Source organism: Lissotriton vulgaris, chromosome 7 (genome assembly GCF_964263255.1).
Source record: "Lissotriton vulgaris chromosome 7, aLisVul1.2, whole genome shotgun sequence".
In the NCBI taxonomy this organism is placed as follows: Eukaryota; Metazoa; Chordata; class Amphibia; order Caudata; family Salamandridae; genus Lissotriton; species Lissotriton vulgaris.
In genome coordinates, this window is record NC_141695.1 from 201,057,852 (window position 1) to 201,634,567 (window position 576,716).

The window sequence follows — 576,716 nt, forward strand, 5'->3', positions numbered from 1 at the left end:
TCTCTTGTATTACTTTTCTTTATTGTATTGACACCTTTCACTTGATCAATGTTTTTTTAACTTAAAAGAGATAGAGGACGGTGACCTGCCACCATCCTGTGTTGGAACTGACTGCATTGCTGATGATTCTAGGCAGTTCAAGGAGTTGTTCTTTTCTCTGGCAAATCATCTGTTATGTTATGTTATGTTAATAGGTTTGTAAAGCGCAACAGCTGCCCCAGCAAAGAGGCGTCCCGAAGTTGACAGCAATGAGGTGGACAGGATCAGAGAGGGGCCCCAGGGAAGGCCTACAGAGTGGGAAAGAGAAAGGTTTTTATGGCTTTACTAAAATCAAGGTAATTGTTAAGCCCACGAATGTGGGCAGGCAGCGTGTTTCAAAGGATGGCCGCTCTGTTCCGGAAAGAGCGACCTCCGGCGTTCCTGAATAAACAGGTCCATTAATGTTTTCCTATCCTCTGCACTGCCATGTATTGTCTCTACCTTCACCGGACCGGATGCAAAGGAAATCCTTCAGACACAGATACTAAATCCAGCTACCACTGGAGATAAACAAAAATTTGATGAGTCACAAGAATAAAATTTTCTAAGCTCCTAGGGCCCGATTCACAGAACTAACTTAAGACAAAATTTTAAACTTACTACCATTTTGGTATTCACAGAAAGCACTTACTCATTTTGGTATTCACAGAAGGCACTTACTAATTTCGGTATTGACAGAAGTTAGGAGTCCTAACTTTAGGACTCCTAAATGCCTTCTGTGAATACCGAAAGTCTTAAAATTAGGTTTTTTCTAGGTTTAGTAGTAGTAAAGTTAGGACTCCTAACTTTGGTACTCCTAAATGCCTTCTGTGAATACCGAAAGTCTTCAAATTGGGATTTTTCTCAGGTTAGTAGTAGTAAAGTTAGGACTCCTAACTTTGGTACACCTAAATGCCTTCTGTGAATACCGAAAGTCTTAAAACTGGGATTTTTCTCAGTTCAGTAGTAGTAAAGTTAGAAAAATCCCAATTTTAAGACTTTTGGTATTCACAGAAGGTGCTCAGAATGAGGAGGTCTTCCTACTGGACTGGATGCTAGAAGTTTCTATCTACTAGAGGTCAATCTAATCCGTGTATGTAACTTTTCCGAGGTGAGAACCACACAAAGTGACTTGTAGTTAAGCCCCAATCTTGTTATCCCTAAGTTGAAGCAATATTCTGAGGGTGGTATTATTTATCCCCACAGGCAAGTGCAGTTTTTTATGCTCAGCTGCCTTCGATGAATCAGATCTGCTTAAATGCATGGCACAATAACAGTTGAACCAAGGTATTGGCTCTACATCTGATAACGTATGTGGCCATGTGAATATTTTCAATCAGGCTTCACCGCCATATTTATGGCGGTGTTTTTAATTAGAACGGTAATAGTGATTGGCTGTTGTCTAAACAGTTGATTATTGATTACAATGTGGGATGAAATACAAATGTGACATAGTGGGGGATGTCAGCTGCTATGTGATATTGGAACACCTCTATAGAAGATAAATAGAACCATTATGTGCTTGTTGTATTATTGAAATACCCATTGGGATGGTATTTCTGGGGGGTAGACTGCCCGGACCTTAATGTAATGTGCTGTTAAGACTATTACTCTATATTGTGTCAAGATGTTAGGACATAGCACATTGTATAAAGTGAATATTAATACTTAAATTGTGCTATTACTGTTTTTTTAAATTAATTTTGTGTTGGTTTTGTTAGATATACAGTTTGAAATAAAGGATGGAGTATTATATTTTTTTTCAAGTCCTGAAGAAGGTGGCATTATCAAGTTGGCACCACCAAAACGCTTTGACGCATTATATTGGTGTTAAATTTGAATTGGGACAAGTCACACAAGGGCCAGATTTTATTGTCCTTTGCCTGGGGAACAACCTTTATGACACCACTTTTAGCACGCAGTGCTATTACAACGCAGACTTTAAAACAAAAACCATTACAACGCATTACACTGGGGGGCGCTCTAGGATAGGGAATAGTTTTAATTTACTATCCAACACCTTCCCTAGTGTCCACGGGGACTGGTGTTGGAATAGTAAATTAAATTATTCACTATACAGCACCCCCCAGTGTAATGCGTTGTAATGGAATGCGTTTTAAAACTTGCGTTGTTACAGCATGTGTGGTAAAAGCATGCGTTGTAACAACGTACATCCCTTTGCCTTGTCTACAACTATTTCAAATTAACCTCACAAAGGCATAGTTGGTTTGCCTCTTTTATTATCCTTCCATGCATCATTTAGGTTTTGTCACTTTTTATGAATTGCTTTGTTTAGGATACATTATATTGAAAATGTGTATATCCTTCACTATTAGAGTGAGCTCAGTCAAATGTTTTTATGATGTATTGAACTTAACTATTTGATATTGTGATTTTTTATCGTGAAGCTTTATTAAATGTATATTTTTTTAATTTTCTGTTTCATTGCATTCCTTATGGAGGTGTTCCAAGTATACAACACATTTATTTGACATTGTTGTGATTATATAGAGTGAATTGGTATTGGTGTGTCTAAAGGGAATCTTTTTTATTTGCTTGAAAAAAACAGTATATCCATAAGACTTCATACTTACTCTAGGACTTATGATGATTAAAGTCAATAATAAATATTACAACCTGTCATCAAATAAACATTCCTTTCCCTTACTTCATGATAGATTCCTGTTATTTCTCTTGATAATAAAAAAACCTCAAACGTAATCAAATAACCTGTTAACCTAGACTTCGCCCCCATTTCAATAGGTAGTCCTTAAAGTATACTCTCCATATAACTATCACGTGTCTCCAACTTTCTTAACATAAAACAAGCAGTTTTCTGTGAGCAACGTATTCCACAATGAACAGCTTACCTAGATATTATTTTTAACATATCTACAAGTTAATTATGTCATGTTCATGTCCTTTGGCTAGTAGTTATCGGTAATACTCCATTCCTGTAAGATTAAGAGCATATCCCATTCTTAATAAAAGGTCCCCAAAGTCATATAAACAAAATTATAAATTGTTACCACGTAGTCATTAGCCCCCATCTCACCTCAGTTGATTCTTTTCTTATCTTGTACTAGGGTCCATATGCTCCTCTCATCACAAGTACGTGACCTACAATAAGCATATGCGTTTCAGTATAGTGCAACTAACATTTCACCTCTACATTAAATGCAAGACCCCATATCCGGGGGAAATTCTATATCAGAACTCGCCATCTCCGGCGTGTCCATCCTCCCAGGATAGTCCGTTTCACCTTGCGTACTACTCTAGCACCATTTTGGCTTCCCTATGAACAAACCTAAGTTAGGGCGCCATGTCTAAATGTGCTCACAGACAACTGCTTGTTTTACGTTAAGAAAGTTGGAGACACGTGATAGTTATATGGAGCATATACTTTAAGGACTACCTATTGAAATGGGGCGCCATTCTTTGTTAACAGGTTATTTGATTACATTTGAGGTTTTTTGAATATCAATAGAAATAACAGGAATCTATTATGAAGTAAGGAAAAAGAATGTTTATTTGATGACAGGTTGTAATATTTATTATTGACTTTAATCGTTATAAGTCTTAGAGTAAGTAAGAAGTCTTATGGACATACTGTTTTTTTTACTATATGACTACTTTTGGATTATCCAATTATATGAATGAAGCAACATCCACATTAGAATTGTGAAAGGAAAAATCCTGTTGGATGTGACTACACTTTGTCTTTGGGAAATACCAAGGAATGATTAAATAACTTTTTTTGAAGTGTGATAGATTGTACCTTTTGGGTCATTGAGTACATGAATGAAATAATATTTATATTGGAATAGCAAGGAAAAATCTTTGTTGAATGTGACTATAATTTTGGAAACATTTGAAGAATGACTAAATGTAGAAAGATTTGTTTTTGAATTGTGATCAAGGCTGTATCTATTCTTGATACATTTTGGACTTTTAAGGTTTACATTTCCATACAATGGTTTTTGAATTGTATTTACTTTACATGTGCTCATGGAGGAATTGTATTTTAGTTTGAATAGTGCCCACGTGGTGGGTATAGTGAGGTAGTTTAGTAACCAACCCTTTTCCCCCTTTTTTGAAGCACAATATATTTCTTAGCGATTTAAATTGCGCAGAACTTTAGGTAGTGTGCCCTCTCTTAAACCTGGTTACCAAGGTCTTGTGTTTAGTCAAGTTGGAGCTGGATCTCCATAAAAAATAGCTTTTTAGATCTTCTAAGCAGTCTTCCTCAATAAAGCATTTCTCGTGAGTGGCGGAAGACGATTTAGATGAGCTGAGAAGGGGTAAGAGGTTGGGTAATTTTGAATCTAATAATCGTAATTGATTAAAGTACTTTAGTACATTGGAGAACTTGGTGAGCTTGGACTTAACTATTGGTCACTTGACTATCAGTTACACCGAGAAAATGGATTAACTGGAATGAGATGCGTAGCAATGACATTTCAGGTTCAGGATAACAAGCGCACAATTTAGGAGAAACGTTGTTGATATTAGCACTATTCTCTTGCAGAAATACATATTGAATTGAAGAGGAAACTCAGGGACTCATTTATAAAAAGTGTCCCATTGCGGCGGTAAAACAGCAATGCAACACTTTTCACTGCGCCCTTCTTGTGACACCATGGATGCACCATAATTATTGTGCAGCGCTCCATGCTGCAAGGAATGACAGATGCATCAGAAATCCTGACGTATCAGTCGGCACAAAACTCACACATTGCTGGAGTTGTGTCATAAGCATGATGCAACTCAAGCAATGCATGGGGGCAGCCTATACACATTGAACTGCGTCACCCCTACGCTGGCTATGAGGCAGGTGTAAAGTGTTGATGCAGTGGCATCCTAGAAGTGTCGTAGTGAAATCTGTTAGATTTCACTGCGCCACTACTACAGGCTTTCTTGCGGGTGAACGCCCACCCTGTATACATTACACCTGGCGCAGGTATAATGTTGCTCAGAGATTTACAAAGTGACGCATCTACTTAGATCCGTCACAGTGTAAATATGGCGCAACGTGGCACATTATTTATGCAACTGCTGCGTCACGAAAAGTAACGCAACTGACCCCAAAAGTGTAGCGAGGGGTTCCTAAAGAAGCCCTCTCAGATTCTTCACTCACTTTCACTCTCATTGACATTCCCAAACACAATCACATGCATTCACTTTCAATAACTACATACATACATGAACATAGAACCAAATATTGTTTTGCTTACCTTGCTTCCTTTGCAGTAGAGCCGGAATCTGGTGCTGGACAATGGAACCAGCAAACCATGATTCCCAATGAAGAGTCAGCCAGAGCAGCTTGGTAGGGCAGTATGCTGAGCCCTTTAAGAGACTGGGACAGAACTGGGTATCTTGACCCTGTTGCTCTATGTTTCTTCTCATTGGCCCCAGGGATGCACTGACATGCTCCCTGACAGTCACATTTTAGCAGATATACTGTGTAGCATGTCTGCTAAATAAAATGGATTGTGCTTGTATCAGGGGACTATAGTTGAACTACGCTCGTCAGATATGCACAATCCAGAATTCTACTTACAAAGTTTTGTGCTTAATAGTACTCTGTAGCTGGCTCATGCCCAACCCTTCCTCCTCACCTCATGTCATCAGCAGTCTAAAGCCAGTCTGTCAGGGCTCCCTAAACATTAAACTCATGTTTTCATGAACACTGCTAAATCAAATAATGCACATTGTCTGGATTCGGAGCGGCAAAGTGCAGGATGTTATATATATCATTAACAGTGACAAAAACATGCTTGTTTCTCCGTTGAAGAACAACACAACTGCTAATACTGGACATCATTTTCCAATATTTATACTGACCTTTATGAGCAAAACATACCGGTCCGTTTTTTAGTTTCCGTCACTAGTTTATTGTTTCATTTTTTCACTAGTGGAACATTATTTCTTCATAAACATATCATCAACTTTTTTGTGCATGTACAAACAAATATAAAACATTACAATTCAGTACAACAAAATTTCAATATACAATACATTTACAAATTTTCAACGCATCCAACCCACATTCTGGCCAATCCATTCATCCTTTCTTCATACAACAACACACACTCTTTGGTACTATTGTCAGCGATGAATTATCTGTCCATATAGATGGTTTTATACTTCATAATTAGCGGTCTTATTTGGTCTGAAAAATCTTTTGGAAGCAAAGTCCTGTTATCCAAACAAAATTTCCTTATTCTGATTGACAATAGGCACCAATATTGTACTTGACCCACAGTATTTGGTGTACACCACTAGTTTAGTGCAGACCACCACGCAACCACATACCGTGTTTTGATTTTTTGGTTCTATTTTTGAGTAACTCTTCAAAAGCATCATGTCTCAGAATGGGAAGGCAACAAGTGAGCCAGCAGAATTGGAGTTTTGCATTGAGGATCGATATTCATACAAAGTTGATCAGCTTAAACAATTCTGCAAAAATGTTGGTTGCCCCATGAAAAGCAGAGCTGCAGAGTCTTGAAGGCCTGGTGGGAGGCCCAAGAGGGTAATGATGCAAGTGGAAAGAATAGTTTTCACCCCCAAGATCTGCCCGTGAGTACACCAGGCACAAGGCCTGGCAGCAACCATTCCAGTAGGGGCTTCACTCCAGAAGAGTTAGAGGATAATCAAAGAGTGAGAGACCATGAATTAGAAGTCATGAGGATGAAGATGAAGCAATTGGAAGTAGAAAAAGAAAGGGCGGCAGAAGAGAGCAAGAACACTCGTGCCCTGGAAGAAAATAAATTGCTTTTGGCTCATGAAGTGAGCAAGAGGGAGCTGGATATCAAAGCCAAGCAGGTGGAGTTCGGCTCAAATGGTGGCAGCGCACAGCCAGTGCAGGGAGGTAAAGTATATATGTGCCTGAAAAGCATTGGGGGGCAGGCCTGTGGAACCATTTTGAGGGTACTGGGAGGAGTGCTCTAGAGCCCTTAGAATTAGCAGGTGCCATGACCTATCCCAATATGAAAGAGGCCCTATGTCTCAGGTATGGACTTACTCTAGAACAGTATAGACTACAGTTTAGGAACTCCAAGAAGAAAGAGTCTGAGACTTGGATGGAGTGTGTGAATCTATACAGGTGTGCACTGGAAGGTTGGATGAAGGGCAGCAGAGTAACTGATTATAAGGGGTTGTTACATTTAATTAGTTGGGAGCACTTGAGTAGTCTATGTGTTCCGGAGCTGCACCAGCATCTTTTAGACAGCAAGCTGATGGACCCTCGTTGAGCTTGCTAAGGAGGCGGATGGCTGGACCAGCACAAGGGTCCACAGAGGAATTGTGGGTACCACAGTCAAAGATGGTCAGGGTCCCCAGCAGAAGAGTGGGGGACAAGGGTAACCAAAAGGAGTTCTCTCAAGGGCCCTAAACCACTTCCCAGGGAAAGGAGTCCCAGCCCCCCAAACCTAAACCACATTGTCCCTAATTGCCCCAAGAAACCTCAAGCACCCACTGGTGCTCCAAAACCGGGTTTAGTGAGTGTAGTTTTGGGAGAGAATTTAATTTCCAGTGAAGGGGAGGGACCAGCTGTAATGACCCATGTCTCTTTAAGAGACCGAGAGATGGTCCAGGAAATCTACCTGCCCAGGAAAACTAAGAAATACAGGCAGTGGGTGGCCATCAATGGGAGGAGGGTGGGGCTCTGAGAGACACCGGAGCCAGTGTGACATCTGTAAGGTGTCAGTGGGTGTCTGAAGAGCAGGTCATTTCCAATGTACTTCACCCAGTAGTTGCAGCTGACAACTCGGTGCACCTCTGTAAGGTGGCGCAGGCTCCCTTTGAGTGGAGGGGGTCTCAGGTCTCTTAAAAATTGTTGTGAGTCCATCCATGCCTGTAGACTGTCTGCTAGGTAATGACCTGGAGAGTTCCCCATGGAAGGAGGTAGAACACCAGGCTCATCTGGAGATGTTGGGTCTGCCTGAGTGGATCTGTGTGACCAACCGGTCAATGGCAGCCAGTAGGGGCGATTCAGCAGATCTGGAGCCTGAAACAGTGGCCCAGGGGCCTGCCAGGAAGAGAAAGGACAGAGGGCGTGGGAAACCAGCCGCAGCTGTTCCCACGGTCCAGGAAGGAGCAGAACCCGAGGGGGATGCCTCAGAGCCTACAGGGGAACAGGTGGCCGAACTGTGGGTCCTGCCTGAGCTGACCCATTGGCAGCAAGAAGGTGGCCCCTCCAGGGAGGAGTTCTGCAAGGCGCAGATGGAATGCCCTTCTCTCGTTGGTATGCAGCAACAGGCTGCAGACCAGGCAGCAGGTGTCGAGTCCAAGGATCATCTCTTTTACTGGGAAGATGTGTTACTTTATAGTGAGCCTAACGTTGCTGAGCCTGGTGCAGCCCGTGTGCTGGAGGTACCCGAGCTCTTCAGGGCCTTCCTAATGGGTCTGCCTGCTGACGTGCCTGTCGTAGGACATCTGGGGCAGGGCAAGACCTTCCAAAGGCTTGTCACCCACTTCTTCTCGCCCCAGATGAGGAAGCACGTCGGTACATTCTCGAGGACTTGCCAGATTTGTCAGGCAAGTGGCAAGAGTGGAGGAAAGTGCAAGGTACCCCTCCAAACCTTCCCTGTGGTGAGCAACTCTTTCGAGCAGGTGGGCATTCGCATTGTGGGGCCACTGGAATCCAAGACAGCCTTAAGAAACAGGTTCATCCTGGTCCTGGTGGACCATGCCACCCGGTACCCGGAAGCAATCACAGCACCCTTGGTGGGCCGTGCATTGATGGGTATCGTTTCCCGTGTGGGGTTCCTCAGAGAGGGGGTCTCCGACCAGGGTATCAACTTCATCTCTAGGTTCATGAAGCCTCTATGGGAGGAGTGTGGAGTAACGTATAAGTTCACCACTCCTTACCATCCTCAAGGGAACGGGTTGGTTGAAAGGTTCAACCAAACTCTGAAAGGTATGATAGTGGGCCTTGCGGAGCCCATGAGACGGAAGTGGCCTGTTGTTTGCTTACAGGGAGGTGACTCAGAAGTCCTTAGGGTTCAGCACCTTTGAACTCCTGTATGGCCACCCTGTTAGAGGACCTCTCAGTCTGGTGAAGGAGGTTTGGGAGAAATCCTATGGTAAGATCCCCAGGATGTGTTCAGCTACATGCTGGCCTTCCTCAACCAGACCAAACTCTTCAGGAAACTCATTCAGGAGAACCTAGAAGCTAGTCAGGAAGAAATTAAAAGATGGTACGACCAAAATGCCTCTCTGGTCGAATTTCAACCTGGGCAGAAGGTGTGAGTGATGGCGCCAGTAGAGCTTTGCGCGCTCCTAGACAAGTGGACTGGGCCATTCGAGGTGGTGGAGCTCAAGAGCGATGTAACCTACCTGTTTAACTTGCAGACTCCAAGGAACCCTTTGAAGGTCCTGCACGTGAACCGCCTCAAACCCTACTTTGAGAGGTCTGATGTGACCATGCTCCTGGCTACAAATGCTGGAATTGAAGAGGAAAGTGACCCTCTTCCTAACCTCCTGGCAGCCAAGGAGCAAGATGGGTCAGTAGATGGAGTGGTCCTCTCGCTCACCCGGACCCCAGAACAGCAAAAGGGCAGTCGCCAGGTGTTGGGTCAGTTTGCCTCCCTGTTCTCCCTGACCCAAGGTGTCACCAACTGGTGCTTCCATGATGTGGACACTGGAGATAGTCTACCTGTGAATCTACAAGGTAGCTGACAAGGTCAGGTCCATCATCAAGGAAGAGGTTTCCAAGATGTTGGCGCTAGGGGGGATTGAGCCCTCTAGCAGCCCCTGGGCTAGCCCAGTGGTCTTAGTGTCAAAAGCTGCTGCGCCCGGTGCCACTCCAGAACTCAGGTTTTGTGTGGACTACTGTGTGATCAATGCGGTCACCAAAACTGAAGCACACACCATCCCCCGAGCTGATGAGCTTGTGGATCGGTTGGGCACTGCCCAGTACCTCAGTACGTTTGCCTTAACATCTGGGTATTGACAGATTGCCTTAACTGAGGGGGCCAAGGAGAGGTCTGCATTTTCAACGCCAGAAGGGCACTTCCAGTTCCGTGTCATGCCCTTACATTTTATTAATAGCGCTAGCGCGCTGCCAGTGGTTTTCGTCCTAATACTTTCAGTGTCAGTTTGTGACCTGAGTTGTGTGTACCAAATAGTAAAGGTTGTGCTGCTTATTCACAGCGAAACCTTCTGCTATGCAGTTCTGGCGATGTTTTTGCTTACTGGAGTGGCATCGTTCAATAAGAATGGAAAATGTTTTCAATTTGAAGCATTCCTTAAAAAGTAAAAATGTCTTTAATTGCAAATTGTCCTTCATTTATGTGTGGTACGACGTTCCCGTCGTGCGCTCTCTATCAACATGTAACTAGCGTGTGTGGCAGAGGTTTTTTTTTTTATAAGACATGCAAATACATTGTAGGTGTCTTATTCCATTGTGGTAAAGACAGAGGCCTAATTTGTCACAATTGTCTACTCTAAGCTATTCAGCTAAGTTGTACCAATGTAGCTTTGTTTTTAGACTGAATTAATCTATTTAGTACACATGTTCTCTTGGTTTCTTCTAGCGAACTTAATTCAGCACAGCTCACGTGTTCAGTATCTATGTAGTAGCTCTCTGTGACAGCAAATTCTGAAAACAAATGTGTGCAGGGGCCCTTCTGTTTATCTGGGCAGTGTGCGGGCTCTCCATTCACATTATAATGCTATGCAATTATTTCATAACCGGTTGCAGAGCCCTGCTTGGGAATTGTTTAGCAGTGACACGAGTGTATTTAAAACCGAACCCCTCTTGTTTTGCACATAATCCGGTTCTTATCTACATGACTGCGTTTTTGTCTTAACAATTGCATTTTATTTCCAGGGCTGTTTCTTTAGTACATTGTGGTGTCTTGAGGACACCTAAAAGCGATCTTGGGAGTTCAGTAGTTCGTTTTCATGTTACATATGACCTAGTGCTGTGATCCGTACTGGAGTGTGCACGTGCCCTGCTCTCCACATGCGGCCTAAGCAGAATATTGCTTGTAAGACCTGAATGCTTCTGTTTTTATAAATGACAAACAAAAACCTTTTTTGAAAAGCAGCATGAAGACGGAAAAGGGAGAAAGGGTCCCTTAAAAATAAAAACATCCTTGGACTAGTTACAGTTCACATTGAATGGTTCTAAAAATAATTTCTTAATTACCATGATTGATCATCTGTGTGCAATTTATATCCCATAAAGTTTTAAAACACAAGCCTTTTGCTAGCAGGTCCCCTTCCTGTAACATTCATCTTAGAAAGGGGTGGTAGGTTAGTAAGTTTGCAATGCAGGGGCTATGCAGCAGCTTGAAAGTCTTTCCAAAGCTTATTACTGTTTTTAAGGGCGTCATTTCTGATATTTAGCGTTTTCCATGGACTTATGTGCTTGGTTTTATTTCAGGGGGAAAATGCCACTGTCACTGAGAACTGCAGTCATGCAGTCTGTCTCCGGTTAGTGCCCTTCCATTTCTGGTGCTTTGCTGCAGTTTTAAGACCTTGTTAGAGTTTCTTGTTGCTCAAATGGGTGTAATTTTTGATATTTATCTGTTTACCTAATCTTCTTTACTTGATTTTGCCCTCCGCGCGACAGTGTCACTCATAGTCATTGAAATGTCACTCATAATTTCACTGAAATTATGAAAATGTCACACATAGCAATCTGAAACCTTGGCAGCCATGAAAACACGTTTGCTGGAAACATCTCTTTTTCTGACATTTTTCAATTTTTAAGTGTGCAGCCTCGGGGTGGAGAGAAATAAAACATTCAGAATATGAAAAATAAATAACAAACTAAAGCAAGACTTGGTGGTTGCAAGGTGGCCAGATTGATTTATTCACACCTAAACACATTAGCACCACTTTACAGTGTATGCCAGTGAAGCGCTACTTTTGTTTTCTCATCTCTCAACATTGCTTACCCTGGGTGGGAAAGTGCACTATTTCTGGAGGTTCTGAAATACCTGCTTGATAGGTGAATTGGAAAACATAGTATGTACTGCGGCTTTGTGTTCACAAATGTGGTCTTTTAAAACCATACTGCTTATGTTTTGTAAGGATATAAGCAATGGGCATTGAAACAGGTCCCTTCTACGCCCTGTAGTCATGGCCTTAACTTTTCAGTCAAAAGCACTCACTAATTTCTGAATAATGAGTGTAAAAAGAAAAAGGTAACCATGTTGTTTCCTGATTACATTTCATATGCTTTACTTAATCTTGTATTCCCTATGAGTGTTTGCTTTTTCTAGAATGTTATTTTTTTAGGCAGCATATTGCTCTTGCCTAGTGCGTGATTTGAATTGAGTCACATCCAGGTGTTTATAGCGGGCCAGTGCAGTGCAAGTTTCTCTCAGTGGGGCAGTATGGTGTTCACTGGGGGAGAGGAGGGGACACTATGGTCAGAGCTGCTGAATTTGGAACTGGAGCACCAGGTTCAGCCTTCATGACCAGTCCACCAGACCACTCTCCTGAGGGAGCACATTCCATGCTAGACCTTATAAGGCCCCACAAGATCTTAGAAGCCCTGATGTCTTAGCACCAGCAGGTGGACCCTAGCAGTTGCAAGGTTGGGTTAACCTAGAATACCTGTCCGCCACAATTCATTCTGAATTTCACCTTCAGTATTGCAGGCAGTCCTATGAAGCAGCACACAATAGAGTGACAGTGACTCTGTCACTGAGGTCACAGGACCCTTGAGCAGGGTGGCTCTAGGCAGTGCGACCGCACCAGGCGCTGACCAGCCGCAGTCCATGCAGGTAACAGCAGTGGGGCGGAAGGGACGGGTAAGTGGGGGTTTCGAGGGATGATGCAGAGGGAAAATTAAATAAAGAATTAATTTTCCCTCTGTATTGTCCCTCAAAATCCCCCTTTTAACGGACCCCACCACCCACCGCTCTTACCTGCATGGACTGCGGCTGGCGCTGACTTCAGGTGGGGGAGTCATGTTTGCAAGTATAATATGGTTTTAAAAGCACTTGTTGCCTCCTTCCTAGCCTCCAACAATTTTCAGCAATAATAAAAATGTCATGATAACTTCTGTGATTCATGTTCTTAGTAGAGACAGATGGTGATTAGTCTAGTGGACGTTTTGACTCCTGGTAAGAGGGTTAATGTGCCTGCTGCTAAGAACATGTACCATACAGATCACAAAGTGCACATAATGTAAATAGTGTAACTGCGACAAATGAAACTGGTCCTAGGATGCTTGTTTCCAGTTCAGGTAGGACCTGGCCTGGCAGTTCGGGCTGGACAGTTCCCATTGGGCACTGGGTTAAAACTGATTTGCATATGGCTGGGTTCAAACTAGAATGGCATGGTGAGCAAAAAAACAATGGATTTAGACCCAGATCTATGTACTGGGGTGAATGCATGACATTGTTCTGCATTCTGCTCATCAATTGTTGTTTTTGCATAATGTAAATAGGTCAGTGGGTTCCTGCTTATGCCAGAGAGGCCCTATTGTTACTTTCAGTTACTAAGTTAAAATCCTAACATACAACAGTGAGCTATTAACTGTTATGTAAGAGCTGCATGCAAACGGTAAGGTATAAATTAGAGTGTTATGGTTTTTTCCCCAGTCTTTGATTATCCTAATGTTATAAAAAAGGGTTCATTTGGGTAGAAATCAATTCTGATTATTAAAGAGAACCCCCAACCATGGTATTACGTTTTAAATTCTGAGTTTGTGTTTCTCCAGACCAATCACTATAAGGTATGCTGTTTACCAGTTTACCAGTATGGTTGTCATGTGACTCCTACACCTTGTGGTCCTTTTTCTTATGTAACATTTCCTATACAGTGATTTACACATGTGTGATTAATTGTCTCTGTGTAATATGTGTGATGTAAAGCGCACTGACACCCTACATGGGTATAAGTGCTGCTGTACATTTTCTGATACTTTATTATTTTGACATTTTTACACATGCTAACAGCCTCTACAACGATTTTTACTTATTAATACCAGTGGAAAATACAACTGCATCAGTGAGAAAGGTGACCAGTCAATCTTTTCCTGGGGCCCTCCACTTTACAGCAGCACAAGTCACATTTCTTAGTAACTTTTGATATGTTTGAGGTATAAACAATTTATTAGTTAAAATCGTCCGATTATGCAGCAGATGATGTATTATGTAGCACATACGACAAAGCCATAATTATGTGGAAAACATTTGCAAACTAGGATATTTTACCATTCATGTTTTAACTGCTCTTGTGGAAAAGGGAGGAGAAGTGCTGATGACAGAAACTCCCTGGCTGGGAGACAAAAGGCTTGCAATTCCACTTTTAAGGATATTTGGGACATTCTATGATTGAAAACGTATCCCACTTTGTGAATCTATTTTAATGTCAATAACTAATATTATACCTTAAATTAACATGTGTATCCATTGGTTAAATAAAATAACGTAATAAGTGAAATGGGAAACAAATACTAAAATTTGGGATATTTTGCTCTTTCTGCCACACCTCTGACTACGCCCACTGACCCAATCCATGGGTTATTCCCGCCCTCTGATTCTCCGCCCACAGTTTCCCTCCTTTTTTTCCCCCAATTCGACCACTGGGGGGTGGGCGCTGAGCGGCACTGTATGGGGGCGTTGCAACCGGGCCAGAGAAATTAATTAAAAGCAAAAGGGAGCAAAAGGGCTCTAAAGGGGCAAAGGGCAGCAAGGCTAGGCCCCGGCCCGGTTTTGCAGCATTGTGGTTTTGTTTGTTGTGAGCAGGGGCAGAGCGTGGTGGTGGCTGGCCTCAGGCTCTAGGCCAGGCAGGCTCTGATTGATGACTCGGGGAGCGGATATCCCGGATGCTCCATGTAACTTAGCCAGCCATGAGCCATCACCACCCCTCAGAGGTCGAAACATGCTACATGCATCAACCGTGAATCCAGGAGGACCTCAAGGGCATGTGGTGAGCAGGGGGGGGGGGGGAGGCGGAGAGCCTTTGCAATATTTCGGCTAAAGCATCACTCAGGTCTTTTTCAGAACTTATTAGAGAATACATACACAGCAAAACTAATTGGCAAACCGTACATTGCCTCACTCAGGGGAAACCTAACTGGTCTTCTGTTGCTTTTTAAAAAAAATTATTATTATTATGGGCCTTTTATTTCCTCAATTAACTGAGAAATTCAGACACTTCCCTTTTCAAGAACTATTCAGTGAGTCCACCCTTATGGCAGAACAACTCACCCCAAAGGGCACCCAAATCTTGCAGTTGCACCAAACCGCTACAAAGATCTGTCATTCTGTATAAAAAGCAAACAAAAAATGTGTCAGCCCATACACAGCATTGCTGCAAACAGGTTAGCAATGGTTTAAAATAAATAAAGTTGGTGCTTACTATCCCATATTGCTGCATTCACTTCAGAAGGGCAGTCACTGACCTATCACAGTTATTACACCCTGACAGTGATGTGCTGCACCAAGAAAGGAAATCAGTCCTCTTTAGAAGTGTTACTTCCGGTCACACTAAAGAGTAGCAGCTCTTTGCAAAAGTGTTGGTACCACAAGGGTTGAAGTACACATTGTCTTGTACACTTTTTACTATAAACCTTTGCACAATTGTTTGAAGTTAGGTGCGTTTTTAAATGATTTTATGCTATTTTATATGAAGAATAAATTGGTTATATTTAAATTCATGGTTCGTGCTTGACATTTCCTTTTTTAGTGTTCTCTGTAGGAATGTCTGTTATTTATGACTGGGTATCCTGGTGCCCCATAAGGTTATTATTTACTATGTTTTAAAAGTTAATACAATCTAATATGTAATAAAAAATGTGCTGAAAAATTCTTTTTTTGGCCTTTCTGTCTTAAATTTTCTTTGTGGGACAACCCACCAAACTCCCCCTAGTAGTGGTTGCTCAATGCGCTTGCTCACTACACACCATGTGGGGGCTGGTCTCACTTTTACTTTGTTCTCTCTGATTCACTACTTGTGTCTATTTTTGGTGCTCTCTGAAAGAAGGTCTATGGTGGGTAAACTGGTGCGCTTTAAGGTCATCATCTACTATTTACTGTGCTTTGAAAGTTGATACAATTGAATATGTAATGAAAGATGTGCTGTAAAATTCACCATTTTGGTCTGTCTTTCACCAAAAGTTTCTTGGGGGGAGAATTCCCCAAACCTCCCTAATAGCGGTCGGGCTCGCTCGCTGTGCTCCCTCGCTACGGGCCGGACGTGGCTGGTCTGGAAAAAGTTGCCAGGGCTGCTTTCAGTTCCCAGTGCGGCACTGTCTTGAGGAGTCTTCTCAAGGCCAGTAGGTCTTTGGTCTGCCGTATGTTGGTGGGGAGGGTGTTTCAGTCTTGGCGGCGGGTGAGAGAAGGATCTGCCGCCAGCGGTCGTTCTTTGGATGCGGGGGACTGTGGCGAAGGTGAGGCTGGTGGAGCGGAGCTGGCGGGCAGGGGTGTAAAAGTTGAGTCGTCTGTTGAGGTACGCTGGGCCGGTGTTGTGGAGAGCTTTGTGCGCGTGGATGAGGAGCTTGAAGATTATCCTCTTGTTGATGGGGAGCCAGTGCAGGTCTCTCAGGTGGGATGAGATGTGGCTGCGGCGGGGGATGTAGAGGATCAGACGTGCCGATGTGTTCTGTTACCCCTTGGTAGCTTGGCACGAGCAGCAAGGCTTTATCTCAGAGGCGCTGTAAGTTAAGCATTTCTGACCACATACAGTAACCCAGTGACAACACTACAAATGGACACCACACAAGGTTGTATATCAAAAATAAGTATATTTTATATAGAGTTACCACATGACCTGGTTAAAAGGCTGAAATCAAGGTTCTATGCGAGTCAGCAGCCCAATCGGGCTACAGCATTATTGAGATAACCCAGAGTCTAACAAATCCAGGGGACCGCTTGGGTACGGGCCCACTCAAATGTCGACAGACTCAGTCACAGTACCTTTTACTTGAGGTGGCCGGCACAGATGTGCGAGCCGGTTCCGGTGTTCGTCGCAGTGCAGAAAAGAAAGCGTTGCAAGACGCGTCGTCCCTCGATGCGGTGCAGGCTGCGGCCCGTTGGCAGAGTCGGTGGATCCAAGGCGTGCGTTGCAGGGCGAGATGGTGCTTCGATGCTGGGCTTGCAGCTTGTGGTGCGGCGACAGAGCCAGAGTTCGGGAGCTGGCGTTGATCAGTCCGGACAGCGGTGTGAGTGGAGCGGTGCGTCGCAAAGCGTGCGAGGCGGTGCCCAACTCTGGTGCGTTCACAGGACTCGAAGTCAGTGACCGCATGGGCAGACCAGTACAAGGCGGTGTAGTGAGGCGTTGCACGTCGTGGTGTCCTCCAGTCGCGGTGCAGGCAACGGCTCGGTGACGGCATCAGGACGGAGTCGGTGAGCTCAGAGCTTGCATTGTTCGAGGTGGATGTTGCTTGATGCGGTGCCAACAGGACACCGGGCCTGTCGTGAGAGTCAGTCACAGCTCCCTGCCTCTGTAGCCACTGAAACAGTGTTTCCAGCAGCATTTCACAAAGGCTGGTGAAGTCCACTGGTCTGGGACTTCGGTCAGGGGGCAAGCTCTCTTCCAAGCCCTTCGAGATCTTTGCACAAGTTGAAAGTAAAGTCCACAAAGTTCTTTCTCCTCTCTTTGGCAGTCAGGCAACCACTGCAGGCTAATCCCCCAAGCAGCACTTCAACTTGGGAACAGTCTCTCCTCAGTTTCTTCAGGTTCCTCTCCTCAGCAGAGGTTTTGTCTTGTACGTCCAGAAGTGATCTAATTTCTTGGGATCAGGGTCCCAATATTTATACCCCAAAAAAAAATTTTCTCTGATGGGTGATGGGCCTGTGACCAGTCCAAACCAGTTCTGAAGCACTCTGTTTACCAGACTTCTCCTTTCCTTTCACATCGCAGGGCAGGCACATCAGACACCCCACAGGAGGTGGAGCCAGCATTGTGGAAGGCAATTACAGTCCTGGAGCAATTTGTTGACAGTCTTCCTTCTCTTCTTTCAGTGTGCAGGGTAGAGACATCAGGTGCACCACAGGGTGTGGAGCCGGAATTGTAGAGGGAAGGCCCAGCCCTACTCAGGTCCCAGGTGCAACTCCTCCCTCCCATCTAGATTCAGATCTGCCAATTCACCACCGGGCTGCCCCAGCCTGTCTCTTGGAATCCCCCAGGCCTGTCACTCACAAAACCAGACGAAGGAATATTAAACCTTGCAGAGGCAGGCTTAAATGGTTAGGCAAGCAAATACCTACTTTCTAAAAGTGGTATTTGCAAACACAGAATATTAAAATAAACCTCGCTAAAATATGTATTTTATTATTCTGATTCCAGGCATACTAAACCCGAATTTCTACCATGTTCTCTGAGTCTGTTAGGATTATAAACCGGTAATAATCTAGCAGCACATTCTTGCCTATGGAGAACAGGTAGCCGTACAATAGTGAAAAACGAAAATGGCTGTAATTCACTATTAGGACATGCCACACACATCAGGGCTTGTCCTACCTTATACTTACAATGCACCCTGCCATGGGGCCTCCCCTAGGGGTGACTAATATGAAGACAAGGGAAGGTTTAGGGACTGGCAAGTCGGTGCACTTGCCCAGTCAGTATGACAGTACCAGACTAAAAGCAGGCTCTGCAACGGCACACCTTAGACACGTTTTCCAAGGCGGCTTCTGTGGGTGGCACAACCAGTGCTGCAAGGTCCACTAGCCGCATTTGGAATTACATGCCCTGGGCACACTCAGTGCACTGTACTAGGGTCTGACAAGTAAACCAAATTGTCAATCATAGAATCACCAATTAATACATTCATTTATAATAGAGAGAGCATATGCACTTTAGCACTGATCAGCAGTGGTAAAGTGCCCAGAGTCATAAAATAGCCAACAACAGGTCAGATAAAATATAGGAGGAAGGCAAAAAGTTCAGGGATGACCCTGAAAAAAGGGCCAAGTCCAACAAGGTCATTTCCGTAGTCCAGCCTACTGGTGACGAGGGACTGTGTGACTGTTCTTCTTGTATCGGTGGAGATCCACTTCAAGATCCTGTGGAGCATTCAGAGGGTGTTGAAGCAGGATGAGGAGATGGCGTTGACCTGCTTAGTCATGGAGAGGGTGGAGTCGAGGATGACCCCCAGGTTGCGTACGTGGTCAGAGGGTGTCGGGGCTGTTCCTAGAGTTGTCGACCACCAGGAGTTGTCACATGCTGAAGGGGTGGTGCTGAGGAGGAGGACCTCCTTCTTCTGTTCCTCATCTATTCGGCGAAGGCCTTCATTCCTTCGTGGAGGTTGGTTTTGGCGGTGTGAGGGTCTTTGGTGAAAGAGAGGATCAGCTGGGTGTTGTCAGCGTAGGAGATGATGTTGAGATCGAGCTGTCGGGCAACGCGGGTGAGGGGTGCCATGTAGATGTTGAACAGCTTTGGGCTGAGGGAAGAGACCTGGGGTACGCTGCAGATGATTTTGGTGGCTTCAGAGTGGAAGGGGGAGGCGGATGCTCTGAGTTCTGCCGGAGAGGAAGGATGTGGTCCAGTCCAGGGCCTTCTCTTGGATCCCGGCATCGTGTAGGCGAGTTTGTAGTGTGCGGTGGCAGACCGTGTCAAAGGCGGCTGACAGGTCCAGGAGGATGAGGGCTGCTGTCTCTCCGTTGTCAAGCAGGGTCCTGATGTAATCGGTGGCAGTGATGAGGGCGGTTTCGGTGCTCTGGTTGCTGCCGAACCCAGATTGGGACTGGTGCAGGATGCTGTTTTCCTTGAGGTAGCAGGTCAGTTGTTTGTTGACGATTTTCTCGGTGACCTTCGCCGGGAACAGGAGCAGGGAGGTGGATCAGAAGTTCTTGAGGTCCTTGGGGTCCACTTTGGGTTTCTTGAGTAAGGGGTTGATCTCGGCATGTTTCCAGCTTTCTGGGAAGGTTGCTGTATTGAAGAAGATGCTGATTACTTTCCAGAGATGGGGTGCGATGGCTGTGCAGGCTTTGTTGAAGATGTGGTGAGGGCATGGGTCTAACGGAGATCTGGAGTGGATGGTGTTCATGATCACGCTGGTGTCCTCGTCGCTGATGCTGATCCAGGAGAGCAGGCAGTTGGTGCAGGTGGTGGTCGTGGGGGCGGTGGTTGTCGGGGTGGTCGTGGCGTTGAAACTGTCATGGATGTCGGTGATCTTGCAGTGGAAGAAGGTGGTCAGAAAGCCGCACAGATCTTGCGAGGTCGGGATGCAGTTAGTGTTAGAGCTGGGATTTGAGAGTTCCTTCACGATGTTGAAGAGCTCTTTGCAGTTGTGTGCATTGTTATCTAGGCGTTCTTTGAATGAGGTCCTCTTGGCAGCTCTGATGAGTTGATGGTGTCTGCAGGTGGCGTGCTTGTGGGCTGCGTAGCTGTCCAGTGTTCGTTCGCGGAGCCAGTTCTTCTGCAGTTTTCGGCATGTTTGTTTGGAGGCCTTGAGGTCTTTGGTGAACCAGGTGGCTTTCTTGCTGGTGTGGCTATTGCAGGGTGTCTTGAGTGGGGTGAGGGTGTTGGCACAGTTGTCGATCCATTGTTTGAAGTTGCGGGCGGCGGTGTTGGGGTCGGTGGAGTCAGCGGGTGGGCTCTGGGCGAGGGTGGTGGTTAGCTGGTCTTTGCTGACTTTGCTCCAGCAGCGTTGAGGCATCTGTTGGGTGCGGTGGTGCGTGGTGGGCTTCCTGAAGGTGGGTGCGGTGGTGCGTGGTGGGCTTCCTGAAGGTGAAGTGGATGCAGTGGTGGTCGGTCCAGTGACATTTGGTGTTGTGGTTGAAGGAGACGAGGGAGCTTGTGGTGAGGATGGAGTCAAGCATGTGTCTGGCGGCGTGGGTGGGTGTTGTCGCGAGCTGTCTGAGGCTGAGGTTGGCGATCAGCATGGTGGAGTTGGTGTTGTTGTTGAGGTGGAAGTTCAGGTCCCCGAGGAGGATGTAATCCGTGGAGTTGAGGGCGTGTGTTCTGATGAAGTCGGAGATGGAGTCGCTGAACTGTGGTCGGGGTCTGGGTGGTCTGTAGACGAGTGTTCCTCTGAGGGTGGTGTTAGGATCGGTGTGGATCTGGAAGTGCAGGTGTTTGGCGGTGCTGAGGCTGTCCTTGGTGTTGGTCGAGACTCTGAGGGTGTTCCTGTGGACGATGGTGATTCCTCCTCTTAAGCCTGCGGGTGATTTTGTAGCCTTCTGGGATGGCTATGGCAATGTTGGGGCCTGAGGTGGGGTTCAGCCAGGTCTCCGTCAGGATGGCGACGTCTGGGGAGGTTGAGTTGAGAAGCTCCCAGAATTTGATGGCATGTTTGTGGGTGGAGCGGTTGTTGAGGAGGATGCATCTGAGGTAGTTGGGTTCTTTGGATGGCGGTTTGGCGGGCCGGGTGCTGGTGAAGATGCAGTTCCGGCAGGTGAAGGGTCCTTGGGTGCGCTTCGGGGTGGCCCGGTAGCAGGTGTGTTCTCATCCGGAGTTGAGTGCGTGGAGGGTGCTGGCGTTGTAGCGGGTTCGGGTTTTGTGGTGTTTGATGGGGCCAGAGGTTCTGGCGCTGGGCACGATCCAGGCGCGGATGGGCACAGACAGGCTTGCGGCACGCCCGCTGCGCGCGTCAGCTGCATGGCCGGGCAGCTGCCGCCATATATTGGGAGGTGTGAGGGAGGTGCAGCTGGGAGGCGGGAGCAGGGAGGCCAATAGGAGATGAGGGGGGCGGGCCACAGGGGACGCAGCGGCGGGAACTGGCAATGGACAGGAGCGACGAGGAAAAAAATAGAAGGCAAAAAGAGGGAAACAGAGGACAAAAGAAGAACATTACAAGCTCAGATATGTAAAAACAAAACCGGGTACAGTGGAAAGGAGAACACGGCACAATTAACACAGACACAAATATCACAGCCTAAAAATGAGCAGAGCCTAAGGCGGGCACTGGCGCAGACATTTGAAGCTGCGCGCTGTTGGGAGCGACCTGCCTGGAGGCAGGGTTAAGGTCACTCCCTTCCATGTTCAGACAGACCACAGGCCCCTCAGATGGCTGATGCAAATAAGGGGTGAGAACCCAAAACTGTTGAGGTGGTCCATCTCCCTACAGGGAATGGACTTTACGGTGGAACACCGCCCTGGTACAGAACACGCCAATGCTGATGGTCTGTCCAGGTTTTTCCGCCTTAGTGATGAGAACTCCCAAGAGGGTGGGTAGTTCTCCCCACTTTTCAGTGGGAGAGGATACGTGTTAGACCTGGCATCTTTGGCGTGGTTTCCCCTGACTTTGTGCCTCTACCTCCTGTATTTTTGACGCTGTGCTGGATTTCGTTTTTGCTGGTTTGGGCACTTTGCCACTGTGGATCAGTGTCAAAGTGCAAGTGCTCCCTAGGTAAATTGTTACTGTGATTGATTATCCATGATTGGCATATTTGTTTTACCAGTAGATCCCTAGTAAAGTGCACTGAGTGTGCCAGGGATAGTGATTCAAATGCTACTAGTGGGCCTGCAGCACTGATTGTGCCACCCACATGAGTAGCCCTAAAATGGTGTCTCAGGCCTGCCACCGCAGTGCCTGTGTGCAGTTGCTAACTGACATGCTGCCCTGACCAGTGTCCACACTGGACAGGCCTAACCCTTCCCTTTCTGTATATATTAGACACCCCTATGGAAGGCCCAAGGTACCCCCCTGGGCAGGGTGCAGTGTATGTGAAAGGTAGAGCATGTACTAGTGTGGGTGACATGCTCTGATAGTGAATTACAGCCATTTGTATTTATCACTATTGAAAGGCTATCTTGCCCGTAGGCTAGAATGGGGAATGCTGTGTATAATGTTCACCTTGGGAGCAAGATAGAAAATTGAAATCTGGTATCCCTGAATTCAGAATTTAATAACCCATCTTTTAGAAAATATGTTTTTAAAATCCTGTGTTTTGAAAACAGCACTTTTAAAAAGTGGCTGTTTTCTTGTCTGCCCTTTCAGTGTGCCTTTGCCTGTTTGTGAATTGACTGTCTAGTTTGTGATTGACAGGGGCTGGGGTGGCCCCAGGAGGCTGGCTGAGTCATCCCATTGCTGAATAGCTCCATCTGCATCTTGAGTGGTGGGAGGGGATAGCACTGGGCCTGAATAGGGCTGTGCCTGGCTTCCATATTGCTGGATCCATCTCCTGCTGGGCAGCTGACGACCCTGCCCCTCTCTCTCAAAGGAAAGAAGGAGTCAGGTAAACAAAGTGCTTGAGGACTGACCAGAACTGGTTTGGACAAGGCAAAGGCCTCAGAAAACAAAGGAAATATTGGTATAAAAAGGGATACCAAGACCCCAGAACTTTAGATCATCCTGGTATCAAGAAGGAACCTCTGCCAAGGAGAAAGCTGGAAGACTGAAGAAAATGGACTGACCTGCTGTAAGGCTGACCTGCAGTTGCTTTGCTGCCAAGGAGAGGGGAAGGACTTTGCTGTTGCTGTGTCCCCTTGCTTGATGAGATCTCCAAGTGCCTGGGGAGAGCTGGCCTCCTATTAAGAAGTCCCAGGAACAAAAGGACTTCACCCCCAGCTTCTCCCCTGAACTCTGATGTGTGAGTTCTGACCTTCCTTGGAGTGCTTGATCCATTTGTGTGGCCTCTGGGGGTTGTTTCCTGCTGTTTGGGGAGCTGGAAAAGAAGTGAAGAAGAAGATCTACAATTTGCACGCATCGCTCGCTTGCGGAGAGCATTGTCGACATTGCCAAAGAATTCCCATCACCGCGAAGATCGTCGCAGCGCCTATTGCCGCTGCAAGAACTGACGCATCGTTCGCTTGCGGAGTGCATCGCCCTGGTGCGAGAAGATTCCTGTAGCTACGAGTATCGTTGCAGAGCCTGTTGTCGCTGGGAAAACCGCTGCACCGCTTGCTTGCGGATCGCATCCCGTCACTGCAAACATCGTCGCAGAGTCCAGCGTCCAGAGCAGAGTCCAGCGCCATTGCATCGAGGGGCCGCAGCAGAAGAGGATCAACGCTGCGCCGCGCATCGCCGCTGCACCCAAGATCATCAACACCCCGTCAATCGTCGTATCGTGCTTGTGCGAGACGCATCCTACCGGAGAAGCTGTGCGCCGGAATGGACACAAGGTACTGCATCACTCCCCTTACAGACCGGATTTGTCACAAGACACCCGGTGCGTGCAGTGGGGTTGTCGCATCGCCTCCCCAGGGTCTCAGGAGTGACGCAGAGCTTGTTTTTCGGCGCTTCAGTTGCCACTTGGAACTTTTGTCGCATCTACAGGTACTTCGGGCTAAAAGTGAAGCAACTGTAGATTATTTTGACACAAAACCTTGAACTCTTTTTAAAGACTTATTGTTGAACTCTGTATGTTGGATTTTTGTCATTTTGGTCTTGTGTAGTTTAGATAAAGATACTTTATTTTTCTAAACTGGTGTGGAGTCCATTTGTGGTGTTTTCACTGTGTTACTGTGAGTATTGGTACACATACTTTACACATTGCCTTTGATAAGCCTGTCGTGCCAAGCTAGCAAGGGGGTGAGCAGGGGTTATCTAAAGAGTGTATCCCCCTCACCCTGACTAGAAGCAAGGGTCACTATTTGGACATTGGTACCTACCTCTGCCAACTGGAGACCCCCAGATCTAACACGCCCCCTTACGGGGGGAGACGCTCTTCATAAATTGTACTTTGAGAGTGTTTGCATTGTCATTTTGACAAATTCCCTATCTTCCCTTTATTGTGTTTAGGACTTATTTACACACCAGCAAAGACTTGGTTGCTGGTACGAGGGACATACGTAGCCCCCAACAGTGGTTTTACTACACCATGTCACCGTTCTTCTAGATGGATTATTGACTTACACACACCAGATCCATACTTAAGGTACGGAGGATTTCCTGACGACTTCTACGAATGAGGTCAGAACATGTCCTTGCTTTAGTAAGGTGTATTGACAATTGTAATTTGCCCTGTTCCGTCTTTCGTTTACCTTTATCCCCAAAAAAGACTTCTGGAATACACTAAATTTTTGGACTCAGTATACCCTGAAGCCAGTTGCTGTGTAGTTATCACTGGAGCTCTAGAATTTATTCTGGGCCGGAAATACAACCGGAATTAAGGTTGGTTTCCTTGCAGTATTTGGTCACAACTATCACTAGTCACTATTCCTGGTTGATTTAAAATTCTAATACAACAGTATTTTTCTTATTTTCTACCCCTTCTCCGTTTAGGGTCCATATAAAGAGAGTATAGGTATGTTTAAATTGCAAATATGCCTTTTCTTAATTTCAGGCAACATTGAGGGGGTGCCGTTTTTTCTTAAATTCACCTTAGAAAAGTCACTAGTAACTGTTCGGTGATTGAATGTCACAAAATAGGTCACCAGAAATAGACTTATCTTGCATTGTGGACGATTCTGTATGGATCAGCAATCATTTTAACTGCACACGTCTGTCCTTTGACAGCATTGGTGATATGTTCTAAAAAAATAGCATGGGTTGCCACTGGCTCGAGGATTAGACTTGGGCCGCTCTTTGCAATAGACATACTGTCACAAAATGTAACTGACATCATATGTAAAGTGATGGATAACTTTTGCTTCCAACTTCTATAGACTTGTTGTTTCTTAGCCCTGAAGAAGTTACTGCGCACAACCATTACGCACCACAAAACACATGTTGGCTAACGATTTCATTATTAACCAGTTCGATGCGTCAGACGGCCCCTGGCCATCCGACATCACGGTAGGAATGTGCGGAGGATGGCTGGGGGCCGTCTGAACCACGCACACTCATTAGTTAACCCGCATGGCGGCGGAATTCGTGCTGCGGTCAAAGGGTTAAACTGAGGTGATTGTTTCAGCGGAGGAACAAGTGTGTTTTTTGTTGTTGCTGTTATTGATATATATGACATACACTTTTGGTGGGTGCAAGGGATTACTGCTTTAGTTTATCAGTGGTTACCACATGTTGGGAAGGAGGGTGACTCTCCCTACCCTAATGCACCGCAATCCTAATTTTTCACTAGCAAACACCCACTGCGTATTTCCCAGGACCTCCGTTACCCTATATAATCCACCGTCCGAAAAGCTCCATTAAAATGCAGGATGTGTTACCTTACAGGAGTCAGGGGGCTGCACCCTAGAACGTCTGACAAAGTGCCGCCACTGCAGGGTTGCCCACTTGCTACTGAGATCTTTGTGCAGTCTGGTGGCCATAGATCAGTATTCCCCAATTCTCCTGAGGTTGAGAACCACTGAGTCGGAAAAGAGTCCATCTCTTTGAAGAGACCGAGTTCAAGTGCTAGGCTGTCATTGAACAACCCAGTGCAATAAGATATTTATAATCTTGGCACACCTCACTTGAAATAATTAGAATGTATTTCTATAATCAATGAAGCATTAGAATTATCTGGCAGTTTTAGGGTTTGTAATTGTTTTAATTTTAGTAACAAAGCACCAAGGTGAAATCAGTAAAACCTAGCGCCATTTATTGCCGAAACAGAGCACGTCACATATCTAAAAAACTTGGACATTTACTAATGTAAACAGTTTTTGCCAAATTTCAATCAATATGTTTAACTAATTGTAAATTATTTTTCATTCGAGCAGCATTTCTTTCCATCCTTCATATATATGACTAAGTTGAAACGGATATGGCAAGCCTAGAATATTGTTCAGAAAACTTGAAAACTGCTCGTCATCTTCTTCTTTTTACATTTGGCACTTAAATACTTTTTACGGCAACACAAGCGTAACACTTTGATCTTGCTATGGCAGTGGAAAGATACTTCAGAAAAAGTTGAAAAAGTACATTTACACTGGAGTTAGGAAAACTTTGCACGTGTATCCCATTACAGCTGTACAACAGCAACCCAACAAAACATTTTCCAATATTAATGCATTGAAAAAGGAGTTCTATTTATTTGGTTTAGACCTGGCATCCGTGGTGTGGTTTCCCCAGTCTTTTTGTCTCTACCTCCTATATGTTTGAATGAGTGCTGGATTTAATTTAGACAATGAAGGTCTAATCTTTATATCATGAAATTGATCCAAAGACAGGGCTTGCATTAACAAGCATAAATGAGTGTAATATCGCAGACGATCCACGGGAGAGAGAAACTGTAAAGAACGTTTAATATATTGCATTGTCCAACAATCTGGACAATTATGGCGTGGAGTGGCGTGACGTATTGTTCCCGTACATCGGGCCTTCATGCGAATAAATAGAGGATATATCGAGTACCCCTTTGATGCTGATTCTTGCCCTTGGTGGCCGTGAGTTGGACTCTGAGTTCCAAGGACAACGACAGGCCTCAGCATTATCTACCATGCTGCCTTTGATTGTACTAGCAACATCACAATTTATATTCCATGTCAATTAAGTAAACTGACTGCAGCTCTATATTTTTGTGCCCTGAGGAAGCTCTCATTGTGGGAGCGAAACACGTTGGCTGATACTCTAATTCAACTGGCTTTTAATTGAAATATTTTGACCTGAAAAAGAAGTGACTTTTTCCATACACCTTTAGTCTATTGGACTTTGTAAGTTGTGCACCCCCATCCTTGTCTAAATTACTTTCTGATCTGGAGCACAGTTACGCCACTCAACAGCTGGCATAGAGGTTGTGTGCACGACTACTTGAAATAACTTTCAGAACTAGTGTGAGGTGCAGCACCGAGGGCCTGCTGTTGCTCTCTGGTTTTTGGTTCTACTGTGTGCTGGATTTACTTTTTGTTGATTTAGTTACTCTGGGCATTTTGCTACTGCTGATCAGTGCCAACTTGCAAGGGCTACATGTGTACATTGTGAAAATGATTGGTTATACATGATTGGCAACATTGATTTACAGATAAGCCCCTAGAAATGTGCACTGTATGTGTCCAGGACCTGTATATAAAATCTTACCAGTGGGCCCGCAGCACTGATTGTGCCACCCACACAAGAAGTCTTTCAAATATGTTTCACACCTGCCACTGAAGTGTCTACACGCAAAGTTTTTAACCGCCCTGTTGAACTGAACTCACTTGCCAGACCCTAACCTTCCCTTTTCTTACATGTGAGTCACCTCTAAGGTAGGCCCAAGGTAACCCCATGGGCAGGTTGCAGTGTAGGTGAAAGGTAGGACATGTAGTGGTGAGTTTTATATGTCCTGATAGTGAAATACTGTGCATTTAATCGTTCACTATTGCAAGGACTAGCTCTCCTATAGACTATCATTGGAGCTGCCTTGTAACATTTTTCAAGCTTAACTTTCAATTGAGAAAAACGAAAGTTTTATAGTTTAGGCTTTCTGAACTCAGAATCAGACAACATACCTTTTAGTAAAGGTTGTTTTAAAATTCCAAACTTTTAGAAGGTGGGCATTTTCTTTTTTAAGCAACCTTGGTTCCTTAGCCTGCTTGCGGATTCACTGTCTGGTTTTAGACTGACAGGGCCTATTTGTGCATACACCTCAGACACACACAAAGGGAGTTGAGGTGTGTCCTGCATATGCTGAGAGACCATCCAGGGCTGGAGTGGTGGGAGGAGTTGTCACTAGTATCTGAATAGGCTGTGACTGCTCTGCAGAATACTGTGTCCACCTCCTGTAGTGAAACTGGACTAGGGAGGAAAGAACCAGTTTTGATGAGCAAAAGAGACTTTCAGAACAAAGAATTTAAAGAGGAAAAGGGGATAAGCATTAGACCTAAAACCGCACAACTTTAGATTGCTTCTGGACTGAGAGGACCCCGCCAAGAATAATAGCTGAAGAACTGCTAGTAGGTATGCATGCCCCACTTTGCTGTGTGTTGTTTTGCTGGGTGGACCTGCAGTTGCTGCTTCTGTCTGTGGGTAGTGGAAAGGCCTGAGCCTTTACCCTGTTGTTGTATCCTGCTTAAACAAGATCTGCAAAGGTTTGATGCAGAGCTTGCCCCTTGTTACGAGGTCTCAGGGAAACAAAGACCTTAACTTCAGTATCCTTGAACTCCAGTTCTGGGAGTTCTGACCTGCCTTGTGGTGCCTAACCCAGGTCTGGGCCCTTGGAGGTTGTTCCTACTGCAAAGAACTGTAAAACTGAAGAAATCTGCAAAACTGATGCTTCGCCCTTCTGGTGGATGAATTTTACGATGCAGCACCAATGAGCAGGAGAAATTCACGACGCACAGCTGTGTGCAGCTGAGGAAATCCATGCAGCGTCTGCCAGCAGCCAGAAGAATCGCTGCATCCTGAGTCCAGTGCACTGGTTTTCCAAAGCATGAGACTCCTGCATCAACTCCAAAGCAGTCCCTGCTATGCGGCTGCAAGAAACAAAGAATTGTGAGACCGCGGCTGAAGAAATCGATGCAGTGCCTATTTGCTGCCACTGCATCAACCTCCAGCCCATCCTAGATTTCCACGTGTCATGCCTGTGTACCACGCATTGCCAACACAGCTTCCATAAACCAGAACTATTTTGGAACCGATGCTTCACTTCCCCTTCAGTCTGGTTTCGATGCATCACTTCTGCTGCATGCAGCAGAACTGTCGCATTGCCATCCCAAGGATTCAGGAACTTACACATCGCTGTGTTTTCCGACACTTCCCTCCTCTGCAGCTGTCTTGTAGATTTTGGCACATTAAAACATCTATGGATGCGTAAAGATCATGCATCCATAGATTTCTATGGACAGAATAGCTTGAAAGCTTTTAAAAGTATATATTGAGTTGTGTCTGTTGGACTTTTGTAGCTTTGGTCTTGTTTGGTTTAAATAAAGATACTTTATTTTTTTTAAACAGGTGTGGTATCCATTTGTAATGTTTTAACTGTGTTAGTTATGTGCAAATGCTTTACACATTGCCTCTGAGATAAGCCTGCCTGCTCGTGCCAAGCTACCAAGTGGGTGAGCAGGGTTATCTAGGTGTATAACTCCCTGACTAGAAGGAAGGATCCCTACTTGGACAGGGTGCAAGCCACTGCCAACTAGAGAACCCCATTTTCTACCATATGGTTTGGTTAGTTTCTCTTCTATAAACTAAATATAAAATAAGAGGAAATCTCCTGGTAAAATATAGCAGAAAAATACACATTTTCATAAGTGCTGAGGTTCAAGAAAAGAGCAAAATCCAAACAGTGATAAAAGTGAGATGAATAGCTGTGTGTATTAGAGCCCTTGCTGCAGAGGTATTTGTGTGGTGATATGTGGACTATTGGCAAGACCATAGTTACTGAACAGCAAAGAACCTAAATGCCACATGGTGATTGAAAGTGGAGAATATAGGCTAGCAGCAGAAAGGACATTTCAAAGACACATAGGTATTTGTGCTTACACATTCCTTACGCACAAATAAAAATGAAAAAATATGAGTTAAGACTAAATATTTGGGATCAATTTAAGCATAGAACATTAATTGAAGAAGAAGGAAATATGTTTAAAATATGACCCAAAACAAACTGTCTATGTCTTGGTGGAGCATGATATTAAGGGGCTTATTTACAAGCCCCTTGTGCGGGTGAGGCACAATTTAGTGCTCCATATTTACAAGGACACATAAGGCCACAGTGCGTGGCTTTTCGTGTCCTTGTAAATATGGACCCTTTTCATGCAGCACTTTGATTGAAAGAGGCATTCTATGGATTTTGCTGTGGATGTTTCAAAGCAACACCCATGGAATCTGCCGCATTCCCAGATTAACAAGGTTTTGTAAACCTGCGAATGCACGAGGAACACCTGTTGTTGTGCAGGAAGACATCCCTCCCTGCACAAAAACAATCATCCCTGCAATGCAGGCACCCTTGGACCATGGTGCAAGGGTGCCCGCAATGGTGCGTGGCAGCCACTGTACGCCAGCGCCGGCGAGAGTACATGGAACTGCCATATTGTGGTAAATATGACACACCCCTGTGCCAAATGGCTTGTGGCACCATGTTACTTTCTCGTAAATAACGCCCTACGTATATAACTTCTGTTCTGTATTTCTTATCAAGGGAATTCCTAAATGAAGACGGACTGTTTATTCTTACAACCAGCCAATATTCTCTCTGTGTCTCAGAAAGGGGGTTGGTAAAATGTCACTGACGAAGGCATCTGAAAATAATTCCTCTGGACTATGCGGAAGGGAAAGTCCCCCCTTCATTTCCATTTCTTCCCCTGTAGATGTTATTTGCTCAATGTTGGGTGGCTGTGGACAGCAAAAGCTCACTGTTCCTGAAGTCTCTCTGTCAGGGTTGGCAAATGTCTTTGGCTTCATTTTAAACCAAAGTGTTGAAGACCCATTGCTGTCCATGTGGCTTCGATCGGCCATTCCTCCTCCTCTTGAACATCCATGTGGGTCATCAGGAGGCGATTAACACCTGAAGCAGCATACCAAGACTGTGCTCAACATGGTCCGGGGTTAGAGGTGCACAATCCTCATCTTTTGAGCAGCATCTGCAAGCAAAAGAGAAACAGATATGAGTTATTACATGCATCAATCTCTTGAAGGAGCAGCTAAGGCTTACCCCTGTGGTGGAAGGAAGCACCTGCCTCTGTCAGGAATGTGTACAATGTAAAGAATAAGCTCTGCCACACAGACATGCACCTGCTAGACCCATGCAGAGCACAAGGTTCTAGGTAACACAGCTGGAGACATGCGCAGCGTGACGTCCAGTGACAGACTAGCCTTGGGCCTGAGCCATTCGCAGTGTGTTTCCAGCTATGGAGAGTCACAACATGAGGTTCTAGAGATGCCACTTGCTGTAGCTAAAAAAGCGCACAGCAAGACACTGTAGGAGTGCACCTGAGATATGCACATAGGATTTTTGGGATTAACCTTCATTGCTAGAGACATTCATAGTATGATGCATTAGGGTCTCACTTGTCACTGTGAGACATGAGCACAGAGTGAGCATCCAGAGACTATCCCAGTACTGTCAGAGATGTGCACAGAAGGAGGTACCAGCTCGGTAGTTTGAGGGAAGCAAATGCCACTACAGAGATATGCGCAGCGAGAGGTTCTAGGGACGCGCCTGACCTTGCTAGAGATGTGTGCAGTGAGAAGCTCTAGTGATAACGCCTGCCACTGCAGAGGTATGCAGAGTGAGGGGTTCTAGGGAAAAATCTGCCCTTGCTATTTGATGTGCACAGTAAGAAGCTCTAGCAGTACACCTGCCACTGCAGAGGTATGCAGAGTGAGAGATTCTAGGGATGCGCCTGCCACTGTCAGAGATGTAAGCGGTAAAAGCCTTAGCGATACACCGGCCACTGCAGAGATGTGCAGAGGGAGAGTTTCTAGTGACGAGACAGCCCTTCCTACAGATATGCTCATGGAGCAGCTCTAGGAACACTCCAGCAACTGCAGAGATGTGCAGAGTGAGACATTACAGGGACACTCCTGCCCTTGCTAGAGATTTGTGCAGTGTGCAGCTCTAGCGATACAATTCTGCCACCTCAGAAGTATGCAGAGAGAGAGGTTCGAGAGTTGCGCCTGCCCTTGCTAGAAATGTGTGACGCCAGCAGATCTAGTTATACGCCTGCCACTGCAGAGGTGTGCAGAGTGAGAGGTTCTAGAGATGTGCCTGCCCTTGCTAGGAATGTGCACAGTGTGCTGCTGTAGCGATACACCTGTCCCTGCTAAGGTATGCAGAGTAAGAGATTCTAGGGAAGCATCTGCCCTTACTAGAGATGTGCGCAGAGTGCAGCTCTAACGATACACCTCTGCCACCGCAGACGTATGCAGAGTGAGAGGTTCTAGGGTTGCTCCTGCCCTTGCTAGAGATGTGTGGCGCCCGCAGATCTAGTTATACGCCTGCCACTGTAGAGGTATGCAGAGTGAGAGGTTCTAGGGTTGCTCCTGCCCTTGCTAGAGATGTGTGCAGTCTGCAGCTCTAGCGGTACCCCGGCCACTGAAGAGGTATGCACAGTGAGAGGTTCTGGGGAAGCGCATGCCCTTGCTATAGTTGTGCGGGGTGTGCAGCACTAGCTATACATCTGCCACTGCAGAGATTTCTACAGCGGGAGGTTCTAGGGAAGCGCCTGATCTTCCTAGAGATGTGTGCAGTGAGAAGTTCTTGCGACACACCGGCCACTGCAGAGGTTGGAAAAGTGAGAGGTTCTAGGGGAAACACTTCGCAGCAGCTTTTACCTGTGAAACTCTGACCGATACATTTTGGGAGCATTCTTCTGTTATTCTGTGCGGAACGCTAGAGGACATCACTCATTTGCCCTGGCCATCGCTCCCTGCACTCAGCCTGGTCCCTCCCTACCACCGCAAGCCTCCTGATACCTGGCGCGGCCGCTGTGTGGGGGGGACTACAGGTCCCAGAAGCCTAAGCGACAGGAAGCCGCCGATGCCCTGCCCGCGCCCGGAGGAGAATAAAAACAGCGGGGGCCCGGGACAAGGGCGGGACAATCTGTGGCCATCCGGGGCCAGACAGGGCCGGGACGGGCCTACCCTCTTTATTGGACAATACAAGACTCATTACCAGGACTTTACAGTAAGGATTTATCACTCTATACTTGGTGTTATATCTGGTCTGCCATAATAGTTAGAATTTCATTATGTCTACTCGCCTCTCAAAAGGTAGGCCCTCTCTAGTGGGAGGGTCTGTTAGAGGCACTTTGGACAACTTTATCACCAGAGCTTCATCTGTCCTAGAAAAGGAAATAGCCCTAGCGGAAAGACGGCTGTCTGCAAAACTCCTTAACAAAAAGCTCTTGTCACTGGGCTCATTACAGCAGGCAACTACACCAGATTCTATACGAGAAGGTGATAGACCACTCCCCTCCCCAACAAACAAAAATAGTATTACTCTACTCTTGCAAGAAAGGTCCTTATCAATCGATACACATAGCGAACTATCCATGGATGATTCTGGTTCCCCTCACAAAGCGAACTCGGCTGTGGTAGTCATATCAGGCGATTCCACACAATCAATAATGACTCCACAAGTTGAGACCCATAAACCAAAAAATAAAAAATCAGTAAAAGCCCCGCCGCCGAAGAAAAGGAAGAGGGGGGGGGGCACCATTTTTGTAATCCCAGTAATCACGGTAAAACACCAAAAAATAAGACGGGTCCTATAACAGATCCCCATACATTGTCCAGATCCGTGCAAACTGATCAAAATCCTGCTACGGATTTATTAACTATGGACTTACTGGGAAGCATAAAACACCTAATGAGGTCACTATTACTACCATTAATTGAGAGAACGAGAAGAGTAGCTGAACAACTGGCGACACTTGAAAAGGCGACCGCATATAATACTAGTCTAATAATGAAATCAACCCCGCCCAACTCTCCTAGTGTAATTCCTACTACAACAAATACACACAAAGGACCTCTCCCTTGCAAGAAAGATACCAACCTAAAAGACCCTCTTACTGTCGATAATGTGACCCCGGCCCAGAGACAGAAAGATACAAAGGGGCCAAATATGAAAGGGAGAGAGGCTGTTGAACAACCTCGCGATCTAAAGTTTCCTCAGAGAAATAAACTCAAAAACCCTCCTCTTGGAATGTTAGATAGGAAAAAAAAGGTACAAATAGATTTACCTCCAGAAGCAGTGCCCTTTGCTGTGATACTTACAGAGGTCCCAGTCTTAGACAACGAGACAAAAGAAGGCTATTATCAGCTAAAAAATAAAGTCCTATTTTGACTACAACAAAATAGACCACTACCACCAAACATTAATGGTGAAATCTTAAATGTTCGGCGGGTAGATTGGGTCGGCCAAAGACCAAAAAACATTTCGGGAGACTTAATTATCATCAACTTCAGAGATCACAGGGCAGTCTCACACATTACAGATTGGTTACAACCGCAAGGAAGTAGTGGTATCACACCACGTGACCTGACACACTTCTATCCCAGAGCCCTGTTAAACAACTCTCTGACTCACAGTTTAAGTTTAAGTTTATTATGCATAGTTAATGAAAACCAGTGCAAAGCGTAGTACAAAACAGTAGAAAATTTATTTTAAAATATCATTAAAATTTGTACATTGTTATCGTCATTAAAAAGCATGCACAGAGGAACCCAGTCTGATTAACCAGGAGCAATTGTCATTATGGCGGGGCAGCGAGTCCTGTAGGCCGCCTATATGTTGTCTGTGTCAATGATCGGAAATGTTTTATTTTGACAGTTTTTGCTCGATCATTGCAAGGAACTAAACGTATTTGCAATTCAGTTTCGTGTTCGAAGGGTTCAGGCAGGCAAGGACCGCTTGCCTTCTTGTGCAAGTCCCTAGCTGCTTAAGCTCGGCCTTTAAGAGCTGTTGACGGGCTGGCCGTAGCTCTTCGCAAAGGCAAGTCAGATGAAGTATATCACCCTTGTCTGTGTTACAAAATGGACAAACCTCGTGGCCAATACTCCTGAGCCATGGTGGAAAATACTCTCTGCTGGGCAGAACCCCTAGTCTGTATTTCAAGAACTTCAGTTTTGTTGTCTTAGGATAACCCTGACTGAAGTAAGGTTGTGGTGTCAGCGTTTTATAAGAGTTTAATGACATCCACGCATGGTTTCTTTTGGCGAATGTGGCCTTGTCCTCTAGTAAGGATAGTGTTTTAACAGTTTTCCAGACTAGTTTTTTGAATGGGTTGTGCCCAAGTTGCATGTCCCAAATCACAGTTAGATTAGTAGCCACCAGAGCTGTCTTCAGGCAGGATCTTGCCTGAGATATATCCCTATTTTGAATGTCTTGCCATAGCAGCGAGTTTAGAGTGTTGGTAGGGGCCGAACGGAGTTTGTGGCAGCAGATGATGTACGCTCCCTGTCTGGCAAGGGTTTGCTTTTGCAATCCAAATTCCAGCCTGAGTTGGGCCGGCGATGTGTAGGGCGGTAGGGAAAACATTGTTCTATAGACTTTTGTCTGGATTGTGTCCAGGTTCTTGGAGTCTCTCCCACGAAGCGCCTCGCTGCCATAACAGATAGAGGGGAGTAGCTTAGCCTGGATAACTTTCAGATAGGGGGTTAGAATTGGCCCCATCAGTTGATTGGCTATGTTTTTTAGTGTAACGGCGATGCACGCCCCTCTCCTTTTTGCTTCCTGCTTTTGTAGTGCAAAGGTGCCATCTCTTTCAAAGAGAACTCCCAGGTATTTGTAAACAAGTGCCAACTCTATTTTTTGACCGCCTAATGCCCATGATTTCTGAGGCTTCTTCATGATGTTGATCGACATGGTGCGTGTCTTGCTCAGATTTATTTTAAGTTTGTTTTCCGTGGCGTAGCTGTGCATTTGCATCAGAAGCTGCTGGAGGCCGATGTAGGTATGGCTAAGTAGCACAACGTCATCCGCATACAGCAGGTTGCTCAAGGTTTTCCCCCCCAGCCTCGGGGAATGGGAGTTGCATATGTTGAGTGAGTCTGATAAATCTGCCATAAACAGATTGAATAGTATTGGGGCAAGCACGCACCCTTGCTTCAGGCCTTTGGTGGTACGAACTTTAGATGACAGGTGTGTGCCGCCTCCTAGGTTCACCTGCACCCAGGTGTCTGAGTGTAGAAGCTCCAGCATGCTTAGAATCGGCTGCGGTATTCCCCATTGTGCCAGTTTCCCCCAAAGTCTGCCTCTCTCGATGTTGTCAAACGCTGCACTGAAATTGATGTAGCACATATGCAGCGGCAGTTTTTTCATTTTTGCTGCATCGATCATTAGAGAGATGGCCAGAATATTGGTGGCTGTTCCAGTATTTTTCCGGAAACCGGTCTGGTTCAGTGGTATGATCTGATTTGAATCAGCCCATGGCGTAATTTCCTCTAAAAGAGTTCCCGCAAAATATTTTGCCTCATTATCGAGGAGGGCTACTAGTCGGTAGTTGTTAGGGTCCGTTTTGTCACCTTTTTTAAATATGGGGACAATCGTCGACCCTCTCCAAGATTCTGGGATTTTGTTTAAGAGTCTTACTTCCGAGAATAGCGGTTGCTTATTGGTAGCCCATTCTGTGATCTTTTCCTTAAATAGGGCTGGTGGAATACCGTTTGGACCCGGAGCACCTTCCTTCCTGCCCTTGCAAATCTGTTTTTTTATGATTGCTATTTGCTGGCCGGCTGTTATATCAGTGGTGTTTTTGGGTGGGCTTTGCTCTCTCTTGGTCAGGGCCTTCAGCACGAACATTGAGGAGTTAGGCTCTGTGATGTTCGTTTTTTGCGCTCCTGCGTGTTCCGGCTGGTCATTGAAGTGGCTAGAGAGGTAGTTGATCCATGACTCCTCCAGAATGTGCGAGCCTAGTTCTTTATGCTGAGGTCGTAGCGCTGTTACTACTTTTGCTGTTGTGTAATAACTTTGCCCATGTCTCATTTTCAGCGTCTTTCTTTATATTCCATTTTATGCTTTTGAGCTCAGTTCTTTGTTTCTTCAACACTGTCCGAAGCTGTGCGTTGTCGGGGGCTGATCTTAGCATTCGTAAGGTCGAATTTACTAATCTTTTATGCTGCCTTAATTCTGCTCTCGGTCCTTTATTTGAGTTGATTTTACAGCTCACATTATGCAAGTTAATTTTTGCCGGGGTCTTGGTTGCCAGTTCTTTTAGCAAAGATCCTGTGTATTGCTCCCAATGTGGGATATGCCCAGCTGAATTTGGTTTGTGAGTGTTATATCGTTAAAGGGCAGTATCGGCCAGAGTTGTTAGGTTAGTTGGTGTGCATTTGATCCTTTTTCGATTGATGGTATAGATCGCCCCTAACGTTTTGTCTGGCCTGATTGTAATGGGCGACTTTAATGTCAGATGGCATTCCTGGGGACGGTGGTCACTTTATCCCTTGTCCCCCATTCTGAATTCCAAGATGTAGGTGAAGAGTGCCAGACTGACAAATGTATAGTCCAAGATGGAGCTGGCTGTTTGTGAGTAGAATGTTTCCACTGGTGGACGATCTGTCATGAATCTACCATTTAATGCCCGGAGATTTAAGTGTTCTAAGTCTTTGAGAAGGGAATTGTATTGGTGCTTTCTCCTGTTTTGCGGGGAGCTTTGTGATGGTATGTTGTAAATTTTATTCAGAGCCAGGACCTCTTCCTCTGCTGATGAGCCAAGGAGGTTTTGGTTGAAGTCCCCTGACAGGAGAAAGAGTGGCTTTTCCATCTGGGAGATATACTCCGTGAGTTGATTAGAAATTGTGTTGGAGTCTTTGCCTCTGTGTTTAGGGTGGACGTATGCATTGACAAGGCATATCTCTTCTTCTTTATTACAGAGCTTCAGTTTTATTTTTACTGTTAAGGTTGAAGATGTGGACGAGTTCATGAGAACTGCCGACGATATTGTTGTGTTGGATATATATGTGGCCAAGCCTCCTGACTGGTGGTCAAATCTGTTGGTTCTAACTGCTGCTGTTGAAAAGCCAGTGAAACCCGTGATATGTTGTGTAGATGTGAGCCAGGTTTCCTGTAGCATTACTATATCAAATAGAGAGATGTACTTTTGGAAGTCTGGGTCATCCATTTTTGAGATTAGGCCGTTTATATTCCAAGAACAGATGCCTATGGATGGTACACTGCCTTTTATGCCATCTCTCATTTGTTGATGGCATCAGTCCTCTTCAGGACGTATGAAGATCGTTCGAGAGAGAGTTTCTCTTGTTAGTGCTCGATTTTGATATAGCGCCCCCCCTGTGCTCGCTTCTGTCCATCCTCGAGGGCTGCGTATGTTTTTGATTGGCAGACTTCCTCTCAGGGGCATAGTCATGATGGGAGTGCGGATCTGATGGCGTTTTTGCACTGGACTTCTCCCGCTTGATGTGAGTGTTAGTTCAGAGCCCACTACCGCCCTCGACCTGTCTTCCGGACGCTGCCAATGTATGTTCTCTCTTTTTTTAGGCGAGCTGCCCAAGGCGCCTTTAAGGACGCTAAGGGTGTTTGCCTGTCTTGCCTCCAATTTTGAGCTTGTCCTCCTCTGAAGGGGTGACCGGTAGGCTGTTTTTAATATGGGGTCTAGCTTGATGCCCCAGGTCTTAAATTGCTCTGCTTCTGCTGCAATAGACTCTGCGACTTTGTTGGAAGACCAGGTGGTCTTGGTCCCCTCCGGGCTATTTGGATTGGCAGCGGGCAAGAAGTCAACCGAAATTAAGTCCTTAGTACTTATCCCCTCCAGGCTGGGAATATGCTCCATTAGTTTAAGAATGTTGCCACGGTTGAGCGTGTCATGATGCCCTTGTGACCTATATTTTGGAAAAAAGACCAACATCTCTGTTGTTTGTTTGGTGCTTCCTACCTCCTTGTATTGTGAGTGATGTACTTGAGCTGGTGATGCATGGCCTGTACGAGTTTCGCGAGGTACCGAGGTTGAGCCTTCACCTGGCATGTTGGCGGTGATGGTTGATGCTTTGAATGAAGTTATTTGCTTTGGTATTATTTGTGTTAAGAATTGCCGTTTTGCTTGGGGACACTCAGTTTGATTAGAAACAGGGTGATTAGTGAAATCTGATGTGTCTGTGACATGAGCTCCATAAATTTGGCTTAACGATGATCCAAGTTTTCCGTTCCTGTCCCCCACCTCAGCATTTAACCTGAGAGGGTGGTTGCTAATCTTTATTGGTAGTGAGTCTTGATTGATAGTTAGTTCTGATGTTCCCCTTTCCATTTGGAGAGTAGGCTCCTTGCTTTGCAGTGTTGAGACTCCCGCTTGATCCTCAGAGGCCCTTGCTGTCTTGTTCTTGGCACAGTTTGGCAGTATAAGGTGATTGATCTTTGCTGCTGCCTCTCTTACTCCGACTGTTTGTTCGGAATGGTCTCTTACCCGTGGTCCTTGGGACCCTTGCCCTTCTTGTGTTGGCTGGCTACTGTTTGTTTTCTGTTGCTGCTGATTTGTGCCTAGGGGCAAGTGGTATTCGCTATCTGTGGGGTTAGCATTGTTTGTGTTATCCCAAGATCTCTCCTTTGTGTCATAGAAGATGGGGAAGTATTTAGGCGTGGATGTTTCAGTTTTTTGCTTGCGCCCTTTTCTTTTTTGATGACGTCGCTGTTTGGCATTGAGTTTTTGTGAGTGCTCCTGTCCCGTTAGGGTTGTCTCTTCGTTTGTGGGTACGGAGTGGGTGGTTGGCTCTGCTGCGGTAGTGAATGCTTCACTCCTGATGTCTCCTGCTTCAGGGTTAGTGGTGCCCATTTCTTTAATTGCGTATCCTCTATGTAGAGTTTTTATATCTCCTATTAGGTCAGTTAGCATTGAGGGCAGTGAGGCTACTTTGTCTAATGCCTGACTGCAATTGCAGCTCTGATAGGTGTTTTGATTGTGCTCTCAGAATCAGGTTGTTTAGATTGCCTAGCTTGTCGTCGATGCCAGCTGTAAAGACTGCCAGTGTGTTGAGAAGATTAAGTTGAAGCTCCATTTTCTCTGATTGGTATTGCAGGGTATCTACTGCTAGTTGGATTGTATTTAGCAGTGAATTCCACCTTAAAATGTTTTGTTCCTTTCTCCGCTCATTCTCTTTGAAGTCGTTGCCGGGCATATTTAGGTTTTTGGCTGCCAAAGGTGAGTCAGGGGCATGAGTCCCTTTGGGATCAGGTGTATGAGTGGCTAGCATATCTTCCCATTCTTGTGTGTTGAGATAGGACACTAGTGCTCTTGCTTCGACTTTGCTACTGGAGTCGTGAGAACTTGCAGCCTCCCTATCAGAGGCGCTTCTTGCTGAGTTATGGGTTTCCTGATCTGTGGTTGATAGCGCGCGTTCAGCCGTTGGGTGAGACTTGATGGGTGTACTATGAGTATGGCTCTTCGATTGCGAGTCCAGCTCCGGACATGGTGCGGTTTCTTTTGCTGGAACCGGTGCTGCTGTCTGTTGGCCTGCCCCAGGATCCCTTTCAGTGGGGCAGCTGTCTAGTTTGTCAGCTGGTATTTGGACTAAAATTAGTTTCTCATTCAGGTTAACTTTAGGGTCATCTAGTGGGGGTGATAAGATGTTTTCCCTGCTGCAAAGGACCAAGCCAGCTGGGTGTGCGTTCAGAGTCTTCTGGTTGTAGACGGCCGAGTTAGAAGACTTCCCTCTTTCGCTTGAGGTCTCCAGAGGAGTGCTAGCATTCCTGTGCCCCGAGGTGCTGCCCTGCACAGGATCCGACGAAGGGCCCCCTTGTGCCAACGGGCCTTCGGGTACAAGCAGTGATGGCGGAGAGTGTGCTACTCCCAAAACAGCGGGAAGGAGTGGTGTTTGCAGTCCGGACAGGTGCCTGTTACTCGAGAATATTGCTGCACCTGCGTCCTTTAGGAATTCAAACTTTGTATATATTTTGAGCTGATAGAGTTTTTTAGCAGTTTGTGATGCGCTTACTACGGTCTCTGGTATCAGGACCGTTGGGGATCCTTGCTCTGTTGTATTATCGCTCAGCCCCGGTGCCTGCTCTGATGTGGAGAGGTTCAGCTCCCTGCTGATAGTCGAGTTTGCGCTCGTTTTCCTTTTCTTTTTCTTGTGCCCTTTAGTGTTTCCCTGTTTTTCATTCGTTTTTGCTGTGGGCTTTGGTTTGACTTCCAGGGGCCCCCTGGCCTTACCTGACCTCATGGTGTTGGTTGCGATGATGGTTGGCTCGCTAGTTTTCTGTCTGTGGGTTAGCTGGATGTGAACTGGCTGCCTTTTAAGCTGAGCAGAGCGGAGCGCACAAAGGGGCCGTGGGTCAGTCAGACCTAGTCGGACTGCCTGTCAGACCCCCCGGGCTCTTACTTAACGGCCGCCTCTACCGGCAGCCGTGCTCGTGCTTGTAGGTTCACCTACCCCCTGGAGACTTTGTGCCTCACCGATGGTTGATGATCGATTAGGGTGAGTGGGGATGATAAAAAAAGATTCCAGATGCGCAGCCTCACTTTTTACCCCCGCTCCGCCTCTTCTCTTCTTCTCCTCGGTACCAGGCAAATGAGCAGAGGGACCTGAATTGCGGGGCTAGTAGCGAGCAGCGAGCAGAGAAGAGCCCCCAGATGACACCGGCGAAGACAGCAAAGCACTGCTACCCCCGCAGCCCCCGCTCACCTCTCTGCTCCTCGCTCGTCCGGACTCACTCCTCTCTTGCTCTCTGCACGCTCGCTTGGTCTCCCAATTCTTTCAGCCTTCCGATGCTCTCAGCCTTTTTTCCAGCCCTTTTTTGCCCATGGCATAGGTAGAGGACAGGGGCAAAACAGCCCTGTAGCCCTGTAGCCCGCAGCTTCTGACTAACCTTGGCTGTTGTAGTCACTTTTTGCGGGAAGGGCGGGCCGGGACCAGGACGTGCTGGGGCGGGCTGAGGCGGCTGGTGCGGCGTGATTAAGCTGAAGCCGCCACTCGGACCCGCGGCTCACTGACGGCCCCCGGCACCCCCAGCCCCCGGCTGCCCCTGCAGCCCCTGCTTCTGGTTCTCGTTCTCGAGTGGGGGGGGGGGGCAGGGGGGATGCAGGCGGGTACCGGACTTCGGATGGCGGCGAAAGTTTCTCGTTTCCCGGCTCCGGTCAGCGGTGTGTGATCTGCTGCAGCGAGCTCTCTCCTGTTGGCGTGTGACGTCAATGGGGAGGGTTTGAAACGACCTGCCTCACAGGATCTCGTCCTTATTTAATACGCAAGGGCACAATTTTAACATCCCAACCCACAATCGCTTTGTTTCCTTTTTAGGATTGGAGGGAGTGGATTGACCCGTTTCCCAAAAGATTGGGAATGGAACTATATATAGTAATTCTAGAGAAATATATACTATCAATGACCATAAATTACCTTTAGAAAAAAACAAAGGCTGTCCTAAATCCTCCCACCAACCAGTATGCATTAGGGATCCTTTAGTGGGGAAAATAAAAAAGTATAGAAATGACACTAATGCACCTTTTAATACAAATAAGGGTCCCCCCAAGAACTTAGAAAAGCAAGAGCAAGACATTAAGGGCCAGATGTAGGTAAATCTAATTTACCGACTCATAAATACCGAATCATACCGAATCAGTATTTATGAATCGGTAAATTAGAAGGAGGGAGATGTACGAAATTATTTATTTTGAATTGCCGAATCTGTAAGATTCGGTATTTATCGATTCGGTAAATACCGAATCGGTATTCCCCTTTGATTCCTATGGGTTTTGGAGCCCATAGGAATCAACGGGAAATACCGATTTGGTATTTACCGAATCAGTAAATACCGAATCCAGCAAGGGTGCAGGGGGTGTCACTTTGACACCCTCTAGCACCCCAAGTGCAGGCTTGTGTGCCATGTGGCACACATACATGCCCTAAGGGCATGTCTGTGTGTCACATGGCACAGGTGTGCATGCACAGATGTGCATGCACACCTGAATTCGGTACTTTACCACCCAATAGGATTGGGTGGTAAAATACCGACTCTTAAGGGCCTGTGGCACTCTGTGGAGTGCCACCTACATCTTGATTTACCGAATTCGGTAAAATTACCGATTCGGTATTTTACAGAATCGGTAAATTTACTGATTCGGTAAATTTACAGATTCTGTAAAATAATGGCCCCTACATCTCAATCCGGTAATTGGTGACCTACATCTGGCCCTAGGTTACTGGACGGGGATTCGGGTGAACTTTTGTCACCCCCATATTTGGGGTCGTCAGTTATATCCAACCCAGTACCGCCCCCAACATTATCAACTAACACTAGGGGTGTAACATAGAGGGTAATAACTCTCAATTGGTCATCTTATTCTGGAACATCGCAGGTCAGCGCTCTAAAATAACAAATGAGGCCTGGCTTAATTTCACCCATAGGTTTAGATTATTATGCTTTCAGGAGACTTGGGCGGTAGAAGAGATACACATGGAAGGTTATAAAACCTACTTTTCCCCAGCACAAAGGAGCCCCTCTGGGAGAGCTAAGGGAGGTCTGACGATATATATATATTAAATCTCCTACAAACAGCTGAAATTAAACCTGTTAAACTGGAACCCAATTTTCAGGTCCTGGACATTCGTCTAAATAAGAATAAAAGTCTCCTCCAGGTATATTTTTACAATAATTTCCAGGAGGGCGAATCAGTGAAAGTAATATCCCTTATTGGCGCATTGCTTTCAACTAAATTAGAGAGGTCATCTACAAAGGGTACAATTATATGGGGTGGTGATTTCAACTTGGGCCCATGCCAGAACAGTAACAAAAATATTTGTGGCATCCAAGACGAGATTAATAATCCCATCCTGCATTTTAGACATACCACTCTAGGGACTCGACTAAATGAACTAATGTTTGAATTGGACCTAGCAGTTGCGAACAAATCTACAACCACAGATTCAGTGATGCCTACTACTTTCCACGGGCGGGGTTTTCAGAGTACATTAGATTACATCCTTGTTTCTAACGCAGTGAGAAATATTGATTCACTACTCACCATACATTCAACAGCGCTGAGCGATCATTACCCCATTAGCGTTAGCCTCCCGATGATTCAAAACCTAAAATTGACCCTTTCCAGTATCTTAACACAAAATAATTTGACATTGGATAGGCTTAACGGATACTCGCTAAAGTGGGGAAATATTGACCCTATGGAAATAACTAAAACAGTCATAACATGTACTCATCTCCCTATCCAGAAATGTCTGGATATGGCTACACCAGACAGTGAGGTCCTCGCCAACTTTGGTTTAATAGTAAAAGCCATAAACAACGCATTATGGGTAAAAGCAAAACACAGATCAAAAAAGAGGAAGGGCTTGTTTGATCATAATTGCACAGCAGCATATTCAAGATTAAAACAGGCTCTGCGGAGGACAACTAGGGATCCTCACGATATCACTACCCTAAGGAAAGCATACAACGCTGCATTAAAGCAAAGAAAAACTGAGCTAAAACAACAACTTTGGGAGCAGTTACAGGAGAGTTCTACTCAAAAAAATAGCGCTGCCTTTTGGTTAGTGGTAAAGTCCCCCTTTTTGAACAGCGACACAGACCTACCAAGATTAGAAGTCGCAATCGATGAAAAAGAATGGGTTGAGCATTTTTCCAAGATCTTTTCCATTGCTAACTGGGCCACAAATATTTATGAACAGAATCCCCAGGCCCAGGCACCTAACCCCTATCCCATTAGTTTGGCGTTCACATTAAAACAGGTTGAACACGCCTTGAAATCTAGTAAAAGTGGGAAGGCCCCCGGCCCTGACGGGGTTCATGTAGATTTCTTTAAAGCCCAGATGGAACTCTGGACCCCTCTTTTGACCAGGGTCTTGAATGCATCATGTGCGGTAGGACTCATGGAGTCTTGGTCGAAGTCAATACTGGCGCCGATTTTTAAAAAGGGGGATCGGGGAACAGTAACGTGTTATCGCCCAATCTCCTTTTAGACTCCCTTGGTAAAGTGGCGGGCCGCATAATCCTAGAGCTTCTTCAGGACTGGGCATATGAGGGCAGGATTCTATCCGATCTTCAATATGGGTTCCGCGAGGGGCTGGGGACCATTGATCAAGCGCTTAACCTGTCACTCTCGATAGATAAATATGTGAAGAAAGAAGGAGCCCTTTACATGGTCTACATGGATTTATCTGCCGCGTTTGACTGTGTCTCCCATGCTAAATTGTGGACTGTTCTTGTAAAGATGGGGGTTCAGTCGAATCTGGTAACTTTCCTAAGGGAACTGTACTCAGACGCGACAGCAAGGGTGAGGTTTGGCCTTGGGGGAGAGTTAACAGCACTGTTTGGCATAGAGAGGGGAGTCAGGCAAGGATGCGTCCTGGCTCCCTTTCTCTTCACACTGTACACCAATGTCCTGGAGAAGGAAATGCTTAAGGGGTGTCAGGATCTTCCCACAGCTAATAACCACCCGATTCTCGCGGTACTTTATGCGGACGACGAGGTAATATTAGCCCCTACCCCCATTGAACTCCAAAAAGCATTAAACAGGTACTCCACCTTCATGGCAAGTCTAGATCTAAATATTAATATCGGGAAAACCTTTGTCATGAAGGCGGGGATTGGCCATACAACAAAAATGAAGAACATACACCTAAACTGGGAGAAATTAGCAATTACACAAACATATCCCTACCTAGGAGATCAGATAGACAATAGACTCAACTGGAAGCAGGCAATAGAAACCAGGAAACTTCTCTTCCTTAGAACTATTGCAGCACTGGTTAACTTCTCACGTAAACTGGGGAAAAGACCCCCGTCGGATCTGATAAAGATCTATAAAGCCAAATGTCTGTTGGTGGCAACATATAGGGCGGGTCTTTGGGGACATGCATCAACAGACGCTATACAGAGGGTGGAAAATGTTTTCACACGGTACCTCCTATTGGTTCCAAAGTGTACGCCCACCTTTTCTTGTCACTCAGAGTTGGGACTCTCCCATGTCTCCGATGTGGCCGGAATTCAATCTCGTATACTGTGGCGTCGCATTAGGATGTCTGACAAAGCCATCTTCTCGCAGATGATAATTTCAGACTGCATGACCCTGGAGAATGTACATAGATCCAAATGGTTATCATATGTGAGAAGATTTCTGGCCAACATAGGATGGGAAAAATTCTATCATGATCCCCTCCTGGTACGGTTTAGGTTGAACTTGTTCCACCGATTAGTCTCATTCCCAACGAAAAACAATTGGGCAAAAGATCTCCCTCCCTGTTCATGTGACGATACATCTAACCAGTCTACAATACACACCATTATTTTTTGTAAATTCTATAGAGAGTTGAGAACAAAGTGGGTTCTACCGTTTTTAAAGCAACAGGGGTTCAATAGATGCCGCCCTGCTTTTCTCTTTCTACAATTTTTGGAGGGAGAACGGCTTGTTATTCTAATTGCCAGTTTCTTGAAGTCTATTGTTCGCCATAGAAATAATTTAGAATGACTCTGTGGGACAATGAGTTTTCATGTTTTTATACTGTGACTTTTTAACTTGCTCCCATGTTTATATACTGTAATTTGGAACTTTTTAACAACGTTTTAACTTGTATTTTTTAGCCATTGTAAATAAATGAAATACTGTATGCTTTTATGATTTTGAAACTAAAAGTCGAATAAAGCTTAATAGAATTGAATTGAGAGGTTCTAGGGAAGCACCTGCCCTAGCTAGAGATGTGCGAAGGAAGCAGCTCTAGCAATGAGAGTTCATAAGGATGCGCCTGCCCTTGTTAGAGATGTGCACAGTGAGCATGTCAAGCGATATACATGCCACTGCAGAGGTTTTCAGAGTGAGAGGTTCTAGTGACGAGACAGCCCTTGATAGAGATGTCTGCAGAGAGCAGCTCTAGTGATACGCCTGCCACTGTCATTGCTAGAGATGTACGCAAAGTGCAGCTATAGCCATACACCGGCCACTGCAGAGATATGCACAGCAAGGAGTCCTATTGTTGCTCTAGACACTGCAGAGAATGAGGCATCAGCAATCTGAGAATCTAGGAAGGCACCTTCAAATGCCAGAGATTTTTCACATCAGCAGGTTCTAGGAATCTACTTTCACTGTCAGAGATGAGCATAGTATGACTTACTGGACCTGAGGTCCAAGGGATGTGTCTACTCCCACTAGAGGTATCTACAGCATGTGGCTCCAAGGACGCACCTGTTGTTAGAGCTATGCGCAGTGTGAGGGGCTAGGGGCGTACCTGCCTCTGCTGACGATATGCATCGTGAGGTTCTAAGGATGCACCTTCCACTGCCATTGAAGGGCACAAAATGAGGTCCAAAGAATTCATCTACCCCCACTGAAGATTACAACAATATGAGGTACTAGGAATGCGCATGGCATTGTTAGATACTAGATCCGAGGTCCAAAGGATTCATCTACCCCCACTGGAGATAACAACAATATGAGGTTGTAGAAATGCATATGGCATTGCTAGAGACTAGATCCGAGGTCCAAAGGATTCATCTACAGTGGCTAGAGATATCCACTGCTTGTGGTCCTAAGGACACATCTGCCTTTGGCAGATCCATGAGTTGTATGAGGGTCAAAGACTGCACCTGTTGGATATGCAGAGTGAGGCGCCAGGGGTGTGCCTTCCACTGCCAGAGAACAGCCGGTTGTTCTAGAATTGGAGGTCCGAAGGATGCCTCTACCTCCAGTAGAGATATTAACACCATGAGTTTCTAGGAATTCACAATAATACTAGAGACTTGTGCTGCATGAGGGTCTGTTATGCCACTGCCCCTGCTGAAGATATGCAGTGTGTCATTCTTGGACAATACCTGCCACTGCTAAGGATATGCACATGAGGCTCTAGGACTGAAGCTGCTGCTAGATGTTATGCAGTGTGAGGGCCGAGGGGTGCACCCACCATCACTTCCAAGCATGCACACAGGAGGTAGGACAAGCTCGTATTTCCAAAGAAGCCTGTCTACCTAATGCCTGTGCTAGAGATATGTGCAGCATGAGAGTCTAAGGATGTGCATGCCACTGCTAGACAGAGCACAGCGTGAGGATGTAGGGATGTGCCTGTGCCTGTTAGAGAAATGTGCTGCACCGGGATCTAATACACCTTCCATTGCTGCAGATATTCACAGTATGAGGTTCTAGGATTGCATATGCCAATTCTAGGGAGATGCACAGCATGACAGTCTAGGGATGAACAATCCACCATTAGGAATGTGCAGAGTGTGAGGTTTGACCGATGCAACTTCCCTCTTCTAGTGATATGCACTTAGCAGAGTTCTGGGGATGCACTTTCACTGCCAGACATGCACACAGCATGAAGTACTAGCTCACATGTCTCGGATGCAGCTGTCCCAGCTAGAAAGATGAACAGCATGAGCTGCTAGGGCTGTGCCTGCACCTGCTGCAGATATGCACTACTTCGATGCATACCGTTACAGCACTCATTTAGTCAGTCTCTTTTCATTCCCTGACTATGGTTATTCTTTTCTTTATCTCTATTAGAAAGTGTGGGGTTCTTAAAGCACACACACAAATGCTGACTCATGGGGCTGACATATTTTTTGTTTATGTGAATGAGTGCCCCCATTACAGTATGGATCCATACAGTGTAAGCCTTTTTCCAAAGTTGAAGCCTTAGTGGCGACATGTAGATAAAGCTGACACATTTTGTGCTATATTAGTTTAGTCTGAAAGACTTTTTACCGTCTCCAAACCCTATTTCTTTGGTAAATCAGTGGTCAAACAGTCTATAAACATTGGCATTTGATCACAGATTAAGAGAGGTTTTCTCTTGAGAAGTATAGCCATTAGCTGTGAGGCGTAGGTAGAAGTGCTCCCATTTGAAAGCGTAGTACTTTGGCGTAGATGATCTACTTGCTTCTTTCAGAATATACTTACAATCTGACGCAAGACCTAGATGCGTATAGTGGAGGAACTCAGGAGCCATGCCGCCAATCTCAGGGATGGGAGGTTGGGGTGGAACACCCTCCTTCCGAAGTTGGATAACAGGTCCGGATGGTACTGTAACCTCCTGTGTGGTGTCTCGGAAAGGTGAAGAAAGTCCGGGTGCCACCACTGATTAGGCCACTCTGGTGCGATCAGGATCATCTATTTATTCGACTTATATAGCGCGTTATAACCCAGGGGTCTCTAAGCGCTTTATCAGGGTCAGGGTCCAAACATCAGGTACTGTGAAGGACAACTGTTAATAAAAAAGTTACAGAACACCCCATGCTTGCTGGAAAAGCACTGTTTTAGTTTCTTTCGGAAGGCCAACAAATTAGTCTCCTTCCGTAGTTCAATTGGCAGCTTATTCCAGGCTGTTGGAAGCAAAAATGAAAAGGCCCGTCCACCTACTGTGGCCAATCTACAACGTGGTTGAATAAGTAGAGAGGCGTCAGCGGATCGAAGTGTCCGTGCTGGGCTGTAGGGAACAAGCCGAGATTTTATGTACATTGGAGCCTTACCGTACAGGGCTTTGTGAACAATACACAATCCTTTGAACATCCCCCTCTGCTTAACCGGCAGCCAGTGCAGTTCTTGCATAAGGGGAGATGCATGGGTATTCCTTGGTTTTTTAAAAATAAGCCTAGCAGCGTCGTTCATGACAACCTGCAGCTTATACAAGAGTTTCTGTGGCAGTCCTATATATAGCGAATTGCCATAATCTAGCCTAGCCAAGATCGTGGCAGAGACTGCCCGTCTCATGGTGGAAAAGGACAACAAAGGTGCAACTTTCCTAAGTTGTCGAAGGAGGCCAGTGCAGGTCCCTACCACCATCCTCACTTGCTTTTGCATAGACAGCCTGCTGTCCACCTGGATGCCTAAACTCTTGACCACAGCAGCTGGTTCCGGAGGTGGCCCTAATTCTCTTGGCCAGAAATCCTCAATCCATGGGTTCCCTGCGATGGTAATTGGCAGTACCTCGGACTTATCCAGATTGATTTTTAATGAATTTCTGGACATCCAGTTGGCTGTGTACTTCAAGATGTTCTGTAGTCTTACGAGACCACCCGGACCCTGGTCAAGCTGGATCACTATTTGGGTGTCATCCGTGTAGTTATATACATGGCAGTCCATCTGGTTGAGCAGTCTGATCAGGGGTTGTAAATAGATGTTAAAAAATAGGGGCGACAAGGCAGACCCTTGTGGCACTCCGCAGGTGATCGGTGTAGTGGTGGAAAGAAGGTCACCAAGCTGTACTCTCTGAGACCTCCCTTCAAGAAAGGAGGAGAGCCAGGCGTGTGCTGTACCCACGATGTCAAAATCCATCATCCGCGACAATAGTTGTTTATGACAGACAGTATCAAATGCCGCGGAGAGGTCTAACAGCACCAGGGCACTTGGAGTTTTCTTATCTGCCCTGTTCCTCAAATCATCCAGAATAGACAGCATGACAAGTTCCGTGCTGTGATTCGCACGGAACCCAGCTTGGTTTGGCTCAAATAGATTGTTATTTTCCAGATGTTCCGACAGGATAGTGAGTACGTGTTGCTCAACCACCTTCGTCAGAAACGGCAGCTGAGATATGGGCCTGAAATTTTTTAGGCATTTCACATCCGCCCCGGCTTTTTTCAGCAGAGGAATCAGCCGGGCTTCCTTAAAGAAGGACAGGACTTGGCCTGTTACTAAAGAAGTATTTAGTAAGTTCAACATTTCGTCCTCTATACCTGGCAGTGCTAGTTTAAACACCTCTGGTGGGCACGGGTCTGCCGAGGAACCCGATTTAACCCAGCTCAACAAAGCTGGCAGCCTTTCCTTCGTAATCAAGGAAAAGGCCGTTAACAGACTAGTCACCGATGTTCTGTCGGGTGTATCCAGCAAGGGACAGTCAAACTTGGGGGTTGTGCCAATTTCAGCTACTAGGTTGGAGATTTTATTGACAAAGAAGTCTTGAAATTTTTGGCAATCCTCTTGCATGAACTCCAGAGTTTGTTCTTTGTTTTTCCTGAGTTCCGTGAGGACTTTAAATACTTCTTTCTGAGGGTTATTCGCAGTAGTTATTCTCTCCTCAAAGAACTCTGCTTTTCTGGCTACAATCGCCTGTTTATATAGAGCGAGTGCCTGTATGTACTGTATCCGTGAGTCGGAATCATAATGCTTCCGCCAGGCTCTTTCTAATTTCCGAAGTCCTCGTTTCCTCTCCCTAAGGAGTTCGTTGTACCAAGGGGCCCCGTGTCCTCTACTTGTTACATTCAGCCTACGTATAGGTGCCACGTGGTCCAGAGTCTTCCTAAGTTTGTCCAATAATTCTTTACAGAGGACCTCAGAGTTTTCTGTCTTCGTGTTGGGAGATGGATAGGCTCGGAGATGGTCTAACACGATATCTCCATTAATGTTTTTCCATTTCCTAACCGCCTTCCATCCTTCCCTAGGCTTCATTATTTGTTTGTCCAGCAGGAACTCGCCTCTCACCAGAAAGTGATCAGACCAAACACATGGCTGGCCCACCACCGTATCCTGTACAGGAGGCGTTGTCCAAATCAAGTCCAGGGTGTGACCCTTGACGTGTGTGGGACCCTTCACTAGTTGGACAAACTCTAAAGACATCAATGCCTCATCAATCTGAAGAGCCTGTCCTTCCTTTGGTACTTTCTCCCAGTGATAATTAAGATCACCCATGATAATCACCTTATCATATCTTGAGCGCATATCCTGAGCTAATCTCACGAATGAGTCAGGAAAATCCGGCGATGCCCACGGGGGGCGGTAGACCAAAAGAATGACTATACAGTCTGCCCCCAACTTGAGTCTAACACTCAACACCTCAGCGCCACCCATATTTTCGGCTAGGAGTCTTTCACCCTGTAGGCGAGAACTATATAGAAGGGCCACCCCACCCCCTCTCTTCATATCCGCTCTATTTAGATGAAGCGCCGAAAAATGCGCTGGCAGAGATGCTATGAGATCTGGCATGGAGGATTCCTCTAACCACGTCTCAGTTACTCCCAGAACATCCAGTTCCCCGTCTTCCAGTAAACTAAATACCTCCAAGTTATGTTTCTGAAGGGAGCGAGTGTTAAGTAGTCCATATTGTAGACCATGAGCCTTATGCACATGTTGTTGGCTCGGCTCTATCCTAGGTGCTTTTAGCAGTCCTAACTGGTCGAGTTTGGCAACACACTCATGCCTAATAGCAATTTTGCCGAGATTACATTCCCATAACTCACCTCTATTGTAAGTGAGACGCGGACCAGGGGTCGTGGCCCCGGGTCCCGTTTGGACACGGATGGGCACAGATGGGCTCGACTCTGGCGTGACTCCGGCGTGCTCACGCTGCGCGCGAACGCTGCGCGCCTGCATGGCCGTCTTAAATAGCTGCCTCTGAGCAGCTAGTGCGCAAACAAAGATGGCGCCAACAAGCGTCCCGCTTTTCCACCCAATGTGGCTGCCGCCGGTAATAACAAGGAGTAAAAGCTAAGGGCTGCAGGGACCCGCTAAAGTGCGGTGTCGTGACAATTAGTGTGCAAGTATGAGGCTCAATTTTAAAAAGGGTAAAATTCTATTTAAACAAAGCACATATCACACAAGTATTTTAAAAACGATTTTCCCTTCAGCAAATAAACGCTAATCTAACACACTGGTATTTTTAAAAACGAGGTTTCCCTCCAACAGTAAAGTGCATTCTGCAAAGAGCACTACTCGTGTTTGTAGCGTCACCTGAATCAAGATTGTTCTATGTTTGCCCGCCCTAAATAGCTGCCTCTGAGCAGCTAGTACGCAAACAAAGATGGCGCCAACAAGCGTCCCGCTTTTCCACCCAATGTGGCTGCCGCCGGTAATAACAAGGAGTAAAAGCTAAGGGCTGCAGGGACCCGCTAAAGTGCGGTGTCGTGACAATTAGTGTGCAAGTATGAGGCTCAATTTTAAAAAGGGTAAAATTCTATTTAAACAAAGCACATATCACACAAGTATTTTAAAAACGATTTTCCCTTCAGCAAATAAACGCTAATCTAACACACTGGTATTTTTAAAAACGAGGTTTCCCTCCAACAGTAAAGTGCATTCTGCAAAGAGCACTACTCGTGTTTGTAGCGTCACCTGAATCAAGATTGTTCTATGTTTGCCTGCCCTAAATAGCTGCCTCTGAGCAGCTAGTGCGCAAACAAAGATGGCGCCAACAAGCGTCCCGCTTTTCCACCCAATGTGGCTGCCGCCGGTAATAACAAGGAGTAAAAGCTAAGGGCTGCAGGGACCCGCTAAAGTGCGGTGTCGTGACAATTAGTGTGCAAGTATGAGGCTCAATTTTAAAAAGGGTAAAATTCTATTTAAACAAAGCACATATCACACAAGTATTTTAAAAACGATTTTCCCTTCAGCAAATAAACGCTAATCTAACACACTGGTATTTTTAAAAACGAGGTTTCCCTCCAACAGTAAAGTGCATTCTGCAAAGAGCACTACTCGTGTTTGTAGCGTCACCTGAATCATCTTGGTTCTTGATCAGTACAATTTGTTGATCACCAGTGATATGAGCGAATTGGTGGAAAAGCTTAGAGTAATGTCTCTGACCAATTGATCAAAGGCGCATTCCCTCTGGAGCCTGGTTGGGGATACTTGGATGTGAAGGTGCAACATTTTGCGTTTAAAGCATCCGCACAGCGATCTATATTTGGAGAACCCCATCATTGAAAAATGTCCTGTGCGACTTTTTCTCATAGCACCCAGTCGTACGCTTAAACAAAGTTATGGCTTAGGGCGTCCGTGTGTATATTGAGGTTGTCCAGGAGGTGGATCACAGATATTGTCAATTTTCTCACCAGTAGCCATTTCCAAATGCAACGGTGGTCTTCACATGGTCCCTCCCTATTTGTTTAGGTAGTACATTGTTGTGATATTGTCTGTTTGAACTAACAGGGAATGAGTGTGCCTGGATGAACGGTAAGAATGACTTGAGCGATAGGTGTACGGCTCTTAGTTCCAACATATTGATGTGGTATCCCATCTCCGTTTCTGATGGCATCCCCTGAACTTGGACAGAGAGCCCATGTTGGCTCACCAGCCATGGAGGGAATTGGCATGTACTCAATGGTTGGACCTTTCTTTAAAGCCAAGAAGTAGCTGGAGCAAATCCCCTGCCATTGTTGTGGCCACCAAACTTTTTCGATGGCTTGTTTTTGTAACAGGATGGTTACCTCTCACTGAAGCAGTTGTTGTTGATGGACCAAAGATCTTCAAGGTGGAACTTTGTGATTTTGTGCCACTCGTTCATATGCGCCATGATTCTTTTCCCAACTGGGGTGAGAACAGAGCTGGAGGAATGAAGCGCACATTGTTTTGTCTGCTCCTTAGCAGAGGAAGCTGAATGTCTGGAAGCTCCCCGTCCTGTCCGACACTGATGATAATGGGACCTGTGCTGATGATGTTGTTGCAAGGCCCAGTGAGGGGTCAAAAGGGCGGCATCTGAGCCTAAAGTCTTTGCGTTTCTCCAGGTCCACCACCTTCAGGGTGTCAGGTTTGCACTTCATTCTGGTCTTCTCTTCATCGGCATGAGTGCCGAAAAGTGAAGACCTGCTGAAGGGCAGGTTAAGAATTCTGCGTTGGGCCTCAGGTTTTGGACCTGTAAGCCATAGCCAGGAGACGTGCCTAGCACAGATGTTATGGGAGTATCCATGAGCCACCAGGTCGGAAGCATCCGCAACTGCACTTATTACTTGACACACTGCCAATACTCATTCCCGAAGGATTTCCTAAAATTCCTGCTGATCTTCCTTTGGTAGTTTCTCTGTAAATCTTGAGAGAAAGTCCCATAGTGCTCTATCGTACCTACCCAGAAGTGCAGAGGTACTAGCGACTTTCATATAGGAAGCAAAGGTCCTACACATCCTTTTCCCAAGGGAATCCATCTGCTTACAGTCCTTTTCAGCTGGCACTGTTGGGGAAGATGCCCTGGGTGCGCTTTTCTTGCCGCTGCCACCATGCTTTAGACCTGGAGAAAAAGTGGATCCTGGTCTGGGGCTTTGTATTTGTTGGTAATGTGCAGTGGCTCTATTGATGCCGGGGTAAGGTAGGTTTGAAGAGTCAGTTTAAGTAGCCCAAGACCCAGACCAAGACCCAGTTACCCTTCTTGGACCTGGTGATTGAACCCTCCAATGGTATCTTAAAGACCAAAGTCTTCCACAAACCAACGGATAGGAATTCCCTACTGGATTTTGGGAGTTTCCATCCTCGCTCCCTGCGAGAGAAACTACCAGTGGAGCAATACTTCCGTATCCGTCGGAACTGTTCGGAGAGGGAGGATTTTGTAGCTGAATCAGAGGTTTTTACAGGTAAACTGCGACAACGAGGGTACCCACTAAAAGTAATTAAAAAGGCTAAGAAAAGGGCCTTTAATGCCAATCGAGAGTCATTACTCACTAAAAGTGTTAGACCTCAAATGAATAAACCAGTTTTTGTGTCCACCTTTAATACGGCCTCTCACCATGTGAAACGCCTAATCATGCAGAACTGGAAAATCCTGAGCACCGGGGGGATGAACATTACTACACCACTCTTTTCATTCAGACGCAGTCATAATCTAAAAGATTTACTGGTACACACCAGACCCAGGGAGCTGGGGTGAGTGACTGAAACTAACATACTACCAGGTTTACCCAGACTGATTGGTCACACGAGGTGCGGCTCATGTAGTGTCTGTCACCTGACACGCAATACTAAAACCATTGACCTAGGCCTCCGTACTCCCTGGGAACAAAGATCCCATACAAACTGTAACTCCCAGGGAGTAATATACTTGATTACATGCCCTTGCCAACAAAGGTACGTGGGGATGACAATTAGGAAAGTGCATGTGAGAATCACTGAACACCGCAGTACAATTAGATGTGGGAAAACGAACACTCGACTCACAGCTCACTTCCAGGAAAAAGGACATGGGATAGATGACTTGGAGTGGACAGTCATTGAAAAAATCAAACTGGGCAGATACCAAGTAGATGATCAGGATCTTTTACTCCGGCGGGAGCAAAGATGGGTCTATCGTCTAAAGAGTCATTTGGTAGGACTGAATGATGACATCCCTTGGCAGTCACTGAACAGATGGTAGATTACCACTGTATAATCAGGCGGTCTGGTTGTGTCCCTTAACGGAGTCCAGTAAGAATGTAGATAAGCCTCCCCCCCTTCTCCCCGTTCCCCTCCTACCCCCCCCCACTCTCCTCGTTAAACCCCTTCCCCCCCACCCCCTTTTTTTATTTTATTTCTAAGTGCCAATTTGGTCTATTTGCTCATTTACCCGAACTACCTTATAGAGGTCTTGGGGTTGATATTAGAGATCGTGAAGGATTATAGAAATAAACACTTCAGAGGGGACATTCCTCGCTACAATTCCAGACTCCTAAGCAAAGCCCTATATGACCTTATCCTCTTGGCAGAAGCCAAACTGGGAGGTTTGTACACATCCTACACCATCCATCCCTAGGTTCTATATGTGTTCTGAGAAAAGCCCGGTCTCTGAGCGAGCGCTCCATGTCTATTGTTTGGCGGTAGCATTAACCTCGCACATCGGTGCCTGGGTCTCTCCCTGAAGTCTCTCTATCAAAGAATACTATCAATATAGGGCGGATGATAGGAAAGTGTATATTGCTAACTTTAAAAACATTTTTTTAGAAATTTAATTGAATAGGGCCACAGGAGTCTCGAACCTTGAAGGCTCAGTATAGATCTGAGCACAAACTACATTTCCCTTGGTTTCTTCTACGTGCACGAGAACGCCTTAGTTCAAGTTCAAGTTCAGGAATTTATATAGCGCACTACTCACCCAAAGGGTCTCAAGGCGCTTAGGGAGGGGGTTCATTATTTATCGAATAGCCAGGTTTTAAGTTCTTTTCTGAAGGATATGTGGTTCTGAGTAAGGCGGAGGTGAGTGGGGAGTGAATTCCAGGTTTTGGCCGCCAAATAGGAGAAGGATCTTCCTCCCATGGTGGATCTTTGGATGCGCGGAACTGCGGCGAGGGCTTGATTGGAGGATCTTAGTTGGCGGGTGAGTGTGTAGAAGGACAGTCGAGTGTTGGGGCATTCGGGTCCTATTTTGTAGAGGGCCTTGTGTGCGTGGGTGAGGAGACGGAACGTTATTCTCTTGTTGACGGGAAGCCAGTGGAGGTCTTTCAAGTGACCGGTAATGTGATCTTGGCGAGGGATGTCCAATATGAGTCTCGCTGATGCGTTTTGGATGCGTTGGAGTTTTTTCTGTAGTTTGGCTGTGATTCCGGCGTAGAGGGTGTTTCCATAGTCCAGTCGACTCGTGACCAGTGCGTGGGTGACAGTCTTTCTTGTCTCGGAGGGGATCCAATGGAAGATTTTTTTGAGCATGCGAAGTACGTTGAAGCAGGAGGATGAGACGGCTTTGACTTGTCTGGTCATCGAAAGTGAGGAGTCAAGAATGAAGCTGAGGTTACGTGCGTGGTCTATGGGTATGGGTGCTGTGCCCAGAGCCGAGGGCCACCATGAGTCGTCCCAGGCAGAGGGGGATGATCCTAGGATGAGGACCTCCGTTTTGTCTGAATTAAGTTTTAGGCGGCTGTTTTTCATCCATTCGGCTACTTCTTTCATGCCTTTGTGAAGATTGGTTTTGGCGGTGTTAGAGTCTTTGGTGAGGGAGAGGATCAGCTGGGTGTCATCGGCGTAGGAGATGATGTTAAGGTTATGTTGACGCGCGATGGATGCGAGTGGACTCATGTAAACGTTGAAGAGGGTGGGACTGAGTGAAGATCCTTGTGGTACTCCGCAGATGACTTCTGTGGCCTCTGATTTGAATGGGGGAAGTCGGACTCTTTGGGTTCTCCCGGCGAGGAATGAGATGTTCCAGTCAAGGGCTTTTCCTTGTAAGCCGATGTTGCTGAGGCGTTGTATGAGGGTGCTATGGCAAACTGTGTCGAAGGCGGCGGAGAGGTCAAGTAGGATGAGGGCCACTGTTTCTTCATTGTCCAGTAGTGTTCGGATGTCGTCTGTTGCTGCAATGAGGGCGGTTTCGGTGCTGTGTTTGGCTCGAAAGCCAGACTGTGATGGGTCGAGGGAGTTGTTGGATTCAAGGAAGGCGGCGAGCTGGCTATTGACGGCTTTCTCAATGAGTTTGGCAGGGAATGGGAGGAGGGAAATGGGGCGGTAGTTCTTAAGTTCAGAGGGGTCTGCTGTGGGTTTTTTCAGGAGGGTGCTGAGTTTGGCGTGTTTACAGCTTTCTGGGAAGGTAGCGGAGTTGAAGGAGCAGTTGACATCACGGAGATGGGGTGCGATGATGGAGTCTGCTTTGTTGAAGATGTGATGGGGACAGGGGTCAGTTGGCGAGCCAGAATGGATGGAGTTCATTAGGCGGATGGTGTCTTCGATGGTGATTGGGTTCCAGGCGTTGAGGTTGTTGGAGGGCGGTATAGGTTCGGAGGTGGGTGGAGAGGATTGTTCTTTGGAAATGCTCTCGAAGCTGTTATGTATGTCGGCAATTTTGTTGCAGAAGAAGGAGGATAACGAGTCGCAGAGGTCTTAGGAGGGAGTAATGTCGTTTGAGGCTGCGGTGGGGTTGGTGAATTCTTTGACGATGTTGAATAGTTCCTTGCTGTTATGGGTGTTGTTGTCGAGTTGATCCTTGAGTGCTGATTTCTTGGTGGAACGGATCAGTTGGTGGTGTTTGCGGGTGGCGTACTTGAAGGTGGTCAGTTTGTCAGTGGTTGGGTTTTTTCTCCATGTTTTCTCGAGAGTACGGCCTAGTTTCTTGGATTTCTTAAGGTCGTCGTTGAACCAGGGGGCCGTTTTGCTACCCTCTTTGGTTTGGTGGTTTTTCAAGGGTGATAATTCTTCAACGCTGTAAGTGATCCATTGTTTGAGTTTGGAGGCAGCTTGGTTTGGGTCCGAGGAGAGGGCGGGAGGGTTTAGGTTGAGCGATGTAAGGAGTTGGTCGGTGGTGATTTTTTTCCAGTTTCTTCGGGGAATAGGTGGTGGGGGGTAGTGGGTCGGGGTAGTTTTGTAGCTGAAATGAACACAGCTATGGTCCGTCCAATGGAGAGCTGTGGTACGATCGAAGGAGATGTGTTTGCTGGAGGTGAAGATTGGGTTGAGCGTACGTCCGGATATATGGGTGGGGGTGTCAACAAGTTGTTTGAGTCCGAGATTGGCCATGTTGTCCAGAAGGGTGGTGGTGTTGTTGTCGTTTTTATTTTCCAGGTGGAAGTTGAGGTCTCCCAGTAGAATGTAGTTCTCGGAGGCAAAGGCATGTGGGCTGATGAAGTCAGTGATGTCTTCGCTGAATTGTTTACGGGTTCCTGGAGGCCTGTAGATGACGGTGCCTCTAAGTGTGGTCCTGGGGTCGGTGTGGATCTGGAAGTGGAGGTGTTCGGCGGTTGCAAGGTTATCGTCGGAGCTGGTCGTGATTCTGATGGTGTTCTTATGGACGATGGCGATGCCTCCTCCTGTTTGGTTGGCGCGGTCTTTTCGGATGATCATGTAAGTGTCTGGGATGGCTATGGCGATGTCGGGAGTTGATGATGTGTTCATCCAGGTTTCTGTAAGGAAGGCGACGTCCGGAGAAGCAGTGTCGAGTAGGTCCCAGAGTTCTGTGGCATGTCTGTGGACCGATCGGGTGTTCAGCAGGATGCACTTCAGGTGGTTAGAGTCGGAACTGTGTTTGGGGTTAGTGGATTTGGTGTGAGTCTTGATGCTGGTAAACTTGCAGGAGTGGCAGGCGAAGGGACCGTGGGTGCGTCCTGGGGCAGCTACGTAGCATTGAGGTATGCGTCCGGGGTTAAGGGCAAGGAGAGTCGCGGCGTCATACGTTAAGCGAGTGGGGTGGGAGTAGCGAGGACCAGGGGGTCTGGCGCTGGGCGTGGTCCAGGCGCGGACGGGCGTAGACGGGCTTACCTTTGGCGCACCTTCGGCGCGCATGGGGCGCGACCGCTGCGCGTGAACGCTGCACGCGGAGGCATCTGTCATATGAGGATGGTGGGGGGAGGGGCGAGGGAGGGGCAGCTGGGAGGCGGGTGCGTGGGGGGAGCCGAGCTGGGATCAAGGCACAACAACAATAAATAAGATGGCAGCAAGTCAAAAGGCGAAACAGCGCGAGATTGGGGGCACAGCCTTAAAAAAACGCTAGCAAATGTCCAGAGGTACCGGCCCAGTAAATAAATAAATTAAATAATTCAGGCAAAGCGGGCAGAGCACAATTGTGTAATGAATGCACAGCCGTCTAGCGGTAAAAGCGCTACTAAAATGCTAAACGAGTGTTCAGGCAATACTGAACAGTGAGCAGTGCGCAGCTAATTAATATGAAGGCACAAAGCAGTTAGGCAGAAGCGCTACGATACCACTGGTCTGGCAGGGAGCAGCGTGCACAGTCACGTGGTATGCTTCAGCTGTGTCACAACATTAAAAGACCGATGGCGAACGGCGCGTATTATCTACGCGGTGCTGCGGTTTGTAGGTGACGGGCCTACGGGACGGTAAGGAGAGGGCTCCATGGGGGTGAGTGCTTGCAGCGCAAGTTACAGGCTACACCCTTGAAGGCACGACAGTCTTACAGAGCAGCCTGTGTTATACTTATCACTCAGACGTATACTGGGAAGGGGAGACTTGGCAGGTAACATCTCCTCCTACACTTATCTTTACAGATTGTGTTCTTGGGCGTCCTCCTCACCGGACACCAGTTCGAGTTTGTAACTTATATGAACTCGGTAAGTGACAAAACATTATATAACATCATGAGTGGGGGCACGTAAATAGCATGAGTTACAGTTTACAGTACAATGATGGTCCCTCGGTCACTGAGTGGGACTAGGTACGAGGTACGGGTGATTACTCTAATTTAGAGACATGGTTAATTACTTAGGAATGGTGTCAGGTACACATTTGATTACATGGGAACAATGGATTAATGGAGCAGGCGTCCGTGCAAAATTTGTGTACGGGGTCTCTGTACTCTACATTAACAATGGATTTCTAGTGCTATAGACATGGATGATATGTAATAAATAATTTGATAGAAAGAGACATGGATGACAGGCAAATATTTGCAAGATAAAATAGGTGTATATGAATAAGGGATTATACTACCTTTTCTCCACTCTCTCTTTATCATAGTGAATGTTCTCCCGCATTTGAGGGAACACTCTTCATAGACTATACAGGAGAGGAACAGTTGGATTAGACCTGCCCCCCTGTTGGGGTAAAATTTCTCCGAAGTACGGGGATATCCAGAGTGATACCGAATGCGACAGTCCTGACGAAGACCGGAGTGACCTTACAGGCGCACACAGAGCGGTCGAAACATGTTGACTCTGGCAGTGGTAGGAGGGATGCCTTGAGGTTCCTAATTACTTCTCAGAGGCTTATTCCCATCCTTTTTCATCTATTTTTTAACTCTGGTAGGGGTGTCAAGGAAAGTTTAATAAAGGTTGTTTTTGGTTGACACCTTTAATCAGTTTTAATCACTCCTCATACTGCACTTTTTTGTCACACTCCTCGGTTGAGATCACTTGGTGTTTACACGACTTTCACCAATTTATGTGTTCAGTGTTGTCTATGTCTATTTGTCTCGACTACATGTCGTGTTAAGTGAAATTTATTATTTTTTTCCCCCTCCCTTATGCTCCGCCCTGTGTGGGGTACACCAGGGCGTATTGTAAGCAGGCCCGATGATGAAGCATGTCACATACCTTGGTATGTGAGTGAGGGCAGTTTTCTCAAATAGAGTGATTTGCCCGATTTGGGGCCTTCTCTATTTTTTTTGTGTATACATGCATGTGTATTATTATGTTACTCACTCTATTCACCCCTCTTGTGTATATAATTGAGGTTATTGGGGGTCTGGGGTGGTAGAGTTTAAACTAATTTGACCCTCTCCCCTCTTTTGTGATTGAATAAGTAGCCCAGGTACCAGGGTAAGTAGAGGTCTAGTGGGCTATCTGTGAGGAAGAGTTTCAAATATGATTGATGCCACTGGAAGGAGCCAAAGGGTCAGACTACTGCCCTTCCCCTCCGCCCCCACGAAAATCACCTGCGGAGTCCCACAGGGATCATCTCTGAGCCTGCCACCCTTCAACATCTACATAGCCCCCCTCGCAGACATCGTCCGAAAACACGGCCTTAACATGGTTTCCTACGCCGATGACAACCAGCTCATCCTCTCCTTCACCAAAGACCCCACCATCGCAAAGTGGAATGCAAGAAGTCACAGATATGGATGACCAACAGCTGCCTAAAACTTAACGCTGAGAAGACAGAAGTCCTCGACCTGGGCACCACCCCTTCAGCATGGGACAACACCTAGTGGCCCACTGCCCTCGGAAGCAACCCTGACCCCTCAGACCACGCCAAGAATCCTTGATTCATCACTCGCCATGAACCGACAGGTCAGCGCTGTCACCTCCAGCTGATTCAACACCCTCCGCATCCTCCGAAAGACCTTCATATGAATCCCCCCGAGTCAAGGAAAACAGTCACACATGCACTCATCACCAGTAGACTGGACTATGGCCACACACTCTCCGCCAGCATCAACAAGTCCCTACTCTGCAAACTCCAAACAATACAAAACACTGCGGCCTGACTCGTCCTTGGCATACCCCAGCATGAACACATCAGCCAACACCTGGGGCGACTCCACTGGCTCCCCATAGAGAAGAAACTCACCTTCAAAATCCTCACTCACACGTACAAGTGATGCACAACAACGGACCCAAAGACCTCAACAACAGAATAAACTTCCACGTACCCAGAAGGAACCTGCGATCGTCCAACCTTGCACTAGCTGAAACCACGCGCATTCACAGAGCCAGGGCAGGCAGAAGATCATTTTCCCACATTGCGGCCAAGACCTGGCATGAGCTACCAGCAGACTTCAGACACGCCCCCTCCCTGTACACGTTCAGGAAGACTCTCAAGACCTGGCTCTTTGGCTGAACAGAGCGGCGTGCCTCCCCCCTCAGCGCTGAGAGACCAACGCTGGTGAGTATCATGCTTATAATTCCCTGATTGATTGATGCCGAGGTAGTTGCACCTGGCATCTCAATGTTCAGCTTTGTTCACTGGGGAAACTATTGCAGGAGGGGTAGCTAAGAGTGTAGGTGAACAGTCTTCTACAGGGGCTCTGGATGTGTCTGTAGACCTGGATGGAGACCTGTGTCTATGTCGCCGATCTCTCTGAAGGATTGGGACTGACGAGACCTGGAAGGAGATTGCCTATGCGGTGTTCTAGACTAATGTCTTCTTGGTGAAGGAGACTGTGGCTGTCGTGGTGACATTTAGGGACCAGATGAGCCGCCCCAGTGGAGATTCGGGAAGGCAAATATGTTTGAGAGCAGTCTGACCCTGGACTTCCTCTTGGCACTGTCCACTTCTTCACACTCTTCAGTGAGAGATTAACCATTGATGTTCGTTGTTCTCGAGCCAGAGATTCCGCCAGCGAATCTGCACAAACCTAAGGTCTGGAGAGGATGTTGTTCTCTTCGACATCGACCGTCTAGATGTCGGTCTCTGCGAATCCACAACTTGCACCTTCCTCAGCATCGAGGGTTCTCTCGATGTCGGTATGTGTGAGTCAGCACTTCTCTGACTCTTTGCTGGTGGTGAAGCGTGGAAAGTCAGCGGTCTCAACATCGATCTCCCAGAGGCTGATGATCTCTGCCTCGATGTTGACGATGGCATAATCGAGCTTTAGAGCATAGATGGAGGTGAGGCTCTCGATGTTGAGTGTCTATGTCACCACGTCGTAGGGGTCTTCGAGGTCAAGCTTCCGAGCCTAGATGGAGGTAAGGATCTCACCAGTGAACATCCATGCCTGTGGGGTAGGGAGACCCTCGCAGTTCCGCCGTCGGTGGGGAACCCAACCTGTACCATCATCGCGGAATTGTAGATGTTGATCGGTGCAGCGGCGGAGATGTTCTTGACGCCGACTTAAGTTTAGACTTAGACTTACTTGATGATATTGGTGACAACAATCTTCTTGACATCAACTTTGTCTTCGCCGATGGAGTTGACTGCGTCATTGCCCACTGTTCTTCTGACGTCGGTTGTGGCACAGGCCTTCTCTTTGTCGATTTTGATGCCGACAGTGAGCATAGAGGTAGATTCAACATTGCTCTTCTCACTGTCGACGGTAAGGCAGAGCGCTGGCTTTTTGTTTTTGTCTTTACTATCACCTTTCCTATGCTCCACAGCACTTGAGAGTAGATCTATTTAGAAAGTTGCTTGTTACCTTCCAGGCCATTTGCATATTCTTGTCCTCTATCCTACACGGCATGTAGCTTGATTCCATCCCTGTCAAGCAGAGTCTTCCTGGAAAGTGCTTGGCAGTAATGACACTTTTCTGGTTAGTGTGAGGATGGCAAACAAATGATGCAGACAGCGTGTGGGTCTGATTTAGCCATTTTCTTACCTAAGAAGGACACTTGTTGAACAGGGCAGGCATTTCTGACTTAAAAATTAGCAGAAAAGTCAGAAAAAAACAACTTTGAAATATCAGTTAATGACAGAAGGTCAGAAACTGATGAGCTCAATACTCCAGGATCCTCACAGAAGGAAATGGAAAAAAGAACTGTCTAACTGGCATCTGTGTGGCATGATGGGAGTTTGGAGGTCTTGGAGGTCATAAAGGCACAGCATCAGTTTTAGTCTGTTCTATTTTTCTTTATGCAGCCTTTGGGGTAACTGTCTTCCTGTTATTATTTTGTCTTTTTCCTTGAAAATAAAGGCTATGTTGAAACAACAAAAGGGTGCATGTTTCTATGTCACAGAAATGTTAAACATATATTTATTATAATAAATGAAAAATACAATGCATTTTGGCAATTTAGCCTATTTGGTGTGTTAGGCTCCATATATTTGTATATATATATATTCACTGAATAAACCATAGGTTTAATGCACGTTATAGTTAGTTGGACGTCTCACTCGTACAAAACCAAAGAAATTTGGCCGTTATAGATTGTTCAGCTAACTATAACTCGCGCCCCCACAATGCACTGCTGATGACATCACATATTACATCATTCATGACATGGTCAGTGACATCACTGATTATATCACCGATAACATCTCAAATGACATCACAGATGACATCATCCACGTGAAAATCTGACGCACCCCCTCACAACCCAATATAACCTTTGATACACCCACTCTAAAATACAGACTACCATTTTCGAAACAATAGAGACACCAACACCAACTAACTACAACTTGCCTGAAACCTATGTTTTTTTCAGTGAATTTCAATGGTTTTTTTTAAAATGCTAATTTCTAACTATAACGTGCCTGAAACTTTTGTTTTTTTCAGTGAATTTCAAAAGTTTTTTTACATACTAATTTCTAACTATAGCATACCAATTGGGTTTCCGGTGAAGAAAGGTGAGTGTGGCCTTTGAAACACCTCTTAGCAATCCCACTGTGTGGGATTTACTGGAGGTAACAGGAAGAGGAGTTAGCCCCCACCGTCAACCTTGGGGGCCAACTACCCCTTTTATTACACACCAGTAAGTCCCACACAGCAGGATTGCTAACTTCTTATAACAGACCCGAGCTCACCCTGCACAACTGTGCAAACGCGCCCCCTAGCAGGTTGTAAATTGGGGTATTAAGCTCCTTTGAATCCTGAGGGTCCCTGTGGGGCAACTAGCTCACCAGGTACCTCCAGTAAGCGCCACAGAGGTGCTTAGCAGAGAGGTGGTCCGAGGCCATGCCCCTTTTTACACCGCTCTGCAACGCACCTCTGTGGCGATTACTGGAGGTACCTGGTGGGCTAGTTGGACCCCAGGGACCCTTAGGATTTAAGGGAAGTTAATCCCCCAATGTGCTAAAGGGCCAGTCTGCACAATGGTGAAGGGAGTTGGTGGAACCTGATGTGACAAGTGTGCAAACGCGTCCCATTTTAAGTTGGGGGATTAAGTACCCTTGAATTCTGAGGCTCCCTGAGGGTCAACTGCCCCACCAGGTACCTCCAGTAAGTGCCACAGGGCTGTTCTGCAAAGAGGTGTACAAAGGGGTGTGGCCTCGGACCACCGCTTTGCAACACAGCCCTGTGGTGCATACTGGAGGTACCTGGTGGGCTAGTTGGCCCCCAGGGTCCCTCAGTATTCAAGGGGACTTAATCCCCCAATTTACAATTTGCCAGGGGGTGCGTTTGCACACATGCTACGTTAGGCCCCGTACCCTCCCTCCACCACTGTGCAATCCTACTATTGCTTCCAAAATCCAAAGCAGGTTTGCCATGACAGGGTTGGAGACGTGCTCCCACCCTGCCATAGTAAACAGCAGTGTCCCGGGGTTGGGCACCCGGGCCACTGCAGGAGCCGGACCTGATCGGTGGTGGTCCCCCGGGCCATCGAGGGGTCCTGGAGGGGGCCACGCGGCCCCCCTCCCAACATGTGTGAAACCCTGGGGAGGTGGTGGACCCCGAGGGTCCGCTACAGACCCCCATATTTCAATATTAAGTGCCCTGGAGAGGTGGTGGTCCCCGGGGTAGTGGGGGGGGACTTGAGCCCCCCACAAAAATTATTTTTTTATAGCCCTGGGGCGGTTGCGGTCCCCGAGGCTACGGGGGAGCTGCCTGCCCCCCTGAATTTAATTTAATAAGCCCCGGGGAGGTGGTGGTCCCCAGGGCTGGCCCAGCAACATAATTTATGAGTACCCCAGGCGGCGCGCTTTGTTTTTTGTATTTTTGCGGTCCAGGTTCGCGCACCCAGCGCAAATTCGGCTGCTTTTTTTTTGTAAGCTTTTTTTGGGCCTGAGGCTCCTTGTGGGACCCCCTGAGCAGGCCTAGCGGGTCAGGGTGTTTTTACCCTGCCCCCTTTTCTTATTTTTCATGCTTAATTCTCTGTTTTCATGTGACTCCGTTCTACCGAGTCACAAGATGGCTGGTTTGGAGTGTTGACAGCCAATTAGAATAAAGCTTGTGGTCAGGAGGGTTTGCGAATCCACTGCCGCCATAGATATTGAAACTTTTATGTTTTTTATTTCTCAGCCACTACTAAACGGATTTACACCATTTAAAAAAAGGTCGCTTTCTGAAACAAGCACTACCTTTTTTGTCAAATTTGGTGTAATTCCGTTCAGCAGTTCGGGCTGTAGCCTGTCTCAAAATTTCCTATGGAAATAACACACAAAAAACATGTTTTGTGACCTCCCTTTTTTCTCAGCCCCCGCTTGACAAATCACTCCCAAACTTTCAGGATAGGAGCTGACCCGGATATACGTTTTTGTGGGAGAATTTCGCATAGATTTGTCAAATGACGCCAAAGTAATTTACAAATCAAAAAACGCTTTTCCGATGGAAACTAGGTTCTAACTATAACTACCTACTGGTCACCGCCATTGTTGTCATGTGATCAAGGCTCTCCGGAGCCGAAAGGTTATGGCAACAGCAAGCACTAATAAAATAATTGGCATATGGTCCGTGTCCGTTCCTGAAAGCTGAGTTCGAGAGGTGAATGCTTCAGCCTGATCGACGGATTCCCGCATATTATTACCCAGTTGATTTCGTTTGGCTAAACACGGGACCCTCTCTATCGTAAATTACAAGGTCAACGCCGGTTACGAAATCTCGAGGCACGCTTAGTGTAAAGGCTTTCCAGAAGGAAGATAGGAGTTTGACCCTCCTGACCCTAGAAGTGCAAAGCGGAGGAATAGGAGGAGACTCTGTGAGTGCCGTGTCGGACGACACGAGACCCCGGAGGCGATTCCCGACTTCACAACGAACAAACTCCGGGTACCCAGGAGAGGAGAGTTGCATTGATGCGCGGGCACTACTCTGTTTTACATTGGGTATGAACAAGTTATATGACGCCTGCAGTAAATACTTTACAAGTGCTATATATAATGTCTGCTGATAACGTGAGAGAGCAGGAGGCAGCAGCGAGTACGATGTTCTCGGACAGCCTCCTGATACCTGTGAACATACGTGGAAGATCTAATGCTGAAAACAGCCCTAGCAGCAGTACCATAAATGAGAAATTTAAGATTTTGGAGAAAACATCTAAAGCGGAGCAAAGTAAATGGTGGGAATCAAAGTCACTGCAAAGTTACATTGATGTTAATAGGATTCCCCGCGGCTTTCGTATTTTAAATGCCCCAACCTATGAAAGCCCAAAGCCGGACTTAATGAAGGAATGGGCTGAGAGTAACCTAGAAGCATCAAGACACTTGGTGTTAATTCTTATTAAATATGCTGGCATCGATCGAGCTCAGCTTCTCCAGGATATAGCAGCCATTTACGAAGTACTTGAAACAATGGGAACTACGGAGGAGAAATCGAAACTTACGAATGAGATGAATGCCAGACTAAAAAAAGAGGAGGTGAAAATCATGGAACGAAAGACTTACAAGTTCCAATGCGATAGAAATGATTATGAGTTAGGCCAAATCATTACGTTTTCACAGAAGTACAACACATTGCGTAGGCCAACAGCTGGGGCACATGCACCTGATCGAATAAAAGTGGCAAATAGAAACAAAGACCATCTCGACTCCACCATATCTGATATAAGCTCTGGAGGGGAGAGTGAGTCGGACTCAGAGTAGATTCGTTTTTTATGTCAGGAAAGGATGCAATCTCTAAGACTTCGTTTTCAAAGAAATTAGAAAGAAAATACAAGAACTACACACGAAGGAAGAGATATAGGGCAAAGAGGCAGAGGACAATACAAGAAGAGAGGCAGAGGCCAGTGGACCAAGAAATGAGTACACTTGGTGATTCACAACGAACTATTGTCAATCTGACCCCTCTGATATTATCTATGAAGGAGCAAAACATTCTTAAACTAGGCCTCACTTATGCCCCAGGACTTAACATGGACTATCCTGCTATCCGAACTGATATATACACAACAACTCGGAAACTAAAGCTCAGAAAATTCAATTTTTCAAGAGCTAAGAACATTGTTGACCCACATATAAGTGTAACTAATCTCAGTAACAACGATAATGAAACAACTTTAACTGAAGAGATATTGGAACTTTAAGAAACAGAAGGGGCAGACTCTGGCACCTTTCGAACAGCAGATGGTGGTACAGTCATTGAGGGAGCCTTGGAATCAAATATTAAAGCGCCACTTACACCTTTCAAGCCATCTTCGACATTTAGCCCCATCATGCCACGAGACCTTATTGATGTCTTTCAGGAAAACATTATCAGCCAGCTCATGGGATTACAAAGTAAAATCTGCAGGAGCAAACGCAGATATGACAGTACAACGATTATGAGTCACTTGTAACCAGAGACTGTGCATAGAAAAAAACATTGTAATACGACCGAGTGACAAAGGGGGAAATGTAGTGCTGCTGACTCAAGCAACTATGACAAGGAAGCTTACAATCAATTAAACAACTATGAAAAAATGAATATAGCCCAAATCAAAACGATGCAGTCGGAATTCCATCAGAAACTGACAAAATGGAAGAGTAAAAAACTTTTGTCAGAAGCAGAATACAGATTTTTGAGAATGGACAAACCAGTGACACCCCTTATCTATTTTTTACCGAAGGTTCACAAAGATCTGGAAAATCCTCTTGGTAGACCGATTATATCTGCCAGAGGGGAGTTACTTGAAAATACCTCGGTATATATTGACTACTTTTTGCAGAGCTATGTCAGGTCCTTGGATTCATATGTTCAAGACACTGGGGAATTTTATTCAAACTGCAAAGTATTAAATGGCAAGATGACTATTGGATGATTGCACTGGATGTAACAGGGCTGTATCCCGGTATTAGGCACTCTGATGGATTAGCGGCTGTGAGTTTCTATTTATCACGAAGAAGTGTACTCTTTAAAGATCATAACTTGATGTTGATACAAATGCTCGAATTTTGCCTGGAACACAATGTGTTTATGTATAATAACCTACTATATAGGCAACAGAAAGGAGTAGCCATGGGGGCCAGTTTCTCCCCAAGCTATGCTTGTTTGCATATGGGCGCTTGGGAAGAACTGGTCCTCAAAAGGACATTTGGCAAAGTCACTGAATCTAAAGTGGTAGCATGGTACCGATTTATAGATGACTTATTTGTAGTGTGGCAAGGTAGTCATGAGGAAGCAATGGATTCTGTGACGCAAATCAATGTTAATGAATACAATCTTAAATTCACTTCTACACTTAGTCAAACCATGGTGTCCTTCCTGGATAGAGAATTATGTGTCAGTGGTAACAAACTTGAGACCAGGATATTTAGGAAGGCAACTGCTGGCAACACTATCCTCCATGCCGGCAGTGCACATCCGGCTCGTTTAATAATGAGCATACCATATGGCGAAATGCTTCCCCTGAGAAGGCTGTGCAGTAATGACATCGACTTACACCAGGCTCAGGCACCCAGCAGAACTAGGTTCCTGGAAAGGGGGTACTCGAGTAAAGTCATTGAAAAAGTCAGAACGAAATCCATGCTTGTCAGTCGACAATAACTATTGAGCAAATATGACACCACAGTTGTGACAACCACCCAGCCTACAATAGATACGGTCCTGACCAATAAAGAGGGTGAAAAACAAACTAATACCTTCAGGATCATAGTTGGGGTCAACAAGCAACATAAAGAGTTACAAAAGATTATTAACAGCAATTGGCCTACTATTCTTAAGGATCCTGTCATTGGCAATACACTCCCCAAAAAAGTGTCCATCACTTTCAGTTGAGCACCCTCTATGAGGGATAGACTGGTGGACACGAGCTCTGAAGTACTCGAAAAAACCTTGTGGTTGCAAACCAATAGCGATTTTTTTAAGTGCAAGACTTGCAAATCATGCACCCACGGGACTAACAAAAAGACTTTCAAGGATGGGTTCAGTAACAAAGAATACAAAATTAACAAAGTACTGACCTGTAAGACAGAATTTGCTGTCTACATCCTAGAATTTCCTTGGTCTCTCAGTTATGTAGGGAGTACGAAGCACGCAGTTCACAAGCGTATCCTACAACATCTGAGAGCTATTGTCAATCAAGACAATACGTATCCGGTAGCAAGGCACTTTAAAGAGCACCACCAAAGTAACAACAAAGGGCTCAGGTACTATGTCATAGATGCAGTTAGTGCCAGCAGACGGGGAGGTAATAGAGAATCAAAGATACGTAAATTAGAGACCAAATACATTTTACAACTCGACACTAAACAACCAGGGGGTCTCAACCTTACAGAGGACATACATACTTATTAGCACCTGGTATTTATTTGTGATGTTATGGTCTGTATACCACCAATTATTTACATTAGGGATTATTTTAAATAGTTTTTACTATTTTATGATAATTATTTATTGATTTAAATTGGACATGTTTTATTACATATATTCCGTACTTAGTATGACCCCCAGAGGTAATTTAGGAATTTTTGGTTTTTGTCTTGTATATCTGACAAGTCCTAGGGCCTACCTGATTGGTTGATTCTTTTTTTTCTCTATTACTATGCCAATCCACATAATGGATTGGGCATTCTCCCCCCCCCCGCTGCTTTTGTGCTTACACTACAGTATTAGCTTTGATTCTCCATGCTCATTTGTAATTACAGTCAGTCTCCTATGCACTCTATTATGTAACTAAGATGGTACTGCACTGATTGGATCATGACCATCTATACTGGATTTTGAGCTATGATCAATTAGGAAACTACATATCAGATAGAACTGGGACCAGTCTATCTATTTATTGGATTTATCCGGATTCTATAATTCACTTCAGCACTTTATATTTACACTTTTTATGGGTTATCAGCACATTCACATGTGTCGTTGGATAATGACATTTATTTACAGTACTATGCTTCAAATGGGGATTCATCCTGTGATTTTACATGTGCTCGCTATATTTGACATTAATCAAATGTTCGGAGTAGTGCACACTGTAACTTGATTTACACGACTGCTGTAACATAGGAAGGGGTTAGTGAGTACTATTATAGTGGACTGCCATTGATTAATTCTCCTTTGTCATAGTATTTATTTATTTATTTATATATTTTTAATGATGACCTACTACCCACTCATGATAATGTATAGGACAGGAACTCATCTGAAACCTATTCATATACATTATTGACACAGGTTACCTTATTTATGCACTGTGATTAGACAGTTCGTGTGTCTGTTTGCGATTTGTTGCACTATCTGTTGCACTATTATAGGATTATTTTGCACATGTCAAAAGGACTAATTTGCTCTTCTGACTGATATTATTTGGAAGATATATGTATTTAATCTGTATTTATTCATTTTAGCCCATTATGATTTTATGAAGTTATTTATGAAATGTAACTATGAGGCATTCTGTTTTCTTTGTCTATGCCATGTGACCCTCATTAATTCATGCATTAGCACTTTAAAAGTAGGTGGCACACAACCTCACGTTGTCATGTGATCAAGGCTCTCCGGAGCCGAAACGTTATGGCGACAGCACTAATAAAATAATTGGCATCCAGATACTGTGGTCCGTGTCCGTTCCTGAAAGCTGAGTTTGAGAGGTGAATGCTTCAGCCAGATCAACGGATTACTGTGTATATATATATATATATTCACTGAAAAAACCATAGCTTTCACACCAGTTATAGTTACCTGGAAATTTTACTGACATAAAACCATTGAAATTCCCATGTTATAGTTAGTTGGACTCACTATAACTTGCGCGTGTAATGCACTGCTGATGACATCACATATTACATCACTCATGACATGGTCAGTGACATCACTCATGGCATCACTGATGACACCATCTTTGTGACAGAGAGACTGACCTCCTTTCACTGTAAAGTAACCCTTGAAACACATATTGAAAAATAAAAACTAACATTTTAAAAAAAGTGGACATACCTATACCAGTTACAACAACCAATTCAGTAATGCCACCATTTATATACACATCCACTCATTCACCAACACTTCTATATAGTCACTCATACATATACTCACTCATCATATGTAGTGAGACACCTATACCTCCGTTAACACACCGACAGTCTTCCAAAAGTTGCTCACACACATACTCACACATGCAAATAAACTATTGAACATCCATTTATTTGCATATACAGCTATACATACAGTACCACCTTACTTCTAAGGAAACTTACACATACTTACTCTCTTAAACAATCACTTATAGAAACACATACTTATTAAAACAAGAACTCTTTTAATCTCTCACTCTCACATATACTCACTTATATACACCAATACTCACATATACTAGATTAAAACATATATAGTTACTGATATAGACAGTAGTGAGACAGTCATTCACTTACTAACACATACATATACACACTCACTCACCCATACAGTCTGGCACATATGCTGTCTCAAAACACATACAAACAGTGAGTCAGTCATTGATGCATCAGTGTGCTAAGTAACACCCCCACCAAATCATACAGACATTTATACTGATACTAAAAAAAACATCTAATAAGCCATAGAAACACACATGTATCTGCTCACCAACCCATGCACCCACTTATATACAAAGTGAAACACTGATACAAACATTTAAATATTGAAACAATACTCGCTAATATATGTATTCACTATGATACACTTAAAAAGCCAGTTAACCAATCATTTAAAAAAAAAAACATCCATTAAGACACTTATTTAAACATTCATTCTTCCATCGACCTTTAGATATACATATATAAAACATATTTATTTTTCAGAAAGGCACACATTCGCTGGATGGCATCAGTGATGTCATGAGTGATGTCACTGACCATGTCATGAGTGATGTAATATGTGATGTCATCAGCAGTGCATTACACGCGCAAGTTATAGTGAGTCCAACTAACTATAACGTGGGAATTTCAATGGTTTTATGTCAATAAAATTTCCAGGTAACTATAACTGGTGTGGAACCCATGGTTTTTTCAGTGAATTTGATAGGTTTTTTAAATGCTAATTCCTAACTATAACTGGTGTGAAACCTATGGTTTTTTCAGTGAATTCCATAGGTTTTTTAAATGCTAATTCCTAACTATAACTGGTGTGAAACCTATGGTTTTTTCAGTGAATTTCAAAGGTTTTTTAAATGCTAATTCCTAACTATATATAGGGCCTCAAACCTATTTTTTTTCAGTGAATTTCAAATTTCAAATTTCTATAGGTATGAAATGTAATATTTTTTATAACGAATTTTATATTTTATAATTATGTAATATATATATATTTTTTTTTATTTGTTTGCCTCGGTGCGCTCCCGGGGCGCGTACCGATGCGCTCACCGGTAAGCGCAGTGCTATGGCGCGCCCCGGGGCGCGTAGCGGTGAGCATCCCGTTAGCGCTATTGCCGCGAACGAAAACAACATTGTGACGTATCGCGTAGCCGCGTGATGCGTCATATGACGCACAGCATAAGCGCACCCGGAAGCACGCATGCGCATACGATCGCAAAACGTTCTGACGCGCTTACGCCACGCGACCCGGGGCGCGCCCCGGGTCGCGTAGCGTAAGCGCGTGGGGTCATGTGACCTGAAAATAACACTTTTCATTGGTTCACAACACTTTTGGTTTCAAAATGATGAAAGCCCTGCTCATGTGACTTGAAAATAACACTTTTCATTGGTTCACAACACTTTTGGTTTCCAAATGATGAAAGCCCTGGTCATGTGACTTGAAAATAACACTTCTCATTGGTCCAGAACAGATTTTTTTTCCAAATGATGAAAGCCCCCTCCTTTTTTCTTTATTCTGACTTTGTCCTTTGACTGAGGAAGACCTGTTTGGAGATCTGTCTCTAATATATTGGTGGAGAAGTGTGGCTCAGGGGTTAGAGGCGGCAGACCCGAAAGCTGAGATCGGCCCTGGACCAGGGTTCAATTCCCCGATCGGCCCTGGACCAGGGTTCAATTCCCCGCCTCGGCGGGTCTTCGGCTCAAAAATTCAATGGACTCGATAATTCTCGCTCCGGTGCCTTCTCGACTCACGGGTTCACACTCTGCGACTCTGGGCAATAGCTTGCTTAATCTCCACAACGGCCCCTCGCGGCGGGATGCCTGGCTTTCACCTTGTGGATACCCTGCCGGGGTTATCTCACAGGGGAATACCAGGACGGGTTCCCTAAGCAAGCGCCGGGAAACCCTTTGTGGGTAGCTGTGCGCTATATAAGCTCAAATACATTTACATATATTCTAATTAAAAATGGCTACAGTAGCAGCAGCAGCTGGAGCATCTGCCCCACCACCACCACCATCAAAAAGACCACCAGAAGATCAAATTGGTGGTCAAGAAGAAGAGGAGGAGGAGGAAGAGGAGGAAGGCTCAAGGCAGTTCCTGCAAGAAGTTTATCAGCTCTACAAATCAAAACGGCACTTCGTATGGCAGTTCTACAAAATCCCAAGGGGTTTCAAAAAAGTCAACGCTTCTAAGGTGACTTGTTTGATTTGTGATGCTGAGCTGTCCAGGGGGAACCCTAACAAAAAATATTCCTTCGGGAATCATACCATGATTCGGCCAATGATCCGTTGGCACCCAATCAACTATTCTGCTGCAGAGGTAAGGGACCTCTGCAGTAAGCTACCCCCATCATTATCTAGACCCTCAACATCAAAAGAACCAACTCCATTGGGTTCAGAGGCCACAGAGACAATGCCTATCATACAACCCAAATTTAACGATTTTAAAATCATGTGCAAATATTGTGGTAAGTTAATTTGCTATGGTGAGCAAAGTGTTAAACTTATCATCTGTGCTGGGGATAACCATAAGTGCCCGAAAAAACCCTACATTTTTGCAGAATTTTTTTTGCTCCAGTTGAGCCATTTACAATTCCCTGTTTTTTGTTTCTCCCGCAAGAAAATACAAAAACAATATAAAACTGTTCAGATAAGCCATAAAAAGTAAAAAATGTTCAAAAAAACAATAAAAAAATATAAAACAACAAAAAGAAAAAAAAACAGTTCTTTTCAGAACTACCTCCCTTTTTTTTAAAATGACTTAAATTTTTAAACTCTGCCATTCTCTTTTCTCCCCAGTGCGCTCCCCGGTTCGCTCCCCGGTGCGCGTACCGGGCGCTCCCCCCGCGCAAATCGAAAAAAAATATTTTTTTTTTTGCCCCGCACGCCCTTTTATAGCCCCCACATGAAACCTAGGGGGTCAGGGGGGTCTACTCTGCCCCCTAATGGTCTTTTCCCCCTTTGTTATGGCCACGTCTTGTGTCTCGATCCTACCGAGACACAAGATGGCGGCCGCTCCGGACCATTTGGAATGTTTACCGACACCCGAGAGCCAATCAGCTTTCCGTGCGCAAGTCGCGTAGCACGCCCGGTGCGCTCCCCGGTGCGCGTACCGGGGCGCGCTTACAGATATATATATTTTTTTGAACCTAAATTACTCAAAATCCACTGGAACACATATCTTGAGACATAGCAAAGGCACATCGGGCTACCAGTCCCTACAATTTTGCCAAGTTTGGTGGAAATCCATTCAGCCGTTCGGGCTAAAAGTGAGGTCGACCGCCCTATGGAAATTAACATGGGGAAAACGCGTTTTGGGACCCCCCTTTTATCTCGGCCCCCGCTTGACGCATCCCCCCCAAAGTTTCAGGGAAGGACCAGGAGCTCGACGATGCCATTTTGAGGAAATTTTCAGGCAGATTCGTCAACCGGCGCCAAAGTTATTCCAAATAGAATTTTGAGATTTAACATTGAAAAAAATCCTAACTATAACTACCTACTGGCGACCGCCAGTAGGTAATATATATATATATATATATATATATATATATATATATATATATATTCACCTTGCGTTGGCGAAGAAGCTGGGATGGCCGCTGACAGGGGCGGGCCGGGACGGGATCGCCACTCCCTCGTATTCCACAAGCAGTCGTTCTCCTTTCTCTCCACAGAACGATATCCGGGCCACAGCTCGATTCAGAAAAGTGTTTTATTCACAAACGCACTCGACGCGTTTTGGGAAACGAGTTCCCTTGTTCCCTTGTTCCCGTGAACAAGGGAACTCGTTTCCCGAAACGCGTCAAGTGCGTTTGTGAATAAAACACTTTTCTGAATCGAGCTGTGGCCTGGATATCGTTCTGTGGAGAGAAAGGAGAACGACTGCTTGTGGAATATATATATATATATATATATATATATATATATATATATATATATATATACATATATATATATATATATATATATATATATATATATATATATATATATATTTGCTCTGCACTTTTGCATTAAATTTGCCACTGCCCTTATCTGATGGTGTGATGGCGTTTTACTTCTGAGCCTAATCTGTGCAACTGAGAAGAGGTCTGCGCCTGCTGGGTTACTGCTTCGAAAGCGGTCAGGAGTGCTGTTTTGATATATATATATATATATATATATGTATTTTTCATGGTAGTGCGTACTAGATTTGGGTTAAACATATATTAATATACATGTATTTTTTTATGTGTACATGCTCCGGTGTCCGCAGGCGAGGGCGGGACTATTCATTCCCATGGAAGAGAACATGTGGTTCTAATAATGCAACTGCCTCTGTCAAACAACAGCAGCTCCTCCTCTAAACTTAAGAACGTTGTTAGCAGTGCAAAAAAGGAAAAATAAAATGATAGTAAAACAATGTTGTTATCATTTTATTTTTCCAAGCTGAAGCCAGTTTTGGGACAGAGTGGGGCTTGGCTGTCATCACAGCCAGCAAAGGGCATAATAGTTGGTGCACTTGAGTTCGCATGACTGTTTGGCCAGCTGTCTTGCGCCGACCAAACAGTCATGCGCACTTAGCATGTTCTCCACCTGGCTGTATTGCACAGCCTGGGTGGAGTACATGCACAGACTCCGACTGCCTGTCTGAGCACCGAACCAGGCTATTCAGAGCAATCACAATGCTACTGTCATGCTGGTGACAGCAGCATTGTGATTGGATTGGGGGCCCATGTGCTTCCTGGAACAGAACCAGAGGAGAGACGACGGAGGCGAGCTTGTGGAAAACACAGAGGTAAGTGATATCTTCTTTTTTTTCACACCATTCTGTACCAGACCCCATTTTTGCCAAAGGTATTCTTATTGTGCAGTTCTAGATGCAGTAAGCACAGCATGAGTAATAAGCTCTGAGGTTTGGGGAAGCACCTGCCACCACTAGAAAATTCAGTGCATAAGGTATTAATGATTAACCTATGCATGTCAAGGAGATTTTATAAACACACCTTAATCAGCTAACAATAGGCACATGGTGAAGTTCAAAGGCTCCGCCTTGCACCGGCAGAGATACACAGAGCATGATGTTCTAGTTCTTAGGTTCTATGAAAGCACCGGCCACGGATAATCACATGCTTAGTGTGAGATTCTTCACATTTCACATAGTTTTTAATAGATGATATGATTAGCTATCCTAAATAAAGCAACATTCTCCTAGAAATAGGTTTTGTCATATTAATAAGTGTATTATGTAGCACTTATGTGCCCACCCCTGGGACACAGCTGTTTGTTGGGGCTTGGCAGGAGCTTTGACAGCTCCCGCCAAGTCACAGCAAACACTCCACTTCCAGGAAGCAAGAGTGGAGAAATGCTCTCGCTTGCTGGAAGGGAGTGTTTGCTGTGACTAGGCAGGAGCTGGGTTGCACATATTACATAACCTATGGCTTCACTGATGACATCATCCAGTGAGTGTGAGTTTTTCTAATAGTTATGAGTGTTAAACATACATATCAAGGTACTACAAAAGTTAAAATAGTATACTTTCTGTACTACTACTGAGTGATACTGTTTGTAACATATATTATGTGAGTGGCTGTGTGACTGTGTACATCTGTGAGTGAGTGGGTATATAAGTAGGTGTGTGGGTGAGTGGCTGTGTGAGTGACCCAAAAAAACACATTGTGGAATATGTGTTCAGCTCTGGGAAGACCTGTAGGTATCCCTGAAAACCAGCCAACTTTGGCTACCTAAACAAAGTAATTAAAAAATCAGCTTTAGAAACTCATTATCTACTAACTGTCTTTGATCTAGTTCTTCTGTCCTTTCCCCCTTATTATCAGTATGCTCATAGGAATAAATCTTTTTGTGGTGTTTTCTAGCTCTCTGCAGATGTCCATAAATAATATACATCCTAGATACTTACACTATCATGATTGTTTCTACTGATAAATTTGATAATTACAAAATACTACTGTATGTCCCCCAAAACAGCCGGATAATCTATATTAACAGTACGTCTGCACCCACATATGTATATACAATTTACATAAGCCACTTTATAAATACACACACCTTAAAGTTGCAGCAGGTAGTAGAAAATGGGCATCCTTTGTCAAATTAGCAGTTATGCAACATATATTTTCTTTTAACAATCATACAAATATGGTTTGTGCTTCTTAAATGTGTATTTGGTTTCAAAAACAAAATTTATTGGTAATTTCTTCTACTGATTGTGCATTAGAACAATGATCACTGGAGTGATGATACAATATGAGAAAACTGGAAATAGGTCTGAAAAAATCAGTGCTCTGCAGAAGAAAATGAATACGACTTTACCTTTGGTTCGGTCTCAAGCTCTGGTTCTTCTTTTTCTGGTTCATTTTGTGGCTCATCTTCTGCCTTTCCCTTTACTAGCTCTTCTCCTGGCTCTAATTTTTCAGGATCTCTTACTTCTGGATCTCCTTTTGGCTCTTCTTCTGGGCCTTCTTTTGGTTCTGCTTCTTTTGGCTCTCCTTCCATTGGATCTCTTTTTTCTAGCTCTTCTTTAGGATTGTCTTCTTCTTCTGGCTCTCTTTCTTCTGACACTCTTTCTGGTTCTACTCCTTCCTTGTAATCTGTCTCTTTTGCTTCCGACTCTTGCTCGTGCTTCTCAGCCTCTGACTTTGGCTCTGCTTTTCCAGTCTGCAAATCTGATGCATAGTGATGTACCACTTGTGAATCCTGTAACATAAATCAAATGATCTCAGGATTAATTGTGATGAAAACAGAGGTCATCGAAACAGGTTTGGGTTGCTATCAAAATGGGGCAAATAGATTTGGTCAATCTTTGTCCACACTCCCATTCTCGCTGTCACAAATATTAATTTGGTGCCTTCATAAATATATGTTTAGCTTGACAATACATGAAAATGATATGCTGTGCACCCATCCCTCATTGAGTTCACAGAAATATGGAGGCTCCTTTGGGTATCATTAACAGGATCATTAGACCCTAGACCCAGGTCAGCAGAGGCTCATTCCTCTGCTCCCCTGGCAGAAGACCATCTACTATAAAGAGTCCAATGGGCAGGCGAGGATCTCTGCACCTTGAGTGATGCTGTCATGCAGTGACTCAATTGAAGGCACTGGACTTTGCTGAGCGAGTGCTGTGTTTTTTGTGCCTGTTTAGCAAATTATTTTTGTTTTCAGGAAACCAACTCCTAACTTGAAAGTTTGCTTTTTTAATACAAAAAGGATAATGTCCCTAACAAGCAGGTATTTTTCCGCCTGCGCTTGGGGGTCACTATGTGTATTTCCTATAAGGGACCTCCGTATCTCACATAGCAGTCTCGGGTAGCAAAAGGTTTGACGGTTGCCTGGGGTTGGTCAACAGTAACCATGACCTGACAGCTCTGTTGCAGATAGGCTCTGTCAGGTATAAGGGTTAAGCAAGCAAAGCAAGCTAAGACCCTTCTGGCACAAACCCATTACTTCCACAACTCCAACAGAGCAAGACAACCACAAGTTTGGCAGGGCAGAAACACCACTGGCTTACAGTGGTCTTCCTACTCCACCAAACTACAACTGATCTTCCAAATAGCTCCTGAGGGCACCAGTGCGTATCTCGGCATAAAGACTCAGCTTTTCATCCTTCTAAATGTATGTAGGAAGATAATATTCACTGGTCGCTCATGCAGGACAACATCTGCAATACGTTTTGCACCTTTTCAAAGCATTGTGCTTCACAAAGGAGTTGCAGGCACAGCATGCAAAGCAAACCAAACCTTAGGATCATCACAGATAGGGAGGCACCAACCAAATGGGGGCCTTCTCTCCTGACTCCTTATACATGTTCTGCTGCTTCTACACAGGAGGTACAAAAGGGGGTGGTAATGGACGGAGCATCTGAACCAATCAAACACTCACACCCAGTCAAAAGATCTGGGTTTAATCCATCACCGTTCTTTAGCCGGTGGTCGAGGGAGAGTCTTGTTGCAAATCTATCACTCATCCAATTACCTCAAGCAGCCTAATGTAAGACAACTGACTTTTTGTATACAAGGACCTTTAGCAAGGCTGACATAGAACTGTCCCAAACCCTGGGAGACCTCCTGTCCACATATGTTGTAGACAAAATAAACAAAATTAGAGATTAATGTCATTATAAAACGGCAAAGCACACAAAACTCCACAGATCACAACCGGTATCTCTACCTTTAACCCTCAATCAAAATAGGAAGAACATGACCTAACAAATTCTAGCAAACCATCAGGCTCCGCTCTTGACATCTATCTGGCAGCAGTCTTTATGTCCTTAGGAACAGCTGTCTGCACTTTGCTCACTAATACCATTAATCCTCACTTATTAATGGCAGTGTCCCATAAGACCCCAAGAAAGCAGTTGTTTGCCCAGTTGTGAAGAAACTCCAATCTTGATCCAAAGGACCCACAAACTATAGGGCCATCTATTTCCCCCTGTTTTTGCAAAGCTCCTGGAAAAGTGTTAACTAAGCAAAACCAGGCCTTTACAGAAGATAACCAACTGGTCTTCCCTACTCAACAGGAATTAGATCACACTTTTCCACAGAGACAGTAATACCGTCTGCAGGCAACGATTTAACAATGATCACAGATGTGAACTGAACAAGAGTATTTACACTCCTAGACCCAGTGCTTAATTTGCAATAGAATCAGTGCTGGTTCCCAAAACTCGGCTCAGAAACTTGCGGGCAGTGCTTCCGAATATCGGCGCACCTAATACTCTGGCTGAGTAGTCTTGAATCAACCTCATGGCTCTTCCATCTTCTATTTGAGACCCCTTGCACTTATCTCTCACTTATGCATGTTTTTGCTTTGTGCCTCGCTGCACGTTTTTCCGTCTATCTCCTCTTACTTCTTTCCTCTTTGTGTATTTTTCCTTCTCTTGTTTGTGGTCAATGTCTGATGAGGAACAAAAATAAGTGCCTGTGTCACCCTTCACCAACAACTCAATCAAATTTGGCATTGTCTTGACCTGTCCCTAGCCTTTTACACTATAGACCATACGATTTAACTCACCTGGTGAAGCTCCACGTCACCGGCAAGGCACTGACATTGTAAGAATCCTTGACGAGGGAGAGATCCCAACCCCCCGCCCCCTCTTCTCTGGAAATAAAGCACTCTCCCCACATCTACAACAGCAACTTCTACTGACCTTCAGGAAAGCAATTAAAACCTAGCATTTTAGAGCCTTAGCAATCAGCTCCCACACACTAAACACACTTGGTACCAGCGCTAAGAGACTCATTGGCAATAATAGTGTGCTGACAACAAATACTTTTTTTTAAGTGACATATAAAAAAGTAACACTGACTTAAAAATTATCTGTGGCTGCATCAATGTAATCATGTAAGGTATACAAGCACTTCAGACCACAAACCTCATGCAGCATGGAACACTTTCATACTCAAAACACACATGACTGTTCACTAACAGACCAGACACCTATGATCTGCCTCCCTCTTCCTTGCAGACATCTCCTGGATCTGCTGACGTAATAGCAGAAGCCACTCCTTCTGACACCTGGCGGCTAAAGCTTGGAACGACCGTCCCCTGCACCTCAGGACAACCTAATCGCTCCAGCAGTTCAGGAAAGGATTTAAGACCTGGCTGTTCGAATGAACAGATCACCACATAACAGCTAGCAACTCCAGCGCCTTGAGACCCTCATGGGTGATTTGCAACTCTCTACTGATCCTTGATTGATCAATTGCTCGCTAATATTTGCCTTTAACTGCATACATGCGATCAGTTTCATTAGTTCCAAATATACATGACAACGTAAAGAGCACATACCTTCTTAAAATCTGTATTCACCAATTTTATATTTGTACGTCAATATATATATTTGTTTAATATTTTATACCATACAAATGACTGTTTATAAATGCACTGCTTATGATTTAAATGTAGACTCACTTATTATGTAAATCAACGCTTTTTGTGTTCACATGATTCAGCTATCAATATATACAGGTATAGTGGCGGTTTCACTGTGAACTACGACCATTTCCAATTATATGTGGGATATTACACATGACGTCAGTACATGGGGGGTCATTGCAAGATGCTAATCAGTCCCCACCACGGTTACAGACTTGCAAGCGGGAAAACAAAGCAGATTTCCAGAAATAGGCAATTGTTTTCTCAGAATTTCCTTCCGATGATGTCTGAAGAAAACCCCTCTACAGTCTTGTAGACATCTATCAATGCAGTGATGACTTCAAGATGAACCATGGGTGCTTAGTTATGAAGATCATGAGAAACTGATGGACTTTTTGTTGAGTCTTTGGCTTTCCTGGTGTTCAAGGCTCCCTGTGACCTATTAGGTCAGTGTTATTTGAAGCAACACAACAATCCCCTAAAAAAGTGTGACAATCAGGCAGTGCCTGAAGATCTGGTCAGTGCGTGAGCCTGTTTTTACGGTCTGCTGGGCCGGGTTTGACTTTTTCCCTGATGTGAAAACCAACATTGCCTGCAGTACCTTGGAAAACACCAATATAAGCGTGTCTTTAGAAGTTCAAAACTGCCCAGCTTTTCAAATATGAGCCACTTATTAGACTTCTCATTCTAGGAGCTATTAAATGTCAGAGTGCCAAGTCCCAAGGCTCTGTAGTCCAGGAATTCACATCAGGTCGCTAATCCGCTCCCCGTATCTCACTCTTTCCTGACCAGTATCTCACTCTTTCCTGTACTTGCTTTCTCCCTTAGCTATGTTTTTCTCTTCCTTCTTATTTCCAATTGTGTGATTTTCACGCTCCTGCTCTCTCAGTAAATGTCTGAAAAAGAAATATAAGTGCACATTTCTCAGCCACTACTAAACTGATTTACACAATTTAAAAAAGGTCACTTTCTGAATCAAGCGCTACCTTTTTAGCCAAATTTGGTGTAATTCCGTTCAGCAGTTCAGGCTGTAGCCTGTCGCAAAATTTCTATGGAAATTAACACACGAAAAGGCTTTTTGTGACCTCCCTTTTTTCTCAGCCCCCGCTTGACAAATCACACCCAAACCTTCAGGATAGGAGCTGACCCAGATAGACGTTTTTGGGGGAGAATTTTGCATAGATTTGTCAAATGACGCCAAAGTTATTTACAAATCAAAAAATGCTTTCCTAATGGAAACTAGGTTCTAACTATAACTACCTAATGGCGACCGCTATATATATATATATATTTATATATATATATATATATATATATACATATATATATATATGTTTTTTTCATGGTAGTGCGTACTATATTTGGGTTAAACATATATTAATATACATGTATTTTTTTTGTACATGCTCTGGGGTCCCCACGCAAGGGCAGAACTATTCATAGCTTATGAATATTGATCAGTATCCCATGGAAGAGAACATGTGGTTCTAGTAATGCACCTGCCTTTGTCAAACAACTTTATTTTAAATGTTTTTAAATTGCGAGGATTTTTTCCTTACAATCATACCTCCCCTTGCCCATTAGATGAGGATGTAACGTGATGCCCACCTGTGATTGGTCGCATAGCAACCATTCTTCAGGGATCTCTTTGGCCCTCATGAAGACATACGGGAAAGCTGCTCCCCGTGTCCACCTGACACATATGATGGGCTATTGTAAATGTAATGTATGCAACCCTGACCCACATTTAATTAATCTACCCTTATGTATGTGATCAAGCCACATTTTCGGTACCCAGACTACCCCACTTCCCGTCCCAAAGAAGACACGCAGGTCGAGGTCCTCAATTACCCTTGAGCCCAAAAGGGTCGAAACGTCGACACCCAATTTTTCCTTGTGCCCGGACCATTCCCTGTACTTACCAATTTTCAAATAATGAATTTATTTCTGTTGTAAATCAATGATGTTGAATTAATATTACTAAGTCCAGTGGCCAGGTGCCCTCAGAACTGGGAGTGTATGACCAGTTTTTATATAAATGATTGTAAATACTCTCCTTATGTCACTCTGTTTTGATGCCTTCACAACAATTCTTCTTATCACCTAAGCACCCCCTTTTTGCACTTTCCTGGACACACTATGTTCGTTTTTGTACCGATAATTGTTGAAAAATTAAAAAGTTAACAAGTATAAACTACGGATAATTGATCCTACAGGAGGGAGTGATTCAATAAACTCCATCTCTGTAACACAAACCTTGGTCAGTTGTTGCATATGTCCATAATCATGTACCTTGATATATACGATATGAACATACTGTTTAGAAGTTTCAAAAAATTGTAAATATTGATTGAAAGTGTGAATTTGTTTTATACATGATCGATAGTCTTGGACCACTGTTTTTGATACTATATAGAACCCAGATCCAGACCGGATATTGGGAAACCCTATTTTGATAATGTCTGTCAAACAACAACAGCTCCTCCTCTAAAGCTTAAGAACGTTGTCAGCAGTGCAAAAAAGGAAAAATAAAATGATAATAAAACAATGTTGTTATCATTTTATTTTTCCAAGCTGAAGCCAGTTTTGGAGCAGAGCGGGGCTTGGCTGTCATCACAGCCAGCAGGGGGCATGGTAGTTGGTGCACTTGAGTGCGCATGACAGTTTCGCCAGCTGTCTTGCGCCGACCAAACAGTCATGCGCACTTAGCATCTTCTCCACTTGGCTGTATTGTACAGCCTGGGTGGAGTACATGCACAGACTTCCACTGCCTGTCTGAACACCGAACCAGGCCATTCAGAGCAATCACAATGCTGCTGCCATGCTGGTGACAGCAGCATCGTGATTGGATTGGGGCCCATGTGCTTCCTGGAACAGAACCAGAGGAGAAACAACGGAGGTGAGCTTGTGGAAAATACAGAGGTAAGTGATATCTTCTTTTTTTCACTCTGTTCTGTACCAGCCCCCATTTTTGCCAAAGGTATTCATATTGTACGGTTCTAGATGCAGTAAGCACAGCTTGAGTAATAAGCTCTGAGGTTTGGGGAAGTACCTGCCACCACTAGAAAATTCAGTGCATAAGGTATTATTGATTAACCTATGCATGTCAAGGAGATTTTATAAACACACCTTAATCAGCTAACAATAGGCACATGGTGAAGTTCAAAGGATCCTCCTTGCACGGGCAGAGATATACAGAGCATGATGTTCTAGTTCTTAGGTTCTATGAAAGCACCAGCCACGGATAATCACATGCTCAGTGTGAGATTCTTCACATTTAACATAGTTTTTAATGGATGATATGATTAGCTATCCTAAATAAAGCAACTTTCTCTTAAGAAATAGGTATTGTCATATTAATAAGTGTATTAGGTAGCATTTATGTGTCCACCCCTGGGACATAGCTGTTTGTTGTGGCTTGGCAGGTGCTTTGACAGCTCCCGCCAAGTCACAGCAAACACTCCACTTCCAGCAAGCAAGAGTGGAGAAATGCTCTCGCTTGCTGGAAGCGGAGTGTTTGCTGTGATTTGGCGGGAGCTGGGTTGCACATATTACATAACCTATGGCTTCATTGATGACATCATCCATTGAGTGTGAGTTTTTTCTAATAGTTATGAGTGTTAAACATACATATCAAGGTACTACAACAGTTAAAATTGTATACTTTCTGTACTACTACTGAGTGATACTGTTTGTAACATATATTATGTGAGTGGCTGTGTGACTGTGTGCATCTGTGTGTGAGTGGGTGTATAAGTAGGTGTGTGGGTGAGTGGCTGTGTGAGTGACCCAAAAAAACACATTGTGGAATATGTGTTCAGCTCTGGGAAGACCTGTAGGTATCCCTGTAAAACAGCCAACTTTGGCTACCTAAACAAAGTAATTGAAAAAATCAGCTTTAGAAACTCATTGTCTACTAACTGTCTTTGATCTAGTTCTTCTGTCCTTTTCCTCTTATACCTAGTATGATCATAGGAATAGTTCTTCTTGTGGTGTTGTTCTAGCTCTCTGCAGATGTCCATAAATAATATGCATCCCAGATACTTACACTATCATGAATGTTTCTACTGACAAATTTGGTAATTACAAAATACTACTGTATGTCTCCCAAAACAGCTGGATAATCTGTATTAACAGTACGTCTGCACCCACATATGTATATACTATTTACATAAGCCACTATCTAAATACACACACCATAAAGTTGCAGCAGTTAGTAGAAAATGGGCATCCCTTGTCAAATTAGCAGTTATGCAACATATATTTTCTTTTAACAATCATACAAATATGGTTTGTGGTCCTGAAATGTGTATTTGGTTTAAGAAAAAAATTTGGGTAATTTCTTCTACTGATTGTACATTAGAACACTGATCACTGGAGTGATGATACAATATGAGAAAAAAGGAAATAGGTCTGAAAAAGTCTTTACCTTTGGTTCAGTCTCAAGCTCTGGTTCTTCTTTTTCTGGTTCATATTGTGGCTCATCTTCTGCCTTTTCCTTTACTAGCTCTTCTCTATGCTCTATTTTTTCAGGATCTCTTACTTCTGGATCTCCTTTTGGCTCTTCTTCTGGTTCTGCTTCTTTTGGCTCTCCTTCCATTGGATCTCTTTTTTCTAGCACTTCTTTAGGATTGTCTTCTTCTTCTTCTGGCTCTCTTTCTTCTGACACTCTTTTTGGTTCTTCTCCTACCTCTCTTCCTTCCTGCTCTCCTTCTGACTCTACCTTGTAATCTGTCTCTTGTGCTTCCGACTCTTGCTCGTGTTCCTCAGCCTCTGACTTTGGCTCGGCTTTTTCAGTCTGTAAATCGGATGCATAGTGATGTACCACTTGTGAATCCTGTAACATAAATCAAATAATCTCAGGATTAATTGTGATGAAGCCAGAGGTCATCTAAACAGGTTTGGGTTGCTACAAAAATGGTGCAATTAGATTTGGTCAATCTTTGTCCACACTCCCATTCTCGCTGTCACAAATATTGATTTGGTGCCTTCATAAATATATGTTTAGCTTGACAATACATGAAAAGTATATGCTGTGCACCCATCCCTCATTGAGTTCACAGAAATATAGAGGCTCCTTTGGGTATCATTAACAGGATCATTAGACCCTAGACCCAGGTCAGCAGAGGCTCATTCCTCTGCTTCCCTGGCAGAAGACCACCTACCATAAAGAGTCCAAAGGGCAGGCGAGGAATTCTGCGCCTTGAGTGATGCTGTCATGCAGTGACTCAACTGAGGGCACTGGACTTTGCTGAGCAAGTGCTGTGTTTTTTGTGCCTGTTTAGCAAATTCTTTTTGTCTTCAGGAAACCAACTCCTTACTTGTAAGTTTGTTTTTTTAATACAGGAAAGATAATGTCCCTAATAGGCTGGTATTTTTCCGCCTGTGCTTGGGGGTCATCATGTGTATTTCCAAAGGGGAGCACCATGTCTCGCATAGCCGTCTCGGGTAGCAAAAGGTTTGACGGTGCCTGTGGTTGGTCAACAGTAACCGTGACCTGACAGCTCTGTTGCAGATAGGCTCTGTCAGGTGAAAGGTTTATACTGGCAAAGCCAGCTAAGACCTTTCTGGCACAAACCCATTACTTACACAACTCTAACAGAGCAGGACAACCACAAGTTTGGCTGGGCAGAAACACCACTGGCTTACAGTGGTCATCCTACTCTACCAAACCCCAACTGATCCTCCTAATAATTCCTGAGGGCACCAGTGCAAATCTCGGCATGAAGACTCAGCTTTTCATCCTTCTAAATGTATGTAGGAAGATAATGTTCACTGGTCGCTCACGCAGGACAACATCGGCAATATGTCTTGCACCTTTTCATAGCATTGTGCTTCACAAAGGGGTTGCAGGCACAGCACGTAAAACAAGCCAAACTTTAGGATCATCACAGATAGAGAGCCACCAACATATTGGGTGCCTTCTCTCCTGACTCCTTATACATGTTCTGCTGCTTCTACACAGGATTAATCCCATATAGCCTTCCTTAGTCATGAGAAGAGCTATTTTATTCCGTCCTCATAACTGCTTTTCAGCTATCTTTTAGTCTTACCTTATTTCGCATGCTTTCCTCTAACATACTTCTCTCTGTCTCACACACTCGCACTCAGAGGCACTTTCTCCCACCCTCCTTCCACTGGCACACCACTTATTCACTAATACAAGCAAGGCGTTCCCTCGCTCCCCATTCCTACTTTCTATCACAAATGCCATTATTTGCAGACACTTCATGTTCTCTCCTCTATTGAACACCTTGAGCTCTATTATGCAGGCAGACAGACTAACATTTTTAGAGGGGGAATCCTCCATAGCCTGATGGAGGCTAAACGTGTTTGTGGAGACCCACTTACTGCTCACATCTTCAAAAACTGCAAGGCATCAAGAAGGCCTCTAATCAGTATTTTCCAGAATGTTGCATTTTAACTATTCTGCTACATAATATGGTAGCCAGAAGAGCAACTACAAAAATGGCATGAGGGTAAGTATAAATAGGTAAGTATAAATGTACAATACTTAAATCGTATATATATATATATATATATATATATATATATATATATATATATATATATATATATATATATATATATATATATATATATATATATATATTCAATGAAAAAACCATAGGTTATAGGCCATATATAGTTAGGAATTAGCATTTACAAAACCTTATTTTACTCGCATAAAACCATTGAAATTCCATATATAGTTAGCTAACTATAAGCGCTAACTATATATCGCGCACCCGCAATCCACTGCTGATGATGTCACATATTACATCATTCATGACATGGTCAGTGACATCACTGATGACATCACTGATGACATCTCAAATGACATCACTGATGACATCACTGATCACAACATCCAGTGATTGTATGTGTCTGTAAAGTTTAAATATGTTTTACATATTGAAGAATGAGTGGATGTATAAGTGTCTAGATGAAGAATTTAGTAGGTGCATGACTGACTGTATGAAAGAGTGATTAAATGTGTCTCACTGAGTGCATGGGTTAGTGACTAAACTGTCTTAATTTGTGCATCAGTATGTTTGTTGTTGTGTAAGCTGCTGCATGTGTTGATCAGTAGCTATAAGAGTGGCCATATGGGTTATTGATTGGTTGCCCAAGTATTTGAATGGGAGGCTGAGTGTGTGTGTGGGTGGCTGGGAGGTGCGTGACTCTGTGCATAGATGTGTAAGCAGTTGATTCACTAGGAGTATGAGTTCAAGAGTGCATGTGGAAACAGCTATATGGGCGGTTGACTGTGCATGGGTGTGTTGGTGAGTGAATGGATTTCTCATTGCTACATGTGCAAGTAAGTACGTATGTAAAACACAATACATGTGAGAGTTGACATATATAAATAACTGAACATAAGAGCCAGTGAATGTGTGAGTGGCTGTATCGATCACTGTGAGCTTGTATCAGGGATTATATAAGAGAGTAAATATGTGTTATTATATGTTTGAATAAGTAAGATGTGTATAACTGTATAGTTGAGGAAATGGAGGTGTGATTGATTCTTTGCATGACTGACTAGGTGTGTGAGTAACTCCATGGATGAGTGACAGTCTGTGAGTGTCTGTTTATACTGAGTGTATGTAAGGTTATATTAGAGTCTGAAGAGGTTCATTGTATTATCACATGAGTGATGTGATCAGTGATGACAAATGAGATGTCATCAGTGATGTCATTTGAGTTGTCATCAGTGATGTCATTTGAGATGTCATCATTGATATCATTTGAGTTGTCATCAGTGATGTCATTTGAGATGTCATCAGTGATGTCATCAGTGATGTCACTGACCATGTCATGAATGATGTAATATGTGACATCATCAGCAGTGGATTGCGGGTGCGCGATATATAGTTAGCGCTTATAGTTAGCTAACTATATATGGAATTTCAATGGTTTTATGCGAGTAAAATAAGGTTTTGTAAATGCTAATTCCTAACTATATATGGCCTATAACCTATGGTTTTTTCATTGAATTTTCAAGGTTTTGTAAATGCAAATTCCTAACTATATATCCACTATAACCTATGGTTTTTTCTGTGAATTTCATTGGTTTTTTAATAGCAAATATGAAAAGCTTTAAAATGTCAAGTACGTGATAGATAAAAACATTTTCGTATTTATGCACGCTGATGTGCTTTGAACGCTGCCCCCCCCCCCCCCTCCCCTCTTTTGCCTTTGTTAGTACTCTCTCTTTGCAGATACAGAAGGGTAGTTAACGCAGGCCTTTACCCCCGTTGTAATCCGTCGTACCTCCTTGTCTCTCCATTTGATTGATTGTTGTCCAAGCATTTACTGTTTTAGAATTGGTTCTCTTTGGATCATTCTCTATTTACAAACAAGCACAAAGTCGCAATACTCTGTTTAGTCTTTGCAGATAGTGAAAAATCGTGTAAAAAAATAAAAGTAATCGAGCAAAATCAGTAGGCCACTAATTGGATCTCTTTTTGACCTCGCTAAAATAGAAATATTAGGAACAACCCTTCTTGAGAAATACGAAAATAGTGAGATGAACTGAGCTCCACACCATGAGGGCTGCAAGACAGCTCGGCTCTATCACCCATCCCGCACAAAATAATGACAAACCCTATGCAAATATTAAAAATATAGACAACACACCAGCAAAGAAACAGGGTAAAACATTTTATTAAAAAACTATTTACATAACGTTGGTTTATAAGATGATGTCAGTAGTGGACCGATGTGTGAATAGATCGAAAACAGCACAAGGCTCCAAGATCCGGAGAGCAAGCTCCTGGATGTTGGGTGCCATAGTTTAGAGTTCTGAATTTCAGCCTTTTTCAATGCCTGTGCTTTGTTGAATCAAAATGGCGGCTTGACACAAAGCTGACTCAAGCGTTGCTACTGATGCAGACCAAAACTGGTTTTCAGTTTGTACATTTTTCTAGATTTTTCAATCCAAGTTTGGTTGACTTTGTAGAACGATGGCTTCAGATTTTCAACATACGATGTGGTGGCGCTGACTGGGAGGGGGCGCTTCGCTCCTGCCCCCTCCCCAAGTAAGATTTTCATACGTGAAAGTACGTTAATGGTTTTGGTCCCCGAGATGCTTCGATGTCACTACCATTCTCAAATAGCATAAGTTCTAGATGTTGGGTGCCATAGTTAAGAGTTCTGAGCAGCGCTTGTAACACTGTCTGAAGCTTATTTCCACCTACTGCAGCTTCACTATTCTCAAAGTAAGTGAGTGTCGTTTGTGGACCTGACTGCATTAGAAAACAATGTGATATGTTACCTTCCTAAACAGCTTGACGGAGGCCCCTGAGGGGCGCTGTGATGGCCATGGACTCGGAGAAGACGCTTGGCTCCGACACCCTCCCCAAGTCTTATAGCACTGGTGTAGCCTGAGATCGCCCCGGACATAGGCGGCCGGCTCCCGGGGTCCGGCGGTACTTTTTGCCTTTTGATGACTCTTCAATTCTGGACCTTGTCCCACAATCCGTTTGACCTGAAGACAAGCTGTAGTGGGGCGCCCCTTTATCGTTTTAGTTGCCATTCCGCCCGCTTTTGCTACACTGTGCCTCTTCCGCCATTCAGCTGTTTTCCGCCCGCTCTTGCGACTACAGCGTCTCGCTCACCATGTAGTTGAGATGCGCCCGCTCTTGCGGTGCAGCGATAGGCGGCTGCCACAGGACTCTCAAAATGGCGGCCGTCTCTTCGGTTTTGGGCCTGGTCCACTAAAATGGCCCTGGGACACCTTGGAACTCGGACGCTTGTCTGCTAGGGCTTGGGTCCCATTCTCGAAAAGCGTCCCCTCAGCCGTGAAGATTCTACAAAAGTCTTGGGGGCCTCCGACTCCCGCAGGCTTCTGGTGGGGAGCGGCTGCCATGATTGCTCGTGGAATGGCCACGACGGAGCTACGAAATGGTAGTGGTCTCATGCTGACGCCAGCTTTAGTCTGAAACATCCAGAAACACTGTAGACTACCAATTCGATCAGTTCCGGTAGCGCCCCAACATGACCCGGAAGAGAAGAACTTGCCCTCCCCTCTTTGACTGATGGTTCTTGTTGCCTGTCCCCTCTGTTGTCATTTAACAGAACTTTTTGGACTGCTGAAAGGGGTTGTGTTCTGAACGCTGGTTGGTGGAGACATTTAGACTATATTCTTGACCTACGTTGTCGCGTAATGCGTTTTATGACACGCCGCGTTAGCGCACCCGGAAGTGATCCGAGGCGCGGCGCGCAGCGCGTAACGTAAGCATAACAGGTCATGTGACTTGTTAATAAAACTTTTCATTGGTTCATTTTACTTTTGTTAATTTAATGATGAAAAGCTTGGTCATATGACCTAAAAATTACGCTTTTTATTATTTTCGAACAATATTTTTTTTTCAAACATATGTTATAATATTCCAAGCTAATGTACTTTCCCGGAAAATTTACAACTGTCTGGCAAGTAAAATATATTCCTTTTTCGAGAAAAAGGGCGTTTCTTCCTTCCATGACGGAGCCGTTGAGTAAAAGAGATTCGGCCTGCTGTCTTAGTCGCCGATACGCCTGATTATCAGATTCTTATCGATCACTTTATGTTGCAGACATGAAAAACACAACTGCCCTTGACCATTTATCTTTACTGCGTTCCTACATATTATACCTTTTATCCGTCATGTAATTGGACTGCTTTATTTCACTTGCCTTTTACTGATTCGAAAACAGTCACTAAAAGTAAAAACTTTACAAATGAAAATACTACTACCGTGTTTTGTTTTAAAAACCTTTATTGTGAAAATGTCAGTATACAAATACGGGCCTATAACCACGTGGGCCGGCCACGGAGCAAACTCAAATCGTATATGATGAGGAGACATTTACACTGTAGAAGAACGTAACGAGCGGGCCATTAGGTGACAAGAACAAAGGTGTCTAACAGTTGCGGAATCGGTGGACGTACATTTTGTAATTAAAATACGACAGGGCCACTTACAATAACATTTTCTAGATATACATTTGCGGGCAAAGAGTTACGAGTCCCATTTATACCGGCGCCATTTTGGGCGAGGCCGGGCAGGTCCAAGATATAGTCAAAATGTCTCCACCAACCATCGGCCAGACCAGAACCCCTTTCGGCCCTTTATGCTACAAGATGGTGTCTTCCATTCAGAAAATATTGGTGGCAGCATTTTGAAAGGAAACAGAAACAGCCGTTCTCCTAGTGAATTTCACATTGTTACATTTAGGAAGAATGTTGAAGAGTAGTATGTGGAAAATCTGAAGCCATTTTTCTACAAACTCTCAATCAGACTTGGATGGAAAAAAAAACCTGAAGAATGTACAAACTGAAAACCAATTTTTGTCTGTATAGCACCAACAGTAACGCTTGAGTCAGCTTTGTGTCAAGCCGCCATTTTCATTCAATCAATAGCGTCCCCCTGCACACATTCAGGGACCTGGTCGTGTCTTTAGATGAAACGCATTGTAGGAAAAGAAGCAGAAAGGAAAAGGAAAAAAGTTCCGCCGGACCTAGTGAAGCTGCAGCAGGTGCAAATAAGCTTCAGACAGTCTTACAAGCACTGCTCAGAACTCTCAACTGAGGCACTCAACATCCAGGACTTGCCATTCGGATCTTAGCGCCTTGTATTTTTGTTTTGTTTTTGATGGAGGGGAAAGAACAAAAAACAGACATTGAAAACGGCTCAACTGGAGAAAAAAAAAAATTACTTCTTGGGTGCATTAGGGCATTTATGATTTTCGAATGCCGTATTCATCAGGTTGATGCTCATGTTGCCATAGGACAGCATAGCACCACAGTGTATACAAGTTAACTTCATATGTTCAGATGAGGCAGGTGGCATATTTAGCATTCACCTTCTTTGATCCAGGAGGGATGGAGAAAAACTGCCAGATGAAACTTGACCATCCAGATCTCGGCGCGTTCATTCATTCAATAGCGTCCCCCTGCACACATTCAGGGACCTGGTCGTGTCTTCAGAAGAAACGCATTGTAGGAAAAGAAGCACAAAGGAAAAGGCAACAAGTTCCGCCGGACCTAGTGAAGCTGCAGCAGGTGCAAATAAGCTTCAGACAGTTCTACAAGCACTGCTCAGAAATCTCAACTGAGGCACTCAACATCCAGGACTTGCCATTCGGATCTTGGCGCCTTGTGCTGGTTCCGACCTATTCACACATCAGTCCACTACTGACATCACCTCATAAGCCAACGGGGCACCCCACGCCATCTTTCGGCGCAGCATTGTAGGATGGCCACACCAGTGCAGCCACTTGCTGGACACCACCTCGGTGCCATCCGGATCTCAGCGCGTTCGAGTCACTGTGCCGGAAGACTAACCGGAACTCAGCTGAACACGCCGTCTTTCGGCGCAGCATTGTAGGATGGCCACACCAGTACGGCAATTTGCTGGACACCACCTCGGCGCCATCCGGATCTCGGCGCGTTCGAGTCACTGTACCGCAACAGTGACCGCAATTCTGCTGGACACGCCGTCTTTCGGCGCAGCATTGTAGGATGGCCACACCAGTGCGGCAATTTGCTGGACACCACCTCGGTGCCATCCGGATCTCGACGCGTTGTGCTGCCTTCGGCCTATTCGCACATCGGTCCGCTACTGACGCCGCCTCACGTGCCAACGGATTTTCTACGCTTTTTGTAGCCCTATGCCGCAGAACAGGTCATGTGACTTGTTTATAAAACTTTTCATTGGTTCATTTTACTTTTGGTTTCCTAAAGATGGAAGGCTTGGTCATATGACCTAAAAATAACACTTTTCATTGGTTTAGAACATTTTTTTTCCCAACCGATGAAAGCCCCACCTTGTTTCTGGATCATTCAGACTGAAGCTGGCGTCAGCATGAGAGCACCACCATCTCGTGGCTCCGTCGTGGTCATTCCGCGAGCAATCATGGCAGCCGCTCCCCACCGGAAGCCTGCGGGAGTCGGGGGCCCCCAAGACTTTTATACAATCTTCACGGCTGAGGGGACGCTTTTCGAGAATGGAGCCCAAGCCCTAGCAGGCAAGCGTCCGACTTCCAAGGTGTCCCAGGGCCATTTCAGTGGACCAGGCCCAAAACCGAAGAGCCGTCCGCCATTTTGACAGCCATGTGGCAGCCGCCTATCGCTGCACTGCAAGAGTGGGAGCAACTCCACAACATGGTGAGCGAGACGCAACTCAGCTAGATGGCCGCCACCTGGGGAGGCCCGTTCACGCCGCCTCCCCCCCCCCCCCCCGGGCCGCCGCACGCCAATTTTCGGAGCAGCATTGTAGGATACCAAAACCAGTGCGGCAGTTTACTGGACATCACCTGGGTGCCTGTCGTACATGTTGTGTCAGCCATGTGACACTGGACACAGACCGCTACTGACGAGGCCTCCCCCCGCACCACCCGGGACGCCCCACGCTGTTTTTCTGTGCTGCATTGTAGGATCCCTAAACCAGTGCGGCACCCAGGCGACATCACCTGGGTGCCGTCCAGAACTCTGCACGTTGTGCTGCCTTGGGACTATTCGCACAGCAGACCGCTACTGACGAGGCCTCCCCCCGCCCCACCCGGGACGCCCCACGCCAATTTTCGGAGCAGCATTGTAGGATCCCTAAACCAGTGCGGCACCCAGGCGACATCACCTGGGTGCCGTCCAGAACTCTGCACGTTGTGCTGCCTTGGGACTATTCGCACAAAAGACAGCTTCTAACCATTGTTGCTTTTTGTGTTAATAAATGTTTAAATGTTTTTAGTTTTTGTTCTGTTCATTATCGTTAAAAGTTAATAAAGTTTTATAACCTTACTTTGTTGGACTGTTATCTATTTTTTGAAAAACGGGTGAATGGGGCCTTGAATCGGGTTATTGTCATGTGTGGGCTTTGGAAGTGTGCTGCTGCAGGATCGGACATTTCAAACTCAAATGCACGTTCTTTTTCTTACCTTTCCGAAGCATGGAGCGCAATAGCAAGCAGAGAAAGGGTGATGCACGTGTTGAACACTACCTGACCTGGCAAGTTGCTGGCAGTGCCCCCCCGCCCGCTCCTGAAAGAGGGCACACACACACCGCCGCCCCGAGTACTTCAGAAATCTTTAAAAGACCATGCGCTTGTTCATGAGGCTTAAATGGTTTATCACCTCTTCTAGAACCCCTACATCGACCCTCTGACGTTTCATGGAAAAATTACCATGTAACACAATACCAAGCCCTATCAGCTGAAACCCCCAAGGAATCGTGGGGCATATTAGCAAGGGGGTTTATCTCCGCTTTTTTGGCTTTAAAAACCATGAAAGCGGAGATAAAATTATTTCCCTATTATCAAGCTGTCGCTAACACCAGTTAGTGACACCTAAAAGGAGATAGCGACCATCTTGGGCCCGGCTTTGCATGTCAGTGATACTTATCACTAATGACATGCAAAGTGGCGTGCCAAGATGTTAGCGACTGGAAACAGTCCCTAACATCGCTACCTTCTATTACCAACTTTTGGAGATATTCGCACTAAGCGCGAATATCTCCAAAAGCTAACACCTGCCCTGAGCAGGTCTTAGCCATGTTATCCAATGGGAGGTGGATAACATGGCTAAGAGCATTAGGTCGATAATACATGAATATCGCTGACTTTTCTGCGATAATAGCAAGGTTTATCTGCGATAAAAATCGCCGATGTGCGGCGATAATTTTTGTCTCTAAACAAGTTATAGACAAAAATTATCGCTAGTTGTTAGTAATATGCCCCCGGGTTTTTGCTGGCAGAAATCGGGAGGCGGGAGACTAGCACTGAAATCAGTACTTACACGCCTGAATCAGGAGAATTGGCATGTCTGAATTCTCTACAGCTGGGGCCATAAACTACATCCGCAGGGGTAGGTGATAGCCTGGGACCAGCCTGGCATCTAAAATGGCTGCCGTGCACGACAAAATTGTGGCATTCGAAAAAAGGCAAGATGGCGCAGCCGCTGGAAGAGATATATCAACATATATCAGCCTCCTCAGCCACCCTCAGGAAACATAGGGGATTAGGATATGTCTCCCGCACCCCCTTATACCTAGTACTTTAATTAACGAAGCACAAAATGGCGAATTCCCGTTTCGCTACCAGTTTGCGGCCCAGTTCGCGGCCCGTGAAGCGCTTCTACCGTGAAAAATCATTTTTTTTTTATTTTCCCCACGGGACCCTTTAATAACCCCAACAACATTCCTAGGGGGTCAAGAGGGGGATACCTTGCCCCCTTTCATTAAATTCCCCCTTAGTTTTTCACCTTTTCTTCTCTCTCGATCCTACCGAGAGACAAGATGGCGGCCGCTCCGGACTGTCACGCAGCAAAAAAAAAAAAAAAGCTCACGCACAGCCGCTGGAAGAGATGTATCAACATATATCAGCCTCCTCACCCACCCTCAGGAAACATAGGGGATTAGGATACGTCTCCCGTACCCACTTATAACTAGTAATTTAATTTACGAAGCACAAAATGGCGAATTCCCGTTTCGCTACCAGTTCGCGGCCGCGCTTCTACCGTGAAAAATCATTTTTTTTTTATTTTCCCCACGGGACCCTTTAATAACCCCAACAACATTCCTAGGAGGTCAAGAGGGGGATACCTTGCCCCCTTTCATTAAATTCCCCCTTCGTTTTCCACCTCTTCTTCTCTCTCGATCCTACCGAGAGACAAGATGGCGTCCGCTCCGGACTGTTTAGAATGTTGACAGACACCGGAGAGCCAATCAGCTTTCTGCGCGCAAAGTTCCGATAAGCGAAAAGTAAGCGGACCGGATCGCTGCCCAGAGCGCTGTTACAGATATATATCTTGGTTTGAACGTTAATTTCTCAAAAACTACTGGAGCACATATATTGAGACCTAGCAAAGGCACATCGGGCTAACAGTCCCTACAATTTTGCCAAGTTTCGTGCAAATCCATTCAGCCGTTCGAGCTAAAAGTGAGTCCAACCGCCCTATGGAAAACTCAATGCAAAAAACGTGTTTTGGGACCCCCCTTTTTTCTCAGCCCCCCCTTGACGAAACCCCACCAAATTTTCAGGAGCTGCTCAGAAACAAAATGTGCCATTTTCCTGAAAATTTCAGCCGATTCCATCCACAAACGCCAAAGTTATTAGACATAGAATTTTCAAAAGTCCCATAGGGAATTTATCCTAACTATATATACCTACTGGCGAACGCCAGTAGGTAATATATATATATATATATATATATATATATATATATATATATATATATATATATATATATATATATATATATATATATATATATATATATATTTATTTATTTATATATACCTTGACAATATGATCATCTTCAAGGTATCTCCACCTATATGTACCTTGACCATATGTTTATCTTCAAGAAATGTGCACTTGGAGTTAAAATAATAATTCTATCGGATCTCAAACACATGTTTTTCTCATGCCCTATGGTTCGTGTGTTCAGGTCTAAAGTATGGCAGCAACTTAACACTATTTTTTTTACTGATTTCCCCTTTTCTCTTACCCACATTTTTCTAGGTAGTCTTTCTGATATATGGTCCTCCTCTGATTTTAATACTTCTATTATTGACCTCCTCCTGGCAGTGGCATTTCAGCAAATTACCAAGGCTTGGAAGGACGCACCGTCCATTTCCTTTCAGGCTTGGTGGTATGGTGTTTGTTTTAAGCATAGACTAGATAGAGCATATGTTTATCCCGTTACACTTGCTATCAAACGTGATTTATTGTGGTTACCCATTACTACCTTCTTAGACTCCTCGGCTCAATCCCCCATGTTGCTTTCTCCTCCTATTGAGGAAGTACCCAAACCCCCTTGATATGTTTCCTGCTTGAATTTGTTTCTTTTTCTACATGTGCCTTGTTTCTTTAATTTTATATAATGTTTTCTGGACAATTTGCAAGTTTTTCCGAAATATTACATTTTATGTATGGATCCTTTGCTTTAATTGCTGAGTCCCTGTCCCTCTCTTTCTCCCTCCCCTCCTTTTTCCCCCCTCTCTTCCTCCCCTTTTCTCTCTTTATATTACCTATGATTTTTTACTTGCATTGTCTTGGACATTAATACTGTATATTATTTTTTCATTGCATTCTTTATGTCCAATAAAGTTTTTCTTTAAACTGAAAAAAAAATACCTCTATACTCACCTACATATACCTCCCATTACAATATTTTGGTAGTCAATTTTCTGGCTATGACATTTTTCTAGTACAATATTTTTGTGCTTCATATTCTGACATACAACCCTTTTAATGTAACCTGCAGGTGTTTTCAACACTGTGATAATGGTGCATCAGAATATTATCCTTTATTCCTTTAAGTGCACATCAGCACATTTTATTTAATCCATAAAACTAGTTTAAAAGCATAATTGTCAAATTACATAGTGTCTAAGAATGTTGTTACTTTAATTGATTTCTAAGCTTTATTATACATTGAGATTGGGAAAGCATATGTGTTTATAAAGAAAACCTTTGGTGCTAAATATCTACTTAACATCTGGTTCACTAAAAATGTAAGTGAAAAGAATTTTCTTAAAAAAATAGAAAGAGGATGGAGGAAAAACTACGCACCCCTCGACAAAATTATTTAGAAAATGCGGACCAATAAATACAATCATATGATGGGAACAGCCAAACAATCAAGCAATCAAACATTTATAAAATGCGACAAATCACCCGTGAGAGTCACAAGGAGATGTGGAAATTGATTGCTGAACAGTGGTTTGCTCATTCTAGATCTTGAGTTCTCTCCTGAACTGCTGGAGCAACGGTGAGGTCCTGATGTTCAGGGAGAGGTTGTTGCATGCTTTGGCTGCGAGGTTTGAGAAGAATCCTCTTCCACTGTTGGTTTGGGGGATCCGTGCGGTGTCTGCGAGGGAGAGGGAATCAGATCGTGGGTGTCTGGCCAGTTGGTGGAGGGTCAGGTGTTTATTGATGTATGCTGGTCCGTCATTGTGCAAGACCTTGTGAGTGTGGGTCAGCATCTTGAACTGACATCTCTTCTTGATTGGGAGCCAGTGAAGTTTCTTGAGGTGGGGTGAGATGTGGGTCCTTCTGGGGAGGTCGAGGGAGAGTCTTGTTGCAAATCTATCAATCATCAAATTACCTCAAGCAGCCTTAAGTAAGACAACTGACTTTTTGTATAACCCGACCTTTAACAAGGCTGACATAGAACTGTCCCAAGCCCTGGCAGACCTCCTGTCCACATATTTTGTAGACAAAATAAACAAAATTAGAGATTAATTTAATTAACAAATGGCAAAGCACACAGGCCAATAAAACTCCACAGATCATGGTCAGTCTCTCTACCGTTAACCCTCTTTCAAGAGAAGAAGAACATGACCTAACAAATTCTAGCAAACCATCAAGCTCCCCTCTTGAAATCTATCTGGCAGCAGTCTTTATGTCCTTAGGAACAGCTGTCTGCACTATGCTCACTAATACCATAACTCCTCACTTATTGAAGGCAGTGTCCCATAAGACCAAAAGAAAGCAGTTGTTTGCCCAGTTGTGAAGAAACTCCAATCTTGATCGAAAGGACCCACAAACTATAGTGCCATCTATTTCCCCCTGTTTCTGCAAAGCTCCTGGAAAAAGTGTTAACTAAGCAAAACCAGGCCTTTACAGAAGATAATCAACTGCTCTTCCCTACTAAAGCAGGAATTAGACCAGGCAGTTCCACAGAGAAAGTAATACCCTCCGCAGGCAATGATTTAACAATGATCGCTGATGTGGACTAGCCAGCAGTTTTTGAGACCCCTTGTGCTTATCTCTCACGCATGCAGGTTTTTGCTTTCTGCCTCGCTGCACGTTTTTCCTTCTATCTCCTCTTACTTCTTTCCTCCTTGTGTATTATTCCTTCTCTTGTTCGCGGTCAATGTTTAATGAGGAACAAAAATAAGTGCCTGTGTCACCCTCCACCAACCACTCAATCAAATTTGGCATTGTCTAAACCTGTCCCTAGCCTTTTACACTACAGACCATACGATTTAACTCACATGCTGAAGCTCCACGTCACCGGCAAGGCACTGACATTGTAAGAATCCTTGACGAGGGAGAGATCCCAAACCCCCCCTTCTCTGGAAATAAAGCCCTCCACCCAACATCTACAACAGCAACATCTACTGATCTTCCGGAAAGCAATTAAAACATAGCTTTTTAGGGCCTTAGCAATCAGCTCCCACCCACTGAACACACTTGGTACCAGCGCTAAGAGACTCATTGGCAGTAATAGTGCGCTGACAACAAACTCTTATTTCTTTTTTTTTAAGTGACTTATAAAAAGGTAACACTGACTTAAAAATTATCTGTGGCTGCATCAATTTAATCTTGTAAGGTATACAAGCACTTTAGACTACAAACCTCATGCAGCATGGAACACTTTCATACAAAAAACACACCTGACCGTTCACTAAGAGACCAGACACCTATGATCCGCCTCCCTCTTCCTCGCAGACAACTCCCGGATCTGATTAAATAACAGCAGAGGACACTCCTTCTGACACCTGGGGGCCAAAGCTTAGAACGACCGTCCCCTGCTTGTCAGGACCACCCATCGCTCCAGCAGTTCAGGAAAGGACTCAAGACCTGGCTGTTCGAATGAACAGATCACGACTTAACAGTTCGCAACTCCAGCGCCTTGAGACCCTCATGGGTGATTTGCAACGCTCTACAGATCCTTGATTGATCAATTGATCGCTAATATTTGCCTTTAACTGCATACATGCGATCAGTTTAATTAGTTCCAACGTAAAGAGCACATACCTTCTTAAAATTTGTATTCACTAATTTTATATTTGTACGTCAATATATATATTCGTTCATTATTTTATACCATACAAATGACTGCTCCACCGCTGCCAGTCTCCTCCCCCCGCCGCAGCCTCTCACCATCAGTGCTGCCGCAGAGTGGGGGAGTGGGAAGACTACAACTCCCAGCGGCCTCCGCGACCGGAAGTCGCGTTGAGGCGGAGCGCGCCAGGAGGCGAATAAAAACGGACCTCATCTGCCGCGTCGCGGGAGCGCGCGGGGTCGCGCCGGGCTAAGCCCGGGCAAAGGGCGGGCCCTCTGTGGCCCTCAGGGGCCTGAAGCGGCCGGGACGGGCCACCACCCTAAGTACTTCCCCACTCCATTGCCGTCGTAGAGGAAAGGGGCAGTAACCACTGTTCAAAGATGACCAAAATAACTAAAACACCGATGGCGACAAGATCTACCAGTAGACTAAAAACAGTGAGTACACCTTTGCCCACTATAACTGCTATAGATAAAATGCTGCAAAAAACCATCAATGTTGTGGCGGATGCTATTCAGGACACCGAGAGGAGACTCTCCTTGACACCTAACCTATGCTTCCCTGATCTGTCTTCTCATACTACCTATGACGATCAAAATTTGGATGACACTATCTCATCCCAGGAGTCTCTACTAATACAATCGTTCTCGGAATTACCCAGATCACACATCAAGGAAAAACCCTCTAACTCTTTCTCCTTGGAGTCATTAGCAAATAATCAGGATAACAGTCTTATGATCTTAACTAACATCGCAAAAAATGACCAGCAGTCAACGGATATCCCCTTGACATCGGAAGTTCACACCGAGGAAAATGCCTTACCCGTCATTGTCTTAACAGAATCACAACCACTAAAACAACACAAATCTCCAAAGATCAAACGGAAAAAGTCTAGAACCAAATTCCCTATGAGAAAAATCCACCTTCCTTCTGGTAAACCCAAACGATCACTCAAAGACATGTGGCAGAAGAAAAGCTTAGTGGAACCCACTGGACCAAAACGCGGGGGACCCCTTCCAACCTCCCCAGAACTATACGACGCAGATGGAAACGCTAAGTCCAATTCAGGAATTTCTGTAGTTAACGAGGAAACAGGACACATTGACAAGAAGAGTACTTCGAGTTTCCCCTTCATGAGAGAGATTGAAACTTTAATTAAAACACTTCTTCAACCTATTAGTCACCAGATTGATACCATAGAAAAGGCTTTGAGTAAATTTGAAAGGACTCAAAATGATATATCTTCCAGTATTCTTAGATTGCTCAAAACAACTAACACGCCTTCTCTTTTTGTTCCTTCATCAACAACACTAAATGTAAAAAACTCAAAAAAATTAGGCAACTCAGTAAAGGACACAGGAAAACAAAATAAACCACAGCCACAGAGCCTACCCACAACAGACCAAACACTAAAACCTCAAACAGTCCCCAACCTCACTGTGAATACAACAACTCCTACATCCAATAAACCAAATAACCAAATAGATGAGGATGACGATGACAGTGAGTGGGCTACAGAGGGACATCCACCTAACACAAATACAGGTGCACCAAAGAACAAAAATCGCACGGCCTCTCCTAAAATTAACACTCAATCTAACGAAATAGGAGCTTATCCTACTAAACCTATCGCAACAAGCTCACTATCACATATCAACCTACCCCCTCAGGCCAACCCCTATACGATAGTCATGATTGGGGTGCCCAAAGTCGACGATAACAGGGAGGAAACGCGGGAGGAATTGAGGAACAAAGTAATGCAATGGCTTTCTACACATAGGCCCCTCCCTCAAAATATAATAGGTACTATACACCAAGTCAAAAGAGTAGAGTGGGTGGGCACTCGTTTCAAATCCACAGAGGGTGACTGTATTGTGGTCACCTTTAAACATCTAGGACCGGCAAAATTCATTGCAGATTGGAGGAGCCCGGGGACAAACAGCTTGATTAGGACTATGGGATTAAGCTATTTCTATCCAGCCCGCTTAGACACACGTAGGAATAAAACCAAATATAACTACACCCAAGAAGGACGCTATATGACACAGCCAAATTTCCAACCCTGGCTGGCCCCTGCCTTACCCCGATTTGATATTCCAATGGGTTTAGATCCCCACCCATACACTCACCCATGGGGAATCAAAGTATACAACCACCAACCAATTGAAACAGTTGAACGGCAAGGGCACGGTTTTTACCGCGCCTATAACCCTGCTACTGTACAATTTAATGAATACGGGTTTCCTACTGCCAACAGATACGATGTTCTCTACAACCACGACCAATTGGACGAGGTTGACTGACTGTCATCTGACCCATTCCTTGATACATTTACCGATAAGGCAAGGAATCCCTCAGAAAGCAAGACTAACGCAGTAAAAACATCCACCTCCCATGTAGTCTGCTTAGCAAATACCACCTCCACGACGATATCGAGCTACACAGTCAGCCCCCGAGCAAACCAAGCTCACGCCCCGTCAGTGAACGAAGTAAGTAGTCAATCTAAAACCATAGCTTTACAACCTTACTCATCACTTGAGAACTCAAGGTCTAAGCATGTGACAGGGACCATCCCAGAACCGCGCTCCCTCTTCAACATAAATTCAGAACTCAAATCAGAGCATGTTATTACCAACCCAATCAAAATACTGTCTTGGAACATTGCCGGATTGGCCTCTAAAATCAATGACCCATTATGGGTGGCCTTTGTTAAGAAGTACACCATCCTGTGTTTCCAGGAAACCTGGTTGATAAATGGCAACACCTTCATTGAGGGATTTCAAAGTTTTTTCGTCCACGCATCCCCTTCACCTAGTGGCAGGGCAAAGGGGGGCCTGGCAATATTCATCAGTCTGTCCCTTAAAATGCAGATTAATCATGTGCAGTTGGATAGCAGGAGTATCCAGATCCTGACACTCAGAAGGGGAAAAAAAGTCATTACTCTGATTAATTTCTATAATTCTGTCGCAAATCCAAGTGACTGTAACATCGACAACCTTGTAAATTGTCTAGCTGAAAATTGGACAAAACTGCCACAGGACAAAATACTCCTCGGCGACTTCAATACGCATATTTGCGGTAACCCTCTGCTGACAACCCTGGGATCGTTGGGTTGTGGACTTAAAACAGGCCCCCACTTCACACACTGCCATCGTGGATCAAAATTGAACACTTTAATGGATTCCACGAATATGACCATGGCACTATCTCTGAAAGAGGACTCCTTTACCTTTGAAAATCCCACCTATAAAGGATCTGAGTCAGGGTCCATCATAGATCACATCCTTCTTTCTGCCGGTGTGGCCCAACAGGTTCTAAAGTTCGATATCCTTGTGAGCATTTACAGTGACCACAATCCCTTACATCTCGAGCTACAATGCGACTCTTTCGTACTCCAAAATAATATCAAGGATCCAGGGGTACTTAAGTCGGCTAATAACAACCGCCGCTTGAAATGGAATCTGGTAAATAGTGACAAACTGTATGAGACTGTTGCCAAAGACTGTGAACCTGAACTTAAGCTCTGTGCCACAGACTCTGCTTCACCTGAATGCGTTCTATCCGCCTTTGCAGTGGTGTCCAGAAGGATAGAGAAATTTTTGACTGTAACTGCCAAGGGAACAACTGCTCAACACCCACGATGGTTTGATCATGCCTGTTCTTCTGCTAACCGCAAATTAAAGGCTGCTCTTAAAAGCAAACCGAGAGATCTAGCACTGGTAAAGGCCCTTCGAGCAGATTACAAAAATGCACTTGCTTCATGCAAAAAATCTATAAAAACTAAAACATGGGAATCTTTGCTCGACCCCTCAATTTTGGGCAACAGCTCAAAGTTCTGGAAAATAATTAATAAACCTCTTTTTGACGACCCGACCGCTGAGAGTCTCGGCACAGTCATACCAGAGAATGACTGGATCACCCATTTTGGATCTATCTTTAAGAGCGAAGCTCCACAGTCAATAAAATTACCTCATCTCCCCGAAAGCAGCCCTCTACATTTTTCTACTAAAGAAATTGAACTAGGGATTCTTGGTCTCTCTAGCAACAAAGCCCCGGGCCCTGACGGTCTTCCACCAGACCTATATAAATCCAACATCACCTTATGGGCTCCAATTCTTACATCTGTCATTAACGCCGGGGTTGAAGTGGGAGCCCCTAAATCCTGGGGAGCATCCACTATCGTCCCGGTATACAAAAAGGGCGACAGAACAAAAGCAGTTTGCTATAGACCAATCTCCCTGATAAACTCTGTTGCGAAGGTAGTGGGAGGGGTACTCCTAAACCGGCTGAATGCTTGGGCTAAACAAAACAACATTATGACCCCTGTACAGTATGGATTCAGACCAGGACATGCAACAACTACACAGTGTCTGAATCTATACCTAATAAGTGGTAAATACACCCAAGCAAGAGATGGAACATTGTATATGGCCTTTATGGACCTTTCTTCGGCCTTTGACTGTGTTGATAGGAGCAAACTATGGGAAATCTTGCAAAACATGGGCGTCGAAAATAATCTAATCAATTTCCTGGCCGACCTACATAACGATACACGTGCTAATGTACGGTACACAAAAGACTTGAAAGTAACGAGAGATTTTAATATTAACCGGGGCGTCAGACAGGGCTGTATTTTAGCACCTTTCCTTTTTAATTTGTACATTAATGGACTCGAGGATTATCTGGTAAAAACTGACACAGACTACCCTCGTATTGGGAAAACAGGGGTGCCGGTCCTGCTATATGCGGACGACGCCGTTTTGATATCCAGAACCGCATTAGGACTTCAAAAGTTGTTGGATTCTTTCTTCCAATTCATGTCCTCACGTGATCTGAATATTAACAACTCTAAATCTTTTATTATGACGGTTGGAAAAACCCCCAAAAAACGATACCCCTTCTTAGTCAATGGGGAAAGTATACCGCTAACAAAAACATTTTCATATTTAGGAGTACTATTTGACCACAAACTTTCATGGGGCCCTGCTATAAACAAAAAGAAAGGCGAGTTACTACGAACCAATTTTTGGAATATTGGACTTTGCACGCAAATTAGGTAACACCCCGGTGACCGACATTATGAAACTATATCAGGCAAAAAGCGTCGCGGTGGCATGTTATGGAAGTGAGCTGTGGGGTTTCTCATCAGTAGAAGCTCTGGTAACACTAGAAAATAATTTTTTGAAACAGGTCCTGAGCTTACCTAAAAGCACCGCCAATTTCTCTGTACATGAGGAACTGGGCACACCGTACCTAGGAGACAAAATTGCTGCAAACCCCCTGCTCTGCTGGTTAAACTGTTGGCGCAATGCATCTATACCACTGACACATAGCATCCTCGCTGAAGCCCTTACCTGGGAAGGACATCTTAAGATACCCTGGATGAATTATATTAGAAACTGTTGCAAAGACCTGGGTAGATTGGATTTATATCTAACACCCCAACATACCACAAAAAATTATGTTGATTTTGTAAAAAACACTTTCTTGTTAAAATGACAACTTGTCAGGGAAGACACCGAGATGAAGAAGTCCAGCGTTAGGAACCACACACTAACAAAGACCTGTGTGTCCTGTGAACCATATTTATCATGGAACATTTCTAGATACGACCGCTTTCTGTTGAGCAGATTCCGATTTGGTCTCTACCACTTGCTTTTAGCTGTGCGGAGTGGAGCACATAGAGGTCAAGTGCTGCCAGCTTGCGGCTGCGACAACCTGTCTCCGCAAGACTTGGCTCACTTTTTATTCTTGTGTCCTTATTATTCGAGTCCAAGACAATTGTTTTTAAAACCTTTGCTTAAAAAGTTGAACTTTGTACAGATTAAGCCTGCACTTTTATATCTTCAGATGTTGCATGACGACAGTACCTTTTTTATCTGTAAGTTTTTAAAAACAGCCCGGAAGTTCAGATTAAGTATGGAAGGATGATTCCAAGATGACTTGCACTAAACATGAAATCATGTCTTGAATAGGCACATTTATTTATACTGGTCTACTGCAATTTTAACTCTCTCGCGAATTGCCTACTTTTAAAAATGTTTATAAAAATCTTGAATGAATTGTATAACAATGTACTTATGTGCTTTTATGACTGCTTTTCTGACAGTCGAATAAAGGATTTTTGATGATGGTTGATGACTGTTTATAAATGCACTGATTATGATTGAAATGTAGCCTCACTAATGCAAATCAACGCTTTTTGTGTTCACATGATTCAGCTATAAATATACACAGGTATAGTTATATTCTTATGAGTGGAGGTTTCACTGTAAACTATGACCATTTCCATTTATATGTGGGATATTACACATGACGTCAGTACATGGGGGGTCATTGCAAGATGCTAATCAGTCTCCACCACTGTTACAGACTTGCAAGCGGGAAAACAAAGCAGATTTCCAGAAATAGGCAATGTTGGCTCAGACCTTCCTTCCGATGATGTCTGAATAAAACCCCTCTACAGGCTGCTACATGAATGCTTCATGAATGCTACATGAATGCTTAGTCATGAAGATCATGAGAAACTGATGGACTTTTTGTTGAGTCTTTGGTTTTCCAGGTGTTCAAGGCTCGCTGTGACCTATTAGGTCAGTGTTATTTGAAGCAACACAGACATCTCCTAAAAAAAGTGTGACAATCAGGCAGTGCCTGAAGATCTGGTCAGTGCGTGCACCTGTTTTTACTGCTGGGCCGGGTTTGACTTTCTCCCTGATGTGAAAACCAACATTGCCTGCAGCATCTTGGAAAACACCAATATAGGAGCAATTGAATGTCAGCGTGCCAAGTCCCAAGGCTCTGTAGTCCAGGAATTCACATCAGGTCTCTAATCGGCTCCCCGTATCTCACTCTTTCCTGACCAGTATCTCACTTTTTCCTGTCCCTTCTTTCTCCCTTAGCTATGTTTTTCTCTTCCTTCTTATTTCCGCTTGTGTGATTTTCTCGCTCCTGCTCTCTCAGTAAATGTCTGAAAAAGAAAAATAAATGCACATTTCTCAGCCACTACTAAACGGATTTACACCATTTTAAAAAAAAAAGTTGCTTTCTGAATTAAGCACTACTTTTTTTGCCAAATTTGGAGTAATTCCATTCAGCAGTTCGGGCTGTAGCCTGTCTCGAAATTAACACATGAAAAACACGTTTTGTGACCTCCCTTTTTTCTCAGCCCCGCTTGACAAATCACACCCAAACTTTCAGGAAAGGAGCTGACCCGGATAGACGTTTTTGGGGGAGAATTTTGCAAAGATTTGTCAAATGAAGCCAAAGTTATTTACAAATCAAAAAACGCTTTTCTGATGGAAACTAGGTTCTAACTATAACTACCTACTGGCGACCGCATATATATATATATATATATATATATATATATATATATATATATATATATATATATATACAATTACCGCTCCGGTGCTTCGATCCACCCCAAGGAGAAAAACACGGACTCCAGAATAACTTTCTCACTGCTGGCTGCAGTGACTTTTATTTAACCAGGTGCGAGATGTTGTCAGACAGGATGACGCATTTCGGCTAACGTGTAGCCTTGCTCACATACCTTGACTGCTCAAACAACTACATTTAAATACATTGGTGTGGGTGATCACGTGATTGTTGAAACTACACATACAATAAAAAGTGAAGACATACTGCGCATAAAAAACTACAAATAAACGTTTTTCTTACATTGTAGATTTGGATGCCTTTAACATTAAAAGCTCATCTTAGTTTTGAACTTTATGTTGATTGCAAAGCAGAATGTTTTTTTCTTGTACAAATACAACTATAATCAGGCTGTAGGGTAAACCAAAATAATAATAATAATAATGATGATATTGTTAAATGATTGACTAGATGTTATGTGTTAGCAAAGCAGGAAGCAGGATTGCTTGAATGTAATTAAACATAAACTCAAAAACAATTCTATGCACAAATGCAAAAAATCTTGAAAATGCAACCTGGATATTCAATCTTGTAATTATAACTTCGTATTAACCGGGTATAAATCTCTAGTCTAAATATTGAGTACCTATTGGTGACCCACAACCTGGTAATGCCTAAAAACTAACAATATTACCGCAGTATCAGACAAATAGTATGTTCAAAGTGAAGGTTCCGTGCAAAAAGGTGTAGTTTTAAAAGTTATTCATTTTAAACCAACAAGTGTATATTACACACTTAGTTGTGCTTACGGAGAAGGTTTGGTCTGAATCAGTATTCCTAAAGTGTAACTCACCACATGGACCTATGGACTCTCATTGCCTGAGGAATTGTTCTTTCCTCATATTTAAGTCGATATATCGGGTCACACATAAAAGGTGAGTGAAAACGACATATATAGAAACACTAAAGACAATCAACAAGAAAAATATAATGAAAAGTTTGATCAAGGGACAGGAAGAAACCCAAAAGGCGGTCTGCTCGGGGTCAATGAAGAACTCTATAATTAATCTTACAGATTACATTTAGGCAACTTCGAGGACATGAATTTTCAAAAGTGCGTGAAGATATTGTCTGATTCCATATACTGCCATTACCTATCTTGAGCTGCAAATGCAACTCTAAAGGAAATGATGTATATCTTCACAGATATTTAATCCATTGGGAGTTTTTGAATTAAGCTTGAGTATATACTTGGTCTCAAGTTCTCGCGATCTCTTCTCGTGGTCACCACCTTGTTTATTAAAAGGGACACTGTCAATGACTAAATATTGGAGCATGTTAAGATTACTTGCGTGCTATTCATTTATGTGGCGGGCCACCGTGTATGTACTGTCCGAATTTACAGTTGCCCGAAAGTGCTGTAATATTCGTTGGTAGACTGGTAGCTTTGTGCTCCCTACGTAGCGAAGTCCGCAGCCACATTGTAACACATATACCGCGTGATCTGTGCAGCATGTATAATGTCCTTTTAATTTCACCGAGACATCTGAGAAGCCAGTGGTGTACGACTTGGTGTTAATGCCGAACTTGCAAGCACAACATGTGCTGCATTTATGGAAACCCAGGCTAGCTGTGAGCCAATTTTTGTTTATATCCAACTCTGGGCTAGTTCTTACAAGGTCGTTACGCATAGACCGAGACTTTCTGTACGTGTGGTTAGGTCTTATGGGTAATGCTTGGGCCACTACGGTGTCTGTAAGTACAATAGGCCATTGGGCATTAATGATGCCCTTTATCGCCTTAGCTTGTCTATTGTAAGTGGATATAAACCTACATGGTACTGTCGTGCTGGCACAGGCCTCTGGATTCAGTCTGTCTCCAGGCTGTATTACTCCTTCTGTCGTGCTCCTACCTAGTGGTGTTTCTAGTAGTTCTTTTCTATCCCTAGAATTGGCCTTGGCTAGTGCAGAATCTAACAACTTAGCTGGATAGCCTCGTTGTAAGAGTCTGCTCCTGGCTGCTTGTTGTGCTGCCACTATAGCTGAAGGCGTGCTACAGGCTCTCCGTATTCTTAGAAACTCACCGTAAGGCAAGCTTGTGGTGGTATGCTGTGGGTGAAAGCTTGAAACATGCAGCAAGGAATTTCCTGCTGTTGGTTTGCGATATAGCTGGGTTGTGATCTTATTGTCCTCAATGATTACTGAGATGTCTAAAAAGTTAACTTTGTGTTGATCTATATGTGCGGTGAACTGCAAATTAAGGTCATTGTCGTTGATGGTATTGAAAAATGCCTGTGCATCAAATTCACTCCCTTTCCAAACAATAAATATATCATCAATATACCTCCATATGTGGATCAGATGATTTTCTGCCAAGTTTCTATGCCGCCCCATGAGTATATGCTCCTCCCACCAGCCCACGTGTAAACACGCGTAGCTGGGGGAGAAGCATGCACCCATGGCGACACCTTGTCGCTGTTTAAAAACTTTCCCAACAAACAAGAATAGATTGTTAAACAGACACAAACGCATCATACTGAGTAACATTTTGTTGTGATTATATAAAGAAATGCATCTATTTTGCAAAAAATGTTCAGTTGCGGTTAACCCATCTTCGTGTTTGATACTTGTATAGAGGGAACAGATATCAAGTGTCATAAGGAGGTAATCTTCTGACCAAGTAATGGAATCTAATTTGCAAAAGAAGTCTTTGGTGTCTCTTCAGTATGTCGGCAATGCAGTCATGTGTTCCTGTAAGTAGTGATCCACATACTTAGATGTGTTTTCAAAAATATATATACTAGCAGCCCGTTGCGACGTTGTCTGGGTAGCAATTGCTGCCGGCCAGTAGTATATTGTTTTGTAGGATTTCGTTTTGATAGCATTTATTATCTGTGAAAGGCCTGTGAAATGCTCTGATTCACAGTGCACTGCTGATGCACTTAAGAGTGCGCGTTCAGTAGTGTGTGAACTCAAGTTTCCCTACTTTATTTTTCCTTGCAATATTATATAGTGCAAACTTGACAACATGGCATGAGCACAATTTACATTGCAGAAGAACACATTAATTTGTGGTAGGCACGGGGAGACAATGCGATTTGCCTGGAATCACAGGATGTTGAGCTGATGCCGAGATTCGAACGTTGCTCCCCAGCTCTAAAGTTCGCAAGTCTAGAACTTGTGTCGGGAGGTGTGTCTAAAAATGTATGTCGGTGCTGGCCATCAATGAGAGAGATCTGTGCATTTTTCAAATGGGTGGTGAAAAAATATGAGTATGTTTCTGGAGATGTGGGCCACCGTGCCACCAATGTACTTAGCGGGGGAGGGTAAACAACCATTATTCCGCAACTTTCTTTCCGCATACCATCACTCCACACACTTTCATTACCTAAGTACCATGACTCCGCAATGCCATTATAATGCATGGCATTGCATTTTATATGCTTTTACCACGCATACATTTACAAAAAAAATTGTTGTAAATGCATGGATGGTAAAAGCATGTTTTTATTTAATGGTTGGATAAGGTAAGTATGGGTATATGGGTATATGTTTTGGGGTACTGAGGTATATGTTTTGGGGTGTTTGGGTATTTTAAGGGTTCAGATATAGTTTTGGGTTATGGGGTACAGGGGTAGTTTTAGGGTTCAGGGCTAGGTTTGGGTTTTGGGGTACGGGGTATTTTAGGGTTCAGGGGTAGGTTTGGGTTTTGAGGTACAGGGGTATTTATAGGGTTCAAGGCTAGGTTTGGGTTTTGGGGTACAGGGGTATTTTTAGGGTTTCTAAGGAAACCTGCTGTGGGCACTCAAGTGAAGTACCATTTTTATCGGGAGACCTGGAGGAACACTGGTTGGTAGGAAATTTGTGGCAGCCCGATGATCCCACAATTTGCTTACAAAGGAACGTGAGACAAAAGTGATTTTTTTTCAGCAAAATTTGAGGTTTGCAGGGGATATGGGGTAGGAAAATGTTGGAGGGCCCACAAAAGCTATACTTCCCTGGACTCCCCAGGGTGTCTAATTTTCAGAAATGTCTGGGTTTGGGAGGTTTTTCAAGATGGCCTCCGAGGCCGGGCCAAAAACCCAGGTGACCCACCCCTCGCAAAGCAGGTCGTTTTGTGATAGGTAATTCTGATGTCTCCACAATATATTTTGGCCTCTTCCCTGCCACGGGCACTTGGCCCACCCTATTAAGTGAGTTTGTGGATTCACGCAGGTTCCAGACCTTTGCATCATAGAAATGTGAAGAAAATATGTTTTTTTTAACAACGTTTGAGGTAACAGAACCTGGTGAGAGACACACAAGTCACACCATCCTGGATTACCCTTGGTATCTAGTTTTAAAACATATATATGTTTACTAGGTTTCCCTAGGTGCCGGCTGAGCTAGGGTTCAAAATCCACAGATAGGCACATTGCAAAAAAAAAGGCAGTTTTCAGTGGAAGAATTTGATGTATGCCTTTTGCATTTCGGGCCGATTCCTGACCTGGTGGTGCCGGCTGAGCTAGGGTTAAAAATATACAGCTAGGCATATTGCAAAAAAAGGGCCAGTTTTCACTGAAAAAATGTGACGTGTCCACATTGCGTTTTGGACCATTTCCTGTTCCAGGCACTAGGTCTACCCTTACGAGTTAGGTACCATTTTTATTGGGAGATTTTGAGGAATGATGGGTGTGTGGAAGTTTGTGGCTTCAAACAGATTCCAGACATGTGAGGAAAATGTGTTTTTATTTTACAAAGTTTGAGGATTACAATGCATTCTGTTTAACCCTTTCGATGCTAGTGACGGAACGGTTCCGTCACGAGCGCCGGTTGGGCTGTGCTTATGACGGAACCGTTCCGTCACGGCCACGCCCGTTTCTTAGAACCTTCAGCACAGCGCGAAAATTCGCGCCGCGCTGAAGGTTTTAAGAGTACCTGGTGAGAGACACACACGTCACAACATGCTGGATTCCCCTGGGTGTCTAGTTTTTAAAAATGTATATGTTTACCAGCTTTAACTAGGTGCCGGCTGAGCTAGGGTTCAAAAGGCACATTGCAAAAAAAGGTCAGTTTTAAGTGGAAGAATTTGATGTGTGTATTTTGGGCCAACTCCTGACCTGGTTGTTAGGCCTACCCACATAAATGAGGTGCCCTTTTTATAGAGAGAGACTTTGGGGAATGCTGGAGGGTGAAATTTTGTGGCTCCCTGCAGATTCCAGAACTTTCCATCACAGATATGTAAAGAAAATATGTTTTTTTTTACAAAGTTTGAGGTTGGTTTGCAAGAGATTATGGGTAAAAGAAACTGGTGAGAGTCACCCAAGTTACCCCCATCCTGGATTTCCCTGGGTGTCTATCTTTTAAAAATGTATAGGTTTGCTAGGCTTCCAAAGGTGCCGGCTGAGGCAGGATTCAAAATCCACAGCTAGGCACCTTGCAGAAAAAAAGGGTCAGTTTTCACTGGAAAATGTGATGTGTCCAAGTTGCATTTTGGGCCGTTTGCTGCCACAGGCACTAGGCCTACCCACACAAATGAAGTACTATTTTTATCTGGAGACTCGAGGAAATTGTGGGTGGGTGAACGTTTGTGGATCTACACAGATTCCAAAACTTTCCATCACAGAAATATGAGGAAATTGTGTTTTTTGATAAAGTTTGAGGTTTGCAAGGTATTCTTGGTTACAGAAGCTGGTGAGAGCCACACATCCTGGATTTCCCTAGGTGTCTAGTTTTTCAAAAATGTATAGGTTTGGTAGATTTCCTCAGGTGCCGGTAGAGCTTGTGTCCAAAATCCACAGCTAGGCACATTGTGAAAAAAAGTGTCAGTTTTCACCGGAAAAATCTAGTGTGTCTACGTTGTGTACTGGGCTGTTTCCTGTTGTGGGCACTAGGCCTATACATACAAGTGAGATACCCTTTTTGAAAGTTTGTGGCTCACTACAGATTCCAGAAATGTAAGGAAAATGAGTTTTTTTTAAATTTTATTTTACAAAGTTTGAGGTTTGCTAGAGATTCTGGGTAACAGAACCTGGTGAGAGGCACACAAGTCACCCCCATCCTGGATTTTCCTGGGTCTCTACTTTTTAAAAATGTATAGGTTTGCTAGGCTTCCCAAGGTGCCCCCTGAGCTAGTGTTCAAAATCCACTGCTAATCACATTGCAAAATAAAAGGGTCAGTTTTCACTGGAAAAATGTGATGTGTCCACGTTGCCTTTTGGGCCGTTTCCTGCCATGGGCATTAGGCCTACCCACACAAATGAGGTACGGGTTTTATCTGGAGACTCTGGGAAATCCTGGGTGGGTGGAAGTTTGTGGATCCACACAGGTTCCAATACTTTCCATCACAGAAATATGAGGAAAATGTGATTTTTGACAAAGTTTGAGGTTTGCAAGGTGTTCTGGGTAACAGAACCTGGTGAGAGCAACACAAGTCACAAGATTCCTAGTGTCTGGTTTTCAAAAATATATAGGTTTGGTAGATTTCCTCAGGTGCCGGCAGAGCTACGGTCCAAATTCCACAGCTAGGCACGTCTTGAAAAACGGCCCAGTTTTCACTGGAAAAATGTAGTGTCCACATTGTGTTTTGGGCCATTATCTGTTGTGGGCACTAGGCCTAACCACACAAGTGAGGTACCATTTTAATTGAAGACATTGAGGAGCAAATGTAAGACAAGTTGTAAAAAAAGGAAGTCATTTTGAAAAATGAACTTTAATTCACATGCTTGTATGAGTAACCACAATTTTGTAGATATGAAAATAACCACTAGTTCTACACTCTATATTTTGTTCCTATTTCGGAAATATATAGCTTTCTAGGTACCTATTTTTCACTCTTTACATTTTACCAAATAAGTTGCTATATGCCGGTACACAATGAAAAACCATTGCAAGATGCAGCTCAGTTATTGGCTCTGGGTTCCGCGGGTTCTTGGTGAACCTACAAGTCCTATAAATCCCCATAACCAAAAGGCTCCAGTGGATGTAACCGTATATTGCTTTGAAATGTCTGTCATAGTTAGAAGAAGTTACAGGTGAAAACGTTGACACAAATGGCTGTTTTTTTCCAATTCAATTTCAATATTTTTTATTTTCAACTGTAGATTTTCATAAAAAAAACCTTGAAGGATCTACACAAATGACCCTTTGCTGAATTCAGAAATGTGTCTGCTTTTAGAAATGTTTAGCTTTCCAGGATCCATTATTGCTTTCACACCCATTTCTACCACTAACTGGAAGGAGGTTGAAAGCACAAAAGAATTGCAAAAATAGGCTATGTCCAGTAAAATTCCAAAGCTCTGTAGAAAATGTTGGTTTTCTGACAAAAGTCTGCCTGTCCCTGAAAGCTGAGAAGATGGTGATTTCAGCACCATAAACCGTCTGTTGCTGTCATTTGCAGGGAAAAAATAGACACTTTCTTCTGCAAAATAGCTGTATTTTGGCTAATTTCTGGGGTCCACGCCGGGGGAATACAAAAACCCTGAATACCTTTAGAATTCGCAGAGTTTTGGAAGAAAAGGATGTAAATGTGGCGTGGATACCTTATGTGGACAAAAAGTTACAGGGGCCTAAGTGAGAACTACCCCAAATAGCAAAAAAGGCCTAACACGGGGGAGAGGACAGGGTAAGGGAAAGGCGTAGCAGCGAAGGGGTTATTGTGAAGCATCTAAAACCCAATATAAACAAGTTAAATAAATAAATGGACATATAAACAGGCTAGCTGTTATCGTTGACAAACAGTAATTAGGTGTTGCTGTTTGTTGGCAACATGTCACATATAGTAATTGTAAAAACCAGCACAGAACTAGACGTCTCTAGAGCATGGACAAAACAAGCTAAACTGTCCCCATACCTCTGATAAGGAATCCAGTGTATGGAAGTACTGCAAAATCCACAGGGCAAAGATCCCTTCCACGAATGGGAAAAGAATCTCGACAATCTGAAAGTCAGAAGAAAATATTTAAAATTAGTAAGACTAAAAATGAGGGTAACAAATACCACTTTCCTTGCAACTCATAAAAAATGACAACAATAATAATAATAATTGAATAACATCATCGACAGCAAGAACAAAACCAAAAAGAACAGTAATAAAATGAATGGTAATAATTACCAAGGTATTCCCAGTGATGTACATAACATATGATTATTGCTCCACTCAGTGGCACTCATTCTACCAGCCTGACCCAGATGCTATTGCTAACCAGTAACCCAGAGGTTGTACAGCCTTGTTTATGTGATAATATCCAAATCTGTACTGAATCTCAGTACTTTGCTGTCGCTCAAGGCACCACATCTGTGCTACTCTTAGCTCTTCTCTCATGGTGCACTGTGGTGCACCTCCTGCTGGTGCACAGTAAGCCTTGCACTAAACTCTAGTTCCTGCTGGTTGAGAAGAATTCTCCAGGGATGGAGTGATCCTGGCATCTGATGCAGCAGTTATTAAAAGAATAGTCGGGAGGGAGATGGTATTAACACCAAGGCCCCCTCCTAGTGAGTCTCAGCCCAGGAGTTGAGGCTAAGGCCTTTTTGGTACCGTTCAGGCCGAGGGTCAGAAATTGCGTCCTTTTTTCCATTCACCAGCTCCAACCTTAACCCATCCACAAACATATTAACACACTCACAGCAATTGCACTTGACTCATACTACAAACAAACCCTAACCACTTTTAATTGTGTCGAAAATCACTACAAAGTCGCAACCCACACATATACACCCTTCTTCCTCACTTGCCACACAATGGTACATTCACTCTCACACAATACACCACTGTGGCTTATACCACTAACAAATCCACACATCACCAATACAACACCAAGCCACATTATACATAATCCATCAAGACACACTCCCTGTTCATACAAAGCACCAGCTGTACCCTCTACTTGCTCCTAACAGAACAATTTCTGTCACTACCAAACCCATACTCATTTTATCCATCAAAACCACACTTTTCTTTTTACCAAAAAACACAACAAATCAATCCTTGCACTCCACTCCAGCACACATTACTTCTTCCAGCTATCAAATCTAACACAAACACTCATGTCATATACTCTTTTCCCAAACACACAACCACCCCACTCACCAACGATACTTTACATACAAATTCTTCTTAGAAAACCCCATATCATCATCTACTCTCACTACTCCACAAAAACAACACATAAAATGCAAAACAGAATAACACACACACACACTATTGCATAACGCTTTACACCACAAACTAGTAACACACACTAACTCCAACCCTCCTGATTATACAAATATTACACATAGTAAACTCTCTTTACTGCCATCCTTTCTCTCTTCCCTCACACTTAACACAAATACACCAACACAACAATTCTCATTTAAATGCCTCTCATCCATTGCACAATTCAGAGCCTCACAACATTATCCACTTGAGGCACCACCACCCCTAACTCGTACACCTTCTACAGTCGCAAAGAAAATAAACAGCATGCCACTCTCTTTGCATCTCTCTTTGCATCTCGAAGTCTATTGCACAAGGCTAATCTACAAAAACAACAGAGCTCACCAACTCACTCTCAAACACCACCTCCATCTCCTATACACACAGACCCAAAATGCCTTTTAAGCTTGCAGGATGAGGAATATGATATAGAAAAGCAACACAATTGTGATCCTCATACAGCTAATACCAGCACCAATGACACACCTGCTACAATGCAACCCACCTGGCTCAAAACAAAGAACAATCAAGACAAACTTCACGTACAGAAACTTAACAGATGATACATGTTAGCTATCAAAAAGGCTAAAAAAAGATATTATTCAGGTAGATTTCAAAATGCTAAATGTGCAAATAAAGAATTTTACAAAATTCTCACAGAATTTCGTTAACCTAAATGCATAGAAAGAACTCATTTCATTACTTAAGAATTCATGGACAAATTAACAACTCATTATACAACCAAAGCAGGCATGTTAGACTCCAATTCAAAACAAAGGAAAACCGTCACCACCAACCCATTTCCCAAAATACTTTTGTAGGGTGGGCTAACCCAGCCTCTCCATTCCTTCAAACATATCACAAACTGAATTACAGATCTAGTCAAAGCAAACAGGCCTGCCTGAAGCCCGTTTGACTCATGTCTACCACAAGTATTCAAGAACATTCTTCTAACTACCTCTGCTGTCTCACGAGTAATAAGAGTCATTAATATTTCCTTAATTACAGGAATCTTTCAAGAAGACCTAAATTAGGCATACATACACCCATTATTAAAGAAAAGTAACCTGGACCCGCTTGACCCTGACAACTACCGACTTATTGCAAGTGGACATTTGCAAGGCAAACTGATAGAAAGAGCAGCATTCACCCATATGTCACAATTCATTGAAGATAACTCCATCCTATCCGACTTCCAAACAGGATTCTGTCCAGGAAGAGGCACAGAATCTGCCCTACTCCCCATCTGGGATCACCCTAAAAACACAGTCGACTACAAAAGGGTTGCTGCACTATTTTTCTTGGATCTCTCAGCTGCCTTCGTAGCAGCTGACCATGAGACTCTAATCCAAACTTTTAGACCTGGCACCATTGGCGTGGGTCTCCCTTCCATTTTTGCTGTTGCCTCATGTATTTTTGCTGGGGTTATATGCTTTGGGCACTGCACCATTGCTATCCAGTGCCACAGTGCAAGTGCTCCCTATTGTAAATTATTGTACTAATCAGTGGTTCCATGTTTGGCTATTTGGTTTACTTGTCAGACCCCAGTCTAGTGCACTGAATGTGTGCCCAGGGCGTGTAAATCCAAATGCTGCTGGTGGGCCTGCAGCACTGGTTGTGCCGCCCACAGAAGCAGCCTTGTAAAATGTGTCTAAGGTCTGCCATTGCAGAGCCTGCATGCAGTCTGGTACTGTCATGCTGACTGGGCAAGTGCACCCACTTGCCAGTCCCTAAACCTTCCCTTTTCTTCATATCAGTCACCCCTATGGGAGGCCCAAGGGAAGGGTGCATTTTAAGTATAAGCTAGGACAAGCCCTGGTGTGTGTGGCATGTCCTAATAGTGAATTACAGCCATTTTAGATTTTCACTATTGCAAGGCTACAAAGTGTTCCAGGACTGTACCTGCCTTCCACAATGCTGGCTCCACATCTTGCGGGGCCTGCCCTGCACTGTGAAAGGAAAGGAGAAGCCTGGTAAACAGAGTGCTTCAGAACTGGTTTGGTCTACGAAAAGGCCCCTCTCCCCTCAGAGAACAAAGAATTTTGGGGTATAAATATTGGGACCCTGATTCCATGAAGTTAGATCACTTTGGACTTCAAGAAGAAACCTTTACTGAGGAGAGGAACCTGAAGAAACTGAGGAGAGACTATTCCCAAGCTGAAGTGATGCTTGGGGGATTGGCCTGCAGTGGTTGCCTTGCTGCCAAAGGAAGGAAAAAGGAACTTTGCATACTTTGCTCTCAACTTGTGAAGGATCTCCAAGGGCTTGCCTCATGCTATAGTCTCAGGGACAACAGACTTCAACCCACAGCTCCCCAGAGATCTTTGGAAGTGCCTGCTGCTGTTTTGGGCCTTCTGAGGGACTGCATGTCGCAAGGAGATGGAAGCGCGACTCAACGAGAAGAAGCATGTCGCCGTCACTGTGCCTGCCGTCGCAACTCCGAAGGAGGGTGTCGTCGGTTGAACTGTCGCACTGCACCGCATCGGAGAGAAGCGTGGCGCAACAAAGAGGAAGCGTGTCGCTGTCGCTGCTGCTGCCGTCGCAACTCCAAAGGAGGGTGTCGCCGCTGTAGCTGTTGCACTGCACCGTATCAGTAGAAGAATCTGGCAACGAGGTCGGAGCGTGTCGCCATTGCTGTGCCTGCCGTCGCAACTCCAAAGGAGGGTGTCGCAGCTAGAACCGTCGCACTGCACCGCATCGACCAAGAGCACCTCGCATCCCCGAAAAGCGCGCCACTGTCAGAGCTGCTGCAGTCGCATCTTGGATGTCACCGCTGTAGTTGTCGCATCGAGCCGAAGCTTCACGCATAGTGGGAGAAGAGCGTCGCCGCTGGAGCTGCTGTTGTCGCATCGTAAGGGTGTCGCCGCTGCAATCCACGCAATGGACTGAAAACGTCTCGCATCCCCGAGAAGCAGGCCGCATCTGTAAGATCTTCACGCCTTTATTTCTTTATATCTGAATTTTGCCGCATCTCCCATCACTGCGACATTACTTTTCGTGGAAGCGTAACGCAGCCTAAGGTACATTGACGCAGAATGTCACATCTAGGGAACTGAACTGAACCAAGCTCAAATCTACCATCTTAAAGTAATCATATTCTGTATTTTGGTTGTTTATGGTCTTGTGGTAACTCTATACAAAGTCTACTTATTTTTAATATAAAACCTGTGTGGTGTCCATTTGTAGTGTTGTCACTGGTTACTGTATGTGGTCACAACTGATTAACTGACAACACCTCTGAGATAAGGCCTTGCTGCTCGTGCCAAGCTACCAAGGTGGTGAGCAGCGGTATTTTAGGAGTGTAATCCCCTTATCCTGACTAGAGGAGATGGTCACTATTTGTCACACGCACCTACCAGTGCCAACTAGCGACCCCCAAATCTAACATTGGTGGTCAGCAGAAGGGATTCTGAATTTGCATTTGTGACTCATGTACAGTGACTGGTGAACACTACTTAGTGAGTGCAGACCATAACAATACCACATACTTTTTGGTAGATTCCTTTTTGCATTTGTGTTCTATTTTTGAAAGATGCGTGATTCAGTTGTAGTGGAGAGAGCAGAATCCATAGCTTCTATTGATCTTAAATGGGAAGAAGAGAATTGGAAAGCTACAAAGTAAAGCATCTGAAGTACTTCTGCTAAAAATTCAAGTTTGTCACTGTTGGGTGCACCAAGAAAGAAGAATTCTTCAAGGCGCTGAGGGCCTGGGTAGAAGCAAGGAAAATACCCGAAATTGAGGAAGGGGATGACTTGGCAATTGTGCAACAGGAAGGGCCAGTGGGCCTAGGAGGAAGGAGAGTTCCTTCCCCTGAAGGTAGCAATGCTTCTAACAAAAGTCTGTCTCCAGAGGAGTTGGAGGACAGAGAGAGATCAAGAAGACATGACATGGAGATGACCACGCTCAAGGTGAATAGGCAGCTGGAATTAGAAAATAGAAGATTAGATATTGAGGAAAAGAAAATGCAGTTTGAGCATGAAAAGGTTTTGAGGGAGTTGGAGTTTAAAACCAAAAGTTTATCCGAGTGGATGCACAACTACGGGGCTTTGAATGGGATGCTGGCCCATCGGACAGAATCGCACTGTATGCGGATGACGTCCTGTTCTTCCTTACAGATGTGAATAGGTCGGGGCCTCGAGTCCTGGAGATCATGAGAGTATTTGGCGAAGTGTCGGTATTGTACCTGAACCCGCTTAAATCTACTCTGTGGGTGCTGGGGGATTCTGTAGGGCTTGGCTCATGAGCATCGCCACTGCAGGTAGCAACCGGGGTTCTCAAGAATTTGGGTGTGTTTTTTAACGGTTTCACCCGCTATTTCTTGGGAGCGCAACATAGTGCCGGTCTGGGACCGGGTTTGGACAGATATGAAATCTTGGTCTCGCATGCCCCTCAATATTTACGGCAGGTCGGCTATTTTTAAGATGGTTGCTCTTCCACGCCTGCTGTACCAGTTGCAGAACCACCCGTATTCGATCTCGCCGCAATGGTTTCGGCAAGTAAATTCGGCTCTGGGTCAGTTCCTGTGGGCAGGGGGGCTGTGAGAGTGGCCTTGGGCACCTGCTTTTTGTCCACATACTGCGGAGGGCTGGCAACATCGGATATTCTGTCTTATTACCAGGCATCCCACCTCCGCATTCTGAATGAATGGTGGTATGGGGATAGGGGGCACCAGGCGTATGCCCTTGAGAGATACCTCATGGAACCTGATATGCTACACACTATCTTATACTCAACACGGCTGAGGAAAGGGCTGCCCAGGGTTACCCAGGTGGTCTTCCAGATTTGGAGGAAGGTGTTGCGTCGCATGGGATGGTGGGGTAGACTGACGGAGGAGACTCCGCTCTGGCAAAATGGTCGACTGCCGGCACTGGCGTCACTGGGGGGGTTTCGGGGTTGGGATTCTATAGGAATCTCCACATTAGGGCACGTTCTGAAAGGCACATCACTTAAATCCTTTCAGGAACTCAGCGAGGAGTTTCACATGCCCCAAACGCAGTTCTTTAGGTACTTGCAATTCCATCATGCCATTACACCTACCCTGGAGGGACTGGACTCCTTGCCCGAGTTTAGCCCAATAGAGGCTAAAGTGTTCATGGGAGACCTGGAGGAAAAGAAAATATCCCGCATCTACCAAACACTGGTCACACATTGCTCCTTCTCACTGCAGAAGCTGCGGGATTCTTGGGAAAGGGATGTGGGGGAGCTAGAGGAAGAAGATTGGCGAGAAGCCCTTGAGGCCCCAAGAGGAGCCAATTATCCTGCGCTTTATCCAATCTGCGCTTTATCCAATTCAAGTACCTACATAGGGCTTACTACACCAGGGAGAGATTGTGGCGGGCTGGACTGATTGAATCCCCTGAATGCTTGCGATGTGGTCATGAGGTGGGCACTTTCCTACATACGGTGTGGAGCTGTGGTAATTTAGCCAGATTTTGGACCGGGGTGTGGGATTGCTTATCCGAAGTGCTGGGCTGGGATCTTCCTCGTACTCCCAAACTAGGGCTTCTTCACGTCTTCGAAGGAGTAGGTGGCAATTTATATAAGAGACTTCTGCTCCAGTTGGGTCTTACGGTTGCGAAGCAAGATTTGGCTCAGGCCTGGAAAGACCCCAGGCTCCTAAGGTTGTGGTGTGGTAAAAGGGCCTTGATTTTTGTATGGGGTTGGAGCGGCCAGTTTTTGAAGCCAGGGGCTGCCCTAGGAAACATTACAAAATATGGAAACGATGGGGGGACTACAGAGGTATATGGCTGGAATCGCCAGCGCTGTCAAGAGACACAGAGGGGCTGATGTGATGCGGTCACGGGGGCGACATAGTACACATTGCTTTATGTATGTAACCTTCTTCTTTTCTCTACAGGACCGAAATGACATTGTACCGGGGGGACAGGGGGGGATCCGGGTTGGGGGGGGTGTTGGCGGAAGGGGTGGGGTAGGTGGGCGGGGAGTCAGGGGTTATGTTCTAAGATGCTGTATAGATCGGTGCTTATGATAAGAAATGCTTGTTTGCAGTCCCTCTGGGGTACGGAGTGCTGCGTCTTTTGTGCGATCTGTCAATAAAAAGAGTTGTTAAAAAAAAAGTTTAGAAGTTACTCCCTCTGGTGGCAGCTTAGGGTCAGTACATACAGAAAGTAGAGTGTATATTTCCAAGGATGTGGTGAAGGAGTTTTACAAAAATGATGATATTGGTCAGTGGTTCAGAGCCGATGAGGTAGCCATGTCTTCCCACCCGGTCCCTGAGAGAGACTGGGGAGCGGGGTTATGGGAAGGTTCCTTAGTGAGGGGCGGGACACAGTGTTGGACTTGCCTTCTGAAGTCCTCAATTCATACAGCCACATGAAAGATGCATTGATGTCTAGGTATGGTTTGACACCTGAGCTCTATAGGCAGAGGTTCAGGAAATGCAAAAAGTTAGAAAACAGTCCTTGGGTTAAATATGTCTCTTTCTTTTGCAGAGCATTGGATGGTTGGGTAAAGGGCAGCAAGGTTATTGATTTTCAAGGTCTCTTTGATTTGATTGCATGGGAGCACTTGTCTGATAATTGTTTTCCAGAGCTGCAGCAGCATCTGATAGATAGCAAGCTAACCCTAGGAAGCTTGCTGAGGAGCTGGACTTCTGGGTGAGCACCCGGGTCCACAAGGGTCATGTGGGAGGCTCGGCCAATGGTGGGCAGGGTCCCTAGCAGAAGAGTGGTAGGGACAAGGGTAAACGGAAGGAGTTCTGCAAAGGTTCCCAAAGTAGTCCCCAAGGGAACCCCATGAAAGGTTCCCAGCCTCCCCCTGAGAGAAAGCAAGGGGTCCGACAGGTAGTCCGGTTCCCTAGGGGCCCCTGAAGTGTTACAAGTGTGGCGACCTGGGTCATAAGGCGAATGATACCAGGTGCCGCCCGTTTGGTAAACCAGCACCCACTGGCGCTCTGCCCCGGCAGATGGCTAGTGTAGCCTTGGGGAGGAGATTGATGTCCAAGGTGGGTGGGGTCCTGCACAGATGACCGTAGTCTCTTTCGGAAACTGTGAGATGATGTCAGAAGCTCAGCTGCCCAGGAACACTAAGAAATACTGTATGTGGTCACAACTGCTTAACTTACAACGCCTCTGAGATAAGGCCTTGCTGCTCGTGCCAAGCTACCAAGGGTGTGAGCAGGGGTTGTTTTAGGAGTGTAATCCTTTTATCCTGACTAGAGGAGAGGGTCCCTATTTGTCACACGTACCTACCTGTGCCAACTAGAGACCCCTAAATCTAACACAAAGACTCTACGAAGCCAGCATAGAGGGGACTGCCTTCGACTGGATCACATCCTACCTTAAAAACAGATCAAAGGGCATCCATTCTCCACCTTTCTCACTTAAACTGTAACACGCAAAGCAGTGGTCCCTCAAGGCTCTATTATCACCCCTATGCTTTTCAAAATCTACATAAAGCAATTACTGACAATCATCAATGAATTGCAGCTCACATGCTATAACTATGTAGATGGCACAAATGCTCCCTAAATTTGAAAGCCCTAAAGACATTGAAAACTCACAAATCTTTAGTTGCCCCATAGCCATTGATTAACGGGTGACATGGAGCCATCTCAAATTGAATGATCCCAAAACGGAAATACTCAGATGGCAATTGGAAAAATAAAGACCCACTTTGCCCCTGACATGATGGTCTGGGACTACCTCCCAAAATATCTAAGAAAGTAAGAAACCTTGGAAGTACTATGGACTCAAAGTTATTGATGAATACCCAAGTGGACAAATTACCACAATTAAGCTTCATTACTATGGAAATTCTACGACACATCTTCCCTCAGCTGTATTTTTCACACAAGGTCCAAGCCACTATCTCTTTTGTACTGTCTAAACTTGATTACAACAATGGTCTCAACCACAGAGCATCTTTATCAACTATTAATTGACTACAACAGATTCAGAACTCTGCAGTCAGACTAATCCCACATGTAAAGCCGCAAGCCCACATCTCCCCAGCTTTGAAGGCCCTACATTGATTACCGGGTGCCAGAAGATCCACCTTCAAGCTGTTTTGTATTACCCACAAAGCAATGCATGAAACAGAACTCTTTTCATCAGGAATAAATTCACTAAATATATTCAACAAAGGAACCTCCGATCTAGATTGGCACCTCGCCTCAAAATCCCACCATACATAATAAATACCTTAGGTGTCACATCTTTCTCTGTTCAAGCAGCCAAACTAAGGAATTCATTACCCCAAACATAAGATCCAATGATAACTATCTTATCTTCAGAAGACTACTCAAGAGTTGACTCTGTAACACATAACCACCATACTCAAACACAAATGTGCTGCATATCCTTGTGTACATAAACATTTAATTTGATTATATGTATGTATCTAGACATGTGTACTAGAAATAAATATTTATAATATGTACTTATGTATATATTTATTACTTTCCCCCCTACTGATAAAAAAGAAAACTTTGACTCTCTCCAATGCACTACCCTATATTTCACCCTATACCTCTCTCAATATATCCTCTATCTCCACTCTCTGACGCATGCCAAACCTCATTCTGTTACTATGATTTCCAAAATAACCCTTTCTAGACTCTTCTGTCCCGTATCCCTCCTTGGATCACCACAAACCTCATTTTAACACTATGATCTCCCAACAACCCTTCTAAATTCTTCCCTCACCTCCTATCCCTCCTGTGACTCATCCCAAAACTCACCTTACTACTATCATCTCCCTAATACACTTATAGAGATTCACCCTATTCCATCTCTCCTTATACTCATCCCAAACCTCATCTTACTACTATATCCCAATAAACACCTTTCAGACTCTTCCCTATTCTATCCCTCATTATCCTTTTCACTTCAGCTAACAGACTCACATGTCCCCCGCTCAAATTAACTCAATTTTCACTATACTAATCCACCACTTTTTGGGTTCTAGAATAGCTTGCAACTCGTGATAAGAACTTCAACGCCTTGCCAGGGGTAGTAAGCGCCACCTAAATACAATTACAATACAATACAATACCCACAGGCATGACACATATAAATAAGTGTTCCGCCATCAGTCCTCTTTCTAGATAGATGCACAAGCCCAGAGCCTCAGTCAGCCATAGTTCCCACCCAACCCAGAAGCACGTGGAATGTGCCGGCAGATCACTTGTTGATCCAGAAGTGAGTTCCTCATTGTTTGCGAGGAGTCTAATAAGCAGAACACAGATGCTCCAGAATTCTATACAAAACGGCACATAACATGGGCATGTGCAAAGGTAATTTAAATGTGCAGTAGGGTCAAAATGGGCAGAAAAGGAGTTTGCTGCCTGCGTGCTTTTTTTAGGATATTGATATTCATATCATGATTCATAAATTATCATTTTTCTCCAGAGTAGTACAAGGATAGTTTTTTAAACGTTCAGCAGCCGACACATGTTTCACCCTTTGTGTCACACCACTTTTCAATTTTACAAGGGATTATACCCAGGACTTGCTGCCTTAAGACTACAAAATAAACCTGTCTTTCTTGATTCAGTTGATGCAAAACATTTTGTCAGATACTGCACTGCATGATAAACTCTGCCTGCTCAGATTGTAAAAGCCTTGAGAAAGATCTAATCCCACTGACCGTCAAAGGGCAATACACATGTTGGCTGATGAACGTTTAATAATCTATCCTTGTAACTCTCTGGAGAACAATGATATTTTATGAATCATGATATGAATATGGAGATTAAAAGCAGAAAATAAATATTAATTGGAATTTCGAAATTTCTTGGCCAAAAGACCTTTAACATTAACTAAGGAGGAGCACACACTCATCTGTTTCTCAATCAGGACAGTCTATACCTGCTTTTTGATAATCAAATCCTTGAGGAAACTGTTTCCTTTCATTCCTCTATCTGCATGAAAACAGTTAGCCCTGACACTTGTCATGTCCAGGTTGGATTACTGTAATGCTCTCTACCTGGACATTAATACAACTGTTCTTGCTAAACTGCAGCTTGTTCAGAATGCAGCAGCCAGATTAATGCTTGATATCCCGAAATTCCATTCAGTTTCTGAGGGCATTCAGAAACTTCACTGACTACCTGTGAACACATTAATTACTGTTAAGGATCTTTGTATAGTTCACAAAGCCCTGGACAATATAGGTCCAGGAGAACTCAGGAATTTGTTTCAAAGCTACATTCCTTCTAGACCGCTATGCAAAAATCTTCTAGTTTTTCCTATGTACAGAAAATCGAGATGGGGAGGTAGAGCCTTTTCAATGGCCACATCCATGCTGTGGAACTTGCTTCCTCATTCGATCTCCAGTCTTCAATCTCAGGCCTCATTCCGCAAGGCCTTGAAGACCTGGCTTTTCGTCAGCGAGCTCTTCCTTGCATTTTCCTCCCTTGCTAATACTAACTGCTATTAGTACCTTGATGCCATTTGGCATTTGCTGCGCTTAAAAAGTCTTACAAATGCATAAATAAATAGATACATTAAATAAAATACTGCACCTTCTAGTGTTTGTGGAGTCCATGGAGGGTAATCTGTCACTTTGAGGACAAACAACACTACCACAAAGCCTTGGGTTAGCTGCAAAGTGGCAATCAGTGTAAAGAGATGGACCCCAGAGCACACTTTGAGTTGAGATTAATCTTATTTCCCTGTCAGACGTCCACATCTAGGGAGTAGAGACCTCGATAGGGGAATCCCCAAATTGGGCGTCTCCCTCATCCTAGAATCTTCATCTGTCCTGTTAGTGTTCCAGGTAATTTGCAACAGGATTGGTACTCTGGTGCAGTGCTTGTTTATGAATAGTTGAACTGCAGTGCTTACCAGGTTCTTGCAAAGGGAGCTTGAAAGATGGATGTTCTGACGTGTCCAATTGTCTAAAAGGACTGCTGTTTGCATTTCCCCAATTTAACCGCTTCAGCGCGGCGCGAATTTTCACGCTGTGCTGAAGGCTTGAAAAATGTGCGTGATCGTGATGGAACGGTTCCGTCATCAGCACAGCCCAACCGACAATGATGACGGAACTGTTCCTTCATGAGCGTCGAAAGGGTTAAACCATTGTTGGCTTGCTTGCAGAGGGTTGTTGTGGTAGTTCTCTATAGGCCTTGAAAATGCTGATTCACTGCTTTTTGGCAGATGGCAGTGGCCCCAGGGTGGATTTTGAGTGTGGGTCTGTTCTATCTCAGGTGTTTTCCTTTCGCAACCTTGTTGTTCCAGAGAATTAATCTGTTGGCTGTTGAACTCCTAGGTCTAGAATAGCTAGGTTTTTCTTTAGATGTTACCTGTGTGGTTTAGGCTTGTTGTAGGTCTTCCACTTAGATGTACAATCATCAATAGCTTTTCTTCCAGAAATGGTACACCAAATGGGGAATTGTTCCACTGGAATTTGATCTGGTTATGGTGCTAATTATTTAGCAGGAGAACCCTGCATGGGCTTTGCAGCTTACCACAATGAGGGTCCAGTGAACATCCATCAAGGCCTATCAAAAGCCATTGAGGGGAGGAGGTTGTACAGTCTTGTCTCCTGGTTGGACTGCTGTACAGTTCAGGGGTCTCCACTATGGGACTTTTTTGGTCTTGTCAATACTCCAGTATGCTTAATTTGAACCTTCGCTAGAGGTAATTCTGATGTTCTTCCTTCTTAAGAATGTTTTCCTGGTGGCAGACGGCGCAACCAAGAGACTTCCTGAGTTGAGTTTTCTAGTGGATGAGGCTGCTTGTATCTATCTTTTATGGATTGGATAATTGTTTGGTTGGGTCCTAGTTTTGTTAGTAAGGTGCCAACTATGCTTGACCAAGACTATGGGATTGTGCTGCTGGTATGTTACCTTAACCTTGATTTCCCCTTTCATTCCTTTGATGTGTACAGGGCAGTATCGATTTATTCTAAACCTACGGCTCCTTTTCACTGCTGTGACAGTCTATTTCTGACTTTTGGAGCCTCCGATCAGAGGCTGTTGCTTTCTTTTGGAACTCTGATTTTCTCAATGTGTCTTTCATCCAAGCCCTTTCAGATAGGGCTATGCGAGATTTGGTCCATGCCCAGCTTCGTGTGCAGAGGTTTCATTTGTCTACCTTCAAGACATTTGCAAGGTAGCTACTTGTACATCACCCACTAACTTTGTGTCCCATTATCAGCTGGTTATAGGTTATTATCACCTTGTATTATTTGATGCTGCCATCTTGTTCTTTGATTTAGTTGTGGTTGCTGTTTGAACTGCCAATATTAAGATGAACTTGGATGCTATATTCTATTTGGTGCATATGCCACTTTTGTGCTGTGGTATGAACCATGCTTGCTTGCTTGGTGATGTCCTCAAATGTAAGGATGGGGATAAGGAATGGCTTGCGGAGGTAACGTAGTAAGTTCCATCTTCAGCCCACTGTAGTTCTCCCTTATTTTAACCAAACTGCTTGTTTTAGGCCACATATGATTTGCACATGACACGTAGCACATTTATTTTTGTGTCAAGCTATTGCTTTAGAAATAGGTTGCACAGGTTATTATTGTTTAGCTCATCTTCTTCGGTTTCGTCTGAACATTTCGTGCAAGGTTGAACAGTACAATGCTCTGCTTTTCGTGTTCAGTAAAGCACCATCTCAGAACATTCAAACATAACATGGACACAGCTGCTTTTTTCAAGAAAAGCACTTCTTATCATATATATATATATATATATATATATGGAGGAGTGCTCTTTGAAAAACATAGAGAAGGATTTGTGTAGAAGGCAAGGTCTTGTACCTGGCGCACCATGCTTACGTAAGCTGAGTGTACACCTACAATGATGCAGACCACCAAACTACAATACCAGGTATGGGGTTCAGCGCTAATCCCAGAAATCAATGATATGGGTCTATGCTCATTCCCTGAGAGTAGACTTAGATAGACGTATCAGTCACCATGATAGGACTTTTCATTGTATATAGTTTGCTCATAATGTTGATTACTTTCCTTAGTTGTAGATGTTTTCTAATCACAGCATACCTGCTTCATAATAGACAACAGTAGTTTCAATAAACATTGTAAACTTTCCTAGTGTCTTTATTCTGTTTATTATGGACATGCATGAGTGAGATAACGAAAGCTGATGATCTGTTACCATGGTTCCCTTGGGTACTGGAGCCTGCGGAACTTACCCCAGACTGGGGAGACCTAGCGATTTGGCTGATGCCCAGTGGACCTACCATATAGCTAAAGAGGAGATGGGTTGTGAACTCCCCCTCCCTGCCGTCACCTACCCAGCTGGACCTAGGGAAGATTTTCCCCTCGTCTCTACGTCCTATCTTCCTCCTACCCCTTTACCCTATCCCCTTACTCTTCCTGCTCCATTCACCTTCTCCCTTATGTTCTTTAAATGCTTTTCTTGATACTTATGTAACTTTTAACTGATGTAATTTGCAACTTTATTGTCCCTCATGTAAAGCGTTCTGATTCCATCGGGTCTACCCAGCGCTATAAAATAACTCATTCATTAAATTTGTTCCCATTTATTACTCCTTCTCCCTTTGTCTACCTACCAAGCTCCTAGCTCCTAACTACTCTCCCCTGAATCTCTCACCTTGCCTTCTAGTCAGCCTAACCCCCTATCCTTTGTGTCCTTTGACTAAGCACTCCTTCTCCCTTTGTTGTGGAAAGATCCAATATATATTCTCTGGAGTCTCAACGTACCTGCTGAGTGAGTTCACTGCGCCAAGGGAGCCACTGAAAAGCTGAGGTATGGTATGGCACCCCTTGCCAAAGCACTCCCTCTCCCCTTTTTGTGAAAGGATCCAGTATGTAGGCCTTGGAGTCTCAGAGACCCCTCTGAGAGAGTCCACTAAGTAAAGGGAGCCTCCCGCAACAGAGATAGGGAAGTGATACCAACTCCCCTGGGATCACAGCTTACTGGACTTTGGACGTTGATTTGTCTCCTCTACCGGTTTGTGTCCCTGTTGCCCTTCCCCTCCTCTTTCCATGTGATGTCCTTTACCCTCCCCTCCTTTTTCCCGCCTTCATTACCTGTCTGCTTTGCCAGCTCCTTCCACCCTCCCCTGAATCTTTCCCCTTGCCTGCCTTTCCCTTTACGTATTTGTGCTTATTGTTTATCTTGACCTTACAAATAACTATGTTGCCATGCTCTAATAACTGTGTAACCTTTGTAACGATGTAACCTGTAACTATGATCTGATGCTCATATAAAGCGCTCTGATACTTCCGGGTCTAGCCAGCGCAATATAAAACCTTTAAAATAAATAAATAAATAAAATAAATAAATAGGTTGCCACATTACCTGTTACTCTGGAAGGTTAAGAGTTTCACGTAAGGCACAATGAGCTAGTCGGATTTGGTTCCATACGAACTAACGTGGTACAGAGATCTTGGGGCATATTATCAAGGGGTTTATCTCTGCTTTTTTGGCATTAAAAGCCAAGAAAGCGGAGATAAAATTATCTCCCTATTACCTAGCTGTCGCTAACACCAGTTAGCGACAGCTGGTAGGAGATAGCGACCATCTTGGGCCCCGCTTTGCATGTCAGTGATATTTATCACTAATGACATGCAAAGTGGGCGAGCCAAGATTTTAGCGACTGGAAACAGTCGCTAACATCTCTATCTCCTATTACCAACTTTTGGAGATATTTGCACTAAGCGCGAATATCTCCAAAAGCTAACACCTGCCCCTGAGCAGTTCTTAGCCATGTTATCCAACGGTAGGTGGATAATATGGCTAAGAGCATTAGCTCGGTAATGCATGAATATCGCGGACTTTTCAGCGATATTCATGCATTTCGGCCGATTTTTATCGCTTAGGAGATAAACCTTGATAATAGCAAGGTTCCTAAGAGATAAAAATCGCCGCAGCTTGGCGATAAAAATATCCCCGCTAAACCAACATAGCGATAATTATCGCTAGTTGTTGGTAATATGCCCCTCAGTCCCTACAGTCTGATGTCTTGTGTTCCCATAGTTCTGTTTCCAAACAGAATCCCTGGAGCATGGTGCTATCAATCTTGGTCTGGTACTTATAAAGGAGATCTCCTGAGTTGTGCTTGTGTGTGTGCCCACAATAGCCCTTACACCTACTACCAGACATCCATGGTGTTGGGGTTTAATCCTCCTGGGTATATTAGAAAGCCCCTAAATGTAATTGTTGGTTGTTCTAGCTTGTACTTTTAAACGGATAACCCATTATAGAGTGGCGTGGTGTGGCTCACTGGTTAGAGGGTCGCAGACCCGGAAGCAGAGAAAGGCCCGGGACCAGGGTTCAATTCCCGACGCGGCAGGGTCGTGGACCATGGTCAGCGGACTCAATAATTCTCGCCTCGGTGCCTACTCTAACCAGGGATCACACCCGGCAACTCTGGGCATTAGCTTGCCTCATCTCTACAACGGCCCCCCACATTCGCCAGGGATGCCTGGTTTTACCTTGGAGATACCCAGTAGGGACCATCTCACAGGGATAGCCAGGATGGGTTCCTCAGCAGTCTACAGCGCCACGACGCCTCAGGGCAGCAGTGCACTTTACAAGACACATACACATAGTGTTTGCACTTTATTTCTATTTCTCTTTTTATAATGGCAGCATCCCAGCCTATTGCAATTCTGAATAATACAGACGTGAAGTTCATGCAGATGCAACTGTAAATGACCTTACTAATCAGGGAGTGACTTTGTTTTTGTGGTTGAAGCCCAAGATAGCTATAGTTTTGAAGTATTTTATTCTTGGTATGTGGATGCTCAAACTATCATATTTCATGAAAATACTATTGTTGCACCACCAGCAGCATATAAAGCATGTGTGCTTTTAGAAATTCCACTCTCACATTGGGAACACACAACCTGTTTCTGAGGTGCCCTTCCACATGTATTGGCACCAGTATACACAGGTCCCCTCAGTAATGAAGGGGATACCTGGCCAGCACCAGCTGGTTATACACCATTCCCTAATATAGTAAATCTCACTGCTCAAGAGTTACAACAATTATATAATGGTCTAGTTAGGCTGTATAGACTCTTAACTCAGTTTGTTTCATGCACTTTTTTGGCTGCCTCAGCAAGGGCTGGCCTGCCATGGCAAGTCCAGTTGCCTACAGTGCCTACAATAAGTCCTGTGATTGTTTATTGTGTGGGCAAAATTCCTACCAATCGGTAGGAAATTCCATTTGGATCGACCCAAAAAATCGATCAAATCGAAGCTGTGTTTCCCGTTACGGGTCCACAAGACAAGAACATAATTTTGACTATGTGCTTACCCCATGCAATGGTTCCTGGAATACATGACTGAAACACTTGGGGGTCAGTCTTTGCCACTGTATATACCATAAGTCATGGTACTCAGCCTAAGTCAATCTTGCCGCGGCGGTGTTAAAACAAAATCAGAATGAACACTAGGCAGCGGCTGCTCTCAATTTAGGGATAAAACTAAAGGGGAACTTTCCCATAGTGTCCTCAATGATTCTTTCCAACATTAAAGGTGAAGCAGCATCTCTGGCTATACACCTGCATTTCACAGTGGTCGAGCAAGCTGACCAGGAACGTGAGCTACCTATAATTATTGCTGATGTCCATACATCATTGGAACACCATATTTTGGGAACCAGACCTACTAAACCTAAACTCGGCAAACCTGGTTTAGACAAGGACAGTGCCAAACGGAACCCAGAGTTTGTAAAAAAAAAACCTGGGACACATCTAAACAGAAACAGAAAAGTAACCCTCGGGGGGGTTCTCTGCAACAGGAGCCCTCGGAGAGGTGCTATTATTTGCGTTATCACACAAAAATTAGGCCCCTGAAAGGTATCAGGTTCCTTATACTTGGTCTCATTGTTGCTTTCAAAACTTGTCTGACAAGCAGTATGACAGAGGAGGGCATTCTGATCGCCGACAAGAAGAGTAAGTAAAACCAAAGAGGGAGTCACAATGCTTGTCTGACATGAAGATAAAGGAGGAGGAAAAAAGTTCTCAATTTAGGCCCCAATTTCAGAAACAGAAAATTACAGCTATATCCACCAAATATGCCACAAATGCTGAGAAATCTCCTCCTGAGCAGGAGTTGGGCAGTGACTCTCCTCAACAGTCCGGCAGAAGTCACTATAGGGTGCCAAAATCTCTAGGAGTTTCGGGCACCAAAATCAATTGATAACTTCATTTCAGGCGAAGCCCCAGACTGTGTGTTGGCCCCTCAGACAGAATATATGATTTGGATATACAAATTAAGTGCACTATTGGAGTAATTTTCTGGGACAACATCACATTGTCATAACCTGTTAGCAGAGGTAGATTGGCCACCTCAAGTTGCACTGTGTGGCCCATTCTAAATAGTAGGCCACGGGGTGTCCTTAGTAGCTCCTTAACTCTTCTCACCACCATACAGGAAAGTCCTCTACAGCATATGAGCAACCCCGTAGGTGTTTCTCCCCAGATGGGAGGGGGTGAGTGGGGGAATGTGCACTGAAGTGAGTACTGTACTTGTCACTGCGACTCCTGCATCTGATTTTGTTTATAGAGACCTGAAATGCACTTATCTCGTCCCTTCTTGGATATATGTTTGGATAACATTTTCCTTTGTTTTTCTGTGGATGTGGATTGGATTGGTGACTGTATTTCCTACTGATTAATGGCCAGTACCTTTCAGAAAGCTCTGCCACAGAACTGATCGATGAGCTGTTGACACCTCAGTCATCTTCACATCATCTTAAAAGAGACTTGTCTCTCGTGAACACTTTAGCTGTTTCAGTAACTGATAGAATTGTTTCGGATAAAGATGTATACAATATATTCAGACGTACAGAGATCCTGCAGATATCATATGTGTTTAGTGCTTCTATGGGGGATTTGATTGTACCTGGATTACATTCCTAATTATGGTGAAATGTTCTCTTACCATCATTATTAACATCAGTATTTGCATTGAACTAGTGTTCAACGCACACTTTTTAATTATACAAAAGGGGAACATTGCCCAACTCCCACACAAGTGAGACCTTGTGGATGATCGGAACAGTTACAGGAGCATCCAGAAGGAATACCACCAGCTCATAAGACACTCCAAGCGGACTTTCATCAAGAACAAGATCCACACCAATGCAACCTACACCAAGGAACTGTTCCAACCTCATACAGCAATTCATGAAACCCTCCACCGAATCCATGGATGTCACACCATGCCAGGAACTCTGCAAAAACTCAGCTCCTACTTCGATCTTAAATTCAAAGCCCTATACGACAACTTCAGTGAACAGACGCCGGATACCACGCCCCCATCACCACGGATCACAACCGGATTCCCCCCACCATCTAACAGACTACCACGACTATGAACAACACCCACTCGGGAGCCCCCACGGACCCCTGCCCACCACACATCTACCACAAGGAAGCTGCCGCTCTTGCACCTGAACGACTATCGACGCCTCTTTCGAAGCCGGCATCTTCCCAGATGACTGGAAGGGGGCAGAGGTTAAACCCCTCCTCAAGAAACCCACGGCCGACCCGACGGACCTGAAAACCTACCGGCCCATCTGTCTCTTCCTCTTCATTGCCAAAGACACAAGAGACTGGTAAACACTCCGTTCATCGCCTTCATTGAACGGAACTCCATCCTAGACCCCTCCCAGTCCGTATTCCACAGCAACCATAGCACAGAGACCGCCCTTCTAGCCGTCACTGATGACATCCGCATGCCACTTGACCAGGGCCACTCTGTGGCCCTCATCCTACTAGACCTCTCCGCAGCCTTCGACACCGTCTAACATTGTACTCTCGCAGCCAGACTCCATGACGCAGGGGTACAAGGAACCACCCTCAACTGGATCCAGCTCTTTCTTTCCAGCAGAACCCAGAGGATCAGACTCCCTCCATTCATCTCTGAACCCACAGAGACCAACTGCGGAGTGCCCCAAGGATCTTCGCTAAGCCCCACACTCTTCAACCTCTACATGGCCCCCCTTGCCACCATCGTCAGACAACATGGGCTCAGCATATTACTATGTCGATGAAACCCCGCTCATCCTCTCCCTCACGAAGAACCCCTAAGATACTAGACTCTGCTTCCAGAAAGGAATAAAGGGCTTTGCATCCTGGATGAAACATAGCTGCCTGAAGCTCAACTTGGAGAAGACTGAGTTCCTCATCCTCGGACCCTCCACCTCCGCCTGGGACAACACCAGGTGGCCCTCCACCCTCGGAAATCCTCCCACCCCTACAGACCACACACACAACCTCAGCATCATTCTTGACTCCTCCCTCACCATGACTCGCCAGATATACTCCGTCGCCACCACCAGTTTCAACTGCCTTCGCATCCTCTGCAAGACCTTCAAATGGATAACCCCGAAATGCAGGAAAACTGTCACCCACACACTCATAACCAGCAGGCTGGACTACAGCAATGCCCTCTATGTCAGAATCAACAGAACCCTCCTACACAAGCTCCAAACAATCAAGAATACCACAGCCAGACCTATCCTAGGGACCGCACAAAACAAACACATGACCCAACACCTACGAGACCTCTACTGGCTCCCCGTCGATAAGAGAGTAACCTTCAAACTGCTTACCCACGTCTACAATTCCCTCCACAACATTGGACCCAAATACCTCAACGAGAGAGTCTCCGTCCACTTACCCAAAAGGGACCTCTGCTCTGCCGACCTCGCCCTGACAGAAACCCCTCGCATCCACAGAAACAGAGCAGGCAGAAGAGCTTTTTCTTACGTCGCAGCCAAGGCCTGTAACTAGCTCCCTGTGAACATCAGACACTCCTCTACCCTGCACACCTTCAGGAAAAGCCTCAAGACCTGGCTCTTCGATTGACCGGAGCTGCATATCCCCCGCCCCCCCACCAGCGCCTTGAGACCCTTACAGGTGATTAGCCCGCTTTATAAAACCCTAATTAATTGATTGATTGAGTTCAAAAACATAAAAAGATACATTCACACATTTTTCAAGCTACAACACATCAGATCCAAAGTCCTTCTTTTTTAAATTGGTTCCTACACCACCACAAAATGGTATGCTTACCCAAACTAAGCTAATATATACAGATTTATTTTTGACACAATTGGCTGTGAAAGGCTATGATAATTGGAAGGACACAATTGAAATTAAATTGATTTGGGGTTCTAAATCCTGGCAAGTTTAGGGTACAGAAACATTATTTAGAGCCTGCTTAGTTCCAACACAAATTATTTTTCTGAATTATACAATTCAATTACACTGTATGTTACAGAATGTACATTGAACACAGCACTTTCAGGTACTCTTGGGTGGTAATTATGGCCAGTAGACACAAATGCTTGGTATGCTCGTTTTTTAAATTCCAAACAGAGCTATAGATCTAGCAGACCTGACCCTTGTTCTTCCCAATCTCAACACTCGGGGATTGTCACAATCTATTTAGTAGGGAAGTTATGTCAACAATGGTTGAAACATTCCACACTATCTGTAGTAAAACAATGTCTTTCTCTCTTGTCGGAAGGCATGGGCCTATCTGCATCCTGTTGGGTCCTAAGTCTCCACGTTCTAAAAGATTAATTTATGCCACTTATAAAGACATTTGGAAATGATCACAAATGGAAGCATTTACAATATAAATAACATGTCATCTTCTATTGATTTATTTTATTTTTTCCATTTGTAAGGCGCTACAGCTACCCAGAAAGGGTTTCCCGGCGCCGAGACACAGCATAAGGATGTCAAGAGAAATTACTGGCTATTCTAGTTATTGTTCAAATAGCCAGGACTTAACCTGCTTTCTGAACTTGACATGATTTTCCTCCTTTCGAATGAAGGGAGGGAGTGCGTTCCAGAGGGGTGGTCCAAGGTGGGCGAAGGATCTGCCTCCCATTTTTGCCAGTTTAAATCTTGGTACGCAGAAGTTGGCAGCAGATTGCGAGTGAAGATTACGCTTGGGAGTATAGGGGTGAGCCAGAGCTAGGAGGTATTTGGGAGCAGTACCTGCCTTGATTCTGAACATGTAGTTCAGGGCTTTGAAACGGATTCTGCTTTCAATCCTGAGCCAGTGGAGTTCGCGACGGTAGCTCGAGACTCCAGAATTTTTTGGGATTCTGTGCAGTAGTCGAACTGCAGCATTCTGGACAAGTTGTAGTCGACTGACTACCTCTTTGTTTGAGCCAAGGTACATAATGTTGCCCTAGTCAAGCCGTGATGTAATGAGGGCATTGACTACGGTCTTTTGAGTGGAAGAGGGCAGCATCCAAATAATTTTCCTCAGCCATTTGATGATGGTAAGGCAAAGGCCAACAACTTTGTTGGCCTGTTGGCTCATGGAGAGGGAGCTATCCAAGATGACTCCTAGATTACGAACTTGAGTCACTGGGGTAGGAAAATTGCCCATCTGGTTAGGCCAGTGAGAAGGATTCCAAAGATCTTGACGTTTTCCTAAGAGAAGAATCTCTGTCTTGTCTCCATTGAGCTTTAATTGGTTTCTTGTCATCCAATTAAGGATGTTTTGCAGCCCTGATTTGAGGAGAGAAGGGGATGTCGGACAGGATTCAGATAGGGAGAAAATAATTTGGGAATCGTCGGCGTAGGTCATGAGGGTAAGTCCAGATTTTTCGGCTAAGTCAGCTAGGGGTCGGAGGTAAAGATTAAAAAATAGGGGACTCAGTATAGATCCCTGTGGCACGCCGTGGGGGGCCTTGAAGGTGTCCGAACAGGCCAGTGAGGATGTTATTTGGAAGGTCTGTTCCGCCAGGAAGGATTGGATCCAGTCAAGCGCTTTTCCGCGGACACCATTTCTGTGTAACGCCTTGATGAGGGTTTCGTGGGATATGGTGTCAAAGGCCGCGCTCAGATCTAAAAGTACAAGCGCGACCGTCTGACCTTTATTGAGGAGATTCTGGATGTGCTCCGTAACTCCTAGAAGGGTGGTTTCTGTCGAGAAACCAGCCCGAAAACCCGATTGTGAGGGGTTTAGAAGCGAGTTTTCTTCAGCAAAGATGGATAGGACCGAGTGGACGTGTCTCTCCAAGCATTTAGAGAAGGCAGGGAGCAAGGATATGGGTCTGTAGTTGGCTGGACTTTCCGGATTTGCTGTGGGCTTTTTTAGCAGTGGCGTTATCATGGCATGTTTCCAGAGGGTCGGAACTATAGAAAGTTCAAACGAGGAGTTAAGCGTATCTACGATGATTTCCAAGGAGCGATCATCCAGTTGTTTAATTATTTTAATCGGAATCGGATCCCTGGTGGAGCCGGACTTGATGTTCTTGAGAATGGTTTTCAGTATATCAACCGAGATGGGGGGCCAGGCTTCCAGGGTGTTTTCACAGGCGGGAGTATGTTCCAGGTCGGGAGAAGAGGGTGGTTCATTATTGTTGATGTTAATGTCCCTGATGATTTTCTCGATTTTTTCAGTAAAGAAACAAGCTAGATCTTGGCATTGTTGAGTGTTCAGTGGGGGAGCCGAGGCTGTGGTTTGTGCACCTGCTAGTTCTTTGACTATATTAAACAAAGTTTCAGCTTATTGGTTGCTTCCGTGATGGTATTAGAAACGATTAAGGCTTGTGCTTTTGCGCAGGCAGTATGATATAGATTCCTGGCTTCATGGTAGATCTTTTTTGTGTCAGGGGCGAAGTCTTTTCGCCATTGACGCTCAAATGCTTTGCATTTTGATTTTTCAGTTTTTAAAAAGTCATTGAACCAAGGGGCAGGGTGGCGGTGTCTGTTTCCTTTGATATGGGGGGTGGGTAAACAATGGTCAGCGGCGTCGCTGAGCCATTTGTGAGTAGCTTCCGCTAGACTGTCCATGTTGTGACCATTTCTGGGAGGGTTTTCGTGGAGTGCTGCATTTAGTTTTGTCAAGTCCAGTAGCTTCCAGTTTTTTCTGGATGTAGATGGAAAGTCAGATTGCATAGTGGAGGTGGGTGGGAGATTTATACTGAATTTTATTAAAAGGTGGTCAGACCAACAAATGGGAGTGGTGTTTTGCCATTTTAGCTCGTTGATGTTGGAGATAATGGGATCGAGCAGATGGCCCGCTTCATGTGTAGGTCCAGTATTGACTAAGGTCAAATTTAGGGCCAACAAATCCTCTAACAAATTAGAGCAAAAGGGAATGGAAGGGTCCTCAAGATGTAAGTTTAAATCGCCAAAAAGTGAAAAAAAATTTGAGGCGATGTAGTAAGGAGTGATATAGTTGACTACATTTGATGCCCATTGGGAAGAATTCCCTGGGGGCCGGTATATCAATAGGCCTTACATCGTGAAGTTCGGGTTTAAAGAAATTTTGAAGAAGCCGGCTTCGCAATCAGGGATGTCTACTTGTTCTAACGTACATTTCAAGTCTCGGTTAAAAATGATTGCTATTCCACCTCCTAACTGTTTGTTGCGATCTAGCCTAGTGATTGCATAATTGGCGGGGAGGGCAGTAGCAACGTCTGGGCCGGCACTCTCGTGCGGCCACGTCTCAGTCAGGAAGAGGACGTTAGGGGTTTCATCCAGTAGGAGGTTGAAGATGTCCAGTTTGTGTTTTGGTAGTGAGCGTGTTTTGTGCTGATTGGCGAAGTGTTCCTTTCCTTATGTGGTTATTGATATCATAAGTGAGAAGTTGTTTCTCCCTTTCAACCTAACACGTAAACAACACCTCATGGCTAAGAAAGATGCCATCTATATAATGTTACATCTCAAGAAGTCAGAACAGCTCCCATTCACTATTGCAGAAACACCTTCCGCTGTATGGTAAATACATGGTGTAATTTCCCTGCCAGTTTCAACAATTCAATATACAGCTTGCATGAAACATTTCCCAGTTGGTAGATATGAGACCTGTTGGAGGCAGCATCATTCATGAATTATGGTCACTCCCATTTTCCTATCATTGTGAACACGCTGTTAATATTTAAAAAGTTGTTGTCAATGTGAATAATGATCCATTCATGTACAAAAATGAAATTGCATCTTTATTGACGAATTTGTCCGAAATACGTAGTTAGGTAGGCCTTGAGACCCAGGCTCGAGGCCACTGATAGACAGATCACAGGTGGGGTAACACGCAGCCAGGAGAGAAATGCGCAAACAGGAAATCCCAGATCAATCCCGCAGATAGGCGCAATGACACCACAATGGTCCAGGGATTTTTGGCCCAATAAAGCACACATGGCTGGAGGGGAGCACATGTGCCCAAACCACCATAAAGTAAGATGCCACATAAGGAAAGGAACACTTCGCCAATCAGCACACAACACGCACAGTACACGCAGTGATCACATGCTTCCCATGCCAGACAACTGGACACGATATCTATTGGCTGCATTGTGTTCACGCAAGGTCGAGGCCCACTTCGACTCGTCATCCAAAATAATTTTTTTCCAAAAAAGGAGAGGGGAAACTATTTTATTGCATCTAAAAAACTGTATAAAAATCTACGTTAGACCAATCGAGAATTGAGACAGTCATCAGGCCCTATGCCTTTGACTGTGCTAAACTGTTTAATTAAATAAACTATTCCTGTTTTGCCAAACACCTCTTGTCTCTTGTCTTTTCAAGGTATTTCATGTTCAAGCACATTTTGGCGAGCAACCATTGAAGCTAATTGGTACCTCTAACCCGACAGCAGCCAAAGGAGTGGAAACCGCCCTGATGGATTCACTTTGCACAACAAGGAAGGTGAGCAGATCCTGCAAGTAATTGAAAGTTCTACTGAATCAATGTGGTAAAGTTCTGTCCTAAACAGCTGTCACAGAGGGTAAGAGAATACATCAAAACCTTAGTAAAGCATGTGCTGTGCGGTAAACTAGGGAGAAGCTCCCTGCAACTGACAGAAAGCTGGCTAATTACCTATTCTGTATGTCCTAGCTATGTAGTCACAAGGCGGCCTCAGAAGCAATCCCGCTGAAGTCATCTTTTTTCAATAGTCAGCTCGCTAGGAAAGGTTAATATGGAGTATATTTACTGTCAGAGTTCACATTTCAATCTTATTTTTTAGTCTTAAATGGTTTCTCAGTACTACTCGTTTTTTAACTCTGCTGGTATCCAAAAGAAGTGAGAAGTGAGTGCTTGGACCACTGGGCGTAAAACAAATGGTACGCTTTTTCCACTGGGCATGACACAGATGGTATGCTTGGAACAACATGCGTGTCACAGATGGTACGCTTAGCCCCTGGGTATGACACAGGGTATGATTCAGACATTTAGAGGAAAAAAGATTTAGACTTGATAGACTATCAGGCTCACTTATTCCTGTGTACTGCACAGAGCTTCCGAGCTTCCCCTGGTCACAGGATAGCATGCGCTTGGTGCAGACTAAGGAAATGTTGACAAAGACATACTTTTTTCTCTGTCAATTTTTTGTTCTTGGTCTCTTGGACCACTGGGCGTGATACAGGGTGTGAATATTGATGTACAATTTTGATATGTGATTTTGTGTTACTGTTATTTTTGCAAACTGTGTTTTGTCTTAAGTGTTGTGTTTCTGTCAATGATTTAAATATTTACATGAGGATGCTGCTATTTCTTACAAACTGTATTTGATGCAGTATCACTCAGATACAGTTTTATTGACAAGTGCACTTTGGTCCTGGATTCCAACCCTTCATATGCATTGATGTTTGTGTTTATGAAATATTCATGTTGAATTTTTGATGCATATGTAGATAGCACTGAGCTCATAGTAAAGTAATTAGAAGCAGTAAACCACCCATGTATATTTTCCCCGTGATTCAGATCAAAACCAGAGAGTCCCTAAAACAAATAAGCCAATGTATCTCATTCTCTAAAACTACCACACTTATCATGGTTACACCATTAAAACACAAGCAAACCAGGTTCCCCACACAGGCAAAAAAACTTACCAAGGTTTTCCAAGAATGGCATGCACACACAAAGCACAATTATTTCCCTGACAAAAGGAGGAAACTTTCAACACTAACATACTTGTACACATATATACAAACCAAATAATCAGGCCAAAAGAAAGATAAGAGGAAGGCATTATGGGAACTATGGACTGGCTGCGAGGAAGCCCAGATTGACAGTCCTGCACTACAGATAGCCACCAAGGCATCCACACCTTGCCACCATACACAGTAGGAAGGTTCTCCCACCAAATGGTTAGGCCCAGACAAGAGATACTAGTAAGCCTGCAAGCCCGGGCAGTCACAGAGCAAACCCAGTTCATTGCAAGTCTCCCAGAAGTTTGACCCCCCACCCATCGTGCCTGGCACATAGAACCCCAGAGGTACAGAAAACACGCACGCACTCCCACAGGTTCAGGCAAAGGCACACAAGTAAGCAGGAGGTTTGTGGATGTTTTAGGCAGTAATACAGCTAGCGGGAATGAGGAAGGGGGGCCCAGTCACCTAATGACAAGGGCGAGACTATTGGACTTGCCCAGTTAACTAAGAGAGAAAGACAGCAGTCAAAGTTCGAGGCCGAAGATGCACACCATTACACCCGCCTCATACTGTCAACCCGTAACTGATCAGATGAAGAACTAGTAGTCTAGGCACTTGTGGACAATATACCATAAATCTTTGTAATAGACACAGAGGCAGCAAAGTCATGCCTAAAGGAAAGGATGGTCCCCTAATCAAAAGAAACTGCAGAAATGCAAGGGTTCTCGGGTACGGTATCAAGGATCCCCTTCATGGAACCAGTCTAACTAGAGATAGGAGGGTTTCATGTGAGAGGGCCATTATAATATTCTCCATTATCCCAGACTAATCTTTTAGGATGAGATTTCCTAGCCAAACTGAGAGTGACCATCCAGTTTACCAATGAGATGGGACCATGGTCTACTCTTCCCCAAGTGCCCCCATCCTAGCATCCGTAGCATTAAAACACCCCCTCACAAGTATACCGCAAATATATCACCTAGCATCAAGACCACCTTCACTGAGTGAGTTTTGAAATACATGGCAAACTTGTTTGGCAGTGGGCACATCACATGCACCGCCACCTAGTTGAGGCAGCTAAAAGGACAGCATGTTTTGCAAACAATAGGGTAATTACACTACACACGCATCCACTGGCTCCCTTGGGACTGTTGATATCAGTGAAAAACACGTTTGGCCAAAGGCGCGCATTCCCAAAATATCACAATGTCTAATGCCACATAACGTTAGAAACACTCAGCCAATCAGGACACAGCATGCACAGCACAAGTAGTGAGTAACAAATGGGGGTGGGGTCGCACACTACTCACACACCGGCGGTGTCGCCCCTAAGGACTCTGGTCAATGTAGTAAAGTGTTCGCGATGCATCATCTTTCGATCTTCTGCTATCTTCGCTGTCTTCGCCATCCCTGGACACGTGTTTCGGGGTATTACCCCTCATCAGCAGGGATAGGCCGTGTACTGGGGTTGCCGATGGCTGCCAATATCTGCCAGGTATAGTACCACTCAGGCGCGTAGGTGCGGGATCCCAGGCTCGTCAGCCCACTGCTCACGGGAGCTTTAAAGTTACAAATGGGGGTGGGGTCGCACACTACTCACACACCGGCGGTGTCGCCCCTAAGGACTCTGGTCAATGTAGTAAAGTGTTCGCGATGCATCATCTTTCGATCTTCTGCTATCTTCGCTGTCTTCGCCATCCCTGGACACGTGTTTCGGGGTATTACCCCTCATCAGCAGGGATAGGTCGTGTACTGGGGTTGCCGATGGCTGCCAATATCTGCCAGGTATAGTACCACTCAGGCGCGTAGGTGCGGGATCCCAGGCTCGTCAGCCCACTGCTCACGGGAGCTTTAAAGTTACAAATGGGGGTGGGGTCGCACACTACTCACACACCGGCGGTGTCGCCCCTAAGGACTCTGGTCAATGTAGTAAAGTGTTCGCGATGCATCATCTTTCGATCTTCTGCTATCTTCGCTGTCTTCGCCATCCCTGGACACGTGTTTCGGGGTATTACCCCTCATCAGCAGGGATAGGCCGTGTACTGGGGTTGCCGATGGCTGCCAATATCTGCCAGGTATAGTACCACTCAGGCGCGTAGGTGCGGGATCCCAGGCTCGTCAGCCCACTGCTCATGGGAGCTTTAAAGTTACAAATGGGGATGGGGTCGCACACTACTCACACACCGGCGGTGTCGCCCCTAAGGACTCTGGTCAATGTAGTAAAGTGTTCGCGATGCATCATCTTTCGATCTTCTGCTATCTTCGCTGTCTTCGCCATCCCTGGACACGTGTTTCGGGGTATTACCCCTCATCAGCAGGGATAGGCCGTGTACTGGGGTTGCCGATGGCTGCCAATATCTGCCAGGTATAGTACCACTCAGGCGCGTAGGTGCGGGATCCCAGGCTCGTCAGCCCACTGCTCACGGGAGCTTTAAAGTTACAAATGGGGGTGGGGTCGCACACTACTCACACACCGGCGGTGTCGCCCCTAAGGACTCTGGTCAATGTAGTAAAGTGTTCGCGATGCATCAACTTTCGATCTTCTGCTATCTTCGCTGTCTTCGCCATCCCTGGACACGTGTTTCGGGGTATTACCCCTCATCAGCAGGGATAGGCCGTGTACTGGGGTTGCCGATGGCTGCCAATATCTGCCAGGTATAGTACCACTCAGGCGCGTAGGTGCGGGATCCCAGGCTCGTCAGCCCACTGCTCACGGGAGCTTTAAAGTTACAAATGGGGGTGGGGTCGCACACTACTCACACACCGGCGGTGTCGCCCCTAAGGACTCTGGTCAATGTAGTAAAGTGTTCGCGATACATCATCTTTCGATCTTCTGCTATCTTCGCTGTCTTCACCATCCCTGGACACGTGTTTCGGGGTATTACCCCTCATCAGCAGGGATAGGCCGTGTACTGGGGTTGCCTATGGCTGCCAATATCTGCCAGGTATAGTACCACTCAGGCGCGTAGGTGCGGGATCCCAGGCTCGTCAGCCCACTGCTCACGGGAGCTTTAAAGTTACAAATGGGGGTGGGGTCGCACACTACTCACACACCGGCGGTGTCGCCCCTAAGGACTCTGGTCAATGTAGTAAAGTGTTCGCGATGCATCATCTTTCGATCTTCTGCTATCTTCGCTGTCTTCGCCATCCCTGGACACGTGTTTCGGGGTATTACCCCTCATCAGCAGGGATAGGCCGTGTACTGGGGTTGCCGATGGCTGCCAATATCTGCCAGGTATAGTACCACTCAGGCGCGTAGGTGCGGGATCCCAGGCTCGTCAGCCCACTGCTCACGGGAGCTTTAAAGTTACAAATGGGGGTGGGGTCGCACACTACTCACACACCGGCGGTGTCGCCCCTAAGGACTCTGGTCAATGTAGTAAAGTGTTCGCGATGCATCATCTTTCGATCTTCTGCTATCTTCGCTGTCTTCGCCATCCCTGGGCACGTGTTTCGGGGTATTACCCCTCATCAGCAGGGATAGGCCGTGTACTGGGGTTGCCGATGGCTGCCAATATCTGCCAGGTATAGTACCACTCAGGCGCGTAGGTGCGGGATCCCAGGCTCGTCAGCCCACTGCTCACGGGAGCTTTAAAGTTACAAATGGGGGTGGGGTCGCACACTACTCACACACCGGCGGTGTCGCCCCTAAGGACTCTGGTCAATGTAGTAAAGTGTTCGCGATGCATCATCTTTCGATCTTCTGCTATCTTCGCTGTCTTCGCCATCCCTGGACACGTGTTTCGGGGTATTACCCCTCATCAGCAGGGATAGGCCGTGTACTGGGGTTGCCGATGGCTGCCAATATCTGCCAGGTATAGTACCACTCAGGCGCGTAGGTGCGGGATCCCAGGCTCGTCAGCCCACTGCTCACGGGAGCTTTAAAGTTACAAATGGGGGTGGGGTCGCACACTACTCACACACCGGCGGTGTCGCCCCTAAGGACTCTGGTCAATGTAGTAAAGTGTTCGCGATGCATCATCTTTCGATCTTCTGCTATCTTCGCTGTCTTCGCCATACCTGGACACGTGTTTCGGGGTATTACCCCTCATCAGCAGGGATAGGCCGTGTACTGGGGTTGCCGATGGCTGCCAATATCTGCCAGGTATAGTACCACTCAGGCGCGTAGGTGCGGGATCCCAGGCTCGTCAGCCCACTGCTCACGGGAGCTTTAAAGTTACAAATGGGGGTGGGGTCGCACACTACTCACACACCGGCGGTGTCGCCCCTAAGGACTCTGGTCAATGTAGTAAAGTGTTCGCGATGCATCATCTTTCGATCTTTTGCTATCTTCGCTGTCTTCGCCATCCCTGGACACGTGTTTCGGGGTATTACCCCTCATCAGCAGGGATAGGCCGTGTACTGGGGTTGCCGATGGCTGCCAATATCTGCCAGGTATAGTACCACTCAGGCGCGTAGGTGCGGGATCCCAGGCTCGTCAGCCCACTGCTCACGGGAGCTTTAAAGTTACAAATGGGGGTGGGGTCGCACACTACTCACACACCGGCGGTGTCGCCCCTAAGGACTCTGGTCAATGTAGTAAAGTGTTCGCGATGCATCATCTTTCGATCTTCTGCTATCTTCGCTGTCTTCGCCATCCCTGGACACGTGTTTTGGGGTATTACCCCTCATCAGCAGGGATAGGCCGTGTACTGGGGTTGCCGATGGCTGCCAATATCTGCCAGGTATAGTACCACTCAGGCGCGTAGGTGCGGGATCCCAGGCTCGTCAGCCCACTGCTCACGGGAGCTTTAAAGTTACAAATGGGGGTGGGGTCGCACACTACTCACACACCGGCGGTGTCGCCCCTAAGGACTCTGGTCAATGTAGTAAAGTGTTCGCGATGCATCATCTTTCGATCTTCTGCTATCTTCGCTGTCTTCGCCATCCCTGGACACGTGTTTCGGGGTATTACCCCTCATCAGCAGGGATAGGCCGTGTACTGGGGTTGCCGATGGCTGCCAATATCTGCCAGGTATAGTACCACTCAGGCGCGTAGGTGCGGGATCCCAGGCTCGTCAGCCCACTGCTCACGGGAGCTTTAAAGTTACAAATGGGGGTGGGGTCGCACACTACTCACACACCGGCGGTGTCGCCCCTAAGGACTCTGGTCAATGTAGTAAAGTGTTCGCGATGCATCATCTTTCGATCTTCTGCTATCTTCGCTGTCTTCGCCATCCCTGGACACGTGTTTCGGGGTATTACCCCTCATCAGCAGGGATAGGCCGTGTACTGGGGTTGCCGATGGCTGCCAATATCTGCCAGGTATAGTACCACTCAGGCGCGTAGGTGCGGGATCCCAGGCTCGTCAGCCCACTGCTCACGGGAGCTTTAAAGTTACAAATGGGGGTGGGGTCGCACACTACTCACACACCGGCGGTGTCGCCCCTAAGGACTCTGGTCAATGTAGTAAAGTGTTCGCGATGCATCATCTTTCACAAGTAGTGAGTATGTGCTCCCCACGCCTGACATCTGGACACTTACACACACGCCCATACTAGCACTCCCTGGGGTGAAGACTCGGCTGTGTCCCCTTATCAGATGGTTGTATTTGTTGTTTATGACTAGGATGCTTTTCTAAGAATGTGAGATCGATTTATTGTACCTCACAAACTGTATAGTTTATCGGCCAAAACATCTGTACATTGAGAGACTTTCATCAGACGCAACTGTGTCGATACTCTCCCAGCCACTGGGTTTAATTAAACCAACTTGTTCCTGTTTTGACAAATGCCTCTTGTTTTTTATTTTTTTAAGGTAAATTCATATAAGAGCAACAGGACAAGGCGAGAAACATAGGCAGGGCTTGTGGGTGCAATGTTCGTAGTGGCTAGGTCCTCTACACCTTCTGAAACACTGAGCTCAGGCCATGTCACCGACACGGCACCTCCGCGCACCCGGATGTGGTGAAAAAGAGGATGCCTGGCATGATGGGGTGCATCCGCCCTGCCTAAGGGCACTTTTCGCTGTCAAATACTATACCAGAACGCATTTCAATCGTACAGAATACTGTGCACAAGGGAGACAGAAGCCCACTGCGAGGAAATATCCCTGCTGAATGCAGTGAAAGGATGGCTGAGTATGAGACTAGCAGGCAGATATCCCCCCACCCCCCAATTCAGCAACCTACGAGGACAATCCTCAAATGGGAGCATGCCCATAGAGACACTACTAAATTGGTCCAGCACAAATTGAAAAAGACCACCCTTGAGGGGTCCACATTGGCCAAAACCTTGCAAATGGTACTAGTCTTAAAGGAAGCTTCACCACAAAACCCCACAAGGGCTCAACCCAGTTGTAGCAGAAAAGGCCAGGGAGGTTGGCAGCAATCAGACCCTATGTAATGTTACAATTGCCACAGGATGAGCCACCTAGCACACAGCATACCATGAACATTGATCGATTGGCCAGGTTGAGCCACCAGAAAATCCTAATCCACAAAAACGAAGACCAGGTAAACTGGAGTGCACTTTACATTCAGCCACAGGAATGGCAGTCAGCCACCACATCCCTGAAACACGGACCAGGTAGTTGGACAAACGTGTGGCAACAGCAACCACAGGAAGGGAACTCAGCTCAAGCGGGACTAAGGCCAAAGCCTTGGCTGGATGGGGTAACTGTCAGGGGAGGTAATGCCTTCACACAAACACAAAATCCAAATATGCAGTAAGATAGAACTCCAGAGTAAATACCACCCATTCATGATATGAACCATCCCTATGAACAAGACCACTCCATAAACATAAATCACTAATCCAAGAACCCATATAGTTATGTAGACTCATAAAATAGAATTAACAATGAACCAAGGTCTTATCCAACAGGGCTTTCAAAGTGCACCACCTTTTAGCAGCCATGTCATCACCTCAAAGCAGATCCAAAGTGTGTGAATCAAACTTACGAACTCCACTGTGAACTTTTTGATCGAACTCTTGAACAAAAACACCTGATAACTAGAGGACCAAAGACATTTCTCTGGTTCCATTTCAAAGAGCAGCAATGTTTAATTACAAGTTATGTATTTTTGCACTATAGTGAGTGATGCAGCACCTACTCACTGCTAATGAACCGCCTGGCCAAAAGAAGTCTGCTCACAGCGCCTGCGTGTCACTTACAATTCACCAACCCAAACACTAGTATTCCACATTCACAGCACAGTGCCCTTTTACACAACACATGACCTCTGTGGGCTCCAAGATCGTATTATGTCTGCTCTCTGAAATTGCATGCAGTAGATGCAGATCGACTTTACTTGTCCCAAGAGTTGGCCCCATAAAGAGCAACATGCCCTCTCCAATTATACCTATGCAGAGTCAGGGCCAAACTCCAGCACAACAATTTAGAACCCCGAAGAGTAATAGCGGATGTAAATTGATACTTGTATAGCGCACTACTCATCCGCAAGGGTCTCAAGGCACTTGTACGAATACCGCTGTGGAACCCATCCTGGCTTTCCTTGTGAGGAGTCCACTCCTGGGCACCCCCAAGGTGGAGGCCAGGCATCCTTAGCTTTGTGGGGGCTGTTGTGGAGATTAAGCAAGCTATTGCCCAGAGTTGCAGAGTGGGACTCCATGATTGAAATAGGCACCGAGGTGAGAATTATCAGGTCCTTGGAATTTTTGAGCCCAAGACCTGCCGAGGCGGGGAATTGAACCCTGATCCCGGGCCAGACCTCTGCATCAGGGTCTGCTGCTCTAACCATTGAGCCACACTTCTCCACTGACCCATTTCGAGACCAGCCCAACAGCTCTATACCTTTTTACATAGTCTATCGCTATTTAAAGTGAGCTAGATAGGATGACTAGAAAGGCACCTTAGGTGAGGATACCATTTGGCCCTGAGACTTCGTAGAACACCCAACTTATCCCAGTTTTCATAAGGAGGGGGGCAAATTTCCTGCATTTGGCCTGGGAGTGTCACGAGGTACAACTCTTTTGGTCAGAGGTAGTGGCGAGAGTCAGACGCAGTGTTAGCCGTCATGTACAGCTGACACCAACTCACTGCCTACTGGGGTTAATACACTAACGTAAAAAACAAACCAAGATGACCTATAAGCTTCAGCAACCCCTACTAGTGCTAGCCTGGCGCAGAGTTGCAATTGTTTGGCTGGGGTTGCGGACAACAGAGGTCGCGGTGTGGTTGTGGGATGCATGTTAATTGACTTTAGCAGAGGAGGTGCACATGAAAAGGTGTCGTAGAGATGAGAAATTAGAAGAGGACCTTAGAACATGGAGGAAACTCTGCTGAGAACTACCTGTCGAGGAGACAAAGGCGAACCATCGTAGCACATCTGGGGGAGTAGTTGCCCGAGCTCTGAAGAGGAAAGGGATTAGCTGGCTGGTGTATTGGGAGAGACCCAAAGGGAATTGCTTCTGTATGTCCAATGACCAGTAATGTAACTAATGTGGCTATTTCTGTGCTATTAACGAAGGCTCACTACAGAATGTTCACCTATTTTATTTGTTTTCCATAAGGAATAAATAAAATTCCTTTTTTTTTAAATGACTGCTATGGAGGGAGGGGTGTGTGCCAAGATTGGTGTGGCCTGCTGCACATGTATCCCAGGGAATGACCTAGATAATGAGACATTGACTCTTGCCATCCAAGCACAGCACCATTTTCAAAGACACATGTGTGAGGATGGAGGTGTCCCTGAGCTGGAGTGGTTCTCAAATTGGTTCTCCTGGCTCCCCCAGTGGCTTTCTGAACTGTGCACGTTGTTGCTACCTGTTTTCATAGTGTTCTTGTTTGTGTGTGGTCCCATGCAGTCATCATTTTGGGAAGAAGGCAAGTAGTTAGGAAAGTAGTAATTGGCAAAACCAAAGAACAGCCTCTCAATAATTAAACTGACATTGAAGTACAGGTTTGATAGTATAGTTGAAAATTTAACTAGAAGGGGGAATGTTAATATTGAAAAAGTCAATATCAATGTGAATAATGTTAAATATACACGTCCAAAAACGAAATCACATATTTATTGACAAATTCTCCTGTTGTGAACTCCACTTCAATCCCGACTCAGACAAATGTAGCTAGGCTGAGACTAGAGGTCACTGATTGACAGCTCAATGGTGGGGTAGCAGGTAGTCAGCTTATAAACAGTAAATCCCAGATCAATCCTGCAAATAGGTGCAGCAACACCACAATGGTCCAGGGAGATTCGCCACAATAAAGCACACATGGACAGAGAGACACGCACATTCCCAAAACACCATGAAGTCAGATACCACATAATGTTAGGAGCACTTAACCAATCAGGATGAACCAAATGCAGTACACAGTGATCATCCGCTTTGCATGCCGGACACCTGGACACAATATGTACTGGCTGCATCGTGTCCACGCAAGGTTGAGGCCTCCTGGATTCCTCATCCAAAACATTAATTTATGGCTACAAAGACAGCGGTCCCCATTCCTTTCCAAAAAAGGACTGGCAGACCATTTTATTGCATCCAATTAACAATTCCCTGTATAGATGATCGTAAATTGAGACAGTCCTCTGATCCTATGCCTGTACTCATGGCTGCACTCTTTAATTAAATGAATTGTTTTGCCAAATGCCTATTGTCTCTTGTTTTTTCAAAGCATTTCATGTTCAAGCGACGCCGTGAACAAGGAAGTATTCCTAACTGGAAAGGAATGTAGCTCTTCTGTTGGACATTCCCTCGTTTGTAAACATGTGACCGTACCCAGTGCAAGTAATGCTTCAGTAGCATATTTGGCCTGTTTTCTAAAAGGAATACCAGTTGTCTCCATTCTCCCCTTCATTGCAGTCCTTTCAAATGTAAGCTATGTAATATTAAATGATCAGGACTGTTGCAGAATGAAGGCCGGGATCCTGTGTATTTTATCAGTTTCTCAGATAGAAACATGCTGCAATAACGTGCTTCTCCCTCCTCCTCAAGGGGGTTATAGATAGTTATGTCCTTAAATTTTTACTTTGAAGGCAGATTTTAACAAGCTAAGCACACTCAAAGCACTATTGTTTCAGAAAGACGTAGCATTCATATCTGCCCATTAAACATTTGAATTGCAAGTTGCAAGGGCAGCCAGTGAAATACAGTTCTTGTTAAAAACGAATCTCCCAGTGCATTTCAGCAAATTAATATACTACATCTTTAATGAGTCCAACACTGCTGGGATAGCCCACTTTTTTGAGATTATTGGAACTGGCTTGGTCAGTTTCTTCCAAAATATTTTTGGAGTAATACCAGCCTTTCTTCATTCCTTTTTGTCCAGTGTGTTAGGGGCATCCCTTTGGGTTTATTCTTCATTTGTGGCAATTTGGTCCTATTTTTGCTCCTCTGCAATGCATGTTCCATCAAAATCATGAACACCATCCACTCCGGCTCACCATCTGACCCCTGCCCACACCACATCTTCAACAAAGCAAGCTCTATCATCGTTCCCCATCTCCGCAAGATCATCAACAGCTCCTCTGAGACCGCCACCTTCCTGGAGAGCTGGAAGCACGCCGAGATCAACGCCCTTCTCAAGTAACCCAAAGCAGATCCCAAGGACCTCAAGAACTTCTGGCCCATCTCCCTCCTCCAGTTCCTGGAGAAAGTCATTGAGAAGATTGTCAACAGACAACTGACCTCCTTCCTCAAAAAGAACAACATCCTGGACCTTTCCCTATCTGGATTCCGCAGCAACCACAGCACCGAAACAGCCCTCATCGCCACCATCAACAACATCATGGCCATGATGGACAATGGAGAAACCACGGCCCTCATCCTCCTGGACCTTTCAGCCGCCTTCGACACCATCTGTCACCACACCCTCCACACACGCCTAAACAACCCAGGGATCTGCGACAAAGCCCTGGACTGGACCTCCTCCTTCCTCACCGGCAGAACCCAGAGTGTCCGCCTCACCCCATTCCGCTCCAAAGACACCAAGATCATCTGCGGCGTACCCCGAGCATCGTCCCTCAGCCCAACACTCTTCATCGTCTACATGGCACCGCTCGCCAACCTCGCCCGATCGCACAACCTCAACATCATCCCATACGCCGACGACACCCAGTTGATCCTCTCCCTCACCAATGCCCCCACCACCGCCAAGTCCAACCACCATGAAGGGAAGAAGGCCATCGCCGAAAGGCTGATGAACAGCAGCCATAAACTGAACTTGGACAAGACGGAGGTCCTCATCATCGGATCCATGCCCTCCACTTGGGACAACTTGTGGTGGCCGGCCGCACTGGGAGCTGCACCGACGCCCACTGACCACGCACACAACCTGGGAGTCATCCTGGACTCCGCACTGTCTATGACCTAGCAAGTACACGCTGTCTTCTCCTTCTGTTTCAACACCCTCTGCATGCTTCGCAAGATCTACAGATGGATCCCCACCAGAACCAGAAGGACAGTCACCCAGGCCCTCATCAGCAGCAGACTGGATTATGGCAACACTCTCTACACAGGAACCTCAGCCAAACTCCAGAAACGATAACAACGTATACAGAACGCCTCTGCAAGCCTCATCCTCGACATCCCCCGCCACAGTCACATCACAGCCCACCTGAAAGACCTGCACTGGCTCCCTGTCAACAAGAGGATCACCTTGAAGCTCCTCACCCAGGTTCACAAAGCACTCCACAACACCGGACCAGCGTACCTCAACGAATGACTCACCTTCTACACTCTGAACTGCCAGCTCCACTCCGCTGACCTTGCTCTAGCCACTGTCCCCCGCATCCAGCGAGCGACTGCCAGCGGGAGATTGTTCTCCCACCTCGCAGCAAAAACCTGGTAACCTTTCCCATCCCCCTACAACAGACCCAGGACCTTCTGGCCTTCAGGAGACTCCTCAAGACCTGGCAGTTCGAGCAGTAACAGCGCCCTCACTCCCCCTAGCACCTTGAGACCCTCACAGGTATGTAGTGTGCTCTATGAATGTATTGATTGATTGATTGAAAGCCCACTAGAACTACCAATCCCCCAGCTGTGTTCCAAGAACTGAAGGCTGCATAGGCATTGTCATTCTAATGTTCTGACCCACCTGGTTTACCTGCGTACTGCCCGTGTTTCATTGCCCATTCAAATGGGCACCGGATGTATGCCTAACTTTGCAAGTGCCGGCTCCTGTGGACATGATCCTGTTGATGAGTCCTAAAAAGACCCATTTTTGGAGTTGTCTCATAAAATACGGCTGCTTCAAGATGCAAGTTATGAGCCTCTCCTTCAAGGGGAGATGGGTGCTTTCGCTCCAAGACTATCAAACTCTGGCTCTCATACCACGGATGTGGGGCAGCAGGCTACTTTCGTAGCCTTAATTGATATTGAGGATCATATATGTGCTTTTATCTGTTAAACCGGGCAACAGCGGAGTCATTGTCTGTGGAGTCACTGCTTGACTTGTGCTTGTGTACCATATGCTTAGTTACTCACTATGCTACTTTCCCCCGCAAGGAGGGGGGGTAATTAGTTCTATATTAAGTCCCCTGCAGTTCTCTCTTATTTTAGCCAAACTGCATTTTTTAGGCCCCATATGCTTTGCAGAAGAACGTAACACCTTTATTTTAATGCAAATGCTATTGCTTTATGTTCGATTTGGCGGTCTGTAGTTGGCAGCGGTAGGTTCCTTTGACCAAAAAGGGACCCTTGCATCTAGTCAAGGTAAGGGGTACACTCCTAAAACAACCCCTGCTCAACCCTTTGATAACTTGGCACAAGCAGGCAGGCTTATCTCAGAGGCAGTATGTAAAGCATTGGTGAACACATACAGTAATCCAGTGACAACACTACAGATGGACTCCACACAAGTTGTAGTATAAAAATAAGTATTTTTATATAGAATTAACACAAGACCACAAACAACAAAAATCCACAATACTGTACTTTAAAAATGGTAGAAATATCTTAGTTCTCTTTAGATGTAAAATGCAACACTTTGAGTTCAATGTACCTTGGATGCGTAACGCTATAAAACGAAAGTGTTGCAGGGAAGGTGATGCGTCGGTTTCTTACACGCAAGAGCAGTGATGTGTCGGGTCCCTACTGCTTCATAGGGGGTGCGTCGTTTCTTCTCCGCATGGGGAGGTGATGCATCTGTTTCTTACTGCGCTTCCATGGCGATGCGACCAGCAGGTCCGTGATGCGATGCAGATCCGGTGCAATGAAACAAAATGGCGTCCTCTTCTTGATGTAACAACGATGCTTGCACGCCTGAAGGCCATGTGGCGACTCAACGATTCTTCTGAGCCGCGATAGGCCCTGCGACAAGCTTCTTCGCCTCGAGTCACGCTTCCAGCTCCCAGTGACAGGCAGTCTCTCCGAAGGCCCAGCACAACAGCAGGCACTTCAATTCCCAGCAAGAGAAGGCAGGGGAGCTGGTTGGTGAATTCTGTTGTCCCTGAGACTTCAGCAGGAGGCAAGCTCTATCTCAAGCCCTTGAGATCCTTTACAAGATGATTTGAAAGTAGCACAAAGTCATTTCTCCTTTCTTTGGCAGTCAGGCAACCACTACAGGCCAATCCCCCAAACAGCACTCAGCTTGGGGATAGTCTCCTCCTCAGTTTCTCTGGTTCCTCTCCTCAGCAAAGGTTATTCTTATTTCCCAAAAGTGATCTGAAATTCTTGGGTCTGGGTCCCAGTATTTATACCAGCAAATCCTTTGTCCTCTGAAGGCAGAGGGTCCTGTACCCAGTCCAAACCAGTTCTGTGTGCGTCATGGAGCTTCTTCTTTCCTTTGACTGTGTGGGCCAGGGCCATTGGATGCACCACAGGAGGTGGAACCAGCATTGTGGAAGGCAGGCACAGGCACAGACCTATTCAGGTCCCAGGTGCAACGCCACCCACTAATCTACATGCAAATAGTTCCATTCAGCCCTGTGCTGACTCACCCTGTCTCCTGAAATCTCCCGGCCCCTATCACGCAAACTCTATACAAGGAAAACACAACGTAGCAGGAGCAGGCTTGGACAGTTAGGCAAGAAAATACCTACTTTCTAAAACTTGTATTTTCAAACACAGAATGTTAAAACCTACTTCACTAAAAGATGGATTTTATCATTCTGAGTTCAGGCGTACTAAACTCGAATTTTTACCTAGTTCCTTGAGTCAGTTAGGATTATAAGATGTAATAATCAAACTGCCCATTCTGCCCTATGGGGAACAGTTAGCCTTGCAAAAGTGAAAAAACGAAAATGGCTGTAATGCACTTTTAGGACATGCCACACATCAGGGCATGTCCTACCTTTTACCTACAATGCACCCTGCCCTTGGGCCTAACATAGGGGTGACTAATATGCAGAAAAGGGAAGGTTTGTGGACTGGCAAGTTGGTGCACTTGCCCAGTCAACATGGCAGTACCAGACTGCACACAGGCTCTGTAATGACAGACCTGAGACACACTTTACAGGCTGCTTCTGTGGGTGGCACATGTAATGCTGATCACTTTGCTTAATTGTATATGATTTCTAATTGCAGCAAACCTGGTTCATAATAGACAACATTAGTTTCAATAAACATTTAAACTTTCCTAGTGTCTTTATTTTGTTTATTATGGACATGCATGAGTGAGAGAAGAAAAGGTTTCCTTGGGGACTAGAGTGTGGCGTTCTAGCTTGCTACATTACCTATTACTCTGGAAGGTTAGAAGTTTTATGTAAGGCACTATGAGCTTGTGAGATTTGGGCCCATAGGTCAGAGACTCAGTCCCTACATTCTGATGTCCTCTGGTTCCAGGCATAGTTCTATTTCCAAAGAGAATCACTGCAACAGTAATGCTTGCTTACTGATGATGCCATCACACAAATTCCTCCTTAGTCGTCCCAGACCTTAGTATTCCCCTACCTCACTTTGTGGCCTACAGCTTGTGGGTTTGGTAACAATGACCAGGAGAGTTTCTGGTTTGTGTTTCTCATTACAGGGCCTTTTGAGCCAGACACAGAGAAACGAATAAAGAGTTTGTAGCTACTGATGTGTCTATCTGGCATTTTTCTCATTTGTAAGGTCTGGGAGTAGGACGTGGTAATAGGAGTACCAGTAAGTATTTGAGGTATTTTTTTATAAACAAGGATTTAGGATCCATGATGCTGTACTAACATCCTCACCATCACCCTAGCAGTGGCTGTCTTGCAACTCACTTACAATAGTTGAGTTTACACATGCCTGCCTGAAAAACACAGATAAACTACAGAGATCACAAAGCTTCACCATCCTACTTTTCTGTGGACTAAAAGATCCTGATTACATCATTAAGCTTTACAATCAATCCAATGGTCATCAATCAAACAAATGACTGAATTATCAATCTTTTGCCTGGTACACAAGGTTTTTCACAGGACAGACTGGGATCACTATTGTAAACTATCACACCTTACTGCCCAAGCAGACGCCTTTGATCTGCCTTCAAATACGATCCACCAAAGACCCCACTGAAAGGTTCGGGCAGATCACTTTGTGCTTAAGACTCCTCCTTCTGGACCTCAGTTCCATTGCTTGTTCGCATTGGGAAAAACCAAATAACTCTAGAGCCACCTCTTCAGCATACGTTCAGTATTTAATAACTTTTTCATTCTGCCTGTAGCGTCTGCTCCACCTTTTTCTATGTAACTACTGCTCTGATTTCTGCAATGATCTTCTGAGTGGGTTATACATACACTAAAAAAGAAACTCCATAGGCAATGTGTAAAACACAATTGTTATTATATACATCTTCAGTACTAGTCTCTCATCTTCTAGTGAAAGAACTATTATTTTACCTCTGTTTATGTTGTATTTCCAATCATCTATAACATACTGTTAGACTCATGTAGAGTACCTATCCATCTAGAGTGTTACTTGTGCTGTTAGGTAGCTTCTGATAGTTGTCTACTCTGATTGTTGTGCTCATGAGTAAACATGACGAAATATACTCATGTTGGCTAAAGCTTTGAAATTCTCTGTACATTCGCTGACATTATTTCACTTACAGCATGGGATATTGATAGTGGAAGGGACATCACTTGGTATATTATGTTATTTTATGTTAACTGAGGTTTGTACACCGCATAATCACCAGCAGGTCTCTAAGCGCTTTTGAGAGAGTGGCCAGCGTCCACCAGCGGTCCAAACAAGCACTTGGCGAAAGTTTTAGGCTGTATTTAGAGCTTCCCTGTGCCATGCTGTCTGGATGCTGTCTCTTGCTTGGCTGCACACAACAAATAAGGACTGCACTCATGAATTCTTTCTGAGGAAAGTGGCTAATCATGCTAGTAATATCATACAACTGGACAGCACCGGATGTTACAGTGCTGTAGCGTCCTCCCTGATTACATCCATTCTCGTGAGAATTTGTATCAAGCTTTGCACAGCTACATATCCCCAGTTGAGCAGATACTGAGATTTAATAACAAGTATGTAGCTACTTCACAGTAAATAAGGGGAGCGTATTTCAAGGTCCATTGGAACCAGGCCATGTCTAACTCACAAGTTACAACAAGGCTTTCAATCGTTGATAGACTATTTACTGAGATGGAACCCTGAAGAAAGCTCAGCCGAAACGCGCGTCGTTTAAATACACCGCCTGTTCTCTCAATTTACACTGTATTGTATAATGTATAAAACAAGAAAACAGATGTGTTCCTGAGACAATTATATGTCCATAATTTGAATTCTAATAATTTTTAAATAACACATGCACCATTCATTTGTATTGCATATCTATTGATGAAAAGATTTTCTCTGAATGCTTCAGAAATATAGATTTGGTAATTGTTAAGTGTTGATAACTGCACATCAATAGTCGTCATCCTAAATCAATTTTGTGTATATATTTTTAAATAAATAATCATAAAAAACAGAAAAAATATATTTTTCTATATAGTAAACTATCTAAAAAGTTGAATGTACCTGTGCATGTTTATGTACAGAACTTTTGTTACATGTTGCCTTTTGCCCTTTGTAGCACATAGTTTTATTGCCTCATCTAGGCTCCTTGTTCCCAATTTTTTAGAGCTTCCCTAAACAGTTGAGTCTTGAGTCACTTCTTGAATTGGAGGAGAGCCGAATGCTTACTGAGGCTCTCAGGAAGTTGATTCCAAAGTTGAGGGATCATGACAGAGAAGGCTCTGCCACCTTTGGATGCAGTTTTGCCCCATGGGCAGGCCAGCAGACCTCCCTCGGACGACAGCAGTGTACGTCCTGGCACATAGTTTCCTAGGCGTTCCTTAATATACACTGGGGCCTGGCCATAAGTGGCTTTGTGAGCAATACAGAGGCCCTTGAACTTTGCTCTCTGTTTGATGGGGAGCCAAAGCAGCTTACACAGCAGAGGAGTGGCATGGGCTCTTCTAGGGAGCCTAAAAATCAGCCTGGTGGCGTCATTCATGGTCACCTGTAGCTTGCTAATAAGTTTCTCAGGGAGGCCAATGTAAAGAGCATTGCTATATTCCAGTCTCAACACAATCCTGGCCGAAACAATCATATGTAATGTGGTAAATTAGAGGAGGGGGGCGAATTTCCGCAATTGTCTCATTAAGCCCGTACAAGTGCTAACCACGGTGGCGACTTGATTAGTCATGAATAGATTGGCATTAATCTTGATGCCCAGACTTTTTACAAAAGGAACTGGCGTCGGGCTGATGCCCAGTTCTTGTGGCCAGAAACGATTATTCCAGGGGCTGTTTTCTGAGCAGGTGACAAGGACCTCCGTTTTATCGGGGTTGCCTTTTAGCGAATTGACTGTCATCCAATTCACGGTATGTCTGAAGAGGTTTTGCACATGAGTGTGGGCTTTCGGGGAGTTGTCAATCTGTTGAATAAGTTGGGTCATCTGCGTAGTTGAATACTTGGCAGTTCATGCAGGCCAAGGCAGCCACCAATGGCTGGAGTTAGATGTTGAACAAGAGTGGGGACAGTGCAGAGCTCTGGGGGCTGCCGCAGGTAAGAGCACCAATATCCAACTCCTGCTCACCCAGTTGAACCCTTTGGGACTGCCCTGACAGCAAGGACTTAAGCCACTGGAAAGCCAGCCTGCGGATGCCCATGTCGGAAATCCGAGCCAGGAGCTGTGCATGATTGATCTCATCGAACGCCGCTGACAGGTCTAACAATACCAGGGCGCACTATTTTTTGTTATCGGCCATAACTCTGAGCTCGTCGAGCACAGACACCATCACCAATTCAGTGCTGCAGTGGGCCCTAGACTCAGCCTGGCGCGGGTGGAGTAAATGATGTTCCTCCATGGAAGATGAATGTATTTTTAGGAAATGTTGCTCCACCACCATCGCCACGAAGGGGAGCTGTGAGATTGGCCTTTAGTTTTTAAGGTTAGCCACATCCGCCCCTGGTTTCTTCAGCAGAGGGATAACCCTAGCTTCCTTCCAGCTGGGGGGCAAGTAGCGTGTCTCCAAGGAATGGTTAAGTAGTGCCGGAATCTCCCTTTCTAGCCTGAGGAGGGCCATTCAAAAAACCTTGGAGGACAGGGGCCGGCTGGGGAACCTGATTTGAAGCAGTTCTTTGGAAGTACCAGGAATGCTGCATCTAACTAGGGGAAAGAGGTGAGTTCCTTGCCAGGGGTACGTGGGCCTACGCTTTGGACCAAAGGGTGCTGATTGGTTGGAGTGTTGTCAACCTCAGCTAAAATATCCTTGAATTTCTGAAGGAAGAAGGCCTGAATTATGTTACAAACTGCCGACTCGAGTACTGATTTCTATTCTGACTACTTTTAAGATTCTAAACGTTTCTTTCTGTTGGTGGGAGGCCTCAGTTATTCTAGTCTCATAATATTCAGCTTTCCTAGTCGTAATTGTTGCCTTGAGACCTATTTATATCAAAGGAAGTAATATCCTGAAACATCAGACTGTCTTTTCAACTCCTAAAGCCTTCAACATGTTAATAAATGCAAATTATTGATAGACACAAAGAAAAGATCAGGTGCGTTGGTTAAAGCATTGTGCATGTAAATCAGTTCACAGATGTTCACTCAGTGCCATAGAATATCTTTAAAGTTCCCCTAAAAGATGTCACTGGTTATTCAGAAAACATACATATGACATTACCTCTGGGTCTTCAGGCTCTCCCTTTTCTTCTGCTACCTCTTCCTCTTCTTCCTCTTCCACTTGTTCTTCTTCCTCTGCTTCTTCTTCTACTTCCTCCTCCTCTTCCACTTGTTCCTCTTCCTCTGCTTCTTGTTCCTCTTCTACTTCCTCCTCCTCCTCTTCCCCTTGTTCCTCCTCCTCTGCTCCTTCCTCCACTTCTGATTTCTCCTCCTCTTCCAATTGTTCCTCAGCTTGCTCCTCTTCGCCACTCTGTTCCTCCTCTTCCTCACGCTCCTCTTGTGAATTCTGGAACAAAAAACAAATGAAGGCTGAGGAATCATAGGCAACTGAAAGTTTCATCTTCCTGTTGGTACTACCAATAAGCTACTTATCAATAACTCGGTAACAACTGCCACAGATTCTAATGAGGAAATACTGAAAAACGTTTTACTGTGCAAGAGGACATCAAGGATATGAATGTTAGTCAAATGGATTTATAGAAAATCAAATGTTAATCCTCTGACCCGCATGGGTTTAAAGTTTTTTTAACCCAAAATTCCTAAGAGTGACAAAAAGAGAACATCATTCTTTTCAGTTAGGAAGTTCACAAACCAGAAAATATGTTTGATCACAACTGATCAAGAGGGGCATTCTAGTTCATTAAATCCAATTTATTGGTGTATATATTCCACAAGCTAATACAAACATTCATACAATTCTAATTCTAATTTAAAATATTTCTAAAGCGCAGCGTACACCTTGCGGTTTCTTGGCGCTAGGGGGATCAGCAACTGAGGAAGAGAGGCCGGAAGAAAAGATAAGAGGAGACATTAAGAGAGTTTTAAGAGGGGAAGGCCTGGCTGAAGAGGAACGTTTTCAGATCTCTACGAAAGGGGAGGTACTGGGTGGCAGAGCGGAGATGGTCGGGAAGAGAGTTCCAGAATGTTGGTGCCAGGGTAGAAAAGTTGGCCCCGCCCCACTTTTTGCGTGTGAAGCGAGGGATCTGAAGAAGGGACTTGGAGGAAGACCGAAGTTCTCTTGCAGGTACATAAGGATTAATTAATGAAGAGATGAAAGCGGGGGCAGTGCCCTGGCGAGCCTGGAAGGCCATGCAGCCGATCTTAAAAAGGGAACGTTTTTTTACAGGGAGCCAGTGAAGCTCCTTGAGAAGGGGGGTGGAATGGTGATAGCGAGGAAGGCCGTACACCAGCCGGGCTGCCTGGTTCTGGATGATCTGGAGTCTACGCAGGCTATACGCGGGGATACCATGTTAGAGAGCGTTTGCGTAGTCCAGTCGCGATATCACTAGTGCGGCCATGATGATCTTAAGTGCCTGGGGGGAAAAGAAACGGGAAACAGTGCGGATAGTGCGGAGAGTGAGGAAACAGGAGGATACCACGGAACCGATTTGTGAATGGAGAGTGAGCTGGTTGTTTATTTTAACACCGAGTGTTTTGACCGTGGTAGAGGGGGTAGGTGCGGGACCAAGAGAGGGGGGCCAGAAGAAGGAGTTCCAGGGGCTGGATGAACCACCAGTGAGAACCAGCTCGGTTTTGTCCGGGTTCAGCTTAAGGTGGTTGTGGTTCATCCAGTCCCTGATGAATGTCATAGTTGACTGGAAGTTAGAGACAGAGAGAGAAGAGGGGGACAGATCAAAGATGAGCTGGAGGTCGTCCGCGTAATTATAAACGGTGACCTCCAGCTGCTGGAGTGCGAGAATGAGAGGAAAGATATAGAGATTGAAGAGCAAAGGGGAGAGAGAGGATCCCTGGGGAACACCACAAGTGACAGGGAGAGGAGTGGCCGTGAAGTTGCCTAGCCGAACCGCCTGAGTGCGGTCCCTCAGAAAGGAGGAGAGCCAGACCAGAGCTGATCCCCCGATACCAGCCGCCTTGACACGGGTAAGTAAGATGGTATGGTCCACCGTGTCAAAGGCGGCGGAGAGATCAAGGAGGACCAGTGCCTGGTGTTTGTTCTCATCCATGCCCTTTCTGAGTTTGTCTAAGACTGCGACCACGACTGATTCGGGCGAATGCCTGGGACGGAACCCAGCTTGGCGGGATGCCAGTCCTCCATTTGCCTCAACATGGGCGCTAAGTGCCGCGGTGACGTGGCGTTCCATCACCTTGCCCAAAAAGGGCAACAGGGAAATGGGGCGGTAGTTGGCCGAGATGGAAGGGTCCGCGCCAGGTTTTTTCAGGATGGGCACTATTGTAGCTGCCTTTAGCACAGAGGGCACTACGCCCTGTGCCAGAGAACTGTTGAGGAAGGCAATGGGGGGGTCAGGGCAGCCGGAGTAAATATGCTGCAGAACTCGTGCCGGGCAGACGTCCGCGGGAGACCCCGACTTCACTTTAGGAAGTATCTCCAGAAAAGAGTCTTGAGTGAAGGGGGGAATGAAGGTAAAAGAGCAGTGGACGGAAGGGGGGGAGGGATCGACGAAGGCAGACGAGGGTGGTGGGATGTTGGACTTGATGGTGGCAATCTTCTCTAAGAAGTAGACATTAAGTTGGTCGCAGAGAGGCTGGGAAGGAGGAATCTGGGACGAGGTTCGGTCTGAGAATGCCAGGTCATTCACTATGCCGAAGATCTCCCTAGGTTTGTTTTCTGCGGAAGTTATTTTTAAAGAAAAGTAGGAGGTTTTTGCAGCCAAGATTGCTGTTTTATATTTAGCCAGTTCTGATAAGAAGTGGGTTTTTGATGAGGGACTATAATTTTTCCTCCATTGGCTCTCCGCCCGTCGGGCGCTCAGTTTGAGATCTTTTAGGTGGTCATTAAACCATCTATTGGAGTCCTTTGGTCGGCGGATGGAAATGCGACGTAAGGGCGCCACTGAGTCGCAGCCTCCAGCCAGCCAGGTGTTAATGGCCTTGGCTTGAAAGGCAGATGGTAAGCCAGCGAGAGTGGGAGTGGAGTTGCGGAGTGAGGAGGTCAAGGAGGGATAATCCAGTCTATTCCAATTCCGCGCCCAGGTGTTTTTGGTGTGCGGAGTTTTGGACAAATGACACATGCAATAAAAGTATTGCTCGTTGTGAATATAGTGAGATAATATTCCCTCTATTAGAGGCAGGTGCTAAAATTCCGCAATAATAGCACACCGTTTAAGTTGATATGCTTTCATCAATGCTTTGATAGACATCAATGCAATCTTTCAACAATGAGGAGATAAGTAAGGCTACAGGAAAGAGCCATAAAATCCACAAGATAGAAAAATTCTTCCCAATTGCTCCTACGGTGGGGGTCAGGTTTTTCACATCTTTTTTTAAAATTAAGTTGAGCACATTTCTTCACATATATTTTATATGGTGTGGAGGCTGCCATTGATGATAAGTGGAGCACACTGATGAGAACCTATCAGTAGCTCCTTGGAGGGTCTTTCCGTGAGGTGCCTCCTCACCTTTCACATATTGTTTTGGTGGTTGATGGGAGAGATTGTGGGAAGTGAGAAACACACACAGTATAGTTCCTGAAGGAGATAGACATACATTTTTTTTAAATAGGGATAGGAGCACTCCAAGTGTACAGTATTGTTGAGCCAGTGTCACCATTAAGAGGTGTGTGTGAGGAATGCTCATGATGTTTTATCCCAAGATATAGAGCAGATTTTTGTCATTAAAAAAGTTGTGAGTGGAGGGCAACCTGTGTTATTTCCCTCTGTAGCTCATTTTGTGAAGGGACAGAGAGAGGCAACTGGGGGCAGAATGAGGAAGGAGGGTGAAGAAAGAGGCAATGGAAGTGCAGAAAGAAGCAACAGAGATGCAGACAGGGGGAAGCGGGGTAGAGAAAGAGGCAAAGGGGTGCAGAAAGAAGCAATCGAGGTGCAGAAAGAAACAAAAGAAGTGATGGAAGAAGGAACAGAGGGGCAGAAAGAGGCAAGAGAGGTGCAGAAAGAGGGAAGAGGGGTGCAGAAAGATGCACAAGGTTTTTAGAAAGAAGTGACAGAGATGCAGAAAGCTGCATGAGGTTTGCAGAAAGAAGTGACAGAGGTGCAGAAAGAAGCAAGAGAACTGCAGGAAGAAGCAGCATGGATGCAAAAAGGGGGAACAGGGGTGGATAAAGTAGCATGAGGGGTGCAAAAAGAAGCAAGAGATGTGCAGAAAGAAATACAAGAGCAGAAAGAAGGAACAGAGGTGGAGAAAGAGGCAAGAGAGGTGCATAAAGAGGGAAGAAGGATGCAGAAAGAAGTGCAATTGATGCAGAATGAAGCAACAGAGGTGCATAAAGAGGAAAGAGGGGTACAGAAAGAGGCACGAGGGGTGCAGAAAGAAGCAAGAGATGTACTGAAAGAAAGAAAAGAAGTGCAGCAAGAAGGAACAGAGGTGCAGAAAGAGGCAACAAGGGTGTAGAAATGAGAAGAGATGTGCAGAAAGAGGGAAGAGAAGTGCAGAAAAAGAAAGAAAAGTGCCACTTTTTCTAGCTCAATAATGCAGGTCACATGCACAATCTTTTCATGGTATTTATCTTTAACGTGTTTCGTGTTATCTTGTAGTGCACTTCTCTTGTTTCTAAGAGTTAAATGTAACAGGCATTGCTACTACCATGTTTAACGGAGCTCGGTTATAACCTCAACTGGAAGGAATGCTTATTTGGCCTGGAAAGCATTTCAGCAATGGACCTGAAAGTCTTTGCTGATGTCAGCAGCGAGTGTTCAACTTAGCCAGTAGCCGGACTTACGGTGCCACCTCCCCGCATGCAAGAAGAAAAGAAAATTAACTAGGAAATCCTGTTAGATCTAATGAAGTTATTTGAATGATTTTATAAAATGCCACATCCGAACTGGGGGCATGGATGAATGAATGAATGAATATTAGATTTATAAAAATGCAGACTTAACCCAAGGGCATCAAGGCGCTACAGAGGACTAATGCACAGCCGAATAAAGATGATCATATCACAGTTTGTGTGAAAAGCCAGGTTTTCAAGGCCCTGCAGAAAAGAGAGTGAGACACAAGACCTGATAACCCATCTGGAAGAGAGTTCCACAAACTAGCAGCAGCGGTGGAGAAGGCCCTGTCTCCCCATAAAACCTTTTTGTACATGGGAACTACCAACAAATTCTTGCTGGCAGACCTAAGCTGCTTGGTAGGGACATAGTGCTGAAACATTGCTTTAATAGCATCAGGGCCTAAACCATGATAGGCATTATGGGTCAAGCAAAGAGTTTTAAAAATATTTCTACAATCCAAAGGCAACCAGTGCAACGAAATGAGGGAGGCCGAGACTGAATGGTACTTAGGGAAGTCCATCACCGGCCTTGCTGCCGCATTCTGCACTAACTGAAGGCAATGCACCAGACCCTTATTCATGCCCAAATAAAGGGCTGTACAGTAATCGAGTCTGGACATTACCAGGGCAATAACTGCCTGTTTTCCTGATGCAAAGGAAAGAAACTAGGGCATTTTTCTAAGCAGCCTGATTATTCCGAAACAGGTGGACAGAGTTCTGCTAATTTGTAGGTTCATAGAAAAAGATGTATCAACGATAACACCCAGATTTTTCCCATGGGATACAGGGGATGGGCAACTGCCCAGAGTATCAGGCCACCATCCATGAGACCAAGTATCATGTTGGTTGCAAAAAATCAAAATGTCTTTTTTTTCCCCATTCAGTTTAAGCTAATTTTCCACCCTCCAAGCTGAGACTGCCTGCGTTCAATTTTTAAAATTTGCAGCAGATTCACTAATGCTGTTGGTAATGGACACCATGATTTGAGTATTGTCAGCATAGGACAATACCTCAAATCCAAAGGATTTTTCGACTCTAGCCAGTGGGGCAACATAGATATTAAAGAGTGTAGGGCTTAGGGAGGAGCCCTGCAGCACTCCACATAGCAACGAGTTGGGAGTTGAGTAAAAAGGGCCCATTTTCACAACCTATGCCCTCTCACTGAGGAAAGAGGAAAGAAGCCCCAGGGCGGGCCCCCAACCCCTATCTTCTTGAGGCAATCTACCAGCCTAAAAGGAGACAGAGTGTCAAATGCTGCGGTAAGGTCAAGCAAGATCAGCAGGGTAGTATGCCCTGCATGAACCTGGACGCGGATCTTATCGAAAACTGCTGTTAACGCTGATTCAGTGCTACGACGCTGTGAGCCATCAAGCAACTGATTGTCCAGTAGATAAGCGCTAAAATGAGAATTAAAATATCTTTCCATAATCTTAGCTGGAACTGGGAGTAAAGAGATGGGACGATAATTTTTTAATTCCATGGTATCCAGAGATGTTTTATTTAAAAGTGGTCTAACCACAGCAGTTTTCCAAAAGTTTGGATACTGCCCCTCAGTAATGGCCATATTAAGTACTGAAGTGAGGTGAGAAACAATAACCTCCCGTCCAGGTTTTAAAACTGTTAGGCGGCATGCATCCAAAGGTGACCCAAAGGTGACCCCTTCTAATCATCATCAAAAACTTTATTGCGGCTGTTACAGCCGTAAAAGTACATTTAAGATTACAATGCAATAATATGTAAACCATAGCAGAAACAAAAGATACAATTTAATTATAAGAACTTGTATATACAAGTGTAGTGATAATTGGGCCACAATAATTATGCAAGCAAAATTAAAAACTGCTTTTAAAGATATAATTTAGAATTAAAAAATATAAAACGATTAATACAAGAGCCTAAAACTTTTAGACGTCCATTGGCAGTAGGGCTAACAGCTGTGGGACACTCTGTCTATCACACGGAGGCAAAGGCACAAATATTTAGGTGCCGTTCTTTAACAAGTACCTTCGTTTTAGCCACATAGCAAAAAGAAATTTCGTGATAGCAACAAAATAGACTGGGTTTGTATCAATTTTGAGGATCCTAAAAAATTCATGATAGTTCCTGATGTCCAGATTTCTACACAGTTGGATAATCCATTTAGATCAGGACTGTTTGTATGCCTGGCAGAAGAGCAATGCATGAATCACTGGTTCCTCCTCCACCAGGCATTCAGGACAGAGACAGTGGGTTGCGCCCGCCTACCTATTGGTTACTGGAAAGAGCGGGAGCGTCCCGTATCTAAATTGCAGAAACAACTTCCTTGCTAGAGGAGGCTGTATTGAATCTAGCACCCGCTCAAATTGATAATGTGATTTAAAATCCAAGAACCCATACGTTAGACTTGTGGTTTTGGCTGCCTGAATTAGACTAGTCAGTTTGTAATCTTTCACTGCTTTAGCTAAGTTTTTTTGCGAAATAACTAAACACGAATGTTCTGGAGTAGTCCATAAGTCCTCCGTGCCCATAGCATGGAAATAATCCCTGACAAAAGACAGCCAAGGTATACTACCCACAGCCCCCAGTAATAGGATTACCACTTTTAGTTCCTCCCTGTAGTGTCTCAACTCGGGTGTACTCCATAGCCGTCGCCAATAAAGCAACGGTCGCATCGACATTAGGTCCACCATTGGGATGATATACAAATCCATCCGTAGCGGTACTAGGGGTGTATTTGTTGGCAAAGCCAAAATTTGTCTGATGAACTTATTTTCAGGAAGTATCAGGGCATTGGATGGGCTATGCCCCCATAGTTCGGCTCCATATAGGGAGGCTGACCTGGCTTGTACTTTGTAAATTTCTAATGGTGAGCTTATGACCTTCAAAGCTCAGCTCTTCTGAACTTTCAATATACCCCCTATTGCTTGGACTAACCTCAAATTAGCCTTATTAATTTGAGGGCCCCATCCCATTTTATCATTTAACGATAGGCCCAAATATTCCAAAATATGAACCCGCTCAAGAGGCCTATCATCCATCACTGGATGTGGGCAATTAGTAGAATTAGCATTGAAGACCATGGGCCTCATTTATGAGAAATGACGCATCGCTGCATGAGAGCAACGATGCGTCACTTCTCAGTGCGCACTCCTTGCGACATTCCAGATGCGTCATATTTAATGTATGATGCGTCATGTCGCAAGGAATTACAGATACGTCAGTATTTCTGACGTATCTGTAATCGCAAAAGTGACGCATTGCTGGAGTGTCTCACAAAAGTGACGCAACTCCAGCAATGCGTCCTTTCACATGGGGCAAGCCCCATGTGAAAGGGCCTGCATCAGTCTTACGTCTGCTGTTAGGCAGGCGCAAGATTTTGAGGCAACGGCATCCTAAAAGTGACGCTGTGAAATCTCATAGATTTCACTGCGTAACTTCTACGACCCTTCCTTGCGTCAATACACCCCCTTGCATACATTATACCTGGCGCAGCTATAATGTGGCGCAGGGGTTTACAAAGTGACGCATCTACCTAGATGCGTCACTTTGTAAATATGTCGCAACAAGGCGCATTTTTTACGCCGCTGGTGCGTCACAAAAAGTGACGCACCGGCGGCGTAAAAGTGACGCACAGCCTCATAAATGAGGCCCCATATATTTAGTTTTATTGATATTAACTACGAGGTTCCTCTTTTGACAAAACTGGCTGAATTCCTTTAACACCCGCTGCATCTCAATTGGTGACTTCGAAAGGAGGAGGGTGTCAGCCGCAAACATTAGTGCAGGAAATTTGCGTGTTGATATTCTAGGGGAATCCAGATCCTTTATGGCTAGCAATCTTCAATTAGACTATATAGGAAGAGGGAAAAGAGGGTCTGCGCTAGCACGCACCCTTGCCTTACCCCCTTTCCCACAGGGAAGGGCGCTGTTAATTGGGCATTCTTGCCATATCTTACTCTGGCATATGTGCCCTCGTGGAGGCGTTTGAGTTGGAAGCAAAGATATGGCGGAACCCCCATGTCCAGAACGATACTACACAGCTGGTCGCGGTCCACCATATCAAACACAGATTTCAAATCCACGAAGGTAAGATACAAGCTCCCACCTTTCAAAACCACATGCTTCCAATAAATTAGTTTGAGCCTAAACAGTCTCAGTCTGGCTTCCGTGCAAACATGAGCACGGAGACAGCGCTGCTAGAAGTCACAGAAGCTATCAAGGAGGTCCTAGACTCTGGGAGCAAGGCAATGCTGGGGATGCTGGATCTGTCGGCGGCCTTTGAGACCGTCCCCCAGCTAGGTCTTCTGACCAGACTTAGGGAGATCGGTCTGTGGGGGACGGTGTTCAGATGGTTTGAGTCCTTTCTGGCAGATCGTCGTCAAACGATCTGGGCACCTCCTTTTTCCGCTGCAGTGTCGCCATTGGTGGTAGGTGTTCCCCAGGGCTCAATTCTGAGTCCTACGCTTTTTAACATCTATATGACCCCTTTGGCGGCACTGGCGGAGTCTTATGGTGCCCAGATTGTTTCGTATGCTGACGACACCCATCTCCTCTTTTCTTGCAAGAAGGGCTCTGACTTCAATGCTGAGAGTATCAGAGGTTGCCTTTGGGCAGTGTTTGAGTGGTTCCAGCAGAACAGCCTCAAGTGCAATTCGGACAAATCTGAGGCGCTCTTTTTTGGTTGTCCCTCCGACCCCAGGTGGCAGTCTTGGTGGCCTGCGGCTATGTTCCCTCCCTCCGTTGCTTTGGACACGGCCAAGAATCTGGGAGTGAAGATTGACAACAGTCTTTCCATGAAGCCCCAGATCATTGGCCTAGTTGGTAAATGCTTTGGCCTCCTTAAATTGTTAAGAAAATTTCTTCCTCTGCTCTCTCAGGTTCATAGGAAAATCACAGTGCAGGCAATAATTGGCTCTCGTCTTGTCTACGCCAACGTGCTCTATCTCGGACTCCCAGAGTATCTTCTCTCACGCTTACAAGTAGTCCAAAACTTGGCTGCATGAGCCATCTTTGGCTTCCATCGGAGAACCAGTGCAAACACCCTTCTGAGAACTCTTCACTGGCTCCCCATTCGTAAGCGCATTGTTTTCAAGACCCTTCAAGGCTCTCCATGACTCAGGCGCCAAGTACATTAGAAGACGGCTGGCCTTCTACCATCCATCGAGATCGCTTAGGTCATTTGCGCTGGCCTTAGCTACTGTTCCTAGTATAAGGCGCGCCCGCATTGGAGGCCGCTCTTCTAGTCGCCTGGCATCTCAGTTGTGGAATACATTGCCGGTCTCGCTGAGAAAGATCGGCACTTTGTTGGCCTTTAGAAAGGAACTCAAGTCCTGGCTTTTTGTTCAGTAGTGCGTGGCATCACCAGCCTGCCCTCGGTCTGTATTGGGTTTGAAGCGCCGGCACACTCCTCGGAGTAGCTGAGCGCTATATAAAACACGTTATAACATAACATAACATAACAATAGGTCTACAGTTGAGATTTTGGCTCTAAAACCTGCTTGCAATGGAGTTAGTACCTCACGGTCTTCCATCTAGTCCTGGAGCCTACCTAATAGTACCCTCCAATAAATGTTTTGTTTAACATCAATGAGGCTGATTGGCCTGTAGTTCGCGGGCTCAATCGGGGATCCTATTTTATAAATAGGGACAATCTCCGCGCCTGCCCAGGTGAGCGGCGCTGTAAGGCCATGCAATATTGCATTAAAGAGTGATAATAAATATGGGGCCCACACCGTCTGCTCGTATTTAAACAAATCTCCTGGGATTCTGTCCAAACCTGGGGCTTTGTTAGGTTGAAGCTTTGCTACAGCAGATAATACCTCACCCATAGTACACGGGGATGTATCCCGTAAGGATTCAAAGTTAAAATCACACACCTGAGCCGTGCTACTACTTGTATCAATGGACGTACTTGAATATAGTTCCTATAGATGCCAGGCTTTCTCTTCAATGTTTGGATCAATAGCGGTCCTACCCTCATTTTTCTCCATGTGAATCAAGTTCCAAAAAGTTCTGCTTCCCAATCAGATTTTGCTTTTATAGTTATTCTCTTAAAAGCGGCCCTGGCTTCCCGAATATAGTCATTGTCGCCCCCATTAAGTGAGAGCAACATGGCTTTTTTTGCTGCACTACAATCCCTGTTATACCAGGATTTTTTATCGCTGCTGGATTTATGGTTATTAGGCCCACTATTGAAAAAATAGTCCGCCAAAATCCTGACCATTTCCTGGTGGATTTTTCCTAAGTCACTCATTGGGCCTAGAGTCAATATGTTATCTGGTGAAAGGCTAACTTTCTCTAGCAAGGGTATAATACTCGTGTACAAATCTGACATGGTTTCCGGCGATTTATTTTAGCCCAACGAATTCGTCTCCCTCCTTCGACAACGACCAAATTGTTTTGTTGCGCGTTATTGCAAGCTCGACCTATTCCCCCCATCTGGAAATTTAGCGTTACAACCAAAGGGTTGTGATCACTTTCACAGCGTATATAGACGCTGAAATTGGCCACATTATGCCAGATCTCTACACTAAGGAGAAAATAGTCAATTGTTGAAGCTCGGCCAAGCCTCTCAAAGTGTGTATCAACTCGCTTTATCTTACACCCTAGATGGGAACCCACCCATATACATAACCCCCCCCGATGGTCTACCCTTTGGTCCCTTGACTGCCGCCTCGCAGAATGCCACAAACCCCACTCTATATTGGGGGACTACGGCCCAAGTTTCCTGAAACAAGCAGATCTCATGGGAGTCAATATAGTCCCCTCAATCAGGCTGATCTAATTTAGCCACAAGACCAGCAATATTCCAGGATAAAAATCTTGAGCCGCCAGCGGGAAGTTGTTTGTCACCTCCATGATTTACCTCCGTTCTATCCGCCAATCCCTGGATACCAATTCCAATACTGGCTGGCACTAATCCCGCTAAACATTGGTCAACACCACCACTACCACAATTTGGTGCTTTCATATTAGTAAGGTTCCCCACCTTCCCCCCTGTGTTAGACAAAGGTTATTTTCCATCATTAGTAACCCCCACTTCATTATTAGGGCACACATGAAGGCTTAGATCCCCACGGCCTACATCCCTAGGAATAACACTTTTCTTAGGCATTATGTCCAAACAGTTGGCGGTAGGTGCCAGTCAATCCATCATGTCCAGGACACTAAATCTATTTCTTAGTGGCACAGGTGACAGTTGTCCTCTGTTCCCCCCGTCTACTATCTTGGACGGTACAGACGGCTGCCTAAGCCTGCCCCTGGTCCATTCATTCTGACCAAGATTAGGTGTGTTATCTGGTGGGATGTAGAAGTAACTTAAATCACGGATCTGAATGGTAGAACGTGGATATTTTGTAAAATCCACACAAACATGCACCACTGCTCTAGGATCCTTAAAGTTGATAACAATACAATCCCCTTCTATGTTTTTTAATGTGCACCCTACCCAACTCACTCTTCTCACAAAAAGAATCTGACATTGGACATCTCTAGGAAGAGGTCTATTGTTATTCAACCAGTGAATTGTTTTTTTTTTTTAATTGGGCGTAGGATTCAACCTTTCCATGTTCCAATTCTGGGACACCAGTCAAAACAGCAACATATGGTGCACAATCAGTGGGTAGATCTAAGTGCGGGTAATGTTTCTTTGTGTCTATCCCTACATAATCTCCCTTGGGGGTTGCACCCACTTTCTGGACCTGGGCTGCTCCCAACAACAATTCCCCATCTGTGCAATGCCTGTCACATAGCGCCTCTGGGCCCACTAAGTTACTCATATCCCGTGCCTCATCCCCCACTACTGTGGGGACCATCAATTTGCCTTCTAATAGATGATCTGTCTTTTCAAGTGAAATTTGTTTCTGCGTCTGATGTCCATGGCATGTCCTGTGAAAGGGAGAGAGGATCTGAGCAAAACAAAGTGCTCAACAGCTCCCCTGAACCAGTTGTATCTGGTCCCCCCATGCCCTACACTTGAGACAAAGGAAAATGGTGTATAAAAGAAGGGGCTGTGAACCCATGTAAATATTCTTGTTCTTGGACTTGATTCTGCCAGGGGCGTGCTGCTGCTGGGCCCCAGGGGAGGGCTTGCCTCCCTGGGCCCTGTCTTACCCCTGGACCTGGAAGACCTATTATTTTGGACCCTTCTGCTTTGCTTTTTCATCACAGGATCTTCAAGACTTTATCCAGCCTTTCTGCACCCTGGGAGCGCTGTGTTTTTCCCCAGGAGAGGGAGAGGCTGGGGGCTGAGCAGCCCTGAGCTGCAGACCCTTTGGGAGGGTACCCCCATCTTGGGGATTCCCCCGTGATGCCAGCCTTGCGGGTGCCCACCCGCTTCTTTTAATTTTAGTGCGCATGTGCCCACCCTGTGTCTTTGCTGGCCTTTCTTTTGATTCGTCCTCGGATGCCCACCCTGTGACTTCGCTTTATTTAGCGGGTCCCCACCCCGCATGTTGCCTGCTTCATGTGCCTTTAAATGAGAGCGGGTGCCCACCCCGCGTCTCACTGCCGCAGCCCGAGCCACGAGAGAAATCTCCCCTGGGCCGCTGCCTAGTGCAACCCGAAATACAGGCTCAATTGCCTGTTTGTGGGCGGGGCCGAGGGTGTCACTTCCGCCTTCCATTAGCCGGGAAAAGGTGACCCAGAAGTCTGGCCATTGCCCTACGGGGCTCCCGTTGCAAAGGGGGAGCCCCGCGTGCCACACCAGGATGTTTATGCCAGGCGGGCTCTCCTAGGAGGAGCGAGAGCCCTGAGTGCCACCGCACTCAAGAGGAGTCCCGGGTCCCAGGAGTGGGCCCGGGTGAAGAGAAGCGGAGACCGGAGTCCTGCCTCAGAGTCCCGGTGAGTGGGGGCTCCATGTTTTGTGCCCTTCGATGTACAATGCGAGTGTTGTATTTTGAGCAGCCCTGTCTTGAGGCGGGCTGCTCCAACAGTGGGCATGTTTCTTTTAAGAGACCATTGTTGCTCCAACAGGTGACATCTGTGTTTGAAGAGCCCCAGAGGGACCCGTGCTGGTCTCCATGTCTGGGGCCATATCAAGGCGCATTGTTGGCGCCTGGGCAGCCCCGCTAGCGAGAGGGCCGCCCCAACCACAGGGGGCATGTTTATTCCTAGAGCCTAGGTGGCTCCAACCAAGGGGACATATAATTGTTTATAGGGCCAGAGGGGCCCGTGTCCTTTCCCCAGTGTTTGGGGACATGTTTTTTTTCAGAGTCAGATGGCTCCAATGTTTGGCACATTTATTTTAAGGGCCAGTGAGAGCCCATGCCGCATTTTAACTTTTCCAGCTGCCAAGCAAGTAGTGGGCAGCTGCAACGTTTAGGTCTTCCTTAACTTTGGGGGCATGTCTGAGTTAGGAGTGAATTGCACCCCTTTTCCCCTGACACTCACAGCTGCACAGCACTTAGTGGCAGCTGCAACATTTAGGCCTGCGCAGAGTGCCCACCCTTGACTTTTCGCTGCTTTGGCAGCGCGCCCTGACTTTTGGGACACAGGGCATTTGAGCCCCCTTTTGAGATGGCCAGTTGGCCAGGGGGACTGGGTGGTAAATAGGGCACCAGGCCCTGATGTGATTTATGTGCTAAATGTCATTTTGGTGCTAGGAAATGTAATTCATGCAGTATGTTTTAGGCACCCTGTGTTATACCTCTAAATGTGCCTTTTTGATTTTGAGGTTGTTTTGCATATCATGATTTATGCTAGTGAGATTATATTTCACTGTGATTTACCCCCCTAATGTGAGTTATGCTTAGGAGGTTAGGGTCTTATGTGTTTACACTTAAGAGAGGATTGCATAATGTGTTTATGCTGGTGAGGTTGGCGCAGACTGTAATTCACGCCTGGTGGAATACTGTGCATAATGTAGTTTATGTTACAGGCTGATGCTAAGTACAGTGATTACCAGTGGTTACTGGTTGTAAGTTTATGATCTGTTTTACTTTTACCAAGTTCACTTTGTGATGGTTCTGACAGTGGTCCATGTGGCCCTGTCATGTGTATATAATCCCTTGTGAATAGTGCCCGTGCCAGTTGGCACAGTGTATATTATGTGTTTACTATTCTAATGTGTTATGAGAATACAAAGGCTATTTTTGATATAACCTTGTGCGGAGTTCCTTTTATAGTGTGCCTGGGATGTTGTTGCTGTGTGTGTGAGCAAATGCTTTACATATGGCCTCTGGGATAAGCCTGACTGATCTTGCCAAGCTACCAAGGGGGTGAGCAGGGGTTATCTTTGGTGTGTAACTCCTTTGCCCTGACTAGAGTGGTGGTTTCTGCATGGCCTTGGCGCAAGCCTTAGCCAACCATAAATCTCATTTCTAACAACCACCATAACTGTGGTTGTGCTTAAATAAAGAAAACTATTTTCCTTAAAGGAAAAGGGGCTCTGTTAAAAAAAAAAGAGTGTTGAGATTTTAAAAGTTTTTCTGACAATTGACAGTGTTCCCCAGGACCACTGCCAACCCTCCCTCAAACCTTTTATAACATTTACAAGAGGCAATGAGCTCAAGGGGAATCTCTTCCCTATTGCAAATTAGGTATCACCCCCTTTGAGATGTTGGTATCTGATCATTGGTTTGCGACCACACTTGCATTCACATACCTTTGCTACATTCCTCTCCGACTCGTACATTTGATATGGACAGGCTCACAAACTCCCTTTTGCAAGTTAGAATTAATTTTCTGACTCGTAAAAGGACACAAACACAAGCCCTTTTGTAGTTGTAAACCCTGTGTTTTTGCAAATTGCAGATTTTGAGGTTGCAAAATGGTTTTGCACATGATACCCGCAATCCCCTTTATGTCTACCATACTTTCAAGCGATGGCTGCAAACTGTGTGACCAGGAAGTGCAAAATATCCTTAGGGACAAAAAGTAAAAATCATCCACCCTGTTTCCTAGAATATACAGGCTTACTTTCTTGTATAAATATTTCAAAGTGTGCTTAAGTGCCTTCTCATCATTGTGCGGTTGACTGGAAAAATGGAAAACACCAGAGGTAGTTGGAGAGACAAAGCGAGAGGAGCAAGACTGCTAAGACAGACTGCAGCACTGTGAGTACCTCTTTTTGCTAAACCAATTTTTTTAAATTTTTTTACAGCCATCAAGGCTTCCATTTAGAGTATGGTTGAAGGAGGAACTGGTCTAACCCCACCAATGCACTACCTTCCGACTGATAATTACCTAGCGTTGGTGTAGTAGGAGACACTATACAACTTCCATCAGAATTGGGCTGATTACGTGATTGAATTGGAATTTTATTAAGTGTGCAGTTACCCCAGAGCATTGGGTACTCACAAACTTTCTCTCGGGGGGCCAAGGCTAGAGCAAAAATAAAACTGTGACAATGAGGTTGAACACAGGGCCTGCAGCGGACACCTTGATCCACTGAGCCACCAGACACATATCTCTCTCTCTCTCTCTCTCTCTCTCTCTCTCTCTCTCTCTCTCTCTCTCTCTCTCTCTCTCTCTATCTCTCCCTCCCTCTCTCCCTTCCTCTCTCTGTCTCCCTCCCTCTCTCTATCACTCTCTATCCCTCTCTCTGTCTCCCTTCGTCTATCTCTTTCACTCACTCTCTGTCTCCCTCTCTCTCTTGTCTCTCTGTCTCTCTCTCTGTCTCTCTCTCTCTCTCACTGTCTCCCTCCCTCTCTCTCTGTCGCCCTCCCTCTCTCTCGCTGTCTCTCTCCCTCCCTCTCTCTCTCTCTCTGTCTCCCTCCCTCTCTCTCCCTCTATCTCTCTCTCACTGTCTCCCTCCCACTGTCTCCCTCCCTCTGTAGCCCTCCTCCTTCCTTTGCCTTCCTCCCTCTGTCTGTCTTCCTCTGTCTATCTCCCTCCCTCAGTCTCCCTCCCTCTGTCTGTCTCCCTCTGTCTGTCACCCTCTGTCTCCCTCTCTCTGTATCCCTCTGTCTCCCTCCCTCTTTCCATCTCTATCTGTCTCCCCCTCCCTCTCTCTGCCTCCATCTCTCTCTGTCTACCTCCCTCTGTCTCCCTCTCTCCCTCCCTCTCTATCCTTCTCTCTCCCTCTGTCTATGTCTCCATCTCTCTGTCTCTCTGCCTCTGTATCTACCTTTATCTGTCTGTCCCTGTCTCTGCCTCTATCTGTCCCTGTCAGTCCCTGTCTCTGTCTGTCCCTGTCGCTGTCTGTCCCTGTCTCAGTCTCCCACTCCATCTCTCTGCCTCTGTCTGTCTCTGCCTTTATATGCCTCTGTCTGCCCCTGTCCGTGTCTCTGCCTCTATCTGTCCTGTCTCTATCTCTCTCTTTCTCTATACCTGTCTGTCTCTGCCTCTATCTGTTTCTGTCTGTCTCTGCCTCTATCGGTCCCTGCCTCTATCTCTGTCCCTATCTCTGTCTCTCTCTGTTTCTTTTTCTTTCTCTCTCTGTCTCTCTCTGTCTCTATCATTGTCTTGCTCTGTCTGTCTCTGCCTCTATCTGTATCTGCCTCCGTCAGTCTGTCCCTGTCTCTGCCTCTATCTAGCTCTGTCTGCCCCTGTCTCTATCTGTCTCTATCTGTCTCTCTCTCTATCTGTCTCTGCCTCTTTCTGGCTCTGGCTCTATATGTCTCTATCTGTCTCTGTCTCTATCTCTATCTGTCTCTGCCTCTATCTGTCTCTGCCTCTATCTGTCTCACCTCACCCGGCTCTCACTCCCTGCTGCCCTCCGTCACCTTACCCGGCTTTCACTCCCTACTGCCCTCCGTCACCTGACACGGTTCTCAGTCCCCGCTGCCCTCCGTCATCTCACCCGACTCTCACTCCCTGCTGCCCTTCTTTCACCTCACCAGGCTCTCACTCCCTGCTGCCCTCTGTCACCTCACCCGGCTCCCAGTCCCTGCTGCCCTCCGTCACCACATACAGCTCTCACTCCCTGCTGCCTTCCGTCACCTCACCCGGCTCTCACTCCCTGCTACCCTCCGTCACCTCACCCGGCTCTCACTACCTTGTGCCCTCTGTCACATCACCCGCCTCTCACCTCACCCGACTCTCAGTCTCTGCTGCCCTCCATCACCTCACCCGGCTCTCACTCCCTGCTGCCCTCCGTCACCTCAACCCAGCCCTCAGTCCCTGCTGACCTCTGTCACCTCACCCCGCATGTGTGTCAGCTCGGGCTGAGACAGCTTCCCGGGCACACACAAAGCTGCACCAGAGTACTTCACAGGTCTTTGAAAGACCATTTACTTGTTAATGAGGCTTTGTTGTATTTCACCTCTTCTTAGCGCCCCTGCAGCTCCACTCTGACTATCACTGGAATCGCCCGGCCCTCATAGAGCAGTCTCTGAGTCCGCACTGCTGCGATTGGCAGTGTTTGCTGACACTTAAAAAAAACAAAAAACACAGGTACGATGTCTGCAAGGTCTGCGGGCCGCCAAGGCAGGCATGCCGGGCAGCTGGCGGCCCACGGGCCGTACTATGAGTACCCGTGCCCCAGAGTGTGTTTTTGCATTGTGTAGAACTATAAACACAGGCAGTACACAGCTATAAAAATTTCAGAGAAAAATAAGCTGATGTGAATAAATAAGTTTTCATTTTTTTCAAATAAGAAAACAGGATTTTTTTGGGTGAAGCAGCTGTAGGAAATTTTGTATCTCGGTCTGTTCCTTGTTTACACCTGGAGTTTAGCTTGCATATTCAGCAGAATGTCATGTGCTGGCAATCAAAGCTGCAGGAAGAAAACTTGAGTTACGCAAAGTATTGCAGTGATGATTTCGAAGGGAGACCGAACAGCAGCAAGGAGAAATTCTTGCTGGCCCAGGCGGAGTTACGAGTGGAATTATTTCAGAATTGGCAATATAGGGCAAGTTCAGTTTCTGGTGTTGGTGTCTCTTTTCTAATGTAGTCTCTATTGTTATCTCTTCTCTCAATGGTATCCCTGTATTCCAGAATGGTTGTACTGAATTGTATGACTCACGTTCTGCTGGTTCTTTTGTAGTACTGGTCAGCAGGCGTTTGGTTCTGGTCTTGCTGTGCTCCTTATTTATTTATTTATTTATTTATTTTATTTTATTCGATTTATATAGCGCGTTATAACCCAGGGGTCTCTAAGCGCTTGTCAGGTAAGCACAGCAAAAATTCCTAAAGAAAGCGCAGCCAGGAATTATAGCCCAACCCAGGCCTTCTGGAAAAGAACCGTTTTCAGCTTCTTCCGGAAGGACATCAAATTAGATTCCTTCCGCAGACCCGCCGATAGATTATTCCAGACTGCTGGGAGAGTATTGGAGATGGTGCGGCCACCCACTGTAGCCAATCTGAAGCGTGGTTGGGTAAGAAAAGTTGCTTCAGCAGATCTTAACAACCTATCCGGTTTGTATGGAGTCAGGTGGGTCTTAATATATCTTGGCGCCTTTCCATAGAGCGATTTATGTGCGATGCAGAGCCCTTTAAAGAGCACCCTCTGCCTTATTGGCAACCAGTGTAGCTCGCGCATAAGTGGGGACGCATGCGAGCTCCTTGGTTTCTTAAAAATGAGCCTGGCGGCATCATTCATCACCACTTGAAGTTTGTCCAAGAGTTTTTGGGGCAGACCAAGATAAAGCGAATTGCCATAGTCCAACCTTGATAGTATCATTGCGGACACCGTCCGTCTCAAGGTGGAGAAGGACAATAAAGGCGCAATTTTTCTGAGTTGTCGGAGAAGGCCGACACATGTTCCTACCACCGTGGTGACTTGCTTCCGCATGGATAGTTTATCATCCACATAGATGCCTAGGCTTTTTACCTCCACTGCAGGTTCTGGGGGTGGCCCAAGTTTCCTTGGCCAAAGCCGGTCGTGCCATGGATTGCCAGCGATGGTGATAGGTAGAACCTCCGTCTTGTCCGGGTTGATTTTTAAAGAGTTCAACGACATCCAATTGGCTGTATGTTTAAGAATGTTTTACAGCCTTGCTGATGCCCCAGGAGCATTATCCATTTGGATAATGATTTGGGTGTCATCAGCGTAGTTATATACCTGGCAATCCATTTGATTGAGGAGTGAAATCAATGGTTGGAGATATATATTAAATAGGAGAGGCGACAGGGCAGATCCCTGCGGCACTCCACAAGAAATTGGTGTTGCAGTGGAGAGCAATTCTCCCAGCTGTACTCTTTGCGTCCTCCCTTGTAGGAAAGATGCAAACCAGGCAAGAGCTGTGCCCTGAATGTCGAAGTCCCTCAACCGCGACAGGAGTTGTTTGTGACACACGGTGTCAAACGCCGCGGAGAGGTCTAACAACACCAGGGCACCGGGTATCTTCCTGTCTGCCCTATTCCTGAGCTCATCAAGGATAGACAGCATGACCAGTTCCGTGCTGTGATTCGCACGGAACCCTGATTGATTTGGTTCCAACAGACCATTCCTTTCCAGATGGTCGGAGAGATCGGACAAAACATGCTGTTCTAGCACTTTGGCAAGGAAAGGAATCTGGGAGATAGGCCTGAAATTTTTCAGGCACTTCACGTCTGCCCCAGTTTTTTTTAACAGAGGGATCAGTTGTGCTTCCTTGAAGGCTGTCGGAACCTTGCCTAATACTAAAGATGAGTTCAGGAGAGCCAGGACCTCTTCTTCTATTCCTGGCATGACCAGTTTGAAGACTTCAGGAGGGCAGGGATCAGCCTGGGAGCCAGACTTGACTCGCCCCATAAGCAGGGACAGTTCATCCTTCGCAATCAAGGGTAGGGTGTCCAGAGGTCTGTCCACCAGCTTCTTGGCCGGGGTGGACTGTAGGGGGCAGGCATGCAAAGGAGTACGAGCAATTTCCGAGATGAGGTCTGTGATTTTGCTAGTGAAGAAGTCCTGAAACCTCTGACAGTCCTCTAACGTGAACTCCGGCCTCTGGTCTTTTGTTTTCCTGAGTTCATTTAGGACTCGAAAGATTTCTTTTTGTGGATCTTTGGCTGTAATGATCCTTTCCTCATAGAACTCAGCCTTCCTAGCTGTTATTGCCCGTTTATAGGTCGCTAGTTCTAGCATATAGAGACTTCGCGCATTAGTGTCATAGGCTCTGCGCCAAGCTCTCTCCGCCTTGCGTAATGCCCTCTTCTTCTCCCTTAGAGAGTCATTATACCAAGGGGATCCCGAGCCTCTGTTTACTAGGTTGACCCTTCGTGCTGGCGCCACATAATCTGCCGCCCTTCGAAGTCTATCATCCAAGTTGCTACAAAGAGCATCCGGATTCTCATCCAGAAAAATCTGGGGTGGATTCGCTGTGAGGTGTGCTGTCATTTTGTCTCCATTAATGTTCTTCCATTTCCTCACCAGCCTCTGGCCTTCTACAGGTTTCGTTTTTTGTGAGTTCATCAGGAGATCTCCTTTCACTAGAAGGTGATCCGACCAGACACAAGGCCTCGTGATTGTCAATCCCTGTGCCGGAAGTGACGTCCACACCAGATCAAGCGTGTGACCTTTCACATGTGTTGGCCCCTTTACATGTTGGGTTAGACCTAGCGATGATAATGCCTCATCAATCTGGCTAGCCTGCCCTTCTCTCGGGGTACTTTCCCAGTGATAATTAAAGTCTCCCAAGATGACCATATTATCGTACCTCGAGCGCAGATCCTGCACTAATTTCAAAAAACAGGTCTGGGAACTCCGGTATGGCCCATGGAGGACGATACACTACCAGGACTGTCAGGCAATCTATCCCCAACATCAGTTTAACACCGAGGACCTCCACCCCTCCCAAATTTTTTGCCAAGATAGTTTCTCCTCGCATGCGGTCAGCAAAGAAGAGTGCCACCCCTCCGCCTCTCTTCTCTCCCGCTCTATTACAGTATAGGACCGAAAAATTAGCCGGTAAGGCAGCCACAAGATCCGGTAGCGAGGATTCCTCCAGCCACGTCTCCGTGACCCCTAACACGTCAAATTCCCCGTCCTCCAGTAATGAAAACACCTCTCCATTATGTTTTTGGAGGGAACGGGTATTTAACAGCCCGTAATGCATGACCCCAGCTTTGTGCGCATGAGGCCATCCAGACCCTTTCTCCTGAGCCCTCCACAATCCTTCCTGTCGAAGTAGGGCCGCAATCCCCTCCTCAAGAGATGTACTAATCAGATTAACTTCCAAAAGCTCACCTCTGTCATAGGTGATGCGCGAGCCAGGGGTTCTGGCCCCGGGTCCCGTCTGGTCATGGATGGGCATAGATGGGCTCGCCTCTGGCGAGCCTCCGGCGTGCCCACGGCGCGCCCGCTGCGCACGTACGCTGCACGATTGCATGTGGCAGGTTTAAATGGCCTCCTGTGAGCCTATCGCGTCAGGCAGCAGCTAGCCTGCTAACAAAGATGTCTGCCGCAGCCGGCACTACCTCACCCAAGATGTCCCCTACAGGCAGAAGCAGCTAAAGGGCCGCTGTAACAGCGGTGACTTTCTCCTATTAGAATGCAAGCAATGTCCTAGAAAGCCCCGTTACCCCCACATAGAGCACAGCGAAATTAAGCGAGATTTAAAACTGCTGAAAAGCCGAGTAAATAAAAATTAAACTATCCTGTGTTACAACATCTAGTCAGAGACTCTACTTACCACATTTTGGCGAGGAGTGCCTGCCGTCCAGAGAGTCTCGGCGTTGTGCCTGATGTTTCCTGCTTTTCTGAGGCTGATCAGATTGTTCAGAGGCGCTGCAGCAGACGGACCCAACCAGAAAACGAACCCGGTGATGTCGATTTATCATTTTTTTGAAGTGTGACATCAGAAGAGGTTTTGGGAGCGATCCAATCCTTAAAAAGTGAGTTTCTCATGTAAAGGTTTCAAACGTAAAAACTTTTAGCTGGACGTTCTATCCATCGGTGATCACAGCTCATAGCAACCAACAAGTGAATGCAGATGACGCGCTAAGCAAGCGTGCAGCGTGCGTGTCAAGCCTTGTTCTCACTCAGCGGCCATCTTTACCAATATCTTCAACGGAAGTGGCGTTTTGGACACTTTATGCTTTGTTGTTTAACTGTTGAACTTTGACACTCAGCAGTAGAGCGTGGATGGGTTGAATTGATCCATGCTTGTAGGGGATCAAGACTAAAAGGTATTTTATTACAATTCACCTTCAAATTTTTAGATGTGTTTTCTCTTCTTGAATATTTGACAATCTCCTACTTTATTCTAACCTCCTGTGAAGCATTTTTAAAGCCTCGCCCATTGTTTTGGTTGTGATAAAAAGTAATTAGACTTGCTGAAATATTTTTCTTCTGATAAAGACCTACCATTGTCTCAACAAACTGATTATGGCAAATCAAATGATTATTACACCTCCTCCTACTTTCTTGAATGAGCCAGGAAATACTTCAATTCAATGGGAAGACTGGTTTATAATGTTCGATAATTATTTGAAGGCACTTGATGGCCAGGAATTTTCTTCAAAGCGGAAGAAAGCAATTTTATTGAGCGCTTTAGGCAAGGAGGGGCAAAGGGTTTTAAGATTTTTGCCTATTGCTTTACAAGCGAATGGTCAAGCAATTCCCGATGAATACAAGGAGGCGATTTGTAGGTTAGAGGTCAAGTTCGCTAAGCAAGAGAATCTTGTATTGCACGGCTACAAATTTTATACTTAAAAGCAGAAACCAGAGGAACCTATCAATGATTTTGTCACAAGGCTGAGGACATTTTCTATAAAGTGCAAGTTTGGAGCTATGTGTGAGGAACTCATACGGGATCAGCTCATTGTTCAGTGCCATAACCGGAAGATTCAAGAAAGGTTATGGGCTGCAAAGAATCCCACGCTTAAAGTGGCGATAGAACTTGCTCAGGTTATTGAGGAATCGGAAAAATGCATAAAAGTCATTGAGAATTCTAGAAAGAAGTCCATGGAACAAGAAGTTTTGGAAGTTTCTGAGAAAACTTCTGACCACGAATCGGATTATTCAGTGGAGGAGTCTGTTGCAGTAGTTAAAAATAAGTTCAAGTCTAATTTTAAGAAATCTACTAGTAAGTGCTGCACAAGATGTGGCAGCAACTCTCACACCTCGGAGGCGAGATTCTGTTTTGCCGCAAATAAAGAGTGCTTATAAAAGGGTCCGCATAGGACATTTTTCAAAAATGTGCAAAGCTAAAAGCAAACAGAAGGTAGGAGTTGTGGAGGACTATGGCAGTCATGTTCCCCAAGTGAAGAACAGATTATTAGTCGTCAATGATACGGATGTTGGGAGTCTTGATGACACCAGACAAAATAGACCAAAGGCTGACTTTAGAATAGATGGATGTGACATTTCACTCATGGTGGACACTGGGTCACGTTGGACTATTATTCCTCAGTCTACCTTCAAGAGGTTGTGGAGTGATAAATTGTTATTGCAATCTGACATTTCTCCAAAAGGGGAAACTATTGACATTGTGGGGTACTTTGATTCTGATATAATCTTCAGAAATAGGTCAACAACTGGTAAAATCTATGTTTCTCTTGATGGTCCTCCCATTTTAGGGTGGGTACATCAATTTGATTTGTCCATTATCATTAATCCTAGAGCTCCTGAACAAGTTATGGTGTTGGAAGATGATTCTGGTCAGAGACTCTACTTACGACATGCTGGAATGCAGAAAGTTGGATATCAAGGTGGCGGTAGGTGATGCTGAATGTGAATGGTGTCCCAAACGGAAGAAGGTGAGGGATACTGGCGGACCCGAATGCATGCATGTGCATAGCCTTGTTGAAAAAGATTATTCCATGTCATCATTGTAACAAGATAGGATTTTTGAAAAGCAAATGGAGTTTGAATCCAAATCAAATAAAATGTGATGGTCAAATGCAAAATATTAATGTGATGCCAGTCAACATATGTAAATGCATAGACCCCATAACTCTAAGATATACTAAGCCCAGTTGATGCAGCCAAATGTAAATGATCTGAAGTTTAATGTGAATCTGAACTGTAGTGGATGCTAGACTGCCCACAGCAAGATGGCCACACCTCAGTTCAGCTCTGCCAGCCAGCACTTGCAATCCGATCGTAATCCTGCCACCCGGCTGCTGAAACACTCCAAATTTAAGTGCTGAGTGCGGGAGTGGCGTGGGCGACCCACGGAATTCAGAGATTGGACTTCTGAATAAGACGCTGTGGCTGGTCTCCTTCAGTCTGTCGAGCTGCCGCCATCCTCGGTAACAGTGAAAACTGAATATCAGGTGACATTGTTGTGAAAGCATTTCTGTGTAGGGCCTTCCTCCATCCCATTTCTGGATAACTCTGGACCGCTAGATGGGCATAGCCATGCTGAAAAAGACTACTTCATGTCATTATTGTAACAAGATAGGCTTTTTGGAAAGCAAATGGAGTTTGAATCCAATGAAATAAAATGTGATGGTTAAATGCAAAATATGAATGTGATGCCAGTCAAAATATGTAAATGCATAGACCCCATATCTCTAAGATATATTAAGCCCAGTTGATGCAGCCAAATGTAAATGATCTGAAGTTTAATGTGAATCTGAACTGTAGTGGATGCTAGACTGCCCACAGCAAGATGACCACACCTTAGTTCAGCTCAAATCATGTACTGCACCGCTGTGCTACTTCAGAGAGTTCTCCTGCATGTAACGAGCCCTGGTTCATGAGTCCGTGATTGCTGACAGCCTTCCTAAGGATAACCAAAGTGAAATTAATGGCAATTATGGGGAGACGGACTGCTCTCAAACATGCCTACATTTTGACTCCAGGCACTCTCCTAAGCCTGCCGGAGACAATGTCGGACCAGGGACAAACAGTGGGATTCCAGGGCACGACTGTCCTGGACGCCACGCTGGCGGCATGCAGCACAGCATTCAGCCCATACATGGAAAGCTAGTGTCACTAAATCTGCATCTAGACCACATGTGCACAAAGCTTGACAAACAAACGGCGCACATCACAGCTGCAGAGCAGCAAATCTCTACCGCAGAAGATGACCTACAGTCAGTGAGCATGAAATGCCTGAATATGGAGAAAGTCCTGGCAGTCATACAGGCCAAGAAGGAGGATTTAGAAAAGCGCTCACGTAGAAACTTCTTGCGTATCACTGTCATTCCGTAATCCAACAACGTGGGTAAATGGAGACTTATGTAGAAACACTCCCCCAGAACTGTTTATCCCTGAACAGTTGTCACAGCTGGTGGTGGTAGAGAGAGCACGTCGGTCTCTCATGATGCATTCGCCTCCGGGTGCACCCCGTGCCCAATAATTGCAAAATTGTTAAATTATTGTGACTGTGAGACAGTGCTCAAATTGACACTTGAGAAGAAGGAAATCATGAATCAGGGCCATCACATTGCTTTTTTCCTCTGATTTTACAGTAGGGGTGCAGGCAGCACACAGTGAGTTCTTACTCATCAAGAAATAGTTTCGAAAAGGTGACATTTCTTATGTTATGCTTTACCCATCGCACCTCCGCGTAGACTATCATGTAACACAGAAAATGTTTGTGAATCCACAGGAGGCCAGGAACTATCTTTAGACCATCACCGAGAAGCAACGAGATCAGCCTGCAGAAGACATTAATGAAGATGGAAGCTGACTTCACACTTTAGAGATGGCACTTTCCACTAGTCCATACAAATGATACAAGAGGTGCAACATGTGTGGGGATGATCGTGGAGCCCCTGACCTCCCGGCAGTGAGCCCTGCCTCAACTACGCTGACTGGAACACTTTTGCTTACTGTCATAGCCACCTCTGGGCACCTGGAGGAGTGCTGTGAATCTGGTGGTTTTTCAGGGAGAACACCCTGTATGCGACCTATGTATTGTTGACTGAGGCGATGCTTATTGTTATGTTTTTGTTCATGTTTCCCCTGTTTTTTGATCGTAGGAATGTCTTTAGCGTGGTTGGGTTGCTGAAGTGGGTGGTGTGTGGGTTGGTTGATTGTTGTTTCAGAGACCACACAAGTGCAGATTTTCATTATCCTCTGTTTCTATTCATTGCACACACATTACCCTGAAATGCAATACAATGCTGGCCCACACGTAGGCCAAATGGATACATCCAGTGGACACATAGCCCTCGTAAATTGGAACATATGGGGGCTTAATAATCCTTGCAAAATTCTTCAGTGACTCTCCTATTTGTTCAGGCATCACATATAGATTGCTTTCTTGCATGAAACGCACTCATAAGCCACACAGAACTTGCTTTTGGGTCCCTCTGAGCGGCTTACCAACTTGCTTCTTCCTATTCCTTACATTCCAGGGGAATAATTATTTTGATAAAAAAAGGGGCAGCCTTTATGGTAACACACTCCGCAGTAATTACCCTGTGCTATTGCATAGATGCCCTGGTAATCTCTGTGGAACACCTGCCCCTCTGTTTAATACATATCACCCTAATGTAGATGATCCTGGATTTTATATGACCATCTGGCACCACATTCATACCTTCCCTCTGATTACCATTATTGGGGGGGCATTTAAACATACATATAGCCCGAGCTTGACTGATCAGCTGTGGCTGACTGGCACGTTAAGCATTCTGCTAAGATTGTGCGAGATGACATAGAGGAATATGGTATTGTGGATATATGGAGACTCTGACACCTGGCTCAGTGTGAGGGCATGTTGGTATAATGTGTACATGGATCGTGGTCTCGCTGAGACTATTGGTTGGTTACCAGAGAGGTTAGTGCCTGGTCAACAGAAGTTACTCATCACTCCAAGACATTATCCGATCATGCACCCCTGAAACTAGTACTCTCAATTTCCACTCATACCCCAACCAAATTCATGTGGCAGATCAGGTGACGAATCTACTGTATCCCGTGATAGACTTCGACTAAAGATGAATACTTTGATCAAAATGCTGGAGCTTGGATACAAAGCTTACATAACAGAAGTGGGATGCACACAATGCACAGATAGATAAATAGTTTGCCTTTGTATTTGCTATTTCTATTCACTTTGAATTAGACTAAAGAAGGCCTTTATAAGGTGAATATTGATTTACGACTAAATTGAACAATTTGAGTTTATAATTTTGCTAATCTGGAAATAAACCATCATTTTTGTAAATCCACGCCTCTTTGTCATTGTTGTGGAGCCTTGAATTTGCACTGATTTGAAAGGTGCAAACAACATCCGCCGCTGCTTCACCTGTAACCTACTATCTTCAATAAACCTACAATTTATTGACCTACATGAACTGGCTATCTAACTCCTGCTTACCAAGAAGGAATCTTCAATTCCATCAGAATGTCTTTAGTGCAACAGAGTTGAGGGAGCTTCAGCATACATATTTAGAAGTGATAAAGTGCTCTCAATCTGCCAGATAGATTTCTTGCACTGAGCTCACAATCTAAGTACATTTTTATTGATAGCTTACCTTAGGCGCCGCTTCATTTTTCTTTTCCTCTTCAGAACTCTGAGTTGGTTCTGATTCCTACATAGAACAATTGTGATATGTTAATAATTGTTTATTAGACATTGCATGCAGCATTCGAATTTTTCAGGATTCTCCCCAATATGTCTATTGATATCAAGATAATATAAGCACACAAACAAAAACACCGCAAATGCTTTTACATTTTTTTTATTGTTTTAATAACATAACAGGTATAATACCATAACTTTCAGAAAAGTTATGATTACTTGAAAATAGTCATTGTGTGATTGAATCATATTTTATTTTATGAATATTTCTAAAATCAGGTTAAAGTCAAATAGTTATTTAGACAGCAATTTTCTGATTCTGGGAAATGGCAAAAGGTAATTGTAGCATGCTTAGGCCTAAGATGCAGGGAAGGGAAGGATGTGTCGCATTTCACCGGCTTTTAGACCAGTCCAATGATAAGGGCTGCAGAGTAAATACAACACCATTGTATAGATAAAAGACCAGTTCCACAAGAAGGACTCTCGAGTCAATACACCATCATTGTATGGACAATGGGCCAGTTCTACAAGCAGAACTCCAGAGACAACACACTGCCATTGTATGAATAATGATGTTTTCCCCTTATTTTTGGCCAGTTCCCACGGTTGGTGCAATAGTGGCTAAGGGCAGTGCAGGAGGCTGGCTTCTGCATGCAAGAGAGACTCAGCGTGGGGGAGAGAAGTCTCATCAATGTTATCTGAGGTATGTTCCCCTGCCATTCCTTCAGGGGATCCAATCTGATACTTATGCGTGCCCCTTACTATAAATACCCCAGCCTTCCCAGCAGTCAGGGAGAAGTCCAGGGTTTCCAGTAGAAGCCCTGATTGCTGTTTCTCTTTTCCCAAACAAGTGTGAAACAGGGCAAAGAGGGGCAGTAAAAGGTTTTGGAAGGGGGTGCACAGAGAAGGAGAAGGCCAGGGTTTGCACTGGTTGGTCCATTTGTTGAACATATCCTTTCACAGGAACCATATGGAAACCAGCCTGGAGTTGAATAAAAGAGGTCAAAAGAAAGGAAGGTTGCACCCTCGCTGGAAAGAGAAAGCAGGACATTATTTCCAAAGAGACATTAAAGAGTGAAGGGAAAATACATGAATTAATCACCTTATGATTTACAGATGAAGGCAATAAAGACCAATGTGAGGTTCAGCAGCTGTTGTGCCAGCTGTTATTCCCAGTTTGCTGAATTAAATTAAAAGTACTCTCCTGAGATTGTATATATATTTTAGTACATCAATGTGTTAGTTGGTGAGTTTGGTTGTTAATGTCTAAGGATGAGCGAGTTTGTGTTTCCATAGACATGGAAGATGTTCTTACTCTATTTAAGCATTTACTCTGAAGAGTACCCTTCACCTTAAACACTTAAATCCATTTAGAATCTCCTTCTCCCTAGACTGCTCCCTTTGATGTAATAACGATCTTCCATCTTAACATGAACACAGTGCTTTAAATTATCCTGTAAAATAACACAACGGCAATAGTGGCGAAGGATATCGACAGAATACATTTTCCTCAAAAACAGAGGCCATGTCAGAATCGGGAGCTGCACTACAACATTTCCTTGTGCACTTACACCTACACACAGACACACACACAGACGTGTACACACACACACGCAGACAAGGACACATACACATGTGAACACATACCACGCTACTACAATTTAGGAAAGAATTGAATACTCATCTCATCAAATAACACTACATCACAGTCCATCACCTAGCCACAACCCATCTTCCTTTGCTATTACTCACTCATTTTATTCTTTTCATCGACCATATACAGCGCTCCACAGCCTTTTGTCTAGGTGTGAACTATACCATAAACATACAGATACACACATATACAGCACTTCATACATCATGGGCAGAATTACTGTATGCTCTCACACATACCGGCAATTCATGTTCTCCTCACACACAGGAAACACACAACTGAGTCAGCAGTACCCTGTACCCCCAATCTCAGAACAGTTACAGCTGAGCTCTGCACAACAGCACACATTGCCCTTAGACACAGGAAAGGGATGGCATGTGCAGGAGCAGCATGGACCATTTACATAGAGCTCAGATACTCTAGGGCAGGGTTTTGATCCAGTTTTTTTCTTGTTTCTCAGGGAGTGTACTCAGAGCATCCCTGCATCCTTCCTTCAGCATCTCTGTGGAGATTATTGTGCAGCAGAAGGTACTAAGTGATGTGTATGGGGAGCAGGGATAAAGTGTAACAAGTGAGTACAGATTATTGTGCACTGGGGGCACATAAGTGCACCACAGCGGTGCACTAGGGGATGTGATGTGTATTGTACATTGGGAGTACAGACTTTTGTCCACTTGGGGCACATAAGTGCACCACAGCGGTGCACTAGGGGATGTGCTGTGTATTGTACATTGGGAGTACAGACTATTGTGCACTAGGGGCACATACGTGCACCACAGCGGTGCACTAGGGGATGTGCTGTGTATTGTACATTGGGAGTACAGCATATTTTGCACTGGGGGCACATAAGTGCACTGCAGCGGTGCACTGGGGGGTGATGTGTATTGCACATTAGGTGTACAGAATATTGTGCACTGGGGGTACATACGTGTAACACAGTGGTGCACTAGGTGATGTGCTGTGCATTGCATATCAGGAGTGCACAAGGCTATAGAATACAGAGGCACAGAAGGGGCACAATGTGCTAGGCAATGGGACACATGGTGATGTGTAATAGGATGCACGTGTTGATGTGAAGTGGGTATGCACAGGGTGATGTCAGGGAGGTGTCAAGTGGTTGGCAGCTCATCCTGAACTTCTAAAAACAAAAAGCAGGGCATGTTAAGATGCTTGTGGCTGACATTTTGGTAAACAAAAAAAGATTTTCAGCCTTTCTAAGCATTAACTTGGGGGAGAGGAGCGGAGAGTTATAAATGGACATATTCCCAGCTTAAAATATGCAGAGCTTTACCAGATAACACATAAGTGTTCAAATAGACTCACAGCTCTGTGGTACCAGAGAGAATCTGATATGCATTCTTACACAGCTCCAGCCGACCCTATGCATGTGTGACACCTGTTGGGTGTCAGAGGTTATTTTAAGTTCCTGAACAGATGTTGGAGGTACTTATTTCAAGCCCAATTTGGTTAACCCAATTTTCAGAAATTCTGGGGATCTCTATATTTGCAAAATATTCCTGGATCATTACTTCCTCTACCTGATATTCCGTAGAGTAAATTTTTTCAAAATGTTCCAGGAAGATCCTAGAGATCTTGTCACCATCCACCTCCTCCAGTCCACTCTGAGGGTCTCAGATTTTCACTATCACTGATGACTCGTGCCTCTTTCTCGCAGAGTTAGCCAGTAATTTTCCCACCAACTGGCTGTCTTCGTAGACCTTTTGCTGGAAGGCTTTCGAGCTATTTATCTATTCCACAATAAAAAAATCCCGTAAAAGAGCTTTAGCCTGTTCTAATTGACTCGAGTGTTGTTGGAACTGTAGAGCATATTCGTTCTCTACGGCTGACTGAAGCTTAGATATTTTTAGCTTTCTTTCATTCGCCTGGGCACTAGTATACGCGATAATCTGGCCGCGTGCTGCTGCTTTAAATCCGCCCCAAACTGAAAAGGGTTCAGCTGTATTATCATTCATTTCAAAGAATTCTGTAATCCACTCTCTGAATCCTGAAACCCATTCCTGATTTTGTAGCAGGGTGCGATCCAGCTGCCACCTGGGACACTCCCCATCCACCCCTCCAAATACTAGCTCTAGTTCTATTCTGCCGTGGTCAGAAAACGGATTGCATCCAATCAGAGTTCTTGAGATCTGAAGAGATCTAGATATTAAAAAGAAATCTATTCTGGATGCAGTCCGAAACTGTTGGGAATAGCATGTAAAAGATTCTTTTTCTACGTTCCTGCAACACCAGGGATCCCTTAATTGATACTCATGTAAGTGTGCTTCAAAAAAACATTTTGTTTTAGGTTTTAACTGCTTCTTTTTCTTATTAGAAGTGTCCCTTATCAAATCTTGAATATAATTAAAGTCCCCTCCTAGAATAATCTGTCCTGGGGCTCCCCTTAAAACTTCGTAAATTTCTGTCAACCCAGAAATATCATCAAGTATGGCGCCGTAGTAGTTCACAAAATGTTGTACTTTCTCTTGCAATTTTGCTACAACCCATAGCCACCTACCCTTAGAATCTCTTTGAACCTGTAAAAATTCCCAGGGCAGATTCCTCGAAAAGTAAATAGCGACCCCTCTCTGGGCCACCCCTGCTGATGAAAAAAGGCATTAGAAAAGTATCTTGGGATAAACAACTTAGGGGTATTAGACTTCAAATGTGTCTCCTGAAAATAGACCACCTGGGGTCTAAAAGATATTACCCATTTCACAAGAGCCCCGTACTTCTGTTTATTTAACATCCCATTAGCATTAATTGACAGGATATTGCATGTATTAAATTTAATCTAAAAAAGGTCTTTTCCTTGTTAAGTACCTACCATTAGACATCGAGAAAATGCTATACCTATGGCACATATTCCTTTTTACTGCATTTACCGCCCCCTCCCCCACCCTACCCGGGAATGTGGAAACTCCCTTCCCTTCCACATTCTTCTTACTTCTTCTGTTCTGGGTGTCTTGCAACACCCTAAGTGACCCATTAATCTGGGACCGCCCCATTCTTACTATTGTTTAAGATTAACGCTAGAAAACACACCTCTTTTACCCCCCCAAAAGGGGGAAAAAAGAGAGAAAGAGAACAAAAGAGAAGAGAAAGAAAAGAAAAAAACAACTCAGAAAGAGTAAAGCATTGCAAAACCAAAGGTTATTTTTTTCAGGCCCTGGCTCCTGAAGAGATCTCCTTAAGAAGAGATTGTGCCTCTTCTAAGTCGGTAAACAAGTAAAATTTTCCATTGACTAGGACCTTCAACTTTGATTGCTGCGCAATCGAGGCTTGGGCACTATTTGCTTTAAATAGATGAAGAATTTTAACAAATTCTTTTCTTCTTCTTGCAGCTACCGCTGTCATGTCAGAGAAGATCCTACATTTTGTTGTTTCTGACACCGAAAACTGACGTTGTTGATAGGCTCTAGAAAGAATCCTCTCCTTGATGCTATAATCAGCAAAATTCAATAAAATAGTTCTTGGAAATGTTGAATTTGCAAAGCGCTGTGCCGGGACCCGATGAGCCCTTGTTATAGTCAAATCCCCCTCAAATTCAAGTAGAACTGTATGCTGAATAAAATAATTAACCCTCTGAATAGTGTTGGAGCCTTCTGTTCCTTACGGAACCCCTACAATCCTTAGATTTGATCTTCTAGAGTGGTTTGCAAGCTCCTCTAGCTTGTTTTCAAGAGAGTTTTTCTTCTTGGCTGCCTCCCTAGCTTTCCTCGTGACCAGGTTCATTTGATCTTCGAGGGCAGAGATCCTTGCCTCTGCCTCCTGTAGTCTATTAGGGAGCGCCAACATTGACTCCTCAAATTTGTCCATTCTTGAATGTAAGGCAGCTATCTCCACTTGCTGATTGTTTTTTATTTCTCGGATATCATCAAGGATTAAATTCAGCATTTTGCGGATATCTAACTGATATCTCACCTCAGATCCCGGGAGGCTGTCTTTTCCTGCCAGAAGATCTATGTTAGTACTCATATTTCTCTCATTAGGGCTCAGCTGCACATCGTCTCCCTCTACTCCTTCTACCCCAGATACTCCGCTTTGAATGTTCAGTAATTGAGAAGAATCTTGCGCAGAGTCCCCCTCATCCACCACCTCTTTTGTGGAAATTAGGGGAGATTGCGGTATAGATAAGAGCAGAGGTTCAGGTCCCTGGTCATGGCAATGTGTCTTAGACTTTTTTGTCAGACCAGAGCCTTCGGGCAGTACAAAGTTAGCTGGTGAGGCAGCAAGGGTTCGGGCTATAGGGGATTGTAAGGGGAGAGACTTCGGAGTGGTTTTCTTTGCACAGAGTAGGCAATCTCCTCTAATACCACTCTTATTTTTGCCCTCTCCGGCCTGAGGTGGTGTTTCTGAAGCAGACACCAAGGTAGAAGCTGGCTCTTCTGCTTCTACTTCGGATTGCGCAGTTATGTTTAAAATGTCTTCACGATCCACAACTGCCTTCTTCGGCTCAGTAACTTGCAGAGCGGTAGAAGAGAGAGGTAATTCATCTTCTGAGGACTGGAGCATCGTATCCTCAGCCGAGTTCTCTTCCCTATTTTTATCTTTATTTTTGTCATTGTCCTTGACTACTTTACGTGAAGCCTTTCTGGCTAAGGCAAAGCGGGTCTTTGTTTTCTGGAGGGCAGCCAATTCAACTTTGCTAGGCTTAATAGACTCTTCTCCCTCCTTCTGAGGCTTGCCCATTATGCTGTTTACTTTAACAGGGAAAAACCACCCTTTCCCTCCTTTAAGTTTTTCTTTATATTAAATATTTCTGCCAGCCGTTACTCACAGTTTTACTCGCAGTGTGAGAATGTTCGAGGATTCCTTATCCCTCCACTGCAGCAGCAACAGCAACTTGATATATCTTCTTCCTGAGTCAATTTGGTACGAAATTAACCCTGCGCCGTCTTCAGGGCTTAATAAGCTCCGAGCCCCCACCTCAGTTCCAGCACTAGCTCCAGCCTTGGCAAAATTCAAACAGCAGCCACTTCAGCCGTTTCTGCGCGTTTCTTTTGTGTCCTCAAGCAGTCCTGCCCTGCCCTTGCAGAGTAGCATTCCTCAAGGACCGCGTACAAGTCAGAAGCAGCGAGCATCAAGCCCTGAGGAAGCCGTAAAAAGCCATGGAAGTTGAGTCTCTTAAATCAGCAACAGCTTTGTGGATAGATTCAAGCGCCCCCAGATTCTCACTCGAATCAGGGGACGCCGATGCCACGGCCCGCGAAAAAAAAAATCCGACGTCGAAGCAGAATCAAACCCGCAGCAGCAGCATTCTGACGACTAGCATTTCTCTGCCGTCATTCCAGGGGCGGGATCCCAGGTCACGGGTCACGGAAGGCTACACGGAGGCATGGTGCTCCGTGTCAGAGACTTCTATGATATAGTATGCCAATACACTGTCAGGGTGATCCATTCCCTTGGGTAATTTTCCACCTGAAAGCTAAAGATTTTGCTGGCAAACCCATAAACTATCAGACTGATTTCTTACACTGACCAAATAGTACTCAGCTTTCCCTGTGAGATACAAACCTTTCATGTGTAAAATGTGAATATGTTAGAATAAAAAGATTTGCTTTTGCATAATTATGCAAACTTTTGGCAAAGAGACACAAAATTATAAGTAATTACTTGAAAAGCAAATTTGTCATTGTATGCTTTATTGCAGCCTAAAATGCATCCTCGCTTAAATTCTTGATGCAAAGATGCATTTTGCGCTGAAAGAATAGTGCAAGAATGAAAAGCGCAGCAAACAACAGCCACTTGCGTTCTGTTGATTCCATGCACTCGTGGTAAGTTTTTACTGCAATTTGTGAATTTATTGTAAATTTATACTGCAAATGGTGCATAATTATAAAAAGTGGCATAATGGCGTAATTGTAGGAATTTTGTGACACAAGAGTAAAGTAAAATTTTGAAATCACACTAGCATAAATAAAATGTTTGTCAGGACTATTTGAATATACCATGGTAGTCCTGAATATCAATTACGAAAATATTGACTTACTAATATGCTGAGGTTAAAATAATAATAACAGAAATATTGTAAACCTTAAAGTTATAATTACATAACAAAAGTATTGATTCCAAAATATTATTTCACAAAAAGATTGAAAGCTAAAAAATATTCAGTACAAAAATATAGATTACAATAATATTGAGTTTTAAAATTATCCTTAGAATTAAAAAAAATATCACAAACTAAAATATAGCATAACAAATATTGATATATTTAATTTAAATTAAGTTTACCTTTAAAAATAGGTCTTTTACATTAAACATAACCCACAAATAAATGTTTTGCACATAAAAATATTTACAAAATAGGAATCAATTAAAATAATTTTTCTAAACATCTAATTATCAACAAACAAAAATAAATGTCATCATAAATAAAAAAAAATCTTTTAAATCTACAAAAACTTTTAAAAACATTATTTTATTTTGTAATAAATCAACATATATCTGAGGGGAGGTCAAATTTACTATTCAAACTCTAGATTGACTAAAGTTGGGGAAAGAGCATCTATTTTGGGGTGGGAATGGTGCAGATTTACCATTCTGACTACAATTCGAGTAACATTGGGAAAATGCATTTATGGAAATGGGTTCATATTTAGAATTTATATTCATAGATATATGTAGGATCAAACGGTTCAGAGTTACCATTCTCACTCCAAAATAAGCAACATTGTGGATGATGTTTGACTCAGGGGGGTCACATTTACTCTTCCCACTCCAAACTTGGTAACATTTGGTAAAGTGCTGAACTTTGCTGTGGTTGTGCTGAGGGGTCTAAATTACTATTCCCACTCCAGACTGGTGAAAGTATTGAATTATTGGAATTGGGGGTGGGGCGTATGAAGTATTCTTAATGCAAAATACACCAAGTTGTTGAAAATGCCAGTCTTTGGGGTCATATTTACTATTCACACTCCAAACTAATTAACACTAAAGAAAAAATGAAATTTAAGTAAATTGAGAAAAAGAACATAAGAATAACCTAGCAGCAAAATATTATTTATTAATGTCAAGAAATATAGCAAAATAACATTGATTAAAAATAAAATCTTTAAAAGAAATACAACTATAGATAATTAAAATATATAACGCATTTTATTAAAAATAATAATAATGCTATTGCTAAAATGTTTAAATGGAAGAATAATACACAAATATTTAAAGCACAAAAATTCAAATACATTCTTTTTAAAATTTCATCCGCCCTAAGCCCCTACACAACTAAACAACCTGAGCAATAAACACATAACCAAAAAATATAAACAATGTAATTGACTGCAAAAGAATATAAAACTATTGTAGTAAACACTTCTCACACAAAATCCCTATAGACCCAAAATGCAAAAATATAAATTATGTTTAAAATGTATTGGTAAAAATGTATTTAAATGATAACAAATAATAAAATATAGTCAATGAAATAAATAAAGGTAATACAATATTTAAACCAATACCAACCCAAAACCCCTACAGTACCCAACAACCAAAAAAAACATTACATTTATAAATTAATTAAAAAAATACTAAGCTAAACCATACCTTTAAAAACAGCCAATAAAGGAAAATATTTCAGAAAATGAATGGCTATTTAGAAAAAAACAATAATCTAGTAAGTTGTACATTAACAAAAAACATCTAAAAACAATATTCTATCCACAATGTCAATGTAATAAAGATGTAAACCTTGTTATAAGATAAAAACTGATCTACTTACCTTTCATATTTAAAACTTCAATAGAATAAAAACCATAATGCTATGAACTTGATATTATATATTACGAAAAATGTGCCATCGATATTGGGGAACCACGCGTAAATTTAGAACTTATTTCACACTGCATTTGTTCCCTGGGCTGTGAACTCCAAGTTCATTGTGATTCATGAACAGGCAAATTATGATACATTAAAGATTTCTTAAATGGTACAGCATGCAGCTGGAGTTATTTCTACATGCCCCTCAAGGGAAGGACCTCATTTTTAGGTATAAACGATAATAAGGGTATAATTATGATGGTGGTCAGACCGCCACCTTTTACCACCCGCCATATTACGATGGTGGGCAGTGTGATGGTTGCTGCAGCCAGCAGCACCCACAGCAATACAAAATATAAGCATTGCAACCACTGTGGTGGTGGTCGCATTGTAATGCCTATGTAAGGAATGTCAACAGGCAGTCGGGCGGTCCTGATTTCTATCCTAATCAGGCCCTAAAAGCGCGCTTGTGTGTCGCCATATTGTCAGCTAAGTTCTTCATCAAATGAGAAAAGTCAATGAAAAGCTTTTTAATTTAGGTTATGGATTTATTGGTCCTAAAAGTTGTACAACCATGTTCTTTGACTCTGACTCTGGCTATAAAGTGCCTTTTTTATTCTGTAGATGTCTCATAATTTTTGAGAAACAGGCTTCAGGATTTTTTTTCCAGTTTTTGCAACAGGAGTATTTGAGGTCCGATACTTTTTAATGTAATGTTGATGTTGTTCATAGTTTTTGGATGACTTGTTGCTTATTAACAATAGTTTTCATTCACTTCTATGCTATCAAACCGCTCCATTGAACAAAACACATAATGGTTTGAACTGTATCTATTTTTTTATTTTTAAATGAATGTATTTAACACTTCTTGACCCTATCATTGGTCCTTGTGCTTCCATGCAAATCAGAAATTATAAGGAAGGAAGGAATACTGCATTCTCAAACACCCACCTTCTTACCTGAGAGCTGGTGAACTTGGGTAAATGGGTTAAAAATATTTTGAACTATTGTGTGAATCAGCTGTGTTATTCTCAATTCCTTTGACAATCCACCAGCAAACCAGCCACCCAAGCAAAAGTATATTGGAGGAAGCTGTCCTGTCGAATACTTCTCTGGCGCACCCAACTCTAAAACAGAAGTGCAACCTCAAGCTCATTCCACACTGCTGAAGGGTGAGCCAAGGACACTTTAGAGATATCTTTAGAGTGCCTTTGGAACATGGCTTCTAGGAGCTGAGCCACAGCACTTGCAATCTTCTCTGTGAACTCACTATCTCCTTAGACTGCCGGACTTTCTTACATTGACCAACTACAGCTCACTACCCCTACGAAATGCAAACATTTACGGATAAATTAGGCAAATGTCAGAGTCCACAACTTACCTCACGCTGAGATTCTTCTTCCTGAGGCTGCACTCTGGTGAGTTTTGAGATTCCAGAATGGACAAATTATGATATGTTAACATTCACTTTTGAGATAATGCATGCCGCATGGGGTTTCATCAGTATACTTGCTCAGGAAGGGGCTTAATGAAAGAAAACGTGATCCTGACAATGAAACATGGCTAAGTCTATTTTATCATTAATTTAATAATTATCATTTCAGAAATATAATGTTCATTTTCAAAACTAAAGTCTGTGATAAGAGAATTAAGAAAGGTGATCAAACTAACTTTCTGAATACCTACCCTGAATCGAGGGGTGATACCTACCCTGAGTAGACGGGTGGAGTGATTTTAATCCCGTCTGCTGGAGCCACATGTACCTAGGAGACTGGGGTGCTGATCACTGTACAAGCCTAAAGACCTACAGAGGTGGTATGCTCAATCCAAGAGTCATCCTGCTGATAGCTTGTCTGAACCTGGTAGGCCTGTGCTAGCCATTGGTTGCAAGCTCACCAGCCTGAAAAGTCATGCTTGGTTTGCAAGATCCACAATCTATAAACCATCAACTGCAGGATACTTGTGGTATCTTAACATTGTAGGTGATCAAGACTTTAAGTCTGATTATGACTTTGGCAAACTGCTAGCAGGCCACCACATCAGTGCCCCAATGTCACACCACCAAAGTTATCCGCACACTGCCCACCGGATTACAAGTTCAAATCTGGTGGGGGGTCCAGCAGTGGTATTCATGCAGTGGCGGTTCTCCGGTAGCAGTCCCTTGGGTGCCTTTGTAAGGCTCATTGCAGAGCCTTAGAGATGTTCCACTGTGGGCACGCCAAAGAGCGTACCTGCAAGGCATGGACTATTACGTCTGTACCAGTGAGGAAACTTGGAATATGCTTGGCAGTGCAGCAGTAGCACCAGCAGCATATTGCAGGCCTCATACCACTGCAAGACCACCAAGGATAGCGGTCCTTTGGCCGTCCAACTACCAAAGTCATAACACAGCGCCTGGACAGCCAGTTGAGGTGGTTGCTGCTCCGCCACCGTGGGTTTGGCCGTTCATTGGAAAGCCAAACTTATAATCCGCCCCTTATTTACCTAAACACAGAAATCTTCACTGATCCACTGAAAGATCAAGTCAAAGCCTGAGTCAAAGCTACAGCATCATTGTGGAAAAGACAAAGCCTCCCTCGAATTTGTCACAATTTTGTCAGGTTTAGAGATTTTAATCTAAGCAAACCATGCATACCACCAGATCTCACAAGCCCTCAGTCTGGCACCATCTCTCTCTCTCTCTCTCTCTCTCTCTCTCTCTCTCTCTCTCTCTATCTCTCTCTTTCTCTCTTTCTAGAGAGAGAGATGATTAAAGGCCAAATTTCGAATTTGGTGGTGCTGCAATGGGCTGCCTCACCAGCACCTAGCTGCAGCACCTCCGAAGCCGTAGGCAGACTGCCTGTGGATTCAGAGATGAAACCGGTGAGGGCGGTGCTGCGGTGGCGGTCCCATGGTGGTGCCTTTCGAAGGCTTGTATGTGAGCATTAGGAAGACAGTGCTGTGGGAGCACAAAAGCACGTTCCTGCATGGTATGGACTGTGCAGTCCATGCAGTGCAGGAACAGGGGGTGCATACCTAAAAAGGGCCCACCATGTGCCCCCCTGCATGTACTGCAAGGCCCAGAGGCCTTCCTTTACTCACCATCACCCTTTTCATGGGGGCTCACCACCATGAAAAGGGTCGTAGTGAGGAAACATGCTTGGCAGTGCCGCAGCAGCACAACCAGCATATTACAGCCCACACCGCTCTGCGACATCCCTGAAATCAGGGATCCCTGTGGTTTGCGGTGGTCCCAACACCCATCAACGGCCGGCAGTGGGAGTACCTGCAGGGCGGTGACATGGGAGGCGGAGGGGCAGGGTGGGGGGTAGTAATGTATGGATTACAGAGTTTTACAGGTAAGTAAACATTTAAATAAATAAAACAAATTTTGTTGCGCGCACTGCATCGCATTAGGGGATGCAGTGCACTCAACGAAATTCCTTTTATTTATTTAAATGTTTACTTACCTGGGAAGCTCCGTAATCCATACATTACTACCCCCACGCTGCCCCTCCCCCTCCCCACGTCACCACCCTGCAGGTACTCCCAACACCGGCCGCGGCTGCCAACACCGTAGTTGGAATATGGTAGTTGGCCTGCCAGTCTGGAGGTGCAGGGACTGCCACCACAGGTTTTGCATTCCGGGAACCGCCAAACTCTTAATTAGGCCCTAAATTAATGTTTCTTTCTTATGTGCTTTTGATTGCTCTTTTTAACCTCAAGTAGGAAAGACCTCTAAAAAGATCTAAAAGTGACTTAAATATTTTTGCATACCCCCCCCCCCCGCAATCTATTTTTGTAATTTATTCTCTACCTTAATGGTGTGTTCAGAATATTATTTAAGGACATGTAAAGCTTATTTTGGTTGTAAACAATGGTTGATATCCTGATATCAACTTCTCTTTCCCTTTCAAACTAGGGGAATTTGCCCACTGAGCCTGTTTTCCATTTCATGAGAATCTAACAGCCCTACTAGTGTGGCACTAAATGACCAGAGATTATAGTATCAAAGGGATAATATATCATTAGTATGCAACAATTACACCGCTGGAGTCATCTCAAGCCATTAAGTCAGCATGAAAGCAGACCCCAATTAGACATGCATTGTTTGATAAAAAGGGGGTGAATCAACACAGCACCATCCACTATATGTACAGTGTGGTAATGGTTTATAGCAAGGGCATATGCCAAAGGGCCCATTAATGTGTCTCGCCCCACAGGCAGATGCACACCTGAGAAGGAGGCACTGAGTCAGCGTGCCCCAGCCCCTGGTCGGGCATAGTTGAAATTTAATCCGATGCTTCAATATGGCAGGTAGAGGGAGGAGAATGGGAAGATTTGGGAGGATGGGGCGGATGGCCACCGGCAATGGCCACATCTTAAGATTGCATATCCATCCCGCAGTCTCACCCAAGCTCACAGCTATGAATAGGCACCTCTCCGGAAGCTCTGCTTAGCAGGTTTAGAATGGAATACAACACAATTGTGCTAATAAAGCATGGCAAATACTATTTTAGTTCTATTTGAAAATATGTAAGTTTCACTGCAGTAATGTGATGTTCACTTGGAAAACCAATACATACTGGGTTAGTGAATAATAGGGTCTTTCACAAATGTTTCTGACATTATTTTCATGTTAAACTAATGTCCAATTATGGATGGGCTGACAGTGCCTTACAAATTTATGCTCACACAACTTGAATGGTTGTGGTGAAGGTCACTGCAGTCTGACAGCTCCCACCCAATAAAGAAGGGCTCCCATGGCCAACCGTCCAAAAAGGCCCCAATAGTTACAACAGAGAAACAGGAGAGAGAAGCACTCACATAAAGGTATTGAAAAAAGAGTCTAGTAAAGACCTTGTTTAAAGCATGAAATCTCTAATGAGAGTTAAAAATCAGAGTTACATAGAATTCAAATCAATAGATGCTGACATCCCAAAACACATCTGTTTTGACGAAGTACATTCTTTATTTCTGTGCTTCAACTTTAAAAACACGGTTAAGGATACAGTCAAAGCTTTTTGTACATTAGAGATTTAGAGATTAGACATGGATGGCGGGCCGATCGCCCCCGCCAGGCTGGCGGAACCAACTGCCGGCCTGGCGGAGGCGATCCGCCCGCCCTCCTACCCTGAAGGACCCCCGCCATATTAGCATGGCGGGGGGTACCGCGGCAGACGGAAAGACTGTCCGCCGCTTTTCCACCCCAGTCGCCTTGCGGCCGGGGCGGAAAAGGGTTTATATTCTATTAGACACCGCCAGCCATATTATGATGAGCATTTGTGAATGCCTTTCCGTGGCGGCAATGCCGCCACGGAAAGGCATGCGGAGTCCCCCTGCGGGGCAGAGACTCTGGGGGTGGGGGTGCACATGGGGGGTACCTATAGTACCCCCTGTATTTCAATGCACAACATGACAGGCACCTCGCTGTGCCTGTCATGTTTTGCATTGAAATGCACAACGTGCATTTTTAGCATTGCAGCGGGCGGTGCTGCGCCCACCACTGTGGCGGGCGCATCCTAATATGTACAATGGGACCCCCGCCCTTATGGCGGGTGGTCCCATTCACCGGTAGTCTGCCCGTCATCCTAATTGGGGCCTAAGACTTCTTCAGGGCTGCCGAGAACATATAATACAACACTTCAGATACACTCACAGTACAAAAAAAAATATGTAAGTATTGTGTGCACAGTAGGCCAACAAAGAACAACAACTTTATGGTGCAATTAGTCGTTTATGATATCAATATAACCATTTAACTGTACCAAAGTAAAATCTATGAAAGCATGCTCATTTTTTCTACTTAGATATCCTGTGCATTTGGGATGCCTAGTGACTGTGCAATGCATGTCTTCCCCTATTTGTCTATTTCTTAGCGACTCTGTGATACAACTTTACTGTGAATTATATGGCCAGTATAATTTCAGATTACATATGTGTAGTTTACGGTAAGCCAAATCTCTATTTACATACTTATTGAGTCTGTTTGTGATGATGGTTTCATATTGCCAACTGTTCTGATTTTTGTGGTGATGAGCTTGACTCCTTTTAGTTTTTTGGCGAGTGTGTTGTATAATCTGGAAGTGGTGTCTTTTATCTACTAAATCACTTTCACTCTAACACGGATTCACTGGCTTACTTGTTATGTTTGTCTGTACTATCCTTATGTTGCTGACATCTTACTTATTTCCAGAACGTAGGGGTCGATTACAATGATGGTGGGAGTGTTAACGCCTGCCTGTTGGTGGCGGTCCCACCGCCATTGGATCCCCCTAATCCGTCCAACATAATGAGCCTGCCCGTGTGCCGGAGAAGGTTTTATTCCCTTCAATGGTGGCAATGCCTGCCAGGCACCTGCGGAGGGATTACAATGTCCCTTACCTCCTGTCTGTCAGCAGCGGTTAACACGTTGAGACCAGGCAGGCGAAACAGGACTTTGGGAGCCTGTAGCAGCCCCTCTTCCCCCGGGCCCTCAGCTGTAGATCTTGGGGGGCACCTATGGTGCTCCCCTACATATCCCTGTACTATGTGGTAGGCACTGCATGGTGCCTGCCACGTAGTGCAGGGATATGTATTGCGTCCCCAATATACATTGGAACTACCATGGTGATGGTCGCATTGTAATGACTTATTTGGGACTGCTGACAGTCTGTCGGGCGGTCCCGTTTCCGATAGGATGGCAGGCGGACAAAAGTCCGCCAGCCATCTTAATCAGCCCCATGATGCTCTTTATATGTATTTATACAGTGCCTGTTCTTTTTTCGTGCTTTTCAAGGAAATTGATTATCCTTACTACAAGGAAGACCTACTTACAAATAACTAATCAAGAATGGCATATTGTACGCCTTAGCTACTTGTGATAAGCAGAGTTTTGGTCAATTATTCAGTGCTGTGTGACTGTACCACAGATGTAGGTTTATGTTACTGATGGAAGAAAACCTTTCCCTTTCATAGGCGATTTATATGTTTCTCTTAAATGTAAGGTCAACTAATTTCAGTGTTATCAGTGCTGCTTTCAGAGTTACTACAATTCACCAAGATGTGTTGGGTATATAGTGCTTTAAGTTATACTTTCATGGTTATCAGCTCTTTTTAAGTAAATGCAACATTGTAGGACGGGACATTACACTATTTCTTATATTTGATGTTTAGTGACTTGTTTTTACTTTGTATACAGTGAAATTGTTGTATTGATATCAGAAATGACTAATGCACCAAAATGTCTTCTTTTGGGATGTTTTCAGAAATATAACTGTTGGTATGAAATATTTCTGTTTTAATGCTGGTCATATGTTTTTTTTAACTCTGTTGGTTTTGTTCTTCGTTGGTCTATTGTGTATATAATTGTAATATATTTTGTAGTTGGCTTTTGAATTGTGTATGTTTCTGCAGTCTTGTCTTGTATGTTCTTAACAGCCCTGAAGATATCCCAATGTCGCAAGACGAAATGCGTTGGATGTGTCCTTATCCATGATTTTAAAGTTGTAGCAAAGAAATTGTTATTGCAATTGCATTTATATAGTGCTTACTACCCCTGATGAGGCATCAAATCGCTCTTCGGCGAGTAGCACTCTACAGCGGAACCCAAAAACTATTACTGGTGAATTAGTATAGGGAAATGTGAAATTAATTTGAGCGGTGGGCATGTTACTCTGTTAGTTGGATTGAAAAGGATTCTAGAGGAATAAAATAAGGAAGGGTCTAGAAGGTATTTTTTTTTTAGATCATAGCAGCAGGAGGAGGTTTGGATGGGTAAGTGAGAGATGGAAGGGGAAGTCTCTGTAGATGTGGATTTATAAATGTTGGTGAAAAACTTGCAGCACAATATATATATATCTTAAAGTATAATGGAATTCTAATGTTAGTTATAAATATTGTGATGGTTTTAGTATAGATTCACTAAAAATGATTTCTCTAATAACATTTTTAACCAAATTATTTTTTAATCATCTAGGTTTTCTCCCAATAATTATCTACTAAAAGACCTATAACTAGAACCACATATATAATTGACACATATGTAGGCTAGAATACATATTTTAAAGCAATACCATCAGTTTATTCAAAAAGGTGGAAAGAAAATGTAGTTACCTCTCCCAGCCCATCTGTTCCGTCATCCCCATTTTCAGATGATGTCAGTTTCTGTCGACCTGATGATCTCTGAATACAAGAATGAAGAACTAAATATTGAGTCACGAAAACCAAACTGTTTAAATCTTGTTAGGGTAGAGCTATGGACTTCTGGGCAGATGTTGGCGAGCTCTTTGTGATGTCAAGGAAAGCAAAGGAAGCAGATGCAATTAAATAAAATAATAGAAATTGTAGCCTTCAACTGCACAAAGACTTTATGCTCTCCATTCCCAGTAGCATGTTTGAAATGTGTTATTCTCCACACTTCTCACTGTGAACAAAAAGGAAGATTTACCTGCTAAAATTGAGTGTTTTGGTTCTCTGCACAATTTGATGACTCTATTAAGCAGATCATGTGAGCATGTGCCTGTTTGTGACTCATACAGCACAAACTGAGCTCCAAAGGAACGCAAGATTGTACACAGTAGGGGGCTTATTGTCAGTAGCCCAGATCTACATTGAGAAGGAGTGGGGGTAATTTCTCATGGGTGATGGTTTACAATTGATAGGAGAAGATTACTGATGTGAGGCTTGGAGAGAGGATCAGAAAAAGCTGTGGCGGAGAGACGAGTTAGAAGGAAACAAACTTGAGAAGTGGTGGTAGTAGGAACCCTTCAAAGGCAGCCTTGCATCTGGGTGGATACCCTTGGATGACAGGGTAACACCACTACACTCAAACACGAAAGCCCATCAGGGTTAACAACAGTGCATCCTAACAAGAAGGGACATCCATAGTAAGGGCAGTGCATCCAACCCCAATAATTCTAAATGATTTCTTAGCAAACCTGGCATACATCGAACCTGCTATTGTCAGATCACCAGCCCAGGGATAAGCATCTATCTATCCAATGCTCATGTGTGGTTTTAATATACCTTCCGATTCTTAGAGCTCCTCTGCTTTGGTTGGCTTTGCTGTTGATCCTGCAGAGCAAAAATATGGACTGAGAGAAAAGCCACAACATTCCAATACAAAATACAAATAATTTTTCAACTGATTTATCGTAAATGGTGGCCATTAGTTTACATAATGTTTTCAGGTTCACTTTGCATTATTGTGAGTGATTACTTGAGATATACACAAGTTTGGCCCATTTAGCCCAAACCAGCATTCAGAAGACAAAATATGTATAGGGGGGTGTTTAGGGGGTATTGCACTAGCATGTTGTGATCTCAAAACAGTTGTACAACAAGACTGTAGCTATAATATTGATCACAAGTAAATTGTGATAAGTACACATATGTACATATAAATGTACTATTCTTAACTCCACCTCCTGATAAAATATATATGCCTTCAAGGTACATAGATATGAAGATAAGAATAGTAAAGCTATGGTTACTTACTTTCACAATATTTTGGTAGTTGATAACCTGACATCCATTCTATTTTGGGGCAAATATGATAACACAGAACCACTGTTGAACACAGAAGTTAACATTGAAGAATTGTGTTTCTAAAATACTTTCTGTCTTTCATTGTCTAGCCTTGACAGACATAAAAAGATCCTGTATGTGAATGCTTCCATGAAGGTTGGCTTTATTATCATAATCGTAAAATACACAAATATTGATTTAAAACTGTTTTGTGACATGAATATCATGTCAAATATATTGTCATTAAAAACATTTAATGGAACAGAATATCTATTGCAAGAATATTGTTTTTTGTATATAACACACTTTTAAAGAATCTTTTTCAATTTATTATTGTTTACTTTAATAGAGCTGTAATAAAATTCATTTTCAATTAATCAAATGTGTTTTAATATATTCATTTTAGGAGTTAGTATTATTAGCATAATGGTAATTGCTTACTAAAGCGTGTAAATCTAAATGTGTAACTTCATAATTTATCAAATTTATTTAGTCATGTATAATGTACTAATGCATTATTGAGTTTATAGAGGAATAGGGAGGGAAGGTATTTAAATTATAGTTTGTTTTTTAATGTTGATTTTTTTAGATGTAAATTAATTATTTGGCTAATAATTATTTTAATGGTTTAATTGCTTATTTGATATTTTATTTATTATACCTTAATTTGTGTATTTTTAAACATGTTTGTTCATATGTTGAAGTTTAATCAGTAACTTATTTGTTAGTAGTCGGTTACAGTGTTTACAGGAGAATGGGGTTGGAAGGTAATTGAGATGTAAATTGAGGTATACATTATGGGTTCATGATAATTATTTTTGATTGTCATTTAAACATTTCATTGGTTATTAAATATTGTTTTGCTTATTAGATTAATTGGTATTTTATGTATTCAGGTTCACTTGTAAATGTATATTTGATTTGTGTATCATTTCATTAGTAGTTTACAATTCTGTAGCAGGTTTTTTTACTTGTGAGGCACTAGGGTGGGAAGTTAAGTAAATTATATATGATGTTCTTTTTATTTTAATTACATTTACAAAGTTAAATAAACATATACTTCGCTATTCGTTAGATACATTGTTTAAATGATTAAATATTCATTTATTTATTTAATTTGTGATTTATAATTTACATTTAGTTTAATTAGTAAGTTATATTTTAGCAGTGGGTGTTTAGAAAAATAGGCTGTGAAATTATTCAAATTATGAATATTTGTAATACATTTTTCATGTTGCCTAAATTTATGAATTTCTAATCAATAGTTATCTTTTTATTTAGTAATAATGTGAATACTTATTTTTATTTGAATTATGTATTAATTAATTGGTAAGTGCATTGAAAAATATGTGTAAAACGTATTTTACATTTATTATTGTTCATAATTATATTTGCTTTATTAAAGTTATATTTTAGTCCATTATTGTTTTCTTTATATTTAATTTTTTGTGTTTTTCGTTTTTTAGATTGTAAGGGGGAAAGTGAATTTTATTTAAATGTTTCATTTATTTGATGGTTAATTTTGTATTTTTTAATATGAGTTTTAATTTATATTCTATACATAAACTTTATTTTAATTTATTTTAATACTTTTTTGTTAAGTATTTACATGTTTTAAAAAACAAATATGAGTAGGAATGTTACATCTAACCTGCTTGAAGTGCAACACTTTCCCTATTGTTGCTAATATTGGAGTAAGAGTGGTAAATCTAGCAACTCTAAAGTCTGAAACAGTCTATTTTTTTAGATTAGAGTGGGAATAGTAACTCTAAATGTTTGGAAATCCAACACTTCCCTGCTTTTGCTTACACTGTAGTAGGAACAGTAAACATAATCCATGCAAGGTGTAACACGATTCATATTTTTGTTAAAATTGAAGGTACATTTCTGATTTTAGGTTTCTGATTTTTTTTCAATTGTTATTCTTGAAATAATTTGTTCTTGTTAATGTTGATATTAGTTTTAAAAAATCATTTTGATTTAACACCTTCGCTGCGGCGGCTATTCCGCCGCAGCTCTAAGGGGAAGGGGAGGCGCGTGGCGTGCACATGCTGGTGATGGAACCACTCCGTCACCAGCCGTGGTTGAGCTGTCCTCATGACGTAGCGGTTCCGTCATGGCCCCGCCCGCTCAATGGAACGCCCAGTGCAGGCGCGGAATCCGCGCCGCACAGGCACGTCAGGCGGGCTATGACGGAACTGCTCCGTCTTCAGCACAGCGCCACCGCGGCTGATGATGGAGCGGTTCCGTCATCAGCACGGAACGGGTTAAATGTATTGTCCAAATTTGATTAAAGAAATCTTTATATATGTTTTTTACTAAATGTCATTTAATATGTATTGTTAATATTATTTATTTAATTTGGTATACTTGTTCAACCATTGTTTTTATATTTTTTTCAATATGTATATATTTTTATTCATATACTTATTTTAAAGTAATTTGTAAACTATTATATATGTTACTTTTGATATATAAATTAGGATAGATTAATTTGTTTGTTCTATTTATATATGTTTTTACGTTTCTGCTATTATTAATATATAAAATCTAACTTATTTAAAAATTGTTTAGTTATAGTTAGTATATTTTTTAATTACTATTTCCACTCTGCTGGAATGGGAATAGTAATGATTTCCCTATGCTATCCAACACTTTCCTTACAGTTGCACTCAATTTAGTGTAAAATGTAGATTTAAAAAATATTAAATATTTTAAAATTTTAATTTATAATATTCATGTTTTTAAAATAATGTTTATGTTATAGGTGTATGCATATGTATTTATAATATATTTCTAACATGGTATAATTAATTACAATTATTATTCATTAATTATTAATATATATGTTACATTTTTTATATGTAACTTTAATTTATGTTTAAATTACATGTATTACTTATAAGTGTTAACATTTACAAATAAATTAAAAAACAATTACAAGTTTAATGTATTATTTAATCTATGTTACATTTTTTGTTATACATAAAAAACTATATTTTGTTCTTCAATATTTTCCACCACAATATTTTTAACAACAATATTTTTGTACTTACCATTATGAAGATAGGAGGTCGATATCTTTGACAATGTTAATTATGTCTCGATATTTGTGTAACTCGATATTCTGGTATTCAATAATCTGTCAGTGATCCGCTTCTTGGACATCTTGAGGTCCAGGGAAATATGGTAGCGGCTTGAAACTCCATGGATGGCCGGACTATAGTTCCCACACTGCACTAGTCCATCTGGATTCAGCCGATCACTTGGAGGGCTCAATGGCCAGTGATTCTTCAGTTCTTCAGCATCGATTTACCTACAGTTTCCAGGGGTCTAGTCCTACTAGTCCAAGGGAGTCGGACTTTGCTTCTGGTGCTCTTAGAGGTCCCTTAGTCTTGGGGAAACAACCTTTAGCCAAGGACAAGCCTTGTCCATACAGTTCCAAGAAGTGTTGCCACAGGTCCAGAGTATTCTTCTGTTTGTTTGTGGAAGTTCCTGCTATTGATGACACACGTCCCTTCTGCGTCCTCTTTGATGCAAGCTGTATCAGAACGGAGGTTCTGGTCTCAAGGGTGACCCTTAAATCCTAGAGTTAGGCGAGTTAGGGGGAGGGAGCAAGTAACCAATGTGTTGCTTGTCCCTGGAGCTAATATGCCCCAGATTTGTCAATACACGGGGGGTTGGTCACCATTGTTACCCAGAACCCTCTATTCTGCCACTCCTGACGATGGCAGAAATCTAATTTTATTGTAGAGACCAGGCTGCTCACCCTGAAGGTGTGGTTAGCCTTCTGGGGGTGTACACCTCCTTGACTAAATAATTTCCCACCTGTCTAGGGTGCAAAAGTGCCTGGGGTAGGGGGAGGGCTGGTTTCTCCTCAGGGAGTCAGCCCAGATGCATATCAGATGTGGTGCAGCCTTTGAAATGTACCGCCTTGATGTGGCACTTCTATAGCTTGCATGGGAGGAGCAAGGTATGACCTCCTTCCTGTCCAAGCCTTTGTTTCTGACTCCTGGGAGTTCACACTGCTTGGCAGGAGGTCAGAATCATGTCATAGTGATAGAAAATGTGGGAAACACAGACTTGCTAGCTAGAGCACAAAGAAGCTCTAGCTCAGGTAGCCACCTGGGTGCATGCCACATTGCCTTCAACAAGAGATTTGTAGCAGGGGCAAAAAGGCACATTTTTTATACCAAACACGACATATTTATGCGGTATTATAATGGAGCCGCCAACCTCAGATTTTCCCTGGTGCCAGCCCTGCTATCCTATGGACAGTCTATCACTTAATATGTCCTTTAATGGTAAAGGGAAGTGTAGGGCCATATCCACTTGCACTTATATGTCAACACCTTTGAAATAAGGCACCCTTCCTACTGGGCTTTTGGAGGCCTTCCTTAGGGGTGACTGGCATAGATAAGTGATAATGATTCGACTTTGTCACACATGATGATGGTAAAGTCGAGTTTTATTAGTTTGTATTTCTCCTGCAGTTTTCAATGGCAGGCCTGCTCTCAATTGTTTATTTGGGTTACTCAGGTTGGCATAAACAGTGCTGAAAGCCAATGGGACCCCTTTACCACCCATGCTCTGGGAACGACTAGTACCATATACTAGGGACTTATAAGGTGGGGTAAAGTCCTTGCTAATTGGATTTACCAATCCACACAGTTTTGGAGTAAGAGCAGTGGCATTCGGGATGGGTTAGCAGGCTTGGGTGCAGTCTCCAAGTCAAAAACAAGCATCTAGTAGTCCATCTGGGTTAAAAATGGGGGGAGGGCATCTGCAAAAAGCCCGGTTCCTCACACTCCCCCATGCCAACACACTCAGGAGACTCTGTCCAATCCTAGGAGACGTTTCCTAGCTTGTGAGTGAGGAAGAACGTAAAGAAAACTAACTACTATTGCACGGCCTACTCTACCACACATCCTCTTGTCAAGGTCACTCCCTATGGGCAGTTGACTCATCTCAACGGTAACGGGGCCCAGTTTCAACTGGACCTATTTGGAGCATACATACAGCTGTGTATTTTTCTTCCTTCCCTTTTACCTTATGTAGTGAGGTGCCCACCTCTGCTAACCCTATCTTTGCTAGGGCAACACCTAGCTCATCCACAAAGGTCACCAAACACGTGAGCAACCCTACCCTGGTCAGCAGGAGCCCCACTTTCTTTTGGCCCTGGGTTTGGCCTTCCATGCCAAGTACAGTGCTGCCATGAAGGTCAGCACACAGAAGAGGCTACTGACAGCTTTCAGTATCCAAAAAAACACATAGAGCTCACCACTGACATGTGGTTGAGCTAGCTAGGAACAAGTGTGGGTTCTTCTAACCTCTCTTGTTGTTATGAATAAGGGCTACCACTTTCTGTGGCAGACACCCTTCTCCCACGTTTCCTAGTGTCAGTTCAGCTGTAGCACCTTGATTCTGAACAGGTGCTTGACTTTTCAGGACTTTCTTGCTGTCAGAAAAGGTCATACCAGTGCCAACTTTGGGGCTCTCTCCTACTGGGTTAGAATGCCTTACTGGATCGCTAGTTAAGAGTGGCTTCCTTTTCCTTTTATTACCATTTTCCTTTTCTTTGGGGGTCTAAGTCTCCTATCTTTGGACAAACTACAACTATATGCCAGCTAAGGGTATCCTCCATGTGAAGGGGCACTAAGGCTACAGGTCCAACTGTGATATCCCCTGGAACCACCCATGCTCTGGGAACAACTAGTACCATATACTAGGGACTTATAAGGTGGGGTAAAGTCCTTGCTAATTGGATTTACCAATCCAAACAGTTTTGGAGTAAGAGCAGTGGCATTCGGGATGGGTTAGCAGGCTTGGGTGCAGTCTCCAAGTCAAAAACAAGCATCTAGCAGTCCATCTGGGTTAAAAATGGGGGGAGGGCATCTGCAACAAGCCCGGTTCCTCAAACTCCCCCATGCCAACACACTCAGGAGACTCTGCCCAATCCTAGGAGACGTTTCCTAGCTTGTGAGTGAGGAAGAATGTAAAGAAAACTAACTACTATTGCACGGCCGCCTCTACCACACATCCTCTTGTCAAGGTCACTCCCTATGGGCAGTTGACTCATCTCAACGGTAACGGGGCCCAGTTTCAACTGGACCTATTTGGAGCATACATACAGCTGTGTATTTTTCTTCCTTCCCTTTTACCTTATGTAGTGAGGTGCCCACCTCTGCTAACCCTATCTTTGCTAGGGCAACACCTAGCTCATCCACAAAGTTCACCAAACACGTGAGCAACCCTACCCTGGTCAGCAGGAGCCCCACTTTCTTTTGGCCCTGGGTTTGGCCTTCCATGCCAAGTACAGTGCTGCCATGAAGGTCAGCACACAGAAGAGGCTACTGACAGCTTTCAGTGTCCAAAAAAACACATAGAGCTCACCACTGACATGTGGTTGAGCTAACTAGGAACAAGTGTGGGTTCTTCTAACCTCTCTTGCTGTTATGAATAAGGGCTACCACTTTCTGTGGCAGACACCCTTCTCCCACGTTCCCTAGTGTCAGTTCAGCTGTAGCACCTTGATTCTGAACAGGTGCTTGACTTTTCAGGACTTTCTTGCTGTCAGAAAAGGTCATACCAGTGCCAACTTTAAGGCTCTCTCCTACTGGGTTAGAATGCCTTACTGGATCGCTAGTTAAGAGTGGCTTCCTTTTCCTTTTATTACCATTTTCCTTTTCTTTGGGGGTCTAAGTCTCCTATTTTTGGACAAACTACAACCATAAGCCAGCTAAGGGTATCCTCCATTTCAAGGGGCACTAAGGCTACAGGTCCAACTGTGATATCCCCTGGAACCACCCTTACTCTTCTTATTTCTCCTGGCACATAATGATCTGGGGACACAGACCTGCCAAACGCTATGGTATGACTGACACCTCGGTCTCTCACGCCAGTGGTCGACATTCCATTTACCTGAATGGAGTGGAAGTGCTTATTAACACCACCAGGGATCACTAGCTTACTTTTTAGATCCTTCTTCCAGTTAAAAGTTAAGAGGACCTCCTAATCTGAGGTGTCCTCCCCAATGTCTACACTGGACAACTCAGTGCTAACCACCTTTTTGAGACAGCCTAAATACCGTTGTAGTGCCCTGTGTGTTTGCAAAGCTCACCCTGTTGTCTAAGAGTTTTGTAAGTCCTGGGCCCCCTTTAGTCTGCTTGCTAGAGTTAAGGTGGGTTTTTATTCACCTTTTCTTTTGGGGTACTAGGGTCCTGAGGAAGTCTCTTTGGTAGGCTTACCACCGACTTCCTTTGCTTTGTTTGGCCTAATTCCTACTTCTTGAGGTCACCCCTTTGTTGTTTTTGGATACTTTTATCCATACCCACTCATCAGCCTTTCTGCCCAGCTCTCTACAGTTTGAAAACTCTGCATCTGGTGTATCTTGCTTGAGGTACAATTGGATAGAATGTTTTCTTTCATAATCAAATTATATAGCCCATCATATGTGTCTATCTCACTGCCTTTAATCCAGCCTTCTAATGCTTTGACTGACAAGTCCACAAATTCCACTCATGTCTGGTTTTGACCTTTGTGTGTGACCCTATACCCCACTCTTCTTTTGTGAGTCCAGACACTTCTTAAATTGTTTTCTTCATATGCTGATAGAACTCAGCCACATCTTCATTAAGGGTCAGCAGCCTTATCTGCCCTTTACGTACGGAGAATAACTCCCAAACTAGAAAGCCACAGTATTGATTACCTATCCTACTCATTTTTCAGGACATCTACAAAAATGCAAACCATTTGTCTATGTCATTACCATTACTAAACTTGGGGACAATCCTTTCAGGACATCTTAGAATCAAAGGAATCCTCCTTCTCCCTATGGGTATTGCTGCCACCATTTTTGGGGTTCAAGCCCATATTAACCCTTCTTACCTCAAGGATAGTTCTTTTCTCAATTCAGGATATTTTTCCTCCCGGAGAATATGTGAAGCTCATCCTCAAGAGTCCCTACCACCTTACCACTGGGAGGTCTCTTAGAGTGACTCCTGTAATTTAGCACTGGTGAAGGGGGTCTGGGAAAGGTTAGAGAGTGTTTGTCTCCACCTTCTTCCCCTCCATCATGATCACTAGGCAAGATGCTCACCATCTCATGGTCTAATTTTGAGGAATGGCTCTCAATCTATGATCTTTTCTCTTCATAGGAGCTTCTCAAGTTTCTCCTTTTTAGCTGTCACTCTATAGCTAATGCTGTTTGCTTTGTACAAAACTCATAGGTCACTGATCCTCAGGGCTGGGATGACTGCTAAGTTGAAAAACCTTGTCTGGATTTGGCCGATCCCACAGAGGGCCTGATGGCCAGTGATTCTTCGATTCCTGAGCGTCATTAAGCCTCCTGCTTTCAGGGGACTGGTTCCACTAGTCCAAGGGAGTCTGATCTTGCTTCTAGCGCTTTTAGGCGGTCCCTTAGTCTGGGGGTATCAACTTTTAGCCTAGGATGAGCCTCGTTCCTACAGGTCCAGAGTATCCTAGTGTTTTATGAAGCATGTTTCTTCACTTTAAATTCCCTCACATTTAAACACATGACTGTATTATCTTGTTATAAATATGGCACCATGTCTACAGGCCACGGGGAGTAATATGACACGCTGTTTGTAAAGAAACTTTAGCGAATAGAAGCTGTCAGGCTTGACAGGTTAGCCAGTCGCACTCTTTTGGGGAAATCAATCCCTTCTGTATCAATACAGTTCAAACGAAATGGGTAATCATGACAATATACCAAGATAAACTGTTGGTTACACAGGTTTATTCTTCTGGTTCTTCTGGGCCTGACAGCTTCTATTCGCTATCATTGAGAACTCCCCTAAGGTCAGAGGGAGCAAACCAGTCAGCACCTAAGCCACCAGAAGTGCATCAAACTCCGATTTAACCTAGCAGAGTGCCACACCTCCCCCTCTAGATGTAAAGAAACTTTGACATGGGAGAAAGCTAACATGATGAACTTTATGCAATGCATATAAACACAAAATGTAACTCTTCAATTGAATTTTCTCCCTCTTAAAATTGTCACATTTACACACAGTATGCATCTTGCTCCCAGCGGCTGGTAGACAGGCTGACATAATTATAACTGAAAAATACTGCCAAATTTTAAAAAGGTCATAAATTTCAAGGGCAGAAAAATATACCTTCAAGGGCTGAAAAAATGTCCTTATTATGACCATTTATTGCAGAACATTTTTTTGCACTTTAAATTTCTCTCATTTAAAATAAAAATGGTTGTGTGTTTGTGTTGTACATGAAATGGTGCCACATATGGTGAAATGTATGTCCAGTACCATAAGTTCATACATCCCCACAGTCCATGCACTCACTGGCGAACATGGCAGTGCTCCTAATCAAAGTATTTTATTCAAACCATAGTATCAGGCTCCATGGTCATTAGGTTTAAAGTCAATGAAGCTGGGCAAGTGAGTAGGTGGCCTTCAGTAGGTCATGATGATTTTCACTGATCAGAAGTGGCTCACATTCCACAAAAGGTTGGAGATCCCTGGGTTAGACGAATGCATTCGCACTTCTTTTAGATGATCAAAGTTCGTACTGTTTTATTCTTATTGTGGTATTTTTATGATTGTTATATTTTGGATAAATGATTGTACATTGTATTGTCTTTTCTTATATTCTTTTTTAACCTTCAATTATTATCTGTACTGTAATGTTGATACACTTTTATGTACTGAGTGGTGCGAACTAAAGTTTTGTGGTGATGATAGCTTTTATTCATCCTGGAGGTGTTGTTTCCTCCTTGCACCCATGTCCTGATGAGACCCTAATGCCTGGGCTGGAACGCGTTGACCCAGCAGAACTAAGGAGTCTGATGAAACTTGAATACCAATAAAGAAATTGGTCACGCACATTTTGGATGTAGTAGAAGATTGATTGTCCTCCTCTTGTGTGTATTGGACTACCTCGTGGTTGAAGTGCTCAAAAATATGTAGCTACCAATTGTTTATAAAAATGGGTAGGAAGGAATGAGAAATGATTTGTTCAACCATTAATGTTGTTGTTTTTGTGATTTTGTGTCTTATATCTAAAAGGATAATGAATTAAAGAATTCATAAATTTATATATTGAAAATGGTTTCAATTTGATTTGGAGGGGGTATGTAAACAAAAACTCAGTTCAATTAATTTTGGGACCTTGTACCTGTAAGTAGGGACTAATTTATGTTTTACCTGCTGAAAGTTCTTTATCGATTCCTCCACATGCCACCCCTGTTCTTTCGCTTGCACAGACTCTATAGCAGTACCCTCCAAAAGCGGTGGCTAACCAGTGGATGTTGCAGTTGTTTGAAAAATTGTTCTTAGCACTACTTTTCCTACATTAGCTTGTTGACGTGCTAATACATCTACACAATAATATTTGGTAAATAGGTGTGGTGTAGACCATGTAGCTGCTTTACATATGTCTGCTATGGGAATATTTCCTAAAAAACCATAGATGCTCCTATTTTGCGGGTAGAATGTGCTCTAGGAGCAATAGTTTAAGCTCTTTTAGCTTTAATATAGCAAGTTTGGATACATTTAATAAATAATCTAGAAATACAAGATTTGGAGATAGGATTACCTCTATGAGGCAGAGCAAATGCAACAAAAAGTTGTTTTGTGAAAATCTTTTGTTCCATCAATGTAGTATAATAGTGCTATTTTAATAGCAGGTGTGTGTAGAGCCCTTTCTGCTACTGAATCAGATTAAGGGGAAAACACAGATAACTCAACTGACTGTTTAATGTGAAAAACAGTCACTACTTTTGGAAGGGATTTTGGGTTTGTACAAAGATCCACTCTGACTTTATGCAGTTGAAAGAAGGGTTCTTCTAAGGTTAAAGCCTGTAGTGCACCAACACCTCTTAATGATGTAATAGCAATTAGAAATGCAACAATCCATGAAAGAAACTGTAATGGACAATTGTGTAATGGCTCAAAATGTTGGCCCATAGGTCTTGTGAGAACAATGTTCAGGATCCTAACAGGTGCAGGTGGTACTCTGGGTGGTATTATTCTTTTAAGCCTTCCATAAAAGCCTTAATTGCTTGGACTTTAAATAAGGATGAATGTTGTCTGTTTTGTAGATATGCAGCTATTGCTGCAAGGTGTAGCCGAATGGATGTGTAGGCTAATCCAACTCGCTGTAGATGCAAAAGGCAACAAATAATGCTTTGTTTGGATGCATCTAGTGGATCAATGTTGTTGTTATTACAATATATAACACATCGTTTTCACTTTGCTGCATAGCATGCTCTAGTGGTGGTAGATTTAGGTATCTAAACTCTATGACTTTAGGAGCCAGATCGCTAGGTTGAGCTCCTTCGGGTTTGGATGTCTGATTGCTCTGTGTTCTGTGTGAGAAGGTTGGAAGTAAGGTACAAGTTTTGGTGTGGAACTACTGACAGTTCTAGTAGTATGGTGAACCATGTTTGACAAGCCCATGTGGGAGCCACTTAGATTAATGTGAGTGACGTCTGTCTGAGTTTCGGAATTAGAAATGGAAGGACACGGAGAGAAGGAAAAGCCTAAGCCAATATGCTTGACCAGGTTCATCCATAAAGCATTGCCTTTAGACGTATGGTGTGGGAATCTGGAGGGGAAGTTTGGATATTTTGAGTTCTGTGCTGTGGCAAAGAATTCTATCTGTGGAAATCCCCATTTTTGGAACAACGGAAGAGAGCCTTGGGATGAAGCTCCCATTCATGTACTTGTTGCCACATCCTGCTGACGATGTCGACAAATTGGTTGTGCATGCCTGGAAGGTGTTCTGCTAGAAAATATATTTTGTGATGTATTGCCCAACGCCAAATGTTCTGAGAGAGGCATGACAACTGTAGCGAGTGTGCCCCCCCTATTTTTGTACATAGCACATGGCTGTCATATTGTCTGCTCGGACAACAGTTAAACTGTTAGAAGCTTCAAGTAATTTATGTAGCGACTTCTGTGTCTGGTGTCCTATAAGCCTTGAATTAGATGGGCACCCCAACCTGTGAGAGAGGCATCTGTTGTTTGCACAACTTGTGGAATGGAGCTGATGAAAGACCACCCTTTTGATATGTTTTGTGTGTTTCACCACTGTAGAGAGCAATACGTGGGGCTGTCTACCAACACTAGATCTGGTAATTGACCCTGTGATTGATTCCACTGATGTGCTAAGCATTCCTGTAGCGGACGCATTTGTAAACTTACGTGTGGCACTATTGCAATGCATGAAGCCATCATTTCTAACAGATACATGAAATTCCTTACTGTTCAGTATTGGTTGTTTTGAAACTGTAGTAATAAAGTTTGAACATTATGAATTCTGGCTGGATTGGGTGAGGCTCGAGCTGTATGAATGTTTAGCGTTGTTCCCAGATATGTTTTTTTCTGTGATGGTTGAAGAAGGGATTTTTGTGCATTGACTGTAAATCCCAATTGACAGAGAAGGTTTATGGTATTTTGAGTATGTTGTAGACACTTTGTGTGTTGGCTTTGATGAGCCAATCGTACAGATCTGGGAAGACATGAATTTGTTGTCTTGTGAGATGAGCTGCTACTACTGCTAGACATTTGGTGAATACTCGTAGGGCAGTAGTTACTACAAATGTGAGCACATTGAGTTGATAATGCTTTCCTGCTACCATTAATCTGAGGTATTTGTGATGTGTTGAGTGAATAGGGATGTGAAAGTAGGTGCCTTTAAGTCTAGAGCTGACAAAGTAGTTTTGTTAGAAGTGAAGCACTTGTTGAAGTGTGACCCCCTATAAGTGTTCTGATAGTATGTTTAAATTTAGAGGTCTGAGATCTAATATTGGACATAGAGAACCATCCTTCTTTTGGATTAGGAAGTAAAGTGAGTAAACCCCTGACCCTTTCTTGTTGTATTGGAACTGGTTCAATAGCTCCTTTTGTTAGACGAGCTTGTACCACTTGTTTGAGAAGTTGTTAGAGCTCTAGCAGGAGTTTGTAAATGCAAGGTGGAATATTGGAAGGATTGCTTGTGAGCTCCAGGCAACAACCATGTTGGATAATCTTCAACACCCATTTGTCTGATGTTATTGACTGCGGATCACTGAAACAATATCGACGGACCGAATGTCGAATACAAATATTATCGACGTAATTATATCGATTACAAAAATATTGACTCCCGATACTTAAACATAAAAATACACAAATATCGACTAAACAATATCGCAAATAAAAAACATCGAAAACAACATTATCGACCCTAAAAAATATCGCAAACAAAATATATCGCCTTCCAACACACATAAAGACAAAAACAAAAATATGGAAAACAAAAATATGGACCACTAAAATATCGCTAAATCAAATTATCGACTTCACTATACATAATAAATAAACAAATATATCTGATAAAAAACACAGTAAATCGTAACATAAATCAGCATATTTATATAAAATATAACATACTACAAACAAACAATAAATAAACAACAACATTTATAACATATAAAACATTTTTACAATACAATAGGTTCATGTAACATAATCATAAAAAACATTATACAGCTCACTTTACAAAATAATATTAAATAAAAATAATGAAAAATAAATACATCACAATATAAAACCATTACCGAGCATCTACAAATCGAATCGCATAACTATCAAAAAAATTCAAAATATCTCTAACAACCAATAAAAAACACCAAACAATTACAATGAACAATCAAATCAACCAACACATAATTCAAACACTATATAAAGAAAGAAAACACACAATTAGATACCACTTGGTGCTACAAAATGTGAAGAAGGGGAAACTCTGCCAAATTTTCACCAGAACAGAATGCTGCTACCATCAAACGAAGGATAAAGAAAACAAAAGTAAGTACCTAACATTAACTACTAGGCTTAGCACTACAAGCTACAAATAATAAATTAAACAATAAACTAATGATTTTCTTTAAATGTTACCATTGTTTGCAGATATACCACATTTAAAGAAAAATAGGCCAACATTTACAAACCTATCAACTCTAAAAACAAAGTAAGTATACAAATTAAAATAACAGAGACAACTTATAAAACGAAACTTAGAAAGAAAACTTCCAAATGAAAAGGAATCCAATAATTGTAAACAAAACATATACAATAAATGATTTTACTTTTACCAACAGAGCCATCAACAAAAGAAACAGAGAAGAATACCATCAAAAACCAAAGCACAGCCCTCCAAACAACTGAAAAACTGGTAAATATACTGTGAAAATGTGATAAATGTAATGATAAACGTAAAACAAATCTAAATTTCTCTATGTAACATTTATTTACTGTAAAAAGAAACCAGAACAATGACAGAAGAGGCTAAATTTGTAACTTCACAGAAAGGCAAAATGCTCTTTGTTATATGGGCTATACATATACCCAAGAAAAACATCAATTGAAAGTGTTTTGGAAATGCAGCAAATATTACAGTAATAAATGTTATGGTCGTGCTATAACTCATGAAACAACTGTAACTAACACAACTGAACATAACCACCCCCCCAATGTGACAGAAATAGAAATTAGACAAATGCTTGACTCACTAAAAGAAGCAAGCACTAACACAGACCGCCCATCTACAACTATTCTCAAAGACCATCTAAGAACTCTCCCCCAACATGCAGCTAGCCAACTCCCTTCTATAGATTCTCTAAAAAGGACAATAGCTAGGAAAAAAAGAACAAGTACAGCTACACCACCTGCCTCAAAAACATTTGAGCAAGTCCAAATTCCACCTGAACTAACAATAACCCATAATAACGAACCTTTCATCATATATGACAATGCATCTAAATAAAAAAGAATTATAATGTTTGCTACAGCAGACAATATGGTGAAATTACACCAATGTGAAACATGGATGATGGACGGCACATTCACAGTGTGCCCAAAACCATTCACCCAATTATACACCATCCATGGACACTATCAAAACTGCAATATCCCCTTCATATATGCCCTACTACCCAACAAAGAGCAAACAACCTATACTGAGGTACTACATAAAATAAAAGACCTAACAAATAATTACTTCCCCCAAAAATTATCATTGTCTTTGAGAAAGTAATGATAAATACAATTCTACTGACCTACCCTCACACAGCAATCCAAGCTTGCTACTATCACTTTAACAAATGTATATGGAAACATATACAAAAATCTGCCCTAAGCACCCAATACTGCACTGACAGTACTTTTGCCTACCAGGTAAAAAAATTAATTACACTGGCCTACGTTCCAGTTACAGACGTAGCGGAACATTACAACCTACTAATAGACAGCCCCTATTATAAAAAAAATGAAACAAAACTAAGCCCTCTCTTAGATTATTTCGAAGATACATGGGTAGGGAGACTACACAGATCAGGACACAGAAGGAAACCTAAATTCCAAATCCCCTGGTGGAACGTCTACCTAATTAGACTAAACAAACAAGCTAAAAGCAACAACGCTGTTGAAGGATGGCACAATGCTTTCCAAGCAGGTACAGGCAGAGGTTCCCTAACCCTACATAAACTCCTTCAAGCATTACAAAAGGAGCAAAGCTACCAAGAACTCTGAATGGAGCAATCTATAACACAATTAGGCCCAAAACTTACTAAAGAAACTAAACAAATGTACAACACCTTACAAAGCCAAGTAACCCTATGCCCAACTACCAGAGACCTACCATACCTATCTACCATAGCTAAAACAATTCTTTAAACATAACTCACATACATATACTATTCAAATAGTAAACATAAAATATACATATTAAACACATGTTATGAACTGTAAATAAATTATTCGAACATATTTAATATATTTATTTAAATATATCTAAATAATTTTCTTACAATTTCTAACATATACCATAAAATTGCATAAAAATAAAATGACAATCCCACCCAAAAAATAATTGAAAAATACTTACTCACTTTGTTGCTGAAGAGAAACCTTTGTAACAAAATAAATCATTCCTTAGAAGTAATCCACCCAAACAATTCAAACGAGATCATCCAAAAATAACACGAAATCCCAAAAAACTTTTTCTCCAAAACAATCCACTCGAAAACCCTTAAAAACACAAAAATGGTTCACAAAAACAGAAAAAGCGCTCCATGGAAATGTAATGTTAATAAAATAAAAAAACTCATCCATAACCATTCTTCTCCATAATAGATCCAACGATAACCCATTAAAACCCGGAAATAGTGTAAAATATAAAAAACACTCCAGGAAAAACCGAAAATGTTAGAAAGTGTGTCTCTAATATATTAAAAAATAATAGAGACCCTTCTTAGGAAAAAAAACGCTATCTTCTCCCAAAAACGACATCCACATGAAGTACCTGTTACCTATAAACATTAGCAATGTATCTGTAAAAATTACTATTATTAATATTTTATATATTAATAATAACTTATTTCAAAAATCAAAAATGTAAATATTATATTAATGTTAACAAAACCTACCTTTTTGTGTTAATGTTTATAAATATGTGTACTACAAAAAATGTTTAAAAATACTACCACAGTGTAAAAAAAGTATAAAAATAATTGTTGTATATGACTTGTCTAATTAATCTTTATTTTTACATTAAAAACTGTGAAATAAACAAAAAATTGTACACTTAATACATATTATTTTACTTAAAAATAATTGTACTAAATTATGTTTGCAATAATAATTTTTGGAAACAAATGTACAACTGTGATGAAAATGTCAATATTTTTAATATATTTCATGAAAATAAAAATGTACAGATAACATTTAAAAATGTCAATAACATTATTTTCGGATTTCTTATTTTATTACCTACTTTTTGAAAATAATAAAATATTTAAAACATGCTGTGACTCTGATTAATTAATTTGTATTTACTAACAATTACAATTATTAATTCATATTATTATATTAATTTCACCATACAACATGAGTTAAACATACTCAATATCATTACATATACTCTCACAAAATACTAAACATTCATATATTAAAATGTACTATTCCCACTCCATAAACAATATATTCTACCAAAATGCTGAACAGTCAACTCAAATAATTTATCATTCCCACTCCACAAAGTATAAAGTCAGAGAAAGTGCTAAACCCTTAACCCAAATACATTTCTATTCCCACTCCACCAAGTATAAACTCAAGGAAGGTGCTGGACACAGAACCCATATAATTTACTATTCCAACTATAAACTCAGGGAAGGTGCTGGACTATCAAAAATATAATTTACTATTCCCACTCCACCAAGAACTAACTGAAGGAAGGTGCTGGACACAAAACTCATATAATTTACTATTCCTACTCCACCAACTATAAACTCATGGAAGGTGTTGGACACTCAAACAATATAATTTACTTTCCCACTCCACCAAGTACTAACTCAGGGAAGGTGCTGGACACAAAACCCATATAATTTACTATTCCCACTCCACCAAGTACAAATTCAGGGAAGGTGCTGAACACAAAACTCATATAATTTACTATTCCAACTCCACCAACTATAAACTCAGGGAAGGTGTTGGACACTCAAGCAATATAATTTACTATTCCCAGTCCACCAAGTACTAACTCAAGGAAGGTGCTGGACACAAAACCCATATATTTACTATTCCCGCTCTACCAAGTACAAATTCAGGGAAGGTGCTGGACACAAAACCCATATAATTTACTATTCCAACTCCAGCAAGTCCAATCTCAGGGAAGGTGCTGGATACAAAACCCAGATAATTTACTATTCCCACACCACCAAGTAGAAATTCAGGAAAGGTGCTGGACACAAAACCTATATAAGTTACTATTCCAACTCCACCAACTATAAACTCATGGAAGGTGTTGGACACTCAATATAATTTACTATTCCCACTCCGCCAAGTACTAACTCAGGGAAGATGCTGGACACAAAACCCATATAATTTACTATTCCCACTCCACCAAGTACAATTCAGGGAAGGTGCTGGGCACAAAACCCATATAATTTACTATTCCCACTCCACCAAGTACTAACTCAGGGAAGGTGCTGGACACAAAACCCATATAATTTACTATTCCAACTCCACCAAGTACTAACTTAACCCCTTCGATGCTCATGACGAGCTCAGCTCGATATGAGGTACACCTCTTGTGTGCTCATGACGAGCTGAGCTCGTCATGAAAAAGGGCATTCCGTAAATCTCAGCACAGGAGGGGAATAGGTTTAGCACCCAAGGTGTTAAGGAAGGTGCTGGACACAAAACCCATATAATTTACTATTCCCACTCCACCAAGTACTAACTCAGGGAAGGTGCTGGACACATAACCCATATAATTTACTATTCCAACTCCACCAAGTACTAACTCAAGGAAGGTGCTGGACACAAAACCCATATAATTTACTATTCCCTCTCCACCAAGTACTAACTCAGGGAAGGTGCTGGACACAAAACCCATATAATGTACTATGCCCACTCCACCAAGTACAAATTCAGGGAAAGTGCTGGACACAAAACCCATATAATTTACTATTACTACTCCACCAAATACAAACTCAGGGAAGGTTCTGGACACTAAACCCATATAATGTACTATTCCAACTCCACCAAGTACTAACACAGGGAAGGTGCTGGACACAAAACCCATATAATTTACTATTCCCACTCCACTAAGTACAAAGTCAGGGAAGGTGAGGACACAAAACACATATAATTTACTACTCCAACTCCACCAACTATAAACTCATGGAAGTTGCTGGACACTCAAACAATATAATTTACGATTCCCACTCCGCCAAGTACTAACTCAGGGAAGGTGCTGGACACAAAACCCATATAATTTACTATTCCCACTCCACCAAGTACACATTTCGGGAAGGTGCTGGACACAAAACCCATATAATTTACTATTCAAACTCAACCAACTATAAACTCATGGAAGGTGCTGGTCACTCAAACAATAAAATTTACTATTCCCACTCCGCCAAGAACTAACTCAGGGAAGGTGCTGGACACAAAACCCATATAATTTACTATTCCCACTCCACCAAGTAGAAAGTCAGGGAAGGAGCTGGACACTAAACCCATATAATTTACTATTCCCAATCCACTAAGTACTAACTCAGGGAAGGTTTTTTTTTCCAATGAGAAGAGGGCGAGGTTTTCTAGAAGCTTCGCCTCACTTTGAATAATGATATTTAAGTTAGGAGCCGAGGGGGGTCAGGTGGGAAGTTCACCATAGAATAGACGTATTGCTGTGGAATGGTGACGGAATTTGAGTCCTGATTGAAACTCCTTCCTCGTCTATAGAACAGACTTCTGACAGCTTGAGCGGGCAAGGATGATGCAAATTCAATCTGTGAGGTGTTTCTAACCACTCTCTCTCTCTTGTATATATCTCTTGTATATATTTTCTACTCTTTGCCATTTCAATTGTTCGTTTAATCATTTATTTGACGTTTGGGAATCTGCATCTACTGAAATATTTGGCTTACCTTTTTGAACATAGCATTAATCAACAGTTTTTATGAGTCTTCTAAACTGATATATTCAGCCTGTCTTTTTAAAATTTTGCATTAATAAATTTCCATGTGTTACTTTACCTACATTTGAGTTTGTTTTCTTACCTCGCCTTAAGGAAGTGCTGGGTCTTGCCTTGCCTTTTGGGAGTGTTGGTTTAGGGTGTGTTCTTTTAGCCAAAAGTAGCTTGTCCTTTTTCTTTTTGAGAGGGATTCTGTATTCTGGTATTACTGGTTTTGCTGTTATGTCTCCAGTATCTGGATTTATGTGGATCTTCTTTTGTTTAGGATCTGGGCTTTCCTATATTTTCTCCAAAATCGGCTCCAGTGGCTTTAAGGGAGTGCCTTTCTGTTTCAGCCCAAAGTTGTCGATGCTGAGCTGGATTTTTGCTTTTTCTCTTTCAATACGAGATGCTTTGGAACCAAAGGGGTATCATCGCGGCTCGGGCTTGAGCCGGAAGGCGCCACTTGCTGTTTTGATGCTGAGCCAGAAGGTGGGGCACTGGAATCAGATTCTCAGTGCCGACCATGGCCTATTGGCAGTGGTGGCCCAATCGCCTTTTGTTTAGATGGAGTGGGTTTGATGGGCAAAGGGGCTTGGTACTCACAGGATCCTGAGCAGCCAGAAGGTCTTGGGACTTGAGTTCGATCTTTAATCGGAATCAGAGTCCTGAAGGGAGAAGGCCTCTTCTTCCTCCACTGACATTTCTTCCTGCTCCTGCTCGATGTCCTCACCGAAGATATCAGGGGTTACCTGAATACTTTGTAGCTGCATGCCTCTCTGTCGAGCCCAACATTCCAAAAGTGTCTTCTCAAAATGGAACGACCAACACGCATCGCAGTGTTCCTCTTTATGTTCCAGGGAGAAACAGAGGTTACAATCCTTAGGCTGGTCGATAAGTGGATATTTGACATGACATCAAGGACAGAATTGAAATGGCGTCCGTTTCATCGGTGGAAGACTGGGTGCTGGTTCTTGAAGTAGAAGCCGAGGAAAGAGGTTGGCCCGAAGGCTGCGGTTTGAGTTTTTCAGAAATATAGATAAGGTCTTCTTAGATTTCGACACAAAAAGGTGGAGAAAGAATCCAATATATAGAGGGTAGAGAAAAATTGTGAACTGAAGGGATCCCGATAACGGTTTCAAATCGGAAAGCCGCAATACAAGTCCAAACCTGATGGTGGAAATAAAACAATCTAACATTGAAGCTGATGCCCATGGACACTATCACCGAAAGGAGGAGTCACTGAAAAAGACTTCTTCAAAGAAAAACAACTTGCAAACATCCGACCCAACAAAATAGTTGTCTAGATTCACAAAGGGAAGGGGTCCCTTGGGTGAGGAATCTACTGTTAGATGTCACTACCAGAAAAGAGATCACTGCAGGTAAGTGACTCGTTCTTCCTGGACAGTAGAAAAAATGAAAAGCTGCCTAGAAAAATGCCAAGTGACGAGAGTTCCTTTCTCTGTTTTAATCAAGGTTAGCTTCAACATTAATTTGAATGACAACAGACTTACCGTGGCTGGTGCTTGCCCTGTCTCTGGTAACTCTGGCACTGAAGGGGATGAACCTGTTTAGAAACATGACAGTCAGATGTTTAGGTGCACTGAACCATACAGTGGTACCTATTTGAAAGCATCACAGAGCATGAAGGTAGACATTGGTTGCAGTGATGGAAAAAATTAATTGATGATGGAGTGAGTCTCACAAGGGTCTAATGTAGTTGATAGAGTTTGTGAAACTTGAGCTAAGTAGGGCAGGCCAAGAAGTGACATCCATGATCCTACAAGAGATGTCATAGAGTGTGGGTTCTGCAAGGCATAGAGTGAGGAGAGCTACTAGCAAATGACGGATTGAAGAGAGTGAGAATGAACAACTATATCGATGATTTTAAATCTACGGAAAATTAACAGTTAAAACTACTTTTTTATGTAGCGTACTCAGCTATAACAGCATATTTCCACTTCTGAAGGATTATCTGCTGAAAAATCCGACACAGCTGAACCCACCTTTATCAATCTGCTCTTGTGATGTGGCGAGGAACTGTTTGCCGAAGGCCATTCTAATTGATTGTCTAGTAGCCAAAAGCAAGAATGTGAGCACTTACAATTATTCTGATTGGTTGAAAGGCAATTTCAGAATTCTTTCAGCAAGTGTGGCTGGCTTCTTTCAACCAATCCAATCAGAACATATAACTGAGTTCATCATATGCTGCAGCCTTTCGGAATGACTCTAGCGATGGTAATGAAGCCAATAGTGTATGTCTATTCATTCAGAAGCAGGTCAGACAAAGCAGGCTATGCGCTCTGATCTGCTACCTCGTAACACGGTAGGAAAAATTATTTCCAGCTACCAATGCCAATTCTTAGAGCTGAATGAGGAATAACAACAGTTTTCATTATTTAACATCTTCATTCATTTGACCATTTTTAGTAATGTATGAATCAATAATTCAGTCAGGCTAGTTAGTTTGTCATTTAGTTAGTTTGAGTCAGTGTTGTGGAGGATGCACGCAGTATGTGCCTGGTACTCTGAGCTGACTTGCTGACAGATGTGGGCCAGTCAGCAGCATATATGTGTGTGTAGAAATAAACTGTAATTTCCATGGCAGAGGGCTTCTGTGAAAGATGCAGAGGGGAAATACTGCCCTATAAGAGGAGGCATGTCCTATATATTTCTCACTCATTTGAGATTTCTGATAACTGCAGACCAGTATCATCCTTATCCAATTTTACTTATATACATGATTTGTATCGCACACTACAAACACAGTCATCTCTAGGAGCGTCTCAGCATCTCCACATCCAGATTTATTTCATTATTTGAATTTATTCAGTTACCTAGAGCATACCTAGAAAATGCAAATTTAAAAAATACCATTTCAAATTTAAAATGTTTATTAGATTATATTCTCCCTTGTTCAGGATTCTGCTTTGCTAATGGCGAATTATTCATTGTGTCCCACAGTGCAAACTGCCCTTCACCTCTCACTGCATTTGTAACCTACTTATTTATAAAGTAATAAATAATATTAAACTTGAGTAACAAAAATATTTACTTGCAGCAATGTTAGTGCCTAGCAGAACAAAATGATCACATCTGGGGCACCTCATAGCTTACTGAGGTAACTATAACTTTCGGGCCTGCCACACACTGCTCATGTCATTAGAGACGTCATTAGTGATATCATCAATAATGGCCTGAGTAATGTAATATGTGCGATCATAAGCAGTGAATGGCAGAGGAGCAAAATATACATAGCACAGTTGACTATAACTGGTGAGTTTTTTAGTTTAAAATTATATTTTTAACTAACATTTCACCTAACTGTAATGTCACTTTAGCCTTTGATTTTTCAGTGAATATCTGTGGTTTTGTTGTTAACAGAAATGTAAGATCTTATTACCCTATATAACTATATTGTCACTTTAACCTTTGTTTTTTTGTTATATTAAAAAGTATGGCTTCTTTTCTTTTTTTTTCTACATCCAGTAGAGTTCTGTGTTCCTTCAGACATTTGTAACTGTGCAAAGAGTGCTGCTTTGTAGAACACACAACCTACTTAATAGTTTATTAGCTGCCAAGTACGACCCTCCAATAGCACTTGGGACTCCAACAGCAGTACCGACCACCACTCCTGCGATCTGTCCTCCACTGAGGCTTTCGGTCTTGTTGTTCTCTGGAAGAGGATGAGACAAAAGTGATGGATAACCTATCAAGGAAGTATGTTATTTCACACACATGTAGAGGAGAGACCAGGGGCTAGTATTTTCCTTATTGCTCCATTAACACTCCTTCTTCATGCTGTATTTGAACCCAATCACTCCCTTCCAAAAATAGCATCTGCTTTTGACAAGCAACACCTTGTTCCTATGACCCAGGATGAACTTGGTTTTCACTGCAATCCAAGGCCCCATTTACAAATGGCACAGTACTGGCGGGGTGAAATCTTTGCATCTTTGCAAAAGTAAACAACAATGCCATGTGGTAACATTCTGTGAGTATGTTGCAATAACGAGCTAATCCGTATTGATTGGGGACACTCTTTTTAAGGTTCAAATTCCACACAGAGCGGCATATTTACGTCTTCTGGTACATCTCTGCAAATCAGCAGGGATGAGCCAGAACAGATGCGTCACGTAATCCCCCCCCTTGCCCCATCACAGATGCGTCGCATTTACAATGCAGTGCACCATGGTGCAAGGAGGGGTAGATGCGTGACGCATCTTGAGGCGCACGGGCGGTGCATTGCTGGAGTCACGTCGCAAGCGCGACACAACTCCTGCAATCCACAGGGGCCGCCCATACTCAACATGGTGCCTCACTCTTTACGCCTGCTTCAAGCAGGCGTAAGGATTTGACGCAGCAGTGTCATAAAACTGACTCAGTGAATTCTTGTAGATTTCACTGCGTCAGTTTTACATGGCTTTCCTGCGAGGGAACCCTGCAATAGAACGCCCACATGAAACCTGACGCATGTTTCATGTGGCGCAGGGCTATACAACGTGACGCATCTGCCTAGATGCCTCACGTTGTAAATAAGTCGCAACGTGGTGCATGGTTTACGCCGCCACTGCGTCTCAAAAGTGACGCAACGGTGGTGTAAAAGTGTCGCAAGGGGCTTGTAAATCTGCCCCAGAGGTCTCTATTCTATGAGGATAAATGCTACCATTAATCATCTGTAAGCAGGTGTGAAATGAAATGTGTGGGGCAGTGTAGAGTGGGGGTAGTGAAACAGCAGCTAGACTGGGGAGATGCCTTCCATGCTCCTCCAGAGCTGACTTTAGCATTGTTGGTGCCTGTGCAACAATGATTTTTGGGACCCTCACACCCTATGTCCACCTCCTTGGCTTCTCTCACTAGCACCAGGCAAAAGTGCCTCTCATATCTCCAATCATAAGATATCGCTAAACATAGCGCCACCACCCCGAGTCAGCAACATCCCACAGGTCAGCACCCAGTGCTCCCACACTGGTCGCACTGCCCTAAAGCCAGCCTTGCCTCCCCCATGTTGGGGTGGGGATAGGGTCGTGGACTCGTAGCCTCTGTCCAATCCTCCGGAAATTTTACTGTCCAGGTTTTCCAGCCAGTAAGATCGAGTAGCTGTTGTGAGCACTGGGCTAGAAAGGATAGGCCCCTAAATGGAATGGTTTAGAGCAGCACATAGTGTACGTCCAGACCTTAGAGCAGCATAACAATAAACCAGGAGACAAAAGGTCATTTTTGAGAAATGACAGTGAAATTGAAGTACTTGCATACGATTAACTACAAATGTTCCACTACAACTGGATTTGTGCTATGTATTAAACCCAATTTATGAGTCACAAAAGCTTGTGACACTCACAAAATAAGTTTACCTACCCTTTCCAAATCTTAACTGGAAAGGGATCTAAAAGGGGTGAGCCCTCCTAACTGCTACTTACAATGGTATGAGTTAATGGTTTGCAAAGCCACTGATAAGTAACTGACTCCTCAAAGGTGGTAACTTCAGGTCTGGGAATTATGTTGGGCGAGCCCTGCTGTCTTCCCAATATATACACAAACAAAGATTCCCATTTGGGAATGCAAACACAGGAATGGCGATCTCCTATTCCTTGCCTGCCATCATCCAACTGTTTAGAGCTAATCATAGGGTTTGCATTAAGCGACATGTCTAGCTAGTATCATTCTAATGCAAGTGGTTCTGTCGGGTGAACTCAATTTCTTTTACAATAACAACATTGATTATGCACAAAGAAAAAGAAACACACATATGTGAAGTTAATCAACATAGATATATTGTAAGCTTCCGATTGATATATATTTCATTTACAATTTACAGAATTGAAAGGCTGTCAAGAACAATAATCGTTGTTGATAAAAAGATGAGTGGTATTGCGAATAAGTGATATAAAGGTGACAAGGTGTTGTAGGTGAATATAATATATACAGTGCTTTACAAAACAGTATATAAAATGTTGACATCACTACACATCTGTTCCTAGACATATGATTCTCTAATAGGCCTCTTATTAATTTCTGTAGTTTGCCATGGAATGAAGAGCAAGGGATATGGATTGTGGGGCACATCAACGTTTTGACCCAAGACAGTGTATGATTGTGAGGTCACGGTGGGTCTTCTTCAGGACAAGGAACGAACAGCCATATGGAAGGTAGCAATTACCAATTATCCTTTGCATGGTTTGAGTGAGACAGGACCACCATCCAGTTGGATCCTAGTATGGATCACGAGTGGGAATCATGTTGCTCCAGTGGGATACTGAAACAATATGTGGACGCTAGTAGGGAGGAAGAGTAGAAATCATGTTGCTACAATGAGATACTGAATCGGTATCTAGTCACTCGGCAATTGCAAGGCACGGAGTGAATGGGGGACATTATATTTTATTTTATGTAGTTAGTATCATTAGGCATGTCATCTGCGACTCTCTGCATCTGGAGAATTTGTGATTGGACCGAATAGGATAAATTTCAGTGCTCAATTTGTCACCACTATTCATGACCTTTATCTTTGTACATTTTTTTTAATGGTGTTTTATGTAGCGCAAACTTGACGCAAAGGTATCGGAACACTTAACACAAGCACCAGTTGCGTTACATGAGGACACATTAATTTTTTTAGGCGCGGGGAAATCAAGTGATTTGCCCAGAATCACAGGATGTTGCACATCCTTGCCAAGACTCAAATCCGGTTCCCCGGATTTGAGGTCAGCCGCCCTAGTGGTTAGGCCACATCCTCTCCCCATGTGTCCCACAGTCGCATACTGTGGGGGCACATCTATAATGAATGAAGCTGAAAACGTTTTTGCAAATGGCCAATTACAAAGTCCCAATAAATACATGCTTAAGTGTATTTTAGATCCATAAAATTTTATATATCATTCTATGTGATAGCAAACAAATGTAACCATGTGACACACAATAAAATAACCAATGGATTACTAAGCAACACAGGAAAAAAGATGATTAAAATACACAATGAAGAAAATTGCAAATGTCATTAAACAAACACAGAAAATGGAAGCATAAGACAGCCTTTATAGTTTTCTCATTTGATCTCCAGTCACTGAAGACCTACTAACTCTGTTGAATGAAAGACATTGTAATGCAAGTAAACTTACCCAAAATGACTACCTCGATGTCTATTTCAGTTGCAGATTGGTTCGCCCCTTCTGCCCGCACTGTGTATCTGCCAGTGTCTGAGAGCACTGCATTGGAAATGTTGAGGGAGCCACTCGAGAAGATGGTGATGCGTGACTGATACGCACGCGCCATGGCCACCGTAGGATCGCCAACTATCCAAGAGACTATTCTATCAGAATTCCTTGTCCAAGTGATGATGGGGTTCAGTTCTCTGGGTGTGTACCCGATGGGTATAGAGATGGTGCTTCCTTCGAAGAAGGTGAAATTTCTACCAGCATCTAATTTAATGGCAGTACCTGCAAAAAGAGCAATAAGGACATGAAGCAGAATGAAGTAGAGAAGGAACTAAAATATATATGGACAATCTGTGAGCAAGGGCGACCCCCTGAAACGCGTCAGATTTTGTGCTTCCAAAAATAAATACCTGTGCCAGAAATTGGGATTTGTGTTGTTCTTGGTTCGCCGAGAGGAAAGTGCTCAGACAGCGTATTATTTTCAAAAGTATATAAACATATATATATATATATATATATATATTTACATATATATATATACATGTAGATAGATATAGCTATATCTCTCTCCATATCAGTCTGTCTTTATTTCCAGGGGATTATTTTTACCCTTGGCCTGGATTCTCCTACCTTAACCCCTTCGATGCTTGTGACAAGGTCAACTCGTCATGGGTTTTACCTGCGCTGTGCTTATGACGAGTTGACCTTGACCGTCCTGACGCTCTCAGTAGCGGTCGCTCCCCAAGCTCCCTGCTCTACTCCTGGCATCGTTTGGCTCCCTGCTTTACTCCTGTTATCGTTAGGCTGCGCTCTTTGCCCTCATTAGAGAAGTGTTCATCTGCTGGCTGCTGTGTAGAATCGCGCTATACTGCGATAAGCTCTGTCGAATTGTTTTAATATTTATACCTTCAGCGCTCGCTGTGTTGCTCTGATTCAAAAGTGTTGTGCTTTGAAGATTTGTAGCGCTTTATTGAATGATCGTAGAAGCTGCTTGATTTTGCCTTTGTGACCCAGCCTCTCTCTAGTTTCGTTTTTGCTGCTGCTCCGGCCATTTTGTTGTTGTTGTGCCTTGGAGACCGTCCCCTACCCCTCGGACCCGCCTCCCAGCTGATCCTCTCTCCCACTGATCGCATAGCCCTGCTCCCGCCCTCGGCAGCGCTGTGACCATCCTGACGCTCTCAAGCTCTTCGATGCTTGTGACAAGGTCAACTCGTCATGGGTTTTACCTGCGCTGTGCTTATGACGAGTTGACCTTGACCATCCTGACGCTCTCAGTAGCGGTCGCTCCCCAAGCTCCCTGCTCTACTACTGGCATCGTTTGGCTCCCTGCTTTACTCCTGGTATCGTTAGGCTGCGCTCTTTGACCCAGCCTCTCTCTAGTTTCGTTTTTGCTGCTGCTCCGGCCATTTTGTTGTTGTTGTTGTGCCTTGGAGACCGTCCCCTACACCTCGCACCCGCCTCCCAGCTGATCCTCCCTTCCCCCTCCACTTCTCCACTTATGACAGATGCATTTGCGCTCAGCGGTCACGCGCAGCGGTCGCGGCGAAGGTGCGCCAAAGGTAAGCCCGTCTACGCCCGTCCGCGCCTGGACCGCGCCCAGCGCCAGACCCCCTGGCCCCCGCAAACCGCACTCCTCCCGCAATTCGTATGACGCCGCCACCCTCTTAGCCCTCAACCCCGGACGCAGTCCATGATGCTATGAAGCTGCCCCAAGACGTACCCATGGTCCCTTCGCCTGCCACTCCTGCAAGTTCGCCTGCATCAAAACCTACACCAAACCCTCTTCCTCCACACACAGCTCCGACTATAACCTGAAGTGCATCCTGCTGAACACCCGCTCGGTCCAAAGACACGCCACTGAACTCTGGGACCTACTAGACACTGCGTCACCGGACATCGCCTTCCTTACAGAAACCTGGATGAATGCATCATCAGCACCCGACATAGCCATTGCCATCCCGGACGCTTACAAGATCATCCGAAAGGACAGCACCAACCAAACAGGAGGAGGCATAGCCATCGTCCACAAGAACACCATCAGAATCACGACCAGCCTCGACGATACCCTTGCAACCGCCGAACACCTCCACTTCCAGATCCATACCGACCCCAGGACCACACTTAGAGGCACCCTCATCTACAGACCACCAGGAACCCGTAAACAATTCAGCGAAGACATCACTGACTTCATCAGCCCACATTCCCTCCCCTCTGAGAACTACATTCTACTGGGAGATTTCAACTTCCACCTGGAAAAGAAAAACGACAGCAACACCCCCACCCTTCTGGACAACCTGGCAAATCTCGGACTCAAACAACTTTTGACACCCCCACTCATGTAGCCGGACATACGCTTGACTCTGTCTTCACCTCCTGCAAACACATCTCCTTCAACCACACCACAGATCTCCACTGGACGGATCACAGATGTGTTCACTTCAGCTACAAAACCACCACGATCCACAACCCCCCACAACCTATTCCTCGAAGAAACTGGAACAAAATCACCACCGACCAACTCCTCACATCGCTCAACCAAAACCCTCCCGCCCTCTCATCGGACCCAAACGAAGCTGCCACCAAACTCAAAAAATGGATCACTCACAGCATTGACGAATTAGCACCCTTGAAAAACCACCAGATCAAACAAGGTAACAAAAAGGCCCACTGGTTCAACGATGACCTTAAGAAATCCAAGAAACTATTCCGCACTCTCGAAAAAACATGGAGAAAAAACCCAACCACTGACAACCTGACCACCTTCAAGGCAGCCACCCGCAAACACCACCAGTTGATCCGAGCCACCAAGAAATCAGCATTCAAGGATCGACTCAACAACAACGCCCATAACAGCAAGGAACTTTTCAACATCGTCAAAGAATTTACCAACCCCACTGCAGCCTCAAACGACATCACTCCCTCCCAAAACCTTTGCGACTCGTTATCCTCTTTCTTCTACAACAAAATCGCCGACATACATAACAGCTTTAAGAACATCTCCATAGAACAGTCCACTCCACCCACCTCCAAACCTCAACCGATCTCTAACAATCTTAGTGCCTGGAACCCAATCACCACTGAAGACACCATCGGCCTAATGAACTCCAAAGCAGACTCCATCATCGCACCCCATCTCTGTGATATCATCAACTGCCCCTTCAACGCCGCTACCTTCCCAAGCTGGAAACACGCAGAACTCAGCGCCCTCCTGAATAAACCCACAGCAGACCCCTCTGAACTTAAGAACTACCGCCCCATTTCCCTCCTCCCATTCCCTGCCAAAGTCATTGAGAAAGCCGTCAATAGCCAGCTCGCTGCCTTCCTTGAATCCAACAACTCCCTCGATTCTTCACAGTCCGACTTTCGAGCCAAACACAGCACCCAAACCGCCCTCATTGCAGCGACAGACGACATCCGAACGCTACTGGACAACGGAGAAACAGTTGCCTTCATCCTACTCGACCTCTCCGCCGCCTTCGACACAGTCTGCCATAGCACCCTCAAACAATGCCTCAGCAACGTCGGAATACAAGGAAACGCCTTGGACTAGATCATCTCGTTCCTCGCCGGAAGAACCCAGAGAGTCCGCCTCCCCCCTTTCAAATCAGAGGTCACCAAAGTCATATGCGGAGTACCACAAGGATCATCACTCAGTACCACCCTCTTCAACGTCTACATGAGTCCCCTCGCATCCATCGCGCACCAACACAACCTCAACATCATCTCCTACACTGACGACACCCAGCTGATCCTTTCCCTCACCAAAGACCCTAACATCGCCAAAACCAATCTTCATGAAGGCATGAAAGAAGTAGCTGAATGGATGAAAAACAGCCGCCTAAAACTCAACTCAGACAAAACGGAAGTTCTCATCCTAGGATCTTCCCCCTCTGCCTGGGATGACTCATGGTGGCCACCGGCCCTGGGCACAGCTCCCATACCCACGGACCACGCACGCAACATAGGCTTCATCCTTGACTCCTCCCTCTCGATGACCAGACAAGTCAACGCCGTCTCATCTTCCTGCTTCAACGTACTTCGTATGCTTAAAAAAATCTTCAGTTGGATCCCCACCGAAACAAGAAAGACGGTCACCCACGCACTGGTCACTAGCCGACTGGACTATGGAAACACCCTCTACGCCGGAACCACAGCCAAATTACAGAATAAACTCCAACGCTTCCAAAATGCATCAGCCAGACTCATACTGGACATCCCTTGCCAAGCTCACATTACCGGCCACCTGAAAGACCTCCACTGGCTTCCCGTCAACAAGAGAATAACGTTCCGTCTCCTCACCAATGCACACAAGGCCCTCTACAAACTAGGACCCGAATGCCTCCACACACGACTGTCCTTCTACACACCCACCCGACAACTAAGCTCTTCCAACCAAGCGCTCGCCACAGTTCCGCGCATCCACAGATCCACCATGGGAGGAAGATCTTTCTCCTACCTGGCGGCCAAGACCTGGAATTCTCTCCCCACTCACCTCCGCCTCACACAGGGTGAGTAGTGCGCTATACAAATTCCTGAACTTGAACTTGAACTTCACAAACAATGGGATTTTGAAAATTGCAGCACACAGCGGGAATATTCAGCAGCAATGATGCGGTTAAGGACGACTTATTCATTGTCATAGTTCAAAACACCTTTCAAATCTCTCTGCATGTCGATCCTACCTATTTATAAACTGAACATATTTATTAGACTTGAATACCATAAATATTTATATGCAGCAATGTTACTGTATGAGGGGTCATTAATCTGATTCTTAAGCAAGGCCAATGTGCACCATAGGCTTTATAGGATCTCCGAAGACCAGCAAATGTAGCATAGGCAATAGTGGGGGATTGGGGGGAAATGAAGTTATCCACACAAGTGAGAAAGGCTGGGTGAAGATTTACAGCTGAGACCCTTTCAACTCCCTGAAGTTGGTCACTGTGTGGGGTGGAGGGTTTCCTGTGAATTTAAGAATGTTTTAAAAAACATTGTATTAAATTTGCATAAAAGCAAAAACTCTATTGTGCCATGTCAGACCCTATTCAAAAGTGAAAGGTCAGGGGTTATTGGGCCAGAACTGTGAGGGTTGAGAACTTTTACCACTGCTGTCCTGGGGTCAGCCCTACTTTGGCTTTGCAAACTGGGTCAAGCACACTCCTTTCTGCACTTTTCTCTCAACAGTCATGAGGGAAAGTAGTCACAGGATTCTCAAAAGCGCAATAAGATCAATGTCTAACCAAGTGCTTCTCTTTGTATAAAAGACAACACGTTGTTACTCAGAAACATAGAATTCTAATACACCGTCAATAATGCATGAATACCTGGTGCACAGGTGCAAGCCGTTGTACTCATAGGTGTCTTATAGGCTTCACATCTCTCTAGTGTTTCCACGCTTTACAGGGTTCCACCCTTCGGGTTCAGTGTCTGAAGTAGGTCTCTGGGTGCAGTTCATACTACCTCCACATTTTAGTTTTAGTACTTGGGCCAAGGCCTGTTAAGTCTCTCACCATAATTGCAGGAGCTGTGCTGGGCAGCGGGAGCTAACTGGTAGTCGGTGACCTCCCAGGGACATATGGCAGGCTTCTCAAAAGGTGTGTGGCAGCAAGCAACACACTGTGTCACTTGGGGGTTGCAGCACAAGCTGAGGCTTCCGTCGGGGGCCCTCGTTCAGGTGGTGTGCTCTGACACTCTGGTGAGTACTTGAATCCCAGTGCTATTTCACTCCAACATACTTGGCGCTTCCTTTTGAGTGCTGCAGCCACCTGCCCACAGTTGACAACTGCAGCGTACGCTAGGTACAATCCTCTGCACATAATGCCTCAAGGTGGCAACCTCGAGAATTCATGAGGTGATTTCTCAGATCACTTAGTCTTCTAGACTGGTCCCGACCCAAAAACAAACTTGTCAGTGCCGTGGTCATGCAGTCCACTTGCTGGGGTGCACAGCCCATTAGGAGGCCTTTATCCCAGGTTCAGTCGAGTCTACTACGTGGGCACACCTAGGTGCTACAGTAGAGGCAATGGGGACAAATGACAGAGATCATACTACCTGATCTGTCAGTAAAGCAATTCTTTTCGTGCTCTTGCTTAGCTAGTCTCTGTCAGGTGGACTCTACGTCACGGTAAATTACGCCAGTCTAATCAAAGATCAGCCCCCTTGCAGGGTTGGCTCTTCCTTCCCGTGTTTATAGGCAGGATGTACTGGCACTCAGAACAGTCCAGTAATTTATCCTCCAGATCGGACTCCAGGCAATGTTCCCTCACATCTGGGGAGTTGGGTGGCAGTGCACCACCAACTCTCGGCTAGTCCCTGAGTACTCTGAGGAGTACTCACTCCTCAGTAGAAGAGACCCCATTAATGACCAACAGTGGGTGTTTAAATCCCATCTTTATACCAGTTTCACAGACAGAGGATGTGCATTCCATGTCTGCTTCCTTGGAACCACTTTGGGTCAGTTCCCATTTCATTTGTAATAACAAGGCCACCTTCATTCCTGGCCTTTGTCTGCAAGGATGCTTTGCCCATCAGGTCAGTCTCCAGGTAGAGTGCCCACCACGGAAGTACAAAGAAATGTAAGCAAGCTGCACTCAGCTATTTATGACACCCTCCTCACATAATTAAGAAGATAGATGAGAATTGGTGCTCTCTCAAAGGACTTTTTGTTCAAGAGATACTGCAGGACACATCCTGTACTCTCTACTGTCTACCTAATGGCAGCTGCAGTCAGAGTCATTTACAGCCCAATGTATCGGCAATCACCCTGGCATGCCTAATAGAAGCCTGCCTCCCTATAGTTTCTGGTGCCCCCACCCCATCTAGGAGATGCCTGTGATATACATGTGCATTTTAGTGACAGAAACCTTTCCTCCATCTTGCGCTCTGGTCCAGGTCCTGGGCTTCCAAAATGGAACCTGCAGGCTTGTATCACTCTTGCATGGCACACTCTCAGTTATAAGACACACACATACATGCAACCCACAGGATTTCAGCTTTGAGGGTACTATGTTCAACATGAGCAGCAATGCTTTAGAAGAATGGACTCGTAAGCATACATTCATGTCGCACAGGTTTAAATCTTGCTGTTCGATACACTAAACAAGGTATGCTGCCACCACCGTGCCGCATGTATCATGCCATCCCTCGCATGAAATCTGTGACAAGGATGGTGGTCCTCCTTCCCTATGAGGCTGAGCTTTGCGAGCCCCTCCAAGTTTAGACTAAGGCCCTGAACTAATCATTGTCAATGACCGGGCTTAAGTCACTACGTCCTCCCAGAATTAGTGTGACACAATGACAAAAAGAACAAAAACCAGGATGACAGGCATATGCAGTCTGGGCACACAGGACACTCACGTCTCATCATGCCAATATTCAAGTTTATCATAAATCATAGAAGAGAAACATTCCAAGCAGAGCAGCTCAAAAGAAGGGCAAGATCAGTTTCTCATTATCCTCTTTCATCAGACATTTATACATATTCTATATTTTACATCAACATACCAAGTTCTTTGATCACCTTTCCTATCATATATAATGATGTACATCTTATTATCTCAGTTTTGGGGTTACATCAATGTAGTATCATTGCATACGTATGTACGTCTTGTCATGTATAACATGGAATGCTTTCTTTTTTATACCCTTTGCTTTGTACTCTTTCTAAACATCTCAAAATGTGTTGATATGACTTTCATTTTGTGAGATGATGTGTATTTTATCCAGTGCACCTCCCTCAATGGCACTGATGCTATTTCCTCACGAGTGGTACTGTCCATTGTGGTCATACCTTACATGTGTTGCCTTGTAGACCCAGGAAGCTTGGGACTCTCTCTTAAATCATGAGTTATAAGTCAGAGAGGGTTTAATAATAACTGTCAGGCTTGGCTTTCCTTGCCATCCCAACTATGTTACATGCCAAGACGTCTTTCTTAACATGTCAAATTACCTGAGGTGTATTTGTGTGTGTGGGTAGCATTTTAATTGTTCCTAAACACAGGTGGCATACTCAGTGGGAGCTAAGCTGAAACCTGAATGCTCTTTTCACATAGTTATCGAAAAGTCAAAAATCTTGCCTCTGGATCTAACCATGTATCTTGAGGTAAAAGGCATGAGAGAGCGCAATTTGAATAAAACGTATATCCGGACCATATTTACAAGCATATCGTATAAACGTGGAATCTATAACGTGAAGTTAACACTTGTAGTATAAAGTCAGCCGATGTAACCAATGTAATAGGAAATGTATCTGTATCTATTCTATAAAGTGCATTAGAATTAGAAAGGCCCGTATACATAGTGGGCTAATATAGAAATGTATAGTAATGCTTAAGAATAGTAGAATGTGCAAAACTGAATAGACGTGTGTAATCATGAAATGGAGAAAACGGCGAAACGTAAAGTGACAAAATGTGCAGGGAATGTATAGCACGATGTAAGCACGAGAATAAATGTTGCGTTATATGTAGAATGTATTCACTTATAAGCAAACGATTTGCTAAATTCAATTATATATAAATGTGTGTTAAAGGTTATACTGTGTAGAAAGCTTTTTGTAGGAATGTTAGAAGAGTTTAGGTCATGTGTGATTTTAACCTAACTGACCAAGAGTTCGCAGGAGTGTAGTCCGCTGTATGTAATTTAGTGGGCTCACAGGAGTCGTGAATAGCCTTAATTTGAATGTGCGAGACAAGACTCAAAGGTCTTGCTAGATTTAAGGTGACAATGTTGGACGAAGTTTATGGCCTAAACGTGATAAGAGACGCTTGGAATTTGAGTCTTGTTTAGAAATGACCGTTCACAGGACCAACTAAGGTTACGAATACAGTTGTAAAGAATAGAGTTCTGCTGAGGTGATAGACTTTTGCTTCGAAAGTGTCAATTGGAATGTCAAATGAAGTCACCAGCAAGAAGACGAAGATGGTGCCTACGAAGCAAGGTCAACTTAACGGACGACGTGAAGAGATGAAGCTATGGAAAGAGCTAGAAATGACATCATATGTATGTGTACGTGGTGGGCGTCAAGGGGCGTTCCACCCATACTGTGATTGTGTATTTAGGGACAGTACCCCGAGGAGAAGTTATGCGCAGATGGCCTGAGGAGAGAGAGAAAGAACAGAGCGCAAGAGAGCAGTAGGCCGAGGACCCTTAGAGAGCGGATGGGTAGGCAGAGAGGGAACTGCTTCTCGACATAAGTTACCATTAGGGGTTAAGAGAGTTTGAACTTCTTTGGAAGTCAAACTGCTGACACCTTTTTTAGGTAAGGAACTTGCGAAGTAGGGATTTCACCTAGTACAGAGTAGGGACAGAATTAACTTGTTTATTCCTTTTGTAGATGACGCAACGGGACCACATTGTGTTGATGCTTTAATCTGCAGATTTGGAATTGACTTTAATTGTATTCTTTTGTATACTTGTTGAATCTTATCCTGAGAGGATTGTATATGCAACTGATATTAATTTTATATTAAACTTTTGAACTTCATCAGTCGTAAGTGGTTCTTCAGAGTTGCGTCAGTTTATGGGGTTAATTTAACCTATGCGGGGTTTGTCTTTTACTCAATGACAGAAAATAACCGATCCAAATTGACGAATGAGATTAGTATCTAAGTGATCAAAAAGGGTATCAAAATCTCATTCCCCGCAGTTGGTAGCAGAGAAAGATGGTTTTCTTCTTGAGGAAGACAACCTAGGTCAGGTCTAGATTACCCCAAGGTCCCTAGTCATCGACGACCAGAAGAAGAATCCCTGCCGAAGAAGGTGCTGACGGTGCGTCAAGAGAAAAACAGCAGAGTCGGTCGAGAGTGAGTATAAGGGTCATGCGTTGTAAGATTGCGGTATTTTATGTTGTACCTGTGTTGTAATGTCAAGCGGAGTTGAATGCCTGTAGTGTGATTGAGGGAAGGTTGTGAGCACGCGCAACCGGATAAAATCTTAAGTTCAAGGAGAGCTTAAGTGGTTCGGGTGTATCGAACACCCAGAGTAATTGTTCACCATTGTAAAGGGGGTCATGAGGTACCATTGATCGCCCGAAGGACCGATGATAGGGGGAGTGACAGAGTGAGTGAATGAGTAACGGACGCTGGTCGTACGTTTACTGTGTGTAAGTAACCTATCAGTTAAGGCGAGCGTCTGACCGTGTGAGGAAAGACGTCTCGTCAGTTGAGGTGACAATTACAGTTAGACTGTGGCCGTACAGTCAGAGAAAAGTGATCGCTTGGACGGAAGTAGTCATTTTTCAGCGTATGAATGAAAACGCATGCAAGATCGTGAGACGAGTTGAGAAAGGAGGGGAACTGCTGCAGAGGGGACGAGTGACGTCAGCGTAGAGCCGCGCTGAGATTGGTCGGTCAGCGTAGAGTCGCGCTGGGATAGGCTGATTAGCGAGAACGCGTAGGGATTGGTTGGTTTGTCATCGGGACGTAAACAAGGAAGAGAAAAGGAAAACCGTAGATTATCGAAAATGAAGTGTTTTAAACGTTTAAGGGCGATCTTTAAGAGAGATAGAAGAAACTTGTATGCCGGAGAAGAAGCTCCACCAGAAGGCACACCAGCTTATCATATGGCAGTGAATGTAGGCTTACACTCGATATTATGGATCTCCGAGTGGAATAAGCTAACGGAAGGGAATAAGGAACTGACGTTTCCGAGATACGGGACGTTTAAGTTAGAAGCATTGAATGTAAATGTAAATGTATTTGAGCTTATATAGCGCACAGCTACCCACAAAGGGTTTCCCGGCGCTTGCTTAGGGAACCCGTCCTGGTATTCCCCTGTGAGATAACCCCGGCAGGGTATCCACAAGGTGAAAGCCAGGCATCCCGCCGCGAGGGGCCGTTGTGGAGATTAAGCAAGCTATTGCCCAGAGTCGCAGAGTGTGAACCCGTGAGTCGAGAAGGCACCGGAGCGAGAATTATCGAGTCCATGGAATATTTGAGCCCAAGACCCGCCGAGGCGGGGAATTGAACCCTGGTCCAGGGCCGATCTCAGCTTCTGGGTCTGCCGCCTCTAACCCCTGAGCCACACTTCTCCACAATCAACTGAATCAACTGAAAGCAGTAATGCTCGCAACAAGACCTCTACCGAGGCCAACACAGTTCGAAGCCCTTAGTGCATTGTTTAGAGCAGCACACGGAAAGAGCTTAAAGAGACGCCAGGAAAGAGTGAGACGATCGGTAAAAGCAGTGCAGGATGCTAAATGGGACGATGAAGCTAAAAAGTGGAGGATGCAAAAGATAGAAGCAGACAAACTGTTCACAATGCTAGAAGCTACGGGAGAAAAGAAACCTCTAGAAGAAGATGAGGATAGCGAGCCAGATGAGGATTTGATAGAGAGGCTATTATTAGATAGACCACCTCCGTACAACAGAGAAGCCGAAAGTCCCGCATTACAGCAAGGGGACGGAGCTAGGTGGGGGGAATATAAATCGCTCCCCACCTCAGAGTGGGATGCCAAGAAAGGTGAGGAAGTACCTCAATCTAGTCCCGAACAGAGAGTAGTGGGAAGATTCGTGGTCCAGAAGGTGCCAGAAACACAGCATGCAAGGTCGTATCAAATGCCCGACGCTTTACAAGTTCCTGTTACCATAGGTCCTATAGTGTCAATCTACAACCCAGAGGGGGTCCAGCAGGAGGAACAGGCACGATGGGACAGAGAGAGGGCAGAGATAGAGGGGAGGAATAATACGATCAATTCCCAGAGGCAGTTGTTAGGACCAATGAGTCGGAGTACCCCATTAGATTCAGCAACGGGTCCCTGGATAGAACAAGGGGGCCAAAGAGGACAGATGGATTTGAGGGGACCGAAACCGAAATCCTATAAGGAATTAAGGGAATATTTGAGAGAATGGGATGCTGCCGAAGAGACTCAGAATAAAAGATTAGAAACAGGAGCAGAATGGAGTGACCAGGATAACAGGATCCTCTCTCACTGCGGAGCTGGCGAAAGCAGCCCTGAGTGGGAGGGAGGGAGTCAAGGAAGCCGAAGAGATACTTGCCATACTGCCAGTGGCAATAGGCAAATGTGCGACGACAGGAATGCAGGGTGTGGGGGAGTGCCTCGCGTCATCCTTAGTGAGGGGGAACGAAAGACGCAGGAGTACCGAAATAGTTTCAAGTGCACTCACCATGCCCCGGACAAAAATGTGCGACATTGGAATCACGGGAACATGGAGAGTCGCGAAACGTCTCGCCATGCATCCGGTGATCACGGACGAAGTCAGGGGAATATAGGGAGTCGCGAAACGTCTCGCCATGCATCCGGTGATCACGAACGAGATCGCGGGAACATGGAGGACCGTGGAGGACCCTTCATTTTGTTGAGCGACACCAGACAGCAAGGGATTTGCAGTGATACAGAACAGCACGGAGGATCCTATATAGTATCTAGAGAAACCGAGCCGAAAAGACAGAATGTAGTAATGGGGAATAGATCAATGTTCCACCATACCCCAAGGGAAGATGGAAAAGCTTGGGATCTAGAGAGGTGGGAACAAAGAGATGGAAGAAGAACTCCTCATAACTCACCTGTGCTTAGACGGAGGGCGCATAGTGGAGATGAGAGGGGTATGAGTGAACAACCTAGGACTGACGTACTGAGAGCTGAAATAAAAGCAAGACGGCTTGATGTAACGAGTTTAAAATCAGACTTGGATGAGATAATTGACGGCACAGTGGCAATAGAAAGGTTAGAGCTGTACGAACCGGATGAAATACTGTTTTTATCTAAGGATGTTACTCGGAAAGCAAGGGCAGCTCATGAAAAATTATCTGAATTGGCAGACAAGTATATGATAGACATGTCACGGACTAAAGCTTTACAGGCCAACCATAGGCTAAATTGCACGGATCAGGATCTAGATGAGCGTAGGACGATTGGGCTAAGAGTACACATAAGGGAACTAATCATGTGTATCAGAATATGGAGGGATCTGGATAGATGGGAGGAAAGATGGTCCAAGAGGGGGTCCGTCAGAAGGAGCACACTTGCGAAGTCCCAAGATGGAGAGCTAATGCGAATGGAAGCTTTCCCTTTACGAGAAATCGCGAACGGAAGCTACGTGCATGTACCCTGGAGTAGGGGGGATTTAGCGGCATTTACTAATTCTTTCCCCAAGTTAAGAGAGAACCCCGTGGAGTGGTACAAGCAGGTAGAGAGGTTCGTGAAGATCTCTAAGGTACTGTGGATCGATTTGAACACCCTGTTTGACATCGTAGTACCCGGAGATTTGTGGACGGCATGCAAGCTTAGTGTCGAATGGCCCGCTTGTGAGCCTCCGAGAGATGCCAGGACGAATGGTCCATCAGATAGAGTCATGGAAAAGTACGAGAGAGTAATAGCATGGTTAAAAGAGAAAGTGCCAGTGCAAGACATAGACTGGGTTAAGATAGATCGAACAACTCAGGAACCTAAAGAGACAGTTCACGAGTTTTATGAGAGATTGCTGAAAGCATTCAAACAGTATAGCGGGTTGGATGTCATGGATCCCAAAGACATAGGACAGTTTGTGTTGAAGTTTGTTCTAGGATTGAGGCCAGACATAAGCTTAATGATTCAACAGCATTTGATTTGTTGGCAGAACAAACCGTTAGATGAGATTCTGAGATATGCGAGGTACTGTAGCGATGAGATAGACTCAAAAGCAAAGAAACTTAAAGAGAAGCTGATGTTGGTGCAGATGCAATCAGCTGGAAAGAGTGGACAACGGCAACAGGGAACTGGCACACCAGCAAAGAAACAGAATAATCAAAACAGAGATGAGGAAGAAAGACCGAGACCGAGAATAGATATCGCGACACTTAAAAAGACAACGAGGTGCCATCAGTGTAACGAGGTGGGACATTGGAGACGCGAGTGTCCCTATAATGTCGAGACGGGGGAGTTAGAACAGGAGGAGGATGAGGTTCAACCCAGCATGGCAAAGGGAACAGCAGTCCCGAAGGGAAAGTTTATCAAAGGGGGGAATCAGACTCCTCGAGAGCCGTTTCCCCAACCGCCTCGCATTACAAATGGAGGAAAAACCTATAGACAAATGCCATTGTTCGTAGGAGGAGAAGAATGCTACTACGTTGATCCTCTTACAGGGCAACGAGTGAATAGAGAAGAAGACTGTACTCTAGGTGCAGCCCTGGAGGTAGACCAGAGAGGACCATACGTAGAGGCTGAAGTGGCTGGATGTCCTACGACCTTTTTGGTAGACACGGGGGCCACTCGATCCACTTTGAGATCAGCGGTAGTCCCAGGTTTGCCAATGTCGGGAGAGACGATCCAGGTGGTAGGAGTCGCAAACAGGAGGATGACGAATCCTCTGACAGAACCAGTGTCAGTGAAGATAGGGAATTACAGTGATGAACATCAGTTTGTAATTTGTGATTCTAGCCCTGTGTGTCTGTTAGGAAGAGATCTGTTGTGTAAACTAAATTGCACAATACATTGCACACCTGAAGGAGTAGAAGTGCAGACAAACGATGAGGATGCTGATTTTAAGGTTGTAAACTCGCAGGAATGCGTGGAACTATATCCTACCTTGACAGTGGAGGAGCTTCCACAGGACTTGAAGGAGATGGTGTCAGCTGAGGTGTGGGATTTTACTGGAGAAGAAATAGGATTGATAAAAGGGGTAGAGCCAGTAAAGATCATGGTAAGACCCAATGCCGAGTATCCAAGAACACCACAATATAAGTTGACACCGGAGACGATTGCAGGAATAAAGCCTGTGATCGAATCCATGATTAAACAGGGAATACTGAAAGAGATCGTGGGAAGTCCATGTAACTCCCCGATTATGGGTTTGCAGAAGCCTAGTGGAAAATACAGAATAGTGCAGGATCTTCGAAAGATTAATAATATCGTTGTTTCATGTTGTCCAGTGGTACCGAATCCATCAGTGATATTGTTTCAGATACCGTTCCAAGCTGAATGGTTCACCGTGATAGATTTATGCCAGGCCTTCTTTTCGATTCCTTTAGACGAAGAGAGCCAGTATCTTTTCGCTTTTAAGCTGGAAAATCGCGTTTTAACATGGTGTCGTATCCCTCAGGGGTATACAGAAAGCCCATCGATTTTTAACCAGCTGCTGAAGAAGAATCTTGAAAGTCTAGTACTGCCCAAGAACTCGGTTCTAGTCCAGTACATAGACGACCTCCTAGTTGCGTCAGAAACTGAGGAAGCTTGCAAGGTAGACACCATCACCTTGTTAAATCACTTGGCCGAGAACGGACACAAGGTGTCTCCAAGTAAATTGCAGTATTGTCTGACTGAAGTGCAATACTTGGGCCACAGGATTGAAAAGGGAAAACGGAAGGTGTCTCCAGACAGAATAGAGGCGATTATGAAAATGAATGCGCCTAAAACACAAAGAGAAGTCAGGATGTTTTTAGGCATGGTCGGTTATTGTCGGCAGTGGATAGCCAACTTTTCACTGAAGGCAAAACCTTTACTACAACTGACGCACAAAGGAGTAAGTGATCCGGTACCATGGGACAAGGATTGTTTGATAGTGTTTTTGCAGCTGAGGGAGGACTTATGTCGTGCCCCGGCTTTAGGAATGCCTGATTACACAAAACCATTTTTGCTTTACTGCTGCGAAAGAGAGGGTTGCGCTTTAGCAGTTTTGGCCCAGATACACGGAGATGCGCGTAGGCCAGTTGCTTATTTTTCGGCTACATTAGATCCAGTAGCCGCAGCGTTGCCCGGATGTCTCAAATCCGTAGCTGCAACGGGTGTCAGCATTGAAAGATGTGAAAGTGTGGTAATGGGACATCAGTTAGTGGTGTACGTATCGCATTCTGTAGAATTATTAATGACCAGGACTAAGACTCAGCATCTGACGAATAGCAGGCTCACACGCTACGAGCAAGTCATATTGGCTGCCGAGAATGTGACCCTAAAAAGATGCTCCGTCTTGAATCCTGCTACGTTGATGCCACTTCCAAATGAGATTGACTATGAAATTTGTACAGATCATGACTGCCTTGATGTGACTGAACTATGCACCAAACCGAGACCAGATATCGTAGATGAGCCATTGACTGACCCCAATGAAATATTCTTTGTTGATGGTTCATGCGTAAGAGACGATATCGGTCAGATGAGAGCAGCTTATGCAGTTTGTACTATTACCAGAGTTGTGGAAGCCGCCTGCCTGGAAGGAGTACATTCCGCTCAGGTAGCTGAAATCATTGCTTTGACCTGTGCCTGTTTAGCAGGTAACAAAATTCGAGTCACCATATACACCGATAGCCAGTATGGTTTCGGGGTAGTTCACGACTATGGGCAGTTATGGTCTCAAAGAGGTTACATGACCTCCTCGGGTTCTCCTATTAGGAATGGAGAATTCGTGAGATTATTGTTAGAGGCATTGCAAGGTCCGTCAGCCATAGCAGTTGTCAAATGTGCCGCGCACACGAAGAACGTAGACTTTGTGTCGCAAGGCAACCGTTATGCTGATGAGGTAGCACGTTACTGTGCAGAACAAGGTTATTCTCACACTAATGTAGAAGTGGGGGAAATACAGGAAAGAACTGAATTGACAATGTTGTTAGATACTGTAGATACATGGGATGAGTTGAAATGTGTTCAGGAAAATGCACCAGATGATGAGAAAAAGGGCTGGGAGACAGCTGGATGTACAAAAAGTGAAATGAACTTTTGGATTTCTGCAGATGGGAGAGCAGTTTTACCAAACGAACTCGTTAGTCCAATGGCAAGGAAATTGCATGGATCAGCACACATAGGTAGAGATGCTATGGTGAGAGTATTCAGACAAACGTGGTTTAATCCGAAGTTTAGAGTAGCGGCAGAAGCAGTATGTCAGCGTTGTGCGATCTGTCAGCAACTAAACGTAGGAAAGAGAACACCAGTCACACTGAGTCACATTGGGAGGTCTGGGGGGCCTTTCAATAGAATGCAGCTTGATTTCATCGAAATGCCTCAATGCAATAGACTTAGATACGTCTTAGTGATTGTCTGTATATTTTCTAGATGGGTTGAAGCTTACCCGACACGTAGGTGCGATACACTTACAGTAGCAAAATTGTTGCTTAGAGAGTTGATACCGAGGTTCGGGGTGCCATCCTCTTTGGAATCGGACAGAGGAACTCATTTCAATAGCGAAATAGTGAAGATGTTATGTTCAGCCTTGAGTATTGACCAGAAGCTCCATTGCAGTTATCGACCAGAAGCTTCAGGGATCGTAGAACAAATCAACAGTACAATCAAGTCCAGACTTGCCAAAGTTTGTTCATCGACATCCCTGAATTGGCCTGATGCACTTCCATTGGTTCTTATGAGTATACGTAGCACACCAGATAGGAAAACAGGTCTGTCTCCACACGAGGTGCTAATGGGAAGAGCTATGAGATTGCCATCGGTTCCGACTGCAGCGCTATTGAACATCACAGACGATTTGATCTTGGACTACTGCAAGGGACTATCTGATGCCATTAATTCTGTGTCCCTCCAGGTCCAGGCTGCAGAGGTTCCATCAGCACAAGACTTGTGCCATGACTTGTGTCCAGGGGACTGGGTCCTGGTGAAGAAGCACGTCAGGAAGAATTGTCTAGACGTGCGTTGGAGAGGACCGTTCCAAGTCATACTAGTTACGAACACTGCAGTAAAGTGTGGAGGTTTGCCCAACTGGATACACGCCTCACACACCCGAAGAGTGCCAACACCTCTGGAAGAAACAGCTCCTCTCTCGGACGAGAATCCAGCGGAAAGCGGAGAAGCCACAGAGGGGGAAAGCCAAGCTGTAGAGGTGATTGAAGAGGCTGAGCCTGTATCGGAGCAGGCTGCAGACGATGGTCAGGACACCAGTGAGACCGAAGTCGTCTCAGAAGAAGAGAGTACATGGGAGTTCGAATCAGATAACGGACAAGCTGTAAGCGATCAAGAAACCCGTCCAAGGACAAGGAGCAGGAGGACAAGGAGTGACGAAGCTAGTTGGCCGGAGAGAAGGAGGCCAAGCTTAAAAGCAAATCAAGAAAGAACCCTTGTCCCGATTTCTGAAGAGTCGGATCAAGAAGAAGAAACTACAGATTCAGGCTCTGAGAGTCCGAGAAGATCGAGAAGGGTACGTGTGCCCTGCAGAAGGTACGCCACCCCAGAGTGGACTTATCTAGCAGATGTCTTGGGGACAGAAATCTGGGAGAGTGAAAGAAGTGAAAGTTATCGATCTCGATCCATTTGTGGCAGTGGAGATATGGATGTTGACGCCTGGACTCGAGACTGAGGGGTTACTGACTTTCACACTTCCCATACCCCCATACCTAAGTCGGATCAAAGATCTAGGGCCCGATTCACAGAATGAACTTAAGACTCAATCCTAAACTTACTACTATTTTGGTATTCACAGAATGCACTTACTACTTTTGGCATTCACAGAATGAACTTACTACTTTTGGTATTCACAGAAGTTAGGATTTTGTCTTAAGTTTGTCTTAAGACAAACTTAAGACAGACTTAAGACAGACTTAAGACAAAATCCTAACTTCTGTGAATACCAAAAGTAGTAAGTTCATTCTGTGAATGCCAAAAGTAGTAAGTGCATTCTGTGAATACCAAAATAGTAGTAAGTTTAGGATTGAGTCTTAAGTTCATTCTGTGAATCGGGCCCCTAGTGTTAAATCGATTACAGTTTCCGACTTTTGATCATCAAATACCAGAACAAGAAGAAAAAGTAATTCGGTTTGAATTATTGGAACATGTTATAAAAGCTGCAGGTACGAGAATAATTGTAGATGCATAAAGACTTTTGTGTTTAAGCTATAAAGAAGAAGATAACCTAGCGCCGAGTGGAAAGAAGAATAAAATTAGGGATTACATTTAGAGGACGGAGAAGGGTTAGGGTTGTCTATTTCTGAAGATAAAAGACATTGTTATGAAAAGAGACTTTTGTTGATTAAGAGCACTTCACAGACTGAAAAAGCAAATAAAGCAAACCAAAGACTTGGAAAAAGAAACTTTTCTTCGTAAAGGAAAGAGCTACGCTGTTTTTGATAACATGGAGAGTGGCAACCCAAACCGAAGAACCAAATGCATAATAGGTACACTAATAGCAGTAGTAATTTTTCTTATTATCACAGTAGTTACCACATCATACATGGTAGGACATGCAAGTGAAAGAGAGACAACAGATGTAAAGCCTGTAACGACTTTGAAACCTGCTCTTGTTGGGAAAAAGGAGGAGAGCAATGTCATCCGTGAAAAGACGTTACTGGCAAATGAAGCTCGTAGGTTACACGTAGACGAGTCACAGGGAAATTTTAGGTCAAATGCATATGCCAAGCTATTGTATGAGTATATCGATGCCATGGAGGCCAAAGAATGCTATGTATGTATGCAATTGCCGGCTTCCGTAGACGAAGGCATCAGATATCATCATCTCCCACTGACATATGGGATAACATGTAGTTTATTGCTCAGTATATTTTATGGTAGAGAAGGGTTCGAGTACTACTTTTCAAATTATGATTCGGTATTGCCTGAAATCCCGAATTATAAACAAATGAATAAGTGGGACTATTATAAGAAGGAAGACAGATTGACAAAGTTCTTTCTTCCTTGGGATACATTAGATACTTCATATGCACGCAGAAATAATCTGACTTGCAAAGTGTCAGAAATAGAGAAAAAGTTCATAGGACAAGTAGATGACAGATACAGAAGGCAGAAGATTCCGAAAATGTCAGGACAGTGGAAAACAGATTGGACCGAAGAAGAAAAAGCACACAAGAAGAAAGGTAGCAATGGTCCAATAGCTTTGGATAGAACACAGAAAGGAAGGTTATGTTTAACTCGAAGCAAGACATATTATGAGAGTGTATTTGTAGGTGAAGTAAATTGCGAACATGCTTTTCGTTTAGAGTACTATACGAAAGATTTTATGAAAGGGATGCAAGCAATTCCAAATGTATATTTTGTATGTGGAAGAAATGCCTATGTAAAACTGCCTGACAATTGGTATGGTTCGTGTTACTTGGCAATTGTCTTCCCCAAAATATATCATGCAAAGGATTTAGCGATCATAGAAGGAAAGGCTTCGACAAGAGCGAAAAGGGAAGTAGGAGATGCAGAAGTAGTTGGAGACATATTTGGAGCAATGTTTCCTATGTTAGGTTTAATACTTAACGATGTTAAGATCAGGAGACTAGCTACAGTAGTAGATAGATTATCTGCAAGTACTGCAAGGTCATTAATGCTAGTAGAAGGAGAGATGCAGTCGATTAGAGCAATGGTTCTTCAGAATCGACTTGCTTTAGATGTACTGCTAGCAAAAGAGGGCGGAGTCTGCAAGGCTTTGAAGGTTCAAGAATGTTGTACTTACATTCCAGACAATTCAAAACCACTTGAGAAAGTCATACAAAACCTTACAGAGATACATCGAGAAATCGAAGATTTATCAAAAACAAATGTTTGGGAGAAAGTAGGTCATGGAGTAGGAAAGGTTGGAAGTTGGTTTGCCAACCTTGGTAAAAGCATTGTGTGGTATATACTAAAACCTGTATTAATAGTATTGATTTGCATAATCACATTATTAGGGTTAGTTAAACTGTACAGATGGTATAGGTCGAACCGGTTACAAAGATCCATGAGAGAGCAAGAAAGGAGATTAGCTGCTTTACAAGATCAACAGTACAAAAGTTTAAGAGCTCTCGAAACGATAAAAAGGGGGAATCTTGTAACTAGTTCTGTGTAAAGGTGTTATTCAAATTGCATTTAGTGATGACTCCTAGAGGTCATCAAAGGGGGGAACTGAGAGAGCGCAATTTGAATAAAACGTATATCCGGACCATATTTACAAGCATATCGTATAAACGTGGAATCTATAACGTGAAGTTAACACTTGTAGTATAAAGTCAGCCGATGTAACCAATGTAATAGGAAATGTATCTGTATCTATTCTATAAAGTGCATTAGAATTAGAAAGGCCCGTATACATAGTGGGCTAATATAGAAATGTATAGTAATGCTTAAGAATAGTAGAATGTGCAAAACTGAATAGACGTGTGTAATCATGAAATGGAGAAAACGGCGAAACGTATAGCGACAAAATGTGCAGGGAATGTATAGCACGATGTAAGCACGAGAATAAATGTTGCGTTATATGTAGAATGTATTCACTTATAAGCAAACGATTTGCTAAATTCAATTATATATAAATGTGTGTTAAAGGTTATACTGTGTAGAAAGCTTTTTGTAGGAATGTTAGAAGAGTTTAGGTCATGTGTGATTTTAACCTAACTGACCAAGAGTTCGCAGGAGTGTAGTCCGCTGTATGTAATTTAGTGGGCTCACAGGAGTCGTGAATAGCCTTAATTTGAATGTGCGAGACAAGACTCAAAGGTCTTGCTAGATTTAAGGTGACAATGTTGGACGAAGTTTATGGCCTAAACGTGATAAGAGACGCTTGGAATTTGAGTCTTGTTTAGAAATGACCGTTCACAGTACCAACTAAGGTTACGAATACAGTTGTAAAGAATAGAGTTCTGCTGAGGTGATAGACTTTTGCTTCGAAAGTGTCAATTGGAATGTCAAATGAAGTCACCAGCAAGAAGACGAAGATGGTGCCTACGAAGCAAGGTCAACTTAACGGACGACGTGAAGAGATGAAGCTATGGAAAGAGCTAGAAATGACATCATATGTATGTGTACGTGGTGGGCGTCAAGGGGCGTTCCACCCATACTGTGATTGTGTATTTAGGGACAGTACCCCGAGGAGAAGTTATGCGCAGATGGCCTGAGGAGAGAGAGAAAGAACAGAGCGCAAGAGAGCAGTAGGCCGAGGACCCTTAGAGAGCGGATGGGTAGGCAGAGAGGGAACTGCTTCTCGACATAAGTTACCATTAGGGGTTAAGAGAGTTTGAACTTCTTTGGAAGTCAAACTGCTGACACCTTTTTTAGGTAAGGAACTTGCGAAGTAGGGATTTCACCTAGTACAGAGTAGGGACAGAATTAACTTGTTTATTCCTTTTGTAGATGACGCAACAGGACCACATTGTGTTGATGCTTTAATCTGCAGATTTGGAATTGACTTTAATTGTATTCTTTTGTATACTTGTTGAATCTTATCCTGAGAGGATTGTATATGCAACTGATATTAATTTTATATTAAACTTTTGAACTTCATCAGTCGTAAGTGGTTCTTCAGAGTTGCGTCAGTTTATGGGGTTAATTTAACCTATGCGGGGTTTGTCTTTTACTCAATGACAGAAAATAACCGATCCAAATTGACGAATGAGATTAGTATCTAAGTGATCAAAAAGGGTATCAAAATCTCATTCCCCGCAGGCATTTACCACACAGGTGATCTCTTTTCAACCATTTTTGTTTCCATCTGCTTCTTATTTTCAAATCCTTCCCATAGGAACCCACCTCATTACAGCATACGTTAAATTGACCCATGAGTTTACTTTGCCTGGTAGAAAAAGTTCCACCATCTTGTGGTGCTGAAGATAAATTTCAGGACAATATAACTATCTAGAACAACTGACTCATGAAATCCACTTACCATAGACATTGACCAAGATATTGTTCTCTGCTGGGATCTTGTGTTTTGCTTTCACCTTCACTGTGTATTTGCCACTGTCTGATTTCATTGCATTGGCAATTCTGATGTTCCCCGGGTAGGTGATATTCATCCGGTCTAGGTAAGTTGAGTTGATCTGCAACAGAGTGGAATTCACAACCCATGTGACCAGGTCTGCGGAATGTCTTTCCCATGAGATTGTAGTGATGTCTTCTGTTGGGGTGTACATGATGGGAATTGATATCACTCCGCCCTCCATTATGTCCACTCTTTTCGGGGTGGTCAGCGTTAAGGCTTCAGCTGTGGGAGAATAAGAGTAAGGGGATTGGGCAACAATTTGGAGTCTTAGATCACACATAGAAAACTTAAATCAGTAGCAAACACGGGCCAAAGCTGAAAGAAAGGCAGGGGCACACACGGAATAGTTGACTGATAAAAGAGGTAACATTACAAATGACCTTTCTTGCGTAACTGGGGAATTGTTTGCGAAGTGGAAAGGTGCCCAACTAAAAATAAAAGTGCTATGGTTGAGAAGAAACACAAACCAAACAAAATGCCAAACTATGCTCATCAGGGGCAACAAAGCAAGAATAAAAGATTAATAGGAGGGTTAAAGAAAAATAGAAATGGAAAAATACTTCGAGAAAGAAAACAATATTGCAAGTAAGATGCTATCTGAGTTAATGGCTCCATGTTGCACTGTATGGAGATTCTGTTTGCTAAGGTTTCCACCTTGATCTCTATCAATTTAACTGTTCATATTTGAAAATATGAATGTAGTATTTCAGCCATTTAGAGCTTGGAGGGCCACCTGACCAGCCTGCCAGATCAGTGGAGGTCCTGGCCTCTGCCCCCCTGGTGGATGACTATCCAAGCCTCACATCTCACGAAGGAAAATCCGGTACTTGGCTTGGGATTTATATAACAAACTCACTAGTAACAATATTTAAACTTCCTTCTAATTTACGTTTGACAGTCCAATTTTTAGGGCAAATCCCAGCCTCCGGTGGCATCCCTTTGGTGGCCGGAGGAAATGGGTCTGCCACCTGTTCCAGCGGGCTATGCAAAAAATCTGGGTGTAAAATGGCAGGATGATCTATCCTTTTCTGCCCAAATTCAACAGGTCACAGCTGCCAGTTTCAGCAGCCTGAGGAACCAGCGGAAATGTATACATCTGCTGCCAGAGAGCTGCCGCAGAACCGTAATCCACGCCTCAGTAACTGCCTGAAAGGACTACGCCGGCTTACCGGCTTACCTTGTACAGAAACTCCAAATGGTCCAAAATGTGGCTGCGAGATTAATCAAGGATGTTCCTTTTCGGCAACACATCACTCCGCATATTAGAGAACTACATTGGCTTCCAGTAGCCAAGAGAATCAAATTCAAGGTCTTGACCCTAGCATTTCGGGCATTTCACGGATCGCACCTTGCGTATTTGAAATAGAGGCTAGGTGTTTACACACGGTCACCTGTTTTGTGATCCTGCTCCCAGAATTTACTCTGCACCCATCAAGTGAAGAAAACTCTGCTGGGTGGCATATCTTTTGTTTTTGGGGAGTCTAAAGTGTGCCATTCCCTTCCCAACTCCTTGCGTCAAATATTCTATGAAACACAATTTAGGAAGGCAGTCAAAACGTGGCTTTTCAATCTGACTTAATTTGACATTTCCTGATCACTGCCTGTCTCCTGTTAGTCACCTTTCACTTTAGTGCTGGGACACCACCTAGGAGGTAGCTGTTCGCACTCAATAAATGGCTGTGATATTATTAATTGCCTATCTATTTGCTCCAAAAATTCTAGCGGCCATGGCCAATTTTGCACTATTACTTCCAGACTACACATATTTCACTGGTGCTGATTTGCACCAACATTTACACCACGGGAGAGATGAAAAAAAACATATTCACTGATTATCCATTTCAAAAACAACATTTTTCACTGGTTGCCTAAATGGTACTAAATTGCATCAGCGCTGGTGCAATCTTGGTAATCCCTAATCTCGATATAGTCCCTGCAAACCGACCCCTGCAGGAGTGTAATCTAGTGAGACTTGCTGGAAGAAGAGTTCCAGTAGTGTAGGGTATTTCAAGAGCTGTCAACCACTAACATCTGACTTTCTTTCATACATAGGGAGTGCACACTGCCTTCGCAGCTGACACGCCTGAACAACAAGGGTCTACCATCCCTACAATATCACATAAACTCATTTTGCAAGTTTGTTTGAGTAGATAGCTGGCATTTGAGACTGAGACAATATTTAATATTGTGGGAGATGGGCATTTGCGTGTCTATAAATCTGCTTGAGTAATACATTCTTGATGTGAGAGGTAGTGTGCCTTGAGATATGCACGTTAGTTTGTTGGTCTTTAGTTTGTGTGTTGGTGTGTGTTTATGCGTGTACGTGGTGTGCCCATATGTCTCTACACGTGTGAGACATAGGCTTGTATTTGGGTGGAGAGGAAAAGAGACTGTTGTGGTTTGCTGCCTCGCCCATAGAAACGGATTGGCAGCTTGAGGCACCCACCATATGCCAAGGCCTTGCCTCTTAGAGGGTAGACAGATGCGTCTCCTCGTAGCTCCCACCCTTGCAAGACCCCTGCTGACCGTGTTCGCGGCCTGGCGCTCATGATGAGACCTATGACGCAGGCACCATACTGCAATGATAGACTGGCACCCTGTTCTTAATTTGAACAGATGGTTTCTGGTGCTCAGCACCGGCACTTAATTGTCAACACCAGCGCTTGTGACAGGCTGCCACACGGTGGTGCTGTCTGGCTCATCTAGAGAGGTGACCAAAACAACAGTTAATTATGAATTAAATATACATTAACAGTCACTATTGTCTGCTGCCCAAGCAATTCTTAAAACTTTGGGGGCCTGAAATAGTTCGAATTGTTACGCTTTCAGAATTGTGATGGTTAGTAGTTGTGTTGTTGGCAGCACTGGCAAGGGCAATGTATGGTGCAAGCAGCATCGGCCTCTTGACGAGAGCCCTAGCACTTATTCTTGTACAAATTAAGCACTGCAAGCGCCCTCTAGATATATTCGGGCAGTGGCCTCGGGAGACCAGCAGCCCATTTGTTTAATACCGTTTTGGACAGAACTGACCCTCAGTGTGCTTGTGGCTACAATGTATAGTAGAGGCCGGATGGCACTCAGCACCTGCCCTGGGTACCACATGAATCTTATTCAACCGAAAACATACCCAATTTGAGATCTTCCTTTCACTTCTCACACCCTTTAAGTTGTGGCACTCTGTCCCCTCAAAATCCTACAGACAGCTCAAATAGTAATTTAGGAAAGTATGAGTCGTATTTATTTACAAAGGGCATTTGGGTAAGTTTGACATCCACATTGTGCCAGCTACCTTCTGACAAGATAATCTAAGCTTGACATGAAACTTAGAAATTGACAAAATCAGCATATAATCTCTTCTTCAGAAATGTGTACAAGCAAAAAGCTCGAGCTCAGCATTGCCCTAGCTCAGAACCCATTTAGCCAGAGGTATAAATGCATGACAGGACTTGCTCACTGGCAACACTAGAAAGTGCTAGACTAAGGGGACACCCTTGTCACCGTGCTGCAGTGGCCATGCCGCCCTCAAACACCAATATTTTAGGCTTGCTCCTGAGCAACCGTCAGTAGATGCCCGACCCATTTCTCTATTTGCCACTTGGGCTGTCCTGGTTGGAGAGACAAAGATTATAAGCATCCCCTGTCATGTCATGTGTCCTCAAAAACTGCCAAACCCCTCAGTGGCCCATGCTAAGTGCAACATTGTCTTGCAAGGCATTCACGCGTCAGAATTGTGAGATGTATAGTTTTCCAAAAATCTTAACAATAAACTAGAGCAATACTAAATCGACCTCGTACCACCAAAAACCAAATAAAAAAAAAAATAGGCCAAAAACTTTTAGGCACAGAGTTAACAAACACCCTAATATCACCTCAAATGCGGTATTTAAAATGATAGGATGGGGGGTCAGTGATGCCAGCCCTCAGGTCCTGGGGGTGTCCAAGGGGCAGGAAAGGTAGTGTTTTTGGATACCCTGACTTGAGCCTCATGAATCCATATTCACTTTGAAATTTTTAAGTCACAATTTTGTTTTCTTGTTGATTTATAGCACTTGAAACGAGCACTACCGAAGGGCCCTCTGGGTGCCTTCCTCTCCCCATGTTGCTCAGGAGCATTGTGATTCCCTTCCTGGGCTGAAGCTCCATTCAGTGCTGCCACAGGAGAGTGCCCCTTGTGTTCGGCAGTGCTCAGGTCCATCTCAGTGGCTCCCCTGTGGAAAGGTCTTCTCCTAACTCTGCTACCGTCCTGCTGGAGGTGCGGTAAGTCAGGTGGTGCAACTCCAGAGAAGACATGATGGTGCCCACTTCTCCTGCTCTGCCGCTGCCAGCTGCTCACCCCTCTCTCTTTCTTTATCTTCTGCCCTCTCTTTCTCTGTCTTGCTCCCCCTCACTTGCTGTAAATAGGTCTTGCATTATTAAAAGTCTGAGCTAATGGCGTTGTAAATGATGATGCAACGCCAATAGCTCAAACTTTCTGTAATGCGAGACCTATTGCATTGCAAATGCTTGTTTAAGAGTAGGCAGTGTTATGTGGGACCACTGCCTGCTATTAAAAAATATTTTTGCATTCATTCACGAAGGGGTTTGCCTGTGGCTTACCACCTACTTGAAGTAGGTGGTAAACTGTGAGTGTTTTGCGACCAAAATTGTGGTTACAAATCAATGGTACATACCATTGAGACTCGCAATTAGAAAGGGATGCCCTTGGCACGCCCCTTCCCAATAGTGAGTCGCAAACCCTATTTTGCGAGTCGGTAATAGGTTACTGAGTTCACAAAAAAGGGCTTGTACATAGGGCATACTGATTTTGCAGTTGCAGTCATACCGATTTCCCATTTACAACCGCAAAAAATGGATGTCCATCCGACCCCTTGTATTGTGTTTTTAGACGTGTCTACCTCGGACCCTGTTTTCTGTTTGTGCTTCTTAACATATAGCCATTACAACAAAGTGCACCCATAAAGTTAAAATACACTAGACCTAATGGGTTTGTCTATGTTTGTCTTTTTCGATGAATCTATTCAGTTCAATGCTTTACTGGTGAATATTTCTAGTCTTATTGTAATGCATGGGTGAACTTTCTGTAACTTGAATCTTTGATCGACCCACCATGTCTCGCTTCCCTGTCTTTACATACTCTCTTCTGTTAATGCCCTCTGCCTCTATCCACTTGTTTGTTCTCTACCTACCGATACCTCTACTTCTCCTCCTTCAATTTAGGTCTGACTACAGACCACATTCGCTGTTTAGATGTCATGACAGAGAGAGGGTGCTTTGAGTCTACCTACTTCATTCAGGCGCAGTCTCAACGTTTTAATGCTTTGCCATTGTTTGCATGGACTGTCCAACAAGCCCATAGCTCTGTGAAGATAGTTAAATTTCCCTTTTAGGTTCCCAGCAGGTTCTGTTGTCGGACACAGGGAGTTGTAAGTTACAGAGCAGCTCTGACATGATGTGCAGCTTCTGAGTGAGAACCAGTGTGTCGTTCATTGTATTTACTTTCCTGATATGATGAAATTGTAATCACTGATTATGGGGCCCATTATGATCGTGGACGGACTTGAATCCGTCCGCGATCACCGAGGAGGAGGGAACCTCTGCATGGGCTGCGAAGTTCCCTCCTGTGCAATTAGGATGTGACCGCCACCCTGGCGGCGGGTGCGGCTTTAAGCTGCATCCGCCGCAATGTTAAAAATGCACACATTGCATTTGTATGCAGAAAGCGGCAGGCACCGTGCGGTGCCTGACGATTTCTGCATACAAATGCAGGGGGGTACCATGGGTACCCCCCCATGTGCACCCCCACCCCCCTCTTCACCCAGGGGGCCTGCTATGGGCCCCCGAGGTGAAGATCCGTATGCTTTTCCTCGGCGGAGAACCCGCCGCGGAAAAGCATGTTCCTTAAGCCATCCTAATATGTCTGGCGGTGTCTGAGAGACACCGCCACCATATTAGGGCTTTTCCGCTGCGGTTGTAAGCCAACCGCGGCGGAAAAGAGGCGGACTGAAATCAAGACCCACCAGCCATCCGAATGTCGCGGTGGGTCTTTGGTGGCTTCCGCCGGCCGGGAGGATGCGGAAAATCCTCCATCATAATCTACCCCTTATTTACGTAGTGCATGCTGTTTGGCTGAACTAGCCTGCCATAGAACTAATCACTAATCACCCATGCGCATTAATTTGTTCAACCTTTCTGTTATAGCAATATGCTGGGTTTACAGCCTTTGTTGTTAAAAACCTAAAGGCATATGTGCATAAAAATTTTCTAAAGAAAATGCAGCGAAAATACAGGCTCTTTCTTAAAAACTATCTGTGCAATGTTCTTCCTTGTGCAGCTTCTACGATCAGCACTTGCAATGCAATCTTCTCTTCTGAGTTCTGATATTCACTTTCTTCTTTGAGGATAAAGCTAAATTACGTTAATGCAATATGTTCAGCAAAGGGGCCCTTCTTTCAGCTTCCATAATGTTGCAGCCCCAGATGTTCCTTTATAATGGGATAGTTTTTCGAGGACAACTAGAGCAACACTCACAAAGTTGCCCAAGAATTCCCAACCATTTCCCGTAACAAAACACATACCTATTGGCCAATGATTGTTTTCACATTGTCCCCCTTTACCTATTAATCATTTTTTCCTGTCAACAACTCCCTCCTAATGAAGTATTCAAAAAGGCGATGGATGGAATTCTTGACCTTATATGAGCCACTGGTCATTTCAGGCTGAATCTCAGTCCATTGTTATTATGCACACCAATCCAACTCAGTTGAGACCCAGCCATAGGTAAATCAGTCTTGACCCTGCGTTAACAGGAACTCCAGCTGGAAATGCCAGACCAGGTCCTACCTGAAACAGAATACAATCAACCCTAGACCAAGATTCCCCTTCCTAACCATCTCTACTTATTCAGCCACTGCCTGCTTAGAATGTATGACGGAACCACACATTCCTTCATAACGCATGCCCTTATACCTCGGACGTTACAACGCGAATGCCATTACCACTCATACCTTTTGCATGCATGCCTTTACAATGCCTATGCTGTTGCAATGAATTTAGTTTTAAAAGCACGAATGGTAGGAGCATATGAGTGGTAAAGGTTTTTACAGGCAATTATATGTATTTTACAGGTAAGTATAAACCCTTTATATATATATATATATATCTATACTAATATAATAAAGAGAGAGCCGAAACCTTTGAGGCCGGTAATCTCAGGAACCACAGCACCAATCACAACACCCAATACAGCGTTGGAAAGGGCAGTTGCAGCAGAAGGACATAGGCTATGCAGACGCCCACCATATACATTTAAAAGGCAAAAGAACCGTGCCAGCAAAGTAGCCCCTTGTGGGCGTGTCTGTGTTGTCCTGTGGGAGTGTTTGCCCAGTGCTCCCAGTGATGTGCACCTGCTTTACTGTATGGAGGTCAGGCATGGCACTATTCCCAAGGGCCGGAAGGAGCGCAAACAGGGGCCATTGTGCAGGAAATGTAATCTCGCCTTAACTTCCGGTGAAGCCTGAAGCGCACACTGGAGATTTTCCACTTCTGTTGCGCAGAGGCCTCGCGCCACGCACATCCGGACACAAGGCCCGCCTCCACGGAAATAGCAAGAAAGGGACTATCCCTCGCTCGTGAATATGTGATGATATTCCGCAAACCAACATCCCGCATACCATCACTCCTGAATTTTTATAACGCAGGACTATTACTCCGCAAAGACATCAGTTCTAAAACATTTACAACGAATATGACTTTATCACGCATGCCATTATAAGGCAAATGCATGTGTGGTAAAGTCATATACATTGTAAAAGTGCATTATTAAAACATCAAATACATGTTTGTATATATGTGTATTTTTATATATATATATATATATATTCACAGAAAAAACCATAGGTTATAGTGGATATATAGTTAGGAATTAGAATTTACAAAACCTTATTTTACTCGCATAAAACCATTGAAATTCCATATATAGTTAGAAGCGCTAACTATATATCGCGCACCCGCAATCCACTGCTGATGATGTCACATATTACATCATTCATGACATGGTCAGTGACATCACTGATGACATCACTGATGACATCTCAAATGACATCACTGATGACATCACTGATCACAACATCCAGTGATTGTATGTGTCTGTAAAGTTTAAATATGTTTTACATATTGAAGAATGAGTGGATGTATAAGTGTCTGGATGAAGAATTTAGTAGGTGCATGACTGACTGTATGAAAGAGTGATTAAATGTGTCTCACTGAGTGCATGGGTTAGTGACTAAACTGTCTTAATTTGTGCATCAGTATGTTTGTTGTTGTGTAAGCTGCTGCATGTGTTGATCAGTAGCTATAAGAGTGGCCATATGGGTTATTGATTGGTTGCCCAAGTATTTGAATGGGAGGCTGAGTGTGTGTGTGGGTGGCTGGGAGGTGCGTGACTCTGTGCATAGATGTGTAAGCAGTTGATTCACTAGGAGTATGAGTTCAAGAGTGCATGTGGAAACAGCTATATGGGCGGTTGACTGTGCATGGGTGTGTTGGTGAGTGAATGGATTTCTCATTCCTACATGCGCAAGTAAGTACGTATGTAAAACACAATACATGTGAGAGTTGACATATATAAATAACTGAACATAAGAGCCAGTGAATGTGTGAGTGGCTGTATCAATCACTGTGAGCTTGTATCAGGGATTATATAAGAGAGTAAATATGTGTTATTATATGTTTGAATAAGTAAGATGTGTATAACTGTATAGTTGAGGAAATGGAGGTGTGATTGATTCTTTGCATGACTGACTAGGTGTGTGAGTAACTCCATGGATGAGTGACAGTCTGTGAGTGTCTGTTTATACTGAGTGTATGTAAGGTTATATTAGAGTCTGAAGAGGTTCATTGTATTATCACATGAGTGATGTGATCAGTGATGACAAATGAGATGTCATCAGTGATGTCATTTGAGTTGTCATCAGTGATGTCATCAGTGATGTCATTTGAGATGTCATCAGTGATGTCATTTGAGTTGTCATCAGTGATGTCATCAGTGATGTCATTTGAGATGTCATCAGTGATGTCATCAGTGATGTCACTGACCATGTCATGAATGATGTAATATGTGACATCATCAGCAGTGGATTGCGGGTGCGCGATATATAGTTAGCGCTTCTAACTATATATGGAATTTCAATGGTTTTATGCGAGTAAAATAAGGTTTTGTAAATTCTAATTCCTAACTATATATCCACTATAACCTATGGTTTTTTCTGTGAATTTCATTGGTTTTTTAATAGCAAATATGAAAAGCTTTAAAATGTAAAGTACGTGATAGATAAAAACATTTTCGTATTTATGCACGCTGATGTGCTTTGAACGCTGCCCCCCTCCCCTCTTTTCTCTTAGTAGTACTCTCTCAATGCAGATAGTGAAGAGTAGTTAACGCAGGCCTTTACCCCCGTTGTAATCCGTCCTGCCTGCTTGTCTCTCCATTTGATTGATTATTATCCAAGCATTTACTGTTTTTCAATTGATTCTCTTTGGTTCATTCTCTATTTACAAACAAGCACAAAGTCGCAATACTTTGTTTAGTCTTTGCAGATCGTGAAAAATCGTGTAAAAAAATAAAAGTAATCGAGCAAAATCAGTAGGCCACTAATTGGATCTCTTTTTGACCACGCTAAAATAGAAATATTATAAACAACCCTTCATGAGAAATACGAAAATAGTGAGATGAACTGAGCTCCACACCATGAGGGCTGCAAGACAGCTCGGCTCCGTCACCCACCCCGCCCAAAATAACGACAAACCCTATGCAAATATTAAAAATATAGACAACACACCAGCAAAGAAACAGGGTAAAACATTTTATTAAATAACTATTTACATAACGTTGGTTTATAAGATGATGTCAGTAGTGGACCGATGTGTGAATAGGTCGGAAGCAGCACAAGGCGCCAAGATCCGGATGGAAAGTCCTGGATATTGGGTGCCATAGTTCAGAGTTCTGAGTTTGAGCCTTTTTCAATGCCTGTGCTTTGTTGTTTCCCCTCCATCAAAAACAAAAAAAATATATAAAACTGTGCAAAAATACAAAAAAAACAAAAAATGTTTACAAAAGCAGTGCTTGTAAGACTGTCTGAAGCTTATTTCCACCTACTGCAGCTTCACTATTCCAAAGTAAGTGAGGGTCGTTTGTGGACCTGACTGCATTTGAAAACAATGTTATATGGTACCTCCCTAAACCGCTTGACGGAGGCCCCCGAGGGGCGGTGTGATGACACGGACTCGGAGAAGACGCTTGGCTCCGACCCCCTCCCCAAGTCTTATAGCACTGGTGTAGCCTGAGATCGCCCCCGACATAGGCGGCCGGCTCCCGGGGTCCGGCGGAACTTTTTGCCTTTTGATGACTCTTCTATTCTGGACTTTGTCCCACAATCCGTTTGACCTGAAGACACGCTGTAGTGGGGCGCCCCTTTACCGTTTTAGTTGCCATTCCGCCCGCTTTTGCTACACTGTGCCTCTTCCGCCATTCAGCTGTTTACCGCCCGCTCTTGCGACTACAGCGTCTCGCTCACCATGTAGTTAAGTTGCTCCCGCTCTTGCGGTGCAGCGATAGGCGGCTGCCACAGGACTCTCAAAATGGCGGCCGGCTCTTCGGTTTTGGGCCTGGTCCACTAAAATGGCCCTGGGACACCTTGGAACTCGGACGCTTCCCTGATAGGGCTTGGGTCCCATTCTCGAAAAGCGTCCCCTCAGCCGTGAAGATTCTACAAAAGTCTTGGGGGCCTCCGACTCCCGCAGGCTTCTGGTGGGGAGCGGCTGCCATGATTGCTCGTGGAATGGCCACGACGGAGCTACGAGATGGTAGTGGTCTCATGCTGACGCCAGCTTTAGTCTGAAACATCCAGAAACACTATAGACTACCAATTCGATCAGTTCCGGTAGCGCCCCAACATGACCCGGAAGAGAAGAATTTGCCCTCCCCTCTTTGACTGATGGTTCTTGTTGCCTGTCCCCTCTGTTGTCATTTAACAGAACTTTTTGGACTGCTGAAAGGGGTTGTGTTCTGAACGCTGGTTGGTGGAGACATTTAGACTATATTCTTGACCTACGTTGTCGCGTAATGCGTTTTATGACACGCCGCGTTAGCGCACCCGGAAGTGATCCGAGGCGCGGCGCGCAGCGCGTAATGTAAGCATAACAGGTCATGTGACTTGTTAATAAAACTTTTCATTGGTTCATTTTACTTTTGTTAATTTAATGATGAAAAGCTTGGTCATATGACCTAAAAATTACGCTTTTTATTTTTTTCGAACATTATTTTTTTTTCAAACATATGTTATAATATTCCAGGCTAATGTACTTTCCCGGAAAATTTACAACTGTCCTGCAAGTAAAATATATTCCTTTTTCGAGAAAAAGGGCGTTTCTTCGTTCCATGACGGAGCCGTTGAGTAAGAGAGACTCGGCCTGCTGTCTTAGTCGCCGATACGCCTGATTATCAGATTCTTATCGATCACTTTATGTTGCAGAAATGAAAAACACAACTGCCCTTGACCATTTATCTTTACTGCGTTCCTACATATTATACCTTTTATCCGTCATGTAATTGGACTGCTTTATTTCACTTGCCTTTTACTGATTCGAAAACAGTGACTAAAAGTAAAAACTTTACCAATGTAAATACTACTACGGTGTTTTGTTTTAAACACCTTTATTGTGAAAATATCAGTATACAAATACGGGCCTATAACCACGTGGGCCGGCCACGGAGCAAACTGAAATCGTATATGATGAGGAGACATTTACACTGTAGAGGAACGTAACGAGCGGGCCATTAGGTTGCAAGAACTAAGGTGTCTAACAGTTGCGGAATCGGTGGACGTACATTTTGTAATTAAAATAAGACAGGGCCACTTACAATAACATTTTCTAGATATACATTTGCGGGCAAGGAGTTACGAGTCCCATTTATACCGGCGCCATTTTGGGCGAGGCCGGGCAGGTCCAAGATATAGTCAAAATGTCTTCACCAACAATCGGCCAGACCAGAACCCCTTTCGGCCCTTTATGCTACAAGATGGTGTCTTCCATTCAGAAAATATTGTTGGCAGCATTTTGAAAGGAAAGATAAACAGCCGTTCTCCTAGTGAGTCTCACATTGTTACATTTAGGAAGAATGTTGAAGAGTAATATGTGGAAAATCTGAAGCCATTTTTCTACAAACTCTCAATCAGCCTAAGTCATGGGCGATCTTTGTCCACACCAGGGCAATAGTGAAGCTGCAGCAGGTGCAAAGGAGCTTCAGACAGTCTTACAAGCACTGCTTTTCTAAACATTTTTTTGTATTTTTGCACAGTTTTATATATTTTTTTTTGTTTTTGATGGAGGGGAAACAACAAAAAACAGGCATTGAAAAAAGCTCAACAGTGCAGGGCGCCTTGTGCTGCTTCCGACCTATTCACACATCGGTCCACTACTGACATCACCTCATAAGCCAACGGGGCACCCCACACTGACTTTCGGCGCAGCATTGTAGGATGGCCACACCAGTGCGGCAACTTGCTGGACACCACCTCGGTGCCATCCGGATCTCGGAGCGTTCGAGTCACTGTACCGCAAGAGTGACCGGAACTCAGCTGGTCACGCCGTCTTTCGGCGCAGCATTGTAGGATGGCCACACCAGTGCGGCAACTTGCTGGACACAACCTCGGTGCCATCCGGATCTCGGCGCGTTCGACTCACTGTACCGCAAGAGTGACCGGAACTCAGCTGGACACGCCGTCTTTCGGCGCAGCATTGTAGGATGGCCACACCACTGCAGCAATTTGCTGGACACCACCTTGGGCAACAGTGAAACTGCAGCAGGTGCAAATAAGCTTCAGATAGTCTTACAAGCACAGCTCAGAACTCTCAACTATGGCACTCAATATCCAGGACTTGCCATTCGGATCTTGGCGCCTTGTGCTGGTTCCGACCTATTCACACATCGGTCCACTACTGACATCACCTCATAAGCCAACGGGGCACCCCACGCCGACTTTCGGCACAGCATTGTAGGATGGCCACACCAGTGCAGCAACTTGCTGGACACAACCTCGGTGCCATCCGGATCTCGGCGCGTTCGACTCACTGTACCGCAAGAGTGACCGGAACTCAGCTGGACACGCCGTCTTTCGGCGCAGCATTGTAGGATGGCCACACCAGTACGGCAATTTGCTTGACACCACCTCGGTGCCATCCGGATCTCAGCGCGTTGTGCTGCCTTCGGCCTATTCGCACATCGGTCCGCTACTGACGCCGCCTCACGTGCCAACGGATTTTCTACGGTTTTTGTAGCCCTATGCCGCATAACAGGTCATGTGACTTCTTTATAAAACTTTTCATTGGTTCATTTTACTTTTGGTTTCCTAAAGATGGAAGGCTTGGTCATATGACCTAAAAATAACACTTTTCATTGGTTTAGAACATTTTTTTTTCCCAAACGATGAAAGCCCCACCTTGTTTCTGGATCATTCAGACTGAAGCTGGCGTCAGCATGAGAGCACCACCATCTCGTGGCTCCGTCGTGGTCATTCCGCGAGCAATCATGGCAGCCGCTCCCCACCGGAAGCCTGCGGGAGTCGGGGGCCCCCAAGACTTTTGTACAATCTTCACGGCTGAGGGGACGCTTTTCGAGAATGGAGCCCAAGCCCTAGCAGGCAAGCGTCCGAGTTCCAAAGTGTCCCAGGGCCATTTCAGTGGACCAGGCCCAAAACCGAGGAGCCGTCCGCCATTTTAAGAGCCATGTGGCAGCCGCCTATCGCTGCACTGCAAGAGTGGGAGCAACTCAACAACATGGTGAGCGAGACGCTGTAGCCGCAAGAGCGGGCGCAACTCCGCTAGATGGCCGCCACCTGGGGAGGCCCGTTCACGCCGCCTCCCCCACGCCCCCCCCGGGCCGCCGCACGCCAATTTTCGGAGTAGCATTGTAGGATACCAAAACCAGTGCGGCAGTTTACTGGACATCACCTGGGTGCCTGTCGTACAACATGTTGTGTCAGCCATGTGACACTGGACACAGACCGCTACTGACGAGGCCTCCCCCCGCACCACCCGGGACGCCCCACGCTGTTTTTCTGTGCTGCATTGTAGGATCCCTAAACCAGTGCGGCACCCAGGCGACATCACCTGGGTGCCGTCCAGAACTCTGCACGTTGTGCTGCCTTGGGACTATTCGCACAAAAGACAGCTTCTAACCATTGTTGCTTTTTGTGTTGAGAAATGTTTAAATGTTTTTAGTTTTTGTTCCGTTCGTTAAAGTTAATAGTTAATAAAGTTTTATAACCTTACTTTGTTGGAGTGTTATCTATTTTTTTAAAAACGGGTGAATGGGGCCTTGAATCGGGTTATTGTCATGTGTGGGCTTTGGAAGTGTGCTGCTGCAGGATCGGACATTTCAAACTCAAATGCACGTTCTTTTTCTTACCTTTCCGAAGCATGGAGCGCAATAGCAAGCAGAGAAAGGGTGATGCACGTGTTGAACACTACCTGACCTAGCAAGTTGCTGGCAGTGCCCCCCCGCCCGCTCCTGAAAGAGGAAACACACACACCGCCGCTCCGAGTACTTCACAAATCTTTAAAAGACCATGCGCTTGTTCATGAGGCTTAAATGGTTTATCACCTCTTCTAGAACCCCTGCATCGACCCTCTGACGTTTCCTGGAAAAATTACCATGTAACACAATACCAAGCCCTGTCAGCTGAAACCCCCAAGGAATCGTGGGCATATTATCAAGGGGGTTTATCTCCGCTTTTTTGGCTTTAAAATCCTTGAAAGCGGAGATAAAATTATCTCCCTATTACCAAGCTGTCGCTAACACCAGTTAGTGACAGCTAAAAGGAGATAGCGACCATCTTGGGCCCCGCTTTGCATGTCAGTGATACTTATCACTAATGACATGCAAAGTGGCGTGCCAAGATGTTAGCGACTGGAAACAGTCCCTAACATCGCTACCTTCTATTACCAACTTTTGGAGATATTCGCGCTAAGCGCGAATATCTCCAAAATCTAACACCTGCCCTGAGCAGTTCTTAGCCATGTTATCCAATGGGAGGTGGATAACATGGCTAAGAGCATTTGCTCGATAATACATGAATATCGCTGACTTTTCTGCGATAATAGCAAGGTTTATCTGCGATAAAAATCGCCGATGTACGGCGATAATTTTTGTCTCTAAACAAGTTAGAGACAAAAATTATCGCTAGTTGTTCGTAATATGCCCCCGGGTTTTTGCTTGCAGAAATCGGGAGGCGGGAGACTAGCACTGAAATCAGTAGTCACACGCCTGAATCGGGAGGATTGGCATGTCTGAATTCTCTACAGCTGGGGCCATAAACTACATCCGCAGGGTTAGGTGATAGCCTGGGACCAGCCTGGCATCTAAAATGGCTGCCGTGCACGACAAAATTGTGGCATTGGAAAAAAGGCAAGATGGCGCAGCCGCTGGAAGAGATGTATCAACATATATCAGCCTCCTCAGCCACCCTCAGGAAACATAGGGGATTAGGATACGTCTCCCGCACCCCCTTATACCTAGTACTTTAATTAACGAAGCACAAAATGGCGAATTCCCGTTTCGCTACCAGTTTGCGGCCCAGTTCGCGGCCCGTGAAGCGCTTCTACCGTGAAAAATCATTTTTTTTTATTTTCCCCACGGGACCCTTTAATAACCCCAACAACATTCCTAGGGGGTCAAGAGGGGGATACCTTGCCCCCTTTCATTAAATTCCCCCTTAGTTTTTCACCTTTTCTTCTCTTTTGATCCTACCGAGAGACAAGATGGCGGCCGCTCCGGACTGTCACGCAGCAAAAAAAAAAAAAAAAGCTCACGCACAGCCGCTGGAAGAGATGTATCAACATATATCAGCCTCCTCAGCCACCCTCAGGAAACATAGGGGATTAGGATACGTCTCCCGCACCCACTTATACCTAGTAATTTAATTAACGAAGCACAAAATGGCGAATTCCCGTTTCGCTACCAGTTTGCGGCCCAGTTCGCGGCCCGTGAAGCGCTTCTACCGTGAAAAATCATTTATTTTTTTTTTTTCCCCACGGGACCCTTTAATAACCCCAACAACATTCCTAGGGGGTCAAGAGGGGGATACCTTGCCCCCTTTCATTAAATTCCCCTTTCGTTTTCCACCTCTTCTTCTCTCTCGATCCTACCGAGAGACAAGATGGCGGCCGCTCCGGACTATTTAGAATGTTGACAGACACCGGAGAGCCAATCAGCTTTCTGCGCGCAAAGTTCCGATAAGCGAAAAGTAAGCGGACCGGATCGCTGCCCGGAGCGCTGTTACAGATATATATCTTGGTTTGAACGTTAATTTCTCAAAAACTACTGGAGCACATATATTGAGACCTAGCAAAGGCACATCGGGCTAACAGTCCCTACAATTTTGCCAAGTTTCGTGCAAATCCATTCAGCCGTTCGAGCTAAAAGTGAGTCCAACCGCCCTATGGAAAAATGAATGGAAAAAACGCGTTTTGGGACCCCCCTTTTTTCTCAGCCCCCCCTTGACGAAACTCCACCAAATTTTCAGGGGCTGCTCAGAATCAAAATGTGCCATTTTCCTGAAAATTTCAGCCGATTCCGTCCACAAACGCCAAAGTTATTAGACATAGAATTTTCAAAAGTCCCATAGAGAAAAAATTCTAACTATATATACCTACTGGCTATCGCCAGTAGGTAATATATATATATATATATATATATATGGGGTATACTGCATAACATCATAGCCCGTACTTGCTCCTATCCCCGCAATGCCTACCCACTTTCCTGCTGCATTCTGGGACCTGTAGGCGATAACAATTTAGCGCGAAACGGGAGGCATATGCTTATGGACTGTACCTGGAAGGGGTGGAGCAAGCACAGAACAGCAAGGGGGAGGCGGGTATTTATACCGACATATGAACTCCTTCTTTCTTTGTTGCAGAATACTCCAGGCGCTGAAGAAGGCTGTCATTATGCTGAAATGCATTCGTCTGTACGGAGGTGTTCCTTAATAAAAGCTGGCTCCAAACGGTTCCCCTGCTGAGGTCTCGTCTTTCTCTTTGGAGGGAGGTTGTGTTGGATATATATATATATATATATATATATATATATATATATATATATATATATACAGGGGAAAAAGGCACGTTCGCCGAAACGCGTCCTGTTTGTGCAATAAACTAATTGTTTACAACCCTCCACGCGAGTGCGGCCGCTTCCTTCCCTGCTGTGGGAGGGGGGCTTCTGGAGCAGATGTATATATATATATATATATATATATACATATTTTTTTTAATTTAATTAAAACATGTATTCTTTTAAATTGCATTATTTATATTATTTTCATTTAATATTTTATTTTATTACCCTTTACACCCTAAAAACTAATCCCACCCTGCTCCCTTTAACCCCTTCGCTGCTCATGACGAGCTCAGCTCGTCATGCAGTACACTGGTCGTGTGCTTATGACGAGCGGAGCTCGTCATGAACAATGGGATTTCAAGGGAGTTCAGCACCGGAGGAAAATATCCCAGCGATGGTGTTAAATACCCCTGCACCCCATAATCATAACCCACCCGTACTTCTTAAAATACCCCAACACCCTTAAACACTAACCCATCTTAACCCTATAAATATACCCTGTACCCCAAAACCAAAACCTATCCCTAAACCCTAAAAATACCCCTGTGCCCCAAAACCCAAACCTAGCCCTGAACCCTATAAATACCCCTGTCCCTCAATACCCAAACCTACCCCTGAACCCTAAAAATACCCCTGTACCCCAAAACCAAAACCTACCCCTGAACCCTAATAATACCCCTGTACCCCAAAACCCAAACCTAGCCCTGAACCCGAAAAATAATCCTGTACCCCAAAACCCATACCTATCCCTAAACCCTAAAACTACCTCTGTACCCCATAGCCCAAAACTATATCTGAAACCTTAAAATACCCAAACACCCCAAAACATATACCTTAGTACCACAAAACATATACCCCTAACCCATACTTACCTTATCCAAACATTTTAAAAAACATGCTTTTACCATTCATGCATTTACAACGAATTTGGTTGTAAATGTATGCATGGTAAAAGCATACAAAATGTAATGCCATGCTTATAATGGCATTGCGGGATCATGGTACTTTCGTAATGAAAGTATGCAGAGTGATGGTATGCGGAAAGAAAGTTGCAGAATAATAGGTATTTACCCTCCCCCGATAAGGACATTGGTGGCAATGCGGCCCACATCTCCAGCAACATACTCATATTTTTTCACCACCCATTTGAAAAATGCACAGGTCTCTCTCATTGATGGCCAGCACCGACATATACTTTTAGACACACCTCCCGCCACAAGTTCTAGAATTTCGAACTTTAGAGCTGGGGAGCTACGTTCGAATCTGGGCATCAGCTCAACATCCTGTGATTCCAGGCAAATCGCTTTGTCTCCCCGTGCCTACCACAAATTAATGTGTTCTTCTGTTATGTTAATTGTGCTCATGCCATGTTGTAGAGTTCCCGCTATATAATATTGCAAGGAAAAATAAAGTAGGGAAACTCAAGTTCACACACTACTGAATGCCCACTCTTAAGTGCATCAGCAGTGCACTGTGAATTGTAGCTTTTCACAGGCCTGTCACAGATAAGAAATGCAATCAAAACGAAATGCTACAAAACAATATACTACTGTCCGGCAGCAATTCATACCCGGACAACGTGCGGACGAGCTGCTAGTATATAATATATCTATATCTATCTATCCATCCATCCATCTATATATATTTACTTTGTGATAAAAACATGTATAGTAAAGGCATATGTTTTACACTAAATACTACATACTTTCTATCCACATAATTTCACTGCACAACATACCACATAATTCCACTAAACACAACATAATTCCACTCCACTTAAAAAAAAAACATTCGAAAAAACTTTTACATTTACAACGCCAATAGCTGAAACTCTTGCAAATGTGAGACCTATTACATTACAAATGCTTTTTTAACTGGTAGTCATGTTTGCAGAGTGGTGGAGAAAGGGGGCTGGGCCTCCAACCAGCGCTAAGGAATTCCGCTGCATAAGACTTACAGGAGGTACCAGGAGGGCTTCTTGGCCCCCATAGTCCCTCAGGAGTAAAGGGGACTTCATACCCCAACCCGTATTATGCCAGGAGGCAAATTTGCAGAGCGGTGGAAAAAGGGGGGGGGTATGGCCTCCGAAGATCTCTGAGCAATCCCACTGTGTGGGACTTACTGGAGGTAACAGGAGGGGCAGTTGGCCACTAAGGACAACCTTGGGGGACAACTACCCCTCCTATTACCTCCAGTAAGTCCCACACAGCAGCATTGGTGAGTACTCTTAGCAGGCCACGCCCCATTTGACCACCAGTCTGCAAACAAACTCCATCTTAACTGTTCCGGCATAACTCTGGGGCTGGACAAATACAACGACCCCTCATGTTGTTCTTAAGAAGGTGCCCTTCATGACTTGTGTACATTGCAAAGCAAAGGAAGCACACACACGCATACCAGCATATTCTCCCTTCTGGTCGCTCTCCTTTGATGGCTGCTACAGTTTCAATGCTTGCTGACTAGTTTTAAGAGATAGACCTGGGTCAATTGCCTGAAGAACAAACATGCCTTTCCTGGGGGCACTGGCTGTTCGTTCTCGCTTTTGACACCCAGAGTCAAGAAAATGACATCCTTAAAACATGTTTTTGTCTGCTTTGCCCCTACAACCTGGAACAATTTCTCTGAAGAAATCCTCCACATTCCTAATATCCAAATTGTTAAAAAATGCTCCTAAATTGTTTATGTTTCGTTGAATCAATCAGAAGATTTATACTTTAAATTACTTCCCTCGATTATTTTGGTTTTGCGGTTTTAAATGGAGCTGTCCCAAACCCACAAGTCTAGGTTCACACTGTAAGTGCATTTGTTCAGAAATTAAAAGGACGCCCATGAATATATAAATAGTCAAATTTTCCTCATATGTTGACCAGGCTAGCATACAGTTTGGCCTTTTTTAAAAGTCCAGCGTTCTTCACAGGGGCCTAGACCAACAACCACCTGCCTATAGCCACCTGCAAAGAGAACTTGTTCCTCTTATTTGTCAGACTTCTTAATTATCCATGATTCGGACCATGTCCGCGCCATATAAAATGACAAATATAAATAGAGAGAAGCCAACTCACCAGAAACATTTACTTGGATAACTGCTTCCGCCGGAATTGCATGCTTTGCCTCCACCCTCACAGTGTAGTTACCAGAATCTGAAAACCGGGCCTTAGAAATGTTGATGGAACCCGGGTAGTAAATTTCCAGCCGATCTTTGTAGGTCGTATTTATCTGCAGTAATGACGTATTGACCACCCAGGTCGTCAGTTCCGTTGAATTGACGCTCCAGGAGACTGTGGGCGGAAATATTGTTTTGGAGTAGGAGATGTTAATTGAGATTACGTCACAGTTGATGACGTCCAGTACTTTCGGGGCGGAAATGTTGATAACTTCAGAAGCTGTGGAAACAAGACAGGTGGTGAGAGTTTAGATGAGAAGGTGAGAGAGCGCCATGTTATTTTGAAATTTGTAGGGGGTGCACCATAATCCCAAGTAGTCAGAACCCACATATTTAGAGGGCTTACTAATGTAGTTTAGGCATGTAACGTTAGGCTGAGAAACAGCATGATATATATTGATGTGTTCATTAATCAGAGACTAATGTAGATTTAATTGAAATGCAGTGTTGCCTAATACAGAAATGTAACCGCATGGGAAATGTCGTATTGCTAATGAAATGCTTTTGAAATATTTGTGCTTAGTAATGGGTGAATTAAAGCAGGCTTCTAATATGGAAGCTATTGCTCACATTGAAAGTAGAATTAACGTGTTGTAGTAGTGAAATGTAATGTCATGTTGTGGTACAAATGCAATTAAAAGTGCAAGGGCCTGAGACATGCTGAAGCCAGTAGAGACCTAGTTGTATTTTTCTTTTGTTAGCTTTAGTTGAGAAGGAATGATTTTCTCTCCTTGGGAAAAGAAGCTGTCCTCAGCAAATGTTGAATTGTAACTTCGAATGTTTGCAGAGATGTTCCCATGTATTTCAGCTTGCAGGTGCAAGGCCACAAGGCTCGTTAGGTAGAAGGGTCCATTGTTTAGGAGTTATGATAGTAGGCGCGAATGGAGGTAAGCTGCCAAAGAATTTGGGAGTGCAACATTTAGAGAGAGGGTGCCTAGGAACCAAGGACACACCAACGGATGCTGGATGGAAAGGTGCAATACTGGAAAACTCTGAAGATCTTCACCTGCCAGAGGGTTGTACCTCTGGGCGTGTCGAATGTTTTGGGGGTTTTGTATTAGGAACAGCACCCCCTGAGGGTGGAGAGTAGATTTTGTTAGGGGATTAACAGAGCAGGATGTAGGTAGCTGTAGAGAGCGGGACTCTTTGGGAACTTAGAGCAGAGCGTCTTAGAACGAGCTTGATGGTTAGACTATCTGCTTAAAGAAAAGTGAATGTACTTCTTTGGAAGTCTTCACTGCTAACACCTTTTCTCTGGTTTAATGGGAATGTTAGGTAGGGATGTCATCCTATAATAGCGTAGGGACAGACTAACTATTTCTTTTCCTTTTTTTAAATGCAGTCCAGACTTCAAGCTGGAACTGTTCTTGGTTGCCTAATGTTACTCGAATTGACTTTGCTTTTTATTCTGAGTCGCTTAAAGATCCTGCGTAGGATTATGTTTGTATTAGTGCTAGTTTATTTTCTGAACCTTTTGCTGAGATGTTTGTATGTTCAACTATTTTTGGCTTAATAATAAATCTTCAAAATTTCAGTCTGTAGTCAGTGGTCCTTTAAGTTCATTTGGATTTATTCGGAAAATGTTCAGGTTATCAATGCTAAATCTTTCTTTATATCTCTAGAATAGGGAAAAAGTTTCAGTCGACCTTGTTTTGGATTCTAGAGATGGGTAGGAAAATCTAGAGAAAATCCCAGATTCCTCGAAGGCACAGGTAGGTGGAAATCCGCGGGCGGGGGGGGGGGTGCGATGAGACTGAATAGGAGAATGCGGGAGGGGCCACTAAAGAGGGGGTCTAGATAAAGAAACAAGCATTAGCAATGCCAATTGGTCTAGGCATATTGATGAGTTTAGTGTGTAGTTTCTCTTCTTATTTTTGGCTCTCTTTTGGGTAATTTTTAAAGTTTTGCTTTTAGACCCAGCACTTCATGTTTTACAAATTAAGCACTGCACTCCTTTCTTTGAATGAATTGTCTTCACACTATTTGTATTTAAATAAAGTGCCTGGGATAAAAGCAAAGTAGCAACTGCCAGGTTTAACTTTGCAGCACTCTGCAGCCATAAAACTCCCAAATAAAGGACTACACCCAGTGCTTAATTTAAAAAAACATGAAGTGCTGTGGCTAAAAGCAAAGCAGCAACTGACCGTGTAACTTTACAGCACTCTGTAGCCTCAAAAGTCCTAAATAAAGGCCTATGTGTAAGACTTTATTTGGGACCTAGGTTGCTGCAGCATGCTAGAGAGTAACATGTAACATTTACTCTTTGTTGGGTATTTGAGGCAAGTTTGTTAAGGTTCCTGCGTAGGATTATGTCTGTATTAGTGCAAGTCTATTTTCTGAACCCTTTGCTGAGATGTTTGTATGTTCAACTATTTTTGGCTTTGTAATAAATCTTCAAAATTTCAGTCTATAGTCAGTGGTCCTTTAAGTTCATTTGGATTTATTTGCAAAATGTTAAGGTTATCAATGCAAAATTTTTCTTTATATCTCTAGAACAGGGAAAAAGTTTCAGTCGACCTGGTTTGGGATTCCAGAGATGGGTATGAAAATCTAGAGAAAATCCCAGATTCCTCAAAGGTACAGTTAGGTGGAAATCCACGGGTGGTGGGTGCGATGGGACTGAATAGGAGAATGCAAAGTAGCAACTGCCACGTTTAACTTTGCAGCACTTTGCAGCCATAAAACTCCCAAATAAAGGACTACACCCAGTGCTTACTATGTAAAACATGAAGTGCTGTCGCTAAAAGCAAAGCAGCAACTGACCGTGTAACTTTACAGCACTCTGCAGCCACAAAAGTCCTAAATAAAGGCCTATGTGTAAACCTTTATTTGGGACCTAGGTGACTGCAGCGTGCTAGAGAGTAACATGTAACATTTATTCTTTGTTTGGTGTTTTAAGGCAAGTTTGTTGATATAATATCAAATAGTTTGCACAACAATGAATTCATGGGAAGGAGTATTTAGAGTGCAGTTTCTCGTGCTTTTTTGAGTTGTTTTGGGGCATTTATAAAGTTTTGCTTTTAGCCCCAGAATTTCATGTTTTACAAATTAAGCTGTGGATGTAAACCTTTATTTGATACTTATTTAGCAGCAGAATGCTGCCAAGTACAACATGGCAGTTGCTGCTTTGCTTTTAGCCCAGGTACTTCATATTTTACAAATTAAGCACTGCTCTAAATACTTCTTTCTTTGAACGGATTTAATTGAACAAACTTGCCTGTCAAAAATTAAACAAGCAGCAACTGTTATGTTTAATTTTCCAGCACTCTGCAGCCATATAAATCCCAAATAAAGCCTACACCCAGTGCTTACTTTGTAAAACACAAAGAGCCAAGGCGAAAAGCAAATCAGCAACTGTCACGTTTAACTTTCTAGCACGCTGCAGCAACATACAGCCAGATTCATGAAGCCGAAATCGGCTCGCAAAGGGCCAGATTCTGAGAATCTGTCCCTTTGCGAGCGCTTTTTTTTGCATTTGGGATTCATCATGCCAAATGCAAAAATCGCATTTCTAAAAATCGCTAAATTGCGAATAATTGCATTTAAGGAATCTCAATTTGAGATTCCTTAAATGCAATTCATGAACAATTTAAATTTGCAAATTCGCAATCTGGGTACGCTATTTACCGCGAAGTCTAACTATGTGGTAAATAGTGAAAACTTAGAAAAATGCACTTTAGTGCATTTTTCTAAGTTGTATGTTACACACACATGTCCTTTGGACATGTGTGTGCGCAACACCAGTGTACATTATCATTTCAGGGGTGCTACAGGGTGTCCTTTGGACACCCTGGCACCCTTGAAATCGCTTTCTTATTCTATTTGCGAATCGCTATTTGCTAATCGCAAATAATGAATGACTCCCCATTCATCCCCATGGGCCTTTAGGCCCATAGAAATGAATGGGACAGCCATTCCTTATTTGCGATTAGCAATTAGCGATTCGCAAATAAGGAAGCTGTAGAAATCACAAAAAATATTGCGATTTCCACATGCATCTCGTTTTGCGAGTCTTTAATAGCGATTCCTTAAAAATCGCTATTAAGGACTCGCAAAACAGGACTTTGTTGAATCTGGGGGTATAATTCCCTAATATAGGTCTTCGTGTAGGGCTTTCTTGGGGACCTATGTTGTTGCACATTCATGGGGAGTAAAACGTAGCAGTTGCTGCTTGTTTGATGATTTTTGATAGGCAAGTTAGTTTATTTATTAGCAAATATATTGCATTCAATTTATTCAACAGTAGAAGTATTTAAAGTGTAGTTTTCCATCTTTTTTTTAACCTGTTTTGTGGCATTTTTAAAGTGTTGCTTAGAGTCCCAGCACTTGATGTTTTACAAACTAAGCAATTTAAGTAGTTGTTTATGTGGGACCTATGTGCCTGCAAGCTGCTGCAAAGTAAAACATGGCAGTTGCTGCTTTGCCTTTAGCCCTGACACTTCATGTTTTACAAATTAAGCACTGCAAATACTCCTTAGATTAAAGTCCAATTGGAAGATATCCTTTGGAAATTGACTGACTTGGAAAATATGCTTAGCTTTGTTTAGCGCTCGTGTAACATCATTAGCATTGTGTTGTCCTGTTAAGCCTGTGCAGCGCTCGTGTAATAACAACTCACTTTGGAAATCTGTAACTCTAGGGGCAGCGCTCGATAACGCTACTTGGCATTCACTTTCACCACTAGCGCTTTCACTGCGGTGCACACCGAGGTTTGCAGCGCTCGAGATAATTGACCTACGCACATTTGTTTACCCTGCAGCCATTTTGCTCTGACCCCTTGGCCCGTCCCAGACCCTCCCTGCACCTAGACCCCGCCTCACTGCTGACCCTCCCACGCTCCGCCCCTTCCACCATCCATTTATGGCCAATGCCTCCACGCGCAGCGTCCACGCGCTACGGACACGCCGAAGGTGAGCCAAAGGTAAGCCCGTCTACGCCCGTCCGCGCCTGGACCGCGCCCAGCGCCAGACCCCCTGCCCCTCGCGCTGCCCAGCCCTCCCGCATTACCTACGATGCCGCCACCCTCCTAGCCCTTAACCCCGGTCGCGCCCCCAACTGCGTCCAAGCCGCCCCTGGACAAACCCATGGACCTTTCTCCTGCTTCTCCTGCAAATTCAGCGGCACCGACAACATCTCCGGTACGACCACACCAAAGATTCCCGACCCCAACCACCTACAATGCATCCTTCTCAACACCCGATCAGTCCACAGGCACGCCATTGACCTATGGAATCTACTAGACACCACTTCTCCGGACATCGCCTTCCTTACAGAAACATGGATGAATGCTTCCTCCGCACCAGACATCACCATTGCCATCCCGGAAGACTATAAGATCACTCGCAAAGACCGTACCAGCCACACAGGAGGAGGAATCGCTATCGTCCATAAGAAATCAATCCGCATCTCAACCAGCTCTGACGCCAACCTCGCCAACTCCGAACACCTTCACTTCCAGATCCACATCGACCCCAAAACCACACTCAGAGGCACCCTCCTCTACAGACCACCAGGACCCCGCGCAAAATTCAGTGAAGACATCACGGACTTCATCACCCCACACGCGCTCCCCTCCAAAGACTACATCCTTCTGGGAGACCTCAACTTTCACCTTGAAAAGATCAACGACCGCAACACCACCACCCTCTTGGACAACCTCGCCAACCTCGGACTTAAACAACTAGTCACTTCCCCCACCCACATCGCAGGTCACACACTCGACCCCATCTTCACCTCCAGCAACCACGTCTCCTTCAGCCACACCACGGACCTCCTCTGGACTGACCACAGCTGCGTTCACTTCACCTACAACAAACCAAAACCCAACATCCACCTCCAACCCACCCTGCAAAGGAACTGGAACAAAATCACCACGGACCAAATCTCCGCATCGCTCCTTCTAAACACCCCAGCCCTCTCTTCTAACGCTAACGAAGCCGCCGCCAACCTCACCCTATGGCTATCCAACACCGCTGACACCTTGGCACCACTGAAAAAACGTCAAAACAAACCTGGCAGCAAGAAGGCCTCATGGTTCAACGATGATCTCAAGAAGTCCAAGAAACTCTGCCGCTCCCTTGAAAAGGCCTGGAAAAAAGACCCAAGCACCAGCACCAAGGACGCCTTCAAAAACGCCACCCTCACTCACCACCAACTAATCCGAAAAGCCAAGAAAACAGCATTCAAGGATCGACTTGACGACAACGCTCACAACAGCAAGGAACTTTTCAACATCGTCAAGGAATTTTCCAATCCCTCGGCCAACTCCAACGACATCACCCCCTCTCAAACCCTCTGCGACTCCCTAGCCTCATTTTTCCACAACAAGATTGCAGACATCCACAACAGCTTTGACAACCAACCCGGAAACCAACCCACCCAACCACTTGCTGATCATCTTTCCCCCGTGAACACCCTTAACGACTGGAACCCAATCTCCACTGAGGACACCATCCGCTTGATGAATTCCATCCACTCAGGATCCCCCACAGACCCATGTCCTCACTACATCTTCAACAAAGCAGACTCCGTCATAGCACCGCACCTCCGAGACGTCATCAACTGCTCCTTCAACTCCGCCACCTTCCCGGAAGACTGGAAACACGCTGAACTCACCGCCCTTCTGAAAAAACCCACAGCGGACCCCACCGAACTCAAAAATTACCGCCCCATCTCGCTTCTTCCATTCACGGCCAAAGTCATCGAGAAAGCTGTCAACAACCAGCTCGCCGCCTTCCTCGAAACCAAAAAATCCCTCGACCCCTCACAATCTGGCTTCCGAGCAAAACACAGCACTGAGACCGCCCTCATCGCAGCAACGGACGACATTCGAACTCTACTGGACAACGGAGACACAGTCGCCCTCATCCTCCTCGACCTCTCTGCAGCATTCGACACAGTCTGCCACAGCACCCTTTTACAACGCCTCAATAACATCGGAATCCAAGGAAAAGCACTTGAATGGATCACCTCGTTCCTCACCGGAAGAACCCAGAGAGTCCGCCTTCCACCATTCAAGTCCGAGGCCTCTGAAGTCATCTGCGGCGTACCACAAGGATCCTCACTCAGTCCCACCCTCTTCAACGTATACATGAGCCCCCTCGCGGCCATAGCACGCCAACACAACCTCAACATCATCTCGTACGCGGATGACACTCAACTGATCCTTTCCCTCACCAATGACCCCAGCACCGCCAAAACTAACCTACACGAAGGAATGAAAGAAGTTGCCGAATGGATGAAACAAAGCCGTCTGAAACTGAACTCAGACAAAACAGAAGTCCTCATCTTAGGTACATCCCCCTCTGCATGGGACGACTCCTGGTGGCCGGAAGCCCTCGGAAAAGCACCCATCCCGACAGACCACGCACGGAACCTAGGCGTCATCCTGGATTCTTCACTCTCAATGAACAGACAAGTCAGCGCCGTATCCTCCTCCTGCTTCAACATTCTTCACATGCTCAGAAAAACATTTCGCTGGATCCCCACCGAAACTAGGAAAACAGTCACCCACGCTCTGGTCACGAGCCGACTCGACTACGGAAACACCCTCTACGCAGGTACCACCGCAAAACTCCAGAAGAAACTCCAACGAATCCAAAACGCCTCAGCAAGACTCATATTAGACATCCCACGCAACGAACACATCTCTGGTCACCTTAAAGACCTCCACTGGCTACCCGTCAATAAGAGGATCACTTTCCGACTGCTTACCCACGCACACAAATCACTCTACGACATCGGTCCAGAATGCCTCAACTCACGACTGTCCTTCTACACCCCCTCCCGCCAACTACGTTCTTCCAGCCAAGCCCTCGCCACTGTACCTCGCTTCAACAAGACCACCATGGGAGGCAGATCCTTTTCATACCTGGCTGCTAAAACATGGAACTCACTCCCCGCTAACTTTCGCCTCACCCAGAACCACCTAGCATTCAGAAAGCAACTTAAAACGTGGATATTTGACAAGTAATCCTCCTCCCCCTTCCTAAGCGCCTTGAAACCCTCCGGGTACGTAGTGCGCTATATAAATTCTTTGACTTGACTTGACTTGACCTTAGGATCCTAGGAATTGACGAAGGCAAAGAAGCTCAGGCTGTTCGCATGTTCGTCGTGGAGCTCTTTGTCGAAGTTTTTCCAGAAGTTAAGCAATGGGACTGGCAGCTGGAAGTCCAGCGGGCTCATCGCTTTCAGTTTAAGTAGAAGAAGCAGACTTGTGGTGATAAGCCAAGAGCAATTCTTGTTTGTTTGAATAATTTCTTGGCTCGAGAGAAAATGTATGACCTTGCTAGACCTGATAGGAGAAGGGGGGGAAAGGGCTGTGAATTTTTTGTCAGACCAGATTTTGCCCAGTTGAGCGGAGGTGGCAGCTACGCCAGCTTATCACTCCATTCCAGGTCAAGGAGGCGCAGGTCTTTTTGCTCTTCCCCTCAAAGTTGTAAGTAATCTTTCAGGGTCAAACTAAGCATTTTTCCTCTGATTTTCAGGCAAAGGAGTTTTTGGACTCTATTTAGTGGACATTCTAGCTTCATTTTATCTGTGTACTATGACTGGAGGGACTATTGATTATGTCATGGTATATATCGAGGGCTGGTCTGATCTTCATATGCTGATTATGTATTAGGTATTTTTTTTGTTATTTGATCGGCACATCCCCTCGGGGGATGTTTTGAGAGGTGGGGGTATGTCCCAGGGGAGAATGGGTGCACCATCCTAAAGCATAGAAAGGACTTCGGTCCTGTTGCCATATGAGGGGGTGAGGAGGGGAATGGTGGGTGGTAGGGTGGGCTCGGGTGGGTGTAGGGGTGGTGGTGGGGGGTGAGGGGGGTTCACAGGGTGTGGTGGGTTTGCTTTTTTTTGGTCTTTTCCAGTCCTGGAAGTAATATATGTTGTTGTGACCGAATGTTTCTTCTCCTCATCTTATGGAAGTTGTTGATAGTCACTAAAGTACCAATTAAAAACTTTTTCTTTAGAAAGCAGAGTTTGAAAATTTTAATCAATGGGGCAGAACACATTGCGACTTAGCTCTTGGAATATCTGTGGGTTGAATGACGGGAAAAAGCGTGGGTTTCTCTCTAAGATCATTCAAATACTGCAGGTAGATATATTATGTCTCCAAGAGACCCACATACCATGGGGTAAGCGGGAATTTTTTTAATTGCCTGGCTATGATCTTATTGCCTGCTCCCGTCAGACTTCCATGATTTGGGGGGGTGGCTGTTCTTCTGACGAAAGGAATAGGCTGCTGCAAGAGAGTTAAAGAAGATAAGGCAGGTAGGTGGGTGATAGTTGAGGTCATTATAAATGGTAGGTCATTCTCAGTCTGCTCAATATATGGCCCCAATTTGGATGATCCGGAAATGTTTAGGCATTTAAATATTGAATTAGCAACTTGGCCACATCCAATGTTTTTTACTGGCGACCTTAATATCAATCTGCTAATTCAATTCAATTTAGTAATAAATTTGAACTACTCTGGCAGGAAACCTCGTGTTTTTAAGGCACTTCAGACTCTGACTCTAGAGCACGGTTTGATTGATGCCTGGCATTATCATCATCAGAATAAAGATGGCTATAGATACTATTCGGCCCCTCATAACAAAATGGTTTGTTTAGACTATGTATTTGTTACTGATCAGCTTGTAGGGTCAGTTGATATATCTATTTTACTAAGGACCTTGTCAGATCACACTGTATTAGTGGCAGAATGTCCCTGGGAGTTATCAATTAAATGTCCTAGATCCTGGACATTTGAGAGACAGCTTCTTTTGGATTTGTCTTATCGAGATCACATGGAGAGATGGATTATGGAGTGTATGAATATTAATAGGGCTTCCACCTCAGATTGCATAGTTTGGAATGCATTTAAATCAGCGTTACGTGGGGAGACAAAAAGTTTTTCAGCTTATCGCTGGAAGCAGACGCAGGAGCAGACTGAAATACGTTTTGAGGAGCTACAGCTGGCAGAATTTGAGCTAACAGCTAATATTCATCTCGGTTTGAGCACTGATCAGAGTCACAAGGCAGTTTCTGTACTAAAATCTAAAATTTTAGAGCGGGGATCCTGCTGCCAAATATGTGCAGTATCGTACTTCAATGTATGAATTTGGTGAAAATACCAGTAGGATCCTCACCAAAAGGCTATAACAGAAAAGTGTTACAAATCGTATACTTCGAATTCTTGATCAGCAGGGTAATATTCAGGACACCCCGGCGGGTGTAATGGATGTCTTTAAGGAATTTTATGCCTTGTTGTATTCTGCGGTCTCTCAGAACACGAACCCCAACAGACCAATATGTGTGACCACATATAGCACTCAATCAAATGTTGTCACTAAAATGATCAATAAACACTGGCGGACACTAACCTGCGGAAAACTCACTTTTGAAAACCTCTTTTTGCGCACAGACGTGGTAAAAATCTTAAGGACATCTTAGTACACACAAGGCCTCAAATCAAACTACAGGAACAAACCACATTGCAAAACGTACAGGGCCATTATCCATGTGGCAATTGTAGTAGTTGCCACTTCACCAAAAAAAGTCAACAATTGACTTTCAGGAATGGCAGTAAGTGGGACCAACGCAAATTTACAAATTGCAACAGCAAACAAGTGGTATACCTAATCACATGTCCCTGTGGCCTTGAGTATGTCTGAATGATCACCAAGGCCTTAAAAGTGAGGATTAATGTACACAAGAGCAACATAAGGTGCAAAAAGAGCACCACACAAATGTCAAACCATTTTCTACAAGAACAACATTGTGTCAATGACCTGGCATGGACAGTTGTAGAACAACTTCCATCTGAATCTGGTTTATTTGAAAAAGAGCAACGATGGGTGTTACGCTTGGGCACACACATTAATGGCTTAAATGATGATATTCCTTGGGGACAACTGTGCTGAAAATGGAACATCAATCATTCCCATTAATAGCAAAAAATAGCTACCTCTTGATTTTCTGTCTGTGATAACATCGACCTCTTTTTATCCTCCCTTCTTCCCTTTAAATTTTCTCTTGCATGTCCCAATAACAGGGCTCATCATACTCTCCGAAAGAGTATTAATGCACAATAAAAGACACATATTCCTGTATTCACTCACCTGTATTTAACATCAGTAAACTTGCCCTAGCAAGCGTGAAGACTTGCTATCAATGAAACATAACAACGGGTCCCTTGGAAATGATGTGCACTATAAGACACATACTTTATTTTGTCCAGATGTGGTGTCCATAGTCATTGTATTCACCCGCAATCGACATCAATAATTTGCCTAAGCAAGCGTGAAGACTTGCTATCAACCAAATAGAACAACACATTATTCGAAAATGCGCATGCGCGTGCTATGAGCCAAACAGAACAACACGTTCTTTGGAAATGTGTATGCGCGGACCTTGCACATGCGCGGTTACAGAGACACTATTAGAAGACAGGCTCTCTTGCGCAAAGCAAAGATGCGCTGACACGGTGTCTGCTAGAACACCTGAGCGCCCATATTAGGGCATTTACCGATTTCAATCTTTCAATCAATGGGCACTAATGAGATAGAGGAGGGATATTTAAACTCAAGCATGATACAATCCTGCATACCCAGCGGAACCGCGCAGGGGGAGATACAAGGCGGAAACAGCTCTTCGTAATCGTGAGTAAATGGAGTTTTAGAAAGGACACAACCAAAAAACCTGTAAGTAGCACGCTTGTGATCCGTTATCCTTACTCTCAACAGGATGGATAATGGCTCGATTGAGTCCCCTATGACGCATTGAGGCTCATGAGGTACAAGCACCAGTAGAAAAGAGTATGTAAAAAATCTCTGTAAATACAACCTTCTTTTTAAAAAACCACATAAACTGCAATGCCAAAACCACGAAACCACAAGTATAACATAGATGGTGTTTTTAAAAAAAAGAAAGTGTGTGCTTTATGTTCTGTGTAATGTATGTCTTGTCTTTTTCCACTTTTTTCCTTTTTTCCTTTATAGGCACGATTACTAATAGTATGACAAATTCTTGTCTAGGTATCGACTGCCCACCACATCAATCCCTCACCCCCCCTTTTTTATTCTTAAGGTGACAGTACCTGGAAGGGCATATCGCATTATGATTGAGGTGCATTACATTTTCCATGCTTTTTTTTCAGGTTCGCGAATCGTAAAAACCTCTACTACAAATTAATTAGGTACAATATAGTCAAATTGTTCACTTTTCTGTAGTTTCTTAGTATATTTGAGTAAGGTGGGGATTTGTGCCACCCCGTCCTGAAGAAGAAGTCTTGAACTCCGAAACATGTTGACGCACACAGGAGGTTAATGTACATCATACTGCATTAATACCCTCAATTCACACCATTTAATAGCACCGGCCCGGGGGCCAATTAACATTTTTTGTCTCATCCCACGAGCCAGGTGCTTTTTAACTTTCACTTAACACTTCAAACCTCACTACTCACTGACCATTACAAAAATCCACACACACCACACATAGGGGCCGATTATGATCGCGGAAGGACTTGCGTCCGTCCGCAATCATTGAGGAGGAGGGGACGTCCGCGTGGGCTGCGGAGTCCCCTCCTGTGCGATTAGGAAGTGACCGCCAGGGTGGCGGTCACATCCTCTATTTTTAACATTGCGGCGGGTGCGGCTTCAAGCTGCACCCGCAGCAATGTTAAAAATGCACGCATTGCATTTGCATGCAGAAAGAGGCAGACACCGTGCGGTGCCTGCCGCTTTCTGCATACAAATGCAGGGGGGTACCATAGGTACCCCCCATGTGCACCCCCCCACCCCTCCTTCACCTAGGGGGCCCGCAACAGGCCCCCGCAGTGAAGTTACACATGCTTTTCCACGGCGGAAAAGCCGCTGCGGAAAAGCATGTTTGCAGGCACATACTAATCTGGCAGACGGTGTCTGAGAGACACCGTCACCAGATTAGTGCTTTTCCTCCGTGGTTGTAAGCCAACCGCGGAGGAAAAGCTGCGGACGGGAACCAGGACCCACCAGCCATCCTAATGTGGCGGTGGGTCTTTGGTGGGTCCGCTGTGGATTTTCCGCATCCTCCGGGCCGGCGGTGGCTTCCGCCGGCCAGGAGGATGCGGAAAATCCGCAATCATAATGAGCCCCTTAGTCTGTGTATAAGTGCTCCCGCGTAGTTGCAGGTCGTATCATGCCACATTCCGTAGAGGGGTGCGAAGACCCCTATGATGAAGCATGACACCAAGGGTCCTTTTGGTGTGTGAGGGGTATTTTAAAAACACATAGTGCTCCCCACCATAGTAGGGACCACTTCCAACCCCCTGGTTGATTCTATTCTGTTTTTGATACAAAGTGGGGTTATACCCGATTCCTGGCGGCAAACCACAGTGGTTCTATTAAAAAAGAAAGGCAAATCGGAATTAAATCCTTCTTCATATCGCCCAATTTTACCCAAAAACACTGACAGTAAGATCTATTCAAGGATTCTATCTATTAGACTCTCGCAGGTTATTGTCCCTCTGGTTTCACTACGTCATCACGGTTTTATCCCGGGTAGGGATACGGCGGACCATGTTCGTCGAGTAATTTCACTTTTGGACTGGGCGCAGACCACAGGTCCCCTTTAGGTGTGATCCTGTTGGATGCCGAAAAAGGCGTACAACAGGGTCTCCTGGGGGTTCCTATGGTCTGTGCTCCGTTGGAAGGGATTCAGCCCTGAATTTATTCAGGGCCTTCACTCACTTTATATCTCTCCATGGGCCACAATTCGTATTTCAGGGCAGTAGTCAGGGGGCTTTAACATCAGCAGGGGAACCAGACAAGGATTTCCCTGCTCGCCCCTGCTCTTTGCCCTATACATTGAACCATTTCTTAGAATAATTGAAGCAAGTGTAGATATTCACCCAGTTAGTGTTCAGGGGGTTGAGTACAAGGCGTTGGCTTATTTCGATGATATTGTGGTCATTACTAATGACGTTCGGTCTGCTTTTCCTGCTCTAGAGGCATTGTCTCTGCAATTTAGCGCTCTCTCGGGGTATCAGTTAAATATCACCAAAACTCAGGTTATCCAGTCAGAAAATATGCCCCTTTCTGGAGTGTCTGTGGTAACTGAATCAACCTATCTGGGAGTACAGATATCTCCTGCAGTAGCAGATATCCCGGATCTAAACCTTCTTCCGGCCATGGATTCCCTAAATACTAAGTGAGAGAGGCTTGATCATTTACATTTGTAATTGTTTGGGCGTTGTATAGTCTTGAAGATGTTAATTTTGCCTAAGTTCTTATATTTTTTTAGGACAATTCCTTTGTTGTTTCCATATAAAACACTGGCAAAAACTGAAAGAATTTGTCTTCGTTTTCTTTGGAGCTATCGACGGGCACGAAGGGCGGCAAAGTGGACATGTCTTCCTAGAGCACGTGGGGGTTGGGCGGTCCCTAATCTGTTATATTACTATTGGTCTGCTATGTTACAGAATTTGGGTCTCCCATTGCTGGGGGATAGAGCTGATATTCCTTTATGTATCAGGCCATCTATATATGAGATAGCCCTAGGCGACACCGCTAAGGGCATTCTAACACGGGTCCTTGAGCCGAGCTACTTTAAAAAGATTAGGTTTAAGGTCAGTCAGACCATGTTTTCAGGTTGGCAAAAAAATCGTCACAAGCTCCATATTCCAAATATTACTTATTATACTCCATTTAATGCCACAAATGTGCTTCCATCTATTTTTCAGGATAGTGTTACTTTCAAATGGCAGAGTTTGGGCTTAAAAACCATCAGTGATTTGGGGTCTGAAGGACAACTAGCCTCTTTTACCTGTTACTTGCCGCTCACACAGCCTAACCTGCAGTTTGCTGCCTTGCCTGCCGAAGGAGGAAATCACCGCAAATCGTCATCCAGTGCATCTCTGGCCCCAGCCTCCCCACCGCTGCGGACTCGCTGGTGTGAGCGCGTCCTGCAATCGGCAGGAACTGACAACGCTCCCAGCTTGAGTCCCCAGGGTTGAGGCTAGAGGCGAGTTTTCCAGCGAGGGCACCGACCGGGGGACTGCGAGGACCAGCATTCCACACGTAGCCCAGCTGGTTCCTCTTCCCCCGGCGGCCATGCCCACGGACACGCCCATTGCCTCCCGGGTCTTAACCTTTCGCGACACCCGCTTCGCGGGTGTCGCTCACACAGCCTAACCAGCAGTTTGCTGCCTTGCCTGCCGAAGGAGGAAATCACCGCAAATCGTCATCCAGTGCATCTCTGGCCCCAGCCTCCCCACCGCTGCGGACTCGCTGGTGTGAGCGCGTCCTGCAATCGGCAGGACCTGACAACGCTCCCAGCTTGAGTCCCCAGGGTTGAGGCTAGAGGCGAGTTTTCCAGCGAGGGCACTGACCGGGGGACTGCGAGGACCAGCATTCCACACGTAGCCCAGCTGGTTCCTCTTCCACCGGCGGCCACGCCCACGGACACGCCCATTGCCTCTCGGGTCTTAACCTTTCGCGACACCCGCTTCGCGGGTGCCGCTCACACAGCCTAACCTGCAGTTTGCTGCCTTGCCTGCCGAAGGAGGAAATCACCGCAAATCGTCATCCAGTGCATCTCTGGCCCCAGCCTCCCCACCGCTGCGGACTCGCCGGTGTGAGCGCGTGCTGCAATCGGTAGGACCTGACAACGCTCCCAGCTTGAGTCCCCAGGGTTGAGGCTAGAGGCGAGTTTTCCAGCGAGGGCACCGACGGGGGGACTGCGAGGACCAGCATTCCACACGTAGCCCAGCTGGTTCCTCTTCCCCCGGCGGCCACGCCCACGTAAACGCCCATTGCCTCCCGGGTCTTAACCTTTCGCGACACCCGCTTCGCGGGTGCCGCTCACACAGCCTAACCTGCAGTTTGCTGCCTTGCCTGCCGAAGGAGGAAATCACCGCAAATCGTCATCCAGTGCATCTCTGGCCCCAGCCTCCCCACCGCTGCGGACTCGCTGGTGTGAGCGCGTCCTGCAATCGGCAGGACCTGACAACGCTCCCAGCTTGAGTCCCCAGGGTTGAGGCTAGAGGCGAGTTTTCCAGCGAGGGCACCGACCGGGGGACTGCGAGGACCAGCATTCCACACGTAGCCCAGCTGGTTCCTCTTCCCCCGGCGGCCACGCCCATTGCCTCCCGGGTCTTAACCTTTCAGGACACCCGCTTCGCGGGTGCCGCTCACACAGCCTAACCTGCAGTTTGCTGCCTTGCCTGCCGAAGGAGGAAATCACCGCAAATCGTCATCCAGTGCATCTCTGGCCCCAGCCTCCCCACCGCTGCGGACTCGCTGGTGTGAGGGCGTCCTGCAATCGGCAGGACCTGACAACGCTCCCAGCTTGAGTCCCCAGGGTTGAGGCTAGAGGCGAGTTTTCCAGCGAGGGCACCGACCGGGGGACTGCGAGGACCAACATTCCACACGTAGCCCAGCTGGTTCCTCTTCCCCCGGCGGACAAGCCCATTGCCTACACGTATTTTACTCACACAACCCTTACCGCGACGCGGGACGCGCGCGGGGCGGAGCTCGGGGCGAAGACCGGGCAAAGAGCGGGCCGTTTGAGGCGTTCGAGAACGTGAAGAGACCGGACCGGGCCCTCCCTCTAAGCTCTGCTTATACGGATCACAACTCTATGTCCCATTCTAACTTACAGATATTGACATTGTTCACTTATTGACCAGCCACTCATCAACACTTTGTGAAATCCTTCCACCGAAAATGAATACTAGGGGTAGCAAGTTAAAAAGACAAAAAAAGGTGGGGTAGGCGAACAGCTGTTAGGGCCCATGGACGATTTTATCACTAAGGCAAACACTTTCATCGATCAAAGCATTAGCCTAATAGAGGGCACAGTATCTACTGACCTCGCCATCGCAAGGCGATCCTTAATGGGGCCATTGGCTACAGCAAGATCCCCCGAGACAGAGGGTACCTTAGTACAATCGTCACAAGGTAATAATAGACTCAGTCTCGCAAATGTTGTAGACCTTTCAGCCTCCCAACTTTCTCTATCACTTTCAAACTCTGACCTAGAAAAAACTCCTGAAACTTTACGCGATCACACCCCAGAGGAAGTAAGACAAGCAAGAGGGAGGAGGGAGGGGGCTGTTAAGAAAAGAAAGGAAAAGGAAAAAGTAGATAAAACCACAGTCATTGGTATGGCTGATTTAACCGATCCAACAGTAACTTCAAATCCGGTAGGACCAACCCTTCAAACGGTTGATATTACTGACCACCATGTACTGGTACATCATTCTCCACATAACAACATTCCAAGCACCATCATCTCAGGTTCACAAGTACTTCTACCTTTCAGTAATGAACCTGATACCTTGGAGCTGGTAAACAAAATAAACGCACTACTACACTCTTTTTTTCTACCTCTAGAAACCAGATTAACAAATATCGAGACTCAATTGTCAAAAATCTCAAATTCCATAAAATCCAGGCCAACTCAAGAACCTCAAAAAAAGAGAATAGATAACTTGGCTGCACTTGTCCCACAAAAGAAAAAAAAACACTTTAGCCTGCGCATCTCCCAAACAACAAATAGTAGTAAAAGCCCCCACAGTGGCAAAATCCCCCCCGAAAGCTACAATACCAACCCCTACCTAACATAGTTTCAAAAACCCCTGCAACAAAAACAACAGTTCTAAAAACGCAAGCCCCTAAAACACCAGCCCCTATAACTTCTGCTAAAAAAAAAAAACCCTATAGTGAATAAAGGAAGCACGAGAGGAGCTCACGAGGGCAGACCCCATACGAATCTGCCACCTGAAGCCTCCCCATTCGTGGTTGTGATGACTGGGGTACCAGAACTAACGGGGGAGACCGTAGAACCTAATTGGTCCTTAAAAAATAAGGTCCAATACTGGTTAAATACAAATCGACCTACTCCCCCCAACTGGTCAAGCAGGATATCAACGTTATGCAGGACCCCATAGGTGGGACATACCAAAAAAGTATTACAGGGAGACTGCATTGTGATCACTTTCAAGGATCCAAGAGTAGTCGAGTATATTTGCTCCTGGGAACATCATAACACAAGTGGTGGGATTGACACAAAGTGTCTTTCCTTTTTCTACCCTAAAAAAGATCATAATAGCCACTTTAACGAATTCTACAACATATGGCGCAAAGCAGTCCCACAGCCCTGGGAATTTGCCATCCCTAGATCAAAAATGGCCCTGCGACAAAACGATCATGACAGCCCTTGGTGGCCAGTAGACCCCAATTATCAGCAACACGAGGGTCCATGGCAGACTGTGGGACCTCGGAACAGAGGAAGAGAACGGGAGCAATGGGGTGGACCCCCGCAGCTACCATATAGACCCATCTATAGAGAATTGCCACATTGGGAAAATTGGTCAGGTATACCGACTATGAATCGGTTCAGTGGCCCAGAAATGGTCGACTGACCATTATCTGAAACTTCAACTCTTGAACAACTCACCTCACCCCCAGATCCCCCACGGAGGACGACTGCAGTCCAAGAGAATAAGACACAACCCCTGTCTGTTGTTTTCTGGAATATTGCGGGTCTCCGCCCCAAAATAGAGGATGGCTCCGCTGCTCATTTTCTCGAAGAAGGCAAGATAATATGCCTACAAGAAACATGGGCCACGAAAGAGCTACATATTGTGGGTTATAAAACATATTTCTCCCCAGCCCTCTCAAGTAATGCGGGCAGGCCCAAGGGGGGCTTGGTTACTTATATAGCCAATACAATTCCAAACCTGAAGTTATTAAAAACAGAATCTACCCCAAACTTCCAATTGCTTTCCCTTTCGGTAGGAAAAGAAGCCATTATCATTCTAATAAATTTCTACAATAATTTAGAGGAGGACCATTTTATTAACAGCCTTTCGACAATTCAGGAAAAAATTGCCAATTATAGACAACTGTACGAAAAAAAGGGTACCGTCCATCTATTATGGGGAGGGGACTTTAATCTGCACCCCTGCCCGCGCTTGGGCAATCAGAGTTGCGGGGTAGTGGACGAATACGATAACCCTCTCGTGCACTTTCACCATGAACGAACGGGGGAAGTAATGAACAACCTTCTTACAGATCTCGAACTTTCAATAGTAAATAAGAAACACCCCGTTAATAATGCATTAGAACCAACATACCTAGGGAGGGGGCACGAGACCACCGTCGATTATATTCTTTCGATGGATGGACTGAGATATATAATTAGGGACTTCACACTTGGATTTAGACCTGCATAATCAAGTAACGCATACAACAATAATTGCACACACTCTATCCCAAAATAGGCTCGAATTGGGCAGAATAAATGGATTTACGATAAAATGGGAAAAGATAGATCCCACCCAACTAACCAATAACTTAATAAAGACAACATACCCCAATATAATAAAATGTCTAGATACCGAAACAGACGATAGGACGATTCTTGAAAATTTTAAGACCATCTTGGACAAAATAAAGGTAATGCTGACCAGAAAAAATAAACAAAATAACAGAAATCCATCAGTTTGGTTTAATCATGATTGCACCGTGATGCAAACCAAGTTAAAAGAGGCTCTTAGACAACCGAAAAGAGATCAGCAACAGATCCAGCATCTTAGGCTCCAGTACAATAAGGTTAGGAAACTGAGAAAACAAGAGCTGAAACAGGCTCTATGGGACGACCTTCATAAAAGTACACTCACGAGAAACAGTGAGTCTTTCTGGCGAATAGTAAAAACCCCCTTCTTATCTGATTCCAACAGACCCCAGATCGATGTGGCCATAGAAGAGGAAACTTGGGTAAATCATTTTTCTAATATTTTTAAACTAACATCCCCAACAGAAGAATTGTATCATTCCCTTCCTCCCGTCGATCTTCCAATCACCGTAGAATTTGATATACTCGATGTAGTGCAGGCACTAAACCTAAGCAAAGGTGGTAAGGCACCAGGACCTGATGGGCTGCCTGTAGATCTCTTTAAACATCTCCCGGATCTCTGGGCCCCCATACTCACAAGAGTATGTATTGCAGCAGCGAAACTGGGACTGATGGAGTCTTGGTCCAACTCCATCATTGTGCCAATCTTCAAAAAGGGGGACCGCCAAGACGTCAAATGCTACCATCCCATCTCTTTGTTAGATTCTCTAGGAAAAGTAGTCAGTAGAGTAGTCTTAGAACAACTCCAGCAATGGGCAGACGAAAGGAAGATCCTATCAGACCTACAATTCGGGTTCAGGGTAGGTTTTGGAACCGTAGAACAGGCCCTCAACCTAAGCATGATTGTGTCCAAGTATATCCACGCAAAGCAGGGGACAATGTACATGGTATACGTGGACTTGTCCTCTGCGTTCGATTGCGTATCCCATGCAAAGCTATGGACCCTTTTGAGAAATATGGGGGTGGATCTTCCACTCCTGGATTTCATAAGAGAGCTATACGCGAAGCTTCTGCAAGAGTGCGCTACGGGACAAAAGGGGAGCTCACCGCGTCATTCAGAGTAGAGCGAGGAGTCAGGCAGGGGTGCATCCTGGCCCCCTTCCTCTTCTCCCTGTACACTAATGGGCTGGAGGAGAAGATGTTGAGGGGGGGAGCAGGACCTCCCCATATTAAGACAACGCCTGATTCCCGCACTGCTTTACGCGGATGACGCGGTCATCCTGGCCCGCACACCAATAGAACTTCAGAAATCCCGGACCAAATATGCTGAATTCATGGGCGCTTTAGACCTGCATATAAATGTTAAAAAAAACTTTTGTTATGGTGGCTGGTGGAGGGCGAAAACGTACAAAGAACATCTATTTAAACGAACAAAAACTTGAGAGAACCCCCCAGTACCCTTATCTGGGCATAATGATAGACGAAAGACTAAATTGGAAAGCAGCCATTGAGTCCAGGAGACATCTTTTTAAGAGAGCTATCGTCGCATTGATGAACTTTTCACAAAGACTCGGAAGGAGACCACCAGTTGAACTGCTAAAAATCTATGCTGCAAAATGTCAAGCCATTGCTCTATATGGGGCCGGGGTATGGGGGCACGCTGACGTTGGCTCTCTCCAAATAGCTGAGAACTCCTTTATGAGATTCCTTCTATCTGCCCAAAGTGTTCTTCCATCTACGCATGTCACGCGGAACTGGGAATCCCCTACATAGAAGATCTGATAAAAGTTCAGCCATTGTTACTCTGGAGACGCATTTGGCTATCGGACAAGAACATGCTGACTAAAAACATCTTAGAGGACTCAATGGCACTGGATCGTGCGCACAAAATAGCCTGGCTTACTTATGTCAGGCACTTCTTTACAGACCTGGGTCTAGAAAGGTACTATTTCACACCAGCAACCCTAACTGAGATAACTAAGAAAGAGCTGAAGCAGAAAGCTATGAACCATCTAGAGACTCTCAGAATTACTCTGCTATCAACTAAACAATCTGTACTACATGCAAACATGGTACAGCTTACACCACAAATTCAGCCCTATCTCACACTAGAAATCAGCACATATGACAAGATGCTCCTGACTAGATTCAGACTCAACCTTTTCCACAGACTAGTGGCCTTTCCAAAAAAAAATACTTGGGACTCAAATTTGACTCACTATCCATGTGACGATACCTCCCCACAGACATGTATGCATACGATACTGTTTTGTAAATATTTTCATACCCATAGAAAGATTTGGCTATTTCCATTGTTAACCACATGCGTGCGAGCGGAATTCCGCTCGCACGCTCAGATTTTCTAAATCCCATTATTCATGACGAGCTGGGCTCGTCATCAGCGTGCGAGGAGGCTACGCCATGACGAGCCCAGCTCATCATCAGCCCCGAAGGGGTTAAAGTCCTGGGGTTTTAGACAATGCCGTCCGGCTATGTTATCCCTACAGATGCTAGATTCTGAGCGCACCTGTTACCATGTACTAAATTTTTTAAAATGCATTATCAGGCACAGGAACAACCTCTAACTATTGAATGAACTTGTTTTCCTCCATCTTAAACTTTGGAATTTTGCTAATGTATAGTCTTATAATATTTCTGACAATTTTTTAAACATATAAATGTATGAATTTTGCTGTCGCTTTTATGGTTTTGCAATGCCAAAAACCGAATAAAGAATTTTACTTTTACTTACCTGTTTAAGGGAGCGGTTCCATCTGCATTCCAATTATTTTTTTAAATACCTTCAGATCAAGAGTTTCCTAGATAGACACTGCTATAATTCTTCCATACTTTATGACAAGACAGCTTCAACTGAATTTGTTAAAATTAGGGCTAGAATAGGTGCTCTATATCAATGTCTTCTCTCAGATCTTCCTGATAACCTGGATTCTCAGAATATTAAGTGGTCGGGGAAATTAGGCATCTCGGGTATGGATCTGGGACCTGCTCTTGAATTAGCTAGCTATGTTTTAGTGTCAGGCAGCTTGCGAACGCAAAGCTATATGGCTATGTTTGATCTGTACCATACTCCGTCTAAGATCGCTAAGTGTGGGGGGGAGGAAGGGAGACTCCTGCTCTAGGTGTTGACTTCAAGCAGCAGATATAATTCATATGTTCTTTCTGTGTCCAAATCTGAATGATTTGCTTGGTGACATCTCGGTTTTTACCAATGAGGTACTTAATATTCCGGTGGAGATCTCTCCGGGTCTAGTTGTATTGGGGTGTGAATATCCAGAAGTCTCCAAAAGGTCTAGATATACCAGAGCTTTTTTGTTTGTAGCCATGTCAATGATACGGCTTTGTATAGCCTCACAGTGGTTAAGTCCCGAGGCTCCCACTATTTTTAATTGGAGAGCCAGGATGTTAGCTTGGTATAATTTGGAGTCTGTTAAGGGGGACAAGACGCTGTGCGTTGGCCTCTAAGATCTGGGCCCCTTTCGAGCAGTGGTTAATGATTTAAAAAGAATGTATTTATCTTTTTCTTCTTAGTTGTTTATGTTTATAATCAATATTGATTTAATAGTTTGGTACTTTTTATTGTTTAATATCTGCTTGCCTTTGTAGCCTGATTTAGATCTCTGTGTTTATCAATATTGTAACCACGAACAGGTACATTCATGTCTTATTTTTTTCAGTTTGAAGAATTATATATAAATAAAGTAAAAAAATAAATAAAAAAAAGCAAATACTCCTTTCCTTGAATTAATTGTTGGACTTGGGCTTGTTAGCTAGAGTTCACTTAAACTTTTAGCTTTTCCCCTAGACCATTTTCCAGACAAAGAGCTGTGAGGTTGGATGCTGTGGGTGCTTGCTACTGCTAATCAGTGTGCAAGTGCAGATGCCGCATCTTGGATGACAGACAACTGCCTGAAGTTAAACACGGATAAAACCGAGGTGCTATTCTTCAATCAGGCACAACCACCAACAGCAGAGATGTGGTGGCCGAGGTAGCCGAACCCTCCACCTGAACTTGCGCAGGTTGCAAAAACCTGGGCTTTAAATTTGATTCTGCTCTCTCCGGCAAAGCACAGGTTAATTATGTCTCCTCTCAATGTTTCTGGAAATTAAAAATGCTCTGTAGATTTCTTCATTTTCTCCCGTTGGACGGCAGGAAGACAGTGGTACATGCCCTGATCACTTCACAATTAGACTATGCAAACAGTCTTTATCTGGGCCTTCCTGCTTATCTAATCAGGAAACTACAGATTATTCAAAAATCAGCTGCAAGGTTGATCAGGAACAATCCACTTTGTCATCACATCTCCCCTCACCTGCGGAGACTCCACTGGCTCCCAGTAAAGAGAAGAATTGAGTTCAAAGCTCTAACCATAGCACGCACGGCTTTGACAGAGAAAGGTCCCAAATACCTCAAAGCTAGAGTACGGAAATACACCCAAATCAGATCCCTGAGATCCAAAAATCAGGAACTCTTATCAGTTCCCCGTTATAAAAAAGCGCGCTTTGGCGGTTGTTATTTCACTGTTAAGACAGCTTCACTGTGGAACACCATGCCAATACATATCAGGAAAGCCAAGACAGAGAGACTGTTTAGGAAGGCTTTAAAAACTTGGCTATTTAACCATCCATGACTCTCTTAGCCTCCCTCTCTTGCTGCTGCTAGCGCCGGGACCCCCCCCATCGGGGGTAGCTGTGCGCTCTATAAGTGATAATAATAATAATAATAATAATACATCGCCATAAAGGCCTACTTTATTTGGAACCTATACGGCTGCAGACTGCTGGAGAGCAAAACATTTTGATGTGTTTTCGGCCATTTTTAAAGTTCTTTTTGTCTAAGAAATTCATGTTTTACAAATTAAGCACTGGTATTACACATTACGCACATTAAATACAGCGCTCACAATACTTGTAAAACAAGTAGTATAAAATTCAAAGCAAACCAAATAAAATACAAAAGTACACGCTCTGTAACATTAGGCACATTACATAAAGCATTATTTCACAAACATAAAAACAAAGTAAATCAAATGAAATACAGTTTATTTAACACAAAACACCACACACGTTTGAAAATATTACGCATTTAAGATTAAGCAAACGCACTACTTCCAAAACACTGCAAACGTGAAAACAAAGCAAAGCACATAAACACACCTTCTGAAACATTACACTGGTTACATTAAGCAATTGAATTAGTTTTAAAACACCTCACAGGGAGATAAAGCAAATCACATATGTACATATCTTGCATTATTATGCACCTTACATTCAGGGATCGGATCACATTTGTTTCCAAACACCTCAGAGTAGCACCTACAGCCAAATTACGGGAAGGGCTCATTCTTCCAGCAAAAGATTGAGTGGAGATGCAGGGCCTTTAACCAAGTGGAAAAACAACAAAGCCCTCTGATCATGTGCAGGGCCTTTTGAAGCCCTGTGAAGTACTCAAGTGTGTCTGCAAAAAGACAGATGACAAGTCAGCCAGCCTCCAGCAGTTCAAAAACTGCCTGTGCGTGTGCCCAGGAAGCACACCTTCGGAAGGAGCTAAAGCCCTTTGAAAACTATGGGCCTCACACGCCGGCCTCAGACTGAAAACAAAGCCAGGCACATGAAATAAAAAGTCAGAAAAAACCCAGCATACATCAACAACAGTGAGCTAATACAAGTAAAGGGGCCAATAGCCATAGGCATGCCCAGCAGTCATAAAGGAGGGACTTGGAACAGTATTAACCAATAATAACTACAACATTTTGAAAGGTACACTAAATACCATATAATAAGAACAAATTGAAAAGCATATACTGCATGTCGCAACAAAACAGCGCATTGCGTTGCTTAGCCGAGACCTAAAAAGTAAAGCAAATGTTTAGAAATGTAGGAAGCTAACATTCACAGGTATAAGTAAGAAGACAGAGAAATGTTTTAGAAGGACATCTGAGGAAGGGAACAACTGAAGTGGCAGCAGAGAGGAGATGTAGTTAAGTGTAGGTAGACAAACAGAAAATAAAACGTGAAAGGAGGTACAAAAAAGATCAAAGAAAGGGAGGGTAAATAACCCATAGGTAAGCAAGTGGGAAATGGAGAAACCGTTAGAGTTGAGGAGGAAAACAGACAAGGGATAGAGGAAGATTAGTAGAAACAAGATTTTAAAGAATTGAAAGTTAGGAGAAGAATAGTAAGAAGGGTGCTTAGCAATAAGTGATTTAAATGGAAACAGACCACTGGGAAGAATATACACAAGGATGTAAGACAGACCAATAGGAAAAATGTACACAAGGTTGTAAGGCAGACCTACAGGAAGAATGTACACAAGCATGTAAGACAGACCCACAGGAAGAATGTACACATTTTTGTAATACAGAGCAACAGGAAGAATGTACACAAGGGTGTAGGAAACACCGGCCAGAAGAAAGTACACAAGGATGTAAAACAGAAAAACATGAAGAATGTACATAAGGGTGTAAAACAGAGCAACAGGAAGAATGTACATATAGGTTGTAAGGCAGATCAAGTGAAAGAATGTACACAAGGATGTAAGACAGACCAACAGGAAGAATGTACATGAGGTTGTAAGACAGACGAACAGAAAGAATGCATACAAGGATGTAAGACAAACCAACAGGAAGAATAAACACAAGGATGTAAGACAGACCAACAGGAAGAATGGACAGAAGGATGTAAGACAGACCAACATAAAAATGTACAAATATTTGTAAGACAGGCAAACAGGAAGAAGGTATACAAGTTTGTAAGACAGACCAACAGGAAACATGTATACAACGATGTAAAACTGACCAAAAGAAAGAATGTACACAAAGATGTAGGACAGACCAATGGGAAGAACGTACATAAGGTTGTAAGACATACCAACAGGAAGAATGCATAGAAAGATGTAAGACAGACCAACCGAGAGATTTGTATAAAAGGATATAAGACAGACCAACACAAAGAATTTACACAAGGTTGTAATACAGACCAGCAGGAAAGGGGTCTCCACGCCGGCCGAGCTTACCCTGCTCCGCTGAGGCGTTTAAACAGTCTTCTGCTTCAGTGTGGTGGCCGGGCTTTGCTCCGCCGAGCAACTTGCACTGCATTTCCTGACTGGCCGGGCTTGGCTCTGCCGGTCAGGACTACACCTTCCAGCAGCCTCGTCTTCAGGACGCCGTCCCCCTCATCATCCAGCGCCAGGAGGTGCATAAATCACCGCCCACTGCCGAGGACCTGGTGTCAGCTGTAAAGGGGTCTCCATGCCGGCCGAGCTTACCCTGCTCCGCTGAGGCGTTTAAACAGTCTCCTGCTTCAGTGTGGTTGCCGGGCTTTGCTCCGCCGAACAACATGCACTGCATTTCCTGACTGGCCGGGCTTGGCTTCGCTGGTCAGGACTACACCTTCCAGCAGCCTCGTCTTCAGAACGCCACCCCCCTCATCATCCAGCGCCAGGAGGCGCATAAAGCACCGCCTTCTCCCTCGTCCCGCGAGGACGCGCGCGGGACGCGCCGTGCCAAGCCCGGGCAAAGGGCGGGCCCTCTAAGGCCCTCAGAAGCCTGAAGAGTCTGGTCTGGGCCACGTCTCTTGGTTAAATCATCAAGCCACCGCCCAAGGTAATATATCTCTTCTGTACTGCATGTGAATAGATTTTGGCTTAACATAGTACCTGCCGATGCGCTAATTGGCATTATGGTTAAAAAGACACCAATGTCAACTCGATCTACGTCAAGGAAATTAGCACAGGCAACAACCCCACTTCCAAGCTTGACTGCGATCGACAAAATGTTACAAAAAACAATAGGGGTTGTTGTCACTGCCATGGAAAATACCGAGAGTCGTCTCTCACTACCGTCGAGCATGTGTTTGATTACTCACCCTACGCAAGGAACTAATATAGCTGTGTCACAGGACTCCATCCTATTGCATTCATATGTGGACTTACCGGGGAATGATCAGAATTCTGTTGATGTATTACTGATTTTGCTGCTCGGGAGAGCAGGCTGTCACTAACCCCCAACTTGCAGCCAAGTGAGGTTCCCCCACCTGTGATTGATGTGTCTAATGTCAGAGAGGAGCTAGATAATTATGGTAATAATGATGCTAATCTAGCAGATAATACAGCTGATATGAGCCCATCACAAAGCATAAGCGGTAATGGACCTAGTGGACCCTAAGGTAGACCGGTACCTAGTAGGAAATTGGTAATTGCAAATAGACCCGGGGGGAGATGTAGAAGTAAGCAGAAGAGATCAACCCAAATTTCCTTGAAACAAGGGGGGAAAAATAATATGCAGCAGAGCAGCCACCTACATTCAAACGAAAACCAGGGTACTGTGCAACAAGACTCCTTACTTGTTAATAGAGACGGTCTCATTACACAGCTCGTGCATTTAGTAAAATCACTTATTACTCCAATAGTTGAAAGAGTAAGGGTTTTAACGGACAAGGTAGAGAATTTAGAAAAGCTGGGAATAGCTAATCTAGATCTGTTAGAACACATTAGCACACAGCACAAGCAACCAACAAAAAATGCCCCAAAGGGGAAGCCTAATAACAACTTGGCTGGCGGCGACACGAGAGTAGTTAGCCCTCTTGCACCAACAGTTGTAGCCACTGCCCCGGAAAAATTAACTACCAACATCCCTACTATAACAACAGGGCAGAAACCCGCTGTGGAACAAAGGGAGACAGGCAGCTCAGAATCTAATAATATGGACAGGGGTGCACCTGTCCGGAACATCAACAATATTATCCCTGCAACGATAAACTTACCACCGGAAAGTAGTGCGTATGTAGCTATCCTCGCCAATGTACCAAAGTTAAAGCCCAGCCAATTTGAAAACCAGCAAACACTTACATTGGCTCACTAGAAACTGTGGGTTTCCGATGCGTGGGGCAAATCAGATTATCTCAACTCAGAGAGTAGGTTGGTTGGGACCCAGTAAAAGGAGATAAATGGTGACTGTATAGTTATAAACTTCAGGACTGGGCCAGAGACTCAATCTTAAATGCACCTGTGCCCTCTAATTGGGAATATAACACAACTTTACTCCCCCTAGATTATTTTTATAGGGGCCAGTCACGGAGACACCCTACAGCATTGATAATCGACCACCAGGGAGCTGCCCATTTCAATCAATATAACAATGCCTACGACTTTGCCCCAATATATAATCCTTGGGACAACTTCGCAATACCGACCTACAACAGATTTCAGGTGTTTGACTCACTAGATGAGAATGACTGACTGAGGGAACAAACCACATTATCCCAATCAGTTGATACTACTGCTATTAGGGGAAAGGTTGAAACTGATTCAGAGGTGTCTGGCATGAAGAGGGTAGCCGGGTACACTGTGGAAAGGATAGCAAGTGATGGGGTACACACAATTGATAAAATAGTTCAGACCGATGTAACCTCCGTCATAGATACCATCCCGGTTGAGAGTATAGAAAGAGTTGCACCTTATGACACTGTATATGATAACACTGATGAAGGCCTCAACATCATTACCTGGAATATAGAAGGTATTGCCGGCAAAATAACTGCCCCTTTTTGGAACACCTTTATTACACAAGAGCATGATATAATTTGTCTCCAGGAGACGTGGCATAGAGCCCAAATACAAGTTGAGGGGTACACATCCTATAGTGTGGATGCAGCAATCCCCTTAGCAGGAAGGGCAAAAGGCGGCCTCTTGACTTTAGTATCAACTACCTTAACTGAATTCAGTCTTGGTAGCTGTGTAGAGGTGGCCCCGTATGCGCAGATTCTACGTTTGGTACATGGTAAAGGTAGGGAACTAGTTATAGTAAATTTTTACAATAACATCATTGGAGCTAACCGGGATATGATTGTTCAAGACATAGAGCGGGCGATAGAGGGAGTATTAGAGCAGCTAGGCGATCCGCCTGTAAAAATTTGGGCGGGAGACTTTAACATCCAAGCGTGCAGTCATGCACAGAAGGGAATCTGTGGTCATCGAGGCGAATACTATAGCGGAGGTAGTACTGTTTACAATCATTTCCCCCATACCAACTACGGTAGAGCCTTGAATAATTTAGCAGCTAAATTAGATTTAGAGTTGCTAGACTGCAAAAAGAATAGAGATAATGTAGAATGCCCATCGTTTAAAGGGAGGGATGCCCACTCTAATATTGACCACATTCTGGTGTCTAATGGATCAGTCTATTCCAACTTATGGGTAGTCGAGCAGACTGTGAGCGATCACAACAGCCTATCACTGGTACTATTTGGTTGGGGGCGAAAAACCTACGTTTATGGGAGACCCGTCCAAGGGATTACAGCCGAAAGAGCATACGGCATGAGAATAAAGTGGGTTCGAATTAACCCTGCCCAATTCATGAAGGAAGTACTTTTAAAATGTAGTGTGGAAATATGTTATGTTATGTTAAACAGATTTTATAGCGCACGGCTACTCCGAGGAGTGTCCCGGCGCTTTGATAAAACCCGAGAAAGAAAAATCCAGGGCAGATGAGAGGGCGAGCAGGAAAATTACTGGATAAAAAGCCATGTCTTCAGCTCCTTCCTAAAAGCCAGTAGGTTGCTGATTTTCCTTAGAGAGACGGACAGAGAGTTCCAACATCGAGGTGCCAAGTGGCGAAAGGAGCGACCTCCGATTCTAGCCCGCCTGATGGAAGGAACAGAAGCCATAGTCAAGGAAGCTGATCTCAGAGTTCTAGAAGGCACATAGAAGGCCAGGCACTTCCTAATGTATCTGGCCCCTACATGGTGGAGCGCCTTAAAGGCAAGTGTCAGTGCCTTGAAAATAATCCGTCTTGAAACAGGAAGCCAGTGGAGCTTTTTAAGCAACTCCGATGCACTCACTCTCCGCTGGAGGCCATAGATAGCTCTTGCAGCGGAGTTCTGCACCATCTGCAGGCGCGAGAGAAAAACATGTTGGCAGTCCCAGATAAAGCACATTCGCATAATCCAGGCGTGAGCCTATCAAGGCCTGCACAGTGGTCATTCTGTGCTCCAGAGACAAGATCGAAAGGAATTTTCTTAACATTTTCAAAATACCAAAGCATTTCCCTGTAAGCCCGAGAATCTGAGGCCCAAAGGAAAGGCCGTCATCAATCTGAAACCCAAGGTTCTTTGCCTTGGAAGAAACGTCTGCCGGGGGGTACATATCCGGGGGCCACCAGGCCTTCCATCTGGGATCTGGAGAACAGCCAAAGAAAAGCAGTTCCGATTTATCGGAATTACATTTCAGACTGTGCTGTATAAACCAGTCAAAGACAGCCCCCAGACAGCCTCTGATCCGCATGCCATCAAAGTCGGAACCCTTTGTACAGGTGAAGAGGAGCTGGGTGTCATCAGCATAAGATACGATCTGGGCACCAAACGACTCTGCCATTGCCGCCAGAGGGGCCATATAGATTTTAAAAAGGGTGGTGCTTAAGATGGAACCCTGAGGCACCCCCACCTCCAATGGCGGCATATCGGCAGAGAAAGGTGGCGCCCAGACCGGTTGCCGGCAACCGGCCAGAAATGACTCAAACCAGTTCAACACCGTTCCCCGTAACCAGATCTCACTGAGTCTTGAAAGGAGACCGTCATGGGGAACGGTGTCGAAGGCCGCCAACAGATCCAACATAACTAGTATGGCCTTTCCTCCAGTGTCTAGTACTTCCCTGATGGCATCGGTGACTTCAAGAAGAGCGGTCTCCGTGCTCATATTGGCACGGAAACCCAACTGAGTCTCGTGTAAAATATCATTACTCTCAATGAAGTTGGATAGAGAGACGTGCATGTGCTTCTCCATCACCTTTGCCAAAGCCGGGAGAAGGGAGATAGGCCTATAGTTGGCATGGACCGATTGGGTCCAAATTGGGCTTCTTGACAAGCGGCAGGATCAAGGCATGCTTCCAGGCCTGGGGAACCACTCCTGTGCTTAAGGATATATTGAGCACCGGGTTGAGCAAGGAATTTATGGCAGGCACTACTCTTCCAAGACATTTTGCGGGGCAGGAATCCTCCGAGGAACCAGACTTGAGCTGGGTGAAAAGGTCAAGTGAGGCAGAGAGAGACAAAGACGGAAACTCAGAGAGAGAGGGGCCTTCCGTTACCAAGGATGGGAACAGAGGAAGCCTGGTCTCAGGTGCAGATACTAGGCTAGTAGGGGGAAAAGTATCTTGAATGGATTTAATTTTAGTAGCAAAGAAGATTGCAAGTTGACAAACCCATGATTCAGTATGGGAGTGGGAAGGCAAGATCGAGGTGGAGGAGATGAACTCTTTTACAATGCGGAATATTTCTTTGCTTGTATTCGCCGCATACTCGATTCTTTTATTGAAATAGGCTTTTTTTCCAGCCATGATATGGCTGTGATAGAGCCTAATTGATTCCCTATATTTATTTTTATCACTGGGGTCGTACAGGCGACGCTAAGCTCTTTTGGCTTTCTTACACTCTCGTCTCATCTCACCGAGAAAGGGAGTGAACCACGGGGCAGAAGCGCGCCTGCTGGTTTTACTGGAAATTTTCACGGGAGCTATCTCCTCAAATCTGTCAATGAGCCACCTATGTAGCAGATCAAGATACTCCTCTAAGCTACCAGACAGTTGACAAGGGTGTGAGGAGAGTGCAAATGCCAACATTTAGAGGACACCCGGTGAAATGCCCCTGCAGTCCCTCTAGAGCCTTCCAACTGTCTTGCGGAAGTAATGGTAACTGGGGGATATAAAAATGTATTGAATAGTGATCGGACCATAGAACTGGGACCGGAGGGGACGTGCTGATCAAAACGGTAGAAAAAACTTGATTAAGAATGTGACGTTTGTTGTGCGTGGGAACAGAGACATAAGGTAACAACCCTAAAGGAGCTGTAATGTCCCACAACTTAACAACATCAGTGTCACTGCATACATCCATGTGGAAATTAAAATCTCCCAACAGTATACAATGTTCTGATTTTAAACAGAGTACCAAAAGAACAGCCTGCAATTCCTCGAAAAAGAGGCCTATGGGTCCCGGTGGCCTATATATTAGAAGCCCAACACAAGCTTGGTGGGGGGACAGGGAGAGGGTGAAATCCAGGGACTCGCAACCCGTGATATTGTCAGTGGAAAAAGTGGCGCAGGAGAAGCGCTTGTCGACTACCAGAGTAACCCTACCGCCTCTGCCTGTAGCCCTATCCTTTCTGACGATGACATAGTCAGTAGGAATGGCAGTCGCTAGGTCAGGGCCAGCGCTTTCTCCTAGCCAGGTCTCCGTTAGAAAAAGGCATAGCGGCTTAGACTCCGTCAGCAGATTATAAATATCCAGAGAATGCCTACTGAGAGATCTGGTATTAAGAAGAAAGCAGGGATTGTAGGTAGGCAGAGTCACAGGAGATACAGCGTGGGGACCGACCAAACGCCAGCGGCAGCCTGGGCAGTCCTTTTTCAATGCCCGCCTACCCGGAAAGACGCAGCGGCAGTTAGCCGCCTCGCCCCGAAGGGAGAGGAGTTCAGCAGAAGTATAAGAGCGCATGGTGGCAAGAAGCTGGGAACACCCAAGGAGGAAAAAAAGCCCACGTCCGCACCCGTCCGCATCCGGGATGCTGACGGGCGCAGACGGGCTTATCTTAGGTGCTCCTTTTGCGCGGGATAGGCGCGTCCGCACAGCGCGTCCGCTGCGCAGAGGGAAGAGCCTCTAAACTTATAGTCGCGCAGGGGGAGTGAAAGGAGAGCCGCACCGCTGGTCCGCCGACCGGCGTGCAAAAACTCCTCCCAAGATGGCCGCTGTTCCTATCCCAAAGTACCCAGCGGCCCCTCGTATGCCGGACTGGAATGGGGATGAAAGAAAAGGCAAGCCCCCCCTAGTGCTGTTGCCACCCAGCACACGCGGGGAAGACCAGAAACCAAGTACAAAGAGATAGCGTGAAGAATGCACCCGGCTTTCCGCCTCAGGTGCAGAAAGAGAAAAGGTACCAGTGGGAATACACAGTCAGGTAAGCGAGAAACACGGCCTGTCCAGAATGTAAAAGCACTCAACAGTCAGCAGTGCAAGTGCTGACAATCAGCGCAATGGTTCAGGGAGCAGCACAGGGAAAAAGCAGTGACACGCGCTAGCACTCAGCGCAAGGAATAAAAATTAAAAATGACACAACGCGCTAGCAGTCAGCGCAAAATGCAGGTGATTAAAAAATGATCAAAAATTAGTTTTAAAAGTTCCACAGCACATCAAGCCCCAGAAACTCTGCCTCAAGTTCTTCGCGGTATGATTCTGGCATCACCCCAGCGCGAGCTTCAGCTCAAACTTATAGTCGCGCAGGGGGAGTGAAAGGAGAGCCGCACCGCTGGTCCGCCGACCGGCGTGCCAAAACTCCTCCCAAGATGGACGCTGTTCCTATCCCAAAGTACCCAGCTGCACCTCGTATGCCGGACTGGAATGGGGATGAGAGAAAAGGCAAGTCCCCCCACGGTGCTGTTGCCACCCAGCACACGCGGGGAAGACCAGAAACAAAGTACAAAGAGATAGCGTGAAGAATGCACCCGGCTTTCCGCCTCAGGTGCAGAAACAGAAAAGGTACCAGTGGGAATACACAGTCAGGTAAGCGAGAAACACGGCCTGTCCAGAATTTAAAAGCACTCAACAGTCAGCAGTGCAAGCGCTGACAATCAGCGCGATGGTTCAGGGAGCAGCACATTGCGCTAGCAGTCAGCGCAAAATGCAGGTGATTAAAAAATGATCAAAATTAGTTTTAAAAGTGCCAAGCACCAGAAACTCCGCCTCAAGTTCTTCGCGGTACGATTCTGGCAGGTTACATTCTAGGTTCCAAAGTGACCCCTGGCAATATACTCACTAATTTTTATAAAAATAACTAAAGTGATTGACGATTCACTTACAGTTAGGAGTCGAAACCTGAGGAAAATTCAAGTGGTTTGGTTTGATAAGAATTGTGCCCATTCGCTAAATAAACTCAAACTAGCTCTAGATACCAAGCCCAGAGATATAGTAAAAATTAGAGAGGAGCGTCACAATTATAAGATCTCGTTGGCCACCAGGAAAAAAGAATTACAAAAGGAGGCTTGGTCTAATCTGGACATGGCAGTGGCAACAAAAAAACACAAATTATTTTGGGAAACCATTAACAGCTCGCTCTTAAAGAACGACAGCATCCCTGAAATCACCTCCCACGTAAGATGCCGCGCCTGGATAGCACATTTTTCTGAGATTTTTAATTCAGATGGGTCGATTTTAGATATCAATATAGTACCCGGTTCGAAATGGCAAAAAAAGCAGTTATCTGTTACCCTAACCGAGGTCACCGAGGCAATTAGAAAGAGTAAGGGCGGTAAAGCCCCGGGCCCCAATGGGGTGCCCATGGATTTTTTATGAACATGAAATGAACCTATGGGCACCTAACCTGACACAATATTTTAATGCTGCCATAGAAGACAGGCTTCCACCAACATGGGGCCAGTCCATTATGGTACCCCTTTACAAGAAAGGCCCCAGGTCAGAGGCACATAACTACCGCCCCATCTCGCTTCTGGACTCGTCAATTAAAATTCTTAATCGAGTCCTTTTAGAGAGACTAGAAGCCTGGGTTGAGGAAAATAACATCTTATGCCCAGTGCAGTATGGGTTCAGAAAGGGGATGGGAACGATGGAGCAGTGCGTGAACCTGGAACTCATGATCAGCAAATATACAAAAGCCAAAGAAGGAAATTTATTTTTGTGCTTTGCTGATTTAGGTTCGGCTTTTGATTTGGTAGAACATTCGCTTTTATGGCCAGTTTTACTAGAAATGGGAGCTCCTACTGAAATTATTTATTTTTTAGCCAGACTCTATGAAAACTTGTCTAGCAAAGTAAGATTTGGTACTGTTGGCGAATGCACACCTTTATTTAGAATTAACAGAGGCACTCGACAAGGATGTGTTCTTGCCCCACTTTTATTCTCTTTATTTATAAACCAAATCGATCAAATTTTAAGAACAACCCAAGCAGATGCCCCCACTATAAATGGTAACCCCATCCCAATTCTTTTATACGCGGACGACGCGGTCCTACTTTCTCGGACCCAAAACGGCCTGCATAACTTAATTAACAAGTTTCAGACCTTCACAGAAAGTAGAAAACTGATAATTAATAAAGGAAAAACATTTAAAATGTCATGTGGAAGGAAGACAGGAAAAAATAGGACCTTTTATTTAGATGGGGAGAAACTGGAAACTGTAAAAAGGTTCTGTTATTTGTGTATTACATTCTCAGGAGCCGGAAGGTGGGCTAATGAACAGGAGAGTGTTCGTCTAAAAATGGTCTGGAATACTAGTAGTGTTTTTAGATTTGCGACGAAATTAGGGGGCCGTAGAATACAAGAGACGGTATTTATTTATAACTCTAGGTGCATAACATCAGCTCTGTATGGGGCAGGGATATGGGGCTATCGTGCACAGAGTGGTAACCAAATCCAGTATGAGGAGAATGGCTTTTTGAAACGATTGCTTTGCGCCCCGGCTGCGGCCTCAAATGAGCTAATACACAGGGAAGTGGGCTTAAAGTATGTCAAGGACTCAATTGCCTTGCGCCCTCTGGCCCTATGGCGATCAATCTGGTCAAAAGAAGAAACAGAATTCACTCAGGATGTGATTAATGACTATTTAAAGCTCGATTACCGCCCAAATATACCTTGGTTATGCCATTTTCAATCTTGGTATAAAACACTCTATGAGTCTGATATTTTTAAAGAACCTATAATGGAGGCAGGTTTATCGAAAAAAAGAGCTTAAAGTCACTTTCCTGAAACAAAAGAAGTACCAGAATGACCGAATGTGCAAAACAAAGTACGTTCAACTCTTCTCAAGAGTACAGCGTTAGCGAAGGCTTTCAATCATACCTTACTGATGTCACCAAAAGCTCTTATCGCCTTGTAATAACCCGCTTACGCCTAGGAATTGTACACCACCTAGTAGCATTTCCACTGATTAAGCAGCATGGCACATGTTTATGCCCTTGTGATGGTATTTCCAAGCAGAGTAGCTGGCATTTTATGTTGTTTTGCAAATTGTATACTCCTTATAGGAAATTTTATTTGAAACCCATCTTTTTAAAATATGATATACATAGTACCAAGATAGCGATGCAGCTGATGTTTAATTTAGGGAGCCCAGATATATGTTTCCATGTGGCTACATACATTTTAAAATGCATTTTTTGCACAGAAATCAATCATTGTATGAACTTAATACATGGTTTTAACCTATATGCACTTTACCACTGCCAGTTTGAACATGTATTTTAAGATGAAGGTATACACCGTTTTTACCCTATATGCACTTTGTCATTGCCATTTTGCACATGCGTCGGAAAATGAGTATTTTATATTGTGTTTGCCAATTTTGCACACCTGATTAATTCAGCTATCGTATATTATGACTGTTGTCCCTTACTGAATCGTTAACACATGTTACTCTTATGATTCTTGTTTATATCATGAAAAGTAAACCCTTTATTACGTCTTCCTCTCTCAGAATCAAGAAGAAGCACATAATGCCTGTATTTGGTACTCGATAAATTAGGGCCTGACGTAAATTAATGATGTACATGTAATTTTTATTTTTGTTGCTATATGGTTATATTTATATACACCGAATAAGGCATTTTGAATTTGAATTGAATTGAAATTGACTAGCAGGAAGAATGTTTACAAGAAGTAAGACGGGACAACAGGAATTATGCATACAAGGATGTAAGAGAGACCTACAGGAAGAATGTATACAAGGTTGTAAGATAGACCAACAGGAAGAATGCACACAAGGATGTAAGCCAGACCAGCTGAAAGAATGTGTACAAGGATGAAATGTCAGCAGAAAATTAATTTAGAAGGAGACAGTAAACAAATGTCAGATAGGAGTATAGCAAGATTTACCAATAGAGGGTTAAAACGAAAACTGGAAAATAGGAGTGGATTAAGCCAGGGAGGGACAAACAGATGAGACAAGGGGATCCTCATTTTGCAACCACTGTCAGCTAATGTAACCTATTCCTGTTTGTAAATGTTATCACATTCTGGTCACAGTCTCCAAGGCCCTTTTAACTGTATTTCATTCAGAGTGATAACTCCAAGTGAAATACTGGAAGATGCAAATCTAAGTGTGTCAGGGTCCAAAAATAGTTGGTTCAAAAAGGCTGGATGTGATAAATGACAGCCTAGGTACATGCGCCTCTCACACCTTCTATAGGGGCAAGGGCTGCAGTCTCCCGAGGACCTGACGATGCTCCTCCTGGGTAAACATTGGAATGTCCTGTATCATTCCTCTCCAATAGACACCATTCCACCCCCACCAGCCCTCGCGGTGACACTTTCCACCTGCTCAGAGTTGGCCTAAAACTTCAATTTTTGGCCAAAAAAGGGGAACATTCCCCATAAAGGATTTGGCAACCCAGGACCTAAGCAGTTATTCCCCATTTTTAGGAAAAAAAGACCAAATGGCAAGAATTTGGTGTAGAGATACTGGTCGGTGATGTAGATTCCAGCCCTGCCAGTAGTTCCACACCAAATACACGCCAAAACACAGTAAGGGCATGAGATTCTATGTCAGGACCGGAGGCTTCGGATTATGCTTTTCTTCCTTCGCTTTATTACAAATACACAAAACACAGCAGCCTTAGAAAAGCTCCAATCCATGTTTCAAACTGCAGGAAAACTTGGAAACAACGATTTTTTTAAAAGTCTACAAATCCAACGAACTACAGCACCCATGAACCTTTCAACATTAGTCCTTTCACTATGTCCAGTCCCGGTATGATAGCCAGTCCCTTCTTGACCTTCCCCCTCTTTCTTCGCTGCTCACGCAGCAGTCAGTTAAGTGGCATTTTCTCTCTTGTTTATTAAATGTACTTGCCCGTCTGGGGGTGTTTATTTGGGTTCTGTTACTGTTTCTGTGCCTTTTTCCCTGCAGAGCCCCAGCCGCGGGAGCGTCCTCGCTCCTTTCGCGACGTTTGTCCTGACAGCGGTGCGATGTTGATAGCGCCCGCCAGAGGGCACCCGTACGTCTCGCCTGCTCCTCGGCGCGCTCCCCTTCACTCTGAGGAGACGCGCGGAGGAGCCGGCCCGCCACAGAGCTTTGCCCTCTCCACCTCTTTACGGCCGGTGCTCCGGGTCTGTATCTGGCCCGGGATTTTGTGTGTTGACGCCCTGCGAGGTCTGTATTTGGCGGCGGAGACCGCGTAAATCGCCGACTGGCGCATGCACGTTTGGGAAACGTTTTCTGTGTGGTTCAACGCGCAATAAGGGGTGGTTCGACCCAATCCCAGTGTGGAGGGTCAGCGCATTTGGGGGCTCTAATGTGCGGCCTACCTTGCCAGTGTGCCCCTGGCCCAAAAGTCATTGCAGTCCAAGTTGTCTGCCCATACCTGATTCACTGACGCCCTCTGTGTGGGAGGGTCTGGTGCTTAGTGCAGCTTTGCCACAGTTGATCGGTATTTAGCTTAACAGCCATGGAGCAGGGGATTATTTTGAGGAACCCCACTCCTACTTACAGGATGAGGAGTTTTACCAAGCATGTGACAGCTCTATCTATCGCTGTGTGACTGAGGTAGTGGGTCCCATGGAGGACAGGTTGTCTGCGCGCATTGTAGAAGAATGCGCCAAACTGGCGCAGGCCCATTTGGGGGCGCCTACTGGCCTCCCAGGCCCCTCAGGTGAGGGCCCCTCCGCGCCAAAGAAACCCTGCAGGGAAGGTGCCTCGTAAGGGGAGCAGGGGGTGGACAGAGGCACCTTTGAGCGTCTCAGGGACGCTTTCTTGGCCAAGGCGACTGCTGGCCCTCCCGCACCACTTTCGGACCCTGAACCTTCTGTGGTTTCGGAGACCGCGCCTCCGTCTCCGGGGCTGGACTCCCCTGATACTGATGACGACGGATAATCGGTCCGCTCTTGGCGTCCCTCGGGCTCGGCCACTGAGTTGCCCCGGGACAGTTCCGGCATGTTGGATCCGGATGAGATTATGCATCCGCGGTCCGCTGCCTGGACGCCAGGGGACACTGTGACAAAGTTCGTGGCAGGTCGCCTGCGTAAGCCTTTGGAAAAAGACGCAAGGGGTTGCCTACGAGGGGAGTGCCCGAGGCCCACTTTGGAAGGTAAGATGGCCCTGACGCCCGAGTTGGACGCAAAGATGGCCACCTTCCTCGCCAAATTTATGAAGGATCCACGCAAGGGCATCGACCGTTCCTGGCGGTCATGCCAGGATAAATTGTTGGACGCCGTGGGGCCCGCCACGAAGATCCTTGACATGGGGGAGGAGGCGAAAGCTAATGGCACGGTTATTTCCACTGAGGTCTTGTCCAATTGGGCGCTGAGGGTAATCATTTTTTTGGGGAACGCCAACTGCGCCCTGTCCACCGAACGTCGGAGATCCCTGCTTATCAAGCTGGACCCGAAGTTAGGCGATTTGGCTTCTTCAGAAGCGGGGGCGGTCGCCCTGGGCGGCCTCTTTGGTGAGCCTTTCATTAAAGAGCTTGGCAAATTTGGGTCCACGTTCACTTCGCTGGACAAAGCGCAGTCCAGCATTAAGCGTGTGTTCCAACAACGTTTTTCCCAAGGGGCCGGTCGGGCAGGGGCCGTCCGACTGGCCGTGCAGGGCAGAAAGCCAATGGTAGAGGGCAAGGCTCCGGCAGAGGCCAATACCAGACCTCAGCGAACTTCAATAACTTTTACCCCACGAGAGGGCAACGCTTCGGCGGTCGTGGCTACTGCAAGAACCCTGGACCCAATACTTCCAACGGTAAGTGTACGGTCTTCTGACCCGGTTCTCATGGGGGGCAGGTTAGCTGCCTTTTACGAGGAGTGGGCATCGCTCACTGCAGACGCCTGGGTTTTGCAAACCGTGCGGGGGTTCCACATAGACTTCTACGACCGGCCATTTCAGGTGTGCCCCCTGCGGCCGATCATTTTCTCCAAGTCCGACGCGCGCTTGATAGACGAAGAGGTCTCAGAGTTACTCCAGAAAGGGGCCATTCGCCTATCAACGCGGCATCCCGCTGGTTTCCTCAGCAATGTCTTCCTGGTAGACAAGACGGATGGGGGCAAATGTCCGGTGATCAACATCAAGGAGTTCAACAGTTGGTTGGTCTACCGTCACTTCAAAATGGAGGGGATTCACCTCCTTCGGGATGTGCTCCTACCGCGGGACTGGATGGTGAGGTTGGATCTAAAGGACGCTTATTTGGTGGTACCCATCCATCCTCCCCATCGACGTTTCCTTCAATTCTGCTGGAAGGACAGAGTGTTCGAATTCACCGCCCTTCCCTTCGGTCTTTCCTCAGCCCCTTGGTGCTTCACGAAGGTGCTGCACCCGGTGGTGGAGTTCCTGCGGGGACAGGGTACTCGGAGATTTGTCTACCTGGACGATATTCTGTTGATGGGCCAGTGCCCGGTGACCTTAAATGGTCAGCTCCAGCAGGTGGTCCAGCTTCTCCAGAGGCTGGGTTTCGTCATCAACGAATCCAAGTCGGTTCTGGTTCCATGTCAGAAAATTACCTTTCTTGGTTTTGTCATAGACTCCGTCGGAGCCTCCCTCAGTCTTCCCTCGAAGAAGATAGCCAGGATCAGGCATACGTTACGGCAGACAATTTCCAAAGACCGGACTTCTCTGCGACAGGTAGCCAGAGTTGTGGGACTTCTGTCATCCTCCATTCAGGCAATTTTCCCAGGACCGTTGCACTACAGAGCGCTCCAGCGCCTCAAGGCCCAACACCTCCGACGGGGCATGTCCTACGACCAGATGGTACCCCTCTCGGAGGACGTGAAGGAGGAGATGTCCTGGTGGCTCTCACACATGGAGGCCTGGAATGGTCGGGCGATCTTCGGGTCGGTCCCGGATCTTGTGATAGAGTCCGATGCCAGCAGGTCCAGATGGGGTGCCCGTTGCGGGGAGTTCTCCACCGGCGGCGATTGGTCATCCGACGAACAACAGTTGCATATAAACTGTTTGGAGCTTCTAGCAGGGTCCTTCGCGGTCCGCTGTTGGACCAAGGATTCTGTGAAATCCTGCGTTCTTTTGAAGATGGACAATGTCTCGGCGGTTCAATACGTCAACCACCTAGGAGGCCCCCGCTCCAGAGCTCTAGCAGACTTGGCGGAAGAGTTCTGGGACTATTGCCTTTCGCATCACATATCGGTGATGGCGGAATACTTACCGGGTCAGGCCAATCAGGTGGCGGACTGGCACTCAAGGCACCTGAAGGATGCCAGTCAGTGGATGTTGGACATACCAGTTTTCCGGTGGCTGAACGCCCGCTGGGGTCCGTTTTCGGTGGATCTGTTTGCGTCCCGACTGGACCACCAGCTTCTGAGATTTTTCAGTTGGCGGCCGGATCCGCTCGCGGAGGCCACGGACGCGTTCCTCCAAGATTGGAGCCAGGAGAGGCCTTACGTTTTTCTTCCGTTCTCAATGATAGTACGGCGGCGGCCCAGGTGCGCCGTCAGGAAGTGGAGATGGTGTTGGTTACGCCCCTCTGGAGGTCTCAAGTCTGGTTTCCAGTTCTTCTGGAACTTTCTTGGGATTTTCCAATCCTACTCCCCCAGTTTCCTCACCTCTTGCTGAATCCAGATCGGGAAACTCACCCTCTCATCATGCGGGGCTCTCTCCGTCTCATGGCATGGAGGCTTTCCGGAAACATTGGTCACTCCCGGGCCTTTCGGGATCGGCTGAGGGCCTGCTCTCTAAAGCCTGGGCTGATAGCACGGCGAAGCGCTACAAATCCACTTGGCTTAAGTGGATGCGTTGGTGTCTTCAAAGGGACCTGGATCCCGTGGTCGCAGGACTGGTTCCGATCTTGAATTTTCTAGCCGAATTGGCAACTAAGGGCCTCGCCTATAGGACGATTAACGCAATGCGTTCCGCAATCTCAGCGGGTCATCAGCCTGTGGAGGGTTCCCAGTGGGGGAACATCCTTTTGTCTGCAGGCTCTTACGGGGAGTTCATCTCTCCTTACCTCCGGAGCCCCGATATTCAGTCCTTTGGGACGTAAATGTGGTCCTGAACCTATTCCTGTCCTGGCAGGCTAACGCTTATTTGTCTTTGAAGGAACTTTCAGCTAACTTAGCTATGCTGCTATGTTTGGTTTCTTGCCGACTTGTGTCGGATGTCCACGCCTTGGATGTGTCAGCGCGAGTTTTTTCCCCCGGACGGGGTCACTTTTACAGTGGGACGTCGCACAAAGTCTGTGTCACGCACGATCTCGTACCCAGCCTTTGTGGACACTCCCAAGTTGTGCGTCGTGCAATGTTTGAAGGCTTATGAGGACATGACGCTGGTTATTCGCCCTCCGGGCGAACAACAATTACTAATTGCCTTGCGAAAACCACACAGAGCAGTCTCTTCCCCCATCATTGCAAGGTGGGTGCGTTGGGTCATGCAGGAGGCAGGCATTGATACCAAGCGTTTTGGAGCTCACTCTGCCAGGGGAGCCATGGCTTCTAAGGCGTTTTCGGTGGGGGCTTGTTTGGAGGATTTAATGCAAGCAGCAGATTGGTCCTCGGATTCCACGTATAAAAGGTTTTATTTTAAACCGGTGGGGGATTTGGCTCAATTGGTGGTGAGTAAGCTTTGAACTAGCATAATCCGAAGCCTCCGGTCCTGACATAGAATCGAAATTTGCCTAGCTTACATAACAGTAAGTTTCAATTCTATTAAGGACACGGAGGCGAGGATTATCCCACCCTGGAGTTCGGAGTTGTGAACCCACCCGTATCTCAGTAAGTAAACTGTTTTCCATCTATGCGTTGTACATGCTCTAATGCCAGTTCTTGATGATGTCCTCAGTTTGCATGCGATCAGTGGAATTGTCGATGCTTCTCTTACGCTGTCGTTTTTTCTGATAGGAAATGACGGTTCCAAACAGGACTAATGCGGAATGTGTGTAACCAGCGCGAAGAAAGAGGAGGAAGGTCAAGAAGGGACCGGCTATCATACCGGGACTGGACATAGTGAAAGGACTAATGTTGAAAGGCTCATGGGAGCTGTAGTTCGTTGGATTTGCAGACTTTTAAAGAAATCGTTGTTTCCAAGTTTTCCTGCAGTTTAAAAGATGGATTGAAGCTTTTCTAAGGCTGCTGTGTTTTGTGTATTTGTAATAAAGCGAAGGAAGAAAAGCATAATCCTCGCCTCCGTGTCCTTAATAGAATTGAAACTTACCGTTACGTAAGCTAGGCAAATTTCGATTCTTGTTCAAATTTGCTAGAATGGGTCATGTGTCATTGAATGATCCAAATATCAGCGTCAATATCTTAAAGGGTGGCCTAGCCAGTAGAAAAGCTGGGAGATGTCTCTACTGACCACTGGTTTTCTTTCCTGTTCCCCTCATGGTGTTTAAATATTAAGTAGAAGTACAAACAACATATCTCAGTTTTATGAAAAAGTAGTGATTGTTAAGGGTAGGTTCATGCTGCTGTACCATCACAATTCCACTCACCTTTTGTGCTTTGCTGCTGTACATACATACTAACATAATATTGGTGACTCAGAACATCAAGACTCAATGTGGGAATTTGGCCCAATGGCTAAAGAATAGTCAGGTAAGAGTCTTTACCCATACTGCTGTGCCAATGTGCTTCACCTGGGAAAGACTGGCTTATTTGTTTGCCTCGCTTTATTCCGATTCCATGATTGGCTGTTCCGCAGTCATAAAAACGTCCACTTCACCTATTGAAATAGTGATTTTACTTGGCTGCTGAAAGCAAATGTTTTTTTAAGGGGAATTATTGGCTCTGCGTCACTGTCACGCAGTAGATGCCAGGTACCATCCTAGCCAATTATGTGGATAAAGGTTTGCCCAGCAGTTGGGTGCAATCAAATCATACATGTTAGAATATTTAATATAAAGTTATTTTGTAGAGTCAAACAAAAGTACAAAAGAAGATAATTCATGACGTCATCCTTGGTTGATTCAATTGGGGATTCTCTTTGTATCTATCATTATTGTTTAGTTTAGGAAGTTACATACAATACAGATGTTCTTGTTCACAATATAGGTTTACATTTTTATGAAATATGTTTGTATGTATGTAAAGCTCCCCACTGCTCTGTAACGTTGATTTTACCTAGCCACACACACACGTAAGGTAAATGGTAGTGGACTCACATCATTTGATGATGATGTTTAGTCACCACTAACTGTGGTAAGGTTTGTCCAGTAGATGAAAGTTACTGGTCCTGCTGTATTGTTTTAGACAAGAAATTTATCTCATGACCAAAATCAGGTGGATTGTGATATTCCTACATTAACATGGGGAAAGGTGGGCTGGGAAATCAGGAATATAAGTCATAGGGATGAGAAGTGGCCTTTTGGCTTTGACTTCTGACTTGGGAACTGAGAAGACCTATTCAAATCCTGGCTTCTGCTCAACATCCTGTGATTCTGGGCAAATCATGTAATTTCCCTGTGGCTAAAAAAATAAATGTGTAACATGTGGTTCTGTTGCAAAGTGCTGTGATTTCCTCAGCCCAGATCTGTGCTATCAAAAACTGCAAAAGAAACATGTTTGCTAGTAATACCTAGCACATCTTAGCCACATTACATACAAGCTTGTATAAAAATAGAAATTCTAATCCAGACATCATGTCTACTTACCATTAACCATCACCTCAATAGTGGCTGTGGCCAGGATTTTACCATCTATTTCCACTGTCACTGTATAATTTCCTTTGTCATTTAAATTTGCTTTGGAAATATTGATGGATCCCGGATAGGTGATCTGCAGTCGGTCACTGTATGCTTTGTCAATTTGTGGATCCGTTGAGTTTTCCTTCCAGGTGACCAGTCTCGTTTCATTCTTTACCCAGACGATAGTAGGCATGAAATCCGTGTAGGTGTGCTCAATGTGTATGAAGAGCGTGTCTCCTTCCCAGATTTCCAGCACATGGGGGGCATATATGTCCACATCCGTTACTGAGAATTAAAAAGACAAGATGAGTTGAACTCTTTCAATGTTACAAGAAGAGAAGGGAAGAGATATGTTTCTTCATTTGCATGGCACTTTGTTAAATGCTGCGTGTGGCCCTTGATTACTTTACAGCCCAGATAATATTTTAGAAAGCGCAAGTGATCATTGGGAAAGAGAACCTATTGATGCAAGTTGTATCACTGAAGATCTGTGACCACTCACCCTGGTAGTCTGGTAGACCTACCACAATAAGTGTCTGAACAGTTCAATCATTCGAAGCTTTCAGAAATGCATTTTTGTTGGGTCCAGATATCAGGTAAGGGATAAGGGCATTCTTCGGTCTTCTGTATTGCACTCCTAAGGATCTTCCTCCCTATTTCATCCATTTGACCAAGTGTAGGTAAACCAATATATTCTTGGGAATGTTAGAGCTAGATTTCATCAAGATTAAGCATTGCTCTGTTTTGTGTTTCAGACCGGCTGCATTTAAAATGGCTCACAGATTTTGGTACAAAGGGAAAACACATGGCACATGAAAAATGAAATGAGGCCTAGTCATATGCTTTTTAAAAGTGGCACTTTTGATGCACGCCACGTGAAAGACATAATATGAGGCCTGGTCAAAATGCTTTTGCATATTTAGACACTGCAAATTCAGTTCATAATACATCTTTCTTAAAATATGTATTAATTAATCAATCATGCACCAACACTACATGTGGGGCAAACGCATTTTGCAAGGGAGCCTATTTAAAACATTGGAGTATATTGCTATGTGTATGTATTAATTGTTTGCGCTTTGAAAAATTTGCACAAGAGCATGTTTATGCTATGTTTTACATTGCACATTTTTGCATGTTGTGCACAAAGACAGAAAAGCTGCTTTAAACTAATAGGTAAACATAATGGGCTTCATTTAATACATTAATATTCTTTTGTGTTTGTTTTGTTTTTGGGACCAACATAAAATGGATGCCTAAGAATCCAGCATGGCTGAGAATTGTCAGCAGTGTGCTGATTGAGAGACTCATGCGCAGAAGATTGTGCCAGCTGCATGAACTGCCAAGTTCCTCAAGTGAAGACACATGGATCAAGGCCACAATGAACTGTACTCCCCTGTCACCGTGCCAATGTACCAGTGTTTGTGGGAAAATGTCATCCCTGTGTGCGATATGAAAGAGAGACAAGAAATTGAGTGATACATTTTGTTGCAAGAAATGTTCCTACTGATACATGTTATGTATATTGTTCTTAGCATTAAGCCCCTATTGTCAGAACCAGTATGGGTTGGATTTGCAATGAGAACAGGATGATGAGACCCTCATGTCACCTATGCTCAAAACTATTAAAGAGACATGTTGTCAAATATGTGAGAATTGCATGTTTAGTTCCTTGATCATGCAAAAATCTTGCACACAATGCTTAATCTGTAAAATAATGAGTGCCAGTGCCCTGAAGCCCATGGCTGGCGTTATTAAATGTTAGTTGACCTGATACCAAGGCTGCTAGTCTGGAATCCACTGCAGGCCTCTTTAATCCACTACTAGTCGCTTCCTACCCCTTTATCTCACTCTTGCAGGTTCCTTCTTTCTCCCTTGGTGGTGTTTTTTGTTTTTCTCCTCCTCCTTCTAATCCGTTTGCGTGCATTTTTCACTCTCTTGCTCTCAGGAAATGTCTGAAGAGGGAAATTTGAAAATAACTGCTGGTCCCCAAAAATGAGTCAGTGAAACCCACTGGCAAACACTGGCTCAAACTAAGATCTGCTTGCACACAATGAGTATTCCATGCAGGGATTTTGAATGAGCATCAACCTCTCCTCTATTTCTTCCTTCAAAATCCAACACTACTTGTCCCATCATTACCTTGGGTACAGTCTATGCTTTTCGTTGCCCAACCTCACAACAGACAGATTCCAAATAACGGCCATGGTAAATTCTAGATAGAGTCAGATGCTAGAATCCAATCTTAAGAATTTGGAGCCATTTTGTTTACATATGACTTTACTCTCCACTCTTCTACTATACTTCAAATAAAAAAAATCCAGAAACGTCACCTAATTTATTCTTCAAAATAACTCCATCTTAGACTGGTTCCCCTGACGCCTGTTTACTCTCCTCTGGGCAACTAAATATAGCACAATCTCAATTTTGGTTGCTTCTTTCAGATGTATTTCAGAGTTTTAAAAGTGCCATGACAACTTCCAAAGTGATCTTTTTCGAGGACCACCGTTTTACTCTACATCCTCGCATAACAACTTACCGTAGACATTTACTGAAATGTTAGCTTGTGCCAGGATGTTGTCTGCCCATTTTACTAGCACAGTGTAGCTGCCAGTGTCGTTGAAGACAGCTTTTGAAATGGTGATGGAGCCAGGGTAGAAGATCTGTAGACGCTCTTTGTAGTTTTCCTTGATCTTTGGAGCTGTGGAGTTTACAACCCAGGACACCAGGGTACTGCCATTCATGGTCCACGAAACAGTGGGAGTCAGGGTTGTGAGTGTGTACGTAATCATTATCAAGATATCATCTGTAATTAGGACATCTATTGCAAGTGGAGCCGATATGTTAATTTCTGTAACAAAAGGTATAGAATGGCTAATTTAGTGACTATTGAAAAAGAGATAACTACAAAAATATTCATTTTCAAGAAGTGAGCAGAATGGAAGACTTGTTTTGAGATGGGTGGAAAGAAGAATGTGGAAGAATACGATAAAACATGAGATATGGCAAATTGGACATTGGAGCATACTAAGCTTAAAGCAAAGAGTACAGGTGTGAACCCTGGGGTGCTAAAGATACAAAATAAATACATAGTAGAACTACAACACAACATAATTTCGGAAAAGGATCAGACAAAGAGATATGGGGGAGAAAAAAAGATCTTTGGTAAATACTTACTTTATTTTATTTTGTATGTGATTTGATTTTCATGTTTTGCAAACCAATGCAAACCACTGCAGCTCACCTAAGAGTTCTTAGGGTAAGATATATTAGCTATGATGATCACTTATAGGAATTTCATATTGACAACAAGTGTGAAACATTAATCATATATGCTTATGGTAAAGCCTTACCGTGGAGTGAATAAACCCTCAGAATTGACCTTGGTATATGGAATGCTTGGTTTAAGCATCTAATACTTTCTGCAAATTGACTGATAAACTGATAAATTCTTCCTTTCTGCAAATTGACTGATAAATGTATTCCTTTCACTGTAATACAGTCATAAACTCGAGTCACAAGCCCATCGAGTTTCTGCCTGTATCATACTAAAAGGAAGAATTTATCGCTATATCCATTCAATTCAACCAAGGTCAATTTATGATGTAAAAACACCTCACGGCCGCACAACTTTAAAAGATAATCAGCCACCACTGGCTAGGATCTGTGCAGTCCAATTACTTGTAGTTATAGGAGTTTAGTTTTTGCTCATAAAAACCTCTATGTACCATTTACTGTCAGTCTGTTGGAAGGAAATATTAAAACATCCTTTGTTTTCAAAATAGTTCATTAATTATATTTAAAGTTCCCAATTTTCGGTTGTTACTGATTTTTACAGATAAATACAGACAGAAAACAATGTGTTTCCTTTCTGTATTTATTTTTAAAAACAGAAATGTTGTCTATCATGAATTCCAGGCAAAAGCTCAACAGGCAGACAGAATGGGGACTTGCAAAACAGGATCAGATTTCATTAAATACAGGCATATGTCAACATGCATTTGTAGTATAACACTAATATGCACCTAAAGGTGTAGTAGTGTGTTATATGTGGCTGCTTAATTTGCTAAAATGTAACAGGCATCAATGTCAGAGTGCACGTCCAAGAGTTAAAATAAATGTGGAAATATGCAATTTTCTGACTCCATTTATTCTCAAAACATAAAATAATTACTGATAAATACCAATAATATGGCCCAAAAATAAATATGGATAAATACAGACAGAAATATTAAAAAAATAAATACCATAAAACTGGGAGCCCTAATTATATTCAAAGAAGATAATTAGGAACAGATGAAAAGATGGAGCGAGTAATGAAGAATACCCATGTCTAAACAAGGTTATCCAGTCCCACCAAGCATGAACAGATGATAAAACAGATAATTAGACACAGCCAAAAAATATGGAGATAGTAATGAAGAATCACCATGTCAAAACATATTATCCAATCTCACTAAGCAAGAACAGACAATAAACTAGCATCTTTCCAATTTGATGTAATTGATTTAACAGTGGTTGCGATGAGGAAATTAAAGAGCTTACAATCGTCATGAGAAAGTGGGCATTTAAGAGCATGAGAGCTACAAATAACACCATTGAATGACAAAAGTTGTTGAAAAAAACAAAACAAATAATGTTCCATTTTTCTATCTGAAAATTGAAAATAATAGAACAATCAAACAAAGAGTATATATTTAAGAAAGTAAGTAATATTATATTTGTAGATTCATTCAAATCATTGCAATTTACCTACAATGTCTGGGTAAAAAAACATTTAAAATATATATAAAATATTGAATTCATTATTAAGATTTCATTACATTACAAATATATGGTAGTCTAAAAGAGGCCATTGTCCATCAAGTGCTCTAAGAATTTTGAAAATAATGTTTCGTTTTATTTAGCCATAAAAGGAAATTGACGCTCAGTTCAACTTGCAGCTTTCATGATCCTCATTTCAGGGTTCCTTGCCACGGGACTGCTATTTTCTTTCTGGAGTGGCCCATTTAGTGGAAGTAAAGTATTCACTTGTGAAGGAACTTGGCAGCCCAGCAGGGAACCTGAATTGATTTGCTGTTTAGTAATGTCAGCAATGCAAAACAGCATGATTTTATATTGAGTGCCCGAAAGGCAGGGCAGAGTAATTTCAATTTTAAAGAGTTAACTCCAGATCTCTGTACTGGGGTGAATGTATGACATTGTTCTGCATTCTGTCCATCAACTGTGGTTTTTACATTTGTCACCCCGAGTGGGATGGGTATGCTCAGACGTGAGTCCCATGCACTCCACACCACTGGGTTCAAGCAAGCCGGGCTGAAGACGGCTGGAATGCCAGAAACCGGTCCTCGGAAGCTTGTTTCCGGTCCAGGGAAGGCATGGCTTTGCAGTTCGGGCTGGACTGTTCCCATGAGGCACAGGGTCAGACTGATTTGCATATGGCCATTTCTGAACTGGGTGGTGTGGAGTGCAAAAAAACGATGGATTTAGGCCCAGATCTCTGTACTGGGGTGAATGTATGACATTGTTCTGCATTCTGACCATCAACTGTGGTTATTGCATTTGTCACCCCGAGTGGGATGGGTATGCTCAGACGTGAGTCCCATGCACTCCACACCACTGGATTCAGGCAAGCCAGGCTGAAGACGGCTGGAATGCCAGAAACCGGTCCTCGGAAGCTTGTTTCCGGTCCAGGGAAGGCAGGGCTTTGCGGTTCGGGCTGGACTGTTCCCATGAGGCACAGGGTCAGACTGATTTGCATATGGCCATGTCTGAACTGGGTGGTGTGGAGTGCAAAAAAACGATGGATTTAGGCCCAGATCTCTGTACTGGGGTGAATGTATGACATTGTTTTGCATTCTGTCCATCAACTGTGGTTTTTGCATTTGTCACCCCGAGTGGGATGGGAATGCTCAGACGTGAGTCCCATGCACTCCACACCACTGGATTCAAGCAAGCCGGGCTGAAGACGGCTGGAATGCCAGAAACCGGTTCTCGGAAGCTTGTTTCTGATCCAGGGAAGGCATGGCTTTGCAGTTCGGGCTGGACTGTTCCCATGAGACACAGGGTCAGACTGATTTGCATATGGCCATGTCTGAACTGGGTGGTGTAGAGTGCAAAAAAACGATGGATTTAGGCCCAGATCTCTGTACTGGGGTTAATGTATGACATTGTTCTGCATTCTGTCCATCAACTGTGGTTTTTGCATTTGTCACCCCGAGTGGGATGGGTATGCTCAGACGTGAGTCCCATGCACTCCACACCACTGGATTCAAGCAAACCAGGCTGAAGACGGTTGGAATGCCGGAAACCGGTCCTCGGAAGCTTGTTTCTGGTCCAGGGAAGGCATGGCTTTGCAGTTCGGGCTGGACTGTTCCCATGAGGCACAGGGTCAGACTGATTTGCATATGGCCATGTCTGAACTGGGTGGTGTGGAGTTCAAAAAAACAATGGATTTAGGCCCAAATCTCTGTACTGGGGTGAATGTATGACATTGTTCTGCATTCTGTCCATCAACTGTGGTTTTTGCATTGTTCACCTTTATACATCGACCATGATTTCAATTTGGCGACTCTGTTTGCGAGATTTTTAAATGCTGCATGGCTTATGTTTAGCTCCCAGGACTCGTGTAAATTGAGAGATGACAATGCTTGGTGGAGCACTGTTGGCCAGCTGTGTTTGATCTTATGCTCGCTTTCCATTTCGGACCAACACAAAGAGGCCAAGGACTCTTGAGGGGCGGCTCTCAACTTTCAGCACAATTTAATTAGAGAAGCCATTCTCACCGGGTACTGATGCTTACGTCCAAAGTCAAAGTGCACCTGAGCGTGGCAGGTGTGTCATGGTATGCTGTAATTCCTTTTGAACAGGGCAGACTGTAGAGTATTAGGGATCGTTGCGTCTTTGCTCTTCAGTAGTTCCCAACGATAAGTCAAAGACAGTAAAAATGTGGCTCTGATAATTCGCAATAAGTATGAGTGAGATGAACTCTACCCATTTTTTTGATTATTAGATTTAGTGCAAAAAGTAGTTTGTTTGCCAAGGCCCTTTGTTGGTCAAGATAAGTTTTGAGTTTAGTCTGGAGTCCAGTACCACCCCAAGGTATTTGTAAGTGTTCAGCTGGTCCTGCTGTCTGTTTTTGGGCGAGAAGCAGATGACTTTGGTTTTAGTGTAGTTTAGCTTCAGGCCTAAAGATTCGATTATATTATGTAGAGTGGTGATCTGGCACTGTAAGCCAATGGTAGTCGGGTTGCATAAAACAATGTCATCTGCATATTGTAAGCTGCGCACTGGTCTTAGTGCGAGTTTTGGAGGGTCACTCTAGACTTCAGATAGCAGGGTGTCCAGGTCTGCTGTATAAATATAAAAAATGCACAAGGCTAGAAAGCATTCTCTGTTTAAGGCCAATGGATGTGGGAAACTAACTGGTCATCCTATCACCCTTACCTATTTTGATTTGTACCCAGATATTTGAGTATAGATTAATGTTGACTTTGAGCAGGTTTGGGGGTGCTCACCATTTGGCCAATTTTGCCCATTACCGCCCTCTCGGGACTGTGTTGAAAGCGAACTTTAGGATGACGAAACAGGTGTATAGATGTGAGGCCTTATGGGTAACTTTTTTAATCATCAGGATGAGAGTCAGTATGTTAGTGATTGTACTCATACGTACCCGAAACCCAGGATGATTTTTTCAGCCGATGTCCATGCTTCCAGATCTGTCAGACGATTAGTGATGCAGAGTTTTGCTTCAATGACAATCAAGGCAATTAATCTATAATTTGCCGGATTTGACTGTGAGCCTGATTTAAAAATGGGGTGAAGAATGCTACTTCTCCATGATGGTGGAATTATATTGGAGGTGAATGTCAAATTCAATAGGGGGTGAAATATGATGGCCAGAAGGTCTGGTCAAAATTGAATACTGTATTGGGAAGTCCATTAGGGCCTGGGGCTTCGTCAGTTCTGTTTCTTCAGGGATTGCCCCACCTGCGCTTCTTCCAGCCAGTTAGCATCTGGCGAACTTACTTCGGAAAATGTGCCCTTGGTAGTTACCTCTTTTGGAGTGGCACTGTGCCAACCAATTTGCCAGAATTTTAGCATAGATCTTCCCGTCAAAGTTGACAAGTGAAATCGGTTGGTTAGAACCCGGGAGATCTGGCGGTTTTTCCTTCTTCCTAAATACCACAATACTGGCTTCATCCCAGGACTGTGGTGCTTGCTCAATTTGTGCTCCACGAAAGGTTGCCATCATATCGGTCTTAATATCCTGAAAAAAAGGCCCTATAACCCTCACCAGGAAGCTACTCTGGCCCCTCAGCCTTTCCAGTCGCCATATTATTAATAGCTGTCTCTGCTTCCCCCAGTGGACAGAAATAAATGCATCCAACAGGGAAAGACAAGTAAACTCTTGTTTAGAAGGACCCTCACTCACCACTAGTTGGTGACATGCTTCATCATCGGGTCCCCGCTGGGGTGGCCGAATGCCCCCCCAGCGTGCTACAACGCCTGTCTTTCCCTGTTGGATGCATTTATTCCTGTCCACTGGGTTTTTGCCTCCTGGATATTAGGATTGGAAATGCCAAATCCTAAAGTAGCTTTACCAGGTGGGGCTTTCTGAATAACCTGTCACATTTAATTTATTGAGATGTTGGGTACAAGGCAGTACTGACAGGGGGCATCACCTGGTGGACTTCCCCGGGGAGCCGTAGAGAAGTGGGGCACTAATCCAAGCAGTGTGGCCCTCGAGTTGTGGGGCCAAGCAGATATATCCAGTTAGTTGCTCTGTAATATTGTGGAATGCGGAGGGGCCATCAGCAGGAGAAGTGCCAATGTCACCTTCAACCACTCCCTATCAGCATATGCATGAGAGAAGGATCTAGTGCATTCCACAAGGACCCCAAGATCGACCTGGATGGGACAGCAACGTTCACCCCCCCTTACTCAGTCCAGGACTGCGGTACCAGCACAAGGCCAGAGATAGTCACTCTTGTGTTTGTTGAGGGGATAGGGTTGCTTCAGCACCCACTCCCACATGAGACCTACTGTTGCCATTATGGGGCCCCCTCACTGGTATTTCATGTGGGGGAGCTGCAGGGCGATTCCCAGTGAAACCCCTCTGCAGTACAGTGGTGGGGAGGGAGTGCCCAATGCCAGCTTTACCACTCGGCCGCATGTTACCTCTGCTTCTTGACTCCCCCCAGGGAAATAAAGGTGGGAGGGGTGTAGTATGCTCCCCTTAGATGCACTTCCCAAAGTTCCCCTGTGCAGCTGGAGTTGATGCGCAGGTTATCGAAGGGTGTCAGGGGACCTGCGCGAACCCACTGCTTCTGTAAGCAGAAGGCCTGGGTCTTATGCACCGAAATCTATTTACGCCCTGCTTTGGATGCTATTAAGTAGGGTGCACAATCCAAAATGGTGTCTGACAACAGACAGGATGGTGTTGGGTTGGTGGAAAGTGCAGAGCTCTTTACTGCACGTCCATGCTCCCTGGTCTATCAGGGACCATGCCTGTGACAAGGGGAGTTGAGCACAGATTTCTGAAGTGAATGCTTCAGTCCACTTAGCCAACTTGTATTGATAAAGAGTTACTTAAGGTTGAAGCAAGACAGGAGTAAGGTTGTGCCAATATTTTTGTTTCATAAATTTATGGTATCTCTAAAATAGCTTGTGAATTGGCTGCAGGATAGATAGTAATAGCATCATTGGATGATATTTAACTATTGATTAAAATCACATTCAGTTTTCACCAAAAATACTGGATTGGCAAAGTTGGCACTTGCTACATACATCTCCAAGGATGTCAGTTGTTTGAGGACCACAATCCCATGCACACATGTGAAGTGTTTCCAATGTAAGTGCAGCTGTATGCCTTAAATGTACCATTTGCTAATATTTATGCTTTAAATTTACCATTTGCTAATAATTTTTTTTAATATCCCATGGGTAAAATTCTCAATAAAATGTAAAGTGGCATTTACAATAGTGCACCATCTTATCCAAAGAGCCAGTGTGGATGAATTTTGATTAGAACTCTGTCCATATCTCCACTCAGATGTTACTGGTGGGTCATGCCACTGAAACATACAAACCTGACTACTAGCAGGACTGTTTTCCTGTGAATGTTTCCCTCTTTTCATACATGGAAGGATTTCTTACTAGAATTGGCAAAACAACCCATTTAAAAAAAGATTACCTCCTGAGTGAAATTGGACTTCAAAAACCGCCCAAATTGGTTAGGTCTGAGAACTCTAGAAACAGGTGATACCGCAGTTGGTGTAGTTTGTGTGCGTCCCACTGGCAAAACCAGGTCCAGGGTTAACAAAATTAACTGTTACAATCTGGACCTCATTTTGCTAGGGACGACAACTCGAACTGCCAGAACCGGTCATTTCTCGGTTCAGGGGTCTTTCTTTTGTTTTATGGCCATTAGGGTCATTCCCAACATTGCTAAGTTAGCATGAGCTTTGCTGCCATGATGCTGCTTTTTCGCACGTAACTACATGACTTTATTTTGCAAGACTCTGTTTGTGCCTTTCACATTTGAACTGTCTGCTTTCTGCGTTCTCTGCTGTCCCTGGAGTTTAGTCTACAAACGATGTGTAAGGTCGAAAAACATACCCATTGTTATTCCGTTCTGGTCAGTCCCTATTATCTAGACAAAAACATGCTACACATAGCTGCTCTGTTGGAGAGCTCATGCTTTGATATTACAGGGTTGCGTGTTGTTCACACACACTTGGAGGGAAACCTTTCCTTGGAGAAGAGCTAATCTGTTCCTATGAAGTAAAGCTTTCATCTAGGCTCTAAGGTATGGGGTTTGCTTACAAAGCCCTGAGCTTTTCATTTATATAATAAACTTCAACGTACCAAGGGGGGGCTATTGTATTGTAACAATGCTAACTGTGTTAGGTTTATGAAATACATGTTTTAACTATACAGTGACTCTGACCATCCTTATTGTGGACAAGTACAAGTGAGTGAGCGAAAGGGTATGTCTTGCTACCGTGATTCCTTAGAGAGCCGGGAGTGTTGTGGTCTGGGTTGTCTAATCATTTGTATCTTTGTGATTATGTAGGAGAACCAATGAAAAACTATAGCTAGTCGGTTTTGGGATTTTGGGCACAAAGGTGGTAGGAAGGTACAACCCTTATGCACCGAGGTCCTGTTTTCCTGCGCATAGTTCTGTGTACGTGCAGAATCCCCGCAACAGGGCGCAACCAACATTTGGTCTGGTTCTTATCTGCGAAACACTTGAGTAGCGCTTGTGCTTGTCCACTATCCCCTCACTTCTTTTTATTATTTATTATTATTTTATTATTTTAAGTATTTGTATAGCGCAGCTGATACCTTGCAGGTTTCCTGGTGCTGGAGAATACTCTACTGAGGAGAAACCATAACAAATAACAAGCGGGAAGATTTAGGGGAATAACCAGGTCTTGATCCGTTTCCGAAAGGGAAGGAGTTGTGAGATTTGGCGTATGTCGATGGGCAGACTGTTCCATAATTTAGCCGCTGCGACCCTGAATGATCTGCCCCCGGTTCTAGCTTTGTTGTATCTGGGCACTTTTACCAGACAGGCTGAGGACGATCGCAGGGCTCTGGTAGGAGTGTACCACAAGAACAGAGCTTGCAGAGGTCTGGGCCCGAGTCCATGCAGAGCCTTAAAGACAATGCAGAGAGACTTGAAAGCCACACGCTGCTTCAAAGGTAGCCAATGTAGCTCGGCTAGGGCCGCTGTGGCCGAAGATCTCCTCGTCCAGCCGAGAGCTAGCTTGGCAGCGGCTGACTGAATTCTTTGAAGCCGGTCTAGCAGCGTAACTGGAGACTCAAGTAGCAATGCGTTACAATAGTCGAGGCGACTGAGAATAGTGCACCTGACTATCAACGCCCGAGCTTGTGCAGGGAGGAGTGGCATAATTTTACGCAGGGAACGTAGAAGAGCTGAGCAGGTCCCCACTGTTTAGCGACCTGGGTTTCCATACTCAGCTTGTTATTGAGCATGGCTCCCAGGTTGCGGACCGAGGTAACTGGCTGTGGTTTGTCCCTTGTTTCTGGAGGCCAAAAATCGCTCGGGAACTGGCGAGGTATGTTGTTTCCAGCGCAAAACAGAACCTCTGTTTTAGAGGAGTTAAATTGTAGGGAGCTCCTGTGCAACCACCCAGCCGTCTCTCTTAGGCAGTCGTGGAAGGAAGTTAAGGGGATGGAGTCTTCTCCCTCCCAGGAGAGAATGAGCTGGGTGTCGTCAGCATAGTTGATCGTTTTTATCCTGAACGACTTAATTAACGTGATCAAAGGTTTAAGATACACGTTAAAAAGGATGGGACTGATGGAGGAGCCCTGGGGAACTCCCTGGGGCACAGGTGCAAATGCGGATTGGAATGGGGGAAGGGAGACAGCCTCTCTCCTGTCCCGCAGATAGGAATGAAACCATAGCAGAGCCGTGCCATCCACACCTGCCTCACCGAGTCTCTCCAACAGCGTCCTGTGGTTGACCGTATCGAATGCGGCAGACAAGTCCAGCAGTATCAATGCTACTGGCTGGCCCCTGTCTGCACGCATGCGAAGATCCTCCATGGCTGTCAAGACAGCTGTTTCGGTACCGTGGGCTGGACGGAAACCGAATTGGAGGTCATCCAAGAAGTTGTTCTGCTCCAGGTGAGTGGAGAGACAGGAGCTGACCCATCGTTCGGCGACTTTCGCTGGAAATGGCAGGAGGGAGATGGGTTGGTAGTTTGATAGACAGTCAGGGCTCAAGGAGGGCTTTTTCAGGAGCAGGGTAACGAGCGCCTGTTTCCAAGGGGTTGGAACATATCCGCAGTGCAGAGATTGGTTGCATATTCGGCGCAAAGTGCCGAAGAGTTCTTTTCCAAAGCTTTTCCAAATTTTTGGAGGAAGGGGGTCAAGAGGGGAACCCGAGGTAATTCTGAGCGCCAGTCTTTCAAACTCGGATTCAGAAATAGGGGGGAATTCCCGTAACCCAGCCGTAGGGATGGAGCCTGAGGGCGTCGAGTCATGGATGCTGGTGCTAGCTCCCGGGCTGTTGGAACATCCCAGCGAGGGGGGGTCTTCAAATTGTGGATGATGGTGTTATTTTATTAATGAAAAATGCTGCCAGATTGTCACAGAGTGCTTGTGTAGGAGGCTGAGTCATTGTGGCACAGTCTGGGTGGGTTAGGTTTTTGAGTATCTGAAAGATACTTTTCGAACTATTGGTGGCGTTGGCGATGGTAGAGCAGACGTAGTTTGCCTTACTTTGCACAATGGCAGTTTTATATGCCCGGAGGTTATCTTTCCAGAGAGATTTGTTGGTATCCGAATAGCCTTGCCTCCATTTTCTCTCTGATTGTCTGCAGGCTAATTTGAGGGCTCTCCATGAGTCGTCAAAACAGGGGGCTGGTGCTCTTCTCAACCTCTAAACAAACTGTAATTTATGTATCACATTTTTGTGTACCATCATACAGAATAAGCTTTGAGACAGTGAAGTGTGAATGTAGGAATACACACAGCAACAGGAAAAAGAGGGTAGGGTAGACCCTCAATAGGACTGTTGATGTCAGCCTTTCATACTAAGACAAGATTTCCCAGGCCAATTTCTTAGTTTGTCTGTGTGTCAAATGCCCAGTGTCAGAGAAATAATGAACCTAGGCTCTTCAAACCAAGGCCTTCAAACAGCCAACTTACCACGTATGTAGACATTGATGTCCCTTTGTGCAAACACTTGACCTCCTCTTTCCACCCTCACAGTGTAGAGTCCGCCATCGGAAACCATGGCGTGGGAGATGTTGACGGAGCCATCACCATAAACTTCCAGCCGCCCTTGATAGGAATATTCTATGGTTAGCAAGTTTCTAGAAGCAATCCAGACAGCCAGGGTGCTGGAAGCATTCCTCCAAGTGATGGTAGCATTTGGCACAACCGGAAGGTATGTGATGGGTATGAAGATTGCATCACCCTCCCAAACCTCCAGCACGGTAGGCGCGGATATCTTGACTTCCTCTGCAAAATGAGAAGACAGTGATATAGTATGAGACATGCAGAGAGACACAAGCCTTCAAGAGTGAAAAGTCTTTAGGACGTGTAACTACTGGACCCATCGGAATAAAGTGGCAAGAATGCGCCTGATGAGGGCCTAAGCACCAAACCATAAATTACATTAAAAAAATGTAAGGCAAAAATGACATGCTTCCTTAAGTTGCATGAAGCTCCTTAAAAATACTGGAATGCAATTTCCTGTTCTACTGAAATCACGAAAGCAAACTTACCATAGACAGTCACTGGTATGACTGCCAGAGCAGGAAGTACATCAGCTCCTTCTGACACCATCACTGTGTAGTTGCCTGAGTCCGAGCTCGTTGACCTGGAAATATTGATGGATCCTGGGTAGAAGATCTGCAGCCTATCCAGGTAGGCTGTGTTTATCTGCAGCTGGGTTGAATTTACCACCCAGGTCACCAGTAAGTCAGAATTCTTCTTCCAGGAGATGGTAACAGGCAGCAGAGTTGGGGAGAATGCGATTTGAAGAGAGAGTACCGCTCCATGTACGACTTCCAGCATGGTGGGATATGAAAGAGTGATAGCTTTTGCTGCAGTGACAATAAGAGGGTAAATCATTATTTCTTCAAACGTTATGATGCTAGGATACATATGTTGGCTGGTTGTTTTAATTTACTGACACGTTTTGGATCTCTGCTCCTTTATACACTTCTTTGTATATTACTATGGATTTTGAGCAAAACTGTTACAAAAACAAAGAGCCAGATTTACTGATCTTTCACGCAGCTCAGCAAAGGAAAAGAGAGGAAATGCGCAACATCTACTACAATGTGGTGCACTTCTGCTATCTTCTAGAGCTGGTGCACCTAGCGCCAACGCAGACTTCTTTGCACCATGGTGCAAGGGTGTCTGCGTTGCAACCAGAATTGCTGTTGTGCAGCAAGGGACACCTTCCTGCACAAAAACAGTCCCTTAAGGCATTTTCCATTTTCTGTGTATGCAGCAGAATCTGGCACAAATAGAAAGAGGTAATAACAAGGAGAAAAAAATATAGTTCTACTTATTACATTTGGCTAAGACATTGGTATCTTTATTCTTTTGTATTTTTAAGTACTCCAGGTAGCACCGCCAAAAAGATTGATCTTGAGAATCTCAAGCTATTGCCTTTGAGAGCAACATCAGTGTAAACTATTAGGTGAGTTTTTAGCCGTTTTCTGAATTTTCTGAAGCCAGGTTCAAGTCTTAGAGAAATTGGGAGGGAAATCATTTAGGAAGCTTTGAGTTGACACCACATCTCCGGACGTCGCCTTCCTCACGGACACCTGGATGAACGCCTCCTCAGCACCCGACATCACCATAGCCATCCCGGACAGATACAAGATCGCCCGGAGAGAACGCGTCAACCAGACTGGAGGAGGCATCGCCATCGTCCACAAGAACACCATCCGCATCACGACCAACTTCGAAGACACCCACACAGCCGCCGAACATCTCCACTTCCAGATACACACCGACCCCAAGACAACATTCAGAGGAACCCTCATCTACAGACCCCCAGGACCCCACACAGAATTCAGCGAAGACATCTCAGACCTCATCAGCCCACACGCCCTCCCCTCCGCTGACTACATCCTCCTAGGGGACCTCAACTTCCACCTGGAGAACAACAACGACAACAACACCACCACCCTTCTGGACAACCTCGCCAACCTCGGACTCAAGCAACTGGTAAACACCCCCACTAACTACGCCGGACACACGCTTGACCCAATCTTCTCCTCCAGCAAGCACATCTCCTTCAGCCATTCCACCGGACTCCACTGGACAGACCACAGCTGCGTCCACTTCAGCTTCAGAAAGACCACTACTCACCACATCCCGCAACAGGCTCCCTGCAGGAACTGGAACAAGATCATCACCGACTAGCTCTCCACATCGCTGAATCAGAACCCTCCCGCCAGATCAACGGACCCCAACCAAGCAGCCCTCAACCTCGCACAGTGGATCACCAACTGCGCCGATGACCTCGCACCCCTGAAAACCCATCCCAGCAGGCCCGGAAGCAAGAAAGCCCCGTGGTTCAACGAGGACCTCAAGAACTCCAAGAAGAACTGCCGCACCCTCGAGAATGCCTTGCAAAAGAACCCGACCACAGACAACATGACCGCCCTCAAGCACGCCACCCGTAAACACCACCAGCTGATCCACACCACCAAGAAGACTGCATTCAAGGAACGACTAGACAACAATGCACACAACGGCAAGGAGCTCTTCAGCATCGTCAAAGAGCTTTCCAACCCCAGCGCCGGAAACAACGACATCACTCCCTCACAAGACCTCTGCGACTCACTCGCCACGTTCTTTCACAGCAAGATCGCATACATACACAACAGCTTTGGCGAACAGACCCCGCACCCCACCACAGAACCGACGCCCCCCACCACCACCCTCCACGACTGGACCCCGGCCAGCACTGAAGACACCATCCGCACGATCAACACCATCCACTCCAGATCACCAACCGACCCATGCCCCCGCCACGTCTTCAACAAGGCCGCCTCCGTCATCGCGTCTCAACTCCGGGACATCATAAACTGCTCCTTCAACACCGCCACCTTCCCGGAGAGCTGGAAACACGCCGAACTCAGCGCCCTCCTGAAGAAACCATCAGCAGACCTCACCGACCTCAAGAACTACCGCCCCATGTCGCTCCTTCCATTTCCTGCCAAAGTCATCGAGAAGACCGTCAACAGACAGCTGGCCGCCTTCCTCGAGACGAACGGATCCCTCGACCACTCACAGTCCGGCTTCCGAGCCAATCACAGAACCGAGACCGCCCTCATCGCAGCCACCGACGACATCCGAACCCTGCTCGACAACGGGGAAACAGCGGCCCTCATCCTCCTGGACCTCTCCGCAGCGTTCGATACTGTCTGCCACCGCACCCTGGTACAACGCCTCAGCAACGTCGGAATCCAAGAGAAGGCACTGAAGTGGATCATTTCGTTCCTTGCCGGAAGGACCTAGAGAGTCCGCCTCCCCCCGTTCAGGTCAGAGGCCACCGAAGTCATCTGTGGCGTACCACGAGGAGCATCACTCAGCCCCACCCTCTTCAACGTGTACATGAGCCCACTCGCAGCCATCGTACGCCAACACAACCTCAACATCATCTCCTACGCCAATGACACCCAGCTGATCCTCTCCCTCACCAACGACCCCGCCACCGCCCGAACCAACCTGCACTAAGGGATGAAAGAAGTAGCCGAATGGATGAAGAACAGCCGTTTGAAACTGAACTCAGACAAGACAGAAGTCCTCATCCTTGGACCATCACCATCTGCCTGGGACAACTCCTGGTGGCCCCCGGCTCAAGGCAGCGCACCCAAACCAACGGACCACGCATGCAACCTAGGCTTCATCCTGGACTCCTCTCTGTCGATGACCAGACAAGTCAACGCCGTCTCATCTTCATGTTTCAACATCCTACGCATGCTCCGAAAGATCTTCCGTTGGATCCCCACCGAAACCAGGAAGACGGTCACCCAGGCACTTGTCACCAGCCGACCGGACTACGGAAACACCCTCTGCGCCGGAACCACAGCCAAACTGCAGAAAAGACTCCAACGCATCCAGAACGCCTCCGCACGACTCATCCTGGACATCCCCCGCCACAGCCACATCTCCGGACACCTGAAAGACCTGCACTGGCTCCCCGTCAGCAAAAGAATCACGTTCCGCCTCCTCACCCACGCACACAAAGCCCTCCACGACCTAGGCCCCAGGTACCTCAAGAACCGCCTGACCTTCTACACTCCCACCCGCCAACTTCGATCGACCAGCCATGCCCTCGCCGCCGTTCCACACATCCGAAGAGCCACCATGGAAGGAAGATCCTTCTCCTACCTGGCAGCCAAGACCTGGAACTCCCTCCCCATCCACCTCTGTCTTACCCAAGACCACCTCTCCTTCAGGAATCAACTCAAGACCTGGCTGTTCGAGCAGTAGCGGACCCCCCCCCAAGCACCTTGAGACCCTCCAGGTGAGTAGCGCGCTATACAAATTTCTTGATCGATTGATTGATTGATTGGTTTTAGGGCGGCAAGTGTAGAGGCTGCTAAAATAGTACATTTGTGATATTATTACTGCAAGTAGGACGTCTCCTTCCTAAGTGAGGTGTGTTAGAGGAAGGACACCATGAATTAGTTGCACATGAAAAAAGGCGAACTGAGGGCTGAGGCAAGAACACAGAAACCACACCTCTTAACAAAAATTTGGGAAAGTAATGTTAGTACTGGAAAGTGCACCCCTACCCGTTAAGGCAACATGAAAGATAGGAATTTCGCACACACGAGTTGTAAATACGCTCAAAGTCAATTAAACAACAGCGGCTATTGATGATCTGAAGACATTTTTAAGTCTTTGTGTTCTTGCTTTCTTTTGAAAATTATTCTTTATTGAAAAAGACGAATACATCAAGCTGAAAAAATCCAATATTAAAAATCCATTAGCCGACGCGTTTCGTCCCAATAGGGAGTTCAGGGTGTATATTCACATTCAACATTTTTTTATGTCAGCAATTAATTCTTGAGACACAAAGGTAATATGTCTGTGTAGTCACCAATGGAATGGCAAGGTAGCCGGTAGCAGTTGTCTTAGCGTTGCTTCAAATGCGTTATCAGCTTGATGTATTTTTCTTTTTCAATAAAGAATAATTTTCAAAAGAAAACAAGAACACAACGAAATTTCTTCAGATTATCAATGCTAACTTGTATTTAATTGACTTTGAGCGTATTTACAAATTTTGTGTGCGAAATTCCTATCTTCCATGATGAATTAGTTGCAGATGGTGAAAGGCAGCTTTTGAAACAGTGTTAAAACCGGCCTGAACGTTTGAATTTGGCCAGGTCTAGCATGACCAGATAGCCCCGGTTGCCACTTTATGCATTTAAGCACTGCATTTCAAGATATTGTGTACAAATTCATAACTCCAGTAAAACTTATTGGCTCTATTTTTCTAACAAGGTGTGGGATCTTTTAGTGTGGTGTTTTCACTGTTTTACTGTTTGAAATGATGCACAAATAATTTACACATTGCCTCTACCAGAGGGTGAGCACAGGTTAATATATGGTGTGTATCTGACTTACCCTGACTAGGATTGCGGTTCCTGCTTGGACCGGTTTCATACCTCTGCTAATATCAGGTGATTGGGATCATGTAGTAGTTTTGAAGTAAGGGTGATGGAGTTGAGCCTTGCATGACCCAAACAAGTGATTGAAGCAGATTCGAAGAGAAAATAACCCAGTTTGACCTACTACATGCCGTTTAGTTTAGTGATGTTCCATTAATAACAGATAAGAGTTCTAAACTTTCATGGAATATCTATTGGTTGATAGTATCAGACCCTGCAGAGAGTTCTAGAAGGATTAAAGCATATAGTGTACCTTGGTCTAGCATATTGAGAAGTTCTTCTCTGATGTTTAGAAGCATGGCTTGTAACATAAATAATGTTCATGTTTGAAGCATGCTTTCACCCTTTGTTGTCTTGATGCTGAAATAATAGATGTTTTTGTTACATAACGCAAAAGCAGCCATTTTCCATAGGGTGAGAAGGCCCATCAGGAATTAAACCTGGAAACAAGAGGCCTAGCACAGCTTCCTGGAGTGGCTTCATTAATTCACTGAGCAGTTCGGGCTGGACTGTTCCATGAGGCACAGGGTCAGACTGATTTGTATATGGCCATGTATGAACAGGGGTGGAAGAGTGAGCTAAAGAATGATGATGGATTAAACCCAGATCAGTTGCCTGGGAGTGAGTGCTTGCAACGTTCAAAACTCTGTCCATCATCCCCTTTGGTTTTGCTTTGTTCGCCCGACGTTGGCAAGGTATTACCAGACGTGGGTCCCTTGCTCACTTTGCCACTGAATTCAAGCTAGCCCGGCTGATGACGGCTGATTAGCTAGAAATCGATTCCAGGATGCTTGTTTCCAACCTTCAAAAAGGAAGCAAAATTGCACTACATGAGCAAATTTCTTCCATAAGACTATATTAGAGGTCTGCTGTCTATAAACTGCTCAAAGCATGCGAAGAGAGTGGGCTGTTTTTCCTTAGTAGACTGTTCTACCAGGTAGGCAAGGGCTAGGATGTTGTCTAATGTCAAAACTCCTGGCCTAAAGCCGGACTGGTATGCTGGAAGAATTTCATTATCATTAGCCCAGTTTTGCAGGTCTTGCAGAAGGAGGCTTGCATATCCTTTTGCCTCAATATCCAAAAGGGCTATCAACCTATAATTGGTTGGGTCTCCAGTTTCGCCCTTTTTATGAATCGGTTGAAGCAAGGAGCCTTTCCAAGCTTCGGGCACCATTGAATTATACAGGCAAAACTGATAAAGCGGAGTAAATAGGGTTCCCTAAAAATCACTGTCTTCTTTGAAGAGGCATCCAGGCAGGCCATTAGGTCCCCGGGCCCCGTCCTTTCTGATGTTTTTGAGTATTGGAGATACCCGATTTCCTACATTAAAAATTTTGAATGGTTCTTCCGTGATCTCTATGAGAGAGTTGCTCGAACTGGTGTTACTAGGAACTCTTTGATGATGTGCTGGTCTATGATCCAGAGCATTGCAGTACAATGTAGTCACATGGGAGATCCATGTGTGGCTGGCGATCCCATTGTGCCGGTCGTGCCCATGACCTGTCAGCCTGTTGATGTATGACCAAAATTCAGCCTGTCTACTGGACGTCAGCAGGCTGAAGATATGCAACCATTGCGAGTCTTGCAGTTGCATTTTGTGGTCCCATAGGTTTTTCCTGTGAGCTTTTCTTGCTTGCAACCGATTTTGAAGTGTTTTGTCATTACCCTCATTCTTATGTTCATGGTTGGCTTGTCTCAAGGCCAGCTTACTTTGTGCGATTTTTCCACATCTTGGTTGTAATTGGCAGTACTCTCTTTCTTCACAGTCTTGCTGATGGTATGGTCTTTTGCCTGACAAGAGGCGATGCAGCTCTGGTGCCAAGTTAGACCAGTTCTCACCTACATTGCCAGTTACGAAATCCTTCGCAAACACAGACCAATTACTTTTCCAGTTTAACAGTCAAGTTGTGTCTATTTTGTTCCATTTTAGCATTCTAACAAGTACTTGAATTTCCTCCCCATTGGAGTGTCTGAACTGGGGTGGTGGAGTGAGCTAAAGCATGACAATGGATTAAACCCAGATCAGTTGACTGGGAGTGAGTGTTTGATTTGCTCCAACTCTCAGTCCATCATCCCCTTTCGTATCACTTTGTTCACCCTAAGTTGGCATGGTATGCCCAGACGTGGTGCCCTTGCTCACATTGTTAAGGGATTCAAGCTAGCCTGGCTGATGAAGGCTGATTAGCTAGAAACCGGTCTCAGGATGCTTGTTTCCGGTCCAGGGAAGACATGGCTTGGCAGTTCAGGCTGCACTGTTCCCTTGAGTCACAGGGTCAGGCTGATTTGCATATGGCCAGGTCTGAACTGGGGTGTTGGAGTGAGCTAAAGAATGATGATGGATTAAACCTAGATCAGTTGACTGGGGGTGAGTGTTTGATTTGCTCTAAAGCTCCGTCCATTATCCCCTTTGGTATCCCTTTCTTCGCCCTAAGTTGGCAGGGTATGCCCCGATGTGGGTCACTTGCTCACTTTGCCACTGGATTCAAGCTTTCCTGGCCGATGACAGCTGATTAGCTAGAAACCGGTCTCAGGATGCTTTTTTCCCATCCAGGGAAGACATGGCTTGGCAGTTCTGACTGCACTGTTCCCATAAGGCACAGGGTCAGACTGATTTGCATATGGCCATGTCTGAACTGGGGTGGTGAGGAGTGAGCTAAAGAATGAAGATGGATTAAACCCAAATCAGTTGACTGGGGGTAAGTGTTTGATTTTCTCCAATGCTCAGTCCATCAACCCCTTTGGTATCACTTTCTTTGCCCTAATTTTGCAGGGTATGCCCAGATGTGGGTCTGTTGCTCACTTTACAACTGGGTTCAAGCTAGCCTGGCCAATGACGGCTGATTAGCTAGAAATCGCTCTCAGGATGCTTTATTCCAGTCCAGGGAAGACATGGCTCTGCAGTTCGGGCTGCACTGTTCTGATGAGGCACAGGGTCAGACTGATTGGCACATGGCCATGTCTGAACTGGGGTGGTGAGGAGTGAGCTAAAGAATGATGATGGATTAAACCCAGATCAGTTGACTGAGGATGAGTGTTTGATTTGCTCCAACGCTCCGTCCATCATCCCCTTTGGTATTGCTTTGTTCACACTAAGTTGGCAGGGTATGCCCGGACGTGGGTCCCTTTCTCACTTTGCTACTGGATTCAAGATAGCCTGACCGGCTGACAGCTGATTAGCTATAACCGGTCCCAGGATGCTTGTTTCCGGTCCAGGGAAGGCATGGCTTGGCAGTTCCGGCTGCACTGTTGCCATGATGGACAGGGTCAGGCTGCTTTGCATATGTCCATGTCTGAACTGGGGTCGTGAAGTGAGCTAAGGAATGCTGATGGATTAAACCCAAATCCATTGACTGGGGGTGAGTGATTGATTTGCTCCAACGCTCCATCCATCAACCCCTTTGGTATCGCTTTGTTCGCCCTAAGTTGGAAGGGTATGCCCGGACGTGGGTCCCTTGCTCACTTTGCCACTAGATTCAAGCTTGCCTGGCAGATGACGGCTGACTAGCTAGAAACCGGTCTCAGGATGCTTTTTTCTCGTCCAGGGAAGACATGGATTAGCAGTTCGGGCTGCACTGTTTCCATGAGGCACAGGGTCAGATTGATTTGCATATGGCCATGTCTGAACTGGGGTGGTGGAGTGAGCTAAAGAATGATGATGGATTAAACCCAAATCAGTTGACTGGGGGTGAGTGTTTGATTTGCTCCAACCCATCATTCCCTTTGGTAACGCTTTGTTTGCCCTAAGTTGGCAGGGTATGCCCAGACGTAGGTCCCTTGCTCACTTTGCCAATGGATACAAGCTACCCTGGCTGATGATGGCTGATTTGCTAGAAACCAGTCCTAGGATGCTTGTTTCTGGGCCAGGGAAGAAATGGTTTGGCAGTTCGGGCTGCACGGTTCCTATGAGGCACAGGGTCAGACTGATTGGCATATGGCCAAGTCTGAACTGGGGTGGTGGAGTGAGCTAAAGAATGATGATGATTAAACCTGGATCAGTTGACTGGGGGTGAGTGTTTGCTGCGCTCCAACGCTCTGTCCATCATCCCCTTTGGTATGGCTTTGTTTGCCCTATGTTGGCAGGGTATGCCCAGATGTGGGTCCCTTGCTCACTTTGCCACTGGATTCAAGCTAGTCTGGTTGATGACGGCTGATTAGCTAGAAACAGGGCCCAGGATGCTTGTTTCCGGTCCAGGGAAGACATGGCTTGGCAGTTCGGGCTGCACTGTTTCAATGAGGCACAGGGTCAGACTGATTTGCATATGGCTATGTCTGAACTAAGGGGGTGGAGTGAGCTAAAGAATGGTTATGGATTAAACCCAGATCAATTGACTGGGGGTGAGTGTTTGCTTCACTCCAACGTTCCGTCCATCATCCCCTTTGGTATGGCTTTGTTTGCCCTATGTTGGCAGGGTATGCCCAGAAGTGGGTCCCTTGCTCACTTTGCCACTGGATTCAAGCCAGCCTGGCTGATGATGGGTGATTAGCTAGAAACCGGTCCCAGGATGCTTGTTTCCGGTCCAGGGAAGACATGGCTTGGCAGTTCAGGCTGCACTGTTCCCATGAGACACAGGGTCAGACTGATTATCATATGGCCATGTTTGAACTGGGGTGGTGGAGTGAGCTTTGTTGGCAATTCTGCAGCAAGTGCATTGGGCTCCAAGTAGCCCCAACTTCTGGCAACTTTTCCTACAAAGATCTTCATCTATATCGCACCATGTGCACCAGGACCTGTTGTTTTGCAAAGCAGCGCAATGTCCTCCTGCGACGCCAGTGTCTCTGACCTGTGGGTCCTGTGGGGGGTCAACTATGTCTTTTTGGCTTCCACTGATTGCCATGAGATTGCCCTGACTCCTCTGCTTGTGGAGAGCCTCCTGGACCTTGATGTTCCTCTTCCTGCAACTTCTTGACCTCCAGCATGGGTTGCTTTTGCCAAGGCTTGTTGGTCCGCACTCGACATCCTTTGTGGGACAGCTTGTACCCGGCTCCTGGTATTCTTCAGCGTCGCCTGGTCCACACAAGGTCAGAGTCAAGGTCATCAACATCCTGAAGCACCCGACATCAATGGGTATTTGTCTACAGAGCCCCTGGTCACTCTCAAGTGACCCAGAGTCTGTCCCCTCTGCTTTTATGTACTCTTCATCAAGAATCCATGTTTGGATTCCAACGGACACTTTCTGCTCCTCCAGCAGCTGCACTTTCCTGAAGTCCTCCTTTGGGTTTGACTGCGGTTTCTGACTCCACTTCACACCTATGTACCCCAGTGGCATAGGAAGGGGGATGCGGTGAATGCGGGCTGCCCCTGGTGTTATCGCTGAGAGGTGTGACAAAATGGCAAAAATATGTGTTTCGAACACACATTTTTGCCATTTTGTCAAGCCAGTGGTGACAAGAAATTTTCCACCACGGGTACCTCCTTGACCTTGCTACGCCACTGATACACCCGGCTTCCCTAGGATAGGTAATTTGGGTACCACGGTATCCACGGGTGGGATGGCTGTCCAACCTTCTGTTTTCCACAGGGTTTCTTCAGGACCCACTAGGAAGGGTCTTTAATATTTAAAAATCCATTTGCGACTTGCACATAGACTTGTACGAAGCACGCGGTTTTGTTCACACACTGCACACAGTCTCCATGGGGTCCCTATCTACTCACCTTGGGTGGTTCCTTGGGGTCCCAGCAATTCTACATCCTCTCGACATTGTCCTAACACGAGTCCTGGTTCTTATACCACTAGTATATGTTTTGCCCCCCCTATATATTAGTGGTATATAATAAATACATATTTTTATGAATATACTGTATGGTTCTTTTTCATTTAATCAATACTATAAGATGGCATTCTGGTAAAACAAGCCGCTTTACACTCCTTTAAGACTAAGCCTGAAGGCTGCTCTCCACAGCTACCACTTGGATCGATTTTTAAGGGTTTCTGAGACCTCCTAAATCACCATAGGGTTGTCTGGACTGTTACAGGGTGCCCATTTACATTAATGTTTAACAACAAGGGGTGGTGATGGACAGAGTCTCTGAATTAAGCAGAATACTATCACCCAGTCAGGAGATCAGGGCTAGATCCAACACCGTTTTTTAGCTCACTGCACCATCCCAGCTCAGAACCTGGCTATATGCAAATTAGTCTGTTCCTGTCCCAGTGCATGATGGGAACAGGGCAAACCAAACTACCAAGCCAATTCTTACACTGGGAAGGAAACAAGCTTCCGGGGACCGGTTTCTGGCATTGCAGCCGTCGTCGGCCCGGCTTGCTTGAATCCTGATGGTGCAATGAGCAAGGGACTCACATCTGAGTATACCCTTCCACGCTTAGGGTGGACAAAATATTTAACAACAAGGGGTGGTGATGGACAGAGTCTCTGAATTAAGCAGAATGCTCTCACCCAGTCAAGTGATCAGGGCTAGAGCCAACACCGTTTTTTAGCTCACTGCACTATCCCAGCTCAGAACCTGGCTATATGCAAATTAGTCTGCTCCTGTCCCAGTGCATGATGGGAACAGGGCAAACCAAACTACCAAGCCAATTCTTACACTGGGAAAGAAACAAGCTTCCGGGGACCAGTTTCTGGCATTACAGCCGTCGTCGGCCCGGCTTGCTTGAATCCTGATGGTGCAATGAGCAAGGGACTCACATCTGAGAATACCCTTCCACGCTTAGGGTGGACAAAATATTTAACAACAAGGGGTGGTGATGGACAGAGTCTCTGAATTAAGCAGAATGCTCTCACCCAGTCAAGTGATCAGGGCTAGAGCCAACACCGTGTTTTAGCTCACTGCACTATCCCAGCTCAGAACCTGGCTATATGCAAATTAGTCTGCTCCTGTCCCAGTGCATGATGGGAACAGGGCAAACCAAACTACCAAGCCAATTCTTACACTGGGAAAGAAACAAGCTTCCGGGGACCAGTTTCTGGCATTACAGCCGTCGTCGGCCCGGCTTGCTTGAATCCTGATGGTGCAATGAGCAAGGGACTCACATCTGAGTATACCCTTCCACGCTTTGGGTGGACAAAATATTTAACAACAAGGGGTGGTGATGGACAGAGTCTCTGAATTAATCAGAATACTCTCACCCAGTCAAGAGATCAGGGCTAGATCCAACAAAGTTTTTTAGCTCACTGCACCATCCCAGCTCTCAACCTGGCTATATGCAAATTAGTCTGTTCCTGTCCCAGTGCATGATGGGAACAGGGCAAACCAAACTACCAAGCCAATTCTTACACTGGGAAGGAAACAAGCTTCCGGGGACCGGTTTCTGGCATTACAGCCGTCGTCGGCCCGGCTTGCTTGAATCCTGATGGTGCAATGAGCAAGGGACTCACATCTGAGTATGCCCTTTCACGCTTAGGGTGGACAAAATATGGGATGGTGCAGTGAGCTAAATAATGGTGATGGATCAAGCCCTGATCTTTGGACTGGGTAAGAGTGGTCTGCTTAATTCAGACACTCTGTTCATCACCACCCCCTTTACTGAATCATTTACATTAATGGACATCATATATCAGGCCAGCTTCTCACAGTGCATAACCACTGGTTTAAGTGCCTTGGCAGGACAAGGTGGGTCAGAGTTGGGTTTGTAGATGGATAGTTTGTAAGGTTCCAAGGAAACATATTTTCAGTCTGGATGTGATGACAGAGTACTTTGGCAATGAGGGATGAGACCTCTGAAAAATTAGGCAGTTATTAACTTTTTGATGCGTAGAAAAAAATGCTGGGATGACCAAGTTTGGTGCTCCAGACCCACCAGGGTGTGGGGTATTGTGAAGGATTTAAGAATTCTAAAGAACTCATCCTGAGTGGCAGGGGTGAAATCCATGAAAGGGTGGAGGGATGGGAAAATACTAGGAGGATGTGCTCCTGAGTTGCAGGGAGGAGGAGATTATGTCTCAAGAGTTTTTTTTTCGTAAATGAAGAAGGATGCATGGTAATCACATACATCGTTCAACGTCTAGAGATCTGACATGTGTTTGCAGGTGGGGGAAACCATTTCCCTGCAGACCCAGATAAAGTATTTTGGAGAGTGATCAGCCTCTGAGATTCAGGCTTCGAAATAATTAATTCTGAATAATTCCTACAATATGATTGGGTGTTTAACTTATCATTGTAAGTGCCTCCAACAAACCTTGTTGTTCAATTGACCCTCAATTGCTTTTCATAACTTTGTTTGTACTTGATGCCTGCCCTTTTACTAATATGCTCAGTTATGGAACTTTTAAGTAGAAAGTATTTATTAATGAAATGTACATTTTAGGCTTAGTTGAGCACGTAGGGCTCACATGACGCAGGCATTTTAATGTCTTTTTGATAAGTTGCACGTATGTCCTTCCCAGATGAGGCACTGCTATGCTTACTAATATTATCCAAGGGAGGTCCACCCCAAATGTTGCCACAAACAAGGGAAACATGCTGTTCAGGGCATTTAAGTTTTCAATATCTGACCAAAATCAATGTTTACTGAATTTGGCCATCACAAATATCACATACAGAATCCAGTCATCCTTTTACTGAAACTTACCATAAACCATAACTTGAACAACTGCCCGAGCAGTGACTCTATTTGCTGCTTCCACTGTCACTGTGTAGTTGCCAGAGTCTGTTACCGTAGCATTGGATATGCTGATGGAGCCAGGATAGTTGATCTGCAGCCGTCCGTTGTAGGAGTTGTTTATCTGTACAGTTATATTAGCCCCCCAAGTGACCAGAGGGGACACACCTTTACTCCATGAAATCAAAGGATTAGATACATTGGAAGGGTATGAGATGGGTATAATGATCATCTCTCCAGCCAAGAAATTCAACAAAGTTGGAGCAGATATGTTGATGGGTTCAGTTCCTAAGGGAGTAAGTAAATTGAAAAAATGAATAACTCATATTTCAAAAGTTATGAACAGACACAATGTTGTTGTCGAACCCAATCACCATCTATGAAATAATGACATATGACAAACTTTATTTTGACATTGTCCATACAGAAGAACAATGTGACTTCTAGCTGTTGTAAAAGTGTAGTTATATTATTGTTTAAACCAGCAGGTGGCTGGGACAAGTATGCACAAGGTAAGCAGAACCCACTATTCCAAAATCTCTTGATGCATTCATCATGCATTTCAATATTCCACAAAGGGGCACATCACAGTCAATCCTAAGCACATTGGTAATTCTGACCAAAAGAACACTGAGAAAGTAGACGTGGAATTCCTAATGCTGAGACTCAAACTTGCTAATTTAGCAACATAGTGAACACTAAAGTAAATGATTAAATTGTCTTACTTGATGCTCAAAATTGTCTTACATTGGGGGGCGTGGCTAGCAGCATGGAGGACTAAGACGTGCCTCGGCTCGACTCCTGGCCTGCTGCGTTGATCCGATGATTATTTCTCTCCAAAGCTTCCTAAAACAGCCCAAATCTGTGCCCTAGGCTGGCCCTGATACCTTTGCCACAGCAAAACCGAGTAATTTGGCGGAATACGACCGGCAATCGGCCGGGGAGAAGAGAAATCCGAAGCGGTGCGGCCGCAGCAAGATGGCGACCGGGCCAAACCTGGCGGCCTGGCTCTGACTCCGCCCGAGCACCAGAGACTCTTGCTGAGGGCCTCCCCAGACATCGGAGCCAGGGAGGAAATGAAACCGGCGGAGGCGGTCGCGGGTGCCCACACTGCACTGCTACATCCCGCCAGTGCCCATCTGGAGTTTGGGTGGGGCCGGCAACGAGATCGGCCTGGGGAGACCCCCGAGGGCCATCGCCCCGGGAGAGGAGCCCGAGCCAATTGAGTGAGACTGGTGGGAGGCGCTGCGGAGAAGAAAGGCGAGACACTCCCCGTCCCCAGGGACGAAAAACTGTGACCTGGCCTGAGAAGCTCTTGAGGAATTTCCACCGCGGGGCTGGGAGACCGGCCCGACCGCATGGCCGCCCTCTGCCTCCTGGACTCGACACACGACCTGAGAGTGTGACCGCCCTTGGAGGATCCACTTTGGCTACACAGTACCGGATCCCTGGACCCACCCCGCTGAATCTTCCGGAGACACTCCGTTGCCATTCCCTGGTGGGAACACGACATACCCCGCGGGGGACGCACGGATGACACAAACCGGGCGCCCTACATATCCCCAGGACCACCTCGCCATCCAAGTGGAGCAACATGGGGAAGAGAGATCCGCCTGCAAAGTCGGCCAGGCAGGAAACCATCGAAGCCTACGCCACGGCGAGGGCAAAAAAGGAGATGCCCCAGAGCCTCCCGGAAACACTCACGGACACGGCCATGCTTTTGGAGGCAATTCAGGCCTCCAGGACAGATATCAAGGACTCTGGAGCAGCACTTGAGACCAAAATAGGCGAGGTGGGCTCCGAGGTTCTGTTGCTACGCCAGGACTTCCGAAATCTCACCGAAAGGGTGACTACGGCGGAATCCAGAATTAGCAAAACAGAAGACTCTATCACAACCCTCCGTAAAGAAATGGCGGAGCTGCAGGCGTCCCACAGGCAACTGCTATGGAGGGTGGACGACGCCGAAAACAGGGCAAGACGAAACAACCTTCGATTCGTAGGCTTTAGGGAAGGCATTGAGAAGACAGATGTTGCGGCCTTCCTACAGGACGGGCTACGTGCCACCTTCCCACAGGCCCAGTTCTCTAACTGCTTTATCATTGAAAGGGCGCATAGGGCGCTACTAGCGAAACCGCCCGAGGGAGCAAGGCCGCGCCCGATAATTGCGTGCTTTTTGAACTGTGCCGATAGAGACATTATCCTCCGAGAAGCCAGACGGAAAGGAGAACTCAAGATCGAGAACGCAAACATCATGATTTTTCCTGATTACAGTCAGGATGTCCAAAAACAGAGACGATCATATGACTCTGTCAAGGCGAAACTTCAAGAACTCCATATCTCGTATATGCTGCTCTTCCCGGCGAAACTGAAAGTAATGTTCAAAGGAAAGTCGCACTTCTTTAACCGCCCGGAGGAAGCCTGGCACTGGCTGGAGAATCCGAACAGAACTAGCGGCTGCGAACTTTCGGAGGAACTCGCCTAAGGCGCAAAGATCCCAAATTACGAGAATGCAGCGGGGCTCACACCCGTCACCCTATCCGGACCCGTATGTGGCAGGACGAGGGAAAGGGAGCTGCAACGCGCTCCCCGCCGACCCCAGGGATCAGAGGACTAGATTCGGAGGCCCAGCTCATCCACAGGAGGCAGACACCGGAAGCCTCAACAACGAACTCTTGTCGGAGGTGGAGGACTCAAACGACCGTTCTACACACCCGCTGGTCGAGGTAATCCGCGAGATGGAGCTGGGTGCAACTGGCGGAACAGATGAACAGGACATTGAAATGCAGGACTCGCAATCGTGAGGAAGCTTGGACCTTACATCCGTAGCAGCAGCGCGCCGCTGCTGGTGCCGCGCAAGGTATAACCCCTTTTTTATTTCCTTATCTTTTCTATTGACTTAGATCACTGTTCACGGGGTAATGCTGGTGCCCCTGTGGTCTTGCCTATCTTCGGAGAGGCGGGACACGCTCCACAGGGCGCCTGCAAAGACAATACCCCCGGTTTGAATCCTGAATATAGTTTGATTTGGGATCCTGTGGATGGGCGACAGACCTTCACCGCCTGAAAGTCCAATTGGTTACTGGATACACGAATGGGATGGACGGAGGGAAAGGTAGGGAGGGTGGAGGAAGGGGGGAACAGTTGAAAAAGTTCTGTTGGGGGGATCTTTGTTAGGAGGGGGGGAAAAAGTTGGTTAACTGCAGTCAAATTTACTGGTGCCCTATGCCGCTCCTCCGCACTGAACGTCATTCCCACATGCCTAGAGGTGCCCTTGGGTATGCCATGACATACCACATGAATGCCCGGGCCGCTTACCATACGGGGGCTGCCCGCCTGACCACTTCAAGCCCAAATCATGTTAGCTGACCACAACACACACCGGGAGAGCCGGGGAGGGATTAGCACCTTGTCCTGGACTGTGAATGGCTTGGGCAGTAAGATTAAGAGGGGCCTGGTTAACTCGTATCTGAAACGTGTAGCCCCGGACATCACACTCCTACAAGAAACACATCTCAAAGGTACTAAGTGCGGCTTCCTAGCCAAAGGTCGTTTTAAGCTGCTGGCACATGCAGGATACACGTCAGACTCTAGAGGTGTCGCCATTATTCTGAAAAAGACCACTCCATTTATCATAACACAAACATGGACAGACCCCCAGGGAACATACGTGGCTATCAAGGGGATATGGAACAGATGCACTTACACTATAGCTTCAGTCTATGCACCGCCGAAACTCCAGGCTCCCACACTTAAGAAAGTAGCGGACATACTGCTGGAAACAGCCGACACCATACAGATTGTAGGTGGAGACTTTAATGACGTATTGGATGTCTCTAAGGATAGATCAAGCACGACACAGAGGAAGGGGACACAGACCCCTTTGTCACAATGGGCGACCAACCTAGGTCTCATGGACACATGGAGGTTTTCTACACCCTGAGGCGCGGGTTTACTCGTTCTTCTCGGGCACCCACCATGCCTTTTTGAGACTGGACTACGTCTTTATGGCCCAACAACACTTGACAATACAAGATGTAGCAGAATATAAAGCTAGAGGAGTATCAGATCACTCACCGCTGCTAATCAGACAGGGGGCGAAACGCCAGAGAGATGGGCGGCAATTGCATTTGACGGCATGGGATCTGCAAAGCCCAAATGTCGTACGGGGACTCAGAGCGGATATCAAAGTCTATATTGCCGAAAACTAGGGCTCGGTGACCTCGAAAGTGGTTTTCTGGGAGGCTTTCAAGACAGTCATGAGGGACAGGGTGAAGAATAGGTTGGCAGAGGAACGAAGAAAGCTCCACTCTGAGGCCGAAATCATCGAGCAGGACATATTAGATCTGGAAAGGGATTGCCAGAACTCGAGAGACCCAGTGGCAATCAGGAGACTCACAGATAGACAATCACAATATAGAGAGCTGGTGACAGGAGAGGCGAAAACACAGGCACTAGCTACCTTGCATCGCCTATACGATGTAGGAGACAAGTCTGGTAAGCTCCTGGTGTGGCTCAGCAAAAAAGACCGGGCGGAGAGATGGGTGGAGCAGATTAAAGACCCTCAGTGAACGACACTCCAATCAGACGCACATATAGCTGAGGCATTCGCAGACCACTATGAACACTTCTATGAGTCTAGAGATTTAGGGACACGTGAAGAGGCACTACAATATATGGACCAAACTGACCTCCCGATTCTGTCCGTTGAGGACGCAAAAGCGATGGACTCCGATATTACTCTCGACAACATATCTGAGGCACTGGCCAAACTGAGACCGGGGAAAACACCAGGCCCCAATGGCTTCCCAGCCGAATTATTTAAACGAACGGCTGACCTAATAGTGAAACATCTGAAGGGCCTATATGAGGATGCCCTCCAGGACGGAAGGCTCCCTCCTGACCTGACAATGGCTACCATTGTCCCTATCCACAAGGACGGCAAACCAACAGAGTCTTGCGAGTCCTATCGTCCAATTTAATTATTAAACTCGGAAACAAAGCTATTGGCCACTATCCTGGCGATGAGATTGCGACGGGTGATATCGCAGCTGATCCACCTTGATCAGACTAGATTTATACCAGACAAGGCTACCAGACTGAACCTTAGGCGCACTCACAATTGGCTGCAAGAGATCCGGGACAGAGAGGACCCGCACTGGTTCCTGTCCCTGGATGCGGAAAAGGCCTTCGATGCGGTACACTGGCCATTTCCGGAGGGCGTCCTACAGAAATTCGGCTTCGGACCGAAATTCCTGAAATGGGTGCAACTGCTGTACACTGAACCGAGGGCCAGGGTGAGAGTAAACGGAGTCCTTTCGCGGGAATTCCAAATACGATGCCCCCTCTCCCCACTCTTGTTCGCTCTAACGATAGAGGTCCTGGCGGCTAGAATTTGCCAGAACCCTCGCATCAGGGGATTTCAGCGGACTGAAGGAGAGGTGAACGAGGAAAAGATCTCGCTATATGCGGATGACGTACTTCTATATATAACTTCACCGGAGGCATCGATCCTGCAGCTATTTCACGAACTGGAAATGTAAGGTGACCATGCCGGATACAGAATAAATTGGCATAAGTCGGTCTTATACGACCCCGCAGGTAGAGATGCGTGGTCGGACCTTCCAGGAAGGCTGCTCACTACAGCGGAGGGCTTTCAGTATTTAGGGGTCTACCTCACCCTGGATAGACATATTTCATACGGTATACACCTGTTACAACGCATTCGTTACTCCGCACTACCATTACAACGCGACTTTTACAACGCATACCATTACAACGCATTGCGCTGGGGGGCGCTCTAGGATAGGGAATAAGTATAATTTACTATCCAACACCTTCCCTAGGGTCCACGGGGACTGGAGTTAGAATAGTAAATTATACTTACCACTATCCAGCACCTCAAAGCGCTATGCGTTGTAATGGTATGCGTTGTAATGGTCGCGTTGTAACGGTAGGTAGTTGTAACGGTATGCGTTGTAACATGGTACATCCATTTCATACACCCGTAACATTGAGCGTATCATGGTGAACTCCATTGCAGATATGGACCGCTGGAGACTACTCCCACTCACCCTCCTAGGCCGAGCGGCTATGTACAAGATGATTATTCTCCCCAAGTACTTGTACGCCCTTCAAAATGAGTACTATCCCCTCCCCCAAAAGTCCTCCCCAAGATACAAGCAGACCTACGTGCCTTTCTATGGCTGGGTAAACAACCTAGGGTGGCCCTGACCACCCTACAGAGGCACCAATATAGTGGGGGGATTTCGCTCCCGAATCTGGAAGCATATTACTGGGCGGAACATCTGGCCCTGATCAACGAATGGATACACGCACAGGCAGACCATCCCGCTTATGCACTAGAGCGCCACAAATTAGCATCCAGACACATCCTTTCCTATCTATATGGGGGGGCATGGCCGGAAACGTCTTCTACCGGCAACCGAAATTACCCTTCTTGCCTGGAGGGCATCCACGAAACGCATGGGGTGGGACAGAAAGCCAACGAAACAAACACCAATTTGGCACTGCACGTGGCTGACGGAGCTCCACAAATTAACGGGTTACAGTAGGTGGGACGACATAGGGATCTCCACGTTGGGAGATGTCATTGCTAAAGGGCAACTGAAAACATTTGCGGCTCTGACCACGGAATTCAGCCTACACCCCACACAGAGGTACAAATATACTAGATTAAAACATGCATGGGGGGCCCAGAATATTGACACCGTAGACCTGGCAGAATTCGCCCCACTTGAAGGCAGGCTCCTACAGGAACACATCCAGCAGAAGGCGGTATCTCTAACTTATAAGACCCTCACGAATAACATGTTGGGGGACTTGGCCAAGCTTCGACAACAATGGGAGGCGGACGTGGGAGGCATGGAGGACATTGACTGGGAACTGGTCTTAACACATCCTAGAGAGGTGGCAGTTAAATCTCGACTCCGCCTTATCCAATTTAACGTATTACATAGAACCTACTTTGATAGAGTGAGGCTTCAGAAGATGGGAAAGACAGATGATGCTAAATGCCTGCAATGCCAGGACCCCAGGGGGGATTTCTTCCATGTCCTGTGGTCGTGCCCTAAAGTACAGGAGTACTGGAGAGTCAATTACAGGCCGACCCCAAGCTGGCTCTATTGGGCATGACAATCGATGTGGACCTTCCACGCCCTCTGCTGACCTTCCTGGTACTGGCCTTAGTAGTGGCTAAGAGGGACATTGCGAAATACTGGGGGGCACCGGAGATACCACGTCTGGAAGAATGGAGGGGAGGCCTAGATATGTATATGGCGGCTGAGAGAGTTACATACAAGGCAAGGGGATGTCCTAGAAAGTTCTGAAAAGTATGGGGGAAATGGCGAAGCTACCACGGACTGGATGCCGGACTACAATGGTTCAGTACGAGAGGTGCATATTGGAGGACAAAGAGACTTTATGATAATTGTAATGCTGATGGTACTATGGAGAACCCACATTGTGATCACTTTTGTATGTGACTGTATGCTTCAATATGGGTAATGAATGGGGGGGCGGCGGGAGCAGGGGGGAAATGCAAAATGCACTTTATTGTAGAGATGACTGCAATGTTCAGTTTGGAGAAAAATGCCAATAAAAACAGTTTAAAAAACATTGTCTTACATTGAATAAAGAAAACAAAAGGGATGCATGTATTTTAATTTGATTAATGCAAGGCAAATCAAGTATATTCTCATTAGATGACATTGAAAAAGAGCGAGTAGGAGAGAGTTGTGGGAGGGAGGGTAGACAGAGAGGGACAGTTAATAGGAGCTGACTCCATAAACGCAAGAACTCACGTAACAAAGAACTCTGTAGGGGGGATGGTAGGTGCTGAAAGGAGAAGAGTGAGACTGAGTTGACCTACAAGTCATCAAGTCACATTGAAAGTGTGTAGGGCTAAGAGGCCACACAGGTGTGAAGCTGGTGAAGTAGATGAACTGCCTAAGAAGTCCAAGAGAGGAAAAAGTTGGAGGAAGGTTAGGAGAAAAGTAAGAGGGAAATGGAGATGGAAGACTGATGTAATCAGGATGAATCAGAAGCTAGTATTGGTTGGAGCAGGAATCAGGGGCTTAGTAGAGATCTGCTTTGAGGGAGGAAAGTGGGGTAGGTAGCACATCTTCCTTCAATAAAGCACCAGTGCTAGAAATCCTTCCAGATACTGATCCTTTCTCAAAGAACGTCTTATCTTGTCTTTGCAGTATTTTTGGGTACCAACATGAATTCCTCCGGTGTTGAAAACATACTTCCTGCTCTAAACATGTTTATTCGATGTGAACGTCTCCACAAACTTGATGAGTTCATAAAACCTAGACAACGTCTTCCTGATAATACCAAGAAAGTTGATCTTTAACTGTTCACCAATCGTTAAACATTCTCCCCTGCACACATTTGCATGCCAAATTAACTTTGGCCAACAGTGATATGCAAAATCCACCCATTTTTTTAAATGAACTTCCTGAGTAAAATTTGTTAGGTTACGGAACTCGACAAAAAGGCAATTTTGCAGTTGGTGCAGTTTATGTGGGTCCACCTGGCAGAGGTTGAGGTGTGTCCAATGCAGGGGAGGTGGAGGAAGAGCGGGTCTCAGCCCCCCATCCAGAGCTCCCTAGGTGTGTTCCTGTTTCACGACGGTTGTGCTGGGGGGGTGGGTACAGGTGATTTTCCGTCCAAGGCAGCACTGACAGCTATAAGCTGCCAAATGGAAACAGGAAGATGAGACGGGCCCCTCTATTACTCAGGTAGCCTCTTCTGGTGGACTCCCCTGGTGAGCCATAGATAAGCGGGCACTAATCCAAGAAGTGTGATCCTCCAGTTGTGGGTATAAACAGAATCTGTTTATGTACCAGGGTGCACTGTTCACAAGCCCAATAAGGTGCTATTCATTAAGAGTGTAAACTTACACTAATTCTTCACATCAATACAGTACATTTGATACTTTTTATCCAACAGTAAAAGTCAGATCCACAACATTTCATCATTTGAGTATCTGCCTCTCATTGGTAAATCACAAAACAATGTATCACAAGCCATACATCTTGTGAATAAATATGTGAAAGTTTTAAACAAGAACAAGAAAAAACACAGATAAATAGTAAATCATATATGTGCAATTTTGTATTTGCAAATTTCCAATGTTCCAAAGTTCAATTTTATCTGACACAAAAATTTGGCTGGGAACAATTTATGTATCAGTGTTGTATACATCAATTCCTCATGGTGAAGGCATAGAAGCGGTGGAGTGGATGTTGTTGAATCACAACTATGATGAATCCTTAAATATCTTTTTATTGGAAATCTTACAACTCAGTCTCTAGCACAGCTATTTTACTTGGAAACAGCAATTCTATTTACAGAAGACGGGAACCTCTATGGGTTTTACTGGGGCACCAACGTATGCCAATATCTTTATGGCCAAATTTGAAAATACGCACATACTACATAACAATGTATGGACGGATCACTTACTACTATACCTTCCGTATATTGATGACATCCTAATTTGATGGCAATGCACACGGAATCAATTTGAAAATTCCATACACCTATTGAACTTGTGTCACTCTCAGATAAAATTCACCTACACAATTGATGCTCCAAGCATAAACTATCTGGATATTATGATTGAAAAAGAGAATAACCAACTAAAAACTAGAGTATTTAAAAAAGCTACGGACATAAATAATGCTTTGCACTATTCTAGTTTTCATTCATTTACTCTGAAGAATCACTTACCCTTATCGCAGTTCATTAGGATTAGAAGGATCACAAAAACCATCTCCCCCATTTCACCAGCGTGGGACTTTGCTACCTAAGGACTTTGCCATTGCAGGACGCCAGTTGGGAGCGTACACTCGTGGAATCCCTGCCAGCCGGCTCCACACCTCGCCGCACCCGCTCTGCGGGTGCCGCGTCGCCTTGCTGTGCCGGGTGTTGCGTGCTTGACGACAGAGGAGGAAAGGCGGAACGGGGCAAGGTACACCAGCGGGGCTGCGAGCGTAGCAGGGACTCCAACAACCAGGAGTCCCTGCGTGACCGACAGCCAGCTTCCGGTCCGCTCTCCCCACTGGCTCGCCCACCGCCCACCTGAGGATCACAAAAACCATCTCCCCCATTTCACCAGCGTGGGACTTTGCTACCTAAGGACTTTGCCATTGCAGGACGTCAGTTGGGAGCGTACACTCGTGGAATCCCTGCCAGCCGGCTCCACACCTCGCCGCACCCGCTCCGCGGGTACCGCGTCGCCTTGCTGTGCCGGGTGTTGCGTGCTTGACGACAGAGGAGGAAAGGCGGAACGGGGCAAGGTACACCAGCGGGGCTGCGAGCGTAGCAGGGACTCCAACAACCAGGAGTCCCTGCGTGACCGACAGCCAGCTTCCGGTCCACTCTCCCCGCTGGCCCGCCCACCGTCCTCTACGCCCCCTATAACTCCGCTCTAACCTCCCGCAGCGTGGGACGCAGCACGGGGTGAAGACTGGGCAAAGAGCGGGCCGTTTGAGGCCGTTAGAGGCTGGGAGAGACTGGACTGGACCATTTTCTTTGGCCTTAACCCTCGGTACTAACTGTACTACCAGTTCGTTTGTCTGACTAGCCACCATGTCATCCCGTGAGTACAAAGACAGGGCAGCCAAGTCCAAACTGAAAAATGGTACACTAGATGACTTTATCACCAGGACCCACACAGCCATTGACACAGAGATTGCCAAAATGCAGCACTGAGTATCCATCGAATTAGATGCTGCAAGGAGATTATCACAGGAGTTAGCAGCGGCCAAAAAATCTTCCCTAGGACCCATAGCCTTCGCTAAAACACCTGATCGTTCAAATGGTCCTCCTCCTACCCTGATTGTAACTGAGGCAGTTATTCACCAGCCATTAGTACCCACTACATCTATACCAAAGGGGGGGTCACCATTAGTATCCTCTAATTCTCTAAAATCTTCAATCGTCGGGGTAGATGGGGAAGAGAAGGAGGGTGAGGGCGGTCCCTTGGGAATGGCGCCAACACCCAAATCCATGGAACCGGGTGGGGGAAATTCTTGCACCAAACAACGAGGGCCACACAATAAAAGGAAGCGTATTAACATAACAGCATACGCAAGGAAAAAGGCCAAGATTGCGAAGGCACAGTTATCCACCAAGGCACCATCTTTGCTACCCCTAGATCCACTCCCAGTGAGCAACACACAGCCACCTGAACTAAGACCAGAACCCAGCCCGGAATTACTGGTGGTAACTCATGAAAATAATAATCTCGTAATAGAGAATGAAACTAGTGGGGTTCCACTTTGCGTCATAAAAGGGAAAGACGTGGAATTCTTGACTGTGGTATGGGAAACACTCAAAAAACTCTTAAATCCCCTTGAAGTGAGACTTTCACATATAGGATCCCAGCTTTTGGAGATGGAAAAAAGTATTTCGAACCTAGATAAAAAAATCAACCTATACACAAGATGAGGACCTTATGGCCAGTCTTGAGAAGCTGGTAAAAAGTCTGCTGACTCCCCTGATGGAAAAAACCCAAATGATTAATCTAAAACTAGATCAACTAGAGTTCTTAACATCTAAAAACACCGCTTTACTGGAGAGTCTTGTAGATAATAGCAAACAACCCGCTGCTACTGGTGGTAATAATATTACTTTAGCAAAAAAGGGCGCTAAGAAAAGCCAGACACAATCTCAGCAACCGAAAACTGCAGTATCTGCATATCCTAACGGTATTACCCCTTGTATAGTACCAGCTACTTTGTCTAAAACTACGCTGGCGACTACTGTGGGATCTAAGCTAAACAACTCTATGGTGGTGGCTACACCGGTAAACACAGCTGCCCCAGCCCTGCCAAATGCTGAAGGGAAAGAAACTCCAGTTAGTAAACCTTTAGCCCCTAGCAAAACACCCCTGCCTGGTAAACAGATCTATGTAAACATACCCCCTGAGGCTGCCCCGTATATGGCCATTTTGACAGGTGTTCCATTAATTGCAGCGAATAAATATGAGAAAATGGAGGACCTTCTAAATAAAACAAAATTCTGGCTAAATAATAACAGGCCCCTATCCCAAGACACTGCTACAAAAATCCTAAGCGTGCGGAGGGTCCCCTGGGTTGGGCCAAGTAAGAAAGATCTGGAGGGAGATTGCATCCTGATTAACTTTAGAGACATCTGGGTTAAGGATATGATCTGCAGCAAACAAGGTTCGGTAGGATGGGGGACATCCAGTGTGTGGGACTCAAATACTTTTACCCCAACCTTTATCATACCGTCTCAAACCCCAACCACCGCGGGTACAGAACACACGGCAATAATCATTTGGGTTGGGCACATAACTTGACCATGAATCAAGGCACACAAAATTATTGTGTCCCTTGGCATGAGATAAATGGCCCCTTTATGGGACTTCCAAGTATGGGTCCTTTTACACAAGTCCCGTTTAACCCACGAAGACAAAGGTTTCAGGGCGAGGAGCACCCAGGATGGATCTCAAATAATAATATCCCTTTGAGAAACCGCTTTGACCCATTAATGGGTATGGACGGGGTAGACTGACCATCAGCTAGGTCTGAGGGCAATGCGCCTATCGCTCTAGATTTGGGAAAGAGGGAAAACATAGGGATAGCCCGCAATGATGACCCAGCGGTGGTGACTGGTGATTGTGACACTCTGAGTATTGGCACCCCACACGCAGAGAACGATGTTATCTTAGGGGGAGATACCACTCTGGGTTGTGAGAATTACACACTACCGCCTGGGCAAGACCCCTCAAGTACAAGAGATATTTTGGGAAGCACCTATGGGAAACAGGGGCTGACCTTAATATCTTGGAATATTGCCGGACTTACAGGTAGATTGGAGGATGATGCGTGGCTGGATTATGTGGGAGCCCATGGAATCCTGTGTTTACAGGAGACTTGGACTAGGACTGCCTATGACATTGAGGGCTTTCAATCATTCAATGTTTTGGCCGTTCCATCGACATCTGGGAGGGCAAAGAGTGGTATAATGACAGCGTTGTCTATAAAACTACAGAAGTTGACAACTTCGAAACTGGTGGACACAAATTGGTACCAATTGTTGTTATTAGAGCATCTTTTTCCAGAACCTGTGTTGTTAGTCAACTGGTATCACAATATCTTTAATGGACATGACATATCGATAATTCAAAGTCTGGAGGACGCAGTGGGCAAAGCACGAAGCGAGCACCCTTTATCGTCTGTTATTTGGGTTGGCGACTTCAACTGTTCGTTGTGCAGTTTTGGAGGTTCGAACTGGAGGACTTAAACACACAGCCCTTGATCCACTTTAAACACACACCCCAGGGGGATGCTCTGAATAATATTATTATCCTGAATGACTTGTGTGTGGTGGAACCTTGGTCAGCCCCCGACATACCGCATATACCAACTTTTCAGGGTACAAGGGGGGAGATGAGCACCATTGATTTTGTCTTGGTATCCAGTAGCTTTCTTAAATATGTTGATAAGCTTGAGGTGGTGGCCAATCCCGCAAGTGACCATAATCCCCTAATGTCATTGTGCTTGCCAGCGCAAGAATCATCAAAGATCTGGGAACAGTCAATCAAGTACAGCAAGAACCAGGGTGTTAGTTTGAAATGGGGGAAGGTAAACGTGATAAAATTGGAGGAAGATATTCTTGTTAGTTGCAAAACGGAAATGGAATCATGTCTACTCCCAGCACCTGACCCCCATCAGGTTATTGAGAGCTTTGAGAAATTGTGTGGGCATGTAGCAAAGCACCTTAGGAAACCCAAGGGAAAGGGTGGCCAAAAGGCCTTTAGATGGTTTGACTCCGTGTGTTCTGTCACACACCAATCCCTAAAAGTAGCCTTGCGCCAAAAACCAAGAAACAGAGAACTTGTAAGAACTAGCAGAAAGGCCTATAGGGAGGCTATTGTAAAAAGAAAGCAGGACCTAAAAAACATTGCCTGGGAAGACCTTGAAAAGGCTGCAGAACTAAAAGATAGCAGACTCTTTTGGGAGGTCCTAAATCGCCCCCTTTTTAAGAATGACAATAAAGAATCTATAGTTATGCAGGTCACTGCTGAACAGTGGGTTCAACATTTTACTAAGATTTTTAATCCTAATTCTATTTCAATATTGGCAAGTTCGGATAGTACAGGGGAATTGGTGACATCTCCCTCGGCTTTGACCCTCAGCTCTTCACTTACACTGACAGAGATTGAGGAAACCTTAGAGAAGGGATCATCACTAAAAGCTCCAGGCCCAGATGCTGTCCCCTTGGACCTTTTTAAACATAATGTTAGTTTGTGGGCACCCATATTATTGAATGTCTTCAAGGCTGTTGTGGTCGGGCGCATCCCTGGTACTTGGGAGGAGGCAATTGTAGTGCCGATCTTCAAGAAGGGTGATAGGTGCGACCCACGTTGCTATCGTCCTATTTCCTTAATAGATGCCTCATGCAAAATCCTGGGCAGGGTTATCCTAGCCAGATTAGAAAGTTGGGCAGATTCAACAGGTCTTATAGTTGATTCCCAATACGGATTTAGGCGTGGAAAGGGGACCGTCGAGCAGTGCCTGAATCTGGCACTAATTTTAGGCAAGTACATGAAGGCAAAAAAGTCTGCAATACATCTTGCCTTCATGGACTTGTCAAGTGCATTCGACACTGTTTGTAGACATAAGTTGTGGCGGATGATGGACGACATGGGCTTCGAGGAACCATTGGTCACATTGCTTCGCAGGTTACATGCAGCAACAACTGTATCAATTAGATTTGGCCCTGGAGGTGAAATGACAAAATCAATTCCTTCTACTGAGGGTGTGCGTTAAGGATGCATTTTGGCGCCTTTTCTTTTTTTGGTTTATACAAACGGGCTAGAAAAGTACTTATTACACCAGGGTTGTGACTTTCCAAAAATTAAAGGCAAAAGTATTCCCATGCTTTCCTATGCAGACGATACTGTCTTAATGACCTTAACAGGAAATAGCATGCAAGTATGTTTAGATGCCTTTAATACTTTCATGCTTGACCTCGACTTAAAGGTAAACTTTGACAAATCTTTTGTAATGTCTTGTGGTCCTAAAGGGTCAAACATCAGGAAGTTTGTGGTAAATAATCGCACAATTGGAAAGGTGGAAAATTTTAACTATCTAGGTAATTTGTTTAATAGCAAATTAAGCTGGACGCCAGTTATGAAGGTTCGAGCCCAGAGTGCGACCCGGGCTATAGAGGGCATCTTCCGTTTTTGCAGCAAATTCGGCCAAAAACATGTTACGCACCTCAAAACCCTCTACACATCTAAATGTTTATCGGTGGCCACCTACGGGGCAGGGGTGTGGGGGACTGAAACACCAACCGTGATACAGGTGGTGGAAAATAACTTCATAAAAAGGGTTTTATCAGTCCCCAAAGGCTGCTCAAACATTTTCTGTCACAAAGAAATGGGAATGGTCAGTGTTTCTGATACGATTCGTTTGTCCCCTTTATTGTTATGGGGCAAAATATGGCAATCTGAAGACCTGCAACTTACTAAAGATATCATCATGGATTGCATGGCCTTAGAAAATTCAAAACAGATCCCCTGGTTGTTCTATGTTTGTAATATGTTAAATAAGATTGGATTGGGTTCCTTTTATGACAATCCTGAAAAAATAGAGGGAAACCAAAAGGCGGACATAAAGACAATGTATTGGAAATCATTGAATCCACCATCTTTGGACGATGTTAATGTTTATGCTCGTAAGCCCCAACTTCAGTTCTATTTAACATTTACTCTTAATGTGCAATGGCGATTCCTACTAACAAGGTTTAGATTGGATATTCTGCATTTTTTGCTTGCTTTCCCGAAACAAGGGGGTTGGTGTGAGAGGCTGCCCCCTTGTCCATGTATTAACAGGGTTAGTCAAAGCACTATACATGTGGTCCTCTTTTGCTCCTTATACCAAGAGCCAAGAATCCGGTTCATTAAACCAATTCTGAAGGGGCGGCAACCTTGCACCTATAAGGAAGGGTATGATTACCTGTCAGCACTATCCTCTGTTGAAACCTGCTGTGCTATGTTAAATTTTATCAGAGTTTCGCTAAAGATTAGGAAGGCCTATGGCTAGTACCAAAATGTATATAATATTCTCTGGTGAAAATTATGTATTTATATATTTTTATAATGCTCATTTTTACTATGTCTTTTATAAATTTGGGTAAATTGTGTACTTAAATTTTTTTTCTTTCCTCCATGAGGTACGATGATTTGTATGTTCAGTACTTTTATGATCCATTTTATGAATCGAATAAAGTTTTGAAATGAAAAAATGAATGATTAGAAGGATTAACCCAGATGATGAACGAGCTCAAAGAGACATTGAAGAGTTATCAGGACAGTACAGAAAAAGAGGTTATCCAATTGAAATTTTGGAGAAGGCCAGACAGAAGGCTTTAGACCGGGACAGATCTCAATTATTACTCAAGACAGTGAAACCCCCATCGAATCGAGAAGTTTGTGTTCTAAAATATTCCACAGCAGCAGCTAGCATCAAACGATGCATTCTCAAAAGGTGGGAGCTTATAGAGCAGGAATATGACTTCAAAGAGATATTTAAGGGCAGTCCTATATTTGACCTATCCAAATCTAAAAATTTGAGAGAGATATTGAGGAAAAGAACTCTAGATCAGGTACCAATGGCAACACAGGGGATGCGTAAGTGTCATAACTGTGGCCACTGTGGCAATTTGATTGTAGGGAATGTGTTCACACACCCACATACAGGGACATTGATTAAACTAAAACACACGTTAGACTGCAATTCAAGTATTGTTATATATGCTATTAAGTGCCCTTGTGGACTAGTATATGTTGGAAGAACAACTAGAAAAGTGGAAACTAGGTTGACAGAGCACAAAAGCATGATAAGAACAGCCAATGTGAAGTCCTGCTTGGCAGTGCATTGGGGTGAGCAAAAACACACTATTGCTCAGTTGAGATACACAATATTGGAGCAGATGTCAGTTCAACCACATGTTGACACCAACAGACATTTGGCGCAAAGGGAAACTTTTTGGATTTGGTTTTTAAATACAATGAATCCTTGTGGGTTGAATGACAAAATAGAATGTACTTGCTTTCTGTAAACAGGCACGTTTATATTGACTGTTAATCAAAATCTGTAATATATAAAACAATATGATTTGCATGGTATTTACTTTCCACTTGTACACATAACCACGATATCATGCCCTTCTCAAAGAGAAAGGAATCTGACTTTTGTTTTGAGGTGAGACCATTTCCCTGCAGACGCAGAAAAGTTATTTTGTAGAGTGATCAGTCTCTGAGATTCAGGATTTGAAATGAATTATTCAGAATCATTTCTACAATATGACTGGGTGTTTAAGCTCTATTAGTAAGTGCCTCCACCAAACCTAGTTGTTCAATTGACCCTCAATTGTTTTTTATTTTTTTATTTCAAGTGAATTTTATTGGGAAAGAGTTTTATGTACAAGGTACAGTATACAGGAGTACAGTATAGGTCACCCGAGGGGGAAAAGCTTGACAACATTATATGCCGGTTGGGTTACATACAGCTTTTTGTGAGAGCATGCATGCTACATTCGTATACTTGGTGTGTGGCGTTATCAGCGGCCTGTGTATGTACCCCCAGGTGACGGGGAAAGGAAAGTGGGAAAAAGAGAAAGTGAAAAAGCGGGAGGAACACATTGTTCGAATGTCGATGGAGTTGGCCAGGCTTTTCCGCCTGTGATGGGTGTGGGTGTGTTGTCCCCCTTGGATGATAGCCATGGGGGGCTTGTGTGTAGACAGGTAGTTGTCTAGGGAGAGCCGCATTTTGCCTCTTGTGCAGGTTTTTGATGTGTGGTTTGAGGTTATGATGTCCGCCCCCCGCAGGAAGGTGATCCAGTTGAACCAAACCCTGAAGGATGCTTTTCCCGTGTCCTTCCAGGTATTTAGGACTGTCTCAACCGCTGCTGTGAGTAGGAGGTCAATCAGCTCTCTGTCCTATTTTGGATTGGATTGATGGTGCCATGAAGGCCGTGGCCAGCCGGTGAAAGTCTAGCTGTATTGAGAGACCTTGAGCGTTGTTTATAAAGTTGCCTATTCTGTTCCAGAATCGTTTGACCTTAGGGCAGTGGAAGGTTAGGTGTGCCAGGTCCCCTTTTTGTTTGGTACAATTCCAACACTCGTCACTGTCTCGTATCCCTATTGTCGCTAGGCGGGAAGGGGTCCAGTATGTCTTGTGTAGAAGCCAGAATTTAGTTTGTGCTAGAGTGGTGGTGACGTTGTTGTGTGATGCTGACGTCCAGAGGTTAGACTTTTCCCTCTCGGTGAGATGCCTGTGGAGGAGTGACTCCCAGTATTCTAAAGTTTTGATGTTGAGTTTGGATGTTCCTGGGCTTAGGAGCCTGTAGTGGTGTCCTACCTTATTTAGGTTCGCTGCGTATTGTAGGATGGGGGGATCGCTTTGTTAAGTTCTGCTTTTGTGATTGCCACCTTTATTTTGAGGAAATTGTAGAGCTCAATGTTGTTTAGTTTGAGTGTATGTTTTATGGTGTCGAAGGTGATGTGTGTGTCTTGGTTGGGGGTGGAGATGGGGGTGGAGATGCCACGTTTGTACCAGGATACCATGTTGAGCGTTTTCTCAAGGTACTTTATTTTAGGGTTAAACCATATCGATTCCCACCTAGTGTTCTTAATGCTAGCATCCACTTTCTTGTCTACTTTGAGGGCGTTCCTGGTATTCGTAAGTATGGGATTATTGGCAATTTCGGGGTGTTTGTTAGCAGTAAGTAGCGCTAAGAGATCAAGTCCATTTAAGATTCTTTTCTCTAGTGAGAACCATGCTGGCGTGTAGTCTTGTTTTGGGACTAGCCAGTAAAGCCCCTGTTTGGCTCTACTTGCTGTTTGGAATGTCTTAAAATGTGTTACGTTTAGCCCAACCAGGCTTTTGTTTACCCTAAGGTTTTGTAGGCTGATTCTGGGTCTCTTGTCTCTCCATAAGAATTTGTTTATTATTTTGTCTGGGCGTTTGTGAAAGTCCTCTGTGTTGATCAGTGGGAGGATGTTGAGCATGTAGTTAACCATAGGTATTAGCCTCATTTTGATTTTTTCCACTGTGCCCCACCAGCTGATGAATCTAGGTGACCACGTCTCTAGTCTCCCTTTCAGTTGGTTCAGTAGTGTCATTTCATTGTGGTCTAGCATGGTCTGAGATCCCCCCCAAGTGTAGGCTAAGGTATTTCAGCAATTTCTTCTACCAAGCCAGCCCTGAGTTCCCTAGCACATCCCTGGTTGTGTGTATGTTCAGCGGCTTGCATTCCGATTTATCTTTGTTGAGTTTGTATCCTGAGGCTTGTGCGTACTCCTCTATGGTGAACATAAACGCGGCTATAGACGGGCCTAGATTTTCAGTGGTGATGAGGATGTCATCCGGTATGCCGCTAGCTTAACGGTGTCATCCCCAATTGGGATTCCCCCTATGTCTTTGTTATTTCTAATCATGGCTAGGAGTGGCTCCATGGCTAGTAGGAAGAGGGCTGGAGAGAGTGGGCAGCCTTGCGTTGTGCCCCTTTCTAGGGTGAGTGGCTCGGATGTTCCACCATTCACTACCACGCGTGCTTTTGGCTCCTTGTATAGCGCTAGCACCATCCTTCTGAAGTTAGTCCCTAGACCGAATTTTAGCATACAGCGTTCTAGGAAAGGCCATGACACTCTGTCGAAGGCTTTTTTCGTGTCCAGGGCGATCATGACCGCTGCATTGTTGCTGGTGAAAGGCATGGTTTATTAGGTGGCACAGGAGTCTAGTATTGTCGTGGAACATCCTATTTTTGAGGTAGCCTACTTGTGAGCAGTGTATAAGTTTGGGCAGGAACGTGTTCAGTCTTGTCGCTAAAATCTTCGCATAGATCTTGCAGTCTACGTTGATTAGGGAGATTGGCCGGTAGTTCTTGGGGTGTTGTGGTCTTTACCTTCCTTCGGGATCAGTATAATATTGGCTTCCGCCATTGTGGGTGTCATTCTCCCTTTTTGGTTGCAGTTCATGAACACTTCTACCATTGTTGGTCTAATTAAGGGTAGGTATTGCTTGTAGAATCTCGTTGTATATCCATCTGGGCCTGGGGCTTTGTTGTCCTTAAGGCTCGATACTGCCTTTTCTATTTCGTCGCCCGTGATGTCTAGTTCTAGTGTTCCTCTCTGTATCTCTGTGAGTGCGGGCAGGGGAATCTTATCGGAGCTTGGCTCCGCCATCTTCGCTGAGGTTCTGTTCCCCCCTGTACAGCTCTCCAAAGAATTCTTTGAAAACCCTGAGGATCTCTTTGTTTGCGGTTTGTGATTTGTTTTTAGAGTCTGTGACAGCGGCTACCATGTGCTGCCTTTGCTTGCTTTTTAGATAGGAGGCAAGTGCTTTCCCAGCTCTATTAGCAGTGCACAGATTGATGGCCTTGTATTTGTTCAGTCAGGTTCCTGCTCTCTCGCTCAGGATTTTTTTCAGCTCATATTTCTTTTTTGTTAGTGTTATGAGAGTGTTCCTGTCTTCTAAGTTTGCTATGTGGCCTGTCTCCAAGTCTTTTATCTCTTTCTCTTTCTTTCTTTTGAATCTAGCACTGACAGTATGTCGTCCTCGTTCTGGAACTTACCCTTCCCTGCGTGTAATGTACATCCCACCTCACACAATTACTCTTCAGAACTGACCTTCATTAGCATTAACAGTAGATCGCTCTCCAAACATAAGAGAGATATCTTCGATCTCTTGGAGTCAGATCGTCCTGCTGCTCTGTTTGTGACCGAAACATGGCTTAATGATAGCTCTGGACCAGATATCACCATGGCTCTCCCCAATGATTATACCTACGTTGGGAGAAACCGAGCGCTTAAAGACGGTGGAGGAATTGCTGTTATTTACAAAAGAGAGTTCTCCTGTAAATGGGAAGACCTCGACTTCCCTGACTGTGAGGCGGGCCTGTTCAAATTAACTCTTTCCCCCCAATTTACCTTAACAGGCATCCTGATTTACCGTCCACCGGGATCAGTGAGCGGTTGGGCTACTGCACTTCCCGAACTCATTGCTCCTTTATTAGCACAATCCACTAATTTTACTATTGTTGGGGATTTAAATATTCATTTTAATTCTGTCTCGTGTGCTATTGCTCAACGCCTCTTACAAGATCTTGAAGCTCTTGACCTGCATCTCTATAATTCCGACCCTACTCATAAGGCCGGTAACCTCTTAGACCCTATCATTTCCAATCTGACGACTATTTCCTATCAATCCTCTACCCCTGTTCTTTGGTCAGATCATTTTTTAGTTAAATTTTCTGTTAAAATATGTGTAGCTGACACTCCCAGGCCAGACCTTACCCACAAAACCAGCAGGAACTGGAAACGTCTAGACCTTGACAGATTTAACTCTTTTCTGGCCAACTCTACCCCGTCAGGTTCTAATATAACGATCAAAGAGCTACCCACAATTACATCATGGTTAACCACAGCCTTAGATTCCTGCCTACCTACCCAAAAAAATAAAACTCAAATTCATCACCCCCCGGCGCTCTGGTTTAATGACTCTTTACGCCTTGAAAAATCCAATTGCAAAAAACTTGAACGTATTTGGCGTGCAAAGTATAACCCCGAGCACAAAGCTAATTATAGGTCCGCTCTTAAATCCTACCACGCGGCATGTGACACTGCTAGAGCTAACTTTGCCAACAACACCATACTTACGGCTCAAAACAGGCCCAAGGCCCTGTTTAAAATTGTTAAGGAGCTCTCTGGTGCTTCCTCAGTTCCGAAAGACCCCTGCTTAGACACTGCACAGTGTAATGCTCTAGCCAATTTTTTCCGGGAAAAGATAGACAAAATCTATGCCATTTTTAATTCCACTTCTGCTACCCCTACCCACGTCGCGCCCCTGGTGACTCCTCCCTGTTCCCTGCCTACCACTTCCCTATTGCTTTCTTGGGATCCCATTTCCCCAGCGCTTTTAAAAAAATACCTTCAGGACATCAAATCTGGCTCTCCCCTTGACCCTCTCCCCCCTCAAGTTCTGGGTTCCCTCGACCCAGTTCCACTCCACATTATTTTGGATGTCCTCAACGCCTCATTGGTAGAAGCGACTGTTCCGAATGAATGGAAGCACGCAATGGTGGTACCACTATTAAAGAAGGCCAATGCTGATCCCAACAATCCTTCCAACTTTCGCCCTATTTCTTTGCTTTCCTGTTTCTCCAAGATTTTGGAGAAACATGTCAATTCCTTACTTAGCTCTTTTGTTGAATCCTCCAATTTTCTCCATGGATCTCAGTCCGGTTTCAGGGCTGGTTTCTCCACGGAAACTACTCTCCTTGGCGTGTCAGAAACCATCAGGCGCCAAGTGGATAATGGTGAGACGGTGGCACTCATCTTGCTTGATTTGAGTGCCGCTTTTGACACCGTCTCCCATTCCATCTTATTATCCACCTTGGAGGCAGTTGGTGTTGGTGGTACCGCCCTGGCCTGGATTGCTAACTTTTTGTCTGATCGTACGTTTCAGGTTTTTTCTTCTACCTCTGTATCATCCACCCTTCCTTCCTCTCACGGTGTTCCCCAGGGCTCTATCCTCAGTCCCCTTTTCTTTAACCTGTACGTAAGGCCTCTTGCGTTCTTGGCCGAACAGGCTGGTCTCACAATTTATTCCTACGCTGATGACACTCAAGTCATCTATTCACTTTCTACTAACAAAAACCTCCCTTCCTCCTCTCTCCAAATTGGATTAAAGCATATATCGGACTGGATGTTGAAGCACAAACTGAAGCTCAACGGGGATAAAACAGAGCTGCTCCTGTTTGGACCCGACACCTCTCTCTGGGGCCCTCACCACTGGCCTCCGGAGATGGGTCCCCTACCCATTCCATCAGTGTCTGCTCGCAACCTCGGTGTGATCTTCGATAACCAACTTACTTTCAAACATCATGTTGTGAAAGTTGCGGCCACCTGTACTACCATCATCAGGTGGCTGAGAAAGATCACTTGGATGCTGCCTACAGACACCTTGAGAACCGTTGTCCAGGCCCTTGTCATCTCACGCCTGGACTATGGGAACATCCTGCTCTTAGGTGCTGCCAAAGAGGTAACCAGAAAATACCAAGTGGTTCAAAATATGGCAGTTCGTCTGATTTGTCACCTTCCCGCAAGATCCTCGGTCACTCATCACAGGCGTAACCTGCACTGGTTGCGCATTGAAAGCAGAGTGCATTTTAAAGCACTCTGCTACATGCATAAAATCATGACTGATAGAGCCCCGCGCTATCTTGCTGCTCTAGTCCAGCAATATGTCCCCCCCCGTACACTCAGGTCCTCGTCGCAAAACAAATTTAAAATTCCACGCACCAACAGAGCCAAAATGGGTGGCCGCTCGTTTGCCCTGCTGGCCCCATCCTTATGGAATTCTCTTCCTCAACCCTTGCGCACGGAATCGTGCTTTCTGAAATTCCGTAAAGGAATAAAAACATGGCTTTTTAACAACTAATGTCCCTCCCTCTTTTCACCGTTCAGTTTGCTCTAGCGCCGGGAAACCTCCGGGTAGCTGTGCGCTTAATAAATGTAATAATAAATAAATAAATAAATTTCTCGAGTTCTGTGATCTTTTTGTTTCTCGCTCTATTCATTCTTCCTTTGATGGAGAGTAGTTTCCCCCTGATGATGAATTTCAAGGCGTCCCAGAGGATGCCCCTATCAGTGTCTGGGTTGTCGTTATGTTCTAGGTAGTCTCTTATGGATTCCTCTATCTCTGCTGTAATGGGCCTGTTTCTGAGGAGGTCATCATTGAGTCTCCATCTGCGTAATTTTTTCGTTGTGCCTCCCTGACAGTGTTAGGCTGATGTGTGAGTGGTCCGAGATTGACCTTGGTGCTATTTCTGTTTGATCTATGAGGTGAGTGTGTGATTCCGAGAGTAGAATGTAGTCGATCTGGCTGTAGGAGTTGTGGGATGGGAGTAGAAAGTGTAGTCTCTGGCATCTGGGATTTGGAGTCTCCATGGGTCCCTAAGTTGGAGCTTGGCGCACAGGTTTTTAAGAATATTTCCCCCCTGCGAGCTGTGGCTAGGCCTTTGTGGGTGTCTATCTGTCGCCTGGTCTATCATTTGGTTTAGGTCTCCCGCGACTATTAGGAGATTGTCTTGTGGAAGTTTGCTCAGTTTGTCTTCTACCTTTGTCCAAAAACCCCTGTCCTCTGTTTTTGGCCCGTAGATGTTTGCTATGTGTATTGGCTCCTCCCCCCTGGCCAGGCTGGTTATTAGGACTCTCCCTTCTTCATCGGCGTAGGCGTCTCGCAGTGTTAGTTTGGTCTTTTTGTTTATCAGTGTGATAGCCCCTCTCTTTTTGTGGCATGCTGGTGAGCCTATAGATTGGTCTATCCAGTTTGCTTTGAGCCGCTTTGCGTCGTCAGCAGATAGTTTAGTCTTATGGAGGAAACACGCGTCGCTTTTTAGCTTGGCTAGGTACCCTATGACCTTCCTTCTTTTGACTGGGTGGTGGGGTCCTTTAACATTGAAGGAGACTACTTTGATATTGGCTAGGAGCTGACCTTGTTGGGTGTGTGTCATCCTATGTGTTGCGTGTCGCGCTTGGTTCGTATTACTCTGTGTGTGTTGGTTTGTATTAGTGCAAGGTTGCATGTCCTTTTTGTCCTTACTGTGCCCCCTCCTTTCTGGCGGTGTGGCCTGTCCAAGCTGTTTGTTGGTTGTTTTTGTTCACTCCCAATTAGTAGGTAGATGATGAAGAAAAGGAAAGTGAAGAATAGATTAGTAGATGTAGGAAGCCCATATAGCTGTACCCGGTGTCCCTATCCGTCCCCCGCAGCCCCGCTCCCATGCCTCCCCCCTCCCCCTGCTGCTTGCTGAGTGGGTGTGCGACAGCAAAGTTCCCTGCCCCATTTCCCCCAAGGCACAGTGTTGAGTTCTTCCCAAGTTCTGTCGTGACGCGCCCTGTAAACAAATCGGCATAACATAAAGGATATATGTGCGACTTTCTTAGTTCTCCATTGCGTGCTTGTCCGGTTCCTCGCATTTATTGGTAGGTACGTTGTGAGATCGATCTGTTGTGAGGTAGTTTGGTTGGCTATGTATAAACCTAGCGCAGATGCGTCAAGAGGTAGAAGGAATGAGGTAGATCGGTAGAGAGGTAGCACTGTTCGTTAGGATCCTGAGTTTGGTAGACGCTTCCTTTAGCCTTCACTCCAACTTCTCCGCATTGTCTGGTGATGCGCTTCTTTTTGCCGCTCCTAATTTCTGGGCCTCCATGTCCTAGTTTGGCGGGCCTTGGATGTATTTCCTTAGGTCGTTTGGGTCGTCGAAAGTCTGTGTTCTCCATTTGTCAGAGATTTTGAATCTCACTGGGCCCGCGAAGCTGAAAGTGATGTTGTTTCTGCGTAGCGTGTCTCTCAGTGATAGGAAACCCTTCTTGGTTTCCACTGTTTGTCTCGAGAAGTCCTGCGTGAGGATTATTTTGTTGCTTTCTAATCTCAGGTTCGGGTTTTTCTGAGCAAAAGCGAAGATCGCCTCTGTATGATTTGATCTCAGCGGACTGCATATTATTGGCCGTGGTCCATTGCCCTGTGGTGGTTTTAAAGCTGGCACTCTGTAGGCCTTGTCTATTTCAAATTGTCTATCGAATTTGAGGCCATTTAGTTGCAGTATTATTTCTTCAAGCAGGGTTGTGCAGGCACCGGCTTTGTCCTCTGCGGATCTTTCCTCTCCTTGCTCGATCATCCTGCTCCGCCAGCTGTTTTTGGAGGGCTTTTGAGATCTTGGTGTTCTCTGCTAGCGATTTGTTGCTTTTTAGCGTTACGTCCTCAATGTCGCTGATGTGTTTTTCTGCTGCCTCTATCCTGGTGTTCGTGTTGTGTAGGTCGCCTCTTATTGCTGCTAGTTTGAGCTGCATGTTGTCGATGGTTACTTTTCTTGACTTGGCCACCGCAATGCCTTCATTCACCCTCTTTAGGATCATGTACAGGGTTGTTTCGTTCCTTTGTTTCAGGAATGATTCTGGTGTGTCTTTCCTATGCTTTTTCGTGTCATTGGAGGGTTTCCCCTCCTGTCCCGCCATAGTGTCTAGGCCTCTTCTTGATTGGAAACTGCCTAGTCTGCCCTACTTTTGGAGCGAGGTTAGGGCCTTGTTTGGTTCACCTCTTGGTGTTGAGATTGTGTGGTGGGTTCAATACTTGCTGGGTTCTCTGATACTCCTCGTCCTCGTCTTTGCTTTTGCACCAGCCAGCTCCTCAAATGTGGCGCACCTTCTTGTGTGTTGTCATGCACCGTGGCTGCCTGCTTCTTATTGTTCCTTATTGACCCCTTCCTGATTCGTCCCCGCTCTTAATGCTCTTAATGTTCTGGTATGTTCTGGTCCCCCGCTCGCAAGATGGCCGTCCCCGGCGCTGCTTTCGGTTTTATTTTCCGCGTCTTGTGCTCACCTGGTTTCCCGTTATGGCTTGCGCACTCCTGGCTGTCTCTGCGGGTCCAGCAGGGCTCCGGAGGTTTTACCTTACTCAGCGCTTTCTCCGGGGGCGAGGGTCAGCCTGTGTCCGCCCCCTATGCTTATGGCTGAGGGGGAGGGGAGCCATATAGGTGCGGCCGTTGCCGGTCAGATGGCGGCGCCCTTAGTTTGTTTATAGTTTCGCTTTCGCCTTGCATCAGATTTTCACAGTCTGTATGCCTGGCGTTCTTTTGTGTCGCCTGTTCTCTCTTTGTGGGTTGCGCTGGGCAGTATGCGTGGCTGTGGAGGCGGGAGGGTGCTGGCTAGGTCTTGTGCGTTGCGGGCCGCTCGCAGTGCCACTATCAACACTCACCTCCCCCGCCTCCCGTCTACTCGATCGCCATCTTGGTTGGGCTGCGTCTTCCCAAACTTCGGGAGAGGAGATCGGCCCGTACTTCGTCTTCTTTTGCCTATGGTCCCCAGGTCCTCCGACGTTGGAGGCTGTCCTTTGTTCTTGGATCAAACTCGTTTGGCTGAGCTTAATTCGCCGCTATGTGCCTCGGGCTATGGAGACAACGGACCTAGGCACCCGTCCGCATTGCCGTACAAGCCACGCCCCCACCCTCAATTGTTTTTCATGAATTTGTTTTTACTTTATGCCTGCCCATTTGCTGCTCAGTTATGGAACTTTTAAGTAGAAAGTTTTCATTATTGAAATGTGAATCTTAGGCTTAGATAAGCACATAAAGCTGACATGACGGAGGCATGTTAATGTCTCCTTCCCAGATGGAGACACTGCTATGATTACTAATATTATCCATGGGAGGTCCACCCCAAATGTTGCCACAAACAAGGGCAACATGCTTTTAAGTTTTCAATATCTGACCAAACTCAATGTTTACTGAATTTGGCCATCACGAATATCACATACAGAATACAGTCCTCCTTATACTGAAACTTACCATAAACCATGACTTGAACAACTGCTTGAGCAGTGACTCTATTCGCTGCTTCCACTGTCACTGTGTAGTTGCCAGAGTCTGTTACCGTAGCATTGGATATGCTGATGGAGCCAGGATAGTTAATCTGCAGCCGTCCTTTGTAGGAGTTGTTTATCTGTACAGTTATATTAGCTCCCCAAGTGACCAGAGGGGACACACCTTTACTCCATGAAATCAAAGGATTAGATACATTGGAAGGGTATGAGATGGGTATGATGATCATCTCTCCAGCCAAGAAATTCAACAAAGTTGGGGCAGATATGTTGATGGGTTCAGTTGCTAAGGGAATAAGTAAATTGAAAAAATTAGTAACTCAGTTCAAAATATATGAACAGACACAATGTTGTTGTCGAACCCAATCACCATCTATGAAATAATGACATATGACAAACTTTATTAGTTTGACATTGTCTATACAGAAGAACAAATGTGACATCTAGCTGTTGTTAAAGTGTAGGTTATATGATTGTTTAAACCAGCAGGTGGCTGGGACAAGTATACACAAAGTAAGCTATACACACTATTCCAAAATCTCTTGCTGCATTCATCATGCATTTCAATATTCCACAAAGGGGCACATCACTGTCAAACCTAAGCACATTGGTAATTCTGACCAAGAGAACACTGAGGAAGTAGACGTGGAATTCCTAATGCTGGGACTCAAACTTGCTAATTTAGCAACATAGCAAACACTGAAGAAAATGATTACATTTTCTTACATGATGCTCTAAATTGTCTTACATTGAATAAAGAAAAGAAAGGGGATGCATGTATTTTAATTTGATTAATGCAAGGAAAATCAAGTATATTCTAATGAGATGACAGTGAAAAAGTGCGAGTAGGAGAGAGTTGTGGGAGGGAGGGTAGACAGAGAGGGACAGTTAAGAGGAGCTGACTCCATTAACGCAAGAACTCACATAACAAAGAACTCTGTAGGGGGGATGGTAGGTGCTGAAGGGGGAAGAGTGAGACCGAGTCAACCTACAAGTCATCAAGTAGCATTGAAAGTGTGTAGGGCTAAGAGGCCACACAGGTGTGAAGCTGGTGAAGTAGATGAAGTGCCTAACAGGTCTAAGAGAGGAAAAAGTTGGAGGAAGGTTCGGAGAAAAGTAAGAGGGAAATGGAGATGGAAGACTGATGTAATCAGGAGGAATCAGAAGCTAGTATTGGTTGGAGCAGGAATCAGGGGCTTAGTAGAGATCTGCTTTGAGGGAGGAATGTGGGGTAGGTAGCACATATTCCTTCAATAAAGCACCAGTACTAGAAATCCTTCCAGATACTGATGCTTTCTCAAAGAACGTCTTATCTTGTCTTTGCAGTATTTTTGGGTACCAACATGAATTCCTCCGATGTTCAAAACATACTTCATGCTCTAAACATGTTTATTCGATGTGAACGTCTCCACAAACTTGATGAGTTCATAAAACCTAGACAACGTCTTCCTGATAATACCAAGAAAGTTGATCTTTAACTGTTCACCAATCGTTAAACATTCTCCCCTGCATACATTTGCATGCCAAATTAACTTTGGCCAACAGTGATATGCAAAATCCACCCATTTTTTAAAATGAACTTCCTGAGTAAAATTTGTTAGGTTACGGAACTCGACAAAAAGGCAATTTTGCAGTTGGTGCAGTTTATGTGGGTCCACCTGGCAGAGGTTGAGGTGCGTCCAATGCAGGGGAGGTGGAGGAAGAGTGGGTCTCAGCCCCCCATCCAGAGTTGCCTAGGTGTGTTGCTGTTTCACCACGGTCATGTTGTGCTGGGGGTGTGGCTACAGGTGATTTTCGGTCCGAGGCAGCACTGACAGCTATAAGCTGCCAAATGGAAACAGGAGGATGACACGGCCCCTCTATTACTCAGGTGGCCTCTTCTGGTGGACTCCCCTGGTGAGCCGTAGATAAGCGGGCACTAATCCAAGCAGTGTGGCCCTCCAGTTGTGGGACCAGGTAAGGCTATCCTGTACGTAGCTCTGCAATCTTGTGTAATGGGTGGGAGGGACCCTCAACTGGTGAAGTTCCAATCCCACCTTCAACCACCACGTTTCAGCATGTGCACGAGAGAAGGATCTAGTGTGTACCACAAAAACTAGGATGGCAAGATCAATCTGGATGGGACAGTAAAGTTCACCCCGCACTCTGTTGGTGGATAGGGAGCAGTCCAGGACTGTGGTCCCAATGCAAGGCCAGAGACAGTCACTTTTGAATGAATGAATGAATGAATGAAAATTGCACTTGTATAGCGCTAAACTACCCGGAGGCCTCGTAGCGCTTGTGACTGAATTTGCTTAACGCAGGCTCAGGGCAGGTCAGCAGAATTTGGCATACAAGTGTGTTTTCAAGGCTTTCCTGAAGGACAGGTGGTTACTGTTGCCTCGAAGGGATAGAGGGAGGGTGTTCCAGAGTTTGGCCGCAGTATGGGAGAAAGAGCGGCCTCCCCATCGAGCTTTCCTGACCCTGGCGGAAGTGGCCAGCCGGAGGGTGCAGGAGCGGAGGGAACGGGACGGGACGTAGGGAGTAGCCAAGGGATGCAGAATGGCGGGACCTGTGCGATGAAAGGCTTTGTGTAGGATACACATAGCCTTAAATTGTACTCTTGCCACTATAGTGAGCCAGTGAAGCTCCCTTAGGGCATTCCTCGCTGACTGCCAGCGAAGGAGGTTATAGAGTAGGCGGGCCGCACTATTTTGTGTGACTTGGAGCTTCTGGGTGGCAAAGGTCGGAGCTCCCATGTAGAGGGCATTCCCGTAATCCAGGCGGGAGAGTATGAGGGCCTGGACCAGGATCCTCCTTGCCTGGAATGGGAGCAGAGGGAGCACCTTCCGCAACATCCTCATAAGCCCAAAGCAGGTGGCGGCGGTCTTTGTGGCTTGGACTGAAAAGTCCAAAGCTTTATCGAACCAGATCCCGAGGCTTTTTATTTGGGACTTGGGGATGGGGGGCAGGCCCAAACATGGTGGCCAGATGGATGCAAGAACAGAGGGAGAAGGATTGCCCAATAGGATGACGTCTGTCTTCTCCAACTTTTGTGGTTGCTGAGGATCCAATCCCACAAGGCAAAACAAAAGGGGATGATGGACGGAGCGTTTGAGCAAATCAAACACTCACACCCTGTCAACGGATCTGGGTTTAATCCATCACCATTCTTTAGCTCACTCAGCCACCCCAGTTTAGACATGGCCATATGCAAATCAGTCTGACCCTGATGATTCATGAAACGTTTTAATTTAAAGTTTTAAATTTTGTTTCATATTTTAATAAATATGGCCGGGGGGGTCGTGAGGCCCCCCCGCCTTCCAAAAGTTCAAATCTGTGTCTGTCTCCTCCCATGGGGAATTGGTGTTGGGAGGGGTGGCGGGCATCCCGGCCCATATGGAAAGGGGAGACCACTCGGTCCCCCCGAACGTCTGGATGGGTGCCCCGATCCCCTGGGAAACCATTGTGGGCGGGGGGCGTGTCTCGGCTGGTATGCCCGAAGCGGCATGGCCGGAACACGCTCCTCCCGCCCAAAAAGAGGTTGTCCTAAAACACCCGCCCGGAAGTCCGTGCACTGATGGGCGTGCTTGAGGCGGGGCCCGCCCTCCCGTAGCTGGATAAAAGGAGCGAGAATCCAACGAAGCATCCTCTTGTTCCTGTGCTCTGAAGGCTGCACCACTCGTCGCTCGTGAGCCCTCAAGGGAACAAGCTGCACTTTTTGACCCACCCACCAGCCCCTTGTTGCAAAGTTTGTGAAATAAAGAAATATCGAATGGTGTTATTTGATGTAATAAAACATGTATGGCAATCATTTCTTGCATCATAAATGTATGACAAGGGTATACATGTAATTGAATACTTGCTTGTAGGCCATTTTTTCCTTTGTAGAAACGTAATGGAACGGATTCAATGAAGTTTGTGCTTTGCTTTAGGACCTTTTTCCCTTTGTAGCAATGTTGAAGTTGGTGAATTTATCAAGCTGTTGCAAGTTTAGTCATAGTTTTTCTTTCCTTAGTAGGTAAAACAATTGTCATATTTATTTTTGGTCGGGCGGTAAGGTCATGATCGGTGAGCAGTGATTCAAGGTCCCTAGGGGGGGCGCCACCCATTATGGATGGGAGCGCCTGGGGGGAGGCGGCCATTGGCCCCTCCCACGGGGGGGCGACACCCACTACGGATGGGTCGCCCAGGGGGAGACGGCCATAGACACCTCCCAGGGGGAGACGGCTATATGCCCCTCCCACGAATTTCCCGGGGGCCGGATATACGCTCCGGCGGAAGAGAGTGTGGGGAAGGGGGGGGGAGTCCACGCTGTCCTTCTTACGGATACCTCGCACACGAACTCAGACGACCTTAAGATGGTGTCGAGTGAAAGGGGGCCCCCACCACAAGGGAAGTTACAATTGGCGGCGAGGGTAAAGTCCTCTGCGCATGCGCCACTCACACTGTGAGGGCGGGAAGTTGGTGATAGGGATCTGACACCGGTTAAGACCTTGCCGTTGGCCCTTAATGTTAGGTTGTACAAATTCAAATGTAATGCATTTATCGAGATGCTAGACTCGGCTAGGAAACCTTTGTATTAGAGATTTGTTAAGGTTAGCCTGAAAAACCTGTCTTCATCAAGATGTAATTGAAGTTGAATTTGTACATGATTCATGAAACGTTTTAATTTAAAGTTTTAAATTTTGTTTCATATTTTAATAAATACGGCCGGGGGGGTCGTGAGGCCCCCCCGCCTTCCAAAAGTTCAAATCTGTGTCTGTCTCCTCCCATGGGGAATTGGTGTTGGGAGGGGTGGTGGGCATCCCGGCCCATATGACATGTGTGCAGTTTTTCAAATGTTCTTGCAGCTGTATGCCTTAAATGTATAATGTGCTAATATTTATGCTTTAAATGCACCATTTGATAATATTCTTTTTTAAATAGCCCTAGGGTAAAATGCTCAAAAAAATGTAAAGTGGCATTTAAAATAGCGCACCATCTTACCCAAAGAGCCAGTTGTGGATGAATTTTGATTAGAACTCTGTCCATCTCTTCACTAAGTTGTTACTGGTGGGCCATGCCCCTGTAACATACAAACCTGACTACTAGCGTGACTGTTTTCCTGTGACGAACAAGGGGTTGTTTTCCCTGGTTCCGTACAATGAAGGATTTCTTACTATAATTGGCAAAACAACACAGTAAAAAATTCACCTCCTGATTGAAATTGGACTTCTAAAACCGCTCAAATTTGTTAGGTCTGAGAACTCTAGGAGCAGATGATACCACAGTTGGTGACTATCACAGTTGTGTGACCCTCTCCAAAAAAGCAAGGCCAAGGGTAAACAAAATTAGCTGTTCCAAACTGGACCTCATTTTGCTAGGGAGGACGACTCGAACTCCCAGAACCTGTAATTTATACTTTATGGGGTCTTTCTTTCTATCCTGCTAAGCTGTAGCAAATTTTGTTAATTTGGTTGACAAGCACCACAAAAAATAAAAATATTTAGTCCAGCATTACTGGAGATTAATGCAATGATCGCTTGCGTAAGGGTGAGATGTTTTTATTTTTTTTTAAAACAGTGATGATTACGAGTTAACAAAACAATTGTGTTTAACACTTTTTGTAAAATTGTATGGCGTATTTTAAAAATGATGTTTGTATGATTTCTCCAAAAGAAAAGAAAATTGGCTTTAATGTGTTTAAATAATGTGACATGTCTATGAGAATTCAAGCGCTACTAACTCACTTCTTCCTGGATGGGGTACACCCTTCCTCACTAGTCTGCTCAGTAACAGCAGTTTGCTTATAAACATTGGGCCTCATTTATGAGAAATGATGCATCGCTGCTTGAAAGCAGTGATGCGTCACTTCTCAGTGCGCACTCCTTGCAACATACCTGATGCGTCATATTTAATGTATGACGCATCATGTTGCAAGGAGTTACAGATACGTCAGTATTTCTAACGTATCTGTAAACGCCAAAGTGACGCATTGCTGGAGTGTGTCACAAAAGTGACGCAACTCCAGGAATGTGTCCTTTCACATTGGGGCAAGCCCCATGTGAAAGGGCCTGCGTCAGTCTTACCCCTGCTGTGAGGCAGGCGCAAGATTTTGACGCAACGGCGTCCTAGAAGTGACGCAGTGAAATCTCATAGATTTCACTGCATCACTTCTTCGAGGCTTTTTGCGGAGGGAACGCACCCCCCCTGCATACATTACACCTGACACAGGTATAATGTAGCGCAGGGGTTTACAAAGTGACATATTTGCTTAGATGCGTCACTTTGTAAATAGTGCGCAACAGGAGGCATGTTTTACGCCGCCGATACGTCACAAAAAGTGGCACATCGTAAGCGCAAAAAGGACGCAAGGCCTCATAAATGAGGCCCATTGTGTGGCAAAAACATATGTAAAGTGCTTAGGTACTGTACAAAGCTGTTGAGAGTAATTGTGAAATTGGACAAAAATATGACGCGTCCACTTTTATCCTTCTGCGGTTGATTAAATGAGTACTATTGAGCTGGATAACAGTAAACATCTGTCTTTTAGGACCAAGATACCCATTGCGTTTTGTTTCGTCATTACTCCACGATGCCTGCGAAAAAATTACGAACAGGCATAGAATCACTTTTTGAAAGAGAGAACGAGCTATAACAGATACTAACCATTCACAAGTGGAGATAGAGTAGTCTAAAATAAAATACATGATTTTATTTGCTGCCTTTCGCATGATCACAGAATACAAAGTTGAAGAGATTGCTATTATATAGTTTCTTTGTATAAGAGTGGTGTACTATTCTTGTGCTTAGTTTTTACAAATACAACAGTGTCAAAACTATCCAAAAAGAGCTAAAACGACAATATAATCCACAAACTCAATTCACTAGTATATACATAACTTTTTAATCATTTAAAAAAAATATAGAAATGCAGATGTATATGGGAGTTTCATAAAGAAATAGTATTTCACTCATATGAAAAGAAAATATCAGATTAACTGCATCTGGCAGAAGGTATGTGTTTAAGATGTTAGTACCACATGTTTTGGAAAGTTAGAGGAAAATTAATCAGTGCCCCTTTATTTCATTATGTACTTTATAGAAAAGCAGCAGTATAGTATTGTTGGAAGCTACAATGAGGAATGTATTTAAAATCATGAATGTTTTAAATCTGTAAGAAACATGTGCAGAATAGATACATCTATGTTATTTGCATTCTGGGAGTTGTAGCACTTTCATTCATATTATTAAACAGGAGTAGTGAAGTCACAAATAAAAGATAAGAAAGTGTACTGTGCCTCTGAATTATAAAGTAGTAATACTTGTTAGGTATATATTAAGAAGTGTTTGTCAATGTGGTTTTGAACTTATATGACCGGTTTACAGATGCTTAGATGGTGAGATATGTTTTTTATGTTTACAGATAATGTATGTATGTATATGTATCCAAACGCAAATACTTCATTGCCGGTGCATGCAGCGAGACAGGGACAAATTCTCACAGAAATATTACCCACAAAGATAAACAATGCAGCACTCCTCTTAGCTGATGAAAATATTTACTACTCATTTCGAACACTTGGCTCCTGATCAGGGTAGTTTTAACAGAGTCCTTCTTTGCTTTCTGCTTTTTATACTCATACACATACTAGCCTGTTATGAAGCATTGTGCGTATGGTAGATTTATACTTGCATTCATATTTTGAATAAAACTTTATTGCCATATTCAGCCTCCCTGAAAGTTGGTTTCAATGCCCAGTCAACCTATTGCCTTCTATGAGCATATGCGATTGCAAAACATATGAGCACACATAAGGAGAAGACATGGCTGGATATGAAATATTCAGGACTTGCAACAATTATGCAACATGAACGGGGATCAAATAGAACTCAAAAACGTAAACTGCTAGAATCCAGGCTCAGAATAAGGTTCAAGACAAAGATGCCTCTGGGGCGAAACGGGAACGAAGAGATGTATGTGCATTTATGAGACTGTAAACAACCAAGAAGATTGGATAAAACGAACTTTGAAGAGAAATTCTTCAAAAAAGAACTTTTTTGATAAGTATGTACATATCCTTTTTAGAAAAAACAAATCTCTTCTTTCTTTTCTCTTTTTTCTCTTTATTCTTTCTTGTTTTGTTGTTGTTGTTTTTGTTCTTAAATGTATGAAGACTATCATTGAAACAACGACTAGTGATGTAGATTAAACAATTGAAGTAAAGATAACAGTAACAAAATGTAGTTTGCTGATAGGCTGTGCCACCGTTTGGGGGGGGGGGAGTGCTGATGTTGCATGTAACCTATAAACAAGGGCACTCAGCAAAGAACGAACTAGGACACTCAGTCCAAAATGAGCAGAGGTAGAGATTGCCGAAGACCCAAGACATTCAATTTTGTGGCACTGGAAAATCTAATACGTGTCACAAGACGCGTAAATGTATACGCATAACCTAAAATAATATAATACAAAGCGTACGCAACACATGCTCATATAAGGCAATGGGTTGAATGAGCATTGGAGCCAACGTTCGAGGAGGCCGAATACAACAATACAATGTTATTAAAAATATTAAAGCAACTATAAAACTACCATACCCACAATGCTTCATAACAAGCTAATATGTAAATGAGTATAAAAAGCAGAAAGCAAAGAAGGAATCTATTTAAATTACCATGATCAGGAACCGTATGTTCGCAAAGCGTAGGGAAGTTACGACCTGAATAAATATTTTCATCACCCAAGAGGAGTGCCGCGTTGTTTATCTTTGCGGATAGTATGTATATGTATATGTATGGAATGTGGTTTCCGGTCATGAATGACCATTATAAGCAAGTGAAGGGATTGGACATTGAATGCACATTAAAAAGCGGACATTATATTTTTCGGCCATGAAATGTTTTTGAGTAAAATTTAAAATGTAACCTGCCTTTCTGGTGGGATCAGGCCAACGGGGTCTATGGACATTGAGTTAATTGTACAACTCTAACAGCATGATTCACTTGAGTTGATGAGAAGGGAACTACATTTTGTGAATTCTGGTATGAGGGATTTGGGGAAAGGTAGTTGGCCTCGAAAGAAGGGCGGGACCGGAACATTGGTAGTCCGTCATCAAGTGTAGTTCTTTCGCACAAATACTTGAGAGTAAACAACCTGGAAGGAGTTGCGGCAGTGCAATATAAGTTTGCGTTGTATGCTGTAAGCTTAGGCCATCACAATTGTTAAGGAGATGTGTACTGTGGCACTGTATAAAATATGAACATTATGTTAGAACATTTTTATGCTAGTTTAAGGAAAGCGAACTGATCGTTAAACCTAATGGTATAATAACAGATGTAAAACAGCACATGTCACGGTAAGCTTACCACAGGCTTAATTGGTTAAAATGATGGTAGAAGCACTTTGAATGCTTAGATGAGGCATGCAGGTTAAATAGAAAGGGTTTAAACTGAAGAAGCAGGGAAGTGTATGAGTCCTTTTTGGCAAAAGGGGCTTGTTGCTGATGGCTCATGAATGATGAATGTCCATTAAAACTTTATTTTTATTAAAATGCAGGTGGTGAATAATTCAGTGTGAATAACGGTTAACAATCTGAGTAAAACAGATCAATGAAGCTTGTAACGTAATCATATATGCAAAAATAATGATGATGGTTATGTATATGAATTTGTTTGTTTTTTAGATGCCCCTGATGAAGGGAATAATCTCGAAATGCATTTGGGTCCTTTATTAAAGAAAACGTGACATGTTTGGATTCATTCTGTTTTGTGGCTGTGCTGCCTGTACAGAACCAAGAACTTGGTTCCTTTGTGTTTAGTTATATTGCAGCACAATAGGGTGGAGTGCTACACAGGCATGCACACTTATAGCTTTGAATGATGTTAAACGTTGGTGAAAACTTGATTGAAATAGCGAGTACGTTGGAGTGAATCTTACAACCCTTTCATGTTCTTTACACAGAGATGTAAGGTAAAGGCCTCTAAGGGTGGCATAATATGTGCTGCTGCCCTTAGAGGTCTTCCCTGGTCACAGTGCCCTTGGTACCTGTAGTACCATTGACCTGTGGCTATAGATGTCAATTGGATTATTTTTGGGGAAAGAACACAGGCCCCGTGAACGTGATTGGCAGGGATCTAGGACACATCAAGTCAAAGTGTATCAGTAGTCTTGGCAAAAAGTGGGAAGGTTACTGAAACAGAAACCCACTTTCCTATACAAATCCGCCCCCCCCCCCCAGCCCAAAGGCCAGGAGACTCAACCAAAGCTGGGAGAGTCTTCCTAGTGTTTCTGGTGAGGAAGAGTAGAGGACGTGGTATGACAGTTGCAGGGCTTACTCTGCCTTGCATCCTTCTGTCCAAGTCAGTCCCTTTGGGAAGCTGGCCTACCTCAACAGTTTCAGGACCTGATTCCCAATGCTCTTTTCCTAGCTCTTTACCCCATCTTTTTAGTTTGGGTTCAGAGGTGCCCACCGCTGCCAAATTGAACTTAGCTAGGGAAAAGCCCAGCTTACCCACATAGGTTACCCACAGCTTTTGGAAGCCCACCATGACCAATAACATCAGGGGGCTAACTTTCTAATTGGCAGGGGGCCAGGCCACCATGTCAAGAACAGTGCTGCCATAAAGGCAAACACCCAGCAGAGGCTACTGACCACTGTCAGTGTCCATAACCACACCTGTAGCCCTTCACTGATAGGTGAAGTGGCTACCTTACAGGCTTCTTTGGTTTCTGGTAGCCTGTCTGCTGTTTTAGGGTAGGGGGTCACTACACTTGGTAGTGATCACCCTTCTTCCACCCCCTGTTCTGCCAGCTGAGGAGCCACCAACTCAGGCAGGACAGTTGCCTAATTAGTCAGGGCTTTTTGTTGGCTAGGGGGGACTTCACCAGTGCCACATTTGGAGTGCTGCCTTACTGGGAAAGAACCTCTCTGGCCCACTGGAACTGTTGCTCACAGTTGGCCACATTTCCTACACTGTTTCTTCTTTTTCTTTTGGGGTTTAGCTGCACTAACTGCAAGTTGAGCCCACCCCCAGGTTTCTTGGGTGAGGTCTGTCATTGGACCAGTACCTCTCTTTGGCTCGGACCAACCTCTGGGTGGTCATTCCCAAAGAGACAATCAAGGGGGAGGTCTTTACCTACCACCACCTTTCTCCATCTCAGGGAACCAGCATATTCCAGGAGCACTACAGCCATAGGCCTGATAGTGACACCCCCTGGGACAGTCCTTATTCTTTTTGTTTACCCTGGGGCATACTGGTTTGAGAGAATCAACCCTGTCATGCACCACAGTGGTGTGGAAGTTTCTACTCCCCTCTGGAATCTCCAACTAACCTTTTGGGCCCATTTTTCAGTGAAGGCTATTAGAGCTTCCTCGTCTGAGGAATCACTCTCTAAAGCTACACTGGCAACCACTGGAGCTACACTAGGGGCTGTAATTTCTTTGGGTCAGCTAGGGTCCTTGGTGTGGTGTCCTGCCTTTTAGCAGTTAGGACACCATACCCTGTTGGGATCCCAATTCTTACCTTGGTACACAGTTTAAGTTTGGGAGGTATCTTTGGGCCCTCCCTCCTGGTCAGGTGTTTTGAGGGCTACCTAGAACTTGTTACTTTTATCTTTAAGAGGCTTGCTGTCTTTCCTCTGGGGAGGTTTTGTAACCCCTTTCTTTCGGTCCCCCCAGTTGACGTCCATGTTACGCTTGTCTTAACCCAATGGTCCGCCTTCTTTCCCAAGTCTTGGGGAAAAATTGGATCTAGGTCTACCAGATACTGATGCAACTTTCCATCAATGCAATTACTTAATATGTGTACTTTCATAAACAAATTATAATGATCATCATAATGTTGCACTTTCCTTCCAGTTAACCAGCCATCTAGTGTCTTGACTGAGTAGTTTACACATTCCACCCAGGGCTGATTCTGGTTTTCTGAGCCCCCTAATCTAATTTTATACTCCTAAATAGTGAGTCCAAATCCTTCAATCAGAGTTCTCTTCTTGAGGTCATAAGACACAGCATCTACCCCTGTACTTACCAGAGAACACTTTCAAATTGAGTGCCCCCAGTGAGTTTTCTTCACTCTTCTGGCGTCACCAGCCCTCTCAAAGGTTGGGAACCATTTTGTGATATTATCACTCTCTTCATATTTAGGGACAATCCCTTTGGGATTTTAGGATCATAAGATTGCCCATTGTCCTTATTTAGCAAATTTCTGCCACCATTGATGGGTCCTAGGCCCATCTCCGCTCTTTCTTTTTCTAGAGCCAGGAGTCTGGTGCACAGGTCTAACCTTGTGGCCAGCCTGACTAGCAGGATGTCCTCCTCATTGAGGCTGTCCTCAATGTCCTCAGAAATGCCAGATCTGTGTGAGATCTAGGCACTGAGAGGTAGATTCTGAGAGTCAAGGGTACTTGAACCCTTTTTTCCCTAGGAAGAGGAGGGGGTTGATCCACCCTTTCTCTACTTCCTCATCTGATTGGTCTTCACCATTTTCAGATGGGTGGTCCTTAGCATACCCAGCCAACATCTCATGAGGTTTTGTTTGTGGGATGGGGGCCCATGGTTATATTTTCACTTTTACATAGGGACCTTACCTCCTTGAAAGACAAGTGAAGGTAAGGGGTGAGGTCAAGCTCCTCAACCCTGTCCTCTATGTTATTGTGGTTATTTTTTACTAGCAGCTGGGTTCTTATTTTGAGACATTGTTGAAAAAACTTCTAACCCCTCTAACCCTAGCTATAGTGACTTTTTATTTTCTAGAAATTCTAAAGGGACTTAACCAAGGCCCTAAGAAGAAGTTTAGTAATTTTGCAAAAAAATGCCAAATTGAAAAATCCTAATTCTAAAGACAATTTGAGAGTTCTGTCAGGTGATCAGGTGGTAACCAAGTAGTCCAACAAATGTAAAGCTATATATCTCACTGCTGATCCACCAATGTAGGAAGCTGACTCTGTATATAATATACCAACATGAGGTATAGTGTGCACAGAGTCCAGTGGAACCCCAAAGGTAGGCAGAGGTAAAGTTAGATAAAACCGTACTCTCTATTTGTGGTAGTATGGTCGACCAGTAAGGCTGTATTAGAGTGCAGTGTTAAGCATTTGTTGTACACACTCAGTCAGCAAATGAATTCACACACTCAAAGACTGAACTTCAGACCAAATGTTTTTGTATAAAAATAATATTTTACATATTTTATTTTTCTAGAACTATGCAAGCCTGGCACAGGTAAGTTGATAAACACTTTGTACTTTAAAATGGTAACAGTTTGAATTACTGGTAATGCAATACTGTGAAATGCTGTACATGTACTCTGTATCAACTTTGCAATGACAATTGCAGGTAAGTTACTTTCATGTTACTTTTGAGATTACCTTTTAGATTACTTTTTCTACTCAGTGTGATATGCCTAGATATCACACTGGGACATTTCCTAGAGAAAAGGTAAGTAAAATCAGTTTTGCACATTTGTTACTTTTCAGGCTTCCATGCAAATCAACTCCACACTTAAAACCGAGAAATACAGTTAACAGTTACCAGGTAAGTAATCAGTCTTTGAAGTTGAGGTTCTGGGGTTAGAGCAAGGGTTCCCCCAGGGTCAAGGATGCACTCTTGTTACAGCCTTAGCGGCAATAGGGCGGCCGAGTCTAGAGTGCTGAGGCTCAATGTTATCCAATGGGTGATACAGGTCCTCCCGTTGGTGGTTGCTAGCTAGCAGGCCACTCGGCCGTGGGAGCAAAACTCCTGGACTTTAGCTCAGAGAAATGTGGAAACATATTAGCACCAAAGGTGCACCCTCAGCGGCACTAGGGCGGCCGGGTGCAGGGTGCAGTTTCAACATCGGACGCCCTTTTGGTTTCAATGAAGAACCTCCGGTTTGCAAAAGTGCTCCAGGCAGGGAGATGAAGATCTTCTGGGTGCAACCACCACGTTGAGAGGTAAGACGGGAAGTTAGGGGTTGGTTAGGCACCATTGGCTTGGGCACACAGGCTGTGGGGCATCGGGTGCAGGGGTGCCTTTTGGGGTAGGGTCCTCTTACCAGCTCTTGGTCGTGGTTAGGGGGCCCTCCTGGATTTAGACTGCAGGCTTCGGCTGGAGGCTTGAGGCAGGTCAGGGGTTGCCAGATCTCAGGTCCAGATCGCTGGGGGGACCTCCTGGTGGTGTTTGCTCACTCGATCTTGGCCCTTGGACGGCGGGTGCAGAGTGGGGCACATCGGCGGTCTACAGCCGGAGCCAGAGGTTGCAGATTAACAAATCCTGTGTTCATAGGAGACAAAGTCTTTGAGCTTGAAAGCAGGCAGGTCATCCAAGGTTTTTGAGGTTGCTGACTGCAGGACATACCGGGATTTCGCAGAAGCAGGTTTGAGGTGGAGACAGGCCAGTAGGGCTGGGGCCAAGTCAATGGGCGTCTTCCTCCTGTTTGCTGCTGCACAGCTGTCGGTCCTTCTTCGTCTTCTTCTTTTTGCAGGTTCTTGTCTGAGGAAGAAAGATTCACGTTTGCCCTTAAATACTAGAATAAGGGGCGCTACAGGTAGGTATGAAACCCTCCAGTGGCGGGGACATGAGCCTGTCCCTGGTTGGCTGAGTCCCCCTTCTTCAAGATGCTGTGGACTGAGAGTTGTGCTTCACCTCACCTCCCCCACCTGAGGGGTGGAGTTGGCAGAGGTAGGCACACCTCTCTTCCTCACTTGTTTTTCATGCTAGTTTTCCTGCCCAAGGTGGGGGTCCGAACCAGTGAGGACCAGTTGCTGAAAGCAGCAAGTGGCCTGGGTAAGCTCACAAAGGCAACAAGCCTTTGAGGCTTCCCCTTCGTAAACCCTGCCCATCCTGGGGGAGGAGGTTTGGCACCTCATCCCAGGATGTGCATTGATTTAGGCCCCAGAGCACAGCAGGCTCTCGACCCAGGGGTCCAGAAACATGTCTGGTGGTGGCAGCTGAATGCAGCCACTCAGCTGAGACACTAGTGACAGGTTAGTTTTCTGGGGGCATATCTAAGATGCCCTCTGTGGCATTTTTCATTAAATCCCACACTGACATCAGTGTGGGTTTAATGTGCTGAGAAGTTTGATACCAAACGTCTCAGTTTTCAGTGTAGCCATTACAGTGCGCTGGAGTTTGTAATGACAAACTCCTAGCATCATATGCTCTTAATGGCAGCACCGCACTTACAATGTCTAAGGATGGACTAAGGCACTGTAGGGGTATCAGGCTCATACACCTGTACCCTCAGCACTGGTATAGTGCACCCAGCTAGAGGAGTGACTGACCTAAGCCAGGGCAGTGGGTTGTAGGCATGGCACACAGAGATGTGTTCCATTTCAACTCTTCAGTTTGATCTGCACCAGAACACGCAGCCTGCAAAGGCAGTGTGGGTGTGTAAAGGTACAAGACCTCTAAGGGTGGCACAATAAGTGGTGCAGCCCTTAGAGGTCTTCCCTGGTCACAGTGCCCTGGGTACCTGTGGTACCATTTACCAGGGGCTGACCTGTGGCTAGAGATGCCAATTAAGTTAGTTTTGGGGAAAGAACACAGGCCCTGGGAACCTGATTGGCAGGGAACCAGGGCACATAAAGTTAAAGTGCATCAGTATTCCGGCAAAAAGTGTGGGGATTACTGCAACAGAATCCCACTTTCCTACACCACCACGTCCACAGGGCCTAAAAAATAAATATTATTGGGGGGGCACACAGTCACCCTGTGGGCCACATCCGCCCCAGGGACTACCACCTCCCTGGAGCAGGCCTGTGTACAGAGAATGAAGGGAGCCATGTGCGCCCACCTCTTGTACTCATTATTGGCCCTGGGGACCGCCACCCCCTAGGGAAGGCTCCTGCTGTATCCTGGGGTGCAGACACCCGGGACCTAGCTATTTGCTTTTGTTTGGCAGGAGCTTTCAAAGCTCCCATCAATCAAAAGCAAATACTCGGGTCTGCCTGCTGGAAGTGGATTTTTCATCTCTTTCTCTCCCTGGAAACATGCAGGCAGGGTAAGAGATGAAACTATTGCTCTTGCACCTAGAGAGCTGCATTTCCAGCAGCTCCCTGTGTGCAGCTGCAATGGCGGCTCCTGCAGGAGGCAGGAGCTGGCTGGGATCGCATGGGCCTTGAGGCTCCCCCCACGATTCCATAGTACACTAAGGGCCCGATGTAGGTAGCCCTTTACCGATCGGAATCGGCCGAAAATACCGATTTTCGGCCGTTTCCGATCGGTAAAGGGCTATCGAGATGTAGGGGCACATTTTCGGTAATTTTACCGAATCGTTATCATTACCGAATCGGTAAATTTACCGAATCGGTAATATTTACCGATTCGGTAATGATACCGATTCGGTAAAATTACCGAAAATGCAATGTAGGTAGCCAATGTTCCATCAGCACATGGCTTACAGAATCGGTATTTTACCATGGAATACAAATCCATGGTAAAATACCGATTCCTGTGTACATGCACATCTGTGCATGTACACATGTGCCATGTGACAGACAGACGTGCCCTTAGGGCATGTCTGTGTGCCACATTGCACACATGCCCGTTTTGGGGGTGCTAGAGGGTGTCAAAGTGACACCCCCTGCACCCTCGTGAATTCTTTAATTACCGATTCGGTAAATACCGAATCGGTAATGCCTAATCATTCCTATGGGCTTCAAAGCCCATAGGAATGAATGGGCATTACCGATTCGGTATTTACCGAATCGGTAATTAAAGAATTGTTAAGGATTCGGTAACAAATCCAGATGTTGGGACCTACATCCCATTTACCGATTTTGAAATACCGAATCGGTAAAATTCGGTATTTCAAAATCGGTAAATGGGATTTACCTACATCGGGCCCTAGGTGTCCTGGATGGGACCAGGGCACCCAGGTACACACATGAGCGGGACCAGGTGAATATGGGGCCCATTGCCAAAATCAACTTAGGGAGGAGGTCCGTGCCGCCCTCTTCCCCATTCGATTTTCGCAGGGCTGTTTTGTCCCTTATACTCATTTCAAAGAAATGAAACCTCAACTTGAGGCTCTTACAAATATAAACATAGCAGGTGCCCCTGATGAAGCTCCACAACTGTAAAGGACAAATTATCCTAACTCATGTGCTTGGTAAAGGCAAAACAAGTGGGTTTTCTCAGCAATTCCATACAGAAAAACAATCTGAAATCCTTCATGGAGGTGACTGCATTGTTGATCTACTGGAGTGCAATCTGCATGTGAATTTGACAAGTGGATTCTTTGTTGTTGTGTCCTGGTGAGAGCATAGTCCATGGTTTGCCCTTTAAATTCCTAAGAGTATGCAAATGTACAAATCACTTGGAAGCTTTACCCATTTGGCCCTGCCCACTTTAATAGAATGCAAAGGTCTCCCTGCCTTTTCCAGGATAATAGACAGCTTAACAAGTGGCCCCACTGCCTGTTTCCTACTAATTTTGGTGAGGGGTTCTTGATGCCAAGGGATATGAGGATATCTCCACTGTAGAAGAGTGGGATCTTCTTCTTATGGTTACCCCCACTTTTTGCTGATATTTCACTGTTTTTCAACTTTAATCTGTCTGGGACTCTGCTATCCAGAACCCCAGCCTAGCTGTTTCCTCTCTAAAATGATTCCAAGTACTTTAGGTACACTCCAGTTTGGTTACTGGGGTACCCTTATGAGTCCCAAGTATATGGTACCTCAGGTTCCAAGGGCATAGGTACCCCAGAGGCCTACCAGGGGCTGCAGCATATATTATGCCACCCCTGGGAAGCCTTCCAAAATTACACCACAGGACTACTACTGCAGCCTGGGTTAGGTGGTGCATTCACTCCTTACGTAAATATAGGTTACCTATATCTACCAAAACAAAGAAGGATGAGGGGGGGGGGGCCCAAGGGGAGGAGTTATTTATAGACCAAATGGTATCTTGTCCCCCAACTATACAGTTAAACACAAGAGAGATGCCACAGGTCTTTGTCTTAATCAAATCTCATGCTGAACCCTCGCAGTATTCTGCATGCATAGATAGAACCAAAAGGTTACTATAGTTGAAAAGAAGCACAGGAGATAGATAGTTGTAGATATAGTTCAAAAAGTCAGAACCCATTGGAAAAGTACCCATCAGCCCACTCAATAGTGGAACTTCGTCATCTGGGATTTCGTATTTAGAATATGGTGTCCAAGACAGCCCTTCCTCAAAGAAATCCTGAGGCTAGCTGTGGACCCAAAGGTTGAACCTTCAACCATAAAGGATGACTGAGTTTGAGGCTGATAGTGCTCAGTTGCAGTGCTCAAGAAAGTTGTGAAGAAATGAATATAACAGATAGGAGAAAAGGTGATCCAAGTGATTAAAAATACCTATCTTGATGTCGATAAGAAAACTTTATTGGGTTTGCCCATCAAGTTGGTATTGTTCAACCTTTGGGTCCACAGCTAGCCTCAGGATTTCTTTGAGGAAGGGCTGTCTTGGACACCACATTCTAAATACGAAAAACTCAGATGACGAAGTTCCACTATTGAGTGGGCTGATGGGTACTTTTCCAATGGGTTCTGACATTTTGAACTATATCTACAACTATCGATCTCCTGTGCTTCTTTTCAACTATAGTAACCTTTTGGTTCTATCTATGCATGCAGAATACTGCGAGGGTTCAGCATGAGATTTGAATAAGACAAAGACCTGTGGCATCTCTCTTGTGTTTACCTATATCTACCTTCAATCACTACAATTATAAACCTATCAGTCACCGCTATTGCAGGCCTTATCAATCCTGAAGGCAGGGTGCTAGGTTTTGTGTGGGAGGATGCCCATGCATGAGCAGGGCCCCTCTGCAGCCTTCGTAACCTATTATCTAGGGCTGTTCTGTGATGCAGCCAGACCATATACTCTTAAGTGCATTATAACCTCGCGCTAAATGCTAAGTTTGGAATGGCTGCACGGAAACATGTTGTGTTTGGTGACCTGGTAGCGAGGGTATGATTCCACCCTTCTAGACGGAGAGGCATGTTCACACCGGTACCAGTTTAACCCCTTGCATGCTGATGACGGCCCCCAGCCGTCATGCACTACAGTGCTCGTGTGCTGATGACGGCTGGGGGCCGTCATGACCGCACCCGCGATCGGAATGTGCTGCACAGGCGCAGAATCGCGGCAGTATGCAAGGGGTTAAAAGAACCCTGGCATCACAAAATGGATGCCACACACACGAGTCTGCTGGACGAAACTCCGGCAGGAGAGGTCTAGACAATAGGATTTCCTGTCACAGGGAGGTGTATCCACCTCCCAGAAATGCTTTAGTGTGTTGAGGCTGGGTGGGTGCACTCCAAGAGTGCTTTGAAGTCTGCACTGGTGGCACATTTGGTGTCCCTGTGCAAAGCCCAGTTCAAACCGGTTGCAGGGCCCACCAGCCCCTGCTCTGGCATGAAACTGGACAAAGGAAATGGGTGTAGCCACCCCTCTTTCCAGACCATCCTATAGGTGGGTCCTCAGAGTATGTCCAACCCCTTCCTTGGGTATAGGAATGGAACCACTAACTACAGGACTTTAGATTACACCTGGACAAAACTTTGATACTGATCCTGGAACTTCGACAATCTGCTCGGATCTGGATGACTGAAGAATCTCCCTTGGAGTAAAGAAGAAGGCAACCTTGACTTTCATTGGGTTTTCCTGGTTGCTGCAGACGTGCCCTGACTCTTCACCACTTGCTGGTACACAAGGAAGCATCTTTTCTCTTCCTGCATGGGTTGCTGTTGCCAAGGCTTTTTGGGTCCAATCTGGGCACCGACATCGCAGCACTCAACATCCTTCATGGGACAGCTCGAATCCTGCTCCTGGTTGTCGTCGACACCTCCTGGTCCTTTGGGCTGCAGAGTCAAGCTTCACCTCTTCAACCTGAAATCACCCGGCATCGGTGGGAATTCGTCTATCATGTCCCTGGTCACTGGCAAATTACCCAGACTCTGTACCCTTTGCTTTCAGGTTCCTCTCATCTTCAATCTAGGCTTGGATCAACCCGGACACTTTCCTTCTTGACGGCAGCAGCACCTTGCAGCAGATCGCCATTGAAATCAGCGACGATTCCCGACACCAAAAGACACCTATGCACCAGGCATCCCAGGGTGAGGTAACTCGATTACTCCGTTGTTCCCGTGGTGTTGGCCCTAGAACCCCTTAAGTCTAAAAGGGTTTGCTCAAAGTCCTCTCGTAAGTGTCCTTAATCTTTATATTTCCAACAGCGACTTTCCCCATAGAAGCTAACGGCGTCCCTTGTCTGTGTTCTCACACTTCATGCCTACCCCTGTGTCACTAGTTTGGGTGGTTCCTTGTGGTCCCGGCGATTCCACAGGCTCTAGGCCTGGTGTCTAGTCAAGTCATGGTTCTTATACCAATTTCATAATATATGGCTTGGTTTACCCCTAGGGCCTAACATATATTGTGCTAATTTACTGTGATATATTAAGTGTAACATATGTGCTTTAAACTCTAGCCTCATAAAGAGACTAGTAGGGTGTGTTTAGGAATTAATATATATATTTTATATATGTACCTGATTTGGTTATTCTTTTCAATTAGCCATTCAAGGGATTATAGATTGGTAAAACAAGCTGCTTTACATTCTTTCAAGATTTAGCCTGAAGGCTGCTCTCCGTATCCACTACTAGGATAGCTTTTAAATAAGGCTGTCTTTAACCTAATACATACCTCTTAGGGGTTGTTTGGACTGGTACAAGATGTCCACTATAACTAGTGGACTTTATATGCCAGGCCAACTTCTCACATCCACCAAACAAAGAAGCACTTGCTTCATATAGTTAAGAGGAAAGGCCCTTGTTTGCTGGAAATGTACCTCTTTGTAGTCTTGTTGTCTTCTCTATAGGAGGATTCATGTTAGCATATATTTCTGGATGAAGATACGCCAGGAACAATCACATTGCCAAAGCACACACAAGGTCACTGGCAACATTTCCTTGTGCTCCATTATGCAGCTGAAGTGAAGCAAATATACTGGACATTTTTTTACCCAAAGAGGTAGCACTTAATATTCTACAAAGTAATACTCTATTTGGGTAGATATTTTGTGCAAAACTGTGGACTCTTGTTAGATGAAAGAGCAGATGTTATTCATTTGTGGCTCAGTCACTCACACAGCTACTGACATACCCACACAATTACTTAGAGACCCACTCACACACTCAGGCACTCACACGTCCACTGACAGACTCTCTCAGACACTGATATACTCACTCACAGATCCACTCATACTTACACACCCACTCACAGAGGCATAAGAAGTATAGGGGAGAGTGAGTGGGTGTGTGAGTGACTGTATGGGTGAGTGAATGAATGTGAGAATGGCTGTATGGGTAAGTGTGTGCTTATGTTAGTGACCATATATTTGAATGAGTACATGTGTTACTATATGAGTAAATATGTGGGAGTGGGAGTAACATTATGGGTGAATGAGTGGCTGTATCAGTGACTGTATGAGTGAGTCAGTGTGTGAGTAGCTGTGTGGGTGACTGACTCAGTGTGTCAGAGGCTGTATGGGTGTATGAGTGAGTGTTTTATTAATTGTATGTCTATATGACTGGATGTGTAATTTGCTGTATAGGTGAGTGAGTGGTTGTATGAGTGAGTGAGTGGATGTATTGGTATGTGAGTGGCTATTTGGATGAGTGAGTGGCTATGTAGTTGATTGAGTGGGTGTTTCAGTGGTATATGGGTGAGTGACTGGGTGCCTAAGGGGTGTACGGGTGAGTGAGTGAGTGACTGTGAGTGACTATATTGGTGAGTGAGTGAATGTGAGAATGGCTGTATTGATGAGTGTGTGCTTATGTCAGTACCATATAGGTAAATGAGTACATATGTTAGTATATTTATGTATAAGTACATGGGGGTAACTGTATGGGTGAATGAGTGGCTGTATCAGTGATTGTATGAGTGAGTGAGTAGGTATATGAGTAGTTGTGTGGGTGACTGATTCAGTGTGTGCATGGCTGTATGAGTGGGGGTTTTATCAATTGTATGTCTATATGTCTATATAACTGGATGTGTGATTGGCTGTATAGGTGAGCGGGTGCAGGAGTGGCTGTATGGGTGAGCAAGTGATTGTGTGAGTGGATATGCGAGTAGCTCTATGGATCAGTTAGTGGGTGTGTGAGTACTTGCATGGGTAGTTAAAAGGGTATATGAGTGGCTGTGTGGGAGTGGGTTATGAGATGTTGTATGGGAGTTTGAATATGTGTGTTTGAGCAGTTTTGTGAGTGATGTCATAAGTGATGTCATTTGAGATATCATCAGTGATGTCAGTGACCATGTCATGAGTGATGTAATATGTGAGGTGAGAAACAGTGCATTGCATGGGCATAAGTTATAGTTGGCCCGGTAACTATAACTGCTGAATTTCTATGGTTTTGAACAAGTGAAATCTCAACCTAACAATAATGTAAACTTTAGTTTTTCAGTGAATATATATATATATATATATATATACGCGTTGGCTAAAGAAAATGAAAAGTTACGTTGAATGAAAATGCCGGTTTTTGAAGTGAATAAAACCTGTTGGTGACAGCAGCTGCTGAGAGTGCATCTTTGAGCTTTCGGGCGTTTTTGGAGAAAATATATATATATATATATATATATATATATATATATATATATATATATATGAGAACCAAATCCTGGAAAGAAACATATAGTGGTACAATGTAACCCATTGGTTGAAAGAAAAACGACAAAACTGACATGTGACACAGTAATAGACATAAAGGGTAAAATAATCGGCATACATTTGATAATTTTTGAATTTAAAATGTAAAACAAAAGTTTGTAAATGATTCTTTACAAATTGAAATGGGTTACCCTCGTGGTTTCTTTACGTTTTATGATTATAACCACAGTAAAAGTGCCTAAGTTAGGAATTTGAAAGTGTGTCTGAAGCTCATCACTGCTGCGCGTGTTGCTATAGACATGGAAAAAAGTTTTACGCTTTCTTTAAAGCCTGTCAGCACATGTCCATTCTGTAATTTTCCAGCAACAGCATCAGTCAGGCCTCGTGTTTATGGCGGCAGTGAAGAGACCTGAGTCATGGCTTGTCCCCGTCAGAGAATAATTTAAGTGAGCATGATGATGACAAGGGGCTGTTGGTGTCGGGGTTTAATCCTTAGTCTAAGGTTATTATCGAGCGATTAATGATTGCAGTAGGGGTTTAGGCCAACATTATAGAAAGAACGGCCGGTGCGGAAAGATTGAAAAAAACTTAAATGCCGTTTTGAGGAGAAAACATAATGCCACTAAATGGGATTGGAAACTATCGAGATAAGGCATTAATGCCAGACAACATGTTAGAATCCTGTGTATACCAGGTTGTTGTTTGCAAACATATCTCTGATTATGCCAAATTATACCAAATGTGGTATGTGGCTGGCTATTGATGGAGTTTGAAGATATGTAGAGTGGCCAAAAGCGCGAATTTAACCCAAGTGGGCAGTGTAGCACTCTGAAAAAATGTGGTTATATTTCTCCTGTATAAAATCATATATATATATAAGAAGTGATATATATATGTATATTTTCTGGGTTGCAAAAGAGCACCTACCTACTGTTTGATGTGTATTAATCTCCCTCTAAGGAAAATAATTGGTATATACGATACAAAATTAAATAACTAAATAGAATTCTGGCACTAATGTGGGGGTAAATAAAAAAAGAGGGGTCCAGGCACTGTGATTGGTGATGGAGAGACCTGTGTCAAAGTAAGTCCTAATGACGTTGTGTGATAGAGGTGACTAAGTTATAATGATTTATAAAAAATTGGTTTGAGTTACGTGGGTTAAAAACTAAGTTCCAAATTGGTACCTAAGCAGCTACATGGGAATAATCATGGGCACGAGGAAAAGCTGGAGGAATTCAAAATTTAAATAAAGTGCACCGTTTAAAGGTGGACGCTTAGTGCTTCATCCGCGTTGTGACCATTAAGTATCTTCGAATTTAGCTGGATTATGTATTTGGACTCTAAGCGTCTAAGTGCTTGTAGTCTATTTCCACCTCATGCTTTTGGTGCAACACTATCAATGACAAAATACGTCAGGTCTTCTTTGTTCCCACTGTGGTGTGCATTTAAGTGTCTGGCAAAGGGGTAGGTCGGATCATAATTACTGATGGCACGCAAGTGCTGCAAGATCCTGACATGGACTGGATGGATTGTACTTCCCACATATAGTTTCTTACAGGTACAGCTGAGCACATATACTGCATGGTCAGTCTTACAGGTATAGTGTTCTGTGATTGTATAGGGCATTTTCCTGAATGGGAATTCTACTGTTTTAGTATTAACTCCATGTAGGCAGGCCTTACATTTTGAGCAGTTAAAGAAACCTTTTTGGGCATGTAACCAGTTCATGTTCTTATTCATACTTTTGTTCACAGTGGGGGCATAGTTAACCAATTTTTGTTTCATTGATATTGCTCTGCGGATAGTTAACCGAGGTAATTTGGCACACTTGTGACCGATGGTGGGGTCCATTTTGATAAGTGGCCAGTGCTTGGACATGATTTTACGAAGGTCCCTATGGTGTGTGCTGTACCCTGTGATCATTCTAGGAGTAAAGGGTTTGCTATCACTACAGTCAGCAAATGCTTTTGGTTTTTCTTTTGGTTTGTCTTTTAGTAGTTCCTGTCGGGTAAGATTTTCACTCTTTTTTCTAGCTTGATCTAGTGTCTTTTCTTTGTATCCTCTTTCTCTTAATCTAGAAAAGAGGCTTTATATGTTGTCACGTAAGTCAGTTTCTAGACTGCAATATATATATGTGTGTGTGTGTCTTCAGGGTGGATAGGTGTGGAGTTAAGAATAGTAAATCTATCCATAACTATGTACACTTATCTTCTTGATATTTTTGTCATATATACTTTTGTCCTCGATACTCTGTCACAACAACAACACCTAAACCAAAGAAGAACTGAAATGTACTCTTATATCTAGCATTATTGCTAGGAAAAGAACCATAGCTATATCGTGGCGATCATCAAAAGCTCCACCACTCCGATGCTGACAAAGATGGGCTATGAGTGAAAGCACCCATTACATTGTGAAGAAAAGAGAGCTTAGAAAGAAACATATATCTAATCAGTACTAGCCACATTTGACATGAAAATAGAAACACAACACTCACACATGCTGAGATTGACCAAACCCAAAAAATAATAAGGAACAGGATATGACCCAACAGACATAGCCCCACACCCTGCCCCGGACTGCTTGTTTGTACACTGGGCATTTTCCAGGTGAGCTGAAGCCATTGTTGACAGTTGTATTCATTTAAAGAACATGACGACATATAAGAAAATGCCAGCACAATTGGCTCAATAACAAAAAAATGGGAAATAGGTTTTGTATGTCAATTGGGTTGAAATATGTACAAAGCCTGCAGGTTCGATATATTGTAATAATAGACAACTTGCTTTGTTACCTCAGCTGAACAGGTTATCTTAATTGAGAGTAAATATTAAGACGCTAACTTGCCTTTAACAGTGACTTTGATGCTTCTTGTCACTGGACCTGAATCCACTCCTTCCACGCTCACAGTATAGATGCCTGAATCCAAGACACCAGCATTGGAAATGTTAATGGACCCAGCACCATAGACTTCCAGTCGTCCTTTGTAGGAGTCATCAATCTGCAGAAAGTTATTGTCTATGTCCCATGTGACAGCGATTTTTTTACTCTGGGTCCAAGTGATGACTGGTGCCCACAAGGATGGAGTGTATGTGATGGGCAGGGAAATCAAGCCACCCACTGTAGTTTCAACAACAGTTGGCGAAAATATGGTGATTTTGTCTGTAATTATAGAAAACAAGGAGCTGTAGGTTTGCACAGTCGAGTCAAGGACACAGAAAGAGAGTAGGGAAAGTTATATGAAAGAGCAAAGTATAAGAAACATGTTTTTTTACAATTATGAAACCATTAGGGAGTAACAGATAAGTGAGCAGTCAACCTTATGTGTACAAATAAGGTAAAAGATCTTGTTTATTCTACTCACCCATGTGTGCAAGTCACTTAGAAGACCTTGGGAGTGAAGGTGATAGAAACAGTGACAAGGGTTACTCTGAATATCAAACAGAAGAGCAAAGATGGAACTATTCACCACCTAATGAGTACAAAAATCAAAACCCTTGCCCTGCTCTCAGAGAACTGGTCAAACACACATGTTATGGAAGAGCAATGTTAACTGCCACCAGCATATTACAGAAAGCTTCACTTAGACATAGTGCAAAAGGTATAAAAAATATATGATATTGGTGACATTAAACACAGCATGTGGAAAAGAGCTCCTGCCTGGGTACCTGCTGACCACAGGCTTTGATCTAGGTATGGCTGACTCACGGTTCTGATTTCAATAAAATAGATACCAATCATGTGGGTAATAATAATAGGGTGTATTATTCAAGTACTTGAATTTTTTTTTTTAATTAGATGCTACCATGTTAAACCTACCCCTACAAGTGGACTTGTCAGAGTAGCCACTCTCTCTCTCCTTGGTGGCCTAATTAAATTATCTTTTCAACCGTCTTGCATTGATAGTTTGTTACATGAAGCTTTTAAGATTCTTTTAGCTGCAAATTAACTTGATTGTACTCATCCTCACTGCACAGAACTCACCCTGAATATTCACTTGAATTGTTGTTTCTGCCAGAATCTGATCAAGTGGTCCTTTCACTGTTACCGTGTAGTTGCCACTATCTGTCAACACAGCGTTGGAAATATTGATAAAGCCAGGGTAGAATATCTTTAGTCGGTCTTTGTAGAGGTCATTGATTTGTGGATTTGTAGAGTTGAGCACCCAACTCACAAGAGTGGTTGAGTTCAATCTCCAGATGATGGTTGGGATCAGTGTGGTGAAAGTGTATGCGATCGGTATGGAGATTAAATATCCTTTCAAGCGGTTCAGTGTGCTGGGGGCGGAAATTTTGATGATGTTAAACGCTGTGGAAATAGAAAGATGCAATGGTTACAAACGAAACACATGGAAAAGCACATGAAATAGAATGTAAAGAGAAGGTATGGCATGCAAGAAGAGCAAGACATCAAATGAGATCAGAAGGTTAAGAATGCGGCAGCAGAACCTTTCAGCCACTTGTGTGGCTCAGGAGGTACATCTGCAACACCAGCAGAGGGAAGTCCACCCAATTCAGGCTTTGTCACCCCATATATGTATTTCCCTAGAAACTGTTCCTGCTGGCATGGCAGGAGACACCTTGAGTGTAATACTCAATGAGGTCTTCACCACCATGTCAAAAGGCCATTGTAGAACTGCTATCATGAAATTTGGGTACTGGGAATTCACTCCTAAAGAAGAGTTACATTTGCAGTACTCACATCACAAATGTCCCAGTCTTATCTGAAATTTGCAGTTTACAAAAAAGGAAACATTCTCGGTGACTTCTCTTTGTGTCTCACAATAACCAAAGTTAGTTGTACATCTCTGTGCACTTTACTGTGCGCTAACCAGTAGTAAAGTGCCTGGGCGCCCCCCCCCCCCCTCTCTCCCTCCCCCTTTCATCATGGTTGAATTGGCCTATTCCTAACTTGTATATTTAACTTGACAAAATGTCCCTAGTATATGGTGTACAAAGAGGTACACAGGGGCTAGATGTTCAATGCCACTTGTGAACATCAGCTCTTATTGAGCCATCCACTACAGTTGCAAAGCAAACATGGCTTCAGGTCTATCCTGTGTAGCCTGACTACTGCAGTGCCAACCCTGAAGTGTGACCTGTCAAAATAACTCTTTTCACAGATAAGAACCTCATTTTTAAATATAATAGTAAGTCACCTCTATACAGCTCCTATAGCCTACAAGGTAAAGTGCATGGTATTTCAAAATGTGGCATGTAAAACATTAATATTACCATGTCCCTATAGAGACAAGACCCAAAAAACTATTTTCACTGTGACACGCCTAGCTGTCCTCCATAGAAAATCTGAGTGCAGATTAAAATGCTAATAATACTAAATTGGAAACTGGACACCCTAGAAAAATAATTCAACAACTATTTTTAATAGTTATTAAAATCCAATTCAATGGTTAATTCAGATGTTTAATAAATACCAAGGAGAAGTACGTTTTAGAAATTCACCCATTCCAAGCCTGAACTCTCCAAAGGCTAATTAGCATAATCCTCTGCCATCTCTCAGCTTGTGCTCATGTGGGGTAAAAGGAGAGCGCGAGTGCACCGGGTTATGTGCTTGTTAAAGAGAGGGAGAGAAAACTAACGAACTAATGACTAGAGACACTTTTTGATTGTGCTGATCTGTTTTGATATTTTATTTTTTTTTACATTTTTTTTATGAAAATTATTTTTCTGACTTCATTATAATTGTAATTAACTGTATATAAAAGTGACAATACATATACACACAGTGAGATAATAAACAGTGAAATAAATTGTTATAAAAAAATACAGAAGTGCATTCCTTTTTCAACGCGTTTCGGCGTGAGCCTTCTTCAGGAAGTCTGTATTCATGCACCAATGTCTTAAGCTTTATGGCGGATAACACACGATGGGATTCTGGGGTCTGATGGATAATCTATGTATCTGTCCTCCAGCTAGTTGATGGATATGCTTGTGCTCATGCCTTGAATAGGTGTGAAATGCCACCAGGAGCAAACAGTAGCTTGACCTTAATGGGAAGTGATTACTCGTTTAAGCTCAGCAGAATGTACTGGGTGGGGGCTGTGTGCCTCCTTTTGACAGCACAGTGCTAAATCCTGCTTGTTCGGGCTGTTTAGCCACATTTAACACTTGGGGCACTCTTCACAGGGAGAGAACAGGATGACAAGACAATTATTGTGTATCCCCTGTCTGGTTGTTGAAGGACACTGCTTTTAGACTGCAAGGGTTTGTTTTCACCTCTGTAATCTACTTTTCTAATTTGGTTTGGGATTTTTAATGTTTTTTCATTTTGTCTTTACTACTATTTTGGTGATGCATAAATACTTTACACAATGTCCTAGGTATAAGCTGTCTGCTTTATCCCATAGATATCATGGGGTTGAGCTCAGTTAAGTTAGTGACTTTAAGAGTTCACCCTGACAAAAGTTCTGATTCTTCTTTGAGATGGGCGGTAGCCCCTCCCCTATAATGTTCCAAATTCTTACAAACTTGCAATTCAAAAGGTTTCTCACAAAAAACAACCTTGATGCCAATAACACTAATCCCAAGGCCTAATATGTTTTGCAACCTGCTATGAGGTTTGCCTGCTACATGGATATAAATCTGAAGCTCTTCTTGAGTTGTCCCAAATCTCCCTCCCTTCTGCTTGTTTATATGCCATACACTGCCTCACTAAAACAAACATGAAGGACATATCTATTAGATGAATACCCAATCTAAACTCAAAATCTGCAACATGCTGTAAGGGAAAATATGAGGGTCACACCTGTAGGATTATGTCCTTCTCTGGGTTTTGAGGTTCTCCAAACCACTCTACAATCATAAGGGACACACACAAAATATTAATGTGGACTAGGGGCCATATTATAGAAAGTGTCACAGAGGTAAAATGGGTGTGTGCACCTGTTATTTTCCTCTCAGGGCACTTTGATAATACAAAGGTTTGCAGACACTTGTGCATCCCTTTGTGTAATACAGATCGCTCTGAATGCTAAATGTGGGCTGGTCCTATCAAGGGTGCATTCCCTCATTTTCCTAGGGCGTGGCCACAACCAAATTAAACGAACCTTTCACCTTTGCCCCTGTACCTTAATATAGATGCAGGTGCAGAGACAAAGGGGGCACACTGATTGTGTGCAACATAATCAGTGCGGCCTGAAGTTTCTGTGAAGAACTGTGCTTCCAACTAAGAGCGACCCCTGACCCTCCTAGTAGGTCGCTAACCATCAGCACAGCTCAGCCTGTGTGCCCCTGCCCCAGCAGTCGCTGCTGAGGACTTGCTCGTAAGTGTGCTCATCCTCCATTTCTGTGCCCCGTTTTTGCCTTCTGTGCCACTGTTTTCCCCCTCTTTTGTGCCCGTTTTTGCTTTCTGTGCCACTATTTTCCTCCTCTTTTGTGCCCCGTTTTTGCCTTCTGTGCTCTGTTTTCCCCCTCTATTGTGCCCCGTTTTTGCCTTCTCTGCCACTGTTTTCCCCATCCTTTGTGCCCCTTTTTGCTTTCTGTGCCACTCGTTTCCCCCGCTGCTGTGCCCCCTGCAGCCCCGCCCCCCTGACTGCCCACTGCCCATTCGCTGCTCCCGCCTCTGAGCTGCTCCTACCTCCCACCTCCCCATATATACTGGACGCTGCGTGGCCGCGCAGCGGACACTCCACTGGCACGCCGAAGCGCGCCTATGGTAAGCCTGTCTGCACCCGTCCTCTCTTGGACAGAGTCCAAGGCCAGGAACCCGCCAATCCACCCAACATGGAAACCAACTTCCTCAGATGTATCCTGCTCAACACCCGCTCCACCCGCAAACACGCCGTCAAACTCTGGGACCTACTCGACACCAAAGCCCCAGACTTTGCCTTCCTGACGCAGACCTGGCTGCCCCTCCTTGGGACCTGACATCGCCCTAGCCATCCCTGAAGACTACAATATCACCCGCAAGGACCGCACCAACGCAATAGGGGGAGGAATTGCCATCGTCCATAGAAACACTCTCAAAATCTCGACACACAATGACGACACCCTCTGCACCGGCAAACAACTGCACTTCCAGATCCAAACCGACCCCAACACCACCCTCAGAGGCAACCTCATCTACAGACCCGCCAGACCTCGACCGCAGTTCAGCAACTCGCTTCCACGGACTACATCCTCCTCAGGGACCTGAACTTCCACCTCAAGAACAACAACGATGCCAAGTCCTCCACCCTGATCGACAACCTCGGCAACCCGGGCAACTCGTCACAGCACCCACACACTTCGCTGGCCACATCTTCTCAGCGAGCACCCACGTCTTCTTCGAACGCACCACCGAACTCCACTGGACCAACCACTGCTGCATCGTCCACACCTTCCGGAAACCCACCACACACCACCGTACCCAGCAGATGCCTCGACGCAGCTGGGGCAAGATCACCGAGGACCAGCTAATCCACGCCCTCGCCCAGAGCCCACCCACAGACACAACCAACCCCGCCGTAGCCCACAACCTCAGACAATGGATCAATGACTGCGCCAACACCCTCGCCCCGCTCAAAAGAAACCCCAACACTCACACCAGCAAGAGAGCCAGCTGGCTCACCGAAGACCTCCATGTCTCAAAGAGAACCTGCAGAAAATTAGAAAAAAACTGTACCTGCGAAAGAACACCGGAAAGCTACACAGCCCACAGGAACAACACCCGCCGACACCGCCAACTCATTGGATCCGCCAAAAGGACCGCCTTTAGAGACCACCTGGACAACAACGCACACAACAGCAAAGAGCTCTTCAGCATCATGAAGGAACTCTCCAACCCCAGCTCCAATACCAATGACATCCCACCGTCACAAGACCTGTGCGAATTGCTGGCCACCTTCTTCCATCGCAAGATCGCAGACAACCATGACAGCTTCAATGCTGGCACCACCCCGGCAACAGCCAACACCCCCGCTCCCACGACCACCACCCGCACTAACCACCTGCTCACCTGGACCAACATCAACAATGACAACACCATCAAGATCATGAACACCGTCCACTCCTGATCCCCGGAAGAACCCTGCCCACACAACATTTTTAACAAAGCCAGCAGCACCAGCGCACTCCACTTCCATAAAACCATCAACATCTCTTTCGAGACAGCGACCTTCCTGAAGAGCTGGAAGCACACAGAGATCAACGCCTTACTAAAGAAACCCAAGGCGGACCCCAAGTACCTCAAGACCTTCCGACCCATCTCCCTGCTCCCGTTCCCGGCGAATGTCATCGAAAAGGCCGTCAACAAACAGCTGACCAGCTTCCTCAAAAAAAACAACATCCTGGACCCATCCCCGTCAGGGTTGAGCAGCAACCACAGCACCAAAACTGCCCTCATGGCAGCAACCAACAACATCAGGATCATGCTCGACAACGGAGAAAACGCGCCCTCATCCTCCTGGACCTGTCAGTCGCTTTCAACACAGTCTGTTACCGCACACTAAGAGCACGCCTCTACGACACCGGAATCCAAGCGAAGGCCCTGGACTGGACCACCTCCTTCCTCTCTGGGAGAACCCAGAGCTTCTGCTTCCACCCCCTTCCCCTCCGATGCCACTGAGATCATCTGCAGCGTACCCCAGGCTCATCTCTCAGCCCAATGTTCTTCAACGTTTACATGGCACCACTCACCCACGTCGCCCTTCAGCACGACCTAAACATAATCTCCTACCCCAACACCCAGCTGATCCTCTCGCTCACCAAGGACCCCCACACCACAAAAACCAACCTCCACGAAGGAATAAAGGCCATCGTCGACTGGATGAGGAACAGGCGACTGAAGCTGAACTCAAACAAGACTGATGGCCTCATCCTCGGCTCCACCCCCTCGGCCTGGGATGACTCCTGGTGGCCGACGGCACTAGGAGCACCCCTACACCCACCAACCATGCTCATCCTCGACTCCACACTCTCCATGACAAAGCAGGTCAACGCCGTCTCCTCCTCCTGCTTTAACACCCTCTGCATGCTTCACAGGATCTTCAAGTGGATCCCCACCGAAACTAGTAGGACGGTCACCCAGGCCCTTGATAGCAGAAGACTGGACTACGTCAACACACTCTACGCAGGAGCCCCGGCCAAACTCCTGAAACGACTCCAACGCATCCAGAACGCCTCTGCTTGCCTGATCCTGGACATCACCCGCCGCAGCCACACTACACCCCACCTGATGGACCTGCACTGGCTCCCCATCAAAAGGAGGATAACTTTCAAGCACTTGGGATGTCCACTTACAGAACCACCATGGCTGTTGTGCACTTTACAGCAAAAGGGACGAATGATGAATCAGGGCTAAATATGAGTCCTAAAACATGAGAGTCATAAACATAAAATGAATTTAAAGGCAGAGAAATTACATAGGTAACTCAACACTGAAAAATATACACAAGACAAGGGTCAAAGTAGATGTATTAACATTTAAGAAAAAATACAGTGGGAAAAAAGGCAATGGTTAGTCAATCGATTCAAAATGCAAATAAATATAAAATATTATGTGGTAGTGGAAAATGAGCCCTAAGCTTAACCAGAGGCCAGCACAGTCTACATTCGAGCACAAGTTAAACGAGATATAAAGAGAGTTTGTTTTAAGGATTGCTCTGTAGGTTTATGGAACTCAATAAATATTCTAAGTTCAGAATACAAACATGCTAGAGTAAGGTCTGCTTTCTAAGAGGTCCAGAGGAAGACCTGGCTCCTTTCCCAAAAGGTTAGTTTTTATACACTTTTTGACAGTGAAACCATACAGTCACAGAGTTCTGACATAGGAAGTTACCTTGAGCTATCCAATAGTAAAACAGAAAACATGACACATGGTAATATGACTTTTACTCCATACAATTGAATTATGCTGTGTTATGAAACAAGAAACAATGACACATTGAAAGTATAAACAGTATCTATCTTCAGCAGAAGAAAGTGGTAGTCAATTCTGTATGCAATTGTAAATCCATCATATATAGGAACATCAGGAACAAAATGAGCGGACATTAGTAAATTTCTAAAGTGTTATACTGTGAACAAGACCATTGAACTGAATTTCATGTATTAATTAAATAATGAAGCTCATATTTAAGGCTCCTCAGTGACCAGTCAGAAAATGAGAAACCTAAGATTCCCAGGCTGTGCCTCACACGTATGTAAAATGCCCAATCTGAAAAAACAAGTAGTCCAAAGCCTACTAAGATCAAGATTAACATTTTCATTATATTAAACACAGTTAAAAGATTTTATTTGTGACTCTGTCGCAGGGATTCCGTTCTCATACAGAACTGTTCATAGAGACTTGGAACCTCAGTGAATTAGGGTGTGCCAAAACTCACCTTAGTACCCAGAATCCCCTACTAGACTAGCTACAGTGTCTCATTGGTTATCACAAACTCCCAATGCTTAGACAAACCAGAACATGGACTTAGTACACCTGAGGTAACGTGGAACACATGAACACTCTTTCGTTATACAATCATTCCAATCCAGAACAAGGAGTAAAAGAGGACACGTGCATTTTTGAAATATTTATTCACTAATGCAGTGTTCTCAAATGCAGTATCTAAGCTAGTACAAGCAAACATATTATAAGAAACAAAGTAATCAGCATAGTCACTAGTCCGTAGAACACAAAAGGTGAAAGCATGGTATTATGCTAAAACGAATAGGGTTCAGTAACACCTAATTCTCACCCTTCCTAGCTAGTATATTATATTATAGCTAAGAAGGTCTCTTTGGGTTTTAGCAGGGCGGCCCCATACCTCAAGATCCTAGTGGTAAGGGATCACATCATCTTCCACCAGCTCTCTGCAGGAGAAGCACCATCAAGTGTGTTTCTATGCTCTTGTGCAAAACAATATAAAAACGCGCCTAAAGCCAGAATTTGGCCACAGCTGCATGTATGTTATGTCTAGGAACGTGCAAAGATCAGACCTAGTTGGGTGTGAGTGTTTGATTGATTCAGATGCTCCGTCCATCACCACCCCCTTTTGTACCGCTTTTGGCCGCCATAAGTGTGGCAGGGTATGCTCAGACGTGAATCCCTTGCTCACTTTGCCACTAGATTCAAGCAAGCTGGGCTGAAGACGGCTGGAATGCCAGAAACCGGTCCTCGGAAGCTTGTTTCCGGTCCAGGGAAGACATGGCTTGGAAGTTCGGGCTGCACTGTTCCCATGAGGCACAGGGTCAGACTGATTTGCATATAGCCATGTCTGAACTGGGGTGGCAGAGTGGGCTAAAGAACGGTGATGGATTAAACCCAGATCTTTTGACTGGGTGTGAGTGTTTGATTGATTCAGATGCTCCGTCCATCACCACCACCTTTTGTACCATCAACTCCTTTTTAAACAACTTTTTTTTGTGAGCTTCTTCTGCTTCTTGCATTATCTTTTCTCCACCTCCTCTGGATTCATGTAGTGAAGTGAAGCTTGACAGTCGTTGGCATCATAACCTCTTCAACTGCATGCAGTCTTCACTTTTTTGTGTGAGATGTGTAGATCCACTGTGGCAAGGCTGTACACTTCACTGCAGTATTTGTCACGAGGATGACTCAATGGGGTCCATGTTCACATGCTTCTACACCACAACTCAGTCTCGAGACTGTACGTCTTGGCATTGATCTTTTCAATGGCGTATTCGATTTCATCTGGTGAGACATAAAACATACCACATCAAACAAGCCTTTGCAGTAGTCCAAGACAAGATCTTATAAATATTTATACAAGCAAAGCTGCAAGAAAAATTAGGAATTCGTATTACTCACCCCATGGATATCTCTTGATGGAAGAGACATGTCGCTTACTAGGAGTACTTACCATACTCATTAAGGCCAATTGTAATGCATCTGGCCGCTTCAGTGATGTTGAGTTGCACTTTCTGGACAACTCTGGCGTTAGAGTACCATCGAATCTCTCTACAATGTTGGATGCTTCTGTACAATAACTGCAATTAAACTTATGATTATAATTACTATATTTACTCTCACCAAGCATGACCCTAGACTGTCACATTTCTTATGCATCAGACACACTATTCCTTTCCTCTTTTGTTCAATCTAAGTCTAGAATGTATCTTTGAATGTCTATATCTCTCTTCAGCCTCTTCTTGCAACTCAGGGGCATATTAGCAAGAAGCTGCGAAAAATATCGCCAATATTTCCATCGCCAGCTATCGCTGGAATATATCATCATGCTAACGCTGTATATAGCAACAATTAGCGCCATGGTGACATATATTCCAGAGTTAGCGGGAGGGAAGGGCCAATATCGTGAGGAAACCCGCGATGTTGCATGGGGAAGGTGGAAAACCTTGCTGATACGACCCTGTGGTCGTATCAGCATAATCCACCCCCCATATTAGGTATTGCTAACTCCTGATATTAGCAGCTGTTAATAAAACTGGCGATGACCCCGGTTAGCGCAACTTTTTACGTCGCTTACCGGGGCCAGGGCCTCCTTGCTAATAGGTGATAGGCCTGTTAGCGGCTGTTTTTCAGGTCTGTTGGTTGGGAACGCCTGCATGTCATTAGCGATAAATATCGCTGACATGCAAAGCGGCACCCAAACCGGTCGCTTTCATCAGAAAGCTGTCTCTAACGGCTGTTAGCGACAGCTTGCTGATAGGTTGATCAAAATATTGCCACTTTAGCAGCAAAAAGTGCAGCTAACGCAGCGGTAAGGCCCTTGGTAATATGCCCCAAAGTCTTTTTAGCTTCTAATTCCTACTCATTGTTACTCTTTTCTCAATAAATTTGCTAATAAAATTCACTTTTACACCACTCAACTAACAGACACTCTTCTCAACAGCCAGGGTAATAATGCTAATAGGTTTAACAACTCTAAGATGTTCTGTAACAACGCCTAAGTCCACAGTATTAGGTCATTTCTCTAATCAAAGATCTACATCTACATAATTTACTTCAATAATGGCTTGATTACAAAGAATCAACATTCATATTCAGCAGTACAAATCATATAAAAACTATAGTTGATTGTAGGTTTCCATATATGCAAACAAAACAATTTGTATCATTCAATGTAATATTAATTTAACATGCTAGCATATATATTTTTTTGTAATCATAATAGGCACATTATAAATAAACATATTTTCTTACATCAGTTACTATAAGTATACAGTTTAATTTCAGACTTAGGTGATGCATTTCAAACAGAAGTGAAAAACTAACCAGAATACTTACTGAGGTAATCAGCAAAAATATTATAGAACATTTCATTAAGCCTAGAGAACAGCTTTTTCATTTTCGGTCATGACCGCTTCTAAAAACTATCCACTAAAAATCAACAGTTGAAACTACTAAATATGGTGCAAAACCCAATCTCAAACAAACCTTCAGAATTTCAAAATTTCAAATTTCAATTCCATTAATAAGAGTTTCAGTTCAAGAAAGGTCCATAGGAAACTTACAATCTTTTACCAGAAAATTATCTTTTTCAAAATAAGGAATCAGACTTTAACTAAGAAAATAGTGGATGCACTTTTGAAAGTTTAAAAAAGCCTAAAAAAAAAATTAATTATTGTTATCCAATCACGTTTCACAACAAGTTCACAGTGGCTCTTCAAAAATAAAGCAATAGTCTTTCAAGTCAATGTCTCTCTGGTCTGGTAGATAAGTCCATTCAGACACTGTATATTTCTTGTTTGGTACACTCACTCTTGTGAATTTTCTTACCTCTGATTCTATCACTCAAATCTGCTTCACTCTTTGTTAACTATTTTATGTCCGTGGCTTTCTTTTGGTGCATTCTTTATTCCTCTCACATTCACAGTTAGGCTGTTTGGAGCCAGCTTTCAACTTCTGACCTATTTATCACAGATGCTGCAGCATCATTTTCATTTGCCACTGGGTCTGTATGATCGTCAAATGAAACAGTTGGAATTGCACAATTTGTGCTGCTTGTGCTTTTTGTGTTTCTTCTCCTTCTTACACAACTTCTGCGTTTTGAAGTTCTTCTCATGTTCGCACAGTCTTGTCTACAAACCTTCTGGATCCAGGTAGTGAACTCAAGCTTTGCACCGTGAATCAGTGGTTGATGTCACCATCTGTCAGAAAGTGGATTATTAGTTGGTAGAGATGGCAGTCCACCGCTCATTATAATGAATTATTCTTGTTGGTCTAGTAAAGCTTTCAGTATTTTAAACCTGAGCTCAACGCTAGGTATCTATGGCATAGAGAAGACAGGACTTAACTTACGAAAATGTGTAAAGCATTTGGTAGTACCCAAACAGTATAAAAGTCAAAAAAACACTACAAGAAGCCCATTCCACTTTATGAAAACAAAAAATAGGGGGACCGGAGATATAAACTGCTAACGTTTTAAATGAAAAGCTGTTTCCATACACCACCGGAGCCCTGCAACCACCTGAGAAACAAATATAACTCCAGTAGAGAACAGCACCCAGGGTAAAGAGGAAGTCTAAAAAATTACAAAGATGGCTTCCTTGAGGTCGCTTCAAGATGACTGCCTCAGTTCTCCATAATGCAGATTCCCTGGTGTTGTAGTGTTGTCTTGCATACACAGTAATATAATATTTTGTATTTAGGACTTTCCTTTCTAAAGCACAAATATAATCAAACATAAACTGGTAAGTGTAAGTTCTTACCTGATACCTCCCATTTCCCCACTAGAATCTACCAGCTGGAACCCTTGCACCATTGATGTGTAGTTGCTGTTGTCTGATAGCCATACATTGGAAACGTTGATAGAGCCAGAATAGAATATCTGTAGTCGGCAGCGGTAGGTGTTGCTTATCTGTGGAGCAGTAAACTTCAGAGCTCAAGAGATGAGGGTAGGCACACCTTTTCTCCAGAAGATGACAGGAAGAGATACATTGGAAGGGTAGACATTGGATATGAAGATCACATCTCCCACCATGAAATCCAACGAAGTCGGGGCAGATACATTGATGACTTCAATTGCTAAAAAAAAGAAGAATTGGAAAAATTATACAAGGAGTGCAAACTATGGCCTGATTTAGAATTTGACAGACCGGTTACTCCGTCAGAAACATGACGGATATCTCATCCGCTGTATTACAAGTGCATTATATAAAATGGAACTTGTAACGTGGCGCACAGGATACCTATCACGTTTGTGATAGGTATCTCACCGCCAAACTCTAAATCATGCCCTAGGTAAAGAACTTTATTTCATTAATGTACACATTTTAAACAAATAACAGGAAATGACTTAAGCATCCATTGTTTATCCAGGCTCATACAGAATAATGAGTCCTCACTTAGAGCAGATTGTGCAGATGTTAGGAATGTTGAAAGTAGCAGGTGGAAATGATTATATCCCTTTATAGCGTAATAGCTCCTTGCAATGACAATAAGAAATGGTCAGTTAATATTAGATCAAATAATAGTAAAATAAAAAAACAAGATGAGACTAAAGCTGATAAGAGGTATGTTCATTAGAGTCTAGAAACATAATGGTGGAAAGTGAGGAGGGAGAACGTTGAGCATACATTATGCAGCAAGCAATGAATAGCTTGTGGGAGCTGTATTTACATTAATAATTTAGCATTTTGCCAAGATATGTGGACCTGATATACAGAAAGGTTGGAGCGATTTGTACACATTTTACCATAATCTGTGACAAAGGGGAGGACTATAGCAGCAAGGCACAGAGTACAAAAATATATTGTCTACTTACACATGGGCTAATATTCTCCCTGGGCTTGATAACTCCTGTTTGTGACCTCATCCATCATGGCCACCCAGTTTACAGTGTCAGGTGTTTCACAGAACATCTCTTGATGGTTTTTTTGGGTGCGTTTGTGGAGATGCAAAGAGATGGTTCCCAAAGGTTTGAAGGCAGAGTGGAGACACGAGTTGTTAAAATGTAATACAACTGTAATGAACAAACAAAATTTAAGACTTTTGATAAAAGGGAACAAAGTTGTCAACTAATCGCTTATAAATTGACTTTGATAGCACATTTCAATCCATCTGGCACAATCCAGAAGGTTCTCGAACAGGCCAGCCAGAAGGATCAGGTACAAACCAGAAGACAAGCTAGTAAATAGACTTTGACAACCATTGCCAATCTATCTGGAACAAGCCAGAATGTTCTAGAACCCACCGGAAGGTTCTGAAAATAGCCATGTGAAGGTGGCAGCCATCTTTGATTTCAAGACGGTATAAATATAACTTCTGTGGACGACACATTTTGCTAGGCAATTCCAGAAAAGTTCCAGAGAAAACATTACTGGTGTTTCTTCCACTAGCCCAACTTACCTGCGCATCCAAGAAATCTTCTTCCTCTGAGAACCTTTGCTTCCTGAAGAGAGGTGTTGGAGATCTGCAAAGATAAAGGAGACAAGAGAAAGCTAAGTACCTTTATTTTACCTTATTCATGCACATATGCAAGTTAGGAATTTGAAACAAAGGAATCATGATTGAGCATCAGTAAAAGAACATGGTGGGGAAAATGCAAGATACTTGATTATTTACTTAACGTACTTAATTAATATTTAGTGAATCACACAATCTGTGCTGACCAGAGAGATACATTAGGAAACTATGCAGTGTGTGCCAAATCTAGAGAGTAGTTTTATTATAGTGAAGAAACAATCAATAGCCCTCAATAGCCCCCACCCAGAAGTTGTGTAACTCTCTGAATGAATACTTCAGAGAGAAAATTGTAACTATAAAACGCAACATTGCTAGTTCTCCTAAATCTTCTCCTTTGGATGATATTTTTAATAACCCTACTACATTAGATGCCCTTCCTGCTATAGACCCTAAAACCTTTTCCACTCTCCTGGCACGGGTCAAGTCTGGCTCACCCGACGACATCTGCCCACCCTACATTTTCACAGAGATAGGGCACTCCATCCCTCATGGGATCCTTCCTCTGCTTAATGACTCACTTGATCAGGGAAAGGTACCTGCAGGGTTTAAACATGCTCTACTGATTCCCTTGATTAAAAAACCCGGTCTTGATCCTCACGATCCATCTAACTATCGCCCGATATCCTTGTTGCCATTCCTTTCAAAAATTCTGGAGGCACACGTTGCTAGCTGTCTCTCTAGCTTCGTTGAGACCACTGGATACCTAGAGCCCAATCAAGCAGGGTTTCGACTGGGGCATTCTACTGAGATGGTGGCACTGGCGGTCCAGAATGTACTAAGATGCAATGCAGACAAGGACATTCACCAAGCACTGGTACTTCTTGACCTGTCGGCCGCATTCGACACGGTCGACCATACCATCTTGGTCGACCGTGTCGAACAGGCAGGCCTGAGAGGCTCGGCACTGAGATGGCTGAAGTCATTTATCTCGGAACGCACCCAGGCAGTGAGACTAGGAACCTTTACAGCCCCCAAAATCAAAAACGAATGCGGAGTCCCTCAGGGCTCGTCCCTGTCCCCACTTTTATTTAATTTGTACTTATGACCCCTGCTATTTTCATTAAAAAAGTTTAGAGCCTTAATTTTCAATTATGCAGATGATCTGCAACTGATCTTCTGTTTGGACTCCCCTGGTGCGGCCACCGAATTTCTGGGAGGCCATGGTCCACATTCAAAGAAGGATGGGCCTAAATCACCTGAAACTCAACCCAGGCAAAACTGAATTGATTTTGCCTGGGAAGAGTGAACTGTACTGGGGGCCACATTTTTGGCCTCCAGAAATGGGAAACCCTCCAGCTAAGTCCCAAACAGTAAAAAGCCTAGGAATCACTTTCAACGAAGATCTTTCGCTTAAAAGTCAGGTAGGGACCGTGGTATCTGCAAGTTTCTTCCAACTTCGTAAGATTAAGAAGATCGCCCACCTATTAACCCACCCTGCTCTGATTCAGGTCATCATTGCTCTTGTGCTGTCCCGCCTGGACTATTCCAATAGCTTGTATTTGGGTCTTCCAGCGCGGCAGCTCAAGAGACTTCAACTGGTTCAGAACCAAGCGGCCAGGTTGATTTGTAAGATTCCCAAGTGGCAGTTCATCAGACCGGGACTGGCCAGTCTCCACTGGCTGCCAGTAGCGCAGAGAGCAGCATTTAAAGCGGGATGCATTATCTTCAGGGCTCTACAAGGTAAGGGCCCTGGATTCATTAGCAGCCTGCTTGTCAGTTACACCCCCTCTCGTGCTCTCCGCTCAGGTCAAAAGAACTTGTTAGTGGTGCCTCGGATCAGGAAACAACGCCAGGGAGGCGGATCTTTCCACTTCTTGGCCTCCTCCCTGTGGAACTCTCTGCCACTGACGTTAAGGCTTCATGAAGACCTGTTAGCCTTTAGACAGGCTTTTAAAACTTGGCTCTTTAAGCAAGCTTACCCTTAGTTAACTCCGTTTCTTTCTGTTACATGTTATGTCTTGCCAGTCTTCCACAGCGCCATGAAGCCTACGGGCGTACGTGCGCTCAATAAATTTAATTTAACATAACATAACATAACAGAAAGAACTAATGTTTTAAAGAATTCTCATGTATATTAACTGGTATATTAAGTCTAGAGTGAGAGAGATAATGTAAATGATGAAATCACAAGCTGTAAAGGGTTGAAAAAAAAATATATATTTGTTCTTGTTCAGGCACTCACACACTGAAGCCGATGATAGACGAGCCTGATGGGTAATACAAGGAAGCTGTTATAAAGTCAGCGGTTGACTATTTTCTTGTTTTGACCAGGAGCGGCCTGTGCAGGTAAGAGTGGTGGGGTGGGGTTGTGGGCAACTTGACAAATGACGATGAGGGAAAATTTGTGATTTATTTAATTTTCCCTTGTCGTCTGTCGAGTACTGCCCCACCCCGCCCCATCACCCCACTGCCCTATCACTCCTACCTTTATGAGTCGCCTCTGATTTTGTCCCATTCCCCCATTCCCCTTAGTGTTCCTCCAGAGTAAATGCTGTGTACAACTCACTCAGTTTAGCATCAGGGGATGTGGAAGGAAAAGCATCGTTCATCATTCCTGCTGGGCTGGTTATCGCAGGTTAGTCACTCACTGTTTAGTAATTGTGGTATCTGACATCATAGGGAATCAAAAGTGGTGAAGTATTATTGCACTCAGTATTACTGAGTGTGGTAATATCAAATTTCTTACCAGGGACAAATACCCAGGCCAGACCTGAAGGACTTTATCCTTCATTAAAAGAAGAGATTATCAGGCACATGCATCATTGTTTGCTTTTGCGATTTCCTAATTGCGATTTTTAAGGAATCGCAATTAAGAAATCGCAAAAGCCTATGCATGAAGAAATCACTGAAAAATTAGCGATTTCTAAACATTCCTTAATTGCGACTCGCAAATTGCGAATCGCAATTAGGAAATTCCTCCCCATTCATTCCTATGGGCTTAGAGGCCCGTAGGAATGCATGGGAGGACATTCTCAATTTGCGAATGCAATTTCAAGGGTGCAGGGGTGTCCAAAGAACATCCTGTGGCACCCCTGAAATTAATCTCTGGACATATGTTGTGCACACACATGCCCTAAAGGCATGTGTGTGCACAACATGAAACTTTGAAAAATGCACAAAAGTGCATTTTTCAAAGTTTTCGCAAATTACCATGAGGTTCAACCTCATGGTAATTTGCTCCCCCTAATTGCGAAATCGCTATTTTTAAAACTTTCATGCATTGCATTTAAGGAATCGCAAAATGCAATTCCTTAACCCCTTCAATGCTGATGACGAGCTCAGCTCGTCATCAGCCACGGGCGGCGTGTGCGGATGACGAGCTAAGCTCGTCATCTAACGCGGCTTTTTGAAAAAAGCCGCGTAGCGCAAAAATATGCGCCGCAGCGATGAGGTTAAATGCAATCGTAATTTGAGAACTCGCAAATATTTGTGAATTCTCAAATTGCGAGTGCCTTCACCCGTGATGCATCCCAAAAGCTGATTTTGCGCTCGCAAACGGCCGATTTTTGCGATTCGCACCGTTTGCGATCGCAAAACGCTTTGATGCATGTGCCTGTTAGAGTTTATATGCTGAAAATGGCGTGATAATTCAGAATATGCTTTTCATTCCCATTCCCTAGTGCACCATAGGTGAGCAACTCTGGATTACCGAATAAAACTGTACTACTGGTACTCCAACTATTGGAAAAACCAGGTGTAGTTGCCACCCATTTTCCTTCGGGAATACTGGGTGTTTAGTAATGGGGCCATGTAATGACCGACTTTTTCGGCCCTCTTGGGAGGGAGAATGATGGAAGATGACTCTAGCCTATTACCTTTCTAGTACAGGGATTAGAACTATAAACAGGACCTATTCATAAGGCACAGCAGTGCATTTTCGTACCCTTTTCCTTAGATCAGGGCTTATAAACTTAAGTTAGGGGATAGATTCATTAGTATTAGTGATGATCCGTCCTTTTGCAAGAGTGTTAGTATACCTTCTATGGAGTTATGCTTATTTCGGGCCTTGTAGGCCTCAAACGGGAGAAACTCCATCTTACTTTTTGCCCGGCAGCTTGAGAGGCTTTCTAGGTCAAGTGTAATGTTTTAGTTTTGAAGTGTTGTTCGCTTGGAGAGAACCGGCTCAGGCTGGCCCTTATCGAAAGACTGTATTTTTCTCCACTCCGAAGACACAACTTCAGGCCGGCCGGCTGGGAACGTGTCCTGGGTACGGGGAGGTACAAGAATTTGGTGTGCGGCAGGTTACTGGCCGTAACTTTCCATGAAAGGACAAGCTTCCATATTAGCAAAAGTGTTAGGCAGTGAGTCAGTCAGTCCGTAGGCGGCAGCTAGCCGTTAGCATCTATGCCATTAAATATTTCCGGGCAGACAGTCGCCATTTTGAAGTCCGAGAAAGATCCTGAAACTGGGACTCTCTGAGAAAGACTGAAGGAGAAGGAGAGGTAGTGCAGAGCGATCAGAGACAGAGAGAGACAGCAGCTAATAACGAGGGAGGTTCCAGTGACTTGGAGGGAAGCAGAGGAGATCGAGCATAGCGGTGCAGACGTGTACTCGTGACTGCTAAGGTGTGATTCCGAGACGAGCCAAGACACAGACGAGAAGGGAACCTAGATGACTGCTGAACCCCGACTTCACGTTAACCAGGTGACCTCCGCCCTTTCCCTTATAGAGTGCACATTCTAACCTTTTACTTTTCTTTGCAGAATATATACTATCATATAGTATTGTGTTTATAATTGTTGTAATAAAAATAGCCCAGTTCTTAGTGAACCGACATGTGCCTTGTATTCTTGTTCAATCAGGGTAACCTGGTCTTCTAGTCAGACATTGTTTGCATGAACGGATGTGAATCCCGGTCAGGTAAGAGGTGACTGAGTAATAAGGAAGAGAGGGAACGTTTGATGCCAAGAGCAGAAGGTACATATTTCAATTCGGAAAGCCATACTAACTTTTATTATTGTAGTATTATCCTGAGTAGACAATGAGAGATCTCTTCCATAGGTGTTCATAGGAAAGTGATTGTCGTTGGTACGCGGCGTTAATGAGAGCACCGGGAGGACACGGTGTGTAGATCCGCCGGATTGTGGATCGTATTGGAAGTGAGAGCACCGGGAGGACACGGTGTGTAGGTCCGCCAGATTGTGGACCGGATGAGAGAGAGAGAGCACTGGGACTGCAGGCCCGTGTGTAGACACGCCGGATTGCGTGTCGAGTGAGCACTGAGAGCAATCAGTGTGTAATGGTACATAATCAGACCTGCCCTAAGGTAGATTAGTCTGGGCCTAAGTGGCCGCGAGACTAGTTGGTATGAATAGGATATTGTAGAAAAACCTATGCATGTTTATTGCTATTTTCCCCATCCTTAGGTACGAAATGTACATACATATATCTATACCCATTGTAAATATGTTCTAAGGAGGGAGGTGAGTATGTTCCGACTGGGTTAGAGGGGCTCCTAGGAGCTGATTCCATCTGGTCCGAAAATCCGGTCGTTACAGGCCATTAGATGAAATAGCAGTCATGTCTTTGATGAACATGTTGGCAGTGAGTAGGTCAAAAGCCTTTCAGTAGGTAAGTAAGTCTGTTCTGAAGGGCTAGTAAGAGGGCATAGTGATTTAGTCCATGGGATGGGTATTCCCTGGAGCAAATGTAGCAAGAAGAATCAAATAAATATTGTGTCACCACAGCTTTGGGGATGTTAAGAAACCATATGGAGGGCACGGTGGGATGAGGCAAAACCATTGACTTCATCAAACTCCTGCGGTGCAGAATTTAGGCAAAACTATGTTGTGAGAGTCAGCAAGCATGATGCTTAAAGGAGAAAATTGAGTTCAATCATGGCATAATAATAGGGTAGGGTTGGTGAAACTGAGGACTTTCTCTCAAGGGAGGAAGGAGTAGTTATGGTGGTAAATTGGGAAGGTATTACAATAGTCTAGCTGACTGGGTTAGAGTACTGCCTGAATGCAATCTGAGATGAGGCAATGTCTTTCTTAAGCCATAGATGTTAGGTAATTAGGGCATGGTAAGTAAAAGTAAGAATATTGGGAAACGCAAAAACAAACATTTGAAGGACTTTATAAAACAATAATACAGGTATTGGGAATATCAATGTGTTCACATGCTTGCTCTTCACAATCTTATGAATATGAATATTTAACTCATCCTTTCCTTTATAGAAAACTCACCATAAACCCTCACTTGGGCAACTACTTCTGTAGTCACTATATATGCTCTTTTCACATTTAATGTGTAATTGACATTGTCTGTTAGCCTAACAGTGAAAAACCATGAAAGAATATCTGTCGCCGGATGCTGTAGGCGTTTATCTGTGGAGCAATAACGTTTAGAGCCTAAGAGATACCTTTACTCCAGGAGCTGACAGGAGGAGATACATATGAAGGGTAGGAAATGGGTATGAAGATCACATCTCCCTCTATGACATCCAATAAAGTTGGGGCAGATAAATTGATGACTTCAAGGGCTACAGAAATGGAAGAATTGGAACAATTCTACAAGGAGTGCAAACTAGGGGTCTGATTTAGAATTTGGAGGATGGGTTACTCTTTCACAAATGTGATGGATATCCCATCCGTAGTATTACAAGTGCATTATATTCAGTGGTGGCGGACAGGATACCAGTCACATTTATGGTGGAGTAGCCTGCCCGCCGAATACTAAATCTGGCCATCATTAAAGAACTTTATTTCACTAATACACACAAATAACAGAAAATAATTTAAGCATCCATTGATTGTCCAGGTCCATACAAAATAATAATGTGGCCTCACTTAAAACAGATTGTGTTGATGTTAGGAAAGTTGAAACTAGGAGGTGGAAATTATCATATCACGTGATGTGAGCTCAAGATACAGCTTAAATGAACAGGAAGCCCTTGCTAAAACCTTTAGGGTCAACGTAAAACCCACCTTCAATAGCTCCACAGAAGAGCTCGCTAATCCGCCTATTGAAGGGAGCAAAGGTCTCACCAAAATATTCTGGGTAAACTTACTAAACACAATTCAGCTGTCAGCAACAGCACTACAGTATCAATCAGACAAATTGGATATGCAGCTGACCATCCTCCAAGCGCTAGCAGAAGCCACCTCTGGGATCGAAAGAAGACTTGCGGATCTTAATGGCCTTATAAAAAAAGGACAAGAAGCGGCAAAACTTTCCCAAATAAAAAGAACTGACTGCATCTGCTCCCCAATAATCGACATGCTATCAACACTATCAACGATACTGGGGAACCTAATGGCAGATCTAAAAGTAAACACAACAACACACTTAACAACAGAAGTCAAAACCAGAAGAACAGGCCTCGGTGATAAATCACTAGGAGCTGGCAATGACCACCAAACTGCCATCAAGCGAGGGGACTCGTCCCCATACCTAAATACATATCAGAAGAGTCCCTCTTGAATACCTCACCAATGATAGGGATGGTGCAGAGATACCCACGAACGCACCCGCCCGCCGCAAACAAAAAAGGAAGGGCTGGAAAAGAAAAACAATAGGAGCAAGCTACACTGACGAGAATCAGCGAATAATAACACTCAGGGACAAAGAACAAATAGGAGGAACTTCGAAGTATATGCAGGAAAAAAGGTCATCTCCCCCAGATAGCAACTTAACAGATGCAATGATCTTAAAAACAGGAGAGACCCTTACATTGACACAACCAAAAGATATTACAAGTAAACAGACTGAGCAGAAAGACATCGGCCCCGTCAAACACCAGCAACTTTGTACTACAACTGATTCTGCCTTCGACATACGGAGCCAAGTAAAGAGAACGGAAGAAAAACAGCCACAGTAAAAACACAAAAAACACAAACAGGTACACATGTCACAGTGCAGGCCCTAGTGGACTCGACCTACCTCACCAAAGATGAAATAAACACTGACCAGCCAACAAACAGAGTTAATCATCGCATGAAACCCATCATCCAGGAACAACAGATGATAAGCACACAAAGCAGGAACAAGCAGGAGGTTATACAAGTAAAAGAGGATCACCACGCAGTCATCGCCATAAACAACAACAAATCATACAGCACTCAGCCTCCACACAGTGTTAAACAACACGTGCCAATCGCATATCAACACACACCTACCCCTGGAACAAAAGAGACAAACATTATTCTATTTATCCCCGAATTCAAATCCAGAGGAAGAGTGGATACCCTAAACAGGGGTAACATACTAAGACTTATCCACTCAATCGAAAGCCTAACACACATGAATACAACAGACCTGCTCGCAATTGAATTTCACTATTCACCAGACCACCAAGACCATGAAATAACAAAGTCAGTATGGAAAATGAAAGACTTAGTAGGCAAAATCCTAGGGGAAACGCTCAAATTGTCCCAATGGGGAATAAAGCTGGAACCAGGAAAAAGACCCGCTTATCCCACCCCCCACCTAGAAGAAAGTAATAAAGATCGCCCACAAAGAGTCAAATAGATTCTAAAAGGAGCACGTAGCTACTCCCCAGGACCGAATAATAACTTAATACACTTGACAACCCAACAACCAGACCCGAACTGGGCAAACATACGGCAGACAGTAACCGTAGGAGACACAAAGTTGCAAAGGGCACAAAGCCAGTCTTCTACAAAAGCTGACATCCAAAACATTAAAATATGTATTTGGAATATATACAGCCTGATCAGAAAACTGGACGACCCAGAAACATCAAACTATTTAAAATCATTCGACCTGATCTTACTCCAAGAAACCTGGGAAGAGAAAGAGTTATCCCTACAAGGATATAGAACTCAAATCCATCCTGCCACCAGATGTTCATCCTATGGTCGCAGCTCAGGAGGCCTGCCATCACTTGCCTCAATACTTACAATAGGAACAATGGAAGAGATAAAGCTAAAAATCACTCCCCCAAGTACCAAATCAAGCCCGAGCCACTTCGAACAAGCAAACAAAATGCTCAAGTGAGCTACAAAAAGATCAGGAACAGTTAAACCTGAGGGTACTAAATGGTCAATTTAAGGAGGACACACCGCCAGGACTCACTTACTTTTCCTCAACGACTTCTTCGCACCTCGATTTCACCCTCGCAACACTTCCACTGTTCGACATTATAAGTTCATTCAAGATTGGTGTAAACGGTCAAAGCGACCATCTTCTACAAGAAGTGGAACTATGTGTTACTAGTGGGAATGACTTGGATGTAAGAAAAACTGTTGGCACGGAGCACACCACCAACTCCAGACGGATAAGGTGCAAGACCAACAAAGTAGAAGAATTAACAACCAATGCAAAAACAATCATCCACCGGAACACAAGCTCTTCAACAAACCCACTAGAAGCTTGGGAAGAATTTGTAATGGAACTCGGAACAAAATACGCCACAGAGCAAAAAATAAACAACTGGTGCACATCTATCAACACAACAGCGAAAGTAACCACACCAGAGATAAAAAACCTAAAACGGAAAATAAACCGGATCCTTAGGCAGCTCTGCAAACAATCGAACAACACAGTCCTGCACAAGGAGCTGCGATCTCTAAAAGCTCAGCAAAGCAAGCTGATCTGGGAAAAGAAAAGGCAAATGAAGAAGGAACTCTGGGTGAAAATTGTATATGACTCAAAACAGAAGAACAGCGCAAGGTTCTGGGAAACAATCCATAGTCTCCAACGTCCAGGTCACAATGGAATAAACTCACATATACCTGAACCCGAATGGTTTCACTACCTATCAAATCACTTCATTGATAAAAATCCAGAGGGGGGCCTACTTAGAGGAAAAACCCTGACATCCATGAGGAACACAAGGATTAATAAAATAGCTATAATCAATCATGGGGCAAACAAAGACACCAATCAGGTGGAGAGCTTGTGCAAACCCGCAACTCTGGAGGAGGAAGGAACTACAAGCTTTAAACTACCTTCGGGCAGGGAAGAAATACACCACATTGCAACACCGGCCAGGATGAAGCTGCAAATATCCAAAGGGAAACTGGAAGGAGCTCCTGCCCCCAATGGGGTCCCGCCAATAATGTACAAACACATTGCTGACTTCTGGAGTGAGACACTGGCGCCACTCTTACTGGTAATCAGGGAAAAAGCGACATGTCCACTAACCTGGTGAGGATCAATATTAAGTCCGATCTACAAAGAGGGCGAAAGGAGCAATCCTAGTAACTACCGCCTCATCGCCCTAATCAACACAGAGGCAAACTACTATGCGGGTCTCCTTCTGGAGGAATTAACATCCTAGGCAACTCGAAAACTTATCATCCCAGTAAATCAAACCGGATTCGGCAGAGGTCAGGGCACAATCACCAACATCATGGCGCTTTCTCTACTGGCAGACGCTGCCAATGCAGCCAAGTGCTCACTATTTCTATGTTTTATAGATTGTATAGCAGCGTTTGATCATGTAGACAGAAGCAAACTCTGGCAGAAACTGGACGATTGGGGGATACCCGGCCTGCTACTGAAGCAGCTGATATTACTGCATACCAACACTTGGGTCAAGGTCAAACTTTGAAGCGGGGCGCACCTTTCTCGGCAAATTAACCTCACTAAAGGTCTAAAACAAGGATGCGTCCTAGCCCCCATGTTGTTTAACCTTTTTCTCTCAGACCTGCCTGGAGAATTGGACAAAACCAATCACACGCCCCATGGCTGGGAGATATTTCATTATCAAACCTCCTATACGCTGATGATTTGGTCTTAATAAGTCGGTCCCCAATTGGATTACAACATCTCCTAGACACCACCAACACATTTTCAATAAACAATGCATTAAAATTAACAAATCTAAAGTTATGTCAGTGAATAACAACAAAACAAAGAAACTGGCATGGTTCCTGGACAGACAAAGGCTGGATCGAGTCACCAACTATAAATACCTTGGCGTATTATTAGCAGCAGAGGCTTGTTCAAACCCCAACTAGAGGCTATTACTCGGAAGGGTACAACATTCTACTTCTCAATGAAGCAGTTGAAGAAAGTTCTTCTCGATCGATCACTGGACCCCCTCCTACAGGTGATCAGAGCACATCCACAGCCTATGCTCACATGTCTACAGCCTATGCTCACATACGGTAGTGAACTCATGCAAGGGAAAGACTCAAGCGCTCTAGACAAAATAATCAGCAGAGGGTTCAGGGCAATTTTCCATTTGCCGAACTATAGGGTCGATTATGATTGCGGTGAATCCGCATCCTCCAGGCCGGTGGAAGCCACCGCCGGCCCGGAGGATGCAGATTCACCGCTGCGGTCAGAGAAAACACCCACCACTAGATTATGATGGCGGTGGTAACAACGGCGGACGGCAGGTCCGTCCGACGCTGATCCGCGTGGTGCTGACTGCAATTTGGTGGAGGTTTCTGAAAGACATTGTCAGCCAAATTAGCATGTGTGTGTAAACATGCTTTTCCGCTGCTGCTTTTCCGCCAAGGAAAAGCATGTGGACCTTTGCTTCTGGGGGCCCCTTACGGGCCCCCAGGGTAAAGGGGTGCTCTGACCGGGTTTTTGGCTCTATTTCTGAGTGACGGTGACTTTAAGCTTGCTACCATCCTGAATCCCTATTCTTGCCTTGTGTTGGTCCTTTTAAGGCCTTTTTCCAGACCTAGAAGCATAAACTAGAGGATAGCTGCTTTATATGATGATAGATACCTTATTCTTGACTCTAATCCATCTATTGCCTATTGGCTTTGACATAATTATGTGTCCTTTCATCATCCTACCTATAGTAGAGGGTGGATACTGTAGTCCTGACTTTATATTACATATTGGTATGGTTTGTGTGGGTATTCTGACAGAGCTAAGGGTTATTTCATCCTTCTCAGGCCTACAAGGCCCAGAACTAGAGAGACTCCATTTGCTTTCTGTCCCTGCAGACTGAGATGCTTGCAGGGTAAAGGTAATGTTTTAGTTATGAGGTGTTGTTCGCCCTATGCGAACTGGAGAGAACCGGCCAGAGCTGAATCTAATCAGGAAGTGTCTCTGGGCTCAGGTCTCTAGACGAAACAAGCAGCTCATCACTGTGGGAGCGTCTAGAGCAAGGAGCTTGGTACATGGAATCGGTGGGAGGAGGCTGCTGGCTGGAACTTTCCATGAGGAGAGAGTATTCCATATTAGTGAAGTGCAGGAGAGGAGGAGAGTCAGTCGGTTCTTGGAGAGAGAGAAGTAAGATGGTTTTTGGAGCTGAAGAGAACAGTTCAGTTCAATTGGTTTTCTGGAATGGAGAGAGAAGGCAGATAATTGCTGAAGCTGGAGAGAGCAGTCAGATGAACGAAGTTGGAACTGTCAGCTGGAGCTGCCAGTTTATCAGGATGCATTAAAGCAGTTACCAGTCAGATGGAGGAAGTTGAAGCTGCCAGCTGGAGCATTTGAGCCAGAGGAGTGAAGCTGTGGTGACGGAGGGAGAGAGAGAGCCCTGATTCCACCAGAGAGAGAGAGAAACATTCCTTCTAATAGGGTGAGGTATTCTAAACTAGTTTGCTTTACACTTACACCTTAATCTTGTCTTTTATTTCCTAGGCTAGAGCCCCCCTATTGTGTTGCTAATCCTTTTCCTTTCTGCGGTGTGCAGTCTATTTACAGTCCCTGTTAGTTACATGTGGATGTGGTATAGTAATAAAGCTTTACAGAGACCCGCAGATCTGTGTATGTGTCTATTCCCATTTTACTTTTCAGGCTATGTGTTATAGTATATTGCTATTGTTGTTATTGAATAAAGATACCCCAGTTCTTAGTGAACCAGCGTATGCCTTGTTCTTATATAGTACCTTTTCTTCTAGTCAGGTGTCAGTGCACGAACGGAAGCGACCCCCGATCAGGTAAGTGACAACTGAATAATTAGGGAGAGAGGAGCGCTTGAGCTAAGAGAATAAGTTATACACTATGTAATTCGGCCATTCCATAATATTATTGTACCTCTTGTTCTTGTATAGGAAAGGTAACCTTGTCTTCTAGTCAGGTATTACTGCTTGAACAGATGCTACCCCTGATCAGGCAGGCAAGAACTGAATAATTAGGGAGAGAGGAGCCCTTGAACTGAAGGATAAGTTGTACACCATGTAATTCGGCCATTCCATAATATTATTGTACCTCTAGTGAATAGTGAGAGAAACTTCCCAACATAGAGAGAGAGAGCTGAAGGTATTCATAGGAAAACGATCGTCGTTGGGATGCGGCGTTATACCCACAGGATTGTGGCTTGTTAAGGGAGCACCAGGGGGGACACTGGTGTTTATACCTACAGGATTGTGGCTTGTTAAGCGAGCACCAGGGGGGACACTGGTGTTTATACCCACAGGATTGTGGCTTGTTAAGCGAGCACCAGGGGGGGACACTGGTGTTTATACCCACAGGATTGTGGCTTGTTAGATAAAAGAGACTACCAGGGAGGATACTGGTACGTATACCCACCAGATTGTGGCTTTAGTGAGCACTGGTTGTGGTCAGTGTGTAATGGTATTTAATCAGAACTGCCCCAGGGTAGAATGGTCTGGGCCCATGTGGTCGCGAGACTATGAGGTATGAGTGTGGTGTAGGGCATAGACGTCCTTAGTAATCAGTGAGTATTCCTAGTAATCCCTATAGATTTAGTGGTGTTTCTGATGATATGAGCTTGTATATTGCGAGTTCCCCATCCTCAGGTAGGTACCCAGGTGCCTGGATAGATGGGTCCTGAGGAGGGAGGTGGTTACGTTTCGGCTGGGTTGGTGGTGCTCTGGTGAGCTGGTCCTATCTGGTCTGAGAATCCGGTCGTCCCATCTGGCGTCACGAAAATGTTTACGAAGCCTGTGTGCGCTGTATTGTTTTTATCTTGATGGTTTGCACTCGGCACAAAATTGACCTATTGGCTTGAACAGTTGCACTGTAAGGAGATCGCAGTACATCATGGCATTTGACCTATGCAGGGTGGAAGAAATGCTTTTCATCTTGGTGTTTGAACTGTCAAGCTTGAAGGGTAACTGTATGTGAGGGAGCCAAATACATCTTGGTGTTGATGCAGTTGTACATATGTGTGTGAAAATTTGCTTGTAAATTGCCCATTAAATGGCTTGCTGCATTTGCTTATGCTGTGCAATGTGAAATGTATTCAGTGTAATATGACTTGTGGAGTTCCTTGTAAATAGCTCCTTGTAAATATGCCTTGTGAGGAGCATGTTCTCATTTTGACTTGCTCAGTTCCTTGTGAATTGCGCCTTATATATATGCCTTGTGAAGAGCATGTCATCATTATGACTTGTTGAGTTTCTTGTAAATATGGCTTGTGAATAGTGCCATGTGCATATGGCTTGTACAGAGCATGCTATTGTTACGTTAGGCAGGAGAGAGCTGGATCTCTTTCAAGTGCTTGGAGAAAATGTTTTGAAGATGTGCGCACGTGTAATATGAAAACGTGGAGAGATGAGTTCATGACTTTCCCATGTATCTGCAGACATTGGGGAATGATTGTGTCTGAGCTGCCAAAGGGCTAATATCTTGAATTGAGACGGCAGTATTTATTTTAACATGCTGTTTAACATACATGGTTACGTGAGCAGACGCTGAAAGTCAGTGACTGTTTGGATTAATGATGGTTTGGTTTGACTTTTTAATTAGTTGCAGGGTTCGCCTCTGTGCTTTGTCAGCTAGCTGACAGAATGGTAACATCTTGCATGGAGGAAAAAAAGCAGTGTTCATTTAACATTCTATTTGAACTGCGTCCACGAGTTTGTGTGGGTTTGCCTTTGAACACATGATTTAATGTGTCTGACTCGGAGGTCGGCAAGTTGTAAATCAACCAGTTGGATTGAGAAAAGGGTTTTCAGCTCAGCGTGGATGCTGTAAAGGGAAATAAATCTCATTGTTTTAGAATTAGTGTTTATCGGTTGAGAAAAAAATAAAACAGACCCATCATAGAATGTGCTTTAATTAGTGAAATGCAACCGTGTGCTTTTAAAAAAATGCTCTGTAGTGTATTTTGCACATCTAGAAAAAATAAATGATTATTTTCCCATAGCAAGCTGCCCTTTTATTTACAGTTCAAATGCACATGTTTCTGTATTTTGCGCTGACATGCAGCAGAACAGCGTGTGAAAGTAAACCCACTCAGTTAGAAAAAATGGCTATCTGCAAAAAATAAATCTGGCCCTTTTAATAAGTAGAACAGAGAGGCTTGCACCAAATTATGAATTCTTGGTTATGACCCTTGTTTAAATTGATGTTGTTTCACGTGTTATTTTCGTGATTTCCTATTTTGTTGCATGAAATGTTTTTCTAATATTTTTCCTTTTCAGCAAGTAGCAGTACATTATTTTACTTAGAATGCTAGCATGTGTCTAGTTTACAAAAGAAAATATGTCTTTATTAATTCCTGTTTTTAGGATGCTTTTTACCACGTTTAAATATGCTTAAATTAGTTAGAAGTAATGGTGCAGTGTTTCTAGCCTGGGAACAGTGTATGTATTAAGTTAGAAAGAATTTGCTTTGACCTTGGCTGATTTGAGCCAGGCAGCTGTTCTCGGCTCAGAGTTTTGAAGGGTGGAGGCCCCGTGGGTGACTTATGAGAGCAGAGAAACCCAGTTTGTTATTCTTGGCTATGAGTCAGTTCTTTCCACAGAGAAATGTTTATATAAGGGGGGGTCAAGTTGCTCTTCCTTACAGTCGGCCCATAAAGCTGTATTGACTTCAGATAAAGGATGTTTGCAAATGCAGAATAATTGGCAGACGCTTGGCCCTTGGAGTTAGATAAATACAGTAGGCACAGAAAGATTCTCTGACTAGAGATATGAGATGCTTGAACCGAATAATTGGCAGGAGCTTTGCTCCTGCAATGAGATCAGCATTTGGCAGTGATTCAATATTACATCGCAGTGTAGCCCAGCTCCTGCTTATTATGGTTGGAGCTGATTTAAAACTCTGAGCGTGAACATCTTTCTGGAGGGAGGGGCTGTTTCTCAAAGGAGTGAGGAGTACCTAGGCCCCAGCCCTTCTGGCTGTGTATGACAAAATTAGATTTTGCCCAAACAAAATTAAAGAATATGGTATAGGTAGAATGTTTAAATCATTCCTTGGATTTAGAAGAATTCTTTTCATGAATTAGGAGGTTTCTTACGAAAATAAAAAGCACTTGGGGTGCTTTTTGAATGGAAAATGTGTTTTTGCAAGATTGATGATGCGTGTTTCTCGTTTCAGATGGCTGGCTGACGTGTGGGTGCCCTGGATGACTGTGACTTTCTTATTCTGGAGTGATGAGTTTTGTTATTTTCGGAGTGAGTGCCCCCCATAAACCCCCGAGGCTGAATCCGGTCCAGAAGCAGATGTACCAGGATGACCAGCTGGGAGGATGTGCTTCCTTGGCACAGGATACAGATGAAGATGGAGAATCGTGACCCATACGAATGAACTGTTTTCCTAAGGAGAAACCAACTACAGAAGAGAACTTTTTATAGTGACAATTTACATTACAATCTGCAGTTGGATGCCTCAGCAGTCAGGTTCAAACCCCATATACTATTCTTGAGTCACTAAAAAAAAAAATCCTGATGAAGCCAATAGTTCTATTTAAAAAAAAAAAAAATTCATTGACCTGAAATGTAATTCCTTGGCCTGCATTCTTGAATCTTGCATTTTTCCCATGTTTCTATTTCAGATGGACATTATGTCACTTTTGCAGTTACCATACACAGGCCCCACTTGAAAAAAAATATTCTCAGTCCTGTTCATGGTTTTGATGTTCCAGTTTAAAAGATGCAGTGCCACATTAATGCAATGATGCAAATTATATATATTTTGATTTTAGTATGCTATGCTATTTCATTATTGATCACCTATTTCATAGTTTTCCTGTTTTCTCTAAAACAGTCTTGCCACTTATAAGAAAGCAGTGTTTTAAATGATGGTGCACACATGTGTTCCACAGAATGATACAGAGGGACTAGGTGCAAACTGTTTCCTGAGTTAGATGACTTGTGACCTTTACCTATTGCCTTTGGCATGGTCTACTATTACTCAATTTCCCAAGTTTAAGTTTATGATCTTTTAGAAGAATATATATACACCACACTTAGATAACTTTCTTTGATTTATTGCTTGATATGCATAGTACTACACCAGCTATTTTGTAGGAATGGGGTTGTCCTTGTTTTCCTGTTATTACACTATCACTTTGATCCATCAACTCTTAATTAGAACAGTGGGATTAGTTCCAAGGGTGGTCACCCTAGACTTTGAGTTGTCCTGGGAGGTGTGTCTTTTAGTCAGGTTATGTCCTACATCTATTAGTAATAGTTGCCCAGACCTTGAAGACCCTTTGTCATGTTTATTTGTCAGATTTCACCAAATCCTTTCTTAAGTTGACCGAAGTAGGTAGGCCTCATCTAGGCCCTTTATTGTTTTCATTCCACAAACATGGCCCTACCTCAATAGATTTCATGAGTTATCACTGGAAGTTGAGGCACATTTAGTTCTTAAGTTGACCGAAGTAGGTAGGCCCCAGTTAGGCCCTTTGTTGTTTTCATTCCATAAACATGTCCCTACATCAATAGATTTCATCAGTTATCACTAGAAGTTGAGGCACAATTAGTTCAAGGGTGCTTTAGTTAGTTTCTGTTGTTATCAGATCAATCTTAGTTACATTTCAATATTCAGGTCAAGGGTGCTTTGATTTGTTTTCAGTTGGTTGTCAGATTTATATTCCCTACATCAAGTTTTAGGTGGTATTTCTTTAAGTTGTCATTTCTTTTAGTGAGTTTTTTGGTTTTTGGTTTTGTTGATAGATTATGTTGATGTTTGTTTATTTGTTTGTTTGTTGTTGTTTACAGATGTTAGCAAATTAAAGTCAAGGGTGGAATGTGCTGACTGGGTTTTTGGCTCTATTTCTGAGTGATGGTGACTTTAAGCTTGCTACCATCTTGAATCTCTATTCTTGCCTGGTGTTGGTCCTTTTAAGGCCTTTTTCCAAGACCTAGAAGCATAAACTAGAGGATAGCTGCTTTATATGATGATAGATCCTTTATTCTTGACTCTAATCCATCTATTGCCTATTGGCTTTGACACAATTATGTGTCCTTTCATCATCCTACCTATAGTAGAGGGTGGATCCTGTAGTCCTGACTTTATATTACATATTGGTATGGTTTGTGTAGGTACTCTGACAGAGCTAAGTGTTATTTCATCCTTCTCAGGCCTACAAGGCCCAGAACTAGAGAGACTCCATTTTGCTTTCTGTCCCTGCAGACTGAGATGCTTGCAGGGTAAAGGTGATGTTTTGGTTATGCGGTGTTGTTCGCCCTATGCGAACTGGAGAGAACCGGCCAGAGCTGAATCTAATCAGGAAGTGTCTCTGGGCTCAGGTCTCTAGACAAAACAAGCAGCTGATCACTGTGGGAGCGTCTAGAGCAAGGAGCCTGGTACATGGAATAGGTGGGAGGAGGCTGCTGGCTGGAACTTTCCATGAGGAGAGAGTATTCCATATTAGCGAAGTACAGGAGAGGAGGAGAGTCAGTCGGTTCTTGGAGAGAGAGAAGTAAGATGGTTTTTGGAGCTGAAGAGAAAAGTTCGGTTCAATTGGTTTTCTGGAATGGAGAGAGAAGGCAGATAATTGCTGAAGCTGGAGAGAGCAGTCAGATGAACGAAGTTGGAACTGTCAGCTGGAGCTGCCAGTTTATCAGGATGCATTAAAGCAGTTACCAGTCAGATGGAGGAAGTTGAAGCTGCCAGCTGGAGCAGTTGAGCCAGAGGAGTGAAGCTGTGGTGACGGAGGGAGAGAGAGAGCCCTGATTCCACCAGAGAGAGAGAGAAACATTCCTTCTAATAGGGTGAGGTATTCTAAACTAGTTTGCTTTACACTTACACCTTAATCTTGTCTTTTATTTCCTAGGCTAGAGCCCCCCTATTGTGTTGCTAATCCTTTTCCTTTCAGCGGTGTGCAGTCTATTTACAGTCCCTGTTAGTTACATGTGGATGTGGTATAGTAATAAAGCTTTACAGAGACCCCGCAGATCCGTGTATGTGTCTATTCCCATTTTACTTTTCAGGCTATGTGTTATAGTATATTGCTATTGTTGTTATTGTAATAAAGATACCCCAGTTCTTAGTGAACCAGCGTATGCCTTGTTCTTATATGTCAAGTCAAGTCAAGAGATTTATATAGCGCGCTACATACCCATAGGGTCTCAAGGCGCTTGAGGGGGGGTGGGGAATTACTTGTCGAATATCAAAGTTTTAAGTTGCTTTCTGAATGCTAGGTGGTTCTGAGTGAGGCGAAGGTGAGTAGGAAGAGAGTTCCTAGTTTTAGCTGCCAAGTAGGAGAAGGATCTGCCTCCCATGGTGGTTCTGTTGATGCGAGGTACAGTGGCAAGAGCTTGGTTGGAGGATCGTAGCTGACGGGAGGGGGTGTAGAAGGATAGTCGTGTGTTGAGGCATTCAGGTCCAAGTTCGTAAAGTGCTTTGTGTGCGTGGGTTAGGAGGCGGAAAGTAATCCTCTTATTTACGGGGAGCCAGTGGAGGTTTTTCAGGTGATCAGAGATGTGTTCTTTACGCGGGATGTCTAGTATGAGCCTGGCTGAAGCGCTCTGGATGCGTTGGAGTTTTTTCTGGAGTTTTGCGGTGGTACCGGCGTAGAGGGTGTTTCCGTAGTCCAGGCGGCTAGTGACCAGTGCGTGGGTGACCGTTTTTCTAGTTTCGGTGGGGACCCAGCGGAATGTTTTTTTGAGCATGCGAAGAATGTTGAAACAAGATGATGAAACGGCGTTGACTTGTCTGGTCATCGAGAGTGAGGAGTCCAGGATGACGCCCAGGTTCCGTGCGTGGTCTGTCGGGATGGGTGCTTTTCCAAGGGCCTCTGGCCACAAAGAGTCGTCCCAGGCAGAGGGGGAGGTGCCTAGGATGAGGACTTCTGTTTTGTCAGAGTTCAGTTTCAGACGGCTGTGCTTCATCCACTCAGCTACTTCTTTCATTCCTTCGTGTAAGTTGGTTTTGGCGGTGTTAGGGTCTTTGGTGAGTGAGAGGATCAATTGAGTGTCGTCAGCGTAGGAGATGATGTTGAGGTTGTGTTGGCGAGCGATGGTCGCAAGGGGGCTCATGTAAACGTTGAAGAGGGTGGGGCTGAGAGAAGATCCTTGTGGCACGCCACAAATGACTTCAGTGGCCTCTGACTTGAATGGTGGGAGGCGGACTCTCTGGGTTCTTCCGGTGAGGAACGAGGTGATCCATTCCAGTGCTTTTCCTTGGATTCCGACGTTACTGAGGCGATGTAGAAGGGTGCTGTGGCAGACTGTGTCGAAGGCAGCGGAGAGATCGAGGAGGATGAGGGCGACTGTGTCTCCGTTGTCCAGTAGAGTTCGAATGTCGTCAGTTGCAGCGATGAGTGCGGTCTCAGTGCTGTGTTTGGCTCGGAAGCCGGACTGTGAGGAGTCAAGGGATTTGTTGCTTTCGAGGAAGGCGGCGAGTTGGTTGTTGACAGCTTTCTCTATGACTTTGGCCGGGAATAGAAGAAGCGAGATGGGGCGGTAGTTTTTGAGTTCGGTGGGGTCAGCTGTGGGTTTTTTCAGAAGGGCGCTGAGTTCTGCGTGTTTCCAGCTTTCTGGGAAGGTGGCGGAGTTGAGGGAGCAGTTGATGACATCTCGGAGGTGTGGTGCTATGGTGGAGTCTGCTTTGTTGAAGATGTGATGAGGGCATGGGTCAGTTGGGGATCCTGAGTGGATGGAGTTCATCAGGCGGATGGTGTCCTCAGTGCAGATTGGGTTCCAGTCGTTGAGGATGTTCAGGGGGGGTGAAGGTCCTGCAGAAGGTTGGGTGGGTTGGTCTCCGGGTCGGTTGTCGAAGCTGTTGTGGATGTCCGCGATTTTGTTGTGGAAGAAGGCAGCTAGGGAGTCGCAAAGGGCTTGGGAAGGGGTGATGTCGTTGGAGTTGGCTGATGGGTTGGTGAATTCTTTGACGATGTTGAATAGTTCCTTGCTGTTGTGGGCGTTGTTGTTTAGTCGGTCTTTGAATGCGGCTTTCTTGGCAGATCGGATTAGTTGGTGGTGTATGCGGATAGCGTTTTTGAAGGCGTCCCTGGTGCTGGAGTTTGGGTCTTTTTTCCAGGCCTTCTCGAGGGAGCGACAGAGTTTCTTCGATTTCTTAAGATCATCGTTGAACCAGGAGGCATTTTTGCTGCCTTGTTTGCTTTGACGTTTTTTCAGTGGGGCTAGGATGTCGGCGCTGTTGGATATCCATTGGGTGAGGTTAGTGGCTGCTTGGTCGGGGTTTGAGGAGTGGACAGGAGGGTTTTGAAGAAGCGATGAGAAGATTTAGTTGATGGTGATTTTGTTCCAGTTTCTTCGCATGGTGGGTTGAGGATGGTTGTAGATTGTGGACTTATTGTATGTGAAGTGAACGCAGTTGTGGTCCGTCCAGTGAAGAGCTGTGGTGTGACTGAAGGAGACATGTTTGCTGGAAGTGAAGATAGGGTCTAGTGTGTGGCCAGCAATGTGGGTGGGGGTAGTGACCAGTTGTTTGAGTCCGAGGTTGGCAAAATTGTCCAGAAGGGTGGTAGTGCTGCTGTCGTTGCTCTTTTCCAGGTGGAAATTGAGGTCTCCCAATAGAATGTAGTCCTCGGAGGGGAGGGCGTGTGGGGTGATAAAGTCAGTGATGTCGTCACTGAATTGTGCGCGGGGTCCTGGAGGTCGGTAGAGGAGGGTGCCTCTGAGTGTGGTTTTGGGGTCAATGTGGATCTGGAAGTGGAGGTGTTCGGCGTTGACGAGGTTGGCGTCAGAGCTGGTTGAGATGCGGAAGCGACCCCCGATCAGGTAAGTGACAACTGAATAATTAGGGAGGGAGGAGCCCTTGAGCTAAGAGAATAAGTTATACACTATGTAATTCGGCCATTCCATAATATTATTGTACCTCTTGTTCTTGTATAGGAAAGGTAACCTTGTCTTCTAGTCAGGTATTACTGCTTGAACAGATGCTACCCCTGATCAGGCAGGCAAGAACTGAATAATTAGGGAGAGAGGAGCCCTTGAACTGAAGGATAAGTTGTACACCGTGTAATTTGGCCATTTCATAATATTATTGTACCTCTAGTGAATAGTGAGAGAAACTTCCCAACATAGAGAGAGAGAGCTGAAGGTATTCATAGGAAAGTGATCGTTGTTGGGATGCGGCGTTATACCCACAGGATTGTGGCTTGTTAAGCGAGCACCTGGGGGGACACTGGTGTTTATACCCACAGGATTGTGGCTTGTTAAGCGAGCACCAGGGGGGACACTGGTGTTTATACCCACAGGATTGTGGCTTGTTAAGCGAGCACCAGGGGGGACACTGGTGTTTATACCCACAGGATTGTGGCTTGTTAGATAAAAGAGACTACCAGGGAGGATACTGGTACGTATACCCACCAGATTGTGGGTTGAGTGAGCACTGGTTGTGGCCAGTGTGTAATGGTATATAATCAGAACTGCCCCAGGGTAGAATGGTCTGGGCCCATGTGGTCGCGAGACTATGAGGTATGAGTGTGGTGTAGGGCATAGACGTCCTTAGTAATCAGTGAGTATTCCTCGTAATCCCTATAGATTTAGTGGTGTTTCTGATGATATGAGCTTGTATATTGCGAGTTCCCCTTCCTCAGGTAGGTACCCAGGTGCCTGGATAGATGGGTCCTGAGGAGGGAGGTGGTTACGTTTCGGCTGGGTTGGTGGTGCTCTGGTGAGCTGGTCCTATCTGGTCTGAGAATCCGGTCGTCACAAGGGGGGATGGGGCTGGACATTGCATTTGAATGCACAAAGCGGCAGGCACCGCGCAGTGCCTGCCGCTTTGTGCATGCAAATACAAAGCATGCATTTTTAACCTTGTAGGCGGGCGCTGCTTCAAGCAGCACCTGCCGCAATGTTAAAGATACGGGATGTGACCGCCAAGGTGGCGGTCACATCCTAATTGGTATGAAGAGAACGCCGCTGCCCCTGCGGATGGTTCCTCCACCTCGGGGGTGGCGGACGGACGCAGGTCCCTCCTCCATAATAATCGACCACGATGTGTCTCCTGCCCAAATCCGCCTCGAATTTGGTCTCCAGAAACAAATGGTGGAGAGAAGAGGCACCTAAATAAAAAACTGGTGCAAAATCAAAGGCCCAGAGCAAGGCTCCCTAAACTCCCACCTCTGGACTGAACTGTCAACATGATCAAACTCACCTGCCAAGAGAGTATCTACTAGAATCATTTGAATACCTAGAACTAATAAACTAATGTTTATTCTCTGTAAACTTTTTAGTTTGACCAGAGACTGCTAGACTTTTGTCTATTCTCTGTTTATACTATGTGTCATTGGCATGAACGTTGATTTTTAATGTAATGAACTCTCTTTTAATGTAATGATTTTCTGGGGATATTTACATTGTTATTATGAATGTCACCCCCTGGTCTCTTTTTTCCGACGGTAATGATTTTTGCACCTGTACATATGACGTGTCATTGTTTTTAATTTTTTTAAAAAATGTGCATTGTTTTTTAAATTGTTAAAATGTGCATGTGCTTGTCTGATTGAGTATGTAAATTTAATTGGTTTTTTAATTATATGTTTGTTTGTCTTGCTTTTATGAGTAATACTCGAATAAAGCACCTTTTGAATTGAATTGAATACCTAGAATTAACAAACGTCTGGGAGTCACCGATTGACAACAATAGTTTCAAAAAGGTGGTAACAAAAGTAACTAAAATGATATGATCCATTGAATGTAAAGAAACCTTCGCCAAGAGGGCACACCGATGGGCTGTGCCGAAAGGTTACAAAACTCCGAAACTGCAGGAATACCTGAAAACGGGTCTAACGCGGAAGACAAAAGACACATTTCTAAACTTGCACTTTGGCGCCCTTCCAATTTTACCTCACTTGGCACCTTGGAAAAGGAGATCAGAAGATCGTCTTTCCTGTCTTTGTGGATCAGAGAAAGAGGATTTAATACACATAATTTGCATCTGCCCTAAACTGATGGACATAAGCCGCGCCCTACTTCGAACATTATGAAACCAAAAAGGCATATCAAGTTGCAGGCAAGCTGTGATGATGTGCTTTAAACCTGAAGAGGTCCAGCTAAACTGCAGACTGACAAAGTTCTTTGACATCGTGGTCATAAGACTCAAGAGTCAACCACATGGTGCAGCGAAAAACAGCATGTAACAGCTTGCTAATCAAATAAAGGAACAGTCTGCTAAGGATCCGGTCAAGCCAAAATCATGTGCCAGCACACTGATCCACACTTTTTAAACTAAGAGAAGGACCACACAGACAATGCAAATGAGAATGATGACTTTACAAGGTTTTTAAACATCTTTTTTCTGATTTAATAATATATGTGAAAACAAGCTTAAAATGATTCCTAATTATGGAAGTTTTAACATAGTGAGTTTTAATTAACTGTACAATACAGCTATTCTTATTCTTATTCTCATTAGGGACAACTAAATACCAAAAACTGGCCAGAAGTAGCCAAATTCAGAAATAGGTTAGTACTGAAAAGCTTGAGAAAACTAATCTGTCTTTTCTAGGTCTGAATTTTATATTGTGCTATTTTCTTATTGTGGAAATACTGAAGCAAATGATTATATTTTCTTGTATCCAACACAACTTCAGATTGAATCACCTCTACCTACTCTAAGATTTTGGCAGACGTGAATTGAGGCTCAATTTGTTACAGTGGTTTTTGTGGCATCACACAACTTTATCTAGTAGGCAACTGCAAAAAAGGTCACTTGGTTTCAATGTCTATTACAAAAGTGCAGTTTGTAAATATCAAAAAGTCATAAATGTACTCAAAATTGTAAGTTACTACAAAAGTTCTGTTCATGAATAATACTTTGTAGTACGTTTTGAAGTACTACTGTAGTACAAAAAAAACAGGGCTTACTTTGAACTAGTGGTCTCTGGTGGGGGCCACTGGCACTCATTTTTGGGGACCACCACTTATTTTTCCTGATCCAACAGTTTCGGAGAGCAAGAGATGGAAAAACACACAAGGAAGAAAGCTGTAGGAAGACACAGATGGAAAACCCATCACAAAGTGGGAAAGCAGGAATCTGCAAGTGAGTTAAAGGTGTTTGAAATTGATTGCTAATTTTATTCACTCACCCTCTGTGCACAAACGATACTCCCCAGAACTGTAAGGGGCATCAGGGGCTAATTTCTTGGTCTGCGCTCAGTGTTCAAGCCTACCCGCCCCAGTCCGACTCGGTATCCATTACCGTAGAGCGGAGGGCGGGGCAGGTGAGAGCCAGACACGCCAAGCAACCCCGAGGCAGTCAAGCGGTTAGCGCTCTAGCACCACTTTGCCAAGGACTATTTAGGCGAGAGGAGTCTTGGGCTCACTGCGGTAAGGGGAGGACAGTGGCAGTGTCTCCCGACTCCGCTTGGTGCCAGATATCCATATCCTCAGAGCGGAACACTAGGAAATAGCTGGTGGACCTCCTTAGAATTGATTGCTAATTTTAAAATAACTCACTTGCGCCGAATGTCACCTGACAAAGATTTTATAACTGCACGTTGTGTTTGAAATTGATTGCTAATTTTATTCACACACCCTCTGTGCACAAACGATACTCCCCAGAACTGTAAGGGGCATCAGGGGCTAATTTCCTGGTCTGCGCTCAGTGTTCAAGCCTGCCCGCCCCGGTCCGACTCGGTATCCATTACTGTAGAGCGGAGGGCGGGGCATGTGAGAGCCAGACACACCCAGCAACCCCGAGGCAGTCGAGCAGTTAGCGCTCTAGCACCACTTTGCCAAGGACTATTTAAGCGGGAGGAGGCTTGGGCTCATTGCGGTAAGGGGAGGACAGTGGCAGTGTCTCCCGACCCCGCTTGGTGCCAGGTAACCATATCCTCAGAGCGGAACACTCGGAAATAGCTGGTGGACCTCCTTAGAATTGATTGCTAATTTTAAAATAACTCACTTGCGCTGAATGTCACCTGACAAAGATTTTATAACTGCACGTTGTGTTTGAAATTTATTGCTAATTTTATTCACTCACCCTCTGTGCACAAACGATACTCCCCAGAACTGTAAGGGGCATCAGGGGCTAATTTCCTGGTCTGCGCTCAGTGTTCAAGCCTGCCCGCCCCGGTCCGACTCGGTATCCATTACCGTAGAGAAGAGGGTGGGGCCGGTGAGAGCCAGACACGCCCAGCAACGCTGAGGCAGTCGAGCGGTTAGCGCTCTAGCACCACTTTGCCAAAGACTATTTAGCCACTAGTCGGCCCAAGCGTGCAGCGGTTGCGCGCAGAGGGGACGCCTTCCACAGCGCCAAAGACTAGCCTAAGACCAGCCCGTCTGCGCCCGTCCGCGTCAGGATGGGGCAAGGGGCCTTGGGGGCTACTACTTTCAACCTAGAAATCCCCCCTTCCTCCAGGAGAACCTATTTCCCTCAGGTACTTCAACATCTATGGGTCAAACAAATGCACAATTGTGTTACGGGAGAGAACCCTTATGTGGAGGGTCTTTTTTCTTGCCGCCACTGTCGTGCCCAGTTCACTATACATATTCAGGAAGTTTGCACTAATGGATGTTCCACCGTTCATACACCCACCCCCAATGTCACTAATAAAACCGCCAGCACTCTCATTGGGAGAAAAAATCTTCTTTGCAACATAAGGTCGCTACCCAAACATACATCTGAGGTATGGGACCTAATTTCCTCTAACAAACCAGATTAATGTTTTCTCACTGAAACCTGGCTCAAACCCCATTTGACCCGCTCCATTACACTAGCAATCCCGACCGGCTACATAATAATCAGACTAGACCGTCCCACAAAAATAGGAGGAGGGATCGCGATCATACATAGGCAGGAAATAACTGCTCCATAGTAGCGGAACTGAGCACCCCAGACATCGAATTATTAATTTTTAAATCTGCTCTTTCTCCCAAACAAAGCCGGATGGGAGCTCTGGTCTATCGCCCACCTGGACCTTGCACAAACTTCTCCAACACACTACTAGAGAACCTTGCCCCTTATGTAAACAATGACAGGGATTTTGTACTAGTAGGAGATTTTAATATACACAGCGAGCAGAAAGACTGCAAGGAGGCGCAATCTGTACTAAAGGACCTATCCCTACAAGGACTAATACAACGAAACTCGGGACCCACACACCAGGCAGGTCACACCCTAGATCTGATCCTATCTAATTCCCCTATAGTCACATGCCTACCACCTATCCAGGTTAGCTGGACCGACCACTTTATCATCAGATTTTACACTCCTCACTCCAAATCTGCCCCCTCGGGCCAATTCCCCTTCCCAGCGAACGGCGTCAATGGCACAAAGTAAATGAAAGCACATTTAAAGAAAGATTTACTGAACCCTCCCTCACTCCCTCTGAAAATATAGAAAGTGCCCTCAAGAAATTCGAAATAGCAACTAGGACTGCCATAGACTACATAGCCCCCTTAAAACAATTTAGACCCCGACCAGCCAATAAGCAAGACATCTGGTTTTCTGATTACCTCAGGGCACTGAAACAAGCAGCTAGGAAACTAGAAAAGAAATGGAGAACCTCTCGCCTGACAACTGACCTGAACCACTACTGGGACTCACTATCCACCTACCACAAAGCCATCCGTACTGCGCCAAAAACCCATATTGCATCCCAGATCACAGCTGCAGGGAACTCCCCCAGGGTCCTATACCAAGTATTACAATCCTTTGTTAAACCTGTAGCATGTGAAATCTCTGAGCTGGTATCACAACAGCTCTGCGACAAAATATCTCTATTTTTCACCAATAAAATAGATACCATCTATGAGAAAATAGTCAACACCAATAAAGCCATGATCACTGACATAGCCCTTGTCCAACACAATACGGAATATAAGCAAAACATACACACCCTGGATATTTTCCCCCCATCACCCCCGAGGAGACATCAGCACTGACCACGCAGATCAAAAGCGGCAGCCTGGATGACACTATTCCAGCCAGACTAATGCCCACTCTACTTAGAATACTATGTCCGATGATTGAGAAACTTGTTAATCTGTCACTTAGCACAGGCACCGTCCCCAGAGAATAGAAGCGTGCCATAGTAAGGCCTATTAGGAAAAACACTTCCACACCATGGACCGAACTGGCCAATCTCAGGACCCTCTCCCTGCTACCCTTTCTGGGAAAAGTGACTGAAAAGCACGTCAACCGTCTCCTATCCAGCTATATCGAACTTGCTGGCGGCCTGGACTACTCCCAATCTGAGTTCAGGCCGAAACACAGTACAGAGTCCTCCCTTCTGTCTGTTACTGATGACTTACACATGTACCAGGACAAAGGCTACTCAGTGTTCCTGGTATTATTGGATCTGTCGGCAGTGTTCGACACCGTGTCACATACCATCCTGATTGAGCGGTTGGCGAACGTGGGAATCAAGAACAAAGCCCTTGCCTGGCTAAAGAGCTTTCTATCCGATCGCACCCAGACTGTCACCATGGGTGCATATCGTTCAGCGGAGATAGAGATTTCAGAAGGGGTGCCAAAGGGCTCCTGTCTGAGCCCAACTCTCTTTAACATCTATGTGGCACCCCTGGCAAGAGTGATGCACAAATTTGGCTTCATTCCCGTGTCATATGCTGATGACACACAGCTCCTCTTCGCCTTTAAGACTCTCTCCGCTAAAGTAAAAAGCTCCTTCTCATCAGGCATGAAGGCAGTAGCACAATGGATGTCCACTAACTACCTACAGTGCAACGTCAGTAAGACAGAGGTTATGCTGTTCGGGGAGGCAAAAAAGACTGGTGGCCGCATGACCTTGGAACTGACCCAGAACCCAAACAGGTCGTCAAAAATCTGGGGATCCGACTTGACCAGGAACTATCACTGAAACAACACAGTAACTACGTTACAGGCTCATGTTTCCACACCATCAGTCTGTTACGCAAAGTCTTTCCCCTGCTGCCAGACCCCTTCAGGAAAACCTTAGTCAAAGCCCTTGTCTTAAGTCGAATCGACTACTGCAATGGCCTGCTTCTCTCCGCCAATGAGGAAGTGCTGGCTAGACTCCAGGTAATTCAAAACACGGTGGCCCGCCTAGTCCTCAATGCCCCCCAAAGAACTGCATCTAAGCCCCTCCTTGACAAACTGCACTGGCTCTCAATTCGACAGAGGACTAAATTCAAAATATGCTGTCTGATACATAAGAGCGTAAATGGACAAGGCCCCACATACCTGGAAAAGAAATTCATTCCATGTATTCCCCCCAGATCTCTCAGATCCAGCAACAGTAATCTACTGGTAGTGCCTCGTGTCAAGAAGTCTAGACACGGAGGTAAGGCACTCTCAGTAGTGGGACCCACACTATGGAATAAACTACCTCTGACTCTCAGATTGTGTTCTGAACATCTGAAATTCAGGAAACAACTCAAAACTCTTCTGTTCAAAAATGAGATCTAGTCCCAGCCAATACTGCATCCTCTGTTTATGCTAACTGGCCCAAAAGCGCAGAGATACTCCAGTTAGAGTCGATTCAAGCGCTATAAAATCCCATAAACAAATAACTAAATATAGTGGATTAATGAGGTATAATGTGGATTGAAAACTGTGCATGTTTCATTTTCAGCACGTTTACAATTAATGGCACTGTTGAGGGCATCTGAGCTGTTCTTTCGACACTGGTGCTCATTCTTCTACAAAATAAGAACTGATTATAAAACTTACTACAAAGTGCAGTTTGTGACTCACGCCCACAATACCTTTCTCACCCAAAACAAGCACCTTATATTTTGAGAAACACAGGAGAATACTGGTTAATTGTAAGAGATAGCTTAGTTGACCGAGATTTGATTTTTATATATGCAGATTCCACAGTCAAGTTTACTAATATTTCATGCAACACAACACAGCAAAGCAACTGCATTGCGTGAAAGGGAGAGAAACAAAAAGCTCCATATTTACAGAGATATGGGGCCTTATTCACAGAACTAATCTGAGACTAAAATCCTAAACTTACTACTTTTGGTATTCACAGAAGGCACTTACTACTTTTGGTATTGCCAGAATGCACTTACTACTTTTGGTTAAACTTACTATTTTTGTTATTCACAGAAGGCATTTAGTGGTAGTAAAATTAGGACTCCTAAATTAACTACTACTAAATCCCTTCTGTGAATACAAAAAGTAGTGAGTTTAACCAAAGTCGTAAGTTTAACCAAAAGTAGTAAGTGCATTGTGAGAATACCAAAAGTAGTAATTATCTTCTGTGAATACCAAAAGTAGTAAGTTTAAGATTTTGTCTCAGATTAGTTCTGTGAATCGGGCCCCATGTTTGTATGATGGTTAGGTTTACTTTAGAAGTCAACTTGATTACCAATTATTTTGGTCATAATATTGTCTATTATTCAGAAGCATAAAAGGGATCCAACTTGTCATGTGCACAGTAGAAATATTTATTATAGGTATTTACAATGCATGAACATATATGTATGAACATATATATATATATATGTTCCACTATATTAATTTATATATTATGAAAAGTCCAGCATCTTGCCACCCATGTACTTTTTTTTCTTTGCACCCAAATGTTATAGATTTGGAAACACGCAAGGTGAACCTCCACATTTATTAAAAATGAACATTCTGGGGCTTATCTACAAGCCCCTCATGTCGCTGCTGCATCACGTTGTGTGACGCACCGGCAGCGCAACCAGCTGCATGATATTTACAAGCACACGTAAAGCCCTCAATCTTTAGCCACTCCTTCTTCTTGATGTCACTGAAACATTTATTTGCCCACCTTATCTAGTCATGTCCATTGTTCAATATCCTTGGTTCCCAACCAATGAAACAAAGACTTTTAGGTGTAGTTCACTACAAATTAACTTACCTTCCTTAACACTACACAGAACTTACCGTTGATGTTCACCTGGATTACTGCTTCAGCTAGAATCTGATCAAGTGCTTTCACTATCACTGTGTAGTTGCTGATGTCTGTCAACACAGCTGGAAATATTGATAACGCCTGGGTATACTATTTCTAGTCTTGCCCTTGTAGGAGTATATGATCTGTGGATTTGTAGAGCTGACCACCCAAATCACCAGAGTGGTTTACTTCAATCTCCAGGAGGTTATCAGGATCAGTGTTGTCAATGTGTATGCAATCAATATGGAGATCACATATTGTTTCAAGACTTCCAGCAGCTGTAAAAATAGCTGTAAAAAATAGAAAATTACAAAGTGAGAGGAGAGAAAGTTAGAAAAGTGTATAGACAAAAAGTAAAAGAATGCCAATAAAAATTCTCAGAAGAAAAGAGATTTGGGTTCAATTTACAAAAGCCAGTTGTGCACTTAATTTTAAGTGCACAGTAGAAGGGAAATCAATTGGGGATACTCTCTTTGGCCTTGTGAACATACTGAACTACATACTGAAGATATAGTATGCACAGTACCGTGCCAGCTGATCAGAAGAATGACTATCAGAGAGCAGGAACCAGGAAACCGAGGAAGGGCTCCAGCCCAGTTTCCGCTGGTCTATGATGGGCCCCACTTGTCCCGCTCTTCAACTCGGCATGTGCAGGGGCACATCAAATGCATGCCCTGTGCTGCAGGAGGACCAGATGTTTTTAAAGCAAGCGGCTCCTGGCATGCAACAGCAGCAGGAAGTCTCCCCTCCTCCAGGAGGTATCTGGGGTCTGGTGTCTATGGCCCGGCACCTAGCCCTGCACCCACAGTAATTTCTTTCCCACACTGCAGGAGGACCATGCTGATTTTAAAGCAAGCACCTCCTACAGCAGCAGGCAGTCTCCCCTCCTCACAGGGTTTTTACGGCCTTGAGTCTGCGGCCCAGCACCCATGGTAATATCTGTCCTGCGCTGTGGGAGGACCAGGCTGATTTTAAAGCAAGCGCCTCCTGGTGCGCAACAGCAGCAGGCTGCCTACCCTCTTTACAGGACTTCTGAGGCCTGGAATACATGGCTCAGCACCGGATGTAAGTTCTCTTTTGCAGAATCTGTTTGGCAGAATCTGTTTCGACACAGGTGTTGTCTGTCATTATCTTCCCAATAACTTTTGAAAGACTCAAGTCACTCAGACAATGACATTGATAAGACAACTGATGCAACATCAGTCTTGTTAATTCTATTTCAAGGTCAAACAATAGCAAAACAAAGTATAATCTGAATTGTCTTATTTTTACCTTATCTGTTTATAGGAATGCATCTTAGATTAGCATCTTGATGCATATTGGTTATAACAGACATTCTTTAAGGTGATATCAGACATTTCAGTCTCAGACAAGATATGGTATAAAAGCCCCAATACTTGACCACTTGTTAGGAGAGGTCCTTTGCCCAAGATTATCATGCACGAAACACCCAGAGACAATCGTGACTGCCTAAGATTCTGCCACACCGCACTTTCTATTGAAAGCTAATATTGAGGCCAAGTCCAGGAGGAGAGGCACTCATGCTTTTGTTTCGCAGGGAACGGAGGCACTCATGTAACATGTGCTTTTGTTTGTCAGGGAACACATGGTCTCCAACTTTTGGCAACTACAGCGCTTTCCTATAGGAAGATATGAAGTGTGCTGACTCCCCTTAAGAAACTCTAGATGCAAGCTATTCGATTCCATGCTCGCCAATCATAGTGCATAGAAGCAGGCAATACAGTGCTAGATTTTTAGATGACATTTTAACTATGGTAGAAATGTTTATTTTATTCTTGTTGTTTGCAACATTCATAAGTGTTGTTCGTATATTTTGTTTGATTATTTTTGATGTGCTGAGCAACAGGTTGAGACTTGAAAGAAACACTTTTTTAGCATCTTTTTCTTAGTACAGTTGCTGTTTTTGTGATATTGAAGAGAACAAAATAGGTTTATTTCCCAAAAAGTATCCCGGCTTAGGGACTGTTAGCAATTTGAAAGAATTAACACCACTTCAACTATTGTTTGGGTCGGGTTATGTGGGGCTACATTAACCTGTCTTTCACATTCAAGCACTGATGCATTGAACTGAGTTCGCGCGTGACATCCGTGGGTGTGAAAATAAATCTTGTAGAGCTAAGCCAAAGTCTTAGATCATGGAACTTTAGAAGGTGAGTCCCTGCCAGATTCTTCTCCCATTAAATACTCTGGGTTCAGGTTCAAAAAGTGCCTCTACTCTCATGAAGGAAGCCCTGCAGTCGTGGTGATACCTCCGCAATGGATAAGCAGTACAAGGAAGGCTCAATCATGAATGCAAGCCCCCGCCTCAACTGAGGGGTCTACGCATGAGTGCTGAGGACCTTTGTGAATCGCACACTCTGGGGCAGATTTATGATGCCCTTGCGCCGCAATTGCGTCACTTTATTTGACGCAACTGCGGCGCACACAATGCGCCCTATTTACAACGTGATGCATCTAGGAGATGCGTCACGTTGTAAAGCCCTGCGCCATAAGGAGGCGTTCCTGCGCAGGGGGGGCGTTCCTGCGCAGGAACGCCTCCTGAAAGTGTCTGAGTGAAATCTGTGAGATTTCACTCAGTCACTTTCAGGCCAATGCTGCGTCAAAACCCTGCGCCTGCTTGAAGCAGGCGTAGGTCTTGATGCAGCATTGTGTAGATGGGGCACCCCCGAGCCTTGCTGGAGCTGCGTCGCGCTGGCGACGCAACTCCAGCAATGCACCACATTTCCGGTATAGATGCGTCACGCATCTGTGCGGTTTTTGCACCATGGTGCACCGCATTATAAATGTGGCGGAGCTGTGGCGCACTGTGGCGCACGTTAACTGGCGTATCCCTGGGGATGCGCCAGTTAACATAAATCTGCCCCTCTGTATTTTGCTGACTTGCACTTTACTGAGTTCTTTGATCGATTTTTTACTTTATCTGAGCTTTGCTCTCTGATCATTTGATTAATTAATTTGACCTTTTTTCTTGATTTCTGTGTAACTCACAACCTGAAAATAGACCTTCAAGGTTTAAACCTTCCCTGTCTGTTATTTCTTGTATGGATCAAACGGGTTTAATGTTTCTAACTTGAAATTGTAATTTAGAGGGCTTTACAGTGAAACTGATTCAGCAAGGAGCCTTGAATTCTGATAAGGGATTAACACCACTCCTGGCGCATCAGTAGTGTATGAGCACTAGAGGGAGCACAATGTTGCATGTTAAAGGTTACAAAGAAATATAAGTAGGTAATAAAAGACAAAACGAGTGTCACGTGGGCATGCCACATGTATTAATTTACAAACATTGATGAGAAATAGAATATAAACAATATGTAAACAACAAGTCTGTGAGAAATTATAGAATTCATGAACCTTATGCTTTCTTGAGAAAAACATAGGGGGATATTCTCAAGAATGTGTGATAATCCATGCAAAATTAGCTTAACACAACTTTGCATATCGCAGTCTATCTCTGGAAAATAACACTGTGTTAACATATTCTCAGCCTGGCGAGACCATGTGATAGTCTAACGATAACGCGTCAAATGACCGCGATAAAATCAACACGATGCCGCAAAATTGCGAAACACCAAATCGAAACAAGCTGCGATGCCCCAAATCACGATACAAAAATCAGCGACAACCAGCGACAGACCTGCAATTCCCACGCGTTATGCAGGAATGTGCACTATAAAAGCAAAAATAAAAACACACAAAAAACCAAATCAAACTGCGTAGCACCATGGATGCACCTGGACCGAATGCAGAGGACAACCCAAACCCCAGAGGGCCCACAGAGGACCAGCCAGGAACCCCGTGTTCGGGGAAGGACAAGGAGACGTGGAAGACGGGGTTCAGTCCACAGGAAGACCGGATCATTATCACAGAGGTGACCACTACCAACAATTGTTCGTCACCTCCACTGAGTCATTGACAACACAAACGGAAAAATGGCATTCCATTGTCACCAACATGAATGCAGTCTGAGTGTCGAGAGGGCAGTGGAGGAGGTCAAGAGACACTGCCATGTAGTGCACAGCCAGATCAAGGTGGCCACAGTCATCAGTGTGGACACGGTGCAAGGTGTTGGGGGTCTGGACACAGCTCGATATGACCTGACCCAACAGCAACAGGGTGAGTAACAACCAGGGACTTGGGGCAAAGAGGGAGATGGGCACAATGGCACACATGCACAATCATGTACAGCACACTGGAACATGTCCCTGATACACTTGGCACACTGCAGCACACATAGAAACACCAAGAAGGCCCCCGTCCACAATGTGCACAAATGGGCCCCCCTCCAAATTACCAATGCCACAACCTACCCATGCACATGTGCTGAATCCAGAAAAGCAACAGCTCTGTGAACCACACTGACAATGCAAGTGATACTGCATGACAGATAGCATGGCTGCAGTCATAATACATGACATGGGGCACAAGACGAGATTGAGGTGTCTGAGTGGACCACATCCGTAAAGGAGCAAGTCACACTCAGACAACATCCATGTGCATCTACAACCCATGATGTCAAAAACACATCTGCAGGCAAACCATGCACAAGAGTACAACATTTGTCCAAAGGCACAAATGACCCAAGTCGCTAAAATCCCAAAAGCACACAAGTCAAAGGCACACAGACTCAAAGGGACAAGGGGCCACCAATTAGAGCTGCAGGGGCGACTCGCCAACAATGCAGCACACACACATAGCAAACACAGTACATCAACTTGCCATTTTTTAGTTGCGACGCCACTGTGCGATATACTTGTTCCTGGTGATGCAAACCAGTTGAATAGTCTTAAATGTTTTCCATTACCCCCTACCTTTTGTCTAGTATGTCCTTTTTCTTTACAGGTACAATTCTGACCTTAATAGGAGCAACATAACGATATGTTCCATTAGAACACTTTTCTTTTTCACTAATAGAGACGTGAGAGGTCTCTATTTTGCACTGTGGTCCTGATGAAAGCCCATATGACCTACCTGGCGATTTAAGGGCTGAAACATGTCGACCTATACCACTAATTGAATGTGAACGAGTCATAATCACTCTAGTTCACAACTAAATTTTATTTTTTGCCTCCAAAACTGAACTAATAAAACTTATTTATCTGGATGAGAGAGACAATTTTACTTTTTCACTTTTCCACGTCACAATCACTATCACTGATAACTACTGTTTTTAACAATGTGTAATGCCTCCTGGATGGAGGTTGCATAAAACACTAAACCCTATGATTATGCAGACACGTGTGAGGGACGGCGGAGAAACAAGATATACCGCCTAACACCGCAAAATTTACCAACACGTGCATGAGGGTTTTTTATTGGGACTATTCAGAACCGTTACAGCATACCCAAAGTTATGCAGGACAAGAGATCCTTCCCCCCTTGATCTGATAATATAACTTTAGGAAATTGGTTGGATCACAAATTCCTCCCTCCCTCCACGTTGATCCTGGCATTTAGCAGCGTGTAGCTGTGTGATAAACAGGTTGCGACTTGCGATCCCCTTCAGTCAAGAAGGGTTTTCAGCATGGCGGACAACTTAGGATTGAGTTACTCAACAGCAGAAATTGACGAAATACTAGCTCGACCACCATTACTTTTAGATAGGGACCTTTCTCAAACATTGGCAAATAATGATGATTGGGACGAATTTTCGGAGCTCAAAAAAGAGCAAGTAAGAACAGCTGTACATGGAATAATCATGACAGAATATCTTAGAGTCAACGCAGCACCAAAAGGATTATGGGTGACAAATGCACCACGTATCTTCCTAAAAGACCTGGCATTCCGCAAGGATTGGTCAGCAATATCCTGGAAGTGCACAAAAGACTACCTTGTACTAATAATAAAGACAGCCACTAAGATCACAGATGAACTTACCATTAAGATCCAGATCATAGAGACTAAATTGAACAACATGGTTCATGTGACCATATATAAACAACGACTGGAAGAAATTAACAAGGAGATGAGTCAATCCCAAGAGTTCTTGACCCAACAGAAACATCAAAAACTAGGAAAAGAACTCAAAAAATTCTCTTTAGAACGGATACATCCTTATAGCCACAAGGATTATAAGCCTAATGACAATGCTTCCAATAACAGTTCCAATAGCGATTCCTCCACGGATGGTTCTGACTGGAGTGGAGATGACTTCACCAACAACCAGCTAGGCAGGTTTCATAATAGAAGAGGGAATCGACGCAGCCGCAATTACTGGCGCACACCACAATTTTCCATGAATCCACAAATGATGCCGTTTCCTCCGTTTAACCCTCACTTTCAAGGTTGGGTAGACCCATACTATCAAGGCCCCCCCCATCAGATGCAACAATCCATGAGAGGTAACTACTAACAAGGATCGCCTTTTTTAGGGAGAGGCCAGAACAATCGAGGACCGAAACAGAAAGGAGTAACCTGGCAGGATCAAGCACGCCAGGTACAAACCAGGAGTGTGACCAGAGGAAAAACAGGAACCATCACAACTCCCTCGTTGTAAACCTGACAGACAAAATATTGACAAAAGGCCAAGAGGAAGTTCTCAACAAAGGCCTCGGTTATGTCCCTACACCGAGCCTCGACACTTTGAAGATGAAATGCGAGATCGCCGAATTTTGTAGGAGGCTCAAGCTCAAAGCCTTTTTTAGCAATCAAACTGCTCAACCCCTTGATGGAGACACTACTCTAAGAAAAAAGTCTACTTTTTGTCCTCTGAACACACAAGTACCTATTGAAATAGTTACGTTTGAACAAGCCGTCATGAAGGAAATAGTTGGCTTAAAAGACAATACGAACAAACCCTTTCAAAATGTGTCCAGAGCTGAACAACAGGCACTGAGAGATCTAAAGAATGATGAGAACATCGTCATCAAACAAGCGGACAAGGGGGGTGGAGTGGTTCTCCTCTCAAAAGAAGGTTACGACCAACAATGCTTAGAACTACTCTCGGATCAAAAATTCTACAAGAAAATAAATGTAGATCCAACACCGAGATTACAGAGGACCATAACACTGATGGTAACTGAAGCTGCGCAAACAACTGGATCTCAAAAAAAGAAGCACAATTTCTGGAAACCACCAACCCACGAATACCTTACTTCTATTCCCTACCAAAGACACGCAAACCTCGTTCACCACCACCAGGAAGGCCTATTGTGTCAGGTATTGGTTCGGTCCTTGAACCATTATCACAATTTGCGGACCAATACCTCACACCCATAGTTCAAAGAACTCCTACCTACCTGAAGGATACTAGGGACCTTCTCAACTTACTCCAGAATTTTACTTATTCAGAGGATGACATGATACTAGTAGGACTCGATGTAGAGTCTCTACACTAGCCTGCCACAACAAAAACACTGGAAACACTCGAGACCATAATTTTCGACATGGACTGGGATCACAAGACACCCAGACATTTCGTCCTGGAATGTTGCAGGATGGCCCTGACTGAAAATTATTTTAAATATAATGACACCATGTTTCAACAATGCCATGGAACTTCCATGGGAAGTACATTTGCGCCTAGTGTGGCGGGGCTATATGTAAGCAACTTTTAAGATACATATATTAACAATCCTGTAAATCCCTATCATGAACAGATTTTATTCTGGCGTCGATATATTGACGATGTCATTCTCATTTGGCAAGGAGATCTACCTAGTCTCATCAATTTCCATACTTGGATCAACACTCGGGATGAATGGCTTAAATTTACTTACACAGTCAATAACAAGCAAATTGATTTTTTGGACATCACCATCTACGCTGAGGGCCACACTTTACAAACTAAGACCTATTCAAAACCCACGTCAAAAAACAGCTTACTTTCCTTCCAAAGCTTTCACCCTAGACTATTAAGGGAAAATCTCCCTTATAGCCAATTTCTTAGGCTACCACGAAATTGTAGTAAATTGACGGAATATAAACGACAAGCCAATGAACTGAGTGGAAAACTGGAAGAAAGACATTACCCTAAGAGAATCATTGACAAGTGCAAAAAAAGAACTCACAATCAACACCGAGACGGTCTCTTAGAATCCACACAAACGGAACCAGAACCAGATATAACAACCTGTGTAACCACATATGGCCCAGCAAGCAATAAATTAAAGAAGATTGTAAGCAAAAATTGGAGGATTTTAACTTCAGCCAATATCCAATGGCCCAAACCTAGATTTGCAAATAAGAGAACCCGCAATCTTAAAGATATCTTGGTCTATACAAGACCTCAACCAAGGAAACAACAGGCGATTATGAACTCACCATTGGACATGAGTCCTGTAACTGGCCATTATCCATGTGAATCATGTTCAGTTTGCCCTTTGACAAAGCCACAAAAGAGATACAATTACTCCCGGACTTCAAATGGAAACCCCTGCATCATACCAACTGCAATACGAGCCATGTTATCTACATGATCACATGCCCTTCGGTGGTGTAGGTCGTGATGCGGATGGTGTCCCTGTGGATGATGGCGATGCCTCCTCCTATCTGGTTGGCGGTGCGGTCCCTCCGGGTGATCTTGTAGCCCTCTGGGATGGCGATGGCGATGTCGGGCGCTGAAGAGGCGTTCATCCAGGTCTCCGTGAGGAAGGCAACGTCAGGAGCTGTGGTGTTGATGAGGTTCCAGAGTTCGATGGCGTGTCTGTGGACTGAGCGGGTGTTGAGCAGGATGCACTTGAGGTGGTTGCTGCTGGTGTTCGTCTTGGCGGGTGCTGGTGCGAGGCAGGTCCGGATGCAGGTGAACTTGCAGGCGGTGCAGCAGAAGGGTCTGTGGGAGCGTCTCGGGGTGGCACGGTAGCATCCCGGGACTCGTCCGTCGTTGAGTGCAATGAGGGTGGCGGTGTCGTATGTCCGGTGGGTGGGCTGGGATCTGCGGGGGCCAGGGGTCCTGGCACTGGGCGCGGTCCAGGCACGGACGGGCGCAGACGGGCTTACCTTTGGCGCACCTTCGGCGCTCAGTTGGCGCTCCCGCTGTGCGCGTCCGCTGCGCGCGTCCGCTGCGCGGTCGCTGAGGGGCCGTCATAAGAAGGGAGCCGGGAGGGCGGGTCAGCTGGGAGGCGGGGAGCGCGTGGTCCTATCGGCAGGCGGGGGGCGGGGTCGCGGCAAAAACCGGCGCGAAAATCGAGGCGGGCGGCCCTGCGGCGGCTGGGGCGCCGGGCAGGATCGGCGTCAGCAGGCAGCGGGCAGGCAGCAGGTAGGAGGCAGGCAGCAGGCCGGGAGCGTGGGGGCAACCAGGCCGAGGGCACAGTGGTCGCTACTGATCCGGGGTCGGGGTCCCCTTAAGAAGGGAGCCGGGAGGGCGGGTCAGCTGGGAGGCGGGGAGCGCGTGGTCCTGTCGGCAGGCGGGGGGGCGGGGTCGCGGCAAAAACCGGCGCGAAAATCGAGGCGGGCGGCCCTGCGGCGGCTGGGGCGCCAGGCTGGATCGGCGTTCGAGGCGGGCGGCCCTGCGGCGGCTGGGGCGCCGGGCTGGATCGGCGTTCGAGGCGGGCGGCCCTGCGGTGGCTGGGGCGCCGGCCTGGATCGGCGTTCGAGGCGGGCGGCCCTGCGGCGGCCGGGGCGCCAGGCAGGATCGGCGTCAGCAGGCAGCAGGCAGGCAGCAGGTAGGAGGCAGGCAGCAGGCGGGGAGCGTGGGGGCAACCAGGCCGAGGGCACAGTGGTCGCTACTGATCCGGTGTCGGGGTCCCCTTAAGAAGGGAGCTGGGAGGGTGGGTCAGCTGGGAGGCGGGGAGCGCGTGGTCCAATCAGCAGGCGGGGGGGCGGGGTCGCGGCAAAAACCGGCGCGAAAATCGAGGCGGGCGGCCCTGCGGCGGCTGGGGCGCCAGGCTGGATCGGCGTTCGAGGCGGGCGGCCCTGCGGCGGCTGGGGCGCCGGGCTGGATCGGCGTTCGAGGCGGGCGGCCCTGCGGCGGCTGGGGCGCCGGCCAGATCGGCGTCAGCAGGCAGCAGGTAGGAGGCAGGCAGCAATCGGGGAGCGTGGGGGCAACCAGGCCGAGGGCACAGTGGTCGCTACTGATCCGGTGTCGGGGTCCCCTTAAGAAGGGAGCTGGGAGGGTGGGTCAGCTGGGAGGCGGGGAGCGCGTGGTCCAATCAGCAGGCGGGGGGGCGGGGTCGCGGCAAAAACCGGCGCGAAAATCGAGGCGGGCGGCCCTGCGGCGGCTGGGGCGCCAGGCTGGATCGGCGTTCGAGGCGGGCGGCCCTGCGGCGGCTGGGGCGCCGGGCTGGATCGGCGTTCGAGGCGGGCGGCCCTGCGGCGGCTGGGGCGCCGGCCAGATCGGCGTCAGCAGGCAGCAGGTAGGAGGCAGGCAGCAATCGGGGAGCGTGGGGGCAACCAGGCCGAGGGCACAGTGGATGAGCGCTGCTTGTGGGTTAAAAAATAAAATGTAATGAGTAGCGGAATACGCAATACCATTGGGGATTGCTTATAGTGAACTCCACAAACACGCTGTTGAATGACACATAAGAATGATGTTAAGACAGGTCATGGTAACAAACAAATATTTCTAAAAATCGGTACCCGTATAAACGCGCCACATTTGACTTTTCCTATGAATGGTCGACATGCACGCAGGTACGCTGACCAATGACTCGACAAAAAAAGTTATTCAGGAACCTTTCCATTCCTAATCCTGAATAATAATAATAAAAAACAGTGTTAAGTGAAAATTTATTTTATAACAGAACTTGCCAACTTCATTATTAGCTAGTGGCTTGAAATACGTACTATTCATTTGCACCTTGCTTTAGACCACACTTCGAGAGCAAAATTCTATCAAGAAGTCCCAATCCACAATTTGATGTTTTTAAGAATTAACAATGCCATAAATGAGAGAGTTGACCCTACTCTATGATTAGGGTAGTCAGTGCAAAGTATTGCCATTTTTTTGTTGCGACGCCACTGTGCGTTATACTTGTTCCTGGTGATGCAAACCAGTTGAATAGTCTTAAATGTTTTCCATTACCCCCTACCTTTTGTCTAGTATGTCCTTTTTCTTTACAGGTACAATTCTGGCCTTAATAGGAGCAACATAACGATATGTTCCATTAGAACACTTTTCTTTTTCACTAATAGAGACGTGAGAGGTCTCTATTTTGCACTTTGGTCCTGTTGAAAGCCCATATGACCTACCTGGCGATATAAGGGCTAAAACATGTCGACCTATACCAGAATGTGAACGAGTCATAATCACTCTAGACCTTCGCCCCAGCCCATCCAACTCCACCCCCACCCAAAAACTCTCTACCATTCTTCAAAGGTGGCCTGATAAATGCCCGGTCTATGTGTAAACATAGCCAAGATATCCATGACCTCATCATAGATTCCGACCTAGACTGTCTCATGATCACCGAAACCTGGCTCACAGAAGACAGCAACCCAGACATAGCCATTGCACTCCCCCAAGGTTATTCCTTTCACAGACAGGACAGATTGAAAGGAAGAGGCGGAGGTGTTGCAATTATTCTTAAAAACACCTTTAACTGTCATACTTTCAGCCTAGACCCACTCACCGACACAGAAGGTATGGGCTTCTCCATCAAACTCAGTCAATCCCTTTCCTTCTCAGGTGGTCTGATCTACCGCCCACCCGGCAATGCTTCCAAATTCCTTGACTCCCTTAACGACGCTCTGGGACACTTCCTACTTCGCTATCCTCATTTTACCCTCCTAGGAGACTTTAATTTGCACCTTGAGTCCCCATCCGATTCTCAAACCAGTAATTTCCTTCAGACACTTGAAATTTTCCACCTTCAACAAAGTGTCACGTTGCCCACACATCTACTAGGACACACCCTTGATGGTGTCTGCTCTAATCTCCCTTCTCTCACCACCCAAACCCCCCTCCCCCAGATATGGACAGATCACAGCCTGATTCCATTTCACATCACTAGTAGCCACCCCCAAACTATCAATAAAACTAATCTTCATCGCGACCACTCTGTCAACTGGAAAATCGTCCAGGAAAACCTTATTCTGAATCCCATTCTTCAAGCACATTTCCCCCCTCTTTCCGGAAAAATTGAAAGTGATGCCGAACTCTTTCATAACTGGATTACACAAGAAATTATAAAACGGAGCCCCACCAATCGCCCTGACAAAATTCAGAAGAAAACTAATAACAACGCTCCCTGGTTCACCCCTGATCTTGCCTCCGCTCACCTACTTTGCAGGAAAGCTGAGCGTAAATGGCGTCGAACCTATGACAACGACGACCGCCTCGCCTATATCCACCAGAGGAAAAACTACCTCGCTAACATTAAAGCAGCCAAGAGAACTTTTTACGTAAAAGCCATCACAGAAGCCAGTCAAAAACAAAAAACCTTATTCTCGATAGTAAAAACTTTCACTCAGCCCAAGGCTCTCCAACCCGATATTCCCCCATCCCAAGATCTTTGCAACAAGATCCCAGTCTACTTCGACGAAAAAATCTCCTACATCCAAAAGAACTTCCCCCCTCCCCAATCCCCCCTTGCACCCCCCCATCCCGACCAACTTTGCTCGTCAGTTGGCAGTCTTAAAGATTTCTCCCCGGTCACTCTAGCCCAAACCAGAGAGGCAATTCTATCCTGCAAATCCGGCTCCCCCTCCGACCCCTGTCCCCCCACGATTCTCCATCAAATCATTGATGAGATTAACCCTACCATCAATGACATAGTCAACCTGTCTCTCAGTTCTGGATCTGTTCCGCTCTTATGGAAAAAGGGTATAGTAAAACCACTAATGAAGAAAGCTAACAAATCCCCAGTGGACTTGACCAATCTCCGTCCAATCACCCTTCTCCCAGCTTTGGGTAAAATAACCGAACAGCTAGTCTACAAGGAACTCAAATCGTACCTGGAAACCCACAACATACTTCATCCTCAGCAATCCGGTTTCCGGCCTAAACATTCAACTGAAACTGCTCTGATCGAATTGACTGACACCATCAAAACGTTGCAAGACCAGAGGAAGAAAGCCATTCTGATACTTCTCGACCTCACGGCAGCGTTCGACACCATATCCCACTCTATCCTGATCAACAGACTAATGGACATTGGCATCTCTGACACAGCCCTATCATGGATCAGATCTTTCCTCAGCGACAGGTTCCAAACTGTCGCCCTGGGCCATTTTCAATCTAAAGAGAAAAAGGTCTCCTCCGGAGTACCTCAAGGGTCCATCCTAAGTCCCCTCCTTTTCAATATTTACCTTATCCCTCTCCTCACCCTTATTGAATCATTCGGCATACCTGTCACCTCGTATGCCGATGATACTCAGTTGATCGTACCCCTAGACGACAACTCCAACAACGCAGAGCTCAATCTCAAAAACTGCCTAACTGCTGTATTCCAATGGATGGACTCCAATCACCTACGGTGCAACTCTAGTAAAACAGAGATCCTCCCCATCGGAAAGAACACCTCCTTCTGTCCAGCCCTTTGGTGGCCGGATATCTCTGTTGCCCCCCCCAGACCGACACCACTGCTAAAAACCTCGGGGTACTTTTTGACTCTGATCTTTCATTTGACCAACACGTCAAGACCGTGGCTGGCAGATGCTTTGGCATAATTAAATCTCTGAGAAAGTTTTTTGACTTTCTCCCCCTCGAGGCCAGAAAAACGGTAACAGTGGCCCTCATAATCTCGCGTGTGGACTACTGTAACGGACTCCTGGCTGGGACCAAGAAGTCCACTCTTTACAAGCTCCAGAGCGTCCTACACACCGCCGCCCACCTTGTCCTAAAATTACCCCGCAAATCTTCAAGCTCCGCAGCTCTAAAGACCCTACACTGGCTACCCCTGCACAAGAGAATACTTTTCAAGATACCCATTGTTGCCTTTCGGGCCTTTAACAAAACGGGCCCTAAATATTTAACCAGACGCTTCCCACACTACAATCCGAGTCGTTCTCTCCGCTCTGCCCAAGACAATCTCATGTCCTCCGCCAGGTTCAATCTGAAGTCTAAAGGGGGGAAAACTCTAAGCTCCCTGGCCATCAAACCCTGGAATAGCATGCCCAAGCACCTAAGACAACAGACCCTAGAGAAGCCTTTTAGAAAACTTCTCAAAACGTGGATTTTTAACCTTCCCGATGACTTGACCAAAGCTGCCATCTAAATCTCCCCCATACCACTCCTCGACCTGGCTCTAGGGACTTTCAGCGCCATGATGCTCCCTCCGGAGCGAACGCCGCGCTTTATAAATAAACCCTCAAAATATCAAGTTCACCGACGACATTTTTTTTTGCCTCCAAAACAGAACTAATAAAACGTATTTTTCTGGATGAGAGAGACAATTTTATTTTTTCACTTTTCCACGTCACAATCACTATCACTGATCACTACTGTTTTTAACAATGGGTAGTGCCTCCTGGATGGAGGTTGCATAAAATACTAAACCCTATGATTATGCAGACACGTGTGAGGGACGGCGGAGAAAGAAGATATACCGCCTAACACCGCAAAATTTACCAACACGTGCTTGAGGGTTTTTTATTGGGACTATTCAGAACCGTTACGGCATACCCAAAGTTATACAGGACAAGTGATCCTTCCCCCCTTGATCTGAATATATAACTTTAGGAAATTGGTTGGATCACAAATTCCTCCCTCTCTCCACATTGATCCTGGCAGAATATCGAATTGCAAAAATATAGTGGTGCAGAATATCGAAATTCAGGTAAGGAATATTGATTTTTATAATATCGAAGTTAGTAATATCGACAGTCATAATATTAATTTTATAGTGTTTTAAGTGTTAGTATATGTGTTAAAAGTATGTATCATTTTTGTAATGTATGTCTGAATATTTTTAAAGTAATACATTTTATGTTATTTCATTTTTGCGTAATTTAATTCTGTAGTGGGTATTGGAATAGGGTAAGAAGTAATTTAATTATAGTAAGTTAAATATTAATTTGTAGGAATTATTAATTATTTTTAATTTAATTTAGCGTTTTAGTTCAGTAGTGGGTTGTGGGTTTATAGGGGAATAGGGTGGGAAGTAATGTAATTAAGTAATTATTTATTGGTATTGATGATTAATTTATTGTTAATTAATTTGTAATTGGTGATTAATTTTTATTATACAGAGTGGGTGGGGAATAGGGTGGGAAGTAATTTAATTGTAATTAAGTAATTATTGAATACATTTTTGTGTATTGATAATTAATTTACTGCTAATTATTAATTGAGATTTTTTATTTATTATTAATTCTTGGTATTGGAAATTAATTTGTTAATTAATTATTAATAGGTCATTCATTTTTAGTAATATTTATTGGTATTTATAATTAATTAATTATTAAATATGTTGTAATTGGTAATTCATTTTAATTACTTTTTGATTGGTATTGATAGTTAATTATTTTTATTTAAATATTAAATCATTAGTTTCCTTACTGTCGCACTTTCTGGAGTGGGAATAGTAATTTTTACCCCTACCCTATCCAACACTTTCCCTACTGTTGCACTCTCTGGAGCGGGAATAGTAATTTTTACCACTACGCTATCCAACACTTTCCCTACTGTTGCACTGGAGTGGGAATGGTAATTTTTACCCCAACGCTATCCAACACTTTCCCTACTGTTGCACTCACTGGGGTGGGAATAGTAATTTTTTACCCCTACGCTATCCAACACTTTCCCTACTGTTGCACTCTCTGGAGTGGGAATAGTAATTTGTAGCGCTACGCTATCCAACACTTTCCCTACTGTTGCACTCACTGGAGGGGGAATAGTAATTTTGACCCCTACACTATCCAACCCTTTCCCTACTGTTGCACTTACTGGAGTGGGAATAGTAGTTTTTACCCTTCCGCTATCCAACGCTTTCCCTACTGTTGCACGCACTGAAGTGGAAATAATAATTTTTACCCTCCCGCTATCCAACGCTTTCTCTACTGTTGCCCTCACTGGAGAAGGAATAGTAGTTTTTACCCTCCCGCTATCCAGCGCTTTCCCTACTGTTGCACTCACTGAAGTGGAAATAGTAATTTTGACCCTCCCGCTATCCAACGCTTTCTCTACTGTTGCCCTCACTGGAGTAGGAATAGTAATTTTTACCATTCTGCTACCCAACGCTTTCTCTACTGTTGCACTCACTGGAGTGGGAATAGTAAATGTTACCCTCCTGCTATCCTACGCTAAAAATATTGAATATTTTGTATTCATATTGAGTTAATATATATACATATATATATTTATATAAAAAAATAAAAATGCATGTTTATTTTTTTAACTTACAATAACTATTTATTATTGTTAAGGTTATGTAAGTATTTTTAAGTATGTTTTTGTTATTATATTTATTATTTCATTAATGTTACATTACTTTTAAGACATTTAAAAAATTTGATATTTTAACAAACTATATAATTTACAGCGATATTTTGGATTGGATATTTTTGTACTTACCTGTTTCTAGATAGAAATTTGATATTCTGGAAGTCGATATTTTGTCACCGATATTTTTGTAGGTCGATATTTAGCTCCTCGATATTCTGTCCATGATTCGGCCTGTCCCTGCCTGGTTCAGCCCTATGCATCATGCTCTGGAACAACACCTCCCACTGGCACCTCCCACTGTCCCCTGATACACTCGGCGACATTCACCTGGAACCCGACATGGCCTGCCATATCTGCTCTGGTTCCTTTAAAAAAAAATGTATTAAATAGTTCAGGTGTATACAAAAATAGCTTTTCAATTAATACAAATGTTCCAAAGAAGTACCAATCAATTTAAAAAGGGGTATAAAAAAACAATTAATCACAGGGGGCCATAAAAAGAAAAAAGAAAAACAGCAGTGCAACATAAATATAACAATAACCTAGGAATAATAGCAGGACACAAATTCATCAATTACTACATTCAATCATCCCTCCAGCTCGCAAGGGGGCCCAGATCTTTTGCCCCATCTCCCTCATTCTTGAACCCCTGCGAGCATACAGGTACCTTTCCATGTTATGAATGCCAAGCAATCTTGATAGCCACATCTGGAAGGAGGGAGCCGAGGTATCCTTCCACCTTGCTGCCAGGAGTATCGTAAAAACTGATATTGAGATAAAAACAAAAGCTTCTTCCCACTTATTTAGACTTAATATACCATCTAATCCAAATATGATCAATAACGAGGATAGGGTAATCTTGATCCCTAGCGGCCCCTCCAAACATTTCTCAATATCTGTGCATAGTATCTTCAAAGCACTGCATTCAAAAAACATATGTACTAAATTAGCCGGCCCTACAGAGCACCTTGGACATCTATCATCATCCCTCTTCCCCCATTCAAATAATTTGGCATATCTGTTCTGGTTCCAATGACACAGCAATCAGGCTGTGGACTGAACTCTTCCTTAGATTAACTTGGCATTCCCCCAAGGACTCCAGTTGGCCCACCACTGGGCAACCATGGTATATGGGCTTGAAATGGCCATGTACTTCTCCAACTCTGACACTCCTCAGAATGTAAATAAAACATTCCAAATCACCCAGATGTGTCATGTCTATGTTCAATCACGTATAAAAGTATGGATGAATGTAGGGAGATTGATTGCACAGAAAGGAATACCCTGGTTAATGTCATCAATGCGCATGTTTGATGCCAACCGACATGGCCAATTAGATGACTGTGAAGGTGTAAACTAGCTGTGGCCTCATTGCACATGAACAACAATCTCGCAACCCCCCAACGTAGCCCCATGTCCATGTATTAATTAGGGCTGTGTGTAGAAATGTCAAAATCGGTAGCACGCCTGAAGTAGTGTCCCCCATCGCATGACCTACTCACACACATCAGAGTGGACACAGCCAGTTTTAAAGGCTCACATTGATCTGCATGGCAAGAAGTTGGACACGAGGCTCACATTGCTGAAGGCATGTAAGAGCACAGGTCTACCAGCAACTATCCCAAACACAATGTCTGGCTCACAGAGGTGGAGCTGCCAATACGGACCCTGTTACCAAAGAAGGGTTTTACCCAAAAAGTCACTGGGACCTGGGTGCTAAGTGATACATATATAAGGGTCCCAGAGAAATAGCGTATCAAAGAAGGGTACGCAATTGTTGATTTGAAACCTTTTTTAATACAAAATTCATCATGTTTAATAAAGCAACCACTGTCAATCAATCACAATATGCTACTGAATCAATTCAAATCTTTGACATAAAAGTTATTAAAGCCCCAAGTACAAGGGAGGGGGAGGAAAGATAAAGTGTGAATTGAAAAGAGGGTAGGGTGATTCAAAGGAAAGAACAACATTTCATATTCAGAACAAAACATTCATTATTAATGTAGAGAAGGCTATAACTTATTCAAGCCAAAATTACAGTTGAACTAATACAAAAGTCATTCTACGGTCACACTTGTAAATATTTTGGTCATGGATAGTGCCGGATGACAAAACAGGTAGAGCAGTCGACGTTTCGACCCCTACATGGGAGGTTTACTTGAGCCCTTAAATGGGGTCTTCATCAGGACAGGGAAAGTAGTGACGGGGCCGGACAATTCTAAAAAGTAAAAAAGGACTTAATGAATTCAAATGAAAAGTGAGTTTGGAATTAGCTATACAATAATAAGAGATTATTATTTACCATGGTATATCGGGCCAGCCGACTCTGAGGATCAAGAATCTGGAAGACCAACTTCTGTGTGGTCTATTACTAGTGGGCAGGGCCAACTAGAGAGGAGCAAGAATGGTATCATGAATCAATAAATTGCAAGTGTCAGCTTCCCAGGCAATTAGGCAAGAATTGACTGTGTTCTAAAGGGATCAAACTCACATGTATCCTTTACTTTGAGCTGGAATCAGTCCATCAATGCAGGGGGACTGTGGGAGTAGGAAATGGTTTCATCTTCAGCGTGGCCTTCACTAGAGGAGCAAGAGGAATATGCTTTAAGTATCAATCTACCACGAATTTCTTTTTGTGTGTGTCTTTGTATTCCCTGATCAAAAAAAAACTTACATTTGTCAGGCGATCACGTGGGATTTCAAATATCCAAACTTTTGCCCTTGGCGTAAATACGGATCATCATTCGTTTTGGCTTCCACTAGAGGAGCAAGAGGAGTATGGTTTTAGTATCACACTAGCACAAAATCAAATTGTGTGTTTTTATTCTAATCTTTAATCAAAGGACTTACATTTGTCAGCCGATCGCGTAGGATTTCAAATTTGCAACCTCAAACCCTTTGCATTAGATGCGCTTCGTTGTTTGTTCCGTTTGCGAAGTTTCTGAAAGGGTTAAAATTGATTGAGCCGAAGTTAATTAAGTTTGTGCTCAACAATCTTGTGAAAAGTGAAAAAGCCGCCGCAGTCTGATACTCACGAAAAACGTAGCCGCAGCTGCGGTCTCTCGTCTCTACGGTACTCGCTTCTTCATGTACGCGAAGCGAATACACTTCCGCATTTGGGTTCTAAGCTTGATAGCGTGGTCACGTGACTGAATAGCAAGGAAGAAATACTACACAATTTGGGGCGACTATAGCGTATTTTACGGTTAGAAGTGACCATACATTTTGGCGAGTTTTTAAATACATCAGGCTCACTGAATTAAATAAATAATTAATTTGATCAATTTACAGAACATGCACCTCTTCAACACGAGGGTGTGAATGTTCATTCGACATTTCCACGTCAGGAAAATATTCAATTTTCGGCAAGGTTGTAAAGTATTAGGACTGACAATACTTTATGGTGGGTTGTGGATACATAAGGCTCATTAATTAAAGAAAAAGATATACTAACCAGTTTACAGAACGTGCACCTCTCCCACACGAGGGTGTAGACGTTCAGTCATTATACATCATACTGTTGATCAAGGCCGACCATTCATTGAAATACTGTCTCATGTAAAAGATTGTAAAGCGACCACAAACAATAGATCGAGATCGTGCACCTCTCAAACATGAGGGTGTAGACGTAATCAGTTCATTTGTATATAAAAAGTTATTCTGTGGCGACTATTACATGTGTACATCTTAGTGAACCACTATAATTACTGTCCTAATGCTGCCGTCTGGGCGTAGCTACTATCAGTTTTATTAAGACCATTAGTGATTGAGTCAAATATAGCCATCCATTTCAATTCACGGGTATTCAACACTGTCGCCAGATTTCCACCCCTTCTGCCCAGAGTGATTTTCTCCATGACTAACCATGTTAGATCCTGTGCAGTGTGCCCCATTCTTTGACAACGTTCTACTAGGGGGGCTCCTGCTACGGTACAACGTATCCTACTACCGTGCTGTAGGATCCTCTGTTTGACCTTCTGCTGAGTCTGGCCAACATATATTTTTTCACAGGGGCATTGGATGAAATATATAACGTTGGCTGAATTACAATTGATGTAGGATTTTAGAAAGAAGGTCCGATTTTGGTACACAAATTTCTTGGTCTGTAGAGTGGTGGCACAGGCAACGCATGATCCACATTTATAATGCCCAATGATCGGGGGAGATTCCATAATGATATAATAGTCGGTTGTTCAGGTGAGTCTAAAAAGGAGTGGACCACCATGTCTCTGATGTTTTTTGCTCGTTTGAAGGAGTGTAATAGTAAGTCTTCCTGATTGATGTCCTCAGCTACCAGGGACCAGTTCTTATTAATAATCTTTTTGATTTCGTTACTTCTTATAGAGAAGGTGGTAAGGCAAATAATGCGCTCAGAATCAGTTTTCTCCCGATTTTTGGTATTAAGAAGGACCTCGCGTGGATTATACCAAGCTCGATTGTGGGCTTATTTCACGAGTCGGCCTGGATATCCTCGGGCTACTAGACGATCCGATAAATCTTGGGACTCAATCATATAATCATCCTTTTTGGAAAAATTCCTTCTAATACGTAGGAACTGTCCCACGGGCAAATTGTCTTTTAGACCCCTTGGGTGATGGCTTCCATATTACAGCAAGGAGTTCCTTTCCATAGGTTTCCTGTATAAGGTCGTCTGTAGATGATAATTTTCGACATAGATGGTAATATCCAGGAATGGGATCCGGTTATTGCTGGACTGCATGGTAAACTGTATATCTTTATTGCGTAGATTTAGCCAGGTATGGAATGTATTTAATTCTTCCAAATTGCCATCCCACATACAAAGGACATCATCAATATAACTAACCCATAAGCCCAGATTGGCCTTAAATGGGTTAGTTTCAGAAAAAATGAATCGTTTTTCAAAGGAGTCCATAAATATAATCGCTAGATTTGGGGCAAATGTGGCCCCCATAGTGACTCCCTTTGTTTGGAGGTAGAAGTCTTCTTGGAATATGAAGAAATTCTTCATCATTGCTAACTTGAGCAAATCCACAATTAAATCGGTTGGTACTGGTACGGGTGCTGGACGTTCGTCCAAGACTTTGCGGATGACTTTGACAGCTTCCAACTGTGGAATACTAGTGTATAAAGACACTATGTCACAGGTGACTAACAGTTGTCGAGTGCAATCAAAGGGGCGCTGATCCACTAGATTAATAGTTTGGGTGGTGTCTCGGAGATATGCCTTGCTCTTACTGGCTATCTGTTTGAGAAAAAAGTCTATATACTTGCAAAGCGGTTCCATCATTGAGCCGCAACCCGAGATGATTGGCCAACCCGGCGGATTGTTGACATCCTTATGCACTTTTGGTAAAGTGTATATAGTGGCCAACCTAGGGTGTTGTTGATTCAGGAACTTGAACTCCAGATCTGACAAGAAACCTTCTTCCAAACCTCTCTGTGTCACTTGAAGTATATCCATGGCTAGTTCACAGGAAGGGTCAGTACGTAACTTTTGATAACTCACTCCATCCGAAAGCTGACGGTAGATCTCATCCTTGTATTTGGTAAGGTCTTGAACGACAATAGCTCCCCCTTTGTCAGCGGGCTTTATTACCACTTGTTTGTTCTTGTTAAGGGTGGCTAAGGCAGTCTTTTCAGATTTACTCAGATTAAATCTCGTGTGCTTCTGATGTCCGAGTAGTCTATCCACTTGTTTGGTGACAATATCCTCAAATGCCAAGATTTTGTGACTCATGGCATACGTAGGAGGAAAGAAAGTTGAGGGTGATCTTAGCCCGGTAGTGGAGGTTCGTTGTTGGGTTGTTTGGTTCCTGAAATAGTATCGCAACCGAACTTCCCGAAAAAAACTAACCAACTCCGTCTTCAGTTGGAATTTATTAGGTGTTGATGTTGGGACATAAGATAGGCCTCTGCTTAGGACTTGTATTTCCTGATCGTTTAGTTCATGCTGAGAAATGTTGATGACCGGGTTAGAGATTGGTCGTGTATTACTGTAAACATTCTGGCCATTGACAACTGTTAGGATAGTGGAGGGATTGGTTACCATCTGTAGGTATTCCTCCTGGTCGAAATTTCCCCGTGTGTCTCCGGACGGAAGGTTACTTGTTTCTGCACCTTGCCTCTGCCTCCGCTCCAATTGTTCGGGTTCTGTTGTTGTCCTCGTGTTTGCCCGCAGGCCCAGTTGTTGCCACGGCCGCGGGGCGGTCTCCATTGCCCCCGACCTTGGTCTAAAAAATGAGGGGGGAATTGAGGTGGACCCGGGGGGGGATATTGTTGATATCCAAAATCCTGTTGTTGTTAGTTGTAGGATGTACTCGTGCCTGGTTCCCCTTCACTTTCCGAGCTGAAGGATGAGTCAGAGAAGGTGGTATAATTGCGCCTCCCCCGGTAATTGCCACATCCACGGTTGGTGAACCGGCCTTGATTATCCTGTTTGAAATAATCAGGTTGTAAATAAGGATAGACGTTTTTCTTGTCAAATGTTTGTAGGTCTTTCGCAAGCTTTTCAAATTTCTTTGTTTGAGCCGTTATATCGAAGTCCTTAAGAGTTACGTCCAGACTTTCCAAAGCCTCCTTAGCATTAGTTAATGTGCTGTCTCCAAGAATCTCAGATCTCAATGCTGATATTTCCTTAGTCAATGACTGGACCTGCTCCGCAGCTGTTTCTACTCCCGGCACCATCCAGTGCCAGGAGCAGTTGTTTGCCACGTAGCTGAAGCCCTCCTTAAATTTCGGAACATCAACAAAGATCGCTGGCTCTATTTTGATTTGTAGACCCACAGGAATTATATTTTCTTGAAGATAACGCATTAGAAGATGTCCATGTAGACGCGTTCTAACCAGTTTTTTCTCTAACCTTTCCAGACGGGAGACTTTGTCGTTAAGGGAAAAGTCTACCCTCAGTGCTGTGGTGGAAAGAAAGGAGTTAGACTCATCCTGTATCAACTGATTAATGTACTCCTCTGTATAAGACAATAGTTCAGATTCAACCATGGTACAGGCTCACATTGCTGAAGGCATGTAAGAGCACAGGTCTACCAGCAACAATCCCAAACACAATGTCTGGCTCACAGAGGTGGAGCTGCCAATACGGGCTCATCACCAATGTACATGCAGCAGTCTGAAGCACCTCCACTGGCTTCCGGTAAGAGAAAGAGTGATATTCAAGGCTCTTTGTTTGGCTCATAAAACCCTACAGGATAAAGGTCCCCCCATTCTTAAAAACTTTATCAGGCCTTACAAGGCTGCAAGATCCCTCCGCTCTGACCACGAACACCTCATCACAGTTCACAGAGTGAAAAAGGCTTGTACAGGCGGACGTCGCTTCTCCGAGAACACTGCCATCCTCTGGAAATCCCTCCCCCGCAAACTAAGGACGGAACAAGACCACCTCCGGTTTAGGAAACTACTGAAAACGCACCTCTTCCCCTGATTCTAATCCCCCCCCCTCTTGTCCCTGCTTTCCCCCCTCTAGTGCTGTCCTGATCTTAGCGCTGGGAATGGATGCTTCCGGGTTACTAAGCGCTTTACAAAACCCTAATAATAATAATATTAATAATAGTCTGTCCCTTCCTGTGTACAGAAAATGCTCATTGAGGCACGCGATTTGTCATACCACTCAACACTCATCACAGTTGTACACTGGTGAACTTGGGATTGGGAAGACTTTATTAGCATGTGCGTGTCAGTACTGGCAAGGAAAGGGCCACAATATGCAGACAAATGGTTAATACAATTACAGGCAGCATGGAAACATGTCGAGATGCAAGAAATGGGGAGGCAAAAATTAACACAAATCATTACGGATGGCAACGATCTCAGCCCACCTTGCCTTGCTTGACGAGTCATGTGATGTTTGGCGTCTGCTCATTGCCCCATGTCAGGGGACAACCCCATGGGATCTGCATGGAGCTGTACCACCAGACTGCGCCGACAGTGTGCTCTGCTGAAAGTGAGCAGGTGAAAGGGACCAACAAAGTCACATGTCGTGCTACATTGCCATGTGTGTACTCTCCCTCCAGCAGTTTGCCAGATTTAGGAACGTTGGCAAACTACGCTGTGCAGCTCCGCCCACATAGCTGCATCACCTTGCACAGGTGTGTAACAACACGCGTAGGTGCAAGCACATACATTCAGAGTCTGGGCGAATGCAGACATGTCCACTGTTGTTCTGGGATATGTGACCATTCCTCCACGATGCAACAAGGTATTGGGACCTGTGCTCTGCCTGTCACTCAGCTGTGGCTGCAGGAACGTAGTTATTCGTCTATGAATGCGAGCGCAGCTTCATAGGCAATCAGTTCCAAAAGTCTGTCATTCTCAATTTCAAGGAACACGAGGGAGAGCCACTCCATTAACTGGTCCAGATAGATGTGCTCTGTCCATGCAATTTCACCAATCCACAATACAGCACAATAGGGGAGCGCCTCAATGTGGTCACTGCACATGATGACTTGTGCAATCTCCCATCCAATACTGCCAGCACATACACCACAGATCAAGGCATCCCATGCACGGGTATCCTGGTTGCACTCCTGTTCGTGGACCAACAGGGGGCGCACAAAAAGTTATTATCCAGTTTAGCTACCTTTGTGTTAGATTGGCAGATCTCCATAGGCCACTCGATTGTGAATGATTGACAGTGGAATCAGGACCAGACGTATGTGACGAAAGCAAGACGGAAACTCAGATGGTAACTGATTCGCAAAACAGCGAAAACGTTTGGAAGTATGGGTTGTTTTTTAACAATGTGTCTGGGGCATCCCAGGCAGGTGTACCTTGAGCAGGGACAAGTGTGAGTGGGGTGTGGACACGTTGGTCTTTCATTAGCGCAGTTCGTGGTGTGGGAGTTGTCAGAGTCTGTTATGGTGTCCAAGGTCGGAGCTTCGGATGTCCTTCCACTTTGTGTATTGAGACAAAGGAGATTTCATGCCTAATTTTAGTGTGAATACTGTTTGCATTTCTGAAAAGTGATGTGGCCTTTGCGCTGAAATTGATGCCTGGCCTTAAACACACCCAACATTTGGCATGTATGAGCCAAGGGCCCGATTGGCCTTGGGCGCCTTGTTCAGTCTCTCTCTTTCTCTCTCTTTCTTTCTCTCTTTCTTTCTTTCTTTCTTTCTTTCTTTCTTTCTCTCTCTCTCTCTCTCTCTCTCTCCCTCTCTCTCTCTCTTTTATCTCGGATATTGTCTTGCAGGCTGTCACTTACAGATTGTCCAGGGATGACCCACCATGACTCCTCCAAATTGCTTTGCATTTGCGACTCACAAATTGGGATGCACAAATGAAATGAAAAATACATTTGTTAAGAGCATGGCTACCCGAAAACATCCCAGCGCTAAGCACGGCAAGTAGTGTGTCAAGACACTGTTTGCAATTCCCAATGAGGACTCAAATTGCATGCCTCATGCATATTAATGAGGCTGTTGCAATTAGCGTCTTCATTGGGAATGGCTGGCACTCCCAGAGATGGTGGCCTGCTAGGGTCAGCAGACCACCATGTCTGGGACTGTTTTCATTAAAGCCGCTTTTTTAAATGCAACACCTTATTTCTTAAAGGAAAACTGGATGCATTTAAAAAAATAAACTTAAACTTTTCAGTTTCATGTTTTTAATGACAGGCAGTGGTCCCTGGCAAGTAGTGTGTCTGAGACACTGTTTGCAATTCCCAATGAGGTCTCAAATTGCATGCCTCATGCATATTAATGAGGCTGTTGCAATTAGCGTCCCCCATTGGGAATGGATGGCACTCCCAGAGATGGTGGCCTGCTTGAATTTGAGCTTGCCTCCTACCTGAAGTCTCAGGGATGTAAGACTTCACCAACCAGCTCCCCCCTGAATTCCCCTGCTGAGAATTGAAGTGTCTGCTGTTGTGCTGGGCTTTCTGAGACACTGTGTGTTGCTGGGAGCTGGAAGCTGACTCAACAACGAGAAGCGTGTCGCCACCGCAGCAGTTGCCGTCGCATCGCCAAGGAAGCGTGCCGCCATTGCCGTTGTCGCCATTGCACCAGCAAAACGAGTTGCATTACCGGAGAAGCGCGCTGACGCGCAGAGCCTGTCCTGGCTCAGAAGGTCATCGAGTCGCTGCCCGGCAGTCGGGCGTGCAAGCATCGCATCAACGTTGTCACATCGTAACCAAGACACCATTTTGTCACATCGAACCGGAGTGAAGTATCGCATTGAGACGCCATCTTGTCGCATTGTACCGGAGAGCAGTAAGAAACCGACGCATCACCTCCCTACACAGTAAGGAAGCGAGCATCAACTCCCCTGCGCAGTAGTAAGGAATTGACGCATCCACTCCCCTGAGTGTAAGGGACCGACGCATCACCTTCCCTGCAACCTTTTTGTTTGCTTAGCGTTAGGCATCCAAGGTACATTGAGAGTAAAGTGTTGCATTTACAATCTTAAGAGAACTGAGCGTTTTCCTACCATTTTAAAGTCTATTTTTTAGTACAGTTTTGTGGATTTTTGTCGTTTGGCCTTTTGTTAAGTCTATATAAAAATACTTATTTTTATAATACAACCTGTGTGGTGTCCATCTGTAGTGTTGTCACTGTATTACTGTATATGTTCACAAATGCTTTACACACTGTCTCTGAGATTAGCCTGCCTGCTCGTGCCAAGCTACCAAGGGGGTGAGCAGCGGTTATTTTAGGAGTGTAGCCCTTTACCCTGACTAGACGCAAGGGTCCATATTTGGTCAAAGGTACCTAACTCTGTCAACTAGGATCCCCAAATCTAACAGTGGGAAACTGCGACTGTTAAGTCACACATAGCTTGGGAGTCGCTATTAGGAAGGGACGCCCTTGGAATGCCCCTTCCTAATAGCAAGTTGCTAATTAATTTACGACTCGCAAAATAGGATTAGTACATGGCCACAAGTTTTTTGCTATTGCAAATGAGTCTAAAACCCATTTGCACCCGCAAAAAACGTTAGTACATCTGGCCCATAGAGCCTGCAATAGCTGCTATATTAATGGAGAATAAATCAGTGGTTACACGTTTAAAACCCTAGCTGTAAGAGCAATAGAGCATATTTTAGGAATGTGGCAAGAGAGGTTTTATCAGGGGTAACAACTATAAAATCATAGATGCAGTGGATATACACTCTTATTTAGATCCTGTGGCATGGCTCACAGACTTAAAAGCACAGGTGTAGGATGTGCAGATCCTGATTGAGAGTTGGGTGACATAGAAAGTCCTCTGATGTGCAAAAAGAGTTCTGTATCCAGAGAAAATCTAACGGATGATTTTTCCCAAAACATGGATTTTATGGTGAAGGACACATCACAGTTAGATTCTCCTGTGGATTCAGAACGTCACACACAAAAGGGAGAATTTCTTGTTTCTGCCATATTCAAAACCAGTATTACAAAGTACAATTGAAACCCGAAGGGCAATAGATCAGGGACCTCGGGTACGTATACTGTTCCAAAAGACAATGGTCCCTAGGCAGCGAACGATATTGTGAGTAAATAAATATAGAGCAAGAATTGGGTCTATATTATCTGTCCAGCCGGACAGTGTTTAATAACAGTTATAGTGTATAGTCAATAATCCATGTAGTATCAAGTGGGACACTGCCTGTGTCCAACTACCACAAGAAGACAAGTGTGACTTACAAAGGAGAGGGTGATTTAGGCAAGAAGGAAGCAGTCTGCATACAGTTTACATTTGACAGACAATTATTTCATAAATACACTATTGCAGTTTGACTTATAATATAGTCTAGCATATAGTGTAAGATGTTGACGGCGTTTTGATCCCTATTTAGATAGTAGGATCATCTTCAGGACATTGTAATTCATGCCTTATGTACATTTCTAAAATAAATTCATAAGATTAAGCAAAACAATATGTGATAGATTTAGGTGTGAATTTTACATGGAAAGTGCACTCTGTCAAGTTGGAATAACGGTGGGCTCTCATGACTGAGGTATGTGTGTGCTTCTACATGTATTCTGACATGTGTAGTGCATCTGAATATGCTAAGTTAATAACTATGTATCTTTTCATACAGATGTGCATATCTTGTCATTCCTGCTATTACTGATGCGTGTCACAGAATCCCTAAAAAAAAAAATTCAATACCCACCTGCCCTGTATAATGAGGAGAAAGGAATTCATATACTTTCTTCTACACAAATATAGAGGGCTTGTGGTCTAAAACAGATGTATTCTAGTATTTGTTGGTTTCTTTTGATGTATCACTACAAAAAGGCAGAGAGACGCATATTGACTAGGGGTGGGCGGCAAATTCCATTCCGCTCGCAGAACTTGCAAAATTTCGGCATTTTTTCGTGTTCCGCGCGGAACGAGAAAATGTCAAAACTTCAGCGATCCACAGTGGAACGGAATTGTATTGCACAAACTGTGGCATCTTCATGGATAAATATTCAGGGCAGGATTCTTTCTGGCACAGTGCTCCTGTCACAAACATTCAACCCCAACAGGGAGCACTTACACATATAAATAAAGCAGGTGCCCGAGTTTAAGCTCAAATTCAGTAACTCATTAATCAGCCCAAAAAAATCGTGAGCTTGTCGAGTCCCCATATCTACCATCAAAAATTAGCTGTGATGCTTGATGAAGGCATTTGCATCCTTGACTTTCACGTGCGCAATCCCCGTGCAGGTCCTGTGATCAGGAGCTTCTTTCTCCTCATCTGCTGCTCTGATCGGTCTCTGACCTTTTATAAACACAAGAGGCATGTGAACACGCATAGAAGCCCCGCCCGTTTGGCCATGCCACACACACTAGCGGTGTGCGCCGTCTTCTCGCCCTTTACCCACTATGATGAACAGCTCACTCAAGGGACCCAGGCACCCTTCGGTGCAATGGCAAAGTTACACACACATGGTCACTGGAGATAACTCTTCTGGCCTTTACGCAGCTGTAGTGTAGGAAAAGCACTATACATTTACCCAACGAGGTAAAAAGTATAAAGTACCCCAGTTGAGTAGAGGTATCGCACAAAGCTGTGGCGTCTTCTTGGATAAATGCAGGGCAGGATTCATTCTGGCACGATACTCCTGTCTCACAACTCATCAGCGATTCTCCTGTTTCACAACTCATCAGCTATCACAAGTTGTACCCTAACACTAGGGAGTGATGACCTGGATTTTAGTGCTGTGCACATCAAAATCCAGGCGTGCCGCTCTTTATTGTGTATTTTCCTCGCGTAAAGTGAAATTTAACTTGGGTAAAATTGCGTGGCATATGGTAATTACCCCAAAACTTGTAAATTCTGATCCTACTGCAAACAGTAGGTGGTGCAGGGTTTAGTAAACAACAGGCCACACTTAACGAGGCTCAATACTTTTAGGAGAAACCCCGCTATGAGTGACGTGGTGTATTGCACCTGTTGTGTACTAAAACAATATAGGTACTCGGAGAAAACATCTGCGTCGTGAGCAGTGAAAGTATAGTAAGAGGTAAACCTGTGGCTGCACTTTCATTTTCCACATACGTAATATACATGTAGTTTCAAAGTGCACCATCACCCTTTGGGCACTGAGTAACAGTTGTTGAGTTTTACTAAAATCAGCGGTACTGGATTTGTCAACCTCGCAAGGATGAAAGGCTGAATGGCTATGCCAGCATGCTCACATGTACCCATGAGTCGAGGGTAGGTTCCTGGAACGGATACAGCAGTCCATGAGCCAGCACTACCTGTGGCCCAAGAACTAATGTTGGCTCCATGGACTTCAGTAATAAGAGGAAACCTGTCATTAAATAACCCCCACTAATCCCTGCTTTAGTGCTATACTGTTGGACTTAATGACCTCGGAAGGATGAAAGGCTAGCTTGGGCAGACCAGGATTTAATCTTGTGGTCTGAATGTTAACATATGTCAGCAGAGAGGTCATAACTCACCGATCTTTCATGTACTGGAGTGAGCTCTCAAAGATAGGGAGTCAAAATGGGAAGGGAGGAGGTAGGGTAGAGGTGGTGGCCATGCAGAGACTACAGGGTGTCCTTAGGGCCAGCAGAGAGTTGAAACGGATCCGGCAGGATGGCTCAGTGAGTTAAACCCTGAGCTATGCAGTGCTATACAGGTCTAAGTCTGAAGGCAGCAGAGCTTATTCAACCTTCCATCCTTCTGAGGCTGGTAAATTGACTATAATTAAATTGGGTAATAGCAAGGCTTGCTATGTACAAGGGGTAAAAAGTACAAACGTGTGTTATGAAATGCAATATAAAAAGCAACTGTGAGATGGAGAAGACGCGAGATAGTTGCCTAAGGGAACTTTGGAGAGCAACAAACTGAACTCATTTGTGTTATGAAAAACATTTCAGAGATCATCAAGATGACAGGGATGCCACAGAGCACCTGATTGGCTGCTACCTAGCCTACCTGATTTGGAGTAGAAGTCTTCAAACAAGTGTAGTTTGCTCTCACATTCCCTCCGTTTATTCCAATTATGGTGCTTTACTTCCTCTCAATAGGTCAGCGCTCTGAAGTAACTAAAAGTCAACAGCTGTAGTTTGGAAACCTCCTACATAAATACGTTATTCAAAATCCATGTCACAAAAATTAAACCTCAACAGGAAGCACTTGCGGATATAAATAAAGCAGGTGCCCGAGTTTAAGCTCGAATTCAGTAACTCATTAATCAGCCCCAAACAATCGTGAGATTTGCGAGGCTGGGCAGGTGTGCTTTCTCCCCATATCTACCCTCGAAAATTAGCTATGATGCTTGATGGAGGCATTTGCATCCTTGACTTTCATAAGCGCAATCCCTGTACAGTTCCTGTGACCAGGAGCTTCTTTCTCCTCATCTTCTGCTCTGATCAGTCTCTGACCTTTTATAAACACAAGAGAGGCATGTGAACCCACAAAGAAGTTATAAAACAACTGAGAACCTGGGGTCAATACAGAAGAGCCAGGTCTACCAGATCCTGCTCTAGTCACAACTGCTACTAGTTCAGTTGTTGGTGCCTAATCACCATACAGCTAATGAATATCACGGGTACATACTGATGTAACCAACCCAAGAGCACACGTGTATGTCGGTGAGACTCACAAAAGCGATTATAATGGATTCCCATCAAATGTCTTACGATGATCTATATTCTCATCTGGTCATCCAGGAAACATGGGGTGGTATGTTCCTCGATCATTGGGACCATTTCCACACCCAGTCGCTGAAAACTCCCAGTGAGTCAAACCCACGCACACTGTACTGACCATGAGATAGATGACAGAGTATGGGAATATGTGCAGTGCAAAGGATAGTGAATTGTGTAAAAGGTAAAATAGAGGGGTGAAAGCAATGGTAACTACATTTTATTTAAACAGTTGTTTCACCCTCTAAATTAAAAACAAGAACAGTGCAATAAAGGGGCAGACCTATACAAATATCGACTGCCACAGAGAAAAGGCCAACATGTTTCAGCCACTAGGAAAAAGACGTTCCACTGGCTTTCTTCAGGGCCTCTGTTCTTAAAAGATTTGCTACCGCTATTGTGAATATACAAACAATAAAAGTGAAAACAGAAAAAAGATATGAGTGAACATATTAGTCCATCATTGGCTCAACCCATATCGAAAACTGGAGTGGTCTCACATTTACAAAACAAGGAAAGGGACAAACAAAAAGCTCTCAGTCCAGAATACATAGCATTAATACCCTACAATGTATAAAAACATTTCCTTAGTTCAGCACTCACCCAGATTGACCGGGAGCTACACCTCACCTCTCCTGGACCCTGCTCAGGAAGACGGAGGCCCAGCTCTATGGGAGAGAAGTTTAAGGTGTGATAAGTAAAACTGATTGCTCCTAGAGCCTCTCATGTTTCCAATAAATCTCCACCTAATTGTGTCTACACTCTCAATAGTACTCATACGTTGGCACCCCAGCCACTTTCATGGTGCCTCGTCACACTAATGGTGTTATTGTGCAGAAATGAAAAAGAAGTATTTATCATATTGCCTTACAAAAGATAAGAAGAGGTCCATATAGTTTAAGAACCTATTGTTATGGGTTGTTGTCCAATCGGGTTACGTTTGACATTGTATGGATTTCACCCGTATTCCAGACCGTGATTCAACTGTAACAGAGGTGGTATTGAAAACCTATTCCTGTGAGCAACTGGCCGCTTGTTCTGTTGTGTGGAGCTACACTGTGAAGAACAGATGCTAGATGGAAAGAAATAGCTAGATGGAAAGCATAGCCCTGCCGTTCTAGCCAAAACAAATACATTCGGTAAAAACCCGAGTGGGTTCAAGATGTAAATCATACAACGCTCAATGTATTACAAGTATTCGGTAAGGCCCTCGGTAAATACCAGATTAAAATTTAAAATGTAAACCCATCAACAGACTAACCTGTCCGTCGTTGCCTCGGTGTAGGTACCAAGTCAGGGGGGAGGCATCTGCTTGTTTCGAGAGGCAGCTTTTGAATAGTGTTTGGAACAGGGACGGAGTCCCGTAACGCGGAACCCACTAACTTCCGGGATCCCTCGTTTCTAATCATCGCCCCAAGTTACTTTGTGGTCGTGTCCGTCTGAACGATAGTGTGCAACTTCACAAACACTAACCAGTTCACGTATATTTGGGGATTTAAGAAGTTATTTTGTGTAAACTGGGAAACGATATTAGAATATCGCGAGAGGACAGGAAACTACAGCATGACGTCATCCAGTGATGAATCGTAGTCCTATCATCCCACCGCGTTTAACACTAATACAAGATTGTTAAACGTATTCAGAGTAGCAATGTCCACGCATATAGAGTCAAAATATGTATCAGATAGACACCCTCCTAAATGTTAGTCCATGGAATATCGTCATTTAGCTGGGAATCGATATCGGAATATCGCGAGAGGACTGGAAACTACAGCATGACGTCATCCAGTGACGAATTGTAGTCCTGTCATCCCACCGCGTTTAACACTAATACAGGATTGTTAAACGTGTTCAGAGTGGCAATGTCCACGCACATAGAGTCAAAATGTATATCAGATAGTCACCCAGTGTTAGAAAAGCCATTCATACCATCACACACTGGGGATACTTCAAAGTTTCTCTTTGTAAAAGAACAACGCTGGATACACAAACTTTCCACAGACTCCTTGGGGCTAAATGACGAGATTCCATGGACCAACCTTTAGGAGGGTCAAGAATGAATTGGTAAAAAAAAAAAAAAAAGTTACCTTTAATTTGCAATGTCCTTGACTTCTGCTACTTAGATTTCAGTGTCTAAGGTTCTCAAATGTTTACACATTTATAAGATATTTGCTGGTTAAATTACTAGGAATATGTTTGATTTACAGATATCACAAGTGTATATACAGTTGTACGGTCATGTTTGTCATATGCAGGCATTAGAAAAACACTATTCCAATATGGCCGACGGGCTTTACTTTGGTTTAGCCGACTATTGCACACCTCATCTATGTTTATTGTTTGGAAACTCGCTGTGTATTTAACATGCTGAGAAATGGGGAGAGGTTATCGTGTGATCAAGACACCTTGGCATGTCGAAACGCGTAGCAGTATCCGGTAATAAAACTTTCCTGATTGAATCTCCTTGAGTGCGCGACTTTGCTTATGGGCAAACTTGTGGATTTTCATTGAAATTACTCGGCTTTGGGTTTGCCGAACATTCGCGCCACTTGACTACGGGAGGAGGTACCCGGAAGGACCCAGTGTGCTTTGTTCATTCATGTATATATATATATATATATATATATATATATATATATATATATATATATATATTCAGCTCAATTCCAAGTGTTGCACTTGACGTGCACAAAGAAAACCGCACTCCGGGCAGCTTGAATTGCAAGTTTCTTGTTTATTTACAACAACAGACGCGTTTCAGCGGAAGTGACTTTTTCGATGTTACCGGCACTCGTGTGAAACACCATGTTATATTTGCATTCACATTGTCAAAATTGAGGAAGGACTTGCGTTCCACTTCTAACGTGGGCGCCATTTTGTAACATATTATAATATATGTACATTATATGAAATTTGTCATCTCAAAGGTGTTTCATGATTCATTATTTCATTAAATAACGTTTATGAATCAGGGATTTCACCATAGATGAAAACTTTGCTAATAGAGCCGTGGATCGGCTAGTGTCCTTCCATATACAATCCCAATCGCACCATGGATCAGGATAGATTATAACTAGTCATAAAAATTAGGAATGCGTGAACATATTGCTGTGTAATAATACATGAATTCATCTAGGTGCATGTCAAAATCAAGGCAAAACATTAAGATATCAATAATTCAATATTGGTACATTCATAAGTTTCTCAGTTCATTGCTACTATATACAAATCCAATGACCCGAACCCCCTGTACTATGATTTTACTGCAATTTTCAGCCTATGTGGACTGTCAGTTCCTCCCCACAATTTAAACCATACGGGTGTTTAGTGTGCAGGTCAATGATGTATCGTGATTCTAACCTGCGCAACTTCTTTAGTCTGTCTCCACCCCTTGGACTCTGAGCTACATAGTCCAGACCAAAATATTGTAGTTGGTTGCGGTCTCTACTGTGTTTTTCTGCAAAATGGCGCGCAACAGGGTATGCCTGATCGTTTTTATCGATGGCCCGCATGTGTTCTAACACCCGCATTTTTACTGGGTTAATGGTACTCCCAATATATCGGAGACCGCACGGGCACAACAAACAATATACAACGAAGGGTGTTGTGCAGGTGATAAACTTCAATATCTTTTTGGTGTTAATTCCTGCATCTGGTATTTTATATGTCAACACCCTCCTACTGTTTGCACAGGCCTTGCATTTACTGCACGGGAAGAATCCCATCATCTGTTTTAGCCCACTAGGTTTTCCAGGCAATTTGTCAAGATGACTTTTGACCAAGATATCACGCAGGGATCTCGCTCTTTTAAAAGTGACCAGTGGTTGAGGAGGAACGTCCATACCAATCATAGTATCTGCTAGGAGGATGGGCCAATTTTTGGGTAGCATTTTTTTGAGATAACTTGCCTCAGCTGAGTAGGGAGTTACCATCCGGAACTTGCCCACCTCATCTGTAGCCCTCTTACTGCCAGTGAGCAGTTGTTTTCTGTGTATACCTCTCACTTTATCTAATGTAGTGTCAAGGGTATCTGAATCATATCCCCTGACTCTAAATCTGACAATGCTTGCAGCAGCAGCTTTTTCAAATTCATGGTCAGTTGAACAGTTTCTTCTCAGCCTAAGCAATTCCCCATAGGGAATGCATTGGATTAGTTTTGGTGGATGGCTGCTGTTGGCAAAGAGTATCGAGTTGCCTGTCGTTGCTTTACGGAACAGAGTGGTTTGTAGGGTCTTCTCCTCAACATAGATCCTCAGGTCCAGGTAGTCCACTGCCACTGGACTAACTGTACCCGAGAACCTAAGATTGACTTGATTGTTGATCAGGAGATCGATATATCGATTGGCTGACTCTGTATTTCCCTGCCAGATGATGAATAAATCATCGATATATCGATACCACTTTATGACCTGTCCTGAGTTGAACTCACTATGGTAGGTTCTGGGCACCCGCTCCTCCCACCAGCCAACGAACAAGTTCGCATAGCTGGGGGCAAAGCAGGTGCCCATCGCCGTCCCAGTGAGCTGCCTGTAGTGTTGGTCTCCAAATAGAAAAATGTTGTGAGTTGGGCAGAACTCAATATACTCAGTGAGCATGATAGTATGTGCTGAGTACCTCAATTGGCGTCTTTCTAAAAAAGACATTACCACTGTTATACCATCCTCGTGCCTTATGCACGTATATAGACTGGCAATGTCTAAAACCATCAGTTGATAACTAGGGTCCCATTTGATGTTTTCTATTTTGTTTAGAAAGTCTTGGGTATCCCTAATGTAAGAGTCAAGTTGAAGTACCCATGTAGATAAAAAGTGATCGATGAACATGGACATATGTTCGGTTAATCCATTCATAGAAGAAACAATGGGCCTGCCGGGCGGATGTTTATCATCCTTGTGTAGTTTGGGTATGTGATAGAAGGTTGATGTTACTGGATTCGAACTTCGTAAAAACAAATGTTCTTCCTGACCTAGCATGTTTTTGCGATACCACTTGGCAATTAGATTGTCATACTCCAAGATGCTGGTCTGATACTCCTTAGCTGTGACTTTCAGATAACAGTCTGTATTCAATTGGCGGAGTGCTTCCTCCCAATATGCTTCCCTTGTTTGTAGTACTATGTTGCCCCCCTTATCTGAGGGTTTTATGACGATCTTATGGTCTTGTATCAATTGCTGTAATGCTTGTTTCTCAGTTTTTGTTAGATTATCCGAGCGTAGATGATGTTTGGGTCTCCTTCTGAACTTGAGGAGGTCATTAGTCATCGCATCAGAAAAAATGTCGATAGCATCGGGTGGCATCTGTGGGTTAAACAGAGAATTAGGTTTAAATGGACTCTCTTCTCTGTCCTGTTCCACACCTATATTTGCCGCTCTTGTTGGAAAGTCTGGAATTTCATGTACTGGTTCACCACCAGTTTCAGATCTCAATTCTTCCAGGCACTCTATTGCAGGCAGATCTCTCCTAGTGAGGGCGTCGGTTGCAGTCATCCGCATGGTATTCCCCTTAAGTTCTTTCAAATGTGATCTAGTTTTGAAATATTTGTGGAGCTTAAGCTTCCGCACAAAGCTAAATAGGTCAATACGTGCTTGTGTGTACTCCAATCGATTGCTTGGACAGAATGTTAATCCCATTGTGAGTATCTTATGCTCCACTTCAGTAAGGGTCCTTTCCGTGAGATTGACTACTGTCAAATTCGACGCCATTATTGCCTGTTCATGTTCTTCTTGCGATTCGCCCAGCTTCGGGTTCGGCCCCTTCCTCTGCCTGCCTCCCCCGCCTCTACGTGTTTTTCTGCGCCTCCTTCCGGAGGTTTGTTTTTGCCCCCCGGAGCCACAACTGTCGGATAATCTTGAATTCGTAGTGAAAAGGAGTAGGTGTTTTGCTCCCTTCAGTTTTTGTACTTGACCCTTTATCTCCCGACTCATTCTCAGTGACTTCCGATTCAGAGGTTTCTACTCTGGTAGTGATCGGTTTGGATCATTGATTTACTTCCTTTCTGGGTCCATCAAACTTGCGGGCGAAGGTAAGAACTCTTCCCTGTAAGTAATCATTTTCGTCACGTGCAAATATTTCTTGTTTTCGTGACTTGATCTTTTGTTCATATTTAGTTAATCGCAATTTCATTTGGCCCATCATATCATCCAAGATATTCTTGTCTAGATCTTCCTTAGACAAATCTCCTTCTAGTTCTTTAATTTCCTGGAGGGCTTTATCCCTATCACTCCACGCATACTTCACCAGTATGTCAAGTGTTCCTCTGAATATTGTGCAGTATGTTCCGCCCAATCAGTTAGTAGCTGCGGGTCCGGGTTCTCATAAGAAGGCACAGTGTATACCCTCAGCCCTCTAGAGACACGTTGCTCATCAATGTAATTTTGTAAGTTGCTGGCCTCCCACCATTTGCGTGTTTCTCGCTCGTAGAGACTCTCCAATTTTGTCATGATTTCAGTTACTTTGCTCTTAGGTTGTTCCTGACTGCTGGCAGCAGTATAGCCTTGTCTCATGTCTTGCCTTTTGAACATGCCCTTAGCTGCTTCTCGACGCTCTTGTTCACAAAACATGGCTTGTGCCATGGTAAGGTATTCTGGCTGTGAGTGGCTTTGACGGCTGTCAAAACCAATGTGCTTGCAATTCGTAAAGCTGCCCTAAGCTCTGCCGGCAATACTGTTTAGATACTCATGCAGTCCGAGTATATGCAATGCGCTAAGTTGCGTGACCCAACGAAATGGCGTTTTCGTACAGATGGCTCAAATGCTATGGATTCTTCTCCTTTTCTCGGCACGAAGTTCCGCACATGACTTAATGTAGTAGCGCAGCAAATTTTCAGTTTCCGGTGGTGCCTCCTTAACGAACCAGCTCCGATTTCCACAATGTAAAACGGGAGGCACTCGCGGGCGGGTGCAGGTAAAGCGGTTGCAGACTCCGCTTTAAATATTAAGCTCACTTCCAAGTGTTGCACTTGACGTGCACAAAGAAAACCGCACTCCGGGCAGCTTGAATTGCAAGTTTCTTGTTTATTTACAGCAACAGACGCGTTTCGGCGGAAGTGCCTTTTTTGATGTTACCGGCACTCGTGTGAAACACCATGTTGTATTTGCATTCACATTGTCAAAATTGAGGAAGGACTTGCGTTCCACTTCTAACGTGGGCGCCATTTTGTAACATATTATAATATATGTACATTATATGACAATTTGTCATCTCAAAGGTGTTTCATGATTCATTATTTCATTAAATAACGTTTATGAATCAGGGATTTCACCATAGATTAAAACTTTGTATTAACAAATCAATGTGTATGTTTTTTTTAACTTACATTAATTAATTATTAATTTTAAGGTTATTTAAGTATTTAAAGTATGTTTAAGTTAATTATATTTATTATTTCATTAATTTTTAATTACTTTAAAGCATTAAAAAAATCGATATTTTGACTAACTATATTTTTACAACAATATGTTTTATTCAATATTTTTGTACTTACCTGTTTGAAGATAGGAAGTCGATATTTTTGCATTCTATATTTTTCACTCAATATTTTGGTAGTTCTATATTTGTGTCATCGATATTGTTTCCGTGATCCCAACTAAAGACAGCATTCAGTGTACAATTTTTCCAACTTACTTACAAATGTTAAATGATGACATTGAACAAGAAGGCACTTTGCAGCTGAAGTAGCTAAGAGAAATTTCACTAAGCAGTCAAAGTTCAGGTCCAATGACTGAAGATCCACTGCAACAACCAATTATTGAAAATGAAGCAGCAATAGCCATAAATGAGGTGGAAACTGCAATGCAGCAAGTGCAACAGGATATTATTCAGTTTGAAAAGTTAGAGGAACAACTATTTATTAACAAAAAGAAATCTGTCTATAAGTCAAACAACAAGTAGAGCATGGTTTCCTCCATGAAAAAAAGAATGCCAGTTTTCAATATTTCAACCCATTCCATTGTACATTTGTGGTCAAGCTGGAACAAGAAAACGTTTCTTATTTTAAAGTTTTGATCAGTTATCTACACAAAACTACAGAATCACATTTATCTTGTGTCATACCAGCTCCAACTGAATTAGTAGCACACAATATTACAGGTATTACTTTACATAAATTACTTATGTTACCTGTTGAACATGATAATGAATTGGAATATCAAAAGCTATCGGGAGAAGCTTGTTATGAAGTCTCAAGAGTACTGAAGAAACTAAAATGTTTAATCATTGACGAGGTGAGCATGGTGTCAAACTTAATGCTTGTGTTTGTACACTTGCAAAAGCAACAGATTTTAAAAACAGATTATGATATTTTGGTTGGAGGAAAACATTTCATTGTATTTGGAGACATACTGCAACTTACTCCCGTTAAGGAACAACCTGTTTTTACAATACTTCTTCATGATGACACAATGAAATCTTTGGGAAGTATTGGGAATGTAAATATTTGGTTAAACCTTGAATATAAAGAACTTATAACGTGTATGCGACAAGCAGGTGATGATGATTATGGAAATATTCTTAAAGCCATAAGAATTGGTATGTTGAAGGAACATGGTAAACAAGCTTTAGAAAGTCAGCTACTTAGGAACTTGTTTACATCTGTAAAAACAGCAGCAGAAGTCATGTACAATTGGATTGTAAAAAACAAATCTATAGTTTGCCTAATGCCCACACTGCAAGACTATTCTACATTTAATGACTCCTGAAACTGGACAAACAAAACATTCTGGAAATTAAAGCTGTTCACAAAGTTGAACACCAGTGACAATTCTTCTTACTGAGATATTACATGTATGTAAAAACTGTTGAGTCATTTTGCTACGTAATTTGAATATAGAAGGATTAGTCAATAGAGCAATGGGGAAAAGTAGTTGATTTTGTCACTTTTCAAATTAGAGATGACATCAAATTTTTGAATATTCCATTCGACCAGATTAATGAGTAAAGAAAGATTGGGTGTTGTGTTGTACTTTTTTGCTTGTAAAAGACTTGTATGTTCATAGACAACATTTTCCTCTATCTCTAGCATAGGCAGTAACTACTCATAAATCTTACGGTTTAAGTATAGACAGAGCTTTTGTATATATTGGGAGTACGGTGGTCAAAGAGGGAATGGCATAGGTTGCATTGTCTCGAATAAGAACATTGTCTGATTTATATTTGATAGACTTTGATTAGAAAAAGCATAGTGCTGCAAATTGTGTAGAAGGGTACAATCGTTTAAGAAGACTTTACCCTCCTCATTTAGGTGAATTTCCAATAAATGCGAAAAGTGTAGTGTTTCCAAAATGGAAATATAACAAAAACTCAACTGAGCTTGAAAATAAGAAAACAATTGAAGAGAAAGTATTGGCGTAAAGTCAGTTGTCCGGCGACAGTCTTCTCGATGACCTTCGCCGGGAACGGGAGCCAAAAGTTCTTGAGTTCCTTCGAGTCTGCCTTGGGTTTCTTGAGTAAGGCGTTGATCTCGGCATGCTTCCAGCTCTTTAGGTCTCCGGGAAGATTGCGGTCTCAAAGGAGATGTTGATGGTCTTGAGAAGATGGGGTGCGATGGAGGTGCTAGCTTTGTTGAAGATGTGGTGTGGACATCGGTCTGTTGGAGGGCCGGATGTATGGTTTTCATGATTTTTATGGTTTCATCGTTGTTCATCCTGGTGAGCAGTGGATCGATGCGGGTGGTGGGCGGGGAGTCTGAGGTGTTGGTGGCTTTTGGGGCGGCCTGGTTTTTGAAGCTGTTGTGGATGTCTGTGATCTTGTGATGGAAGAAGGTGGCAAGGGAGTCGCACAGGTCCTGCCAAGGTGGGATGTTGTTGGTGTTGGAGCTGGGGTTGGAGAGTTCCTTCACGATGTTGAAGAGCTCTTTGTTTTCATGTGGATTGTTGTCTAGGGGGTCTTTGAATGAGGATCTTTTGGCTGATCTGATGAGGTGATGGTGTCTGCAGATGACATTCTTGTGGGCTGCGAAGTTGTCCGGTGTTCACAGTGCCATTTCTTCTCAAGTTTTCAGCAGGTTTGCTTAGAGGCCTGGAGGCCTGCGGTGAACCAGCTGGCCTTCTTATTATTGCATCTGTTGGAGGGTGTCTTGATCGGGGCGAGAGAGTTGGCACAGTCGTTAATCCATCTCCTGAGGTTGCAGGTGGCGGTGTCAGAGACGGTGGTGTCGGTGGGTGGGCTACAGGCGAGGGTGGTGTTTAGCTGGTCTTCGTGACTTTTCTCCAACTGCGGCAGGGGATGCGTTGGGTGCGGTGGTGCGTGGTGGGTTCCTGGAAGGTGAAGTGGATGCAGTGGTGGTCGGTCCTGTGGAGTTCTGTGGTGTGGTTGAAGGTGACGTGAGCGCTTGCGGAGAAGATGGGGTCAAGCGTTTGGCCGGCAGAGTAGGTGGGCATTGTGACAAGCTCTCTAAGTCCGAGGTTGGTGAAGTTGTCAATCTGGGTGGTGGAGTTGGTGTCATTGTTGTTCTCGAGGTGGAAGTTCAGGTCTCTGAGGAGGATGTAGTCTGTGGAGACAAGGACCTGAGCGCCGATGAAGTTGGCGATGAAGTCGTTGAACTGAGGCCCGGTTGCGGGCTGTCTGTAGACAAGCGTTCCTCTGAGGATGGTGTTGGGGTCTGTGGGGATCTGTGTGGGTGTTCGGCGGTGTTGAGGGTGTCGTTGGTGCTGTTTGAGACCCTGAGGGTTTTCTTGTGGACGATGGCGATGCCCCCTCCTACTCCGTTGGTGCGGTCCCTGCGGGTGATCTTGTAGCCGTTCAGGATGGCTATGGCAATGTCGGGTGCCGAGGAGGCATTCATCCAGGTCTCTGTCAGGAAGGCGACGTCCGGGGAGGATGTGTCGAGCAGGTCCCAGAGTTTGATGGCGTGATTGTGTGTGGACTGGGTGTTCAGTAGTATGCATCTGAGGTGGTTGCGTTCTGTCACAATGGGCGGTTTGGTGGCTCGGAGGCTGGTGAAGCTGCAGCTCCGGCTCCGGCAGCAGAAGGGTCCTTTGGTGTGCCTTGGACAGCAAAGAAGCAGGTGTGCGCTCGACCGGTGTTAAGTGCGTGTAGGGTGATGGCAGTGCAGTGGCAGCAGTCAGAGTGGCAGTCACCGGGACCAGGGGGTCCGGCGCTGGGCACGGTCCAGTCACGGAGAGGTGAAGACGGGCTTGAAATAGGCACACCTTCAGCGCGCCAGTGGCGTGCCCGCTGCACTCTGCCACTGCACGGCCGTGCAACGGCCGACATTATGAGGGGAAGTGGGAGGGAGGAGAAGCTGGGAGGCGGGCGCGGGCAACAAATGGGCAGGCAGGGGGGCTGGGCCGCAGGGAACTCAGCAGCAGGAAAACGGGGCATGGATGGAAGAAAACAAAACTTTAATTAGCAGTGTAAACACTGCCTTTTCAGTTTCCAGTGACAGGCTGGGGTCCATTTTGTCCATGTGACATTCAGGGTGGCACAAACAATGCTGCAGCCCTGGGTGAACCCGCTGTCCTACACGCCCTGGGTTCCTTACACAAGGAACTTATAAATAGGTTAGTATTTGCCAGGTAGGTATATCCAATTCAACCAATATTTTGCATTTGGCTAGAACACTGATATGGATGTCTGGTTAGCAGACCTCAGTGCACTATCAGAATAGAAAAACCAGCTCCAATAACGTGTGAGTGAACATGCAAATATAGGCATTTTCTTAGAGCAGGACTCATAGTGGGCAGAGTTCAGGTACTGGGTTCAAGGACCTTTTTAAGCCTCCTGAATAAGAGTACTTAAAACCTGGTTAAGGAGTGTTGCAGAGTCCAGAGTGTAGGATGCATTGTGCAGCAGCGATTACTAGGAGCTTCAAGCTGCGACTTGTGGTCCTGGGCAGTGCTGAGGATGCAGTCGACAAAGGGCATGCAATGTGATGGCATGCGATGTGAAGGCTTATGTTGAGGATGCGTAGCACACCGGCTGGTTTCAAATAAGCTGTGGGGCTTTCAATGTGGAGCCTTAAGTCGTCTCTGAATCCACCTGCTTCCAAATGAAAGATACAAATTATTAAATGTAATAGGGTATTCCAATGATCTCCTATGGGTGTTTTCACTAACAGCATATCTTGAACTTAAAAGTGCATGTTACGTTATGTTATTGTAACTTATTAGGAGCACAAATACCCTGAGCTGATGCTCAGAAGAACACAACTGGAGGGGGAAACTAGTTATGGAAAAGCCAGGTTTTGAGATCCGTCCTAAAGGAGATCAATGAGGGTGAGGATCTAATATGCAGGAGAAGGGTGTTCCATATCTTCGTTGTTCTGTAAATCAAACTTCGTACACCGCAGTAAAAAATGTAAATCTAGGAGTAACCATAAGTGTGGGTTGAGCAAAGAGTAGGAGTCTGGTGGGCATGTACCAGTTAAGGAGATTTCTGAATTATTTAAGCCCTTGAACTTAATGCGGCTTCCCACTGAAAGCCAATGAAATCTTCTAATTAATTTTGGCACAGACTGAAAATTGGGTAAACCTAACAAAACACTGGAGGCTGCATTTTATACCGTCTGCAGCTTTTTCATGTGTTGACTTTGGATATTCATAGAAAGACTATTACAGTAATCTTATTTAGAAAACACTAATGCCATCATAACAGGTTCCCGAGTATTGTCTGGCAGATAAGGAAAAGCATTCTTTATTTTTCTAATTAAAAAAAGAAGGAGGAGACCAATGCATTGATTTGACTTGCTTGTGTCAATTTATTGTCAATCAGCATGCCTAAATTCTGACCTTTAATTACCGGTTTAGGAAGATCAACTAACTTGTGCGGCAACCAAGAGGAGTCTCAAGTTGGCGAGAGGCTGACAAATATTGTTAGCTCCATTTGTTCAGAGTTGAGCATTAACAATGATAGCTCAGGCATGTAGTTTTGAAAACGTAGCAAGGTCCATGGTTCATTTTTGAGAACTGAGACCACAATTTGTGTGTCGTCAGCATATATGAAGTCTGGGTAAAGCCAAAGTTTTTAATCAATGGCGCTAACTCAGACACACTTTTTTGAAAAAAGGGGACCCCTATAAATCTATTGAACAAGCAATACATAGGGAAGGAAACACATTAAGTAAAGGTCTATAGCTAGTTAGGTAAAAGAATTGACAGAAACAGTTCTAGGTCCCTCCGTAATAAGCAACCACTAGTCGATGTCAATCAAATCATCAAAAATGTACACACATATGTCTAAGAAAATATATTTCATTTTATTATTAAATCTGATTATTATGTTTTTGGATTCTCATTTTTCCCCCTTTTTTATATATATATATAAAAGTTTTTTTTATCTCAAAGGATATACAAATGATCTCATAACCTGATTCCTATACATGCATATAACAGGATTCACATAAATTGATTCATGCTATTCAACATAAAATTCCAACATTATTATATGATAGACGTGAAGTTGATGGAGGCAATGCGGTAGATGTGGACCACATAAATAATAAATAAAGTCAGACTGTGGAACCCTACAGTGCAGAGAGAAACGGGCCGGCTGAAATTGATCCAAAGCAACTGATTGTGTTCTGTCTGCTAAAAAAGAAGGGAGCAGCACATGGGCTGAATCATTGATGCCTAATGCCTGCAGACTTAGGGGCTCATTAGGATGACGGGCGGACTTTGTCCGACCGCCATCCTGTCGGAATTCGGGACTGCCTGCCATAAGGGCGGGGGTCCCGTGGGGGGTATTAGGATGTGCCTGCCATAGTGGCAGGCACATTCTGCATTTTTAGCATTGTGGCGGGCGGTGCTCTCTGCACCGCCCGCCACAAGGCTAAAAATGCATTTCAGCATTTGCATTATTAAAGCGGCAGGCACCGAGCGGTGCCCGCCGCTTTGTTAATGCAAATGAAGAGGGGTACCACAGGTACCTGCCGTGTGCACCCCCCACCTACACTTCACTCTGGGGGCCCAGAGGGGGCCCCCGGAGTGAAGACTGCATGCCTTTCCGTGGCAGCATCGCCGCCGCGGAAAGGCACCTAAATACAGCCATCATAATATGGCTGGAGGTGTCTTATAGACACCGCCACCATATTATTCCTTTTCTGCCCCGGCCGCAAGGCGACTGGGGCGGAAAAGCGGCCTTTCCGTCCACCGAGGTCCCCCCGCCATACTAATGTGGCAGGGGGAAAACGAATGTGGATGTCGGGCAGATTGCAGCCGACAGGCTGGCGGTGGCTACCGCCAGCCTGGCGGGGGCAATCCGCCCGACATCATAATGGGCCCCTAAGTCTCAGCAATCTATGATTCACAGTATCAAAAGCCTCTGAGGAGAATCAGAGCTACTGCACCACCCTTGGTCACCACAGCCCTTATCTCCTGGTTTCTTTATTCAGCGCCGTCTGCATACTGTGTTCTGAACATAAGCCAAATTGAGTGGGGTCAAGCAAATGGTTCTCCTGAATGTGCTTGGCCAGCTGTTTGCTCATAGATTTTGCCACTAATTTATCGGGGAGTGGCAGGCGAGATATCAGATGATAATAATTAGGGTTGGTTACATCAAGGTCTGTTTTTTTAAGAGTGGCAGAATAGAGGCTTTTTGTCCACGGAGTGGGAAAGACTCCAGAAATAAATATGTCATTGAAAATGTTCGCAAGATTAGTACCTGTCATCTTGGGAATAGCTATTAGAGCAGACGGAGGACAGGGGTCCAAAGGGAATCCCGATTTTGCTGCTAGGATCCATTCTTCTACCTGTATAAAAAAGACAGGAGAAAAATAATAAAATTAGTTCTATGTTAAGTTAGTTAAAGAAATGTAGTCTCTGAAGTCACCTAATGTAGCTGGCTCAAATTTCAAATACATTTTATTTACTTTATCCCTGAAGGTACCTGCAATACTGTCACAGAAAGTTTGACTACTTATAGTCAATTTTTGCTCGATAATGTAGAGAGTTTGTTTACTATCTGGAATAATTATTTGGAAGAATTTTATGCAATTTGTTTTGTAAAAAAAGTGCTCTTTTCATTAATTAGTAAAGTTTTGTATTTGGTCAATATCATTTTGTAGCTTTATTTTTCTAAGTTTTCATTATGTGACCTTCAGCTTATGTCTATTCTCCTACAATTTCGTTTTTCGGAGAACCAAAAAGCAGAAGGAATCTTCCTGTTTCCCAATACTTGTATGGTTGGTGCTACTTTTTAAAGGCAGAATTTAAGCACTCTGTATATTTCTTGAAGGCTATCTCAGGATCTGAATTAAAAATAGGCTGTGAGTGCTTCATTTGTTGCAAGTCCAACTTTATAAATAAATTTCCTCCTGCCATCTTGGCTGTTCAGGGCCTACTCTTGTGGTGACTAATAAGTATTAAAATGGAAGGTTTGGTCGTGGCAAAACATTTATTTTGCCAGGTTGAAGTGGCAGCTTAAAACTGCACACATGTGCTGTAAAGGCAGACCTGAGCCATGTTAGCAGGGCTACATATTAAGTGGGTGACATAGTAAGTGCTGTAGGCATACTAGTTAAATACAATTTACTGGCCCTAGGTAGAGGTAGTTCTACTTTACGAGGGACGTACAGGTTTATGTAAATATAAATTTTGGTTGTACGTCAATTCTAATATGTTTTAAGGAGAGAGCACAAGCACTGGTTAGCAATGGTAAAGTTCACAAAGTCCTAAGGCTCACAAAAACAAGATTAACGAAAAATTGAAGGGGTGAAGGTAAAATCTTCTGGGGAAGACCACCCTATGGCTGACAGATCCAACAAACTCAATAAAATTCATTCACTTAAAGTAACTCAACTCCCAACTCACTCATGCACTTGCACATAGTCACACTTAGACACTCACCCACTGACCATAAACGTATACACACACACACTCCTTTGCAGGTATACTCTCACCCATGCACTCACTCATCAACTCATTCACTCACTCATCTTTTGCTCCTTGATGCAGTTTGCATATGTTTTGCTAGGTTTTTTAATGTAAAAATGACCCACGTCCTGAAGGTCACAATATATGTCTTTGTTTGAAGGGAAGGAAAAAGCTGGTTACACGATTGCATGTGTGCCCTTGCCTCAAGAAAATAAAAACAACAAATCCATTTGGACTCTAACCCCTTCATTCTGGCTATTTTGTCTGAAATAACAATGAGGAATGCATCTATGAGAAAATACCTTCTGCTTGAGTGAGTCTCCTGAGTCATACACTTGTGTAAAATTTCACATAAATCAACTTGCAAAGATCTATATATCTAATACAAATATTGACCAGGTCACATCTGCACCCACTGTAAATGCACCAAGTGATCCCACCAAAACCTCAAGAAACTACCACAGCTGTCAGCAGGAGAGAAGCAATAACCACCACAACTGCCTCAGCTACCACAGATGCCTCTGCAAGAATCCAATCTGCCCTTGCCACTACCGCCACAGCTACACTTGCATATTCGCAGTTGCAGCCTGAGAAAGATGACTTTTTTGGATGGCTGTATCCGATTTTCATTGTGACAGTTCATTCTTATTAAATATTGTGCATTGTTGTGCATATACCAGATGTATTTTCTTTGAAGACAGCTTTTCTCCTTGTTTTACATTGAGAAACGTGTCTAGTTTCGTTGGGGGGTGACAGGGGGAGGTGAGACCACCATCAATCAATCAATCAGGAGTTTTTAAAGCATGCTACTCACCCGTGAGGGTCTCAAGGTGCGGGGGCGGGGGAAGCGGTTCCAGATCAGTCTAAGAGCCATGTCTTGAGGTCCTTCCTGAACATGTTATTTAAGTCAAGGAAACTGTAAAGATGAGGCAGGTTTAATCCAAAACCTTTTTTATTAGTTAAGGATATTTCCTTGATACAGATGAGTGCCAGATGTGACGCTTAACCCCCAGTGCTCCTGTACAACTGACACCAATTGGAACCATACAACATCATACGTATTGTAGCATTCTAAATAACATCCTACCTCAAGCATTAAAGAAATACAGCACTAATAGTAAATATAATAATACAACACATCCCCCCTAGGGGAGAGCGTCAGTAGAGAAGAAGAAATGAAGAAAAGAAAACAACATGAAATAAAAAACAAATATATATATATATATATATACAAGTTACATAACATACCCTTTTAGCCAACTAGGTAAAACTCTTGTTCTTTTTCCATGAGCAGCTTCAACAACATCAGAATTGCAATCTCCCATCTTTTCCCCCCTTACAGGAAGAAGAAACACCCTCATCCAAAAGATCATTTACATTCACATCATTATCAGCAAGTTCAGATTGCAAACAGCTATTTTCAAAATGGTCTTCAATCCAATCAAAATGTTTCTCATTGTCAATTTCTTGTGAATCAGAGATTCTATTCTGTTCAGGATTAATTTCAATACTCTTAAGGTTCCATACCTTTCTGTCACTCAGTCTCACCGAATTCCTCAAAACCTCAACAACTTGTCGAGGCAGATTAGAACGACTTTCACCTTTAGGCACTTTAAAAGGTTTCTTAATTCGTATCCAATTACCTACATTGATTTCAACATCCTTGGTACCATGATGTTTGTCATAAAACTCCTTGTTTTTAGCATGAACTACCTCCAGTTCATTCCTAACCTCCACCGGAGACCATTGTGTAACCTTTCCATCCAAAAGCCATCCAGGATTGACCTTACATCTTGGCAATCTCCCTTATCACAAACGGAGATAATCCAGTACTGGTTTGAGAAGTAATCCTGTAAGACCAAACAGCCTTTTGCACCTGAACCTTCCATTCCAAATTCTTGTTAATTGCCGCCTGAATAATCCCCTAATCACCCTGTTAAAACTTTCCACTGTGCCATTTCCACTTGGATTATATAAAGCTGTGGTTCTATGTCTTACACCACACTTCTCAAAATAACTTTTCGCCAAATTTGACATGAACTGTACCCCGTTGTCTGTCAAAAGACAGACAGGTAAACCTTCCATAATAAAAGTGCTATCTAAAAACTTAAGCACAGTCTGTGTGCCAATTGTATCCACAAAACTTACCATAGGCCACTTAGTGAATAAATCTATAGCCACAAAACCAAATTCCTTCATTTCACCAATAGGTCCAACAATATTCACAGCCACAGTGTCCCACGGAAGATCAGGAATTAAACCTTCGCTCATAAGGGGTTTTAAAGTCTTAAGAGTTTTATCAGCAGAATTATAAACATCACAACTTCTAACAAAGTGTTCCGTGTCCCTATCAATTCCTGGCCACCAAAACATATTTTTCACCATTAACTTACTTCTTACAATGCCAAAATGTCCCTCATGACACAACCCTAAAACGTTCTTTCTCAGAGAAACAGTAGGAACCACCCTATCACCCCTAAATAGTACATCTTTCCCAATAGATAAATCCAACCTGACTTCCCAAAAAGCACACAAATCTCCTTTTACAAAATTCTTTTTAGGCCAACCTTTACAAATGTAAGACATAACATCTTTCAAAATCTGATCTTTATCGTCTTCCTCCATCCATTGCTGACGACTGATGGCAGACGCACCTGAATCATGCACTAGAGCTACACTAAAACTTCCCCAAGGGTCATCAACACATTCCTCAAGCGGAGATGGTAACCTAGATAAACAGTCTGCAATAAGATTTTCTCTCCCTGGTAGATACACCATCTTATGAATATACCCTTTCCATGTGAATTGACAGTCTGGCAGGTCTTGCCGAAGCCCCTGAAATTCCTTCATATGATAAGATTTTAATCAATGGTCAATGATCAGTTCGAATGATAACAAGTTTACCCCATACAAAAGCTCTAAAGTGTTCCAAGGCCCATGCGCAAGCCAACGCTTCCCTCTCAATAATAGGGTACCTACTCTCAGCAGGAGACAACGCCCTAGATGCAAATAAAATTATCCGTTCTTTGCCATCCAAATCTTCCTGTGACAGTACTGCACCCAAACCCTTATCGCAGGCATCAGTTGTCAATAAACAATCTTTGTTGGGATCAAAATTTGCCAATGCATTCACATTCTGCAAATCATTCTTAATCTGCGCAAATTCATCCTCACAACTCTTAGTCCATTCAAACTTCGCTTTTTTTTTTAACAGAGCATGAATGTTATAAACTTTAGATGCAAAACCGTTTATAAACTTCGCACAATATTCTGCCATACCAAGGAATGCTCTTACTTTCTCTTTAGTGCTAGGTGCAGTAGAATTTACAATACTCTCTACTAGTGCCGGCTTAGGTCTAACCCCTTCCTCACTGATAATGTGGCCAAATAAGACACACTTCTTTGACCAAATTTACATTTTGATAATTCCACCATTAAACCCACCATTTGTAATGTACCAAGAACCTTTTTAAGTCTAGAGTCATTTTCAGTCTTGTTTGCCGCTGCCACCAAAATGTCATCCTGAAAGAATGAAACCATGTCCATATCCCCAAATATTCTGTACATCAACCGCTGGAATACAGCCGCAGCTGACACCAGTCCAAACAGCATATGCCTAAGTTGGTAACAACCAAATGGCGTGATAAATGCTGTGAGTCTCCTAGATTATGGCTCCAACTCTACTTGGTGGTAGGCAGCAGAGAGATCAATTGTCGAAAACCATGTTGCACCCCTTAACAATGATAACATTTCGTTAATTTTTGGCAACAGAAACTTATCAATTATAATATTATTATTCAAATGGTGAAGATCAATGCAGAGCCGAATCTTGCCATTAGGTTTCCGCGCGACTACAATCGGAGAAATCCACTCCGATGTTTCCACTTCCTCAATTATCCCTTTGGTCAGTAATCCTTGAAATTGTTTTTTAAATTCTTCTCTAATTAACTTGGGAACCGGCCTCACTTTATGCACCTTAGGTTCAGTATTCGCCTTCAGAACAATTCTATGTTCAAACCCCTTTAACATTCCCAACTCTTTTCCAAAAACCCTTGGAAAATGTCTACACATCTCATCACCCAACTTACTGCATTCATCCAAAATCAAAACTTTTTCTACACTATTAGGGTCCAAAATTATATTTAAATTCTTTTGATCGAACCACCCAAGTACTGATGGTCACAGCTTTGCCACATATAATTTCCCCCTAGTGGTTCTCCCTTTGAAAATAAAGACATGCCATCTGAAACCCAACATTTCAATTCTTTGACCTGTGTAACTCACTGGACAAACATCCGACCCATTCAAATGACCTCCAATTTTTGCCATGAATTTCTTCTTCCAAGCCTCCTCATTGACAATGGTGTATGGAGAGCCCGAATCAGCGTAAACTTCCACTATGACTCCACCTAAGGATATCTCACACACCGGTTTACCTGGTAAGGAACTTTCAGTGATGTTAGTAACATAGGTCCCCCTTACATTTTTAATACACTCATCCTCCAACACAACCTCATCAGTCACACCGCCATCATCATCCCAAATGTACTTAACATTACTACGCCTACGGCACATTTCACTGAAATGGCCTATAACTCCACAAATCCCACATTTCTTCTTTAACGCAGGACGATTCCTACTAAAGGCCAAATATTCTTTGCTGTCGCAACAATAGCATCTTCTCTCCTCCATCTTCCAATCTTTAGATTGATATTTTGCGGGTTGAGTTGTCCATTTCCATTGTTGGCGATATTTGACTTGTGGTTGGATTTTGCACACAGCCCCAGATCTTTTCACTGGATCAGCCTCCTTAACAATTGTAGCACACCTTCCTGACATTTCCGACTTCCTCATAATTGCCCTTACATCATCTAAAGGTGCATCACCGTTCACCCAGAACCGATCCTGCAATGATGAGTTATTGCAATGCATAACCAACTGGTCATGTATCAAGTCATCGTGTAGGTTTCCAAATTTGCACTCAATAGCTAACTTCTTTAATTCATCAATCCAATCATCCACCGTCTCTTCCTTCGTCTGTTTCCTCTGGAAGAACTTGTGTCTAATGACTCCTATACAGACCTTCGGAGCAAAATATTAGTCCATATTCCTAAGAGCATTCTCAAACACATCCATTTCTGAATTTTCTTCTTTACTCATGCATGAATATGTTTTCAAACCAATAGGCCCCAAAGAATGTAACAAAATTCTCCTCTTTTGTTCCGCCTTCATCTTCTTAGCTTCATCAATAGCTTCAATATAATTTGTGAAATACTCTTTCCACTCAACCCATTTAATCGTAGGTTGTGACCTGTAGCCCAAAATGGCTCTGGAGCACTGATAGAAAAATTCTGTTGAGCCATATCTTTGTCTCTGTTTACACTGCAGTCACCTTCTTCCATAAACAGTGTAAATATGACTTTGCAAAACAGTCTCCTCCAACAGTACTTTTATCACCTTTGATAATCACCAAAATAACAAAACAAACAAAAAAAATAAAAATATGGCTCACCCGACTGCCTCACCTGTATCCAATAAATTCAGTCAATCCAGGACTTAGTTGACTGCAAAGAGTTGCTATACCTCTCTCTACTTTTCGGAATATTTATGATTAAACATCCGTAAGTACACAATTTCCAACTTATTACGGTAAACAGCTCCAAAGTTATCGGCAATTCCGATAAAATGCGCCCAAAATGGCCGCCTCGCAAAGGTCACGCTGCGTGACCTTGCATCCCAACGTCTTGACGTTCAATCACTGACGGAGACAATCTCTACGCATCTAGCGTCGAGGGGAAGGAAGATCACCCATGTCACAGCCGCACGCAGAGAATACCGCAGCTGCTCGAAAAATGTAGCCGAGCGGTGGTTGCCAACAGTCACTCTCCACGCTAAGGCTGAAGGTAATCTTACCAAAACTGTAAATCCACAAATATTCTTTTAGATGACCCTTCCACCGCAGAGTGTCATCTTGATGAAACAATCCATTATCTTAATTTTTTTTTACAATCCGATGTCGAGAATAATAAAAAAACACGAATCCCCCCCCCAAAAAATATCACCACAAAATAGACGTTATCAAAAACGTTTGTATCCCTTCTATCGTCGCCAATTGTAAAGATGAGGCAGGTTTAATCCAAAACCTTTTTATTAGGTAAGGATAATTCCTTGATACAGGTGAGTGCCAGGTGAGATGCTTAACTCCCAGTGCTCCTGTACAACTGACACCAATTGGAACCATACAACATCATACGTATTGTAACATTCTAAATAACATCCTACCTCGAGCATTAAAGAAATACAGCACTAATAGTAAATATAATAATACAACAGAAACAACAAGTAATTGAGATTTCTTGCTTGACAGACAGGTAATTACATAAGCTCCATATGTCTAACACAAATTTAGAAGAGGATCGCTACATCACCAACAGCAATGGTAATTACAGCACTACTATTGTAGGACCTCTGCTTTGATGACGTGAAAGAAGCAAGGCAAAGTAATTAAGTACACAGGAGAAACTCAGGTGATGAATTAGAAACTGATCATAACATGAAAGAAGCTGTCGAAATAGAAGCCTTTGGGTCTTCAACCTTTTTGAGTGCAAATGAAGAAAAGCAGAAATAGAGGCTGATTTCTATTAGAGCTATCCTGAATGGGGAGTTGGCTGGGATGGAGAAGCATCCTGAAAAGCCCACAAAGAACTTGGACAACAGAATTCAGGAGGCAATTTCATAGTGATGAACAGAGAGCAAACAACTGCTTAGTCTGGCTAAAGCTTTGGCAGAGAAAGTCAAGAATGTTAAGTGATTCCAACAGTCAGAACAAATTGCAGCTGTGTTATTACCCTGTCTTCTCATAAATGTTCCTGTTCTTAAAACCTGTTTTGTAAACAATGGAAAATTGACAAACACTGTGAAAGTCATAATTGAATACTGAATGATTGTAAGTCAAATATATTATACGGAGAAGAAAAAAAATCGGAACACCAAGATCAGTTACCTCTTTACCGTAACCATTGTTAGGTACCGAAGATTCAGACCAGGATCTAATGGCCTGCCCAAAAACTACAGCTAAATACATTTTCACTGTTGCAACCAGGTTTTAGACGAGATCTTCAGATGGAGGGGAAACTGGAAGCACTTCTGAATAATACTTAGTCAGAAATATGTGAATAAGAAAAGACACAATAACTATCTGGTTTGACCATTAAAGGGTAATTTGAGAAATATAACACCACATTGAATATATTGCTGTAGAGAAAGGGGCACAATGAGCAGAAGCTGTCACATATCAAAGACCATCTGCAAATTTCAAACAGGAGAACCACTCATTTGATTAAAGAAAATTGCAGGCTTAACAGTAACGCAGCAGGAGCTAGAAGATAGACCTTAGATATTCAATCTCCTGTTTGTAGGGATTCCAGTGAATGCAACCCGCTGAGTCTGAGATGGTAATTTAATTGGACTGATAAGAAAACAAGTGTTTCCCGATTTTCACTGTGATTTTAAAACTATCAGAGTTCTTATGGACCCTGCTACACAGACTTAGCAACCATCAATGATCTTGGTTATTTATGACGTTTTTCGATTTGAAGAATACATTTTACATCAACATATTAAGTACTGCTTTTATAAGTTCTTTTATGATTTACTCAGCTCTAACTTTAGAAACCTCAAAATGGTGCAGAGGATTCAAGCAATTAATTCCAGATTTTATAGTGGGGGGAACCCAAGTTTTTTGCTCCAAGAAGTAAAATAGAAAGTGCAATATGAGCTAAAATGGTTTGTTGTTGCAGAAGCCTCCAAATTACAATACTTTTTAAACCAACTACACTCATGTTTGTAACACTATGTTTAGCTCCGGAATCTTTCCGGCTTTCTTGAAACATACGCTGGTCAAACCCCTCTTAAAGAAAGTTAATTTGAATAAAGATGACCTGAAAAACTATCGTCCGATAGCCAGTCTTCCTTTCCTGGCTAAGGTAATAGAAAAAGCCATGAATCAGCAACTGTCGGAATTTGTGGAGCAGCACCAGTTGCTCGACAACACCCAGTTCGGATTCCGCAGATGTCATGGCACGGAAACTGCCCTCTTAAAGGCTGCGGATGACATCAGAGCCATACGAGACCAGGGGGGGACAGCACTCCTGGTATTGTTGGATCTTTCGGCGGCCTTCGACGCGGTCGACCACAAGATCTTAGTCGTCCGTGTCGAAAGACTGGGGGTCCAGAAAACTGCTTTGGACTTGCTTGTATCGTTTCTGGCCAATAGATCACAGGCAGTATCTCTAGGACCCTACCAATCATCTAAGGTGTCTCTGCCGTGTGGGGTCCCTCAAGGCTCATCCCTGAGTCCGACACTATTTAATATCTACGTGTCGGACCTTGCAAGTGTCATCAAAGCATTTGGGATGAGCCTGACCTCCTACGCCGATGACACCCAATTGGTACTGGCTATCAAAGGGGACGGTGAGGAAGTGGTCAATCGATTCACGAGAGGAATGATGGCAATAGGTGACTGGATGGCCACGAATTGTCTGAAACTCAATTCAGAAAAAACTGAAGTGGTCATCTTCGGTCACCTCTCCCCGGGCTGGTCACCTGTCTGGTGGCCACCATCTTTCGGTCTCCCGCCTAGTCCAGCCAGCAAAGTGAGAAATCTTGGCGTCATCTTTGATGTTGGCCTCAACTTTATGGCACATGCGAACAAAATTGCGGCTACAGCTCATATGAACTTGAGAATGATTAGGAAAATACTACCTTTCCTACCGAACACGGCCGGGAAAACACTGGTCAGCTCACTAGTCCTGTCCTCCTTGGACTATTGTAATGCCCTATTCTTAAATGCACAAGTCCGAGTGACAAATAAGTTGCAGTCAATCCAAAATGCATCCGCACGAATGCTGGCTGGGATCCCCAAGTTCGCACCAGTAACAAACATCATTAGGGATCTCCATTTGCTCCCGATACGCAGCCGCATCAAATTCAAATCGCTATGTATTGTTTACAAGTCACTCAATAATCAAGGTCCCCACTTTCTCAAACAGAATCTTCTCCATCATGTTTCAACCCGATCTCTTCGTTCCTCTCATCAGAACTTTCTGGCTGTGCCTCGCACCAGAACAGTCACCTGGGGCGACAGGCGTTTCCTGGTTGCCGCCCCTAAACTCTGGAACACCCTTCCTGCACACATCCGAGCAAGTCCCTCCCTGTTCATATTCCGCAAACAGCTAAAGACGTGGTTATTTGACCAATAGCCTTGTATTTCCTCTCTACCCCAATTGCTGATCTATGCCCTTAATTAGCGCCGAGACGCCCACGGGTATTCGTCGCGCTCTACAAATGTCAATAAATAAATAAATCAGAACTGATTATTCCGCATGTTACTCACATAGTATAAGAAAATGTCGATTTTTTCTATGCTTATGACAATTATGTGCCATGGCACTGATCAAAAATGGGCAATGTGGTGCAAATGAATATTGAACAAAGGAGGAGATGGATTCATCTGTGGTTTTGGTGAGGGTGGAGGAAAGGAAAGAGGGTCATAAGAGTTTGGAATTTTAAACAGGCACAAGAGAATGGCCTGTCAAAATAGGGAGTTCAAGTTCATGAGCACAAGGCCTTTTGGAAGATGGTGGGCAGAAGGTCTAAGAATATGACTCTAGTGGTCAGGGAACTGCTGTTGCTTTTTGACAGTCCGATCACCCGCATTCGTGGTGGTCTGACCAGTGGATTACAATGTGGTTGGGGAGACTGGCTCCAGGCCACCTCCAGACCACCGTGGCAGCCGCTGTGGTCACAGCGGCCGTCAGTGGTAGCGGTGCAGCATGGGCACCACCATGGGAATTATGACCTGCCTTTCTGCTGACCTTTTCATGGTGGAACACTGCCATGAAGAGGTTGGCAGAAATGCAGATAAAGGAACACAAAAAGGGCCCCAGGGCCAATAAGCCCATGTCGACTGTGGCTAGGGCCCATGTTTTGCCCTCCTATACCTGCACTGTTTGCCATGCACAACATGGTGCATGGAAACAGAGCACCCCACTTGCAGGAGGTGAAGCTGTGCAGCCTCTATGGGCTTCAAGCTTTCTCCTAGAGCCAAAGCATACTGCCACTGTGCCTCCTACACACTGCCAGTCCTACAGTGATGATGTAATGCGGCAGTCGGAATACTACCGACTTGCGGCATGTTCTCGTCTGCCGCCCCTCCGGGCTGGCAGTATTCCCACTAAGCATGGCCGAATTTTGCGAATCTCGCGTTCGCGAATTTTGCGGATTTGCGAACTCGCAATCCGCAAAATCCGCTAATTCTCGCGAATTTGCGGACTTTTTTTTTTTTGTGTTCGCGCGGGTTTCTGCCAGTTCGCGAGGGTTTTGTACAATTTCGCAAACGCGAACTTACCTGTTGGGTCGCAAGTTTTGCAAACTTGTTGTTTCTACGTGTCCAGCCTGTTTGGGACACTGTTCTTCATCACTGCCACTCTCTGTCACCACTGCCACTCTCTGACTACTCATGCCACCCTCTGGCCCACCCATGCCACCCTCTGTTTCATCACAACACCCTCTGGTTGTCCAGTGTACATTATTGTGGCAAAGCAAAGCACACCTTCCCTGCCTCAAGTGACCTGAATTAATTTGGGGCTGATTAATGTGTCACAGAATATTTTTTTAGCTGGCACCTGCTTCCTTAGTGCTTCCTGATTAGTGATCTTTTGCACTTGCTAAGTGCTTTCATTGTTGCAAAATTAGTTACAACACCTGCCCTGCCCCAACTGACAATAATGAATTAGGGGCTGATTAATGTGTCACTGGATTTGAACTTCCAGCCTGGCTCCTGCTTGTCTGCCTTAGCTGTAATTCAGGACCTTTGTGTAACTATTCTGAGGGTCAGAGCAGGGACACATAATAGTTGCAAGTAGGCAACTGAACTCTGTAGGGGCCCCTCAGGAAGCACTACAGGAAATGGCTACTAATGATGAACTTGAACTTTTGAACCTGGTAAGTAGTTTCAGTTTTGCTAAGATCGTATTTCTGCAATTTAGCGCTTATTCGCGGGGCGCGAAGCTGAACTGGGAAGCCGCGAACTCACGCGAACATTGCGAGCAAGCCATAAAATCCGCTGCTCGCGGATTTGCGGATTTTGCGGGAAATTCGCGAATCTCGCGGATTGCGAATTTAGCGGAAATCCGCAAAATCCGCGAGCGTAACGGATTTTCCACCCATGCTTAATTCCCACCAAACTCGTAATTGCCCCTAAGTTAATATAACAAATAAATACAAATGGTAAAGCTAAGTAAAAAATGCCTGGCCAAAAATTACCAGTTATTAGATAGACAAGTGTAATGCTTATGGGTATGCTTTTCTGTTTTCTTCAGGGCAATGGCTTTTCCAAACATTTGGGCTTTGGTCGAAAATTATCATATCCAAATTATTTTCTTATTTTCTTCTCTTATGCTTTTGAAAGGTAAATTGATAACCGGGAGAGATTTTAATGTTATTCATGCATACTCTTTTCATATCTTGAAAAATATTCTCGAAATGTAAGCCTTATTTAGATGTATTTGATCCTTATACAAAATATATTTTTGTAATCGTCTCAGCCTCTATAAATTCTGTAGATTATGAATTTTACAAAAATGGTTTCTCCGAGCAGTCTGCTATAATGCTAACTATTAAGCTAAGCAATAAAATGACAATGGCAGCCAGAGAGAGCTCACAATAGCTTTACAAAGTTGTTATTTGAACGAGAACAATGGTGTAATGATACCAAAAAAGGTGTGGATGAATGTTTTGAATGCAATGACGACATGGAAGATATTTCTGTGATATGGGTTGCTTTTAACGCAACTTTAAGGGAAATAATAATCGCTCAGAACAAGAAAGAAGAAAACAGATATTGCTGAGATAGAGTCAATGATCTGTAAAACTTGAAATAAAGTTCTTTTTTATAAATAATCCCCCACTAAATAGACAGAAGTGGAAAAAAGCTAAAGAAAGAGGAACAAGGAAGTGCTTGTAAAAAAAATAGGAAAAAAGGGCTGTTATAGGTCAACAGGGAAAAGATCACAAGACACAAAATAGGGTCCATTTGAAATCCTTGAGAGAAAAATTAACTATTTTTAGATCATTATTGAAGGATTTTTATCCAGAACAAATAAATGAATTCCATTACATGGGGTCTTTCTAAAAAAAGCATGTGACAGGGATGAAAACCTTGCTGAGTTTTATAAAAATGTTTAGTGGGACAATAGGGAAAGAGTAGCAATCACATATGAAAGAGAGCTAAATTATCTGAATCTCTTAATGTAGGAATGGTGATCAGATTTGTAAAACCCAGGAAATGTGAAAGATCTGAATTTCTATTGTCAAACAACATTATTAAACATGGACTAGAACATAATTGCCAAAGCTATAACAACGGGAATAGCTAAATGTGCAAAGTTATTAATTTATTAGGGTCAGAAAGGATTCATTGGGAGACAGTTCATAGCCAATATATACTATTTGATTGAGGCCATGGATATTTTTTTCTGAAAACAAAATACGTGCAGCCATTACGTTATTCAACACTCAAAAAGGATTTGACTAGTAATCTGGGAGAGTTTATTCACTATTTTTGAAGATTTAGGGCCCCATTAGGATGGCGGAGTCAACCCACCCGCCATCCCCATAGAAAAGACCCCCCACCATATTAGAATGGCTAGGGGGTCCGCGGCGGACGGAAAGACCGTCCGCCGCTTTTCCGCCCAGTCGACATGTTGACCGGGTGGAAAAGGGTTCTATATCGTGGTGGTGTCTGAAAGACACCGCCAGCCATATTAGAATGTGCATTCTTGAATGCATGCGGAGTCTGCTTAGGGGGCCCTTAGCGGGTCCCCATAGACTCCAGGGGTGGGGGTACACATGGGGGTACCTATGGTACACCCCTGCCTTTCAAAGAATAACATAGCAGGCACCACGCGGTGCCTGTCATGTTGTGCTTTGAAATACACAACATGTATTTTTAGCATTGTGGAGGGGGGTGCTGAAAGCACTGTCCGCTGCAATGTTAAAAATATGGGATGCGCCTGCCACTGTGGCGTGTGCATCCTAATTGCCCCATGGGACCCCCGTCCTTATGGCGGGCGGTCCCATTTACAGTGAGCATGGCGGGCGGACAAAGTCCGCCCGCCATACTAATGATGCCCTTAGTCTTTCTTACCCAAATATAATAATTGAATGCATTATTTAATGTTACAAACCTTCATATTAAAAAATAGTTTAAAAAAATGAATGGGTGTATGCCAGGAAATAAGTGCATTTGGAAAGTATAGACTTAGGCCCTGTTTATGAGTTTGGTGGTGTGGGAGCCGGCTGCCATGCCACCGCCAACCCTCATAGCGACTGCCTGCCAGATACCTAGCAGTCTGGCTGGGGGCCCTTTGGCATTCCCACAGTGTGCCTAAAAGCAATGGGAGCACCAAATCATATTCCTGCAGTGCAGGAAAGGGGATGCATGATGTTATACTTAGCTTTGGTGCTTTCCCTGCTACTCAGCTGGTGTGGCTCTGGGAATGCCTGATGTCATAGTAGAGTCCTGTGTGTCTGGCTTGTGTGGAGTGGCAGTTGATGGCAGGCAGGCTGAGTGGCAGGGAGGTCACTACTGGTGGGGTTTATTTCTATTCATCGTAACTTATGTGCTTAAACCTGAACTTGTAACTAAGCCTAATTAAACCTATGTGATATTTATACCTGGGTTATGGACTTCCTTTAATTACAACATTTTTGGCAACGAGGATGGGATACGAACCCACGCGTGCAAAGCACAATGGATTAGCAGAAGGAGAGCTCGAGCCTTCTGATTGAAAGAAAACACGGCGCAAGGATTAAAGCGCAAGGCATATTTCAATTGAGAAACAGAATAAACAATACTTTCAGTCCGGTAGTAGCAGATTTATGGTGACAGCTGTGCTATACAGCCATTTTAAAAAGCAAGATGATATAGACAGCAGAGATTGTAAGGCGAAGCGATAAACTTCACTTTTTTCTTTTGAAGTAATTAAATTGTCAGTCGGGTTTGTTTATGAGCACGCTTTAGTGGAGTAAAGAGATCTGCCTAAAAACACAGCGGGAACAGTGTTAAATATCTATGTTTTTGATTTTTGTCCATATTTCTTCCTTCCCTTGAGAATTGTCTTTTCCCTAAGGAAGGGGGATATGTTATACTTAGCTTTGGTGCTTTCCCTGCTACTCAGCTGGTGTGGCTCTGGGAATGCCTGATGTCATAGTAGAGTCATGTGTGTCTGGCTTGTGTGGAGTGGCAGTTGATGGCAGGCAGGCTGAGTGGCAGGGAGGCCACTCCTGGTGGGGTTTATTTCTATTCATCGTAACTTATGTGCTTAAACCTGTACTTGTAACTAAGCCTAATTAAACCTACGTGATATTTATACCTGGGTTATGGACTTCCTTTAGTTACAACACATGCATCACAGGGGCACACAATGGGACACCTTACATGCATCTCATGGCCCTGTGGGGCTCCTTTTGTTCCCTCACCACCCCAGTTTTCATAGCAGCCCCACTGCTCAAACCTTTGGCTTAGAAAACTCCAAATATGCTTGACGGTGCCACAGCGGCACCCCTACGCATATTGGAGCCTCTGACTGCTGCGCCACTGACATATATTATGGATCCCTGGTTCCCTAGTAGTTGTGTCGGTCCTACGGCATTCCCACCACGTAGTTGCAATATGGCAGTCGGACCGCTGGTGCGGAGGTCCACAACCGCCATGGCACCTCCACCGTGAGTTTGCAGTCCGATGAACTGCCAACCTCTTAATTAAGCCCTTACTATTCTCAACTTCACCGTTTTGTAACCCAAAGATATATATTGGGAAGCTAAACACAATTGTAGGTGGATTTAGGACTAGTAAATCGATACTTGTATATATACGTTCCTTGTCGATAATTTACTTGCTGATATCTTGCTTTCTATATACTTGTAGCATAATATTTTGAACATGAGTTTCCACTACCATATGCAAGTAATGGAGTGTGGAGAAGGGAATGACACTGGTAGTGCACAGGAATCTTGCATAAACAGTGATGTGGAGTGAGGATGCTTTCATGAGAGATATTGGTAAGAGGAGAAAACAGGATTGTGAGCAAGGATAGCACAATGCAAATGAAGTTGATCAAAATTTAAGAATGTCTTGAACTAGGATCATATGTGGTCAGCATAATAAACAGAACAGGAAGAATGTATTCTCTTGAACCAGGATCAGGGAAACAATGCTATCACAAAATGTGTATGGTGGGTGGAATTGCCTTGAATTGGTAGGATGGAAAGGATATTCATACATTTATGTAAATAGAAAGTAGACATTGTCTTTATCAAGGATTACGAAGAGAAATATAGTACATTATTCTAATTCAGAAGAGGAACTTGTCATGATTTAAGGTCCAAAAAGAGTGGTTGGCAAAATGTGGGTTCAAGGAGAGGATAGTGGCAGAAACGGGAGAAGATAGAGGAGACTGCCATCAGGGCTTTGATGAGAGGTGATTGGCACTAGATCATGAGAGAGGGTAATACATAGAATTAGTTCAATTAAGGAAGATAGTGCTGTTTTGGGGCACTGATTTAACATGGGACTGAAATCTGCCTTTCATGCATGTTATGTTATGTTATGTTATGTTATGTTATGTTATGTTATGTTATGTTATAAAACATTTTATTACGCGCTCTGCTACTACAGAGTATCCTGGCGCGATATGTAAGCACTAAGCTGACCCAATACAAAAAGAAAGAAACAGAGAACTAAATACTGAGATTAAAAAGATGGGTTTTTAGCCCTTTCCTAAATCCCGCTAATGTAGCTGATGATCTCAGAAAAAGCGGCAGGGCATTCCAGGACCGTGCTGTTTGGACAGAAATTGACTGACCACCCAGTCTCGCATATCTGACTTTGGGCATAGACATCAGACGGAGATTGGCCGATCGAAGAGCACGATGAGGAGTGTAAAAGGTAAACCTCTTGTGCAAGTATTGTGGGCCTTGCTGATGCAAGGCCCGAAAGGCCAGAACCAATGATTTGAACATAATGCGATGTGCCACTGGGAGCCAGTGGAGCTCTCGAAGATGGGCACGTGCACTGGTTCTTCGTGGAAGATGGAACAGAAGTCGCACAGCCGCATTCTGAATGATCTGCATTCGCTTTATAAGGTATTTAGGGAGACCACTGTAGAGAGCATTGGCATAATCGAGCCTTGACAGGATCAAAGCACGCAAAACAGTCTCCTTCGCCTCCCTGTGGAGAAGTGGAAGGAATCTCTTGAGTGACTTGAGGGTCGCAAAACAGGTCGCAGTAAGTTTTTTTAGATGAGCTTCAAACTTAAGATCCTGTCCAAACCAGACCCCCAGGTTTTTGGCCGGGCCTCCGTGATAGCTAGGACATGCAAAATCAGTCGGCCAAATAAGCTCCCTAAAATTGGCCGGAAAATAGCCATAAAATAGTAGCTCTGACTTGTCCTCGTTGCATTTGAGCTGGGCTGAGACAAGCCATCGGAAAACATGGGTCAAACAAGAACAGACAGCCCGAGCGTCTAAGCAGTCCTTAGGCCAGGTAAACAACAGCTGCGTGTCATCGGCGTATGACATTACTTTGGCTCCCCACTGCTCAGCCAGATAGATCAACGGGGTCATATAAACGTTGAACAGCAGTGGGCTTAGCGTCGAGGTACCCCGGTGGTGAGCTTCTTGGGTGATGAGGCAAATGGGGGCATCCATACTTGCTGCGACCGCTCAGACAGAAACTAAGACAGCCAGGCCAGAACCGCACCCGACAGCCCCACCTCTGCCAGCCTAGTCAACAACTGGGCATGGGGTACCGTATCAAAGGCGGCAGATAAGTCCAGCAAAACCAGGACCGCTCTGCCGCCTCTGTCGAGACACTCCCTAATGGCCTCTGAAACTTACACCAGAGCCGTTTCAGTGATAAAAGCAACCCTGAACCCCGATTGAGCCGGGTGCAGGGCCTGAGAAGACTGAATGAAACTATTCAGTTGCCTAAAAACGACTTTTTCACTCACTTTCGCTAGTGCCGGGAGCAGCGATTTCGGACGATAGCTGGAGGTAGCCAGGGGGTCCAGGCCGGGCTTCTTCAACAGAGGAAGAAGCTTCGCCTGTTTCCAACAGAGAGGTACTGAGGCAGAAGCCAGAGACATGTTAACAACCTGGGTAACCTCCTGCTACACCAGGCTAGCCGCTCCCCCCAAAACCCTAGCAGGGCACGGGTCAGAGGGTGAACCAGACTTTAGCGACTCCAAAATGGCCAGCACATCAGCTTGCTGAGCTGGCTCAAAGGTGGAAAATTGGCTGACATGTTGCTTCACACCCATATCAATGATAGGTGGTGAAAGCAGAAGGGGACCACCGGAGTTTAAGAGCTCCTCTTGAATTTTAGCGATCTTATTATCAAAGAAACATGACAGTTCCTCACACCACAGATCGGAAGCCGGGAGAGCTGGGGAGGCAGCACATGGAGAGAGGAAGCTCTGAACAATGGCAAAGACTTCTCTGCCATTGTTATCCGCCTTCTCAATCCTTCCTGAAAAGTAGCTACTTTTAGCAGCCTTGATTTCAGCATAATATACCTTCTGCGCCCTCCGCAGCTTGCTCTTAAGTTCAGGGCAGAACTCAAGGCTCGCTCTAGCTTTTTGCACCCTAATTTGAGTTCTCTAAGAGCATGGGAGAACCAGGGTTTGGAGGGAGACGACCTTGTCCGCCTGCTACCACTCTTATTAGTATGTAGAACGGCACTTTGTTCAACCCAAGCGTTGAATGATTCCACCGCAGAATCAAGATTTAATGGCAGGGTCGGCCGGTTAGACATAAGAGAGTCCGAAAAGGTAGACAAATTTATTCGCTGGGCATGAGCTTGAGAGGCAGAAAATTCCTTCGGCCCTTTTGAATTTATGGACCAGGTGAACAGAATTAAGGCGTGGTCCGACCAAATGACCCTCCTAGGGGGTAACATAGTGATCTCAAAGTTAGAACAGACCAGATCTAACCAATGGCCAGCCGCATGGGTGGGGAAGTTCACCCATTGTGTAAGATGCGCCAACGAAAAGACTTCTGCCAAGCCGATCGTTTCCGGTAAATCCACCGCGTCCATATGAATATTAAAATCCCCCAGAGGAAGATATCGAGAGAATTTAAGGGCGCGGGGGACAATGACCTCCTCAATATTACCAGCAAAACAACCCGCATAGCTAGGGGGGCGGTAAAGCAGAGTACCTCCCAGGGTGAAATGAGGGGAGAGGACCACAGCAAAGTGTAACATTTTTGTCTCGGCAAGTAGTTCGGGCGGTTCGCTCACCAATGTCCAGTGGTCCCGGTAAATTACTGCCAGACCGCCACCCCTACCCGTCGGTCGATCCATCCTGGTAATCCTGAAGCCGCGTGGTATAGCAAGTTCAACCACCGGCATACAGGACTCAGAAAGCCAAGTTTCGGTGACGAAAAGGAGATCAAACTCCTTCTCATCAAGCAGCTCAAATATATCAGCCGCGTGTCTGACCATTGATCTAGCATTAATCAGGCCAGCTTTAATAGTATCTAAGTTGGTCCTAGTCGCACCGCCAGGAGATTGACGGCTAGCAAAGCAGAACCCACATGCCGGGCATCGGCGATGCATAGCCTCTAGCACCTCCCAAGATTTGGCGGCATCGCAGCTGTAGGTATTGAGGGCACACAGCTCCTCAGAAGAATACCTCAGAGAGCCAGCCTGAGAGCAGCGAGGGAGGTAAGAGGGTGCCCCGGCCCTGGGCCCGTCCGGGGCATGGACGGGCACAGACGGGCCCTCCTTTGGCGCTCCTTCAGCGCGCAGACGGCGAGCCCGCAGCACGCGACCGCTGCGCGCGACCGCTGTAGGGGCGGGCGAGGCAGGAGACTAGAGCGCCAACCCCGGTGCAATGCGGTCCCGCCTCACTTCTGGGAACCGCTGGGGCCGAGCGCTGAGGGCGGCGCTGGTCAGAATGTGCAAAAAACGCGATTCTAAAGTGCAGCGTGCAGTGGACCCAGGCAGAGAACAAAACATTCACACCTCTTTTGAGATGACAGGATAATTTTTACTTCAGGAGCTCATTTTGAAACCTGCACTTTAGTACTAATGATTTGGGATTGACAGCTACACATATCCATGAAGTTCATAAAATCCTTCAAGGGTTTTCATATGACCCTGTAACACCCAGGTGGCCACGGATGCTAGGGTGATGGCATGCAATGTCTTCAGGCGCTTCCCATGCTATGGTCACATCTATTTCATTATCTCAAGAGCCCAAGGACAACTGAAAATTAAGAAACAACTAGCAATTTCCTTTCCAACCATGGATTAGGAGAGAAAGAGAAGAGCATGAGTCACAAAGTATCAGCTGGTTTGACAAGAAAATAAGTGTTGTTTTGGGTACTGGCTCAAACGCTAAAGATAGCATTATGTATGACCTAGGTACATTCTTTGAATTCCTCCCATACACCTATCAGTATTTATTATTAGAAGTCTTGACACGTTCATACCATTTCACCCTGAGCTCTGAGCATTGTTCTATGAGGTCAGCAAAACCTTTCCTTGGTTCAAAATGGCCCAAATGACTAGACTTGAGTTTTGTGCAGATTGCAAGTCAACAATGCAGTCTGGAGTGCATTTTTAGAATCACAGTAGGCACATTATTTCAATCAGGAGGAATAGAAAGGTCACAGATCTAGGGCTCAAACCACAAAGTCAGATACATATAACAAATACACACCTTGACTTATTCCTCCAATGAAGTGGTATGAATGTGTAAAGTAACAAACTAATCAACAAAACTCCATTGAGTCAATAAGATGACACCTGTGTACAATTTTACATTGGCATAGTTTGCGCAAATCTTGAATTTAGCATTTAGAGAAATGTAAGAAATGTAGGATAGTTTTCCATCTCTCACAATATTACATTTTGTGTAAGTTGCTGGTAGGAGACTGATTTGAGTAGAAAAAATGTCTCTCTCAGAGAAAATATCTCCTCCAGTGAGACAACTGCTTCCTAAACCACTCTCCGTCTGGTATCTCAAATGAACTTGTTGTGTGAGGTAGATCCTTGCAGTAAAAAGTAACTTGAGATTCTGCAAAAATATATTCCTTGCAAAACTTGAAATGTCACAAAAAGGTTACATATTTCATGAGAAAAAAAATTGAAGATTCAAAAATGATATCTAGCTAAGTTCACCAATTATAAGGAAACTCAAGAGAGAATTGAATAGCCACCTAACATTCAATATGACAATGAGCTACTTCTGTTTTCTCAACAATACCAACGAAATTGAGTAGACTTGGAAACAACATCCAGATTTGCTTTTGACAGACAATTGCAGAAAAACAGATTCACTCTCCTAATAAACAATGTAATGTTAGACTGAATGCTGCTCTGTATGAGGAATCAAGACTGATTTGCATATGGCTGGGTTTAAACTGGAATGACATGGTGAGCGACAAAACGATGGATTTAGGCCCAGATCTCTGTACTGGGGTGAATGTATGACGTTGATTTGCATTCTGTCCATCAACTGTTGTTTTTGCATTTGTCACTCCAAGTGGGACGGGTATGCCCAGACGTGGGTCCTGTGCTCTCCATGCCACTGGAATGAAGCTATCCTGGCTGAAGAGGGGTGAAGCCCCGAAGCCGGTCCTAGGATGCTTGTTTCCAGTCCAGGGAGGACCAGGAAAGGCAGTTCGGGCTGGACTGTTCCCATGAGGCACAGTGTCAAGACTGATTTCCATATGGCTGGGTTCAAACTGGAATGGCATGGTGAGCAATAAAACGATGGATTTAGGCCCAGATCTCTGTGCAGGGGTGAATGTATGTCATTGTTCTGCATTCTGTCCATCAACTGTTGGCATGGCAGATTACCTATTCTCAAAATTACAGCTTGTTCAGAATGCGGCAGCAAAAGCCGTATGTAACAAAAGAAAATATGACTCCGCTACAAGTTGTCTGAGAGCCTTACACTGGTTGCCAATGAGAGAAAGAGCCACATTTAAAATGCTCTGCATCACCCACAGAGCATTGCACAAAACAGGCCCAACCATCATAAAAAACAGAATTAATTTCTGTGTTCCAAATAGAAATCTTCGCTCCCAACACACAGCAAGAGCGATAACCACTCGAATAAAGAAGGTTAGGACGGGAGGCCGTGCCTTCTCACACTTAGCAGCAAACCTGTGGAACAATTTACAGACAGATCTGAGACTCACAGATGACTATCTTATCTTTAGGAAAGAACTTAAAACAATACTGTTCCCTAATACCCACTAAATCACAATATCACCATCAACAACTACCAGTTATATGTACATTGTTAATTTTAGCGCCATGATATCCTTTTAGGATGAATGTTAGCGCTTTATAAATGCTTTTTACCATTACCATAACTGTTGTTTTTTCACCTGTTTGAGGGATCAGCAGGATATTGGAGTAGGAAACTTTCTAATTGTGCAGAATTTTGACATTGGTGTTTTTTTCTATGAGCACTTTGCATGTTCAGTCAATAATATTGTAATTTTCAGGAAAGAAGAAAAAGAAATGTCAGGAAAGAGAAGGAGTATATGTTTGGTAGATTCAGAGTCAAAACCAACAAGAAGAATGCAAATGACAGGCACGGGAAGGAGCAGCTCTTCAGAGTGTTGAGCTTTAGAAAGCGATTAGCCCTGGAGAGGCTATGTTCTTTCAATGCCTTTTCAGATTGGTGTTGCTTTTCTGACAATCAGTTTAGTTAGAGCTGATTAGCACCAATATCTGGATGTATATTGAAATCTAAGTCTCTGAGTTTTTCATTGAGTGGTACAGTACACAAGTTGAAAAAAGTTGGGGCAAAATGTAGACATTTGGTATTCAATGAGGGTAGGTTGAGGAATCAAAAGATGAATTTAACACATTGAAAGTGAAGCATATTTAGTACAGGTTGGTTCCTATGTTTTATTAGGATGAATCGAAGAACTTCCATACAGTTATCCTCCCAAAACAACCAGATGATGCCAAAACCCAAGACGTGGTGGTTGTAACAGGGCCACTACTAGAAAAAATAAATAATAATAAAGATGTGACTTGATGAGCCACAAGATGGCTCTGTAGACCATGCACTCAAAGAAATACAGCAGAAGATGATAGTGCTGTGGTGCTCCACTAGTTTAAGACTTCGGTGGGCTCGGATTCAGCTGGGGAGCAGTTTTTCAGACATGTACGGCATCTACAAATTAGGGATATCATGCATAGAGAACAACAGTGTCTAACCCGGTCTCAATAAAAACAATAGAAATAATTAGTGCAATAATTGAACTATGAAATAGATATACTTTATTATCATATATGTAATAATACACTAAGGTCCCAATTCACAGAACTAACCTAAGACAAAATCCTAAACTTACTACCATTTTGGTATTCACAGCAGGCACTTACTCATTTTGGTATTCACAGAAGGCACTTACTCACAGAAGTTAGGAGTCCTAACTTTAGGACTCCTAAATACCTTCTGTGAATACCAAAAGTCTTAAAATTGGGATTTTTCTCAGTTTAGTAGTAGTAAAGTTAGGACTCCTAAGGAGGAGTGACCCAGTAAGTCCTCTAAATTTACAGCCAGCCCTCACAACTCCTAGACCGGAATGCATACTAACAAATAATAAGATCACCTCCATATCTGCTAGCTGCACAAATGAGGAGGATGTAGGCAAGGACAGGAGTAGATGATATAACTTATTGCTGTGGGCTCATTCAAGGGGCAGAGCCAGGAAGTAGTGGTAGGCAGCCCAAATCAAGGCAGCAAGTAAGTGACTTCACCTAACAGGGGTCCAGCCATAAGGGTGGAGCAAGGTCTATTCCACAAGATGAAAGTATTGAACCAGGGCCACCCTTGCCATGCAATAATCTCCCCATGGCTTCAACTCCTTATGTCATCATTCTAACTAGGGTTCCAGAGTTAAACAAGGGATGTAGGGAATATCACACTGAGTTAAAAATAAATCTATATTTCGGCTACCCAACCATCAGCAGTTTTCCTATAGAGCTGCAGATCAAATTCTTATGACCCGTAGGGTGGGCTGGAGGCTGAAAGATGTCTCTGGGGACTGTGTTGTGATACATTTCAGAGTCCCAAAGATTGTGGAAATGATGCTTGACCACAATCTTCGTAGGGAGGATTGGGGTATTAAGTCCCTCTCCTTGAGCTACTTCTCTCCCCCAGGTCTCATACCATACAATAGCAGGAAGGATGGATACGAGAAAAGGATGTGGAATCATAACAAGCAATTCACAACTATAGGCCAGGACCAACCTAGCCCACTACTTTACAACTTAGAGCTATCAAATAGATTTAGCCCTCTAGAGGCAGTTGATTGACTTTTTAGCAGTGGACACTTACCGCGAGTTCTGACTCCCGAAATGGGTTACCCGGGGGCCCAATTCAACTGGGGGAAGCTGTACATCAGAAAGGGTCACTGAACCAAAATGGGGACCAGCCAATGTCTTATGAGGGTGGACAGAGAGGAGTTGTGAGTGGAGCTCAAAAACAGGTCTGCTTTAGCTCACTATTACCTGACCTATTGTCACAGAGCTCTCTGGTCACTAATTTCCAGCAAGGGGCAGTAGAAAATCACATACCCATCCCAGCAGGTCACTATGATACCAGCAATGGGTCAAGGCTGGAGAGGCTGGACTAGATTAGCCAACCTCATCAGGGTCAGCTTCTTACTCCAACCTATCGTAAGGGCCCAAATAGGCTACAATTTCTTTCCTGGAATATAGCAGGTCTCTCTTCCAAATTGGATAACCCAGAATAGGGACTATTTATTGAACAATATGAGATCTGCATGTTCCAGGAAACATGGGCTCGGGTGGATACACAGAGGGTGGGCTATGCTTCATTTAGCATCATAGCTCCCCATGGGGGTAGGGAAAGACCTTCAGGGGGTCTGTGTATTTGCGTTGCAGCCCACTTAGGTAACGACGTGAAGCAGATAGAGACCTCATCTTGTGACATCTTCTGCATCTATTTGACATTTTCTACGAAGGACAAAATTGCCCTGATGAATGTTTACTCCCGGCTGGCATGGCATGGCCATGAGTCAACGACTCTTGATCAACTGTCCACTTTCCTCCCTACAATCCCTGATAACTTTTGAGTAATCATTAGTGGGGATTTAAATTGCCAGTTCAAACCATTGAATGGATTAATGACTGGCAAACCTAGTGCTGCTAGGGCTATTCTAGAACCCAATATTCCTCCAACATGGGCATGGACTCCATTGGTGTTACAGATGTACACTCTTCCCTTGAACCTCTCACTAAGAGCGTGCAATTGTCACACAATATCTGACATCCCGTGGAATGCTACCTTCAGTAGACCAGGGCATGCCTCTATCCTAAATTACAGTCTAGTAGACCCTGGCATAGGGCATTAGACTTTAAAATCATGCCCCCCATGATAGCGACCACAATGCACTCATTTTAGAGGTAATCTCGCCATGTCCTAAGCATGTTTCTGAAGTTTCACCGCCATCTGCCACTAGATTAATCTTGTCCAATTGCAGGAGGAGAGTTTGCTGGGGGGAACTTTTCAAATTCATGAGAAAAAAGGGCTTCTCTATACCAACTATTTATCCCATTTCTTATGGTGGCAAATTAGCTTTTTTCATACAATGGCAGCCCTGTTTACCTTCCCAAAATCTCCCATTACCATCAAGACTAACTTTCTACTATGACCAATATCTTTCATCCAATTAAGAACTCAAGGGGGATAAAAAAAAGCACATCACACATGATATAATGATAGTTGTGGCATAGCCAAGTCAGATCTTATTGCAGCCATTAAAGCAAATGACAGACCATTGGCTAGGGTAAGGTAAGCCTATGAATGTGCCATCGCCAAGGAAAAAGTAGTTGGGAGAGTCATAAATGGGACACCATCAGTAGTGCTTTAAACAACTACAATATGAGTTATTTCTGGAGCATGGTTACTTCAGGTTCTTAAGAGGGCAAACCGGCCATAGAACCCAATATTGGGAAAGATGCTTGGAAGGCACATTTTGAAGTTTTATACTCAAAGGTGGTGGATGAGGATTGGTCAGTGGATAATACATTGAATCCCCCTGAGCTAACTTCATTGGACATCCCTCCTATTTCCCTTAAAGAGATAAATGAGGCACTGAGTAGGATAACCCCCTCCAAGGCACCAGGGTTAGATAAAATCCCTGGGCACGTCTTCCGTTCCGAGCCAACCATCTGGGCCCCCTATTTGTGGCCCTTATTGAATGCTATCTTGCAGGGCATGGCGATTCCCACCACCTGGCTGGGAGTTGAAGTTATACCAATCTTAAAAAAAGTGATCACCGCTTTTACCTGGGAGCTATCGCCCCATTAGCCTTATTGACATCATTCAAAAAATATTTGCCTGTGTCATCTTGGGGCAACTCCAGAACAGAATGGATGAACATAATGTTCTTAGTCCCCTCCAAGCCGGGTTCAAAGCTAAGATTTCTACAACTGACCAAATTTCTAGACTACAACTACTATATTGGAAATTGTGCAATGAAGGGTGGCAGCCTCTATCTAATATTTGTGGACCTAAAATCTGCCTTCGACCTGGTGCGGAGGGACAAACTTTGGGCAATATTACTGGCCATGGGAGTCCCAGCGTAACTCCGCCATCAGTTGAAAAGGTTACATACTGGCAATTATGCCCAAATTAGGTATGGCAAAAATGGAGAACTTAAAGAGCCCCTACCGGTAGAAAGAGGTGTTCGTCAAGGCTGTGTCCTGGCTTCAACTCTTTTTTGTCTTTTTATTAATGGCCTTGTTGAGACCTTGATAGCTGGCAAGGACATTGATGCCCCTTGGCTAGCGAATAGAAAAATACCAGCTTTGATGTTCGCAGATGACACCCTCTTGCTCTCAAAATCACCTGTGGGAATACAGAGGGCTCTTGATATTTTTTGTGTATTCTACAGAAACCGGGGTCTGGAGATAAATCTCCAGAAAACTAAGTATATGGTATTTAATGCAAACAACAGCTCTAGGTCTAACCTCCTTTTAGGTGGTAGAGCACTGAAGAGGGTGTCAATTTTTCAATACCTCTGGATAATAATCATGGAAACTATGGACTGGGGTGCGCAAATCAAGAAAACAAGTGTAAAGCTGGCCCAGACAAAGGGGGGCCTGATCAAGGTCAATAAGAGTTGTACCCTCAAATTTGTTGGCCCGGCAATGGAAATTTATAAAATCCAAGCCAGGGGTGCTGCCCTGTGTGCTGCTAAAATATGGGGTCACCACCCAATTGGCTCATTAGTGACTATCAAGAACTCCTATTCCAGTCAATTATTGGGTCTTCCCTCCAGCACCCCATTAACACCTCTCAGCATGGATGTTGAGATTAAACCTATTGCAGACAAAGCCGCTCTAAGACCCTTTTCATTCTGGCGACGTCTGTGGAGTACTCCTGAATTAGTTGCATACAGGGATGAGTTGAGAGAAGTCTTGCGCCTACATGGAGCGTATAAATTACCTTGGTTGGTGCACATTAGAAACATCAGTGTGGTCCTGGGCAGGGGGAACCTATGGGATTATGCTAAAGAAACTTGAATGGCGATTCCAAGGAAGGTTTTGATTGAGAGCTATAGATAACCCAAATTTCCCCAGTTTTACAGGAGGACCACAACTGGCCGACGGACCTTGAGATTCCTGGAAGTAAAAGCCAATTATAGCTGAGAAGCTATTTTAGATGACATTCAGCTTCTCCTGGCCAAGAAACTATATTTGCAATTTAGACATTGGGCGCTTCCGCTGCTCACCTTCACAAATAAGTGGGCGGGTTCTTCCAATTTGGGTTGCCCAGCCTGCAATCATGCAGAAGAAACAGAAATTCATGTGTTATTCTTATGTCAAGGCTACAAAAGGGTAAGGAGCCGATGGCTACTTCAGATATGCAGGAATTTGGGGTCTAGGCATTGCTGTGAGGTATATAGGCTATTGAAATATGATACACACCTACCCATTGTGTTTTCTATATCACGTTTTTTATTCTCTATTTGGTGCACCCGTAGAGCCATTTTAAAGAAGAACCTATAGGCGTGGTAGATCCACTATTACATTTTATGTAAATAAGGATCTGTTTTTTTCTGTATTCGTATCCCAATGAATTCATTTGATGACTTTTTAAAGATTCTTTTTAACTTTTATGTGCTGTGTAAATTGTTCTATGTATTCTTCTATATTTTGCCTACTATTGAACGGTGCCAGAAGAGGGCCTTCATGACGGCACTAAAAATGATTATCCTGGTCAATTTTAACGGCCCTTGTACTGTACAGGTTTTGCACATGCACTTTGAAGAGTGAAGATTAGGATCCAAGCAAAATTTGAGATGTTGCTGAAGTAAGCACATGCACTTTATTGAGATAAATAATTATAGGCTGCCTCCCAATACTCTAGACAGGGACGTGGAAGAGTAGAACAACTTAGGATCACTGGAGTGGTCCTTTTCCTGTCTTGTCATGGTTTGTGTATTTAATCAATTTTGTCGTTATTAATAATGCATATGTCTTTACCCTATCCGAGTATATCACAAGCACAGCAATATAACTCTTTAATAGCTGAGTGATGGTTGCTCTTTGAATAATATATGTATTTTATTGTATTACATCTTCCGCTTAATGAAATGGTATTTTGCTGTTTGCATATTGTATAAGTTATGTATGGTTTTTATATCCAAGGGTTAATTTTCGATTTATTGTAATTGGTGAGAGGATGAGATGATTAAGTTAAGCAACATGTATACACCATCAATGTGCTATTTGGTGCCTCATGCAGAGCAATGGTTATTTTTCTAAATTGAATGTCTTGTACTGTATTTTTATTGTGCTTTGATGGCCGCATAGGCCGAAATTAAGTTTTATGATGATGATATTCTTTAGACTGGTTTGAATCTTAATTGTGTATTGTAGTCAGACTCTGTTGAGTTTTCATGTCTTTTAATTAAAAATGTGTTCATATAATGATGTGACACACTCCAGCAATGCGTCACGTTTGTGCTTACAGATACGTCAGAAATAATGACGTATCTGTAACTCCTTGCGCAATGATGCGTCATAATGTAAATATGACGCATCATTGGTGTCGCAAGGAGGGCGCAATGAAAAGTGACGCATCGCTGTTTTCATGCAGCGATGAGTCACTTTTCATAAATGAGACCCCTGAAGTCCTGACACTTTGATTGCATGTTCTGAAAGCCACACTGTTAAGATTACTAACACTTTCTTTTATAACCATGAATTTGCGAATTTACTAATGGAATGCATCTCAGGAAATTCCAGGGCAATCTCATGGCTGTTGACATTTCATGACAATGACTTGGCTGCTATTCTGGAAGTCTGTTAGCTACACATTCACAAGCTCCCACAGACAATGCTATTTTCATGATCAACTGGATCAAAAGTAACTAATAATAAAGCCAGTAACAACTTCATCTTATCCAGCACTTGATGCCACACCGTTCTAAGTGCTCTAAACAGCACGTGTTCTGATTCCCCGGTTAAAGAGTAATTAATTCCGCCTTGGAATACGCTGTTGGCTTTGCGATGATTCATGACTTGCAGATCACACCAGAAGTCAGCAGTGAGTGTTCACTCAAAAAGACATAGTGCTGTCAACAAATAAACCATCATCTATTGTAACATACTAAATATAGTGTAAAGATTTGGGGCCATATGTATCAACACATTTCCCCATAGACACAGAATGGCCAAAATCAATCAATCAATCAATCAATCAGTGACACTTATAAAGCGCGCTACATACCCGTAGGGTCTCAAGGCGCTGGGGAGGGGGGGTGCCGCTACTGCTCGAACAGCCAGGTCTTCAGCTTCTTCCTGAAGGAGAGGTGGTCTTGGGTCAGGCGCAGGTCGGACGGGAGGGAGTTCCAGGTCTTGGCGGCCAGGTAGGAGAAGGACCTTCCTCCTGTAGTCGCTCTTCGGATGCGGGGGACGGCGGCGAGGGCGTGGTTGGCTGATCGGAGGTGGCGTTTGGGAGCGTAGAAGTTGACTCGGCTGTTGAGGTAGCTCGGGCCTTGGTGGTGTAGGGCTTTGTGTGCGTGGGTGAGGAGGCGGAAGGTGATTCTCTTGTTGATGGGGAGCCAGTGAAGGTCTCTCAGATGACCGGAGATGTGGCTGGATCGTGGGATGTCGAGGATGAGTCTGGCTGAGGCGTTTTGGATCCGCTGGAGTCTCTTCTGGAGCTTGGCGGTGGTCCCGGCGTAGAGGGCGTTGCCGTAGTCCAGTCGGCTGGTGACGAGGGCCTGGGTGACGGTCTTCCTGGTCTCTGAGGGGATCCACCAAAAGATCTTTCGTAGCATGCGTAGGATGTTGAAGCACGCCGAGGAGACGCTGTTGACTTGCCTGGTCATGGAGAGGGAGGAGTCCAGGATGAAGCCCAGGTTTCGTGCATGGTCTGTCGGTTTGGGTGCGGTGCCCAGGGCGGGAGGCCACCAGGAGTCGTCCCAGGCGGAGGGTGAAGAGCCCAGGATGAGGACCTCCGTCTTGTCCGAGTTCAGTTTCAGGCGGCTGGTCGTCATCCACTCGGCTACCTCTTTCATCCCTTCGTGCAGGTTGGCTCTGGCGGCGGCGGGGTTGTTGGTCAGGGAGAGGATCAGCTGGGTGTCGTCGGCGTAGGAGATGATGCTGAGGTGGTGTTTGCGTACGATGGCCGCGAGGGGGCTCATGTAGACGTTGAAGAGGGTGGGGCTCAGTGATGATCCTTGGGGGACGCCGCAGATGACTTCGGAGGCCTCTGACTTGTACGGTGGTAGGCGGACTCGCTGTGTTCTTCCGTCGAGGAAGGAGATGATCCATTCCAGCGCCTTGTCCTGGATACCGATGTTGCTGAGGCGCCGTGTTAGGGTGCGGTGGCAGACCGTGTCGAATGCCGCGGAGAGGTCTAGGAGGATGAGGGCCGCTGTTTCTCCCTTGTCCATCAGGGCTCGGATGTCATCGGTGGCGGCGATGAGGGCGGTCTCGGTGCTGTGTTTGGCTCGGAAGCCGGACTGTGAGGGGTCGAGGGATCCGTTCGTCTCGAGGAAGGCGGCCATCTGCTTGTTGACGGTCTTCTCGATGACTTTGGCTGGAAACGGTAGAAGCGAGATGGGGCGGTAATTCTTGAGGTCGGTGGGGTCCGCTGTTGGTTTTTTGAGTAGAGCGCTGAGTTCGGCGTGTTTCCAGCTTTCGGGGAAGATGGCGGTGTCGAAGGATGTGTTGATGATGTCTCGCAGGTGGGGTGCGATGACAGCGTCGGCCTTGTTGAAGACGTGGTGAGGGCAGGGGTCGGTTGGTGATCCGGAGTGGATGGAGTTCATCGTGCGGATGGTGTCTTCTGTGCTGATCGGGGTCCAGGCGTGGAGGGTGGTGGTGGGGGGGGGTGGCAGGTCGGTCGTGGTGTGCGTTGGTTGGTTGTTGAAACTGCTGTGTATGTCCGTGATCTTGTTGTGGAAGTATGAGGCGAGGGAGTTGCAGAGGTCTTGTGATGGGGTGATGTCGTTGTTTCCTTTGATACATCTGGCCCTTGGTATAATCCTCCAATTTCTACAAGTTAGTAATAACACCAAGCTCCTGCAAATAAACATGAACCAATGCATCGATTCATATATTATCACCCTCTGTAGCAACGTGTCCCTCTTCAGTTCCCAATGTGGCATGAGGGATGTATGATATCCCAACGCATACTTTTACCATGCATGGTTTTACATTGCAACTTTTCCAACGCATGCCTTTACAACGCCTATTGTTGAGGGGTGCTGGATAGTGAATAGTTTAATTTACTATTCCAACTCCAGTCCCCGTGGATAGTAGGGAAGATGCTGGATAGTACATTAAATCTATTCCCTATCCTAGAGCGCCCCCCAGCACAATGCGTTGTAATGGTTTGCGTTGTAAAAGTTGCGATGTAAAAGCACTGCGTGGTAAAAGTTGCATTGTAAAGGATGTTTCCCGGCATGAGGGCCACAAGGCAGGGTGCAGTTTATTGATTCCAAGAAGAAAGTAAGAATAATACAATTTATACAGGAGTGTTGGGACAGGAATGTCCTCTCAACGGTGTCCAGTCATGTTCCCCTGCCCAGAGTACCCGAATGCATGCATCTGGTGTCCTGGGTTTTGATTTTTGCCCGAGACTGGCACTAATCTAGAGGATGCCTTGACATGAGTTAGGAACTGTCCTTTGACCTGGAGGTGCGCACCAAGACACCTATCTCTTTTGTGGATTTACAAGGCAGAATGGTAGTGGCAGCACACCATGTTTTGTGAAACCATAGTTATGACCAGACCTTTGTGTCTGTATCAATGGCTTGGAGGTCTTATGGTCCACCTATGTAAATTTCTGCTTCAATGCGCTAACCCAGATCCTAAAGCTACCATCCAGAGTGTATGTTGTGCTATTGGCTATGTGGCCGGTGTGGTACATGCATTGCAAGCATGACTGAACCAGAATAATGAAACTATGTGTTTACATTTTGGAAGAATCAGGCCTCTACTTGAGCACACAATGGGTCTGAGGTTGTTTTTCTAGATAGGGGAAGTGCATTGTTGACATTCCTGAGTCTTTATGGATGAGGCCTAGAATGTAGTTTAGAAATGCAGTTTGTCCTTCTTCAGAGAGGAGCTTCCTGTAGCACTGCCATTTGGTAGATGATGGTAGTGAAGAGTGGAATGCAGTCTCTGCTGTTCAAGGTGAAAGGTCATCCACTAGTGAGGCCAGCTTTGGTCTCTTTCCTGATCACTGTTCAGTGCAGTTGTTTATAGCCTACACCTCTCTGTGCTTCTGTGTGAGTGCCCCAGGCTGGAGACTATCCTGCTGTGAGGAGTATTACTCAACACAAAGACTGTCTGGAGAGTATCCTAGAAAGGACACTCGAAAGAATAACCACTCCAAACTGGTTTTGAAAGTGCAGATAGTGAGTTCACATCTCCAGCACTCTTTAAAATGTATAGCATTTGGAGCCACTGACACAATTATTTTTCAAGTTCCAGGTTCTTTTGACCAGGGAAAGGAGTGGTTTGCTGAGTACTCAAAGAACTGCTGTTAATCAAACCTGATGTCCACCTGACAGCCAACTTCGCAGAAGTAAGTGGACATCAATTGAAGTCTTGCCTTGCTGGAAGAAGCTGTTCCTCTGACCTGAACGCCTAGATGCCAGTTTGCCTACTGAGAAAGGGCAGGAGCTTACCAACCTTCAAAGAGGTGCGATGGTGAATCTGGTGAAGTGAGGGTCTGCCAGGAGGAGGAAGACTTTGGAGGGCAATCTGTAAGTTTGAAGACCACAGAGCACAGTCTTTCTAAGATCACTTTTCCAATCTTGTATCAAATAAATCAGTCATTGTGGCTGTGATCAAGAACTGCATCTGAGGTGGACATTACTTCTGTGACCTGAGTTGAGCATGTCAGATGTCACTGCTGTGACCTGAGTTCTGTGAAGTGGACATTGCCACTCTGACTAGAGTTGTGCCATAGGTGGACACTGACTGCATTTGAAGAGTACTCCCGCAGCTACTCTCATGCTGCCACGTGGTTATCCCCTAACCCTGTGGAGGCCTATCTGGTGCACCTCACTTCGACACCCAGAAGTAGGCTAAATTCCTGCCATAAACCTCTGCTAACTTACAGTGCCTGCACCTGTCTGCCAGAACATTGATCGGTATTTTACTGCATAACACCTGGAACACGGGCATGCCTATAACTGGTGCGTCTCCTCCTAGAAGTGGGAGAGTGACACATGTTGTACGTCTTTGTTACCCACTGTTAGAAGGTGGTTCTGACACTTTGGGCCACCTGTATTTTCTGATTTTTGAGTATCTAATTGTTGAGCTTTTCCTGTGGGGGAGCCTCATGAGTTGGGACTCACCCACAGTGAACTCAGGATGTAAGAGACTGCATGGGGATTTTAATGGTGTTCCCCTGGCTTGTCCAGGTCACTGCGCAGCAGCTGGAGTAAGGTACACCGGGCTAGTTACTTGCAGACACATGTGTACAGTCGTGTGCACACGTGCAGGGGCTGTGCAGGGGAGATTCCTAGCGTGCACAGTCCAGGAGCAGCTACAGAGTGAATGGTGTGGCAGGACTTATGCAGAATTGGGTGGTGACATGGAATAGTCTTTATACACTGGAAACAAACATGCCAGGGAAAGTCAGTGTGTTTTACTGTGTTTTTCACTTCATTATTCCCTTATGGGGATGTGGAGCCCATGGGCTAGAGTAACAACCATAAGGCCTACAGATTCCAGACACGCACTAAAGTCCACTGTAGCGGATGCGAAAAGAAGTATTCTGCAGAGTCCAAAGTCATAGTTGTTCTGTGTTTGGGTCATCCAGAAATGTCACATTTCTCTGAGTCACTGGCTAAGGTCTGGCCATTGCAGGTTAGATTAATGACCTTTCTTCTCAGAGTGAAGATCTTCCTTCCAAGGAGAGAAGATAGGTGGAGCTACAGGCTAATCCATCAGCAGCTGTACCTGGGTACCAGGCACCAAGCTGAACGAAGGTGAAGGCAGCACTGGGGGAAGGGGACCATGTGGCCAGAGACCCTGGACGACACCATTTTGAACAAATCCAGAGGCTGGACAAGGAGGAGGGAGCAGGGGCAGAGAAGTGATGTGTCGCTATGTGATAGGGCAAACAAAGACTTCCTGCCAGCCCCCTCCCTAAATTCTTAAAAGAACTTGCACAGGAAGAGAAGCTCTCTTTGGGGTGTGGTCTGCTGAGGTGGAAGGTGCTGGAGCCTGGCAAAGGCAGTTGGAAGGAGAAACCCCCTTGACTGCCCCAGGGCCCTAACAGCGCCATAAGAAGAGCCCAGGACCAGTGCACAGAAACAGGGGCCCTGGCGCATGGAGAAGCGCATTCTCCCCCAAGCACGAAGAGAAGTCCCTCCCTAAGTAAATTGGGGACTTAAAAAGAATAACCCCTCATGGGCTCAGCCAGCATGTTAACTCCTCTGGGGCTGGAACTTTCATTCTACAGATGGAGGAGGGTTGAGAAGGACATCATGGAGTGAAGGGCTGAGTAGGGGATGTCTGGAGAAGCGCATCCCCTGGAGGTGAGAGGTGTAATTGCACCAGAAATGCTTTTACTAATGTTATTTCTTTTAGAGGGACTGGAGGTCACATGTGTAATGTTAAGTACCTGTGTGAGGTGATCGCATAAGTAAAGTAGGGTTATGTTGCCAGAAATTCCTGCTAGGGTGTCTGGCTGTATAGCTTAATCCTGTGATTTCTTCTGTGATGCTTTTAGCGGCTGTACTTGCAATGCATTCTAAAGATCCATAAATGTGCTGAGCACTGTCATTCTAAGGTATGTGTAAACATGGTTTCTTGCTTCTGCGCTTAGGTGAAGACCCAGACTGCTAGCCCTTAAGATACAGAGGTGTATACTTTATGGTGAGTAGGAGATGCTCAGTCAGGGTCATGTGTCACCAAGGCAGGTGTACCTCTTTTTAATGCTTGTGAGGTGGGGTGGGTCGCCACTGGGATGGTGCCAGTGCGCAGGGCACTCGCTCCAGGTTATGGTCAACTAACTGCATTGGGGGCAAGATGATGTGCATACATGGGAGTGGTGGTACTAGACCCCATCCCACTGCAGAAGGGGTGGAGGTGTTATGTAATGTCACAAAGTAATTCCAACAGCTTATGTATATTTGTAAATTGGTGTATTGTATTGAGTAGTGTGTGTGTTTAATAAATGCACTCAATTCAATTTCAAAAATCTTTATTCGGATTTCAAAAATCCATAAAAGCACACTTTAAAAAACAATTTGACATTTACAATTACAACTACAAAGGTACAATAGACACTATAAAATACATTATTAGGGCATTTACTAAGTCACGCATTTCAAAAGTGCAAGAGAGGAACAATAATCATTAATAATTCAAGGGTTTTCCATACTTCTACGTACATTAAAAATGACTTTTAAAAAACAACTTGTCCTAAATATAAGTTCATCGTCCTCCAATTTTAAAAGCATCAAATAAGACTGATTCAGGGAAATGGGTCTACGTTTTTTAAAATATGGTGCTAGGAACCATTTAATGTATTTCTTATAAAACTTGCACATAAAGAAGAAATGTAGATCATTTTGTTTGCTTGTTCCGTCACAAGGACACAGAATCTTGTCATCTACGGTGTGTCCCAGAGGAAAACAAAGTAAAAATTTTACCGTTCCTGCTTTCATTCTAAACAATAGAGATCTTTCCCAGTAGCACATTGGTAGTGTCAAATACAACGGAAATTGCTGGGTTAATAAGCCATTGTTAATATAGGACACAACAGTTTGTTTCTTCATCTCTTCTGACAATCTTTTTTCCCTGTAATTGGCATACAGTTCAAGTTGGACTACTTTTTTGTCAGTCCTCTGTAATTGAGATGGATTCTAAATGCACTCTTACTTTTATGAAGCAAAGTACAGACTGTACAACCAATTATTGAGTGTTATTTCTGCGCACCTGCAAATGACGATTACTAGCCCACACCACCTCCCTTGAGTAAGCCTCAGACTGCTCTGCAACACTACCCTCTGAGAGTCAGGCGCTACAATTGGGTGTTTGGTTCCCAGTGAAGGACAAATGTAGTCATGTTATTTGTGCAGGCCTCGCAGATGCTGCCTCGTTTTTCAACATTGGTGTCTAGCGGCGGTAAACATAGTATCCCATTCTGTTGTGCATTTAAAGCATTTGATAAGTCCAGTTTTGCCACACATTACCTATGCATCAATTAGCAAATGGAAGAGTGCAAATCTCTGAGAAGTGTTAAAATTTTCGTTATGTGAACTAAAGGTATGGGAAAAGAAAGCCCGCCTGCATATGTGTCATGTGAAGATATCATGGTATGAATGTAAACGGTATTGATATAACTGTGATATGTTGATTATCATGTGCTAGCGGGATGGTGCTTTCCAGAAAATTATTGAATACAAATGTTCTAAGCCATATTGTACGGAATTAAACCCTAACACTACATACACTACACCTGCATGCATGAGGAGGGTGTCTCCACAAGAGATAGGGACAGCAACTGATACCTACATCACAGGTGGGTGTGCAAGGGTGGATTGACCTGTGTGGGGGACAGTAGAGAAAGCGGGTCCTGGGAGGTTCCCGCGCTTTTTAAGGGCAGGGAGGGTTTCCACAAAATGGGCCCCAGATATCCTTCCCCGCTGAAAGTTTTCCTGCCATTGATGCAAGTCAAAATCACTGGAAGGGTGGGGCAGGAGGTTTCTTTACCCTGGGTAGTAACGCCCCAGGAGTTCCCATGGTGGGGGACCCCAAGAAACTTTTCCAACTGTGGCAGGAGGGTGTGGTAGAATTGGGTGTCCGGCAAGTCCCCCAGGTTAACTGGCGGGAAGGTGAGCAACCCCGGGGTGGACCGTAGTGATGGGTTAGCCCAAAGGAGGGGTAGTTTTTGAGCTAGGATGTCACCTGGAGCTAGTGTGGTGAGCCTGAGGTGGTGGCTGGGGCGATGCCTGGCCAGGTGACCAGTCAGGTAGGTCCTAGGGGACTTGTATCCCAGGACCGGAAGCATTACGGTGATCCCCAGCTCGATGCAGGAGGTGGACTTCTGCAGGGTAGTACCAACCTGGACACAGGTGAGGTCCATCCTAAGTGAAGGGACCCTGTGTTTCCCCAAAGGGGTGGTGTAGACCTAGCCGGGATCTTTAGGGTCTCCTGCTTGGTGTGGTAGTACTATCCTGAAGGCAGGTAGGGCCTATCCAAAGTGAAGGGACCCTGCTCTTCATAAGGGGTGGTGCAGGCCATCTAGGGACCATGTAGGTCCCTGGACGTTCTCCCAAGGCACTGCTGGGAGATCGGGGAGATCCATGAGAGGTGGGCCTGGGTCTAGCTAACTCGGGCCCACAGTCTCTCTAAAGGTACTCGGGAGAAGAGCGCGCCTCTCGGAGGGAAGAGTGCACAGGCCCTGTTCTCACAGCGGAGAACAAGGAAGGGGTCTAGATTCTCGGGGTAGTTTCCGTGTGGAGCTACTAGCGGGGGATGAGCTGTAGGGGGTCTGACGAGGCACCTTCAGTGTTCCTCCCTAGCACTGCCAGTGTGGTAGTGAGGCCAGTCTGAGGTCCTATTTTTGGAGTCAGGCCAGTGGCCAGAGGAGCTTGTCTGAGTGGGAAATGTCTGAGTGGCTGTGCTTTCTTTAGGGAAGCCAGTCATTCAGAAAGGGTGGCTGCAGCAGAATGACCTCAGCAGCAGGCTGAGGGTGAGGGTCCAGAGAGGTTGCATCTTTGGGGTGCAAGGACCAAACGGAGAGAGGGTACTGGTTGGAACAAACTCTGGAAGGGAGACCGTCCAGGGACTCTGCCATTATAAACTTTGAATTAGCGTATCTAGTTTGCAATTTACTGATTGGGCCATATTTCATTGAGTATGGAGAAGCCCTGTCACTCTGGTGCCCCTGGGATTTTTCTACAAACTTCTAAGCTGCTATCCTCAGCATTGTATTAGTCCAGAGGGTGCACCAAAAGATCAATGTACAATTTCCCACCAACACCAGTAGCTGCTAACATTTTCCCTCTAGCCCACTGTCAATTGATGTTCTTGCAAGTGTGGACTGACTATCAACTCCAATATCCTCAGCCACTATCAATAGTAAGGTGAAAGGGCCCAATTCACAGAACTAACTTAATACAAAATCCTAAACTTACTACTTTTGGTATTCACAGAAGTTAGGATTTTGTCTTAAGTCTGTCTTAAGACAAACTTAAGACAAAATCCTAACTTCCATGAGTACCAAAAGTAGTAAGTTTAGGATTTTGTCTTAAGTTAGTTCTGTAAATCGGGCCCAAAGTGCCTCTATCTGACAGTGAGCTTGTTGGTTTCAATGCTGCCCGTAACCTTGCTCTTTTGAGTTCGAACATAGATCAGGGATCAAAGGGAAGTTATAAAATACAGTTTGGAGGGCCTTGATTAATAGGTATGTTATTGTTTACCTGCAATAGACCTGGGCCATTGCATTCACCACCTTTGATGGGTATGCCTGCTATACCTGCCCTGCTATGGAAGGGCCATGGGCGGCCTAATATATTGGATTTGTGTTAATCTTTGTGTGAAAGTCACATCTAATAACTCTGGATCCACAGCATTCCAAACACAGCAGGAATCGTTCTAGATTTTAAAAAAAGCATTGTATTTACTTTTATAATAATGATTTTGTTAATCTCACTTGTGTTCACTGTACTCAGGTGTTTACTTTTCTTTCTAATTTCAGGCTTCTAAAGGTAACACTACAATGCATCACCACTACCTATTGTGTGGGGATTTTAATGCCAAGCTGGTGGGGTAATAATTAAGGGAGGGGGCCATGAGGGACCACTACACAGTGATTCCAGTGATGCAAGGGGAATCGAGTAGACTAGTCATTAGGCTGAACATGACTTGATTAATTTACTCAACACTTTTAGTGAGGACGAGCTTCCCCACCAACCTTTAGGAGGCAGGGTCGTCCATTCACCATTGATCATATTTTTGTGACTACGGACCTTCTTGACTATTTTCTCAAAGCGGGAGTTGAACTGACGGATTGGGGACTATAATGCCTTAAGAGCTTTGATGCAGCTTCCAGTAAGCAGACTTCAATCTTTTGCTTGTGTTATTCCCACTAAGCACTCCACTGATGGTTTTAGGCTTATATGTTTACTATTGACCCAACATCAGGGGCTATTTATAAACTGCCTAACAGAAGCAGGGGGAACATCTTATCAGCCCATTATGAGGCACTAACAAAGGCAATCAAACAAATCCTTTTTAGACCAGTGAACGCAGATAAGGGATGCCCATGCTGGTTTGATGAGCACTGCTCGGCAGCAAGCCAGAGATTACGATTAAGTTTGTCTGCATGCCCACGAGATCGGGTTGGAGTCTGGTCTGCACACCAAGGCTATTAGCAGGCACCCCTACTTAGTAGGGAGACCTTGTGTAACTCGGATTGAGAAACCTTGGAAAATGCCACATTGCTCGAGAACAAGTAGTGTTTTTGAGATACAGTCAATATATTAAAATCCAGAAGTTCTCCTGAAAGCCCTTTGTTGCAATGTAACATCTTGGGCAATGATTTGGCACAGATTGATCTGCTCATATACTCTCCATTTATCACCTTAACTAACTCCTTATTTCATAGGTTGCTCAAATCATCCCCAGTAGTAGTGAAACTAGCAGAAGTAGATCAGGTTCTACTGATAGGATCCCAATCAATCTCATTTGAAGTGATGTTATACTTTGGGACCCCTCGATCATTAATGTTTTAACTGTTCCTTAAATATGCAAATCACATGCTCTTGGAAACTTTCCACCATTGTGCCCATTTTTAAAAAAGGTGACTGTATGTTGCTGAAGTGCTATTGGACTATTTCTTTGTTAAATAGTTCAGTAAAAATGATTGGCAGTGTGCTATACAGTCGACTATTTGAGTAGGCACAAGAGCAAGATAATTATCCCTCTTCCACTTTGGATTCCACCAAGGGCTGGGTACAGAAGAGTACTGCCTAATGTTGAGTCTTATTGTCAACAAATACATCAATGCTAGGTGCTGTCCTCTGTATCTAGCCTTCATGGACCTCTCTACAGATTTTGATTCCGTCAGCAGGACCAAGCTGTGGTTGAGGATTCTGGGCATAGGAGACGATACATCCCTGGTGAATTTTTTGCACGATAAGCACACTGATTCAAAAGTTATGGGTGCGTTTGAATGGAGAAATGTGCCCGAAGATCTGCTTGAAGCGCAGAGTGTGCCAAGGCTGCATTCTGGCCATACTGCTTTTTATACTATATATCAATGACCTCTACCCACACTTAACACTTACCCTGGTAGGCATGCCTAGAGTTGCCCGTACCCAGGTACTAGCATTGCTCTACTTGGAAGACGCTGCCCTGCCCGGACACGAAATGCCCAGCAAACATTGGTGGGCCATTTTGTCCATTTCATGGATAGTCTTGACTTGGTTACCAACTATGGCAAGTACCAGATCATGGTTTGTGGTCCAGGTAGGATTGCCACCCACAGGCTTGTTCTCGAGGGTTAGTCATTGCAGAGCATAAATTACTTTAACAACCTGGATGTTATCTTTGATACCTAGGGGTCCTGGGAGACGCAGCTGAACAGTTCATGTCTTAAGCTGAGTAAGTCAGCTGTGACAATTTTCAATCTTTCAATCACGAGGCGAAGGGGAACCATCTGGCCATAGATGAAAATAAATAATGAACAGTGTATCCCAGGTGCCACATATGGGGTGGGGCTTTGGGGTTGTCTTAAGACCGCCCTTCTGCAATTAGAGGAAATTCATATATGTAGAAGGCTTTTACACTTGCCACCGATAGCCTCCTGTCATATTATGCATCTGGAGCTAAACCAGTGATACATAGCCAACAGGGCCCAGTTAGCTCAAATATTTTTGCGGGTCAGCGTGTGGACTAATCTGTATGCCCAACTCTGAATTGGCATCAACTTGGACTGCCGCAGCCTGGCTACATGGAGTACCATTTCCTGGCTAAATTACATCTCATACACATTTGAGGAGCTGGGATAGGCTTATTTTTTTCTGTCTCCGAAGAGTATCAAAAAAGTTGATAAATCACTGGTCAAGAGTCATTTTGGGGATTTTTGTGAAGCTAGAATGCTACAAACTGATTTATAGAAAACCAAGGTGCTGGTTTTTTACAGATACTTTGCTAGTGCAGAGCCTGTTTTTATTTGATACGGAGCCTCACATTTTGGGAACAGTCTCTCCTTTTCTACTTTAGGGCTAGTCCAGTTTGGGGGCTCAAGATCACAGGCAACTCAACTGATATGTTGGGGGACATATATCAACTTGTTCATGTGATGGGGTCTCTGAATAGTCTGAATCATCAAGATGGCAGAGCGGACCTAATCCACTGAGGATCCATGGCGAGCAAGCAAGAAAAGCACCCATGGCAAGCCTAGAGGGGACTTCCTGACATAGGAACAGCTCGGAGAAACCGTAGAGTAAGTGGGATCTAAAATCTCACCAGATCGCTGCTGGAGATATGTTGAAATCGAAGGAGAGGCGGAAGCTGGTGGAGACCTGCGCGACTGGGAGAGGCTCTGAGGAGGAGAGAAGCCTGGGGTGCATAACGGCTCCACATTGCGGAATGGGACTATTATCCTGAAGCGTCCAGGTACCAGGTGAGCCACCGGTGGTGGGGCTCCCCCCCACTTCTCGGGAGAAACAATGAGAGTGCTGCATTAGTAGGCAGGGTAGCGTTGAACTGCAAGACTTCGGGCATCGCAAGTCCCGCAGATCTGAAATTGAAATCAAGCCCCCTAGAGTAACGGGTGTGCTGCTGCAGACCTGCAGGTTCTCCTCCCGTGCAGTGAGTAGGCGAGGAAAAACTTGTGGAGGCTGATGCCGGACTTCAATATGGCAGCCATGCAAGCCACAAAAGATCTCCTCCAATGCAGGTACCGGCGGGGCTAGTGGAGTCTGCAGGGGCTAACAGAGGCCTACTAAGCAGCTTATCCTAGTTTTTGGAGGCATATGGGTGCAGCAAATGAAGGATTTCAGTATACCCTGGTGCCTGCCCTCGACATGGCCACCACAGCAAAGGCCTAAATCAGCCTGGCTCCTACCTACAATTTCTCACACTCATCAAGAGATCTTTAGCTACACAAGCAAGGACCATACTCGACATGGGGACCCACATGGAATGTAAGGAAACTAGCCTCCCTCAAACACAGACTCAAGGGAGGAAGAGGCAGAGGAACACAAGATGGCCGCCGGGCGAGGAGCTCCGGCGGGAGCTTCCTAACTAGGGACTGCCTTTTTTGGCATTAATCCCTGGAAATATCTCCCTTCTACCACCCACATCTCAGGGGATCTGGGGACTGCACCCCAGCATTTCCTCCCACCTCCCAATTGAATTTTGTTGTCCGGCCACAACACCCATCGACTACCCAGACAGAAGCTAGTGGATCTGGATCAACATGGCCGATGCTTTAGTTGAGCTGCCTTCGTAGCTGAAAAGAGATAGGTTTGGGATCACCCCTCCGGCCGTCACCTACCTCCCGCGCATGACCACGGTTGCTCAGCATCCCGCTGCGCATTTCTGTCAATGCTGCTGAGTCGCATGATTCGTGTTCCCCTGACAAAGCAGCAACGTGACGCTGTGACCCAACTTCCCTGTGTCCCTGAGCTAGCTTCCTCTACAAATCCCTTCTATGTTCCATGGACATTTATTCTGTGTTTTCTATGCTCTCGTAAGCTGATGTAATTATGTTAAACTGTTTTTCTTAACCCTACTATCATGTAAAGTGCATTGAGATCTCCGGGTCTAGCCAGCACTATATTAAAATTCTTCAAATAAATAATTGCTTTTACACTACATGTTTTTTTCTGCAACTTCTTTAGTTACCATCGCTTATTATTGCTCAAACATCTTTTAAAACCATTGGGCCATCACAGGTGTAGAGAGGCTTGTTACATCTGCAAATGTTGAATACACCTGTCATTTGCTTCAGGGCATTCTTTTTCCTATAAAACGGCAGTTATAACTAGGAACTGATTGGATTTTATGTTTGTTGTTTTTCAAATTGTATATTTTGTGCTTTTTTATCAATCGTTTTATTATCTTTGTGTATTTTATTCAGAACTTTGCACATCATACACATGCTGATAAATGTTTGATAGCTTTGTGTCTTAAATGGCCATAAATTGGCCGAATAAAGATTAAATGAATATAGCACATTACTGCAAGTGCTATTACCACGCAGTAGGTTACAACGCGGTTGTTACAACGACCGTGTTGTTACCACGCGTGGCTCTACATAGCAAATCATTTTTACGACTTGCGCTAGGTTGCGCGCTGGATTTAGGAATAGTATAAATTACTATTCCTACTCCAGTGAGCGCAACAGCAGGGAATGTGATGGATTTAAAATTAAACATATTCCCTGGTGTTTCACGCCCCCTCGCGCAAGCCGTAGAAACAACTTGTCTTTCAGCAGCAAAGGTTCTGACCTTGGGGGTGACAAGTAGGAGAGAACTGTGACTTCTTACCTCTTTGGCCACCAGAAATTTTAAGCAAGTCCTCAAGACTGGCTGGGGTGTTACCATGGTGATCCTTGTGGGTAAAGAAGTAGGGGGCATATTAGCAAGGGGAAGTATCGACGCTTTTTCAGCAAATTGTGGCGAGAAAGCGGCGATACTTCTAGAGCCCTATCCACAAGGGCATTTTAACGCCTGGCTCAAGCCCACTTTGCATGTCGGCGACAAACATCGCTAATGACATGCACAGTGGGCGTTCCCACATCCAACCACATGTGAAATGTGGTTGGAGGTGGGAACACCCTATTACCAAGGCAGGCGTTGGGAGAGGCAGACCTGCGATAAACTCGTTTATCGCAGGTCTCCCAATGCCTGCTCTGACCAGGTGGTAGGGCATTGATAACATGGGGATGTGGATCATAACGCTGATACCACCCCCATATTATCAATGCACACATTAGCGCATGAAAACAACGTTTGTTTTCATGTGCTAATGTGCCATATCGCCAACTATCGGCGGATTTCATTTCGCCTACGTGATGCGCATTGATAATTGCGCGCTATCATGGCGAAAAAATCTGGCGATAGCCGGCGATATGGGAATGTGCATTGTGCGTTTTCTAACGCACTTCTAGGTAATATGCCCTACGGTTTTAAATTTCATTCTGTCTAAAATAGGTAGTTAACTTACTTTGCGTAGAAAAGAGGAAATATGATATAACTTTCCAGCAGAATGGAGTTACCAAGCCACTGAGTGGGAACTTGAGCCAGAAGAGAATTGCTGAAATCAAGCCATTAAACACATGTGCAAAGAAAGTCATTTATAGCAGATCAGGCAGGGATAGTTTTATTAGTATGTATGGAAATAAAGGTTTGTGGCTTTTGCCAACTTACTGATATGATGGATTGAGTGTGAACCTAAATGATCTGAGGGCGGAGATTTAAGAAGATTGAGGTCAAAGCTATTCTTGATAGAGATTTCGAGGAAGAGAAATTCAGTTTTTTTGTCAAGAAACAAGACATTTATATCCATAGACACTTTCTGAGGAATGTGACAGCTGCTAATTTGGAGGATATTAGGTAAAGCTCCATGTTGTCTGCATATTGGTAATAGCCACACCTTAGTGTTGGAAGATCAGGCTTAAAAGAGTGGGCTCTAGGATGAGCCTAATGGTTGATCTCTACTCTTGTTGTGTGACATTATAGCCTGCATACGTTCACCATAGCCTTGTGTGTAGATTCCCATTATGCAACAGTTTCTTGAGTCAACTATCAAAGAGTCTAATGTATTTCTTTTGATTCTTTTCCTCATCTTGTACCGCTTCCCAACAATACTATGGTCCACCCCCACCTGCTATAAATGTTTACTAACTTACCAATGTACCTTTTGAAAACTCAGGTCTATCTTCACAAATGTTTGTGGGTCGGTAGTTGTGTCTAGTCTCTAATTTTTGAGCACTCCAGGCAGAGAAAGTGCCCCTCCTGAATTTTTATAATTTTTATAAAACATTTTGGGGCATACTAGCAAGGACATTATTGCCGCTTTAGCGGCACTTTTTGCCAATAAAGCATCGATTTTTTATCGCCCAATTACCAAGCTGTCGCTAACAGCAGTTAGCGACAGCTTCCAGGCGTTAGCGCCCGGTTTGGGGCCCGCTTTGCATTTCAGCGATATTTATCGCTAATGACATGCAAAGTGGGCGTACCCGAACTGGTAGCGACTGAAAGCAGTCACTAACACAGCTATCGCCTATTAACAATACCCACAAAGCGATAAAAAAATGTGCGCTAACCGCGATTAGCACCAGAATTTTACACCTGGTAAGAACCTGACTTAGCCATATTAGTCAATCGGAGGTGAACTCTCCGGCTAAGTCCCCACCTACCTATTAGCGAGATTTTCCTTAGAGATAGGATTTTTATCGCTGGAAATCTCACGTTATAGATGGGATTCACCGCTATTGCTGGATTTTTTATCGCTGAGGAGATAAACGTTGGTAATACTGGGTTATCTCCGTGATAAAATCCAAGGAAAAGGAGGCGATAAAAAAATTTCGCTAAGCAAGGTTTGCGATAATTATCGCAAGTTGTTGCTAATATGCTCCTTTGTTTTTTATCTGGTCTAGTACAGCGTACATATGGTTCAATATACAACATGGTCCTATGTGCAGCACCCCAGTTTTAGATTCTCCAGATGACATATATAGATGTTCACAATCAAGTGCTCACCTGCTCATGGGCGACAGTTTACACAACTGTTTGAGTAGGCCAGTGGTATTTGCACAGCGTCTGTAAAGTGAATCCCTTTGGCAATTGTTATTATCCTGTGTTATTTTTACAAATCTATTGGTATTAGTTCTATTGACCTCCAAGTGAAAGCTGAACAAGCCACTTAAGATTTCTAAATTGTAAACTTAATGATTAAACTGACATTTTATCCCGCTGTAACAAGGAACCAGTTTTACTACTGAAACACTTAGGTGAAACACTTTTGGGTGTACCTACTGAGTTTCCAGCATGCTCTGTAAGTTAGAACAGAGCTGACTCCCAGGTTCGCTGGATGTCTAGTGATACTGACTCGCTCTGCAGTCAGCAATACCAAACTTTGGGGCATATTACCTAGAAATAGCGTTATTTATCGCAAAGCAAGGTTAGCGGGAATAATTTTATCGCCGCGCTACGACGATTTTTATCGCTGAGATACCTTGCTATCATCAAGGTTTATCTCAGAAACACTAAAAATCATTCAAAATGCGTGAATATCGCTGGAAATACAGCGATATTCACACAATCTCGTGACAATGCTCTTAGCCATGTTATCCACCTCCCATTCGACAACATGGCTAAGAACTGCTCTGGGCAGGTGTTAGCTTTTGGATATATTCGCGCTTAGCGCAAATAATTCCAAAACTACGCCTTTTTAGGTAATAGGAGATAGCGATGTCGCTAACATCTTGGCACGCCCACTTTGCATGTCATTAGCGATAAATATTGCTGACATGCAAAGCGGGCCCCAAGATGCACGCTATCGCCTATTAGCTGTCGCTAACTGGTGTTAGCGACAGCTTGGTAATAGGGCGATCAAATTATCGCCGCTTTAGCGGGAAAAAGTCCTGCTAAAGCGGCGATAAGGGCCCTTGGTTTGCGTCGCTGCATTTGTTGGAATTGGTAATAACATAAACAGCAGCTCACCACCACACGGTTACACTCACCTCGTATTGATGTGTCACTCGGGTACCCCCTATGTTTTTTATGTCCACACCATGTCCACCCCCCCCCCCCCCTTTTCTCACCCTTATCTTCTGGTTTCCATGTCCTTACAATTGGCCTTAAAGCGGATTGTTTTTCTCTCCATCACACCCTTCCACACTGGCCTCCTCACACCCTCATGTGTATTTATTTAATTATTGTTAACTACCACCCCCCCAAAAGTATTGTTTCATATTCTACTTTATCTTCCCAGCCCTGAAGAGTCACGGGCCTACCCCGTTATTGACGAAACACGTGTCGGCAGGTTTTTTTGTGAAACAAATACTCACCAGAAAAATAAAAACACGAACAAAAAAGTTGGAGTTTAATTTTATCCTTTCATTTACGAGACAAAACCTAACCTAGGAACTAACTAAGGTTGTGTGTGCTTGACTTTGCTTACATATATACAGGAGGGAGAGTTCCTCTACCCCTTCTTTTCTCAGGGACCAGGGTTATCTCTGACCAAGAAGCACCAACCACCCTAACCTCATAACTACTCTCGAAACACTACCTGTAGAGCGCCATCATATTTATGGACACTCTAATAACCCTTCGCTGAACTTCATGGCCCTTGGTAATATGCCCCTTTGTGTCCTTTATGGTTCATGGTTTAAGAATAAATTGGAGGTGGAGAACATGGCGGTCGCGAGGTAGTCGTGGTCGGGAGCACTCACTCCTGATTTAAGGACGCAGCATATGAGCATTGTTCTGTGCTAGTAAAACCGGGAAAGCACTTTGTAAAACTTGTGCGGGGAGCCTTTTGTACGTTTAATCACTCCGACATCCTCTGAGAAACACTCGACCACGACCACCAAGTGCTTCGTGTCACACTCCACATATGAGCGCAGTAAGGAGGAGAGGGGGAGCATTGCAGCAGGCATGTGATGACCCTGAGGTTGGCCCTGACTTGAAAAATCCCAAACAAACATTCTGTGAAGCTAAAGGGATAAAGGGAAAGCAGAGTAGTGTTTTAAGACCAGAGGTGGACATACATAGATACACCTTATAGAGCAGGGGGGACAGGGGGAAAGTTGAATTGCAGAGCTCATTAATTACAAATACTCACACGAAAGGGCAAATATCTGCCTCACAATCTTTAAACCCACCAGACCAACTAAATCACACAGTTCTCTGTGGTAACCAATCGAAAGTGGTGAAAGTGAGTAGAAAGCAGATTGAAGTCACTAATCCCCAATTAAGTGTGAAGAAACAGTTAAGAAAGAAACCAACAAAAATAAAAGTTACCCCCTGCCTTCGCTCTTATTTTAAAGAAAAGAACAGACCCTAACTGGCCAGGTAGAATCCTGTACAGGGGTTCTAGATTCCCAACCAGAGATGGCTTCTGGCTCTGCTCTTAATCAGCCTTGCTCAAAACAGCTCCCATTAAGGAATAGGTATGACCCTTTGCTGGCCATTGAAGGAAATAATATCGCCTCCTTCTCAGATAGCGTTATTGACAACCAGTCCCCTTTAACAAAATCAGAGCAGTCTACAGCCTCGGCTTCTCTATCACCAGTCAACAAGGAGTTTAACTCAGCGGAGCTTGAAAACACAACGGCAGTAATGCTAGCAGAACTAAGAGAAAAGTTTGCAACATCAGAGGTCAATCAACAGAAAATACAAGGGTATTGTGAAGCAATGGAGGTGAAAGTCAACAGTTTAGTAGACAGAGTGGGAATAATGGAAAAGATACAAAATGAAATTTCAGTTAAAGTGACTACAAATCAAGAAGAGATTTTGAAACTCAAGAAAAATTAAAGGAACCTTAGAGACAAGCTAGAGTCTCCAGATTATAAGGCTAGAAGGAACAACATTTGAATTTTCAATGTCCCTGAGGGAAAGGAAGAAGGAAACATCAAGGCTTTTGTGATCACTCTTTTAAAAGAGTTCAATTCTCACTTAGACTCCGACAGTATTGAGCAAGACGTTCAGAGAGTCCATCGTAATCCTTTTGTGGCACATTCTGGAAGGAAAACTGTCAGGAGGATTTTGGTGAATTTTAAAACATACTCGCTAAAAGAAACCATCCTTGCGGTGGGTTCAAAAACCGGAATGTATAGGAAGGACGACTGGTAAAAAAAAATTAAAAATCCAGTACTTGTATAGCGCACGAATCACCCCGAAGGGGTATCTCGGCGCTGGGGGCCGTTGCGAAGATTAAGCGAGCTAATGCCAAGAGTTGCATGGCCCTGGGCAGACCGCTGCCGCCGGAGCCAGGAATCGAACCGTGCTCCGCAGCGTCCAGCGTCAGTTGCCCTGGCCCAGGGTCACACATCTTCCCCTGGTCCTTTTGGAATTAGATCGGATGTTTCATGTGAAACTTTAGGCAGTGGGAATTAGGGAAATATATCCAAGACCTGAGAGATCTGGGCGCCACGGTTTCCCCACTACGTTAAAGGTCATGAGGAAGAATAAAATGCGCACTTTCAGAGATCCAGAGATGTAAAAATGTTCATTGACCAGATCAGGGCACAGGCATCAGTATAGCAGAAAATAGTCAGCCCATCAAGAAGTGGGAGAGCTCATAGGAGGTGTCATTATACCTCGTGGTATTAGGGACGGTTCCCCAGGGTGGGAGGGGTCACTGGTAAAACGGTAGAGAATTATTTAAGGCACATTGGATGGGGTAGCATTCGGGAAAAAAACCCAACTTTTTTTATCTTCTAATGTTTGATGAAGAGGAGTTGGTTTCTGTTCTTTCTTTTTTCTTTAATGTAATGTTAGAAAATGGGGGTTACCATATGTTAAAGAAACTGAGCACCACAGGTTATTGTTGAGAGATAGTAAAAGGCCACTTTACACATATCATGGTAGGATTAAATAAAAGTAGCTACCTAAGAGTCTTATCATGGAAGGTGAACGACCTGAGAGTAACCCCAAGGGGGAATAAAATACTGGAATTTCTGAAGTTGAGGGAGGCGAATGTAATTTTTATTCAAGAATTCCATTTGTTATAAGAGGAATGGCTTGACATTATCAAATCTCAAACATGGATATGTAGTAACGTGTGTAAAAGCAGCATCATGGTTGCACGAGCAATACTAACTTAGTGATGTCGAAAATGTCCCTATCTGCCACGTGGCACTACTACATTTCTTATTATTGGCAATATTGCACCAAAAATATGAACTGATCTTTCTTTTTAGATCACAAGGCACTATGCACATTGTACTGGACACTGATTAAACACCGATCGTTGGATCAGAAAACGTAACTGCCATAGCTGAAAATGATCTGCTGCAGACTGATACATAACTTTAAGCTCAAAGAAGATGCTGGGGCTCACCAGTAGCAGTGCTAATAACTGTCTCTGGCCCTCCTCCATACCTCCTTTCATTCAGTCTTCACCAGAAATCTGGAAATCCCCTAATCTCAAACTATGATTATATCACCAAAGTCAGAAAAATCTGTAACTGAGTTTCTGTAAAGCAACAAGTGATGTTGAAAACAGTCTACCTTAAGCACATATGGTCTTTTACACTCAAGAATAGGTTCCAATGCATTGAACTATTTCTCAGGCTTTCTTTGTTGAGAAAGTTGCATTCAAATTCTGCCAGTCTGTTCATTGTTCCTTAGCTCCAGTAAATGAACGGCTGCGGCTACATCATTAGCCACCATTAATCGGGGACAGACAAAATGGCGGGCCTGACCTACAAACTTCAAGGCATATCAACAAGGAGCTGCGATAATAATCGCAAAACGCTGCATTTCATCAGAGAGATATCGCGTCATTATCAATGCTTTTCTCCAAGGCATTAAATAATGCAGCGATAGTGGCAAAATGCGGGCTTATTGCTGGAAATCCAGCAATAACACTAAAGAGATAGGGAATCCATTGTTGATACACCATGGTGATCTTAGGCAGACAATCCACCTCCCTTTATACACATAGCTAAGTCTGACATTTTGTAGATGTTTGCTGATGGTGTTAACCGCGGTTAGCACTGATTTTTATGTCGCTATAGGTGTCAGGGTTGGGCTTGTGATACTGCAATGTGTTGTACCTCGCTTTGCTTAACAGAAACTGCAGAGCCGCACCTTACCCCTAAAAACAACCAAGGGGCCATTCTGAGGAAAGACTAATCAGCTAAACGTTGCTAATATAGTCTGTATGGGGTGTCTAAAGGTCATCCTTTTAGGTTCAGTGTCTGGATAACCTCTCTCCAGCCACAGGAAATGCAGGCATTGCATTTCCACTGTTAGGGGTAATCCTCCATCTTGTGCCATGCCAAGGGACATCCAAAATAGAACGTAATAGCTTTAGTCCACAGACTAATCACAGACAGTCATACTACCATGCATGTTTAAATGTACACAGTACATGCGCATGCATTCGACATACACATAGGAAATCAGCTCAAGTTTCTGCATCTCACATCCAGTCCAAACCAGATTGATTTGTAAAGCGCGGCTAATCACCAGAAATAACAGCAGGCTTTTACACAAGAGGGGCCTCTATGCCACACTCTTAAGTAATACAGATGCAAAGGTCATGTCACTATCTCAAAGCACGGTAATCTGTCACCATTGCTTTAAGTGCTACACCATGGTCAGGGACAGTGGTCCTCTGTCCACTATGAAGGGATGCTTGATGTGGCCCTCCATTTCAAATGACAGGTCCATGATCTCAAATTGTTACGGACAGGCATAGGCTCGAGCCAACATGCAACATAACTCAGTGACCAAGCATTTAAGGTCTATTTATCTCTGTCAGAGTTTCTTCCTGTGAATTATAGAGAAACCCAGGGTACGTCATGGAGCCTCACCCTTTTCAATGTATATGCGAACCTCCCCAGCCCTTGGAAAAACTAATTTGAGCTTTTTATATTGGGAATCATTTTATAATGTATGTTGATAATACTCAGCTTGGTATCTCCCTATATGATGATCACAAGCCGAACAGTACATCTTTCAAAGCTGGACTGTCAGCTGCTGTCAAATGGGTGATGAATAATGCATTATAAATGATTGCAGAGAAGACAGGTATAATTGTTCTTGGTGGAAATAAGACTAAGCGGTCTGATAGTTGGCGGCCAATTCAGCCTGGCCACAACCTTTCCCTGGAATCTTGGATTATAAGCTGTTTCTATCTCAACACGCTAAAGATGGAGTGTCCACTTGTTTTTTTCCACCTCGTAATATTCAAAAATATCTTCCCCTTTCTTACTCATGAGGGCACAGGGCCTACTATGATCGAGCATGGATTATTGCGCGAACCTAGATTTGGGGTTCAGATGGTACTTTTTAGGAATTTTCAACTACTTTTATTTACCTCAAAAGGTAGTCGCATGTTTCATCATATAGGTCTGTGCTCTACTGGCTTCCTGCTGCAAAAGCAATCCTATTTAAATCACTTTGTCTGGTCCATCAAACTATACAAAAAAGGGGTTATTTCTATCTCCATGATAAATATCAGGGATCCCGACAAACGTGACCTCATAAGTCTACTCAGGACTACAATCTGCATCTACCCTGTTTTAAGAACGCCCACTATGGAGGTCAAGTTTCCAATTACTTAACAGGCACATTTTGAAATGCCCTCCATTCTTTTCTGAAAACGATGGCTATTCAATTTCTCTTTAGGAAAGACTTAAAACTATCCCATTTAAGTAATCTGACTCAGTGCATAATCTGTAGTTGGTTTTAGCACGAGGATACCTCTCAGGTTGACTAATTGAGCTTTCTAAACTCATTAAAATAACATAATATACTATGCATAGATTAGCATGCCGTCAGTACCAAATAAAAGTCAGGTTACCATATTCCCTACAAAAACTGGCACTTAGGGCCAGGATGCACGCTAGATCATCTTGCAGGGGAAATTTCCTGTCCCAACAGAGAAGAAAATATTAATTAATCAGCGGGGTCAGGTGCAAAGTCATCAGATAGGCCAGTTTCTTCAGGGATCTTCTCAATGGCGAACAACTCATAGTTAGAAGAATATTCACAGGATCTTCATTCAGCATGCAGAAGTGTGCGGGTGGCCATGTGCCTGTCTCCATCCTGTGCGCATGGATCCCTTTATGTCAGTTGCTACATATGGCTGGGGGTCAAATGACAGATTATCGCTGTGAGGATGTATTGATCAGGCAAGCACTTGGTCTCTTTAAATGCATATCACGCTTTTTGCGTATCTCCTCGGATTGTCATGAACTCTCATCCTTCTCTTCTTGTATCAGTCATGCTGCCTTGCACTCTCATGATCAATATATGATTCAGAGGAGACGCGGCAAGCAAGATGGCCGCCACCAGAGGTGTCCAGAGGTGTCCTGTCGCATGGAGCAGCGCTCGGACGAACAGGGACCTCTTCTATGTAGAACTTGAAGAAATTGTTGTACATGAACAGCATTCATTTCCCTTCTTCTCCCACTCCTCTCCCTGTGAGCACCATGAATACCGTAAACTATTGACCGTATCACTCTGCCAGTAAGAGCCCATACCTATATGCATATGCACAGCCATTCTAGGCACCATGGCCTTTTACCCATTGGAATCCCCGGCTTCCCTCCTGCGCGTATCTTACACCCCCTCTCTCATGCATAGACCATGAAACCCTCTCCCTCTGCGCGACCCTGCGGTGAAAGGCAACTCTCCTGCTTGACCCGCACAAAAAAAAACCCCATTCCCTCTTGAAGAGGCATCCTTCGCCTTAGCCGACATAGCCCTCCCCAGCTGCACCTGACTGCCCCCTCTCTCTCTCTCTTGTACGGGTCATAAGATCTCTCTCTCTATGTGACTCTGTCCCCGTGTCCTCCACCCTGGCTACCCCTCCCTTCTCCTCACGTGGGCAAGTCATAAACCTTCTTCTTCTGCAAGACCCTGTCACGACCGCGCCTGACCAACACCTCCTTTCCTTCCATGGATGCCCCTCTGTTGACAAGCCTTCCCTCCGCGCTCGATTGTCCACGCAGCATGAATACCACTCCTTTGATGACCCCTTCCCCCGAGCCCGGCTGACCACGCATGTCCGAGGCCATCGCCTAAGCCAGGAGATACCATTTACTGCCCTTATTGTATGGAGTCACTCCTCTCCAAAGGACCCACTATTGATCCTAGCCACCCCACCCCCTGGGCTATGATCAGGCGCACACATCCTAAACAGTTGACGGTACACTCAGCTGCGTGATTGCCCTCCCCTCTTATCAGCAGGTCAAGGGTCCCTATTGTGAACATATGTGGGGTAGGATTGACACGAGGATTATAGGGATGTCTTTCTTTTGCGTCACACTGTCCTGATTGTACTCTCAAGTGTTTTGTAAGGTATAAAAGAAAGAGTCTCAGCTCACTTGTTAGAGCACCTCCCGAAAGACACCGTGTTTCGTGTCCGAAATGACTGGCTCTCCTCATGAGAATTAAACTCTGTTCTTGATTCCTGCTTCCAGCGCCCGTCTCTTTATTTGGTAACTATTCAACATGGGAACTAAGAGGCGGTTTGCGCCAGCGGCCTGGGCATCGATAGAATTATGGGCTCCTGTTCCACAATTGGCGTCCCAACGCGGGGTCCATCAGTGACATAAGGTTCGGTAAGAGAGATCCAGACGAAAAAGCGAACATCTAAAATGATCGGAGTATACCTGCCTTGAGAGGGCCCTAGCCCGGCTGCCGATCAAAAGAACTTCGCCAATTCTGAACGGACCTCTCTTGAGTGACCTATTGTCCTGACTGGAATCCCACAGGAATGCTACATGGAGTAAGAGAACGATCGAGCGCTGGAGGAGGAAGTCGAAGAACTGTCCGTATGGTCCGGTCCGGGTAAGATTAAGTAGGGTGTTTTTACGCCTGATTGGTAGGGTGGTTCTATCCACCTGATTGATTGATTGATTGTATTGGAATCGGTATTTGTATACTGATATTGTTGGTATTGGTTCATTTAGCTTTGAAGGCTACTTGACATATTGGTTCTCTTTTGGAGAACGAGACATTCTCTGTTTGCAAACAGCGGCGAATAGGAACGTCGTCCCTCTTTGCAGATCGAGAAGGGTAGGTAATGCAGACTTTTGTCCCCGTTGTAATCCGTCATGCCTACCTTTCTCCCCACTGATTGTTTGAAATCGATTAATAATCGATTGTTGCTCTTTGAGATCTTCCCTGTCTACAAACTGAGACGAGTAGAAATATTCTGTCTTCCTTTCTGGATAGCGGAGGGCAGGTAATGCAGACGTTTGTCCCCGTTGTAATCCGTCATGCCTGTTTTTCTCCCCACTGATTGGTTGGTTGCCTGGACATTGTTGTTCCAGGAATTGTTTCGTTTGAGGTATTTTCTACTTGCAAACAACTTGGAATAGAAATATTCTGTCTAGTCTTTGCAAGTAGTAAAGGGTAGGTTATGCCCCTTTGTGAACTCGTCAGTCCTACCCACTCCCCACTGTTTGGTTATTTGGGGGGTAGCTCGCATGGTCCGCCCAGGAGACTACCCTTATGGAGGACATATGGTCCCCGCTCATGGGCCATTTAGTGGAAGTAGACCATCTGGTCCGTCCAGGAGGCTACCCTAGTAAGTGGAAGTACATCGCTCGGTCTGTCCAGGATGATACCCTAATGAAGGAATATATGTTCCCCTCTTGATCGATAATCTAGTTCCACCCCGGACCATTTATTGGAGGGAACTCGTCTGGTCCGTCCAGAAGTACCCCCTAGTGAAAAGGACACATAAAAATATGAAGTGATCACCGTTCCCTACTAACAGAAAAACTTTAGCTCGAAACACGCTAAGGAAGAGAAAGAAAAGAAAAATAAAAAGAAATCAGGCTAAGTCAGTAACCCCCTGATGAGCTTTTGACTTCACTAAAAATAAGAAACATTAGAAATAGTTCGTATCAAGAAATATAAAATGGCGAAAAGTTTGACAGCAAAAGATAGCCACGAGGTAGCTAGGCTCTACTGCCTATTCCTGCTCCCAACATGTCTGCCTCATTGCCCGCCACGCCCAAAATAACGGTCACATGAAATAGAAACAATTCAATAGGTACCTACCCCCATTCCGGAAGCTCCCGAAGTGCAACAGGTCCGCGGTTACGCCCATCCGGAAGGCGAGGCCTCGAGGCACGAGGGGCTCGCCTGGCCGCGGACAGTAGGAGATGATGTTGGGCAGGCGGTCCAAAGAATGACAGGGACCTCTCCATCTCTTCTCTTCTGCCGCCCTGCAGGCCGCGGGGAGAGAGGGGGCTGTCTTGCCTCGGCCACCGACAACCCCTCTCTCTCACCCGATCCGGCTTTCGTTGATGGGCGAAGCCAAGGCAAGAATGGCGGCACTTCTTTGTGCTATAATGGCCGCAACTACACCCAACGCCTGACAGTTGCAGGTAGTCCCGCCACATGCCATCGACTGCATAGTTACAGGTAGTCCCGCCACATGTCCACCCCTGGAGAGTTGGAGGTAGTCCCGCCACCTGTCAAAAAGGAAAGGGGGGGGCTGTCTTGCCTCAGCCGCCGACCACCCCTCCCCCATCTTCGATAGCCAGCACGGCCAATGTCGAGGCGACGGAGCCGAGGAACGGCGCGGGGTCGCTGGAAGGGGGAGGTGACGCGAACGAGCCTCCCCCACCTCCCTCCAGGTGGAGGCTTCCAGCGACACCCCAATGCTCTTACTTAAAGAGGGTCAACATCAAAAAGCGGTCTTTTGCCCAGGACGGGCACGCACCCCATGCCTTCTCTCCTCAACCTTGAAGATTCTATGAGAGCCGGGGGGCACCCCGATCCCTCCGCATGGGCGCCCCCGCCCCCCCCTCACTGGGAACCACGACATCGGTGCAACTCCTGCCGGCGCCAGCCTCGGATGGGAAATGGCTAAAATGCAGCCACGGCACAGACTTGTTCAGTTCCGGTGGAACACCAGAATGACCCGGTAGGAAAATTGTTGCCGCCCTCCCCACTCTTTGACTAATGGTCCATATTGTTAGAACTGTTAACCACATGATTCAAAACTTTTTGAACTTCCAACGGAAGGTTCTGGTCCAACCACGAGTCATTGGAGATATTCTGACTGTGCTGGAACTCGCCTGACCCCACCCAAAAATGGCGCCGACACAAAATGAGACTTTTTGAATAAACTTTGTTGCACCCTGACCACGCAGCTTTTTGCCCCAAGATATGTATGTAGTTTTCTTGGATAGTGAAAGTAGATACGAAGGATATTGAGTATGTGCCTGGACAATGAACTGACTTAGGGTGGGTACTGATTATGATTTGGAAAATGAATTGGTGTAATTTAGGTAATGAATGAATATTGGATAATGAATTTATGAATTTCTTAAAGATGAATTACTGACATGCATCATGCTTGCTCTGTAGGGAAGTTTAATGCGATTTTATTGCACTGCTGCACTTTATGCAATGAACTGCCACCAGCTTCGTTCTTCTTATGTACAGTTTCAATCTGCTTCGTAGCCGGCCCACTGAGTTGTAGGCCTGTATTTGTACCTCAACACTTTTTATTAAAAGTATTTTGAAAAAGAAAGCATGGTTGTAGCAGTTGCATTAATGAGTTTTGGATGTCTTACTACTGTGAGCGAAGAATAAGTATGATGAAAGATGTAGATCAAAAAGGATCAGATATTTAGCAGCTACATTATGTGTCACAGGCAGCCAGAAAAGTGTTTTAGACACCCTTAAAAACGACACCACCGAAATGCCACCTGACCGCCACCCTTGCACCCGACAAAGAAGGTTACGACCAAGTAACTCATGTAGATACGCAGATTGTCAATGATTATCTATCTGACCACTGGTCCCTCTGGGCTTAAACGCCGAGATGGTAAAGAAATGCAGTACGTGGAGATAGGTCGAGTATGTGGTAGGTAAAAACATTTTCGGACTACTGCATGCTGATGTACTTTGAATGCTGCCCCCCCACCCCTTCTTTCTCCTCCCTTCTGCAGGTCACGTCAGAACGTCGACTGAAATATGGGAGAGCGATGGTCGAACCACCGACGAAAAGGGAAGGAGGGAATATGTGCATAGTCCTCATAACGATAAGTTTTTAAAAAGACGTAGACTTAAACATGACTGTTCCTCCTTAGAACATAGCAACTGGGAGGATGGACTGACATAAAAACTGGACAGGTACTGAATGACGAAAAGTTGACTAGAAATGACGCGTTAAATAATGTAACTGGATGATTGACTAGGTAGGGAAAGGACAAAGAAAAATATACGGGTAAGGGTTACCACGGCACCACCCGTCTGGGAAGTTAGAAATGTTGCTGATGTTCAAAATGCACTGCCCCCCTTTCTCACACTCTTATAGATATAGCCAAGCTGTCCGACTGTTCTCCCGATCAATACTTGCCGTTGCCTCAGCCTGGAGAACTTCCCACCAAAGGAAGAAACTGAAAAATGGTTTAAGATCCAACCATGGGTAAATAGCGTGACCAGGTTAATTTCTGACCGACCAACCGAGGTGTAAGTATTGGCAATTGAGAACACTCACAGAGATAACGGGCGAGAAAGAAAAGGAGGGAAGGGTAAAGAGAGCTAAGCACATAGATAAATAGGATAGTAAAGATACGTAGGATGTAAAACAGATCTCGTTGGCTAACAATTGTTTCCTGTCTTGTCGTGAATGTCTTATATATGTGTAATGCATGTGCCGTCTTCCCTGTCTGAGTTTGTGTGTATGTAATGTACGGATTTATGTCTTCCCTCTGTCTGTATTTGCGTGTTACCTGACCTTTGCTGTTCTGTGTTGTGAGCGCACTAAATGACCTATTTTCGTACACGTCTCTCTCTCTCTCTCTCACCACCCCTTATCTCTCTCTCCCTCTCTCTCTACATGTCATACGTGTACCGAATGGTTCGTTTAGATTGCGGACGACTCTCACTCTCTATGAGAGTCTCCCTATTTTCTCTCCCTCTTTTTGGTAAAATTGTGCCCCACCGGCACCAGTCTGATTTGTTACATATTGAACGCGAAGGTGTTCAGCGAAATTGACCGAAACTAAAATGATTGTATCTCGCCATATTACTGCCTCTCCTTTCTGCAAAATGAATGAACTTGAATTGGCTGAAAAAGGAAAGGACAGGAAAGATGACTAAAGTCCCCCAAATCTGGCCATTTATAGGGGAACTGTATGTCAATGGCACCTTATGTCTGTTCTTCAGAGGCGAACGCCAACGTCTAGATTGACCCCCAATGCCCAGATTGCCCCACCCCCTTTTGCACCCAAGCGCAAGCGCCCGAAGCATCCCCGCCCCATTTTGATAGACCCCAGTTTCTGTCCCGGATATAAACATAATGACCATGAGTAACTGTTGACCCTCGAGAAAACCTTGTTTTGCCTGACTCTCGATGATGGCACCCCCGCCCTGTTTGAAAAGGTTAGCCAGTCCTGAAGGGAAATGCTCCGTAATGTCGAATATGATGTAATGCACAGTTGATGGGAATCTCATTTACCTCACTTGAGTTATAAATAGGACGATGAATAAACCTGCCATGAACTCAGTAGGAATGCTGACACATGCACTGCTTAGTAATGGACCTCTGACTGTGACCAGTGAGCATATCTCCCAAATGCGTAGAATTGAGGGAGGAATTCACATGCGTAGATATCTTCTTCTGCCATTTCTCTAAAACCTTGTCTTGTACCTATTCAAAGATTCACGATCACCGAAGGAGATGGGTCAGATGCGACGTACAGCCTGACTGCAGATCTTGGGACACGTGTGACCTCGACCAAAGGTGGAGCTGCAGAGCAACAGGATATGGGACGAGACCGCAATTTCAACGTGGAAAATGAAAAATGACGGGCCGCCTTGAAGCCCTCCGTCTGCTAACCCACGTGTGCCTGGAGTCTCCGTCCCCCTTCTTTGGGCCCGATTGATGGGCCTGCCTGCTTGTTATCCTTTGCTCCCTTGGTCCCTTTTGTGTGTCCCAGGAACTCTGACCCAACTCCGCCCTCTCTCTCCTATCGACTATTTGAACCACACTCACCCTCTTTTCCACGTGACTTTTTGCCAAAAGGAAGAACTGCCTTCATATGGGAATAGGGTGTTGCCACGGAAATGTAGGTGCCGAGCATAAGGCGCCGCCAAACGGACTGTTTAGGGAACAGGACTGTGGTCTAACAGCAGAGGACTGACCGCACCCTGCAACGCGTAAGGATAGAACAGAGCTGGACCTATAGCTCCACCGCCGGTGCTCAACAGCGCCAACGAAAGTACTCGGACTAGAGCCTACCAGTGATGGCTCACTGATAAAAAGACACTGTGACGAAGAAATCTTGTGTATTGAACTGAATTCCGCTCTCAACTACCTGGTCAAAACTGTTCATTGGTCACATTTTTAAGTTAGAAAGATCTATGCTATGTAGTGCGTTTAATTGTCAGGAACACAACGAAATGCAATTTCCTATGTGCTGCATTCTGCCCATCACCTCAACTGACTATGATTGTACGCCAAATGTTAGTATCGACAAAATGCTAATTCATCAACGATGCTTGTCTGCCTGTAACCCCATCAATTACAAAAATGACTGCTGTAATGTAAAAAGGGGCGACTGTAGAACTTGAAGAAATTGTTGTACATGAACAGCATTCATTTCCCTTCTTCTCCCACTCCTCTCCCTGTGAGCACCATGAATACCGTAAACTATTGACCGTATCACTCTGCCAGTAAGAGCCCATACCTATATGCATATGCACAGCCATTCTAGGCACCATGGCCTTTTACCCATTGGAATCCCCGGCTTCCCTCCTGCGCGTATCTTACACCCCCTCTCTCATGCATAGACCATGAAACCCTCTCCCTCTGCGCGACCCTGCGGTGAAAGGCAACTCTCCTGCTTGACCCGCACAAAAAAAAACCCCATTCCCTCTTGAAGAGGCATCCTTCGCCTTAGCCGACATAGCCCTCCCCAGCTGCACCTGACTGCCCCCTCTCTCTCTCTCTTGTACGGGTCATAAGATCTCTCTCTCTATGTGACTCTGTCCCCGTGTCCTCCACCCTGGCTACCCCTCCCTTCTCCTCACATGGGCAAGTCATAAACCTTCTTCTTCTGCAAGACCCTGTCACGACCGCGCCTGACCAACACCTCCTTTCCTTCCATGGATGCCCCTCTGTTGACAAGCCTTCCCTCCGCGCTCGATTGTCCACGCAGCATGAATACCACTCCTTTGATGACCCCTTCCCCCGAGCCCGGCTGACCACGCATGTCCGAGGCCATCGCCTAAGCCAGGAGATACCATTTACTGCCCTTATTGTATGGAGTCACTCCTCTCCAAAGGACCCACTATTGATCCTAGCCACCCCACCCCCTGGGCTATGATCAGGCGCACACATCCTAAACAGTTGACGGAACACTCAGCTGCGTGATTGCCCTCCCCTCTTATCAGCAGGTCAAGGGTCCCTATTGTGAACATATGTGGGGTAGGATTGACACGAGGATTATAGGGATGTCTTTCTTTTGCGTCACACTGTCCTGATTGTACTCTCAAGTGTTTTGTAAGGTATAAAAGAAAGAGTCTCAGCTCACTTGTTAGAGCACCTCCCGAAAGACACCGTGTTTCGTGTCCGAAATGACTGGCTCTCCTCATGAGAATTAAACTCTGTTCTTGATTCCTGCTTCCAGCGCCCGTCTCTTTATTTGGTAACTATTCAACATGGGAACTAAGAGGCGGTTTGCGCCAGCGGCCTGGGCATCGATAGAATTATGGGCTCCTGTTCCACAATCTACTGCTTCCCGCTTCTCCAGGCAGGCAGTTTCAGACGTCGGAACCCATGAAGACTGCCCCCTGCAAGTATCAGACCTCGAGGAGGTCTTTATGACTCTTTTTTCGCTTCCGTTTTTCTCGGAGCTTTTGCGGCCGGCATTTTAGAAAATTTCAACCCGCGCTTTTCTACCTTCTCAGCGCAATGTTGTGATGCCGCTTTGTTCTTGTTCCCTCAATCTATGCCTGCAATTGTATTGACTATGCTATTTTTTTTTAGGGGAAATATGTTTTTTTTTTCTCCAGCTTCCTGCAATATTCATTATTGGGATGTACCGCAGCTGAGTAAGGTACCTGCATTTTTCTCTGTGGCGCAGTTATTTCTTATACCACTCCCTTAATTTTAGCGCTTCTCCTTCACGCTTGATCCTCAGGATAAGCCTGTTTTTTCCTTACCTTTCTTGAAATTTTCTTTTATCCTGTGGAGCCCCTGTGCTGCCCTTTTTTGATCCTGACGCAGCACTGTTTGACTTGTTCTGCATTGGTTCAAACATGGAACACTCACAGAAACACCAGGGTCCTTCAACTGGTGGTCGTAAGGATAACAAGGCCGGTTCTAGTAAACCCCTTAAGCATGATCCTCCATCTCCTTCCAAGTCACCTCTTCCACTCATGTTGAAAGATATTATGGAGGAATTGCGCCTTATTAGGCCCTTTATGACCGATACTGCTGCCTCCTTACATTGCATTGAGGACAAATGGACAAGCCTTGATTCCAAACTTTCTGATGTCGAGCAGAGGATCAGTGACGCCCAAGATGTGGTAAATACTGTCGAAACTCTTCAAAAAGAAGTCAGTCAACTGAAGAGGACCAAGGAGGATTTGGAAAATTGAAATAGGCGCAATAACCTGCGCATTTATGGTATTCCAGAAAATTCTCCAGCTTGTTGGTCTCCCTAAAACTATGGACTTCAATATCCAGAGGGCACATAGACTTGGACCTCAGTCTGCCTCTACCTCTTCCAAACCACGCGGCATCATTGCTTACTTTCTCCTTTATTCAGACCTAATGGCCATTCTTAATGCAGCGAAACAGCACAAACAACTCTTTTGATCTGGTCACAGAATATTTTTTAGTCAATTTCAATTTCATAAGCTTTTATTCGATTTGAAAGTACAAATCATACAAGCAATTCATTAAATTTAAAAACAAAGTTATTCAAGTGAACTCCGGAATGTTTCCTGAGGGAGGTGACATATATAGACAGGCACTGGGCAACAATACATAGTTAAGGATAAGATAAAAAGCTGAAAAGTGAGAGAATCATACTTGTACAGACAGGAATAAAAATAGTAATCACATATAGTGCATATCCTGGCAGCTGTACATTTTAAAACAAACACCAAGCCAAATAATGGAACATTGTGAATTTGCAAAGTAAAATTAAAGAACTGTAAGTACAGACAGGAAAGTGTAGAATTATAGCAACACTAGACACTTCCTGGCAGCTGTACAATTCAAATAATAAGAACATTTAAAAAGCTAAAAAGCGTGAGGGGATACATGTACAGAAAGGAATTAAGAGTAATTAGCGCACAAAGTGCTCTTCCTGGCAGCTATACATTATAAATCAGACCCAGAGTAAAAAAGACATGTTACGGCTACAGGTGCAAAGTACAGTTTAAGGACTGATAAGTACAGACAGGAGTAGATAAAATTATAGCAATACAATACATTTCCTGGCAGCTGTACATTTCAAGATGAAAGTGGCAACAAAAAAACAAATGTCCACATTCTCAAGGGATGATAGAAGCGCTAAGGCATTCTTAAAAGACCGAATGTTATATTTAATAAAAATGGGTTTTAGGTACCTTATTCTTAAAAAGTGATAAAATTTGCAGAAAAGTAGAAAGTGACAGCAGCTCTGGCGTGAAATATTGTCACAAGGGCAGGGAGTATCAGATTTAAGTTTCTGTACTGGGAACGCAACCAGATGATGTACAATACCCAGCCTTACACGGGTTAGGACAAATTGATGAGAAGGACGGGAAACTTTCAGAAGGTAGGCTTGGAACCCCAATGGTAGATTTAGTTCCTTATAGAACTTCACAGTGGCCAACTTGCCATAAACCTCATCTTGCGCTTTCTTTTTGTACTTTAAAAAGGTTTGTTTAATTTCTTTTTTGGGGATTTCAACCGCCGATTCGGGGTCAAGAAAAACATCAATATCAAATAGAGTTTTAAACCAGAAGTGAATGTATTTCAACCACAGAATACGGGAAGAGAAGTCCAATCCTATACAGTCAAGAATAATTTCTTGAGTGAATCGAGTCTCTGACTTAGCCCAAATAGAGCGCCACAATAGGAGTGGAGGAACGGCTGCTAAGTCAGAGATAAACTCGATCCCGACCTCATCATGGATTATTTGAACGGAAGCAGATTGGGGGACACATAACACTCTTTTTAAAAATTTGTTTTCATCTTTTTGTAAAGGAGTGCCATCGATGTGACCCCACACACCCGCCCCATACAGTGCAGAGGGAACACAGCGTATGTTGTAGATGTTAATCATATCTCGGATACTTCTCGATGCGAGCTTGGAAGCAAATCGAAATTCGCTGCTGGTGGTTCGCAACATTTTCATCCTGATGTTATCAAGTTCAGGTTTCCAGGACCCGTCATTGGCATAGGTTATTCCCAAGTAACAGAATGATTTGACTTGTACCATTTTGTCACTATCTAGATAAAAACTGGACTTCAATTTGTTAGCTGACTGGCCACATGACATAACATACATCTTAGATTTATTCACGCAGAGTCTCCTATTTTGAATGAACAGCATGAAGCTGTCAATGAGACGCTGTAAGCCTATCTGTGTGCGGGATAAAAGAACAGCGTCATCCGCATATAGTAGGATTGTGACAGGTTTGCCTCCAATCAGTGGAGCGTCTGCTGGTATAGCGGCTAAAGTGCGGTCAATACAGTTAATAAAAAGGGAAAATAAAAGAGGGGCTAACACGCATCCTTGACGGATGCCCCTTGAAACTTTAAGAAACGGTGTGCATTCGCCTAGGGTACCGTATCGGACTTTACAAGAAAGTTTCTCGTAGAGCCTTGCCAAAAAATGAACTATTTCTTTCGGTGCCCCTAGCTCCAATAAGACCTTCCAAAGAATACCATGATCAACTAAATCAAATGCGTTGCTCAATTCAGCAAAACATAAGAAAAGGTTGCCCTTTTTAGCTACTGTGTATTTATTAATTAAAAGATCCAAATTTACACATTGCTCGAGTGTACCCATGCCTTTCCTAAAACCATATTGCACCTTAGTTAAAATGTTCATATCTTCAGCCCAAGTTTCTAGTCTTTTGAGCAGAATTCTGCTCATGACCTTTACTGAGGCGTCCAATAAAGAAATGGGTCGATAATTGGAGGCCTCGGATTTACTACCTTTTTTAAATAAGGGGATGATGACCGATTGGCCCCAGGAGGAGGGAATATTGCCTTCGGCTGCACAATTGAAAGTCCTCACCAGAATGGGGGCCCACAGGTGAGGTTCAGCTTTTAATAAATCAATTGGAACCCCATCGGGGCCCGGGGCCTTCCCCCCTTACAGTTGGTAAGTCCTTCATGTCCCTCTTCCAGGGTTATCACCAAGGGTAGAGGTGACCATGTGGACGGTACAGCAGGAGGAGAAGTTAATGGGAGCCCTTCTGGGTTAAAGATTTTGGAAAAGTGGATAATCCACTCCTCGCATGCAACATGGGAGGTGATTTCCGGTATGCCCTCGGTGTTTAAGAATGGGCTATTGACTGTTTCCCAGTAGAGTTTGCTATTTTTAGTCTCAACTGCTTCATTCAGCTTGTCCCAGGCTTCTCTCTGTAGGACATTTTTCCTATTAGCAATAGCCATTTTGTAATTGGTCCTAGTTTGTTTAATTCTGTTGCTATCTCGGGGTTTGAACCCTAAGGCGAGCTTCAGTTCCCGTAGGGCTACTGTACAGGAGTTATCAAACCATCCCAATTTGACAGTTTTGTTAGTTGAAGACTTCTTGCTAAAAATACCCTCGATGGCAATGTTGATATTAGTAAAATGTAACAACAAGAGATCGGAGTTGATAACATCTTGTAAGCAATAACTGATCTCAGTTTTACAACTAACTATGACCTCCCTTTGTTTGGCCACAGAGTTGGCCCCGGTCCATTTGATCCTCGGGCCATTTGGTCTGCTTGGAACTATATCGGTGGTACAGATTTCTCCGGTCTCTAGTATGGCACCTCTTCCGGGAAGGGTGACACAAATACTATTATGGTCGCTAAGACTTTCCTCTCTAACATGCAGGTTTAAGAAATCACCATTACTAGAGAAAAGAATATGATCAATAAATGTCCCAGCATCCCTCCCTGTGAAAGTGGGGCAGATAGCATTCCGATTATTTTTGTTACAGTTTAACAAATATAGATCTAATTTAAACAACAGTTTGTTTAAAATGGAGCCATAGTGGCAATGTGGAAAATGAGGGAAATCCTCGCTCTTACACGCGCCCCCACTGGGGTTCTTCCAGCTCCATTCCAAAACCACATGCATTCCCTTGTGATAGGTGGCATGGTTGCAAGTTAAAATCCCCAGCCCAAAGGATGTCTGTCCTCTTGTTTGAAATACCCAGGACCTTTGCAATTTCTTTTTCCAAAGGGATCAAAATATTCCCTCTGGTGGCATCAAAGATATTATTATAAAAGTTAACAAGGACCAGATCTTTTCCCTTACCACATTCAATCCTCAGTACCTGGCTGTGTACTCCCACGGTCGTACTACTTCTGACTTTGTAATTAGTCAATCTGTTGGATAAGAGTATCAGAAGGCCCCCCTTGGCCCTGCCTGAGCTGGATTTAGTGGCGTTGAGACAATAGGAAGAGTAGCCTTCTATATTAATGTGCTCCTGGCTCCAAGTCTCCTGGAGGAGGACTATATCGAATCCTTCACCAACAAACCCGGTCCAAAAATGGGTGTTTAATTTCCCAGCTATTTCTGCAATGTTCCAGGAGATCGGGGGAAGATCTGCAGACATAGTTGCCTGGGCTAGTGACCTGGGGTGCCCAATTGATGACCTCCTAGTGGGGGACTGAATGTTGGTAGAATGGTGACTGAGAGAGGGATTGGATGGAAGTAACTTCTGGTGTAGAAACCTTCCGTGAAACCACGTGTCCGCTAGGGCATGCGGGAGCCACGGTAGGTACTGCTTGTGTACTGACACGGACAGATTGTACACTGAAACCAGATCCTGACTGCCTGTTAAATGGCCGAATTATCGGTGGTGGGACATAATGTCAGTCAACCATCTCCAGGCACTCAAATCTGTTAGCTGTCTGAATACCTTGCCACCCGCTGTCTACAAAATGGTTTTTATTGGGGTACCAGGGACGAGGTACCCATTCCCTGCCCCTATTCTGTTGGGTTCGCCAAGGATCTCCATAATCCCAAGGATGTTCTTGGGGCATGGCCCAGTTTGGCGGTGGAATTGGGTAGTGATAGTTAAATGTGGGGGGATAAAAAAAGGAGAGTCGATGCGTGTTGATGCCCCCTTTCTTCTCCAGATCTGGCCATGAGCAAATATGGTTCACAGTGGATGCATCCTCGCATGTAACGATGACGCAGTCCCCCTGAATACACTTGTGGTTCTTCCCCACCCAAGGTACCCTACGTACAGATGATATTCTGCTGGTGTTGGGGGGCTTCAATGGCCTGTTAATACTGAGCCACTGAAGGATTTTATTCCGGAGGGACCAGTGAGGTTCATCTGTTCCTGCAGTAAATTCAGGTACTCCTGTTAGAATTACAGTAAATGGAGCCACCTCAGGAGCCAGATGAACTGGACGTTTAGATCTGGTCCCCCTCTTACCTTCATTAGAGTGAGTTTTAGGGGGTGCCGGAGGTTTACTGTTGGATTGCTGTGAAGACACATTAGTCGTAATATGATTAGCGTTGGTTGGTGTAGCTAGAGGGATAGGAGCAGGGGGGATTTGCTGACTGGATGAAGGTGTCTTGGGTAAGGATTTGACTTTGGGCTTGGATTTTGTGCAGTTTACACAGGTATTTTGAGCAAGTGGTAAAGGAGTTGTGGCCTCGTTTGTTTTAGGTTGTACATTGAACGTAACAGACGGTCTGTCGGAGTTAACTGAGGGAACCCCTGGACAGACCGCTGAAGATACCACCCCGGATTTGGCAGTTGCTGCCCTGGGCTGGCTGGGTGTTTTAACAAGAAGTATGGCAAGCTGTTTCTCAATTGCCATAATACTCCGTTCCAGCGGCTGGAGATGATGTATAAGTAGATCCCTAAATCTTTCAAAGAGCTGGGAAAAATCGCCATCCGTCTGACACGGGCCACCCTCCTGAACATTAACCAAAGTGGGACAATATAAGTTAGGTAACCCAGATGAAACAGAATTATTACTGGTGGTAGCATTCAAAGTTGAACCTTTCTTTTTCTTAGTTTTAGAAGGTTGGTTGGCGTTAGTCCCTTTATTTGGGAGTACTGGCTGCTTGGGTACGGCACCTTCTCTCACCCCCTTAAGCCGATTTGCTTGTGCAGATTCTTCAGCCACAATGTGCTCAAGGTCCGTGGTGATCTCAAGGTTCCCTGTCGTATCCAGTTCCAGTGACAGGTTCGTGGCTGACAAATCAACGGCATTAGGAATAGAATGTACTTGAGCTGCTGCAGTTCCAGACTGTATTAGGATAGGAATAGGAGCAGCTGTTGGGAGCGGGGTTTGAGCCGCTGCTATAAGGCCCAATGAAGATCTCCTGGCGATCGCAAGGTCCTGGGATACCCTGCGTTCTAAGAGGGAGATATTGTGGTTAATAGCCTCAGTGGTGGTGGATATGAACTTATCAATAGGGCCTGTAATCAAAGCAGTTCTGAGGGCAGTCTTACTTCTAGACCTTGTCGTAGACATTATGGTAAAGTTACAGACTTCAAGGGCTAAATCCAAAGATCACAATGGCTAACAAAAGTACCTTTAGCAGGAGGAAAGGTCGGCTGGTGACAGAAAGCAAAGGGAGTAGGCCCAGCCCAGCCTGGCTCGGTCTGGAACGGGCCCGCCCTTTGCCCGGGCTTCGCCCGGCGTCCCGCGAGACGGGGGTGACGCCGGATTTATGCGCCTCCTGGCGCGCAAAGGTAGCGGTATGCGCCGCTAACGCGGCTGGGAGTTGTGGTCCTTGTGCTTGTGCCACGCCCACACTCCACTCGGCGGCCGGACCCCCGAGGTGGCTGGAGGGGTCGGGCGGCGGGGGGCTGGCGGGCTGTGTCCAAGCAAGATGCAGTGTCCCGGCTCAAGAGGATGGCAGCGCTTGTGCTGCGGTAAGGCTCGCAATTTTGTTTTTAGTTTCACCCCCTCGACCGGGGTGACGCCGGATTTATGCGCCTCCTGGCGCGCAAAGGTATCGGTATGCGCCGCTAATGCTGCTGGGAGATGTGGTCCTTGTGCTTGTGCCACGCCCACACTCCACTCGGCGGCCGGACCCCCGAGGTGGCTGGAGGGGTCGGGCGGCGGGGGGCGGGCGGGCGGGCTGTGTCCAAGCAAGATGCAGTGTCCCGGCTCAAGAGGATGGCAGCGTCTGTGCTGCGGTAAGGCTCGCAATTTTGTTTTTAGTTTCACCCCCTCGACCGGGGTGACGCCGGATTTATGCGCCTCCTGGCGCGCAAAGGTAGCGGTATGCGCCGCTAACGCTGCTGGGAGTTGTGGTCCTTGTGCTTGTGCCACGCCCACACTCCACTCGGCGGCCGGACCCCCGAGGTGGCTGGAGGGGTCGGGCGGCGGGGGGCGGGCGGGCTGTGTCCAAGCAAGATGCAGTGTCCCGGCTCAAGAGGATGGCAGCGCCTGTGCTGCGGTAAGGCTCGCAATTTAGTTTTTAGTCAAGATGTCTCCAAGTCCACTGCTAGTCGTCAGAAGGAATTTCTTGACTTGAGACCTGCACTTCGATCCATGAACGCTCGCTACGGACAAATCCACCCCTATTTCTTCAAGGTTACATATCAAGAAAGAACTTTGAGTTTTGAGGATCCAGCTGTCCTTCGCAAGTTTACCCATTCACACAGAGGAGAACAAATGGAACTCAGCAAGTCATGATAATATCTTAATATTTCTGTAGTTTGTTTTATTTACTGTTTATTTTGTTTCCTGCTATTATTAATTGCTTGTTGTTTACTGTTTCCTGTTCATTATTTCCTTATCACTCCCTTTTTGTTTTTCAGGTATGTTTTCCTTGTCCTGCTTGGCGGCTACCCCTTCATTTGTTGCCCTCCTATACATTCTACATGTGCTGTATTATTCCATGGCCCCGTTCCTCCCTATTGTATGGTAAGCTCCCTTTATCCTTCCTTCCTCGTATTTTTGTCAAGTACCAATTACTCCATCCTTTTTATTTTTTATTCCACTATGCACTTTTCCTTCCTTCTGTCCCATTTTATCATTTCACTTTTCTCGGTGTTCCTCTTCTGTGTGTCTGTTTTGCCTTTCATCGCCCTTCTCCCTCTTTAATGCTTACTCCTTTATGCTGCTTCTTGACTAAAGTCTGCGGACTCTCTATCATCTTCATCTTGATATCCATTCTGGTGGAGTCCTATCCTCCATGGCCTTTCTCTTTCCTCTTCTCTTTGCCTCTTTCTCTCTCCTTTTCATGGTTCGCATTTGTTCTTCCACTCCACTACTTCCTGTTCCTATTCCTTCTTATTCTCTCTTCATGTATCCTTCCGCTTCTCAAATTGTGGCTCCTCTCATAATTCTTGGTTCTCTTTCCCCCTTTACCTTCTTTTCACTCTCTTTATGACTATCTCTTCTCCTTCCATTTCTGCCCCTTTATTCTTTCTTAACCATTCATCTTTCTCTTTCAATTTTTCGCTCATCTATTTGACTTCATATACTTTTTCTTTTCCTTTTCAAAATATTTCTTCTTTTCATCCTGTTTTTTATACTCCTTTCTTATGAAAGGACTACGCATTATAACTCGGAATTAAAAGACATTGAGTCCTTTCGCACCTTGCTAGATTGAACTGTCAAATTGCAATGTTGCAGGAATCTCATCTTACAACCCAAGACATATCTATGCTTCGCAAGTATTGGGTTGGTGACATCTTTTGTTCATCTGCTGTTAATAATAAGAACGGTGTAATTATTTTATTTCATAAATCTTTAAATGTTGTTTTGCAAAATGAGTTTGCTGACACTAATGGTAGATGGCTATATTTAGATGTTATGGTTAATAATCACCTTTTCTCTCTATGTAATGTTTATGGCCCCAATGGTGTTGATACATCATTCTGGAGTGATTTTTCCACCCTCCTCTCCTCTCACTCTGCTGAACACTTAATTTTAATTGGAGATTGTAACCAACTAATGGATCCTTTCCTTGATCGTAAATCTCAGACTAGATACGTGCCCAATAGAATCCAGAAAGTTTTCTCCAAGACTATTGCCAATAGAGGACTCATAGACGCATGGCGCACTTCTCACCCTGATATTCTTGAATTTTCCTTTTTTTCTCCTGTTTACAAATCGCACTCACGGATTGATTACTTCTTCCCCACACAGCCCGTTTTCCAATATATGAATACAATTGAAATTGGCTACATACTCATATCTGATCATGCCCCTGTTATTTTAGATATAGATTATCCTTCTCCTTCCTCTACTTCCAAGAGCTGGCGCTTCAATAACTCTCTTCTTTCAGATTCTCAATTCTCTAAACAATTCCTTGCTTTCGCCCAAGAATTTTTTCGACTTAATCTATCCTCCGTTTCCCAATTTCTTGTTCTTTGTGACGCCTTTAAAGACTCTGCTAGGGGCTTTATTATAGATTATGTTTCTCGTAAGAAAAAGAAAGCTCTTAATCATTCCTTATCTCTTCTTAAGTAAATTAAAGCTCTTGAACACAAGTATTTTACCACTTCTTCTCCCGATATTTTACCTCTTCTTATTCGAACCAAGATGCAATATAACAAACTTTCCTGGGACTCGGCCAGTAATACTCTCCTTAAATTTAATGCCAAGATGTATGGTGGTCGTAACAAAGCCGGCAGATCTCTAGCAAATTTTCTGAAGATTAAAAAATAAAAGTCCAACATTGCAGCTATTAAAGATGTTTCGGGAACATTACACTTTTCTGAGTCCTCCATACTTGATTGCTTTTCTAAATATTACTCCTCTTTATATGCACAGGAAACTTCTCCTTCTTCTGACCTTCTTGACTGTTTTTTTTCCAAAAATCCCCAAATCCCTCGACAATGTTCCTGACTTCACCTCTTTGGATACACCCATCTCTGCTGCGGAACTTGTTGAAGCGTTGTCCCTATTGCCTAAAGATAAAACAAGAGGTCCGGATGGTTTCACTGTTTGTTTCTTCCTACATTTTAAAACTGTTCTGATACCTCATTTATTGTCACTGGTGGATTCCTTTTTATTTGCTGGTGAATCACAGGGCTCCTTCACGCAAGCCGTGCTTTGCATTATCCCAAAATAGGATAAAGATCCCACCCTGTGTAAGAATTATAGACCAATCTCCCTTATGAACACCGATTGTAAAATCTATGCTAAGCTTTTAGCTCTCCGTATTAATAAGGTTATACCTGATTTAGTTAACATATACCAATCTGGTTTTGTGAAAGGCCGTTCAATTACAGACAACTCATGCACCCTTCTTAATATCATACATCTAGCCTCAAAATCTGACTCTCCTCTTGCAGCCGTTACCCTTGATGTTGAAAAAACTTTTGATAGTCAGTTGGGACTTTATTTTTGGCTCTTTGAGATGGCATGGCTTTAGCCCCCACTAATATTACATTTATTAAACTACTATATTCTGCTCCAACCACTTCAGTTTGGGTTAACAGTTGTCAGTCTGGTTATTTCCCTCTCCTTCGAGGTACTAGACAGGGTTGCCCCCTTTCTCTCCTACTCTTCCTTCCTTGCCGTTGAGCCTTTCCTGGAAACCATTAGATGTTCCAAATGCTATACAGGTTTTCACTTTCAAAATGTTGATATTAAATTCACTGCTTCTGCTGATGACATCCTTCTCTTTATCTCTAACCCATCTGTTTCCTTACCAGTATTTTTTTACCTATTAAATAGTTATTCTGCTGTCTCTGGCTATAAATTAAATGTTGATAAATCTGAAATGTTACCCCTCAACAAATTCTGTCTCCCCTCTATGTTTACAGATTCTGGTTTTAATGGTCCTCTTCTCATATCAAGTGTCTTGGTATTCTCTATTGTAATAACCTCAAGGATCTTGTTAAAATTAATCTTGCTGAAATTTGTAAGAAAACGTCAGCCCTCATTGATAGTTGGTCTCCTATTTTCCTTTCATGGTGGGGCAGATTGGCCTCAATTGAAATGATGATTCTCCCAATTATTAATTTCTATCTCTCTATGCTTCCCATTTCTCTTCCTAACACTTTCTTTCGTACCATCAATACTATACTTATTAAGTTTTGGTGGAATAATCGCAAATCTAGATTGTCACTAGCTAGACTTCAACTCCCTAAAGACTCCGGGGGAGTTAATTTCCCTAATCTTCAACTATACCACTCAGCCTTCCCTTCGAAACAAATTTGGACTTTCCTTTCTGTTTCTACCTCTTCTTCCTGTACTACATGAGTTTTTTGGAACAGGCCCAGTAGTCTCCCTTTTCTCTTCTTTCTGCCATTTTGATTACTTTTCCTCCAAGACTTTTCTCTTTCACCACTCTTGCTCATTCTAAGGCATTAGCTCTTTCTTCGTTACGTGCCCATCCCTTTTTCAATTCTTGTTCCACTAATATTCCTCTCTGGTATAATAAACATTTTAAGATTAATAATTGCGCCTTGTTTTGGAAGGAGTGGATTGATAAGGGTATCTTAACCCCTCAACACTTGATGAAAGATAGTGCTTTTATGCCCTTTTCCGCCCTCCAATCCCTTTACCACATCTCCTCATTGTATGCTTCTCATTATATTGCACTCAAAGATGTCCTTACTTGTTATTACACTCCTGCGCACTAGAATCTCACTACCTCTTCTGACCTTTTATCTCCTTCCCCTAACCCTATTGATTTTTCCACTCAATTTAAGGCAGCCACCAAAAATAAATTATTATCCCACTCCCAGGTCACCAGAGTTAAATCCCCCTTAGAATTACAATGGGAAAAAGATTTAAGCCTCGATCTCCCTATTCATACTTGGGAATTGCTTTGATCCAGGATTCACACTACCTTCCGCTCAGCCAGTACAACGCAAACCTTATAATATTTTTATAATAGACTTTTTTGACCTGTTGCGATCTTCACGGTTTTCATTTGACAGACTCCCCTAAATGTTGGTCATGTCCTCATGTTATGGCAGACTTATAACACAAGTTCTTCCATTGTCCTCTGACCAACACCTTTTGGACCACTATTTGGAGTAAACTTAACGATATCCTCCAAATAGATGTTCCTTTTCATATTCACTACGTTTTCTTGGGCAGTCTCTCCCCAGTTCTTGCCAATCATAAGGATGTAGACCCTTTCATTAATCTCTTTTTAGCAATTTCCTTTCAGATTATCACTGTTAATTGGAAGGATACTTCTAAAATCTCTTACCTAGCTTGGTGGAAGTTATTATGATCATCATCACTCAATTGATAGAGTTTACACAACCTCCACCTCCTTGTTAATCAAGAGAGATTTATTATGGTTACCTCTAACTACCTTTTTGTCCAGAAAGTTAACATGACTTAAGTAGTTACTATTTCTTAATTGTTACATATTTTCTATTGCAACTGGTTTAATGATGTTTTTCCTTTCCTACTTTTCTTTCTCTTTTGCTCTTTTCTCCCTTTCTCTTCCTTCTCCTCTTCTTTTTCTTCTCTTTCTTCTTTTTCTTCTCCATTAAAATTTACCAAAATGCTCTTTTAACTAAGTATAGTTTTCATTTATAGGATACTATGTCATTTTGCCTTTGTTTCATATTCCAAGTTGTTATCTTTTCCGATTTTTGTTAATATTTTGTAATGATGTTGTACATTGCTCTTATAATTTCAATAAAGCATCTTAAACTAAAAAAAAGATATGATTCTGATGCATCCTATAGAATACAAATTAAAACTTTGCAGTCAAATGTCAATTCCAGAGCTTCTAGTATGGGGGACTTTGTGACATTGGAAGATTGCATAGTGTTCATTATGGAGCCCATGGAGCGCTATACGCTGATATTAGCAAGCAGTCGTAAAGGTGTTGAAATCCTAAGCAATCAGAAAATTCTTTCAAGACCTTGCCTTCGGACGGTGGCACATTACTAGAACTAACTGTTACAGTAATGCCGAAAGTAGAAATCGCTTTGTTGAGAGGTAGAAGTACCTTGTAGGGTTATTCTGGGACAAGGAATGTTGATACGAGGAGAAATTAATAATTTCTCCTCGTATTTTGCTCTTTTTAGGTGTGCTGTATTTTGCAGCACACATAGAAGGAGCGAATCCGCTTTAATCAATGTTCATGTGCAGGAAGGTATTCCTTTAAAAATATCAGAGCGCAGCTTTGCCAAATTTGGCATAACACAGGGCTCTAACATTTTCTTTAGTAAATATGCCCTTGAGCGTCTAGTTCTGGACTTCTTGTACTTAATGAATTTTCCATTCTGGTGCATCTCAGTAGATAACCAGCTATTGCTGCAGCATTACCAGTTTATGGTGATTTCAGCCTGGCGGTTATGTTCGAGGTGTGGGAGTAGTCACCCAGCTGGTACTTCAAACTGAAGAGCCTACTTCTAATCCTGCACCATGCTGTCTGGAGCTCTCCCAGTTTCCCTGTGAGCAAGCACATGTTTCAGGATCTCTGATCCCCTGCAGTGCTGCTACTTCTCTGCCTGACTGGCTCACTGTATCCCAACTGCCACTCATGCCAGAGAGTTACAGCAAACATCTTGGGGAGGAGGGGCTTTACAATCATATAGAATCAACCTATACAGCTACCATGGGTATTCAAGACAATGTGAACCTGATGAAGTTCAAATAGCTAAGCTCACAGACACCCCCTCAAGGAGAAGGCAACTCCCAATATGTCATCTCAAGAAGTGGCGGCCAAGATTGTGAGGCAGCACATGCCAGAAATCACCCAATGTGTCTGATGTGTCAGAAGAAAAAAGCTCAAGGCATTATTTTGAGTCTAATCCTAATCCTAAAATTACAGCAAAGCTTTTTGAAGCATGGCTCGAAGGGATAAATTGAGTACTGCGATGACACTTGGAGTGTTTTTCGCCAATTCACTTTGGAATGAAAGAGCTCACATTGACTGTCTAATAAATGTCACATTGCATTTAAAGGTCCCTGCATCACGTGACAGACATTTAAGCTAAATGCCTAGAAGTCACCTAAACTTCTAGCCAAAGGCTCAGCCACTAAATAAAGCCAAAATCAACCTTCATCAATAATTATGGCCCTGAGGACCCCGAAACAGCACTGCATGCGCACAATTCATGTATTACAGAAAAGCGACAGTTATGGTTGCGATTCGTAGTCCACATGCAAAGTGTCTTTTGGAATGCTAATAACTGATTTGTCGAATCTGCACAAAACATTCCAGAAAAAGTATGGAGGTTGCCCATAGGTTTCATTTCACATGTCGTGTATGTTGGCGAATGTTAAAGGGTGTATAGGAAATCCCTAGGGACATCTGATTCTCAAAGCGAGTTGCACATGTGAAAATTAATTGCTTTACGAGTACAAATCTATGTCTAGTAATCACAAAGAAAGATTTTCACATCTAATTGGATTTTGCACATTCATAATACTACTCTAAGGTGATTTCATATTACGCATGTGTATATCCAACTCCGGGAGTGAGGAGTGGGCGTTCAAAGGTTGCAATGGAATGAAAAGTTTCAGAGCACATAGGGGCATATTCTCAACGCGATATCGCCCCGTTAGCAGCAATTTTCTGCCACTAATCCGGCAATATTTTTATCACTGTATTCTTAAGCTGTCGCTAACAGCTGTTAGCGACAGTTTTTAGGTGAAAACGTCCGTAATAAAGATAGTTTTTTCTGTTAGTGTTAATTAAATGGGTTAGAGGCGTTTCCGCGCGAAAACAGCCCCAAAGCCCACTACTCCATATTCACAAGGGGATCCTTGAAGCCTTGAAGTCCAAATAAAATGCCTCTAACTGCAATTGTCAGTCAGTCAGTCAGTCAGTCAGTCAGTCAATTATCTTTATTCGATTATTAAAAATCATAAAAGAACGAGCATAGTTACATAGCAACGTTTCATCAGAGCACCAATTGGTACATAATTAAAACAAACAATCATTATTTTAAAAAACACTAAAATCACAATGTACAATGAATCATACAAGGATGTTAAAAATGTTAAAAAAGGGGCATATTAAAACACAAGGCGTTTTTAAATAAATGAGATAAAAAAGGGAAATCGTTGTTCAGGAGTGGGGTGCCTAAATCTTGAACGGTGCTTGTTTATACGTGCTCCTGCGACTAAAAAACTAGCAACATGAAAAGCTACTCTTACATTGGGAAGGAGTTGCAAAAACATCAGGGCTAGTTTTACCTGAATAAAGCCTTGATTGCGCAAGATTGGAAGCAAATATCTTTTTCTAATCTCAGTATAATGTCCGCAAAACATGGTAAAGTGCATCGTGTCCTGTGTGGAAAAGTGGTCACAATCACAAGGTTATTCTGGGTTATTCAGCATCATCGGGTCTATTCCAAGTTTTAAAATTGCCCAGAATGAAATGGATCAAATCAAAACGAAATCTCGTTAAAAGGAAACGATGATAAGGTTTAGTTACCAGGAAGAGGTATGGTTCCATTCCTGGAACAGATGTCAACAAACAGTGTTTCCTTACCATGGGTTTTTTTAGCTCTATGGCTTCCCTCTCCAAGACATATAAGTTTATCAGGGTATTTTGTACTGATTTAAGGTCTTCCTGTCTTATCAAATCTGGAGATGAAAAAAGCTCCGGTCGTCCAGCTAAAGTTAACTGCGTTTGTACGTATTTTACCCACGGAATGTTTTGGGCTCTATCCAAGGCTAAACAATCTTTTAAAAGGGCCTACATCCTTATGATTGGCAAGAACTGGGGAGAGACTGCCCAAGAAAACGTAGTGAATATGAAAAGGAACATCTATTTGGAGGATATCGTTAAGTTTACTCCAAATAGTGGTCCAAAAGGTGTTGGTCAGAGGACAATGGAAGAACTTGTGTTGGGTTTAAAGTAAGCTCCTGGTTAAGCCAAGTTTTCATCCATCCAATCACCGGGGCTAGTTTTAAAATGTCAGTTATATAGCCCAATCCTAGCTCTGTATGTAATGCATAGATGGAAGTCGATTGGGGGACTGAAAGCAGAGATCTCAGGAATTTATTTTCTACTTTCTGTATTTTGTCAGAACTAGTGTACCCCCAAATAACAGAGCCATACTGGGCAACGGACAAGCATTTTGCTTTATAGACCTTAATAATACTTTCCATGGGACGGGCACCTAATTTTTTAGCAAAACCAAGCAACCCTGCTGCCGCTCTTGTAACAGCGTTGCTTTTAACGGAATGCTGGGGGCCCCAAGTGCCCTTTTCATCGAAGGTCACCTCTAAATATGGAAAAGAAGGGACTCTCCTGACCTCTCTCCCAGCACAGAAAAATGTTTTCGACTTTCTTTTCCTGCCTGCGGCTCCAGCAATCATTACATGAGATTTCTCTGTGTTGATTTTCATGTCCAACGAGGACATAAAATCTCCAAATGATGAAAGGAGTTTATTTAGCGCCACTCCGGAGCGTGCCAGAAGAACTGCATCGTCCGCGTACAGGAGGACAGGTATCCTTGTCTCACCTGCACGCGGAATGTCAGTATGGGATGTTGCCAAGACTGCCTCCAGATCATTTATATAAAGAGTAAAGAGGAGGGGGGCAAGGATGCACCCTTGCCTAACCCCCCTCTCTGACTTAAAG

The 576,716-nt window shown here is 44.5% G+C and overlaps 1 protein-coding gene across 1 annotated transcript; it reads right to left on the bottom strand.

Annotated features, from left to right (window-relative positions):
* Positions 1 to 69,001: 69,001 nt before the first annotated feature.
* LOC147701192 (uncharacterized) lies at positions 69,002 to 408,007 on the bottom strand. Its single transcript, XM_086929317.1, has 22 exons — positions 407,986 to 408,007; positions 407,377 to 407,700; positions 406,240 to 406,554; positions 380,759 to 381,076; positions 353,318 to 353,635; positions 339,870 to 340,190; positions 339,289 to 339,603; positions 328,145 to 328,456; positions 325,573 to 325,890; positions 280,551 to 280,871; positions 260,217 to 260,534; positions 237,673 to 237,990; positions 234,114 to 234,230; positions 232,069 to 232,121; positions 210,569 to 210,616; positions 209,657 to 209,725; positions 192,128 to 192,184; positions 164,207 to 164,491; positions 118,051 to 118,137; positions 87,497 to 87,904; positions 79,504 to 79,887; positions 69,002 to 69,157 (listed from the first exon to the last, which is right to left on the bottom strand). The coding sequence occupies exons 1-22, from the start codon at positions 408,005 to 408,007 to the stop codon at positions 69,002 to 69,004; spliced, it is 5,184 nt and encodes a 1,727-aa protein (XP_086785443.1).
* Between the last annotated feature and the right edge of the window lie 168,709 nt (positions 408,008 to 576,716).

Bases quoted from the DNA above. Each gene is read 5' to 3' on its own strand.
- LOC147701192 (XM_086929317.1), bottom strand. From the start codon at position 408,007: ATGGTGGTGAAGACCTCATTGA. The intron at 192,185-209,656 runs GTAACTACATTT...TGTTCTATGTAG, and splicing joins GAACAGATGGGCTGGGAGAG to GAATCAGAACCAACTCAGAG. The intron at 164,492-192,127 runs GTAAGCTATCAA...TTTTTGTTCCAG, and splicing joins AAAATGAAGCGGCGCCTAAG to AATTCACAAGAGGAGCGTGA.